Source organism: Meriones unguiculatus, chromosome 14, assembly GCF_030254825.1.
Source record: "Meriones unguiculatus strain TT.TT164.6M chromosome 14, Bangor_MerUng_6.1, whole genome shotgun sequence".
Lineage (NCBI taxonomy): Eukaryota > Metazoa > Chordata > Mammalia > Rodentia > Muridae > Meriones > Meriones unguiculatus.
The window spans coordinates 24,171,741-24,748,456 of record NC_083361.1 but is presented as its reverse complement, the minus strand read 5'-3'; the positions used below and the strand labels follow the sequence as shown (position 1 = coordinate 24,748,456).

Here is a 576,716-nt window from a genome sequence, read left to right as displayed (position 1 = left end):
AGTCCACTGATAGGGGAGGTCCTCCTCTCCTTCTTTCTGATTTTTTTGTTGTTGTTGTTGTTCTCAATACAGTTTATTCAGGAACCTTGAACAATCTTCTGACCCTGGGGAAAGCCAGCCCACAGCTTAAAATAGCCTCTGGGTAGCCAACCCCAGCGTGCCTCATGGGCAATGCAGTTAGGTCCACATACACGGAAGCAAGCCAGATCCTCAGCCTTAGCCAAATGTGGAGTTGTTCGTGACAGAGAGCACTCACCATCGGGAAGGTGGAAGGTGGAAACCAGCTTTAAGGCACAGCATTACGCAGCTCTCTACAGTTCCCCCTTTTTGTTTTAGACGCATCAGGCAAGAGTAGAGGTCTGATCTCTGATATTAGAAATAAATTGGGACTTTGTACTGATGTTCATTTAGGTGTCATCCACCCAAAGAACATCAGACCCGTCTGATACCTTTTTCTCAGAGGCGGGACCTGGGGCATCAACCCGCATGTAATCAGACATGCTCTTCTCTGGGTCGAAAGCGGCTGACCCTGAGTGCAGTGCTTAGCCTCGCATCCTGAGGGTAACATTTCAGCTTTTTATGGTAGCCAACCATGCTTGGGGAGACTGTCCTGCTTCAATGGCTGTAAAGGCCTGAATGGTCATGGCTGCATTACGCTGTTGTGAGACTCTAATCTTGCATATATACCACAGGCAAACCAAGGAGACCAACACCAGATTTTCAACTAAAATTTTTGGCATTAATCTCTTTCTTTTTATGAATCTTGTTCCTACTATTTAAGCACTAGTGATGGTGCTGAGGTATGTTCCATCAGTGAATGTCATGGTCATAAACTAGGCAGAGCTAAAGTAGGCCAGGGTTTCCCCATCTGGAGGGATTTGCCTCTAAGCTAATCAGAGGTGATTCCTCATCACCTGGGAGATGGTGTAAATCAGTATACCCAAGGCTTAGTTCTTTTGCATGAAGAGCTGAGATTGTTGTCAGGTTAAAGAACTCCAAGGTAACGCCTAGGAAAAATGTCTTGCGATGGGATGGCTAATATTGTTAACTTGACGTGGTCTACAGTCACCTAAGTGACAAGCCTCCCAGATCACCTCTAAGGATCATCTGATTAGGTTAGCCTGTAGTCAGGCCTGTGAGTAATTATCTTGTTCTGATGGTGGTAAAAAGGCTCACCCTAAAAGTGGGAAGCACCATTTTCTAAGCTTGGATCCTGAGTAGCAAAAAAAGGAAAAAATTAAGTTTTCAGAGTACCACTGAAGTATCCTCACAGTAAACCCTGCCAGTTAGAATACCAACTTACCAGACAAGATGTGGCACAAAGGTTATGGGGTCACCAATTGCTTTTGGGTTGAATTCAGGCCTGGTACTGTAAAACTGAGCAAAAGCCCATATCTTGGGAGGCCACAGGCCCCTAGGAAGAGGCCTACTACTGTTGTTTTGCTAAATGACATATTTTCAAACTATCTTCTAAAGACCCATGTTTATACCCATAGATTAGTCTGCCCTCAAACTCAGCCAGAGAAGCTTCTCTCTGCAGTGGTCAACAGTTAATGGAAAGACAATAACTGGGCAAAGTGATGAGAATAAGTTAATACCGAATGCTCAACCCTAAATTGTACATCTATATAAAATCCCTGTCCCCAAAGACTCAGAACCTCACAGAAGAGGGGCAGAGAACAATATAACGGCTGGAGGGAGGGATGGAGCGACACGAAATTTCATGTTTCTTCTAGACTTGAAATGGTCATTGCACATATGAACTCACAGAAGCTCTGGCTACCTGGGGAGACCCGCACAAGATCAACTCAGTATGATCAGTTAACATTCCAACCAACAGCACTAATAACTAATAACAATAGCACTAATAAGTGAGTCATTAACAGCAAAAGAAGAGGACAATGAGGGAAGGAAGGGCCATGCTGAGAGTGCCTGGGAGGAAGGAAAGGAGAAGTTGGGAGGTTCAGGAGGGAGCTGGGAGTTCCTATAATCAAGAATCATTGTTTACATTCCTATAAAAGTGTAATAGATGACATACAATATTATCTTTTTGAGTTGTAAAAGCCAACTGAACACCAGCATTGATCACTGCATTCTTCATCTGCTCTGCTTCCTGAATGCAGCTACAATGTGACCAGCACCCTCAAGTTACTGCCACGGGGACCTGACCAGGAGAGTGGACTGACCTCACTAACTGTGACTCACAGTAAGCCCTCATTCCCTTGAGTTTTTGTCGGGGCATTTTATCACACCAATGAGAAAAACAACTAAGACGTGGCTGTCACATAGAGGTCCTTTTACTATCAACTTCACTGCCTACTTTGGTAAAAAGTGTTCAAATAGGTAGGAACTCAAGGAGCCAATCTGTCACCTCCCACACACATGGCTAACTGCCATGCAGGAAGCCACTTGTGTCCTGTGAGTGGTAGTTCTGCCTAGAGTCTATCAGATACGCAGTAATAGGATCTTCCAGTGCTCTTAAAATTCTGCTTTCTTGTCTGTCATGTTTTCACAATGGCTTTGTGTCAATGTCACAATGATACGAGATTTTAAAATGTAATTGTTTACAATAACACAGTTTCTCATATTTGCGCAGGCTTCGGGGATGTATAAAAGGCTTTTGTGGACACTGTCATCTGGTTTTCATAGCAACTCTGTCCATTTAGGATTTCTAACTCCACGTTACAGATCAGCAACTTGACATCTGAAGCGTTTCAGTGACCTGCTCAGAGGCTGCTCAAAGGCTGCTCTACAACCTGGATCTTGTGATGGCTGGTTTGACACTCCTTCATTCAGCTCAAGCCTATTTTGGTTTTAAGAATGACCAACAGTCTCAAAGGCTATGACTGAGTAGATAGTTAGATGACCTGGCTTAACAAAGTTCAGATCCATTTCTCCACAAACTCCATGAGTCTGTTTATCAGATCAGCTCAGGTGAAGAGCAGAGTTCTAAGGGGCAGGTAACTTTACATAGGGGAGAACAGGAAGGGACCACTCAAAGGGCCAAGCGGTTTCACTGGACTGTGACTCAACACAAAGAAACCTGGAAGATGAAGGTGAAACTGGAGACAGTCTGTCAACATCGCATCCATGTCTCAAATCCAGCTCTCTATATAATGTGTAGATCTGTACTCTTCTCCCTGAGGTATTAGGAAGCACCTTTCTGCTCCCCAGTATTCCCCATAGGACTTGGCTTGCTTCCCCTAGAGTCTATATGGTTTACCTGCATGTATTAACAAAGTAGCTGCTCACAGATTATGCCAAGAAAAAGATATGTATAGCGTGGCCATGGCTATGCATATGGCTAGAAGACTCGATTAACACCATAGAGCTCCTTGTTGCTAAGGATTCCCTCTCCTGTGGTCCCTAAGGAGCTCAGGACCCCCCAATGATCGCAGCAATTGACCATCAGATCCATGTGAGGCAACCAGAATCACAAGATACAGGAAAAGAAACCCCATCCCAATGCAGTGTGTGTGTGTGTTGGCATATTTGTAGATTTCTTGGCCTTATTTTGTGCATGTGTGCATTTTCCATTAGGCGTATTTATTTATCTAAATATTTGTTTGTATGCATTCATGTCCCATTTCTTTACACTAAGTACTTGGAGTGACCATAGTGCATAAAAGCAAACATCAAAACAAAAGTAAATGAAATAAAAAAGTAGAGAAGTGAAAGCACAAATGGAGCATCAATATGGAAAAATAAACCCAGGGGCATCAATATGAATACACCATTCTCTGAGGTCAGCGGGAGAGGTTTGGAAGGCAGCCATCCTACCACATGTGGTGGGGAATAACACAATTACATCTCTGATTTTCACTATTGAAAGGGGGATTTCTATTGCTTCTGAACCTGAAACAGCACTAAGAACTCTGCTTCGGCCTGATGTTTTCAGACCTCGGAGCGTCTAAACAAAACAGCTAAAGGTTCATTCCTGTCTGAGCACTTGTTCTCCAGTCCTACCTAGTAAGTCCTTAATAAACCAACACGTAGTAATAGCAATGAAAACAGACTCCCAGACCGCACAGTCCTCCTCTTTTCCCTCCCAGTTTGGCATTTTTAGGGAGGGATGGAGAGGTATACCCCCTTTCCGCACAGGCCCAGGCAAACATTATTAAAAGGGTGTGAAACCCAAGAAATCACTCTGTCGCTGTGGACTATGCGCATGAGGGCTCAGGAACTAGAAACAGTGCCAGAATAGTTAAGTCTCCAAATAACCAACTTGCCAGAAGTTTAAAAAAAAAAAAAAAACAACATCGGCAATAGAATTAATATCCATTCCCTCGTTTTGAATAGGTAGGGAATTTCAATAGAAAGTACTGAAGTGAACTGAAACATGTAATCAGCTGGAGGGTGGCAACTCTGCTCTGTGAAAGACTCGCAAACAGTAAATATTTTAGGCCTCACAGGTCATATGCTTCATAGTGATTAAACTCAGTAGGCAGAGTTACGGCAGGGAGGAAGGCATGGAAACCGGCAAATGAATAGATTGGCTGCCTTCTAGTAACCTTTGCTAACATCTAGTTTGTTTCCTAGGCCATAGTTTGTTGACTCCCTCCAAAAATGAAAACCAAAATGCTAAGCTCTTCCTTTGAACAATGACCCTAATCAGAGCACTCCCAAGAGTGGCTGTGAACTCTGCGGATACTTGGAGTTTCCAGAAATGCCAAAGAGAATGCACCAGCTGCACCTACCTGTACTTCCTCCCAAAAGATTCTTGCTCTGCGAGTTTTCACTCTGCAAATAAACATAAGATTGGTAAGCATGCACTCCAGGGAAAACACTGAAGACACTCTTTGGTACACAGGAAGTGATTCATTCTTTAAATGCTCTACTTATTTATTTGCTGCAACATCTCATGTATCCCCAGCTGGCCTTGAACTGCTGTGGAGCTGAGAATGACCGTGAATTTCGGGCACTTCTGTCTTCACCTCTGACATTCTGGGAGTATAGGTGTGTGTGTCACCACATCCATCTACCTCATAGTTTGGGAGGCTAGAATCAGTATCTACGTCACAAAGATTGCAGGTTTTCATCTTTTTGTCATACCCTTGTACGATGGAAAGATGGTTGCCATCCCCTTTATGAGGCCACTAACCCATTAATGAGGGCTTCCAGTAATTTTTGGAAATCAAAGCAATCCACTGGGCCACACTATTCCTTCCCAGACACTTGTCAAAGGAGTATCCACCAATTTCCTACTAACTTAGCCTGAGTCACTTTCAGATAGGAATGTCTTAGCACTGGCCCATAGCTGTAGATCTGCAGAATTCAGTCTAAGGTTGGCCAATGTGGGCCAATTAGTTTTTAGCCTTTTCCTATCATCAAGGAGACCGCATCTCTGGATTACTACCGTTCAGAGACCTTGTGGGGATTTCACAGCCAGGTGAGTGAATCTATGCAAAGTAGCTGAAAAAAGAATTAGCGTACACAGCAGGCTCTGTCTGAGATTACTGATGTGGTTCACATTCTGGTTGCAGACATTGGCGAAATCACATTTCATAGTGTCCAATCTATAGATAACTTGAAGCTGATAGCCACAGTGATTATTAGTTGAGCATTAATCAGGAACTCAAAGGATTCAAACAATATAAGAAATGGAAATGAACTAGTCCCATATCAACATTGTCCACAAATGCTTCTTTGTGATACAGTGAGGTCCCAAATACATCAGTATGTCAAATCATTTTAGGGCTATCACACAGTATAGCACACCGAATCAGGCTGCTGTGGTCACCTCCCGTCTTCTCACTCAAGAGGGAAACAACTCCATAGGCACTCTTGAAAAGACACATTAAAAAACAATCCGCAGCTCATCACTGTAGGAAAAGTCCCCGAGAGCTTGCTGACCCACTGTTTGAGTCTGCTCAAGTGTGCAGTTAGCATGACTTTCTGTAGCAGTAAAGTGAAGTAGATGGAAGTAAGTTTTGTTACACTAGCAATGCTATGACTCTGTATGTCCCATCATGAAATCCCCCAACTCTCTCACATCAGGGCCACCTGAGAAAGTGACATGTCAACCATGGCGCTGACGGAAACACGGAAGTGGGAAAGGATTCTTCATCATTTAAAAGTCTTACCAGCCAGACTACAGTACCTTGCACAACTCATACACTGAAGCAATTGTTTCTTTTTAAAACTTTTTGCATAACCAGAAATAGTTAGGAGAAAATTAACATTTTTCCTATTATAATATATAGCATCAGAAAATGAAATGTTTCATTCACAGAATTTTTTTAACAGAATCATTGCTTTGTAATGAGGTGTTCACTTTTTTGTTTTAAATATCCATCAGTTTTACTAAACTTGATACCTGTTTACAAAGTACGTTTTCATTGCTTCATCACAGAAAGCGCCAATTGTGTAAAGATACACTACAGACAATAAGATTTGAAAAGCAAATGGATAAAACAACAGCACCTCCACTCTCAAGATACTTGCTTGGATTGTCCTTGTTTCCTCTGGCTGGTCTGGTATTCACGGTGTAGGCCAGGTTAGTCTCAAACTCGTGACAATCTTCCGACCTGTAGTTTAGACAACCACACACATTATCAAAATTTTGATAAACCATTTTTCCTAGACTGTGCAATGTCAGATCCCCGTGTCTTTTGCTCAACAATATGTAGATTTGGATGGCTTTAAAGGCAAAGTGAGTTTCTGTGGAATTTCGTGGGATGCAGGTATACCAACTTCCTACCATTTTGTTCATGTTCTTCTCTTTCTGTGGTACTGGTTTTGTATCACTACTAAACATGATTCTTCATCAAGCACACGCATGTTCGAATTTCCCAATTGTGTCCAGAAGATAAATTTTTATGAATGGGGGCATATGATATCTACAGTGAGGGGGGGGGCACAGGACACACTTCAACTTCACATCTTGCCTTTCCTGCCTGAGCTCACTCCATGTCAACCTCAACCTGAATTCTCCCATTTCCTCCCATCCCTGCCAGCTCTGGATAGGACCTCTTTTTCCTCCTGTTACCAGTCTCATGCAGCACAATGAAGCCAAGCCCTGACTTGTATGTTTTCACTTCTTCAGCAGCTGAGTTGCTCCTTCTTCCTGTGTTCACGGGCACTCCTATCTGCTTTTCTTTAAAGGAAGAATTTTTACTCAATTTGCAATGCAGTTGTTTGGCATTTCTCTTATTTGAGAATATTCCACAGTTGGTTCCTAGAATTTTAACTTTCTATAATTTTCCTTGCACAGAAATGTTCAGTAGGGTCAAACCCTATCTTTATTGTTTATGTGTTTTGTGGTTTACCATAATAAAATAATAATGTTTATGACCATTTTTAGTATCCGTGACCTTAATTTTTATATTTCAATATATGAGCTGTCTGAAATTCATTTTTATACAAATATAAAATATGAATTCATTTTCCCAAATGACCAATCAACTCCTAACACTATTACTCAGCCTGTATTTCTTGGCACTTATATAAAATACTATTCATAAAATACATTCCCATATTTATTGGAATTTGCTTCTGAACTGATCAATTTTAGTCAATTGAACTATCTTTCTAGCCCTAAAGGAATACTACACCATTTTAATTAAAACAGCTTTATAGGGGCTGGGGAGCTGGCTCAGCTTTTAGCAGTACCGTTTGCCTTCCCAGAGGCCTGTGCTCAGCTCTCACCAGCCATGTCAGGCAGCTCATAACCACCTGTAACTACAGCCCCAGGGGATCTAACACCTTCTTTTGGCCTCCACAGATGCCCTTCTATGCCCCAACACACACATGCAAAAGTAAAAAAGAAAATTTAAAAAATAGATATGATTTTTTTTTAATTCTGCATGCAGTGGTATTCTTTTTAGCAATTCATGTATATTTAATCTCTTCGGGTTTAATTTTAGGTAATGATTAGTTTCTATTACAAAGGACAATGAGTAGACTCTTTAGGCTTTAATTAAATTTGATGTTAAGAGATGTTTTACACTGGTGAGAGGACTCACGCCAGAACAAGAAAATATTTCCCCTTGAGGCTGCGATTGTAGAAACAGAGCAGTTGCCAACTTGTATGAGGCCCTAGGTTAGATCCCCAGTACTGAAAACGAGCAAAAAGGAGGGAGACGAGCAGTAGGAGGAAGGAGAGAAGGGAGGTGGGGGAGGGCTAGGGAGGAGAAGGAAGGAAGAGGAGGAGAGGAGGAGGGCGAGAGGCTGCCCAGGGATTATTTCCCTGTTCCTGTTATTTTATGATAACATGCTGTCTATCAGCTTCTTCGAACACAACTCACACATTTCTTGTCGATTTTGCTACTTAAGGCGTTTTTCCCCCTGCAAGAAATGAGCATTTTATTTCATGTATTTGTTCTTTGTAGTTGAAATATAGGAAAGCTATTATGCTTTATTTCCATTAATCATTATATGAGCCTTTTAACTTAGTACTTGGTATTTTCTAATAGCAGCTGATTATGATGCAATCATACCAGCAAGTAATAATTGCTGTCTCTTTCTAATATTCATTCACAGCATTCTAAACTAATAGTAGTATGGGATGTAGTGGGAGTATCTGTTTCTGAGATGGCTACAGTGTTCACCATAAGCAAGACCAATGTCCAGTCTTACCACCGACCTGGAGGTTGAGTTTAACGCAGGTTCCTCGGAGCCCCGGACGTGGGCAGCTCTATATGCTCCTTTCTCAGAATTACCGAGGAAAGGGCATGTCCTTCTCCACTCCTCCACTGATGGCTTACAGTCCCTCTTTCATCTTCAAAGCTAGTGACCTTGCATGTCTTTGGGCTTGACCTCTGCCTAGCCTTTTCCATTTTTAAGGACTCCTGTGGTTGTCTTGGGGCCAAGGCAACTTTGTTGTAGGATTGTCTGTTTAGTAGTATTAACTCTAAGTCCTTCTCCTTGGCCAGGAAAACTAGCCTGCTCCCCATTTCTGGGCAAGAGAACCTAGATGACTTTGGGGGTTAGTATTCTGCCTACCACAGTAGATGTCTTTGTTTCAGTCCTGCATTTAATCAGAATGCTTCCCAGTGACTTGCAATCAAGCATATTTCAATGTGTGCACACCCAAGAAATGGAAATCACCTCTCTGTCTGTACTCAGGATGTTGCTGTCATCGTTTTATAATCAAGAAGAGTTTTAGTTTTGGTAAGTTTTCTATAATCAGGACCATATGGGTCTTTTTCTTTTCACCTGTTAGGATCCTGACTTATGCCAATTTATGTCATAGTATTTGAGACAGGGTCTTACTATGTAGCCTTGTCTGTCCTGGAACTCACTCTGTAATCCAGGCTGGCCTCTGTTTGTTGTAGTCTGAACACACTGATCATAGCTCAGAAGAGGAAATCTATGGAAAGCAGGGATTTCGCTTGCTGCATTTACAGCTACACAGGCTGGAGCCTCACGACTCCTCAGTGACAGTTCAGAGCATCAATCTGATCGCTGAATTGCTTGTGTTTCATTCTTTTGAATTTTTAATCAAAATTTACGAATAGGATCAAATCATGCTTTTGAAAACCAAACTTACTGACAATCATCAATTCCATCCTTCCTCCCAAAAGAGAATGGACATTCTAGTTGTGTTATCATCGTTTTGTTTTTACTTCAACTTTCCCTTATTTTTCTTTAAAAACTATACCATTTACAAACATCTTAACTCTTGTCACCTTGTTCTCGAGGTAAAATTATATGTTTATCATATTAAATGCTCAATTCCACCCTTTCATCTCAGTTTTACCCATTCTTGAAGGCTTCACTTTCATGGTATTCAAATACCCCCTGGATGCCAGAGATTTTTTTTTAAAGCATGTAGATAAAATATTTGATATTTCAGGACATCTTGTTCACTTTGCACACTGCTAGCAGCTTCACTGCTCACAGAATTGCTGTCTCTTGCTCGAGATTTTTCCTGAATCCTGGAAGTCAATTTAATTATTTTTTCCTCTTACCAATGCAACTCTTTTGAAATTTAGAGGGAGTTTCCCACTTCCTTTGAGATTAATAAGTTCTTTGGATAACAGCTAATGGAGCTTGGAGTCTTTGCGTGCAAGCACACACATGTGCACCTGCACTACAACATGTGAACACACATGAACAGTGTACACACACACAACCCATATATACAAAAAAAATCGTTCCATATTTCTTGTGTTATGTTCCGTTATTCGTGCACACTTTTAGCATTTCCGGTTCTTATTGTGGTCTCCTATTTCTTCCCATCTGCTTTGAATGGGGCTGTTGTATCTGAAGCTGCTCCGTCCCAGTTTTGCTGTGGAGTTTCTGTAGCCCGGACTCTTTTCTTTGAAAAATTAATTGGGACATTGGATCTCCCCCCATCCAGACATGTAAGTGTCCAAAGGGTGTGGACAAGTTGCTGGTGGTTCATGTAACCACAACCAGAGAATTCTGCCTCTTTTTTTCTTTCTCTATAATCATTGAAAAAGAAGACATCCCCCTGTTGGTGACTCAGTTTGCCTGTCATGAAGGATCAAGGCTGAGTTTTAATCTTGTGCCTGCTTGCTCCAATCTTGACTTTAAAAAGTGCTGGCCTCCTTGATATCCTTGTCTCCCACAGGCCTTTGACTTGGTTTATCCATGCATCAATTTCCACACTCAACGGAAGCTGTGTGCTGATATTGCTGGATCAGTCTAACTTGACTTCTAAGAAACTGCTTCTCCATGCCTCCCCTGCCATCTGTCCTACCAGAGGTCAAAGGAAACATTGGCAGCAATTCCTGACAACTTTATGGTGCATTTCGTCAGCATGGGGAAAGGTTCTTCACAGGAGGCGGTTTCCCGGAACAAGCTGCACCTCAATCCCAATGCCTCCAAACCCAGGAGTCAGCAAGTTCAGCGTTCCCTGCCCTTTCTTCTGGTTGATGCTTGCTACGAGTTAGATGCCCACACTAGGCACCTTTGTTCAATAGCATCTAAATCTGAATCCCTGTGAATCTGAAAACCAGGGCACATCCCATTTCAGCTACTTCTCCACACTTCGCTACAGTTTTTTCAATACTTTTCATTCTTATTTGTTTGAGAGAGAAAATATGCACAAGTTCTCTCTTGAGGGTGGCTTTTTTCAATTTCTTTTTTTTTTGTGTGTGTGTGTTTGTTTGTTTTCTAATTCACGGATCCTTTATTTACTTCTTTATTTATTTTCTTTCTTCTTTGGAGGGGAGGGCAGTACAGTGCCTTACTTTGAAGCCCAAGCTGTCTTTGAATTCATTTAGCCCAACCTGGCCGCAAACTCACAGCAGTCCTCCTGCCTTGTCTTCTTGAGTATAGGGACTACAGGAGTGAACTAGTTGTTCCTTATTTTTACATCCACCTGTCAGTTTCACAGTATGATTCAATAATAAAACAACAGTACACCAGAAACCGCCTACTGTCATTCACTTTCTGTGTATTATCTGCTGTGTCCCTCATTCACTTGGCTTTGTGTCTCTGCTATCATCCCACACAGCACACATAATGCAGTCTTTCATCACTTTCCCTTGTTCTAGGAGTTCATAAGCTGGTAAATACCAACCTGGATCTATAAGACTTATCATTGTCCTTGGTTTTGGGGAGCTACCTAGGGAGTACTTGGAGTGACAGGAAAAGAATGAGTTCTAATTTGTCACTAAATCACCCAGATCTGAGAACACACAACTGTGAACATCTCCAGGCATCCTGCTGGAATCCCAGCCCTGAGACCTTAAGAGTCTGACAAACAATCACAAAGGAAAACAATGGTTCGGATTTCAGCCACTGGCTTGGAAAGCTAACACATCTATCTGGCAAGCCTCCCGACAGACATCTTAGCGGAGGGAGAATACTGAACTTCACTGCTAAAAATATGTATTCTTTGAGAGCTGTGGTGAAACTAGATGCAGCGGGAACCATCCTGCCATCCACTGGCATGAATTCACTGGTAGCTAATCATAGCCAAGCCAACCTTTTATCTTTATGTAGTTTGAGCAAACAGACAAGTACGTAGCCCAGGAATTTTCACAGATCTCAATCATATTTAAGCAATTCCATTCCTAGAGATGAGAACTGGGCTGTCCTCCCCCACAAACAGCCCATCTTATTTAATTTATCCAAAATCTGAAGCCGAACTGTAAGCCCATCATTCAAAGACGGAGGACCGGTAGAGTTCTGGGTAGACAACAACATTCTTGTGGTCTGGGTGGTCACGAGAAAGCAGAGAAAGGCAGAGACAAAGGTGGCATGAAGGGGGCCAAGTAATACTTGGCCAGACCCTGAGAGAGGCCACATTTTAACGCTTCCTAAGTTGCTAGCTTGTTTTGTGATTTTCAGTCTCAGTAACACTAACATTAGCTTGAATCTCCTATCCTCCTTACTGTCTAGACAATAATAATAATGATAACAATCATTATTATTGTTATCATTATTATTATTATTATTATTATTGATATTCCCAGCAGACACATATAAGACATGCATATCAAGGGCCTTGAGAGTATTTATTTAGGTGTCCTTGCTTTGGGGTACTGTCTCTTTTCTATGTAGATCCAGATATTAAATTCTTGGGTTAAGGGAACGGCTCAGTGGGTAAAAGCACTTGCAGCCAACTCTGAAGGCCTAAAATTGATCCCTGGAATCCACACTGTACAAGGAGAAAACTGACTGCTGGAAGTTGTCTCCTGGCTTTTTCACAGTCATCATGGGCACCATCCCACACCTCTGTCTTTCTCTCTCACATACACACACATATACTCACACACACACAGGCTCATGGATGCTCATGTACTTCTTTACACATAAAACTAAATGTAATATGCTTTGCTGTGGTTTGAATAAGCACGGCCCCCATAGACTTATGTGTTTGAATGCTTAGCCCATAAGGAGTGACACTATTAGGATGTGTGGTCTTGTTGGGGTGGGTGTGGCCTTGTTAGAGGAAGTGTGTCACTGTGGGGGGTGGGCTTTGAGGTCTCCTATGCTCAAGCTATGCCCAGTATGGCACACAGTCCCCTTCTGCTGCCTGTGGATCAAGATGTAGAACTCTCAGCACCTTTTCCAGCACCTAATGCTGTTATGTGTTCACCTTGATGATAACGGACTAATCCTCTGAAACTGTGAGCCAGCCCCAATTAAATGTTTTCCTTTATAAGAGTTGCCATGGCCATGGTGTCTCATCATAGCAATGAAATCCTAACTCAGACATGCTTATTCTCTTTGTAAAACTTCACTGAGATTCTCACAAAACACTTGTGTTTTAGGAGCAGGGTTGTCCAAATCCCGGAAGGAAAATGAAGAGTTGGTGAGAATATGGCACTGTCTGCCATAACATCTTTCAGTGCCTTCTGCTGATATTCTCCCCTCCTCTTTCCCATCCCTACCACTTGCCTTCTCACATAGTTTAACCACTCATAATGCTCTTGTCTACCAAGTATGCACATAAGCTCAGAATGCTGCTCAATTAAGCAAGTTCTACTACAAGATTTTTCTCTAAAAATTTGAGTCTACCAACTGCTTCATGAAAAAGGGTAATTAAAGCCATTAGATTTTGTTAGCAGAGGCCAAATGACTATAGTCCCAGCCCTTGGGAGGCTGAGGCACAATGTCACCAGGGGCAGTTTGTGCTCAGCCTGAGCTACAGAGTAAGGCTCTGTCTCAAAACAAACAAACCAAGCCCTCTCAAAATGGTTTCCTAGATTGTGTCAGGAGATGAGCTTACAATTGAGTCGGGTTCTGGTGTTGAGCACTCTTTCCACTGTGTCAGTCATAATCTTTTATCTCCTTAGTTGTGGCTCCCAGTGTAGCCACACCCCAACCCACAGCACCTGGCACAGAGAAAGCCTCTGGCTTGGCAAGTGGCACGATGCTCCCTCGCTGCTGAGTGGAACGATATTCTCCATAGGACAATGGGAAGGTTGTTCCACTTTGGTGGCCCAGAAAAGTTCCCCAAGGCAATACGATTTCACTCACCTGGGTTTAACTGAGGCCAACTGGAAACAACAGTGTCTTTGGATCCAATTAAAGATGTTGCCTATAAACTGTACGTTTTCATGGCGTTCACTAGATGGAAACACTATTTTATAGCCAAGTTTCTGAACACATTTTTTTTCTTTTCTCCCCCCCCCCCCCCCGCTTTTTAACAAAGATTTTTATCCTGGAAAATGTGAAACAAGACTTTGGGGGTGTGAACATGTTGAAATGACTCCTCCAGACACAATGCAATCCACCCAAGTTAATTATTTATCAGAACTCACCTGCCCTCTGGAAACATCTTTGTTTTGGCAGAGTATTTTCCATTCTCCAGGAAATAAGCCAATGAATTTTTTTCTACCACCTTTCTTTACCATGGTACCTGACTTTCAGAGTGAGCTTTTGCAAGCATCTGTCAGGCAAGTAGGTGGGCTGGCAATAGAGCTGCAAGCAGGATGAGGAAATGGTTCAGCTCTTGCCTTACAAGGGTGAGGAACAGAGGTCAGATTCCCAGAACTCAAAAAAGCCAAGCACGTGTGGTGGTCAGTCTGTAATCTCAGTGCTTCGGAGGTGGAGACAGGGATCCCTGGGTCAAGCTGGTTAGCTAGACCAGCCTGAAACAGCCCACTCCAGGTCCCACAGAAGAACATGCAGCGATAACTAAAGTGAGAGCCACTGAGAATGTCAACGTGTGTGCACCCGAACAATGTGGCCAGATATGTGAACAGATATGTACGGACACCCACAAGAATACCACAAACACATACACTAAAGTTGAGAAAGACAGACAGAAAGGCAAGAGTACTAAGACTTCTGGTCCCCTAGGGATGATCCTAAAACAGAATAAACAAAGGCTATTTAAATACCTGTTGTATGTCAGGCCATGTAAGAGACACAACATTACACTGTTTTCTTTAGTCCAGTGGGACAGTTTGGAGTATTTACTGAAAAATGTAATATAAGCAAGACCTTAAGTGTTTCCACGGCATCCCCATCTGTCTAATCCCATGAGGTAAAATCCTCATACCTGACAAGCAGAAGTATGAACTGTGTAAACAAGATAGCTTTTCAACCAATAACTAGCCATAGTGACTTAGGAAAGCCTATGGGGACAGAATTGACCAAGGACATTCCATAGATCAAGTGAGTTTAATTCTGATGCCTTTGCTCTTGCCCTCCCAGCTTCTTTAAATCCCAGGGGACCTTTTTTCAGTCCAGATCTGAAGTAGCCTGTGGGAATCAGATATGACAACAGCAGCAGAAAATGACAGCAAGAAAAGCAAGAAGTCAGTTAGCAAAGAAAAGGGGAAGTCAGTTATACTCTGTACTGTCTGGCCCTTGAAGACTCAATTTGGTTGGTTTGAGTGCCTTGCCTCCAATCTCTGCCTCTTTTCAATGTTTTGGCTCAGGAAGGCCTTCTCCCATCTGGAGTGGCTTTACAAATTTAGGTGCTGGGTCTTATGGAATCACATCTTTCATTTCTCCAAACTCATTTTCAAACAGTCCACCCAGCATGAATCCAATTGCCCATCAACCCTTAAGGACTGTCGGTGAGAAGAGATCCGCAGAGCATCCCCTTCTGAGCAGGAGCTCTGCCATCTGCATCTGCTGTGTAGTCCTCAGCTTTGCTGGCAATGCTTCCTCTTGACACGTGGTGCCATTGCAGAACTCTGGCCTACTTCCCTGGTGCTGGCACGGAGGCGCATTCAGAACAATGTCTCATTTGTCTTTATCACTGGCTCAGGCCAATATGATCCTCTGAGGGAGGGTGACCCCTGGGTGACTGCATGCCCTCAGGCCACTCTTGACCCAGTTCCCCAAAGAGCCCTGTAGGTGGTGGCAATTGGAGCCCCATCTGCACTCACACATAGCCCTTCTCATCTTCATCCCTCCTAGCCCCAGGGATGCTGTCCCTACAAATGAACTGTCACACCCAGGTGGGTAAGGTTAACCTAGTCTTAATCTCAGAGCAAGATCCCTTTTTTATATATTCCCTACACCCAAGGAAGAATTTGAATGTGATTGTTTTAAATGCATATCACACATGATTCTTAGGTCTATGTTGGAAGCCAGACTAGAGAGATAATGCAGAAATACAAAACTAGAAATACAAGCAGCCCGGCTTATCCTAGAGTTTGTATAGAGAGGTTAAGAGGTTTCCTCTCTACACATCTGTATTCAGTACCTCCTCTAACCAGCATACTTAAAGTCTTTCCAGTCAAACAAAAGGATGTGCTTCAGTGTCACCAACCCATCTGAGACACTGAATTTCTAGGCAAAGGTTGACCTGGAAGCTCTTTCTGAGATACCATTGGCTAATGGAGCAGACATTTGGGGCAGAGTGTGGGAACGATTCCTAATATGAGTTAGTCTGGGGTAAAATGCCATGCTGCAAACTAAGGAGGAGGGACATACTCATTTGTCAAAGATAATTTGAAATTATAACTATGTTTTCCTTATTTTACATGGTGATGGCTCCTAGAATAGGGTAATTAGTTCTCACCAACTATTCCATGCCCTCTCTTTGCTCCACAGCCTCTCTTGCAAGCAACTATGAGTGAAAGTGACATGCTGTGCCACTTTGAAGTCAAAACATTTCGAATCCTATCTATCTCACTCCACCTCTCCCATTTCTGCAGGCTCAATGAAGATGTTGCATTCCAAACTGGAGTTAAAAGATTTGGGGGTGTTTCTCCGCATGGGCACCCAAGAGACTTCATGAAGTCAAGTCCCCATGATGACTGGTGGCGATGTTGTAAAATAAACGAAAAATAGACAATTAAAGTCATTGAGCTGCTGCTGGTCTGGGATCAATTCATTACTGCAGCAACCGATGGCTAATATAGCTACAGTAGTAGAAAAACATTCTGAAATCAATCGATTTAGCAGATCAATAGGTTGAAAAAACAGTAAAGGGTCAAGAGGCTAATGGCAGTCTTCAAAACTGTCAGTACGTGGTAGGTCTTACGACTGGTCTGTGGGCACCAATTTGTTACTCCTTAGCAAGAAGAGATAGGACAGGAACTACTATGTGTTGAACATATTTATGTTAGCCACTTTATATAACCCCAGCACTTAGCCTACTTGATATTCTCCGAGTTGGCTCCTATTACTAGTTCATGTGTGCAAAAATAAATTTTGTTCGTCCCACATTACTAGCTAAATGGTAGAGCTACGGTTTTCAGGCAGGAGACTTGCCATTCACAGCTCTAACTCTTGGAAAGGGGCTTCTAATGACTGAGGCAGGGCTCAGGCAGCTCACGCTCTTACTGTTGCTACCTAGAGTCTTCAGAAGTCTTGCAATCCACTTCCATGTTTTTCAAGCCCTTCTCTCCCATTCATTCCTTCTTTATTCTCATCTCATCTCTGTTTCTGTTATCATTTCACCAGTTCTACTTGTTATAAAGTCCAGGTGCAAGCTTGGCTTTTCCTGCATCAGGAGTTTCCAATCCTACACACCCTGTACCAGAGGCTGAACCTAGGACCTCTCGCATACAAAACGAGTGGTAAACCACTTAGCTCTATCCCAAGCCATAAGGTAACATCTTATTTTGAGGCAGGATCCCACTAAGTTTCCCAGGCTAGCCTTGAACCTTAGTCTTTAGTGCACACTGCCCTTGAACTTGGGACCCTGTGGCTTCAGAGTCCTGAGCAACTAAGATTTACAGGCCTGGTTCATAGCAGAAATTCTTAAGCCATAAACAAGATTACTAAGCAAAACTCAAGACAATCTAATGCCCTTTTAACTCATCCAATCTAAAAAACCAAGGCAGGGGTGTGGTCACAGCTTAGTAGGGGCGGCCCTCCTCTTGGGGCAGCTTTCCTTACAGACCGACTCCACTCAAGGTTTCAGAATGGTGCCGAGCCTCAGTCTGAAACACGTGTTTCCTGTCCACATCCAGAAGGGACAGAAGAAACCTCACAAACACTGATCTAAAGAGCTTCACTGCAATCTTTTGGGGTCTTTTGGGGATAATGACTTTTGGCTTGAGCCTACGTTACCATAAACCAAACTGTGATAGCCAGGAAGAAACTCAGATTGAATTCCACACATTAGGGCTCATCTCCAGAGCTGCTATAGGTTCAGTTCTGCCCGACTTGCAAGCCTAACCAGAGCACAGAGTCAAAAAGAGCTGATGAACCGGGGGTCCAATTACAAGGCCAATAACTCTATGTGGTTCGTTCATTACTCACAATCTCTTTTGTTTGGGGGTGGGGGTTCAAATGAAAGTGAATTTCCACATTCCAGCACTCATTTTTTTTTCTGACCTATTTTGTTTATGTTACAAGAATGAATCATGTACGTTTACATCAGAAAGTGAAAGCAATAAAACAAGACCCAAACCTAACAAAGCAGATTAGTTCAGAATCAGCTCCTAACTACTCACCTGAAGCAGCTTTCAGTATCCCTGCTGCTAGCCATTTCTGTTCTGAGCTTTTCCGTTGAGGCTCTGCTCATGCTCTGCACAGGTTTGGCTCAGCACCTGTGGGGTATCATTTATATTAGTTGCTGGGAATGTTCAAAAGTTGTCACACCACCTCATACCAGAGCCAGGTTAGTTAAACACTCTGCCAGAGGTACCTTGGACTTTCCCAGTGACTCACTGAGATAAATACTTTGTAGCTCTCATTCAATTCTAGACTGTTTTTAATAAAACATTTCTGAATACATATTCTTATACTATTTTTTTCAAAAATTATATGTCAGGCTGGGGAGATGGTTCACTCAGTCAAATGGTTGTTTTATAAGCCTGAGGATCTGAGTTTGATTCCATGAACACCTACATAGAATTTACAAGCCAGGCTCAGGAGAGGTACAGACAGGAGGACCCTTGGGGCTCGGTGAGTGACCAGCCTAATGAGAGAGTTCCAGGACAGCAAGAGATCCTGTCTTGAAACACAAGGTAGATGGCGTCCGAGCAACAACACCCAAGGCCGACCTCTGGCTGTGCTAGGCATGCACACAGATGTACGTGGACCTCACCCACATGTGCAAGCGCGCACACACACACAGAAAGAAGAACAAGTCATTTTTCATTATGCAATTTTTGGCTGTGACTCTTAGAATTCCAGAAAATAATTTCTCATTTTCACACAGTTTCTCTCGGTTTCTTTTCCCCTTGTTCCTTATCCTAATTTTAACATGACTTCCATGAAGACCAAAATTAGATGCAGCCCTACACTGGATCTTTTCTTTAAATGCATAGTCTCACTACGTACCCACGGCTGGTCTCCAACTCCAGACCCTCCTAACTCAGCTTCTTGAGGGCCAGGACTTCAGGAGTGTGCCACAATGCTCAGCTCTAGTCATGTCTGATATGGTGCCAGCTTCTACACAACCCCTGCTCCTGAATCATCTTCATTATATGTCTGTTAAGGATAGTGGCCTCAAGGTGTTCCTAATGACTGTCAATGAGACTGCCGGTGTCAGACTTGCTTGTCCATTGACAAAAAGTTCCCCATGAGGCTTCAAAAACGGTGCTTCCTATGGTTATACCCTCAGACTTGGGATCTGGTTGTAGCCAATGGAAACAGAGATAGTCTGAACCAAGGACTTCACAGCCCAAGGGGAGGTGTGTGTGTGGGGGAAACGACACCAGAAGGGCAATAGGTCCACAGCACCATCTTGATTTAAAATGCAAGTGGCTTTCTGATCTAGTTCTCATCCTTCCTTACACTGACTCTCTCTGACCTTATGATGGTCCCTGTTGCTTGCCACGTAAGCCGAGTGATGCTTCTCCGAAAGGCTTTGATTGACATCTCTGCCCTGGTCTCTGGAGAGAGTTCGGCTATAGCCGTGTAAGTAGACAGGAAATATTTAGGGCACCGAGGTGTCCTATAATATTTATGAAAGTTGCGGGACTGAAAACACACGTGCACACATACTCCCAGCTCTCACACCCATCCCTGGCCTGGCACTTTATGTGTGCTCCAAACGCACTCGCAGTTTCTGCTGATCTAGCCAAGTCATTGGGATGCACTCTCTTATGCAAAGGCATAGCTCTGCCCTGTCCCCCACCCACCCCCAGCTTTCCTGAGAATTGTTCTGTGAAAATACTATCACTGTGCCCACGGCTGGCCCCGGGCTAAAATGGGAAGTGGGGGAGGCTTGCATTTGGCTCTCCCCAACCTCTCTCAGGCTCTCCCTCCTGCAGCTGCCAGCTGCACCCCTGACCTAGCTTTTCCCATCCCACTGTGCCTCCATTAGAAACCACCCTGTCTGGCTGCCACTCCTCAGGGCCTTGCTCTTGGCCTTGAAAGATGCCAGTGGGTTTTCCTTAATAGGACTTTTCTAAGAGTCAGAGACTTAACCCCTAAATGCTGTCAAGTTGGAACAATGTCTTGGGCCAGAAAGAACCCTTTCCATTTAAGGAGACTAAGAGACACACCCAGGCAGTCCTAAGCTACCATGCCAGCCATCGATTAGAGCACCAAGCCCTGAGCTGGTGCTGCTTGCTCCTTTGTGGCCTTTTGTGCTTCTGGCTCCAAGAGTCCCTGCCTCCTATTTCCCATACAAAGCTCCATTTCTCCCTTTGGCCTCAGTCCACAATGATACATTCCTTAGCATGGCTACCCCTCCCATTTCCTCGCACCTCTCCAACCCTGACCACACACCCTGAAGCCAGCCATACCTCCACTATACCCCTTGATAGTCCCTGCCCCCATCTCGAACCCTGACCTCCCATGGTATCTGGACAAAAGTGGTCCAAAGGCATGATTTCCATCTCTTAAGAGAGCACAGGTAAGCACTTGATCACCACTCACAGCTCACATCCTAAAGATACAGCATTTCTCTGCTCTGGCACACCAATAGTAGGGGTCACTACTGCGTGTCCCTGCATGGTCACCGGTGAGCACTTAAAGACGTGAACCCACCCAGCACAGCACACGTGTTCTGAATCTTGTCTAGGAACAGAAGTTACATTTCTGGCAGCAATGTTCTGGGAGTTCTTGGAGTTCTGGGAGTTCTGGGTCAGGCCCAGCAAATGAACTGTGGCAAGGGCTGCTTGGCCAGATGGGGGCAGCAGAGAGCTATCTACGGGTCAGGCTGGGACCCACAGGACCACCTGGGGGTCCAAAGTGGACAGTCAGGACCCAAGGCCTGACACCAAGCAGGGCAAGCTAGACAAGAACTGGAGCTAGGAAGATGCTCTTCTGAAGGGTCGCCCCCTGCCATTCCTCCCTTACCCTCCACAGATGCCCACCACCATTCGCTAAGGCTGATCTTTCTAAGCAGTCTGTTCCCTCCCCAATGGACACATTTGAACAGCTTGACTGTGAACAGGGAAAAGTTGAACATCCTTAGGCAGGAGTCCAAGGATTTCAAGGACCAACCATGGACCAAGCATGGGCCTCCTTCTTGTCCAATAGCTGAACCAGACCATCACAAGCATGCCTCCACTCTTCCACTGTCGACTAATGCTGTCTGGCCTTATTCTCCCATGCGTGTTAGAATCCTGTCTGCTTTCCGTGTTTGACTAAAGCTCTCTCCTTGTTGGGAAGCCTTCTTGGGTTTGGCCAGTACCTAACTAGAAACCTCTCTTTGGATGTCTCTCAGCCATCCATCAGATTTTCCAGTGGTTTCAGTAGCTGTCAGCATCCCATGTCGGCATCCCATCCGGAGTGATAAATGACTGCATCTTTTCCCCTGTGATGCGGGAAGTTCTGTCACAATCTGTCTCCTCCAAGACAGGAGTCATAGCGGCTTTCCCACCTCCTGCTGAATACTGCAGGGAGAGAATTAAGGCCAAGTACCAGGGAGCCTGCCTGAAAGTGGCAAGCACATGGGGACAGTTTTGTCACTGCCCTATGTCAGTGTCATCATTATAGAGGGGCTTTGCTCTCCAGTGACCAAGAATGTAAAGCCTTATGTGCCCAACTTGTCCTCAAGACAAGTTGAATTGTGAAACATGACCACCAATCATAACAATGATGGAGGCCAGCAAGATGGCTCAACAAGTAAAGATGCTTGCCTCCAAGCCTGAGGACCGGAGTTCAAGCCCTCAAACCCACATGGTTAGAAAGGGAGAAATGACTCCCACATGGGGTCCCCTCACCTCATAAGCACCACAGCATACATGTGTGCACGTGCACACACAGAGTAAGTGAGGTGAAGTGAATTTAAAATAACAATAACCACTTGTCTGGGGAGAGGCCTAGTGATTTCTAGCCACAGGGACTGGAGAAGCTGGACACCCTGCCAACACCTCCCTACGCCCCTGCTGAGGCAGCGTGAGAGTACATAAAAGAACACACTGTGACAGTGACGGGAGAAGAAAACTTCTTGTTGTTATTTAGAAAGATAGTGATGTTTTCAATGAAAGTTTCAACCCGGAAATTAAAATTTAAACAACGTAAGTGCCTGAGAAGCAGGCGGCAGCGAGTAGTCCCCTAATGGCAAGATGCATAGCCTTTATTTTTTAATGTGGCGAAGGAAAGGATTTGTCATTAAAGTTTAAAAATAATCAGAATCTCAGAATCAAAATCCCTTTTGTTCCAGCAGGCTGGCAGCGCTGAGGGGTTGATTGTGTGCGCCGAGTGGGTGTCCAGGAAACAGTAGTCATTTGTGTGTGCGACGGGAGTCTCGTCCAAATCTAAATTTAAGCAAGTGTTGGCCTCCTTGCATTGCATAATTTTTGGATAAATTATCCCAAACCAAGTGTCAGAGTCACTTGTGCATGCTCTCTCTCTGTCCCCTCGCCCTTTTCTCTCCCCTGCACTTAATAATTATAACACTTGAGCCAACAATCTGCTGGCCAGCTGCAGTGGCCTAACTGTCTGGTTCACTCATTATTTCTAGAACCTGATACAATCACGGACTTGGAGCAAATCAGAGTAATATTTGTTGTCCTGCTATTCTGTAGCCACCCTCCTACCGCCTCACCAGGGTGAGACACAGACAGGCAGCTTGTGCAAATTCCATCCTCTCAGACCCTACGAGCCATAGTCCCCACTGATGTGTCTGCCCTGTTCTGTTCCGCAGTCTGGGAAGGGAAGACAGCCTGAGAAGAGCCTGGTGTGTAAGAGTCGCATGGCTCAGCTCTGCTTCCAAACCAGCTGTGTGGCCTTGTCTCACTGGACTGACTTCTCTGAGTTTCATCTTAAGTATGTGGGAACACTGGCCAAGACAGAGCAGCTGACGTCAAACTTCTGGTCTTCACATCATTTTTTTAAAGTTGTCTTTACATTTATTTATTTGTGGTGTGCATGTATGCATGGATGCTGGGTGTGTCATAGCATGCGTGTGGAATTTAGAAGACAACTTACAGGAGGTTTTTTTTTTTTTCCTCCCACCGTGTGGGCCCTGGGGATCAAACTCAGGCTTGGTAGGAAGTGCCTCTGTCCACTGAGCCATCTCCCTGACCCCTGACCTCCAACCACGTGTCTACTACCTTCTCTGCAACATTGAACAAATTATTTAACCTCTGGTTCTCAATATCCTCATCTGGAAAAGAAGTGTATTAACATCAACTGTAGCATGCAGTATGTGGTGTGTGTGTGTGTGTGTGTGTGTGTGTGCACTTTGGGGAAGGTCAATGAATTAGAATATGTGGAAAAATGGAAATACACACTCCTCAGGTTTAAACTCCACAAGGGTGTGGGGTCCTTCCTGCCTGTTCTGTGCCCTTCCCTATCTATAGGGTGTCGGGGAATGGAGAATGATGGTAATTGTCCTCCGATGAATGAGGGGGTCAGTTTACATTTATTTTCTCACCCTAGCTTATTTTTATAAACGACTCAAAGTAAAGCCAACACAATGAAACCAGAACATCAAAGGCCCAAATCAGGAAAGAGCAAGCCAAGGAGGGATGGGCTTGCCTTAAGAGCCACGCAGGCACACAGCTAAACAGCCTCCGAGGAGCTGTAGCCCTCACAGCCAGCGCCTCATGTGACAGTCGGAGCCAGAGTCCCCTGTCTTAAGCCACAGTTTCTCCATCTGTAAAATGTGAAGATTTCACCCAAACTGCTAAACCGTGTTATGGGAATAGAGCCAGTGGCTTTGGGAACACGAAGACAAGAACAATTTGATTTTTATCATCAAGGTGTTCCTATCTCTCCTAGCATGCTGCAGAGAACATGTGTGAAACTCTGAGGCAAGCTAGAGAACACTGCTGCAGGAGGATACCTCCAGAGCCATGCAACGGTGAAGGAAAAGGATATTTTTGTCTAAGAAAAAGTGATGTAGCCTTCTGCAAGAATTGTAGGTTGGAATGGTTTGATTATGAAAATGGTTAGCCAATGTCCACAAGGATATAATTTATTTTTTAATTTACTTTTAATTTGTATATTCACTTTACAGGGTGTGGGGGCACATGCCTTTAATCTCAGCACTTTGGAGGCACAGGCAGGCAGATTTCTGTAATTTCGAGGCCAGTCTGATCTACAAAGCAAGTCCGGGACAGCCAGGGCTCTGTTATACAGAGAAACTCTGTCTTGAAACCCCCTCCCCCACAAAAAAAAGAGAGGATAGAATTCCTAACTGATGGGAGGGATATGGAAAAGTACAGGAGACTAGAGCATGTAGCTTAGAAACAAATCTGAGACGCCTGGCAGAGATAAGAAGCAGAGGACGCGTGTGCTCACACCTCCTGACATTGGTCCTCGGCCAGCCTCACTAGGCCATCACAGCATTCTGCTGCTGAGTCAGGACATAGCCTCAGCATTCTGCTTAACCCGTGTTCCAGTCGGCCACTCTCAAGCCCTCAGACAGGACAGAGGTTAGAACTCAAGTTCTCCTATGCAAGACTCCAGTGGTATACACGTAAGCATGTTTGCGTCTAACATATACACACATATTTATACACACATACCAGTAGTATACATGTAAGCATATCGGTACCTAACGTATACACACATATTTATACACACATTCCAACAGTATACATAAAAACATGTGTCTAGCGTATTTATACACATATTTATACACACATAAAATGGTTTACATGTGAGCATATCTATGTCTAATGTATACACACGTACATATGCCAATGATATAAGTTAGCATATCTTTCTATAATACATAAAATACACAAACACCAATACATACATGCACATCTGCCTATATTGCTCTCAGATCTGTGCATGTTTGTGTTTGGTTACATACATGTACACGTATGTAAAGGTTTGACCCAGAGCTAAAATCTACAGCAGAAAATAAGCCTAGAAGGCCAAACAATAGAAAGCTTTGATTCTACAACCAAGAACAGGAACAATGGACGTGCTGGCGCACCCGCCAGGCTCAGCTGCTCTCCTCACACTGAGGGGATAGCTGTGGGGTTTGTGGACAGCAGACCTCACAGTCACACGCATACACTGGACTGCAGGAGTCGAAGCCATCCCTGCTGAGGATTTCCGCCCTTCAACTGGGCCGTAATCCACCTCCGAGGCCACACAGTGCCTGGCTTGTGCTTAAACAAGGCACACACTGTACCAGTGTTCTCACATCACGCTGCGGGAAGGCAAACAGAGCCGGGGACCTATGCCAAGGTTTTCAAAGGCTGCCCTGAAACGTAAATGTGGCCTCTGTACATTCTTCGGGCGACACTGGGGATCATCTCTGTGGTACCAGGGGCAGCACAATTACCCTATTACTACCCGATGGCAGCTCCTGATGAATGCATCTCTGTGATGGTTCCATTTAACCTGGCGACAGGAAAAGGAAAATCTATGGAAGTAGGCATGAGGCAGAGTTCCATGAGCTCATGTCTAGTGGGGAAAGCTAAAGGCATGTGAAGGCTGGGGGTGAGTGGATCACATTGTTTCTGGCTTCAGGAGCCATGCTATCCCTGCTTCCTCCAAGGACCTCCACGCTCAGCCTCAGTGTACGGGGACATCTACCAGCTGGAACTCAGTGGATCAGAGGCCGCAAAGTGGCCAGGATGTGAGCTCAGGTCTGTGTGCCCTGGGCTGCATTCATATAGGTATGAATATATATGAATGTATATATGTGTGTGTACATGCATATACCTATATATACGTCTATGTATGTGTGCATTTGTTCATCTCCCATCCCCCTTCCTAAAGCCTACAGCTTTCCTTAAATACTTCTAACATCGTGGAGGATAATAACATTTAAATAAAAGATGCACACAGTTTTTGAAAGGCCAGATAAAGAGAATTAGAAGTCAGGTAAAGCCCAGGGTAGAACAAGCCACTTAGGTTTTCTGTGCCTCGATCTCCACATCATCAAATAAAAGAGTATTGATCTCTCTGTAAGATGCCTGGGAGGGTAGTGAAACACCCTTTCCTACCCACTACCACAAGTAGGGAAATTTGGGAGGAGTGGGTAGCAGGACACTCAGGTCTGCTTTACTCTGCCTTCTGAACCAGCTGTTCCCCCTAGAAACCTCTCCAAGCTTGAAACAGCTCCAGGAAGTGGGAACACCGGCCAGGAGGAGCAAACGGAGAGAGGGGAGACACTATGGTGGCCAGCACCTGTGGAATAATCCTCCTGGTTACAATGGGTTTTGCATCTCTTTCTTCCATGTCTAGTTCATTTCTGCAGGTTTTCTTGTCCCTCCCAAGGCCGTGGCAAGTCAGGGATGCTGGGGAGAAATCAGCCTTGGTGACTAAATGGAGAATCCAGAGCCTTGGGAGAAGTGTGGTGGTAGTATCCAGCAGAAGCAAGACTGAGGCCTGTGCTTAAGATGAAGAGAGGAATCCTGGAAGGAGAAGCCAGGTTTGGCCCTGGGAAGGTGATTCCTCTAGGTCAGTGTCATGGGAAAGAGTTTTTGATGGAAGGGCCTTGGCAGCTTAAAGCAAAAATACTGAAAGTTATAAGAGTTTGCAAGAAAAGTGACAAGGACAGGCTTTTTTGTAGCTTCACCATCAAGCATTCTACTTTGGGTAGTGTGTCAGTCACTTCTGGAATTGCTGGGACAAGAAAGCAACATAAGCAAATGATTGTTTTGACTCATGGTTTGAGAAGGGATGCAGCCTCTTATGATGAGCAAGGCATTGCCGAAGGGGTGTGGAGCAACTGGTCACTCTATCTGCCGTCAGGAAACAAGAGAGTGGACGGGAAGAAAGAGTGGGCTAGAAACTGCCTCAAGGCCCTCTCTTGGCGACCCACTCCTCCAGTGGGGCTCTGTCTATCTCCTAAGGTCCCACGTCTGCCACCATCTACGATGTTTTCTGCCTAAAACACGGCAGGGAGCAACATTCACATTCCCAGGCTCTCATTCTACCTGGCTTGGATTAGATGAATGCCCTCCTACCCACTCCAGGGGAGACACGTGGTCTCCAGCCCAGCCGATGAGGGTGCTTCACCCCTCTGTCAGGGCGACTGAAGTAAGGATAGCTTGGAGATGACCCCCGGTGAGCCTCATAAAGGAGCCTTCTCTGGAAGGATACAGAAGAGAAACTCTCTACTGGCCTTGCCGGGCTGATGAGGTCAAGGGCTGTTCATGTGACTGGAACTGAATGTCCCTGAGAAGGAAGGGCACCACAAACAAAAGTCACTCTGGGAGAGAAAACGAGAAATTCTCAACCTCCTGTGGATGGATACCCTGCTCCAGCCACACCTGCAGGTGACCCCTCCTGGTGTTTGTCGGTTTCACTACTCAGTACAAAGAGCAATGACTGAGTTTGTAAATATTGTACGTCTCTTCTGTACTTGACCGAGGGAAGAACTAATCTCCTTTGCTTCATACTTAAACCAGACTGACTTGAGCACCTGTCGCTCACATTTCTAAGAGTTAGTCCCAGAGATCCAGATAATGAGTTAGCTGCTGCTGCTGAGGCCATGGCTGTGGTTATGAGGGATAGTGACCAGGGGAGCCTTACCTGCCAGAATGAGGTGACAATGAAACCAAAGGGAGGAGTTGAAGAGGAGCAGACTTATTCAATGTAAATGCAGAGCTGCTGTAGTTGGAGAAACAGTTCCCTGCCAATGGGAGAGAGCCTGGGCTGATGGAACCAGCAAAGCAGTCCCCTACTGGAAGGCCGTGAGAACCCTGGGACCAATCAGCAGTGAGCTGGGATGGGTGGCTCCAGCTCTTTCCTGGCTAGAACTGTGTGTTTGAGGCTCCTGCTGGGCCAAGGAGTGACTTTCCAGGCCCTGATGAATTCTCATCATTTCCCAGGGACCTTTCAGCTTGGGTTTGGCTCCTATGCCAAGGCTCTGACAGCTTTATTAGCACCTATAATTCAACGTGAGCATCGATGTGTTGGGAAACACTTTGGGGCTATCTGTTAAAGTCAGTTTAATTCCCTCTCAAATGCCTCTTTGTTTGCCAAAGTGCATGGCAGAAGACTTCCAGGTAGGCGGGGAGATGAGAGCCAGACAGGGATCAGCAGGACGTGTCTGCTGAGCACACAAGTCACTTTGCTGAGGGCTGATGTCATCTCCAGTTAGCAGGCTCATGGCAGAAAGGTCTGCAGAGGCTCTGATGACATCACTGGAGACTAGCCTGTCATTGGGGGAGATAAAGAATGGAGCTCGGCCTGGCCTCGAGTTCCTGCTGCCCCAGGAAGTCTCAATTCATTCCTTGACCTCACTCTGAAGGGAGTCTGGAAAAGAGACACCTTGTACCCCAGCAAACTTTCCTGCTGGCTGCTTTATGGAAGCAAAACAGAGAGGCATATAAACTTTCCTCAAGGAGCCCAGTGACTACTGTCACTATCCGGGGACAGCTGTGACACAGCAGCACACCCTGCAGCTCATCTACCCAGCATTTATTCTCCCTTCTTCCTTCTTCCTCTTCCTAGAATCTGCCACAGCCACTAAGGCATGTTGCTCTTCAAAAACTCAGATCTCCCTTTGGCAGCTCCTTACTGCTCTAAGCCATTCATTCATGCATGGATGCATGCATGCATTCATTCATTCATTTAACAAGTTCTATCACGGGCATATTTCAGTGAACATTGTTTTAGACACTAAGGATACTTATTTTAAAAAGAAAACTCAAGTCTTTGCCTCCATGAGTCTTAATTCTAGTTGAGATGACAGGAAACTAGCACAAAATATATTACATAATAAATATCTGGTGTCAGGCCAAAGTAATCTAAATATGTGATGAAAACAAAGCTGAGAAGCAGGCTGTCTGTTTTAGAGGCAGCAGTAATTGGGGAGATGACATTTGAGTCTTGGGAAGAGTGTTCATTTCCCAATGAAGGATTTGGATTGTTTGAACGAGCAAGTGAATGAATGACTCCGTAAGCTCTGGTGCTCACTCAAATCTTTCAGGTACATTAAAATCAGAATTGCCAGCCCTGGCCTCTGGGCCTGGTTCTTTTTCCTGCTCCTTGTAATTCTGAGTAAGAACATGTGCTTTCAGGGTCTCAGTTTCCCTACTGCACACTCAGGATACTGGGTTCAACAGTCGCTGAGGGCCCAGTTTCCTCTGCCATTCTATGAAGTTGTAAAACCACAGGCTTTAGGACCTGAGGTGCTGAGGATGTCTTCCTGCCTCTTTGGTGTGCAGCTTCCAGCAATTCAGTGTTCCTGTCCAGCTGTGTCCTTGTCTCTGAAAGGATGGTGACTTATGGTCTGTCCAGAGTAAGCTTCTGAGAAGTCACAACGTGGTCCCCTGATTTTCTTTACTGCTGGAAACAGTGAAAACAAGGACAACACCTGGGTATAAGCACACACACACACACACACACACACACACACACACACACACGCACGCACACACTTAGACACACATGCATAGCCACATGGATACAATTACATGCATATATCTACACACACATGAAAGAGAAACTAGGTATTTCCATTAAAAACAACTGTACTCTGAGGCTCATCTAGATGTGAAGCCTGGTCGGTCGGGGTCTTCCTGAGGTTGACATGATTTGGGGGAAGGTATCGGCATCCCTCAGCACTTCTCCAATACCTTGGAGCCTATAAAAACATCTCAAGAGCAGACATTCTGGGTCACTCCTGTGTGTCCACCCAGGTCTTGGAGATGAATCACAGCCTGTGGGCCTATGAAGCTATTCCAGGCTAGACACACAATGACTGTTCAACTGTCTTCCAGCTCAGAATTCTGTGTCTAGAGGACTAAAATAACAGATGAGCAAGAACAGCAGAGTACAAAGCTCCTATAGACCTCACAGTTCAGGGTAATCAAAGTCAGCAATGTCCCAGTCCAGTTCATTCTCTAAAAATGTCTAACAAAAATAGCTAGCTTCTGAAATAAAACAAAACAAACAACACATAATGGAGAAGCCTCTTGGACCGTAGCTAAGCCCACTCAGCCTAACTGAAAAGTCTGATTTCTAGTTAGATCTGCCCCGCGCTGTTAGCGCTATTGACTCAGTATCACATATTAACATTGATTAAATGGGTAGAAATGGATAGAAAACTGTAACTTAAATGATGCTTTATGCTTTGAGACTTGATCATTTGTAACGTACAGGAAGACATTACAAAGGGTCTTTGGGAGTCAGAAAGCTAAAACATTGACTTCCTGGCCAGGGCATTACTGGACACTCTATCACTTCCTTTGATGTCCAGAGCCTAAGGCCTTCTGAGCTGTGTAAGAGTAGCCCCAAAAACACAGACTCCAAGGGAAAGGGGAAGGGGCACTCCACTGAAAGTGACTAATTTCATTTCCAGTTAACAGGTTTGGGCAGATATGCTACAGATGTTCAGATGACCTCATTAGGGACCAGGATCAACATGACAGATACGAATAGCCCTGCTCAGGATCCCTACAGGATGTATAGCTTTGGGATCCCTTACTTCCTGAGGTTTTCAAAGGGAGAGTATTTCAGCTGATTTTATGGGGCATCTAGAGAATTCTAGGGAAGGCTGAGTTTATCTTGTTTGATATAGATAAGTTACCATAAAAAGCCCAAGCCTTCCCATCCCTCCATCTCCCTTTTTGGGGTATCTTCATTGTTTGCTCTGTCATATGAGGTCTCTCTCTAGACAGATGAGAGAGTAGGCGGGTATGTCAGAGTGTGCAGTCACCAACTCAAAGGACAGGGAAAGCCTGCACCTCTGTCACTGTCTAAATAACCCTCATAGCCAGGCTAGGGTAGGTGTTCCAGATGTGATGGCCAGAGCAGTGAGATACATACAGTGTGAGGCTGGACATGCAGAGGCGTCTGATTCTGCTTCCTGGCACATCCTTTCCCAGTCCTTCATATAGGGGACACTCAGTGGATATGTGTGGATCAGAACCTATTTGCTTAGCACAAACCAGGAAAGAAAGAACTAGGTCTAGAGAACACCAGACAACAAATGATCAAAGTCTCGTCCCCCCCAGAAAGAACATTAGTGCTAAGAAAACCCCAGGGGCACTATAGCCAATAAACTCCTGTTAGAGCCAGAAAAAATACACACACACACACACATATAGCATAGCACCTTACAACATGGTTTCAGTTAGGTACAGTTCAATGAGTAGGAGGTCTCCCAGGTACCGCTCAAGGGTCATTGTGGCAATAGGAACAGAGGTGGCACTTGCCCTCAGAAAACCAGTATAGTATGAGTGAGATAGCACATAATGACAACTGATCAACTTACCCAGGGCACTTGCTGCGTGTCAGACAGCAGACTCGGACTGCCTGACACATATCAGCTCAGTTCATCCTTGTAGTCACTGTTTGCCATAGGTACAGGTATGAGCTTTGGGTAACTTATCCAGAGTAAGCAAACAACAGCGCCTGGGTTGAAAGCCCTGACACATGGGTGCCGGCTCCGTACTCTCCACCCTCATAACCGTTCCCATAGTTCCAGCGGCAGTGAGTGGAAGCTCTAATGGAGGTAGAGTGGTAGAGGAAGGCTCTCGGCATTTAACCTAGTTGGATGATAGCACTGGGTCTGTGAGTCTTAAGGGAGTATGTCCTTCCCAGCTGTGTCTTGGTGAAGACTTGGGACAGTTGGAGACGCACAGGTCTCCAGAGGCTCACATGCCAATTTCCTATTAATAGTGTCCTGTTGCCTTTGCACAGATGGCTTTTAGACACTCATCTCACCTGGCCAGAAGTTAGAAAGCAGTAGTTTTGCTGAGGGAATGTTTGTCAAATTCAGGAACTTAAGCAGGATGGTCTTGACCTGGAGACCTATGAAGGAACCATGGAAGGTTACTTGCTTTCTTTTATGTTTGCAATCAAAGCATTTTAGCACACCCACAGACATACATGCACGTTGGGGGGAGGCCTTAAAAGACTGTCAAGGGATTGAGAAAGTGAATGGCCCTTCCGCACACTGTCTAGCAGTGAGAACGCTGTTCTTGCTGTCCCCCCGCTTCTGGGACTGAGGGAGAACACGAGCTTCTGTTCTATTCTGTTCTGCTCTGTCCGGTTTGTTTTGTTTCTTTGCTGAAGCAAAAAGCCACATCTTTCTTTCCAGAGAATGCGTTAGAATAGGGGGCGGGGAGGAGGGGAAGGTTGCCAGACTTGGAGAAAGGAAAGCTAGTTTGGACTCAAGACACTCTCCTCACACTGAAGCCGGGAAGTGCCCAAGCTGAGCTTGCCTGCATGCTGCTGAACAGGGCAGGGCCCTCTCCACCCAGCAGACCTGAGGGACAAGGTGTGAGTGGGCCAGGTGGCAGAGCGACAGGGAACTTTAACACAGGTGTGTTCGTGGCTACTCAGTGTGGTCAGCTGTTAGTCCATGACCCTCACATCTAATGGGTCATTTACTTTGCCTGGTGTAACTAGCAACAGCCAGCTTGAATCAGACATAGAAAACAAAGCACTGGGTTCTATACTCAGGAGGGGAGGGAAGACCAAAGGGAGGCTTAAGTGGGGTGGCCCCAGCCCCATTACACTTCACAGAACACCCCAGCAGCAGGATCCTCAAGTCGCCAACTTACATTTAGCTTCGAGAACCCTTTGGATCAGACCTTCTTTATGTGCTCTGCTATCCCCAAACCTGTTGTTCTCAAGTGAAATGAAGTTTGCAACAGCTTCCTTCTATACCCTCAATCTTACTACCAAAGCTCTCTTCCACAGGGAATAAAGAGGGTTGGAGGAGACCACCTGGGGGTTGAGGGGGGGATACAGGTAAGTCAATTCCTTTTGAAGAGGGCAGTAGAGCAAAGCTGCTCACCCACTGATAAAGGGGGAAGGAACTTAGGAGACATTCAGGTTGTTGTTTTTCTTTTTTTTTTCCTGAATCATTTCTCATTTTTTATTTAGGCTTCACACTTTTCCTGGGGCCTCTGGGCACCCTTCCAGCCCTGTATCCATGATTGACTCTGAGTTCCCAAAGTAAGTGATCTGTCAATCCTGGGCCTCAGGAAGGGGCAGAGGAGGCCCCGGCTGGGCTGTACTTGGCTCGGCCCCCTGACATTGTACACGCTAATGCGATGTGAAGTAGCAAGTCTAAATAGCCTGTCCAACTTTTTTTGATGTCCCTGAACTCACAGATGGGATTCATTTCCATGCTGTTCACAAAACGTAAACGATACAAGGACATTAAAGAGCATTAAATGACTTGATGACATTTTGGTCACATTAATGAAAAGTGGCATTTTTTAAACTACCAAAAAAAAAAAAGTTTGGTGGGTGGGTAGAAAAGGGGGAAATGAAGAAGAGACACAGCAGGGTGTGGGGTGGAAGAAAAAATAGAAGAAGGATTTGAGTGTACCCAAAATGGAGAAGAAATGTTGGCAGCCTGGCCTCCTGTCACCCCTGCAGGAGCATCAGTTAGTAAGATAAAAGAGCTTTGCTGAGGGGTCGGGTCTGCAGAACACACACACACATATGCACATTTTTACACTCACAGACATACACACACACACACACACACACACACACACACACATACAGTAAGCCAGGCTCACAAAAGCTGTGTTCCCTTCCAGACTGCTTAATTTGGCCAAAACCAAGCTCGTGTACACAAAGAGGGCCAGAGAAATGTGACTCGCTCACGATCACCTCCTCCAGGAAGCTGTCTGTGAATGCTTCCCTTTGCCTAGATTGTCTCATCTCTAGACTTCCAAACAACTCTCTTTGAAGTCCACACCTCTTTGCTATTTAGCTACGAATGAAGTTATCAGAATCCTCTCTGGGTTATGGGTGTTTTGGGAAATCAAATCAGGGTTAGGAGCATAGGTCTGCTGAATAGGAGCATAGGAGCATGGGGGAATTGTTAACTGTGTGCTCTGCGGCGTAGCTCGTTGTCCTCTCTGGCTGTCGACAATGCCACCTGTAAAATGGGGGAAGGAGACAACTCAGCTCTTGGCATTGTAATGGGGCCAGATGAGGTAGCAACAGAAATCACTCAGCCTAATGCCTGGTTCTCAGCATCTGTTATAGATTAGCCTCAGCCTTGTGCCCAGCACCCCAAGAACTTGGCACACAGAGGGTACTCAATAAGAGCTACTTAAGAGGAGTATCTCAACATACTCACTTAAGAGGAAAAAAAATCATCTCCAAAGGGAACTAAGGAATGGGACTTGGAGCCACAGAGAGTAAAAGTGGAGGAGGGGGGGCAGAAATGTAACTTATCAAGTCCCATGCACCTCACTTGAAAATAAAAATGTTTAAGTGTTAGTGTTGGAACCTGCCTCTCAGAATGCTGGGGTGGTGTCCCGCTCACTCCTCCGACCCACCAACCATGGCTGGCAAGTAGGGGTGAGAGGCCACTCCTTGCCCTCTCCAGCCTTGGCAGGGCTTTCTCCTTCCAGCTCTGGTAGTTACATTAATTGCTAATGACAATGGCAACCTTCACTCTGTGTGGTTTCCTGCCCAGATTCTGGATCCTTTACAAGGCTCCCTTTTCTTTTCTTTCTTTTTTTCCCTCCAGATAGGAAATGCAATCTGAGACGTGTAAAGAAAAAAAAAGAAGAAGGAAAAAAAAATACAACAGTGTGCTTATTGTCATAGCCTCCACTCCTCCGGGCTCCCGGGAGTCAGGGCTGTGTGTGCTCTGGGGTGCCTGCCCCGCCACAGGGAAGAATAAACCCAGACTCAAATCATAGAAAATTCGTCAACTGTGCTTCTCGGAGCTGTGTCTTTCAAGGTCTGCTTCCCTGCCATACGATCTCTATAAACCACATTGTGCTAGCCGGGGCACAGGACCAGAGGCGCCGGGGGCTCGCAGATAATGAATGCCAAATGCATGTGACAATAGTCTGACCAGAGAACAGGATGGAAATTTCTGTGTTGTGTTTTTACGTATGCATATAAACCTGCACACCTGTGTGTGTGTGTGTGTGTGTGTGTGTGTGTGCGCGCGCGCACACGCGCGCATGGGCCCTGCATGTTCACATTCCTATACATGCATGTGCATCCATACACATAGGTCAAGCACATATTATCTCTTCATGGACAAATGCCCTCTGCCAGGCTCAGGTAACTAACCTCTCAATTATTCCATGAAATTATGAAAACAAAGAAGCCCTGTGGATCAAGAGAATGAAGTGAAAGAGGAGGAAAAAAAATCAGACCCCACTTCAGCTGGAGACAGTTAACATGGAAAAATTACAGTTTGGATTTGAAATTTTAAGATGGCTTGTGCCTAAGGTCTTCCATGAGACTAAGCAGATACAAGGGGCCCACAGCTGAAAAAAAATAAAAATAAAAAGCAAGGCTGCATTTCTGGGTACCTAACATAAACGGGGAGAGATTGCTCAAGATGGAATGACTCACCAGTGATCTTCCCAATAATGGATTGGCTCTTGCTAAGTCTGTCCAAGCCCTTCGATGGCTAACCAGTCACCAGTGTGGCCAGGGAGTGGGAAGGGACAAAAAGAAACTCAGGGCAGAAAACTAGCAGGCAACCAGAAGAAGGCAAAAAGGTAATTAATGTTATAGCCTTTTAGATTCTAAAAATTACTGCGCTTAGAACTGCAAGTCAACCAAGCAGGCTGTCGGCGACCGATAAATGCTCCTACATTCACAGGCATCAGCAGTCTTCCCGTTACAAAAAAAAAAAAAAAAAAAGAAGAAGAAGTAATAATACATACATATTAATGGATTACATTTTGTCCTTTGGGGAACATAATTTTTAAAAGGGCCAAGGCAGCAGTAATAGTTCCCTTAAAAAAATCTAAATGCCGTAATTGTTTTCTCTGAGTTATGGTGCTAGGATTTAATTAATGATGGATGTTCGGTGTGGGGTTTGGACATTTCTGATGAATTCAGCCAAACAGAAAAGTACTCTTGTCCTCATGTCCGTGATATAGAAGCAGTGTGTCTGAGCTGGGGTTTTACTTTCACCAGCCTGGCCAGGTTAGGAAGAAGGATCTTTATCCAGAGTTCAAAGACAAACACAAACTATGGCCATCGTGGTCCTGCAACTCAGCACGCACTTTGAGTGTTCTTTGGTTATGGGAAAGAAAAACTTTAACAGGCAAATGGCAGAAATGTTCATATCTTTGGGCAAGAAGTTGCCCAAATCTTGGGTCTGGGCCCTGGGCTTAATGGACTCCTGGGCATTATGTTTAAAGGTGTGGCCAGGGTAGGGATTTCTGTTTTCATTCACCTCACAAACTCACAAATGGGGAGTGAGCGAGGTCTACTGGGCCCACATTCTAATCCGGGCATCACTCACGGGGCCCTGGCAGGAGAGCCCTTGCCTAGGGGTGAACACAATTGCTTTGTTCTGCTCTAAACCGCTCCTTTACAAAAGCAGCTGGAGAGACGCCCAGACCATCCACAGGGGCAGAATCACTGTGGCCCACACAGCAGGGCCCCTGGGGGCCCAGCTCGCTCTCCTGTCCACCTTCAGGACTTCTTTCATTTGAGACCTGGAAACTGTCCTGGGTTCCCCGGATTCCCTATTAACATGCAAATATTCCTGGGAAAGGTCACACCTTGAGGCCCCATCAGCTAACCTCTGGCTCACTAGTTTCTTCTTAGCAAGGATTAGCAGAAATAGAACACCAAAAAGGCTCCAGGCACAGGCTGCCAGAGGTTCGGGTTGGTGGGGAAGGGAGCTAAAAGACCTTTTTCTCTTTCTAAGATTTTTTCTGGACAGTTAATTTAAAAAAATAAATAAATAAGATAAAATTGGTGAAAACAAATGAATGTTTTCATTCCAACACAGTTTGGTGTTTTTAAATGGTTAAATAAAATGAAGTCCAGTTCTTATACCTTTAAAGCTGTCCCCTTGAATCAGTTCACAAAGCAGGGGTAATTCTGAACTCTAAGTCTTCTGAGAAGAGCACAAGAATGAAGTCTTCACCTCTTCCCTGGTAATCCTCAAAGTAGCACCTGCTTCACAATTTTCTTGGAAAATAGAGAGGCTATTCTGTCAAATGGCAGACTCAGGTGGGCAGTAAAATAGGCAGAGCCTGATGGTCAGTTAAATATGACAGAGCTAGATGCATAGGTAGGTAGGTAGATAGACAGATAGGCAGAGAGATAGCAAAAATGGCAAACCTAGATCATCAGTCAAAATGGCAGGCCTACATAGGTAATAAGCCAAAACAGCATTTGGTGGTCAGTGGAAGTGTTTGCTCTGCTTAATGTTCCCTGTATTTCTCTTTACCTTCTCCCTCCTCTATTTTATTACTTTATTCTCATCTTCTCTTGACACCATAGCAATTGCTCATTCCCTCATTCTCTCACCCTACCCTTTGCTAGAGATCTGTTTGAAGGCTGTGGTCCAGCTGCCAGGGAGCTCCCTCATCGTAAGATGCCATTCTAGGAACAGTCATGCCTGAGAATAGAGGATCCAGAATCAGGAGGAGAGACCTTGGTTCGAAACCTGTTTGTGGTTCTGCTACGTCTGGATACTGGAAGCAAGTAACTTCTATTCTCTACTCATCTCTTTCCTCATTTGTCTCACAAGGATGGATGACATCAACATAAGGGCTTCTAGAAGCATCTCTGCTGTCCTTGCCAGAGCATACTACTATGTTTCTGAAACTGAACCCCAAAACAATGTTCAGGTAGTTAATATGTGCATATAAACACATATGCATATATGTTTTTGTATGCATACATATAGAGAGAGAGGTGTGAGGGTGACCCTGCACGTGGTGATGGCAGGCAGGGAAGAGAACCTCGAAGAGGTAAGAATGAGAACTCAGTTCACACTGACTTCATCAACCTGGATCAAAACCTGAGGGTGTCTGATCTCAGGCAGCTTATTCCCAGTAAATTTAAACACATTATAATTTGGAAATTTTTCTTGGTGTAATCTAATCCTTGGTGCACAAGGAAGCATAATTACAGCAAATCTTGACTCAGGGTACTTGTCATTTCTTCTAAGAAGATGGGTTCTAGAAATAGGCTACTATTCCTGTACTAGCTTAAGGGCCCAAGGAAGGGTCTGACCTGCTCTCAGTCATACAGATAGCAGAGAGTCCACTTGGTCCAGTATCCACCTGTGGTCCTGGTTGTGGGAGTTTGAGGGAGCCTCTGGCCACACAGACAATGTAAAGGTCATTCAGATTATTATGTATCTCTGTTCCTGGCTATGGGTGCTTGAGGGAGACCCTAGCTATACAGGTAATATAAGGGTCATTTAGATTATTTGTCACCTCTGATCCTGTTTGTAGGAGCTTGATATGGCCTGGCCCAACAGAGAAAGCAGACCATCATGCTAATAATCACCTCCAATTCCCAGCTTTTTGGATGCAAGAACACCCTTCCCATTGGAAAGGCAATCCTGTACGCTTAACACTGCTTATTTCTTCTGAGTTCTGTGGACACAAGGACCTTTGCAGTATGTTTCCAACAGTGGGGGACCATACATGAGCAGATCCAGTGAATGCATGTCTTCAAACTTACTCTCTTCGGGAAATGGTTCCTTATTTCAACATTGTATCCTTTGACATAACCATAATTCATTCATGCTTTCATTCAGATGAACAATGATGTACTATACCTTGACTAAGTCCCAACCCTGAGCTGGGTATTTAGGACATGGAGTCGGACAAGCTTGGGCCAGGTTTTCAGGCGTTCAGCCTACCATATAGAAACAAAGCGAACAATGACAGGTGTGTGTGAGTGACTGTAAGAAAAGAGTCAGTAATTAACTGTGGGGGTGGGGCAATGAGGACGTCTCAGAGGGTCAACCTGAAATTCATCAGAGCGGTCTTTGCATACTGACCGACAAGGAGTTTATCTTTTAATTGTCTTCAAATAACTGTGCAGGGAAATTCCTCCTCATGTGGCAGAGAATCCTAATGCTCAGCGAGTTGTATGTCTGCAACAGTGCAATTCTATATTCAAAAAAGATACTTCAATAACATACCAACTAACTGGCCACTCCTATCAGAAAAGGGAAAACAACAGTTTATAGACACATCTGCTTTTAAATTCTGTAACACTTACGCACACAAAATAATGTGCCAATATATTTATTACGCAGAAATGTATAGTTATTTCAGAAAAACATGAAGAATGATATATTCAGGCAAAGGAATGTAGGAATACATTTATTGTATAAGTGAATGGCTTTCCAAGCATCTTCATATGTGGAAGATGACAATTTTATCTACATGCGGACATGAGCATGTGTGTAACTTCCTCTCTTTCTTCAGTGATAGATGAAACTTGCAGCTCTAATACCAGCAAATGCACATCTAGCCCATCTTCTTGATCCCTGCTGGAGGCTCTTTGAATGGATAGACACCGCCGCTGACTCTATCTCATCTCTGTTCAGAAATTTCAGTTTTCAGATTATAGTGATTTGATATGGTGTTGGTCATCTTATGTTCAGGGTGCATTTCCAGAAGAGGAATTGCTGAGTCACATTTAGGACTATTTGATGGATTTTACCACATTGCGTCTTATGTACAAATTGACACATCTCTTAACAGTTTATAGAGGTATCCCAACATTTTGATGCTTGATGTTCCTTTTTTTAAATTAATTTTAGTGATTTAAAAGAATTCCTTAAATATTAAGACTTGAGGTTCTTTGCTTTTCATATATTCCATGGTCATTTACCTTATAAACACATTTAACTTCTATATGTGAAATCTATCATTTTTATGACTTCTACAATTGATGTAATATTTAGGCAAACCCCAATTATCTTTAGATATGTTGTGGCACAATTTCAATTCGTCCACAATTTAGTGCAGTATATGCTATGTGGGAAGATACGGCTCCCAACCCTCCGCATAGAAAATACCACTTCTCTTCTGGTAAAATATACTGAAGAGCTTCTGCTATTTTTCATTGAACTAGTTCTATCTTTTTTCCCCACACAATCATCACTGCTTCGTGTACCCTTTTCTGTTTCTTGATTCCAGAGGTAAGATATAGGTGAAAGATGACCTTAAATGTGGCAGCCTTTCGCCTGAGACAAAGTGTGCTGGCTGTTCATTCCTGCATAGTGTGGGACTCTTCTGGTTTTCTGAGTCAGCCTGCAATGTTCCATCTATGACTAGAGAAATTACACTCTTTTTTGGCAAGGACCTTGGCTGGAGGTTTAGTTTATTCTGTCCACTAGAAAGCCAAGAACATATTTCTAGCTGTGTGACCTTGGGATACCTACATCTCTGATGCTCAGGGTACACCTCTGCCTTAGAACCTTCACATAATACTACTAACGTACAAATGGCCATATAAACAAAATACGTAATCAATGTTAATTAGCATTATCACATTCCAATGTCATCCCAAGAGTTTTGTGATTTATATCAGATGAAGAAAATTGTTTGGAAGATGTTAAATCCAGAAGCATCAGTTGAAAAACTTTATAAGCATTTCTGCAAAAAGTTTCTAGGAATGAGAAGTTAGCATGAAGTCATTACCTCTCCTGAGATTCAGAATTCTAGGTCTTTAATGGAGACTATGTGAGGCCATATCAGGACTACGTGATAGCATGTGAGGACTCTGAGCAAGCCGCTTCACTGGAAGCTGCTGTCGATTCTGCTTGGCATGCTGGCCTTGGATTTTGCCTGCCAGGTGATCTTAGGGCTCAGATATGTGTTCAATATTACTGTTCTGTTGCTGTGATAAGTATCCCATGAAGTAAAGCAACTTAAGGATAAAAAGGCTTGTTTTGGCTATGATCCCAGAGACATCAGCCATCACGGCAAGGAAGACATGGCAAGAGCAAGAAGAGAACTGATTATGCTTTTGTCCACACACAGGAGGAAAAGGGAAGTGGTGCGTGGTTATGAGCCCTCAAATCCTGCTTCTCGTGATGTACTTACTCTAGCAAGGCTCTACCTTTGAAAGGTCCTATCAGCTGCCCAAATAATGCCAACTGGGTAACAAGTGTTCAGATGCAGAAGACTATGAGAGGCATTTGTTTTTCAAATCACCACACTATTGTTGCTGCCTAACCCTGCCCTCCTATCAGCTGACATTCTGTAATCACGTTGCCCTGGATTGATACCCCAGCTCTTCCCCAGATGAAGAAATAGAATTCCAGGATATCCTTCCCAAATTCCCACAACGACTGGGAGCATAAAACACACGGAAGCACATCATGGAGTGCAAAGTATGCTATAAGTGCTCCGTGAATGTTACTGTATCAAGAAGGAATGTCTGGTTCTTAGTAGCAAAAAAATAAAATAAAATAAAATAAAATAAAAACTTAGTTCAAACTGGCTTAGGTGTTGAAGGAAACTATTGGTTGAAATAATTGGAAATCCAAGGAAAAGTTAAACATTAGGGATGGTCTTATTGAGCTGTGGAGCCATGTCATCCATGTTAGTTTCTGCCTCATCTCTCTTCTCCTTCCTCATCACAGTCAACCTCACTCTGAAGATGTCGTCCTCTCACCATCCCAACAGGGCTGCAGCATCTGGAGGGGGAAGGAGAGGTGGTAATGGTGTGGTAGACATGGCTCCAGATATGGAACAAGAGTTCTCCCAAGAACCCCAGCTTGCATCTCTTCCAGGTGCAGTGTTTGAAGTAGCAAGGAGGGCCAGAGAGGGAGATGGAATTGCACGTGCTAACTGGTTGATCCACAGGCCTTGTGGGTAAAACTAAAACCACCCTCATTAATTTCTTTTCTGCTGTTGCTCCAGAGGATAACAGGCCATCGTGGGGGGGAAGGCATAGAAGCAAGTGATAGAGCAGGCATGGTTGCCAGAGCAGGAAGCTGAGAGATCACATCTTCAGCAGTAAACACAAGGCAAAGAGCTGAACTGAAAGTAGAGAGAGGCTACAAACCCTCAGAGCCTACCCCCAGTGATGTACTTCTTCCAGCAAGGCTGTGCTATCAACCCAAACAGCATAACCAACTTGGGGACCAAGTGCTGAAATATCTGAGCCTATAGGGGACATTTATCATTCAAACAGCCACATGGGTCCAGAACTGGAAAGAGATAGAAGGGCAGAAACTAGACCAAAACTGGGTCATTACTGACCAAAGGGGACATGGATGAGGGGGCCAGCTACAGTGCCTACTCCTGTTTTCCTGGTTCCCCAGCAAAACACAAGCTGCAGCTTGAGGCCTCCAAGTATGGATGAGATTCTGGGTCAGCAAAGAGAGGCGTGTTCACCCCATCACATAGTGACTAAAAGTGTTTTCCTAAACAGCAACAGGGATGGCAATAGTGACAAGGTACAGAGTGAAACATGCATTAAAAATAGTCTTTTTAAAAGAACAGAAATGCCATTGTTCTATCCAAACCACTCAAGAAGTAGTTATTCAGATTTGGATCCGTGCTGATGGCCAGTGAGCCCTACATGGGCACAGCTGTTGCTCTCTTTGTTTTTACTTAGTCCCTCTATATTCCTTATGTTCCTGAGATGCTCCTCCCCAGGCAACCTCTGGAATGCTTCTGTTTTCTGGATTTCTTTCCTCATCACCCCAGAAGGAGAGGGACAGAGGGTACCACAAAGCAGCTGAAGTCTAAGATGAGCCCTCGTGACTTCTCAGCCCACAGTATCCACTGAGGAAGACTTGTCCCCCAAAAGGTCGAATGATCAAGCTCCAGCAAGCCTTTCATGCCTCTAGGTTGCTAAGCAACAAATACTTCAAGCTTGGAAATCTTTATCCATACCGGATATATTATCCTGGCAAATTGGACTTTCAGATCTGGCAGCAATGGAAAGAGTAACTTCTTTAAAAATAGAGACAATTTAGATGATTTCAAAGACATCTGTTCTCTTTTTCCAGCATGCCCCACTCCTCTCTTTCACTAAGCACATGGAATCCAAACACTTCACATGGAGGAAACCCAAGGTCTCAGAGGAAAGACCCTTCTTCGTCACAAAAAACCAGCTACAGAGAGAGAAGGTTGCCAGGTTGAAAAGCCTGGTAACCTAGACTGGCCTGGGAGGTGGCACCAGGAAAATCTTCTCCCATCCATTTGGACTTTCCAACCTAGTTTATGTCTGTTCCTTCTCTCTCCGATTCTCTTAGTTACTATCTTTCTTCCCCTGGTGTACACTTGTGCCATCTCTCTCCTTCCTCCCATCTCTCTCTCCTCTTCCTCCCTTCTGCTAAGACTGTCCTCTTTCTCTCTAACCTGCCTTCCCTCACATCAAGACAACACATGAACAAGGAGCAGCTTGAGGGATAATGACTACATTTCTTGATCCCCCAGCCCATCACCTCCTGGGACTCTGGAGGTGGTCATTCCTCCTTCCCTCAGTATTCACAGTGAGGGTGATCTCAGGGCTCAGTATTTTCTCCCTCCCTTACATCCTTAAAAAAAAAAACAAAAAAAAAAACAAAAAAAAAAAACATTCAAGACAAAACCAAACACCACATACCTCCTCCACCTGCTTGCTAATAGCTAAAATTCCTCCAGCAGAAAATGTTACATTCCATAAGTAAAGGCCAAGGTTAAAGCATAAATAATCAACAGTTCACATCTGGGCAGCTAGTTATGGTTTTCCAAACACATCCAGCTGTTTCCTACCCTTGTGTGACCCCCACAGTCATCTGGAGGTGGACAAATTAGTAGTGAAGCTCAGAGATATTAGGCTATACACCCTTCGGTCTGACTACAGTCTTTTCTCTACCCAACCTCATCTCTCTTCTCAGGAGGGAACCCTACAGTCTGGTGTGATAGGATACCTTCTCCAATTCCCCCAGTCCTCTCCTTCCCTGCTGGCTGATTCCTGCCCCTACAGACTTGGAGCACTGACGACACCTTCCAGCGAGGTATCCTGCCACCAGATGGCAGGTGACACTGGCTTCCACCGCAAGCCCCAAGCTTTTACCATAACTAAACATGAGCCAAGTTTTTTTTCTATATTTTATCTTTTTATAATCGAAATTACAGTTCACTGAAAAAAAAATAGCTCAGCACAGCAGCATTCCTATCTATCTAGATGATGATGGGGACACATACATATTTAGAAGAATAAATACACAGGTTGACTGTATGCCTATGAAAATGTTCACTGACTCTTACAACTCTGCCTCCCGCTCCCCACGAAATCACAGCAAGGTACCCCAGGGTTACTGTGTGTCTGCCCTAACAGAGTTCCTGAACACTAGCTCCACTGGAGAAGAAAACAATGGTTCTGCAAGCCCTTCTTCCATCTCAAACACCTGAAGGACTTGTAACAAACATAACCCGAGTCTTGGCTTCTGAATTTCTGACTCAGTAGGCCCAAATGGAGCCAGAGATCTTGCATTTCTAACCAAGTGTTGGTGGCATTGCTCTGGAGACATCTTTAAAACTACTAGGCTAAAGCAATACCCTCTGTGTCTCATAAGTTCCATAACCTCTCATCATACCATGGAGGAGTGAGGTTGGTTTTATGGGCTTCCTAGCTTGAGTCCAGATTTCTTTAATGAATGATTAACTAACAGTCCTAAGGACTATAGCTGGTACCCAACTGACTTTGGGTCACTTTCAAAAACAGGCTCTCATGTAGCCTGGCCTAGTCTAGAGTTCTCTTTACTCTCTACACAACTGGGCATGACCTTGCCATCCCATCTTAACCTTCCAAGTACTAGGATCACAACCATGTAGCACCATGCCCATTTTATGGGGTGCTGGAGATAAATCAGAACTTTCTGCATACTAGACAGGCACTCTCCCAATTGGGCCACATGCCCAGCCATTAATACATATTTCTGCTGCTCAAGATCCCTTCTAATCAGTCTCCCTGCTCAGTGCCTAGAAGTACTATGCACATAGCTAATTATAACAAGAAGAGCTAGCCTGGGGCAAAGATTGCTTTCATTGACTCATCAAACCATCATAATCATTCACAGCAATAATTTTATTATTATTTCCCTTTTGCAGGGATGTAAATAGAGGTTCAAGATTATAAAACCAGGACATCACAATGTCTGGACCAAAGGCCAGACATTATGTCTGTCTCCAGAGCATAAGTTCTTTGGATCTGTAGATTCTGAGTTTTACATGGACAGTTAATGTGGCTTCTTTCTTCTCAAATTTGTTTCTCTGAGCTCTAGTCCTAAAGAGTTGTATTTGCCCCCACTGGTCTGGGCCTATACCCCGCCAGCTTCCAAGTGCCCATATGTCTTCTGCCTTACTCCACTATACTGAATGGAAGGAGACATGCATAGAAGAACAGCTCCTTGGGATCCTCTCAACTTCAAGTTGAGATGCATTCTGAATAGGAACATTACTTTCACAGCAAGTAAGAGAATCAGACAACTTACACTGAGCTTCAGGAAAGGAGATGTTGGTGAGATAAGGCTGCACGAAACATCTTTCCTTTGTGCAGAGAAGAACCATGCAAACATGTATTTTAGAAAAGAAAGCAATAGAAAGTAGGAAAACAAAAAAGGAGGAAAAAAAAACCTTGGAGAAAACATGGTAAAGATCAAATAGGAATTCATCACTGCTCTTTCTATGTATCTTAATAAGAACATAAATCCAGGAACACAAGGCCAGAAAGACAAGATAATGAGTTTAAAAACAAAAACGGAGATGGAGGATTTAAGGGAGCAAACCAAGGACCCAAGCCACCTCATTACTGAGCCAGCACCAAAGTTAGAGAGAGAAGAAACAGGGAGAGTCCTCAAAATGTAAATTATTTATGTGGATGTAAGTTTGAGACAGAGTAAGTGCAGATAAAAAAAACAAAGGCTGGTGCAGAGAAACAAGTTGATTTTAAAGCACTTGATAATAAACAATAAGAATCCAAATCCAAAAGTATTTTTTTTAATTATCTAAATTTTAAAAATTGAATATGGAAACTGAAAGACAGGCCTTAGTCTGGGAAAACTCAAAACCACTCAAGATACTGGCTGGTTAAATGATGATACTTCAGCCATTCAGACAGCCAGGGAGAGTAGTCATCAAAGGTTCATTTCAGCGCTCTCCAGGCAGCACTCAGAGTCAAAACACAATATTCACAATGTGCTTAGAGAAAGAAAGTGAACAGGGAGGGTGCAGAATAGCATATGATAATGCTATGTAAAAACATTTCTCAAACGTAATAAACCCAGTGATACAATACCCACAAGCCCTTCTTGAACAAAGCTCTGTGACAGTGGTGGTCAGTCAACTGAGAAAGAGGACAAGAATTTAGGAATAAAACCCCACAAGGAGGCACTAATGGAGGCGATGCTTCCACCTGATTCTTACACTAACACTAAGCATAGCTCAGCGAAGCTCCTCTGTCCAACGCACTTCGCAGAACTCCACCCACAGCAGCGTCCTTAATCTCCCCTGCTCCACTCAGGAGATGACACGTGGCTGGCTGTCTTCCTTGGTGCTGTTTTTTGATTCCCCATAGCTTTGCTGCTTAACCTTCATTGTCAAGGTGACTAGATTCAGAGACACCCATGAGACAGAGCTCTGGCCATGTCTGTAAGTGGGTTTTCAAAGGGAATTAACAAAGGAGAGAAGACCCACCATGAGACCACCATCCCATGGGCCGGAGTCACGGCTGAATGAGATGAGAGCAAGCTAACACCAGCCCTCATCTCCCTCTTCTTCCAGGCCGCACGCGCCACCCTATGCGAGCCCGGCCACCCTGTAACCCCGCAGCTGCACTTTCCTGCCGTGGTGGACATGATTCCCCCTGAACACCTTTCTTCCTTAAGTTGCTTTTTGTCAGGAACTTGGTCACAGATTTTTTTTTTTTTTTAAGCAACTAATATACCACTCCTGCCTGCTAGAGAGTAACCGGGAGAGGGGATGGAAGAGCTGCATCAACAGAAGCGACTTAGCCGCAGAGCCATTAGTCTAAGTGATGTAAAGCTAGTAAGGCAACCCCCAAAAGCTCCAGTCGTCTAGGAAGAGAAGCAGGGAGAGGTCAGAGAGTGCTCAGGTCCACATCCCTTACAGCCCAAACATGGCTGTCACACACCTGAATGTGGGCGTGGCCCATCCCCCCCCCCACACACACACACCAAGTTCCAACAAATCTGGTTTCCACTCTTCTTATCCACCCTAGGCTTGTGACCCTGCTGAAGTCAGTTGATGTCTCCGATCATCATTTTAGCCATCAGGAACATGGGTGCTACTATTGGACAGTTTCTAGATTCTTCAGATGACATTTGATAGTATGAGAAGAAGTTTTCCATTGAAGAGTCTGGTGCTGGAGGGATGTCTTCTGTGAGAAGGAAATACAGGCCTTTTCTCTTTTATTTTAAAAGAATCGTCTTCTTTTAAAATAAATGATGGCAGCTTCTTCTAATAACCTTAGAAGTGTTTTCACAAAATACTAACCCACTGTAAAAACGTATTTCCTCAATAACTTCTGTAGTCTTATTTGAGTGTATTTTCTTCTGTTAAGTTCCAATGAAATTGAAAGTGGTGCTTTCATGTTTTAAAATAGAATTTAGAATTATGAGCTCGTTGTATTGAAGTGTTTTTAGGGGTCTATATTTTTCTGTCTATGTATATGCAAAAATCACAGTGTCGTGTGTGCTTGTTCTTGGTAGAGGCTGTTTCCTCTTTCACTACATACATCTTTCAACTTTTTCTATTTTATTAATTACCTTTAAAGAGGATATTTTCCAAAAAGTATAATGAAATGGTTTGTCTTTGTCTTAAGAAAGAATGGGAGAGAGAAGGAGGGAGAAAGGAAAGTGAAGAGGATGGGAGGAATGACAAATGTCAAAATACTCACATAGGTAGAGACATGTGAAGCTCAAGGTGCAAATTACTGAACTTGAGCCTTCATCTTTATCTCTCTCTCTCTTCTCCCTCCTTCACTCCTTCCTCCAAAACTCTGTGTTGGACTTGCTACACAGAAGGGAACCCATATCGACTGTGGCACCCACCAGTCACTTTCCTAGAGGCTGCTGCTTAAGCTCACGGGTTAGAACCGTCTCCCTGGTTTAGTGGACAAACCCAAGTCTCAGATAGGCTGAGGTCTGTCCAGTTACTAGGACATAATAGTGGTAACTGCATGAATAGCTTCCGTGAGCTGGGCCCTGAGTGAGGTAGTCTATAAAGAACTAACTCCTTCTCCTGCTCAGAACATCTGAACATCAGCAATTCTTACTTCCTTTTAAAGCGCATCCCAGACAGATGAGTTTGTATCACCAAATGCTGCACAGTCTAGAAGAGGAGTGTCAGGGCTGGAGATAAAGTCGGCCACACAGCCAGTTCTCTGCTATTTCTTCAACTCTGCTCTCCCTAGGTTAGAAGTGGAATGGCCTCTGCTGGCTACCATGGGATACTGTGACAGCAGGACCCAAGGGCTCCATGTGTTCAGAGGAAAGGAAGGGACAAGGAGAGTCAAAGGATGTCAAGAAAAGTCAGGGAGGGTCAGGAAAAGTCAGGGAGGGTCAGGGACAGTCAGGGAGGGTCAAGGAGGGTCAGGGATGGTCAGGGAGAGTCAGGCAGGGTCAAGGAGGGTCAGGGAGGGTCAAGGAGGGTCAGGGACAGTCAAGGACAGTCAGGGAGGGTCAGGGAGGGTCAGGCTCCCTGGAAGCTGCTTCTCACCACTGTCTTACTTGTCTCCTCTCAGATGTCCGCATTGAGCTGGACAAACAGAAGGAAAGCTCTAATGATATTTCAAGGTGGCACCAAGGCCAGCTTCCAGCGAGTATTTGGTAGGTGTCCATGACACAATGAACACCCAGAAGTAAGTTTAAGAATGAGCATCTCAGTATAGGAGCTGGTCTGTGCCCTCATGCCATTATATTTGGGGTGTAATCCCAGGGAAGCGGCTTGATGTCTCTTAGGCTCATTTTCCCCATTGGTAAACTGAAACTGCAGTTTCTGAAGGTGCAGGTCCAGTGTTTCTACGGTTTTATGGAGAAAGAGGTTCTCTTGTCTTTGTGCCTGAGTGCTTGAGGACAGCATTCTCTTTGAAAAGGGAAATTGTGACAGAGAGCCACACCAGCAAGAGGCCAGAAGGCTGTTGGCATTAGCTCCAGATAGGCAAGTAGAGGACCTTAAAGGAAACTAGTTTCATTCCCAGGCCATGGGAGTGGAGCATCCTTAAAGCACACCCACTCTCACCCCTGCTGCGGGTCATGGCAGGCAGGCTCCAGGCCTTGACGGATCACAGGCCTATGAGATTACTCGCTAACTGTGGCCTGGACATGAGCCCGAAAGAGGTGTCTGAGGAATGAGATGCTTTTTTATGATGTTACAAAAGAGGGAAAATCACCTCAGCCTTTAGCACCTCAGCTTGCATTTGGTAAGGGAGAGTCCAGCTTCTTGTAGCCAAGGGCTCTGAACTCAGAGTTTCCACCTGGGCTGCTGTTTTATGATGGGGCCAGGAGGCTCTCTCTCTCTCTCTCTCTCTCTCTCTCTCTCTCTCTCTCTCTCCTTCTCTTCCACTCTCCACTCTTTAAGGAGGGGTTGAGAATTGCCAGAGTTACAGACACGACTGGCACTCGTATTTTGGAAGAGATGGAGTCCCATGTGTGGAATGACAACTTAAACACTCAATGGGAAACTCTATCACAAAGCATATCTGGCTAGGCATTTCTTTCTAATTCCTCATTCTCTTTGAAAAGTCAGCTGTGCTCAGAGCCACTATTCCTCACACTGACCACTTCTGCTCATGGTCGGAATATCTAGTGAGGATTTTCACCCCCAAGATAAAGCAGTGACCTCAACCATCATTACCTGGCTGCTGATTGTGTGCTTGCTGAAGGTAGGTTGAGCACCTGAATGCCCCCTTGATGGATGAAAAGCTTATGACACCAGTTAGCTTCTTAATTCTTACAGCCGGGGACATTTGGCAGCATCAAAACTTCAGTCAGGGGCTTGAAGACACAGCTCATTGGTGGAATGATCCTCCAGCCTGCAGAAAGCCCAGAGCTAGATCTTTATCAGCCTTCAACCTGGGTGTAGTGGCTTCTGCATATAAGGCTAGCACTAGAGAAGTAGAGACTAGGAGGATCAGAAATTCAAGGTCATGCTTGGCCACATATCATGTTCAAGGCTAGCTTGAGCAACATGGTTCCTCAAGAAAATAAAAATAAATAAATAAAATCATGACATTAATATCATCACCTCTGTTTCATAGATGGATGCCCTGAGTCTCAGAGGAGTTAAGATAACCTTCTCAAAATCATAGAGTTATTGTATTTTAGAATCACAGGCAGGTTTGCACCTGAGCTCATATGCGCCTCTTGTACTTTATAGAAAGACTGTGCCCTTGCTCCTTTCAGGAGCATCCTTCATCTTAACACAAGGGGGAAGAAGCAATCTCTTGCCATGCTAGGTGTTAGAAAGAGATAGGCCTCTCTTCCCTCAGTGACAGAGTATGACCTGAAAGTTGCAAGCTTACAGAAACCCTTTCCTCCCCAAGTTGCTTTTGGTCATGGTGTTTCTCATCCCAGCAATGGAAACCTAAGTAAGACAATCACCCATTTGCCAGGCAGAGCAGGGTACCTTTCTGTCATCTTGACCTCTGCTTTTGAAAATCAGGAGCTGGGGATTGTCTTTAGATAACTCAGAAGAACATCAAAGACATGTCAAGACCAGAAGAACAAACAGATTTCCTATCTATTTAGATAGCATTTGCTGAGAGATGTGGAGAGGTAGAGGAGGGGGAGAGAAACTGATAATCTGCCTGCAGGGGTACAAAGGGGCTCTTTCCCTTCAAGGTTATCATTCCTCTCATTTATAGACAGGTTTGGGGGAATTTAAACAACAGTTCTGGAATCCATAACTGTTAAACAACCAAGAGACAACATCACTCAGAATCTTTGCCCTGTGAGTAGAGCTTATCAGTGTCAGGTCTGAGCCCCCAGTGTGAGCACTGTGCCCACAAAGGAGTGATTTTGGGGGCTGGAATGGTGAGGTCCAAAGCCAGCCCCCATGATCCTTCTGCATCCTCGTGTAGTGCGCCCTCCTCAGGCCCTTCCATCCAGAGAAGCCCCTGATCGGCAATTATTTATCTTACTCAGGCAAACCCATCTTCACAGAAACATGTCAAATGGCCTTGCTGCTGCAATTCTCAACCTGCCATGTTGCGCCAAGAGGCCAAGGCAGGGGTGGGCTGAAGAGGGGCAAGGCTGGCTTTGATTTTAAAAGGAAGAATTGAGACTAAGAAAAAGCGAAAGCAGGGTACTCTAGCTGACAGCCAACAGGGTGTAATTCTGACCCTTCCACATTAGTTATGTCACATTTCCCACCTGCACCTGTCTCCTACCTCCAGACCCAACATCCCCTACTCCATAATCCTACGTGCACGGCTCCAAGCCAGCCAGTTGTTTGTTTGTTTTGTTTTGTTTGTCACTTTCCTCCTTACCTGCTTTTCCCCCTTTGGATGATTAACACTTGTTTGTCTTTTGAGGCAAGTAGGCTTAGGCTCCCTCTTCGAGGAAGTCTTCCAAGCTTCTCCCTTTCTTCTGGGCTTCCTCAGACTTGATGCACCTGCATGAATCCACGACAGTGCTCCTATGTTCCGCCACAGTTCCGTCTCAGCTGGCTCACGTCAAAGAACCTTTGGGGGCTGGAGAGATGGCCCAGAGGTTAAAAGCAAGTCCTGCAGAGTACCTGAAATTGCTTGCCAGCACCCACGCGAAGCAGCTTACAACCACCTATAGCTTCAGCTCCAGGAGGTCTGATGTTCTCTTCTGGCCTCCACAGGCACCCACATTGACCTGAATGTACCCCTACATATCTGTGCATGCATACATACAACAAGCAAAATCAGTTTCTTAGAAAGCATCTTTAATGTGTTGTTACTGGCTTGAAATCTATCCTAAGACATGCCAAAGCCTTTCCCAAAAGAATCCTAGAATTCTTCAGAGCCTCCAATATTGCAATAAGGTCTCTTTAAGTTTCCTCCAACTCCATTCTTCCTATTTCCATCAGGACCAACATCAGAAAGGGAGAAGAAAGAGGCCTGGCATGAACAGTAATTCCATAACTTCCTTAACATTCTAGATGGGATCTCTTTCCTCTCAGCCCATGCTTGGGTCCAACATCCCCAGTCACCTGTTAAGCAGGTAAAGAAAGCCTTCTCAACCTATTCCACCTGCAACCCCTTTCCACCTAAGGAAAAATTTAACATGGCCCTGGGTGTAGAGGTATATATATATGTGTGTGTGTGTGTGTGTGTATGTGTGTGTGTCTGTCTGTGTGTGTCTGTGTGAAACTCAAGTCAGCATGTCAAATTGCAGCCAAATACAAGCCAAATGTTTACTGGTAACAAGTCATGAATGTGTTTTTAAATGCTTTTGTGGCACAGGTATTGTAATGGTTAATGTTGAGCATCAACCTGGAAGCCTCCAGAACCACTAGACAGACAAGCCTCTGGGGTCTGTCAGGAATTTTCTAGATTGGGTTGAGATGAAAAGACTCACATTAATACAGGTGACACCATTCCATAGGCTGGGACCCCAGGCTGAATGGGGGGGCAGTACCCCATTCACCTCCCTCTGCTTCCCAGGTGGGTGAGAGGCTGCTTTCCTACTCCTGATGCTCTATGTTCTCCCCACTGTGATGGACTGTAGCCTCAAACAATTAACCAAAGCAAACCCCTCTTTCCTTAGGTTGTCAGGTTTTTTGTTTTTTGGTTTTTGGGTTTTTTTGACAATGACAATGACAAATACAACTGACAGAGGCATAATTTTCCCACTTAGTAAGGATGAAAGGAAATGGATAGTAATTAGATGGGTGTGCTTGTTTATTTGCACACGGAGAACCACTGCGGTGAATATTTGATACTGCAGGACATGAAGCATCTTCAACACTTTCCAAAGTTGATCAGTATTCTGATTTTATAATAGTCAGTGCTGTGAACACTGCTTTACATAAAAACAGGGTACAAAGTGACGGAAGGGTGTGGAGGGACAACTCAGAAATCGACGGACAGTTCTAATCTCAAGCCAAATTTCACTTAGGGCTTTTGTTTTGTTTTGCTTTTGTTCTGTTTGCTTCTGTTTTGTAAATGAAACTCAAGTCAGCATGTCAAATAGCAGTTTTTAAAAATCAAACATTCTAATCCAATCCAATGACCAATTTTTTTTTATTTTATGCTGCAGAATGATAGTAGGAAGATATCAAGTCTTTATTTTCTGTAATTAAATCATTATATTTACATAAGAGCTGAAAACTTTCTATTAAAGCTGCTGCCATTTATAATATGCTTTTCACGCTCACAAACACTGTCTCAGTGATCCTTCTGCAACATTCTTTCTTCCATACTTTTCTATACTAAATTCTTAGGCCAATTGCTGTGTAAAAAAAAAAAAAAACAAAAACAAAAAAACAAACAAAAAAAAACAAACAAAAAAAAACATATTGGTGTATTTTTTTATCTATTGTAATTGGTTCCTATATCTCTACCTCCCTTCCAACCCTGTTCCCTTGCATTATCCTAATACCTGATAGGGGGAAAAGGTTAGCGGGGAAAGGAAGTCTAGGTCTCTTTGGCTACTTTCTGCTGTTTAGGGTCATGGGTTCTTTGGGGCCAGCCCAATCTTCTGTTCAGAATATCTCCAGCTTCTCCTCATCGAACTGCAACAACAACCAGAAGCAACAGGTGGCAGGAGGAAGCATCAGCACCTTCTTTCTCAGAGCCTCATGTCTCTCTCCTGTCTCTCGCACTTATTTCCCCTCAGAGTCCTCAGAACCAAACTATCTTCAGCTGTCAAAGATCACGCTCTTCCCAGAGCCTGCACAAGGCAAACAGTCTGCTGCTGTGGGCAATGTGAAGCAGCCCCACATCCCACACCTGGGATTTAAAAAAAAAAACAAAACATGTTTACATAACTGAGTTTTTAAAGACACCAAAACGCCCACTACACTCAAGCATCTTTATGCTCAGTGTCTATATTCTGCTTTGCCTCCCCAGGTCAAGATTCCTGAGAGAAGAATTTAAAAAAGGGGTAAAGTTTGTTTGGGCTCAAGGTGTCAGTGGGCAAATGCATGGTCACTCGTTTTCACAAGCGTGGGCTGTGACAGCAAGAACTAGTGATGAAGGAGAGCTGCTCCTTACATGGCCAACCAGGAAGTACTCAAGCAGTCAGGGATCAGACTATAAAAGGCCCCCAGTGACCTACTTCCTTCCCTTCATCCCCCAGGTTTTCAGAGCTCCCCCAGATAGTGTTTCGGTCCACACCCGAGCATTCAAATCATACGCCCATGAAGAACAAGGCACATCAATGTGTCCATCCATCGTGTTGTAAGACAGTGCCTGCGACCTAATGTGCTCATCAAAACTAGAAGTCAACAGCCCTCAACTGTTCTCAGCAGCATGGCTGCAGTATGGTTTCTCCTTTGAGCTTCATCTCTATTTTCTCCACCACTACAGAAGCCGAAAATTGCCTCACGAGTTTAGGATGTCACTGCTTGCTGTATGTCACTGAATGCTGGCCTCATTCACCCCATGGTAGGTGAACTGCAATGATAGCCTCCTGTTACCTGACTCCTTGGGAGTCATGCCCTTATGTGTAATCATTTCCCCTTGTGGGTGCGCTGGACCTAGTGGCTTGCTTCTAAGGAACAGAATAAATGAGGGATGATAGTTTGCACTTCAAAGGCTAGTTTACACTGTCTCATCTTCAACTGGATAGGGTAAAGTGCCACTGTGTGCTATTGTTTTCACATCGCTGAGGGTTAGAAGCAGGGCCTTGCACATGCTATACAAGTATTCTATCACTGTGTATGTGTATCTGCTATCTTCTTATCTATCCTCCGGAGGAGCTAATAAGGCCAACAACCAAATGTGGCCTCTAGGCAGCAGCCAGCAAAGAACTGAGGGTCTCAGCCTAAAGCCCTGATAGCAGTGGAATCCTGTGATTCACAAGTGACTGAGCTTGGAAAGTGGCCTTCTCCAGTGCCATTTGAGACCATCACTGCCCTAGCCAGCACCTTTACTGCAGCCTCCCAGGAGACCTGAAGCAGGAAGATACAGCTAAGTCAGGCCACAGTTCCACTCTGTGGACAATGAGACAAATGCTTTATTGTACATCGATAGATAACAAGGGCCTACTTTTCGCCTCCCCCACCTCTTCATTTGTAGGTCTTCTGCATCACACGATTGAATATCTACCCCTTGTGTGACAGAGGATACAGATATTGTCTACCAAACTTTGGTTATCTCTACCTTTGATCATCGACTTAAAACTTAATCTCCTCAACTACATAAATTTTTCCATGCCTTTTGAAATTTGAGCCTTGCTTGAAAACATTTCTATCTTTTTACTACAATGTCCCTTCACTTGGCGTATGGCCTCTGTGAACTCTGTGAGGATCGGGGTAGGGCATCCTCCAAGGCTGGTTTGCCTCTGGACTTAGAGCCCTCAGCATAGAGAATGGTGCTTCATGGGGAGCTGGCATTCAGAGACATGTGACAGCGCTCTGCAGACAGACTTTACAAGTCTACATTCCTCCCTCTATGTATTTGCCCTGGTGTCTAATCTCAGCTCCCTGAGTTTCAGGCTGAGTGGATATGTGTATCTCTGTTTCCTCTTTGCCAAGTTAGAGAACAGATCTCCTCCAAACCCTTCTATGTCCTCCATCCCTAGTCCGAGTCAAACACATGAATGCTGTCTTTCCGTGTAACTGCGCAGTGGGGCTCCTCATATCACTACCATGACAAAGATCTCACACTCTAAAAAAGAAAACAGAAAAAACGTAACCAGAGGATTTCACTTCAAGTGCCAGTGAGGATTTACTGTCAAGAGATGTAAGAATTTACAGCAAGGATTAAATTGACCAGAAGACACACTTGAGGAGAATGAAAACCTAACAGAGCCCTGACTCTCTCCCATGGCTCTAAGACGAAATCAGAGGCTAACAGAAACATCGGCCAGCACAGAGAGAATTCAAAGAGGGAGGACCCAGGTCAGCCAGGTCAGGCCAGGAGCTTTTGACATGAGGCATAGGACAAAGAATTGAAGCTTGGAACAATAAAAGAACCAAACACGTGGCTGTCAGTTAATACAGAGAGGGGTGGCTGAGGATCCTAGGCTGCACTGCCTCCATCAACATGAAACCATGTCTCAGAGAAGTGAGATGAGCCATCCACAGAATCATTTCCGGTTGACATCGTCAGGGTTCTTTCCATGGAAAAAGAGAGACACAGGATCCAGGAAGGAGTCCTCACTCCAAGGACAAGAATGCCTGTCTCACTCTTTATGTCTAGAAGGCCTCAGCGTGAAAAATCCCTTTCCTGGAGAAGTGAGCTAGCAGCTGGCATCCCATCCCCACAGAGTGCTGGGGGAAGGCAACATTCTGAGATCTTGCAGCTGGGAATTTAACTTGGTCTGTTTGGACTTGACAGGGACTGTCATTGGTCAGGAACATGGAGGCCTGGTAGGTCCAAGTCAGGCATTGCCTTTGGGGGATGAATGATCACCCATCAGACTAAGGACTGGACTGTAGGATGGATTCCCTGGCTGGAGGTGGGAGGAAAGCTCAAAAGGAGCCCTGGCAGCAGCCTCTAGAACTGCTTCAGCTAGAGCGAGGGCCCTGTCCTCAAGACAGCTAACTAACTACCTGCTGGCTATGGCACAGAAACAGGTAATAAAGAGGGCTGAGAAGATGGCTGGCGCAGTAAAGGGCATACTGTGTGAGCACAAGGACTTGAGTTTGAGCCCTAGGGCCTCAGAGTATGGTGGTAATCCTGTGATCCCAGTGCTGCTGTGAGACAGGCAGATTCCCGGGGTTCACTGGCCGGTCAATCTAGCTGAATTTGTGAGCCCCAGGCTCTTGAGAGATTATGCCTTAAAAAATGAAGCGGAGAGCAATTGAAGTGGACACTGGAGCTTGGCCTCTGGTCACCATGTACACATACATGTACATGCGCATACACATACAAACAAGGTGTACAGCAACTGCATAAGATGCCTCTGGCTTCCCCAGAGGTGCGTGTACACTGACACATTTGTCCACTCAGGAGCACACACATACACACCTGCACAGATAAACCAATTTGCAATAAGAGGGTACTTATGGCAACCCTTAGAGTCCTACAAGGCACATGCAGAATGATGATAACTCAGCCCCGCCCACCCACAGTCACTCCTATACAGCTGCAGATGGTACTCCTGAAGCCAGGCCAGTCAAAACTATTCCAGCCCCAGGACATGTTCCATGCCACTTCTGGCCTTAGGCGCCTCTCTGTCCATGTGCATGCCACTCCTCCCATTTCTTCCCTCTACTTGATCAAGTTCTTCCAGAAATTACTATGCTACCACAAAGGATAACTTGTTTGGACTTGAGAATATTCTCCTTTCAGATATTTGTCAGAAAAAAAAAGAAGTAAAAGAGAAAAAAAAAACATTTCAATAATCTATAAACCAAAGAAATTACACTGAAAAACAAAATAAAACAGAGAGAAAAATAAAAAAACACCCCATAGACATGCTCAGAAAAAGTAAGACATCAGTGGTAGATGTTGCTGAGGAAATAGAGCAAGTGGAATGCCTAGGCATTGCTGACAGTGGTAGAAGTTGGTACAACTACTTTGGAATAACAGAAGAATTGACCAAATATAACCAGATCTATTCCCTGTGACCCAGAAATTACACACTTGAGTTTATACCTAAGGAAACTAAGTTCTCATGCCTTCCAAAAGACAGGGGCCTTTACTCGTCATAGCCCAAAATTTCCCCTTAATAATAAGCATGGGGGGGGGATTTAAACTTCTACAATGGGATGGAACAGGATATGTAAACAACAGGATACTGTGCATCGGTGAGGAAGAATGGACTGTTACAAGGGAGAATTTTACAGCTTTAATAATAAGCAAGGGAATCGGGTACAGAACACACACTATTCCTTTCTAGTCATAAACATTTGGGGACTACAAATCCACAGTGGTGGGGTACCAGAAGCCGTCACTGTTGTCTTTGCAAACAGGCACAGGGGGTGCTGGGCTGAATGGTACATGCATGAATGTCTATACATGCAGTTATTTATTCATCAGGGAGCTTTATACTAAAGAAACACACTGTTAACCCTTAAAGAACCAAAGAGAAAAACTCACAGTTACCACATGCCAAAGATTCTCTTATGGTTTAAGGAGTATCACCAGTGAGGAAATACAGATTCCTAGACTATTGGCTGACCTTCTAAAGCCCATAGGAAGAGTCTGGAAGTCTGTTTCAGATCCAGGAAGATTCCAAAGCATGCTAAAACTTAAAGCAAGTTTGTCACAAGAGGAAGGTATAATTAGGTCCAAGAATTTGAAGCCATACCAAACTTTGTTCCATATTCCTTTTAATCAAACCTTATCAAGTCGTTGTATAAAAATATGATTTACTCACAGGGGCATGATGGGAAACACTTTTATATTTTTTCCATTCATGGGAAGAAGATCTAGCTCAGGGTATCTGTGCTTCAAACAAGGCAGGAGGACATAGAGTTTAGTATCACAGGTCTTTGCAGGGAAGAAAGACAATGGAGACCCACTTCCTTATTTCCCTACACCGGTCGGATACTGGGAGAGTTGCTGGAGGGGAAGATAGAGAAAGTAATGAGAGCGCTGGGGCTTTGGATCTCAGCTTAGGAATGTTCACTTTGATGTGGGGGCTGCATGTCATCTGAGTCCCATTCTCCCTTCCCTCCTCACGGGCATGCTCAGGAAGGTGAGCACCATGACTTTCATTCACCATTGCATACCCTACCCTTGTTGAGACTAAATCAAGACGTATTCAGTCCATTGGTTATTTCAGACTGTTTCCAAACACTAGCCCCGGCAGAAGGGTGGAGAGTAAATATGAAGAGATTAAAGTCGGAAGCAACGAGACAGATGGGTCAGAAGAGCCACACAAGAACAGCAAAAACAGCAGGCAAGCTCCTGTCTGAAAGGACAGAAAGGAAGGACATTAATCCACTCACTGAGCTTTTGTATATTCAGTCAAGTGACATCTGGCCAGGGCACATGCCTTGGGAAGTCTTTTTACCTATATGGTAGTAACCATAGCATGAATTTCATAGAGCTTTGAGGGTCAAATGAGACACTAGCACAAAGCCCAGTACATACTCAGTGCTCAAGACCCATAGTCTTCAGGGTGAGTGAGGTGACTCAGTAGGTAAGGCTACCTGCCACCAACCCTGAGAGCCTGAGTTTGACCCCCAGAATCAAACTCATGGTAGAAGAATAGAACAGAGTCCTGCAAGTTGTTTACTGACCTCCGCAGGCACACCAGGGCACTTGAATGTTTACACACATACAAATACACACACATACATACACACACACTTACACACCATGTGCATACATAAAATAAGCAAATGCAACTTAAATATATATATATATATATATTAGTATTCAGTAGTATGTTGCCATTGTTATTTCAAATGCATAACCATGGAAGGAGCCCTACATTGGTAACTTCACGGCTTCACTGTGGCTCTGACTAAGTCTGGACCAATCATTTTCTCTGGCCTTATCGATAAAACCAAAGGAATGACTGACTAACTGGGTGGGCCTTTTAGCCCTCATAGTCCCTGCATACTAAAGCTTTGATCCACTGGCCTAGATAGACAAAAGCCACATCTCAGGAGACAGGGAGACAGAGACCCACACGGCACAGAGATTACACATCTGTCATATCTTTGGTTTGATCCCTGTGTTGTTGAATATCCCAGAAGCAAATTGGAGGACAAAGAATGTTAAGCATAACATCTCTTCGAGGGCTCTTTATTAGTGGAGTCATTAGTGCAGGAAGGAGGGGGCCTATCTCCACATTTCTGAATATCTGTTTTCTTCTTGTAAGACAGGGAACAGAATCCAAGCTTTCAAACTGTTTGTAAAGTAATCAGCATTAATTTGTTCTGTTCGGGTTTTAATTATACACTGCAGGCCATTCTGACAGGACACCACCACCACCCGAGTCTGTCAGAGGAAATAATTTCCCACCAGGATGACCACGTACCTCATGAATTATACATGAAACCCTGTTTCTCTGTGACTGTTGCTAAAAGATGCTGTCAGCCTCCTGAAATCTCCAAAGATCCGCAATTGTTTTTCGATAAGTCTAATTAGCAGGAAGTAGGTGGGGAGGTGTTAAGAATGACTTCCCAGGGACGTGAGATGCTGAGAGTCCCTGAGTGGCCCCCTTCTCAGCTTGGGAACCCAGAGGGCTGCGTGCAGGCCTTGACTCTGCCCCGGGTGTGGAAGTCAGGTCAGGGTACTTGCTCCCATGGGTAACGAGATTTACACTTGTTTCGAGGAGACTGAGCCCCAGCAAGCTAGCGTGAGACTCTAGACATAATTCTGTTATTCAAATGGGAGAAGAGTTTGATAGCTATGCTAATGACTTTTATCTGTGAAAACATAACTAATAGCTTGGTTTACATTTGCGTACATTTATGAGCATAATTTTAGCACATAATTTTATTGCACAATAAAACATAATGCAGCATTAGTCTGCTTTGCCCAAAAAAAAAAAAAAAAAAGAAAGAAAGAAAGAAAAAGAAAAGAGATACCTTCAGTGATCTACATGTAACCCTTCACATGGCATTTATATGACAGTATCATTTTCAAACACTGGCCCATTTGAATTAATGAATGAGTTTACTGGTTAACCATTAGCCTACATAAGGCCATTTTCTGAAGGTATGATGCTGGGGGCAATGCTTATGATTTGCGACATAATTCACCATATCCTTTATTGCTAAGGATTGTTTTTCAACCCTGTTATTCTTATGGTTACATCGGATTGAATGGAGGTGGGTCCTTCCTGTGTCCCATGTACAAGCTTTCTCATAGCCTGTCCAAGTGGCTCCCATTTAAGGGAGACAGACACCAACCAGACCAAACAGTCTCCCTTTAGGTTTGAGGAACACAAGAACTTGGAGGCAGCATGAGGCATCCCTTTGCAAAATAGATCAGATGATGCAGACTTCAAATATGAGATGTCAGGGGACAGTGAAGGATGAGAAACTTGGACTGGAGGTGAGGGTTTCAAACAGCCAACTACAACAAGGACAGAGCGATGCCTCGGAGGTCACAAAAGAAGGAATTTGAATGACCTTGGCTAAAGGTAGAAGGAAGAGAGGCTGGTAAAGTTCAGGGCCAAGCACAACTGTTATTCCTAGATTCCCTAGGGAGTACCTGCTCAAACGGTTCTCAGCCTGTGGGTCACAACCTCTTTGAGAGTAGACTGACTCTTTCACAGGGGTAGCCCGAGACCATCAGAAAACACAGATATTTACATTATAATTTATAACAGTAGCAAAATTACAGTTATGAAGTGGCAACAAATTAATTTCATGGTTTGCAGTCATTACAATATGAAGAACTATATTAGAGGATCAAAGCAGTAGATAGGTTGGGAACCACTGGGCTAGACTCTTGTTTATGTGTCCATGTACATGTGTGTATGTGTGCATATGGTTACGTGTGTGTAGGGTATGAATATGTATGTGGAGGTCAGAGGTCAACTGCGGCTATTATTACTCAAGACACTGTTTGTCTTGGTTTTGGAGACAGATTTTTCTCACTGGCCTGAAACTCAGGAAATTTGGCTGGATTCCTGCACCTTGGGGATCTACCTGCCTCTGTTTCCCTGCAGAGAATTACAAGTGTGTATTACTATCCACTGCAGAGAAGTGTGTGCTGAGACGGGGCTACATGAGAATCTGCATCAAAAACAAACAAAGCAACAAACAAATGGATTTGGAAGACTGGGAAAGCACACAGCACTAAACAGGGAGAGGAACAGTGTGAAGTTAAGCAGGACTTTTGAAAGCAAGCCAACCAGGACAGGGAAGTGCAGGGCCTGTGGGAAGTGGCCCAGGTCTCTGTGCTAAGTTCCTGTGACTGTCAAACAAGTGCTTTTGAACCAAGTGGCTTACAACAACGGGCTTTAGCTTCTTTCCATACTGTATAAACCAGGATGCCAGAGTTAAAGAGGTCTGGGAACTTCTTCTGGGATCTATCACAGGTATAGAGATGATTGGAAGAGAAGCTGGCCTCAGACAGGCCTGCCAGCAACTCCAGGTCCCCAGTGAAGCTCATGATCTGCCCCTAAGATGAAGGAAAAGACAAAGCACCTTGTGTGTCTGCTGCCTCTTGGGAAAAAGAGATAAAAGTTCCCCAGTGTGCTGCAAACAAAGTTTGAATTCCTAGAGCTCATCTCTGTGCTCTGTATGAATCTTGTTTTGTAGATATCGATTTCCTTGCTTAGCAATCAACCCTAATGTGCCTATTAGTATTTCAGACTTTTCAGGAAATAAGTGACCTACATTGATAAAGAATACATGCCAAGAAGCCAGTTGTCTAGCCAACCCATGAGGCATCTTAAAGGTAAACACCCACTACCTGACAGCTCTGTCTATCCCACAGTCAAGTGCCCTATAGTGTGACATCCCAACTGGAAGGCTAAAGCTGAGTATGTGGCCATGCTTACACCTTGCAAAGAACCATCAGCAGTAAGCTTCATCAGTAGGAGCACAGTAGAGCCCCTGAAGGCAGGCCAAGCCGTGGTGATGCTGAGACGTGCAGCCCTTCCTACCTACTCCACTGACTTTTGCTTGTCCCATTTTGCAGAGGGGAAAAATGGAGGGCCTGAGAAGAGAAGGACATGCCCTGTCTCACAAAGTTTAGGTGGCCAAGTTGATGGTTAAATACAAGTCCTTCCAAACTTTGATATTCTTTTGGAAACAGGGTCTTCTTATGTGGCCCAGGCTAGCCTCCAGTTCTTTCATTGTCCCAACTCTGCCTCTGCCAGAGTGTTGGGATTATAAATGTGGCACTACTATGTCCGGTTAGTAGCCTAGTGATGATGTTACCTAACTTTGCCAGATGGCACAGCCCTTGGGCTGGTTTGTCCTGAAGATGTGTTTGAAGCACTAAGACAGCTCTTACCACAAATGTCACATGTGACTAAGCCAGGAGAGGCAACAGCATTAAGGGGCTTATTTCAAAGGATGAGAAAGTTACATTTTCCTTAAGTGCAGGAAATAGATCAGATGGTGTGTACTGGATATATGAAGAGAACTTGGCTTGGAAATCCAGGGGAATCCCTTTCTTTCTGGGCCAGGCTGGGCAGGATTTAGAAGCAGTCATGGTTTGAAGATACCTTAATGGTATTCTGAAAGCCTTTTTTTTTTTCCTTCTGCCATCTTTTCCTCCACTTTCACAGGGAGGCCAAAGACTCACTCCCGCTTATTGTTTGAGGAACAGTCCTGTTGTCCTAACAAAGCAGGCTTCTCTTTTTCCTCCTTTTCTGGCCTCCTTCTTTGCCTTTTTATTTTTTATTTTTTTTTTAATAATGTCTTGCCTTTAGCCCTTTGTCCAGCCAGCTCACCCTTCTCTGTGTGTCTGGAGAATGCAGCCTATGCCTTTATAGGCCATAATGACACCTACTTTGGCTCCTGCTGTGTCCTGAGGAGATAATGGCCTAGAAAGCTTTCTCTGTGGGGCTGGAACCCCTGCCCAGTCATGTTTGCAGGCCCCAGAAGAGGCAAGGCTTTGTGTGAGTGGGGACAACTCCATTTAGAAAAAGATGCAGGGATCTGGCTGGGCCTTTGTGTCTAAAAGACACAGGACCTTGGGACATTTTCCTGTCCTTGAAGCCAAATATCCAGCAAATTCCAGAGTGTTTTTCTTAGAACCCCTGAGGAAAACAGGTCAGCCTCCATAAACAGACGTGTCCAGGGAATAGGCAAATAAAGATTATAGGTGACTGGGAAATTCCAGCCTCCAGCTAGTTGACCAAAGGGTGGTCTTGGTTTTGGTTTTGCCTTCCCCTGCGTGACTCATAGTTGCAGGTTTTTCTGAAACACTGACCAAAGTTCCCTGTTTTCTCTTTGGGGTGAACTGAGAAACCCAACAATGCCCTCCTTAGTTGTTTCAGGCAGCATTCAGGCCCAGGGCTATTTCACTCTGAATTTTGTCTTCCCCAATTACAAATGGCCTAGCTCATGGTAGAAAGTACAAAGTAGGCAAAGTAGGCAAAGAAATGGGAAAATGTAACTAACTGGGTTAGACTCATAAGGGATCATAACTGCAGAGAAACAATTCTGGAAACCACAGCACAGTTGCAGTTTCCTCTTAAAGGGAGAGTTCTTAGTAAATGATTATTATGAAGTCATTTACTGCCTTATTTATTTTTTGAGTCAAGGTGTCTCTACATAGCCCAGGCTAGCCTAAAACTCTTGTCAATCCTCCTGCCTCAGCCTCCCAATCACTAGGATAAAGTGATTGGCTTTCCACACACCCCACCCCATTCTTAATGTTATTTGTAAAACTAATAATCATAAGCAGAGTGAACAACAGATACAAATAGACGTGATACAGGTATTGTACAAAGCCCTGGGTTCAAGTCTCAGCACTCAATGAAATAGTTTAGAGAAATACAATTTAAGCGGAAAAGGTCTTAGAATGAAAGCTTCCTCCGATGTCTGGTAATGTCAGAAGGTTCACTGGACACCAACACGTGTGGTGAATTAAAACAAACATAATAGAACATAATCCTGTTCTTCCAAAGCTTTCATTGAGCCTTTGTATGGGTGCAAAGCTGGGCTCAGTGCTCTGAAATTGATGGTGCCCAAAGACTTCCAAAGATACTGTACTATTAGTGTTTTGACAACTGGGCACAAACCAAAGTCGTCTGGGAAGAGAGAATCATAGTTGAGCAAGTGCCTCGTCAGATTGGTCTGAAGGGTGTCTTCTTTATTAATGATTGATGTTGACATGGGAGGACCCCGCCTACTGTGAGCGGCATCAACCCTAGCTAGGCAAGTGGTAGTTTGGGGTGTATAAGAGAGCCCGCTGAGCAAGGTCTGAGGAGCAAGCCAGTACGCAGCGTTGTCCATGGTCTCTGCTTTAGTTCCTGCCTCTGAGTGCTGTCCTTGAGCTCCTGCTCTGACTTCCCTCAGAGACCTGGAAGTATCCCTTTCTTCTCCACGTTGATTTTGAGCATGGCGTTTATTATAGCAACAAAATGCAACCCAGGGCAGTTTTTAGAACACGGTCAGAATGTTCTTCTGTCCTCAGCAGGGCACTCGGGGTACTAGAAGCAGTAAAGGGAGAGGGGAGGAAGCAGCTACAGCCTCCTTGAGGTGGATGCCACACGGCCCTGGTTTCCAGAAAGTTCCAGCATGCTGTAGCTCCATCTCCTCGGGGACCCAGATGAGGTGTAGAAGCTACTGCCTGGTAACAGCTTTAGCCATAAACGTAACACTGTGAAAAATCCATTTGCTGGATAACAATGAGAAGTTAATGCCGGAGCCATTACCCTTCATTAGCGCAAACTTTGGCAGCGACTTTTCCAGGCTCCAGACAAGCCTCCCGAGAGCGCCAGTGCAACCCAGAAGCACTCCATCACTTATATGAACCAAACCAAGTGCAAACAGATTGTCGAGATGTCTGCTCACATCACCTCTTTTTTCTTGCAAGGGATCCCCTCTGTAATTACATTTTGACTGTCAGTTCATAAATTTTTCTTATTACAAACTGGCCATTATTGATTGCTTTTTAAAAGTACTAAAACCAAGCCCAAAGCTGTAGATCTCTCTGTAAATTCAAAACATGCTGTGTCTAGTCCCAGTCACTGGCCAGGGAGGCCAGGGAGGAAAGTCTCTGAGCTCCTTTGTGGCCTCTGATCAGAGGCAGGCCTCCTACCACACGTGTTTTGCTTTCCAGGCTTGGCCTCCAGGCCTTTGTGTTTTAAGCCACAATGAAAATAATAAATAAAGGATAGACGGGCTTGGCAATCACTGGTGCTTTGTTAGCCAAGATCTCATTGTTTTTCCACTGGGCCTGACTTCTCAAAGGGTTCTATTTGGGCTTTGACATTTATGAGCAGATACCACCAGCTAAAGGAGAGAAAGACAGTAAGATGGGAGCACAATAAACACTTGCATTTGAAGCTCCCAGGTTGGCTGGGACTATTTCTAAAATGTTCCACCGTGCGGCGGTTCTGTACTTAAGCCTATCTGTTGTTTGTTTGTTTCTTTGTTTGTTTGTTTGTTTAATGTCTCAGGTGAAGTTTGTGTTTTGGAAAAGGAACAATCATTGTTCGAGGCTGGAGGGAAATTTCTGGAACCTTCACTAGTCACAAGGAAGAGAATATACAAAGACACTTAAGATTCCTCAGGCGTCTTTGGTGAGAAGGCTGAGGAAGAGGCCCCCAGGGTAGGAACTCTCGGATGCCTCCAGCCCAGCCCCTTAATGCAGTCTCAGGAAACCCTAGGGCACGCTGCCAGCCCGAGCCCTGTAACCCACAACTGTACATCCTGGGCTGGGCAGAAAGGGGAGAGAAGAAGCTGCGTGTGGATGATGGCTGCTGATTGGCACTGGACGAAGCCCAGAAACAGAGGGCCCCTGAGTGCTTTTTACGAGCCCCTGTCTTGGGGGAGTTGGCTCAGGCAGGCAGCACTACCAAGCTGGCCTGGAAACAAAGCCTCTTTCAGGTCTGAATTTGCCCTTAATATCAAGATATCGGCTGGGGTCTCCTGTGGTGAGGAAGCTAAGCCAGGCCAGGATGGCAATCACACCTAAGTCAACTGAGGGCACAGGATGGGAGACAGAGCGTCTGTAAAGTAGAAATCATTTATGGTCCTTCCAAATATCTGACAATGCACCAGGTACACACACTTGGGGCTGGAAGCCATATCTTTTGTTGGGTCACAGGCCTTATATTTTCCTTCCTAGTTAGGGATCCGTGGTCTGTGGCTGCATGAGACCCACCCTGTAGCCCTTGCAGGCCCAACGCTAGTGCTTTGCAAGAAGAGGGGTTGACAGGAAAAGTTTGTAGTCATATTTGGTCTTGGGAGCTTTGATACACCCACCACCACCACCACCATCACCATCATGTCTTGTTTGGTTTATAAGATAGCCCTGCCCATGGCACCAAACCCAAAGAACAGGCAAAATGCCACAGCCCAGGGCTTTGGCAGTGATCCTAAGCACTGTTGGTTGCTGGGTTGGAGGTGAGAACCCCCTGACCTGTTTTCTGTGGGTTACTAGATAAGAAAGGGCTGGAAGAGAATATACAAAGGAAGAGAATATACAAAGACACTTAAGATTCCTCAGGCGCTACTGAAAGGAGCCAGAAATCCAGGCTCTAATCCAGGGATAAGTCTCCTGCCTGAAACCACCTCTACTCTGCTTGTTGAGGCTAGAGACTGTGCTGGACCTTGTGCAATGACTCCACACTGGCCCTAGGATCAGGAGGGAACAAGCTTGGCCTGTAGGAAGGCCAACAGGACAACATGAAGAGCTGGGACTGAGGAAGAACGGACTGTAAATAGATTGCCTAGAGCCTGGCAGATGGGAGAACTTCTCATCTTTCACCCATTAACCCCTTGTTCTCGGTCTTCACCTGATAGGTGATGAAACCGAACCATAAGGAGGTCAAGCAACTGACCTCAGACTATCCAGGCAGAGTCAGAGATCAACCCTAGAGCATTTGAGTAGGGCCCTTTGCTACACCAGGAGAGATGATAGAGACTTCATGGTGGAGACTTTCAAGGTAGAGACTTCTTGAAAGCCAGGACATAGGAGCTGAGGGATGGATACAGGGATCAGCAGTTGAGAGCACTTGCTGCTCTTGCAAAGGACCTAGCTTTGGTTCCCAGCACCCACATAGTAGCTTGTAACCATAAGTAACTACAGTGCCAGGGGACCTGGTCCCCTATTCTGGCCTCTGTGGGTACCAGACAGGTACAGGTACTTACATGCAGGCAAAACACCCATACATAAAAAGTTAAGAAAAGTAGGGGCCAGCTGGGCCTGGTAGTGCATAACTTTAATCTCAGCACTTGGGGGGCAGAGGCAGGCAGATCTTCGTGAGTTCGAGACCAGCCTGGTCCACAATGCAAGTCCAGGACAGCCAGGACTATTGCCCGAAGAAACTCTGTCTTGAAAAACCAAACAAAACATCAACAAAAAGGAAAGTAGAGGCCAAGGATCCCTTGGGCTGACACCAGTTCTCCACTGAGCCAAGCTTGCCATATGGAGAAGGAGACAGCTTTCTTCTCTCCACTCCTGCCCTGGCACCATCAGCTACATGTTAGTAAGAATCTCCAGGATGAGAATAGGATCACTGAGAGGGTGGCTCCAGGTAAGTGTCAGCCTCTAGGGCAGTCTTTCCTAACGCAGTGGCCCTTTAATACAGTTCCTCATGTTGTGGTGACCCCCAACCATAAAACTATTTCATTGCTACTTCATCACTGTAATTTTGATATGTTTTGAGTGGTAATGTAAATTCCTAATATGCAGGATATCTGATGTGTGGCCCCTGTGAAAGGGTCATTCAACCCCCAAAAGGAGCTGTGGCCCACAGGTGGAGGACTCTAGAGGGTGTTAGAAATGCAGGTTCACAGGTCCCCCTCTGGTCTCCAAGCTTTAACCACTTCCATGTGCTCTTGGGAACCCTCAAGCATGGAAGACTCCCAGGTAGAAGAGAGTCCTAAATGCCTCTTGGGGGGTGGCTGAGGGGCCATCAAAGGCTCTACAGGAAAGTCACTAATTACAGTGCTCAGCATCATTAGGCTTTCATTAACAGGACCAACTAAGCTTGTGACTTTCCTCCACACTGCACAATGAGCCGGATGACAGGCAGGAGCCACTGTCCTGCTTTCTAGTTCTCTCAGGGCAGACTCTCTTTTCCAGAGGCGGCCAGACTCTGTTTCCACACCTGCCACTGTTTAGGATAGAGGCAGACAGAAATCACCTCCATACCTCATGCTCGGACTTCAGTGTTGTACCGATAGCCCTGACAATACATCTACTGTGGGATCGTGGTATCAGAATCCCACACCAGGCAGATAGTACAGAATAACCACAGGATAAGAAGAGGCGGAGCATAATCTCCGGTCCTGGGTGAATGGGCAGCCCTTGGGCATTACCTTCATCACACACATAGCCCCACAGGTTGCCAACATTCTGGTCAATACAGTGGCAGAGCCATGGGATGTTATCAGACCTTACTGAGCACAGCCCTGCCTCCTGTCCCAGAGCAGGTACCCACACAAGCATCTCTCATAGTATCCTCTGCCAGATCCAGGACAAGAAGAAGAGGTGGCCTTCATGGACAGGGACCCAGCTACTGACTGATTATTGCCTTGAGTGCTTCCAGCCTTTTCACATCTTCAGGAACTGCAGAAAGTTCTGAGGGCCTGAAGTCTAGCTCCATCTTCATTCAACTATGGGGTCCACCTGGATTTCACTGAGAAGGCAGGTAGGCCTAGCTCCTCCTTCATTCAGCAGGCCTGTCTATATTGATACAACCCAAAGCAGCCCTATAGGCTACCTTCCCCCACCGCCATCATGCACTAAGCTAATACTCCTATAAGCCTGTGAAGGTTTTCACTATTTTTTCCTTTTCACTTCTACTGTTTTCCAAGGGGACCAGGAATAGGCCTGCCAACTATCAGACAGCACATCAGAGCAGCCTCTGGAATTTTCTCTGCCAATCCCGACTGTCCCCACTGTTCTCCTTACGCCCTGAGCCTGCACACTCCATGCTTCTCATTAGCAGCAGAGTCAATAATTGCACTTCTCTGACGAGTAAGAGTCAGACCCATCCCCAGGCACCCTAGATGCCCCAGCCCTGTGTACTTTTCCAGAATTTATATTTCAGAAAATATAATAATGATGGCTCGCTCCAAATGGTAGATTCCTCCTGAACTGTGGCTTCGGCTTTTGCTCCTGAGCTCAGTTCTGAGGCCTGGAGCCCAGAGGCCTTCATGTGTAGGCAGAGGGCCCCAGCAGGCCTTGGGGCACCCCCTCCCCACCCCTCCCAGTAAGTGATGGGAATGGTCTCCTTAATTAGGCTCTCTCTTTAAGTTCTGTAGCCTGCTAATGAGTGCCAGCACCAAGGCACTTGGGAGCCCTGAAGAAATTATTTGAAAGCAAAACCAAGTGGCCTCCATAAAATCTCTCACTAGTTTAGTCAAAGGAGCTCCCCTCCCCCGCCTCACACAGGACCACCTGACACAGCTCAGCTGGGGTGTGGTGAGAAATTAGACACACTGGCTTTCCTAGGGAAACAGGCCTCCCTTTGTATTCCCAGGTCCTCTGTCCTAGGCAAATTGTTTTCCTATCGGCTGACCTCAGCTTGACCCTGCATGTCATTCACCAAGTCAGCAACCAGGCTCTCTCTGCTTTTGTTCCGCCAAAGGCCCAGAGAGGGTGAATGAATTGTCCGAGGTTGCACAGTAAAGATACACAGGGCGATACTACCTCCTCGGGCTGCAGATTCAAGGTCATTCCATTGAATAGCTAATAATTCTGAGCCTTCCTGTGTGTCAGGCGTTGACTCCTGTGTTTCTTTGACAAATAATTATTCAATTACTGGCCCCACTGAGCCAAAATCTCCCGTGCCCTGGATCTTGCATTTCATCCAGGATACTGTCAGGATGCAAACCTATAGGATAGTGTCCCCTACTGCTCACAGCATCATGAAGAAAAAAATCCAAAAGGTAAGCAAATAGGGAGGGGCTGGCTATGCATGCAGGAGGGAAGGAAGTCAGGGTGGCCCACCTAGGGAGAAGGCAGCTGAGCAGAGCTTAAATGTATCAGTTTCCTGCCTAGTTTTCTAGGGGTAAAGCATTCTAGACAGAGGGAACAGCAGGGACACAGGCCCTGAGGCAGGACATATAATCTGAATCTAGACTACATGAGAACAATGGGGCACCAGGGAGCAGATGATTTAGGGTGAGAGAGAGAGAGTTAGGGTTTGAGAGGGAGAAAGAAGAGTCTGTGTTTTCTGTGTGTGAGAGAGAGACAGACAGACAGACAGACAGAATCTGTGTGTGGGTGCCTGTGAGTATATGTGTGTGGGCGAGAGAGAACAGAGAGTCTCACTATGTGTGTGTGAGAGACAGAGAGAGTCTCTGTGTGTGAGAGAGAAAGAGACAGAGTGTGTGAGAAAGAGACAGAGTCTCAGTGTATATGTGAATGTGTGTACGCGCATGTGAGCGTGTGCTTTCGTGTTCCCTCCAAGGGCTTCCAATTTCCTTCCTTGTGTTCCTTCTGGTGTGCAGACTTGAGTGTTAAAGCGTTTGCCTGGCCATTCTGGCAAACAGATTTCAGAGGCCAAAGGTGGACACTGGAACTTGAGGAAGGAGCAGGTGAGCAGGTGAAACCATCAGCTGCTGTTCAGGTGGGTCCTGTTACAATGGAGTCACTGGAGCAGGAGAGAGTAGGGAACTGGCTTGATCCAGCTACTGCAGACAGGCTGCACATAAATGGCGTTGGACCCAAACCCGGAGCCCCAAACCCTGAAGACCAAAAGACACCAAAGAGAAGGCCACAGAATATGAAGGTCTCCTCTTTCACTGGCTCTTGCCCAACCCTTACCCCAGCCTCAGTTGACTTGCAAGCCAGCATTTGAGGACTTCTGTCCCAGACACCAGCAGCCAGGGCTTTGATGGTCAGGATCCCAACTAATCCCCTCCCTACACACACACACACACACACACACAGCCTAGGGCTTGGTATATGATCCAGCATTAGCAGATGACAAGGATCCCATTCTCTCAGCAGAGAGAGTGAGCACATTCCAAAGCCGATTTGGGTTTAACTCACAGAAACCTCAGCATTTAATCGACCAAACCAGAAAGTAATCCTCCTCTTGGCTGGCCTGGGAGAATGGGTTTGCCTGCAGTCTGAGGATCCATGACTTGCATTCACCCATGTGCCGACTGACACATTGCAGGATCTAAAGCTCAGCAGGTCTCTGAGACACTCACCTCACTGAGTAGAGATCTCAGTGTTCCCCGTGCACCTCTGCTGTGCCAAGCCGCTGCCCCCTCCTCTTCAGACACTGTCCTTGGACCTTGTGGCCCGTGGAATACACCTCTAACCCTGGCGAGCAATGCCAGTGCCCCTCATCTGCCTCATTCTGCCATCCACATCTAGATCCACCAGATCTATGTGTCCTTGTATGGGGTTTCCCTGTGGGGCTAAATGACATGTTGGGGTGGACCTAGTTCTGCCAGGAACTTACTGATGCTAAATTACCCTTCTGTCTTTCTCTAGGACCCCTGGACACTGGAGGGAAAGTCATCCTGACAATGACCAAATGTTAAGGTACCCACTGTGTGCTAGCTATGCCTTAGCTATCCCAGCTAGGTAACACAATGCGTAATCCTGAATGAAATCTTATCCAGCAGGGTTCCTCTTCACACTGCTGATGAGAAGGGGAGAGCTTTCAGGAGACAGTACACTGTGAGGACAAGGGCCAGTGAAGTGACCTGGCATAGTGAACTGGTTTTGGGAGACTCTGGATTTCTAAGTGTAGATGAGGGAAAATAAGATGGTTTGTTTTTCTTTCCCCTGATGTGTTTAGATGCTTATTTTCTTCCTGGACTTCTCAGGAAAAACAACAACAACAACAAAAATTCACCTTTACAGCATGCTCCGGGGATGAGACAGTAAAGTGTACAGCTCTGGTTTTAGCAAGGGAACATGTTTTAATGTCCAGTGCTATATTCATAACTGCTCACAGATCCCCAGTACCTAGGAAACCAAGATGACATGGAGACACAAAGCCCAGTGGCTCCAGCTGAATTCCTGGTAGCTCTCTCATCTTCATCCTCCCCCTAATACCCATGTCTTCTTGCCAAAGCACCCTTATTGACCTCTATTGCAAGGGTAGAGGTCTTTCTCTAAACTGCCAGCCTGGTGCCTGGTTTCTGCCCTATGACGCCGTCATGGTATACCCTGTGTCTGAGAGCTCTGTGGCATAGTAAGCGAATCCAGTGTGTAGACAAGCAGGTGCTCAGGCCCTTCACAGCGCATGGACACTGTAGAAAGATGCAGTGGCTTAACCCCATGAGCTCCCAGAGACAAGGTTCTGGACCTGGCTCAACACAGTTTCAGATTCATTTCCCAATAACGCTTGGTGTCACCCTTCCCACACTGTCCCCCATGGTCCCTAGTACCTAGGGAAATTTGTCACATGAATTCATAAAGACCTGAGACTCCTACCAAATTCTCAGCTTTCCCCTTCCCTTTGACTCTGTTGCTTTCTCCCCAAAACACTCCTTGACTCATCCATGCTGCAAAGGCTAGAACCACCAACGGGAGGTAGCATCTCTCCTGCTTTGGGGGCATCTTACCTAGTCAATCAAGAGCAAGGTGCCGGCTAACTAAACAACTGCTGTTGCCTTGCTTCCTCAGCCTTTCTCAAGTGCCCATCGGTCCCCAACCTGCAAACAGATGTGTGCAAATCTTCAATTCAGTCTTCAGGAAGGACATGGGCCCTGCTGTTACATGAACTAAAAGCTGAGGACTCAGAAATAAGCAAGAATCACAACACTCGTCAGAGAATCAACTTGAGTTGTGGCTAACGAAAGAGGAAAAGAGTCAACGTGGACCAGCTTTTTCCTTGGTCCCCCTCACAGAAAAAGCTGTCCTCACCTGCTGGGGAGGGCCTCATGCCTGAGCAGCTAAGCCACTCTGTGAGATCCTGACCCCAGAGCCCACCTGCAGGCCCAGGGCTACTAGGTATAAAGAGGTTACTAGCATTGCCCTGCTTTGATCCAGCCCTGTGGATTTGTTACTTTTCATATTACTGTCATCAAGTACCTGACAAGAAAAAATTTGAGGGGAGGAGGCCCATGGTTTAAGAGGGAATAGCGTCTTCTCGGCAGAAAAAAAAAATGGCATAGGAGCTTGAGGCTGTTTGTTTCGGTTAGGAAGCAGAGAAAGATGAATTCTGGTTCTCAGCTCAATTTCTGACCTGTATTCAGTCTGGGACTGAATCCCATTCTTGGCAGTGAGGTGGTGCCATCCATATTCAGAGTAACTCCTTCCTTGAATACCCTCATACCAAAGGCGTGTCTCTGAGGTGATTCTGAATCTAGTCCATTGACACATGGAAATAAATGATCAGCGATTCCTAGTCTCTTCTCTTCATCTCTCAGGCAGCCTACAGCCATGCTGTTGACAGTGTTGTCCTTATCTCAGTGAGGCTGTGGTATGCTCAGGCCTGGTCTATGATAAGCAAAGAACTTGTACCAGAGTAGAAACTGACTGTGTCACCATTTGGCTCTGTTAACATTTTTTTTTTCCTAGCAATACTTTCTGGTTGAAAGGACCTCATGACACTTATCCTGTGAAAGGGAGATGGTAGCCTGTAGAAGGCCCATGTCAGATCTCTCTATGCTCTGGCCCACCCCGTACTTCAAAAATGGTGACTGACCAATGGTAAAGCTTGGATTAGAGCCTCAGTGAAGGGAATGAGATCCCCCTGTGCTCTGAGTCTGACTTTCCAGGCTTCTTTTTGGGAATCACTAGGCTTGTGTCAGGTTATAAAAGTGCCACATCTCTACTAGCTTACCTTGGGAGGAGGGGGGTTAGCCAGGCAGAATTCAAGCTTAAATCAATCTCTCTCTACCCCTTCTTGCTCTAGTGTCCCTTTCTAGTTGCTCTTGTCTTTTAACAATGCTTGCTAGTGTGTCTGTGGCTACCTTGAAGAGGGAACAGGTTTTGTCTGGCTGGTTGTGTCAAGTTTGGAATCCATATCTGCACATGGACCTGGAAATCAAATATTTCTGCAAAATATCTTCCTAAATACAAGTGTAGCACTTGGATTGTCCAGGACCTGATGGATTGATCAGCAGTGTCTCTCTTGTAGTGACAAGTACCCCTCCCCGCCACACACACACACACACACACACACACACACACACACACACACAGTTGCAGAAAGTCTTATCACTCCTAGGATGATAGTTTAGAGGCAGTGGTCTCAAGATACCGTTTTGTCAGTGCTCAGTATGTGTAAGCCAAATGCAGCCAAGACTCAATGTCCCTGTCTGCAAAAGAAGAGTCAAAGTGGCCATCCTAGGGAGATAGTTTTCCTGTCTAGAAGACGTTTGCACAGAGAGGGTAACCTAAGGCCAGGCTAATTCCAAGGTGTTGAAGCAGCTGCTGATGTCTGCAAGAAGGCTAACCACGAGAGTGAATGACTCCTAAAGTCCCTCTCTAAGGACGTGACAATTATGCACACCACGTTCTGTGCTCCAACGAGGTCAAGAGTCAGATTGGAAAATGAAATCCACCAGCCTTAACTAGAATCCCCCTCAGTGTATCTCCCTGGTCTCCAAGGGTCTGAGGGCCCAGGGTTCATGGGCACCCAGTCTCACTCGGTGGACTAAACAGGACTTGCAGAGAACAGCATGTATATAGCTTTCCATTCCTAAAGCTTTCGCAGTCCGAGGCAGCCTGTCCTGTACCACGCACAGGGGTCTAAGGAGGAGGTACAAATCAGAAGGTCTGCCTGCTGAGTCTAGCCACCACGTTCAGGATCGCCTGCACCTTTTTGTCTAACTTCCCAACTGAGGCAGAATAAGGGAGTAGAAGGCACTGTTTATCAAGCTCTCTCGGACCCTCACAAACAAGGGAGGTGGCCTATTGCCTGACTGATGTACAATATCACATGAGGAAGTACAGAGCGCAAGCCTGGGAGGCTAGGGCAGGTCCAGGGATGCCATTTTCATTTTCTTCTACCCATAGCAATCCCACTAAGCCCTGCAAATCAGGAAGGCACCACAGCTGGCATGGAAGCCACCTGGTTTCTGGGTCCCTGAGCCTATTGGATCCCAGAGCCAAATGCCCAAGCCTCAAACACTGTCAGCTCCCAAGTGGGTGACAGCCTGGGTGGTAATCAGAGATTCTAGCATAAGCTTTGATGCAGCAGCCGGCGAGGCAAGCCGGCAGTGTTTGAAGTGCCTGCCTGTGTAATAAGGATTCGTAATTCGCTCGAACCAAAGCAACATTTGCAGTAAAGATCATTTTTGGAATGAAAAATAAATTGTGACTGGAGGGTCTGGGTTTGTTTCAAAAAGGGAGATCACCCACAAGCATCGCGTCTCCGAGAAGCCACCCGCCCGCGTGCGCTCAGATGGAGAGCATGCCACTTGGAATTTCAAAGTGCTGCTAATTAAGAGCAGTTTATTAAAATGTCAATCTTTTCAACCAAAACAACTCTCTTCCCCTGCTTGCTGAGTGGCTTTCCCTGCCACTTTTCCCACCTCAAATAATCCAGTGGGCAGCTTCACCTGGGACCCCTGAAGTAACTGTTGCCCGGAACAGCTGGAGGAGAGTTTCTAAGTAGCTCACAAAACCTGCCTTTCAAGAGTAAGGAAGGCTAGTCAGGCTTGCTGGCACAGGCCCACAATTCTAGCACTCAGAAGGCTGAGACAGGAGGATTGAAGTGTGTTTGAAGCCACTCTGAGTTACAAGCCACCGTCAAAGACTCGGTGAGGCTGTATCTCAAAATAACAAGCGTGATCCTGGGCATGGTGGTTCATGCATGTAGTCCCAGCACTCGGGAGGTGGAAACAGGAGGATCAGGAGTTCCAGGTCATCCTCAGCTACATAGCAAGTTTGAAGCCAGCCTGGGATTCAAGGAATGCTGTCTCAGGGGGCAAGGGCAAAGACTGGGTGAGTGGATACCAAGTTATGTGACTGTGAGCAAATAATAGTCAAGCTCTTTATGTCCTGGTTTATCCCTCTGTAAACGGAGTGATAACGGTCCAGTCTACTGGAGGTGCTGGGGAGAATCGAGAGCATTGGTGCATGAATAGCTGCGGGACTGAAAACTACCAACGAGTAAAAGTTGAAGGGCATTAACACTATCACATCCTGAAGGTGTCACGTGAAGGCACTCTTAAGTCTCACTTTTCTACAGATGTGCCTCTTGCAAGGTAGAAATGAGCTTTCTCCATTTTTCAGCTTCAACAACCGACCTGATACACAGCAGGTGCACAGCCAATGCTTGTTGATAAATGTCGCTTAGTCTGTGCAACCCATTCTTGTAGTCAGTAAACACAGCAAGGTTAGCAGGAGTCCATGAGCTGTGCTCCAGGTATGGGGCCAAGCAGTGAGAACACAGCGGTAAACAGATGGCACAGTCCCAAGCACTCCTCACAGATGGCCCCTCCTGTGGGGGCAGAGGCATTGAAAGGATAAGAGCGGATGTGAGGTGCAGTCCATGAAGTGTGGTCACAGAAGTCCAGGGGCTGTGGGAGGGAAGCAATGAGGGGGCTGGCCTAGCAGGAGCCTTTGAGCCCCAACCGAAAGGGGCAGTGGATTCCCTGAGAGGAAAATGTGGACAGATCAAAGGCCCAATGTGCATTAATAATAGGACCAGTTCCCCTGTGGACTGTGGACCCAGAACAACAGACAGCATTCTAAGCGACTGGGTCGCAGCACTGAGCAGAGCAGACCAGTTTCCTCAGATGGAAGTGTATGTTCAGGTGGAGTTATCTTTCTCGAGCGAAATAGAGACACTAATATAAGCAAGACCTCCAGGGCTGTCATTTTAACCTGGAACCTCGGTCATATGAACAAATGCAGCTTCTGAGTATACACTGGGAGCTGAGGGATGTACTCCCTATGGGGTACCAGGTGGGTGCAACGGTCCTGTGGCAGGAATGACTTGATTCTCAGAACCACAAGGCTGTGCAGCCAGATTAAGTTCAGTGCTAGGACACTATGGCACTCACCCCATCACTACCACCACTATGAAGTGGCTACAGGATTAAAGAGCCCAGCCCAAAGGCTGGGTCACTAAGACTTTCACCTCCACAGGCCTCCTGGGGTTTAGAAAAACAAACGGCAAATGCTATCTTGCAAACCCCAGAACCTCCACCCAACATGGCCTGACTTGATAGGTCCCTAGTGTTGTTATTTTTGTGTGTTGGTCTGCCTTCATGACTGGGTGGGAAGGTGTGCAGACCACTCACAACTCTGAGGGCCACAAATCTGAGTCACAGCTATGAGGACTGGGAAGGTGCCCCAGCTCTGAGGTAGGACAGAGTCTCAAGAGTCCTGAGGCACAGAAGCCCAAGAACCTCACAGCTCTGGAGTGGGACAGTGCCTACCCTGAGGCATGGGAGCCCAGGAACCACACAGCTCAGAGAGGAGGCCTCCTCAACAGAGACACTGTAGCTCTCAGGGGAGGGTTGCCCCAACCCCTGAGGAGCCTAGGAGCCTGACCTTCACTCCTTCATTTCTTCTTCTCTTCTTCTGACAAGTGAGTCACAGAAGGCAGTAAGTCACTTTAAAAAGATTTATTGAAGGGATGAATGAGGGAAAGAAGGGACAAATCTAGAAATGGCTGCCTCTGCTCCCAAGAGAAGGCAGCAGGGAAATGGGACAAACACAGCCTTCATATAGGAATTCTTAGGGAACAGAGCTTTCTGAGGCAGGGATTTCCAGAGTGTGGATTGGTGAGATTTCAAGTCCTGAGCTGTGGGAAGCTCAGGGATTGGTGGGTTTTTAATCCAGTCTTTTCACCTCAAATTTGCATAATCTGGGGTGAGTCCCACAGAGGTCTGGAGGGGGTGGGGAGAGCTGGGCTACTGGAGCTTCCTCAGGAAGAGGTGTGGCCGACTTTTCTGCCTTGATGGGTTATACTGTATACAAAGTGTCCAAAATTTACAAAGAGTTTGCTGTGAAGGCAGTAGACTGAAGCAGGACAGCTCTCCTGGCCACCGCAGTGGGCATTTTGAGGCAGGACAGGTGTCTGATTCCTAGGCTGAGTCAGGAATAGTCACCCTGGACAGCTCCTGCTGTGGCGTTGCAGAGAAGTTGCCGTCATTTTGTCTCCTGCCTCCACAGCCCCAGGGCAGGAAGGGAAACAGCAGGCAACCCATTCCCTACTACCTATTTAATTGTCCTCTAAACACAGCTCTTGGAGGGTGCATTGGGCTGCCGCAAGGAGGGGGGGTTGGGCGGCAGTGGGTCACCACAGCTTGTGGGGCATTAGAACTGCTAGGGTTGGCCTGCTACTTCAGCTTGGTGGCCCACGCTATACCGTGGGGTGGGTTGGGACATTGGAGGCTTGGGATTGCCTCAGCCTGGGGCATTCCCTGCAGTGGGCTTGGGATAGCAGGTTGCCTGGGCCCCAGTCTTACACCTAGAAACCTCAGGATTTCTTGCTAGTCTCTCTCTCCCTTAAGCCAACATGCCCCACATAGGTGAGCTCCAGAGGTTCCCCTCCACAGTACCAATCAAACAGCTGGTCAGGTCTGTCCTGCCCCAGTAGCTCTGGGTCTTGAAATCCCCTCCAGTGTCTATTTCCTGGGGTAGGGTGGGGGACTGAGACAATCTTACCTCATCATGGAATCATCCAATGACTACCTAGTGCTCAATAATCACATTATGAATGAACAAATGAATGACAAGTGTACAAACAGACACATGAATGAAGAAATGAATACCTTTAAGAATATGTGAGTTATTCTGGGCATACATCCATCCACTCGACAGATATTTGTTGTATGTAGTTTTTTTTCCCATTTAGATCTCCAGAGCCATGCCAATCCATTACCAGGGAGGTGATCTCAGTAAACAGGTGCCCAAGAGACCAGCATGTGAGAAAAAGAGATCTCCGTCCTGAGCTGCCTGCCTTTCTCTACCTGATGAATCTTGATTGCAGCCCAAAACACTTGATCATGCCTATACCCTCAGTGGAGCCCTCTCTATAGCCACCCTGGAAGGTCCCCCCAGTGGCACCCCCATGCACAGAGTGCATAAAGCAGTCTCCTCCCGAAAGACACTTCTCTCCCATACTTTCCCTACTCCTGAAATTGGAGCCAAGCATCCCCTGCTTCCCGCCTTAGCCTGCTGGACCTGGCCACTCTCGTAGGCATGAAAATCCCCTGCCCATGGGGATCTTACCTTTTAATAGAAAGGGACCAGTAAGAAGTGTACTCGACAAATTTCTAGACAACATCACGAGTAGGCAGTAGTGCAGACTTCCTTGACTGAGACTGTTTTGATTGATGGTGCCTAAAGCCAGACACAGGGAAGCGAGCCAGCAATCCCCACACGTGGAAAGAGGAGGCTGGCGAGTCAAAGTTCAAGGTTATCTTCCACTACACATCAAGTTCAAGGCTAGCTAGGTTATATGAGAGCCTGTCTCAAATTACATTAAAAAAAAAATCCAGGTATGGTGACACATGCCTTTGTTGACAGCACTTTGGAGGTGAGGCAGGTGGATCTCTGAGTTTGAAGTCAGCCTGGTCTACACAGACCACACAGAGTTACACAGGGAGCCCATGTCTCAAAGTAAGTAACTCTGTGCCTAAGCATGACACATTCAGCAGAAACTATGCTTTGATTTTTGAAATCTGACCACCTCCCAGGCTAGTCCAAAGCTGAATCGGCAGTGAGCCACAGCTCCCAGCCAGCCCCATGCTCAGGACCCAGGACAACTGGCAGAGGGGGGCATACTAAGCTGTGATGCTCAGGAGTCCAGTGCCATCTCTGAACACTGGGATTCCAGTGGTTCCCCTTTGCAATGAATTTCTGTGGACCTGGCTGCTTGCTAAAGGAAGGACAAGGCAATCGGGGCAGTGAAGAGAAAGCCTCACTGAGAATGTGACAGTGAGTGACTGGAAGTAAGCAGGGCGCATCATGTGATGGGAACACGGGCGAAGGCTCTGAAGTCCTTGACCAAGGACTGAAGAGAAGGCCCAAGCTATGCAGCGTCAGGCTCTGCCTTGGATGTCACATTCCTTAACCTCCCAACCCCACTGCTCATCCATGTCTATGGCATCCCTGTCTTCAAAGTGACCCTGCTGGGATCTGTCCACTACCCAGACTGCAGCTCACAGCCAGAACTAGTCTCCGGAGTTTCCCTGTGACGCCTGCCGGCAGTCCTAAGCAAAGAAAAGCTCATCATCGAGGAGGCACTGCACTCACAGTTTGACCTGCCCTCCTCCCCAGGCCCAGAGGCTACACCAGACAGCTCTGAAGGGTAAGGGGTGGGGGTATGAGAGAGGTAAGGGCCAGCAGAGGGCGACCCTGCCCGTGCCCAAGGCCTAGGACATCGGTCCCTGGGGACTCTCTCCCTTTGGTGATTGTTTCCCAGGCTCCCCAGAGCCAGAGAAGGATGGAATGTTCTTATCACTTCCCAGAAGGAAGGCTTTCTTCTTCACAAAAATGTTAAGCTTCATAATCCGATGGGGAACCTGGACAGGCTGCAGCTGGAGGCCTGGGTCTTGCTTCTGGGAACTGCAAGGGGAGGGAGAAACATGGGGGTGGGTTCTGGTTGTAGAGTGGGTCCTGGTGGTGGGGGTGGAATATGGAATAGGTGCTGAGTGCTCCCAAGGAAGAGGGACTGAAGATGACGTGCTCTGTTCATGGGGAGCTCTACATGAAGAAATGGCCCTGTCCCTCACTCAGCGATGGGAAGCCCCAGCTGTTCTCCCAGCCCTGGAGAGGCTGAAACAGGAAGACCTGTTCAGGCTGCCCAGCGAGAGCCCGTCAGTAAATAAGTTAACACTAATTTATAAGTCCTTACCCACAGACCTGATATCAAGTCACTACCATCTTTGTGGGGACAAGGCCTAGCAGGAGAGGATGAGGCTTGTGGCTCAGTGAGTCCTGATTTTCATGAGGCTCCCTGAGTTCCCAAGACTGTTACAGCAAGGCAGATCATGTCACCAAGGTGACACGGCATTGTTCAGTCAGCTGACCTTTTTATAAATGTTTGCTCAGTGTCTCTGGGTAAAAGCCAGCGACAGAGCCACCAGGGCCTTGCGAAGCCCCCTGGAACTCTCACAGCCATGGGGACCACAGTTCTGGAAGGCCAACAGGCTAGGTACTTCCTGGAGAAAATCCCCACATCATCACCAATCCATTAACATGAGGGAAGAAAAGTGTCAGAGGGACCCAGGGCCAGACCCAGCAGGGCCAGCCTGCCTTCTGTCTCTTCTGTACCCTATCCTGCAGGGGTGACCTCAGCTAACTGTGAAAGATGCCTAATCCTACAGGTGTGTGCCTGATTGGTCAGGCTGGGTTAGCACACATCTCCTGACAGAGCATGCTACCCACTGGTGGCTCATTCCCCAGTGGAGCATTCGGCTAGATGGCCCCTCCCACTTTAAGATCAAGTCTAAGCGGACATGAGTGTAAACCTGCTTCTTAAAGTCATCACTATAGGGTGGACGTCTTTCTCCAAATGAATTAATTGTATCTTTATGTGTATACATGTAGATTAAAAAGTAGCACTGTGTTTACGTGGGGGTCTGTATAAGATATATATATGATGCCTGAATTTTTATCGAGGATACATTACTTTTATAGTAAAAACAAGTACATTTATTTTCCGAAATTATATTTAATTTTTTTTTAAAGCCCTTGTTTTGGAGCACTGAGATAAATATAGGAAAGACCTCAGTATGTAAGGGGTTGGGAGAAGATGAAGGTAGAACTAATCTCCCTCCCTCCCTGTGACCTATCCTCTCCCAGAACACTAGCATTCCTGAGATAAGTTTGACCCAGGAAAGGAAAGGACCCAAGCCTGGTTCTAGAGCACCCCCAAGCCAACAGGGCCAAGTCCAGTCACCAGTTTCAGAGCTGTGCAGGGTGAAACCGTCGTCTTTGGGAAAGATGAATATCCCCCTGGATCCAGTGTGTTGCTGCCCTGTAGACGCAGGTCATAACCAGCCGTATTTGGAAGGTTCTGAAGGTACCACCTCTCCATTGCTCAGGGGACAGGCTCCATACCCCTTTGAGACTCAGCAGTAACAGGCTGTATCTATTCAAAGCTGGCCAGTGTCTACAATTTTAAAGTGAGGAAAACCAGAAAAACAAAACAAAACAAACAAACAAACAAAAAAACAATCCCAAGAGGACTACAGTGAAAGATGGCATCTCTCTTTCCCGAGAGAGTGGCTTCCGAGAGGCAGGAGGTCGGCACATCCGCTGGTCTCCTTGGAGGACATTGTGAGAAGGCAAAGGGAAAGCTGAGGCAGGAGGGACCTGTGGGCTTCCCAGCTTATCTGTCCTCACTCTCAGGAGATCGAAACCAAACTAAGCTGCATTTGTGAGCTCCCCGTTAGAGGTGGTTCTGCATACCTTTCTGCTGGTCACCTGTCACCTGTGAGCATCCCTCTGCATTGGAGGAGCTTTCCTACAAGTCTAAGCTCGAGGCTGTAAGCTGTAGGCAAAATAATTTTTTTTTTAATCGAGGCCAAATCTTAACCTTCCACATTCTCTTGTGATAAAAACTCTGGCCCAGCCTATGTCCTCACCCAAGGGCTCCTTCCACTTATGCACAACCAACTTTAAAGAAATAAAATACGCAGTGAATAGGCCTCTCCCATGCCTGCTCCAGGCCCATCCCAGGGAGGATAGCTAAAACCACAACACTTGATTCCAGAAGAACTGGAGCTGACTACAATGTTAAGGGCCCCGTGGTGACAGCTGAGGCACTCTCCTGGGACTCGCCAGTTTTAGGAGGTGGTTTTGTATTCTGCTTCTGTCCTCAGGGCTTCCAGCCAGGAGCCATGGTTCACCAGAGTTTCTGAACAACAGAACAGAGGTTCTGAACATATTTTTACAAAGCTTTTTTGCCCACATTAGCCAGAATTAGTTGCAGTCTGTGAGAGAAAGCCAGGCCTGTATCAGAGGCTGTGAGAACCAGAAAAAAAAAAAAAAAAAAAAAAAAAAAACATGGAAGGAATGAAGGTACCAAGAAGGAACAATAGCTGCTCCAACTTATGGAGCTGTTCATCCCCTACCTGCCAGCCACTGCCTGTTCCTATCCCAGTACAATAAAAACGAACTCAGAGTTGTTTCCATGGCTGCCACAGATCCTAGGTGTATAGGCCTAGGGAAGAGTCAGCTTCCCCTTTTGCAGGGCTGTTTGTCTGAACCACTGTCAATGCCATCAGTGTATCCTTGTTACATACCCCAAGTGGTACCCCCACCCTGTACCCCATGAGAATAACACCTTCACTAGCAACAGAGGAAAGTATTTGGGGGTGAGCCTCTGGTAAGCATGGATTGGCAGACTGGCAGGCTTTGCCTCATCCAGCGTTCCTGTCCTCACAGCTTCCCCCAGAAGCACCCACCCTCAGGACTGTACAAGATGTCATAGCCCACAGCGTCTCTACTTCGCTTGGTCTAGACACCCACTCCCCTCGTGGCCCTTTTCCTTAATGACTTCCTCCTCAGCATCTGCCTGTTAGCCTCCCTGTCAAAGCTAGGCCTGGAAGAGTTTATGGAGCCACTGTGAGGATCTGCTACTCGGAGACAGCACAGCCCTATCTCTGGAGGCCCAAAACGCCAGTGGTAGCTCCTCACACTTGCTTTGCTGGGAACCGCAGCCAGAGCCACAGAACCATCGGGTCTGTGTCCTCTGGAACCAGTAGCCAGGCATCTGGCTTGGGCTGGCTGAGCTCTGAGCTGCACCTCGGCCAGCAGCTCAGCCTGCCCACCAACACTGTCCACCAGACATGGCAGTGGGGCCTCTAAGCGCAGCCCACCAACACCCACCCACCACCCCCTTTCCTCAGCCAAGGCAAGGCTTGGCAGAGGTGTAGGGTGGGTGAGCAGCACAGGGTACCCTCGCTCGCTGAGCTGCCCGGGACCTTCCTACGAGGCAAAGAGAAACCCAAGCTGGGGCCAGAAACAGAACATTTTGAATGACTTGAAGGAAAAAATTACTCGGACCAATTTTAAGACATGTGAGAGCTCAAAGGGAAAACCCACAGCCACCTCTTTGGGGGCTGGTGCGTGTTCTTGCCAAACCCAGAGAGCTTAGATGGAAGCAGCTTGAAGGCGGAGGACTGGCCTGACGCCTGGGAGCAGCTCTCTAAGCTACGGGCTGCTCTAGGACACCGGGCACTCCCTCTCCTCTACAGTCCACCACTCCCACCGTGTCAGGCCTTGGCTCAGTGGTACACCTGCCAGCCAGAGCCATCTGTCCTGAAAGCCCAGTTCACACGCTTCCCCCTGCCTCTCTAGGACACCTGGTCACGTACACATCACTGTCTGAGACCCACCAAGGCCTGGGCTCTGTGCAAGGGTGTGTGCGTGTGTGTGTGTGTGTGTGTGTGTGTGTGTGTGTGGCGTGCCAAGCACAGCAAGAGGGATCAGAGCCTGTCCAGTCTCGGCCAAGTAGATGCTCTGTATATACCATACAACACAAAACAAATACCATTAAAACATGCATATTCCACATATATACTATTCCCAACATACCATACAAACATACACCACAATAAACACAGCACACATACCACACACCACACCCCCATGTACCATACCACATATGCAACAGACCAAGCATACACCAGCCATACACCCCATACATGAACATATATCAAACACACATGTTAACTTATCACATACCATACATACAACATGAACATATCACATACACATATACCATGCATACCGTACACATCACACATGCTATATACACTACACATCAAATACACACATACATACTAGGCATCATCATGATAAACATACACCATACATACAAATACATGCTACACATATACATACTTACCACATCACACATACTATGCATAATGTACACATACCATGCGCACACACTGCTCACCACATACCACATACACTCATGTGCCACACACACCACACATACCACACATCATATATCTACACCATGTGCTCACATAACACATGACATGTGACATAAACACCTCTACTACTTTTGTCATACATGTTCATACAAACACATAAACCACACTTGTTGCACCCACACAACACATACAAACTACATTCTATGTGTACCACACACACCACACAAACCACAGGCCACATGAAATACATGATAAACTCTGACGTACAACATAGACACATACGGAGGGAGCACACACGCTACACAGACCCTGTACATTAAATAATGCACACGCTTGGCGCTGAGTTCCGTGGTGGGCACATCTTGGGGAGGTGAGGCATCAGATCTGACTTGAGTCCTCTTTTTCCTGACCGAGCCCACTGGGGCTCGCTCGTGGGCAGCCACGGGAAGTCACGGTGCCATTTGTGGCTGTGGGCCAGCAACAATGCAGAGACGGCATCTGGGAGACTTTCAGTCAGGCAACTTTAAAACAGGATATTGTCTACTTTCTGTGGCATTCGGTCATATTGAACAACAGAACTATGTTGTTTGGTTTTGATTTTATCCCTTTAGAAAGTTGTGGGTACTTATGACAGATGGAATTTTAGCAGCCAGACTCCACGCACCACGAAAGACAGGCCACCACCTTCCTTTACTCCTGCACACTCCCCTTCCCAGAGATTATCACCTAGACACACCTGATCCTTCCTCAGCTTGCTGCTTGCACAAACACACACACACACACACACACACATAAACGCATCAGGGCAGCCTTCTTCTGTAAGAGCTGCATGCATTTTTGCTCTTTAAATATGTTACCCGACCAGCCAATAAATCTTTGCTAGGACTCAGTCAGTCCCCTGTCACAGCTTCCACAGTCCGGGGACAGTGCTGAGGAAGCCACTGAGTTGCCCTGAAGGCTACTGTATGAGAATGAGAATTTGCTTACAGCGAACGAGTGAAGAAAGTCTTCTCTCAGCGGAAGACACTTCCGCTGAGGCCTCAGACACGTGTCAGAGGAAAAGCACTCAGCACAGAGGGGCCAGGTCTATGGTAGACCGAGGTAATGAACTTGGGTCTTCTCTGAAGAGTAAGAGGTTTATGGAAGGACAGAGGTGTTACCTGCACACTGATACCCATCTCCGAGATGTCCACATTCTGGTCCCCAGAACCTTTAAAGGTGTTACGTTTTGTGAGAGCAAATTAAGGCTGCTAAGCAACTAACCTGAAGACCAGAGACCTCCCTGAGCATATGGAAAGAACCCAATGTAGGCCTAAAGATCCTTACAAAAGGCGAATGAAGGACTTGGGGGGATGGCTCAGTGGCTAAAGTGCTTGCTGCACAAGCATGAGGATCAGAGTTCAAATCTCTAGCATAAAATCCAAGCATGGTGGTACTCATCTGTAATCCCTGTGGCTTGCTAGCCAGACAATCTAGTCCAACCTGCCACGGCCAGATTCAATGAAAAGACCCTGTCTCAAAGAGAGAGCTGGAGAGCAATTGAAGAAGACACTGTTCTTGGCCGTATATGCACACCAAACACATTTGTTCAGGAGCATGCACGCGCGCGCGCGCACACACACACACACACACACACACACCTATACCATATACACATACACAACAGACAGGTAAGGAATGAGTGGGGAAAGGATGGCAGGAAGGGGTAGTCAGAGTGATGTAGTTCAGGACTAGGCCTGCCATCACTGGCTTTGAGAAGGAATGCAGAAGCTTCTAGAACCTGAAAGAGGCAAGGGACTAGCTTAATGATAGAGTATCCGGGAAACAGTGAAGCCCTGCTGACACCCAAGTTTCGCCCTTGGACTATTGTCAGACTTCAGAACTACAGAATTATGAGACTCAAAGTTGATGCTGGCACAAGCCGCTACATTTTTATAGAAGTAAACAGGAAGCTAACTCAGAGACTTGAGAAATTCTGAGGCATAGACCAATGAGGTGAAAAGATCATAAGAAAAAAGGAAGCAAGAGAGGCCGTGGGAGATGAGGATCAGTAGGCTGCCGGTCTCCAGGGACAGGAGAGATTCCCCGAATGGCACCGGGATAGGAAGATAGACAGGTGCATACTCTGCAAGCCCCACAGGACACGGACCTTCTGCTTCTCATTGCCATGTCCCCAGCATCTGCCAGAATGCCAGGAACACAGCACATGTTCAGCAACTGCTTCTTGAACGAATCTGGTAGTTAAATAAGAGACTCAGAGAAGCACCCGTTTCAGAACAAAGACATGAACTCAAAACTTGGTACCACCTCTTCCAGATCTGTGAGGATTGCCTCACCCCATCAGATGTGCCCTCGGACGGAACACCCTGCTGGGCAGCAGAGATGAGGTGCTGCAGAGGAGCCCCCGAGCTGCACCAGCTCCTTGGGAGGGAAGGCTGAACTCATAGTGTGGCCAGCCATCCTCCCAGCTAGAGCTAGCTCGGTGCTGACATTACCCACTAATAGGAGGTCCTTAGCACCTGGGGTGGAGCCGGACGCTCCACTTAATTCAGGGGAAAGCTACTCTCTGGGAAACAGGTGCCAATTTGTAGCAATCACAATGAGAAACATCCTCTCTCTGCCTGATGTAAGCCAACAAGGTAATAGGGCATTGTGCAGAGGGAAGAGATCAAAAGGATTTTCCCCTAAGCCCACAGTGGGCACTTAATACATCTTTTGCTCTCTCTCTCGCTCCCTCCCTCCATTATGGCCTGTGGACATACTATTTATGGCACCTGCATTAGCACAGCCACAAAACCACTTCAGAAAGAAAGTGAATTAGAAATGAATTTGAGATATACACAGAGGCTCTTACCACCACCACTCTATCCCGGCCAATAGCACCCTCCTGCCCTGTGAAGCTATAACTCCCAGCACCAGAGGCATCTATCCAGAGACGGTGAACACAATGGCTACAGCCCAGGAGGCTGGGATGGGGGGAATGAACCATGGTAGTGTCAGCTGATCAGAGCAGGAAGCACCAGTATGGGAAGAGAGGTAGAAACATGTACTTCCAAAAACGTGTTCCGGACAACAAGGTCCATTTGGACAAAGTCCTGTGTGTGAACCATCACAGTTCTGTAGAGTCTCCGGTCAGGACCAGAGGCCCAGCCTTCCCTGGGGCCTTTCTACTTCTAACTGTGGCAGCCTCAGAAAGGAGTCTTACCAGCCTACAGAAAGGCTAGGACACTGGCTGGTTGAAGGCCAGCCCAGCTTCCTACTCCCTCCGCTTTTCTTCTTGGCTCTCTCCCATAATGCACCACTCTCCCTGACACACAGATACATTCCAGATGTAAGACTGCATGAGGATAGGAAGGCAAGGATGGGAGTTTACCATTTCCTGAACGGAACCTCAGGTCTGTGTCCTTTCTCTCTCTCTCTCTCTCTCTCTCTCTCTCTCTCTCTCTCTCTCTGTGTGTGTGTGTGTGTGTGTGTGTTTCCTTCTTTCTTTTTTTGTGGGGGGCAGGGTTCAAGACATGGTTTTTCTGCATAGCCCTGGCTGTCCTGGACTCACTGTGTAGACCAGGCTGCTGGCCTCAAACTCACAGAGATCCTCCTGCCTCTACCTCCCCAAGTGCTGGGATTACTCGCGTGTGCCACTGCACCCAGATGCCTGAGTCCTTCTTTACACAAGAAAAATCTGTGAATGAGGAGACTTACCTAGAGTCCCTAGAACTGGGACGAGGGCCTGACTTTGCTGGCCCATAGCCAATGCTTTTGTCCTCATTTGAGGAATTTAAACTCTGATGACTAAAACTGGAAAGAAACTAGGACTTCAGGGAAATCCCAGGCTCTGGTCTTAATTAAATTGGAGATATGAGGGAAATAAGAGTCTATTCCAGCTCTATTTAAGTTGTTCTATTTGGGAGCTGTACCCTAAAAGTTTCAAAGTCAACACCATGCAATGAGGGGAGAAATCAGGGCACCTGGTACACAGGGCTGCAGCCCTCACTGTCTCACTGGTGTGACAGACTCCAAAAGGCCTTGGGTGACTGCCTTCCAAGACCCACCCTGTGCGGTTCCTTCCCTTGAGAGCCGGCTGGCCCCAGAAACTGACCTCCACATATGAAGTATGACAGAAGGTTCCAGAGATTCTGCTTCTGTCTTGAGCAATCGCTCATGAGTTCACACTGGTCCTGGCCCTGTGAGATCTGCCACAGTCACATGGTGAACTCGCCCTCCTGACAAGCACCCAGGGGCCCCAGCCCCATAGCTAGAGAGACCCCATAGGGCCTGTTTGACAGTGAGTGCTGGGGCAGAGCAACTTATCCTGTTACAGAACATAGCATATGCAGGACACTTTCTGAAAAAAAAAAAAAAAAATATTTCATGGAAAGGTCCGAGCTGAGGAAGCAGGGATTACCACAGGAATGACACATTACAGTCACAGAAGACCCAGATGTCACTCCCACCAGTATTCTGCTCTATGGCCTTGGGCAAGCTCCTGACATACTCCTTCCCTGTTCCCCCCAGTGTTCTGCTGGCAGGGGTGGGTGTGTCCCTGCTATGTCTTTCGTGTACCTCAAGACTGGGAAGGGAAAGCTAGCTGCAGGAGGTGACAGCTAAGGTCATGAGAAAGGAGATAAACTCTCTTCTGCTCTTCTCTCCAGATGTGACCCCCACGACACAAAGGCTTGGCCTCAGACTTCAGCGGCTCTGTGATCTCAGGCGCCTGGGAGATCTCCTCAGCCCGTAGAGGAAGACTCAAAAAAACACAGGGATTTCTTGATGCTGCCTGCTGCCCCATGCCCAACACGTGCCTGCTCAGTGTGGGTCCTACTTTCTGTCCCAGGGAATTCAAACTAACCTGTAGTCCTCTGTTCCTACCTAGCACTTACTGAAGACTCCTAGCTCAGCCCCTGGCCCCAAGTAGACCTCTCAGGGCCTTGGTGCTAAGGGGAGATGTTAGAGGCAAACACCATACTCTTTCCCCATGAGCAGCATAGACCTCTAAAGAGGGACAAGCTTCTATCCCAGGACTTCCCTTCGGTGCCCAGGAGGGGGATGGGTGACCTTCCCTCCACACCAGGCTGGCATGGTCCCCAAGGTCTCACTTCCCTCCCTAGAGTAGTAGAAAGGCCTGGGAAAATCTAGGCAGCCTCACAGCTTCTGGGACAAAAACAATCCCAAATAAGGGTCCATTTCTGAAACATTCCTGTAGTCTGAAGGGAATGCCAGGCCACGCCAGGCTCCCATTGCTGCCAGCCCCTCAGCAGGGTCAGGCTGGGCTTGCAGAATCCACTCTGGGAAGAGCTAGCCTATATTGGTGCTCTCTGCAGCCCAGGTAACAGGACCATTGGGAACCAACTCTACCCTCCCATGCAGCATCGGGGGGCCAGGACTTGCCTTTGTGCTCTTACAGCCGTAGTGGGGAAAGTTAGAAGATTCTCCAATTGCTCCTAAAGGCTTCTGTAGCTTTCTAGGCTCTGGCCAACCCTCTCTCCCTCTAGAACAGCAGTTCTCACCTGTTGGTCATGACCCTTTGGGGGGGGTCACATATCACATATTCTGCTTATCAGATATTTATCTAACAGTAGCAACATTACAGTCATGAAGTAGCAACAAAATAATTTTATGGTTGGGGGTCCCCACAACATGAGGAACTTTACTAAAGGGTCACAGCGTTAGGAAGGTTGAGAACCACTGCTTTAGAAGCTGTTCAAGCCTCTAAACTCAGGACTTCTTAGCTATTTTATATTGCTATCCGAGCTGGTTAGTACTTGAGGTAGGGTCAGGGGAGGGGGCTGTTGTGGCCACTGTAGAATGTCTGTGAGCATCCCTGGTTTCTACCCACTAGATATCAGTAGCATGCCCCCACCCTGACAATTGTACCAGCAGAAAATATCTCCGGGCCTTCCAGATAGCCGCCCCCGTGGAGAACTACCGTTGTAAATGGATAGAGGGACTTTCTGCTGGCTTCTGCCCAAACGCCCTGGCTGCAAAGTTTAGCAAGCAGCAGGCAGGAGGGAGCAGAGGGGAAGGAAACCATCTGGTCCCATGCCTGCATTTCTCCACCATGCTTCTCTCCTTCTCAGTAGACACACCGGGCCCAGAGCTGGAGACTGATCCAATGACCCTTACTTGTAAAGGTGGCACAAACATTTGCATTGATTATGAAGTGCCAGAGATCAGGTGGCTCTCCCAAGATCACACAGCTAAGCAGAATCCGGGCTGGGACTGTCCTCAAGCCTGTAGACCTACCCTCCAAACCATGCACATTGCCAGGAGGACATACAACCATTCCATGCTGGACAACCCTCACCATCTTCAGTGTCCAAGAACACAGGCCATTTCCCTCACAGTCACACTTCCCAGGGCACCACTGTCCACTCACCCTGTCTTTCCGACCTCTGCCACATTTCTTGGGCTTCCCTGATTGACTGTGTCTTCTAGTTGCTCAGTTGTCCTGGTGTCTGGTAATCGATTTGCATATCATATCGATCTCAAGGGCTGTGTAATGTTTGATTTGTGGCACTTTGCATAATTTTTTGATTAAGTTACTTATTTAACCTATTGACCTTTTTTCTTAATTAGAATACCTGGGTATGGCAAATGTTGAGTAGTAATTAAGTTGTATATTTCCATGAGTGAAATTCACATCCTCCCCACCTCCCTACTCCTTCGGGTTCTGCCTTTCTCTGGAGGGCGTTGTATTGAGCCAATTGGCCCTCCACCTACCCAAGAGGTATAAGCAGGGCACGCAGGGGCTAGGCCCTCTCTATCCTCTGCTGTCCAGAAGTTTGGAAATGAACCAAGGCAGGAAACACTGTTGGCTCAAGTATGTATTTACAGCTGAGTGGACATACTGAGACTAGTATGAGTCAGAGGTCTGGACATTGTATCAGTTAGCTCTGTGGATAACAAATAACCTAAATGTGGTTGTCTAAAACATCTGTTCATTGTAATAATAGTCATTCCTTGTTTTGGGCAGTCTAGATAGTTCTGACACTCTAGCATGCTGTAGGCTGAGTTCAGTCTCTGTGGTCAGTTGGTACTGACCATCCTCTAGGGATGGGCTGATCTAGTCTGGTTTCAACCAGGACCACCAAAGTTATCTCTTCTGTATCTCATAATCCTCAGCATGCTTATTTTCTACAAGATAAGATATCTATGTTCTCATGAGGCAAGGCTAGGGAAAAGAATAAGTGACCAATGACCAAAGAGTATCACCTGGTGCATGAAGATCTATGAAGGTTCTGTGGCCATCACATTTACTCCCATCCTAATGGCCAAAGCAAGTTGGCTCAAGTCGAGGGTGTGTTTCATGACAGAAAGAGTTAAAAGAGTTGGTTCCCAGAAGACCTTCTTCTACATCACAGGAAGAGATGCACAACTTAATGACGGAAGTCTTCATGCATGTGTGAAACCAAGGTGGACTTCCTCTACCTGAGGCATCTACCCCTGAGGGCTCATTTCAAAGTTGAAAACTGTATGCCATGAACTTGGGGCTCAGGGGCGTGAGAACCCTAGTGTGCAGTCTCCCCGATGCCTCTTGCTAGATACCTACTTCTTGGAGGACTTGAATAAACACCTTTTATAATATGCCTATCTTCTAGCCACTCTGAGAAGATGAGAAAGGCTGTCACTACTCATCTAGTCTCTCCCACCAGGAGGCCCTATGTTTTCCTTCAGTCAAATGAGGGAAAGATAGTTTTCATCTCTCAGAACTATGCAGCTTGGGTGCAGACTCCCTCTACTCCCAGTTCATTACCCCTTTCTAAAATGGAAAAAGTGAGCACCAGTGAGGGCTCCAGACCCATTGGCCACAGACACCCTCATCCTCTCCCTTTTGTGTCAGATTGCCAGGTTAGGTCAAAGTCTACTTCTGCCCCACCACAGAGGGCTTGAATGAACATGTTTGTCCCTCTTGACTTTCCACAATAAGAGGTCAGTGTTCAACTCTATCTGCTCTGGGAGAGCTCAGCAAAAGGAATCATCTATGAAGCAAAAAGCCTTTATCAAACATTGAATCTGCTTGTACATTGGTCTTAAGAGTCCCAAATCCCTAAAACTATGGGCAGATTTTGTTGTTGTTGTTCATATAATGCTCAGTCTAGTGAGTTTTGTTGCAGTAGGCAGAATGGACTAAGACAGATGGTTACCAATAATGTTGTTATAGTTGTATATAAGCCTATATGTTTTCATTCTCTGAGTAAATCTGTAAAAGCAGATTGTCGAGGTTGTGTGATAGACATGTTTAAGAAACTGTTGATCTGAGCTGGGTTTAATGAAGTTTTTTATTTTTGTTTATAAGAATGTGTGTGTGTGTGTGTGTGTACATGATTACAGTATCTACTGAGGCCAAAAGAGGACAACATGTAAATTGGAGCTTGAGTTACAGGCACGGATTTGGGAACCAAACTGCAGTCCTATAAAAGAGCAGAAAGTGCTCTTAGCCACTGAGGCATCTATCCAATCACAAGCTGAGCTGATCTTTTTAAGTGGAAGCACAAACATAATATGAGAATTCTAGTTGTCCCATATTCTTGCCAATGTGTTGTATAATCACCCTTTTTAAATTTTAGCCACTCTAGCAGTAGTTTAGAAGTGACTCATTAGTTACTCTAGCTTTCTCTCGTAACTACTGAGTTTATATATATGCTTATCTGCCATCCATTTTCCTTCTTTTAAACAGGAAATTTGATTATTTAATTAGAAAATATTTTCCAGCCTCTCTTGCAGCTATGTGGACATAGTTGTTTTTTTTTTTTTAATTAAGTGTTCACTTTCTATTTTCATTTAATTATTTTAAAGATTGCTTGCCCTCAACTTGTTTGCTGCATCTGTCAGCTTTCTCTGCTGTGTAAGATGACTCTCAAATTCAGATGCAAATAAGTCTAGGTCGTCATTTCTTGTTCATAATTCTGTAGGTTTCTGACCAGCTGATCTGTTCCAGGCCAGAGTAGAATCCAGGTTAGTTCCACATTCTTCATTCTGGCCCCAAGCTCTGCATGTGACAGCTACCTCATACAAGTCACACTCATGTTATTTCTTACAGCTTTGATGGGGTAGTGAGGCAGGAAGGTTGAGTCACCAAATGCAGCTAGATCTGCTGAGCAATGTATTTACCAGTGCATTCTTCCCTTCCTTCCAGGTGGCTATGAGTGTGTCTGGACTCCACATTTGACCCTGAAGCTGATAATGAAACAAGTAGAAGGCTCTAAATCCCTGATAATACATGCAGAACATGACTGTTTGCTGCTGTAGCCTACCCTCACCTGAGGCTCACTGCATGAAAACAAAGTACTTTCCTTCTTATTCGTGACATCTTTGACCCACTACATGTATTATATGTTTCATGCATGTGCACACGTACATATCCATGCCTGATGCCGAGGCCAGAGAATAGATGGCATGTGTCTTACTCTACCAATCTTTACCATATTCCTTTGAGATGAGGTCTTTCATTGAACCTGGAGCTAGATTTGCGGCCAGCAAGTCCAGCTGTTCTCCGGTCCTTGTCCCTGACATTGTTGGTGTTGTAGGTAGCCATGGCCATGTAGGCCTTTTACCTGGGTCCTGGGATTTCAGACTCAGGCAGTTCACCCCACCGAGCCATCTCTCTAGCTCCCTTGAATGTATCTTATTCAGCCCAGACTTCAATCCGTGTTCTGGATTTTTCTTTCCAACCACAGGGTAAATTCCTGTTTTGCTTTGCTTTCGTCTCTTCTCAGGTAGGTGAAGGGGAAACCTCACATAGCCTACAAGCATTCTTTCATGTCTGTCAATCCAGACAAGAAGACACAGAGATCAAAACATAGATGTCACCATCTCACAATTCTGCCCATGGCATGGGCTTCCGTCCTGATATTCCAAGCGCCCCGGGAACCAGTCTTGTCCAGGTGAGACTGTCTGCTTCTGAGCACCTCCCTCTCTCAAACAGAAGCTCCTCATACTAGGGCCAATTTAGCACAGCCAGGTGTCAGCCCTGGTAGGGCCTCATGCAGCCTTGTGGCTCCACTTCACAGACAGACACTAAATGACAGGCTGGACATCCCCTGAAGCTCTGTGATTATTAGCACACTAGGAGGTAAGTGTAGGCAACTGGGGAGAATTTACCCTGAAGCAACAGTCTTCCCCAGCTGAGGCCAAACACACCCCAGGAGGCAGCAAGTGCAGAGAGGGGTACCTTCTGACCTCCATTTCCACTCCCACCCACTTGTCTCACAGCTCTTGCCCATTCTCAGTGCTTCTTTAGCAGCTTTGGCTGACAGGCTCTTCTCAGGGTAGTTTCCTGGGAGCCTGCATTGCTCTGACTTCACCTGGTACCTCTTTGGCCTGGACACACTGCACCAATCACGTTAGCTCCATCGCCTACTGTCTATTCTTGTCCGCCTGTCATATCCAAGCCGTCTTCTTGACTTGGCAAGCTGCCACCATGTCTTCATGTCCTGATCAAATGTGTTTTTTTTTTTCTTGAGGTCTTCCAAACGCTGCCTCCCGGCTTCACTGAAAGAGCTATCCCTCAGTCTCTCTGTTCAATGGCAGCTAAATATCTGTTTCTCCCATTTACCAGGCCCCGAGGACAAGGTCAGGGTCATCCAAACCTATGGCATTTGGTGGTAACATGAGCCATGGACATCAGCATCACACACACACACACACACACACACACACACACACACACACACTGCGTAGGACCATGGACCCAGACAAGGACCCTGGTGGCAGCGTAGACTGTAAACATCAACATGTCCTCAGGCCTGAAGATTGGGGCTCAGTAAAGTTACCTAAGACCTAAAGCCAAATTGCAAGCTCAGGTCCTAAGACCAGGTTTAATATCGCCCCTGTTAGGGTGTCAGAGCTTGTTCAGAAAGAAGGGAACTCCTAAACCCAAAGAGATTCTGGGTAGGGTAAGGCTTGGGAAGGTTTGATTCTTCTGGGGGGCTTGCCTTAGCTTCTCTGAATTAGAAGGTATCAAGAGACCTTCATCTTTTGACCTCCCTCCAGGCCTATGGACCACAAGAACTGGCCCATCGCTCTGCCTGCCCCTAGGCTCATAGCTCTCTATCCTTCTCCTGCAGCTTCACACCCAGAAAAACTACCTGGCTTCCTGGCTGCCATGAGCTAGCCTTATTGCTACTGAGTACCCACACATCCCGGCCTCTTTTCCGGTCAGAGCTTCACAGAGAACTGTAAAATACCCACTGATTTGGAACCAAAGCAAGTAGACTCAGTATTATATTTCCTACTGTCTGCTTTTCCCAGACACCCCCTCTCCCATCTGTGTTGCCGCCCATACTGCCTATAGCTCCCAGTGTCCTCGCTGCACCCAGTGCTGTAAGAATGTACCCAGCCTGGCTGCTCTCCCACAGTGCCATTGGCTTCCCTTCTTATAGAAGCCTAACTCTTCCTTCTAGGCTCGGCTTAAGCATCTTTTCTTGGACCTCTTAGAATCCTCTTCCACTCATCCCAAAATTGAAATAACCATCTGCCTCAAGTCATCAGAAGCCCACTAAGCAATGAGTGTTCTTTTCTACTGTCCTGCTTGGCTTTCTCCACAAGAATGACAGGACTTGAAACTCTGGTGGCAAACCCTCTGTCTTCTTCCAGCACCCTGCCTCCATCTTTATTCTTCCAGCACTCAGCCTGAGGTAGGTACTTAATGACTGCGTGGTGGCTGAATAATCCTCCCCCTGTCCAGCGCATCATGCGGTACTTTGCAGTCACTTGTGAGGATGGGAGGGCAAGTTTTGGGGAACAGCCTGTTGCTCGACATAGGTTCAGGTTCCTTCGCCTGTGTAGAAACAGTTCTGTGTCCCTGTAACAAGACAGTGAAGAGCCTCCTCCAACTCACTGGAGAGCCATAATGGTATCATTGTGGCTTCTAGAATTTTCTACCATTTTATGCTTAGTTGTACTGCTTCTGCTTGTGTTCAGGTAGAGAAGAGATGAGAAGAGAGCCGATGCTGGAAGCCGATCACATGGCTAGGAAAACAGATTGCGGCAACCATCTCTGGACTCTTGGCCAACCGCAAATCACACAGAGATGTCTTGGAATCTGGGATCCCACATCCATCAAACCAACCCACGGGTCTGAGGCCATTTGTGAAGGAGAACATGTTTCTGCAAACAGCACAGAAGAGTGGTTCTTCTAGGAATAATTGGAGACTGATTTGATTCAGCTTTCATGTGGAGCCTTTGACAGCTGGAGAGAGCATTGCTGTGGAGGGTAGAGTTCTGTTGAGTTTTCTCAGGGACATGATTACAGAAGTACTAGAAGACTTATCAATATTCTAAGTATTTCTCCATTACAATCTTTTTTTTCATAAATATGGATGAAAGTAATTTTGGGTGAAGCAGAGTATGAGATGTCATCATGTTACTCTGGTCTCTCTTCTTTCATCTTCTTCTTCCTTTCCCTAATTCCTCTCACTCTCCCTCTTTCTTACCTCTCCTCACATTGTAGTAAATAGAACTGAGCAATTCTTCCTTGGTCCTTCTGCCTACAATCTGAAAAAAACAATGAGTTGATTACTCTTTAGCCCAGGAATTCTCCTTTTGGTAATTTAAAAGCTAACGAGCATTTTTTTACAAAGATGTTGACCACAGTGCTTTATATATTAAATGTTACATACTTAGAAATAATGTAGACACTAAAATTTAAAAATAAGGGAGGGTTAAATAATTATAGTGCTGCAGCTCCATGAGATATGACATAGTCAACACAATGAGGGCGGGGGCAATGTCAGGCACTGTGTAGGAAGCCCATTCGGAAGAGCACATTGCCTCAGAGCCTTCTGTCTCATCCATTCGAGGCGTGCTAACCCCCTGTGACATGCCATTTCCTTCTTTCATGACACCATCTGTCCTCTCCTTCAGTACTGACCCCACCAAGAATGTTCCTCTGCACACTCAGGTGAGACCATGGGAGAAGACCCCCGGATGCTGCACTGTCCTGCCCTGTCCAATGCCCAGGACTCCCAGTGTCCTGACTGCTGCATCTGCTCAGAGCCCATCAAAGAGACCTAGCCAGAGCATGGACCTGGTTCTCTTCTTCTCTGCCTGGTGAATCAGCCAAATAACCTCTGAAAGTTCCACCTACTGGACTCCACGCTGATGACAGCCAGCAGAATTCTAATAACTAGATCCACTCTTAAAACAGACCATCTCCTCCACAGATGAAGTTAACTCAGAAAGAGCCCACAACAGACCAGACTCACCTGGGATGGAGAATGGAAAGACTGACAAACGTTTAACTCTCCAGAGCTGGGCATATTGAAATTTTAATATGTACTACAAAAATAATCCTATGCTAAACAAGAGATGAGAAAAAGATAGAGCTAAAAAAATGTTCAAGAAACAAGAAACCATCAAAAACTGGCCACGCAGATGTGAAAATAAATAACATGATCTTTAGAAATGAAACATAAGTATTTAGACATTGAGCTTTGGGTGACTATGTTGAAACAGCAGATCAGACACAACTGAGTAGAGAATTTGAGATTCAGAAGACTGAGATGAGGGAATGTTTGAATGTAGGTTAGACAGGGAGATGGAAAATACACAAGAGGAGGAGCAGTATGAAGGAGAAAAGAGCAGTGAGCAGTAGATGGAAAAACAGCCTGTGGACCTGGGTACAGTGGTACACACTCGGAAGGCTGAGGTAGCCTGGGGTATACAACAAGACCAAATCAAGGGGAAAAGAGGAGGGAGGAGCGGAGAGAAAGGGAGAAAAGAGAAAAAAACAATATTAAAAGAAATAAGCAGGGTGCATGCCTTTAATTCCAGCACTCAGGGAAGCAGAGGCAGGTGGATTGCTGTGAGTTTGAGGCCAGCCTGGTCTACGAAGCAAGTCCAGGACAGCCAGGGCTACACAAACAAAACATATCTGAGGGCCTGAAGGCCAGCAAAATTGCTCAGAAGATTGATGCACCTGTTACCAAGCCTGCCTGAGTTTGATTCCTGGGACCCCTATGGTGGAAGGAGAGACCAAGTTTCAAAAGCTGTGCTGTGATCACATGAATAGCTTGGCATGCACACATGCACACACATACAGTAAGTTCTTTTCTAATGTAATAAAAACTGTTAAAAAGCAGTAATGTTAAAAAGAAGTAGCTAAAGAACAAAAGCTGTTCACTAGAAAGCCACTAGCAGCTGGGTGCACAGCACTGCAGGGGCCGGCACTGGAAGCCAAAGGTGGTAGCATAAAGCTGCCAGCCTGCTAAGGGAAGTGCTAGCTCCAGAAAGCCAACCTCGAAGGTGGGCCATGCTGGGGACGTGCTCTGTGGTAGAATGCTTGCCTAGGGTGCACAAGCCCTGGGTTCAACGAAAAACAAACAATGGTGACAACAACAACAAACCAGTTGAGAAAATAAAGACACTTAAGATAAACAAAAGCTGAGTTTATAGCCTGGTTGACCTTCTATAAAGCAATTTCTAGATAATCAACTTCATAAAGAAAAAAAAATGTTGATCTTAAAAGAATCATAGTCAAAAATAGAGAAGTTGGAAAATGTGTAGATTAAACAAAACTCAGGCCTCTACTACTACCCAAAACAGCAACATGGACAATGCAATGCATTAAAACAAATAAGATTGGCCCCCAAAATTCAGTGACAGTGTCACATATGAGAAGAGTGACTGTGATTGAAGCATTTGAGTAGTCTCACGTTCCTTCTTGGGTTGTTGAGGAGAAACAATGGATATGAGTTACTCACGTCAAGTATAAAAGAAAAAGATCAAACATAGTGACTAAAAAAAATAGAAACTGAATTTTTAACTTAAAATTCTAGAAGTGAAAAAAAAAAAGTTAAACCAGTGACCAAAACACATAAGAAAGAAACAGTACAGAAGAGGAAAAGCAAAGAGCAAGTGTAAGGAGATGTGCAAGAAACATATTATGTGTGTCAGCAATCTGAACAAGCTGAAAAGGGACTAAAGTAAATTGATATGCAGAGCTTATTAGACTTTTAACTTGTAAAATTTATGTGTGTATGTGTGTAAGAACACATGATTATATGCGGGGTGCGTACAGTGCCCCTTGAGGCCATAAGAGGGCATCAGAGCCCCTAAAGCTGGAGTTACAGGCAGTTGTGAACAAAGTGATGAGTGCTGGGAGCCCAACTCAGGTCCTCTACAAGGGCAGCAATTGCCCTTAACAGCTGAGTCATCTCTCCAGGCCCAGACTTCATCATTTTCAGAACTGTTTAAAAGAGAAAGGTCTAAAACATAAAGACAAAAAAGTTTGAAAGTAAAATAATAGGAAAAAATATAGCCAGCTAAGTTTACCTAAGTAAATCCAGGTTGGCTGCATTGTTTGAAACATACATTTTAAAATCCATGGCTGTCAACATGTTGCAATAACTGCCCCATTCTCCAGGAAGTTGTAGACCCTATTAGCTTATATTAAATTAATTAAATAGCTTTAAAGATTGTTAGAGACAGAGACAGAATAAAAAAAAAAAAAAACTCAAATCCATAGTCGGAAAACTCAATACAGCTCTCTAATTTTTGCAAGAAAAACAAATTTAACAACAGAACTGACCTGACCTGCTGAGTTAATACTCCATAATAATTAATTGATTAGTAATTAATACATAAACAATTGATTAATACTCCATACTGTCATTGCTTGACATTTCCTCCAGCATACACAGGAAATTTATAAAGTTGGGTGCTGTTGATGGTATATACTTGTTATTGATTTATCTTTTAGTTAAACAGTGGTTATTCCTAAACCAGCTGTATACCCAAATCACCACACAGAGACTAGGATTTATTTAATTAACCCGGAGCACAGTGTTGGGCAATAGTTACTCCATCTTTAACTTCCAAGACTGCATAGTTTCCTTCCATTAAGATTTCCCATATTATACCTGCTTTTTGTCAAATCTTAGGTCCAGTTCATCTCTCCTGGTAGTTTAGTCCTTTCCTCCTGATCTCTCCTTTCTGGTTCCTCCCACTCACTTTTTTCTCCTCCCCACCCCCAACCCTGGACCAGGATGTAATACCCTATTCCCTCCATTGCTCAGCATTGGCTGGTTGTTTTATTGACAATACAGAGAACAAATGGTGGCATGTTTATACAAACTTGATGCTTAGAATAAACACTACAATGCAATGTCCTTTCTGAAACCAGATAGTGGGGTAGAGAAATCAGCATTTGAATGAACAAGGGTAAATTGTGTATATTCCACAAGAACATTGTACCTACAGTTGGGTCACATTTTTAAAGGTAAGAAAAAAAATACCCATCAGTCAATCAATCAATATGCCTAAAAAGAATGGATCACATGTTGGCCTACCTAATAGTTTACAAACAATTTCCACCAAGTTCCTAACTAGTTGGTAACTAAAAGATCACTTTTAAACCTCTCCCCTCACTAATACCAAGCCTCTGGGACAGCCTTGGACATTTCATAGAACACCTGACAAACAGGAGCTGATTCTCAGGAAATTTCTGGTGAAGCAGGTAAGGTTATCACTATTGTACAGATGAAAATGCCTAAACTGACCTCATGGGTTACTGTGCCCACATCTGCACCCACACACACAGCAGCCACTGATGGGGCCCTAAAGATGTTCATTGAAAAACTACAGGACACATCTCCGTCAAAAACCTTCCCTTTCCAGAAAGCATCTTAGAGCCCTGGGGCAGCCTGGTTCTGAGCAGCCCCAGGAGGCAAAGCTTCCATGCCAGAGGGCAAAGGGCAGCAGGCTAGGTTTAGCAAGCCGGATTCCTCCAGCTGTCCCTGGAAGGGGCCCCCTGCCAGCTTCTTTGATGTTTCCAGTTGAGGATTGAGATGGGATTAGTGTTCCCCCCACACCCCACATATTTACAGATGGACAGGAAGCTCTGCAAGGGAAAGAAGGATGGATTAACATTCACACACTAGTGTTCTGGCTTTGCCTCTGTCCTATAACACGTGACCTGCAGACTCTCATCTATAATGCACAAGCTGGGGCTTCTGGGAGCAGGAGTGGCTAGCTAGAGAGGGGTGTTGGCAAGAAGGGACGTCATGCTTCTGACAGCATTGTTTTTCTTTTCCACAGTCCAGCTATTCCTACTCAGCCTGTCATGAGTTGGTTCTTTGGGGGATGCAGAGAAGACCCACAAATCCCATAAGTGCCTATGTGGTACTAGTGCTGCCACCGAAAGCAAAGTGGCAGTGGTCCAACTGAGGTAGGGCTGTCTCGCTCTCACAGCAAAGACAGCCAGGGCTGAATACCTGCCTCTAGGATGGCAGGACATACAGTTCTTGCGGCTGCCACTGTGCGGTACCTCTTACCATATGGTCTAAGTGCTGCTCAGCCTGTTTCTGTTTCAGGAAGCAGGTGGGAGGAACGAGAGCTCCTTCCCCTATCCCCTCCCCCTTCCAGGAGATCCCACTGAATGGAATCCCGTCATATGGCCATGCCTCGCTGCAGCTGGGTTATACAGCTGTTGACTACACTACAGCCAGTTAATATTTTACTAATAAAAAGGAGGCAAAAGCACTAAGGGGTGATTTTCAGCCTTTTCCGTGCCACCATTCTTCCATCCACATGAAGGTAGAACAAAGAATTTCTAGGGTTGAAAATGGACTTTTTAACAGTTTGGGGTTTGGCAAACATTTTCCATTAGCTGCGATTTATTGAGTTCTTATTCTGCAGCCAGTCGTTAAGTCAGAAACTTCAGCAGCTACACCACTTCCTACAGAGCAGTTCCAGGATACAGCGAGGAATGTCCCTGGGGTGGTCAGCCTGGGTTGTCAGCCTGTTTGGATCTGGAATCGGCTAGGATGCTCTGGCCAGTGTGGGGAAGCTTTTCCAAGAAACAGTAACTTAGGAGGAGACCCTCTCCCAGAATGGGCAGGTGGCCCAGATATGAAAGGGGTCCACTAAAAGAGGGTGCTGCTTGCTTTGCTCCTCGCTGCTAAACCCATCTGTCCTGCTGCTATTGCTGTCACCAGAACCCAGTTTCTTCGGCCTTCCAAAACTGGACTACACTTCAGAAGTCCTCTAGGAACCAACCCCCCCTTCCAGGGCATCCTTCGTGGGCTGGTGCTGCTTGGTTCTCAGCCTCCCCTGTGTATGGCCAGCCATTGTGCTACCCAGGCCAAATGAAGTAAGGCAATCCAATCCAGCCCCCTTTGTTAATATGTAGTTATTCCCTTGGCTCTGTTTCCCCAGAGAGCCCTAATATAGCCCCCTAAACCTCCCTACTCTCAACCTCTGCCACAGCTGCTAAAGCACAATATTGAAATGTCCCAGAAGAGGCTTCCTAACAGCCAGAGTGATGTACACATACTGGTCCTCCTGTCCCCCAGCCCACAGAATGCCTGGAACTGACTGGGTCGTTACACTTCATATCCCCAGGGCAGATAGGCGCATCCAGAGAGCCTATGCTTCTGAAACTGTGAGCTTGTCATATGCAGAATGCAGGGGTTGGGAGCAGAGCCCAAAACTCAAGAGCTGAAGCTCAGGGAACACCTTGCCTTCAGCTAAAAGGCTGTGCCCTCACCGTCAGTGGCAGGCTCCAGTGTGAGGCTAGCAGGATTGGCAAGGTGGGTGCCCAGGCAGATGTAGCTAGAAGCTCAGGTGTCCCTCGTGGTGGAGTTGTGAAGCCCTGATGCAGACCCAGGGCCCAATAGCAAGGGCTAAGTGAACCTTGTGTGCGGGCAGGAAACGTGGTGACAATGTCCCTTCGAGTGCAGCCCCGGAGCATAGAAGAAAATCTGAATACCAGTATTAGTTTAGCAGTTGATAGAGGCCCGTTTTTGCCAGGAGTCATGATAGGGAGTTCATGTATATTTAATGGAGATAAATGTGTTTATTGTTCATGAAAACTCTGTGGAGAACGAGGAAGGTGAAAGTTAAAGGGGTCAAATGATTAGCTGCAAATCACCCAGCGGGGAAGAGGCAGGTCTCCATGCCAAAGCTAGCAAGCTGAAGCATCACAGCCGGTGAGGGTGGGAATCCCAGCCTGTTACTCCTAATATCAGCCTCGTCCCAACAATTACTCGTCCTCTCCGCAGAGCCCTGAGGTGTCCAGGTGACAAGCCAATTACCCAGAGCCTCTGCTAGCACCTGACCAGGAGCAGCTTCCAAAGCCTTGTCAACTCCACAGGTCGCTCCAAGGCCTGGGATACTGTCTTCTCCTCTGAATATCTCTTGCCATCTCTGCAGCTCCCTTCGTGTACTAGCTCTTTGTCAGTGTGACAAAAAATGTCTGATGAAGGTAACTGGAGGAAGGAAGGGCTCGTTTTTTGTCTTAGGGGATTGTTAACCACGGAGGAAACTGCTCCCACTGCAACCCCAAACAGGAAATAGCAGCCAGGAAGGAAGTAGGAAAAGGCTATAAAATACCAACCCCTTTCTAGGTTCAGACAAACGGAGTGAGGGAGGGGTATTAACATTCAGATCAGATCTCAGGGCCATCTTCATGGCTCCTTTACCCTCTTAGCACACTTCATGCTCTGATGTAGCCATTGTTTGTGCATGAAAATGTAGGTTTAGTAAGGGCAGAATTTTTTTTTTTTATTGTTTCTGGTTAGTTTCTGCACCCCTCGTGTCCAAGTAATAACAACAAGGTGTGGGTACTAGTAACTTATTGCTTTCTTTAAAAAGGTGCATTTTGTTAGGGGGAGAGTGGAAAGGTGGCTCCGTGCTTAGGGCTGCTTTTTCAGAGGACCAAAGTTTGCTTCCCAGCAGCCACTCTGTAACTTCAGTCTTGGGTGATCCATTGCCCTCTTCCCGCCTCCTTGGGAGCTGCATACATATGGTGCACTGACAAAGTGCAGGTGAAAACACCGATGCACATAGGGTAAATAAAGAATATATATATATTTTTTTATTTACATGTATAGGTGTATGTTTGTGGGGGGGCGGGAGCTGCCTGCAGAGCACAGAAGAGGGTATTGGGTCCCCTGGAACTGGAGTCACAGGTGTTCCTGTGCTGCCTTCTGTAAAAGCAGCCAGTGAGCCTGACGAAGCTGTGACCACCAGCGGAGCTGTTAACTGCTGGGAGGTCTCTGTAGGCCGGGGCACTAGTTACTTAAGGAATGGCTCTTTCTACCAGTCAGACAGAGGCAGCAGTTTGGTCTCCACCTATCTTGGGAGGAGAAGAAGCCTTACTGAAGGAAGTTGGTCGCTGGGGTAGATGATGAGTAGAGGGGTAGAGGTCGGGTGTGGTGGGTAAGGGGATAGGAGGAGAGGGGGAGGGAGTACGGGAGTAGGAGGTGGGCCTTGAGGTTTTATGTTTCATTTCCTCCCTGTTCCCCCCAGGGTGAGCAGACACTGCAGTGAGCCCAGCCTCCTCACGCTCATGCCTTCCCCGTCCAGAGATGATCTCCCCAAACCGTCAGACACAATGCGCCCACTGTCTGATAGAATGAGCAAGGGCTAACGATTTCGTGCAAACAAACAAACGAATGAGCTAACAGCTTATACACATGCCTTCGTGCACCCCACCTCTGGTGGTACATGTCTGCAGTCCCAGCCCTCAGGAAAGCTGAGGCAGGAGGATCTGAAATGGGAGCTGAATCTGAACTACAGGGTTGGACCCTGCTTCAATCTAAAAACAAAGTAATGGCAAAAAAAAAAAAAAAAAAAAAAAAAAAAAAAAAAAAAATTCCCTAGACTGCTGTGGGCTGGCTTTTGCCCTCCTTTAGGAACGGAGACATGGCATGGCCCCAGGGCCATCAGTCTCCTTGCCTGGACGCACTCCCTTCCAGCTGCCCACACAAGGCGATGCACATTCCCTTCCAGCACCCTCTAAACTACCCCTCAGGGTCCCCACCCCCCACCGCCTTCTCAGAGGCCACAAGCCTCTTCAGAAGGCAGCTTCTTCGGGTTCCCCAAAGCAGGACGCTCTGTCACTTGGCATCCCGAACAGGCTTCTATTTGCCTCCACCACGCAGTGGGTTCTGGAACGTTCTGAGGAATGGGCTTTCCTGGCCCGCGAAGTCAAACCCCAAGAATCAGATAAACAGCAGCAGCTCGGCCTCCGCCCCTCTTGGGGCTGATTCATGAGGCCCAGGCGTGCCCTTTAGCTGCCAGCACAGGGCCCTGTGTGCTCAGAAAAATCCTGCCTGGGGTCTGGGGTGGCGGCGGCGGGCTTCTGAGAAGAGCCCCGCCTCCCTAAGCAGGCGTCCGCCTCTGCCCGGGAGCCCATCCGTTATTCCGCACAGCACAAACACCTTCCACTTTGTACTAACATTTTGGCAGTTCCCTACAAACAAGCACTTACCGCTGCTCCATAACTCTGCCTTGTTGCTGGGCCCCGGCACCCGGCTGCCAGTGCCGGCCAAGTGGGCTGTAAAAACAACAAAAAAGGTCGAAAAGCAAATGAACCATTTGTGCCTCTCCCCCCACCTCGCAGCCTCTGCTGCTCTCCCCTCCCCTGTGATAGATACACGAGTATGAGTTCAGACTTTGCACCATACTTTTTTTTTTTTTTGGGGGGGGGGGGAGACTGGCGCTGCTAAGGATGCCAGCTACGCGGGTTTCAACAGGATGGACTGAAAGGCCCCAGGGTTCCACTTTGTGTCCTGGGCCAGTGGCTTCTGTATGGTGGTGGGTCTACAGTCTTCTGTGTTCACCCGTGGCTCACTCACAGTTTGGGCTTCACACACCATCTGGGTGCCCATGCCCAGGCTGTTCCCGAAGGGAGAATGGGAGAACGGGAGAACGGAGAGTCTTCAACACTTGCTGGCCACCCAAAAGTCTGCTTCCTCAGGCCTGGCCCAGAAAGACCTTGGGTCTAAGAGAACAAAGACTCTGAGCTTTGCCTGGCAGGGCTAGAGCATCACCACCCCAAGAAACAAGGGGCTGTTGATGGACACTGCAAGGGCACGACCCGCCCAGAATTAGCAAGGTGACTGCAGGACTGGGGAACAAACTGGCTGCCCCGTGCCCCTCTATGGGCTCCCAACTCTTGGCTCATCCACTGAGCTGTTATCCTTTGTAAATTCCCTGGGTCCTCCAAGAGCTCAAAGTACGTCTAAGATATCCGGGAGGCCCTGCTAGATACTCTGTGCTGCCCAGGGTCCTTGACCAGCCATTTCTCCATTAAATCTTGGAAACAGGATTAAATTCTGGAAGGGAGCATTTCTTCCACCCAAAGGCAAAAACGTTTGGGCTCAAAGTAGCCTGCCCCGGGGTCACACAGCTAATGGATGAGGATTCTGGGACTGAAAGGAGAGTCAGGAGGGCAACGTCAGGTATATGGTGAATTCAGGGCCAGCCTGAGCTGTGTGAGAACCCAACCAAGCCGGATGGAGTGCTGTCCGTTTTTAATCCAAGCACTCAGAAGCTAAAGGCGGGTGGATCTCTGAGTCTGAAGCCAGCCTGGAGTACGTAGTGAGTCCATGCCTTCCGGGACTACGTATGAGAATGTCTCAAACCAAACGACAAACAACACCACCCCAAATTAAATCAAGGAAAAGAAAGGCTTTACTTCCTGTTTTTGTTTGTTTGTTTTCGAGACAGCGTTTCTCTGTGTAGCCTTGGCTGTCCTGGACTCTCTTTGAAGGCCAGGTTGGAAAGGCCCCACTTCTGAGTCACACCTTTACCTCCATACCATCTTGCACATTTTTGGTCAACTATGGGCGTGTGCTGCAAACCACGAGGAACCGTGTCCCCTCCTCTCTGGCCTAGGGCATTGGCACAGGGAAGGGCCTGGGTCTCACCCTTCCTCTGGAGGTCTTTTGTCTCTTACACCTCACTGTGGTAGGCTCTGGTCTGCCCATCCTTCCACTCAGTCACCCTTCTCCTCTGCCTCCTCCACAGCTGAGGCGATGGCCTCCAGCTGCCTGCTGCCTCTAGTAGACACCCACACACCACACCAACAGGAAATCCCTGTGGATTGTGTAACCGCCTACAACCAAAAGTGCACACTCCGCTGAAGTCAAGTCCTTAAGTGCCGGATCCTACCCTCAGGGGACAAAGCGAGTGGGGGACCACAGAGGGCTAGGGAAGAAGCAAAGTCAAGGGAGAGCAAGGAGAAGCCGACGTAGGTCTGACGCAGCTTGACGGAGGAAGCAGCCCTGGAGTGGGCAGGATGAGTTGGGGGACAAAGGGCGGCAACAAGCCCTGTCTCGGTGTAAATGGAGGGGAGGGAACAGGCTAAGCAGAGCTTGGCTCAATCCTGAGCCCAACTCAGCTGTCTGGGGATGTGTGTCAGAAGGTAAAGACTGAGGAGCAGAGCTCAGGTCCTCCGCAACCAGGGAGATGTCAGACGGGTGCGGCCTGCCTGTGATCTTGACCCGGGGCAGGCAGAGACGGGGAATACTCAAAGCAAGCCAGACAGCTAGACTGGACAAATACAGGAGCTCTGGGTTCCAGTGAAAGCTCTTGCCTCCGTGTCTAAGATGGGAAAACAACAGCCTCACCTAACATCACTGTCTGACCTCCACATACAGGCCCACAGGCACCCACAGGTCTCTCCACATGTCTACAGTCATACGTACACACACAACATGCATAAGCATTACACAAAAAGAGCAGGGGGAGAGGGGAGAAGATCCACTGTCCCCACTTCAGCTTCCCTGTCGATGAGCCAGGGCTTTGGCCCAGGGTGATTGGAAGCCATGGAAAGTGAGCCATCTGATCTGAGGCCAGACCTGTTTGAAGATGTCAAACCTCTGAAGACCTTACTACCTTGGGGATAAGCCTCGTTGTCACTCTCATGTGGAAGAGGGAGCCAGTGAGAAGTCTTGCCTCCCAGTCTCAGTTTTGAGTCACACCAGATAAGCTTAGAATCCCAGGGAGACCAGCCTGCCCAGTCATCTTCCCCAGGGGAAACCCCAGCTTCAGACTGGCCACAAGGCTCTGCCTTGCCACTCAGGCCTGGGAATTGACAGGCCCAGCCCACCCAAATTATCCTCACTGAGCATCTGCCTTTGCTTAAAGGCACAGTGAGCACCAGCGGTAAACAGCGCATCTGCATGGCGCATGGTGTCGTTTAAAAATAGCTCCGGCTTGGGAACCGCATTTTCCTGCCCTGGAGTTCTTGGAATAGGAGAAGAAGCATCTTTTGGCGGATTTAGCTCTCTAGCATATCTCTCCAGTAAGCCATTCCTTGGTCTCAGGGCCCTGGACAAGAGCAGGCTACCATGCTGGCGCAGTTCCCCAAGTAGCCACGAGGTGGCGCCAGGGCTGCCTACTGGGGTGCCTATGGGCCCCGGGGCCCCGCACTGCAGTCCTGGCTCGCCCACCCCTGGGCCCAGGAGCTGGCTGTGGGCAGCGGCTTGGCAGTCTACAGCTGGGGGCGGACGGCGGGTGGTGTGGGGTTTCAGCGTCCCTGGAGGGCCCTCACTGCTGTGTGCTGAGCAAACGTTCGGGCCTGATGTCTGCAACATGCGGAACCAATTTGCAGGGGAACTCAGCAGCCAAACCAGCCACCTTTGGGCGGGAGGCAGGATCCCTGTCGCCCCTGGGGGCTCAGGGTCTCCTGTTTGGAAAACCAGAGGCTTCCTTGTGCAGAGGCATAAGGCCAGCCCCGCTGAAACTATGGAGGCTGAGAGTGAGTCCACCTTTAACTCAGGACTCAACCGTCACATTTCATAAACCACCTAGTAGCCAGGCCATCCATCCTCCCGGGCTCCTGTCTTTAGGGAGTACTAAGACATCACTAGAATAAAAGCAGAAAAGCGACGTGGGTTCCGGGCACCCACACAAAGTAACCTGACTCTTTCGGCTACTCCCGGGCACTTAAGCACAGAATCCTTTCACACAGTGCGAGCACAAAAGCAGAATGAGCAAAAGGGTTTGTTCCGGCTCACAGTTCCAGGGTCCATTATGGCAGAGTAGTCACAGCAGCAGACCTTTGAGGGATCTTGTCACTTTCTGTCCACAGTCAAGAACCAGAAAGCAGTGATCGCATCTCACTTTTCTTTCTGTTTTATGCAACTTAGGAGACTCAAGCAGGGAAGGGCTCTGCCCACAGCTGGTGAGTCTTTGCATCTCAATCAACATAAGATAATTTCCCACGGACCTGCCTAGAGGCCCATCTTCCAGATTCTAGTTTCTGTCTAGAAGAGAAAACTAACCAGGTGAATGTTGGGGCAGCTCTGTCAACTGAACTGTTGCAGAACAGCACCCTGCTCTTGTCAAGCCTCTGAAGTTGAACTTGTAGCTCAATGGTAGAGCACAAAGCCTTGGATTCCATCCTCGGTACCCCACCCCCCCAATAAACCACCTTAAGTCCGTATTTCCTCCCAAGCCAGTCAAGTGGCAGTCCCATAGGTGCCTGCCTCAGCTGCCCGCTGCGGCCCCCTCCCTTGCCTGCTAGCTCCCTCATTGCTTCCTTGGGCTGACTGGGAGTGAGTGAGTGGTCAGGCCTGCTCAGGTCTGCAGAAAGAACTCATCCGGCCCCTAAGCAGCAGGTGTGGCCAACACTGAGGGCTAGACAGGATGTTCATTGGCCCTTTTCTTTATTTAGGAAGACAATGGAGGACCCAAAGGAGTAACAAAGGACATAATTCGTGGCCCGAGAGAGTTTATGTTGAGCAAAGCTGACAGATAGGAATCAATGAATCACAAGAACAAGTGTAAAAATAACAACAGGGCCGGGTGCTGCCGAGGAGGGATCTGTGATGCCAGGCAAGCTTCAGCAGGTATCCAGAAGGCTTCTCCAGAGACAGTGCTGGCTGCAGCAGTCTGCAGGTCAGGCAAGGAGAAAGCTGCTGCTGGGAAAGGGCTTGTGTGAAGACGTAACGGCATGTGCAAAGCCGCGGTCTGCTGAGGAGATGAGGCTCTCTCCGAGCCACCTGGCATGGGGGAGCTGAGCTTAGAGCGAGCTGCAGGGGCTCTGCTGTGGGCTGGAACCTTGCTCTTTAGATAACCGCTGAAAGGGTTGATGCCTGAGGGCTTTAACCTGCGTGTCGAGGTTGGTACTGAGGGAAGACCAACCTGGAGAGGGATAGCACATAATCCATACTCTGAGCAGCGCAGTGGGCCTGACGCTAAAGGAAAGAAAGGGAGACTCCAGGAGTCAAGAGAACCCAAACTGAGGCTTCCTCATCCTTGGCCATGAGACTGTTCCTGCCACACCAAACAGTCTAGAAAAGAATCAATGAATCCCTTGGGCTGACAATATGTGGTTATAGTATTTTTGCATTTGACATACCCATAAGGAGGAGAAGCTGGCCCTACAGTAAGGGATGCAAGCTTGGGTGGGATATCCTGACCCTTTTGCCTAACCTCACAGGACAATAGCCAGGCCACACCAAGATCTGACCATGGAGACAAGACCAGCCAAGCATGTGCTCTAATACGTGTGCTGTGTCAGCCAGCCAGCCCACCACCTCCCCTGCAGCAAGACTCCTTGCCTCAGTGGGCAGGGCTTGCAGTTCACAGATGACAGGAAACATGACGTTTTATGCAGTTCTTCACTTAAATGTACAAGTCTAATCGTGGTGCTGTGTCAGGTGGGCTGCTCTCCGTAGACACAGGCAGATGGAAACCAGCAGAGCTGTGGACATCCTGGGAATGGACACTGCAGCCTCTAAGGAGGCTGGAGGATGAGAGTCAGCAAGGCTGACCGGCGGCAGCCAGGACTTCACTTTGACAAACCAGGATTAGTGACGAATTGCGAGGCATGCGACCTTGAACAAGCCAAGTCCTCCCACTTCTTTTTCTCAGCTGTAATACATGGATAATAATTTGTCCTGTCAAGCAAATCATGGAGGTGGTGACACTCCATAATGTGTAAAGGGTAGGGACTGGAGGGCCTTATTATTTTCCCACAGGGACTCTGAACTCAGGACTAGGATGATAATGCAGAAGCCTGCCTTTGAGCTCAGGAAGCAAGAGACACTTGCCACTTCTTCCCTCCCCACCAGCCCCTTGTGCCCTGTGACAGATATGACCCATGACTGATGAGTTTCTGCATGCCCTCACCACCTGCCATCAGGGTGCACACGCCCTGGAAGCCCTCCCTCATCAATGTCTCTGCATAGCTCTGTCCTGTCATGTGTCTGTCCTCTAAATGCTCTTCCTTTATTATGTTTTGTAGGAGGAAAGGGTAGGCTAACTTTGAACTAGCTGTGTAGTGGAAGATGATCTTGAACTTCTGACTTCCTGCTTCTACCAGTTCTTTGCAGTACTTGGACTGGAACCCAGGCTTGGTGCATGTGAGGCAGGCTCTCTACAAATTCAGCTGCCCCTACCGTCCCCCCCTTATAATCTTAGCCTCGTGGTTAACTATTAGGAATTATCCCAGCTAGTTTTGCATAGATTCTATAGTAGCTGTGATGGCTCCCCAAGCCCTGACAAGCGGCTTTTGTGGGGTTTGTTTAGGCTCACAGTTTCAGAAGGCACAGTCACTGTGGAAAAACGTGAAGCCTTGTGGCTGGAGCTTACAGTGCAGTTTTGTTCCCATTTTAGCAAATGGGAAGAACAAAGCTGGATCAAAAGGAGGCAAGCCTACAGTTCTCAAAGCCCTCTGCTGGTGGCCTGCATATGTCAGGTATACTTCCTGTCCCAAAGATTCCATAATCGCCAAAAAGTGTGCTACCAGCTAGGTAGGGATCAAGTTCTCAAACACATGAGTCTAATGGGGACATTTCTGATGCAAACATTATAACAACAATGTATTTCACCAGTTAAGAGTGTTCTCTGCAACCAGTCATGGCAATTTTTGATGGTGATTTCTGCTGGTAAGGGAATGGTAGAGAGGATGATGAGAGTTCACGAATTGGAGATCTCTCTCTCTCTCTCTCTCTCTCTCTCTTTCTCTCTCTCTCTCTCACACACACAGAAGGGGGATTTGCTTCTATTCCTAATTCACTGAAAGTTCACTGAGATAAGTGAGATTTGATGGCGCCGGTGTTTTTCTGCATCATTTAGGTAATAACATTGGTTTTCTCATGTATTCTTTTACATGTGAATTACATTATTGCTTTTAAAAATATTAAATAAAAAGGCTGGAAAGGTGGCTCTGTAATTAGGAGCATTAGCTGGCCTTGCCAAGACTTGGATTTGATTCCCAGCACCCACATGGTTGCTCACAACCATTTGCAGCTCCAGTTCCAGGGATCCAATACCCTCTTCCGACTTCCACAGGCTGCTGTATACATATGGTACCCATGAACTCATATAAGCACACACAATACACTTGAAAATAAATAACATTACTAAAGAAATAAATAAAATAATATGTTAAGCCAACATTAAACTCCTAGAATAAACCTCTCTTGGTCATGCTTAATTTTCTTTTCCTACACTGGGGAATTTCACTTGCTACTGTCAAAGATTCTTGCATCTGTGCACCAAAGATGTTGTTGATCAAGTTTTCCTTCTTCCCTCTTTCTGTCCATCCCTCCTATCTATACACCCATTCCTCCTATCCATCCATCCATTCATCCTTCCATACATACATCTATCCATCCATCCATCCCCCTCATCCATGCATTCCTTTCATCCATTCATCCCTCCTATCCATTCATCCCTCTTCTTCCTTCTTTCCTTTCTTCCTTCCTTTTTTGTGATGTCTCTGTCTGGTTTTAATATCAGGGTAATACTAAAATCTTAAAAGGAACTAGAGAAGATTGTCATTATTTATTTCTTTAAATATTTAAGTTACCAATGACATTGCCAAACCTGGAATTTTCTTTGTGGGAAGAATTTTAAACACAAAACATCAACTTACTTAAAAAAAAAAAAACTAGGAAAATATTCCTATTTTGTACTGTTTCTGAGTCTTTTTGCTAATTTTAAAATTGCCTATGTGTCTAAGACTTCAAATTTATTGGTCAAAACACAAAGAAAAATTTGTAGGGTTTTCTATTATCCGTTGCCTTTTCATTCCTGTTGTCCATGGGGTTCGTATCCCTTCTTTTCCTCTAGTTCAGTCTCCTGAAGGTTTATCAATTGTATTGAACTTTTAAAAGAAGCAGCTGATGGGTTCTTTGATTTTCTCCCATTGCTTTTTGTTCTCCACCTCATTGATTTCTACTTTTTATTGTTTCCTCCTCCTACTTACTTTCAGTTAAAAGGAAATATTCAAGCACTTGGGTCCACCATCCACATTTGCAAATGGCAACTCTGCTCCCTCCCTGCCCCCCCCCCCATCTATCATTTGTTAACTTCCCCAGGGCTGTTTTGAAAACAGAGTCAGGCTGCCTTGTCATCTATCCAACAGCAAACCATAAAGGCCGACTGAGCATTTTTTTTTTTTTTAGGAGAACATGGCTATGCTGCAACCCTGCCCTCTCACAGTAGGCAGGAGGCTGGAATCGCTCAGACCCTCCCTGATGTCTAACGGATCAGGCCCCTCTCCTGTGCAACCCAGACACACCTGCTCACAGCAGCTTTCCATGCAGGGGGAGCTCACACTTGCTATGCATCACACTTGCACACTTCGGATGCAGCCGGGCATTTTCAGGTTCTCTCTGTGGTCTCGGCCTTCCCATCACTGCCATCACCACCCAAAGCCACTATTTCAATAAACAGTCTGTTAGAACTGATGTTTGTTCTCCTTGCTCACTCAGGACTCCCACCACTACCGCTTCTCGCCATGAACGAGCCCATTGTCAGCTCCAGGCACAGGCCTGCTGGACACGTGGGCCCCCAGGTCTGCTAACACCGAGTCTGTGCCACCCTCAGCCTCCTTCTTGTACACAGCTGTCCTGATCTTGCCTCCCAGGCTCACCTTCTTGTTGTGCTCACTCCTTAGCCTCTTCTGGAGACCCCCGGCTACAGAAGATGGCCATCCCAAAGGAGCAGGCCATCCAGATGTGGGCCTCTGCTTGTCTTGACGGCTGGAGGCCTTGATGGAAGCCGTTCTTCCAAAAGTTTCCTCCTTGTTCTGTCCATCCACATGTTCTATGACATCCCAGCAAGAGACTCAGACTAAACAGCTTCTTGTCCAAAAGCTTGAAGGAGCCCTGTGTCACATTTATAACTCCTTAAGGAGCCTCACACAGGCACTTTCTGAACTAAGTGCCTCTGTAGGTTCCCAGGCTCCCACACAGCCAACAAAAAACTAAAGTAAATTTTAAGGAAAGGGACACTATCCAGAAAAAAAAATGTCTTAGGACAGACCCAACTGAATTCTCATGGGAAAGAGAGGTTCTTGTGAGATTTAATGCGAACACCTGCTGGAGAAACCCACACTGAGTTCATTCGGCCCCGCTGGGTATCTCTGGACCCGACTGTTGGGATCCAGATTTCCAGGAGCTCCTGGCCTGCGCACTTCTCTCTCAGGTTTAATTCAGGCTGTTTCATACGCGCGGTGCAGATCCCGGAGTACAAACAGCCATCAGACCCCACCAGCTGGGCCAGGGCGTCTTCGAAGCTACCCAAGCACACTCTTCTATTTACCGCTTCTTCCTAAATGGCCCCTGCAGTTCGAGTCTTCCCCCAGGTCTGAAGTGTCCCTGCTGGCCTTGTGGTAATCTATTCCTAGACTCTCGACACCTGGAAGCTGGAGGTAGGAGGATCTGGAATTCCAAGTCATTCTATGCCACATGGTGAGTCTGAGGCCAGCTTGGGCTACGGGAGACCCAGCTCCTCCAACAAATACAATTTAAAAAGCAAAATTAAATAAAGCGAACAATTCGATTCTCAGTATCCCTGTTGCACTAGTGCCTGTGGCTGGAGGTTCCTCTGGGGAGTGCAGGTGTTTTGTTCTTACACAAAATCATGTTAGAGTCTAGCAGCTCGGCCCAGATCATCACTGAACTCACTACGTGGACATGAAGCCAGCGGTCTCCAGGATGGTGTGGAACTAGTGGCTTTTGTCCTGCTCAGTGCTGAGTGAGCACTGGCCTTCTGCGTCTGCTCGGAGAAGAAGCAAGTCTGTCTTAGGAATTGATGAGCATCTGCCAGGTGCCAGAGGAGTTTCACGGCCGGGAAAGCTCAAGTCCAAGGTGGAGGCAGATCATGGAAGCCTGGGGCAATGCCCTTGCACCTAGCACTCACTGGCAGATGAGCGAGGGGGCTTGAGAGAGCAGCCTATGTTGTAGCTTCTGAGTGAAGACTGGGGGATTCCCTGCTGTCCAAACCAGGAAAGGAGTTCCAAAAACGAGGACAGAATGTTGTGCTCTAGAGAAGAAGACATGGCCCAAAGGGCTGGCTCCTGGAACTAAGTTGATATCTGTGTCGGACGGGTTAACCCAATACTCCCCAACTCTCCCACAACATACCAAATGGGCTAGCTGCTCAGGAAACAGGCAGACAGTGAACGCTGGTTCTAAACCTCAACGTGCAAGAACTGGAAGTCTGTCGTTCTAATCTTCAGCTGAGTCTCTCTTTGCAGTTGTCATCATGCCCAGATTTGGGGAACACAGATTAAAGGGACTGTGGGTAACTCTCTCTCAAGCAATGGATCAGAAGGCTGATCTACTCTGCATTTTGCTTTATGAATCTTTCAATTCTTATGCTTTTAAGCTGCTTAGGGTTCAGGTTTTCTGTTGTAAAAAACTCATTTTCAGGAAGGAACTTGGGACTTGGAGGATTTGAGCAAATGGATCTCATTCTTGTGAAAGTGACAGTTATCTGGAAGGCATAACTAGAACAAGGATTTCCCAATCCCTCCTCAGAGACAGAGTCACAGCCCTGAAGTTGAATTTGCAATGATCCCTGGCTGCTGCTATGTGGTAGGTCTCAAACCCAGGACAAAAGACTGAGGTGCCTACTTGCCCTGTCAAAGCATCCCTCCTTCCCTGCCTGTTACAGTGTGCCTGGTATATCCCACCCCCTACCCTAAACTTCTCCAGCCCAGAAGCTGGGCTGCCCTTTTCCCAGCTGCCCTTTCCTACCGAATCCAGCCATTTTTCTTACCCTGTCTTTTTCTTCTACCCTTTATTCTTCTGGCTCTCCTCTCCCTCTTCTTGTCACATGGCCTGGCACAGGGTCATGTTCACTCTGGACTCTCCCAGATGTCTCGGGCTCTGGCTATGCTCTCCCTTTTATCTACAATAAACCTTCTCTTTCACCTTACTTACAAGCAGTCATGTCCTTCCTTTTTTATTTTTTCATTCATCCGGTACACCTGGGAAGGCTGGGGGCGGGGGGAGAGGGGGAGGATTGTCTGGCTGAGCTTCTTACTCTGTTGACCCAGGGTCACTCTGTCAGTGAGTAGAAAAGTGGATCCTGAAATCTGTCCTCTTTGGTTCCGAGCTCAGAACATTCTCACCCCTCTGCATTGGTAGACAATATGACAAAGCATTTTAGCAGGAGAAAACAGTTATAGTTTTTGTTAAACTGACACAAACCTAGACATACCTGGGAAGAGGGAATTCCTTAGTGAGGAATTGCCTCCATCAGATTGGCTTATGGGCATAGCCGTAGGGCTCTTTTCTTGATTGCTGACTTATGCAGAAGGGCCTAGCTTACGGTTGGCAGTGCTATCCCGGGCTTGGAGTGTATAAGAGAAACAGCTGAACAAGCCAGAGGAAGTAAGCCAATAAGCAGCACTCCCCCATGGCCTCTGCTTCAGTTCCTGCCTCCAGGTTCCTGTCTTGAGTTCTTGTCCTGCCTCCTTTCAGTGATAGACTGTGACCTGGGAGATTGAATAAACCTTTCCTCCTCACCTTGGTCTCGGTTACTGTTTAATCATAGCAACAGAAAACCAAACTAGAACAGATCCTAAATGTCAGTAAATCTGTTTTACAGACAACTAGAAAAATGGCATTGGGGCTAGGGGTAGAGGGCTAGAGTGAGTCATTTGTAGCTGCCCTTGTTTAATGACTGTCTTTGCACGGCCAGTCTTGGTCCCTGCCTGGCTATCTTTTACCTACAAAAAGCCTCTCTTTGCACACACAGTGCTTCATTATGTGGTCCACTTAATTACATGTATAAGGTGGAATAAAATTTCATATGTCCGTGTGGAGTTGCATTAAGCAATATTTTCATGTTGCTTCCAGCCATGGTGTGAAAATCATAACCTCACTGCCACGTAATTTCTTGGAAATTCACACCTAATACTGTACGGGTAATGCTAAAACCAAAGAAACTTTCTCTACCTCCCTTCTTTTGCACCACCCCCCTTCTCCCCAAACCAACTGCTGCTGTAAGAAACACCAAATACGCGGAAAACTCAGGAAGACTGAAAGTTCATAACATAAAACTGAGCTGGGCCTCCAAAGCCATGGCAAGGTGTCTGGAGACCTGAGTGTCCTGTTTGGGACAAGTGGAGGCCATGGGGGTGATCTGCCAAGGTGATGTGCCTTCTCACCCCTGGAGAATTTAAAAATCAGGTTTTGTTTTACTCTGAGTGTTGAGAAAGAGAACAGGAGGATGCTAGAGGAGAAAGACCAGGACCAAAGGCCACAAGGAAGTGAGGTGGTCTGGAGGCCAGGAATTACCCATGTGTGAGTAGCATCTTGGTGGATTTCAATCCACTTACGTGGTGGAATGTAAGCTCCTGAGAGCTTGGTCTGCGTTTATTTAAGTCCAGTAAACATTTACTGTGCTAAAGAGGGGGCTGACCCCGTGCTAAGTGCAGAGGACCTGGGGATGAAGTGAGCACTTCCGTGTGTGTGTGGATGATGGCTGGAGATTTAGGTCAGACATGGGTGGGCAGAAGTAGCACCAACCCCCCCCCCCCAGCTGCCATTTGGGAAAGGCCATTTTAGGCAGAGGTGGTGTGTTATGGCTTTTCTGTTGCTGTGACTAGGGAAACTTACAGAAGGAGGATTCTGCCAAGGCTTACCATTCCAAAGGGATAAGAGTCCCTATTGTGGGATGGCCATGCCCCTGGAGCTGAATATCATTAACCACAGCAGGAAGCAGAGACAGTGAACTTGAATAGAACAAAGCTTTTAATCTCAGAGCCTGCCCCCGGTGACACACTTCCTCCAGCATGGCCAATGTGGCACCGAGTCTTCAAAAGTCTGAGAGTATGGGGGACATTTCTCATTCAAAACACCACAGATGGGGACACAAAAGTCCAGGAAGTGACGGATACCACATGTTCAGGAAAGAGCTCCTATGGCCTGGAGACCCCACAGGACTATCAGGAAAGCAGGGGAGTTGGAGAGGCCTAGGAGACAGGATGACAGTGTTAACATCAACTCATTGATAAGACAGTAACTTAAACAACTATTTCCAAAACAGATTAAATTAGTCATCCTCAAATGCATTACTAGCCTTTGGAGATTTCAGGTAGTTGCCTTTGCCTGGTAGGAAAGGACTTCAGCATCCTATGAAATTCTCAAACTCAGCCATGACTGAGAACTAACAGGCTTCTCCAAAGGCAGAGCCAGTTTAGCTCAAGTGAGCCATGGCCCTTTCTAATGGTCCTTAGAATTCCACCCCTGCCCTGCCTATGTATTTTGGAATGTGGCCTGATTTGTCTGAGACCTGACCCATTCCAAAATCTCCTCACCCATTCAGTTCTCATTCTCTGAAGGTCAAGATGAAGAGGGATCCCAAGTACCCATGGGGAAACATCTGAGCCAGAGCCACAGTGCCAGAGATGTGCTGTACTTGCAGCTCAGAGACAGAGATATGCCAGTTATCTTTTGGTTCCTGTGGCTAAAATAACGGACAGAAGCAGCGTTAGAAGAAAAGATGCCCTTGTCTCACTCTCTTAGAGGTACCAGCGCATCACACAGGAAGGCATGGCAGAGCGGAACAGTTCCCATCATGCAGCCACCAGCAAGAAGGGGAAGAGCTGGCATTCTCTTGGCTCCCTGAACCACCCAGCACACAGGGGAGTGCACCCATATCCCTGGTGGGTCCTTTTCCCTTTAGTTACTCACCTCAAAAAGTCATCACAGGATCCACTGATATGGGTCACTGGTCTCCTCGGTGATTCTAAATATAATCAGGTTGAAGGTGAAGATAAACCATCATGAGGAGGTGGAGGTGGCAAACTTGTCCTGTAAAGAGCTAAACAACTGTCACCACCTTGTATTGTACAAACTCCATTACATCCGCTCAGCTCTTCCATTGTGGCATCATGGAGGCATTTAAAAGGGGGTGCAGCTGTGTCCCAACAAGACTTCCCTTGCCTTTGAGGACTTGCTTACAGTGGCTATGCTTTGGCCGGTCAAGTGAGAAGTGTTCTCCATGGTCTGATGCATTTGAGCACTTGATCCCCAGTAGGTGGTGCTGTTTGGGGAGGTTTAGGAGGTGTGGCTTGCTGGAGGAAGTGTGTCACTGGGGGTGGGCTTTGAAAGCTTAAGGCCGGCCCCACCCCCGAGGAGTTATCTCTCTCTGCTTTGTGACTGCAGTTTGAAATGTGATATTTGTTTGTTTGTTTGTTTGTTTTTGGGCATCAGTACCTGTCACCATGCCTTCCACTTGCTGCCATGATGGGCTGGGGTCTCCACCTAGAACTCTTGAGTACAAACAAACCCCTTCTTCTCTAGGCTGCCTCACTCTGGTGTCTCTGCATAGCAATATGGAGCTTCCCTCCACCTGGGACCTGTTTTCTGAAAGACCACCTGCTGAGGCAAAGCGGATGGGCCCATCCTGGAATTCACAGCTGAGTAGTCTGTAAAAAAGAAGAATGAAAGGAGGAGGAAGCTCCTTGGGGAGGCCAGCCCAAGCTCTAAAGGACATCATTTTTATGTAAGAAAGATCAAGGTCTGTTCTGTGAACTTTAGTCTCAGGCCTAGTAACAGAGGTTCCAGAACCATCCTTGCCTTACTGCAGGGAATGAGAGGATGTGGTCTAAGGCAGCCCTTTGCCGATGCCCTAGTGAGATGGGTTAGACCGTGCTCTCAAAGCTTTGTTCGCGGCCGTGAGATGACGGGTGCAGCGGAGACAGCTCTGCGTGGTGACTGCCGCAGACCAGGTTGAAGATGAGCTGCCGTTCGCTGAAGATTAAGCAGGTGAAGTCAGCATCAAGCTGCCAGCAATGCAGGGGGTTCATGCTACACAGGACCATGGGGATGTTGGCATGGGAATCCTGGAAATTCCACAAAAGCCCTGCCTGTGCAAGGCTCAGGGACACCCGGCACCCTCCTCTGGGCACCTGGGTTGTTTTTCTTTTTCTTTCTTTTTGAACACTTCTAGATCTACTCGGTCTGTGTGAAGAGAGGAGGGTTCTGTTTCTGACCTGGGCCACAGTGACTGGCTCTACCACAGTTACGTGACGCAAGCCAGCCTGAGGAGACTGGGTTTCAATAAACCTGGAACATATAGTGGAGAACGAAAAGGGCTTCTTGCCGTTTGGAGCAAAGCTGAGCTTATAGAAGCCCGGAACTATGGAGCGTGGCCCCCGGGGAAGAGACTCCTGAGAGCGTTCTCACCTCAGCACCAGCCAAGAGGTGGAGACAGTCTCCAGTCAGCTTTGTTGAACAACTGTATCCAGCCAGGCCTGAAGCCACGTGGTGTATGTGTGGTAGATGTGTGTGTGTTCTGTGTGCGTGTGTATCTGCATACCTGTGTGTAACTATATGTATATTTGCATATATATGTATATGTGTGTTATGTATGTATGTGTACATGTCTGTGTATGTACATGTGTATGCACATGTGTGTTTGTGTTTATGTGTGTGCTTCAGTTATATGACACTGATTCCTTTTTGCGCTCATAACCATTTAAGCTGGCTTCCAGTCACTTGTAGCCAATGACTGATAACCTAAATAAAGTGATGCTTGATTCACTAATATTTTATGGTCTTTACTCTCTTTTATTTCCGATGGTCTCATGTGTCTTTAACTCTCTGAATCAAGCACTTCACAGATGGCCAATCAGAAAACTGACGGCAATTTACGTGTCTGATTGGTCAGATCTCAATATTACGGGAACCAGTCAATCAGTCAGTCAATCATCAATCAGTCTGCAGCCCTGCCAGCATTAAGGAGCTGAATGGACACAGGGTTCCATTTGAACTCCCCCTGGCAGCCTATTAAAATTCGCAAAGTTAATTTCAGCTCCAAGTTTTTGATGGGTTGGTTTACCTCTTCTGCTTGTCCTTTCCCGGGATTTTCTTGTTTAAATTAACTGGACCTTCGCCACCCCTTGCAGCAGCCTTGCGAATACAGAGAGCCCCAGATATCACACTCAGCTTGGCAGGCATTTGAAATTCAACAGCCCGCAAGCCGATCCAGTTTCTGGGCTGTATTTATAGCTCAGATTTATCCCCCTCGGTGCGTCTTATCTGACACAGTTTAAGGTCCAAAGCCACTTATGTTTTCCACAGCATTGTCCAGGGCAGGCGTGCTTGGCTTTTACACCCCAGCACATCCAAAACCTGTCTCCCTGGCACCTGTGGAGGTCCTGGTTACCTCTGCAAGTGGAGACTCCAAAGTGCCGGGGCCTGGGCATAAGGAACTGTGATTGCTGTGGAATTACTTACTTCTCCAGTGGCCCAAGTCCAGGCATTCAGCAGGTGTTATTCTTTTCAACATTCACAAACAAGTGTATTTCCCAAGTGAATTGACTTCTTTAAGATGGGCAATAATTGCACATGGTTTTATGAGGGTATTTATCCAAATATAGAATATGATTACGTTTTGCAATTAAGTGCATTCTAATTTCCCTGTGAGCCCTGACAGCAGGATAGTGTATCATGGCTGAACAGCTGGCTTATCCCTGGCTCAGGATTCTGACTGTTCTTGAGTGATCATTCAATTCTTTAGATTTTTTTTCCCTCTGTCTTAATTTTTACACCTGTCTCTGTAACCCATTAATACTAATATCAGTGCTTCCAAAGGATGTCTGCATTATATGGCAACTATAGGAATCCAAGCTCACCATTTCCTAAGATACTTACAAAGGGAGCACTGAGGGCTCACAAGAATTACCCTGTACTGTTACTCTCAATAGAAATACAGATACGGTTCAAAGAATACAGCAATAACCACCCTCACTTGAGTGTGTATGATAATGTCCACCAGCCCATCAGCCTTGACCCGAGAGCAGAAACTGAAGATTTTGTTGACGTTGACATTGTTTGTTTATTTGTTTGTTTGTTTCCCCCTCAACTTCACCTTTTAAGTGTAGTTGACGATACAGGTTCTTTAAGGACTGTTAGAACATGGCACCAATATTTCCTGAGCCAGAAAACTGTTAAATTATTTTTCCTGTGACTCTGTGGCTTGTCTGCTGATTATTGCTGTCTTAAGGCCGCTTTTGTTGCAGTGCTGACAGAAACATCAATACTGGCTCTGTGTTGCCACTGGTGTTTTGCTGATGAGTGACATTACTTTCTTTGATGGTCTTGTATAGAAATGAATATTAGTCAAATTCTATTGCAAATACCCCAGGGAATTCACCCTAATATGCATACGGGGAATAGACTGGTTTGAACATTTCTATAACTTTCTGAACTGAGAGGGAGCCCAAAGCCCCTTTCATCAAGGCTGGAACTTCAGTGCCTGCTACTCACAGTTTCCTTGAGAGTGTTCGGTGCTCGGGTGAGCTGCTTGCTTCCAGCTGGCCTCCTCTGGGGTCTGTGGGTACTGGCTTTGGCAGGATTGTACCACAGCTCCGTCTAAGAAGTTGATTTTTAGGCACTGGTGTCAACACTGGCCCTGTGCATGTAGAGATAAGCAGTAGTTGTGGCAGAGGTGGGGTGGGGAGGGTGGTGGCTATCAGGATCAGAGTCAACAAGAAACTTGTGCAGCAGACAATGCCTGAGGGGTCACAGCGGCATCCAGATCCTTTCACAACTCTCCCAACAGAGATGGGGTTGGGTTTTGGTACTCAAATTGGATGAGAATCCTGATTTGCAGTTTGAGTTATAAGAGAAGACACACATTGGCCTGTCCCCCTTTGTCTCACATGCTGTTCCCATACAACCACCGCCATGTTGTAAGGTAAATGGGGCCAAGCTCTGTCCTGGGTGCAGGAGCAGTTAGATAGGATCATGGTGCTGGGGGTGGGGGAGGGAGGAGGCAGCAGGAGGGAGGATGGGTGTGACACTTGACCTTGTCAACTTGACTGCATTTGGAACCATCTAGAAGACACGCTTCTGGGTGTGTCTGTGAGTTGAGTTTTCAGAGATGTTTACCAAGAGGGAGACCCACCCTCATGTGGCCATCCCCATCCAATGGGCTGGGGCTCCTAAACTGAATAAAAGGGAGAGAGCAAACAAAATGGCGGCATTCTCCTTTGCTTCCTGACTGCGGGTGCAGTGTGACTAGCTGTGAGGCTCCTACAATCATGCTTTCTCTGCCATGGTGGACTACACCCCCAAACTGTGAACCAAGATATGATGCTTCTGTCAAGAATTAGAGCAGCTAAGAAAAATAATATAATATCTATACAGGCAGGAATAAGTTAAAAACAAAAACAAAACAAAAAATCAAACACCAGATTAAGAAGCTCTGAAAGAGTCAGAGGTAGCCTGTCCAAGGAAAGAGTCATACTCTGACTGGCCAGAAACCCTGGAAATTGACTTAGTCTCATCCTCAGAAAAACATGTGAAAACAATAGTGACAACATGGGAACTGAGGCACACATGTCCTTTCAAAGTGGGAGACTTTGTGGGAGACTGGGAAGACCTCAGAAACTGGTGACAGAAGCAAGGGGGGAATTTCACAAACAGAAGGGTAAGATTTCCTCAGAAGGGAAATTGCATGGCCCAAGATGGAAGACAAGCAGATGGTGATAGAAGCAGCAAGGAATTGTGGGTGAGATGAGCCTGGGAGTATGCAGAGGTTTGGCTCTCAAGGGAGGAAGTGAGTCTGACCTGGTCATCCATGCAAAGCCAAAGACTACAGGAAAAGTATGGGAGGGCAGGCCTGGGCTTTACAAAGACCAGGGGCAGTGGCTAGCCGGGAAGGACGTGTGTGTGTGTGTGTGTGTGTGTGTGTGTGTGTGTGTGTGTGTGTAAGACAGAGACAGAGCCTCAGAGATGCCTTGTCCTTTATTTGGTTCAGTAAGTCCCAACAGTCTCTCTGCTTCAGACCTTCACTGGGCAGAGGGGGCAGGTAGCCTTTTGGTCAGGCTCTTTGAGCTAACCTGCTGCTCTGCATCTTATACCTGCCATGTCACTCCATGCTCTCCCCACTCCCAGCTTTCCCATCCTGAGAGGTAGAGGCTAAGGTCCCATTCGACAGTAGTAAAGCCTGACTCAGCTGGCAGAGTCAGGCTTCTGTGACTCCCAAGCCCATTCTTTAATGCTTACCTATGGTTTTCAAAACCCGTGAGCAAATGGGAGTGGTGGCTTATAAATTCGATCCCAGCTCTTGGGAGTACAAGGCTAGCCTTGGCTACATAGTAAGTTCCAGGTCACTCTGGGCCATGGGAGAGCCTAGATGAAACAAAAGAAACAAACAAACAAACAAAAAAAACATGAGAGCAGAAAACAAAACAGCAAAAGCCTGTGGGGGCTGGAGGTAGGCCCTGTGAGGCAAGGTCAGGGATTTAATCACCTTGTGTCATCTTGCTTGGGATAAAGTTCCAGATTCCTGGCTTCTCTCCAAAAGGGCTTATGTATAGGGAATGGCAAGAAAAGAAACCACCGTCTCTGTCTCTTTGTCTCTGTCTCTCCCTCTCTCTGTTACTTTGGTCTGGCCTAGCTCTGATTTGACAAGTCTTGGAGGGGACCCCAGCCACCCCACTCTGGCCCCCAGACTCTGAGCCCCATAGAATTGATCAACCAACACTTTAAACACTTTAGAAGCCACTATTGTTGGGAGCAGAAGCTCCCTGGGGTGCGGGGGTGGGGGTGGGCACTCAACGTTGGGAGGAGCTAAGAGCTTCCTGCAGGAGGCGGAGGCCAGGCGGTAGCTCAGCACTCCTGGAAAGTGCTCAGAGAGGCTGGGCTGCAGCTCAGTCCTTTACATTCACCCCAGCTCAGTCACTCTCAAGGGGAAGTCAGGAGAAGTGGTCGGTCCTCTCATCCTCTCTTGAAGAATCCACATCTGTTCTTCCTCCTATCAAAACCGGCCAGCATTCCTTCCTGCAGTGGTGTGTGGACCATGAGAAGCAGACATATCTTGCTGGGTGAATGGATGGGCAGCTCTTGTCCCAGCCTCCCTCTACCCTGCTGTGGGTTCAGGAAGACTCACTCAGGAAGCTTGGGACCTCCAGGCTCTGGCAGTAGGTGACTTTAAGGTTAGGTCTTGCTGTGCTCCATGGAGGAAGAGTTTTGGGGACACAGACTAAGCCAAACAAAGAGGTCATAAAACAAAATTTATCTTTAATTGGTAAGTGTCAACAGCAGTACAAAAGATGGAGTGATGACAACTAGTTTAGGGTAGAGGACAGTCTTGAGGTAAATGAGCATAAATAGGCAGTTCCTATAGACACTCCCCCGCGGGCCTGAGCCCCATCATGGCATATACATTGTCACCCAAGGACGGCGTGTCTAACACATGTCAGGAAAGCACCTTGTGCAAAGAGGGGGAAAGTAGCTAAGGTGCCAATGTATTCCAGGATAGACAAAGACGGCACGCCTTTCTGTCTCCTCCTTTCCCTTAATCGTGAGGCAGGGCAGGAAAGCCCGGAGAAGTCCCGCTGCAGGGTGCTCCATGCTGAGTTTGTCTCATGCCAATACTGTCCAACAAGATCCAAGAGGTCTGTGTATGTGACAAAGCTAAGGGCAGTGATCCACTCCTTTCAATTCGAAGAGATTCTGTTGTTTTTTTTTCCCCATTTCTTTAAGTCCTTAGCAAACTTCTTTTTATCACTATCCAGAGGAGAGTGCACAAAAGCTGTGATGGTAACCCTTCAGGTCATTTAAAAACTTTACACTGGACTGTACAAGAATTTTTTTTTTGATAAACTATTTACATTTTCAGACTTTCAAACATATTCAAAGCAGCAATAGACACTAGTTTTTTAATGCTTGTTTGTTTTGCTAATTGCCCAAAATAGTTACCAGCCATGGGCCAAGTAGGTACCTGTGGTATTCATAGAGTTTCAACAAAAAAAAAAAAAAAAAAAAAATCTGCACTTAAAATTTGCTGGAGGGTGTGCTTAATGTCCCTAGAGTCTAGAGGGTCACACCCACAGTGTTGCTATGGGAACCAATGCACAGTACCTTGACAACAGAGTTGTAGTTGTCTGGACAGCCCTACACAAGCTTTACACTTCAAAACAGCAGCCAGCATGTCAGTCCAGCATGTCAGTGAGTTGTGCTGATTAAATTAACATAGAATACAATCTCACAATATACATCACAAACAAATTACAATGTAGGCAAAGAAAAGAGTTACAGTAAGATAAGTTATGTAGTAACAGCTTAGAGGCTTGTATAGGGTAATTCAAAATTGTACATGGCAAATACAAGAATGAGCAAAAACAAGCGCTAAACATCCTAATGTGCTACAAGCTGAAGAAGGATACAGTGAAGGCTGAGTTTTAAAGAGAGAGAGAGCAAATGCATATGTGACAAAGAAAGACAATGGCGGATGCACACCAGCAGACCTGCAATGACAACAAAATATTTGCACATTCCCCAGACTCCAAAAGTGCCCGCACTGAAGCCCTGCTCTATTCCTGCAGTTCTGTGGAAACAAGACCAGCAAGGAACATCACCTACTTGCCTTCTGCCAGCTCCTTTGTCAATAGATGGGAATCTGCAGGAAGCCTCAACTTCTCCCCCCTCTCTGACTCCCTCCACCTCTGCCCTCGAGTGCCAGTTTATAAGTATTTGGAAAGGACAGGATGGGGACCAAAAAAACAAAAACAAAAAAAACCAAAAACCAAAAAACAAAACAAAAAAACCTGTGCTTGTATATTGTGATTTTTCAATCTGGTTTTGATGTGCAGGGCCACAATCAAGAGTATGTGGTGTCAGAAACAATGTGGTCGGCAGGGGAGATAGCTGCACATAAAAAAAAAAAAAAGCAGTGCAAGTGAGCCAACTCGAGGTCACCACCTCACCACCGTCATTATACTTTGAGAACGAGCAGAAGTATCAGCTCAGGCCTCGGAGGAAATGTGGACATCAGGCAAGGCTATGGCCAATGTGGTTGCGCCTTTTTTAGTAAAGAGGAAGACCCGGCCTTCCTAGCAAACGATTCTGCTAGACACAGCTCACAGTTGTTGGCACTTGGTACAGGTCTTCTCCTATGGCTCAAAACTATTAAGTAATTTGTGTTTTCTTTTCCTAAAGAGTTGGTAGAGTCAATTTATTGAAATTGAGTGACTAGAGAGCAACAGCCTCATCTGTAGCATCAGTGTGACCAGGCCATATTTCTGCTTAGGGAGGTGGTCATCCTTAATTGCTGAGCTCCTGGCTCAGGAGGCTGTTTACTAGAGATGTAACCTGGCTCTACAGAAGCCTCTTTTCATCTCTAGAGGGATCACTAGAGATCACTAGATTTTTTTTAGCACTCCCAGCTCACATAGGGCTAATGTCCAGAGGAGGCCTGCATTTGACAAGCGGAATGGCATTCTGAATCTACACCTGAATTTAGAACCTGGCCTGGAGGTTGGTTTCAGGCACTGTAGAAGGAATTCAGGCTGAGGACAGGCTAGAAGCTATCAAATACCACATGATGCAAACCTGAAAGGTTGAGAGAGTGTTTGCGAAAACAACATGGCCTGGAATTTGCCAGTGAGGAAGAGAAACTGCCAACCAGGCTTCTCATGCCCATGGATGGATAAGTCTTCTCTCTGTGTCCCTTTATTCCTTCTCCTCCTCCTTTCCCTCCTGTTCCATAGAGCCTGTTCATTAATAAGAGGATTGTCTAGCAATACTGCTGTTCCCAGTTGACAAAGAAAAGCCTGATCCTGTGAGTTCTTTGATAATGGAGAAAACCCCAGGCTTTGATTTAGTGCTAGTATAAAAGAGGGAAGGAAACACAGGTTCCTCTTGCCTTGGTACTGTGGGGTTTATACTAATCTGGAAGATCTTTACCTCTGAAAGACAACTCCTGCTTCTTGCCATGGTGGGGCCTCAGAACTATCTGGGCAGATGGGTCTGGATTTGCAAAGCAAACTGACTTTCTCCTAGCTCTGCTGGAATCTCAGTGTGTGCAGCTCCTCAGCTTTTTAGAAGGAAAGAGGGGGAAGTCTGAGTCAGTGGGTTCCAGACTACACGAGAACCAAGTAGGGGTCCTGCTGTCTTGGCTGGGGGTGAACACTGCCTCACTGGAGCTGATGACTCTCTGTCCATACTAAATGTGACTGGCCAGCTTTCAGTGTGGAGCAAGACATGAATAGAGAACAGAAAGAAGATACATAACTTATTTTTCACTAGGAATTCATGAACCAAAAATAAATTCTATTTCTATGTTATATTTACACAATTAGAAAACTCTAAAAATGAGATGGTGAAGTCATAAAGACTTTGTTTAAGCCCCACTGATGTAAGTGATCTCCGTGATTGTCATTCTCCATTCCCATGGATATTTAGAGCCAAATGTGGCTAATAAATAGAATAAACTGTGTATGCACAAAATTTAGATTCGAATACAGCATCACTGTGTGAGCCGATGAAGGCGGCACTCACACCCAGTCATTCCCGGACAGCTTTTGTATTTGAGAGCATGTCTAGAAGTCACTGGACCCCAGCGCTGAGGCAGAGCCACAGCTGACACAGAGCGTTCCTACACACATGTATTTTGCATAAATAAATGAAATAACAAGACATAAAAATGACTCAGATCCGGCAACTGTGAGGCAAGCCCACACGAGTCGAAACAGATGACTTTTGTTCATGTAGTTTCCATACCAGTTTCACATTAGTCAGTGATAAAAATACCATTTATATCCAGTGCTTGTAACACTTACGAAACGACATCTGTGAGTGTGTGTGGTTTTTTTTTTTTTCTTTTTCTTTTTCTTACTACAAGCAAAATCAAGTTTCAATCCTAAAGAACAGTCCTTTGTTCTCTACCAGCCCAGAATATTATTTTGGCATGGTCATAAAAATAAACAAAATTAACTACTATGCTAAATGCTTGCCTTTGTGCAAAATTAATTACATACAATACAACGCTAGCCATACAACACTCTACCTATGCCGCACAATTAAAAAAAATGGAACAAACAAAGTAAAACAAAACAAACATACCAATGAGAGCAGAAGCCAAAAGAGAAGAGGGGAAACTGAGGAGGAGACAGAGAATCCCAAGAAATCAGTAAGACTTAATAAATACTCATTTTGTTTTTGAAAAGTAACCCCCTCCTCATATAAAAATCAATGTACAAGAACAAAGTTCCAATCCCCAAGCAATATTAAGAACAAAACATTCCTATCAGTACCTTAAACAGCTTATGGAGAGCACTCACAGCTAAGGGCGCAGCTGCTCATCTCGTGGCTATACCTATTTATTGCTATTAGGTATGGCCCGGAGCACTCTTTAAATAAATACAAAATTTTACTACTTTCTCCCAAGTGACAAAATGGCTCAAAAATTGGATGGAGCTGTTCTTTGTCCTGATGCTCAGATTCTGGGCTGTCCTGTTCACTGACACCTTCCACTGAAGGTCTCTGAGTATGGCTCCTGGTAAGCAACCTGGGTTCAGGAAGGTGGAACTCAAACAGAACTAACTGCCTGTAATTAGCAGAATGTCTTCAGAGCCAACCTTGAGTGGTGAGAGCATATCACCTCATTCACAAGGAGCCACTGAGAAAATGGGGTCTTCCAGAGGAGCTGGTGGGCTGCCCCAGACACCATCTGTCCTATGTGCTAGCAGCACTCCCATAGCTCACCTTCCCTCTGGTTTCCTCTCACCCTTGTCTTTCCTTTGAGGCTTCTAACATCCTATAGATCTTGCAAAGATCTCCATGGGTGTGCCAGCTGGAACCAGGTATTTCAATAAAGGTGACAGCACGCCAGCTCCACCGTTGACCCCTGTGTGGCCCATGGACCTTGGGCTTCAGAGCTGCTTTGAGAAGCCCCTGGACTGGCAGTAACTACTGCTGACCCTGACTGCTGAATGGAACTCGGGTTCTACTGCACTGAAAACTGAATGAGGGAGAAACTCTAGTCAAAGACCTGAGGTCACAGTGACTCACAGGGGCATACATATTTAAATGGAGGGCCCTTGATACAGATGCACAACCCTGCAGCCAGATACAGTCATCTCTAAAACAACAATATATGCATTTACTAGCATCACTTCAGAAATGTTTCCAGGGGCTCTGGGGACACGAGATTGCTATGTACATCTTTTGTATCCAGCAGGAAAAAGAGGTGAAAGGGCGAAGAGGGCAAAAAAATATTAAATTAATGCCACCAATAATTTTTAAAATAAATAGTAAGTGGACCCTTGACATTCTGGAATGAATAAATTATTTAAGAGAACAATGTGTTAAGATTGAATGTCAGGGTGAAAGGCAAGGGGAGAATGGATGTAGTGAGAGGTGGTCCCAGGCAGTGGAGACCACCATGTTGGTGTCTGGTGTGGTGATTGCTCTGGTGCAAATGTCATCCCACGCCACACACTGATGGCACGTCAAGAGGCAAACACAATTGGGTTCACGCACTGTGGCAGCCTTGCTCATTCCTTACAATATCTTGTCTCCAGATTCCTGAGTACTTCACCATTTTCTGGAAAAAAAAAATTGTGGTTTGCTATTTTATTTTAAGATGCCAAAGATTGTCTAAGACTTTGCAGTGTCTCCTGTAAGACTTTCAAAATAGTTAAGATTCAAAAGTTATGAAAAAAAGTTTGGCACATTCAAAGTTGAATTCTACACATGGAAAAACAAATGGAATTCTGAGGCCTTTTGAACATGTTCTATAGGCAGCCGCACATGCCGTGGACTTGTCTGCTTTCACAATAGGAAATCCTCAGTTGTTTTCTAAAGTAATTCAGAATAAAAACACATTCACAACCTGTAGCCGGCACAGCATACCTGAGTGAGAATGTTTAACCCCATCTAAAACAGTAACTTAAACCCTTTGTCAACATCCAAAAGAAAAATAGTAAGACAGAAATGTAAGACTAGTAAGACGGCGGTGGGCGGAGATAGGTGTCCAAGTCCCGGTGTCTCGTATTTAATACGTCTTCACCTAAATAAACAACAACAGGAACGGTAACGACAAAAACTCAAGTTTATGAAAAATCAGGAAAACGTAATCTGTCTCACACGTTACGAAGCAATTAAGACCATTCTGCTGATGTATTGTGGAGCCACAAATGCATGCGGGCTCTTTAAGAACTTTGTTGTTGTTGTTGGGGAAAGGGGGTGAAATGTCAGAGTGTTTTAATTCAGCAAACAAAAGCTCCTCAGTTGGCACTGACAGGCTCTGGGGCCTCATTTTCGCTGCTATAGTCTGATTTGGGATCATCTTCGTAGTCGTCATAGGCTTCCATTTCATCCTCTCCATTAATCATGTCGTTCCCAGCCAGGCTTGCGCCGTCCATCTTCATACCATACGTGCTCTGGATGACAGGAAGGCTGGGCTCTGGGCTGGCAGAGGTGCTAGAGCAGTCAGATGTCATCTGAGGTGATGGTGTGGTCGTTGCCATAGTAATAGCACCAGGATACACAACACCTGTTCCTGTGGTGATGGGAATCTGAGGCTGTTGCCTGTATAGAATCAGAGACAAAACGAAAGAGATGGAAATCTCTATCAGTTCTCACATGAGACCTGGGACTTCCTAACCCACATTTTCCAAGCCAGGCCCTATGGAACATGTGAAGTCACCAGAAGTGACAAAAAAATAAAATAAAATAAAAAATTCCTTGGAAGGATCACTGGACCGTCCCTGACGCTGTGGCTGGTGGTTAACTGATACAACGCAGCCATTTGCTGACAGCTTCACAACATAAAGGCAGAACTTTCAACTCGGCAAATACTACAGAGCTCAGATCATACTTGGCATCGCGTTGGGCACAAAAGGCTGTAGTTAAGACCACAACAGTCCATATGAGAGCATTTTTAAAAAGAAACCAGGGAGCAGTTTTTGTTTGTTTGTTTGTTTTTTAACACTTGAGAGGCTTGGGCATATTGTAGTGACACTCTTAAGTGGGTTGCTGTCATCTTCAACTTGGTTGGAGAAGTAGGAATGACAGAGAAAAATGAAAAAGGACCTGGCAAGTCCCAAATAGGCAAATTTGGCCAAAGACTCACTCTGTCCTCTGACTCTATTTTAATGTGTCCTTGTTTCTGTAGCTGGACTTGCCAGGCTAGGGTCCTTCTAGAATAGTTATCTTGGATATCACTACTCCCGAGGCTGAGGACGGAGCTGGGGCTGAAGGACTCGGTAATGAAACACAGTGAGCTTTGCACGCTAATAGTAAGAGGCAGCAGGCATGCTGCTCCTGCTCCTGCTCCAGCTCCTGCTCCTGCTCCAGCCCCGCAGATGCCAAGCCGAGTCCCGGCGGATCACTTCTTCGTACTGTCCCCAGATCTGTGAAGGTCAAGCTCTCCAGTGCAGGAAGAGCAGCCATATACCTCTCCTTTCACTCAGCACACAAGAATTAAAGCTCTACCCAGCCGAGAAGTTCCTGAGGTGTCGTTTTCAACTATGTAAATTTATCCGGTGGTGTTCAATGGTTATGGGCAGATTCTAGTCAACGCACACCCCAAGCAGCACTGTAAGAGCGCTTTCTGAGTTTTTGGTATTTGTATGTTTGTATAAGATAGGGTCAGGGGTGATCTGGAAGGTTCACCTACCTTGTTGTAATCAAGGCTTCTAGTCAATGCTCACTTGAGCAGCTCTTATCTACATTAACAAGACTTTCCATCTCCCTCACTGTCATGGAAAGACATGCATATGTAGGAAGCAGCCTTGTTACCAGCTGGTCAGGATCACTCCAAGAGGGGTGTCATTTCCTTACGGAGTTCTCCAGCCTCGTTTGTAGAAGGAGAAATGGAGAAAGGCTAAGATGCCGGACATGTGTGCTCACACTGTCTTTAAGGACCTTCAGTCACCATTTACCCATTCTTTAATTGGATAAAGCTTTAATTCTTGTGTCCTGAGTGAAAGGAGAAACAGTAGAAGCTCTTCCTGCACAGGAGAGCTCAACCTTCACAAGATCTGCTGGTTTGTTTGAACAAACCAACACATACTTTTTATGTGTTGGTTTTATAGTGTGTACTAACATAACACACAGGTTTGTGTATTATAACATATATATATATATATATAAAACTTTGTTCAACAAACATGATCACCTCTTGAGTTCTTATCACTCCTGAGATAACATAAGCTGGCAACTCAAGAAAACCTAGCCAAGCTGGTATTGACATGGGACCTGACAATAATCTAGTTCCTATGATTCCTGTGTTAAATCTGATCTCCTGAAGAAAGCAGTGATAGGAGAAGCCACATCTGTCTGTAGATGCACCACAGGAAAACCTGCCCCCTCTCAAATTCTAAAAAGACATGCTTCTTGCTTCTTAAATTTGGGGTAAATTAGCACAACTTTAATTCCATATTAACCTGCCTAGGGCAAGAGATACTGTTTTACATTTATGACTGATTTTGAATAATTATAGTAGAAGTATTTTTTTTGCCTTAATTACAAGTGTAAAGAGAACACTCTCCTTTAATATTGACCCATTTTACAGGTTTCCTAAGGTGACAGTTATTCTATACTTTGCAGACCAATACAAACTATCAAAAAGTACATTTCCTTTAAATACAGAAAACACATGCTTTTCACAATAACAGATTGTTGCTTTTTGAAATATTCAAAGCAAATATGTTATTTATTTTTATGTCTTAAATAAACTTAAACTGAGCCAAGCCTAGCCCTTGGCTCTGTACAGCCCTCTCCTAACTTAACTTTCCCTCATTCCTGGGATGCTTCTGTGGTTCATTGCTTCTCTCCAGGCTCCTGCTCACCTACACCTTCCTAAAACTTTATAGTGGGTCTGGAGGTGGGGTTATCCCCTCCCTGCTCTGTCCAGGCACCCAGCTGGATCTGGGCAGAGAAACCGCACTACCCTGCTTCTGCTCTCCGCATGGAAAACGTGAGCTTTGCACTAGACTCCAATGCCATCTAGACAGCATATGGCACATTCCCCCAGTCCACTCCTTTTTCTCCTGGGTGGTCCTTTCATGCTGTCAGTGCTCATCAAATACCTAACTTCCACTCTAAGCTGATGAGATGGTTTCTCATTTCACAGGAGAACTAGGCACAAGTAGGAGAGACTTTCTACGAGTTCCCATCGTCACACTGACTCACTTACGTCTCTGAGCCTAACCCTCTCCCTGCACAAGGTTAATAAGTTCAGAATCAGACAGAGGCCTCTTGCTTGTCCACTGGACCTGTTTTCTATGGCCTACCAAGGAGTCCCTCCATACATTGTCTCTTCCATCATCACTTCTACTCTTCTGTCCTCTCTATCTGCTGTTCTCCTTCTCTGATGTTTGAAAATAAAACTCAGAAAGTTGTCTCTCTTCATTTCTTCCTCTCAGTTCTTCCTTAGACCCATTTCACCTATTCCCAATGCCGTGCTGAAACAACTCAGGAGGAGATCACCAATAGTCTTCAAACTACTATATCAGCTTGATCTTCAGTCAATTTTATGGCTTTAAACAGTATCTGTGTGCTGACCATTCCCAGGTTTGTATCTCTATCAAGTACTTCCCTTCTAAACTAACTAACTAACTAACTAACTAACTAAGCAACTAACTAACAAACTAACTAGCCCTCTCTCTCTCTCTCTTTCTCTCTCTCACTTATTTGTGTGTGGCTCTTATTTGGATGCTAAAAACTATCTCATGTCTTACATGTGCAAAACCAAACTCCTGGCCCTCCTCTGGATTTTCAGCCTTCGTGTGGCTAGTCTGATCTTGGCTAATGAATATTTCCAACCTTTGCGGTTGCTCAAGTCGACTGTAGTAAGAGTTCTCTCAATTACCACAGTTAATCCACTAACAAATCATGTCAGTTCTCCATTGGGAACATATCTAGCATCTATGTACTTCTTGGCTCCTCTACTCCTACACACCTGGTCCAACTACCACCAATTCAAGTATGATTTATCCTAGGAACCTAGCCTCTTTGTAACAGGCAGTTCCTCCTCAGACAAGTCCCAACACAGTAGTTAGAGCAATCCTTTCAAAACCTAGGCCAAAGCTCAGCATCTTTTGTTTTACTTTGTTTTAGCTCTTCAAAGACTTTCCTTTTTGCCTAGAGTCAAACTCAGCTTCACAATGGCCTATGAGGTCTTTCATAGTCTGGCTCTCTGTCATCTCTCTGACATACATAATTCTTCCCAGCTATTCCCTCTGCTCTGCCTTGCCACTCTGGCCTCTGACTTTTTAATAAGCTGGGCATAGTTATACCCGGACAACTCGAAGCTTGCTGTCCTCTCTGCCTAGGCTCTGCACAGCTTGCTTCCTTACCCATTCTGCTCTTTGTTCTCACTCTCTCAGGGAAAATGTTCGGGGGCTACCCTGGCCGCTGGAACAACCTCTGAAACACTCTGCCACTTTTCCTTCCTTATTTTACTTTTCTCTGAAGGAACTTGTAGCTATTTTACTTATTCATTGACTGATTATCTAACTTCTTCCACCACTAGAACATAAGCTTCATAGGATAAGATTCTTCACTAACATGGCTCCTGAGTTCAGACAATGCCTGGCCACAGAGTACACTCAGTAAATCCCTGTTGAATATATTGAGTTAGTTTCTGAGGGAACGAACTAGCAAAGGGAGGGAAAGCCAATGAAGAAAATAGAAGTGACACTTCAGACAAGAAAATACCAAAAGTCTTTTAAAAGACTAAAAGTCTGGGAGGGACCATGACAAAGAAAAAAATAAAGCTGTGACAATCTTTAGAGGCTGAATGATTGTCCTCATAAACAGGAGACCAAACCAGAGGACCAGGACCAACCTGCAAATAAATAGGCAGATTTCAGAGCAGTGAAGGGGAAAGAACCTTCTGGCATTGGAGAGGTTTCCCCAAGGAAGCAGCTGTCATGGGAGGCAGCATGCCAGCCTCCCAGGATCCCGAATGTAGGTGCTCAGGAGGGGTGGCTGGTGACATGAAGCACAGAAGACCTAAGACCTTTCTGAGGTTATATCAGATTCTGTAGGGATGAAGCCCAAAGCTATATGGCACTCTGGTTTTTGTGTCTTATAATTTAGTCTTACAGACTTACAACAAACCAACAAAAAATTCCATGAATACAACTAGTCTGAGCTGAAGAATCTTGGCTTTTACAGTTGTTCCACCCAGCCTACCTTACACTTTCTTCACGGCCTCCTTCGTGTTATTGCACATTTGACATTTTTCTCCCTCACACATCCTCTTCTCCTTTATTCTTAGTCAGGAATCTACTTTCTACTAGCCAGATCTTCTCAAACCTCAGCTTCCTCCCTCCAAGGTATCTGTGGCTGGTCTGTTCTTAATGCATAGCAAACTCCCTTCTTGGGCTTCAGTTATTCATGTCTATATGTTCAGATAAGCACTTCATCATGTCGTATGTGTAAAACACCACCTATATTGTGGCTTGTGTTACTAACTATTCTTACCAGCTAACCCAGTTGTACGTGTATGGCTTGTCTATCCACTAAATGCTCCAAAAACTCTTGTCTATAGGAGCAATGCCTCGTGCTCTGGTGATTTAGTATAGAGCTGGGACTCTTGCTGATATCTAATAGACCCTTAACAATTGACTGGTTAGTCAATAAACAAACTGAAAAAAAGAAATCAGCCAGCAGCATTAAGTGTTGTCTATCAGAAATTACTCTCCTAGAAAGCACTTTTCTTCCTTTATAGATCAATTTCAAAGTCAAAATTCAAACACTGCAGATTTCACAGACAGGAGTAGCTGGCAGGCCTTGGTCTCTACAAATAATGAACATGTACATCAAAACAGAAGCTGAAGGTATGTTGGATATGTTGGCACACAGCTGACAGGAGGACAGAGTATTACCTGGGCTGGAGAGAGCTCAGCACGGAGGCATGGTTCTTAAAACACAAGAGTAGTTCTGGAATAGTCCAACTTTGCCAGACATAAAAGAACTACATGTTTATAGCAAGGCCCTATGGCGTGCTCACCCTCAGACCTTGTCAAGGATTGTAAGTGGAGGCAATGGGGCTTAGCTCATGAGAATGTCAGGTGGGTTGCATGGCTCTGTGGCTGATGCTGTAGGAAGGGGTGGAGAAATGGGCAATCTTTATACATTATCTGCTGGGATTTTTAAGCTGATTCCTTAATGGGCAGTCTGGAAAACAGCATGGCTAGTGTCTTATAGGCTTCACTTGACTCCTTTAAATTTAAGATCAAAATGGTAGGAATTTAGATCACTTAGGGCACGATTATCTGGGAAAATAATTCTTCTAAGATAGTACAAAATAAGTACCTGACACATAGATTTTCCTTTTTAGAGTAACATGTGTGCATGTCAGACACTCTTCTTAGCATTTTCCATATGCTAAGCCATTCCATCTTCAGAGGGACTCATGTTATTGATGCTATAGACATCCTTATGTTACATATGAAAAACTGACAGGCAGAGATACTAAGGAGTATCCTAAGGGCAAGTGGGGGCTTCTGAGGAACAAAGACCTGCATACACCGGTACAGGGAGAAAGGGCATCTGCCATTGGAGATGAAATAGGCTGGCTCCAGGGTCATTGTCCTCACTGCTGACCTACACGCTTTATAATTTGTGAGATGCACACGACATTAAGGCAGACATGTGCTCTATATCCACATCAGCCTGACTTAAATCTTAACGCTGCCCCTGACCAACTGTGGACTTGAACAAGTGATTTCAATTCTGTCAGTGCTGTGCCTGTCAAACCTTGAACAGTGATGGTGTCTAATACATTTGACATGTTTGCAATAACCTATGTTCCTCACTCAGGTCGGCCTATTGCATACTATGAGTATTCAATACCTTTTCACTACAGTTGCTTGAAAAGTCATCCTACTCAGATACTCTGCAGTGTCTGTGTAATTCCCTACTAGTTCAGGGGTAAATCACTACATGTGTTGCCACATAAAAAGTAGTTTTAGTATTGATTCACGAGAAAAATATATCATTGTAGCTACGCGGGCCTCAATAAATATCAATTCTATATTTACAGAATTATCACAAAATCCTGATATTCAAATCTACCATTTGAAGGAATTAAATCCCAGGTGAGGGGGAACTCTTGTTACATATTACTGACAGATTTTTTTTTTATTAGCTAAGTTTAAGAAATCTGACTCATCATTTACAATTGCACAGTCATTTAAATGCACAAAAATGTTGAGTAATGTATATGGTGTTACTGGCTTGAAAGGAATGCATGTCTTTTCAAAGTCAGCTATAAAAATTGATCTTGCCCCATCAAGACATCAATAGTAATCACTGAGTTTTTGTTTGTTTTGCTTTCTGCTCCTCTGGTTGTAACTTTACAGCGAATGAAGATCAATTTCCAAAGATGAACCTTGGGGACTTACTGACCTATGAGCTTTAACTCTTTGAAAGAAAATACAAATGTGTAAGTAGGGATAATACCTAGCTTGTGTAGCAGATGTCCCGGAACTGGGCAGAGGGACACACTAAGCACTGCAGATTAAGAACGGGCCTTTCTGGTCACTGCCTGCCATTTGGCAGCACTGTCCATTCCATGCACTAAAACAACCATTTCTTAACAGGGCTTCCTGCACTGTCAGAGCAGCACAACCCCCGGAGCCCACAGCTTCCTGCATCAGCACATCCCATAATCAGGTACTGCACTGATTTCAGGGTCCATGAGCCCTTAGCCAACCATACAGCTATGCTCATATCTGGTCCAAAAGAGCTTGTCAGGTGCCTTTTGAGCAGACATGGTTTCTTCCCTGTTTTGGAGTTGAGCTTTATAGTCTCTTCATCTTTGGGAACCACTGGAATTCTCTGAACCTGATCTTATTTCGAGGATTATGGATATGTGAGTTGGGTATACAGAACACCTAGTGTAGTCTAGACACCCAATAAATGGTAGATGTCACTAAAACATCTGCATTTAGGGAGTTACTAATCTATTGTGTCTCACTACGTAAACTATGAGTCTGAACCAGTATGTGTTGGGGTATTTGGATACAGGTCCATTTTAATGTACTCTGCAGCAAAGATGACTAAGTTAAATAACATTGTACAACTCGTCCATTCAAGTAAGTATCAGGAAACAAAACAGTGCTTCTGATAACCTTTCAGAGTGTGGTCAAAGAGACCCACTAAGTATTGCTCAAAACACAGGGACACAAGAAGGCCAGAAATCACAAAAGCTTTCAAATTTACATTTTTCAAAAGATAAATACAATCTCAGGGATGCAGTACCAGGTTAAAACAAGATGTTTATCATGCAGTCTTAAATCAGCACTGTGTTTAAATGACTAGCCTCCTGAAAGGGCACTATGAACCTGTATTTTTCATAAATCCTCTCATTACCATGTGAATGGTCCAATTATATTGCATTGTACTTTTTGTGTTAAAAGCATTATTTTAAAAGATACAAACACTCATAGCACAGAGGTATTTGATAAGCCTATTTTGTCCTATCTTCATTTATTAACATGTTGGAATCTTCAATTAATAAGGTGGGACAATTTTCTTTATCCCTAAAAGGGTGTGTGTGCCAGAGTCTAGAGAAGCTCGCGGGGCAGCTGGGTGACATATATTGTTGCTGGGGAAGTGGGAACCTAGCAAGTCATAATGGTGATGCAGGGATTTTCAAGAACTGTCTTCTGAAAGTCCTACAGTCCTGAATTGTCTCAGCAACTATAAAGAATGCCCGCTGTCATTCCTCCCATTTCACATGTGAGGAAATGGAAGCTGGGCAAAGGTAAGGTCCCTGCCCACCTAGATGACAGAGCCAGCATTTCATCAAACCCAGAGCCCCAGGTCTCCTAAGACCCTGATACACCACATATATAGGGCTCTTTCACTGACTTCTAGTTTGTGCTCTGTTCACTATTAGAGTCAATTTTACCCTCTAGACACATGAACCCTCTAAGACATCATGTTCCATCCAGGTTTCCCTGGGAGTACCCTTAAACACAAAGAGTGCCTCACTTCCCCTGTAAGGCCTCTTTTTTTTTTCAACTCAAAGAGAAGCTTTCTTACTTAGCCAAAGCATAGCTTCCCTTTCTTCTTCATATGTCCAGCTAATGTGGCTTCCTTTCTGCTTCCTCCACTCCTCTCTCTCTCCCAGGAGTCTCCCTTTGGCTGCAGCTGCTTCAGCCTCTGCCTGCAGAGTGGTCCTGGGGTTTCCACCCCCACAGGCTGCTTGGGTCTATGTGCTGGAATCTCTAGGCATCTCTTACCCCACTTATCCTGACTACTGTGGTTAGGAGGGGCCTCTTTTGAATGCAGACAGCCCGTCAGCCAAGTTGAAATTTATACCAGAAATCTATTACCTAATTTTTAAACAAAATGACATGAAATCAGTCTTGAAGATATCAAAAACATGCCCAGTTTCTGATTTAAGCAAGAAAATCCACATTGTTACTGCTTCCACCACAGAATAATTTACTGCAACAGGAGTTCTGGATATGATGCCAAAAATGAGGTCTTCTAACCAATGTCAAGGCCAATTATCTTGTGGTAGATCCCACAACAAAAGAAGATCATTGTGAGTACAGTCAGAAGCGCCACCAGAGAAGCCGGGAAGCTGTGGGGATTTCTAAGTCAGTTTTTACTTTTTCTCCCTGTGTGTCTGTCTAAATAAACTACCAGAAACTCTGTGTGTGGGCATTGGCTATCTCTGAGAGCATGAAAGATGTGTGTCATCAGTAGGTTCAGGTTAGGGTAGAGTAGGGGCAGGAGCCTAGGTGCAGGCCTGGGACACAGCAGAGACCCATAGCCACAGCCGGACCCTTCACTAATCTCTTTCCCAACACACATGCCAGGAGCACCCTGTGGTCCTTTCCTGGGAAGGGAAGGTTAGGACTGCCCTCCGGAGTACATACCCCACAGTGAAAAACTGTCTCATCTCCTGCCGCCGGGAGCGCATCAGTTGCTTGTACTCCCCGATCCGGAGCTTTTTGCCGTCCACAATGCACGTGCGCTTCGGCCGGGGTTTGTACTTGTAGTTGGGGTACTTCTCTAGGTGGATTTTGCTTAGCCGGGCCTGCTCTTCATAATAAGGTTGCTTCTCCTGGTTGGACATGGATTTCCAGCGAGATCCTAAACATGAAAAGAGCCTTAAGCATGGAAGCGGTTACAGGATGGCGACGTCTTCTAGACCTTAATGGCTGGTCATATCTCCCATTACTTCATAGCTTTCACTCAGGAGCTCCAGTTACCAAACACCACTGAACCTCTCAACTTTTCCTTTAAAACACAGAGCCAAAAAAAAAAAAAGTGTACAATGTATTTGTTGTGTTTTTTTCTCAATACTTTATTGGCTGGTGATACTATGTTATTTACAAAATATTATTGTCATTATTGTATGTGTGCATGGGTGTACAGGTGGGTCAGGGGACACCTTTGTGAAATTAGCTCTCTCCTTCCACTTTTTACATTTTTATTTTTTATACTCCTTCCACTTTTATATGGATTCTGAGGATTGAGCTTAGGTCGCCAGACTTGTGAGACAAGTAAGTACCTTTACCGTCTGAGACAGCTCGCCAGGCCCACTGTGCGGCTTTGCTGCTGTAATCAAGAGCTTCCCTGCCTACCTGTCTCTCAGCCTCTGCCTCTCTTTCCTAACCTCCCTTCCCCTCCCTCCCCCAGAGGGTTAAACAGCACACATTTTCAAGGCATGCTTGAAAGGCAGCGTTCTCAGGGAGCTTTTCTTGCTCTCAGAAATTGGAATTTCTCCCACACTCCAAGCATCTTTAGCAAATGCTAGCATTCTTACACATATACTGTGCACCGACCCCGTGCACCGTCACCTCAAGGATGACACAGCTCTCCTTAAGAGGTTGTAGCTGTGGAGGAGGTGTAGCTGGAGTCATAAGCCCCATTCTCAAGTTTCTATAAATGATCATTCAAAGATGAACCAGTAAAAGCAGTTTTTTTTTAAAGTATGGTTTATACAGGAAGAAGGAAAAGTATCTCCTTCTCTAATATTGTTTACAAAGAATTATCTAAACACTTAACAGAGAAGGGATGTGTTTTTTCACATGTATTGAATTGCATTTTTTTGGGTCTGGTGGATAAAGTGGTCACAGCTGTGCAGACTGGATGTTAGCAGTTCTTCAGTGGCGATTTTTCGCACGTAAACAAATGGCAAGGTTGTACAAATAGTGTCGGTAGCCAGCAATACCCTGGTTTACTCTCTCAGCATGCCTGTCCTTTCCTCGTGGTTGCATGAAGTTGTGCAGATCCATCGGCTCTGCCAATCAGCTTGTTACGCCAGCTGCCAGCAGCGCAGGGCCCCAGGTTAGGATTCCTGGCACCCTGGAAATGTGAAATGCTCATGCATAATGGTTTACATTTAATGAATATACTTTTTATGTTCCTCATAATATTTTCACAGGATACATATCAATAATAGAGATTTTTCAAGGCTGCCAAGATGCAAACAGAGGGTGTCTGTGCCCATCTGAAAGCTTACAAATGCTGCTACCGAGAGGGCAAGAAACAAAGTCATCAGCAGCTGTGAGGCTTGAGTAACACTGACTTCTTTTCTATGTTTTTGAATTTAGGAAAAAAATATATGTAGATATTTTCTGACCATTAGGAACATTTTAGCTTAAGGGGTATTTAAATTAAGAAAAGAATATCACCCTTCTGCCTATCTCTGAAACCTTAAAATAGAAATTTCTCTAAATGGGAGTGAAATTTAACATTTACTTTAAAATTCAAAAGTAAAAAATAAAAAGTAAAAAGGCTGTATTTCCATGTTCCACCTCTATTTGGTCCAAAGTATGTTTTAAATTTTCTTATAAGCTCCTGCCTCAAAACGTCTCAGAATCAAGTTAAATCATTTATTTTGTGACAAAACACATGTATTTGTGTGTGCCCAGATCACTGGTATTTACTCAGGTTAAATATTTATTGCTCTTGAACAAAACATTTAAAGAATTAAAGCCACAGTTTAAGCCTGGTGCTTTCCAGCATCTTGCGCAGCTCCTTGGGGTTCTGTTCGACAGTGGCAGCTTAAACAGAACAGGGCCGTCTGCGTTTCTTCTCTCAAAAGAGGAAACATGTTGACTGTAATGCCATATGTTGAGTAAAATATGTCCAACATGTTGAGCACAACAGTTCCAAACTGTGTAATCTGTGCTAGGCAGGCTTACCCTGATGGACTAGAATTTAAGCCTGGGAACGTGGAGGACAACGCTGGCAAAGTCGGGCTCTGCCCCGAGGCTGCAGTTCAGCTCATGGCTATGAAATTTGAACTGGGCCTACAGTATAAGATTAAGTGTAGCTTTGTTTTACAAGTCTTCAAGTTATCATTAGAGGCATGGCTCCACACCCATGAATTTCACGCCATTTGGGGGGCACCCGTAGTATTTGGTGAATTCTGCCTGTGGGCCATGTGAACCTGGGCTTTAAGGTTTGTGTTTGCAGGGCTGCCTTGAAAAAATAGAGATTTAAAACGCTAGGGTTAGAGCCCTACATAGCCTGTCCCCGTGAGTTCTGCGGCCTCACTCAATAGTTGCTAAATTTACAACGTAAGCACATTATTCTAAGAACCTTGGCATTAAACGAAGTTTTAGCCAGGCTAACCCTGGTGATAATTCTGTCCAGGAAGAAAGTTTACAGGCCTTGTTTTAGTAGATAAAACTTCACCAGAACTGTCGTGTGGTAGCACTCCGAGAGAAAATGGCCAAGGCTGCTGTGGGCCATCGGTTTAGTTTCACTTGGCCCCTTAGGAGTCACTTCTGCTCTGGCTTCACACCCTTACACCCACCCCGCCCTCATCATAGGGTAAAAGAGCATCGCCAGCTGGGCTGCAGCACTTGCCTAAGATTTTGCTAATGTTGGAGTTATGCATGTCAGGGAAGGCCTGAAGAATTTTCCTCCTTTCATCCTTCGCCCAAACCATGAACGCATTCATTGGTCGCTTGATGTGAGGCTCGCTGCTGGCACGGCCGCGGGCATCCCTGTAGACGCGTGCTTCAGCCACAGTGGCGCCTCCTGTTGGCCAACAATAATACTGCTGTAGTTTAGCTGCAGAGCCATTCATCGCTTTGCTTCCTGTAATGTGAGGGCAGGAAGAACAAGATGCGGAAAGCATTATTATTAGGGCATTTCACACTTTTCTGCCTGGCTCCACTGCTGTCCCCAGGTCCGTCTTCTGTTCTAAGGGACTTTTCTGAAACAGACAGTTTTAGACGATGTTTTTGCAGAACTTGCTGACACTGTCAGAGAGAGTGAGCTGAACTGATTCCATGTTTTGCGTGTTGTTCCGTCCCTACATCACACACTACAGTCAGTTGTAGGTGGTAAGAAAGTAAGACTTGGGCTATGGTATGGTGGACTCTCCTGATGTAATGCCTTCCTTCTAAAGCAAAATCTTATCAATCATTTTGAAAAATCTGTCCCTTCATGGTGTTTCATCCTGGAGGCCTTGTACTCCTCCCTGCTGGCCCTACTATCCTTCAAGTCCTGTTCAACTGCTGCTGTTTCAGGAATGAATTAATTCAATGAAATGTATTCACCCAGCAATCACTTATGAGGAGAGCTTATGGACTAGGGACAGAGAGGTGAAAAAGCCTCCAAGAAGCTCACAGTCCAGGGAGACAGACCATTACGACATGGTGGACAATGTGGACAATTCTGTAGAACTGGAATTAGCAGAGCATCAAGAGAATACACTGCAGGATGGTCCGTCAGCCTATACGTCCTGGGAGACATCGCATCTCAGGTGATTCTGGAAGAACTAACTAGAATCAGTAGGGAAGTGAGGGAGGGGATGAAAGGCAACTAGCCAGGGCATTCAGGCTACAAGAGCAACCATGAGGTGGAGGATGCTCTGGCTCCTCTGGCCTCCAGGCTCATGCCCAGAAGTAATCACTGTTTATGTGACTGTCTCCTTCTGCACTTTCCACTCCATCCCTGGAATGTGAAATCCCTAAAGTCAGAGACTCTTACTCTCATACTTGTATATTGTAATTCCCAGAGAACACAGTAAGTATCCATTACGTCAAATGTAACTGGTCTTCCATTCATATCCAAAAACAGTAGACTAAAAAACACTTGTTCCAGGGTCCTCCTGTGTTTCTGTCGATTGAAAGGGTGGCCTTATCACTTAGGAATCTACTCTACATCTACACTTCTCATCTTTGGCAGGCTCTGAAGACCTAGCTTACTAGGACAGGATGGACAGCTCCTTGAGAGCAGAGGACTGTGGTTTGCTTGAAGCTGTATTCCTTGGATCTAGTGATGTGTCTGCACACAGAATTCTGATTAATAAAGTGTGTTAAATGGATGAGCCGATGAGGCTCTCGCTTTGTCATGAGTGTGACACACTGACACGAGCTTTGTTTTGTCCTGACTACTGAATATGTCCATGTAGAGTGAGAACTTCTATGGCAAAACGTGAAGTGGGTACAGTTGATGGCCTCAGCCAGTGTTCCTACCACACAAGCTAGAAATCCTGTTCCTCAAAGTTCATTATGCATTAAAACCAACACTCCATTTTCTAGAACAATCCGTTCAGCGCAGGCAGTGGAGCTCTGCAAAAGCAACCCAACACATCAATCTTTGGCCCTTCTGTCCTATTTCCAGATACCTTGCTTAAGGAGCAATTTGTTTGTGTCAAAGTTGGTAATAAATTAGGACATTAAGAGGTGCTATTATTTGGAAAATATGGTCATCATTTACTACAGACAAAAGACAGGGTAAGAGGATGAAATTTGGCTAATATTGTGAATTTTTCCCTCAACATGAAAGAGGGCAGTGAGACCACTTTCTGAACATTATGAAAAAAAATAACACACATTTTATAAACAGTACTTCCTCAAGCCCACTAGACAGAATGATGCCTTACTCAGAAAGGCTCAGATCCCAAGATGCATAACTAATATGCTACCTTTTGCCACCATACCCACAGTACATTAATTTCATTTAAAATGCACTGACCATACAGGATAAATTGATTTCACTTTATGTGGATTTGACAGCCATGTTTATTGTGCAGTGAAATGCAGTGTAGCTTCCAGCTGACAATATCCATCAACACGGGGCAATATGCTGACTGCTGGGCCAGATGAAGGCATGCATTACTCTGGAAGTGAAACACTCATTCAGATATGACAGTGTCTTCTCCTGAGGATCACTGGGGTAATTTATGATGCCCTTGGTGCCATTACTTTACAGCTGACATGGATGCAGCAATTTATATACTGGCATGTGTACACATAAAAGAAGACAGGCTTGTGGAGAATGTCAGATGTGAAAACATTGCAGTATTATTCTAAGTTAACTATTATGCCACAGGTGATTAACATCCAGGACCTTCTTTTGCTGCTATAGCTTCCTCTCTACTAGCCACAGCTGGTCTCTCATTTCTCCCTTTGCAATGTCATTTCATGGGGCCACAGGACACTTTCCCCACCCACAGACTGACAGAAGTCATAGTGAGATTTTAGAATTTAGTCCAGAGAGACATTCTATATATTTCACACAACACTACTTATACTGATTCTTCCAGATGTGTGCCCAGTTCTCTCTCCCTTCTGTCTCTTTTCTCTCTCTTCACTTGCCCCTCCCCTGGGCTATTACACAGCCTTAGCTTATTCTCCTCTATAGGAGTTCTACGGTATTCTGAATCTTGCAAGAGACATAGGTTAGCTTCTCCCCCCACCAAAGTCTTCCCTTGTCCTCCCCAGCAGTAGGCGCCACCTACATCAGCCCCAGAGAGCTTTAGGGCTCCAAGGATGAATCCAGACTCAAACACTGAAGCACAGTGCATACTGCAAAGTGGAAAGTAGAGACGAGCAGTACTTGAGGATAGAGGTCAGTGTCTCCTTCTCTCTCCCTTTCCCCCTCTCTTTTTCTTGTCACCTCTTTTCTCTTCCAGAAGGAATAATCTGACAATGGAAGGGACAGACTGGGAATAATGTTAGAATAGTTCTTAGGGATAACCAAGATTTTGGAAAAAACAGAATTATCCAAGGAGACCAAAGCTTAGGACCATGAGTTGGATCTGATATCTGACCAATGTTAACTGCAGCTGTGACTTTAATATGGGACATAGCAAATCTGCTGGGCCCAGGTGCTGTTGCAAACCACAGCTGGACACATGTGTTTGCCTGACTTTCCAACTCTTCCTTCTCCTTGGCTTCCTCTTCCTCGTTTTCGTATCCTTTCTCTCCTGTCTTCCCTATGTGAAGTACTCTGAGGCAACTATACGAATGATGTGTGGGTTGTCATTCTTTCTTAATTAGACCATCAAACAATGACAAGTACCAGCAAGCTTACACTGCACGTGAAAACTGGCCCCTCACTCTGGACTCACTACTGCTACTATCCTAGAGAGGAGACGTCCTTTCCCAGACCTTACAGTGCCCAGATTCATGTTTAGCTTGGTAGAGAAAACACAGTACTAGGCTGTGTACCACATGTGCTCCACTGGGGTGTGCAGAGGGCATCTTGGATTTTCATGTTTTGCACTGGCTGCACCTCACACAGCTTCTATGAAGTGATCTTGAGTTCACTATGCAGAAACATATGGTCCAAAAAAGACTTCTTGGGCTGAATCTTTTGGTAGGAGACATCTCTCAGTATCTTATTCTTTTTTTATATTGTAAGATGGCAACTCATCTATCATTTGACTTTAGTTTTAGTCTTGAACAAAGCAGAGAAAGAATTCTTATGTCAGAATCCAGCACAAAATTCTGGTAGTGAATCGTTCAGTTGCATGAGGGACTGGTTTGTGATGTCAAGGAGGTCCCATAGAGAGTGGCTGGAAGGTGTATAGACTCACAGCAATGCATCTGGGGACCACAGCTTTCCTGCTGACCTCAGAATCTTTACCCACCAGCATCAGCGAGCCCCAAGAACAGCTACTGAAGGCCTAGAAGACAGCAGGACCTACCAGGATGCTGAAGACCCCTATCTACTGAGACCTCCTACTCTCTACCGGGTCCCTGCACCAGGGAGCTTAGGTTAGTTAATTTATTCTTCTCCTCCAGAGAAGACTGTGTAAACACAAAGTTTCAGGTAAACAAAGGAATCTGTAGGGAGAGGATAGAAGCTGCCAAGACAAAGATTTCCTTAGGAAACTGTGAAGTGAGTGATTTAGAGAAGACAGAAAACTGAGTTTTTTCAGGTGGGTTGTTAAGAGGCCCATTTCACCATCACAGCCTATGGCAATGGTCCTGAACTAATCCTATAGAAGGGCCCTTCCTGGGTAGGTCCCAGGGGCTGCCTGGATGAGTGAGTGTTCAGTGTGGGTTTGTGCATATACAAGGTTTTTGGAAGGAAGAAATTTTGGGAAATTCTATACTGTGCTTGGTAATCACCCCTATGCATTAATTTAGCAAACACTCAGACAAATTTTCACTGTATTGAAAGCACTGAGATAGGTCTCCAAAAAGGTAAATAAAACATGTACTAGAATTTTTATGGGGGTTGTTTGGGTAGGGGAATGACACATAGTTAAAATCATACATCAGTACTAACAAAGGTGATTTTAGAACATTGCAAATGGTAAGAGAGGATATCAGCATCCTTGGGGTGCACAGAAGTGCATCATAGGGAGGCTTCAGAGACAAAGTGCTGCTTGAACCTTTAAAGAAGGGTAAGATTCAGTGTGCACAGTGTGAAAGTGGCCTAGGGAGTCAGCGTGAATAAAGACACAGGCTCACAACAGGAATACAGGGAGATTTGGGCATTGACTTGGGCTCATGGAGAAGGGAGAGAAGTATTAACAGGTCAAATTAGAAAAATAAGCAGAGCTGGATTGCTAAGCACCTTAAATGCCAACCTCAGAAGCCTTTAAGGTATTTAAACTGAGGAGAACAAATGTATTCTAGAGGAGATCAAAGCCAAAGCTAAATGAGTGAATACCACCAAACAGTCTCAGTGATTAACTGTGAACCCACATAAGGATACTCACTTTCTGAAAGGCCTTTAAAACTTATGTTTTGTCAGAATGAATGAAAGGACTATTGTAAAAACAAATCTACCGTGGCATCTAATAGCAGCTGACAGTTTTTATCAGACCAAACCTGAAAGAGATAAACACTTGAAACTCTGGGCAGCAGTCTGAAGATACCAGAGAACCATCAAAGTCCAGCAGAAACTGCAGAGCACTTTGTCCGAGGAGGAAAGAAATTTCATGTAGTGAAAGCCTATTTTTTCAGTTTCTCCCCGTGAAGATACTTCCAAGTGTGCATGTACGGCATGGCCAGAATTCGGACAGAAAGTCTGTCAATGTTGCTTACATTGTCAGAAGGCAGGCTATGGCTTCCAGCCCTGAACCCTGAATTAATCCCACAGGCAAAAGGCTGAGACCCCTCAGGTTTTACAGCATAGGAATAGTGAAGAGGTTAAATATGGTACAGCAAGAGCACATCAGCTCAGGAGACTGGGAGAGTAAATGGAGCTAAGTTGCTGAAGAGAAAAACAATCACGGGTGCTGACACACCTCCAGAAACAAACTAGACACAGAGCCGACAAGCCAGCTGCCTTGCAGAGGGAGGCTCCTAACACAAGGGAGGCCGAGAGGAAGAAAGCACAGAGGATGCTTTTAAGATTCAGACTAATTAACAGAGGGGAAAAAAAATCATTATTTACATTGAAAAAGGGAATTTCACTGTTGGTCCTATTCAAATTAAAAAGACAACAAAGAGATACTATCAATGACTACATTTTTATCAATCTGACAACTTAGATGAAATGAACAAATTCCTTGAAAGACTGATAGCTGTGTAAGAAATTTCAATTTATAAGCCAGAAACCTCCCCCACAAATCTAGTCCTATTTTTTCCCTAGTGAAATGGATTCACCAGGAAATTTCCAACACATAAGAGAACGATGACAGTCATCATCACAGACACAAGACAGAGGAAGAAGGAACACTTGCCAATCAACAAGGCAATTGCCTTTAAGTTGAGTTTTAAACCCCAGGAATGTAAGATTAGTTTACAACTTAAAACTTATACAATATACCTCCCTTATTGTATTAATAGAACAAAGAGGAAAACATGACCAACACAGATTCAGAAAGTAGCCCTGACAAATATGCTTTCAGGATGATGGAAGAAGGCAAAAGTGCAGAGAGCTTTCTCATTCTGTTCAATGCGTTTAAGAAACCTACAGCTAAGGCTACCCTGAACAGCCACTGCTCCCTGCCATTAGTCAACATGCAGCAGAAGCACACAGGTTAGAGAAGAGCGCGTACCACTAACGGTTTGTAGGTAGTCCCACTGTTTGTAAAGAAAATTCTAAGGCATTTGCAAAGCCAGTTTACTTATCACCAGAATAAGTGAATTGTTCAGTATTGTGATAACAAATAACACAGAAATCCAGCACAATCTATGCATTGGCAGTAAACAATCAAAATCACTAAAAAAAAAAAAAAAAAAAAAAAAAAGAGCCAGGTGTGGCGACACATGCCTTTAATCCCAGAATTTAGGAGATAAAGGAAGTTAAAGCTTCCTCAGTTTGAGGATAACCTGGTCTACACAGTGAATTACAGGCTACACAATGAAACTCTGTCTCAAAAAATACACACACACACACACACACACACACACACATATATATATATACATACATATAAAATATCAGGTGTTAAAACACTAAATTCAACCAAAAAAAGTGTTCAAAATATCTACACTGAAAGCAATTCATTTAGACTATCAGTGCATTTTGGACTATCGAAAAGCCTAAATAAATCAAGAACAAACCATGTTTGTGAAGCAAGAAAGTCAACATCTTAAATTATCAGTACTTCCTGAATTTCTTCATCCCTTAAAGAGTTTCTTGTAGATATTGACAGGAGGTTTCAAAAATCACATAAAAAGCAAAGCAGGGAAAACTGGAAAACTTAACAGAACTTAGTAGAAACCACAGCAGGCTACGATGAGAACTAAGTCTTTCAACAACTAGCACTAAGCCAGGGAATAAATAAATTTAAAAAGTAAGCTTTGACCTCTCATCCCACACTCAACAATTAATTTGAGATGAGTTATGACTTAAAATCAAAAGTAAAATTATAACACTCCACACAAAATACAGAGCAATATATTTTAGAGTGACTTTGGAGTTTAGAGAGGCTCGAGATGGGGCACAGCTCTCAGCTCATAAGAAAAATAACAAACTGAACCGCATCAAAATAAAAGCTCCATTCACAAGGAGTCATCGTGGAATATGGGATTCCTATCGGTGAATGTCTGTCACTCATAGGATGTTGTAGAAAGAGAATCATCAGGAATGCCAGGCCTGGATAGGCTACATAATGGGTTCCATGTCAGCTGGGCAACAGAGACCCTGTCTCAGAAGACAAAAATAAATAAATAAATAAGCAAATAAATACCCAAATGTAAAGAATGACTCAATGCATGTACCTGATTTCCAAGCTAGAATATATAGATAACAGCCACCTAAACACAGAGTTAGAGGACTCATCTCTCTCTGCTTTCTAATGGCAGACACAGTGGCCAGCCATCTCACACTCCTCCTGCCATGCTCTCCCACAAACTGCACCCTCTGAGAGCCAAAATCATCTTTTCATGCCTTAAAAAAACAAATGGATAAAAGTAAACATCTAATTTTTTAAAAGGCAAAAGACAAACAGTTTATAAAACAAGATATAGCCAAGGAAGGCAGGAAAAGCTATTCTGTATAATTAATTATCAGGAAAATGCAAATTAAAACCACAATGAGATCTCATCTCACATTTGTTACAATGGATTAGAAATGAAATGTTGGCAAGCATAGGGCCAACTAGCAGAAATGTGAAACAGTAAATAATTTCCTGGCAGTTTATCCTATAATACAGCAGTTTCACTCCCAAGTGCTTCTCCAAAATAAATTAAAATTTCTGTCTAAATATATATATATATATATATATATATATATATATATATATACAAACATCATTAAAGTTGTAGTAATAATAGACTTGAAGTAATTGGGAAATGCATACAATAGGATACTCCCCAATTAAAACTCTTTTAAAATCTGCTTAATTAAAAATAAAAGCAATAAAATTTTTAAATGAAAATCTAACCAACCTATAAGATGACTTAGAATTTTTCCTGTGCTGCAAATCTGTCTAAACAATTGTCGAGCTATATCTTAGGTAATTGGACTGGAGAATTCGATACTACGATGGAGCAGCTGAGAGTGGCCATTGTCACAGTAAATTCTACCAGAGTGGACACAGGACTAGCCACAGGACTATCATCATGGATTGCTGCAGCCATGAATCATCTGAAGGAATGGGCGGGCATGGGAGCGTTAGCAGGCCTTCTGGTGTTGGTATCCTTGGTTTGCCTGTGGTATATATGCAAGATTAGAGTCTCACAACAGTGTGATGCAGCCATGACCATTCAGGCCTTTACAGCCATTGAAGCAGGACAGTCTCCCCAAGCATGGTTGGCTACCATAAAAAGCTAAAATGTTACCCTCAGGATGCGAGGCTAAGCACTGCACTCAGGGTCAGCCGCTTTGGACCCAGAGAAGAGCATGTCTGATTGCATGCGGGTTGATGCCCCAGGTCCCGCCTCTGAGAAAAAGGTATCAGACAGGTCTGATGTTCTTTGGGTGGATGACACCTAAATGAACATCAGTACAAAGTCCCAATTTATTTCTAATATCAGAGATCAGACCTCTACTCTTGCCTGATGCGTCTAAAACAAAAAGGGGGAACTGTAGAGAGCTGCGTAATGCTGTGCCTTAAAGATGGAGCTGGTTTCCGCCTTCCACCTTCTGGATGGTGAGTGCTCTCTGTCACGAACAATTCCACATTTGGCTAAGGCTGAGGATCTGGCTTGCTTCCATGTATGTGGCCCTATCTGCATTGCCCACGTGGCACGCTGGGGTTGGCTACCCAGAGGCTATTTAAGCTGTGGGCTGGCTTTCCCCAGGGTCAGATGATTGTTCAAGGTTCCTGAATAAACTGCATTAAAAAATAATAATAAAAATAAAAATAAAAGCAATAAAATTTTTAAATGAAAATCCAACCAACCTATAAGATGACTTTTTCTGCACATTTTTCTCAGGAGTCCTGAGAAACATGTGGTAATTTCAGGTCATGACTAATTCAAAGACATTCTTGTTCAATAATAATAATAATAATAATAATAATAATAATAAAAACATCATTAGGAAGGGACAAAGAGCTATCATTGGTTGCTTATGGATAAATGGAGGTAGCACCTGCCTTAGGAAAGCACACAATCTCAACATTTCAGACTGCTTTGTCATTGCTAAAATGATGATTTCTCACTATGGGACATTAGAGTTACCTGATCCATGTGACAGTCTCTACTGTGGTTAGTAGGGATAACGAAGACAAGCACACTAAAAGTAAAAGCACAGACGAGAAAGTAATTCTAGGAGGGACATGAGGAAGGGATTCTGGGAGGGGCACAGAATATCAGGAAGAGTTAAAACTCGCATTCAGCTTGTTGACTGTGCTCATCCCACCAAATCCAAATGGCTGCGGTAGAGAGCCAGCTTGCTATTGTTGACAGCTAGCTAGCTCCAATCAGGAGAGCCCTTTGCTAGCTTCTGTTCCTGCTTACTGTCAGAATGTTAACTTACTTTCATTGCAAGAATGCTGATTGCAATTAAAATTTGATTTCTTCTTGTTTAAAACAAAAGAAAGTAAAAAAGGGGAAAGGAGTTGGCTCTCCTAGTGGTTAGCTTAGGAGGAAACACATTCTGTGGCTGAGAAAGCCTTCATCGTGAGGGAAGCAACATGCTCATCATGTCTGAGAAGCAGCCTGCCAGGCCTGCAGGGCATAGCTTGTCCGTGCATCTTTTATAGACAGACCATCAGCTAGGTGTGTGTGTGTGTGTGTGTGTGTGTGTGTGTGTGTGTGTGTGTGTTTACTTTTACAGTGTGCTAGGCAAGTGCTTCACCACTGAGCCACAGGCCAGGCCTTAACTGGGAAGACTAGTAACACTGCCTGCTGTGGGGGAACTGACTGGAGGAAGGCACATATAGTAGGTAGATGATTGCTCTTCTGAGCTAGAGACTGGTGAAAAACTAAGAACCGACAGTGCAGAAGAGGAGGATGTAGGGTCTGTGGTCCTTTGCCTAAGGCTTTAATTCTTCACTTACTTGCCAATGTAGGAAAGACCACAAATACATTTTCATGTCCCTGTTTTCATCCCAGGATTCTACAATTCCACTGTAACAAACACTCTGCATTCACTTCAACTATAGAACTTATCTATACTATGAAGCAAAAGCCTCACTGAATACTCTGGAAGCAATTAATAAGTCACCATTCCAAAATGATCCTTTAGGAAGCAACTTAGCTTTCTAATAGACTAAGCCAGAGGTCACGCTCCAGGCTATCTAATTGTGCACAAAGCTACATTTACAAAGTGCTTTCACTAACTACATAATCCCAGTCCTCCTCACAACACTCTGAAATGGATATGAAGGTAGATAGCCATTGGACCAACACTTGAAGATTCTGTGACCATTCTCTGTGCTCACCAACCTCTGCCATATTATCAAGAAGTAAGGGCCACACCAGAACTCAGATCTGCCAACTTTCAACCTAGAACACTTCCTCTAGGTTTAAGTGCCCAAATCACTATGGAGAAATTTGGATAAAACTCAACTTTAGAGCCACCATTCTCCAGCTGGAATGTAAATTTCTCCCTGTAGGATGCTCTTCCTTGCACAGCTAAGTATGTCTACGAAGCCTGTTGCAGGGTATGAAGTTCATTCCCTTAACCATGGACTAAAATACTGGCCCATCCCTATGATGAGAGCACACTCTCAGAAAGCACGGAGGACTGAAATTACAGCAGGGATTAAAAGGTTAAGGCATCCCCTGATTTCAGGGTTATGAGAGTGTTGCTGAAGATAGCGCTTCTCTGTTTTTCTATTACAAACTCCCTTCATTTTAAAAGATTAACAAGAAGAACCAAAAGGGAATTCCCTAAGGTCAACTCTGAGGAAACATAGACTCTAATTCAATAACTCGGCTACTGCTCTGAAAAAGGCTTTATTATTGCGACATCCATATGGAGCCAATTGGACATTAATGGCTAATCAATCCCTCTGCTTTCTATTCTACTTAAAGTGTCACAAACCATGTTTAGATTAGCCCATTTCCTGCTAAGGATTGCTCAAGATGTCTTTTGTTCTTTCAGGCCCAGCCTGATGGAGGCAGCTTAAACAAACACACGAGCAGAGTGGCGCAGGGGTTATAAAGCGCCATATGTGAGTGAACAAAGGGGGCCATACTAAAGCCTTCTGTGGTATTTGTTAATGTTTTTCATCTGAGCTTAAAAAGGCTTAATGACTCTGTGGTGAGCTGGTGCATGTGGCCCGTGGCTTTGCAAAATGAAGGGAATTCTCACCAGTGGCCAGCAGTCTCCTGCTCTGGGTTTTGGCTTAATTTTTTTTTAATTCTCATATAATATTTACTTTATATAGATAGCTGAACATAGTCCTTTAGCTTGTTTCAGCTACAGATTCTCATGGCAGCTGGAATGGCTCCTGAGCGTCTCTATTTTAATGACCTGAAAGTAGCACAGAGCACGGAACATCCCACTTATCTGTTGCCATGTATAGCTCAAGGAGAGCCCATGTGTCAGTGAGGCCAGGTGAAAAGCAACATTTAAGATGAACTAGAGACCGCACGGGATGAACTAAGACAACAAGAGGTTTTGGCTTCCGAGGACTTCAGGGGAACCAACTCTGGGAAAAGCAGGGGTCCATGGAGGAAACAGAGGCTTCTGGATGCTGGTAGACTAAATAGTTCACGCAGCTCAGCAGCTCCTGGCTTCACCAACCCCTTGTTCCCAACACAAACTCTATATAAAATGAAGCACAAACCAAGGCAAAGAAAAGCTTATAAACAAGACATTACTTGATCCATCTTTTCAACTCTCTCTTTGCTGATTGCCTCAGCCTTCCAGGTCTCTGCCAGATTACTTCAAAATCTAGCCTTCTGATTCCTATTCTTACTTTCCAGGGTTGAATACTTTAAGCTTCACAGAAATATAATTAACGGCATGGTGGAAGATTCACATATTCCTTCAATGGCATGCTCATCTTGCAATCACTCTCTGAAGACATGTTTTAAGGATGGTTCATCATCCCATGGAAGTCTGGCATGCTTGCCAGGTTGGACTAAGCATTCTGGGATCTAATAGGAGGTATCTATGCCTTATGCCTACTTTTAACCTGATGTTTACCCTAATTTATTCAGTTATACATGTCCACCTTCTCCAAATTCTGTGAATGCATGATGTCCTAGCCATAGGCTGGCCCAGGGACCAGAACAATCAGCCACAAAGTAAATGCTGAAACACACACTGAGACAGCAGAGAATAGGAGCTATCTTGTACAGTGTGTTTCCCTGGCATCCGGGCTTTCTGCAGTTGGACTGTAACTAAGTCCCCTTTGATTTCTTATGTGCTGTTGCATGTCTTGTAAGAAGAGCTGCAATGGGAAAACACGCGCCTACAGTTGTTTGAGACGTGCACATCGCCATTTCTCCTTTTGCTACTTCTTTTGACTTGCCACACTGAGCAGTTCTCATCTGTTGCCCTGCCAGTTCCAGGACAAGAAAGGAGAACAAGAAGGTCTGAGCTTTTAGAGAGTATTCATTCTGAAGGCTCTTGCCAGTGCCATACGGTGGGTGTAAATATGTAAACTGATGCATGTATGAACTCATAAAACCACACTGTGACCTTCTTTGAATAGCATAAGATTAGGGCAAAACATCCTCATAAACTCAGAGAACTCGTACTTAAAAGTTATAATAAGACCATTTAATACACACTTTATTGTTCCACACGAGGAAAATGAGAGGTCAAATGGCTCCTGAGTCTCACCGTTAGTAAATAACAAAAATCACACTGGCAGCTCCAATGTTGCTGGCCCCAACATGCTTGCCATCGACATAAATGTCTGAATTGTCTCAGCCACCTCTGTGTCTAACTCCACAAACACCTAGCAGTGAACTTAAGAGCCTTCTCTCTTCTGTGCTTCATTCTGTTTTATTTGTTCTAGGAGTCTTTAGACGTCAGAATGTCCACATTGTTTTCAAAGCTGGGGTAGGTAAAGGGTATGAGAAAGAGGGGGCTCAACAGCTCAGAGAAGTGACTCCAATTGCAGGATCCAGAGTGTCTTCATCCTGGAACTTTGATGGAGCAATTAAATGGGTCTGATATCTGTATGGTTCAAAGTGTTAAAAAGTAGAGATTTTTTAAAAGTTTTTTTTTTCTTGATTTTTAATGAAAATCATAGGAAAAGCTGTTCCAACAGAAGTCATTGGTTTAGTCAGTTCTTTTGGAGAAAACTTGGAAACAGTATGGCTAAAATGTTATATATGTATTTCAGTAAGTCTGAGTTTGAATTATACATTTAATCTGTCTTAGATAAATGAGTTCTTTCTCTTGAATATAATTTCATCTCCCCATATAAAAGAGTTAATAGTTTCTACATTGCAGCATTTTAGTTGAGGAAGGAATGGGAATGCACGTAAATTTCCACCACAGAAAGTGGAGCCCTTAAAACCTGCAGCAGCAGCATCGGAGGGGCAGAGGTGTTCATTCTAGTTCTGCAAGGGCAGAGCAGGTGGTCTAAGTGACACCTATCTGTCTTCTTTATAGACTCTCTTCATATCCGATGGATGCTTCCTAGATTTTGTGTTCTGTTCTTTGGATGGTTAAAAACAAAGTCACAAATTAGCTGGAAGCAAGAATGAAGCTAAAGTTAAGCATGTTTTCAAAGTGTCTGTGAGATGAAAGCTAAAATACAGTTAATATTCATAAATTTGAACCAAGGTCATTTCCCTCCTGTCTCCCCCTCACATCAGGTTTCCATACATGAATACTGAGCCAGAAAAAAACAAAAATAAAAACAAAACAAAAACCAGATTTTTTTTAAAAAAGATAGCCTCTCAAGTGACCCAAGTTGGCCTTAAACTCACTAAGCAGCTAATCCTCCCACTTTCGCCTCTTAAGAGCTAGAGTCACAGGGGTGTACCATCACCAGCACTCACAGTATATGAAGAAGTTTGAAGCCTTGGTCCCTGGGTCTTCCTGTGTCATAGGTGTGTATGCAAACAACTGAGCTCTGCCCCCTGGTCCTGGAAGAGACTGCTATCATATGAACCTAGACATCAGTTTTTTCATGAAGAACCCAATGGAGTGACAAGGGATTGAGGTTATTGACTATAAAACACAAACAGAGAAGAATTGCCTTTCTATCTTCCACTCTATGTGGCTGCAACCATTCAGCACAAAACTGCTGTTACCCTGCTTTACCTTGTCCTCAGGCAGGACCCACCTTCCTGAAGAACAAGGAGTGGATTTCTCTGCCATGAAAGTAAGCCTATATTAAATTTACTTGAGACACTAACTGTATCTCAGAGTTACTTTTTATGAAAGAATCCTAAACATACCTGTTGACAACACAGGCACACACTGACATTTTACTGTGCAATCTCTCTGGCACCACAGCCTAACTTGAGGCAGCATGTGTAGGATGTTTCAAGTGTCCACTGGACAAAAACAACTGGAAAATTCACTCTCCTAAGTGAGGGCCCAACAGCAGTTCTTTTCGGCAGATCCCCATAAAAACCCAGCCAACACCTGCTCAGCTTTCTTATGACTTAGCATGGAAAGACACTCAGCTGAACATGCCCAGTGCAAAGAAGGTAAAGACGAAAGGGGAATAATGGAGCTAGCTGAGTTCTAAGGCCCTTCTGTTGCCCCTTACTGTCAGTTTCTTGGATCTGTGTCAGTCTTTAACAATTAAAGGTTAATGACTGAGTCTATTTGATGACAGTGTCCAAATTCCTCAGCCTGACACTCAAGGCCCTCTGCAGCAGGGAGTCCAGCTACTTCCAGAAAGGTATTCAAGTCAGTGAATATGAATGGAGTATAAGCAGGAGTGTATATGTACACTGTGTGTGTGTGTGTGTGTATATATATATGGGTGTGTATATATATGTGTGTGTGTGTGTATATATATATATGTGTGTATGTATATACACACACATAGTGTACACATATATATACACACACACACATAGTGTACATATATATATATACATATATTTAATCCTTTCTTACATGTGGGGTAGTAGAGAAGGCTCTGAGTTAGTAAAATCCTGAATGAATGTGTTTTATTTGACATGGCATCATCATGTCAAGGATCATAGCCTCAGACGCTTGAGAAAATGGTAAAGCACTCTTTCTGGGGTGAGGCTCAGAGGGTTCGCAAGGCCTTTCTCTGGTCTGTGTGTGGATATTGATAGCGTGGACAGAAAATGACCATGGTAGCTTTCTCCCACAGTGTGCTTCCTGCCTGAAGATTGCTCTCTTACAGAGACTGCTCCTACCAAGATTAGCTAAACCAGTCTCTTTGATCAAGCTACAAGCTGTAAGCCCTACCTCTTTGTTTACCTACCTGCAATAATTCTACTTGCTTCCTTTTCTGTGTGTGTTAACCCTGGCTCCTTGTTCATCTGTATGCAGTATCCCTAATCTCTGCTCAAGGTATGTGATAAGCACATAGAGCTTATGCAGTGCTAAGGCTTTTCCATCATAGAGCCCAGTTCTGATCCAGCTTCGTTAACTCATATTCATATTTTCACCCCCACAGCCACCCCAGGTCAAGTGCCTGGAGCTGTGCAAGGACCACTATGAGTTAAACTGGGGGTTGTGAGGTTCTATATAGGCACAGATTCTGATTGGAAAGAGCTGGTTTCAATCCAGTCTACTGAGAAACAACTCCACAGAGTGAAAGACATGTGTCAGGTAGTGGGTACAAGCAACCAGAAAACACAGAATGGGAGGATATAAGGTGTCTAGAAGAGGATAGTAAAAATAGGATGAAGAAAAAATGAGGAAGTCACTAACAGGAAAGCAAGGAGGCATTTATAGTTGCTTGCCCTTTAAAAAAAAAAAAAGTGTTCCAAACACTTTTTAAATGAAAGGAGCCAATTAGGCTAAAAGGTTGGTTTTGCATTCAATCCAGATCTTAAGCAGAGAAAATTTCAAGAGCATTCAGAATTGACTTCATGCTTTTTGAATCCCACCAATCTAAGCTTGGGCTGAATGTTACAGCCTGCTTATGGAAAGCCAAGTAGCTCTTGCTGCCAGGAGAGAAAGACTCTGGGACAGGGACCTAAATGAAGATCACACTTCAAGAGCTACCCAGTCCGTGCATGTGTCAGATAGACCTCTGTGACTATGATCACTCTAGTAGATTGGTTTACATGAAGCTGACAGGCCCATGGCTGGGGAGGCAGTCTGATTTTCAAGGTAAGAGGTATTAATCTGTGACATTTCGTTGCTGTAGAGCTGGGGACCACTCTGTGAGGTAGTGATAGCACAGACAGGGATATCTCACTCTGGATAAGGGCATTCTGACTAAAGAGCATTTGTGTGTGTGCGGGGGGTGGGGTGGGAGGTGATGATATACACTGTGGCTGGTCCATCTTTATAGTACAGTCTACAGAGAAACCAGCCGGTGGGTGGGGCTCAGCTCCTCTCAGATGGACAGGCCTTTGACTGGACTTTCAGCCTCTGCAACTATAGGAAACAAGCTGAGTTCACCTTGTAAAGTATTTGTGATGTAGTTACACAAACCCCTTGACATTTCGCTCTCTTGCCCCATCAGGCCCGTCTATCACTTGAAGAGTTCAATGGAAATTGTTTTCTCCCAACATTAAAAGTTATTTGGGAGCTTTTAAGACACAGCAAATATATTTCTGAAAGAGAAGTTTATTTGCTTGTTTAAGAGCCCTGCACTTTATATATAGAGCTGATATAAGCTGCTGCACAGGAGCCTCTAAAACGGTTTATATCCACAGTAAAATACATTTTTGTGATACTCATACAACAGTTAGCCCAGAGCCAAGGGCTCTGTGAACTCTGCAGGTCTCTCAGCCTTCACAGCTGTTACTCATCTCCACCACATCTCAGGCCTCCCTCACTTCGTAGCCTGGCCTCAGACACCAGCCTACAGGTTTCTCAAGGTTCTTCTGCCTAGGGTCTCCGAGAAAGATCTCTGAGATGCTGGGGCATGTGGCTTCAGGAAGCCAAAACAGGGCCAGATGCATAGGCCTGACACAGTCCTGGCTAATACTCTTTCTGACTCATTTTAGTCTTTTCTGCTTATAGGAATAACTCTTCACTCTTTATTCCTGGTGCATGTTCTACTAGATGGATACTCTTCTGAGAAGACAACCCAGCTCTGGCATATTTCTACTAAAAATTTCATTGATCTAAATGTTTATACTGGGTGGTAGATCACTTGCCTGGCATGGGCAAGGCTCAGTGTTCAGTCTTCACTACAGAAAAAACAGACCAACAAATGACAAGATCATACAGTGCCTGACTGATACTTGCTACAATCCAGCTGCATTAAGGCTGAGTCCAGTTACAAGGCAGTAAAATTAGAGAGTTAAAGAAACCAACAGCCCTGTCACTAGAAACCACCTCTATGAGATCACTAATTCTTCAACTCTGGGTCAGCACCCACACAGTGCCAGCCAGACAAACATAGAAGTCGGGGCGAAGGCAACAACAGTAAGAGGTTCCTGAACACACACGGTGAGCAACAAGTTATTCTAAATCAAGCACGTGACAGATCCGAAGAGTCTCTGGAAGCACAGCACTGTGACAGCCTAGGCTCTGAGCACAGGCTGTCTGGCCTACACTGTAAGGGACTTTGCAGCACTGACCGCCAAGAGTGCTGCTTCATGCTTCCGCTCAGCTCTGAGGTTACTGAACACCATGAATCAGGGTGCAGTCATTGTACTTACAGTCTTATGTTCTTAACAGAAACATATGGTTTTATTATAGAAAACAAAGGTTTTTATTATCTTCCTACCATCATCTGTCAACATGTTAGCATCAAATGGTGTGGCTATGGGCTGCGTTGCATTAGAAAAATTGGTTTTAAAAATTGCCATTTGAGATGCTGACTTGAGTTTCATAAATATCACTAAATTGAATTTTATCTTGAGATTGGGGCAATTTCTAAACATTTCTGAAATGGACCTAAACATGCTTCTGTCATTTTGTACAATGTATTTAGGTAAAGGGGATTTCTCAGCATTGATAATTATAAAATCAAAGTACCAACCAATTCTGAAAAATGCTGAAGATGCCAACCTCCTGCACCATCACATATACAGCTGAGATCTAATGCCTCATGTAAACATAAACAAGCATGGCTATTTCACTAGCTACACATTTGCTTTTGTCTTTAATAAATGATAAAGTTATATTCATACCAAAGAATTATTTTAAAGCACATTTCTTTATGATTTATTATGAATAAATGCTTAATTCATAAAGCTTTTTTAGATACCTATATGGGTATATAAAACACCCAAAGCCTTGTAAACTTTCTCAGGTGAACTTGAGGAGTGAGGAAAATTTAGAGCCCTTCTCTGTATCAACCTCCCGACTCAAGGGTTAGAAAAAATAGGAAGAGAAAATGAGTTCCCAGAAGGAAACAGCAGGAATACAAGACTGAGTTCTGGAGCGGACATGTGATGGGTGAAGGGAGGATAGTATCCAGCAAGATCCTAAGTTTTATTTCCTTAAAGTCTAGAAGTCCTACTAGACATTTTGGGTAGAAGTTAAAAGGAAACAGACTTATATTAGCCTATAAATTATTAGCAGAGAACTGAGAAAATTATAGTAAGTCTTTCAAAAGCAAGTCAGTTTCCTATCACTGTGAACATCTGAACAAACCAAGGCCTCCATTTCTCTGGGGACCAGACGAAGGGACTGCTCAGCTGAACCTGCAGGTGTTAGACCCCCTCTCCTTTGTTCTAGATCTGAGGATTTGTGGTTGAAAGGTAAAGTACTGTGCTCTATTGGGCTTGACTCAATGACCCTCACACTCCAAGGCACAAGCCATAGCATTTGAATCCCACTTCAGATTAGGCTACAGTTTCTTCTGGCACCCCTGATGGGCCCTGTATCATGGGAGCAAGCTTTCTTTCCCTGTAGAAGTAAGGATCCAAAGGCAAGGGTAAGGAGAAAGTGTCAGAGGCTTCAGAGGATAGACCCTAGGGGAAGTGGGACTGCCTCAAAAGAAGAATAGTTAACTGGTACATTTTGAAGGAAATTCTGCAGCCTTCTACTTCCATAAGCAGAGAGCTTAAGCTGATGACAGAGAAAACCAACCTAAAATATAAGACTCTGGGGCAACCAGAGGTTCCAAAGGGAGGAGGAGGGGGATGAAGAGAAGGTGATGGGAAGGAGAAGGAAAAGTTGTTTTAAGAAAGGCAGCTTTTGCTGTGATGCAAGTTCACCAAGTGAGAAGGTATAGAAGCTCCTGGCAGCCAGACAACTATCCAGGGAGTCCCTGGAATGGAAATATCCATTCCCATCAAATCCATGTGTGTCTCTAACTCAGGGAGGACAACACACTGGTACAATGCCAATGCAGGTCACAACAATGAGCCAAAGGTAATCACCTTCAAGCTTGTCCCTCAAGTACAGGTTCAGATCCCACTGTTCCTCACAGGCAAATGAGGGGAAGATACCTCCAAGGCTAGGGAATAGTAACTGAAGGTGAAAATTTGAGAAAATCAATGTTTCTTATACAAAACATACTGTAAAGCAGCGCAAAACCACAGGTTTAAAAGATAAAGTGAGAGGAAATGAGAGGAGAAAAAGAGAGGGGGGAAGAAGGGAGGAGAGAAACATAGAAAGAAGAGGAGGGGAGGGAGGGAGAGAGTGTAGGAGGTAGGGAGGAGGAAGAGGGGTCATGCGCAGGGAGAGAGAAGCTTGTTTGTGAAGGGTAACAAGTACTGCAGAAGTGCTGTTTCCTTAATAAACAGTAAAGCACAAAGAACATGAAAGCTCACTCCAGCAAGTGGCAGAAATAGATCCTCCAAGGCATTGTTCTCTTTTTCTCTGAAAAGGAAAACTTAAATGGAACTGACTGAGCGTCATGTGGATATATCCTTTTTCTCACTAGAAACAGAGTCTGTTTTCTGAAGACCCTTACAACAACCATGGGATTGGAAGGAAACTCGGAGATAATCAAATCCAACATGCCTCCTTTAAAATATAAAGACACTCGTGCTGGAGGCAGCAGTCACTTGTTTCCAGTCACCGAGTAAAGGAGCTTTATTCCAAACCTCCCAGTAACCAAGCCAGGGATCTTTCTGTTACACAGGGCAACTCTGAAATTAGCAGGACTCGGGTAAGAAGTGAACTCTTACCTAAAGAGCCGAGAAAGGGGAAACACCACACAGAAAGTCAACAGCTGCTTGTGAGTTTGTCATTTTTAATACATGGTCACAAACCCAACTAATCAAATCTTCCCTTTCTTACATGTCCTAGAGTGACGTTAAAATGTTGCGTGGACTCAATACAAGTTAAGTTTTCATCAGCTTCTAAACATAACAGGACCTTAAGCATGCTTCCTAAGTCCCCAGCACCAGTGAAGTTGTAGCTTTATAAATATCGTGGTGAACAAGAAATGCTGTCTTGTCACATTCAAGCCAAATAACAGCTGGACTTTAAAAATAAAATTTTGAAGACATTTGCCTTTTATATTTCTAATTTCTGTTTTCCTTGCTTATGGTTTTGTCATTTGATTTTGATGAGTGGTTAATACACGTGCACAGCTGCCTCTCTTGGCGACCTCTTCTTTGCTTCCTTCATGCCCGGGGCTGTGAAGCAGGCCTTCAAGCTGCTTACTAAGAAATACCATCCTTTTCATGGCTGGCAGGCACTGCCCTGGGAAGCATGGCTGGGGAAGGACCGGTCTTCTGGTTAACTTACAAAATTTTATACTTAAGAAGCCCCATAGGAGGGATGAGACCTGCTAGGAGAGCAGAGCCCTTTGAGGTGGCTGTTCCAACGGCTAGAGGGCATTGATCACGCATGGGTGAAAAAAAGGTGATCTCTTAAACTTGAGGCATAGCTCCCCTTTCAGCACATGCTCTTAAGAGAGCTTATCTTGTGGGTGTTTGGTAGAGGACCACAAAGTATGTCTCTTGGAGTTTTGTTCTCAGCGATGATAAAGTGCCACTGCCATATGCTTAGACTTCTCTTTGAATCTTGTATTCCCTCACTAGACCATAAGCTCCAGATGCTGAAGGGCACTACTATTTTAACTTCCCATGGTTTACCCAACATCTAGTTCAGTGGACTGGCACTCCACAGACACTCAAGAAATGTTGGCCCATTGTTTTGTTGGACCATGGGCTTGATGGCTGAGTCCATACTCTTGAGTGTTGTTAATCTGACACTCCAGCCCCTTTCCAATCTTCAAGCAGTATAGAAAGAATATTTTGTGTACCTGATAACTATCCTGACTTTAATATGAACTGTAACTCCAGCAGGATTTGCAATCAGCTCCGGCTTGAACAGATGCCAGGAACTAGCCTGGAGTCAGCAGAAGGCTGCTCCCCATCCCACAAGTCTTCACAAAGGCACTGCACTGCTGTCCATATTAGTGCAGGTAACTCGATTCCATTCATGAACTCACAGTCCCCCAGAGGCACATGAGGTCTCAATGGCAACTCTGGGCAAGCTTCTGAAGGGAGGTTTTCACACGCTCCGTAAGCTCCTGGGCCACTACAGCCTGTCTACTGTTACACTCATCAGCATGCTGCTCCGTGTGGTGGGGTAACATGAGAACTGATGTATGGCATGACCAGCTATATTTAGGGGAGAGGAAATGGGCCATACTGAGGAAGGTCACAAGAAGTCTGTCCAGAAAAATGAAGGCATTACAATTATCTGGGCTGTACAAAGGTATGATGGTATAGAAGCTAGAACCCAAATTTTCTATCCAATTTTAGGTCTATCACTACTGGCATTGTAGCCTACAGAAAGTTACTTAAATTTTTTTCAGCCTCAATCTTTTAACCTGTAAAATGGAGAAAAAAATAATATCAGCTAGGTGTTGTGGAATATAGATAGCATTTGGGAGACCGAGGTAGGAAAGTCATGTGTTTAAGGTCAGCCTGGGCTACATAATAAGACCCTATAACAACAACAAGAACAACAATAGTAATGACTTCTTCACAGAGTATCTAAAGATTATATGAGAAAAGGCTATGAAAATATCAGCTCCTCTGGCATATGAGCACTAGATAAATGTTTGCTAAAAAAATAAGTAACTAGGAAAATGTACTTGAATCTAGACAATGTGGGTATTGAGTGGGATTTTCACAATCGTCTGTAGATTTTTCTTTGCTGTTATGATTTTTATCTTTTTACAATGGTTGATAGCTCCATTCACACAATCTCATCAACTTGATTAGCAGCATTTCTGAGAGGCAACTTACTATATATAGCTAATATATAGTTAAGAAATCAGATGGAAGTGCCGGCAGAGCAAGGGTCAGATGACAGAGCACTGCAACTCCTGGCCCATAGCCAAATGAACAGACGAAATCCCCCGAAGTGGTGGACATTGCTTAGTTCACTCTATATAGCCAAATCAGGCACTCCACAACTCAGCTTCCCAGGGAGACTGAGATGCACCGACCGGAGACCACCGGGCCAGCTACCATGTCTGTGCTACAGTCAAACTATTAACCATGTCAATCATTTGGATTCCATGGCCAGCTAGACAGAAGAATCTCCACCCCTGCCAGTGGAAGCCTGATGGTCTATGTGCCTGTGACAATGGCAGTGTACCCTTGATACACAATTTTTATGGAGGAGAGCAGGGATGGTCCTATGTTTAGGTCATTTATCTCTCACTTCTTGCTCATTGTCCTGTTCTTCTTCCCCTCCCTCCCTCTTGTCCCTTTCTTTCTCGCTGTTGCTTTCTCTCTCTCTCTACCACACAAGCACACAAACACATGTACAGACCATTCAGAATTTATGTTTGCTCTTTGCACCCAGGACTACCCTCAAAAATTGGTATCTCCACCTGATTCAGAAACCACGCCTTCTGGAAACTCTGAGGCCTTGTTCCTATTTGATACCATCCATCTCTCAGTGTTCATACCCAGGATTTAAAAACTGCCTGGGGAGGCCCAGTTCAGATGTTGCTAAGAACTACCTTTGTGTGTTTTTAAGGGATTAGGGTCCTGGAAGAAACCCTTTCAGTAAAAGGGGAACAAATAAGACTCTTCCCGCAAGCTAAAAAAAGGACTTTCACTAGGACCTGAGATGGGTAAAGGATCCTGTGACTCTTAAGAGAACAAATTAATCTTCCCTGACTGGTGGGATGGGTTCTGCCAAAGAAACAGCTAATGGGAAAGCCAGTCTCCACTCTGTGATGACACAGTAAATAACCAGGCCACACTGCTAGCAAAGTGCTGACCTAACCTATAAATTGTACCCGGCCTCTGGGGAACAATTTCTGCTGACGGGATGCTTGGTGCATTTAAGACAAACAAACAGAAAGGAAGCAATGAGGACGGCATCGACAGAGCTTCAGGTAGACGTCCTGAGAGTGAGACCGCCCTTTCCAGCAGACACTCGGCAGACTTCAGGGTGGTTAGTGCGCAGACCCAGAGCTGGGTTTTTCTTCACAAAGAAGACTTTTTTTTTCATTATTATGTTTCTTTCTTTTCTCAACAAGAATCTAGTAAAGTAAGTGATACTCAGAGATCTGTTCATGGGAATGTACAAAGATTTTTTTTTTTTTTTACTAAAACTTTAAAATAACATCTTGAGGTACTTGAATTGCTTATGTTCAGTAATAGAGAATCCAGCATCATCTCAAAGCCCTCAACTCTAATATACACTGAAAACCAACATTTCATTTTTGGCTAGAAAGTCAAGATAGTGACTGCCAAGAATGGTCATAAGGATCTATCTCATGCCTAACTCAGACTTACCTTCAGGAATGCACAGAACAGCAGAGACACAACTAGAGAAAGCCACTCACCCTCTGCATCTTCTGGCCGAGTGAGATCGATGACACCTGGGCCCAGCTTTCCATCATCATTTGACTTTCCTGTTAACTGAGGCCCCAGGTTCTCAAAACGTGTTCTTTCCTAGGAGAAAGAATATTCAGAGGCTTACTCTGATTCCACAGCAGCCACTTGCTTCCTTCCAGTGTCTCTTGGTTAACAGGCACAGTGTGAACTTATGAACGTCACATCTGGCCCCTCAGGCTATGGAGACGGCAGCAGGCTGAGTGTGCCACTGACAAGACGAGCAAACTGGAAGTCTAGAAGGCTGAGCCTGGAAGGAAGGAAGGCCATAACAGAAAACCTGCCAGAGTCACTATGCTTGTCTCACCCTCTTTGTTGGATTTGGTTCTGTAATCTACGAGAAACGCAATGGAAAGTGGGGCCAGATGTGCAAAAACTTAAGGACATTCTTACTAAAGCCTGCTGCAAAGCTGAATGGGAGAACAGTCTTCCCATTTAGAGATCATGATTCTGGGCAGCAATCCTGACAAAGTACAAATTAGAACTTTATGTACCAGGCTTTCAATGTGCCACAGTTGGTCGAGTGGACATTGCTAGAAACAAGTCTTCCAACTATGAGTTCCTGGGAAAGGAAGAGTGTGTGACTCACACCCAGTAAAACAAACAAACAAACAAACAAACAAACACCCCGGAGGGTTCAATACCCTTGCTGCTTTGGGAAAGAACCCCCAAGGCGGTTGGTTGTTCAGCAGTTCCTGTAAGAGCAGTAGTCTGAGGCAACACAATGGAAGGAGCTGCGCACCTCTCAGATCAGTGGCAGGGACTCACTGGTCATCGTGAATGTCGTCGAGTGTTCTGGGAACACTCAGCCCGGAACCTCACTCTCACCTCCCATCTCCATGCTTAAGTCTCTAGACTCACACTTGGCTTTGTGTTATCCTTATGAATGAATGAAGCCTTGTTGTTCATTACTATGAAACCATATTAAATGTCATGTCAGTTTGAATGTACAGACATGAAATAGCAGCTTGCAGCTCCGGGGATGGTTTCTGCATGTTATACTAATGCATTATGCAGCAGTGTAGTGCTGATTGCTGCTCAGCCTATTGTTCAATGACCTAGTTCTGCGCCGAGTATGTTCTGTATCTGATGGAAACACGCCGAGCGTTCTGTTCTGCAAGATGTTTAGAAACTTGGAAATATTCGGAAGGAGCAAACATACAATTACTTGATAGAGGATGTGCCTCATTTGTACAGCCTCACTGCATTTGTGCTTCCTAATACGATTATTTTTGAATATCATTATATTTCTATAATTAATTCCCATCAGTCAAATTGTTGCAGTAAATTCTCCAGTTTCCCTTCATCAGGGATCACACTGAAATCTTTGTTGGGAGAAAACACAGCATCAGCCTTGCCTTAACCTAGCACTGTTTCTAGGAAAGCTTTGCAACAAAACATGGTCATCTAGCCATCATCTCTCCAACTGCGTTACACCAACTAGTTTCAACAGTGACGTGTGGGGAAACCTCTGAAATGTGACATGTATAAAAGACAGACTGAAAATCAAAACCGAAGTGAATGTGGTTTCCTAATACCTTCTCATGTGAAAACACGGCTGCACGGGAACAAATTCACCCAGATGCAGCCCACTACACAAAGCCACCACAGCTATGAGCTGCTGCGTGGGAGCTTCACACGTGGTCAGGGAAGGACAGCTGCTTTCCATCAGCCCCGTTCTCTTTTTGAGGAGCACTTTGGGCTGTGGTGATGTAAAGAGAGTCAAAGTGAAGAGCACTGGAAAGCCACGTTCGACCTTTGTTTCTGGCATTGTTTCTCTAGCGTATTTGCATGTGAATACCTCTGTTACAGGCCAAGATCTTCGCACAAGAACAACCTTTCACTGCATTTTCATGGCAGGTGGGGGCAGGACAATTTTCTCTAAAAACCAACACTATGCCACCTATCAGTATGCATATTCCACGGATCTTTCTAGTCATTCATTCTCTTTGATTTTCCTGGAAAATATTCTATTAAAAAAAAAAAGTTCCTGAAAGAATATCAGTATTTTGACAGAGAAGAAGAGGGAAGATTACATGCCATGCTTTGTAAAACCCCGAGACAACAAAGCTTACATGATGATAATATCTTTTCTTTCCTAAAAGGGAAGCGCACTCACAATGCAGTAGTATCAGCTTGTTTCTAATCATAACAAAAACATCCAGGATGATCCGTAACACATTCACGGTGTCTTTGAAGTCAGACAATTTTTCTGACTTCGTTGAAGAAACATTCTTCTGCAAAGACGCTTTCTCTTCAAAATATCAATATTTTGACAGAGCAGAAGACAAGGAAGAGCATCCCATGAAATACCAGTTAAATAGGCAGAAAATAAATCAATGATAAAAAGTATTGGGGGCAGTGGGTTGCATTTTCAATTTGATAATATTAAGCACTGTGTTTGAGATTAAAGCAGGGCCCTGAAAAGCCAAGCCCTTTCATATAAATTTCCACCCAGTCTCCCAGAAGATTTCCTTCTTTTCTTCAAAGAATAGCTCAGAATATTTATTTGCCAGCAGAGCCCGAAGACAGGAGGGCCGACATCCACCAGTTAGGTCTGTGCTGCTGAGCAGTGCAGAGATTTCCAGTGTGATGAACACGAGCCTCGAAAACACAGGATGTGGATGTGGGCACAGATCGAGTATGGAGATACTTCAGAGTAAGAAGCTAAGTCCCTGGCTGCTAAACACCAGAGGGTTTGCCCCTATATGGCACAAACATGGACAGTGAAGGGTATGTCCCTACCCCTTGAACTAGCCCTCCCAATGTACACATTTTCCAAGTAGGATCATTTGAGATATGAGCAAAATTCCTCAGGGTGAACTTCACCCCATGCCCCACTCTTGAAATCTCCCTGGTTTTCATGTTGATAATAGAATGTGCATTCTCTGTGCTGACGCATGAGCAGACTCTCACTATGTACTGTCAATCCCAAACATGCAGGCAACATGAAAGTTACTGGGAAAAAAAAATTAAAAGTCAGTTCTGCTGTGTTGTAGGGACTGCTGGATCCTTAAGTGCTTTGAAATTATGATGTATGAGGTAGATGTTGCATATTAAATAAAGATATTTAAATGATAAAGCCTCTGTTAGTGAGAGCTGATGAATGTTAAATGTTATAAGCCACAAGATGGTAGCATCCATCATCCCTGCGTGTTCTCGGAGTCAATGATGGGGTGGCCTCACTGCTGACAGACAGACTCTGATTATTATCCCTTATTTCCAGAGTCACTGAACAAACCACTCAGATCCCCTGGCATTATTTTTAACTTTGCATTAAATTAGCAACTTTTCCCTCCCTTCTGAGGCAAGATTGATCAGTTACATCTTGGCACCAGTGGAGAGAGAATGAATTTGGGGGTAAATAAAAGACCAGAGGTTTGTTCTCAGTTAGGCAAGGAAATCAGCTGCTTCTTCCTGGCAACAAATGTGAAACTGTGATCTGGGGAAGGAACAGTGATGAAGCAGTAAGCACACAATAATGGATTTTCTTTGCACTTAGATAAAAGCTGAATTTTTGATGTGCACAGTATATTTTAATAAAATTTTATATACTATGTTTTATACACTTATTGGCTATTCCATAATAATGTGTGTGCTCACAGTAAAATTGCTCTTAAATTTATGTGTGTTATTTATATGTTCCCACGTAACAATGCTTTTTGTTGTAAAAAATATTCTGTTTATTAATGTAACTTTACAACCACTGCATCCAAGATCCGTGGTAAATTAATGACATTTTTATTATTTTATAGTGTCATTAAATTTTTACTGATCACTCCATCAAACAGAGGCAGTAAAGGCCATAATGTAAACTGGGACACTTAGATCAGGCAGCAGGAAGACATTCCATGGAGTCTGAAGAAAACTGCTGGCAATAAATGATATTTATACCATCTTTAAGCATGTGAGACTACTTGGATAAGTTTGGCAAAACCGTTTCAGTAGTAGAGTGGATGGTGTACTTAAATAACAGTTTGCTTGCCAAAGAGACAAGCCGCTTTCAAACCATATGCAAGATGACGGGTTGTAGCTGTCCCCAGAAAACCAACACATGAAAAGGAATTCTGTGCCTCACCTTCCCTCTGGGTCACTGAGGGTGGCCAGCTTGTATTGCGCCTCAAGTCCTGTTAAGACGATCCCCTTCCTACAGCCAGAAGGGGAAATGGCATATGCTCGGAGGAGTCTTTGTTTGTTACTTTACAAATGGATAGATTCTATTCTAGACCTGTCTAGATAATGATGCTATATACTTTTACCCTGGTGGTCTAAAAGAGAGGCACTTCACCTACCTTTATTCAAAAGCCCATTTGTACAGATTGTCTGAGTGTGGTGTCAGTCATAGCCAGAAAGCAAACAACTGTGGGGCTAGTGGGTGTTATTACCTATATTGTAGTTCTAAAGGGTGAAAAATAATTACCTTGGGTTGTTTTTACATGTAAAATACATTATAATTAGGATGTGCTCGACACTGACTTTCTTAAATAAACTTAAATGTGTGTTATTAACTAATTGCCAAATATTCTATTTATATATATATGAGATAGTAAATAGAAAATTCTGTGCCCATATAATTGTGGAATTAGTAGCACCAATCTCTCACATGGGGAATCTGACATGATGCTTTTTTATGTAAATAAGAATTTTGTTGTTACATAGCCAGATGAGCATTTAAATATTTAAAATGTTTTAAAACCTTTCAGATTTGCAATAAAGGTGAACACCACGGCTCATCAATCATGGTTTCGTGCCCTCCCAAAACACAGGCATTGCAGTATTCTGAGATGCTGTAGGCCAGATGCTGTAGCCTCCAGTGAAGGCTGCAGGCCAGAAGGCTTATACCAGGCTACAGATGACAGGAGCTCTTTAGCTACCTCGAAGTTCCAGCTATGTCTAATTTTTGAGCACTTCCTGAATAAAGGTTTTCTGTCTTCATTCCAGTTCCAAGCTTCAATCTTTTCTGAGCATTTTGATTTTAGTTATATACTAGACTGGCTCTTCAATACTGGAGAACACTGTCCTAAACTAAATATAACAGCTGCCCTTTACACAGCATCCCTCTTGTCCTGCATTTGTATGAGAGCCAATTGGCTAATAGTTCTTGTCTCACTTCCTTCTTTACCCTTGTCTGTCCAACCACATGGGCTAGCTGATTTTCCTTCCACAAAGCACTGTGGGACCTCCTGTCATCTTTAGCCTAGTGCAAGCCTCCTGGCCCGCAGCCTTCACTGGCTGCTGCAGCGTCCTAGCTGGTGCTAGCCCTGGTCACTGTCTTCTCTGATCTATCTGTTCTCACTACCTCCTCAACTCGTGCAATTCCAAGTGTCTAGGTCAGAACCTTCTATCACTTCTGTGTTTCCAGTGCATTTTAGTCAAACCCTGGCTTGCAAGGTACTTCATTCACTGCTTCCCACATGCCCTTTCAAATCCAAAGTTGCACAATTCTTCCAGCAGGCGTCTTTTGCTAGGGGTGAACCGCGACTCATCTTTTGACAGCACCATCACCCTGCCTTCCCCACAGCCTCTGGGACATGCTTTCTTCTCTGTCTTCTTGCCAAGGCCTATTCATATTGAAAATCCACATTTTCTCTGAATTCTATATCTTGTCTTATTGACCCACTTTCCAATATGTCCAAATAACTACATAATTAGCCCCTGGTTTTCATCATACTATGTTCAACAATCAGGGTTTGGTTCATGTGCATTGCTGAATCTCCACCAAAGGGTTTTACAAGTCCAGGATTATATCTTAGGCCTTGCTATAGATCTTACAGAGCAGTTAACATCTGTGTCCACAAGAACCTGTGGTCTCATAAGGCCACACACCAGGGAGTGTCTAGAAGGAGCAAGAACCACCACAAATGCGTCAAGTTGTGACCGAGATGCTTGGATTCAATACATTCTCCACTGTATTGGTGATAGCTCCTTGATCAAAAGAATCTAAACAAACAGAGCCTGATACGAAACTTAAATATTCTTAAAGAAGGAAGATAAACAACCTTTAAAGAAAAAAAAAGCTCAGAAAAATGTACTTGCTTATATAGCTTAATATGCACCTAACTTGAAATTTCTGCAGGCAAATACAGCATCTTTGCAAAAATCTTTGTCAAATACTGGCAACAGAAGACATTCCCTACCAAAAATGCTTGGCTTATAAAATAGTACACAATTTCAAAATAAAGTTTTATTTTATTTTGTTTTATAAGTAGACAAATAGAACATAAAATGATTCTCTGGCCCACTGTGGCCTTCTCTGGACATAGTTTCCTATGATTCAATTCTCACACAACATTCTTGACACCACAAACACACACACACAAACACACACAATCATATTATTGACTTGCTATACATATCTTTTATTTTATAGCCTAGAGTTTACATTTAAAAATTTAATAATCAAAAATATGTTTGGGGCTGGAGAAGATGTCTCAGCGAGAAAGAACACTTACTGCTCTTGCAGACTACTTGACTTTGGTCCTCAGTACCCAACTCAGGCAGCTCAAAACCATTGCCTGTAACTCTACTTCCAGGGGATCTGACATCTTCTGGCCTCTGTGGACACCCGGACTCATGTGGTACACATAAACACACACAGGCACACATGCACATACATAATACATGCAAACAATATAAATAAGAGATAAATAAAGTGTAGTTTTGACACATAAGAAGGTGATGTTCTAGAAGAAGCCTTTCAAGTACTGGGAATCACTTTTACAAAGCCACTTTGATGCTTCCAGAGTCAGCACTGATGATAATGGGGCCTCTGACTGGGAGAAGTGAAGCTCCTCATTGAAATCTATTGTCCAGTAATATTTTGTTAGCTAACATTCTTAATTTATCTAGCTACTAAAGCATCCTTAACAGCAACATTTTACTAGTACTCATGAATGAGTTAAGCCCTGAGTTTTCTGGTTCTGTTTTTCCCAGAGCACAAAGATACCTCTTAGAGGAAAATAAGCAAGAGGGCTACATGCTGAACAGCTTGATAGAACAGAAGTCTCTCCAGTGAGAATTTCCACCAATCTGGTCAGCACATAGCCCTCTGTCCTCTCATTTCTACCGAGGAATTAAGCTGAAATTAACATGACTTTGCTTATATGTTTTTTCTACTACCTTTCTTCAGAAATGGACATTTTTTAGCCAAGGAAAATTTCTAACAGTAGACTGCTAAGTAGAATAAGAGGAATGTTTGGGCAAAGTTGAGAGTGTAAGGAAAATTGTTCGTGTAAAGCCCTGACATATAATTAGAGTAAGGTGGATTTCCCATTTCCCAGCAGGAGCCCAGCCCTGACTGGAAGGTCATTCTATTGTTCAACTGACTTATGAACTTATATTTTTATTTATCTGTCTCTTAATTATTAAATATATCTACACATAAGTAATTAAAATATATTTTCATTGCTTTTATAAAAATTCTGAAAATTATTTTGCTTAAAAGTAAAACTAAAATAGAAGAAGAAAGAGAGTTTATTTTAGTTATAGTCTATAGTGCCAATAGGTATTTCATTCTTCCACTATTTTATTATTATTTCTAGTAAGATGTATCTACATTGTTATATGCTTCCTATTCTTTCCTCTCGTTTAGCCTAACAGTGGTGCATGTATTCTTATTTGTGGACTTGAATGAAAAAATACTGAAGAAACTACTTTGTTACTCATCTCTTCTTTAAATCCCATGGACAGAATAGGGTCACCAGGGTATCAGTGGGAATACTAACATGCTGAGCAATCTATTACATGTTAATTTTTAAGCCGGATGTAAAAGCTTTATAAATGATATTTTTCTGAATATTAAAAGCAAAAGGAAATCAAACAAAAAAAAAGAGAGAGAGTTTATTTTAGCAGGACTTAGCTAATGGAATGGCTAATCGAATGTAAAGCCAATAAGGCAGACATTACATCTTTAGAGCAAGCTGAGGAGCCATACAAACAGACCCATAAGCAAGCCGGTCATAATATGTATTCTCTATGGCCTTAGTGACAGATTCCACTTGGGGCCGGTAAAAAGGCAACAAAGGACTTTGTCAAGAAGAAATGCTTTAGTTGAGCTAATTATAATGTCACCCCAGAAAAGAATGGCATTTTAGGAAGAAGTATAATACATGGGAGTCCAAAGGGCTTTGGAATGCTACATCCAGAAAACTCAAAGAAGCTGTAAAGCATCCAAACAGAAAATCTCAACCGAGTAGTACCTGGAGCTGCTCAGGGAGAGAGTCACTCACAGAGGGGCAGATGGAGCTATGGGGATGCTTGCTCCTCACCCTGCAGGTACCAGGGAACCTCAGAGTGCTTGAAAATGGACATAAGATCTGGCTACCACATGATGACCATGGCTGAGGCCTACATTTAGTTCTGAGATGCTAAAAGGCAAAAGGATACATCTCTGGTTGTGTCGACTACTGATGTAGGAGAACAGATAGTTTTAGGTCAGGATGTTGTTAATGTTTAGCTTGAAATATTTAGCAATAGTCTTTAAATGTTACAATATTTTATTAATTTCTTTTCCTGTCTTCTCTTCTTTTTCTTGCTGCAAAACTTTCACACATATAACCTCATTTAATCATTTAATTGACAGGTTATGTTATTAATCTACCCCCTCCATGTCTGTCCCTCACTTTCTGGAAAGCACTCACACATAACTTTTTATTTAATCAATGCAATCCCATGGCGCCGGTATTTCCTTACCCATTCTATGGATTGGGAAGTGACACACAGTAATCAAATGTTAGAGTTATGATCTTAAATTTACCTCAGCACAGATACCTACCTAAGTTGTAATTTAATGGTTAAAATATAAAGAATCTCCTCACCATTGTTTTCTAAGGATGGCCATGGGTGTAACTGAGTCCAATGAGGGTTTTTACAGTTGGTGCTACGATATTATGACAAGATAATAATTTGGACACAAATGTGTATATACTGAAGAAAGACCATGTGAGGGCAAGAAGGGCAGATATAGGAGCCAAGGACAGAGGCCGCAGGAAAAAAACAAAACAAAACAAAAATCCCCAGCCCCATTAGCATCTTGACATAGGAGTTTCAGCTTCTAAGACTGAGAAAATAAATTAGATGAGGAAGGGAGGGTGGGAATGGGAGGGAATGAGGGAGAGGGAGCAGGATACAGCTGGGACACAGAATTAATAAAATATAACTAATAATAAAAATTAAAAAATAAAATACTTCTAACAATTTCTGAAAAAAAAAAAAAGGAAAATAAATTTCAGTTGTTTGAGCCACTCAACCTGTGGTACTTTGTGATATATAACAAACGGTTACAATGGCAGCTTTTCCTTCTTACCTCAATGCGTCACATAATGGAAAAGTAAAGTTTAGGGGCCGTTACCCTCAGCAACAATTCTGCCAAAGCATTTGCAGTCAGACCTGACCAGCAGTTCTGTGTGCACGATGCTGTGATTTCCCCACCTGCCCGTCATCTCCCACTCGGTTATCATCTACCCTCCTTTTCATCCTCTAGCTATCTACCGCATACCTGTTACCTATTAGCCATCTACATACCTATCTACCCACCTATCTATAATCCATCACTCAATTATCATCTGTCTGTCTATGACCAATTCTTCAAAGGAGAACATTTCCGCTTAGAGAGAAGGAAGGCTTCTAACGACTCATCAAAAGTTGTCAAAAACCAGAAGATTCAAACTTGAAAAGAAGAGTCATAATCAACAAGAATGACAGGAGCTGTTCAGATTTCTTCCTGACAGGAACTGTTCAGATTTCTTCCTGGGGTGCTGGGTTGGTGCTTTTTAACCCCTGGGCCTTGCTCCTTGAGGAGGAAAAGTGTATCATGACCCTCTCTCCCTCCATAGCACTGGGCCCTGCAAGCAGAGAAGCACCACATAGCACGTGCCTGCTGAAATGAACTACTGTCAGCAGAGCTTCCTGGGGATATGTTTTATGGGGCTTTCAAAGACATTCTCGAATGATGTATGACAAGCTTCCCCCAGGATGTGAAGGGAACACTAAGCCAGAAAAGTTCTGTCTCGATAGTCCTGGTAACACCCGTGCATCTCCTGTGACATGCTTAGACTCATGTCACCGACTGTCACGTGACAAGCGACATGACATGGCAGCATTAGTCCTGAAGACAGGAGACCATTTCAGCCTTGGGAGCTGCTGAATTCAATTATGTTTCTCTGGGTGATAGTGCTTACTGAGGTCCTGTAGCCAAACGCTTTCTGTTTCATTCATATGGTTTTAATATGGTTTTAACCAATTGCGAGGTTATTTATAAGTTTGCAACTCCCAAGTAGACTTATAAAGCACCCAGATTTAAGCAGATCCAGTTGTGTGGCAGTCAGAGGCCTGCTTATATGTGGTTTTAACTTTTTTATTCCTGCACAGAGGCATGCGGCAGATTTGTTCCTGAATATTCTCCGATTATTCAGTAACAAGTTCACAAAAGGTTTCATTGTAAAATTACAGAAGCTCCTTTGAAAACTAACACATGATTTAAAAACAGGAAATTCTATCTCACTTAAACCACCAATAAGACACTATTAGTCTAACATTCCCCATATGAGCAAAGGACATAAAAGCAAAATTAATGGCCAGCTAGCAAATATCTTTGTCCAAAGACAGTATCTTGGGAATTGTACGAATTTGATTTCCGATATCAATGTAATTTGCAGTGTGTATTTTCAACATTGCTCATTGAAACACAGGTACAATTTATTCAAGCTAAAGACATCAAAACTATACAAACCAAAAATGAATATTTTCTTCAAAATTACTCAATGTACTTTAGTTTTAGCAGGCCAGCTAATAATTTTTGAAGATGTTTCCCCCCCACAGAAATATAAATATATACAAAAATGAAAAAGTATAAGGCATTACAACATTGTATCTGTTTTAATTTATGAGCTACATAAATATATCATATCCCCTAAGAGGTTTTCCTGTAATTTAAGGAAAATGTGTGTGTTGCAAAAATAGCATATGTTTTTTAAGAGAAAAATAGGGACACGGGGAAGCTGTCACTCCAGAAGGAAACATAAAGGCCTCTTTACTCAGAGAGCTCTGAGGCCAGAAGGGTCAGGAAGCTTGAAGCTCTGCAGCCTCTACCAACATATCCGTGGCCTCCAGGCTCTAAGCATCTGCTCCTTCCACTCGGCCACTCTTTGCCAGCCATGCTGGTCTCTGTTTACTGCATCCTGCAAAACCAAGGAGCTAGCTTATCTCTGTGGATTCTTACTGCTCTGAAACTTTCTGACCCAATAATATTTGCCTCTTTACCTCTCCTAGTTCTCTAGCCTACACTGAAATCACTTCACTGTGTCACAAAAAGTTCTTAGCAGTTATTCCTATTCTCAAGGAATGCACTCAAATTTAATTCCTTTGTCAAACAAGCATACCAAGCTGTGGTCATATTTGGTCCCAGGGTGTCTGTTTGCTGCTTCAGAAACTCTTTGCCTTTCACAGGCGCTGGAAGGGAGGGGGTGACAGGGGAAGGTGAAGGAAAGAAGGCAGTGAAAATCAGAGGAAAGTCATTTTCATCTAATTGGCTTCAAAGCTGCCTCTGTCTCCAGGCTGTGTCCACTGTGGGGGACTCAAGCACTGGATACTGCACACCCCTCCCACCTGAAAGAATTAAACAGAATGGCTGCTACTCTCTTTCAAAGGAAGAGACTCCTTCAAGTCAACATTTGTATATTTTACTATAGCCTTCTCCTAGGGGAAAGGAAGCATCATAGAGTCAAAGACACCACAGATGAATTAGAAATAAAAATAACATAACTGTGAATTACATCTGATTAGAAAAGAAGCTTTCATTGGGTAAAATTAAAACTTAGGAACTGTTCTCACTTAGTAGTAATGTTTACAAGTAATTCTGAAAATTGGTAATTTTTAATAGGCATTTAAAAGAAGTAGAAAATATTTAGGAACCTTGTTGAAAATAGTACTCCAAGATGGCATGTCACAAAGGACAAAAGAAAGTGTCCAACTGTGGCGATATGTGTTAATTGTATGGCTTTCCAAAGCTGTGGGGGAACTGGTGTCAATTACAGTATAATTACCATTACTTCCAACAGAGTTAACATGTAGTTACTACAAAGTAGCTCACAATTAACTGGTGTCACACTGCAGACTAAATAAGATACAAATTAAAAATTCCCAAATGGGGTCACAATACTCTTCTAAAAAAATAAAAATAAACCTAAAGTATAAAATTAAATTAAACAAGTTGTCCCTGATAACATCACAAACAGCCTTTTCACAATTATTTCAAAGGGGGCACATTCAAGTGACTTAGTGAGGACACTCTATTTCTAGATAGTGTACTAAAGAAACTACATGAAGACAGAAATGCATACATTAACAAAGCCTTGAGATTTCTCAAGCTAAATCTATTGCAATGAAATTACAATTTTCTCACTTCTTTCAATTCTTGAACATTGAACATTTTTTATTTAACCAACACTGGACAAGCGGTTGCCTTCATGGGACCACAGAGACACAGGCAGGAGTAAGGCTGAGTCCGGGGCCAGGGCTGGGTGCTTACACAGACTAACAGGTTATTTGCTGTGTATGGTGGTAAATCCTGTCAATTTTTTATCAGGAGGTGAAGGGAAGGCAGGAAAAGTGCTACAGCTCAGCTCATAGGAGTGAAGTTCCTTCTTAGTCACTAACAACAACACAGGAGACAGAGGTGTTTTGTATGGGGGAACAAATACAAACAAGCTAAACATACAGCTAGGTTTAGCTGGAACTGTGAAGCTGGTGAGAGGACAAAGGGAAAGTAGCTTTCTTTAAAACACAGCTACAGTGTCTCTGCTCTTCTGTTTTCAAACATCTGGGCTTCCACTGAATTCCTGTGTAAGCGTTCTTCAGAAATACTGCACAGGACTGTAGAAAGCTGATGGCTTTGTAACAGACTTCCAGGATAGAACTGTTGCTACACTCCTAAATAATCAGAGTGGAAACTGCTATGGGATTGTCATCTTCTCGTTAGCATGCTAAGAATAAACTCTGTAAATAACATGTTAATTAGTGTAGCAGACAATATTTTATTAGCAACTTGTGTTTTGCATATTTTTGAACTTTTTCTTTTAATTTCCCATGCCTGACTTTTCTTTCTTCCTTTTTTTTTTTTTTTTTTTCCTGTGGTATGCAATGCCTTCTTGAGATTAAATGCAGCTAGGCACATTTGTAAAAGGCTGTGCATCTCCTTTGAAAATTACATAAGCATATGTACAGAGCCACAAAGCTTTGGGGCAGTTTGTTCTCCCTGAAGTCAACTTTTTGTTCCTTTTGCTGAATATGAAGCCTAGGAACAGACATTTATTCTTGCCCCTGCTTTTATAATTTACTCTGCTAGATTTCTGATCACTTGTTAGGCACCAAGGGAAACCAAGCTGGTTCAGGGGGTGACATGGGACAATGATGGGTGTGTGATGATGCCAGGCCACTTCCTCTTGTTCCCACAGTGCTGCTGCATTCCTCTGATTACTGCAGTTTCAAAAAAATGTGCTGATCTGTGTGTGTGTCAGGCAGCTCCGCCAAACCTCAAAAGCTAATATCCCGGCTACAGTATATTGTGCATGTGATGTAAATGAGCAGGAGGCTCTACATATCTGCAGTTTGTCACCGGAGAGCCCAAAGACATAGAGAGTGTGCTAGTAATTACTGTCCCCATCCTGTGTGAATCAATGATGAAGCAGAAGAACATAAAGACTACCTGATCTTGTCAACTGATTCTGATTGACATAAATCTGAAGTAGTTTCAATTCAAGGTATAGCCTTGGTGGAATGTTTTATTTATTGTCACTGTATCTGGGGTAGGGTGGGGTTGTCATCTCCATATTCAGAAGTGAGAGACTAAAATGCTGTTGTATTGTAGCGTAGACCAATGAAGTTTGGGACTGCACCAGCTTTGTTTCTTAGTAAAGTCAGAAGTCAGTCTTCAGATTTATGTTTCAACAATTTAAAGGCCAAGATGATGGCAGCATTGTAACTGAATTAACTCAGTTCATAAATTTGAGGTTTGGCTGATCACTCAGGATCAGACACAAGATAGTAATGTGCTTTAAAATGTGGAATTTTAACTCCTGTGAAAAACAAATGTTTCTATATAGTGGGACAGTCATTTCTACAAAGTTAGAAAAGGTGCTTCATCCATGTGAACTGTTTTCTAAGTGAAACAAGAACACTTCCAAGGGCCTGAGAACCAGATCCTCAATAAACAAGCACACTTTATGTGTCCTGTCTACTCTGCCTAGTCCAGGAGAGACCTGGAAAAGCAGCAGAGGAAAAGAAATTGTTTGCTCGGTCACAAGATCAGCTAAGGAGAGTTACTTAATGGATCTACACAGTCTCAAAGAAACCAAACAAACCAAAACAACAAAAGCTCAACAGTTATTCACAGAACAACTTCCCATGAGAATATTATAATTAGAAGAGGTTTTAAATGTTTGTAGAATCTTTAACTGAAATTTCAGAACAATTAATGACTTAATAAGACCATGAAAATAACAATTACACAAACTATTGAAGTTTTAAGAGTACATCTCCTTCTATTTTGTGTTTGATTTTGTCTTTTGGACAAGCCTCACTATCTAACCCTGCTGGCCTGAAACTTGCAGTGATCCTCCTGCCTCTGCCTCCCAGGTGCTAGGGTTAAAGGTGTGACGCATGCTTATTAAAATTTAATTCTCACGAAAATTTCATGTCGTATGTAATCCAAAGAAAAACAAAAGCCAGGGGCTGGAGAGATGGCTCGGAGGTTAAGAGCACTAGCTGCTCCTCCATAGGTCCTGACTTCAGTTCCCAGCAACCATATGGTGGCTCACAACCATCTAAAATGAAATCTGGTGCCCTCTTCTGGTGTGCAGGTGTACATGCAAACACACATTGTATACATAGTAAATAAATAAATCTTAAAAAAATAAACAAAAACAAAAACCTAAAAAAGATTATATCGGTTTTTAACCAATTAAATAAGTTTATATTTAAATTTGTATTGATTAGAGTAAGAGTAAGTTCTTAACAAATTAGGTAATAGACTAATGAGGTAATTTGCTAATAATTAGTTAAATAATTAATTAACATAAACTTGGCCAATCAGGTTAAGACCTATCATTCAAAGGAGGTTCTGACTTGTGGACTTGCTCTCCTGTGAGAGTCAGGATATGAGAACAGATTGTTGGAATGCTCAGACCCAAAGAAACAGGCCTGAAAATAAATACATCTATTTAGGAGCTGTCTGATTTAAAATATTAGTCTTCCCCTGAAGACTAGTCAAGATGTCTGTGGACTCACTCTTGTCCTCACCACAGTTTTAGAATTCTTTGAGTTCTGTTCTAAACATTCATGATTAGTTTTACTCTCTAGACAAACTGATTTAACTACAAGGAACTTTTATATGAATGAAGACCAGTTTCTTCTAGTCCTTAAACATACCTTTTGATATGCTTTTTAACTTCATTAAGCCACCTTTTAATTTATTATAACTGGAGAAGATAACCTCAGAAAACTGTCTCTGGGAGCACATGAAATGCATACTCTCAATCCCTTGGCCTTGCTGTGGGGATGGATCAGGAGGCTCCTCAGCGTTCAGCCAACCTTCAGATCTTACTGCTCCAAGAAAATTAAAACACACACACACGCGCGCGTACACACACACACACACACACACACACACACACACAGACACACGTTGTCTAAACACCAGAGATCTGGGGTACAACAGACCTGATTTACTTGAAATGGACTGCATTTCCTCTCCACAACCTCTCCTTGCCACCACCACCCACAAGGATGATAAACAAAAAATTGCTTTATTTATGGAAAACCAGAGAAGACACAGTACTTATTTATGTACCAGTCCACGGCTGCCAAGCTCATTCCATTCCAAGGAGGCTGTAGGCAAGAAGCCCAGAGTATGGCCAAGCCTCTAAGTAAAGCCACCGCCTCACTTCCCAGACTCCCTTCATAGGCACCGATGCCCCTACTCAGCCATGGTGACATCAAACACGCTATTAGCCCTGTGTCTACAATCTCATTGGAAGCCATAATCTGCTGATGTTTCAGAACTCTCTGAGGGAGGCTCAGTAACTGGAGACTTGTCTGAGTCCCCTAGAAAACAGGCCTCATGCTGTAGCATTCAACCTCAACTCCTTTTGTGATTTTGCTTTGCTTAATTTCCAAGACTTCGCTTAGTTGGAGGCATAGATCAGGACATCAGGAAGATAGCCATCTGTGTCGACTTCCGAAGCTCTACAACTCAGCACTCACTTCATAAATTTAAATTTCTGAAGCTGCTTGAGGCTAAGACTTCGTGCCCTTAGCATTTAAGTAAAGGAAACCAACCTTAGATTCTGTGAAGTCTGCACCCCGCCGGCCCCGTGCTGTGCTACCTCCTCATGCAGTAATCCCCTTGTGGTTTGGGGGGACCCTTCACAGGATGCACGTGCTGAAGCTCCCACAGCTGTGTTGCTACAAAGGACGTAGACTGTACAAGGAGACACACTACATACAGTAGCCCCTCTTCAGAACAAGTTAGCAGCAGCAGTTGCCTCTTGGCACCGTAAGAGCTTGGAGAAATATCACCAGTAGGCAGACACTGTACTGTAACCACAGCAAGCCTGAGGTTGTGGTGGGAGTGGAGGGAGAAGGGAGGGATGTGGAGATGGGGAGATGAGACAGGACGAGGAGGAGAAGGACAGCAGAGGGCATCGGGAACAGATCAGATAATGGGGATACATCCTCATACGCATGGGGAGGAGGAGACAGAGCAGCACATCCTCAACACCAGACCCACCATGCCGGAAGGAAATCAGCAGCTAGGCAGAGCACGGAGAGATTCTGACCACAGCAAGAGGTAGTCTTCTGTAAGATCAGTGTTCCCTGTCTGAGCAAGGCCAGGCACACCATGAACATGCCTAGGTTACTGAAAGGAAAATACAGCTTCATGTAGGCAGAGGAACTCACACACTCACAGTCTGGCGTCTGCTCATAAGCATACAGCTCGGGAACAAAAAATTTAGATTCAGTGCCAGAGAAGGGGACAGAGACGATTAGGACAAGAGTTTTTCCTTTGAATTACCAGCAACAGTAAGCCAAGTGAGGGTAGAAATGCAGAGACTACAGGGTTAAGTGGTGTCTTTGAGTCCTCAGTGCTTCCCTTGAGAGAGCTTTGACAGGGTTTTCCTGACAGGAGGCTAAGATTCCTGCACCTGAGAACTTATCAGTCATGAACACCCACAAATTATACTCATTACTTCAGCTTTTCATTTTTGTTTACAGACCCACATGCCTACCTTTGTCTTGCTGGGAGGGAATGACTTATTAGTTACTATGTAACAAGTTCATTGTCTGAAAGTTTATTCGTCTGAGAAATGTTCCATTTACTTAGGCCACTATTACCCTCCCTTCTCTCTTCTTTCTCCTCCATCTCTCTCTCCTCTCTCTGTGGGTGTGTGTGTATGTGTATGTATGTGTGTCTCCTTCATCCCTCCCTCCTCTTCTCCATCGTGGCCAATCACTCACTCTCTCCCCCAGAGATTCAAAACCCCTATCACAGAAACCTCGTATCTTGCTACATCCTACTTTGGCGCCCTGCCCTCACTACTGCCTAGGTGAGAAGCCAAATGCTGCATGCCTGGCATATCTATACTTGGGGCCTCATCAGGATGTTTCTCTGCAGTCTTTCCATGGCACACTGCAAGCACTTCCTGTTTTCCAGACACTCTCCCCACCTGGTCAGCCCAGACTCCTTTATCATCTAGCACCCGGTCCGCTTGCTTCTGGGTTTCTGCATCTGGCACATGGATCTGATCTACCTCGTCTCCTAAAAAGGACAGAGCAGGAATAGCCAACCATGTGTCCATCAGACTAGAAGCACTTCTGGCCCAACTATCTTCAATGTCCTAGTGCTGGAAACCATGAGGAAGTCAGGTTTACACCCATCTGCATTACTTCACACAGACCATGTTATTCATCATTGCCCACAACCTTGTATATTTATCATTTCTTCCTTTCCAGTGAGTAAACAAAGGCACTCAAAAGTAACAGGCCGCAGGTGTCACAGCTGTAAGGCCATGTGGTTGAAGTGAATGGAGCATTCATTAGACTGAAGCTGAGACTCTGACCTCACTGTGACTTATTTAAAAGGGTTTTGTTCCTTCTGCCACTGATGATGTTTGCCCAGACCCAAGGATATTACTTTACGTCAGCTACATCAGTGTTTAGAATATAAAAGGCTAAAATTTTAATGGAAATATAAAAGATAAAAGAATATAAAAATGTAAAAACAAAGTTCTCTGTTCCTAGAAATGTGTCTTCGTTTTTAAATTTAACACCAAATTAATATTAAAATATAAACCAAAACAAACAAACAACAAAAAAAGACTAAATCTTCTTCCAACCTCCTCTCCAGGGGTGTTACTAATTTAGATAACTCATACTTGTAGTAAAAGGACCCAAAATGCCCTTCCCCCTTTTTTTGTTGTACAGATCAAACCTAGGGTCCTATTCATGCCAGGCAAGTCTGTATCACTGAGTTTCATGGAAGTGTTTGATAGGCCAGTATAACTTTTCAAACCACAAGTTCATGAAATTATTTCTCTAAATTTGCTTCAATTCCAGAGGTGGAAAAACTGAAACTGATTTTAATGTTGATAGCTTCTTATCAACACATAGAATAGGATCCCAAACTTAACTTTTTTTTCCCCCTATGTTGATTTCCCCATAATAGAACAAATTCAAATGATCTTTAGTAGGAGTTACTGGGACTGGCAGCCAATAAGATATGAGAACTAGGGCCAGTGGGCAAGGCATGTCACAAGACATTCTTTGTGTTTCTTCAAAGCCAGTGCAGTGCTGTTGACTTCATTTATAAAAAGACATAAAGGGCAAATCAGTGTTGTACCAAAAATAAAAGCAAGCATTTCTCTCCATAGCAGGAAGACAGTACTTTGGGAAATTCTAATCTTAGTTGCAAATGTCAAGATTACAAACTGGATCATAGCTAAAAGTGAACCTCTGCCAGAGTGCTCCTGAAAGCACATTTGGGACAACCAGATTCAAGACAATGCTGAAAAGGGATCCAGGAACGAAAGAAGGTCATTTCCACTGTAGAATTTCAAATATGCTCTACAGAGGCAGAAGTGAGAATGAAAACAATCAAACAGCAATAGTTACCACCATAAGAGAGTTGAACAGAATCAGAGATGAACACAGATAGACTACGTGTTCCATTGTAAAGCAGCCTCACGTGTATATCCAGTTCAACACATAAATACACATACACATATACGGTGGGGGAGACAGAGAGAGAGACAGAGAGAGAGAGAGAGGGAGAGGGAGAGAACACTGTTGTTGAGGGTTCACTAGGACACATGTCAGAGACTGACACTGTGAGAAAAACTGACGTTTGTCCGCTACAATGGAAAAGATGTGGGCTAAGAAACATGAGTGTGAGAGCTTCACTTTCAGTGCTCCCTGTATGCATGTCAGCTGATGATTTGAGCTCTTGGAACCTCATCTTCACCTGCAAAGGGAAGTGATAGAAAGTTTATCTGTAAGGAGGGTTGTGAGGGCCACCTATAACTGATAAACAGAAAAAAAACTGCTCTGCAGACAGAACCCTGATATCCTCATATCCTCAAAACTGCAACTGTCAGAGGAGCCTCCTAAGGTAAAAAATAAAGAGCGAGAGAGAGAGTTACTGTCACTCACCTGTCTATGGATATAAAGGCTTATGCAAACTTTACTGAGGACTAAAATGTCATGTAGAATGGATGTACAAAAGTTCTGTAATTTGTATCAACTTAAATCATTTTATATGCTACCAAGTGTTTACTAAACATGCCTGAAAGACAAATGTCTCCTTTGACCTTAACTCTAATAAGGAATTGGACAGCATATATATTACACATGTGTGTACCATGTATTATATGTGCATGGCTCCCTACTGCAAGGATTATAACATGTAACAGAGAAGGACTAGACTGGGGCTACTACCATCATCACCTTAGGACATGGATACTGTCCTGGGATCTGGAATATCCATTGGCCCAAATGCTAGGGAGTTGGAGTTTTGTATCCTTCCTTCTCTTATACCTTGTATTTTGGAGCAGAAAATTGCTCCAGTCCTTTCTGCCTCAGTTTCCTCATCTATATAATGGGAGACTGTACTAACTGGTCTGTAAAAGCTTCCATTGTCAAGTCAACCCTCCTTACAGCAAGATGGGTTAAAGAAGTGCTGGGTATTTTGGTTAAGAGAATACTAGTTCTCACTTCTATAAAAATCAAAAGTTCCTAATATATATCTCTGGAGAGAATAGGTGTTGTCAGTGGGGAAGAAGAAACACAGAGTAACTCCAACTCTGTAAGGCTGGAAAAGGACACTCGAGGTTAGGACACTCGAGGTTAGGACACTCAGGTGCAGTTTCTAAGGACAGGTGCAAGGTCCCCATTTCTCAGGGCAAAGATCCCTGGAGAAGCCAACATCATGAAATGAGATTGGGGTGGGGAGGGTCCTCAAGAAGGGCTTCACGGCTTAGAAGCAGAGAGCCTTCCTCCTAGAGCTGAGAGTAGATACCAGGGCCCAGGGGTCTCCAGACAGGATCACTGCATTTTCAAGTGGCAGGTGGTGTTTCTCTGACAAGATTAAACTTCAGAATTCAGATTAGTGGTAAAAACAGGAAGATGGCTTAGAGACTATTGAGCATTTGTAAGGCTGTGTTTTAAACAGAATCTCACTTTTAATATGCACAGTGTTGTCAGCCTTTAAAAACCACACAAAAATCATTTCTCTTGAGAGCAATTGTACTTATATAGTACATGTACTGGGGATCTGACGACACATTCCCACTTTGCCTGTTTACCAGGGAGCTCACAACTGGTTCTATAACCTCCATTATCGATTAAGCAAATGTGAACATCAAAAATTTGTGTGTGCTTATTTTCCCTCAGTGATCCATGACTTCATCTCCCCTTTACCTATGTACCTTAGTTTCTCACCAGTTGTTTCTTTTCTCCACTATCCCCTCTCCCTGTAGTTCTTATTTACTTGTTTCACACTATGTATCACTGCAAATTACTCAGAATCACTTTTTTCTGCATTAACGCAAGCTATAAATACAAGTCACCCAGTTCTGTAAACAGGTTTTGTTCCTTAACTCCAAGGGAATTAAACCTCAAAACTTTGATTTCTAAATACTTAAGATGTTAAGTAGAAGATGTTTTAAGGTGAGTTCAATTCAAGCATTAATGCAGATAGGCGTACAGTACAATCTAGAATTGCACAAAACACCTGCTCTTAAACCTCATAGGCTGTTTTAGAGGATCCAATAAGTCAAAAATCTTTCCACAATATTACAAAGACATTATTTGTCCATTTCATTTCCTTTCTCTACGTGCAAACAATGGCACTCAAAATATTACATGACTAGTATAAAATTTTAACGACAAAGCATAAAGGATAGCCTGGCTGTTTCCAAAATGAGTTAGGCACTAAAGGACTCTGTAAAAATTAAAAAACAGTTCAGTGTCCAAGTGGATTCCATAGTAATGGGGACAGGGACTGTCTCTGACAGAAACTGATTGGCCTGCTCTTTGATCACCTCCCCCTGAGTGTGGAGCAACCTTACCAGGCCATGGAGGAAGACAATGCAGCCACTCCTGATGAGACCTGAAAGACTAGGATCAGACGGAAGGGGAGGAGGACCTCCCTTATCAGTGGACAGGGGAAAGGGAATAGGTAGGAAGAGGGAGGAAGGATGGAATTGGAAGGGGAGGAGGGAGGGAGCAACAGGGGGGGATATAAAGTGAATAAACTGTAATTAATAAAATAAAGAAAGGAAAAAATTAAAAAAACAAAGATTTCCATATTATAATTTGGCTGTAAAAAGCATAGTGTTCAAAATGTTGCAAACACTGATATCTAAATTTTTAGGTTTGTTATTTTTATTTATTACTATTTTAAATAAGTATTCTAATATTTCAGTATTAATATCTGATAGGGTAGATGTTAATTATTATCATCCATATAGTATAGCTCATACAAATTCAAAATCTTTGAGGTCTTTAATAATTTTTAAAATTGTAGAAGGACCTTGAGAGACTAAGAGTTGAAAATATCCTAGTGGTAGAAAGATTAGACCTGGAAGGATGAAGGCTTAGAAAGTGCCTGCCCTAAAGAGGGACTTAATTAATAAGTATGTTCTATATATTGTCCAGATAATAGCTCTTCCAGAAGATGAGCACAAAACCATTACCTGACTATGTTAAGGCTTAACACATTCACTGGGAGAAATGGCAACTTGGATTTTTCATTTTGACCTAAATACCTGTAAACCAAATTAAAAGCTTCATCTCTGCTCCAAGCCCTCACCTCTGTTCTTAAAAAGCATCTTGAGTCCTGTAAGACTTATCCATTCATCACCATTCTTCCCAGTGAAGAGTGCAGAAGAAATAAGAACCAGAACCAAGTAAGTTTTTGTTGGTGTTTTTTATTTTTTTTTTTATTTTTTTTTAATGAATTAAGCCTTAAACCAGTAGCTAGGCAACCAATGAAGTAGCCCTGACAACAGGGAAGAAAGAAGGTAATGGTTTCATTCAGCCAGAGCCTACATAGAGCACGCAGAGCTGCCCAGTGCTACTGGTTCAAATGCAAAATGCAGCATTAATAAATCCTCATTGCTCTCTTCTAATTTTACAGAGCTTTTGATTTATGTACATCCTTTTAGGAAAACACCAATGCAAGTATAACTATAGCTGTTCATCTCAAAAAGCATGCAGGAATGCACATGTTCGTGTGGCCTTACATAGCTCACAATAGTGGCATGCTCATTAAATTGGATGTCCAGAACTGCAATATACACCTTGGTTTAGATTGTAAGTAAAACTGCCCTCTTCATCTTCTGGAGGAGTGGGAAACAAAGGACGGGGAGAAGCCATGCTGGGGTAGAGTGGTCTTCACTGGTCCTTGCTTCCTGAGAAACAGGAACAGCAAAGCCCAGCTCCTTGAGCACATCAAGAGAGACCCTGTATATAACAGGCAGTATTTTGGAGCATAAAGCACTTTTAAAGTATTGTTTGTCAGGTTGGGAAAAGCATCATTCAATGTCTTTTGAACTGACTGTTGTTTTGTAATCAAAGATGATCACAGAATCTGCCCCTTCCTATGAAATCTCCACTGTGCTGCACATTCCTCCATAGTATACTTTCTTGGGAGCGCATTGACAGAGGAAACACTGCAACTGAGCATGCCAGTCAACTGCACAGACAATTAATTGGTTCCGTGTATACGTGGTTTAAAAACAGTCAGATCCTACTGGTCTGTATAAGGTGTTCAGTCATTCCACAGTTTGCCAAATAACTTGCTCTCAGCCCCAAGAAGCTGTGGCAAATGACCATGAGTTGTCCTATGACCTCCACACATGACATGTGTGCCCACACCATCATACATATACATCCAGTAAAAATAATAAATACAACTTTAAAACCTTTAAAAGTTCCTTTGAAAACAAAAAAGCCAAAAGCTCAGGTGACTTTATGAACCTGCCTGTTAGGGTTTTCTGAGCTTTCACTCTGTGCTCTCAAGGCACGAGAGTGCCACCCTTTATCACTGGAGCACATCAGTAACAAAAGTAGCACAGAGTTGATGGGCCACAGTTTTAAAGTGAGAGAGAAGCTGACACTAATTGCACATTTTCCATGTGGGTGCATATTTCTTACACGTTTCATCTCAGACAACCCTTCAAGGAAAAGAGCCTCACCTTCATTTCATAGCGCTGACCACTGAAACTCAGAAAGGAAAAGTGACTTGCTTAGGAATTCTCAAAAGAGGAATATTGAATGGCAGAGAAATACTTAAATAAATGTTCAGCATCCTTAGTCATCAGGGAAATTCAAATCAAGATGACCCTGAGATTTCACCTTACACCTATCAGAATGGCTAAGATAAAAAACTAAAGTGACAGCACATGCCGGAGAGGATGTAGAGAAAGGGGAAGAACCCTCCTCCACTGCTGGTAGGAATGTAAACTTGTACAACCACTTTGGAAATCAATCTAGTGCTTTCTCAGACAATTAGGAATAGCGCTACCTCAAGATCCAGCCATACCAGTCCTAGGCATGTATCCAAAATATGTTCAAGTATAAAACAAGGACATTTGCTCAACCATGTTCATAGCAGCTTTATTCATAATATCCAGAATCTGGAAACAACCCAGATGTCCCTTAATAAAGGAATGGATACAAAAATTGTGGTACATTTACACAATGGAATTCTACTCAGCAATTAAAAACAAGGAAATCATGAAATTTGCAGTCAAATGGTGGGATCTAGAAAATACCATCCTGAGTGAGGTATCCCAGAAGCAGAAAGACACACATGGTATATACTCACTTATAAGTGGATATTAGACATATAATATAGGATAATCATACTAAAATCTGTATACCTAAAGGAAGCTAATTAAGAAGGAGGACCCTGGGTAAGATGCTCAATCCTCATTCAAAAAGGCAAAAGGGATGAGCATCGGAAGAGGGGGAAAACAGGGAATAGGACAGGACCCTACCACAGAGAGCCTCTGAAAGCAGGGTATCAAAGCAGAGGCTGAGACTCATAGCCAAACTTTGGGCAAAGTGCAGGGAATCTTATGAAAGGAGGAGGAGATAGGAAGACCTTGAGGGGCCTGGAACTCCACAAGGAAAGCAAAAGAACCAAAAAATCTGGGCCCAGGGTTCTTTTCTGAGACTGATACTCCAACCAAGAACCATGCATGGAGATCGCCTAGAACTCCTGCACACATGTAGCCCATGGCAGTTCAGTGTCCAATTAGGTTCCCTAGTAAAGGGAACAGGGACTGTCTCTGACATGAGCTCCATGGCTGGCTCTTTGATCACCTCCCCCTAAGGGAGAGGGCAGCCTTGCCGGGCCACAGAGGAGGACATTGCAGCCAGTCCTGATGAGACCTGATAGGCTAGGGTCAGATGGAAGGGGAGGAGGACCTTCCCTATCAGTGCACTGGGAGAGGGGCATGGGAGGAGAAGAGGGAAGGTGGATGGGATTGGGAGGGGATGAGGGAAGGGCTACAGCTGGGATACAAAGTGAATAAATTGTAGTTAAAAAAAGAAAAAAATGTTTATTTAAAAGAACAAGAGTGTCAGAAAACATGAGAACTGAGGCCCATGAAGAATCAATACAGAGATCCAGCTCTCTGTCATCTATTGTGTAGCCACTAAAGTCTGCTCTGCACCTCCCCTGGCCACTTCTGTGTATATTTGTGTATGTATATTTGTGTAACTCAACCTTCTGTTCATGGACCCAGAGGCAGAAACAAAGCAGAAAGCAGCATCTATACGGAAAGCAGGCAGCTTTGCTTCTCTGCGTCATAGTGTGCCCTTACTTAATCAAAGGTCGGAGACTGTCAGTGCAAAGGTTTCTTTGTATGTCCAAGGCTTAAAACCATCAAAGAAAATTGCTAACTGAATCAGATATAGTTCTCTATGTGGAAATAGTAACTCCAGATGAGAAACACCCAATATTAAAATTGGTTTTGCTGTAAGTTGCCGACTGCCAGTAAGTGCCCTCCTTTCTCTGGGTCTGTTTCTCCTCTCTAACCAGTAGTCAGTGCACCTGGTAGATGTAATGTTCCTCGTGCTAGGAGTTTGTTGGTGTTGGTGGCTGGATGGTTTGGTTTGATCTGATTTGGTAAACCCAGGACCATGCACAAGCTAAGCAATCTTTCTACTACAAAACTTTATCAGCCTTCAGTCACAGCCCATATACTTCAGATGCAGATAAAGTGTGGTTCTTGTGCCACTGTGTCTCATTCTGACATGTTCTGAGAGCCAGACTCTTCCTCAAGCTGTTCCCAGCAGGAGTGGTGGCTCAGCCTGCCCACTTCTGAGTGCTGTGACCTGGCATGATGCTGATACAAGACTGTCTCCATCCAATCACTGAGTCCACATTCACATGTCAAACATTCAGACCATTCAGGAAGAAGGCCACCCTGCCTCACCTCTCACTTAGCCAGATGCCCTGCACTTAGTTAGCTCCAAGACATTTATAAGCAGAGAGATTGAAATTCTGCGGTGGATTTTCATGACAAAAATACTTGAATTGTCAGAACAATAAAGTGTGGTGGAGAATTCACCATAATATGATCTAATCGCACTGCTGCTCCAGCACAGATGGGGCCGGCTGCTGTTCTTGGTGGGAAAAGCTAACTTAGAGCTGGGGCTCAGCCTTCTGCTGGCAGGACACTCACAGTGTGTGTGCAGATGCTCATAGAGATGATGGTGCAGAAGTGCTCCTGAGGTGCCGTTACAGTCTATTGTCCCCACAATCTATGTATTTAGCAGACCCTGAACACCCTGCAACAGCCACTCAGAGCAACTCCACTGGTGCCGTTCTGGCCGATCAAATCAGTGATGTTTCATACTAAAGTGGCAAAATAGAGATTTTCTGAATAAAGTGAAACAGATCATGGGTAAATATGTATTCATACGGACACACGTGTGAGCCTGTGTGTGTTATAAAAACAAAACAACAACAACAGCAAAAATAGCTTTCTTGTTCCTGGGCCACACTGCTTATACATACAGTGTCTGTTTAATCACACCAAGTGTGATGAAACATACCAGGCAATGGTAGACACATGAGATTCCCTGTCTCCTGCAGCACTGGACAGTTCTATGTATCCTATCTGGCCTGGCTTCAGCTAAAGATAGTCACGTCAGGTCAAGTCCTCTTCAGGGTAGCTTTCATCTAAGGACTGACTGTCATGAATATACAAAGTTCATTCCCCTCTATAAACTTGATGCAATTCTCAGTAACTATGTGATCCTGAAGCTTGTGAAGGAGTTGCTGTTGGAGGCACAGTGCCACCATTTCCTCACTCTGTCCTGCTTTGTCTCTGCCCTTCCTATAGATGGCAGTTCTATAGAGTACCTTTCTCCCCAAACACACCCTTGTCACAAATATCCAGCTAATGGCCTGCTTCCCATGGAACCTAGGTGTGTTAAGTTCTTTTGTAAAGAATGTTCAAGTAAGAGAGAAGTATATTTAATAAATGATAAGGTTGGTGACAGCAATGCTGTGAAACTAACCTAAAACTGTGATATGGGACCCCAAAAAACAAATTTCCAAGCCTAACTTAAAAGTCTTTGTACTTAAAGAGAACTAGGCCAGTAATTCGAAGGTGAGCAATTTTGAAGCCAAATAGTAAACTGAAAGTGTCCCAATCCACCTCCAAGTCATATTGAATATTACACGCTTACCCTTTTTGACTTAGAAGAAAAAGTGAAAAGAAATAGTGGTGCCCCTATGGAAGGAAAGTCACAAAATCTGGATGGAGTTCTGAATCATAAGAGAAGCTGCCATCAGTGATCTCTGGAGTGGGGTTCTTGAAGCATTCTAACTGCAAACCTTCTAAGTTGCTGGGCTTCTGGCCTAGCAAGCCCAGAAATTCCATCTAGATGCCAAACAAGGCCATGCCACACAAACCACCCTCAGGAGGCCTGAGATGCTAGAAGAGCTAATCAACATATATAGCATCCCTAAAGAGCATGGACTTCCAGTGTCCCAAATTCAACCCCAGTAAAGTAATCTAGTAACGAAATGAGTCCCTTCAATTAGGAAACCACAGCTTCCTGGTTCTGTGGAAACCACTTCGCCGCTTACCTTCAGGGATTCAGATCTCTTCAGCATGTTGTACTTTAGGTTGTAATTTATCAGTGTGTTCGAAGTCAACCTCTCATACTTTCCAAGCAAAAATAAAGTTTTATTTTTCACTTTTAGATTTTAGGTTTATATTTCTTCCTCTTAAGTGAATTAAGAAGAGTCAATGGGAAATAAAAATTAATCTTTGGAATTTGAGGTGGATAGTGTCCACATTTGACCTTCAGCTCCAACTGATCATAGTAGGTAACTACATATGGTACAAGGTATTAATTGTTTACTGAGTATTCCATGGGTATGTGTGTTGCCTGGGTTTATACATGGTGTGCCAGATCCTGTAGGATGCTAATCAAAGTCACAGTAAGTGAGAACTGAGGGGAAAACCGTGTCTTTACTAGGCTTTGGGAGGTCAACTCTCTCTAGAGCTAACGTTCCTAGTCCTTGCGAGGCTTGGAGTATCCCGTCATGTTACCAGCCGCAGCAGCGCCATCCCACCCTGCACCCCAGATGTCTCCTAGTGTGGTCCAAGAGTACAGCGGTAAGGTCAAGAGGTTGGAAATGAGCTATACGTCTGTACCCCTTGTAATGGGTCACATTCTTTCCCTAACAGAAAAGCCTCGGCCTTTATGCAGCTGTGAGTGTGGCCTTATTTTGAAATAGAGCTTCTAGAGATGTCATCAAGTTAGAGTAAGGTCACAATAGAGTAGATGGGCTAGAAACACAGACAGATGGCAAGCAGGAAAGACAGGAGTAAATCATGGTAAAGCAGACATAGCCTAGGCTTCCTGCAACAATTAGAAGCCAGGAAGAGGAGGAACAGCTACTCCATGAGAGCTGCAGAGAGCACAGCTTGTAACACCTTGCCTGGGAACTGGCCTCCAGAGCCACACAGCTGATGTCGCTGCTACTCTACACAAGCCAGTGTGTAGTCACTTGGGAAAGGGTCACACCTGTGCTTCCAGATGGTCACACCACACACAGGAACACACTGCCAACTTCTCCAGGAGCAAACAGAAAAACGCTGTAGGGTTCTGGGAAACCAGGAGTATTTAACTTATGTGCAAACTCTGTCACTGTGTCCTCACTACAGTTAGCAAGGATTGAAGCAAAGGTGAGTCTCAGCAGCCCGCAGTTTTAGTTTACTGAACAAACACATAAAATTGGTTTTTTATCATTTGCTTAAGAACTATTACTATTGTCTATCACATATTTTATCTGTCCCTCTACAGTTGCCCACCTTTAAAAGTTTCTCACAATTTAGTGCTGGGCAAATACTTGAGTTGTTCCTATCAGGCACAATGCTCCCATTCACCCTATTTCCACTCTTCTTCAGGAGGCCAGATGGTCTTTTTGTATGCCAATCAGATCTCCTTCACACCCTGGAGAGATCCAGTGTAGGAGGAAATGAAGAGGCTTGCCAGAGCCCACCAGGTCTAACATGCTTTCACCTCATGACTTTGGCTGCTCCTTCCCTATGACACTCTGGCCACACTGGCCTGTACACCCATAACTCCATTTGTCTGGAATGCCTTCCATCCTGTTTCTGTGACTATACCATGGCTCCATCTATCCTGAGTCCTATCTCCAGACAGTCTCTACTGCCACTTCTCAAATAACCACCCTAAGCTAGTTTCTTCCCCTTAACTTGCTTTTATTTCCTCTTGGTTCCTAGACATGTACTGACATTGCCTTTTAGACTTGCTCATCCCTTCATGGTCTCTCTCCCCTTTTAGTGTGTGCTCTGTTTAGTTCAGGCTTTTGTTCTAGACTCACATCTGCATGAGTTTGTCTCAGAATAGGTACTGGATAAATGATTTGCTAAATCAAAATGATAAAAATCTGAATTTTGTTTGAAATGTCCTTGTTTTTTTGTTGTTTGTTTGTTTGTTTGTTTACTTCTGATGGGAAGCATAGCATTAGATTTAATGGTGAGCAACAAGTCACTTAATGATTACTATGAGCTACGTGTGTACCCTTTTAAACATTCTTCTACTCTATTCTTATTCTAATTATGTAATTTACAGTCTTAATTAGACTGCTCCTATCTACTCCCGAATGGGACAGAGACACCAACAGGCAGGGAGGTTGGGTACCTGGGAGGCAACCTAAGTGCCAGCCAGCAGCAACATGAACACGTGACACAGGAAAGACAAGGAAACTACAAGGTGGCCCTCAGGCTGCAAGCCCAGATCCTTGGTGGCAGGTTAAGACCTGGAAGCTCGTGATAGAGGGATGAGAGTGAGCTGGTGGGCCTGCCACGCAGTGGAGAGGGGTACAGGCTTACCTTCTCATTCCTGCAGTTGCTCAGCCCCATGCTGTTCATAGAGGACAGTTTCCCATCAACTCCGTGTGGCTGCTGTTGCTGCTCCCGTTGGATCTGCTCTCGCATCTTCCGAGCCTCCTGAATGGCTTTCATCACTGTGTCCTGGTCCCCAAATAGGGCAGGAGAGTTGAGACTGGACAGGATATCTGCATACACAGGGTGCATCATTAGAGGAGTGTGGGGATGTTGCCTCTCAAGTGCTGGCTGCGATCCACTCCGTGAGGGAACACTATCCTCTGAACAAGGAAGGGGCACACTTGTTGTTAAGATAACAACACTAGTTGGAGCACAGAAAGTGAAGTCAACCAAGCTGTACTGTCTCAGGGTGCAGTTAGTCCATGGAGGACACCCCAGCACTCTGGGCTGTGTGGTTGTCTTCTACCTCTCAAAGGTAGAAGCACCAACTGGTCCTAGGTTCTAATCTTGTATTTGTTCTGCTTTTGCCTGCAGTATCAAGGTTCCTACATTCCGGTCCTAGAGGTACTGGCAGGTGGTAGCTGCTTTGCATGTGTCTACAACTGATGTACAATCTTTCCTCATCTGTGGGGGAGGGACAAGATGGGGGACAGGCAGCAAGGCAGCTGGGATTTTTGTCCACATCCTCTGTTTATTTGGTGTATTGTATGTAGGAGAGCAGTTTGAGGCTCAACAGAATGAGCCCTGAGAGGGTGCATGTGCACTACGGTGGGGTGTGTGTGTGTGTGTGTGTGTGTGTGTGTGTCCACTGCAGGAGTGAGGGGGCGGGAGAACCACACGGCGCTCTCCATTCTCCAAGGGCTGGCTGGTTAATGAAGCATTCTTCTTATCATGCTGCCTCGGTTATTTACCAAGAGGATGACAACCCTGCCCCATCCCCAGTTTGGACACCCACTGCTCCCAGCCCTCCATCCCCACTCCCACTCCTGACGGTGAGGCAGTATGCGTGGCAATGGCTTTCACATGAACGCAAATCCTCAAATCAAGTAAGAATAAGCGTTTTCTTCCATTATATTCCATGTAACCCAGGGGGAAAAAATGAAGTGGAAACTAATTTTCCTCTACACCTTGCATTTCACTCAGCTTAAATGAATACTTTGGATCAGTTTTTCCAGTTTTAGACAAAGGAGGGCAATTATTTAATCACAGATAGGTTTCAGCTGCTGTTGTGTATTTGACATGGTCTACTTGTATGAGGCCCTTTGTATTTCATCACACATGTGTGTGAGAGGCATGTATGCATATATGCACACACCTCACACAGACAGTGGTATGAGGAAATCAGACTACAACCACGCTCACACCACATGCCTTATATGTACAATGTGTGTGTGTGTGTGTGTGTGTGTATATATATATATATATATATATATATATATGTTGCAAAAATTTACAAAAACTTTCTATGAAAACATTTTTGAAAGTCAGTTACTCTCTTATAGAATATTGAAAAACATTTTCTTTTGTTTTTAAGTTTTCCTGCTTAAAAGACACTTTTGTGCAATATTATTCGCACAAGACTGCTATCCAATACCAGATGCTTTAGCTCCTGCCCACCTGGCTTCTGACCTAACAAGCATGCTCTGCTGCCAGCACAAGCAGGGCCTGTGACATATCAGCTCTGTCTCATCTCTTTGGATGCACAGCCCAGGGAGCAAGTGCTTTCCAAACAAGATGTGAAAGTGGACTGCACAAGACCCACTTCAAGAAGTATGCTGGCTCCCTTTTCTTTCATCTCCCAACTCCCAAAATGCCAGCCAGGAGAAATGGTTAACATTAACTCTCTGGGTGTGCATCACTTCTTGCTTCTCCCTGAGCTCTCCTGTCAGGGAGTAAGAAGCTCCTGTGAGAGGAACCTGACTGGAAATCTGAACAGGCTGCTGTCCGCATCCTAATGCTCCAAGTGTCAGTGAGGACACAACATCTCACTGTCAGAAGACCCACTCACACTCAGCCCAGTTGAACACACTTCTAACTGTGAACTTCTTGAGAGTAGTAAGTTCTGGGTGACTGACCTGGGTATAAGTCCTGGTTATGCTAATTCACAACACAGGTCTGGGGCTCAGTTATTCTACCTGTAAGAACTACACTGTCTAACTTGTAAAGCCAAGTGAAATTAAATAAGCAAGACTAGATATGAATTTGTAATAGTTCTCCCCATTGCTAATTACAATAGCAACATGCTCTAGGAGTCAACAAGGCAAGGAAGGGGACATGGTAACTCCTCTGAATATCCCTGCCTTCACTTGGAGATCAAGATACGTGAGGAGTCCAGTAACAGTACCCTCAGTGCTTCTGCTTTGTTCCTGCTCACAGGTGCTCTCCTGCCTTTGCTTCCTTCTACCTAGCCACCTAGCAGAGTCTTTCAAAACGGAGAGCTTTGGTGTCCCCAACACTGCAAGACCCTGTCAGGTGGCCTGTTCTTGTCTGCCTTACAGTAGCCATGGGCTACAAAATGCTATTGCCCATTCAGAGGATATGAAACAGGAAATAACTCGAGAGTCACAACACTTTTCAAACAGGGGTGTGAAAATCCCTAGAGAGCTTTGAAAATACACATCAGAAGGAAAGAAAGAAAAGACACATTGTGATGTGGCTTCCATGATTGGTGACATTTTCCGAAAGCTCTAGTTGCCCCATAAACTAGTTGGGTTCTGCTTCAGTGGAAAGCACATCACTACCACCCTTCCCAAGGAACACACAGGACCTGAGGGCCAGCTGGCCAGCTAGGTTTCTTCCTAGTTCACAGGTCTCTTCCATTTACCTAAGGAGGATCCTCTCCCCAGGCTTCCTCCGATGGGGCTGGGGATGCTGCTTTTGTTTGGCAGGTTGATGGGGCTGGTTTTGCTGGCTGGGAAGAGGCTCTGGGTGGGAGATGTCGGGGACTTCAGGGGCTCTGCTGTCTTAGGCCTGGATGAGAGATTCAGCGGCTGGGCTGTTGTTTCGTCCTACAAGAGTTTAACATAAATAATTATTTAAAGAAAGACAAATGGAGCACATTATCACTTAGCAAGCCACAGTTATTTTACACCTCCGAGACAATGCCACATTCTCCTACAATAATAACAAAAGAAGCTAATTATCTACCTCCTTGAAGATTCATCGGAAGGAACCTCATTAATTTCCCTGTGTTATGCTTCTATTTACATTAACTGTGTAGTTGGATCATTCTTTTTGCCAAATTAAAATCTGAATTAGCTCACATTACAGCTTAATTTCCTAATGTGTTTTCAGGGATCTAAATTAACCTTGGGCATTTACAAAGAATTATTTAAAATTTCAGTAGCTCTGTAGTGCTTTTGTGTTAGTGTCTCTGAAAAGTTCCTGTGACTATAAATAGTCCCTGCAGCTAATTTTTTAATATATATTTTAAATCAAACAATTCCAAGTACTTAGAATGGAAACATGGAAAGCCATCTTCTGCTCTCCAGGGCCTCTGCCCTCAGAGTCCCATGCCACACCACAGGCTTCTATGTGGCTTTCTGGGTGTGGGTGCACTTGTGGTTTATATTCTGGTCTCTATTCATGTTTAAAATTAATTTTTGTGAAGAGCAAGCATACATTATAATTATGTTTTACATGCTATGTTATATGCAATTTATTTTTCATGCTTAAAGTGATGTCTTGTTACAATCTTTGCTCCATATGTTTATGGAATGTCTATTTTAAGGCCCATATCCCTCCACACTGAGCCCAGCATTTTCGTCTTTGGCTTGGAACCCTAGGTTAGCCAGTGACTTGAAAGTTAAGCAATGTGTTTTCATTTTTGTCTCACTTATTCTACTGTCAAAGAACTACAGATAATGTTTCTATCACTTTAGGAATATAGCGATGAGCATGTGATTCAAAGGTTCAAAGTGAAGATCTGCATTATTGCATTCGAAAGTAAAATCACTGGCAAATGTCAGATCTGGGAGGACACAGAGAACTTGCTTTCAATGATATTATTGAAAATACACAACGGAACCTAGTAACAGAACATTCTCTTCCATAGTAAACATGTGACCTCATTGAGGCATATTTCTCCAACTATAAAAAGATGGCCATATATTAAGGGATGTCAACCAAGATACATGCCAGAGAACAATACTGGAGGAGGAGGGGAGAGAGAGGACAGGAGCATGAGCAGAAGTGACCATGCAGCAGGCACTGCACTGGGTGCCTGCAGTGCATTAGGCCACTCGGCCATGGGTGCCGCTAGGAGGGTGGACTGTACTACTCAAGACTAACAAATGAAGATATGAGAATCAAAATAGTACAAAGCCCCTTCTCAAGGCCATCTAGGGAGCAAAGAATTCGAATCCAAAATACCTCCCTATCTACCAGGAAAAAAAAATCATTTGTATATTAATCTAGTGCTCTTCTATGTTTGGGCTGTCGTTGGTTGGCTGGATGGTTGGTTTGGCATTTACAGGAAACAAGTAGTCTGTCATATCTATGTTGCAATGCCTTTTAATCTATATTTAGTATAGGGCATGTTCTGAGGAAACAAGATTATATCCACTATGACTGTCAAAATTATCTGATGTGCTAAATTAAAGTGCTTCCCTTTGCCCTTAATTCAAAAGATATTTAAAGTAGTTACTTTCTTCACTCATACTGGAATCATAGCAATTTATATGCTGAGTATTTGGTTCATGTTCTCCATGTTTCTTTGATTTAGGGTTTGCTAAACTCCTAAAATGTCTGAGTTTAGAGTTTTTGTCCAGTTAGAGATATGTTCCTCCATTATTTCTCCAATCATAACTCCAATTCTTTCCTCCAGTTGTGTGTGTTACACAGATCATTCGATGTTGTCCCAGTATTAACAATCTTTCCTCTGTGTTTCACTTTGTGTATTTATGTTCTATGTCTTCAATTTTACTTCATTTACTTCATTTTTTTCTTCAGGTGTCTAAATTGCCACTAATCCCATCCAGTTACTGTTCATCTAAAGAACTGTACTTATTACTTGTAGGAAACTCATTAGGATTTTTGTGCCTTGTCTTACTGTATTCACATTTTCTTAAAAATATGGAATTTGTATCATCCTTTTGAGTTTTAGATTTCCCCTAATTTATTATTTATAACTCACAATTAATGTCAAGATGTTCTCCATTTCGATTCATGATAGAGGAGAGCATCAGGTTTACTTTCCCATGGTAAGAACTCCCCCTCAGGATACAGGACATGACTATTAGACAGTGCTCTTCAGGCATCTATGCTGGGAGCCTGGCACAGAAATTCCTGAAATAAATGAATTCTAGACTGCTCCCACTTGACTATTTAGAAGGAATTTTTGGAGAATGGCATAGGGAGCATGGCAGCCTCCATGAGTAGAGTTCAGAATTTATGAATGCTAATGTTGACAGAACTTTTGAGGGGTACCAAAGAGGACAGATATGCAGAGAGAAAGAATGCTAAGGAGCTGCCAAAGATTGGCCTGCATGCTTAGTTAGCTGTGCACTGATCAACAAGCAAATGCATGTGAGAAGGCAGCTTGAGGCTAGGTAGAGTGAAGAAAGGAGTAGGCAAAATGACTCTGTGTTCAGAAAGGACTGAGAATGGGTTACTCTCACATTAACACAGTGCAAATGTCCCCTAATATACATACAGGGCATTAAATAAGGTCCTCAGGAAGCTGCTGCCTCATTATGGAGCTAACCTACCTTGCCATTCCTGGTTGTTTTGAACCTGACTAACAGATATAAAAAGTACACCCTGAGAAGATCCAATGGTTCTCTCTCAGAATGGATTTTAGATATTAAAAGAGATACAAACACTTTAACAGCCGACAATGTTAAATTCAAAATGTGTAGTGTGTATTCAATAACTATGAGCTTACACAGAGACATGACAATGTGAATAAAGAAGAGAAAAATACAACAGATTTAAAAAAAAAACAAAACATCAGGATGGCAGAGATGGTAGCATTAGCAGATAGGAGACAGAAAATTGACAGTCTATAGAATGCTACGAGGCAGGCAAATGACCATGTCATTTGAATATATAATCCAAGAAAACACTTAGGTTATTTCTATGTAATAATAGTGAAATTTTATGACATCTTGGTAGGGCTAATTGTGTGTCTCCTCCACAAAGTCTAAGATAGCACAAGGCATTTGTCAGGAGACAGGCTGTAGGGACTCAGTGTGCCTTGCCAGATTGAAAAGATTTTCGCTCTGTATGGAGATAATAAGTGATACTCACGGCCCAGCTCAATGATCTGGATCTTTCTCAATATGGAGGTATGCAATCAGACACTTCCATTCCAACACTGACACTACCTTCATTTCCTTCATGACCACCATGCGCGGCCTCACTACCACCACCATTTACGGAATGCTTATTACATGCTAGAGAACATATGGTCTCATGTAAGGCCCATAATACTATCAACCCCCAGATTACAGTGACAGACTTTTAACAAATGAAGAAAAAGAAAAAAAACCTCTGTTTATCTCTGTTATCTTCAGCAAACCTGGCCCTTTGTCATATTTCACTACCCAATGAGCAATCATGCTCTAGAGAGAGAAAACGACTATAGTGAGAACCATGATGGATCTGGATGATCAAATCTCCACAGTTAGCAGACTGAGTTTACTCTCAGACGTTCTCAGTAATAGGAACATTCAATTTAAATGCTCACATTATGTTTTGGCTAATATATTTGTGCTCACATACATAATATATGATCTAAGAAGTATAAGAAATGGGTCCTTTGTTGCTAACATAAAATAGTCAAGTCAAACCATACAGAACTCTTATTCCTAAGAATTTGCATGTGGTCAAGTGAGTAATAAAATCTGTTGGCCCACAAAGCTGGAATGGTAAAAGCAGATAGAAACTTGACTTTAGCCAGGGAACATTTACTCATCCAGTAAAGGCTTGGTTTGGTGCAGTTCCAGCTGGCCAACTTAAATTACAAAATGACTTTTTCATGTTAAAATGTTTAATACCCAAATAGCCAAGCTGCTGGCGTTTCACATGCCCTTTCTCTAGTGACTATGAGGAAACTTAGTCCTGGGGCTGAGCTATTGTACTATGAGTTTTATCCACAATTAAGCCTTCAGAATATAAAATAGTGTGTCTCCACACACTTAAAATTTCTGTGTTAATTCTTATAGCTTAAATTTTCTAACAACTACGTGTGATTTCACTAGAGAATCTAAAAGAATGGGTGGCATTAATTTAATATTTGGGGGTAGAGCACAGACAACTCATGTTTTTGGTCTTCAATATTCAGAGTTCACTGTTTTTGTAGACTTTCTGAAATCTCCACGTTGCTATCTGAAAATTTACCAGAGTGTAACAGCTTTGGCGACTACAGAGCCCCCAGCAGTGATGCTGACTGCTCTCAACTGTTTCCTGTGCAGATTCAACAACTGCCCAGCTTCACACATGATCTGCTTCTGACACATTACAGCCAGGCAACTGCACTTAGCACACCTCTCCAAGGTCTTAGTCGATTACACACAACAATTGTTTCTCCAAACTGTGTAAATTTATTGACTCAATATAGGAAGCAGAAACAGTCTCCAAAGCCAACTTATTGGGGCCAGATGCAGCACATATCTGAAGTGCCTGATCATTTTCCTTGTCACCAAGATGCCCTCAGGTAACCAGTTTGAGGACACTGAAAAATCAGTCAAGACATGACATCGAAAGTGACATCAGCCAATGACCACCCTATTCCTCAGCTCCTCTTTATAGCCAGTTCTGAAAAACAGACCTCCACCAAACTACGCCAAGTCCAGCTTAGATCTCCTTTGATGCTCTTTTCACACCAAAGATTGTAGGCTCTACTCTGATACTGTGAGTGGGCCCTCCACCTGTGTAAGGAGCGTGGAGAGAAGTGTTGCAAGTCTGTGACAAAGACTGACAATAAAAGCGCAGCCGTTCCTGCCAGTGAACATTAAAAATGAAATCCAGATTCTGAAGGGAGAGATTTTTTGAGGAGTGAGTTTTTGGAGTTAGGTAAGGATCTCACAGTATAGCACTATTGTTATCAAAAGGGAAACACCTGTTTCTCAATGCTCAATCATGACATTCCACATAAAGAGGCGCGTTTGGGTTCTTTTATGTTGCTGTGTTCCAGCTGCTTATTCCCAGCATAGCCCGGTTCACTACCTTTCTTACAAAGCTGTTTTCCAAACCGTTCCCACAATCTTGCAGTGCAAGTACCTTAACTTGAGTTACAGGGCTGGTCCCTCTCTTTTCATTTTTTATCCCAGTAGGTGAGACCGCCCCTGCTGTGTTTGGTGGCTGTGGAGTTGATGGCATCTTTGCTCCAGGTGACACCTGCATGCTGGCCAGCTGAGCGGCATAGAGCTGCTGCAAAACAGAGAGGCAAACGTTGGTCTCGTTAAATGTGGCTGAAATGGGTTCAAAAAAAAAAAAAAAAAAAACTTACCGTATTGTCAGATAACATGTCTCACAGTTCTGCGATTTCTCTCTCACTTTTTTTTTTTTTTAAGAGGAAAATGAGAAAAGGCAAGAAACTCGGAAAGGAAGAAGGCTAGAGTGAGAAACGTGGTGCTGTTGCTGTCACTGTCACAGCAGCGACACTGGGACAAGACTGGTCTCTCTTCAAGTCAGTCCCTTCAATCGCACTAAAGGGAGCTTGGCTAAGCGATCTCCGAGGTTTCTTCTAGAGCCTGAAATCACTATACAAAGGTCTGTAATGTCTGAAGTGGCCACTCATGGACTAACAAACTTAAAGTTCCCCGAGGAACCTCAGTCATACCAGACTTCTCTGGGGACTCCAGTCCTCTCCGAAGATCAGTGCTGCCCTAAACCCCCTGAGTCTGATGGCAGTCACTTCCCTCTCAGGGTCTTATCTCTAGGTACCATGTAACGGTCTTTGACAGGGTATAGCTGGGTAGCCACAGAAACAAAAAGTCAAGCTTCTTTTCCTGGCCCTAGGGCTGAATGAGGTAAGCGAGAGTCCCCTTTATGCCCAGAATAGTTCTGCTCGTGTCTTCCTGAGTTCTCCTTTGTTTTGGGACTCCAGGTTTATCTCCCTATATCTCCACTGCTGTCTCCCGGCCTCTTCTAAGTATTTGCTATGGTTGTCTTTAGTGGTAGACATATGATTTTACTCATCCTCTGCTCCCTCATACAAGTGTTCCTCCTGCTGAGACAAGCTATAACCAGACGACCTGACACCATACATCCTAAAGTGATCAACATTAAGTTCGTTGATTTAACCAAACGCAGACCCAAGATTGTAAGATAAGCCAATCTCACTTTCATATAATTTTAACTTTTATCAAAGTAACATTATACATGATTTCATGAATTAAATATTTCTTTAAGCCTTTTAAACAAAAAGAAAATTACAACAGCATGGCCACCTTGGATAAGGTAAAGCCCTTTACCACCATACATGATAGCCTCGGCCTCCTGTCACTGCCCTTCCTACCTCACTCCTACTCTGTGGAGACCATCTCTTTTAACTTAGTTGATATTCTTTCTGGTACTCATCACCCTGCTGGCATTCGTTTATATACTGTTCTGTCTTTAACCACTGACCTCACACAGGTGAATGAAAGCTTAGCTTTATTACATCACCAGCCACATGTGCTTTCATGCATCTCTCCAATTGCTTAATGTTAACATCACACATTTTAAGTTAGTCATACCATTCCATTCCACTGTGACATTATTCATAGCTGGGCTATGCAAAGAGCTGTATCTCATTCTTTCCCATCTCTCCTCTCCTCCTCCTCTCTCTCCTTCCTTGTCTCTCTCTTTCATACTAAGATTGAATCTAGTTCTTCAGGCTTGCTAGGTAAATACCACAGAGCTGTATCCCCAGACTTCTTTCAAACTTTTATTTTGAAACAGGGTATCCACTAAGTTGTACAGGCTAGACTTGAATTCACACTGAAAGCAAGACACACCTTACTCATGATCTGCCTGTCTCAGCCTCCCAAGTAGTTGGAATTCCATGGATTAGATACAGCAACAACTTTCCCCTTTAACTTTTTATTTTGTTAGATTTAATATTTGTATGTTTTATCATTATATCTTTCATTTTTCTACTTTGGACTTCTGAAACTATCACTGGGTAATTCACAGACTCCCCAAAAGACCAACACAATACAGTTGTATATATGGTTAATCTCTGTATTCATTTATCCCCTTAGAGACACCCTTTTAGATTTCTCTACACTCTTGCTCCAGTTTGAACTAGAAATAGAATTCCCCTTCGTATCTCCTATATTGGATTTTTCTTTCTGTCTGACATGGCTTCCTGTCTCTTGTAAATTGTCTTATTTTAGGAAGTACATACCCTCCAAGAAATACTTGAGAAAGTACTTGTGAAGTTAGTTTTTTAGGATCTAATGATTCAGGAAACTGTTGTTACTATTATTATATTCCCTTGATACAGAATTCTAATTTAAAAGTGATCCCCAGAATTTCAAAAACAATGACTTACTGTCCTTTCACTCTTTTTGCTAAGGAAGTCTGATGTCATTTTGATTTCAGATTCTTTATATGAAATCAGTTTTCACTTGAGACAGCATTGACTTCTTCCCTTTATAAGTGTAGAGATTTCATTCTGAGGTCTATCTGCTTGTTGACTCTAGAAAATGCTCTGGGGTTTTCCCATCAACTCACACTAAAAAATGTTGGACATCCTCATGAAACCTCTAGTTTTAGTTTTTCCATTTCCCACTCTTCAACATTTATTCTACTTTATGATAGATTATTTTTATCAACTTCTAAGACTTCTATGAATGCTCCTAAATTTTCACTGTCACAATTTATACCCTGGTTGCTATAAAAGCATTTTGATCACTATTCTCTTGGTTAATATTAATGATGGTTTTGAATGTGCTTCCTTTTTCTGTTCTTTTCACTGATATCTCTCTTTTCTTTTAATCTTTTGAGATTTTTCTCATTGGAGGCTCTTCTAAAGTCTCTGGCAATGATTGACTGACATATAAGTGACATCACCAGAAGCTGAGTGAGAAGTCTAAGTGTGTGTGTCTGAGGGGGGGGGGAATTATTGAATGATAAGCTTCAGTATAAAATAATGATACAGAAAGTACATTTTTCCTTGGGGAATCCAAAATGTCAACACTTTCTTTTATACTGGGATATCCCCAAATTCTGTCTTGTCTGGAAGATTCACTTGAATGCCAATATTATGTATGATGTTACAAGATCACAGCTTCTCAAGAGATCAAACTTTCAGTCTCTTGATAGGTTGTGTGCTCTTAGTGATGGTGGGAAGAAACAGCAGCCATTATCATGCCATGTGACTGAGAGCCACATTGATTTCAAGCAGCCAGTTTATCAACCATTCTCCTTTCTATGTCTGCCTTCCATGACAAAGCACCTTTTTCTTTTCTGATGACAGTTACAACTCTACTATCCATTTCTCACGTATCCCAAACTTTTACTGGCCTTTCTTTCTACCTGTACTCAAAGGTTGCTACTTCTAATCCTTAGCTGTCTCTGTATTAGGAATTATGTGAAACTGGTAATAAATGAATGTGTTAATTTGCTGTGGTTAACCTACAGTCAGATACTCCAATCTTAGCACTGTTGATTCTTGAAAATGTCATTAAAATATTTTCTTTTCTTCTTATAATAAACATTAAGCCATTACCTTGCTCGTCAGATTTCTATCATAATAGAAAGCTTCCTAGTTCATCAACTACAGAGAAAATAACTTAAACTTGGCCATATTAGTAGAGAAAAAACAGGTGGTTTGTATATAATTCCCAACATTACTATCATTCAGATGGACAAATAAAAAAAATTACAGTAATCAAAAACAGACCTTTCAGCACATGTAATTAAATGAAAGCTTAATAAAGAATAATTTGCAAGAGCCAGATGTGCTTATGTCATGATTGTTGCTTTCTTTGGAACAATTTTTCTAATATAACAAGCCTCTAAAGAAATTAAAGTTTCTTAATTCTGTATGCAATGACTCAGTGGCAAGAAAAATTCACAAGTAAGAGTCAAACTGCTGTAATTTAGGCAAAGGCAAGGCTGTGGTCTCATTTCTTTTTTACTTTGATGGCTCTTTCCCTTTTGAAATTCAGCATGGATGAATATGCAGCTCATTTGGTAGAGTGCTTGCCTAGCAAGCACAAAGCCCTGGGTCCCTTTCCAACACTGCATGAACCAGGTATGGTAGCACAATGTCTATAATCTTAGGATTTTGGAAATGGAGGCAGAAGGATCAGGAGTTCAAGGTCACATATACATATACATATCAAATTTGAAGCCAGTCTGGACTGCATGAGACTGTGGCACAAAATAAAATAAATAAATAAAACAAAACAAGTTGGTAGGACCCACAAAACAGCTGCTATGGAACTTCTGTGTGGACTAAGCCTCTGATACTAGATAGTGAACGACATGTCTAGAGGTAGCTACAAATAGAAAATGCATTGGCTAGTCTTGGGAGTTATAGCCAATAATTGAATATTAAAGAGCCATGAGGTCTCAGAGACACAAGTCTTTAAGAATAATCTATTCCTCATCAAAGGGAAGTTCATATTATTTTACTCAATCTTCAATCTTTTAGAGAGCTGCAACTAATGAAGAATGCGAAAAATAAAAAGTCTTCAGAAATAAGTCTACATTTTAAATATCTGACTCAATTCAATGATACTTCAGATTTACTGGACAACATAGCTATTTTTTTTTTTTTTTTAGAAACAAGGCAGCATCAATTTCTTTCTCTAAAGTTATGATAATCATTTCATACTCATATTCAATAAGGTCTACAGAAAAGTGACAAGACCCCATAAATTCGTCTTGCTCAGAACTAGTCCTTCTGAGTTGTGATTCCTGATGCATTGCAGAGCCACCGAGTGACATGGACAGTAGGATGCAATATAAAACTCAGCTCAATGAGCCTTCAGATAAAAGTCAGAAAATGGAATACAACAAAAAGAAAGAAAATTAACATATCGCATTCTACCTAACAAAGCCTAGTCATTAAGCTGTAATTATCTTCAAACTGGAGAGTTTATATTTGATTTAAATAATAAGATTGCCATTCATCAAGTAGGCATACATTTACAAAACAATTTCATGGTTCACTTTCTAAGCTACTGTCGACCTAATGTGTTCTGTGTTCAAAGCTCTGTAGCAGGAATGGAGGGTCCAAAGTCTTGGATCAACATTCATCCCTGGAGGTGTGAAATGCAAACCAACCCTCGACTGGCCGATTTCTTGTGGGGTCCATCACTTTCGTGCCTTGGGTTTGGTCAGGCATGTGTTGGTGACTATCTTGATAGGATGTAAATTTCCTGAAGACATGAGTGAGCTAATTTTTGTTGCATGCCTGGCATTGATGACAGCAGCTTGGAAACAGCAAGTACCCAAGGAGGACTTCTGAAGTGACATAATACATAGATCACTGTACAGAAGAAGCTCTGCAAGTGAGGCAGAGTCACGCTCAGCTATATCTGCTGTATGCCATTAGAAATTTTATTATGTTGATTTCTAAAAAATAAAATAAAATCAAAAGAACATAGACTCAATCTTTGCTATAATACATTGTTTCACATGGGTAGTGGGGGTGAGGAAGGGAATGAAGGAAAACAAAGTCACACAGGTATGACGATGTCCTGTTGAAACCCATTACTTTATATACTAACCTGAAATTAACTAAAACATAAATTTAAAAAATTATTTTGTTTCACAAAAATGGCTCTTTTAAAGTGATTTGATAACACATTTACCAGGTGTTGAATAACCACTAGATTCACTGATGTGTGCTAAAGTTTCTCACACAAACAGCAGTGTGAATACACCTAAGGAATAGTGCCAGGCTTTTCTTTCCAGATTATTTACAAAGGGCTCTAACATTTTTCTGCTACTGCATCTTTTTTTGGAAGAATATAAAAATACTAGTTATTCTAATGACATAGCTTTAGTTAGAAATCTCTTTGCAGACTAGAGGATTAGGGAGGAAAAAGGTCAAACTCTGATTATCTAGCTCAGAAGGTTTATAAAAGCTTCATTCCATGCAGGGTTCTCAGACCAGAGCTCACAGTCTGGTGAAAATCATGGACAGTGATTCCCAACCACAGCTGAAATCTGAGAAATCAGTAATATAGAAAAGTAGACAACAGTTTAGTACGAGTTCCATAAATATTTCAATTTGGGGAAGACTTTTGTAAATGCAGATTGTTTTTCCATTTCAGTTTTGTAAAATGCTTAGTGATTTTTTGGTATATTGAACTGCTTTTAAAATATACAACACTCTGCAGTGCACTAAGAGATTATTTTTTAACTTTATTGCTAAAGGTGCTCCACTGGTACTAGCAGAGGTTTAAACGGTGTAATTAGTGTGGAACTTGGGAAAGCAGAGCAGTGACACACAGAGAACTGAAGGGGCCTGGCATGTGTTTAAGCTACCCTGGCATCTTCATTTTATTGGTAAACTCGGGCTCAAAGGAGGTGAAGTTGTTTCCCAAGAACATGTTGTTTAATACTGGAACTGGAGGAACCTTTTAGCTCTCACTTCATTACCAGAATGTCACTGGAAGTAGAAACTGGTTATGTGCTCAGACTTTGCACCTTCCAAACACATTTCCAGCATTGATTAATTGTTCATTGACCAAGCTTTACCCTATACTTATTAAGTCTTGTACTAAACACTAGGCGTGCATCAACAAGACCCCCCCCCAAAAAAAAACAACACCTGATTTAATGAGAATCTGACACTGCATAGCAGCCTCCTCAGTGCTTATAAAGTTATGGTTAGAAACCACTGAGAAATAGAAGCAGAGAATTTCAAGAAACTCACAAAGACAGGCTTTTGAGGAAGTTCAGGACAGATACGTTGGTATCACTGAGGGCAGGGAGAATGGCAGAAGAGGGACTGTGCTGTGGGTGCTGTGGGTCTGTCTTAGTCCTGTTTCAGTATATAACTACAACAAAACATAAGTGGTGATGAAGAGACCAAAGCAATTTATTTCTCATAGCTCTGAAGGCAGGGATGTCCAAGATCAAAGCAGAAGATTTCACATCTGTTTGGGGCCTACTTGACTGTCTTCATACTCTAACCTTCCATGATAGAACAAGCAAGTGTTCTCGTCGGGGCCCCTCTTATGAGGGCTCCATACTCATGGGCCAGTCTCCTGAAAGTTTATTTTCTGACATCATCATGCGGGGATTAAGTCTTTCAGCATATGACTTTTGGTGGGAACATAAATATCTAACCCAATGTCAGGCCACATTCATAATCCTAGAATTTATTCCTAAAGACCCTAAAGACAGGTACTTAGAAAGAAAAGTTAACTAAAGCCAGGAAGCACTCCATCTTTTCTGTGCTATTATAACCATTCAACAACCTTTAAAACAAACCCATTAAGAAAATCCTCTGAAGATTGCACACACCTACAAATTACATACGTCTAATGATGCTCCTAGGAGTTCTGGGTCATGAATAAGATCTTTCTTACTTTTGTGTCCTAGAGACACTTTCATAACCAATTCTGCATAGACTCAGCACAAGGCAGTGGGTTCTACCAATCTAACTCAGTTTTAAGGCAATATACTTTAGAGTCTTGTGGGACACACATTGGCTAATACTCTGTGCAGAGCCATGACATACCACCCTTGTGTTTGGGAAGAGAACCATGCCTTATACCCAAACAACCAAAGTGATGCCAAATTACGATGGGCATCATGATGAATCTATAGTCATCATATTATAAAATACACATTTTTACTTATATTCTATCATGTAAGATCTCCAGTGGAGAGTGCCAAAGAGAAGAGATACACAGCCTTTTTCATTCACAGTCATATCATATTCACATAACTATTCCTCCCATCACCTAGTGATTCCTCCCATTTACTCAATGGAATTCAGCAACTACATACTGAATACTAAATGAAAGAACTGTGCGAAATATTTTAGATTTATCACTTTATCCAATTTTATTGTAATTAGTAAGAAAAGAATAGTTATCTGTGTTTGCAACACCTCACTCATTTATTCTTTTAAAATCAGATTGGTTTAAAAACTAAACAGTGACTTGCAGTGAAACTCATATCTGGTTCCTAACCAACAGCTAAGGATCATTGTCCAAGGAGAAGAGATTCTGATATGGCCGCGGTTCTGAGTTCTCAAACAGCAAAGAACACCTTCAGATGACTGAAACTACTCCTTTGAAAATGGCATTTAAGAATCATATATTTTTTTTTTTGAGGAGGAGGAAAGGGTTTATTTGGCTTACACTTCCATACCACAGTGCATCATCAAAGGAAGTCAGGACAAGAACTCAGGCAGGGCAGGAACCTGGGGGCAGAAGCGGAGGCCATGGAAGAGTACTACTCTGACTTGTTCACTCTCTGCCTTTTAGTTAGTTTGGCTAAAGGTTTGTCTTGATAGACACTGGAAGGAGCAGAAGAGAGGAGAAAGTTTGGGAGCCTACCTTAGATGTCCTCTGAAAGAATCTACACAGCAGAAGATTGAAGCAGATTCTGAGACTCACAGCCAAACTTTGGAAAGAACATGGGTAGTCTTATGGAAGAAATGGGGGGATAGAAGGAAAGAGAGGAGACAGGAGCTCCACAAAGAGACCAACAAAGCCAAAAATCTGGGCCCAGGGAGGCTTGTAGAGAATGATGCATCAACCAAGGATCATGCATGGGAAGGACATAGACTCCCTGCTCAAATGTAGCCCAATAAGCAACTCAGTCTCTATATGGGTTCCTGAGCAGAGGTTTTCTCTGACATGAACGTGGTTTCCTGTTCTTTGATCACTTTCCCCTGGCAGGGCTACCTTGCCAGCCCACAGAGGAAGAGGGTCCAGGCAGTCCTGATGAGACTTGATAAGCTAGAGTCAGATAGTAGGGGAGGAGGACTCCCCCTTTCAGTGGGCTAGAAGGGAGGATTAGGAGGAAGAGGATGGGACCAGGAGGAGATGATGGAGGGGGCTACAATTGTGATATAAAATGAATAAATTGTAAAAACTAAAATATGAAAAAAAAGAATCATAATTTTATAATCTACTTCATAAATACTGGAAGAAAAGTTAACAGTAGTACCACTATCCATCATATATTTAATCTGGACAATTCCCTCTCCAACCAACCTGCGCCTCAGTAAGAACCCTAGAACATCTAGTTCAAGAGACTGTCAGAGTGTAGAGCAGAACCATGCAGAAGATGGGTAGAAACAGGGGACTAAATAAGCAGGGGAAAAGGCCCCTAATATGCTCTAGCAAATGAAAAATCAACACAAAGATCACACCATAACTTTCCACATTCTGAATTCTCTTTCGAGTAGAATCTCCTTGCATGCCATTTTATCTAACAAGGACATAGAGAGGCCTGCCCATGTCTGTCTCAAAAGAAAAGGGAAATTCTCTTCAAGCGTAAGTTTTCTATTGGTAGCTAATGATGAAAGGAAAGGCAGCATACTGTTCAACAAAACCAGGTATCACCGTACTGCCAACAGATTCTTACTTTCATATTTATCCCCAAAACATCTGAGAGCCTTAGGCCTAGTCTGTGCCCAGGTTAACAGACCATACCCTGGGTGTGTCACCTACTGCTCAAGAGGACAACAGAAGCAGGAAGTAACAAGCTGGGTAAGAAAGGGAATCATCCTGAAGGAAGTGACATTGTTTACCTAGCTGATGCCCCAAGCCTAGCTCAGCTCTCCAGGGATCCCTTGGGTTCCTCTGCCTACCCAGGAAGCCATGCTATAAAGCTGGACAAGTTTAGCTGTGAAGAGGTGGAAACAGAGGCAGGTAATTAAGAGGCCTAATTTAGTGCTTGTTTAGTAGAGAGGAAAATATGTCAGAACTAGCCATTCCAGACTGAGGAGAGAGGTGAGGAGAGAGTTTAAAAATAATTACTTGAAAGGTTTACAAATACTTTTACTTCTCATAAACCTTCAATGTCAACAGAACGATCCAGGAAATACAGCTGTGGTTTTCTGGTAGGGCAGAACTGAAGTCCCTGTTTTCAACACAGAAGGCACTTGTGTAGCTAGTCCATTAATATTTGAGGCCAAAAAAGCCTGTCTGTGGGGACAGAAGGTGAGAGAAGGAATAAAGGAGGCAGGCAGCTTTCATTCTATGTATGAGTTCATTACCAAGACCGTCTTGCCTTCCTGCATATTTCTATCCTGCACTCTTTTCCTTTTTTTTCCCAATTTTTTATTAAACTATAATTATGTCACTTCTTCCTTTACTCCCTCCAACCCTTCCATGATCTCCCCCTAGATCCCTTTCAAATTCACAGACTCTTTCTTTGTTATTGGTATTGCGTGCATGTATGTGTGTGTGAATGTATGTATGTATACAATCTGCTGAGTCTTAGTGTTTCTTTGTATGTATATTTTGGGAGGGGGGGCTGATCACTTGGTACTGAATAACCATTTAAGGGGCTCATCCCTGGGCTGGGGAGGTAGCTAATTTTTCTTTTCTCAGAAGCCATTAACTGCCTGTAGATCTTCATGTAGGGGCAGAGGCCAGTGAGATTTCCTCCATCCATGTTGGCATGTCACAATTCTATCTTTGAAACTCAAAACAAAATGCCTTTCTCTGGGAACCATTTCCTCCCCTCTCCCCACTACACTCCACCCTCTAGCTGCATGTATTTTATGAACTCTGCTTTAATTTTCTCCATGTCTTTCTCTTTCAAAAAATTTGAGCCTGTTAAGAAGCAAAAGACTGGGTCTTTTTCAATCTACCTTCCTAGCATATAAGACAATGCCTGGCATTTCATAGCATCCTGCTCACACTAGGCACTAAACCCCTTTCATTTCCATTCTGTGTCATCTTCGGACTTGCTGTCATTTCTGTCAACAGCTCCCCCCCCCGAAAAAAAGAATCTCAAAGAAAGAGGTAATCCTTGTTTCTGTCTTCCTGAAGCTCTGAACATGCAGGTTCACTGACTTCCACAGAAACACTGGGCAGTATGATATCAGCAGGATCACTGTGAATATCGTCATCTAGTCTCTCCTCAGTACACACAGAGGAAATCTCAAGTCTAGAGGATGAAGTTGATCTGCGGAAAAATAGTTGCTCATAAATAGTAGGAAGAGCAAAACCTAGAGCTTTGGCTTGTGGCCCTCTCCAGACACCTTTGTATGTCTTCTGCTTCCATATCCACTGTTCCTAAAGGGAATGGGCTGAAGATAGAATCTGTACATTGTATCAAAGGTAAATTTATCCTAAAAATACTTGAGAGCTAATCTGTGGGTACCCAGGAATGATTTATTTTGGAGAGTGTTTTTTAATATTTGTTTTTAAATGTACATATTTAAAAGTGCCACCACAGTAATTAGGTTAAGGTAATTATAATCATGTTAAGGTATTTTCTGATTTTTAAAAGTAAAGCTTATGCAATTATAAATAAAAGGGCAAAAATGTGTCTCAGGTGAGAGTAGGCCTGAGAGCTTGCTTGGTCTCTCTGTAATGACAAAATAGAACAAGTAAGCTACTGTAAGCCACTCTAAGCCATTGAGAAGCAGGATCTATTGTATTTGGTTCACTACTTCCTGCAGCCAGCTCAAGAGGGAAAACAAAGGAAAAAGAATGCAAAGAAGCAAAGAAGCCTATCCCCATTGGAGATCCTCTTGCCCAGTTCTTGAGCACTCAGTAACTTGGTCCTCCACATGACTCACAGCAAACAGGGCAGGCAATTTGTTGGGTATAGAGAAGAGAAGAGACCATGAGAAGGAAAAGAAGATACATGAGAGGCTCAAGCCACTTTTTTAAAAGCCAGGCTCCATCAGATAGCAGGACTTCCAATCCTCAGCCACAAAAATAATCTTTTGAGATTCATTCTCCAATTGCATCAATTACATTGGGCTACATTTTAAAAGAGCCATTTCTCCAATAACTGTGCTGTACAGTACAATTTGGCAAGAATAAGCAAAACCTCTCTCTCTCTCTCTCAGGATGTGTTTTCTGAGTATCCTTTCTTTCATCGTGCTAAAGAAGATACATAAACATATAATGCCTTATTTACAGAAAGAAAAAAAAAGCAAGTCACTGAAACAATCGGTAATTCAGTTCATGAAGCAAGATATTCAAAGAGGTGATGAGGATGAGTTTCTACTGGCATTATGGGAGCAAGCAGCTCCATGCCCACTTCCAAGAGCCACATAGGCACTGTTGAGAGGTCTAACCTCTCTGAAGGTATTACTCTCCTGTGGCTTTCAAGTCACAAAGCCAGAGTTTATGAACAAAACCCAGACAAATACTTCTCAACTCTATAAAGATGATAGGAAACTCACCAGTGAGCTCAGGATTTGTGTTTGAAAATTGAGCATTAATTGATCTGTATTTTTTAGTGCATATGTTGTTTTGTATATACAGTAGTTTACCAATACTTGAAAGTTCAGCTTCTTTGCATATATTTAGTAAATTTATTCATCCCATCATCCATTCATTCAAAATAATTGTTGAGTAGCTACTATGAGTACTAGTGGGTTTTAGAAAAATACAAGTGAGGAGTACTTTGGTTGGGGAGGGATAGAGGGTAGACAGACAAATAACCATTGATTTGCATAATTCTGTTGGTGGTGCTTACTATGAAATAAGATGACTGGCTGTGTCAGCATGCTTGGTGTTTATAGTGTTGAGTGAGGGATGCTGGGGTACAGTACTCAGGCAGAGTACTTGGATGGCAGTCCTTGAACATCAAGGAATCCAGTGTGGTAGTATCAAGTTGCACCAGGCACCAAGGAAAGGGTAATGTATCAGACAAAGGGTCACAGACTGTAGGCCTTATATATCATGAAACAGACTTTGGATTCCACACTGAGTTTCTGGGTTTCTGGGAAATACCATGTTAAAACGACATGGCTAACCTCAAAATTCTCAGCAGCACCAACATGGGAATCTGGAGACAGGCCAGGAGCCTTGCCTTCGCCTACAAGGACTGCCAAGGAACCAGCTGTTGTTGCTTGAAAAATATTCTACAACTGCCCAGCTTCTGTGCTCTTCAAATTCCATTTATAATGAAGCTTCCAAGCCAACACAGAATGAAGACAAATATGGGCAACTACGTAATTAAATAAAACATTTAAATTGTTAAAAATATATATGGAAAACAAAAATGCATCATATTACAGTATTTACTAAATGCTACTTTTCTGCTTTAGTCATTGAACAGAAAATATGTTGCTAATTGGAAAGGAGTGTTTAGTGTGTAAAACATTGTCCTATTTTCATGATGAACTTGGTTTTGATTTCTCAGCAGACTTTGGAAGACTGAGCAGAATGCTACTAAATACAATTCACACCTATAATAAAATCCACAGAATTATTAAAAATCCATTTTATATTAATATTAAAGTAAAATTTGCATATTTAGAACTATTGGAGGAGAAAGAGATGTATTCTGAACTCACTTGTAAGGAACTGGGTAAATGATAAAGAATAATGTAAAATATTCTCGTAATTTCCTCAGATTTTCTTCTATGCTTTCTTTAAATTCAAGTGAATGTTTTGCCCTATTTCAGAACCAATTCCCCTGTCACTGTTTAAACAGCAAATTATTACTATTGCCAACTGTAGAACTTTGTCATATTTTGTAGTATGTAAATATGCCATCTGCACCTTGCAGTGATACCCATGGTTTACTCTCTAATTAGCAGAAAGGGAATACCTTGTATGTAGTGGCCATAGTGAAAACCATTCAAATGGTGGATAACAGCACATACCATGCTTTATTGTCAGTAGATACTTATACATAGCTCAAATTTTTACCTTGAACATTTCTTACAGCAGATTAATAAGGCAATAACTACATAAAGGGCTGAATATGAAATTTAGAAAATAAGATTTTATAAGTTTCTCTGAGAATCAGAATCACTTCATTACCAACAGTGTGCCTCTTTTAGCCATCACCTCTTCTCACTAATTGTGTGATCTTCAGGAAGCCATTTTCTCTGTCATAGATGGGAAATGGAGACACAGGCAGAACCTTCTCCACAAGTTACTGTGGCAGTAAACTGAACTCAATATGGGTACTTCTTGTTCTTTCAGCACACCATCCTTACAAGAAGGCCATTCAAAGGGCTGCGGAGCCCTGTGGGTACAGCACTAGCTTAGCATGCAGGAAGCCATAGGTGGGGTGGGAGCAAGGAAGGGAGATAGGGAGAGAGGGCACTCTTGGTTGGGGATGTAGCTCAGTGGTAGAGCTACCTACCATGTGCAAAGCCTTGGATTCAATCCCTAACATCGTACATACATAAATACATATCAGAAATTATATATGAAATAAAATGGAATAAAATAAAATAAAATGAAATAAAAATAAAAATAAAAATGAAATAAAAACAACAGACCAGGACAATAAAGACTAGTCTAACAAAAGCACTGGGAATGGTTTTAACTAAGAGAACTAGGCTGAACTTTGCTCTAATGAAGCCCTAGAAATAGGTCCTTTGCTACCTGAAATCACCATGAACAGAATGGGCTGTGTTTAGTAATTTCTCCTCCCAGCCCATTTCTTTGGGCTAGTACTGGGAGGCTGCATGCTACAGAAATAAGATACTCATGCTAAGGGTCAATGTGGCAAGATCTATAAAAGTTCTCCTCCCCTCTGGTGACAGGGAAAGTAAGTACCTTGCTATGCTCTGGGGAACAGGAACTTTGTTCGGTCTTTGTTGTTATTGTCTATTCTTGGAAAGAGAAAAAACTTTAAACAGTCAAAGCCCAGGCATTTTAGAGGGCATTCAGGCTCTCACTATCTCTTCTAAGTCTACTGTAACATGTCCAGAAAACTCTTTATTCCTGATGTCAAATCACAGCTTTGGTTTCTTAAGAAAGCATCTTTCCAATGAACCATGGAATATTTATGCCTCTGTGCAGCTCTTTGAAGGAATAATCTTATGTTTTGAGCCTGTCTTGGGTCAGAGGTTCAAATCAGCATTTCTTTCTGTCATTCCTTATATGCTGTGTGATAATTTACAGCACAGTAAGATGAATCATAAAACAAAGTGACTATTTGACTTCAGCAACTAATTCCAGTTAATCAAAGATTTCCAGCCTCGTCGCAGCATGAGATTCTATGTAGAAAATATGAGAAGAACAAAGCATTTTGTCAAGTAACACACCTCGTGATATAAACACATATGTCTCTTAAAGGAAATTTTATCGTTTCCACATTATCGGCACACAAAAGGCACATTCTTGTCGCAGACCTGGTGTGACTGTGGAGTCATCGTCTTTGGAAACAAGAGCCTGATTAGGTTCCCACACAGATATGAATAGACTTTTTTTTGTGTGTGTGTGTGTGTGTGTGTGTGTGTGAAATAGCTGCTTTTATTCCTTTTCAAACAGACTGGTAATTGTCACCCTAAAAACACTGAATTGTGTTCAGGCAACATTTGTTTCTGCTCTTTCTTCCTGTCTTTTTAGAATCGACCAATAACATTACTGTCCCTTCTGGTTGGTTTTCTTCTGGTGAGTCTGAGTTAAGCCACAGCTGTGTGGATATGAAAAAGGTACACAGCAGGCCACGGCTGCTGGGTCTCTTGTCTGCTAATAAAGTACGCAGTCTGCAGGACAGATGTTAGGGGATCTGTTAAGTAAGTCAGTGACAGAGATCCTGACCTCTGCCAGGGAACATTTTATTATTCCAGAAAGGGGCATAATTACAACATGCTAACAATGAGATGAACGGGAGCCTTTCTTTACTGGTTTAAGTTTGAGTTACATGTTTTGGGTGGAATAAGAATATCCAGGCCTGTTCACTGAGAAGCACAAACTGCAGATTACAGGATTTCCCCAAATCCCCAGGAAATGGCTGGACCTTGGCTTTGTGTCAATCTTCCACAGTGTTGTTTATTCAGTATGTATCATTACACTATTTGTGCAGTGTCACTTGCCACAGGGCACCATTGTACTGAAGGGAGTATCAATCTTACCAAACACAGTTCCCTAACTATTAAATCCGATATAACGGAAAATGTAAACTAGAGATCAAATGAATGAAGGAGTATCACACACTAAGGTTGCTCACTAGACCTTTATATTGCTTCACTATTTCTGGTGAAAGTAGAATCTCTGCAGGCATTGCAGATCCCTCACATTGCTTAAGAGGCATGCTGCTCTCTGACCCCATGCTGACCTCTCCAGACTCACCTCTAATTGCTCCTACACACTCCACCTGAACCCCGTACTTCTAAAGGTTCCATACTGTCTGTTGCTGTTGCCCCCATGTTCTCATGCTGCTCTGTTTGTCTGGGGATCTTCTCTAGGTCTCTGCCATTGTGCCTCCCTCCCCACACTCTCTTTCCAGGAGTCAGCATTGCCAATATTTCACCCAGGAAGTTTGCCAAAACTCCCCCAGGCAGAGCTAAGTACCTCCTCTTCCCAGTGTTTTCACAATGGGAATACATCTATTTTAACAATTATTACATTGCTTGCTAGATCATGGGTCCTCAGAGGACAAGGGTTGAGCTTTATTGACCTTACTATATCCAAAACAGAAAAGGGAGCTTATTACATAATAGACATTTAATACACATTTGGGAAATTAATGTATAAGTGAACTAAATTGTCTTTTATCACACCCAGCATCACTATAACAGAGTCTTACCTTGGTGTTTTAATGGATAATCATAATTAGGTTTGTGCAAACAAATACAACTTCCCCCCACCCCAACACACATACATCTGGTTTTATATCACCCAAAATAGGTAACAATATAAGATATACTGTCTTCTTGGCTATTTGTTTCAATTCAGCCAAAACTTGTTTAATAAGCAATAGGGTTTGCTCTCTGGCATTGGTGCATGCATTACTCTGTACCTTCACCCAGACCACTGATAAGCCTTGTAGCTTTAAGCAAGCTAATCTATCTCTTTGGGCCACAGTTTCTTTAACTATAAGATCAAAAGATTCCGATAACGCTTGGCAGTTTGCAACGCACTTTTCACAGGAATTTTCTTATCCCCAGGGGCATCATTCCTAAAGCCACTTAACTGAAGCATTTGGATATTGGGAAGGTTCATTTGTCCAAGTTCAAGTAACAGGCTGAAGGTAGGTCTTGGCAGTTGAGACTGCTCAAGGCTTTTCTATCTTTACAGATATGGAAATCTACAGCTTTCACAATCTCACTGTTGACTTGTGAACATTTTTTCTTTATGTATCTTGGGTTTTTATTGTTGTTCTTTATCAGTAGAAAATCAAAATAAAAAAATAAAGTTCTCTAATTGCCAAATGGTTGTGATTCCTCCAAGTGAGTTGTGTGGGACTTGATGGTTTTTTTAAGTCATTGAGTGGGATCATCAGATACAGATATGAGGTCAAAATATTTCTCGGTGGGTGCTTAGATATGAATGGTTTTGTAAATAAGTAAACATAAACAACAAATGAACATCCCTGTGTTATCTGTTCATTTCACTTTGAAATGCTTCATTACTTGATTTCCTCACTGGCTTATAGGAATGCAGAAAATTGTTTAGTTTGCTTGTTTAACTGAAGGACATCAGACATGACTTTAAAATGTTTGTTAAATGAGCAAATGGATTAAAGTTATGAGTACAAGGGTCTAGAAACAAAGGCTACTGAGCAACTAACCACATAGCAGACCTTGTGTTCATATGGTTTCCTTTAACCTCACAATTGCCCTAGGGGAGACTAGATTCCCACTTCACAGGTGAGGAGACCGGGATTCTGAGGAAATTAGTCCATGGACACCTGTTTTGTTTTGCTTTGTTTTGTTTTGTTTAACTACAGGGATCTTGTAGAACTAGGAGGTGCTGCTTGCATGAAAATTCCAGGCCACTCACTAAGTTATAGATTGGAAAGACAGAGAAAAGAGCAAGCCAGGACAAACAAGATAGCCCAGGGGATAAAAGCCATGGCTGTGCAAGCCTTACAACCTGGGTTGAGTTGACCCTCAAGAGCCATGGCAAGAGGGTGAAAGAACTAACTTCCAAAACCTCCCTCTGAGTACCCCCTGCCCCCATGGGACATGGCATGGGTATGCCGCTTCTGTCTTGTGAACTTTTTTCTACTAGAAACGAGTCATTTTTTTTTTTTTTTAAAGAGAGTGCAAGCCAGCTGCTACATAGAGGGTGACAAGCAGTGTCACTCACTGGCCATGACTTGATATGTAATGAGTCAAAAGTCTCATACTGTGGTCAGGAAGCTCCTGTGGAACTAGTAGATTGTGGCTTCATGGAGAGGAATTCTAGAAGGCTGTTTTGTTCTGCAACTCCTAAATGTCTCTCTTTCTGAAGGCCTCTGGTGAATGGATGGGAAACTGAGGCACCTATATCAAAGGAGTCATACACAGGCCTCCTCTATCTGAATAAAGCTTCTCTCCTTCCCTGGAGTGTAAAGCCCATTTTGTACGTAAGGAAGGTGACTGGCATCTCCACCTGAGGGGTGTCTTCTTGTTCTGTGGTGTAGATCTGAGCTGCTGAGAGGGGGAGTAGTGATAATGCCCTAGGCAGCATTTCTCCTTTATTTAAAAAAATTTGGGGGGGGGGTTGTTTGTTTGTTTTTTGGTTTTCTCTTTAAGCAGACCAAGTGATAATCCACGGGGGAAGCCATACTAGAGCACTTTTCCCACTGAGTTTTGAAATGGGACCCCTGAGAAGGAGCTAGATACAATTCAATGACGGAAGCAATACCTTTGCCCATTTGAGCATTTAGTGACCCATTGCAATATAGCTTAGTTAGAGGGAATTTTAGAAGATTCTCTTTAAAAAGAAATTCTCTCCCAGCTGATTAGCTGTAGACTCAGAAAATGGAGCTCCCTCACTTTCCCCAGCTTTTCACGAGTGTTAATTAAATACAAACCGCTCAGAACACGGGATCGCTCACTGGGAACAACACACTGGTCCTCTCCAGCACATTCCTGCGAGCACAGATGTGGTGATCTGCTATAAGAAGGCTCTCAAGCCCAGAGGTCTCACGGATGAAAAATGATAAGAGGCAAAGCAACATAATGTGACAACTGTTCATAGAAAAACACATTTAAACTACCATTTCCATATCCACTGTGCTCACATAACACATATCAAAAAGGAAATTGGTTTAACAGGTAGTTTCATTGTTGGAGAAGCAATGCAGACCCGTTTTTACACGGACGATGTAAAACGGTAAAAGCCTCCACGGAAGCCAGCTGGCTTCTCACCTACGAAGTCTACTCTCCCCTCAAGTTAAAGAAACTTCCCAGCACTACAAGTGTCAGCATATTTTCTCCCTGTGTCAGACGCCGTGTCGTCTACAGCGTCAACTGGACAAGTTGCCTAAACTCTAAAAATGGAGCTTGCTGAACTGGCGCTTCTGTCCCGGCCACTTTAAATTAGAAAACACTTCAGCTGCTCCTCTAATGGTTCTGGAAGTTTCATACACTGTCTGGATCTATTTGTAAATTAAATCGTTTAAAATAAAGCTCTTTAATACTCCATAATCAGTCGTGTCTCTCGGAACATGGCTTTACTGTGAATGCTCCTTCCTGACTCTCCTATTGTCCCGAGGTTCCCGGGAAAGAGGCAGCCAAGCGATAATTCAACATTATCACTGCTCCAGTGCACTAATCGCTTAAAGAGCAGCGGAGGCTCAGTGCTCTCTGGCCCTGGCTCCTGAGGCCTCCCGGCCCCAGGCAGGCATGGCGACCCAGCCACAGCCAGATGTCAGGAGGCACCCTCAGCTCCTCATGCCGCAGACGCTCGCTCCAGCATGGTCAAACATCTGCCTCCTCTGCAGGCAAGCAACCTGCTGAACACAATCCGAGGGCTGTGCGAGGGAGGGCCTGCCAAGGACACAGCCCCAGCTCCTCTAGGAGACCCATCAAAACTCTGGAAGGTAAGACGGTCCCAGAAACTCTCCAGAGGCTAGCGAGGCACACAGCAGAAACATTCAAAGCATTTCCTCGGAGGAAACCTAGAGGGGTAAGATGGGTTTCCTCACAGTACTTCTCAGTCTTGTAAAATCTTTTTTGGCTTGAAGTTTCTTCTAGACAGCTGGAAATTTGAAAAGTATATAAACTCCTTGGGGTGAAGAGAAGACCACACTGACTTTGAAAAGTTTTCCCTTTATGATTTAATTAAATCGCCTTTCATTCACTTACATGTTGCCATAAGAGAGGAAAACGTTGTATAAGGAGTTCCTAAATGGCTGTGTATCCTGCCAGTGTTGTGCTTCCGACTGTGTCGCCACCAGTCAGTGGAGTATAAAGCAAAGGAGCCTCACTGAGAAATAAATTCTAAAATACACTCAGCCACCCACTAGAGTCCTGCTTGTCACTAGGTAAGAAACCTGGTCCAAGTCCCCTAATTCACTTGGGCTTTCATTCCTTCTTCAAACATATTGGGATAACACTGACAACATTTCTGACAACGACTAAATATAAATCACTTTTTAAACTGGAAAATGGCTGCTGTCTAAGCGTATTATGTATACTGTGTTCATGTACACAATATTCTGTCACTGTACAATTAGCATGCGAAGTGACCGGTTCCATTTTGTCGTCTTTATGCACACACATGATCACAACTGGTTATAATTTAATGATGTTCATATCTAGCTTTTCTTCTGCTTTGTATTGGAGAGAAATTCAGGTTTCCTTTGTATTGTTTATTGAATACATCAGATATAGATTCTCTGCCAAGAATGGTCTCATTCATACTATTGGCTCTAAGAAAAAGACCCCCCCCCCTTTTAAAAGTCAATGACCAGCTCCCATATCCTCACCCAGTTTCATATTCACATCGCTCTCATTTGTATGCTGTTGAAGTGAAAATTAACACTCACTTATTGAAAGCTAAGCACATACTGTGTTAATTCCATCAGAGCCGTGGCTGCTATCAGCAGAACTGGCTGTCTAGCCTAAAACTTTCAGTTTTGAGGATCAGAGAAAAACAAACTGAGATTTGTAGCCATCTGCCCATTTCTGGGTGGACAGACAGGTAGACCAGGATATTTCTGCTACAGTGAGTGATTGGTACATCCTATTCTTTCCTCTACTTTTTCTTTTTCCCAGCAGAACTCAAGCTCAGTGAGGGCAGGGACTTTGTAAATAAGTAAACAAAGGCACCCACTGATGCCTTCTGCTGCCTAGATGCTTTTCACAGGTGAAGCGCCGCTGATGCATTCAGGCAGGCACTCTTCAGTTGCCAATGGCTGTCTAACACATTGCAGCGTCTTCGGGGTTGCCTGCTCGGTGATCCCTTCCTACCTGATGCCAAACTAACCTCATTGCTTCTTTCAATCAAAGCAAAGGGTCTCCAGACACTGGCAATAAACCCTTCAGGAGAAAACTGCCCTCAGTTCAAGACTGCTACCCAAAAAGTATGCGGCACACAATAGGCACTATGTAAATAGTGGTAAATGACTGAATCAATGAAATTTTATGTTTGGATTTGCTTACAAGTTTTTAAAAAAAGACATTAACTATGGAGCAGTTTGAATCTGACTGCAAAATTAAGAAGGCACAGAGCCCACGTATGCACCTGGTGTCTCCATCATCATCCTCACCAGAGGAGGGAGTGAGGATGAACCTATTTGGGCTCATATAGGATGAGCCTATATCAACTTGTGTATTCAGTTACTGGAGGATCACTTAGTATCCAAAGTTTCCTATAGTTCCACAAAGCCTGAATTTATACTGAAATCCTATGTCCTGCCTAGTTCTGCCCCGCATTACCCCAATCTTTGGTAGCCACTGCTTTCACAGATACATTTCATTTTTCAAACTTACTAAGCACAAACCACTCAAAATATATCTTAAAGGGCTATATTTTGGTTTGTGCTTAAAATATATAAATATATATATAATAAAATAAAATATATCTCTTTAAGATATATTTTTTTTTCAATGCAGTTTATTCAGGAACCTTGAACAATCATCTGACCCTGGGGATAAGATATATTTTGATACAACATTAATGATATAATCTGTTGGTGGTTGAGTTATCTTTCCATTTATTTCTTTATTTAGTAGGGTTCATGTAGCCCTGGCTGGGCTAAAATTCACTATGTGAACAAGGCTGGCCTTGAACTCTTATTCATGCAAAGTGTTGGAATAATAGGCAGATGCTTCTGTGATCAGCTTAATAAGTGTTAAGTTTAATAATCATATCCAAATACACATTTAAATTTAAATTTTATAGGTTCCTTAAGAAATTTAAACAGTATTTTCATCATATTCATTCTTTTCCCCAGATCTATGGTATTGTCACTAATGTAAAGGAACCAGAACAATAAAAGGCTTCCCATACAGCCTACAGGATGGACTCACACACAGCTTACCAGATTAAGAATTCCAGTTTAAAAGTTTGCCTTAAAAGTTTTCCATCATCAGGAAGATGGAGACCTTAGAAAATGTATTCAGTTCTACTCAGCTTTCATTCTTTTTCATAAACAAGAGTGCAAATTCTGCATTGCTTATTGATATAATGAAATTGTGTCTGTTTATAAAACTAAAGGAGTGTTCATTCCTCTCAAATTTTTGATGTAAAATATCTATATTGTCACCAATTATAAAGACTAGAACATACAGTGGTTATTTTTATACATGTATCATCCAGTACAGAGTAGATGTCTACAATGAACTGAGAAATGACTCCCTTGCTAGTAACATTTAAATTATATCTATATCTCTATGTATAATATATAAAATTATAATTTATTATCACAAGCTTTATAATCTAGAATAGCCAAAATAAGTTGAGATTATTTCAAAGAATTTCATAGAGGATGAAATATTACAAAACTTCTCTGAGCTGACAATTAGATGGACTTTTACAAACCTGCATACCAGCAGCATATGAACTCTCCCATGAACAAAACAGAAAGGTAGACTTGTGAGGACTGACCAAGACATGCCAGCTCTTTTGGTAAGAGGTTTTGCAGTGCACTTGGGTAATGTCTGTTAAGAAAACCTCTGCCCCCTTCCAGCTTCTCAGTCTCTTTATTTAAATATTGCTAAGAATGTTTTAGTCTTGATCAATCTTATCTGTTACCTGACAAGTAAAATTAGCTTGTGATATCTTTTCCCAATATAAATTTTCCAATGTTGAGTGTACTTACTCATCATATCACTGGAAACTGGAGGAAACCCTTTTATGGCACAGAATGTGTTGCTTTCAAACACATTTTCAGTCAGATCATGTGTCTAATTCCAGTATAGACATATGCAGGCAATACCAATTCAAAAATACCAGAAAGCTTATTTGGTGAAATAATGATAGCAATGTTCTTATGGAAGGAGCTGTCACTTTCTCCATAAACATAAGGCCAACTGTCCCTCAGTATCAGTGAAGGATTTGTTTTCACCCCTTCTTCATAGGTAAATCTCTGGGTGCTCAAGACCCTTACATAAAACACAAAACCTTTGCATATCTTTCTGTGTCCTTCAGCTTGTCTCTAGGTCTTGTATAATGCCTAATGCAATGTAAATACTATGCAAACACTTCCTGTACTACATTACTTACGGAGTCATGACAAAAATAACCTGTACACATTCATTAGAGATGCACAGTTTTCAAGATATGTTCCTCCCCATGATGGCTGGATTCATGAATTGTAGAACCCACCATTAAATAAGGACTGACCATTTCTGCATAGTGGGAATTTCTTGATCGTGAAGTGACAAAACTCATTCATTCTCATTCATTTCATTAAATGCAATGACAAAGGATGTTGGGGATTTTAAGTTAAATAAGAAAAGAAAAGAAAGCCCAAATCTGAGCTTGGTGCCTGACCGCCCTCACTGTTAGATGACTCCGAGGCACTTGGTGATATTGGAAAGATTTTATTTAGTTGCCAGCATTTGGGGGAAATATGGCAGCTGCTTTATGATCCCACAAACTACCCATGGCAACCTTGATAATATATATTATGCTTTTCTCAGTGTGGAAAAAAAGGCCGGGCAAACAGCAAGTAAGCCATGGTGGGAATTAGAGCTCAGGGTCTAACCCCATTAGCTCAAGGCACATCAGATCCAGCTGCTGTGGTCCTCTCACATTTTAGAACCTCTTGAAACTCAAGAAAAGAAGATGAGGAGATGAGTGAAGGCTGATGAATAAAAGACAAGCATTTCTCCTCAAAGCACAACCCCTAGATTATAGTCTCAAGACAAGTTTCGAATGAAAAACTTCCCTTTTCTGTACTGGGAGGGCAGTGCTCTGTGTCTCTGACCAACTCTGTATTATCTTGAAAACCCACCCAGCAAAGCTAACTTGCCCTTCCACCCGCATCCCCAGCATGAGGCATGTTTACAGTGCCACAAAGAACACTGGGTTCCAGCAGCTACAGAGCCCCTAAACACAACAGCCAACAGATGAAGCTGGAGCTAAATTAGCAATGCGGCCTCCCCCATACAAACGGGCACAGCTTCTCTTTCCACATGAAGCACTGAGTTTGACAATATTGTTCAAATAAAAGATCTGTTTCTTTTCATTTTAGCAAAACCTTCAATGTGCTCCTCCATCTTTGTAAACTTGGCAAGACTTTTTTTCTTTAAGCCAAACAGAATAACCAACAAGTATAATATAAAACCTAATTCTATTGATATTTTTTAAATTTCCACACCCAAATCCCTTCATTTAGGCTACTACTCATGCTACCACTGTAAGAACTGCTCTGTTAAAATGTTCAGACTAAAGATTAGTGGGCTTTGAATGCTCGAAAATCCTTCTCAGGGGCTAATGAAGACAGAAACTCTGCCCGTGACAATATTAAGTTTGTTTTCTCTGGTGATTCCAAGAAGTGAGCAATCTGTCAGCAATGCATTGAGGGAAATTACTTGTCTTGGAGGAATAACTGCTGACAGTCACTTTATCTCAGGGCTGACCCAAACATCTCCCCACTGACAAACAAATTACTGTCTAACTTTGAAAAGGTAGCTAGCTGGTTTTAATTTTGATTTCTCTTTCAGAATCTTTCATATAAATATCCATTTCCACCATTCATTGTATTTTTAAAGGGGTAGCAGAAGTGTTCAGGAGTGTATGTGGAGAGGAAGGTTTAAATTCACAAGCAAGGGGAAAAAAAGAAAAGAAAATGATAAGAAAAAGAACCGTGAGGCTTCCCTCAAGACTGCGCATGGACGAAGCTGCGGAGCCGACTCGACATTAAGACTGGCAGCGTTGTCAGTAACTGGGTGAGTGAACACATTACCCGCACAGTACTGTAGGAATTAATTTTCTTCAATAAAATGATTTTTAAGGATCATATATTTCACAATCTAAACATATGTCACTGTTTCATAAACAAAATAAATGGATTAAAATAATACATTACCAATATGCTGACATGTGGAGATATTTTAATTAGAAATTCTTAAGCTGTGTGGTATTTAACTGCTGGATTTGCTGAAGAGAAGCATGCATCATTTAATAAGAAGGCACAAGGCAGGTGTATCACTTTGCATATGGTACCAGATTGTGTTTAATATAAGCTACGACTATGAGGCAACACTGCTCCCAATTAAAAAGAAAACAAAGCAAAATTACTTCAGGATCTATCATTGACAGTAATCCTATAAAATGAGTCAATACACTGAAAATACTTTCAAATAAAAACGAAAGATTCAGAACTCGGGTTCCGAGACAGTGTTTCTTTAGACAGAATCTAAAACTGTATCTATTTAAAGGCCATATTTACATGACTGCCTCATTATTCTGGTCCCCTTTCCTGAACGTTCTTTTTGACTTACTTAAGGACCAGTGCTAACATAGCTACAGAAAGCAAATGGCAAGTGGTCCAGAAATGTATACGGTGAGAGCCCCGGAGTAAGTAGCAATATAATATATTGTTTACTGTGGAAAGTGCCCTCTGTTCTGGAAAGGTCAAAAGCATTGTAACCTTAGAGTTAGTTTCCGATTGTTCCCAGGGTTAAATACATTATCAAAATTAATGGTTCAAGCCCCTCAGCCCTCAGATATATGAGTATTTGTCCCTCCATCTGCTGAACTGCTTAACTAAAAATAGCACCTTTGGCCTCCTCTCTCCTGATATTGTGCCCCTGAGGCAGAGACAACCAGGCCTTAGATCAGAACAGCTTTCAGTGTCTTCCTTAATTTAAAGACAAAACTGGGATATGCTAATGTCAAAAGGGTCATTCAATTTTTAATACCTTTTCTCTAATTGATGGAAAATTTCAGACTTCAGGGTATGACTAATGTTGCTATGTGTTTGCAGACATATGACATTGGAAATGACATCTTCTGAAGAAAAGTAAACAGGTAGAGAAAGCAAGTGCTGAGCAGTGTGTTGGTTAATGGTCAGTATGTCACAGAGTACCCCTTCTAGACAAAGCTCTTTGTAAAGGAAGCCAGGCACTGTCACAGTTTATCATGACCCCAATTATTGACAGAACCATGACATTTTACCTTACCAAAGAGAGGAAGGAAGCCCCAGCTTAAAGAGGTGGCGATTTAGCAGTAGTAAAGCAAGTTATTATTAAGTTTTTTCTCTCTAAAGATTCTAATATTGTTCTAAATATTAATGTCCAGCAGTTTAGATATAGGTGTCTACTGTGTCATTTAAAGATGTCCCAATAAATACGCCATGCTCAGGCCACAAAACCTTGGAAACCTGCCTTTCGTACCAGTGTAACCAGTGTAGCAGAGAAATAAACAATTAAGGGTTTGTTAACATGCAGAAAAAAATTTTTACTAGAAAGGAAAAACTACATGCCTTCCATTGGATGCAGATCTAGCCTAAAATGCATATACCTCTGCATGTAGACAATTGCAAATGTGGACATGGTGTAACATTTGGAAATCAGGAGAGGAGAATATAGGTAACAAGGAAAAACAGGCTGCAGGTAAAGGGACGTGTGAGTTGTGAAAAAGGATACTTTAATTCCTTTTATCTTCTTTTATTTTTTGTGGTGGACATGTGCATAAAAATATAGTTGAGAGGGACTGGAGAGATGTCTCAGAGGTTAAGAACAGTTGCTGTTCTTCCAAAGGTCCTGAGTTCAATTTCCAGCAACCACATGATGGCTCATAACCATCTATAAGAAGAGCTGGTGTTCAGGCAGAATGTTGTATAAATAATAAATAAAAATTATATAAGTTGAGAGTGAACGTGTAAAACTCTAATCAAAGTTCAAATGACCAATATAACCATACAGAAGTTCACCAACATGCAGGGAGTTTGGGAATGGCTTCCTTAAACCAGCTGTGTGACATTTTAACTCATGAGTTCATTACAATAAAGATGTTTCAGTATAATAAAAATTCTAACTAAATAAATAAAAATTTAAAATACAGGCAAAAGAACACAGTATAAATTAAAAACCCAGGATACTCACAGACTAGACACACTTAAACTACAAAGCTATAAAAGCAATTGCATAGGATGGGTTTACTATATGGCCTAATTAAAGTGGCATATACGTGGCATCTGCCTAGCCTCTACGCCAGTACCTCTGTGACTCTGGGACTTATGGCACCCCTATATATTACACTATGGGCTTCAGAAGCCATATCTGATGCAGCAGGCTTGTGAGGGAGGATATCAGGGTGTGAAACCTGAGGTAAAATAAGAGATATAGTGGAATCTAACTAAAAGAAAGAAGAAGGAACAGACATGATAATCCCTACAGAGAACCAAAGGCAAAGAGCATGAGCCAAGATCACCTGCTGTTCCAGTCAGGCACTTCATAGCAACTTGGGCTGGGTGTCCTGAATGGGTCAGTTTGCTCCCATCTACCATCACACAGAAAGGCTGCCTGCCGTCTCCACACACCTCTCTTCAGCCCCTTCTGATTGAGCTGATTTTCACAGTGCCTGTGAACATGGTGACATTTCTATATCCAAAAAAAAAAAAAGGCCTTTGAAAGAAATCTCTCCTGGCTATAGAGAAGGCAACAGGCATTGTGCCAGTCTGTGTCTGGTCATGTCATAGTGGAAACCCCTAGTCTCCTGCCTCAATCAAAGAGCAAGAAGGCAGGGAAGTGACAGAGTGCTGCAGCTCTTCCTTAGGCTGTTTCAAGGTGTCCCTTTATCTTGTCCTCCTCCTCCTCAGGTGTGATCACCCCACCATTCACCATCATTTCCAAATAGGTGGATTGAAAAAGGACAGGGGAGACAGTGTCAAAAAGTCACAGATAACTGATTTGTCTACACTGATAGGACCAAAGGACTGAGTATAGATATAATTAGAAATTTTTAGAGGAGTGAAATGGGTAAAGGTTCCCCTCTGGATTGTATTTTAAAGTTTGGTATTTGGTCTCACTCAGAAAATTAATATATTTTTCTTTTAAATCAGTAGCTACCTGGCAACCCTCCAATATCTGACAGTCCCAGAGAGGGACACTAATGATTGACACAGGAGAGGGGTGCAGTCTGACACCACAGAGAGGAGGACCAGGGTCCTGTTGCAGAGAGGGACTTCATCTTCTAAAAGGCCTGACACACACAGAAGGAGCAGGAATTTCCCACAACACTGAAAAGAGTTTTTCCTGGATGGTTAAACACTTAAAGGAGGCCTGATAAACCTGTGGGCCAGCCAGACTCAGGCACACAATTACAGCCTGTGAAAACTAAATCAGGAAACCCAGCTCAGGAAGAGTTAGCAACTGTGGGTGAGTAGTCATCTGAACGCCCAGAGTATTTCACAACTGTGGTGAGCTATCAAGACCTCTCTGCCCCTCAGCTACAAGAACTCTGCAAATCAGAATTATAGATGATCAAGGTAAGGGGGAGTACAAGGTCAGATGGAAATGGTCTTTAAAGTTTAAGTAATTGTTAAACATAATACAACATTATACGTGAGAATGGATAAGAGTGTGGAAAGACAGCTTTGAAGATACACACAACAAGGCAGAATATAACCTAGCTTAAGAGCTTTGGGTTAGGAGAAAGGAGATTGGCTTTAGCATTCAGGCTGCTTGCCACTTTTCAAAAGACCTAAATATGCTGGAACCATCCAGTCCCCCACCCAAAGAAGCACCAACGGAAGCATTCATACCTCAATCTGTTTGTGGTTGTAAGAGTGGCCACCACCATGTTCAAAGGTGTCCAAATTCCTGCCAAAACGGTCACTTATGCCCTTTAGCCTTGGGTTAATTTGTGGGTGGGAGACATGACCCTTCTGTTTAATGGCATATTCAGAAAAAAAAAAAAAGACAAAACATACTGTCAGAACTCATGAAACAACATGGAATTCAATGCAGGGTATAGACCACATTAAAGAATGGAACACAGTCCTAGACCCAGGCCTCTCTGTTTTATGGAAACTGTTCAGAAAATCAGCCAGTGACTAGTTACTCCTGCCTTTACATCCAGAAAGTTCCACAGTACAGCTACAAAGCAGTGTGAGGAGAACCTGAGAAGGGTTTCCATGGGAAGGCCTCTTTTAAATCTCCCTCTGCTACTGGGAGTCCAGTATTGGGAGTGTGCAAGGCAAATGTCTGTGGAAAACATGTAGTTGGCCATCCTGCTTGCAAGCTGTGCCTGTCCCAGGTGCTTCTTGTGGGGACAGCTTCATCCTGCCCAGGTGAGGCTTATGACAAAAAGTTCTCCAGTGTAGCAAAATTTCTTTTCTTATTGGATTAACTGAAAATACTTAAAGTGGTGGTGGGGGTGTTTATTTGTCATTGTTGTTTGGGTACAACAGTGGCACGCTTTTTCTGTTCAAGTCTCACAGCAATAGCTACACAAAAATACTATCTGTCCATAAGCTTTTCCCTAGAATCAAAAGGAGCACTCAAATAAAAAGTATCCTTAAAGAACTTTGACCTGTATGGAAATTTAACTTATCAAGTATTTCTAACTATTTTAATGCTAAACTTTTACTGTTTTTGTTTTTACCACTGAATTTTATATTTAAAGCCAACTCTTGGCTTTAGCGAGGGTACTGGTGTTAGAAGTGTGCAAAGGCCACCCAATCCTATTCTAAATACTTCATTTTACTATGAGGAACATAAGGTGCAAATAATTTTCAGTCAGGTTCCAAACATGACTAGCTTGATAAACAAGAGACGCTGATCCAGAACTGATCTGGGCACCATGCCTAGACCTTTAACCCTGGCAAGAACAAGGTCATACTATAGACTCTGGAGCAATGTGTTTATATTTTGCTAAATAATCAAAGTAACTAGGAATAATGTCCCCTTATTCCATGAACTGCAAAAAGGAAAAGGCCCAGCATTGTCTCTAATCTAAAGCTGATGGTAGAAAAGCCAATCTGTATATTTGTGTATAATGGAAATATTGATAAGGAAAGAGCTAACACATCCAATAACAACTATCCTTAAACAATGTAAAACTGTTAACTTGCCAAAAGAGAGCACACAGTACCAAATCGAGTTTCACAGTGACATTGGGTTTCCTTTAAAAATGGCTGGAACTGGCACTTTTCTCTTCCATTTTCAGTATGCTAAGTACATAAGGTGTTAATTCTCTGGGCGATGCTTAAATATTATTTAACATTTATGCCATTATTTAGAATACAGCTGGACTGCAGGTTTCCACTAAAGCACTGGCCCCTCTCCCACACTTTTTCCCTCCTGGCACTTACCTGGAGCTGTAAAGGGCTGAGTCCAGAAGCAGCAGCAGCTGCCATTGTTGACGGAATGAACTGTACGGGGTAGTTATCACCTGTCGGAAAGAACAATGCGCACAGGTTCAGACAATGCACAGGGAATCGCAGCAGACAAGTATAAACATGGTCCTTGGATCGCCCAAGCTTTACAACACTGCCCTAAGCCCAAACATCTGCAGAAACAAAAGGCTTAGTTGGGCACGGGCTTGCGCTGCTGCCTTGGAACTTTTTGTTAACAGATAGCTGGTAGGCAAACTGGCAAAACATGAATGTGATGTTGAAAAAAGGCAAATGTGCAAGTCAAGCGTGTTCGCGCCACTACAAATCTTGTAATACATCATTTTTTTAAGAGGAAAAAAAATCTTAAAGCCAGGCTGACATTAGGCACACTGTGAAGAGAGGCTTTTCTCTTAGAGAAACAGAAAGTTTGGGCTTGGTATGTAAAATGGAGTGTCACAGTTCAAAAAAAAAAAAAAAAAAAGAAAAGGAAAAAAAAAAGACTATTTGCTAATGACTGGCCATAATGCTAAATTTTATTTCATAAGCAAAAATATGTTTTTAAATTCCCCCTGTAATGTGCCTAATCTCATCTGTCGGTGCTCTGAAATCCGGGCACGTCAGTGGCAGTACAAATCTGTGTCTTTCAGCTTAACCTTTAGTACTAGAGTAGTGAAGCCTAGTGCAGGCACCGATTGAATCACTTCTGGTGATGAATTAAGTAACTACACATTTTTCACGAACTTCTGCACTGAAAAGCTGGGAGCAAGTGCTCTTCATGCCTTGTAGTATGGTGCATCAAGCCCAAGTCAACACCTGCCTAGAAGATCGAAATCTCTCCTGCGACCTGAGAACACAAGCCATGGCCAGAGACCCAAAGAGCCAAGAGGAAGGGATGAGGGACATATTGGAATGATGGTAAGTGAACTAAAAATTAATATTTGTGGATGAATCACACAGTATCAGTGATTTAATGTAGTAGCACTCTGGCTCCAACTACTTATTTAAAGTCAGTGTTATGTACTATCTCTAGGCTATATATTAATAGGATGTTCCCCCACACATTTTTGACATTTATAATAATCATGCTGTTTTGCATGAACTTTTCCACACTGAATGCTGAATGCAATAATGAAGAGACATTGCAGGAAGAATCCCAGGCACTAGGGTTGTCAAATAGAAAGCAAGAGAAACTCTTGTTTTCTGTCCGCATGGTGCTAATACCTGCAGCTTGCCTGGTGCCCTGGCTCCTTGGAACTCATCCTGCTTGCCATGGAAAGTGCTGCTCAGCTGGCCCAATGTAAATGTTAAGTTGCTTTCACTTTTAACAAATTGTTAGCTTCTGATCTGCGCGGTCTCTCTGCATCATATCCATAATACCTCATCAGACCATTGAGCACAGTGTGCGCCTGTACACAGTCCAGTAACAATTGGCTTCTGATTGCAAACGGAGTGCTGCTACAATGTACTCGCTAACGCCATATTGTGCCGGTCTCCTATGGAGTAATGTTCAAAATATCTGATCTTGTTTTTCCCCTTCCATGAGGTTGATTTTTGTCGGCCCTACTCTATGAGCTTTTTAAAAAAGATAACTAGGCAAAATTATTTTTAAAGTAAATGACTATCACTTTATGCTTAAATAAGTCTACTGATCTTCTTGATATTTAAACTAAATTATCTGAAGAAAAATATCTTGATCTAAGCCAAATGGTAATTTTTTTGGTAGATATCTTATCAGCTTTAAAAAAAATCTACAAATGATACTGAATTAATGATGTTTCAAAAATAGAGGAGGAAAAAACATTCCACCCATCAACACAGACCTCCTCCCCAAACATTTTAAAGCTGTTCTTTCTTTAAATGTCATGCATTATTCATGCAACTCTACACCACAACCCCCTCCCTAGAAGTTTAATACCAGTGGCTTTATTTGTACTAAAACATTTTTCATGTCAAACATATTTTAAAAAATCAAACTCTGAAAGAATTCCCCAGGGCACTCCTTCTCCATAGCTGTCATGCCACTGTGCCGTGAAATAGTCGGCTTTTTACATGGTTTCTGGCTTGCCAGTTAATTTATGACTGTCTCTACCACACCCTGTAGTACTCTCCAGCTCACCTGCTGGCTACAAACAGCTTTCTTTCCACTGTTGACAAGCATATTTTGAAAATATTTTTAACCTTTCTGCGGGTTTGAATCTGCATATCTGAATAGATCTTCAGAAAGCTATTTCTTCAGAACCCATCATTGTATCAGTACTAAAAGTCAAAATGAGTACATTAGAGCAATGGAGTATATCACCAAGGATGGTTAGAAGAGGGAGGGGGGCAGAAAGGCAGGAGACAGGGAAGAGAGTTAGCCCTAGAAGAAAAAAACCGTAAGAGGGAGAGGAATTTTAGAGCAACATGAGTTTAGTTTGTGATAACAAAGCTACATGCTTCCTCCTACCCACTCTAGTTTTCTTTGTAACAGTTGATCAAGAAAAGTCTGCAGTGGCTGACTTGGCAGGAAATCAGCAAACATGTTGCAGCAATTTTTTTCAGATTTGTCTCTGGGTGTGAAATGTTTGCATGAGGGCCATTCTTTTTCCATTTGTACAAAGAAAGAAGCAGCCTGTTGAAACAGGTTTGCTTTAGGCGTGACTGTAATCTGGCCCTTGTTACCTCGTCTAAGCAGATGTTCCCCAAACACCAACCTGAGAAGCAAGGGTCATCCTCTAAGCCCATCTTCAGACCATCCAGCTACCATTACAGAGCAAACACAAGACAGAATTGAGACCCACATAAATGTGGCTGACACTGGCTTCATTCAACAGAAGAGGCAACAAGCCTCTGGCATCTCCTTTTTACCAAGAGTACCAAATGAGACAGAGATGCGGGAAGAGAGTAAATTCTTAACTTTCCAGAGACACTGATATAAAGCCAATTTACCACCAAAGAAGAACATATTCCAAGAACCTAAAACATACTAGATACCTCCCAGAATATTCCTAGTGGATAAATGCATCCTAGTGGGTGCATTTCATATAGAAATCCTACTTTCTAGAAAGAGTTGTTTAAAAAGCAGAAAAACACAGTCAAAATCTCATGAATAAAATTCTGTCCATCTATTTTAATTATTTGGAGAGGTATGGAATTGGGAGAATCACACATCTTAAGATTTTTTAATTATAGGTATAAATACACTCTATATGTCATTTTGAGACTTAGGAGAATTAGAAGGGAGAAAGAAAATCAGAACTAGGAGTGAGGACTCAGAGTCTTCAGTAACTACATCAAGATGAGAATAAAGACTATCTCATTTTCCACCCTCTAACATTCTCAATGTTATACATTCCTAACTTCACAAATTATTATGGTGGCATCATAAAAAGTTGACAAACCTATGTGCCAAACTTCCATGAGCTGTCACTGTTGTTGTCACTATACAAAAGTTTCTAATACAGACTTGAACGTGTCACTTTTGCACATCATCTCTTGGTTCTCTGAGAAGATAAGGTAGGTCCAAGACTTATCCCTGTGTGATGCTGCATTGTAGCAAATGTTTTCAGGTAATATGTGGTATGTTTAAAACCCAAACACACCTGTTTAGGGCACCAAAAAATTAGAAAGCATTATGATATAGACTGCTGAGACCAGCATGTTATCATTTCTCCTGCTAAATTTCTCTTGCACTCATCAAATACTATTACAGTCGAAAAGATTTTGACCTCAGTTTTATTTGTTTATTTAACTATCACATACATTGTCCTACATGTCTCTTATAAGGCTAAGAATTGCGGGCCATATTTAGCTCTTCACTTACTTTGTGGCTTCATCTTAGACCCTTGGCCAATCATCTGAAAACCATGACATTTTCATTACGGCAGTTAAGTAAGTGAATATGAGTGAACATGTATAACCCACCTCCATAAGAAATCAACTCAAATGACAACTCAAAGCTCATGTCTAACTATGGCTCATGTGTGACAGAATCTCCACACATAAGAAGACATAGGAAATAATCCCTGATGTTCATGACACAAGTTACTTTACACAGTTGAACATATCTTCTAGCTGGACCTTGGCATTCACACTGAGAAAAAAAAAAAAGAGGCATTGATGGGAGCACTGAAGAAATGCTTTCATTCTAGATGTGTGGGTTCAATTAAACAATGTTCCAATGTTGGTGACACATCTCTACTTCTGGAAGACAGTGATGACTGGCTTTGTAAGATGTTTGTATGGGCTCACATGCAAAATTACTTTTTAAACAAACAAAAAACTTAGAGTTACGTAATATCATACCCATTTAGACTATGCTCCAAGAATATGAAATATCTGGTCAAAGAACTTGAGCCTGAATGCTGATGCCAGCATTTTTGAGATTGAAGCCTTAGAAGACTTAACTAACACTTAAAATTTCAGTCTATTCTTTTTATTTAATAAAACAGAATACCACTTATCCCCTTATATCTTAGAACTATTATAAAAATTAATGTGATTACTCACACACAAGGGGTTATCTTGTCAATCAAATGGAATGCAATAAAAGAAACATTAGCTAACAACCGCAAGCATTGTATGCCAGCCAATCAAACAACTCAGAAAAAAAAAAAAAAACCAGAAAATACAAAAACTACCTAACTACTCAAGCACAAATAGAGAAATCTCAGCACACCTATAACAAATAGAGAGATTGAATTAGTAATCAAAGTTCCCAACAAAGAAATACCTGGACTAGAAGAATTCTCTAACATTCGGTCAGATGCCAAAGAAGGAGTTATACCGATCATTCACAAACTAGCATGTCATAGGAAAAGAGAACTTTAAATCAATATCTGTTACAAATGTAAATATAGTATCCTTAAGAAAACAAGCAAATTCAATCTAAGAGAATACTGAAAGCAGTATTTGCCATAATAAGTAGGATTTATCACAAATGTTACAAGATGGTTCCATCTGAGCAAATGAAAAGCATTAAAATTATAAAACAAAGGTGTAAGGGTGAGTCCTGCATGATCATCTCAAAATTATACAGAAAACATATTTAGCCATTCCATGGTAACTCTCAGAAGTGAGCAAAAGTAAAACTCAACATGACCAAGAGTTAAAGGTTGCAGCTAACCCTGTACTCAATGGCAAAAGCACTAAAAGCTTTGCCTCTAACATCAGGACAAGACAGCAATACCCATTTCACTGATGTCATTCAGCATTGCCTTGGAAGCTCCATCTAGTACTACTACACAAGAAAAATATGGAGAATATCCAAACTGGTAAGAAAAGTAAAAAGATAAAATCTATTTTAGAAAACACACAGAGAAATTAACACACAAAAGCTCAATTTAGTTATTTGTGCCAGGAATAAAAATAAATAAACCAAAAAAGAAAGAAATTCAATTTATAATCTTGCCTAAAAGAATTTAACACCTGGGTGTAAATCTAACCTAAGAGGTAAAAAGAGTTACACCCTGAAAACTATAAAACACTGTTGAAATAAATAATGAAGGCAAAAAATTACCTAAGCGTCCACCAACTTAAAAAATGGGGGAAAATGTGAGATGGAGACAATTGAACATTTTTAACCATAAAAGGATAAAGTGTGTCATCTGTGACAACATGTATAAAACTGGCTATCATTGTGTTGAGTGAGATGAATCAAGGCACAGAAGAACCAGGCATATGTAGATATCTAAAGTCAGTGGATCTCATAGAAATTGAAGGTAGAATAGCAGTTGTCAGAGGTTCAGAAAACTTGAAGGCAGGAAGGCTTATGGGCAGTCTGATCAGTTAGGAGAAATGAAACCAGCCATCCCACTGTACTACAGGATGACGACAGATCATGAATGTGAAGTATTATCTATCTCAGAACAGAAAGAAAGGTTTTAAGCCTCTTAGCATTTAAAAAAATTACAAATGTTTGAGAAGACCGGAAGGCTTCTCTTGACTGAACACTGTATGATCTATTCATGAACAAAAACATATACTGGGGGTGGGGGGCACCATACATATGCACAATCCTCATTTGTCAGTGGGTATTTTTTAATTCAATATAAAGAAAAGACAGAAATACACAGAAAGAAGTATCTGTATTAATAAGAAGACAACACTAAGATCTTAACACTATTCAAAGAAATCTACACATTCAAGGGAATCCCTATCAACAATCCCTTTTTACAAAATGTGAAAAGTAGTTCTTAGGCTCATATTACAAGGGTCCCTCAAAACAGCAATGATCTTTCAAAAGATGAGTAAAAGCGGACTAACACCTTGCCATTTACTACAAAGCCACAGTGGTAACACAGCATTGCACTGACATGGAGACAGGCTGGCCAACACAGTAGAATGGCCAGTTCAGAAACAAACCCACACAAATACATTTAATTTATTTTTGAGAAGTTGCCACAACCATCAAAAGAGGTCGATCTTTTCAACAGATGGTGTGAGAAAAACTGGATGCCCACCTGCACAAGATGTGGGCATCTAATTCGCACATTTTATGTATGGCTTTCTCTTACATGGTAGCCATATAGTAAGCTCTGGGTATTAGCATGGAGTAAGGAGGACATGTGAGGCCTGTGTGCAAGCACGCATCCTGCTCTTAGGACCTCTGAGGAAAAGTAAGGGGTGATGGTCAGACGTGATGGTTTTACGCTCCCAACTACATGTGACAGTTGTCAGCTGCGTCATCCCTAGAATGCAAAGGAGGCTGGACATGATTTTATTTTTCAGGTAAGCCAGCTCTGTTCTGATGTACACACTGTCAACTGTGAAGGGGAGTTCTTTGATTTCAAACACCCATGTGCAAATGTATTTACAGTCTCCCTGATTATTGCATCTCATCTCACAAGGTAAGCAAGCAGAGCAACTAATGTATAGGCTTCATGTTTGGGGCCCCTGTGGATCCCTATCTAGAAGGATGTCTCTAATTATAGAACCAATATAAGAATAAAACTGAGGGCCCAGAAGTTAGTAAAGCTACTTCTAGAGAAGCCAGTCTGAGGGATGCCCCCTGAAGCCATGCTCGGCGTCCCACCAGTATGCCTCCTCAGCTACTTGAAGGTAGGAGATCTCATGTGGACTGCACCATAGTTGGTGCATTATAATTTCCACAGATGTAGGTCATATCACCCAGAGGGGAACAAAGACTCAGAACCCTGAATATATTTGTGACACATAGGATCCAAAATGGCCCATTTAAACAAGCAGTATCACCCACAATGGTCCTCGCTTCCGGAAATCAGGACAGTTGTTCAACCAGCTAAATCGGTTTACTCAGCTCACAAACACCAAGAAGGTATGGCTGTTCTTGAAAGAGTGGAAGAAGCAAAAAGAGAAGATTTTATGTTCTATTTTGTAAGGCCCAAGGAGACACTTGTTCCACTTCTCACTTAGGGGACACAGTTATGAATGCATGAGACTGTCTCAGACTGTGTATCTTTCCAAATCTAACAGTTGCTCACGTACATTTCAAGAGAAGTGACCATGATTCAGTTTGGGTCAAAATGTTTGCTTGTCTGGACTACAGTCCAATAGCGTTTCCCCAACTCCTATTATTACCACAGGCTACACTGTTTAGTTTCATAAATCTGTGAGTTCTCTACTTGTAGCTTAAGTGCGTATATTTCTAGTCTATTTCAAAGATAATTTTATCTATAAAAAGATTAGGTTATCCAAAGTACTAAAGGACTTAAAATTTAGATTAAATTACTTGGTGTAAGCTTGGGGTTAATAGAAAATACCTTGAGAGAGCAGCTTGCTTGTGATTGAGAATCTTCCTTCAAATCTAGCCCCATTGAGCTGTTCTCAACATGTTTAGCCAGCCTAACCAAACACAGCTTTGTACACAAGGACACAACTTCAAGTTCACTGAAAGTCACTAAATTCTGCACAAAATTATTACCTCCAAACCTTCCCATGACATGGTACAACCTCATCAACGCCTTTGGGGAAGAAACAACTTTAATTCACTGAACACATATCACCATCTACCCCCATGAGAAACGATGCCTCGCTGTAATAAAATTAGGCAACTTAACAATAAGATGACTATTGTAGCAGAAAACAAGGCCCATGTGTGATTCTGAGCTAGGAGAATATTAATGTAAAGAATATAAACCGACAGACAATATGTGTGTGCAGTTTACTGAAAGGGTGCCTAAGACTGGGTCAGGAGTGCCGGCTCACACTCAAGATGAAACAATTAGCTTAGTTTACGACAATGTCCAAAATGACGCTGCTGTAAAGGAATAACTCAGAGCAAGAGCACTGATGAACATGTTCTCTTACATGAATGCAAAGGCCAGCATTATATGGCTCATGTGAATACAGACCCAGGACACCTAGTGTAAAATGTGGAAACCAGAAATATCTCAGATTTTAGAATATTTGCATAGACTTACTGATGAAGTGAAAATTGATATAAAGTGTTTTAAAAGCCTTAACTTTTCAACATCACTGTGACACACCCGGTTTCTGATTTCAGAACACTTTCTTTTTCAAATCCAAGATATATTCACCCTTGAGTCATTTGTATCTGAAGGCTTTTTAATCAGCCCTTAGATAGACCAGTCCCTTAGAACAGCATCCCCCGGATTATCTGAGCCTCCCCCAGATTCCTTTTCTCACAGGGAAGGTAGTTCCCCACCAAACACAGAGAGACGTGCCTGCCTACCACACAGAGGCATGCCTGGTCTGAAGCAGTTACAGCTCTAGGTTTGCTCCTGGGCTGTTTCATCAGCTTCCGTAGAATCTCAGCAAGGTGCTTTATATCTGAGGCTTAAGACTGTAAAATGCCTTTGTTCATGTTCTAAGCCACATATGCAAAGCAACTGCTGCCCTCAGATTGGCTGTACCCTGACTAGGTGGTTCATATAATCAGGCTAATATGTTAAAAAAGAACTTGACACAGAAATTATTAATGAGCAGAACAAGGCCACTACCTCAGAGCTGGGGTCACTAAAAAAAAGGCACAAATGAAATTGAGGTTGGCTTCTGTGTACTTGGCTATTTTCTTATATTGGGTTCCTTTGGCAACCTATCTTTAAACATTTAAAGCCATGTTTACAAGGAGGCTCTGAAAGAGCTTCAAACCATTATGCCCCTAATTGAATTCCCCAGGAGTCCAGTAAACTCAGAGGAAAAAAGAAAAATCATAACATTTGCTAAATCATCTCAAAGCATATTTCACTACAAGGTTATGTGACCTGTTTTTTTTTTTTTTCCTTAGGTTCAAGGATGAATGAAGACTATTACTGAATGCTTCATTATTTACACCAAAAAAAAAAAAAAAAGAAAAAGAAAAAGAGCTTTACCCATTAGTGGTGAGCTAATTAAATCAGCAGTTTAAAATTTTTTTTTCCAAAAGAAATATTAAAACAAAAACAAAAACAAAACAAAACAAAACAAACAAACAAACAAAAAACCCAGCAGCATTTTCTACTGAATGTGAGTGAAAGCTCGAGGGGGAAGAAAAGATCTGTGGACAACCAAAGACATGGCTATCTGGTAATCAGTAAAGGAGTGAGAGAGGAACAAGAACCTCACAGGACTTCAGATGCGAGTTCAAAACAAACACAAATGAGAGAAGAGAAAGTAAAAGTTCTAGAGACCGGGTACTTAGCACAATGCCTCCCTGGTTCTGGTTTTACTTTAAAATGTGCTTTTACTGTGTTTTTATCCATAGCTCCCTTGTCTGCTCTTGTGTTTGTTGTGACTACTAAGCAAAAACATGTGGGCCCCAGCATGTCCAAAGCATGTGCCGCGGCTCTCCACTTACCTGGCTTGTATGTTATTCCAGGGGGGAAGAGGAATCCCTGCTGGGCGGCAGCGGCTGCTGCCAGGGTCCGCTGGTCATGTGGAAAAATTGGGATCATGAGCGGAGGCATGTGCCCCTGAACCTGCTAAACAGAAGAGAGCCTGTGATCAGACAGGGAGCGGATGTTGCCAAGAAGCATTTCTTTTCCATTCTGGAGGTGCTCTGGTGCCCACATAGCCATCCACCTCTAACCTCTTTCCAGATCTAAAGCTGAGAAAATTCAGGCCAACTTCACCTAAGTCCTCTCCTTAGCTGTCATTAGCACATCAGTGCCATCTATTCACCATAGACTGACCACATTCCTGCTTCCTCCACTAGGTGGTTGACGGCCCTCTTCCCTTTTGACTTGCTTTTCTCACCTTCTTTCTTGAAAGAGAGAACAGGAAAACTAAATGATCTTTTCTCTCACTTTGTGGGTGAGAGGTTTTGCCCTTTCCCCTGCACTGCATCTAAGCTTCATTGTGAAAACAGTATTTAGTATCCTTGCCCAGAAAATAATGTCTAATTGTTATATATTCCAGAAGCTGTGTCTCCCTCGTTGAGGAGCTTCTTCCAAAGCCTCACTGCATTATATTAAACACAAGTGCTTCAGATTTAAGGCTACTATATCTTGGCGCCCAATTAAACTAATATCCTTTGCCATACACACCTCGATGTAACATATAAATTGCTTGTCAGCTTTATGCACTGCCATGTAGCTCAGTAATTATGGAGTTGTATCCACTGAGCAACTCATAATAAATCCTACTATATCAGATTTCATTTGACCTCAATAAACGTATCAAAGACCACAAAAATGCAAAAGAGAAAAATATTCACTCTACATCAGTATTTGTACTTCATATAAAGGAAATCAGAGCTATGACAGAATCATGCTCCTGAAAATCACATTTTAATTCCCCAGCTCCCTTCTTCACTCTAGAGTGCTGCCCTGGTTCCAGCATAGCAGGGCAGAAAGGCTTTGTCCTAGCTTTTATGGCATGGTTCCACAGGTTAACCTATGGGACTTTCTTCATTTAAAGATCAGAACAGAGATGTGTCAAAAGGCACAGTCTTTTGGTTCATACAGATTCATGGCTTTTTAGTAGCACAGAATGACTATGTTATACACTACTTAAGATACAAATGTTTTCCAGCAATTCTACAAGCCCCAAATGCTTCCTCTGTCTAAATTCCTAAATCTCTTCTTTAGGCAAAATTCCATATATGAGCTGATTCCCCTGTCTAAATGGTACCTGCTTGCCTTCTCCTCTCCTCACCCTCCATAGTCAGGAACATCGTGCAAATGCTATGTGGCTCTGAGAGGTTTCATTTGCCCACAGTCTTTCTCTGGGGAATGCCCTAAGACATGGGTTAATAAAGGGCAAGCAAAAAATAAACACTTTACAGTATTTTTCTGAATTCATTTCTCAGGAAAATCAACTTATAATAAAAAGGTCTTTGTGCAATTACTACCTTGCCAGTGGGGCGTGAAAGAAACTAGCTTTGAGCAGCTATTTCTTCTATTTTAGCTGAGGTAAGCCCAAGCTTTGTACATGGGAGAACAAACTTTGTCTGCTTAGATTGGAGCTGAGCCTCTAGCGCCCACGTCTCACTTTTAACCTGGGAGAAAAGCACTAGGTTTGCTGTTCAGCCCCAGTTTGCTGTGACCCTGTACCCATGTGAGGTGACCAAGACGAAAGAGGCAAGTTCCACGCCAGAAGACAAAAACCAATGTCCTTCGAATTAACCGCTGCACATCAAAGGACATGTAGTCCTATCATGTGCCTAGAGTACCATGGAGATGCCTTACACCGAAGTCGAGGCAACATATAATGGTGGGGAGTCTGCATGGTTTTTTCTTGCTTTCTTTCACCTAACAATGAAATAAGTTACTACTATGTGTGAGGGATTTGAGAAGCTGCTGAGGAAATCACTGCTATTCAGCTTAAGAGAGAGAGAGAGAAGATAACATGTTGTGTGTCATGTATGAAAATGACAGTGATACTAAGCAATTACAGGAAAAGAATGAGTCTCAAGAGGAAAGGCTTTAGGGAAGCATTGTACAAAGATGAATTTTTTGATCAGTTTATCCTGCAATGGCTCTGAGATGGGGCAGCACCTGCCCTTTCCCTAGAGGAGCTATATACTTCTACATAAATCATGTGTGTGTGTGTAAACATATGAAAAACATTTGGAGCCATTCCAACTTTGTGATTCTATGAATTGCTAAAAGCTAGCATTAAGAAGACAGTGTTAATAGAGTGTCACAAGTGGGATGTCTGTATCATGCCACCTCCCCAAGGCTCAGGGACTATCACAGAAGAGTGAGCAGAAAGATTCTAAGAGGTAGAAGGAAGGGAAGATGGGAGAAAAGCACTGTCTTCAGGATGTGATAGGATTGCTGTGTTATGGACTCACAACAGCTATGCCTGTACAAGATAAATCCAGTCAATGTTCCAGTGTGGAAGGAGAAGGAGTTCATGAGCCTCTACCTCTAACTGAGCAGCAATGGGCAGTTGATGGCTTCTGGGATACTTTTCTTTAAGGATGTAGCCTCTGTAGGTTGCCCACACTCTAGTTGATGGTCCTACAGGAGAACATGGGCAGTAAAAACTGTACTAGATGAGTTATTTTAAAAGGACAGGGTTGGTGGGGAGGCCGGAGATGACTCAGCAGTTAAGAGCACTTGCTGCTTTGGGGGAGGACAAGGTTTAGTTCCCCAGAACCCACTTGGAGGCTTGCAACCATCTGTTACCACCGTCCCAGGAAACCAATGCCCTCTGCTAGCCTCAGTGGGCACCACGCATGCATGTGCTACACACATATATGTTCAGACAAAATGTTCATATAAATAAAATAAAAATAAATCGTCTTTTCAAAAAAGAAAGCAGGGTATAGAGAGGTAAAGATAGAGCTGGGAGGAATTAAGAGAAAAGCAAGGGTGAACATGGATCAAAATTTATTTTATTGAAAGAATTAACAAAAATACATTTAAAAGAAAATAGTGTGAACAAGGCATGGTGGCACACGCCTTTAATCTCACCCCTCAGAGAGGCAGAGGTAGGTGGATCACTGTGAGTTCAAGGCCAACCTGCTCTACAAGGCCAGTCCAGGACAGCCAAGGCTACACAGAGAACCCTGCCTCAAAACAAACAAACAAACAAATAAACAAAAACAAAAAAGAGGATATTGTGGCTGTAGAATTTCCTTCATGTATTCAGCATCTATTCAACGAGAACTTACGCCATCTCTGTTAATGAAGAAGCTGAAGCCTAAGTCTATACCCTGCATTTCCCAAGCTGTGTGGTCTTCAAAGTCTTAACTCTCCTGACCTTATCTGTAAAGGCTGCAAACACTGCCTAGGTGCACACACAGTCACTGTGAGCTTAAGACAGACAATCAGTGCCAAGCCAAGCACATTTTCTAACATGATAGTGGTGTTATGTTGTAGTCAACGTTAGTTCTTCTTCTTCTTCTTCTTCTTCTTCTTCTTCTTCTTCTTCTTTTTCTTCTTCTTCTTCTTCTTCTTCTTCTTCTTCTTCTTCTTCTTCTTCTTCTTCTTCTTCTTCTTCTTCCTCTTCCTCTTCCTCTTCCTCTTCTTCTTCTTCTTCTTCTTCTCCTTCTTCTTCTTCTTCTTTTTGTATGCTTGCTAACAGAAAATTATCAAATTATGGGTAAACAGAAAACAGTAGCTCTTATCCATAACTCTACTTCAAGGAAAACATGAATGAACTGGATCATTCAGCTGAGAGGGCAATGTCTTGTCATACACTTAGCAGGTAACGTGCCTTGCCAGTATAATCCAGTCCTGAGTTTCTAGAAGCCATGAAAAAGAAGTCCTTGGTATCTCAAGGACTGTGTGGAGATGGGACATGGGGATAGCTGGTGTTCCTTGTGAATCAGCATCTCAGAACAGAAACACCTAATTTTCCATTAGTCATGTTCAGGTGAGCAGATAACACAGGAACAGTTGACAGGGCCCAGGCCTTGTCTCTGGAGTATGGTTGTCCATCTAAAAGTAATTCTTTTGCAGCTAGTGCACTGTTATCTAAGAAAAATGGCTGTGACTGTTTTCATGTTTTAGTATGTATATGGTGTGTTATGATGTGTGTAGTGTGATTACATGTGTTCATATGTATGAATGCTTGCATGTCTGTGGAGGTCGGAGGACATCCTCGGGTGCTGGTTTTCAACTTTCACCTTGTTTAAAACTGTCTTTGCTGTTGATCTCTGTAAATGTCAGGTTAGCTGGCCTGCTAGCTCCAGGGATTCTCCTGTCTCTGCCTCCTAGCTCTTCCTAGGAGGACTGGGATGACAGATGTGTGCTGCCACACCTGTCTTTATGTAAGTTCTGTGAATGCTAACTCAGATCCTCACATTTGCACAACACATGCTTTACCCACTGAGCCATCTCTCTAGTCCCTGGGGTTGTTTTTCATGCTAAATAACATAACTATAGATGTTTTATATTAATATTAATATATACAGTAAGAATTTGGGGTCATTCCTTTCTATCACACTCTACAAGTTACGGTTAAAACAAAACAAAACAAACAAACAAATGAAACTCCACATTGGTAACTATCCAGAAGCTGTTTCAGTAAAGAGGAGGGGACAGAGCCCTGGTGAGAGTACTAGTGCTAACAGAAGCAGGACTGGAGCTCAGGCTGGTAGTTGTCAAAATGTAGGTCTGATCAACAGCATCAGTAGCATTTTCACAGAGCAAATTCTCCAGGTCCATCGCATATCCTCTGAGTCAGACATTCTGAAGTGAGGTCCAGCTATCAAAATTGTAAAACCAACAGCTCATGGAGAGTGCTTGTTTGGTGTACATCCAAACAAGTGAAGTGTTCCTTAAAGGAAACAACTCTGCCTCACCCTCATGGACTTGAAATCTTTGTACTGGAGGTGAAGCTGGAGCATGGGCATTTCTGAGCAGCTCCCAAGAAATGCTGGCATTGCTGGCCCAAGGACCGTTCCTTGAGAATCCCCATTTTTGTCCAATCCTCAAATTGTAAACACAAGGAAGCAGACTACTGGAGATCATATATGATTCATACACTGCCTCTGCAGCTGGACCTAGAGTCTAGAACTGCCAACCACTCCACCCAGTTGTTTGCTAGTAAAATGAGAGATTGGTTTTAGCCATGAGACCTGGAGGCCTCCAGCTGAGAGTAATTATGTATGTCAGGACCATACACTTGGAAACAGTTCTAGAGTTTGGATAATGGGAGCACTGTCAACTTTTAGATTAAGTTTCCTCCTTTCTCTCATTGTTACCCAGAACTTATGTCTCTTGATATTTATTGTCACTAATTCCAATCACAGATTACAATCATTAGCTATGATTATTTAACTCCACAGAGCAAAATTGCCCTTAACATCTTATTTCAAGTGATAGGGAGAAAACACAGGTCTTTATGCATGTAGGCAAGAACTCTACCACTAAGCTAGATTCTCAGCACTTTGCCTGTCATTTATTCTGAATAAAGCAATGATGTGGTGAGGCAAAGTGCCATTTATTAAAGCCAAGATAGGCAACCGATGATGGTTAGAACGGAGGCTGAGTACAGACATGACATTTTCTCTTTGAGCTTTAATTAAAGAAGTGGTGATGGTGGCCAGTATCTTCCATTGTTTCCTTTATGCTTTCTATTGAAAAGATGTGTTTGCCCTGCCTTATTTAATCTTCACAAGCCAATGAGGTGTTCACTTTTATCCTTACTCACTTAATGAGAAAGCCAAAGCTGGACTATGCTAAATAATTTCATCAAGTAAAAAGTTGTATTTCCAGGATCCAAGGTCAGATCAAAATTTGTACTTCTCAGGGATAAAGCTTCTTCTATGAAATACCATGCTATATTAAGCATGAAGTCATGTTTTATAAAGCAGACCTAAATGGCATTAGGAATGCAGTTATTTATAATAAGAAAGAACTGGCAGTTTTCTAGACAAAGTTGTAGATTTCCATTCGGTTGTAGTAAACAATATAGTAAGATCATAGGCAGCCAGTTTACTTCAAAGGGAAGATGCTAGAATTTACACTGTAATAGCACAAGGAGACCGAGATTAGTGTCCCCACAACTTATTCATATCTGCACAGTGTGTTGAAAACTTTTAAAAATGAGCAAGGTTAATAAAGGCCATTGATATTTCTATCATATTCTACAATCTGCTCACCAGCAGGCTCTCCCTGTGCTCACTAATAATCTGTTAGTTGAACATGGGAATGAAATGGAACGCAAAGGTTGATTAAGTAGTTAAGATTGGGAAAGAGGGCTTCCTGACCACATAAGAACCGTATAGCAGACAAAATTTTTCCTGCTTTTCCAGGCTGTGAACTAAAGTAAGTGCTCTGAGTGCCAGTGGCTAGGGCAAGCGAAGCATTATTAAGACACATAAAAATTCTGTGTGTTCTGAAAAACATGATCCTGACTTCTGTCCCTCTTATCATATCCCACTCACCCATTTGGTGATGTGCTGGGAAGAGGAGTCACTTGAGAGAAGGCAACTTCCCAAAGTACTTTACTAAAATATAAAAGTAATCAAATTCCCCACACACCATCACAGAGTAACCAGTCTCCACATGTCTTGTCATGTGGGCATATCAGGAATTTAGATAGCATCTTTCTTTCTTGAAATTGTAACTTTCCTTGCATATATTGAGATATTCTTTAATTATGCTATAGGTAAAGAGAAGAAATGAGTTTGTTAATAAAAAGAATAAAGCTTGATGTGGCCAAAATAAATCTCAGCATGAAAACGTCATTATTTTTACTGCTATGGAAGAAAGCGCTAATTGGCAGGGTATGGAGTGAGTTAACAAGAAAGAAGGCTCTCATCTCAGGTCAAGCTTAGTGCATGCTGGAAGGAACAAACGACCCCCAAGCACAACTGTGTCCCTGTCCTATACTTCTGCAACCCCTGACCGACACATTTCCCTTCTAGAGAGGGTAGGGAACACATTCTCCGTCAGACAGGCTGTGTGCCTAAAAATTTTAATTGGTAGGGTGTTCCTCCCATCATTCAGAAAGGAAGACAGTAGCAGACGCCTGTGAGACACTCGGGCCCGCTCCCTTCCAAATCCGTGAAATAGCGTTGCTGTGTCAAGACTCATGCCTTTGTTTTCCCTGTGCTAAGCTGTTGACGATGGCATTTCTTGCCATCTGCCCCTGAGCTTCATTAAAGATGCATGAATGGGCTAACTCTCGCCTGATAGCTTGTGAGGGACAGGTGCTATTGTTTGTCCCTGAAGACTTGCACTAAAGATCTGACTCAGAATACTTGAGAAAGAGCATCTGTAGCAGTCAGTCAGAGCAACTTGGCAGAGACCTGGCTGCGAGCTAATATGCAAACAGAGTGACACTCAGGGGGCCTCATTTTCTCTTTCATGGAGATGGTTTCACTTTTTTTTTTAGTGATATGCAATAAGTATTTGTATTGAAAAATCATGTGCATATTAATGTCTGTGCCTGAGTTAAAGACTGGGCAAGTGAGTTTTTTTTTTAATAATTTATTTCTAGAAAATAATTCCTGGTGTGGTTTAATTGGAGAAAGTGTCTTGAAATGTTGGAAAGCAAATCTCTAATATGTATACAACATGACAGAAAATAAGAGGAAGATTGGGGCGGGGGGAGATGAGAGCGAAAGACAGAAACAGACATCGACACAGAGGAACAGAGGAAGCACTAGAACTCAGACAGACACAGTGGAGAGAGGTCAGTTTCTCTACTTGCCACACTTTTCTTTGCAAAGAACAGCTGAATCACTTGCATAATGTATTATTACCACTGTAAAACTGCAGCATCTAGAACAAGGAATAAAAGGCCCAAGAAACTTCCCTAAAGAACTGTAAAGTGAAGACAGGCATGCCCTCTCTGCCAAAAAGTACAGGTCAAACCGTAGTACTTGAGCAGCTAATGTCGGAGGATTATGAAGGAGAGGGTCTCATGCGGTAGTGAATATACTCCTTCAGTAGAAACCCTTTCAGTGCGGACACTCTAAGTATGTGTAACTCCAGAAAACTCCGCTCTGTTCTTTCATAGAAAGTCCACACTATTCTCTTGGTTGATCACAGTCTCAAGTGGCCACCGAGCTCTTCAGTTCACAAGTCATGGCTCTCTAGGCACATGAGAAGAGCCTGAGTGGGCAGTGCCAGTTATATTTTAATCTTACCTGTGACTCCCAACATAGGGATAAGAACATAAGAAACATTGTCTAACAACTACCAGTGGCTCAGAGCAAGACCAGAAATTTCCACATTGTGGTAGCATCGTGCTTACAGCTGCAGAGGTTTATGAAAAGGTCAAAGCACATCTTGAGAAACCTTGTTTGAATTTGCTTGCCATACCTAGCAAATCTCTAGCTGGCTGTAGTTGAGGATTAATCAAGGGGAGATACTGGCAGGAGCAGGTCTGGAACATACATCTCCTAGAGAATTTGCACGCAGAGTCCCACCAAAGCTGATGCATACACATAGGATAGACAATGCAGTCCATCCACAAAAGGATGTTGGCTTTCTGTTTGTTGTTGGGGGAGGTATCTCATCACCCCTTTCCTTCTGGCACTCTCTCTCTCTCCTTTCCCTCTCTCTTTTCATCTATTTTTTCTTCCCTTTCTCCTCCTCTTCACATCTTTCTTGGGTGCCAGTAGGATAATAGACAAAACAATCTGTGGTCATTGCTCATTATTCACTTTTAAATAATTTAGTGTCCTCCAGAATTTTCCAAAGTCTTACTAATTGGCCAAGAAGATCCCCCAAAGGTAGAATTAACTAAGTATACTATAGTTTAAAAGCATTCTTCACAAAACTCAACCTTTTATTTCAGTAATCTACTGCAATGATTAAATTAACAAAGAGCTAACTTTATATTGCACGGATATCCTTTGTCCTAGTTTGATTTCTGTTGTGATAAGTACCATGAAAAAAAGGAACCTGGGGAGAAATTGGCTTATTTGGCTTACTCATCCCAATCACAGCCCATCACTGAGGGTGTGTCAAGACAAGAACTCAAGCAGAGACAGGAACCTGGAGGCAAGAACTGCAGCAGAGATTATGTAGGAGTGCAGCACACTGGATTGATTCTTTAGCTTATTCAGACTGTTTTCTTATACCATCCAGGACCACCTGCCCAAGGTTGGCGTTACCCACACTGAGCCGGGTCCTCCTCCAGCAATCATTAATCAATAAAATGCTCTCACAGACTTACCTACAGGTCTGTGTGACGGAAGCAGCTCCTCACTGGCTTTCCCTCACTCAGGATGACTCTAGCTGGTGTCAAGGTGACGAACTAAGCAGCACTATACTCTATGCAGCACACATCAACAAGAAGCTAATCTAAGAGCAGCTACAGCACTTACTTCTCTTTACCACTGAGACCATGAAAAATCTACAGAAGAAAGGAGAGATACACAGCTTGTCCCTGGCCTCTCGTTGTCCCCACACCATTACCAAGAGTGAGTGAAACAGGCAAAATCAAATCAATTTGCTCATTTTCCTAAAGACAAACCCTCTTCCCAGCCCAGCTCTCTTTGCTTTCTTCCCTGGTTATTCAGGAGCGAAGGGGTCTCAGAGAAAGAGCACAGTCAATGGGCACAAGCCCAGCAACACTTCTTCAGCTACACCCCAAAGAGAAGGCTGGTCCTGAAGGTCTGGGTGGAGACGTTCGTCCTTAGTGCCTCTTCATTCTCACTGCACACTGACATACGCTGGCTCCAGTAGCATTTTAAGTGGACTGACATCTTGTTAATCTACCAGCTCTCACTAATAAAGACTGTTACTTTAATTCTAATTTATTGGTATATGTTCTGTGTAAGTATGGAACTTTTCAAAGAAAAGAACATGGATTTGACATTAACAGACTTACTTTCTACCATCTCTTACTTACTTGTCCCTTATTCCTTATTCCATGAAATGAAGATCTTGACACACAGTCTCCTCTGATACTCTTGGGAGGCACATTACCTCCTGAGGAAGGAGGCAGTGTCTATCTTATTGCAACTCTTCAAAAGGCATGTGTTGTGTGCCTATCATTGTATGACTGGTAGCAGGACACTAGAAATATAAAGGTGTCTATGGCATTATTTCATCATAAAGTATTATTTAGTTAGTCTTCGTATACCCTACTATAAGTCTTTCTGTCTGTCAGATTGTTTTGAAATAACCTCAACCAAGGAAGGAAGGATTTGCTTAAGGAGAAAATCAAATTATAGCCAAAAATCCCATTAGGTATTGCTCCATGGTCTTTTCATGGTGTACACACCAGAAAAATTCAAGAATATTTATTAGGACATAAGTCAGATCATTTTCTAAAAAAGATGATAAATGTTAATTAAATGTGCTTAAGTTTCCTTACTATGTTTTAAGAAACTCTCACCAGGAGGGAAATAGAATATCCTAGCCATAAAGAAATTAATAAAACATGTTATGCAAAAGTGAAATTTATGATTCATTTGGAATTAGATATCTACCACCTTTTCAATCCATACAAATGCATAATCTTGTCAATTAAATATTATTGTTAAGGTCTAGTAGTATGTTAAAATCACTTTAAAGTGCGACTAAGGAAAATTCATGTGTGTTTATTACTCCTTAAGGGTCTATTAGTGGGCATTTTATTCAGATCCGTGCTGTAAAATCTGCATAAACTCAGCATATTGTTATCCCCATGTGTGCATTTGTTTGGTTAAAGCAGAACAGCAAATCTCAATTTTTGCAACTTCTGGAAAAGTCAAGAGAACTAAAATAGTCTTAATTTTAATCAGATACAAACAGTTATCACTACAGAAGTGAAGAGTTGACTATTATGCAAATAGTCACAGTTAGTGGTCACCAGGCCATCACAGAGGACCGAGCTAGTCAATTACTCTGGATATTTCCAAAGACTAGTGAAGATGAATGTCTTATGCTAGCCTGTCTTCTGCCGGAGAAGTATGAAGCACTTCTGAGACTGATGACTGTAGTTCTTAAGTGGAAACCTCATTAAATACACAATGATCAAAGTGTTTTGCCAAGATTAAAATTATTTCTTTTTCATATTTTGTATGAATGCCATCTAAGTACATCCCATTTGTAAAGAATGTGGCGTTCCGGTCGCTGTAGCAGCCACATCCAGTTATAAACCTTTCATAAACTTTTGACCTGTAATGAAGACAAACTGGCTTTGACTCCTGAGCTATTTTATATAAGCTTATTCTGTTAGCAATGACCACAGTTCAATTATTAAATTCTTCATCTAGAAATGCAGGTTTATATTTGAAACTGCAGATCTTGTTAAAGTTCTGTTCAAGCAACTTAAAGGCAGGAGCTTTGTGCTCGCCAGGGCTCAGTAAAGGGGCTTTGTACAGAGTAGGCGCTCGAGAATTTGTGACAGATGCATGCAAACTTGTCTTTGACTTAAACACTGAGGCGAGGCAGTGCTGAAGACCTTTACTTGCTGGATCAGGTCAAAGTACACTCATCAGCAAGCCCTGCATGAAGGTAACAAGAATAGAAACCTCCAGACGAAACTCATCATGGTAAGCTTGAGTTTAGCTAACTTCCAGCTTTACTATCTACTAAGAAAATGTTTAAATTTATTTCATTCATTTATCAAGTTTTTTTCTAATATTATCAGTTGAAATTCCTCTTTACTATACTTTGTTGATGATCTAAGTAAGAGCCTTCATCAATTGCATCATTGCCGCCTAAAAGCATGTGACACACATATAAACATACGGTATACATATGTATCCCACATGTTCACACATTCAGACACATGCTCATCCACGCACCATACATACTCAAAAAACCATATGCAACATACTTTCATATAACACACACACACACACACACACACACAATATAAATATGCTCACATGTATTCCACGCTCACAATGCATACAATATACTCTCATATAACACACACATAACATAAAAATGCTCACACACCCAGGCACATGCTCGCAGACATATCACATACAAAACACATAATGTATATACCATATATACCTACACACCATAAACACACAGATGCACACACAAAAAGCATATACATACGCATTTTCATACAACATATATAAACTCACATACACAATCCGACATCTGCTACCCAAACTTGATAAACAAGCTAGTCACTGGGCCAGCAGGAAATTAGTGTGGGAGGCAGGAAGAACAGTGGATGTTCAATAGCTTCTTTAAAGGCAAGAGAGACGATATAGTGGGAAATATGCACTGAGGTGAGCTGAGAGGAGAGTGGCTCTGGCTGTGGCTCTAGGCTTGTGGGTGGAAAGGTGCTAAGGCAGCCATGGTGGGGGCAGGGAGATCAGAACACAGCAGACAATGGAAAGGAGCTACTAGAAATTCATAGTAACATCAGATTCTCTAGGGTAGTGAAGAGCTCAGGAAGGAAACTGCTTGTTATTATTGGTGGTGGTGGTGGTGGCAGTGGTTTTTTTGTTTGTTTGTTTTGTTTTTGTTTTCTGAGAGTGAGGCAAAGTCATTGGGAGGGGATTGAAGAGAGACCAGTGGTTTGAGACCTGGTTTAAACTTAACACAGGACAAAATAAAAAGGGAGAGCAATTTAAAAACTGCCTCAGTAGTCCCCAAGCAGGGGCAATGCAGGCCTATGTGCCTCTTCCATAACCTCTCTGGTCAAGCAGAAGGAAGGAAACATGTGGCAGACATCACAATAGGCTGCCGGGACAGTGTCCCCGAATGCGCCAGGAAAAGAGGGGGTACGATATTGGCGGACCCGCGGTCTGCTAAATGCTGCCGTGGAGATGAAAGCACACTCCTCTGAGCCCAGGCTCTCTTCATGCTGCCAGCTGAGGGGAGCACATCTTCCAAACTGGATGGAACATGCTGTGCCACTGAAGCTTTCTCTGCCATGTCCCTTGACAAAAGTTTAGGCAATGGAGAGAGTTACTGAGAGAAACGAAGTACAAATTCATAATTCAATCTCTTTGTGGAAAATAAATATTCAGAAGACTTAGAGGCACCTACAGCCTTTTTTAATGGGAAAAAAATATCAATAATAAAGATCACTAAGCCAGAATTTAATAAATGTAAACTGGCTCCAATATGGGTTGAATAAAACTTTTCTTTCATTTTCTTTTTTTTTAATTAAGGCTAATGTTACATTTGCCAAATAAATATGGACTCTAAAGTATAAAATCAGATGTGACAGTCATTTACCTCTCATGATACGCTGCTGTTACAATAACCAGCCAATAGTGTTCTTCAGTGCAGATTAGTACTAACTCAGTGCACTCAATAGTTTAACAATATAATCACAACTAAAGAAACATAAGCCAATAGTGAAGAGAAATGGAAAGATGCTAGTGAACCACTAGGATAAAGAGAAAAACAGAATCCACAGAAAATGAAACCAGTGACTCTTTAGCATGATAGCATGGGCCAAAACCTCTTACTAATAACTTGTCAGAATGAGGTAATACCACAGAAAAGCACTTGGGAGACAGAAGCATAAGGATTGCCACAGGACAAGGCTTGTGAATAATAAGATTCTGTCTAAAGGAAGAAAAGAACAAAACAAGCTAAATGTGGCACATGCTTATAATTCCAGTACCTCTGAGCCAGAAACAGGATAACCTGCAAGTCTGAGGCCAACCTGGCTTACACAGCAAGTTCTAAGCCAGCCAGGGCTACATAAAAGGACTTCATCACTAGAAAAGAAAACAGAAAGAGCAAGACAGAGACAAAGACAAACAGAGAGACAGAGAAACAGAGAGATGGATTTTAAGATTTCTTTATTCTGTATTTTGCTGCATCTAGTCTTAAGCTGAATATTGGATTCCCTTTGATGGCAATTTTTGATGGAAAATTACCTACGGAATGCACATCACAGATTTAAAAGTACGCCCATAAAAAGTCATCCCTAAACTTCTGGACCATTGAAAGAACATTGTTGGATGGATTTGTCCTAATCCCGACATGTTAAGGGACTAAAAGACTAACTAAAGCAGGCAGGAGCACTAAGGAAAAGAGCAAAGGAAGCAAAGGCGCTGTCTCCGAAGCACGTGACATCTATGTATGCAGTGTGACTCCACTGCTGCCATTCTGTTCCTTGTACTTCAGTGAAAGACTCCAAAGCTGAGTCCTACTACCTCAGGAACACTGATTAAAAGTCAAAATTGCAAACATGTTTCTTGAAAAATGAAACTGCTGTGAAAACTTTAAAAATTTAATACATAACGAAGTGTGTGTGAACATGTGCATTTATAGGACCACTCTTTCTTGTGCTTTTCTCTGACTCTTCTGTTTGTCCGTTGGTGAGAGGGGAGGTGGAGGGGATCTACGTGAAGTTGGGAGAGAGAAACTGTAATCGGAAAATACTGCATAAAAATATTTTAATAAAAAATAGAAAAACATTCTATACATACATTTTCATTATTCTTTTGTGTAAGGTATGCATGTGTTCATGTATGTGTACACATGTATGAAAGTGTATGTACATAATGTGTACGCATGCATGTACAAGTCAGAAGTCAACTTCAGCTGTCTTCCTATAACACTCTTCACATTATTTTTAAGACAAGTTCTCTCACCAAGCTTGTAGCTCACTAATCTGGCAAGACTGGCTGGCTGGCAAGCACCCACAAATCCACCTATCTCTGATCACAATTCCCCAACCCCTGAGCTAGGGTGACAGGCATGTACCACACCTGACTTTTTAGATGGATTCTGGGGATGTGAACTTGGGTTCTTATGCTTTGAGGCCCATGTGCTCTTTGCATGATTTAACTTAAATTTCAGGTGAATATGGAAAAATTGGGTATTTAGATTGCTAACCAAGCCGGTATAAATACAGTGGCTGATCTAGCAGAGCTCCAACCATTAGCTGCTCCTGGTGTAGGAGATGGTGCTTCTTATTCCACACACCATCTAGAAAGAATTCACTTCCAAATCAAGGCTATCAGATTATACAAGTCACTTTAAGCTACATAAATATGGGGACAGAAGTAGATGAAGAACGAGAACTTTGCTCTATTACTGTACCCCTTCAACAAAAGGGCAGGAAAGAGAAAGCAAAGACATTTATTCAGGTGGTTATTTATCTCTTATTTTCACTGTTCTCTGCCCACTGCTTGTCTTGTAACCAAAGGAAATTATGCTTTTTGTTGAAACTTGGAATCCAGGAGAAGTGAATGCAAACATGCCCACGTGGCTATTACAGAACTGATTTAACACAATGACCCCGTACATCCGTGTCTCCAGCTGCAGCACTCGCGATAAAGAAGTCATGGCAAAGCCTCAATCTTCAGATTTAAGTTTTTGACATTGGATAATTTTTGTTACAACTTAAACTCCTGAATATTTAGTTGTCAATTTGTGAGCAGACACTGTTCATAGTCTTATTATCAAGTCCACAATGACCTAGAATCATGATCAAAGCCAAGGGCAATTTTTTTCAGATGCACATTAAAATGTCCCCAAGTCAATGACACAAAGCCCAGCTTTGATTCTCTTTAGCTCTTTTTTATTTAAGTTTAAAAAATAAGCCCTTGTTGGGTCTGTCAATGCTACACTATGGCTGCAGTCTCCATGGTAGAATGAGGGTTGAATGTACATGGAAATTATTGGCCAATAACAATAGGTCTTTGTCCAGCTGTGACTACTTCCCTCCTCTACAACTAGTCCTTATCTGGCTCAGGAAATGCCTGTTTTAACTGACAGGTAGGAGATTAAATCTACAGCTGCTGCAACACAATCTAAGCTCTGTTAGATAGGCTTTCATTGAAAAGCACTACAAACACGTAATTTGTTTATGTTGTACCAGCAATCTCTGACAAAGCAGACTGTCTAGCTGAGACAAATGTGGTTAAACCCATTTATTGTATTATTTCTGCTACACAGAACAAGCTCTTAAAACGCAGGAACTAGACAAGCACAAGGCTCTCGCTGTCTAAAGAAATCAAGAATTGATGACTCCTTGCTACACTGGCCTTTTACACGGAAGGCACAGTCTCCCCTGAAAAGCGTTGATTCCGGTTTCTCTTTTAAGTGGGCGGCTCGATTATGTTTCTGCTTTCAGTTTCTAAGTTTCTTTTGTTCCTTACCAGAATAAACACGTGTGAAATCCTGGATTCAAACATCTTTAAACTTAAGACCACGATGAATATTTACAGCAAGTGCTGTGGCACCTCCTCCAAATATATCCATAATCATAAACACTGATGACAAACATTTTTTGCAAATTCTGATCATGTTATTTGATTTCTTTATTTCATTTAATGAAAAAGATAACTTCATAATTCATAAAGGCTATGAATAACATTTCTTTCAAGTTGAATAGTCACGCAAAGAGATATCTAACTGTAAAATGTTAAATGAGGATTTTAACAACAGTATGGAAAAGGCTGCTGCTCATCATCTCATTATGACTTTACTGCTCTGAATTAAAAATGGCTAATAACTAGAATGATAATAAATCTTAAGGAGAAATGGTAATAATTTTGCTTTCATAACTAAAGTCTCTTCTGTACATGTACACTTTTATATCTAAATTAAAGTAAACTTACTGAGCTCTATCTAGTACTCTGAATATCTTTATGCACAAACTGTAACATTAGTAATAGCTACAGTTTATGCTTTACATACACATACGTGTGTCCAAAGAGTGCTAATCAGTGTGAACAGACAGCAGATATGTGACTTAATTTTTAAGATAGGAAACAGAAGCTATAATTCAAACTTGCCGGAAGAATTAGGAAGACTGGTGTATAGACAAAAGAATTATAGAACTGCACCGGAAGCAGTCCACGGCCTCACACTCTAATATGTCATTACTCTTTAAAATCTTACTCTATTTTGCCTTAATCATCACCTTAAAACAGGAGAGTGAGAGAAGAATCTTCCAAGTTAAAATGCTTGGAACCCTGAGTTAGTCTTAAAATATAGCAAGTATGCAATAAAGTAGCTGAATCCATGGGGTCTCCCTCAAACAGTACGGATAATGAGGGAAATCCATAACAGACATAAACAAACCCAGAAAATGTCTAGACCCCGCATCATTACGTATGATATATGCCCAAGATAGATGGGCAGACATTTGAATGTTCAAGTTCAAACTTGGCTTCTATTAGACTGATTCAGTCACAGCATGGGTTTTTTTTAATAAACAAACCTCAGTGTTAGAAAATATTGGGGACTCAAATATGTATTATGCCACAGCTAGTTAAAGGTGTGGTGTTCTAATGCCTTGTATTCCTTGAAGCTTTCTTACAACTGACTCTAAATAATGATAAAGGAAAACCGTAGCATATAAAACACACAGAAGTCTTAAGATTCTTGTGTTGCATGTTCAGAACAGCATGGCAAAGGAGAATTTGTATCTCCCATTAAAATTAGAAATGGCTTTAACTATGTGGGCATTGATTTTTATTTTCCACTATTAAAGCTGTGGAATACATCCACATTAAATATGTAATGATAATTATTTATCTTACTTCAGTAAGTGCCTTGCCAGGCTGAAATGCATAGTATACATGTATACAACATAAAAAGTCACTAGAATCATATAGCCTTAAAAAGCTAGAAATGTTTTTAGAAAAACATTTTCCAATGCACTTGTCTTAAACAAATACAGTAAGGCTCACAGAGACCTGATTTGCCATGGTCTCAAAACCTGAGGACGAAGCCAAAACTGAAGACCAGGGCTGTTTTTGTTGCTACTCAAACCATCATAAAGTCAGATTTTTAGTGATGAAAAATAATTATAAACTATAATTCAATGATTCTCACATGAACAAGGTAGCTCTCATGTTCTTTTTCAGAACTGTGTTTGCCCCCACCTGCTTTCTCAGTGCCAACAACCACAGGCAACAAAGAACCAGAAACCTGCAAAGGATGCTGGGGCTCATTGGCAGCATTACCAGGTAAAGAACATACATGTTACTGAATCTGCTGAAATCCAATTTATGGATTTTCATTTTTATTTCCAGTTTCTTAAAAAGATGCCCTCTTTTCCTTCTCCCAACTTCACTCTGACAATTCTTTAACACAAGTCCACACCACGGGAAGAAAATGGAAGGCAAATCTCACTTTGTCTGAAGGGACATTTGACAACATGGCTACCAGGTTAACAATTGTAATTACTTTTCTCCCTTTCACCCATCCCACCAATTTTTATTTCTGTGATATATATTCAAATTAGTCATGCATTATTTTTTTTAAAAGTACTAATTCTGAGAGCAGAATGATAATTTTACCTTCAAATTCCTCACAGAATTTGAATGTATACAGAGTTTCCCAAAAACAGTTTAGCAAAATACAAATTGTGTATTTGTATGTGTGTGTTGTGTGTATTCTTGAAATTAATTTTTAAGAGCCTACACATGAAAAAGTTAAGTAGAATATAATATATATTAAAAAATTATCATACCTAAATAGGGCCTATTTGGAGAATGCAAGGTCGGTTTAGAATTTGAAAACCAATCAACGTAATTCACTGTAATAAAACTAAAAAAAAAAAAAAATGAGTATGTTAATAATAGAGAAGATTTTTAAATTAAAATCCATTTATGAATTTGAAAAGAAAACTTTCAACAAACTTAATTGGAAGGGAAGTTCACTACTACCACGAAGGTTATTTGATGAACTGAGAGTTGAAAATAAATAAAATTCATACAGTGTAGAAAGTCTCTGAAAACATGATCATGGCCATAGAAAACTGGAAGGAATCAAAATACTGTAAAAATCACAGAACTAACAAGCAAAGAATTAACAGTCAACATATAGGGTTAATAATGAAAAAAAAAAAACATGTTTCTTTCTCTATATTGGCAATGAACAACTGAAAAAAAAACCATTCTGAAAATTCCATGTATGCTAGCACAAAAAAGGACTAAGAAAACTTTAACTAAAATATAAGATTTCTATGCTAAAAGAACATACAACACTGAAAGCACAATGCACAACCTGAAAACAAGGCAAGCAACCCTGTGCTGTGCTATTTAACACTAGCCAAGAGTAAGGGGTTCTAACATTCTTACCACCTCCAAAAAAATACTTATCCAAGTAATGAAGATGCTGTGGTCATTTCATTATATAGAGAACATAAAAGTAGAATATTATAAAGGAAAGACCTAACACACCATAGGAAGAAAGAAATATAATATATTCACAAAATGGAAGAGTTATATTGTTAAGATAGCGATTCTCTTCAAATTGACCCATCAAATACAATATAAATAAAAATTCAGTGGTGGGTAAGCGTACATCTCAATAGTATAGTGTTTGCCTAACATGCCCCTTGGTCCTGGGATCAATCTCAGCCCTACAAAAAATAGACAGACAGACAGACAGATAGATGACAGACAGACCTATAGAAAGAATAGGCATATAGACAGATGATAGAGACAGATAATTGGCATATCGATGGAAGATATGTGATAGATAGATAAAATGCCATTAAATAATGATGCCAAGGTTACTCAAAGAGGAAAGGATAATTTGTTAAAAAGAAATCTTGTTAGAAATAGATGCCAGCATGAAAAAGTAAAACTATCTACTTATCTTACCTTATACAAAATCTAATTCAAATGTGATCTAATCATAAAAGTTAAAATTAGAAAACTGCTAGACAAAAATATAGGGAAAAGGCTTTTTGACATTGTATTAGACAAATAATTAAAATCTGTGTACAAATGAAACTAAAAAGAAAAAATTGCAATCAACCAAATTATGAATTTTGGTCTCAAAAATACATAACTGAAAACACAAGTCACAAGCTGGGAAATATATTTGCAAAATAAATTGCGGGTGTGTGTAAACATATGTATATGCACGTGGATTTGTGTTTGTAGGTGTATGGATATGCTGTGTGTAGATGCTATGCTTATGTATGTTTAGGCATGTGTATGTATGAGTGTATTAGTATGTTCTACATTGGGGTGGCAGCTGTATGTGACCTGAAAATCACAGGTCTAACCCATGTGTTAGAAAGCAGCAGAGCAGATCCCAAGGACTCACACTGTATCTACCCCAGCTCCCTTTACAGGTTTCCTGTAAGAATGATTAGAGGGAGGTTTCCCAAAACAAAGACCAGTGCTTTCACTGAACTGTCTACAAAAGGTTAGCAGTGGAGATTCTAAATTATCAGACACAAAAGTAATAGGGGCAGACTGAAGACGTAATGACAGATGCTAATCTGAGGCTTATGATATTATAATGATATTATGGTGTTATTACTCTGCTTTAAGCCACTGTGGTAATTACATGGGTGATGAGAATAACGATAATGTAATAATAATAATGAAGGCCACACCAAGCCAGCATCTGCAACATGTCAAACACTTTTCTATGGGCTTCATATGAACTAACACATGGAATTCTCAAAACACGTAGATGAGATATGTACTTCTGTTACCCTTACTTAATAGAGGAGCACTGAAAAGTAGCCCTCCCCTCAAGGTCAGAGAGTTCAGGCTTTGAATTCAGGCTCTGGGATCCTATTCTCAATGTGTCTAAAGGAGGTACATATGCTTCAAGGCTGGAGCCCAGGGCCACAGTTGTAGGGGTAAAGAAGGGAGGAAAGGAGAAAGTAGGGGAAAGCAGAGGGTGCTAAGAGCTTGGAGACTCCACAGAAAGGATGTATATGGTGCCTAACACAGCATGTAAGCATACGGTGCCTCATATAAGAAACAATGTTCTTCAACACACAGCCACCATGCTGGCTTTGCTGTGGTTATATACATGAGTGTGCAGTGACTAGCCTTCTGCTCCCACCTTCCACTGCTTATAGAAAACTCACAAATATTGAAAAGCATGTATCTTGGAAGACAAAAATAATTCCGTTGCCACATTAATCTAAACTAAAGTTTCTATAATGTTAAAGGATGAACATGGTTTTGCTTATCTGGGAGACATGTGGCTCTGAGAAAGGTCAGGAAGCAATGGCTGGAAAGACACCAACGTTCCCATCTGCAAAAGCCATCCTGCACTACTGGATTTTCCTGCCATCTTAGATTTGAACCAGTAGATCTTAGTTTCCTTAGAAATAAATGAGAAAATGATATTTCTGCTTACCTTGAGAAATCAAGGTAAGATGCCAAACAGATGGGGATATTAAATGAAAATGAAATATAAAGCACTGCATACTGTTTAGTATTCCACATTATGTTGTCCTCACCCATCTATAGATGGCGTTTTACACAGTGCTTCACCACTGTTCCACACACAGCAACATCTAGAAAGAACAAAGCTCAGAGGTGGGACATTAGTTCCTGAAGTCCACAGGCTCGCCAGGAGGTGCAGGCAACCTTCACACTTTATCTCCACCAAGCCACAGAGAAGCGCAATGCTCTCAATCAACCTCAGAGGGGTAAAGGACACAAAGTCATCAGATTGACAAAGCTACTATTTAAAACCAGGACATTCTGATGCTCATCCTCTGACAGTAACAAGTCCTGAAGCATCCCCTGCTATCTGTGTCATGTCTCCATCTCCTCTGAACTTGATGCTACCCAGATCCTTTGACCTTACAACCATGGCAACTTAGAGAACTTCAAGCCAGCTATTTTGTAGACTGTCCCTAAGTTGTTTTGGTTTTCCCTGAGATGTTCTTTATGGTCAAATTTGGATTGTATGTTTTGGCAGGCATCTAACAGAAGAGAGTGCCCTGCTCCCCTCACTATACCCCATCAGTCACTGCAGGACACTAGTTCATCACTGTTAGTGTCACCTGAACAGTGTGGTATTGGCCAGGCTTCTCCACACTGATTAATTCTCCCTTTGGCTTCCCCGAATGTTGTATGGATTGGATGCTTTCAGACTAGGTAGACACCCTTCTCTATCAACTTCCTCCAGCAGCTTGAGCATCCATTCACATTTCTCTTCTGAATTCCCCATATCTAGCTAGGTTGGTTGCCAAGTGGCTTCTGTAAGCTCTTGACTGTTTTGTAGTTGCCACTCTACTACAGAAAGAACATTATCTCTACCTTTTTTTTTTCATTTTTAAAACACACTCACATATAGACATATAAAACACTGTTTTGTCATGCTCCTATAATTCTTTAGGCAGTCCTCACTTTTTGGAATATTAATGATTTTCCCTTTCCCAAAAAGACTCAGGAGAAGGCATTTGATGACATGGTTGCAGGATGCAGGCAACCACTAAAGACACTTTATTCCAGCAGTTCTCATCCTATGGGTCATGACCCATTTGGATTGAATGACCTTTTCAGAGTGGTCATCTAAGACCATTGAAAAACATAGATATTTATATTATAATTCATAATGATAGCAAAATTACAGTTATGAATAGAAATAAAAATAATTTTATGTAGTTGTACATTTACAACTACAATATGATGAATTATATTTAAAGGTTACAGCATTAGAAAGGTTGAGAACCACTGCTATATTTCTAGAGCATTTTATTTAGAACTGAGAAATATTCTTACATGTGTATTATGTATGCACACATGTACTGACAACTTTATTCATATACAAATAGGTAAGTCTCCTCATTATTATAATTTTGATAAACAAGATCTTAAAATTATATTAGTATTTTGAATTCTAATCTAGCATCTGAATTTATTCTTATCTTGCTCAAATTCATACTTGGAACTCTTTTCATAAAGTGGTAAAAGTCTTAGAAACCATTACATAAACCAATATGTTTGCATATATATGCTTACACAGACATAAAACATATATGTGCATAAAATCTGCACATACATTTTGTGCATCTCTTCTATGTTACTAACATATGTCCTCATCCTTGAGTCACTCCTGAAGTCCAGCAGCCTTTATTTAGTGGGCCCTGAGTCTTAACACCACCATCAGAGGCAGGGCCTTACAGGGCTGCTTGTGGCCTAGTTACCTTTCTCAGTGGGTCCTGCCTAACATTTAAAATGAATAAGAAAAGGAAGAAAAATAAGAAGAAAAAAGTGGGGACTTTTTCCCCCCTCGCTTCCCATGTAGGTCCTAATTCCTATTCATTACAAACTGCTATGCCATCCTCACCCCTTCATTTTACTGGGTGAAGCATGGCATAGCAGAGTAAACATAGGTTGGGAACCAGAGAGAAATAAGCTCACCCCTGGTGATCACAGTGACATAGTTACCTTAGTTTGCTCCTCTGACAGGTGGCAAACGTTACAAATCACACTGTTGCATATTTATTAAAATTAAAGAAAATGCACATAAAGAAATTGGAATGGTGTCTGATAGATAGAACCACAAATGAAAACTACAATTCATTAGTCAAGCTTAGATGGTAGGTACTAACATAAAGGCCGTGTGGTTAGTGAACCTGTCCTGGGTTTGAGACATAGCAGCATGAGAGGTCAGCAGAGGACTGACTTCTGTACTGGCTTTTGACACACAAGGGCTTGGCTCATGGGCCTCCGGTGTTGCATTATGCCAAGGAAAAGCAAGGAGTGTGTTAGGTAAAATATAGTAATGGAGCAAAGAAAACACAATTTAAGAAAGAGCTAAATAGAGTCTCCATAAATATAATCTTTAAGCTGTCGCTACATGCTCCAAGTATAAGACATGAGACAGTGAGGAACACTCCATGCCCCAGCAGCATTTGGTTTGCATTTCTCCATTAGGCCTCTTGTAGAAGTGACCTCATGAGGGTTAATATTTCCCTACTAAGGTTGGAAATTAACCAGATGATCCTTACTTAGACACTAGATCCTAGGGAGGAACTAAGTTAGTCCCAGCCCCGACAGCTTCATATTTTCCAATAAAACTATCAGCAAAGCCACAGACTGAACACTTTATGTCACCTGGGTGTCTTTAAAGAGCCAACAAGAAGTTCTGTCATGGTGTATTTCCTCGAAAGGAAAAGGCCAGCAGTGTTTGATATGGTTAAGTACAGCAAGGCAAATCTTGCTTCCTGAGTAATTTCCTTCCCACGTTTTGTGCCATCCCGTCTCCCTCAAAAGCACAGTGGGAGGAAGAGGAAAAGCTCCCTCCTTCACTGCACTCACAGCTGTATGTCCTGTCTTCCAGGTAAAATGCATGTGATTAACAGTGCTTCACAGTCCTGAGGGCACAGCCAGCGTACCGCACCATACGGGTCTTGGTCAGATTTCAACTGTTCAGCTCCCCTCCTCTCTCCCCAGCCTCTGTTATTCACTGTGAGAGCTAATACTTACTAATGACTGTACACCAGAAGCACAGCACGATGGAGCTGTGAACTGCTGTAAGCCTTCTACACACCTTTCAAAGGGGACACACCATTGCTTCAGAACTACTTAGTTCAGTGTCTTTTCATAAAAGTACACTGCTCCTTAGCAACTCATAAGTAGCAACTGACCACTGAGACAGACTTGAGTACCGTTGCCTGATCTGGTTTGCTAGCCAATTAGCAAATACAGGAAAAGCAATGCCTAACATTTACATTCTACAAAAATCCAAAGTATGTTCTGCCAATCAGTTACTGAGCTAGACCACCCATGGCTATTTTTTTTTTTTTTTATTCTTCCATGTTGGAATAATACGGGAGGAAATTTTGTGTGTGCTGTCCTTTTCCTGCATTTTCCAGCTAGATTAAGCTGTTGTCTACGCAATTGCCTCCCAGCTGCCGTGACTTATGAAAACAACAGACCCTGCTCTGTTGTCTGGAGAAAGCGGGATTGTTATGAGTAACTTTATTGCAGGCACATGAGTGTGTTAAGACTTTAAAACACGCTCAAATGTCATGTGCACACCCAATGACGGGCAAGAATAATGATGAAAAAACAAGAGATCTATGTCTATGAAACCGTGTTGGACAAAATGGGCCATTCATTGTGTTCCCCTGGGAATGCCTGGACTCTGCAGTCAGAAAACAAAAAAGGCACTTTTTTCCTGCCGTAGGCTGAATGCTTAGCTTTGCCATCTGAGCCGTAAGAAAACACGGGCCCCTCTGCTGCTGGTGCACCCACACACGCTAAAAAATATTAATGCCTCTCTCTCCTGATGTTTTTTTCCTTTCCAGGCAATCCCCTCTGTGTAGGCTGTAGCCAATATAATGTCAACACAAAGACAAAATAGTTTATCTAAGAGCAGTCCTGAACAATTTCCCTCTTGTCCTCAGCTAATTGCCCTTCCCCCAACATTCAAAAGGAAAAGCAAATAAAAAGATAACCTTTACTCCAGTGGCTAGCTTGGTACTGGCACAGATTTCATGCACAGCAACATCTCTTGTGTTCCCTTGTATGTGGCTACTGTGAGCATTCTACCACAGAAGCAAGTGAGCTTGTTTACCTCTGCATTTCTGCTCCTCCCCTCAGGAATGTTCCTGGGGCAGTTTTCTTAATTTTGCTAGCTTCTCGAGTCCCTTCCGAAACTCTCCACATCAACTACTAGGCATCCTTCCTGCCAGTGTGCGCACACGTTATAGGATGGAATGACAAATGAACCTCCAGATTATTTTAGCCCCAACCTATCTTAATGTGCTTATTTCGCTGGAAGTTCAAAGCTTTTGTGCTTTATTGCAATTTTCAAGCACAGTCATTTTATATAGACAGACAAGGTAAGTTATTCAGTGATTTTCCTAGATGGATACACTTGCACGTTGATGATCCGCTGTAGATGCTACAGTAATTTCCTTGGCAGCTGAATCAGCAGAAAGAATAAACAAATTTCTAAAAGAGGAAGCTTTTGCTCAGGATCTTCAATCTTGAACCCTTCTAGTATACTCCAGGAAAGCAATGGAGGATTCTTGCTCCACAGCAATGTGGAGAACAAGACATTAGAGAGCTGGTGGAAGGCCATCAATCCCCATTTTGTCTTTCTTTCTAGAGCACAGCTCCGTGTTCTTGTTTTCCCATCCAGCAACCACTGACTTCAGAGCCTGTTCTCTCAATAGGCTGGGGCAAACTGCAAACCATGAAACCCTTCTTTAGCTGTTTCTAATAGTTGTGCATAGCACACATATGCCAATCCTTTGACTAGAGGAAGCATTTGAAAACTCTTCCAAGTTTCAACATGTATTTTGTTTTTGCCTAGTGAGCAAATGGCTTTGACATGCAACAGTTGAAGAAGTGAGACCTACATTTTGTCTGACAATGAAATGTGGTTATCACTTATTCAGCTAACTGGTGTTAATGTAGCAGGCAGACCAAAGGCAGGTGATTGTGGGCGTGTGTATGCACACTAGAAGACACATGGTACATTTAGCCAGCCTACTGGGTGTTTTGACTGTGCTCCCAACGTGGTTGAGTTTGAATCTTTGACTGAATCAAGGAAGTCAGAAAGCATTTTAGACACCATCTAGTTGCTAAATGACTCACTTTTTTTTTTTTTTTTTTTTTTACCTTAAGTCTATTGGGGTTAGATACACTGACAGAAAATTCACTCAAGGCAGGGTCAAACCAGAGTAATAGAGAAGTTGGTAGCATCAAATAATACTGATGAGAGAAATGTACATCTTTGCATTGGAAAGAACTGTGCACCCAAGAGCCACCCTCCAGGAGGAGGGAAATGCCCCCTGCAGGGGAAGGAAGTATACCAGGCCAAAGTGCCGGCCAAGTTCAGTTCCAATGCTTCCCAGAAAAGCACTGGGGCTACAGATGCCTGTAGCACACTGCAGAGAGGCCAAGCCACCAGAGCACTGAGAGAAGACCTCACTGACGCCCAGACGTGGCATGAACAGCACTTCTGGAGCCACTCAGGAAGTTTGCTAGCCTACAGTGTCCAAACTTAGGTCCAGACCAGTGCATCAACCTGACACTGTAGTCACAGTGACAAGGAACCTACAATTAGTTCTGTCTCCCTGGCTCAGAGATAACTACTTACAACCTCACGGAGCCATCAGGGCAGCTCTGAATTTGTTTTAACAATTCAACAACATCACCATTCCTCATCCATCCACTTAGCTTAATTTTCCTAGCATCACTTGCGATGCTGAGGTTGTCTCTATTAAGCCATTTTTCTTGCATCATTAACTTTTAACCAGGCATCGATAGCTTTATTGTTTAAATTGCGTATGACTTTATTTAACGTCAGCATTTCTTCTAGCTCCTGACAAGAAGTCACATTTTATAACTAATTAAATTGATCCCTGGGAAGCAAAAGCCACTAAACGGAATTATTCGAACCCAAGTGTCAATATATTAAATCAAAGGGCTAATGAGTTGGGTCACTGCATCTTTTATTGGGAGGCTACGGCAGAATAGGACTCATATTATCCTCTATTTTCTGCCTTAACAATCAATTTTATTTAAACCAAAGGCAGCTAATTAATACTTTTGGATCTTATAGTAAATAGTGCCTCTTTTCATAACATGCAAATGGGAGTGGGAACCTGGCTCTGATGGTACAAGCAAGGTGTTCTTTGCATCTTTTACAGAAACAAGCAAGGTGATATGTATGGTGTTCTGCAGGCAGCTGATTTTGAGAAGTTCTAGGTTTCAATGACTAGCATTCTGGGTATAAATCACAACAAAAAGTTGCCTTTTGGAGTTGACAATAGGGCCTAATGAGTGTGATTAAGGAATAGCTAAGTTTGTCACATCAGCTTTTCTTCAAACTCCTGCAGCCACTGAGTAACTCTGCCGATAACTTCATCACTTCTGTATGGACATTACATTTTTTTTCTCTTTTCTTTTTTGGCAGTTTTTGTGGTTTTATTTTAAACACAACCAAATCACGCACACAAGGCATCTACTCATTCTCTTCACTGCGTAGCCTGGAATTGGCATTGGTGACTTTGATGGCCAGCTGTGCTGCTTTTTCTACAATGGCTTTTTGGTTCTTGGAGAAAAAATTGTGAACAATCTCAGCACAGTAAGAGTTGTTGCACATCAGCAGCCTTCCAGGGCCTTGACATTGTGGACCAGAAACTTCCGGAAGCCGCTAGGCAGCATGTGCTTGTTTTTTTTTTTTTGTTGCTCCCGTAACCATTCGATCCATTGTCATGTTACATACTCTGTTCAGTCATTCTGACCTATCTTTGCATCTTCTGACAATATCCCTGTCACCTTTGCTTCCTGGCAATGATATTATCGGTAGCAACATCCCCTTGTGTTCCTTTGCATGTGGCAACTGTGAACATTCCATCACATAGGCAAGCTACCTTGTTTACTTTCTGCATTTCTGCTCCTCTCCTTGGGAAGCTTCTGGGATTGTTTTGTCAGATTTGTGTTAGTACCCCATCTCTCTACATCAGCTACCCAGCATCCTTCCTGGCAGCCTGCCTACATACATTTCAGGGTGGATCGACAAATGAACCTCCAGATCAGTTTAAGCCCTAACACATCTACATGTGCTTATTTCACTAGAATTTCCCTGGGTATTCGAAGATAAAATTCCCACTTAAAATTTTACATTTTTACATTTTGAGGGGGAAATATCATCAAAGTTATCATGTTTTATATTTTTGAGAAGGAAAGAAAATATAACATGAAGTCAGATACAGAATCTCTTGCCATCTTCTAAACTACAAATAAAACAATCTTTAAGTTACAACTATCATACAAGCACTCAACAAATATAGAAGTCAAAAAAAAGTGAGTCCTGCACAATCAGGCCTCATGACAGTTAATCTTAAGACACTGAGGACCACCACTACCTCTAGGTAACAAGCTGCTGAGGCCAAAGTAAAACACCGAAGCATAATGAAAACATACACAGCCAACTGCAGTTGCTAGATACAGTTTAGGCAACACCTTCAATGTAGGTGAAAGAATTTCATTGTGTGTATCTGGCAAAGAGCCAGCATCACTGCAGTGTAAAGTGGCCTTGAGATCCTCTGGGTTGAAGGAATATTATTTATCACATAGTAAGTTGTCAAAAAGAGTCAACTCCATCTCTAATATTCAACTCTATTGATTTACCACCAGGATCACATGCAGCATGAAAGAATGCCACCAATGTTTTTGACAAAAACATGTTCTTTCACCCACACATAGTTTGCTTTTGCAAATATTAAATTACGGTTGCCTTCTTTGTAGACACAATGGTTCTTTTTTGAAGCAACCTTAAATAGGTCACTTTTTTCCATTTATACCCGTGTATGCTTTAGAGGTCCAGCATGTGCTGCTGCTGCTGCTTGCAATGGTCACAAGTCACAGCATATTTGACCTCCCCTCCCCCCCCCAAACAGCACTGTTCCTTATCTGGAAACGTGATGGCTGACTTCACACACAAATGGGATCCCAACATAAATAAGAAGACTCTGACCCTGGTTGGTCAGTAAGTTACAAAAAATAAAACAAAATACTAATTACTGCTTTCTGTGGAACAGATGTATTTAAAGTCAAAAACCACTTTTGTCATTAGTACAGATGACTTACAGAAGTGAACATACTAAGATACTCTTGATAAACACTTGATTTTGGTCAGGAAGTATATTTCCCTCAGCTTCCTTAGCTTCATGATAGTTTACACATAAGTGCACACATACAATCATCTACCTAACAGGATATCAAGGCTGTCAGACTTACTACTTTAAGAGAGAAAAATGAATATCCTTAAAAAAGAGAAGATTTTGTGAACTGATAGGGTCACCTAATTTGTTTGGTGACCTATGATCCTACAAAGCAGTTCTGCAGAAAGACCCTAACCGGGATAGAACCAACAGCCTCTTATTGGACCAGTTATTCAAATAAATTAAATTGCTCATCCAGTTATTCCACCCCTCCCCCCCAAATAGAGTAATAGTAAGCATTCATTCCACTAGGCACTGAGCAACTGAATATACCCAGGACAGACATGCACTGAAAATCCATCTAAACCCCATGTGTCTAACTGTGTCTCAAGGGCTTTGTGCTGTAATCACTGGTCTCTGGTCTCCTTGCACACAACACACTTGAATCTTCCATTTGCTACTAAACTAAAGAGAATAGGAATGATCCCAACTTGAGGCTTCTAGCTTATATACTACTGCCAAGATGTGGAGGGTAATTTAATTAATCATAATGCTAGAAATGCAAAATCCCAAGTGGAAATACAATTAAAACTTATTTTCTCCTCAGAGTGTCATGCTCACTGATCCTAACAAGCCTCATTATAAGAACAGATCACAGCATAGAAAGCATGGATTTGGCCATTCTGGCCAGTAATACAAATGGAGTAGGTGAAGTATAACTGCAATTTATCCTTCCTAGCTCAACACATTCTCACCTTTACCACAGTGGTGACCACCACCTAAACAGCTTTGTGACCTGTTTTGTGTGTGTATGTGTGTTTGTGTGTGTGTGTGTATGCACACGAGTGTGAATGTGTGTGCTCATGTGCGTGTGTATGCATGGTGGTGTGGTGTGGTGTGTGTTGACATTGGACAAATCTGAGCCCAAACAAAACTATGCAGTGAGCTAAAAATCACCCAGAGGCAGAACTATAAAACTTAATAGAGTCGAAAAACTATGCTATGTTCAGGATCCTAGGTGTATTTTACAAACACATGAAAACATGAAGCTAAATGCATCACTGAACAGAATAGGGAATGGAGCATAGCTGACGGTCCTGTGGCTAGATTAATTTGTACATATACACAGCACACATGCACTTGTGCACACACATTCACAATTTTGAAAGGTCTCTCATTTTGTGCAGTTGCAGTTTGAGCCACAAGCCTCTGTTCAGTGCCCTCTCTACTCATATAGAAGCAGTCTTTCCTCTACAGGGTGTGGAGACTGACAGTCTGCTGATGATCCTTAACACACTCCAGTGCTTCTTCATTGTATTCGGTGACAACTTCACACTCCTAAACCTGACCTTTTCTACTTGCCCAGCTCTGGAGTAAATCCAGTATAACAACCTTCTGAAACATTCAACCACAGCTTAATATTAGTCCATGAGAAGTATGCAGGGTGACTTTTTAAAAAAGATAAAGCAAGAGAATTCAATAAAGCAATAGAATTCTAGTGATATTCACATCTAAATTTTCCATCTCCATTTATCTGTCTTACCGACAGTCACAAAATAGTATACAGGCTTTTGTCTACCTTGAAAATAAATTACACCTTGAGTTTATAACCAGGCATTCCTGGGGCAACCAGTTCTCCAGGGAGTGTTCAAACATTTGTATGGGACAGTTTGGGCTGCACATATTTGACTTCTTACTCATACATTCCTACTTTACAAGTTGTGAACCTGGTAAATTTCCCACTTAGACTATATTGCTCCCTCCTTTTTTTTTTTTTTTTTTTTTTCTGTAGATGTTCTTGAATTACACTCTTTGGTTGACCACAAAAAGTAACCAAAGCTAATTATCACAAGAAATAAAAACATAAAACAATTTTTTTCACATACAAATTGTTTATTTTTCCCTAATTTAATTTTAATTTTCACTTTGACAAAGGAATCTACAGGTCAATCAATCCTGTTAAGCAACTGAGCAGGAAGCTTAGGAAGAATACATTTGCTATGGAACCTCTAGCCCTGGAGAGACAGAAGGAGAAGTGAGAAGCAGTGGATGCAGCGATTAAGACCATGGATTCCAGGCTTGACTCTCAGCTCTGCCGCACATTAAAGGTGTAACATTGGATGGGTTGCTTGGTCTCTCTATATTTCATTTTTCCCGTCTATGACTGGGGATAATATTTCCTACCTTGTAGGATTATCTTAAAGAAATCAATGAATTCATGTATCGAGAGCCTCAGGGTATTATCCAAACTATATGAAACACTGTATCTGCTATTACTAGTTAGGATTCTAATGAGGCCTCTTAATGGCCCAATTGGGTTCCTTACTTCTTACACTCTGTTTTCTCAATGGTCAACAAAAAATTACTCTGTTAATCAAATGACATAAAATGTATGAATATTTATTATGGTGCAAGTACAAAGAAACCAGTAAACAAACATCAGCCATTATATTGATATATACACACATCCTGTATACTGAGAATTGTGGTTTCTTTAAAAACACAGAAATAGTATGAGAATATGTTTTTTTTCGACCCCAGGTGTGGGATATGGGGCTGTTTCAAAATGTCCACAGCAGCTAACTATGATTTGTTTCATGCTCTGACAAGGGTATGATTTTGCCAGCTGTGGATAGTTTACATTTGGAATTTGAAGAACCCTTTAGAGGGTTTATAAATGTCAGAGTCGCAAGAAAGGCAACAGATGATACTGCTACTCCTCCTGCTGCTGCTACTGCTCCTGCTGCAGTTGCTGTTTGCTGGATTTCTGGTTGCTGTTCGGAGATATTCTGACTGTGAAGATCAAATATGCTCCAAGGAACTCAATGCCCCTAATCAGCAGGAAGTAGTTTAACAGCATTGATAACCCCTTCCCCTTCTTCCTCTCCTACCTAGTGCTGAGGGGATATGGGTGATGTAGGGAGGCAGAAAGAAAGAACCCAATAAAGTAGGCAAAAGTGCATTACAAGCCTGTCTTGTTTCTCCATCTTCCCCTCCCACAGTAATTTCCTGATGCTTCCTCTTTACTACGACAAAGTTTCTGAGTGTGTCTCCATGTCTCTAGTAAGAGCTATTCAAACCTCAGACAGGAAGGGCAGCTTTCACATACTTCACAACAACATGCTCTCTCTTCCTTGCCTCAGTGTTCACACTCATTCCCTTCTCTATTAGTAACCCATTCCTACACCCTCTGTAAGACCAAACTTATAGAAAGTTCTTCGCAATTCTTCCAATCCAGTGTCCTCTCTGTTTCTCAGAGGAACAGAAAGAAAATAGGCCCAAAGGCTCAGATTCCAGAGCTGTCATTATCACTATCAAACTATGTGGCCTAAGGGTATCACTCTGTTTCTAGTCAATGTTCCCTCAAAAATAAAACAAGTGACTTTAAACGGATGATTTCTTTTTTCTTTTCTTAACTAGTATGTATTAACAGTAAAAACCAATGTGTTTTATTATGGCACTTTTACACATGCATATAACACACATTGATCACAGTCAACTTATTGTCATCTCTTCACCATCTCCATCCAGGTCTCCTTACCTTTCCCCAAAATCTCTGTTCTAGCTTTCTTTTCTGTTGCTGTGCCAACAACATAGTGGAAAAATAGTTTTATTTCAGAGGGACATCCAAGCAGGAACTAAACAGGAACCTGAAGCAGGAACCATAAGGGATCACTGTTATGGGCTCCCCCTCTGACTCACTCACAAGCCCAGGCTTACATAGCTTACTCAGATAACTCAAGAGCAACCTAGAGCCCACGCTGCCCAGAGGGGGCTGTACCTTCCTGAATCAATTAACAGTCAAGATAATCCCCCACAGACATACCACAGGCAAAACCAATCTGCACAGTTTCTTCAGAGGCTTTCGTCTCAGATGACTCTGGACTTTATCATGTTGACAAAGCTGACCACTACATTCCCCTTTTTACTTTCACATTGTTCTTGTGGTTCTTTTGTTTGCTTAGTTTTTGTTTTTGTTTTTTAATCTAGTTTCTGCATATGAGAAAGCATTCTATTTGTCTTCTTATTGTTTTGATTGTTTATTTGTTCTGTCTTGTTTTGACAGGGCCTTACTCTGTAGCTTAAGCTGGCCCTATATTCACATCAATCCTCCTGCCTCAGTCTCCCAAGTGCTAGCCTTACAGGAATGAGTCACCATTTATATTGGTTTTCTTAGTCCGTCTTAACACCACTATGATGTTCCCCATTTATACTTATTTTCCTGAAAATGATTTAATTTAATTTTACTTTTGTTTGTGACTCAATAAAACTCTATCACGTACATGTTTCATGTTTTTATTGCATTCATCTGTCTGTAACTTAGCCACTATGGCTAATACCAACAATTTGGAGGCATGAGTGTCTTCCAGGGTCTTCCAGGCATATTGCTAAAGGAGTGTATCACTGGATCTCACCATAGTTCTATTTAATTAGTTTCTGAGGAATGGAATTCCATAGTGACTTGACTAGTTTACATTCCCACCAGCAAATGTATAAGGGTTTATTTTTCCCTGGGTCCTCACTAGTATTTTTTTTTTATTTCTTTTCTTGATGACAACCAATCCTAGTGGGGTGATAGAGAATAACAGAGCGGTTTTAATTTACATCATGATTGAGGATGTTGAGGACCTTCATGATTACTGACTTCTTTAAAACTCATTTTTGGGGACCATTAAATTCATTTTCCCATTTATTGGGCTAATTGTTCTTTTGACATTTCATTTCTAGAGTACTTTATATTGTTCATATTTAACTCTGGTCAGATATATGGGTAGCAATGATCTTCTGCCATCCTGCATGCTTATCTCTTCACTTTGGTAATTGTTTCCTCTGTGGAACATAGGGTTTTTAATTTGAGGTAATCCCCTTTCTGTTGTTTCTTGCTATTATTTCCTTAGCTGTTCAGAAGATTGTTGCCTGTGCCTGCATCTTGAAATGTTTTTGGGTTTGGAATAATTTTTGTGCAGGGTAAAAATTAAGAATGCTCTTTCAGTCATTTACATAGGAATATCAAACTTTTCAGTACCAGTTGTTGAAGAGGTTATAATTTCCTCAATGTAGGTTTTGGCCATCATTCCAAAGTCCAGATATCTGTAGTTGTGTAGGATTTTTTTGTGAGCCTTCTGTTCCTCTCTGCTGATCCGCATGTTGTGTGTTGGCATGGTGCTGTTTCTGTTGTTTGGTTTTGCTGATCCTCATGTCTGTTGTATGTTGGCAGTGTGCTGTTTCTGATATTTGGTTGTGCAGTGTAATCTGAAATCAAATGTGATACATTCAGGGTTGTTTTGGCTACTCTGGGTCTTTTGTGTTTCCATGTAATTTTTAGGACTTTTTTTTTTCTTATAAAGAATGTCACAGAACTTTTGATAGGTATTGAATCTATGAATAAAATGCAGCAATAATCCTTTTCTCAATATGAATTCTGATAATCCATGAACATAGGCTGTCTTCCCATCTTCTGCTGCATTTCATTTCTTTCTTCAGTGATTTAAAATTTTGATTGAAGAAGTCTATGCTAGCTAATTTTATGCCAACTTGACTAGCCTCTGTGATCCAGGGTTTGTTTTCTATTATACTGTCAATTCTTAAAATGGCTCTAAGTAGACATTAGGTACCTGATAAACTTTTGTGGAGTCACATAAATATCCATCTGCTTTGATGTCAGCTCTGGAGACCCACACAAAAATGTGAGAATTGTCTTTAATCTCTTCTTTCTACTCAAAGCCATTTGCCCACTCTAGAATCATGCCCTCAAAATCCTTCAAGTCCATTTCCATATCTATGACCTAGATTCTGTATTTCTTCCCTTTTGGATTGCTTCAATTGGACATTAAATGTACTCTGACTCTCCTTTGAAACTGTTCTCCATGATGTCATCAAAGTAATCCTTCTGCAAATAACATCTTTTTCTTTTCCTTAAATTCTTAGAGAACTGGTTATAGTTTGTCATATGAAATCCTAAAGAGACTCCCTTCAGCTTCGTCTTGCCACACTTATACTTGTGTACTCCATAACAGCCTTACTGAGAAACTAATTTCGTTGCAGCTTATCCATTGTGTTAGTTAGCATTCTCTAAAGGAATAGAACTGATAGACTGAATATATATAAGATTTATTATATTAGCTTACAAGATGCATTCCAGAAAGTCCAAAAAAGTGGCTGTCTTATACTAGAGAAGTCAAAATAGCAGTAGCTGCTCAGTCTATGAGGCTGGATGTCCCACAGTCCCAATCTGGCAATGGGGCCTGGAGAGCTACTAATAGATCTACACTGGAAACCCAAAGAAGCTGGTTCTAATACTGGTGAAGAAATGTTTCAGCCTCAGGACAGTGGAACTTAGCAGCAGAAGTGAGAGCAATGGGGTGAAAGCAAAGCTCCCTTCTTCTGCATTTTCTTATCTAGGCTGCTACCAAAGGTGCTGCCCATATTTAAGCTGATGTTTTCCTGCTTCAACAACCTGATCAAGAGAGTCGCCCCAAGGAGTACACAGCATCTTGGGGTGTAGAGGACTGTGAATGTAACCATGCTGGCAAATGAGATGAGCCATTCTACCAGCAAGCACTCTCTGCACCCCTGTGACCCTTTGTCTGGGTTCCTCATATTCTGGTTTACATTCCTACTCTCACTTTAAACCAGATTTGGTTCAAATTTCCCTTAGCTCATCACTCAGACTTGTCAGCTGGGAGTAAGTATCACTCTCTGCTTTGTGGTGACAGTGGGCGAATACATACAGCATGGTGCTTCGCTATCACAGTGTTGAACATCAGGAACGTGTCTTTCTTCTTTTGTCTCGGTGCAGTACTCAAAGAGTAGTCAAAGTCAGCTTTAAGTAAAATTTGTTCTTTTTTTTTCCTTAAAAATCATTTAGGCAAGCAATCAAGCAACTAGTAACAGTTAGGGGAACATGTTCCAACATGAAACTAAAAATTACTAATGACTACCTCATTAATATATATAATGATTAAATATAATATAATGTATCGCTATTCTCATTGATGAAAATAGTCTACTTATATCTACCCAAACTACTGTTCTGCTACCCTTCTTCTGCTCCTATTGTAAGAAAATGAGAAAATAGAAAGGGATATGGAGAAAATTTGAAGGATAAAAAAGAAAAAGAAGAAATTAAATATTCTGGATATTCTGGAATAGCTTTCTCTAAATATTCAAACTTCGTTAAGTCAGAGTTACTGGTGTGCTGTAACCCAGGGTATCCCATGGTCTTTGAGAAAGGAAATATACTTTACATCATTTGGCTACAAACCATTTCATATTTTGAATTTTACAAATGGGAAGAATATTAAACAAAAGTATCATATACAGAAAAAAAAAGAGAATACCCACAGTCCCCAGAGGATTTGATGACAAAGTCATATCTATTAGTGACATCAGAGAAATAAAAACACACCATTTGGAAAATACCCTCTTCAAACATGCTATCAGTGCTGCTGATGCCGGCCACAGTTCTGACGTGAGTTCCTTCTCTGAAACCATTGCAGGTCAGTGCTGACTGGTGCCTGAACTAGACGCTACTCCAGTTCAGAGAATGAAAGTCATCTCTCCAATGAGAAAGCGTAACTTCAGTAAATATTAACTGCACTGGGTGATTAGCATTGCTCATATTTCTTGTCATATCCATCTATTTTATTTCTCAGCATTTTCCATCAGTTTTCCAAAAAGGCTTGTTGCTCATTAAAGAAAATACATGTTTCCTGTTTTGAATTTTTTGATTTGGCCTCAGAGGATCAAAAGGTAATTCAACAGAAAAAAATATTAGGTGATGTGAACTTGTGAACCAATAGGGGAAAAAAATGAGCACAAAAGACTGTTATGCAGTGTTCTGAGTAATATAAGATCTGAACTATAAACCCATGGATTTTAGCAACCAAGTAACTATACACACAACTGTGGAATCTTTTAAATTTTTGACGAAGTGGAATTTTAGGTTAAATTTAAAATGTAATAAAGTTTGTAACATATACAGTTACTATTAAATAGTCTCCTTTCTATTGACTTTTATTGGCACACAGAACAATCAGACTTTTGATAAGTCTGTTTCTACCTATAAAACTCCAGTTAATGCAACAGAACACTGGGCTAGGTGAAACTTCATTACTAAATGCGCACAAGTGGCAGGGGTTGGGGAACAGGTACTGAGATGTGAGTTAAACCGGGTTATGCGTGGGGTTTGGTTTGGAGTTTCTCCTGGAGTGGGAACAAGGACTGTACAAAAAAGAGTATCATATTAGGAGTTCGGGGCTCAATTGCATTGGCCAGACCTGATAAAACTGCCTTGTTATAATACTAGTGGATATGTTCAGGGCAGCAGCAGGGTACATGCTTTCTGAAAGCAGAAAGGTAAGACAAAATTTGGAGTATGAGACGCTTACTTAATAAAGAGCCACATTTGAAAGCTGGAAAGAAGGACCTAAGATAAGGCAGAGGAAAAAGGGAACTAACTACTTTTGGAGCATAACAAAATGACAGAAAGCTCTGAACTTAGCATCTCTCTGGTATCTGCACAAAAAAATATGCCTGACCTTCAGATTTTTATACTTCTCTTCCCTTGAAAGGTCCCAGGAAAGGGCAGGCAGGGCCTGGGCTACACTGTTAAATATAGCTGAGGCAGGGTCTGCATAACTAGTGGACCTAAGAGTCTGCCAGCTGTCTTCCTGTGCTGGGCATTGAGGTTTCCTTAGGAGGTGCCCCGAATACCACTTACCTAGCCTCTACCACAATTGCTTTCCTTAAACACCAGTTTACGCCATTATACAAAGTGTGGTAAATTGCTTAACAAAGATATAAGATGATGTGGCTAGTTTTTAAAAATCAGTGTCATAAAAATAATCTTTCTCTTAAGATAGGTTGGTTCAAAGACTATTTCAAGATACTGAAGACATACTGTTCAGAAAATCATGGACTGAGGATAAAAATTAATTGTAGAATGTTTCATTTTCTTAGGCTAGATTTTATTCGAATTTCTAAATTGTCCTTTTCCTGGAGTCTACAAAAGTAGCATAGTGAGCCCAGGGGGCTAATTATTATTTCTGGCTGTGAATAACTTTAACATATTTTTAAATTAGTGAATGTTTGGAGCTGGGCTCTCTTAATATTTTTTTTATTAAATACAAATTCTTACCAAAGCTTCAAGGACTATTCAAACTCCTGATGCTAGACTAATGATTCTGGCTCTTCAAGTAGTGCCAAATGCCTTTTTAGTTTAACAATTAGCTAGTTTGTTGTTCTCTTTAATATTTCCCCCCACCACATGCTGGTAAACCAAATACCAAAGAAGAAAATGCTCTGAGCCATTTGTCAGTTTCTATCATGCACACAAATTTCAGTCAACCAGTATGATTTCACTGGACCAAAATTTGGTAAAGATGCAACTGGTTCATTTGAAGCACTGGGTTATACCTGTACCTTTATAATGCATGTTAACATTATCATATGTTCTTATACACAAGAATGATTTTGAATAGTAGCTATCCATCTAAATTAAAATATTATATTGATTTTATTTGTAGTATTGGCCATGACAGTTCCATGGCTGCAAACTGATGCCTCTTTCTAGAATGAAAAACAGAAGGAGCTAAATGATGAAACACATGAACATGTATATTCCACATAGATTCCTTAAAAGGGAATAATGAGAGAAATCCTGGAAAAGGTAAATCAGAACAAAGAGAAAATAGAATGTTGGGTCATGCAGCACCACAAAATTTCTACCACATATAAGCTGCTGGGTGGCTAGCAAACATGGCTCACACTGGTCATAAAGTCAGATCACTACCTACAGCACTCATGGTTTGCAGGCTTCTCATTCCCTATCCCTGGCTCTCCAAGAGCCACAGTACCTGACATCCACTTAAAAACATGACCTGCAGCCTTCTCCATGTTCTCACTGGCCTAAATAAGTATCTTTCTCTGGGATTCACTGCTTGAATACGCCAGCCTCTGGCATGGACTATGCTGAGGCCTACTCTATCACCTATGATGTTACCCACCATCTTGTCCTTTATCCTCCTCTTAGCACTAAGACAATAAATTAATAGATTCTTCTGATTTCTTTCCTGTACCTCATCTGATGCAAAAATTCTATCTAATTATATGTGCTGGAGCTTTCAGGTTCTCTACTTTATACCCTTAACTCTCATAATTCACCCTTGTTGATAAATACAGCTTTAAACTCATTATGATGGAAACCAGCTACATTAAGCCAAAAACTATGAGAATTTTCAAATTTTACAAAGACATTCCTACTTACAGCTTCAACTAGCTAGATTAGGAATCTTTCAAAACAGGAAGAGTTGGGTTTAGAGTTTTACTAAGATGGACATATAGTCTGGATGTATTATCTCTTTATGGAGCCTCTGAGGCCTACATTGTCATTCTCTTTTGATAGTCTGGGGAATATAATGTATGCTTTTGGACATTTCTTTCATAATTGAAACGCTACCTGCATAAGCTTTGGCCTGAGTCCACAGTGATTTGTTTGACCAGGCTAAGTGTTTCAAAATCATTTTGAACAGAAATGGAATTAAAAATGGTATAAAAAATAAGATAGAATAGACAGAATAATAAAATAGAGTGGGAGACAATGGAAGAGAATGCAACAGAATAAAGTAGAGGAAAATGAGAGAAAGTGAGATTTTCATAAAATGAGTAAGGGGAAGAAGTGTTTGAAGATAAGAAAAGAAGATGGAAGAGGAAAAAGAGTGTGTGAAGAATCATAGATGACATGGAATGAGAGAAGAGAGACTAGAAGTGGAAGACTAGTGTGGGAAGCAGAGAGAGATGAGAAGAAGACCCAAAAGAGGAAATAAAAAGAACCAAACACAAACAACCCAAGAAGAAAAGGCACAGAGAAGTCCATGTTGTGAAGGGAGTGTTACTTAACAGGACCTCAACTTCTGTCACACACACATACACACACACCACACACACCACACACACAAACCCCATTATGTGGCCAGAAGCACTGAAAGTGAGTGATCCAGGCTACTCTCCATTCAGGCTCCTTCCAGCCAAAAAAATTTAACACCTTATATATTTTTATTATATCTTCCATAAAAGCAATAATTTAATGAGTAGGGCCAATGACTAGAAAGAAACATGATGAAGATATTACTAATGACAGAACATGTGATATTAATCTTCCAAAACTTTAAGTACCATTTATTATTGTTCACTGAAAAACTAAACCACAAGTCAGCCAGTATCTCAGATAAAGCAAAATCCAACAGAGAAAGACACTTCCTACATATACTTTCCAGATATAGGCTCATGACGAAAACACTCCTTTTCTCTTAAAGATGGAGAGAATTGTGTCTAGAGAGATCTTCTTATAGTTGATTACAAAATAGTAAAATGGCATTTAAAAAATCTATTTGTGAGGAATAATTTTTGGTGTATTTTCTTGGGAATTCCTATTGTTCCACTTGGTGTGATAACCTCTAAGCCACAAATAGCTACCTCAATTTCAGGGAGGCCCTTGATGTTAGATTTTAATGAACATCATAGTCAATCAAAACACATCACTTCAATTATTTTTAATGCACTAACTGCAGACTATTTTATCCATTCTACTAACTTTGTTAAGTTGATGCTAACAGCCAGTTCAACAAATACATGTCTATGATGGACAGACTTCACCCTGATGAGGTCAGTGCCTAAAGAATTCAACAAACCCCTGTGTGTCCATTCTTCTCATTCATGGAGCCATGAGCTAAATACTTTAGTGTAATTTGTTTCATATGTGTGCTTTTAAAATATTTACTTCAATAGCTAATAAACACACAAAAGAAGAAAACTGACTAATTCTGAGTGTCTTCCACTAAAATGATTGAAGATTACACCTGTCCAACAATATTCACTAAGTGTTCACTATGTGTAATGCACAGACCAAGCACATTCGGACTGTAAGAATACATTTGCCTTGTCTGAAAGTGGACTTATCTTGTAGGAGAATAAGACATGCACAAGAGGATAGAGTCCAGTGTCCACAATAAGTGGTATGAAAAGTCTTACGGGTTTGTGGAAAATAAAAGATAGAGAGAGAACTATGCTAAAAGGTACCAATCACAGGTGATCAGTGAAGGCTTCACTGAACCAGGTCTTAATGGAACTCCAAGGCTTTAGGAAGTAAATACGAATGTGAGAAAATGGTGTCTTTGTTCCTTTGTCTTGTTTCTGTGATCAAACATGACTAAAGCAACTTATAGGAGAGTTTATTTGGGGCTTATAGTTTTAGAGAGTGACTCAATGACCACCATGCCAGGGAGCATGACAGCAGGTAGGCAGGGACTGCACTGGAGCAGTGGCTGAGAACTTCCATCCTGAGACACAAACATCAGGTAGAAACAGATAATGCAATGGTGTAGACTTTTCAAAACCTCAATCACACACTTTCTCAAACAATGTTCTATCTCCTAATCCTTCCCAAACAGTTCTGCCAACTGGAGAGCAAGTATTCAAATATATAAGCCTATGGGGATCATTCTCATTCAAACCACTGCAATCGATATCCCAAGTAGAAAATTAATGTGATAGCAGGCTTGCACGCGGGAAACTACAAACATGTTCAGAAAATTGCTCACAGACTTACTTATTAGCCATATAAGAAAACATAAAGGAAGCTGTAAGATAGTGTACTATGTAGGGAGCCATTAACTCCAGGCTCAGACCTCTGAATTCTGACATACCTTACACTTAGTCCCAATGTGTCCTTTGAATTTGAGTTGTAGATCTTCCTGCCCGCTCAGCACAACTACCTGTTGCTCTAACACTACTTCAGCTTCTCAGCTCCACACTGAGCTCCAGATGCTCTGCTCTCCCTCCTGTTGCCCATCCTTGTTGCCTGTTATTGCCAGGGCCCAGTGGGCTACACAAGTCAATGGCAGCTCCATTTGGCCACTTGCTTAGGCCCAAATCACTCCTTAGATGAAATCACCCCTGACTTGCCCTCCCTACCAAATTCTCTCTGTATTTCTTTGTTTTTCACTTTCTCACCATATATCTAATCATTTTTCACTGTTTCCATGGCTCTGGTCAAAGTATCCAGCAGGTTTCACCAATTAACTTTCTCAATGTGTCCCTGTGTTCACTCTTGAACCTTCAGAGCCTTTACAACACCCCAAATCTAGATCAAGCCAGAATAACCTTGTGAACTCCCCAGAGTTCACATCCTTCTTTTCAGTAGCTGTTCATCTCAGTAAAACATCGGAGCTACTCCTGTCTGCCAGCCACACTTGCTCCCTGGTACTTCCTGCCTACAGCTCACTTACTTGCCTTATGAGTTCTGCATGTGCTCTTATCTCATCCTAAAAATGTCTTCCTCCAGATCTACAAGACTCGCCTTAGGGTCACTGTGTAAACACCTGCTTTGATCAGTGCTTGCTCATCCTGTTTTTAATTCCGGTTCCTTCTCCCCAGCCCTCCTCTAGCTCCTGTCTACCATGCAGCTGTTCTAGTGTGCTGTGTTATTCATCTCGTGCACTATCTGCCTGTACCAACTGCAATGGAAACTTAACAGGGCAGAGGTCACTGAAGAGCATCACATCCCCAAAGAGTAGAATGATGTCAGAAGTACCAGCATAGGCTAAAAAACGCTAAGTCAGCCAAAGCTAGAAGACCCCATTGGAGATGCCCAAGCAGAAGAGAAGCAAAGAGAAATGACTTGATGAAGTCTGCTTTGGAGTGGATATACAGAGTGAAGTAGAGACACAGACCATAAGGTGAGGGGGCAGTTTAAAACCATTTCAGCAATTTGTTGATGAGGTACAGCCAGAGTCCTGTTAATAACAGCAGGACTGAAAAAAAATATCAGGGACATTTGAGGTGAACTTGGCTAGAGTTGGCAAATCTATGATGTGCCTGAGAAAGCAAATAATGCACATGACATGAGAATGGAATAGTGTTGTTGTACATAAAAATGGAAAACTTAAGAATGGAGGGAAATTATAAATGTTTATTGACTGTTAATTTTGGATGCTCTAGTGAATAAACACAGGGAGTAAACTTAACCTAATTGATACATGTTAATAACAAAGAGTGCTTGAATTGTTCTGGCTCATTTCTGAACACCCTGATTTTTTTCACCATCTTATGCATTCCAGATCTAGAGCAATGGTGACTTAGTCAGCTTACTTGGATTACAGTGTTTTACTTCTAAACTGTTCTTCATGACATTGGGTAGAAAGCAAGGTATCTAAGGAAAAGCACTCGGGAAGAAATAGATTCTATTTTTATTTTCTTCCCTGAGTCAACATTTTCACATTTGTGGTACAGCTATCAGTCCATTTCCTCAGTCACCAGTGCCCTAGCTGGAATAGTCATGGGGGTTAAGTTGTGTTTTTCTTGTCAAACCCACTAATAATGCATCCACAAAGACCAGGTTAATAGTCCAATACCTTCAAATCAGCTGTCAGTCTGTTACCCATCTCTATAATTGCAATCACTAGTTTCCCTTTTCTTATTATGTCACATAGAATGTACCATGTGCAGCAGAATTCTGCTCCATAAAATGAGCAGGAGGTGTCTGAGTTTGTGCCAAGATATAGTTTATGAAGATTTCCTGATTTTTTTAATGTTAAATATCTTAAATTGGGGAAAACTTTTAAGCACACCTATTGTAAATATTCTGCAAACCATTTCATATCATAAAACCATACTTTATTCTTGAGACAAGTCCAGAGTTTGAAGAGATCTCCATTTACAGATAGCTCTTTACACTAACCCAAAGAACTGGTATTTCCTGCTTTAAGAACATGAAACCAATGATGGTCATTTCTCCTAAGTAGCCCTACTTTTATAGCTCCCCATGTTCCCCCTGCAGACACACTTAAATGGGCACTCATAGTGTCTGTTGGAAGATACTGATCCTGAAAAACAAAACAAAACAAAACAAAAACACTCCTTAGCCTTAAAGATCAGTTAAAAAAAACTAGAGGAAGGGCTAAAGATGTACTTTCTCTTTATTCTTTCCTTTCTACTGAGGGGCTTGTAGAGTTCTTGCATTAGGCACTTGTCCCCATTGTACAACTGACAGATATATAAGCAGAGGAACACAATATAACTCTAATGAAATAAAAATGGCCTTGCGTAGAGTCCTAATGAAGACAAGAACAGTACAAGGGGAAATGTTTATGAGACTTCCCACCTTTAACAATATGGGAAAGATTCAAATTGAGACAAACGAAAGATTCAAATTCTAAAACTCCTACAGTAACCGTTGCCATAAAGACCCCTCCACACTTGAGCCCAGTGCTGTCAAAAGAAAAGGTTCACAGTGTTTCCAGGGGTACTGCTTAGTAAATAGCTTAAATTCCTTCCACTTGAGACAGAAATCCCAAGTATATTGGTCTCTCCCCTCCCCCTCTATCGAATTAATATTCCATGAAATACACCATGACTGCTGAGGGGCACACCTCTCTTCAAACAGCAGAGATCAGCAAATGGCTATTTTACAGAGAATAAAAATATACCCTTGTAATTTTAATGTATGTTTATGTAAAAAAAAAAAAAAAAAAAAACTCGTGGCAGGCTCATGTTAATAAACCTAGAGTAGTGAAAACTATAAAATAGTGGCTAAGCAGAGAGAGTAATTAGCCTTTAGCATCCTCTTCCTTCGAGAATGCTTCCTCCTGTGTTAGTTCTTTTGAACAGCTCCAGCCCTGGCTGCCTTTGTTGGGCTTGGAAATTGTTCACATATGAGAGAAATTAAGCCCTCATTTAACAGAGGCACATGCCTGTCAAGACCAGAGGAACAAAGACTTGTCCCTGGGGTCTGCTCAGCTCCCAGAGGCTGCCACTCATTGTGTTAGCAATGCAACCCTTTACAGAATGTGCATAAAACCCAATAAATCATTTCATCTGCTCTGCTTAGTGCATATGAGCCTGGCCAGTTCTCAGTGTTTTTCTTGTACAACTTCACAGCTAGTTGAAAAAAAAGAAAAAAGAAAAAGAAAAGGCTTCCTATTGTTTGTTTTCAAAATGTAATGACATTTTTTTTTTGTAATGAGAATGTCCCAAACACTATCCACATAAGAGCCGGTGTCTCCTCCGATTTCCTCCCACAGATCTTTCCCACGTGGATGGTTAATCTTAGCTCACTCATTCTGTAAAATGCCAATGCCGCTCACAGCTGGGTTTAAGCCCAGCTCCAGGAGCCATTCCTGGCAACACTAAAATGGAAAGGCCTAGAACACCACAAACTTGCCATCCTATTCAAATTCAATACCTCACCCCTCTGGACACAAGGGCAATGCATTTTCTCAAGGCAGAGCACACAGGACTGCTTACTGCCAGCTCTTACCACCAGGAAAGCACAACAGCCTTCTTAGAAGCCCAAGCAAACACCCTTCCTGTGTTCTTATTTCCCAAGATATATACTGCCCCTCTGAGGAAAGCTAGTAATGTGCCAATGTTCCAGAGTGTTGCCTCTCACCCATCCCACTTACTCCTTTCCCTGATGATAAACATGGAGGCTGTGGAGTGCTTTAGGAGTCTTCAGCTTACCTAAAGCAATGAAGGGATGGGCTGGAGGGAAATAAATATGTGTCAATAATTATTAAAATGACTACTACATTTAAAAGTAAATTGTTCATCTTACCTGACTATTTTGCATGGAGGGAGCAAATGTGCCAAGGGTTTGTTACAGTGGTGTTAATCATTCCAGAAAAAAAAAAAAATGCTGGCAGTTCCAGGACTGACAGCTCCAATACCTAAGATGTCCTGACCCCAGGAGTGATAAGCACCTGGTAGACAAGGACTGTACTCTAAGTAGCCTCGAGGTTGAGTAGGGGTGGGAGGTAGAGCAGGCCTGGCCTGATAAGTAAAACCAGATCTAGCCAATGGATATATGGCAAAGCCCTGTAATTAATGAGGATCATAAACAACCCATGGGAGCAACATGGAAGCAGTTCCCCAAGAATCTGCTTCATTCCTGTCTACTTAGATAGTAGTCAGTTGTACAATGGGCACAAATGCCTTATGCAAGAACAGATAAATTCTACAAAAGCCTCAGAAGAAAGGAAAGAATGAAGTGGAAGTACATTAGACTCTTTCTCATTCTTGTTTATGTATCCTCTCTCGATGGTTTATCAGTTTTCAAATAACAAATTGTTTTCACATTTAAACTACAATCACATCCTGCAGGCCTTGGTAGAGGCGGATATCAGAATATGGTATTACAACAAGAATTAAATAACCCTTGGAAAAAATGAAACAAAGTTTATTTATAAAAAATGACATTAAGGTGAACTGCCTAATAAAAACTTGGATTTGCTTAAATAGAACATTATATGGTTCTGTTTTAGATTCATCCCTAAAGCCCTGAAATATATTAGAATTTTAGTGAGTAATTACCCTATTTACTTCAAACAAAATGGGAGGGAATCCGTAAACCATATTAAGCACAACCACACATCAGAAATGAAATTCTCTCATATTTTCATCATACAACCCAATAAATAAATTGTAGTTGGAAAAATTCATTGGTACCAGAAGATGAAACATAACTAGCTACAAATGATGAAATGACCATAAAAATTCACATCCAAGTTATCTACACAGAAAGCATGTCTGAAAATCTCCCCTTCACTGATTGACTGACCCACACTCCACACTCCACCCCAGGTTCGACAAAGTTCCAATCACTTAACATCTTTCTCCGAATGAAAACACAACTAAGGGTAAAAACAAGAAAAACTGAGAACGGCTGTTTTACATTCTGTATGCCGTTGACGTAACACTTTAGTGGGATGTGTTGTAATTTCCTGCAATTAATACCTTGGAAAGCTATGAATTTTTCACAAAAAAATTGTAATATTTTACTTGTAGCACTAAAATTAAGTTTGAGTCACCCTTTCCATTGTAGATCCCTAGTGCCAGGAATTTGTCATTAGCTGCAAGTTGTGTTTGTTGTCCCCTGAAAGCAGGCATTTATAGTCCTCTTCCTAAGAAAAAATTTCTAAAAATCTCCAGAGCCAGAATCTAGGCAGCAAGCATTATAGTCCATTGCAATGTCCTATGAAGGGATCCCACAATTCTCAGCTCCTTCATGGTTTACAACAGAGACAGGACAGTGCTAGTCAACTTGGCATTTGCCTTCAAATTTTATTGGCAAGAATGCCCACACCCTCTCCTTTTTCTCTAAGGTCCCATGTCTATCCTTTACCCCAGGATCAAAGCTCCTCAGGATTTCAAGTGTATGATTTAGACCCCTCGATGTAAACAAGAAAACAGAGTTATCTGAAAGACATGAGTGGCAGCAGAGCAAAGACCAGGCACAAATGTGCTTGGTCTGCCTTCTGTCACTGAGCAAATCTTTTGATTCTACTTTGTCTGAAATTTGGGTATTCAGACCCACCACTGAGATGGGAATAAGGTCTTCACAGAGCAGTTCAGTCATCCTCATGAATCCCCTTTTCTAGGCTTGAAAGTTATGGCTCCCTGAGCCACAGAGAACATTAAAGTGTGTGGAATTAATCCAAATTCCCAGGCAAAGTCAGGAGAAGTAGTCAGAAACAGGTGTAGGTACCAGCAAAAGCAGCTTCAAACCCTGGAAAAACACTGACCTGCATGTTTGAAAGTCATTTGGCAACTTAGTTGTTTTCAACTGGAAGTTCTGTGGAAGCAATTAGCAATCACAGATGGTTGTCCAATCCCAAGATTTAAGAATTAAATATGATATGCGAGTAACCAGGGCATACCTAACTTTACTAGCATTGGGGTTTAAAAAAAAGCGAATATCATTACCACAATTACTTGGCTCTATCTGGCTAATACTGGGTACCTGTGCCCATTGATGCCCCTCGCGCTATGACTCTCTTCAGACAGAAAAGGGATCTTGGAACTACAGCCACCATTGTTACTACCATCTCATTGACGGCTGTTGGAGCTACCACCAGGGCATTCTCCATGAGTCATACTGGGCAGACTGCTCAGACCCTGAATAATCATTGAGCCAATGTAGCTCATGCCTTAGTTGTACATAAAGGAATTAATGCTCAACTAAAAGGAAGCTTGATGGTGGTCAATCAGAGGATTGACCTCTTGCAGGAGCAAATTGATACCCTATGGCAAATTGCTCAACCTGGCTGTCAATGAAAGTATGCTGGACTTTGTGTCACTAGCATACAACATGAGAATTTTTCCTGCGCTGCAAATCTGTCTAAACAATTGTCGAGCTATATTTTAGGTAATTGGACTGGAGAATTCGATACTACGATGGAGCAGCTGAGAGTGGCCATTGTCACAGTAAATTCTACCGGAGTGGACGCAGGACTAGCCACAGGATTATCAACATGGATTGCTGCAGCCATGAATCATCTGAAGGAATGGGCGGGCATGGGAGTGTTAGCAGGCCTTCTGGTGTTGGTCTCCTTGGTTTGCCTGTGGTATATATGCAAGATTAGAGTCTCACAACAGTGTGATGCAGCCATGATCATTCAGGCCTTTACAGCCATTGAAGCAAGGCATTCTCCCCAAGCATGGTTGGATACCATAAAAAGCTAAAATGATACGCTCAGGATGCGAGGCTAAGCACTGCACTCAGGGTCAGCCGCTTTGGACCCAGAGAAGAGCATGTCTGATTGCATGCGGGTTGATGCCCCAGGTCCCGCCTCTGAGAAAAAGGTATTGGACGGGTCCGATGCTCTTTGGGTGGATGACACCTAAATGAACATCTGTACAAAGTCCCAATTTATTTCTAATATCAGAGATCAGACCTCTACTCTTGCCTGATGCGTCTAAAACAAAAAGGGGAAACTGTAGAGAGCTGCAGAATACTATGCCTTAAAGATGGAGCTGGTTTCCGCCCTCCACCTTCCCGATGGTGAGTGCTCTCTGTCAGGAACAACTCCACATTTGGCTAAGGCCGAGGATCTGGCTTGCTTCCATGTATGTGGACCTATCTGCATTGCCCCCGTGGCACGCCTGGGTTGGCTACCCAGAGGCTATTTAAGCTGTGGGCTGGCTTTCCCCGGGGTCCGAGGATTGTTCAATGTTCCTGAATAAACTGCATTGAAAAAAAAAAAAAAAAAAAGGCAGGTCCTCCATGGAGTTTGAGATGTGGTGGGCCGGGAAGCTTTGTAATTAAGATAAAGACAGAATAATCAGGAAAAGAGGGAAGAACTGGCTTGGAGCACTCAAGTCTGAACCAAGAGTTAGCATCATAAATGAATCAATTTGTGACTGGAGGATTGACATCTATAATAAGGTTGTCACAGATCTGTGAGTGAGATGGTAATGGATGACTAGAACGATCTTTTAAACTATCTGTGTCCCAACTAGGTGTAGCCTTCCTGGCTTGGATGTCAGGATGAAAGCGTTTCTCAGAATTAGCACCTGACCCAAAGTGATATTAAATGAGGTAATAGTTGGGGCTGAAAGTTTCTAAAGACACTAAGTATGATGGGTTTCCACCAGATTTTGAAGAAGTACCTGAGGCAATGAAAGGAGAGTAGGAAGAGTGTAATTACTATTTCTAGCTCCATCTATTGGCAAATATCATTTTCCTAAGTTGAATAATATTTTATTGCATAATTGTACATTATTTTTCATATCCATTTGTTACTTGATGGATTGTATCAATTCTGTTTTCAATTCTGGCTAATGTGAGTAGTCCACTAATAAACATAGATAAGCTAGTAAAAAAAAAAAAAAAAAAAAAAAAAAAAAGAATTAAATATGATAAAGGCAGACACAAGATGAAAAGATTGACAACCAGACTTTTCTGAAAGAGAAATAATGGCATTAACCGGGCAAGTACTGTATTCTCTTTTAGTCTCTTTTGAGGCTTATTTTTATGTAAACTTATAAGATCTTACTGATTTTGCATTATGGTATCCTGGGTTTCCTTTTGTATATTATGTTACAAACACTATCCCAAATCACCAAAAACTACTACTTCAGTGTCAATTTTAATAGTCAATGACAGCCCATCAAATAAAGAGAAAATAAATTTAATAGTACAGATCTTTCACTTTAAATTTAAATTTTTAAATATTTTATATAAAAAGCACTTAGAAAATAATTTAATCATAAACTTAAAATAATGATAGCTTAATTTAGGTCTACTATTCATACACATTTGCCTTAATGGTTGTATAGGACTGGGTGTACAGAGGACATCACAAATTAGGGTCCCTAGTCAGGGGTCGATCTCACTGGGAAGGAACAATGTCATCAATACAGAGGTCAAGTCCTTCTCACAAAGTTCAGATTACCTACTCTATAGACTACCACAATCTAAACTCTGTTCCACAAGAGATCATTCAGGGCTTAGCAGTTCCAATGATAACCCCCATCCTAAAATGGGGTCCATGTGAGGACCACTCAGAACACAGTGAATCTAACAATCCAGTCAGAATTAAGTCAGAAAATGCTGCAAAAACAGCTGTGGTGTGGATGCTAAGCTGGGTAGGGATGCTGGTTTCTGCTCCTGCACTGCAGATAGTCAGCGAGGAGCTGGGATTTTTCAAATGGTAAAGTACATGTTGCTTCTATCACTGTGATGCTCATCTGGGCAACCTACTCCTCCAAGAACTCAGTAATCCATACTACTGTTGCCATATACGATTGCCATAGACAATGGCAATATTCCCAGGTCAGCAGATGGTGCCTTCACCATACCTTGTCTTCACATGACACATTCACCTGGGTACACACACAACACACAAAGAATTCAATGGAGCAGTATACACCCCCCCCCCTTTTTTTCAAGCAACTATTAATCAGCACAAAATAATGTGACATTTTCTGTTCCTGGGCACTGGTGCTCTGATACCTCCCCCTACACTCATGTTTATTCTTTCAAGCCCCAAACTCCAGCTTATAAACTGTTCGAAGCTTATGGTTTTCAGTAAAGCACAAGTCAGGAAAAGGATGGGCTGACACACAGAGAATGAGAAAGAAGTCCTTCCTTGAACAAATAAATACCTATCTGAGGTCCCTCTTCTCTTGGAAGTTTCTAGTTTCCAATTGTCTCCTCAGGCTCCACTCAAGTATATTAATCTCATAGTGCCCTATATCAATTGATCCTTCAATATTTACAAACAACTGCTGTCAAATACAGTTTCAGAAACACCAATACAATATATAAGAAACATTTTATTCACTTAGGACACTGTTTCCTGAGGTGACTACTGTTTAAAAAAAAAAAACTGACAGCAGTTTTTAAACTTTTTTCCTAAAATGAATGTACATTCATTGATATATATACATTCATATATTTATATAAAGAAGATATATCAATAAATATACATTCATATATATATTAAGAATAGATATACATATGTATATACATACACACATGTGGAAGGACTTCTCATTCTCTGTGTCAGCCTTTCCTTTTCCTGGCTGTAACACATACAGACACACACGCAGCTCCCCATCAGCCTATTCCAGTAGCAGTCAAGCCAGCTCAGTAAGGGGCCCTCCACCACACTAATCTCAGCTACTGCAGGCAGACATTCTAAGAGAAAATCCTTTCACTGAAATACATGGGTGACAAAAGTCAAGACTGCCACCTGACTGAAGATGGACTCTACCCTCATTTTGATCTGGGAACTACTACAATTTCCTCCTTGAAGGATATAATTTTACATTTTCTTAATGGACTGGGTGGTGGATGAACCCAGCATCTGGCAAGAGACATTACACGTTTTGCATAATTCATTTTTTTTTAATTTTGAATAGGTAAAAATATTGGACTCTGACCCTGATCACTTTTAGTGGGAATTACTATATGTGAATTAAAAATGGTTATGCCAGGACATCCCTCAGCATTCAAGAGAGTGTTTCCCTTGTGCTCTGTCAAGTGCCACACAGTATATCAATTTTTATTCCCCTCTCAAGCCTGGTATGCATACTGTTTGACTTCTTAAATTCTAAGTGTAGACATAACTCACAGAAGCCAGGCAAGCACTTGACTTATGGGAGATGGCACATGTAAGATTTATATCAACAACTTTATGTTAGACAAGGTCTTCTGTGTTTGTGCAGCAACATTGCACAACTTCATCTGTGTTTAAAAAGCTATAAAATAAATTGGAAAGGTTTGTTTACTATCCTTCTAATTTCTCAAGCACTATTGATCTAATAACAAGGCCTGTTTTAGCATGAGAGCAAAGAATTGAACCCTGGTTTTCTAGGATAAAATTCCCTGATCCCTTTTGCAACATGTTCAGGCAGCACTGTCTAATTCTCAGTTGACCATTTCTACATGCCTGGTAAACCTTTGGCAGCCAGAAGAAATAGTTCCTCTTTCTTTGCATGTAGTTATTATAAAGATAATAACTGATTGCAGCATTATACAATGATTATTTTATATCCACGTCACCAACCTGTGGGTTCTAAACATACATTGTGTGTCTACATAGACTCATATATGTGCACTAACAAAATATGCCCACAGCTGCTTCTCCTCCAGAAGCTCTGAAATTATCCCTGCACCCCATCACCAAGAAGCACTAATAATAGTGTGGTAACAGACACTAGGCATGGGGCTTTCTTGGGGCCTTTTACAATTATCTCTAATCTCAAAACTACTGTGAGGTACCATAATCATCCATTTTTAGGGATTAGGAAACGCAGGCTGAGGGATCTAAAGTAACTTGTCTGGAAGCTAGTAAGTGGTGGAAAAGTCTACAAAGCTAATTATTGACTGGACTGGAATCTACATCCTGATTCATTCATCTCCAACACCTGTGCCACTTGCCTGTGCTCTACTATAGCATGCCTGAATCCAGAGTGCTTGATTTATATACAGGAATCTAGCTTCAAATGGCCCTAGATTCATACATTCCTCATAGATGTTAGAGTGCATCAACTCGACAATTTTGAAACATTTTAAGGAAACAGGTTATGAGTTGGGGTGCAGTAGAATTGTAAAAGTGCGTGTGTAGCATGAGCAAGGCTCTAGATGCAGCACCAAATAAACAAGGCATGGTGACTTACAACTACAACCCCACAGCTCAGGAGATGAAAGAGGGCCAGAACTACACTGTCCTCCGCAGCTATGCTGGAGCTCCATCCAGTGTAGCCTACACGAGACCTCCCCCACACACACTTCAAAATTAAACAAACAAACATCTTGGATGAGTGTGTGAATGTAATATTTGCAGTATACAAGCGCATGCAGTATGCAAGTACATGTGTCTGTGAATATGCATGTGAAGGCTAGAGGAGGACGGAGTCTCCTGCTCTATTACTCTGTGGCTTACTCCCTTGAGAAAGAAACTCTCACGGAACCTGGAACTTAGCTGTGGACCAGCAAGTCCCAGAAAACTTTCCTCCTCCACCACTAGCAAAGCAAGGTTTCAGGCATGAGTGTGGCCACACTAATCTTTGAATGTAGGAGTTGAGATTTGAACTCAGATCTTTATGCTTGGTCAGCAATCACTGTTACCTGCTAAGTCATCTATTCAGCCCAATCAGAGTATGTCAGGGTGGGAGATAGTTCATGTTTCTGGTTTAAAAAAAAAAATCTGTGTAGAATAATACGGAAAGTTGGGTAATCTCTGAAAATTCACTTTCTAAGTCCTTTGTCTCTTTTTATAAGACCACATTTTATTTTCAAATGTACCAGCTCCTAAAAACACACATCTAATATTTCCTGTGTTCCCCTACACTCCTACAAAAATTAAAAGTCAAACTATTAGAAATGCTAGTCACAGTTATTTGCTTCAGATACAGTCTGTTAAAGTTTTTTAGGAAGTTAGTGTCTGTGACCAAAGACAAAAGTATATTTTAACTAGTCATTCAGTTTTTAGGCTATATCCTAACTCTCTGAACTATTGGAAGGATGGATGGATGGATGGATGGATGGATGGATGGATGGATGGATGGACAGATGGATGGTAGATGGGTGAGTGGATAGATGAATAGATGAGTGAAAAGGTGAGTGGGTGGGTGGGAAGGTGGATGGATGGTTAGATAGACAGATGGACAGAGCCAATCTAAACAACCTAGATTTCACATTTAAGTGTGTAAATGTGAAGGCCAACATTTCTCAGTTCTTAAAACCCACTACAATTATACACAAGGAACATTTTAGCTTTGCCCATGATGGGAGTGTACCCTAACTAATTAAGTAATTACATCCAGATATTTCACGTGGGTGTCAGATGTCAGTCCTTTTAAAAGTCTTCCATGTACGGACAAGGTGCAAACAAGGCTGAGAACTGCTAACATGCAACATTGTCAATCAACAATCCCTTCTGACATACAGATTGTTTTCTAAAAAGCTCTTAACATGAAGAAAGTTTACTGATCCTCAGTATAGACATAAACTACTTTAAAGATCACAGAAAGTAATACAGAGTACAAACTTACATGTAGTTCATAGTGTTTACTAAATAAAATTACTAAAAAGAAAGCAGAACATCTATGATGACTGCTGCTCCCTAAAAAGAAAGGACATTTTTAATTTCTAAAAAGGCAAAAAAATAAGAGTGCAGTTGCTTTTAAGCTTGGCTCTGTGGTCAACTCTGTGGCAGTCACCTCCCCTCCCTCTTCCCCCTGCCCTACCAGTGAACGAGGACCTTCCCACAACTTAGGCTTTCCAGTGGTGGAGGACATGTACCACCTCTTCCTGTAGTGCTTTTTCAAGAATTTCCCCAAATTCTATCAACAACATCCTTCAGGTTGATCCAAATGCAGGTGCACAACTATTTTCTAATGTTGTTTTTCTGTCACAAATACATTTGTTTCATCTAAAAAAAAAAAAAAAAACCCTTTGTCACTGCCTCAAAACACAAAATTAATGTGACTTATCAGTTGAAAATAACTAGAAGTTTGCAAAACAGTGGGTTTGAAAAGAGGTACTGCGGGGGTAGAGAGGGCTGCTCCCGGAAGACATAGGTTATTAAATGAAGACATGGTGCCAGGCATGAGATAACTTCCTAGGAGCTATTCGTCAGGGAAGGCCCTAAGGCACCCACAACAACGCAGCTTTGGCTCTTGGTTGCCCACCATAACTAGATGGTAAGATCCTACTGCTGCAGACACCACACATCCTAGTTGCAGAATGTAGGGAAATCTGTATTGAAATGAGCAGAAAACCGCGTCCCTGCTGGCTAGGTTCCGTGGTGCCAGAGGGTGCTATGCAGGCTCTCGGAAAAGCCACCAAGGATATGACCCAGCACCGGACCCTGCGTGCTACAGTACTGACCACTGGGCAAGGTGTAGTGACTCCTAAAATAGTGGCATTACTGTCACGGAAACTTCTTTTTACAGTGGGCAGTCTTTCATGACTGGTTAAAGTATTGAATATCAAGGACCGAGTTTTCAGACTAAATCAGTATTTTTTAAAAGAAAAGTAAGTATCCTGTAAGAAAGTAAATAAGCAAACAACCTGGGGCCACGTGTTGTGGCTCATGTTCTTAACGGCAGTGATCAGAGGCAGAAGAGTCACTGCAAGTACAAGGCCACTGTGGGCAATTGTGAAACCTTGTCTCCAAAAGAATGCAATGATGAAAGTTAAAAAGCAAAACACCTATATTATTCCATTGTTGTCATACTAGATATCCCTCTCTCTTACACACTTGAAAGAGAGGCAGGGAAGGGAGAAATGAGATCGACTAAATATATATAAGCTGAATCCTCAATGTAAAGAGGACCAAGAAACCAAGAAAAGAGAGTTACTTTCTCCTTATAAGACTGAGTTAGTGTTATGTGACATCACCTGCTGACACCAGCAGGATCACTTGCCCAACTGGGCAGCTTCATGCCCAGACTAGGAAGAGAGGATAGTTTTTACCATGTTAATTTCAAGCGAGAAGCAGAGCCTCTGGATTCCATGAATTTTCAGAATCTCCGATTTAGGAAGCTGGGGATAGGACCTGAGATATGAACTGGTCTGATAAGCTAGGGGAGTGCAGAGTGTCAGGGTGGAAGAGGGGAGGATCAGACACAGGAAAACCACTGACTTAACAATTTCCAGTTCCCCCTTCCCTAACATCTTTGCGCATGTTTGGAAAGCAGGGAGCTGGAGGATGAACTCTGCAGAGCATCTTACGGGATCTTGTCTATGCTCTTCTTGTTTCTAGACCCATTCCAAACTAAGCAATCCAGAGTGATTAATGTGCAGTTTTAAACCACAGTAAGAGTTTGTCATTTTAGCTTTTATGGGCCTTGCAATTCATAAATTACAGCAGCTTTACCTATTCTTTATAACCTAGAAACTTCATTATTAAAATGTTTGAAGCAGGCTATACAGTATCTATCATTACTTAAAAAGTTAATTATATTACAGAAAAGAAATAATTAGATTTGCATTTTTATCTTGGTTTTAAACTTCCAAAGAAGATCACCACAGCTTGCCTGTGGGCAACTGAAAAAAAAAAAAAAACAAAACATATAGCATTGAAATAGAGAGGAGAGAGGGTCTGTTTTTCTTGGCTAATTCATGATTGAAGATAGAATTACAAGATATTTTAAGGGCTTGCTGAAGCTGGGGGCTAATCCTAGACTTCTAAGCTTTGTTTATTTCATTGCATGGCAAGAGACTACCAGACACATGTACAATGCCAATAGAAGTATCAAATTGCTTTCGATGGATTTATTTGCTTCTTTCTGAGGCTTTTGGAAGGAGATCCATTACCTGATCGATAACACACAGAACCAGACTGTTTGTTAGAGCCAAAACAGAAGCAGTGTAATTGCCTTTTGTTTCTCAACCCTAAATGCAGTTAGAGAAATGATGCAACCTAAGCCTGTCTGGCAAGGAACCTAGGACTTGACTGTGCTCTACTCTAGCCATCTTGAAAAGACAATAAATGGAAGGTCCAGCTCTTAAAATTAGAGGTCAATTAGATACTTAACGATGAAGCATATCTTCAAATATATATCTATTATTTTATGCTAGCAAAAAATTAATTAACCAGGTCAAGCAGGCCATGAAGGCTAATGTATAAAGTAATTATTTCTGATCTTTAGACAACTACTTCACATAAAAGGGTAGTCCTTTATTCTGCTCAGCAGATACCTGAAATGTCTGTAGTTAATCATACTGAAGGAAGCTACAGGCAAAGCTTAGCTGAAAGACAGAGGACGTCTCAAGCCATCCTGTTTGATTGCTTAAGATGATCATTTTCTTCCTTGGAATATTTGTGTATCTCTGTATCATACAGGGGAAAGGAGAAAATAAATTTATTGGTGCTCTACCACACAAGTAATCCAGACAAACATGAAATATGCCAATAGCATATAAGAATATATCATAATCAAATTAGAAAACACTACATATAAAATATTCATTTGCTCTTAAGAGCAAATCTTTCACAAAACAAAACTGAAGAACAAATTTGGGAGAAAGTTAATAAACAGCATGTTCTATAGCAGTTAAAAGTGGGGGCTTTCAGCAAGACAGGGGGCTCTGGAAAGAAATAGCATGGCATTTGTTTTGGCTTTCTACAGATTGAGTTCTAAACCCAACATGTATCTGAAGTGATAGAGAGGGGTGAAGAATATTGGGTATTAATCATAAAATTGATAATGGTTCTAAGTCTCTTAGTTTTCCTCAAGAAGATTCATATGCATGAACTGACAACTTCAGCCTTTGTCCAGAAAGCCAAGTGCATGAGGACATCTCCAGCAGCCAGTTCATTCACAGGAGTCTGTTCTATAGCCAGTCTTGAAGACAGGCTCCTTGGGTGACTCCATTCCTTACTCTGAAAAGACTCTACTAGTTAGATAACTCTATTCATCTCTGGAAAAGTAAGTTTTTTCACAAGGGTATTTTAATGAGCTGAATTCTTTTACAAAGACTAAGTTGCAGCCATAAGGTGCCATCATTAAATGTATTCCCAATGACAAGTTATAGGTGCCAGTATGGGATATGGCTTCTGTGATTGAAACCTACAATATGTTCAAATGAGAATAGATGAAGAATTATATAAAAGAACAAGGTATCTAGATTTACAAAATATTTTTATCTAATATAGCCTTACCTTGACTAGTTTATAAAAATACTAAAACTATCAGATACATTTCAAAAAGTGGGTTTTGTATGTCAGTTCACTTAACTCATGAATGAAATGCTTCAGAACACTGGCTTAGATGCTACAGTGTAGCTGGTAGAGAAAGTAATTTAAAATGACTGAGGCCATTATCTTTCTTTGGAATTACAGTATTAAGAAGCAACTTTGCTGACTAGGAAGACCCACATTCCATGACTGCTTAATTTTAAATTCCATGGTCTTGCTATCTTGGGAATATAAATCATCTCTGACTTTTCCTGGGTTCCAAAGAAGAGATCCACTTAATATGTAACAACTTTGAGGAATCACGATTTTCTCCCAAAACACAAACAGGGATTTGAGTTCAACAGGCAAACAGCATCTATTAATATTAAACTGTGTTAATAATCATTTAAATTATTAGCCTAGCTTTTTAAATGGTAAGCATTAGCTCATCAAAACCATAAAAAAATTTCACAAAATCATTTATCATGTTTTTCCAACTTTACTTACACAGCCTTAGGAGAATCTCTTAAAAAGTGTAGTTAGGATCTACCAAGCAAAATTATGTTTAAAAATATGCTCAAAGAAGAAAAAATATAAAGAAAAACTTATCTGAACTGCACATATAGGTTATGAATGACTGCAAATAAAATTTTCATGGAACCTTTAGAAATACTATTTCAATCATGTCTTTTCCTAATTCTAATGAAAGATTATAGTTTTCATTTGGGGCAAATCACTGAAGTTTTCATTTGTTGCTCTTATAATAGATCCAGGTGTGTTTATATACAGTTGTTAAGAGAGTTTAGAGTCCTGATATAAACTATGGGCAGATGACAAAAGAGGAGAACTCCCCCTTTCAGTGGATTAGAGGAAGGGAATGGGGGGGAAAGAGCAGAAGGTTGGGACTGGGAGTAGTTGAAGGAGGGGGCTTCAATCGGGATATATAATGAAAAAAAAACTGTGAAAAAAAATTAAAAATGAGTCTAGACACTTTCCCTTTCTTCTAAAGCTTGCCAATTGAAAACAAATCAACACACTGACCTAGAGTAATGTCTTGAATATAGCTGACAGCCAAGGCAATTCTTGCTGAACATGTGTGCTATCAGGTTCTAGGACTCAAGATGTGAGAATGTTAAACGTGTTAAACTTTTTCAAATTGCCTTTGTAGTCACTGGGAGCTTTAAGAAGAGCAGTTAAACTGACCTTTAACCCCAGAGGTAGGGAGGCAGAACAGGTAGATCTTTCTGAGTTTAAGGCCAGCCTGGATTACACACTGAGACATTGTCTCAGAAAATAAAAAGTTAAGAACTAGATTTACTTTTTAATTATTCTGTTTTTCTGTTCTGTTTCAGATGGAAGAAATGTTTTCTTTTGTGTGATTAAAAAAAATTGTTGAACCTGCCTTTAATCTCACATTTTTCTCTAAAAGTACATTGAAATTAACACAACTATAGTCTTTATTTTAAAGTAGACTATGTTTATGGGTGGGGAGAAACTATCTATAAAAATACAGTTAACTCCTGTACTCTCCCAAAGAACTGATTGGAAGGCTGAACATCAAAACTTGCTTTGTAAGTGTCAGAGATAAGTAAGTTTCATGTAAGGAGTGTTTTCAGCATTTGAAAAATTCTTAGAATGGTCTCCCACTGATAAGATAAGTGCTGACAAGATAGGTCTTGTAGCAGGATCCCAGGACAGAAGGAACAGTAAACACGGGCCTAACAGTTCTCTTATTTTAAAAAGCATGAAATCTTTGTCAGGAAGAAACTTAAATCCCTAAAATGAGCCTAAAACTGACATTGTGTACCTCTGCTGTTTCATAACTTGAATTTCTTAGTTTAAGTGATGAATAGCTAGATTCTTTAAAAAAATTTTTTTAATGTGACCAATAATTAGACAATTAAAATTCTATTAGAAAATTTTTAAAGTTTATCTTTCTTTCTGTGTGTCTCTGTGTGTCTCTGTCTCTGTCTCTGTCTCTGTCTCTCTCTCCCTGCATGGGCAAGTGGGTACATGTGGGGGAAGCTGCATAAAATGTATATACATGCCTATGGAGGGCAGAAGTCAATCTTACGTGCTATTCCTCATGTGCTGTCCGTCTTATTTTATCAAGATGGGGTCTTTCATTGGCCTGGAGCTTACCACTGAGGCTCATCTGGTTAGCTGGAAAGCCCCAGGCATGCATCTGTCTCTGCTTCTCGGGTTCTGGGATTATAAGCAGGTTTCTGGGAACGGAGCTCAAATCTTCATGCTGTGTGGCAAGCATTTTATCAACTAAGCTATCTCCCCAGGCCCATCCCTATCTTCTTAAACTGAATATTCAGATTAATATTTTAAGATTGTGCTCCACAGTTAATTAAAACACATCAACTTCATGTTATAATGATAAAATCATATGTAATCAATAGCTACAACATTTCACAAAAACACTATGAACTGCTGTGCATCTGAGGTTTTCAGTAGCACAGGAAGATGTCAATCAAGACAGTCCGTTGATAGAAATAACACTGGATGAAGAACAGAATATATTAGAAATACATACTCTCATAGGATTGTCCAAAGAGGAAACTAACTGATCATGTTATTCAACACCCTCGAGTTCTTGGAGAAGTAACTAAAGAAACATGCAAGAAACCACAGACTAAAAATCTTAACCCCGGGAGTAGGAAACATACTGTAAATTTTAATAAGGGCAGACAACGGGACACCTGGGCAGCTATATAATTAAGAACCTCAGCATGAGACATGAAAGAGACATCAGTATGAGAAATTATTCCCAGATTTAATTGTGAAATCTGACCATCAAAAATGCAAAAGACATTCATCTTGATTTTGAAATGTAGGATTGAATACAGAACACAAAATCAGAAAAAAAAAAAAAAAAAAACTAGACAACATATTCCAGCTAAATACTCCCAGAGAAGTTGCTGAAACAAAAAGCTAAATTGAGGAGAGGTACCTCTTCAGACACTGTTGGAATTATCAATGTAGTCTCAGTGGCCAGGACAGTAAGAATGATTAACAAGACGAAGCAAAGATCTAAGTTAAAATCACTGGTATTGTTCAATACGGGAGAGCATTAGAGGAAGCTATGATTTTATGCAATTGGTGTTTTGGGAGGTGCAAGAATCTCAGCAAAAGCACTGATAAACCTCAGAAGATACTGGCTTGGCTATGGTGGTCCAGATTTCAACAGGTTAGAAAATATCCACAATGAACAAGAAAAAGAAATCTGTGATTGGCTAAGCATACCTCTGGAACCAGTGTTCTGAAGGTTAATCTACAACCAGTGCTTTCTTCCAGTACGTTCTAGAATTCATAAACTTGTGGTTTTATTCAGAAATAGAAGCCATTCTCCCTACCTATTTGAAACAGCTGTTAGTTGAGTTAATTATCAAGTGTCTAAAGGAACAACATAAATCCAGCTGTCACCTTCCCTTCACAGACGCTGTAATGAACTGCACATTTTTATACTGCTGCTTGAAAAATAAATAAATAAAAACAATGACTTCTGTAAAGTAGGTTATAATTATTCACAACCATTTTTCTTGTTGTCTAGATCGTAAGCTCCTTGAAGACAGGCCAGAGCTCTGCTCTCCTTTGTATCCAACACAGTGTGGTTAGTACTTGCAGAGAAATAAATTAATTATTAACAGGCTTTTCCCAGATTCTTCTCAGAATTGACCCAACTGGTCCTCACAAGTAAATAAAAGCAATCTTTCTCTGGCGCTATTACATAGTAAAACATAAAGCAGAAAGTGGCTCTTAGCAATAAAAACAACATCTGTATGCTGCCTTGGAAACAAAGAGGTTGGAGCTTGGTGCATTAGGACAAATGGAAGAAGGCAGGGCTGAGGAATGCGGGTAGGTGTACTCTGCTCACACATCACACCATAGAAGGTTGCCGTGACCACCACCTGGCTGTCTCCTTGGACAACAACTGTGTACAGCATCGTCCTTGAATAACAGCCATGTTGGCACTGTTGATAAGACAAGCATTTACAACACCTTAAATTCAATTTTGAAGGAAGAGCGCATCTACGGATACTCAGATGAGGGTAATAAAACACACTGACCTGGATCTGTTGCTGCAGGAGATTAATCTTGTGCTGCTGCTGTAGAAGTTGCTGCTGTTGTCTTGCGATCTATCAGAAATAAAGTTCCATTAGGTTAAAATGAAACGCTTGCACCTTTGCCATTACCTCTGTGTCCCTCCTGCTACTGCCTGAGTGCTTTACTGCACTTCAGTGCGAAACACTCTCCCTTTGGAAGGAGGCAGTGGGACCAGAGAGGACCTGAGAAGAATCTGAGCCAGTGGGTTGTCTCTGCTTTATCCAGAGGTGCAAATGACAGCCGTGTGCTCTAGCTGGGAGTGAGCTCCTCATTCTGCAGTGACTGGCTGGAAACCACAGACTTTGGAATCTAGACCCTCACAGAAAAAAAACAGGAAAACCCTGGCCATATTTGTCTAAAGAGGATAGTCTAGCTATAAAATAATAATAATAATAATAATAATAATAATAATAATAAAAATCTGAAAGCGAAAGGCTTCCTAATGTGCCACAGGTCTATTTCTGTCATTTAGCCATGGCAGACTTATAAACATTATCAAAAGGACATAAAACATGGTAAACAGTGAAAAAATCTTTTAGCTTTTTGGATGATGCTCTGTGCTCTACAAAGCATTTTTAAGGCAGACTATGATGTAATTTAAATTTACCCTTTAGGGTGATGAACTTGTTTTTAGTACAGGAGGTGCATACAAGTGTTATATTCCCTTTCTTTGCACAGCAATCAAACTCAACTTTCAGGAGGTTATCTAGTCTATAAAAAGAAACACTAACCGTAAACTATAAACCCTACTGAAGACCAAGTCTGGCCTTAGGAGGACAAAAAACTTTAAGATGGTGAGTTTGTTGCCTAATTAAATAGGAGTCAGCATTCAGCTACTCTCCTTGCCTGCTCATTGCCCACCTCACAGCCTTAGGTTATAAAGAGGTTTCTTTCAGAGTGTGCATTGCAAAACAGGAGGGCATGGGGAGGTGAAGAGCTCCCAGAAGGACCTGGTTTCATAGTGCTTCGTGGTCAAGAGTTCTTCCTTGTATTTATTTCCATAAGCCAGGATTCTAGAATGATCTGTGCTGAGAGTGATTAGAGTTCAGATAACTCTACTCTCTACCTGTATTCATTTTAAGTCTTCCTATTACCCTCCCTTACCTAGACTATGGGAAATGCCCAATCATGCCATCCAGCATACAATGACAACACAATGGGAGACTTCTGATGCTGCTCCATGTTTTCTGTTGACAACTGGTAACTGGGATTATTCTTTCTCAGAGTCTACAGTCCACACAGAATCAGGATTTAATCAGGTTAGGATGGCCTGCTCTGGCTTGTTGCCACTCAAATCAGAAACAGAGCACTCACTTTGCAGCTCTAAGTATGGATGCTGGGGCCTCTGAATATTTATCTTCTCTTAGCAAACTGGTGAAACACCACTAGGCATCTAATATTGATGGTTCCTCGTGAATGATAAAGTGCTGCCTAGAAATGCATCGAAACACCACAGCGCAATTACCATCATCCACTCTACACACATGGGCTTGACACAGTGAAGTATGGTGCAGAAGCACCATGTGGCTCAGACTCTGAATTTTATTTGCCAATCGGTTGAGCTACATGCTCGCTTCATTGAGCATGACAACCTAGTTTTAAGTGTCATTTAATTTTCATTTTGAAATATAATTACAAAGTGTTCACTGTAAGATATCACTCGTCTGCAAATGTGTCAAGATTAATTTGTGCTAGCTTATTCACAAGTGTCAATAGTTAATTACTGTGTCATCTCTGGATGGCTAAATGACATTCTAACTTCTGATTTTTTACAGTGTTCCTTTATGTTATTTTCCATTAGGGGCTGAGTCCATATTCCTACATGTGGGCAAATACTCAAGCATATAAAATACCAGACGTCACAACTCATTAAAATCAACAGAGCATATACTGCTCTATATATCCCTGTAAAATACATTTAACTGAAAAGATAATTCCAGTAATAATGTCAAATTTCTAAAAACTGCACATTAATTTGGGTCTGTCTGATCTAGGGCACGAGAAACTATGCTATAGATTCATTGTTATATTAATGCACTCTAGGAGACAAGAAAATCATTTGTAAAAAGTGGTTCATTTTTGAAAAAGCATACATTTAAACTGATTTTTTTTTATTCTCGTTTCTGATTCAGTCAAGACCAGCTCTTTGAAGAGTCATGTGCTAATTTGCTTTCAGTGCACTATAGAGAGAGAATAAAACCACCCAAACCAACACAACTTTCATATGGATGAGGAATGGAATATTAATCATTACCTTGGAAAGCAAGCATAAGCCAGGCATGGCTACTGAGGGAAGAGGGGTGAGCACTTTAAAAGCTAGAGGAAAGAAAAATCACTAAGCTGAAAAGTCCCTAAGTTTTTCTAGAAGAATCCCTTCTTTTCTAGAAAGTAAGGCCTGGAGAGAAACCACAGTTACCACTAGGATGAGCTGGGTGCCTCTGTAGAGGGCTATACCCAAGTAATTCACACCTTCCAAAAGTCAAGCTGCCATCAGGTCCAGCCCTGCTGGCTAGGGTGCATTTCTTCGCCCTCTTAAAGACTGAATTACTAGAAGTCTCCCTCCTTCCTCCCTTCTCTTTCTGTCTTTTTCTTTCTTTCTTCTTTTTCGAATTTTCATGATCTTATTTTCTGAAGAAAGCCTACAACAAATAGACCAATCAGTGTGATTGCTTGCAGAGCTTGGCACTTACCCCCCACATCTCCAGTTCTCTGGCTCCTTTTGCAATGCTCACCTGTTCTTGTTGTTGGCGAGCAAGGTCCATTTGCTGCCGCTGTTTCTCGATCTGTGAGGCTGCCAGCTTTTTCTGTTCATCATGTGCTGCCAGGAGCTGCTCCCGCAAGCTGATCAGCTGGGTAATCATGGTGGAGAGTTGCCGTTCTTTCTCTGCTAGACTCTCAGGTGTACCTAAAATGGAAATGAGAAAAAAAAAATCTCACCAGCTTGAGGACTGTCTGCAGGAATCAGAGAAAGAAGTGCAGAGTTTAGAAGAACAGCTTAGAGAAGGGTCTGGGATGGTGACTATTAGCCACTGTGATTGCATGTGTGCTGTGATGTGCTTAGGGCTCACCATGTCCAGAACTGTATTGTCACCTAGAATCTCCTACCTCCTCTAAACAAAAACCAAAGCAGAACAACCTACCCATCTACTCCTTTTCATGACACACCTATCTTTTGAGCAAACCAAGAAAACTGAGGTACTGAATGGTGGCTGTAGGAGGGAGAAATATTTACTTCAGTGGTTAGCTACAGGCAAGGAGTCCCAGTTGCTGTAAGTTACCCCTTCCCAAGTATCCTTATAAGTAACCCTCATTAAATTCATTGAGTTCCCACAGACTAAAGAATCAAAACAAACAAAGACAGGAAAGCACATGGGGGTGGAGGTTGTTGAGAAGAGGAAGGAGATCAACAAGAGTGGGAGGGGAACAGCAGAGTGTAAGGAGAGATGAGTATCATGAAAACACACTATATACTGAAAGTGTTGTAACAAACATACTATTATGCATAGCTGATATATGATAAGAAACTTTTAATGAAAGAAGCCACGGTTCTATAGTTCTGACCAAAGATCAGAAGCTTTAAATATTTTAATATTCTGTAACTATCCTCTCCACAAGTGACACTATCATCAGCAAGGGTATGGTAGGTGCTTACTAAACACTCTCTCAGGAATTGCCTAGTCATTGTTCTCACAGGCTTTCTATTGTCAAAGGTATGTCTGAAGTTCAGAGGTAAGAGGTCAGTCTCTTGGCCATGGAACATGTTCTCCCAAGAGAATAAAAACTGCCATACAATAAAAAAGTACTGAGGGCTGCTGTTGTTGTTTTGGTTTGGTTTGTTCCTAGGGATCAAGCTAAGGATTCCACGTTTGTCCTCAAAGGCAACAATGTTGCTTGAGGGCTCCCTCACCCCCTTTGCCATTTGTCACTCTTCAAAGTGAGAAACAGGCTCAGAGGCTGCAAAGGTTATGCATAAGGATGTGCCGTTTAATGAACGCAAAGATGCTGAGCACTTACGGTATGCGCTAATGGCACTGCACAGTCTTTTATGGGCAAATTGCACAGTCTCTTAAGTAAAGCGAACAGAATTCTTTTGTGAATCTAAATTAGAGCATTTTACTGCAGCATAAGATAAGGAGTCTGGTCACTGTACTGGAGCTTCACTGGTTTCATTATAAAGAAGAAACCTATGCTTTGAAAGCTTTTCAGGAAGATGCCAGCAGCTGTCAAAAGGGATGAAGAGTACAGATTTTTGTGAACGCGGAAGGGAGACTTTAAGCCCTATGAAGCCCTCCCTGCTCCCCATGCCTGCTAAGAAAGCACGGGGACAACCCAACAAGCTAAAACTACCTTAATTGTGTATGTCCCTACTTTCTAAGCGGTCTCAAGGAAAAAAAAAAAAAGAAGAAGGTGTCTTCAGAGGATGCTGGCTAACCCTTGCTGGCATAAGATTTCTTCAGAGAAAGATGCTGGCAGAAAAGCAACCCAGGTAGGAATACCTTTGGATTTTAATACCAACTCAGATTAAAAACAAACAAACAAAAACTGTGTCCTTGAAAAAAATGACTGATCGGAAAAAGCATCTATAATCAAAATTAAAAGACAAGAGTTAGGTACAAGAAAGTAGATATCCTGATTATGGAAGTACACAGCAAATTAAGAATAGCTCTTGGAAATCATTAAAGAAGAAAAATCGATTTTATTTCACCAGTAGAATTTTAGGTTAGGTTGAAAAAGAACTTCTTTACCCAGAAATATTAAATAATAAAAATATAAATGTAGGTTGCCAAAGGAGATCAAAAAGTATTTTTAAAACCACAAAAAGCTCCAAGTATAGTTTCATTAAGATATGCAGGAATGAGAAGATACAAGAAAACTAAGGAACTCATTTATTTATTTGTTTGTTTATTTATTTACTTATTTATTTATTTTTAAATTCAGTAAATATTTTTTGGATGGGAGCAATGTGCCAGGTACTATATCAAATAATCACTATATGAATGTAAAGTACTATTGACAAATTGCAAGCAAATCAAGCATTTTTAGGGGGGGTTGACTCAAGTTTGGACCCAAGTTCAAGGAAGAACACCTAGAAAAGCAACAATCTAACGAGAAGAACATGAGTTGAGTAGGTAAAGAGAGTAAATACCTTTTGATCAAAGAACTTTCCAGAAAATATGAAACATTACCATCGCAAGGGAACTACAGCTAAGGGAAAGGTTGTGAGTAGTGGGTGGTCAAGAGCTTTCAAGAAGGAAAAAAACCAATACAGGTTTTGTTCTGCGTTTGCATGCTGGGGGGATATGGGCTTTGGTGTCTTTCAGAGATTAAATAAAGGTGATTAAATATGAACAAGGAAAATAAAAGAAAGAAGGGTACCAGACGAGGCTAAAGGAGGAGGAAAATGTCACCCCATTCGGCCCATGTAGACCATATTTGGTGAGTTTTCCTTCCTTTCTAAGAATAACACAGCATTGTAGGATTGTTTACACAAGGGCAGCACTGTGGCTGTTATGTGGAGAGCAGGCTGGAAAGTTCTGAAATCCAGTGGAGAGTGTGCACATTCTATTGCCTATGTTTGTGTCCTATTCTTGATTCACTGTAATTTTCTTTTACACTTGGCTATATGAGGTGAGTTAAAGGCTTTCTGAAATCCGGGACAGCGGCCCTGCCAGTGTTGTTAGTTAATAAAGCACCCTCAGAGTGCTTTGGGTAAGGACCAAAGGCACATAAGTTGGATTGATCTTTATGTTTTTCAGTGAAGACAAATTTTTCCCTTCTCCATTTTTAAAGCCTTTTCAACAATTCTTCATTTATTTCTCTTTCTCTTCTGCTTGGTAAACAGAAAAGCTGAGGGCAGTATGTAAATGACAGCTTCCTTTTCAAGGTGGAGCCAACAGTGCTGTCTATAAATATTTAGGTGACTTCATTATGTAGACCTGAGTTTAGAGAATAACACCAGTTAGATGACTCACTTTACAGAGTATGAAGACAGTGAAACTCTTTGATTGTAAGCATTAAGTATGATCTAAAAACTCTCCCACTGGACTTAGCAATGTGTTTAAGGAGAGTAAAACAATGCAGTGTTTATATGTTAAGGATTTGGGTACTCATATAATACTGTCAATATTTTTTCTTTAAAACTTTAGTAAAATTTATCAAGAGATCAGTTGATAGATAATTTATAGATGCTTGATGTAAATGATAGAAAAGATAGATTATAGATAGATGATAGATAATTGATAGGTAATTGATAGATATAAATGTGGCAGATGGTAATTAATGATACATAGCTAAATAGACATAGATAGTAGGTGATATATGTAGCTTGATGATAAATGATAGCTGGAGAGATATAAACAATGGGTAATAGGTGATAGCTAGATGACAGATAATAGAGAGATAGGTGTTTGTATAGCTATGAGTCACAATAATGGCACTGGGTGAAATGCAGCAGCACAGCAAATCTAAAATTCATTTAAAATGAGAAATCCTATGTATAGCCATCAGAACTCTTGAGTTCTGGTCAGAGAGTAATACATTCAAATAACATAACAGCTTATGTTCTCTGAATGCATAGGTTAGGGGGGTAATCTTTCTGTTCCATGCACATTGTATAAGTTTGGCACAATTAATTTAAAGATCAGTATTTGTACATATACTAATAGATTTTTCTGTTTTAATTGATGAAATGTTTACCTACACTGCTGTAATAAAAAATAGTATCAAGTATGAATGATAGTGATCAAAACAAACTGAAAACACAAGTTATTTCATTTCCAAACACATTTAGTTGACTTGAGATTTCACCATTACAGAGAAGTCACAATGCCCAAAGTGGCTGAAAGAAGAGGCAGCCAAAGGTCCACACAGGACTCTGAAATATAGTCTGGCTATGTTAAGGAAGGCAAAAGATGATAAGATGCCTCTTCAATTAACCTAAGAATGTGTGGGGAAAATCTTACCCTAAATTATATTTTGAGATTTGACAACATCAACTTAGATTAAATAAATAAATAAATAAATAAATAAATAAATAAATACTAAAATAGGAAAGATCAGAGCCTGAGGATGCACCCCATCTCAGTGGGCCAGCAGAGGTCATTAGTTTGCCTAACATCATCTGTTTCATATCTTTAGACTATCTTAAAATGACTCTCTCAGACCCATTGCCAGAAAATAGCATCTTCTGCCTCCCACACAAAACCAAAGGTGGTTTCATAAACTACAAAAAGGGAGCCAGCAAAAGAGCTTCTGTACACAGCTTTTCTCCAAGTCAGTGCGCCTGCTTTTATTGTATGTCACACAGGGTGCGCCTGACACTCCACCATAAACTGTATCTATTCTCCAACTGCAGAGATGAAGCTGTGAGCTGCTGGGAGTTTTTTTCTTCCCTTCTTTTTCCTTTCTTTCCTTTTTCTTCCATGGGGTCATCTTTATCCCCAAACCACATCTGTCTTGAGTTTCTCTCGGATTAGTAAGGTGGATCAGGGCTCCCCAGGGCCTGCTCCAGCTGAAGTATTTTAATTTGACTAAACACCTGATTTATTTTATCTCTCCGATGAGAAAGGCAGTTTGTCTTAATAGAGCCTGTCAGCCCACAGCCCCATTCACAGCAATTTACAGGCAGCCGGGGACGCGGGGAGAGGAGAGCTGCGATTCTGCGTTTTACCCTCCTCTGGAAAGCACCTAAAAGCGGCTATTCACTGCTACTGCATGTGGCGTTTTAGGACTGAATTAGCTTTTTATTCAAGTAACTACACTTGCTGTGAATAGCTTATCTGCAAAACTGCTACATTCACTACTGATTTTATTAACCTTTGGCTCTGTCACAAAATGGTCTTCAGTTAGGAAAGACCTTTAAAATTGACACGTTTTTTTTCTGAGGGGCCTTTATTCCAGTGACTTCAGATTTACTGAATTTGATCCATTGAATTCTTTACCAGTTGTAGTTAAAATTTTGAGTCTCAATAGGAAGTCAATAGTGTGTAAATAAGGAAACACTTTTCAAAATGTAAATATGGTGGCAATTTCCCTCATCAAAAGTTTTCAAATACCATCTTTTATTATAACTGTTTCAGAATCAGCCCTCTAGCCTTTTTTGGTCAGAATCTGAAGAACCTGGAAAAATTAACTAAAATAGATAATTTCTTTTTTAACTTTGACAAACCTCCCTTTAGGCTCAACACCAAAGAAAAAAAACACAAAAATATATAAGAATTTACATGGATCAGATAATTTCTTTCTTCATTTAAAATAGAAATCAAAAGTCATATTTAAGATTAAAGTCTTTTCCCCCCACATCAGTTCATAAAAGTTAGCACCATAATCTGCCAGTTAATTTTGCCCATATGAAACTCAATATAATTACAATTAGTGCCACTAGAAAAAGGCTGGGAAAGCTAAAGGGTTCCAGGGCAGGGCCAGGCAGGGCAAGGCTGGGCACTTTGCATGTGGAACTGCCTCACTTCTTTTTAAATAGACCCATGCCTGTAAGTTCTAGAGCACAGGAGTCTTTCTTAGCTTACCCCTCAATACTTGCTCCCTCAAAGCAGAGCACTACTGTTCTGAGAACTAAGTGTTTATAAGTAGAAAGTGAAGAAATGTACAAAGCAGCAGGGCAGAAGACAAGGAGATATTTAAAGACAAGGGGGAGGGAAGAAGAAACAGTGGGGGAAAGGTAAAGGGGTGGGAGGAGAGAGAGGGAAGAGAACAGCTAAATTAAATTTTGTGCATTTCCCTTGTATGTTTTTTATTTCTAATGAAATGAGGGGCTGTGTTGTTAAAGTAATATTTATCAAGCCAAATAAAGCCAACAGCAAGCACAACCTACAGTATCTGAAGCATGTCAAAGGGCTTCAACCAGCCTAGCCTAACCAGCCTGCTTCATTGGATCCACGGGTGAGTTACTTTAACAGACTAGATAGAACATCACAATGAAATTACAAGAATCCACAGCTAAAAATGACTGTGCATGGTGTGATGGAGAGGGTGGGCAGAGATGCTCGCATGGGGTTCCAATGAGAACAGACTTTTCCACATCAGTCCTAGAAAGATTAAAGCACTTAACAGTAATTTCAAAGTGACGTCAATCCAGGATCTCAGCCAACAATCCAGAAAGATTTTAAATTAAGTTGAAAAGAAGAGCTTTTATGAATCAATTCCCCGGTCAGGTCTAATTGTCTTTAAATGGACATTGTTTGAGAAGAAAGCTAAAACTACAATGCCGATCATGAAAGAAAGCCACACTTGACCTTTCCTGCCCTCAGATAGCCTGGTCAAGCTGCTGCTTTTCCCACTGCAGCCCTGCGCACATCAGATGGACTGTGATAATGCTACTTCACAAGCCCAGGACATCATTTAGCCCTGGCCTTTTTTGATGGAATCTTCTTTTAAATGTCACAAAATAGGGCATCAAAAAGTCAACAAATAAATAAATAAATAAATAAACAGGGTGAGCTGAGGAGACCTGCAACACACCAGAAGGTTCCTTGATAAAAGTTACTTTGTGGTGACTGCCTGAGAAAGGACCCCTGTCCCAGGGCACCAGCAGATAATTGAGTCCTGAATCCAACAGCAATTTAAAAAGCTTTCTACTCTAAGGGCCCCAGTGCATCATAAAGATAAAAGATTTCAGAATGGAAAAAAAAAAAAAAAAAAACACCACAAAGCCCTCTATTATTTTAACAGGCTTTGGTTACAACAGCTGAACCAATAGGACCAAATCCTGAAAGACTTTTTTCAAAACAGCAGAACACTGGAATTGCTTTGTTTTCTCCTCAGTCGGCTATTGTCATGGCTCCCATATGCTCCCATCCACTCCTCAGTAAATAAAAAGTTTAATAAATGCAGCAATTGTGCTCTTCGAAATGACTTCAGGAGTATCACACAGGAAACTGGCCTCATGGCCTGAGACAGAGGCATTTTCCCACTAAAGATATGAGAATTTCCCCTTCAAAATGTAAAGAAATCTATCTGAAAATGTCTTTCAAATTTACTAAACAAGAGACAAGACAACCCAGGTCTTCCCTAAATAAAGACCAGTCTCCTGTCTATACCAGGCACACTCACCTCTCCTTCGCTTCCCTTCTTCCTGGCTGTAAAAGAAAGTGTGTTTCCTGGATCAACTGAGGTCTATTCATGTTGCAGATCCTAACAGAGCAAGAACAATCCATGGAACTCTGCCATCTGGGCTCCCAACCTCACAGCTGGGCACCAGCCCACTGTGCTTTATTATCCAATCATTTTTGGGTCCGGAAATGAAGGCATCCTGACACATCTCTTCTTCAGTGGGAGACAGGCTGCTAGGTGTGTGTTACAGGCAGTAATGGCTATGTCTCCACAACCCACACATAAAAATAACTTTGCCTTTCAGAAACATGGGAGCCTCTGCTCCTTTATGGGGAAGAACAATGAATCATTTTGTTTCAATCACCAACTTCTACAGACTTGGCTTCTTTGGACCATCATATTTCGGGATGGGAAAGGAAGAGTAAGACAGGCAGACTTTATTAAGGCAGTATTATTGAAACGTCACTTATGTGTTATATTATGAAGTCTACACTGTAAACATGGCATTGTTATGTTCATGTCACAGATGAACAGCTAAATCACTGAGAGCCTATGTAACCTCACCAACTTACAAAGCAGTTGACTGGATCTGAATCCAAGTCTTTTCATTTCCAATCCACGTATGTCCAGAGTCAAGGCTACCAACCCTCAGCTCAAGCTGAAAATATAATCAGAGAATATGGAGAAGTAAGAAGCAATGTTGTGAGGGACCCACAGGGCATTTTTAATGCCAGGTAAATGTTAAACATAGACAACTGATGTTTTTATATTTTTTATCTTTTTAAAGATTTTTAAAAATTATGTATATATGTGTTTATGTGTGCATGAGTACAAATGGCCCCTGGAGGCTCTGGGGCTAGAGTTACAAGTAGTTGTGAGCTACCTAACAGGGGTGCTAGAACGAAATGTGAATCCTGTGCAAGAGCAGTATGTATTCTGAACTGCTGAGCCAGCTCTTTGGTCCCAGTAACTGATGTTTTTAGGGAAAAATAATATATAGCTTCTCTTTAAGGTTGTATTTGCAAAATAAGTTTAAAAGTTGGACTAGGAAAACAAATAGGCAGAGTTCAGAAGCAAACTGAACTTTGCCAGGGAATAGAAGTAAAAACAATCTCGACGTTGATAATTCTAGAGTTCCTCAAGAGATGAGCAGCCTGGCTGGCAGGGAAGACCCTCTATGTGCTTATTTTTGAAGCCTACCCTCCTCTTCACAAACAACATATGGCCTCCTGCTTCCAAGCCTAGACATAGTGATGATGCAGACCATGGCATTCTCTGACACTCTCTAACATTCTAGATAGAATATTTACAACACCCATGCAAGTCTGAAAAATTCTCAAATATTTGCATGTGTCAAGTGTCAAGTGTGTTACTGCCCTGGATACAGTGTATATGTAGACTGAGACAAGGGCTGGCCAACAGGAGGTTACCTGGGGAAACATCACAAAGTCTTTTAAAAGTCCTAAGTGCCACATACCGAATGTATACACACACGGACACTGTGCCCATCCAGGTGTATTTGTGATTTTCCTGATGTAAGTCAGGATAACTCCTGAACTAGCCCTGCATCACTCAGTAAATCCAACTTAGATTCTACAGGGACTGTCCTGTGATCAGAGCTTTATATATGTTAGCTCATTTATTCTTCTGAACAGTTCTTGGTAGAGGGCTTTTATTCTTATACTAGGTTATGTTTTGTTTACCTGAGTCATATATATATATATATATATATATATATATATACACATATATCAATGGTGTAGTTATTGCATATTGCATGAACATTAAAGAGAAAATCTGGGTTCTTATGTAACCATATGTGGTTGGTAGTTTCCAGAATTACATGGCTGAGCACCCAACCAGGTAACAGGCCATTTGTGCACGCCCACCCACCGAAAACTCAAATGATGAGTTTGTAAAGGCTCATACAGTAGCAAAACTTTGTGGTTTTTTCCATTGTTATTTCATAGTTCAATACAGATGGACAAATATGTTCTTTTTATTCTCAGCTTTGGCTGATCCTGTCTTCTAACTTAAAACAAATACTGCCAAATTTATCTCATCCTTGTTTTATGGACATACACTATGTTAAGAATGCTCCTTTGAAGGTTTTCTAGTAGTTTTCTGTTCATAGTTCAAAATATTCAGAATAAAGGAAGTAATGAATGTTAGACACAGAGAGAAAGAAAACTAAACCTGGATCTAGAAGTGACCAGGGGTTTCCTATCAAGGATGGTGTCAAACACACTGGACTACAATATAATGAAAATATCCAGAATATTCTTTAGCCTTTTCTTATAAAAATTAAAAGTCAATGTGTGTTTATTCAAAAATTATTCAATAATTTCTTTATATTATCATAATAAGAAATTCACTCAGAAGTATTTAGAAAGAAAGCTCAATTTGAAGTCTAAATGGTTCATTTTATGTGATTGTAGATTCCAAAGAGAGCTTGGAAAGAATTTCATAGACTCATTTTTAACTTTAAAACATTTCTGGTTTTACAATTGTCCTATCAATAAAAACTATAAGATTTTAACTAATGTTTTAACATAAAGGCAATTTTTGTGTGTGCAATACAGAAACAAGATAGAGGAACTGTTTGAAACTCACAGAGAATAGAACAACACAACTAATGTGGTGGGAGAGATATACAAGTAAGCAGTGATGTTCATCATATTTTGAAGAGACAAAAGTCTGGAAGGTAGTAAGATTATTTAAAGAAGTTGAATTTTGACCGTAAACTTTTCTAAAGATGGCATTTGAGAATACATAAACCTCAAGTGTAGCCATGGACAGTCACAGATAGACCTTCTTGATTCCCAGCCCAAGGTTAAAAAACAAAACAAAACGCCTACTCTGTTGATGCTTATAGAATACCGACGCTCTAAGAATGTATCATAGTGCCACACAATTTAGTGGGGAAGGCTGTCATCAAGGGAGGACAGGTAATCAGCTGCCATGCACACTTCCCACCTGGATGCCAGCTCCTCAGTGGCAACGACAATGTCACCAGCATCTCTGGGGGGGGGGGGGATAAAGATGTGACGCTGACTAGTACTTCTAGGCTTAGTAAAGCTGAAATGCCTTAATAACCAGCTCTAAATCAGGAATTCACAAAAACAGTTGGAGGTGAGCAGCCACAGCAGTTAGCAACCCAAATGGATTGCTCTGAATCCCAGGAATCCTTGTGCCAAATGAGACTTTCTTCCAGTTTGGGAGCACTGTAACCAAATGAGCCTACTGGACCTGGCCATCTCCACCACTGTATATATAGCAACAAAACGAATTTAGAGAAAAAAAAAAGAGGTAATTTAAGGATGTTAAAAATATTAAAGAAGTTCGGATTTAGATTAATAAACGTTTTTGAGTACTTATGATGATACCAATCCCTACTGCTAGGGTTAATCATATTTTTGTCTGTAGTTCAATAAACTTGGGAAAGTGAGAATTAGAACGGTTAAGACTCGTCCGTGATCATATGGACTGTATTTTGTTGAGTCACGATTCTAAGTCAGTTGATCTATTCACCAAGTCTCTCTCCAGCAAATCAATGTGTTTTTTTTTAAACAGAAAAGCACAGATAACATCATATATCAATGACTTTATGCATAGTCCTCAAGAAGTAATTCTGTGTTATTAAATGTTTAAATATTTTATTGGTAAAGACAGTATGAATAGGTAAAGTATACTTAGGAAAATTATATTAAGATCTATAAACATAAATGGAGGGGACTGAATATACACTAATTAATTTGAAACTACTCAGAAAAATGTTACATCTAGAAATTAAATTTCAAACTGTTTGAAATGTTTTGTCAAATAATTCTATGAATATAAAACTCTAAGTTATGTTAGAAGAAAGAATTAACTGGAGGACTATATGAATTACATAGTCTAAGCATTTAAAAGAAATATTTTAAAGGATTTATATTATTGGATAAATGATTTATAAAATCACTTCTTTTGATAAAATTGGCTTATGTACCAATAACCTCCAGCTAGAGTACAGGTTCTGATTCTTGATTGCTCAAGTCAGTGTTGGGAGCTATCAATGAGGTTAAAGTTGAATGAAGAGTTAAAATCACCAAAAACTTTTTAAGGATGTTTTAAAAGAAAATGCAGTTTATATGAGTAAATTAATCATTTTTTAATTTTTAAAAAATGGAAGAATGACCCTTATTGTGATCTAGAGCTAACTAGATTTGACACTTATCCATATCAGCATTTCCAAACATTTTAAAATCAATATATTTATTACTTTATTAAGCAACTATAGAAAGCCAATCAGCTAAACAAAATCTCCTTGGCTAATGGAAGTATACAGAACACAGGAAGAAAACTAGCACATTGAATAAGCTTTCATGTGCTATTAACAAACGCATTTGAGAATCCAACTCTACTAATAGAGAAGCATTTTAATTATGGAGTATTGGCAGCTTTGCTTCCAGTTTAAACAATCTCAAATGCTCTTTGACTTTCTGAAGACCATGCAATTTTCCCTCACACTGACACAGGCACAGAATATCTGTGAAGTTCTGCTGAAAATGTTGGCAAGTTCTTTCTATCTCAATAATATGCTGGGATTCTAAAAGGACTTGGTTGTCATGCAGAGTTGATGTTTATTTTTTATGTTCCATGGCAAAGACAATTTACCTAATCTCATTTTTGGCAACAGTAATATATAAAACCATCTTGGGTCCTTGTTTTTCTCATAACTTTCTTAATTTTATCTTCTCAACACCTACAACAGGTCCAGCACATAGGTGAGTGGACCTTCAAAAACCGTTGAAAGAAATTCTGTCATGTGAAGTCATTTGGACAACATACCACCTATGCTAGGCTATTCCTTTCATGAAAGGAGATGCCATTAGCATTATAGCGATAACATGGGTGTGTAAACCTGGACATGTGGGCACTCCTGCCTTAACTTATTCTCAGTGCCATTTCTAAGTAATATCACAGACACAAAAGATCCACAGTTGATAAACAAATCTCCGAAGAGTCCTATGATATGAGCCTATGCAGTTTGCATACCTGACATAGATGATGAAATTTTATATATAAGTACGTTCAATTATTTATTTCAAAAAAGTAGAAATTCATAATAAATATGTACTATGTAAATATATAGGTGAATACATAGGTACTGATATGATTTATATTTAAACTAAACCTACCAATGAACCAGATTGTATACTTTTGGTTCCATGACTGCTGAATTGTCATGTATTTTAGAGAAAATTTCTTAATTTAACATTAACAAAAATATTCTATAAATTCTTATAAAAAGTGATTCCTAATTAAGGGAATTTTCAGACTATATAGATATCTCCCTTCTAGAAGAAAAAGATTTATATCTTTACTCAATAATTAACTAAGGAACAGAAAATTGCTCACGCAAAATATAGTATCAAAAATGCCTATATTTTTAGCATTATATTAATATAAACTTTAAGTTTTTTGTTAAGTACATGAAGAAAGTATAAATACATACATATGTGTGGCATTTATATTTGCTCCTAAAGATTCTAAACGCATAGCCATACACCGTGAGGAAATAATAAAGCTCATCATAAAGAAAGATCGAGACTAGTCAAATGTAAAGCAGAAACTTTCATAAGCCAGTGAAAAATGGCACCAAATATAAGTGTGGATAGGACTTACAGGTCAAAGAAGTTAGATTTAGTGGCTTTAATGCCTCAGCTCTCCTTATTCAAATAACAGCATTAAAATAGTCATATACCAATATTATTCTAAAGAGTCTATAACTAAATCTCTAGATTAAGAGCAATATTACTTATGCAATGTCTTACCAACTCAAAAACTAACTCCTACATTATGAGTAGAAAAAAAGAAATGAAAGGAAATGACCTATCCTTTATGACTGAGTCTCATCTGAGCCCTAATTAAATTTTCAAGTTCATACTTCATCAGTTCTAACCTGTCAAGACACTTCTAATATCTCAAACGTAAGACCTCTGAGAGATATGAATAAGGAGTAGTCAGTACAAAAACTGAAGTCTATAAACCAGGCAAAATTGTCTAAAGACTTTGTGCAAACAAGCAAACAGGATACTAAGGAATCTACACTTTGAAAACGAAACAGTGGCTCAGCAGGCCTGCAGCTTTGTAGATACGGCTTTACATGATCCTGGAGTTACTCCTTACATAGTTTGCTTCATGATATGGAGCTCAGAGTAAGAAAGGATGTGTAAGAGGCAAACTTTTTAATGAAAAATTCTGAATTACTAAAACATGTGTTAATTATGAGCTTTGAAGACCAGAAAAACAAAGAAGCAAGTGGCAGGATCACTTGCTATGTCACTAAATATAGGCTCAGAGCCATTGAGGTTTCTTTTCCTTTCCGTCCAGAACAAATTCAATGAAACTGTAACTATTAACATTTGGAGAAAACTTGGTTTTCTGACATCTTTTTCTAAGCAAAGGATTAGTCAGGTAAGTGTAGAAAATGGCTGAAACTGAAAATGAGCAGTCGTGTTTTCTGTGTGGCAGGAGGTAAACAGGACAGACACTGGCCCAAGAAACTCACACTGTAGGACTTTGGGGCCAAATGTACTCTAGACAATAAAGTGAACTTTGGATTCAAACAAAAGCATTTCTAAGTTTTAATTATCTTTGCAGAAAACAAAAATACAGGTAAGCAAAATATCAGACATGGATATGGTCATGTGTTAACACGTAAGCCTATTCCTGAGCTAAATGTAAGCATCTGTGTAGCTGCTGATCTGAGTTCTCAGTGCAAATAAGAGCACAGGTGACCAAGCTGACCGCCACTTGCCCCATCTCTGCCATTACCACATATCAGATGAACAACCACTGTAGCTTAGATCACCTGGGAAAAAATCAAACTGAGTTTTTCTTTATGCTTCAACAAATAAAAAGCGAGATCATCAGTAAGGTAAAGTGATGTATTCATTTATCTCACCATTAAGATTCAAAATCATAATAGATTTCTATCAGGGCACTACCTCTTCCAAGATTAAAAAAATGGACAGTAAGTCCATTTTGGGTATGAGGTGACTCATTTTACCCTATTTTCCTGCTGAACTAATAAAATATAAAACAATCTATTGGCAAGTGAACTTGCCTAAACAAGTATCAAATGAGCTTATGTAAAAATTTTGTTTGCATGAACTCAGTGACTGGCTCTTTGACCACCTCCCCCTGGGAGGGGTGGGGCAGCCTTACCAGGCCACAAAGGAAGACAATGCAGACAGTCCTGATAGGCTAGAGTCAGATGGAAGGGGAGGGGGACCTCTCCTATCACTGAATTGGGGAAGAGGCTTGGGAGGAGATGAGGGAAGGAGGGATGGAGGGAGGAATTAGGAGGGGATGAGGGTGGGGGCTTCAGCTGGAATACAAAATGAATAAATTGTAATAAAAATTATATTAAAAAAAGAAAAAAATTGTTTGCAATACAATGAGACAGGAAGGATGACAGTGTCTTGGCTAATTTGTTCATGAAAATCAACATGACACAATATAATCCAAACACTGAAAAGGCTGGAAAGTGCTTTGAAAGCTCTAGTGTTACTAACAAAAATCACTATTTTGTATCATAGATACTACAAAAATGGTAACATGTTTTATAATAATAGATAAATTTAGTTATTCTACAATGCACATATCACAAACATCAAGTAATACACAATATTGCATACAATTTTGCCATTAAAAACTATAACAGTTGATATTGACATCTTCACCAACTTACAAATGATGGCCACACAGGGAGGACATATGTCACACTCACAGAGCACATAGCCAGACCTTGACCTATTTGCTTTTCTAAGTCAAAACATGCACACTCACACTAGTAGTATATGCTGACATGGCAGAGACAGGAGAGTTGCAGGTTCTAATTCAAAACACACTGTTCTTTCTTTTCCCTCAGACATCATGCTAGTATGTGGATTTGCTTGTGTAGGGCACATGTCTATGTAGGCATGTGCCTGTACACAGGTATACAAGTAGAGTCAGCCTGAGGCTGACTTCAGGAACCTTCTCCAATCTCTCTGTACCTTACTCACTGAGGCAAGGTGTTTCAGATGAATCCATAGTTCATGGAGCTGCAGACCTAGCCTGGCTAGCCAGTTTGCTCAGGAGGTCACCAGTCTTTGCCATCCAAATGTTGGAGTTACGGAAGGGGGCACCACACGTACTCAGCATTTACGTGGCCTCGGGAGATAGGAACTGCAGTACTCACTCTTGTGCAGGAGCACTTTAGCTACTGAGCCATTTCTCTAGTCCCCAAACATGCTCTTTTTTCTTCGTCTTAAAATTTTTGGAGGTCTCATTAGCACCAAACCACCATCAGATTTATTTTCCCCCCCAAAGTCCCAGACAGGGCCCATGCACTGCAGTGGCCTGGAAAGCCGCAGAACGAAGAGTGAGTGTAGCTGCGGGCATACTGGACGTGGTCTCCGTGTGCCTGTCTCCAGTGTAGCTCTCAGAAAGTCAGTAAGTTATTCACACAATGAAAAGCACTTCCCCCAACACTCCTGACTGCCTCCCATACTGGTTCTATCACCAGATGGAGATGGTTTCTAAAATCTATCTTATCTTTTCAAAAGTAATTGTGAAGTCTTTTTTGAAAAGCATACTTACCCAGTCATAGACTCATAAAATCACTGTTGAAGAGAATCAAGGGATCATTAAACTCCACATTTTATAAGTAAGGAAGCTAAAAGCAAGGAAGGGAGGGAAGCATTGCTGATATCATGTAGTTAATTAGCTAGGGCAGAGTTAGGAATGGAACCAGAGGTCATGTGTATATTGCTGAGAATTGAACCCAGGACCTGTTGCATGCCAGTAAACCTTGTTCCCAGCTCTAGGAATCAGACACCTTGAGTCTCAGAACAGAATTCTTTCCACTATAAGATGCTTCTTATTGTTGTTATTTTTAAAATTAAGTTAGATAATTCACTTTATTCACTTTAATTCCCATTAGTTTATTTGTTAATCATTTTCTACCTTAAAAGTAAAGTGCTTTATTTATTAGCAGATTTAAATTTCCCAAGTATATCATATGATTTATCAATGAAATGCCAATCAAGCAGTAATGGAAAAAAAAAAAAAAAAAAAAACATGTGCAATTATACCAAGGCTTTTCTTCTAGATGCTAGAGTCTAGAGCCAGTCTGAGAGTCTTCTCATTGTGCTGCTTTTGGGAGAGTAATCATTGTTTGAGAGAAATAAACACAACAGAGTCAGATACCTAAAATATACATATTAAACTGTTTTTATAATACTACTGATTTTTTTTCTTTTCACTGTATTGATATTTGCCCTTATGGTGCAAAAGTAATGGCAGGTTAAACTGCTATGGTATTAACGTGAATTAAGGCAACAGTACTGACTCTGCTAGTGCCTGTAGATGCATATGGGAACATTCATTAGCAGGCTGGCTTCACTAAAACTTCTTGATAAAGCAGTAAAAGAGATTGATTTTTTAAAGTTCATTTTGGAGTAGATTTTATAAAATAATGTGCATAACGAAATGAAATAAAAAGCACTGTTGCTACATGGCAAAATATAGTTGTTGTCTTGAGAAAAAGCACATGTGTGATGCTCTAAGATGCCAACTAGATGCTTTCTCTAGAGAAAACAACATTCTCTTGAGAAAATGATTGATAGACAAAAGATGTTTACTCAGATTTAGATCTTTAACATGAATTTTGAAAAAATAAATTAAGAGAGCTTTTGAAAAAAGATTTTAAAAACTGGCTCCACATTTCCTAGGCCTTCTGGTTTAAGCCACTTGTTTGTGTGTCTCTAGAATCTTGGTTTTCCAATGCATAAGATTTAGAGTTTCCACCAAGAGAAATTGCTATGAAATGATGCAATTCTTCAATATAGAGTGAGCAGGCATTATAAAGAACCATCTAGGAGTAGGAGGAGCTACAGGTGGTCAACAGCTGCTGAGAGAGGGAGATTTCATCTCCGCCAGAGACAAGATCCTGCACAGGTTGTCTGCTCCCAAGTGGTCAGCCCGGAGCACTTGCCCATATGAACAACACTAAACCACTCAGTAGGTTGTGAGTGTGTGTAAAAACAGATGCAACAGTAACAATTAAGAAGAGGTCATGACCTTCGGAGTAGAGACCTGGGAGGAGTTAGAAGGACAGGAAGGTAGAGCAGTGATCTAGATGCAGTGCTCAGGTATTGTCCAAAAAATAATACATATATAGATATACATACATACATACATATATTATCATGAGTACATGGAGAACCTGCAAGCCATTCACACTATGGGTAGAAAGGCAAAACTGCAGCTATCAACTGAGAGCTGGATGAACAAATATGGTCTATATCTGTATCATGACATGTCATCTTTGATGACAAAGAATGAAGGGTAGTCACAGAAGATGAAGTCAAAGAGGCAAAAAGGGTTCACATGGGTCATATCTTTGACAATCCCTCTGGGCAGGATTTAGATAGAACAGTAGACAGCACTGGATCTGGGGCTGGCTGCACTGTAAAATCACCTGAAGAACAAGATGGGTCTTGAAAGGTAAGGTCATGGAAAGGTCAAAATCCACCCCAAACTCAAACAAGCAAGCTGAGAGAGGAGTCCATACCAGCCCTAGGCCTCTCCTTACGTCGCTTGCCTCCCATTGTCCCAGCTCAGAATTCAGTCGCTACTGAAGTCTGAATTACTAGAACTTGTGTTGCAAAGCCAAACTCATAAGCATTAGGGAGGTGATGTTGGAGCTTCTGGGACAGAGTTCCATTTCCTGGAAGAAGATGGTGGCATGCTAAATCTGGGAAACAAAGTCACGAGAACATGTTTATCTATGTTCAATGTCAAGTTTTCAGATGGAAAAGAATGACAGAAAGCTGGCTCTATACAGCTGGAACTCAGAAACAAGGTTTGTGCTAGAGAGAGAAATGTGAATTCTAGCTGTCTGGGGTCTGAGACACTGAAGAAGATATAATGGCATTCTATAAATGCAAATGATTCTCTTTCTTTAATATAAAATCCTTTTATTCTCTTGAAGGAAAAATAAATCATAATTTAACCAATTCCTCTTTAACATCCTCAGAAGCATGAACTAAAATCAGTTGTTAGCTGGATGCTAATGTAGATGGCGGACCTTTTACAGATAGGACCTACATTTTGACCATCTTTACATGAGAGCTGCTTCTTAAGTGTTTGTCATGGAACTGGAGAGGTGGCGTCGTTGATAGGAGCACTTGTACATGTGTGAAGACATGAATTGGGATTCTAGAACCCATGTAAAAGCCCAGAGCATGTACCCCAACCTACACATATGTACTATGTTCTCTCTCTCCTCTCTCCTTACTCTCTCTCTCTCTCTCTCTTCCTCTCTCTCAAAAGAACATGGCCAGGTGAGTGAGTGGAACTAGTGAAAAAAGAAAAAAGAAAAAAAAAGAAAATGGCATGGGGAATTACAGGCTGTCCCTAAAGTGCTGTCTGCAATGTGGCACTAATGAGAATGGCTTGCTTCTAAAAAAAAAAAAAAGAATTCCTCCCCCTACAGTAGACTCCAGTGTCCTCACTCTTCCTTCCTGTGGCTGGAAGTCAAGGGGAGGACAATAGCTGTACTTCTAGCAGACAGACAGTGTGAGGAGGCTAGGAAACTCTCAAAGCTGCTGTGGAGCAGACAGGGGAGGGGAGTGAGAGAGATGTGTGCCTCTTTGTCACTGGGTGGTAGGTAACAAGTTACATTTATCTGGTTGTTTTCTCTGCTCCTGCTTCTACGTAAAACAACAAAAAACATTTAATGGCCTCATGTATAGTAGATGTTTATCGATTCAACACATTTCATACTGTTGCCATATGAGTTTATATGGAAAGTCTACAGGGTTGTTTTATGTTTTCATTTTATATAAATTATAGAGCAGATACGTAATTTTGCAGTTTTCATCTAATGTTTTCAAACTTGTGCGTGTTGGTTTCTGTAGCTCTTTCCCTGTGTCTGTGGTCTGATTGCTACTAAAAGCTATACTAGAAGAATGCTCTCCTTTGTGCACAGTTTTCTTCTGCATAGAAGTGCCCCAACACTGAAGTACCTTCTCAGTTTTGCTAGGTGCTGAGCAACTGTGTTGACAGCAGCTGATCTTCCTGTAAGCGCTTACTTCCTACACTGATTGCTAGCCTGACTGACATGGAACAGCGTCTGTCTGTTCCTGTTGCTTAATTTGCTTTTCTTCAGACAACTCTTTCCATGAAGTGTCTATTTCGTGTTGAACCAGTTTGGACCTAGCAAGAGATGTTGGTCACAGTTTTCTGTTTCCACGACCTTAGTGTTCAAGCCTGTCAAGAATTTTCGCCAGAGACAAAAAACAAAAAACAAAACAAACAAACAAAAAAACACCTACTCTGAGCAAAGGAATTTTAAGGATTTTCTCCTAGAAGTCAGAAAATGCAGCGGTGGCTCTCGGATAGGCTCCTTGTTAAAAATCTCCTCAGGGTTGTTCTGGGCTTTGGTAGCCTGAGCTATATTACTGGAGCCCAAATCTAGTCTAAGAGAGTCCACACCAGCATGGATGAGGCATAGGAAGAAGTATCACGTTAAATGTCTCTTATGCAATGTTAGGAGGGCAAGCTGGCAGAACTTAGGAGGTCAGAGTAAAGGGGAGATACCTACAAATGCAAATGCTCTCTGCCTCTGCATTTTATTTACTTTGAAAGGAAAAGCTAATATTCTCTGCACTTTGCTTCCTCATTAGCGTTTTCCTTAGCATGTCTAATTTCTCTCTTCCTCGATTTTACTGTGGACACTTCCACATCTCATACATACTTAAACACACAAAATAGGAATTAGATACAACAAACAATATGCACATTAAACCACACTGGTAGCTGGAAGCTGTCTAAATGAGATTTTTTTTTTTTTTTTTTGAGATGCAGGAATGGAATTTCCCATCAGCTATTAGTGGAGATAACTAAGAAAAGCCAATGTGTATCACAAGTATATATACACATATGAGGAACAGACTTTTACTTCACTGTCACAGCCTTATATCTAGTTACAATTCATTCCAATGGAAATGAAATAGATCTTTGTAGTGAAAAAATTTGTATTGTAACAATATGCAAATAGATAAATAAAATTATGAACACCAATTTCAAAACTAGCCACAAAATAGAACTCTCCTAACAAAATTCTGTTTCCAGAAACCTCATTAAATATTATTTCTTGTCATCTTTAAAAGTATATTGATACAGAGGTGTCTTGCTAAGGATACTGACACTTACATTTATACTTATATTTTGATAGTATTAGAAGGTCCTAGTATACAACAATAGTCCAATAGAACTTTCTAGATAACGGACATGCTTTACATCTTTGTTGGTTAAATGTAATAGCTACTAAACAGATACAGTAACTAAGCACTTAAAGTTTGGCTGAGGAACTACATTTGAATTCTGATGACTATTCATGAGCTTGAATTTATTAAACAGCCATACACTGCTAGTAACTTTTGTGTTGGGTAGCAGATTTGAAGTTACCTAGAATCTCAAGGGCAGGCTCTTTGACCTCCCCACCCCCCCACCCCACCCCGCCCAGGGGAGGAGCAGTCCTGTTAGGCCACAGAGGAGGACTTTGCAGCCAGCCCTGAAGATACCTGATAAAGCAGGGTCAAATGAAAGGGGAGGAGGTCCTCCCCTATCAGTGGTCTTAGAAAGGGGCAGGGAGGAGACCAGGGAGGGAGTGTGGGGTTGGGGAGGGAATGAGGGATCGGGATACAGCTGGGACACAGAGTTAACAAAATGTAACTAATAAGAAAAATAAAATTAAAAAAATAAATAAATAAAATAAAATAAAATAAAGTTACCTAGTAAACTTTTCCTTATGTACAAGTCTAAACATTGGTTTTTATCGATACAAAATAGGTAGCCAGAACTTGGAAATCTCACTACAAGATCAGGGGTACACTACTCAAATTCTATAAGCAGTAAGTAAATGCTTCCTTTTAGTGTTGAAGGGAAAAAATTCTGTACATACGCTGCCCTGCAGTCCTGTGTCCCAGATAACTTAGTGTTGTGTTCTGTACTCTCCTAACTTGAGTCCTTGGGCATCTCTGCTTGGTCCTGCAGGATGACTCAGCTTCAATAACCATGAGCCCAGACCCCTAAGCTCTGTTTCTCTATTAGGAGATGCAGTCTGTACTTCCAGATCCATGGCTAGGTGTCAAATCCATGGCTTTAAATTCATGACTTGCTCTGCTTTCTCATCTCAAAGGTGGAACTCTTTCAATGGAAACTGCTGCAGACAATTTTGTGACATGATCCTCAAAATAATACTGTTATATTTAATACAATCATCCTTTGTATCCCTAGAATCCAAAACAAGTGGTCATTCCGAGCGTACCAGCAATCCTGTTGTTTCTGTGAGTTAAAGAGGTTAAAACTGACTTCTAATATATCTTCAGAAAGAGCAGAAAATTACATTATGAATATGAAGACTCAAAGAACCAAATAATTAACAGCACCTGGTGTGATAGAAGGAATTTGAGCAGAGCCACAAAGGGTTGTTGTTGTAGAGAGATGGCAATCTTCTCTAACTATTTCTCATAGTTTTAACTTAATAATTAACCACAGTACAATCTGTTATTAAAATTCTATTCACGGTTCATGAGGTTTTGCAGTAAACACTGAAGTCTACATGCCATTGTGTTAGAAATCTAAAAAGTCCAGAAGCCTCACCAGCAACCTGAGTATCTGCAGTTTGCGTTCCACTGTTGTTCTTGTGACTTATCCATACATCCTTCATTGCAGAACTGCAGATCAGATATCCCAGAAGGCCACAGCATGCTATAGAATGATACCATGCAAATAGACAGTACTTCTTATGCATTTATTTTGATGTCATGTCAAACGACAGTCTATAGAGAATGCCCCTTCAAGTCACAAAGATCTCTTCCCCTGTTTCCTGACATCCAAACCGAATTTACACAGAGACCTGGAACAAGCAACAAGATTTTGAGTTGAATACATGTCCACATCCACCTGGGAGGGTAGCCTAAAACCTGATAGCCACAGCAGAGAGACACACAGCTCATAGTGAGAGCTAAACAACAGCCACCATGCTTCCAGGCTAAGGCCCACTGGCACAAACCGTGCTTGGAAAAATAAAAGGGCTCCTTTCAGTAAGCAGCAGAAAAGAAATCCAGGGCTCTCAGTGGATCCAAAAGCCAGTGTTTAAGCAAAACCACAGAATGGCTGTGCCTATTTTGTTTTCTTTAGCTTTCTTAATAAACTTCTATTTATGCTCTCTTGATGTTACCAACTTAAACTTTGGCTCTCCGTAGGTTTCCCCATGTTCAGCCTTACAGACATGTGTAAAGTACTCTCTGTGAGCCTCACTGTCTCATACCTTCAGCACAGAGCTGAGGACTGGAACAGTAGAGATAGCCTCACCAGCTGTGTCCAGATAAAACAAGATGCTTCAGAAACAGGCACAGAAGCTCAAAGCCCCTGTGAATTACAGTCAAAGTAGTAAAAACCTACTTGTTCACAAGATAGCCAAAGGTGGATCTCAATGCACTTCCAAGCTAGAGCATAAGTCACGATCTCTTTTTAAGACTGTTGATGAGCCAGTACTGGAATATCCTAGGTTAATGACAATCTGCAACTTTCTTTTATAATCTCTCTCCTATTGGTAACCACACTGCTTCTAACAAACCTTAAAATTAGTCTACTCCCAATAGAAAACTGAGATTTCTCTTCAATCATCTCAACTTCTGACTCGATTTGAAAAAATGTGGTCAAAGCCAGAAGCCATGCACACGTGTGGATTTGATTCCATCTGCACTCCTGCCCTAATTCTTGTGGCTTGGACCTCCTCCAGATGCTCTGCCTTACTCTGTGGTTTGTATTTGAGATCCCTTCTCCTGATTCATTGCATTCTCTTGATTGACAAACAGATTTAGATATGAAAACAAACAGTTACCTGCCTGTAATTGGTTTCTAACAGCTGCGCTGTTGTAGTGCTTTCAAAACCGCAGTGAAGTTGCCACCCAAATAGGTTTCCTGTTCAGTTCAGGAGGGGCAGATTGGGGTTGGGGTTTTTTCTTGTATTCTAACACATAGCTATCTTGACTGTTCAAGATAATCCATAACTTAGAAGTATCTGTGATCTATTTATTTTATAAAGTGAAATATATGTTTAATTTTATATCCCACAAATTGAATTTAGGTGAGCATACACTGGATTTTAATTTTACATACTGACCAAATGCTGAATAGTCTTCAAGGGGAAAGTGTGACCTGCTGTGATAGGCACCACTTTACTGACAGGTTGAAGTACCAGATCAAAATTAGTTACATAATAATAGTTTGCCTTAAAACAGCAACTGAATTACATGAAACACATCAGACTAGTTACAAGTACTACTTACATACTACCAACAATTGTAACTCCCTCTGAACGTTAAAATAAGACACTAGTGCTTACCATTTAAAAATTCCTGTGGAAATCAAATGTATTTTAAGTATCAGCTTTGATTATTTAATCAGACAACTTGCATTTTGCCCTGGCTAATTTTGAAGGCTGATAATATTTTACTCATAAAAATATTGTGCACCTGTTGTGATGGGAGTCTGGTTATACAAATGTGAACAGGAATGAAACTGCTTTAACTGCAAACACAAACCTCTTGTTATTATTACATGAAGAAACCTATTTTTAAAGGCTTGGAATGGATCTCATTTACATCTGATCTCTTCTATAGAGAGATATTTAAGAATATCATAAAAGCACACACAACAAATAGCTGAGAAAAAAAATCTGGATGAGTCCACTGGACCAAATACCTATGGAATCCCACCTCCTCATCAAAAACCTGTCTTCCTCTGCTTCACTCCCTCTCCTGGCCAGGCCATCTAAATGATGTTGAACCATTTCTGTGAAATGTGTACTTTCCTGTTCAGTTTATGATCAAAGGAGAAAATAAAACATGGGTCAACACACACTCTACCCTTCTCACACTTTTCTTATTTTCAGACCCTTTCAGCATTAGAGAACTTTTTCAGTACCCAAATTCTCTGAGCTTTAAAAAAATGTCTGGGCAATCACGAAGAGAGTCAGACTTGGACCTTTTCACTGCGGTTTCTGTCATTTTGAACAGACTTCCTAAGAGCTACCAACTTGTGTCTATTTAGTCCATTTCTGGGTGTAATCAATGCCAAAGTGCTGAAAAAAGGCTCAAGGAAAAATAACTTATCTGGAGTTAAACTAGCTAAAATGTGCATTCAGTTACAGTGTCTCCCACTGACTCCCAGGCAGGTGGTGTGCTGATGGTCCACCCTCTTGAAGGATGTATCCAAAGAGGGGTTTTATTTTATGTTACCAAACTTGGGAATTGTATCCTTTACAGTAGGGTCTATGTTAATTTATTCCTGTTTAATGCAATAGCAGTATACCACCAGAGTTCAGAAAGTCAGGGAATTTTTTAAAGTGACCTAAATTCTTCAGTTTTCTTTTTCAAGACATTTGAATGGAAGGGGAATCACAAATAAACAAATAATTGCATCAAATTTCCCCAGTGCATTAAATATGCACTCAGTGGTAATTACCAACAGTGGTAACAAATTTAAAATGTAGAGAATAATGTACAATTTATGTTCATTGCATAATCCTTATTCATAAAAACAGCATTTGGGCGAAAATGGTTTGCCTGTTTGTTTGTTTTGGGGGGGAGGTTGTTTTTGTTTTTAAGTTCAGACAAATGACCTAAATATTAGGAGTGGGGGAGGTCCAGAACCATGTGCCAGTTTTTTACAGCCCCTGAGAATGTGTTCAAGACCTGACTCTATAAGCTAAGGAAAAACCTAGGGTGCACACTGGCACCTGCTGTGCTCAACCCACAGAGCATTGGTTGGGCCCAAGAGAACAGGAGACTAATAACTTCCCATGAATTTTTCTCCCAGAATTAGTTATGGATAAATATTTCCACAAATGTATATTTGAAATCCCTATAACTTATTCAAATGAAAAAGGCAGAGAGAAAATACAGGAAATGAACGCTAGTATATTTTAATGATTTTCTCCAGTTTGCATTTGCTAAAATTCCCGTGTAAGTGCTAAAATAAATGTATACATAGTAACTTTCCTCTACCACAGTTACTTTCAAAACAAGTTAAGCACAGTCAGGAGACCTGACTCAAAATAATCTCAGCACTCAGGAGGCTGAGGCAGGAGGATTGTCATGAGTTTTAGGACTAGCCTGAGCTACAGAGTAAAATTTTGTCCAAAACAAACAACAAAAACCCCAAAACAAAAACAAACATACAAACAAAAAAACCTTACATCAACTATATGTCAGAAATATTTTAAATGTGAACATCCCATTTTAACACAAAAGAACCAAAGTTACATGGGAAATCACTTTAATTTTTGAGTAAGACAATTTGACCTTGCTTAAACACAATAGTTTAATAATCCTACAAAAAGCTTGGGAGGCCTGTGATAACTAACCTGTCTATTGTAACAAGATGGAAATGAAGCTGGGCTAATATTACCAGGCCTAACTTATCTGAAAATGTTTTACTTTGGGGTTGAGCAAACATTAACAACACACTCCGCACTGTAAACTTCACCAATATGTATGATGATGTCAATTTCTTAGTCTATGACATCTTCAATATGAGAGGCCTCATTTTCTATAAAATCTTTTGTGATATAAGAGATAGCTATGAGATACTCTTCTTCCTGTCCCGACTGGAAACCAACCAGAAACTTTCTTTCTCTATAACTTACTATATGAACAAAAAAATACATATTCTTGCCTCTGTTTCTGTCACTATTAAATGTTCCGGACATTTCAGCCCATTTGAAGTGAACCAATCATTTCAGTACCATGAGGAAAGCTAAGCTGCAGGTCTCTACCTGGCGGATGCTACCGTCACAGAATCATCAAAACACAGAGTAAATCAGACTTGGAAAGCATTCTATACTCATCAGTTTTCTCACTTTTATGGAGATGGAAAAAGGTGACTTAATCTGCCACACAATGTTGTCATGTCATCACACCAGCCTCTGAGAGTGGCAGATCCCTCTTTACACAATGTCCCCTGTTATCCTGCTCCCTACGGGTATGTATTAAAGCATGGGTGGGTGTATGCATGCTGATGGCTATGTTATTTCTGGGTTTGAATACTCATATTGAAAATTTTTTTAAATATTTCTGTTCGAAGAATACTACCTCGTCTAGTAGAGAACTCCACCCTGCCCCGCCCCACTCCCCATCAGCCTACATCTGACACACATCATTAAAACTCCAGTGTGTTTTTACTAATTCCACCAGGAGGACTACAGATGTCCTGCTAGCCACCATTTCCTGGTAAGCAATCGAAAGGGCTTCCAGGAAATTGCTAATGACCTTCATTTGACTTAAAATCTAAGCTGCAATTAGGAAAGTTTTTTTTTTCTTCTCAATACTGGTTGTGATGTTTGTTTTCATCATAGCAATCAGGAAGGAAAAGGTAAGCTGTGTTATTTCCATGTTATATCAAAATGTATCCCTTTTAATTTTGCTATATCACCAATGGACTAATGCATATTAATGTAATCATAATTGCATAAGAATACTTTAGTTCTTTTTACTTCTACCCAATTTTGCCTCCTTTCTGACTCTGGTACATAGCTCTCACTAAAATTAGCCTTTTTAAAATGGAATCACTGGGAATACTTTATAATTGGAGAGTATTTTTACATTTAAGAATCTTTCATAATTAAAACTTTTGAAACCAGATATGATTTTAAAGTTTTGTGTTTTAATTATAATAATTAACTACAAGAAAGAAGTTTCCGATTCTTATTCAGTGAATTTGAAATATGATTATGTGGTCAACGCAGTAACAACAAAGAACAATTTTAGCCAGTGTTATATTTATAAGCAGAACCTGTTATTAAACTTTAGTATTTTCTTTTATGTAAACATTGATTTTGCTAATTAGATTCAGCTGATCTTACCCCAACATATCGATTTCTTTTAATCCCGACAGTTAACAATGAATCTAATGTATCATAATACTTTAGACCTTAATCATATAGTAGGAATTTTTGCCGGTAGCTTTTGTTAGAATTTTAATTAAGAAGACCTTGTGTCTCCAACCTCCAGTGGAGGGTGGGGGGAGGCTTTAATTGCTTGCATGTATGTCACACAGACTTCAAAAGAAGGAAAAGATGTTTATAGCAGAGAGTACAAAGGAAAGCTCTGAGATGTCTACACTCATGCAAAGCGGTGTAATTAGAAACCGTGGTGCTGCTGGATCCAAACGTGTGGATGTGCTCAGAGGGCTGCTTTGTGCATTTGTTGCTGGCTAAAGGAATCCAGGAGTTCTCCCGTAATTACTTGCTATTGATTACAAGACGACCAAAAGACTATGTGAAATTGGCTAAACATGTTATTTGGAGCAGAATATTAAGTTTCTACCTTAGTAATTTACCATGTGGTTTAGAGCAGTAGCTTTCTGGACTTATCTGGAGAAAAACAAGTCGGATTGTATAACAGACAAAAAGCCTCCAGCTCTAATTTCTTGAGCGTCTGTGATTCCTGATGTGACTCTGAAGTGACTATGCTACAAAATTTGTACAAAGGGCACTGGCTGTCAGCCAACTGCATCATGTCATAAGACCACGAGGGAAGAAGACAGCATCCCTGAACTCATAAGCTAGCATACAGAGCAGCTCAGGGCATTAAAAAAAAAAAATTGCAACTTTCAAATACATGAAATCTAAACAAGCAGTGGCACATTATTATTTAAACAGTATTTTTTTAATCACCAAATAAATGAACTTTGCTGATTTTATTGGTGAAATGGCAAAAGAGTCATCTCTAAGCATTTTTCTGTTTTAGTATCTTTTAATTCTTTTTATGTGGATATGTAAGAGTCTGCATATATGTATGGGTACTGAGTACATGCCTGGTGTCTGCAGAGACCTGAAGAGGACAGCAGGAACCCTGGGAGGGACTGGCAGTTATAAGTAACCATCTAGATGCTGGGAATTGAACCTGGGTCCCCTGCAAGAGCATAAAGTGCTCTTAATCCACTAGTCATCTCTCCAAGTCTGCTTCTGGTTTTTGAAGTCTTTCCAGAGGAAGAAGAGATTATCATAAATTTATGAGTAGAAATTCAGTAAACACTCATTTATAAACAAATATTCAAAATATAGAATCATAGTTCCTTCCCAGTCAATTGAGTCCTATGATTACTTATAGTAGAAAACAGTGGACATCATCACTCCTAGAACAGGGGATTCCGTGTGTGTGTGTGTGTGTGTGTGTGTGTGTGTGTGTGTGTGTGTAGAGGGGGTCAGGGGTGGGGTAGGACCATGGTAGGAAGTAAGCTCCTGAGTGCTGCAGTGTAGCTTAGGTCCTTATGAGAATAAACAGAGTAGGGGGCACTGGACATGTAAAGTCAGTGGCTGATACAGAATACCGATTCTGTGGGAATTGGAAGATCCAGTCTGACCTTGGAGAGAACAATCCTGCCTAAGCTACTTCTAGAACATCCTGTCCTATTTGACCTTTAAGACCTATCACGCCCTGAAATTAACCATGAATCTCTGCAAGCCTATCCTTTCCTCTAAGGATTCCTGCTGGCAATCAAAACTGAGATGAAACTAGGTCCTCAGAAGTACTTCACAGAAGTGTTAGGGTGAATTTCCTTTTTGGTTCCTGCTATATTTATATCATATCTACATCTACATCTATATCTACATCTATATACTTATGTGTGTGAGTGCGTGTATATGCTGTCTCTTCGGTTTTGGAGACACAGCCTCACTATGTAGTCCAGGCCCACCTTGAACTCACAATATAATCCATGCTGGCCTCAAACCTACAGTCCTCCTGCCCCATCCTCCTGAGTTCTAGGATTGCAGGCCTAACCACCACCCCCAGTTTAAATTTATGTTTTCACTTCAGTATTTGCTACATGCAGAGCTGTAACAGCTCATTCTATATGACATATAGTCCCTGCCTTTACATCTTCTGGAAATAGTGACAAAAGAACAATGAGGCACCTCTGCTCTTCAGCATACATGATAAGAACCAAAGCTGGCTACGGCCCAACCAGTTGCTCAGACACAGCAGCAAATACTATGCATGACTATGACTGTACTTCAGTAATAGCTCTGAAAAACACTGCACCCATTCGCAGAAATACCCCTGAAAATGCATTCTTGGTCATTTTTCCATCAGAAAAAAAAAAAAAAAAACAACTTCATTTTTCTAAGCTGTAGGAGGTTATAACCTCAAATGCACCTACCTTATACCTAAATGTATATAGCAAAACATTTAATCATAAATGATACTAGAAAGGAAACACTAGATTCCTTGTTTCCTTCACTGCACATCATCTTTTTATGTCTCTTATCATCTGGGTGCTTGACAAACACAAGCACAGTTAGTGCTAACTTAGACAACCAACATCACTGTTTCCCTGGCACAGTTTCTGCTTTCACGCCAAACAGGAGACCCCAGCCACCACATATAGGGAAGATGTGTGAAGTAGGGCACTAGTTCAGAACCTCTCCTGGGAACTGAAGAAGGCAAACCTCCATGTGGCAAGAGGGTACAGGTTCTTGTACTGCAGGCTCAGTATCAGCCTCATATTAGCCAGGTGTGTGTACATGCCTGTAATCCCAGCCCCAGGGAGGCAGAGGCAAGCTGATCTCTGTGAGTTCCAGGCCAGCCTACTCTACAAAGCTAGTCCAGAACATCCAGGACTACAAGAGAAACCCTGTCTCAAAACACACACACACACACACACACACACTCAGCACGGCCCAACTCAAACCCACCACAGTTCTGCCTTGCACTCTGTCTTCTTGTCACATGTCTCTACTCCTCTCTCAGTCATTGAAGCACAGATGGCAGTAAGTATTATATATTGAGGCCATGTTACTTGTCAAAATCAAAAGCTAGTGTGTTCTGTGGGAGAGACCAGGAGCTAAGTCCAGCTTCCCCCTTTGGTGTTAAGTGTAAGGCTTCTGTGCCTCCCTACTGTTAGGATTAAAGGAGAGAGCCACCATACCTACAAGTTTTTCTTTGTTTTGTTTTCTCAATCCTGGCTTTCCTGGAATTCACTGTATAGACCAGGCTGGCTTCCAACATACGGAGAGCTACCTATCTCTGCTTTCAAAGTGCTGGGATTGAGGTATACACTACCAAACCTGACTTCAATTTTTGTTTTTAGACAGGATGACTAGCCTGAAATTCACCATGTGGTCCAGGCTGGCTTCAAACTCATGGAAATCCTCCCGCCTCAGTCTCCTGAGTCTGGGGGTTAAAAGTGTTGCAAGCCAGTACTCACAGTTTTAGGGGTTTTAATTTTTCTGCTTTGTGAACAATAAAGAACTCACAAGATTTTTACCATGTTCCCTATGACATGCTATATTCCAGGAACCCTCTGCTAACACACACAATTCAACTGTATCAACATAAGGTGCCATGCCTTCTTCAGATGTTGTTCTGTTATCCCAGCTCCTTCAAACAGCACAGACATTTGCTCTTCTACCCAACAACTTCATGTGCCAGAACATGAACAGCATGTTCATGACAGCATGTGCCAGAACGACCCCTTCTGCCTGTCTTTAATTCTTCATAAGAAATGTTCTGGGCTCTTCACCATGAGATTGCTGCTATTAATCTCATGCAGGTTGCCAGGTTCTACCCCTAAGTAATATGCCAGTAGAAAAGGGGTGACCCGCAGAACTATGTCAATACATGAAGCTGTGCGATTTTCCCCTAGCGTATTTAAAGGGTTAGTTGTTCATACCACACTGAGAAGATGTGATGTTCGAAGTGATGTTCCTATCAAATGGCTACGACAAACCACTCAGAATGTATATGTAATAGAAACATATTGTTTTCTGCCTTAAATATAAACAATAAAGACAGTGGCTGGTGAGGTGGCTCAGTGGTTTTAAGAACACTTGCTGCTCTTACAAAGGACTCAAGTTTGGTACCCAACATCCACATTTAACTGCTCCCAACCACCTGCAACTCCAGCTCAAGGGGATCTGACCCCTCTAGCTGCCTTGGGTGCCTGCATTCCTGTGTATACTCCACACACAGGCACATACATATATATCATTAAAAATAATAAAATAGGGGCTGAAGAGATGGCTCAGTGGTTAAGAGCACTGGCTACTCTTCCAAAGGGCACAGGTTCAATTCTCAGCGCCCACATGGAAGTTCACAACTGTCTATAATTCCAGATTTGACACCCTCACACACATACATGAAAGCAGAACACCAATGAACATTAAATAAATAAATACTTTAAAATAAAAAAAAACTTTAAACGAGCAAGAAAAATGCTAGATAAGACACAGACTCATTGATAACTCTGACTTGGTATCCCTCAAACTTCAGCTGTAGTTTGGCTGCTAGCCACAGGTTTTAGCAGCCTGTGGTGCTTCATCTGCATAGTTAGTATATGAAGCAATTTTTATAGTGAAATCTTTAAAAGAAATTACTGTTTCTTAATTGTATAGGAATATTAGGGTGTCCGGATTGAAAACTCAATTTTCAATCTTCTCTTATCCATTCTATGGCTCCATTTCTATAGTGGAGTGGAGCTTATTGTTTTCAATCTTCTCTTAAACATTCTATGGCTCCTATAGTGGAGCCATAGAATGGATGATGGTAGCTATTCCTTCCTTTCAATAACTTTGTTACGCGGCATGACTTTAAGATGAGATATAAACTTATGGAAAATGTATCAACATAAAATAGTTAGCAAATATGTAATTATTGAATATCCATAAAATGGCAAAAATTCTAAAGGCACACAGTCAGGAGCACATAAAGCCATTTCTAGGAACATACTCATAACCAAGTGCCTTTAATATTGTTTAAAATTTTTCTTTTTTTTCAATTAAGCATTTAATGTGGGAAGTTAAAATACATTAAAACAAAGAAAAAGTAGAAAGGAAATAAAGAATAAGAAACAGTAAAAACAAAAGCAAGATGATTTGAATGGTATGTTGAAAAGGGCAGCATCAATACATAAATTCTAAAATTGAGTCTTTAGGGGAAAAGGGTAAATAGTGGAAAAACTACTGTCAAGGGAAGTGAAAGACAAAAGGAAAAAGCCAAATTTGCAAAACTAAAATTTACATAAATAACAGAAAACATACAGAAGACTTGAAATGATGGATACTATAGATTAAATCAATGATAACACATTTGAAAATCTCAAAAACTATATGATTATAGAAAAAAAATATTTTAGTTAAAAAACTTAAAAAGTAGATATTGTTTCTAGGTTCTGGTGTTTTCTGAATATATTGTTCAAATTTTCAATATACATATAATCTACTTGCTATTACATTATCTAGAAAGGAAATAAAGGCCAGTCCTACTTTAAACTCTGGAAGATGGATATATAGGGACATGTATAGAACAATTACAACAAATAAGTCACAATCAATTCAGTCTATGAGAAATGCACCTGCAGGACATTCAGAGAAGAAGATTCCACAATTAACCTGTGTCTATTTCATAATAAATTCAAATGCCCAAACCAGCAAGGTGTGCCATAAAGGACAACACAATCCCTCATAGAGACTTCTAAGAGTCTAGAGTAAAAACCATATTTTTAATGATAAATTATACTTTAATTAAAGAACAATAACTGGTGTAGAAATGGTGGTGCGTGCCTGTAATATCAGCACAGGAGAAACAAGGATTCAGTGTAATCCTTGGTAATTACAAGTTCAAAGCCAGCCTGGGCTATATGAGAAAATACTTTAAAAAATAGCTTGTGTCAATACAAAGTGTGGAATACTATAATTAACACTATAAACTAAAAATTCTGACAAAATATCTGCTACTGCTTATCTATTGCTTAATATTGTCCTTAGCAGTTTAGGTAATGTGATTTGAAACAATGGGACAAAGAGGCAAGCTTAATAAGGATGGAATTTATACAGCAAACCAGTAAAATGAATTTCCAAGACAGTATAATCTCTAAATATAGTAAAAGAAACACAATAAGATTAAAGGATGAGATGCAAAAGGAAATGTTTAGAATTAAAACCAAAAGTCTCCTGAGGGACACACAGGAATTGATTAGGAGGATGGAGAGATAGCTCGGTGGTTAAGAGCATGATAGATGATCTGAGTTCTGTCCCTAACACTGTCACAGTGTTTCACAACTGGCTGTAACTCCAGTTCCAGGGATCTGGTGTCCTCTGTGGACACTGAATACACATGCATGCAAACAACACCCATACACATGCACATACACATACTTACACATTTATATTAATAAATATTCAAACAAAGTATTGAATAAATTGTCTCCATAAAAATATACAATTTTATAAAGTTGTCTGTTCATTCAACAATTCTATATAAATGTGATTTTAAAACATTTTAGAGTGTTCATTGACACACTGATATAAAACATTCTGAGATAAACTTTTAAAAAGTATGAAAATACCTTGGATAAATATGAAATACAGTGTATTAATAATTACTAAAGTACTGGTAAAAGTTTATATAAATTATACCAAATATATAATTAAGTATAGGGAAAGATACTATCCCAAGTTAAAAGGGTTCAGAGCATTCAGTCATAGTACATAATGTTATTTTTTAACTGTTTAAAAAAACTGTAACTCTAGTTGACATTATGCATCAAAATATATTGCAGAGGAAAGAAATGGTTAAATGTTTCAATAAAGAACCAACTAATTGGAAGAAAATATGGCAGAATAATACCTAATCTCAAGGGTGGGAGAAGCCTACCCAAACCAACTGCAACAGAATCAAGCCCTTAAAGGAGAAGAAAAAAGGAATGTGATGCTACTCAAATGTACCCAAGAGTTCTCAATCTCTGACAGCCCAGCAAACTCTGGACAAGTCATTTAGAGGGAAATGAGCAACTTGGTGTTGAGTAAATAGATTGGCTGACTCATGAAACCTCACTTTTATGGCATGTGTTTGCCAATAATGAATTTTAAAGATTATCTATCAAAAGGAAAACCTACACTTAGCAGAAGAAGCAGCTCACAAAGGGGATGATACTAACTTTATACAAAACTTGGGGTATAGATGAGAGATTTAGGCAAAATTATAGAGCACCTTTGTTTTATTGTATGTTGTACTCTATTTCTTACAAATAAATATGTATGAATTTTGGAATCAGGGGAAAGTAGGACCTACTGAGAGACAATGCTTAAGATAGGAGCTACTGATAACCCACAACAGCACATAATCCTCAGAGATCCAGTGTCAATTACCTTAACCCTCAGAGAGAGGACACTGAGTGCAGGAATACAGCTGGCCAAGTCACATACAACAAAAAGTGTGTTCTCTCCACATCAGTTAAATCAACTTTTTGAATTACCACTTAACTAAGGTTTTTTTAACGTCTAAAGTAATGTATGATTGGTAATATTTTCTGCATGTAATGTATGTGGTGATGAAATACTAAAATGTATGAAAAGAAAAATGTAGAATAAGTTAAATGGAAAATGTTAGAATGTTATCATTTATGTCTATAAAATTCAGAATATCTCACCACTGGAAGCTCAAATAACATACAGGGCCTCCAGAGAAAGGGAGCAGAAAGGCTTGATTCTGCCTGTTTCACTTTTGAGAATTACACATTTTGAGCACCTAAAACTTGTGCTTTTTTTATTTTTTAAACTCAATCAGAATTAAATATAAATAAAAGTGAAAGATATAGGAGGAGACACACCATGAAGTGTATAAAAAAACAGAGTTTATTAGCATGTAGATAATAAAATGTTAGCTTTCATGCTGCTAGGAGAAAGCAAGACCCTCATCACTCATGTTGGCAACGCTTGCCTTTGCATAAGCCATTTTTGTCCTCACTGTTATAAAAACCAAAGGCTTTGGGAAGAGAAGAAAACAAAAAATGATGTGTGAAGTCACACAGCCCGTGTTATTGCAGCTGGATGGAGAATATGTCACTAATGACTTTTCTTTCTACCCATCAGTTATGTTGAGATTCCTTTTCTTCCAAAATAGCAAATGGCCTTTATAAGTACAAAGCAAAAGCAGTAAAATTCAAAATAATATCCCATTTCCACTTGATTTTAACACCATGTTAGTTAATGGAATGAGCTATTAGTTATTCTTTGGGAAAGGACAACTATTCTCCTCATTTGAGTTGAATGGAACAGAGGTCTACCAACTTTCTGCAATAAATTAAAAATAACATTTCATGAGATATCTACTACTAAATGGTTGTCTTAACTGAGCCAAACAACCCAAAATTGTTTGATAAATCTGGGGGGACTAATGTGATTAAGATCTTGAAGTGTTCCTGCAAACAGAATGTGGAAATCTGTGAGAGATGACTGACAGCATTCATAGCTGGTCCTTCCTCTCATGACACCAAAGTAAAAGAGTATAACACTTCTTCTCCAGAAATGCCTCCACACAAGGGTGGATTAGGCCAGAAGCACAGACATTTTACTCACAGGTTAACACAATACTAAAACACATTGTACTCCTTCATTTCTTAATGTTTTAGAAAGATGACATGTGACATACAGGCAGGGCATGAAGCTACAGGGCTTCCTAGTACTTTGTTTAGTTCCTGTCTAGTTTAGTTCCCAGAGCCACAAAAAGAAGTAAATTAGAAAACAATGATATTCTAGGAGTCCAAGAGCCAGAAACGCTAAATCCCAGAACTCTCTTGGCTATGAATCAGTTTTGAATCCTCTGGGCCTGTTAACAGTGCCAAGCACTGTAACCTGCACTTCCCACACTCTGCCAAGTGCTACATCTGTGAAGCCTTTTCTGTGTCAACTCTCTCTGTGTGAAGGAGCATATGAAGTAGAAGCTCTTATCACCTCCATGGAGACAAAGGAATATAAGTGTAGAGAAATTCAGTGCTTTGTCCAAAACTGCTCAGGCGTAAAGTGATAAAGGGAGGATGGGAACCAAAGTAAATAGGGCTCAGAAATCACCCAAAATGTGTGATGCAGGGCCTATTCAATCTACTTCTGTTGGGATTTTATAGATAGCCTCTTTCCAGCAAGAGATCACACAAATAACTTTAATCTATAAGTTGTGCTTTATTATGATTCTAACAGAACAAACATTATCTTCATTTTTTGTTTATTTATTATTTATTAGAATTCATTCACTTTATATCCCTGCTATGGTGCTCTCCCTTATCTCCTCCCAATCCTACCCTCCCTATTTTTCCCCTATGCCCCTCCCCCAGTCCACTGATAGGGGAGGTCTTCCTCCTCTTCCATCTGACCCTAGCCTATCAGGTCTCAATCAGGACTGGCTACATTGTCTTCCTTTGTGGCCTGGCAAAGCTGCGCGCGCGCGCGCACACACACACACACACACACACACACACACACACACACACCCGGGGGAGGTAATCAGAGATCTGGCCACTGAGTTCATGCCAGATATATAAGATAAACATACTAAAATCTATACTCCTAAAGAAACTAAATAAGAAGGAGGACCATAGGGAAGATGTTCAATCCTCATTCAAAAGGGCAAACAGAATAGACAACCGAAGCAGGAGAAGAAGGGAACAGGACAGGAGCCTACCACAGACGGCCCATGAAAGACTATACTGATCAAAGCAGAGGCTAAAACTCAGCCAAACTTTGTGCAAAATACAGGGAATCTTATAGAAACCTGGAGGAGACAGGAGCTCCAAACAGAGTCCAACAGAGGCAAAAACAAACAAACAAACAAACAAAAAAAAACCAAAAAAACAAAAAACAAACAAACAAAAAAAAACTGGGTCCTGGGCCCTGCAAAGACTGATATCAACCAAGGACCATGCATGGAGAAGATCTAACCCCCTGCTCAGATATAGCCCATAGACTCAGTCTCCAAGTGGGTTCCCTAGTAAGGGGAGCAAACTAGATCTTTAAACTGCTCTTTATTGTTTGACAAAAATCTCCCTCCATCACTTTTATCAAGTAAATTCACAAGATAAGTTTGTACACTGACATCGGGACAGCAAATGTCCACAGTGCACACTTCACACAGAAGTCATTCAGGAATGTATCACACCTATTCTTCCATGAAACCTAATTTAGGGTCCTGGCATGAAGACCAGCAGCTGACTGGGGTGTGTGAAGTAACAGGGACACATTTTATACTTTTTATATTTTACCTTTGATTTCTCCGAGAAGTTCACTTGTATTTAGTCTTTCCATTTTTTCCTTCCAATCTTTTGAAAGTAGTTTTTCCATGCAGGAGGAATCTATTAAAATACAAAAGTAAGTATTAAAGATGTGTGTTACAGACCCAGAGGGCTAGCTACTTGAGCAACTGGCTCCTTGGGAAACGAACAAAAGCTGTTTCTGTTGCTGTTGTTTAAATTCTACCATTCTCTATAATAAAACACCATGACTGAGATAAACCACTGCCCTAGGATGATAGTTTTCTGTAATCCATGCTTAGCAGCCGATTCCAGCAATATTTAATCAATGTTTATCATTTATCAGACTGATAAGGCAGAACAAAGGCTCCTTTCTAAGGCTTTAAATTTAAATGGTATTTCTTTTAGCCCAGGTGATTTTTTTAAGGTTAAGCAAAATTTATATGCTGTGCAAGGAACAATGATAAATCATTAAGGGAGAAGAGGCCAATTGACCTGTAACTATTTAGCTCATTAAAGAGAAATTCAACTTTTGTAAAACTTAAACATTAGATAAGTAAAATTAAATCAAAACTAATTAAATTGCTCTTTCAATTAAATCAAAATTAAATTAAATCAAAATGTTTTTTATGTCCTCATAGTGAAAACTGCTAAAACTTTTATATAAAAAGCAATATATATGTTTATTAAAGAAAACACATATTTAAATAGTATCCATCCTAGTGCATTTTAAAATAATGTTCTAGATTACAGGGAGCAATTACATCTGTTTTTATAAAGATCCATAATGTTACAGAAACACAAACATGAGAATGCCTTAACAATAATCTATTTTTTCCTATGTGCATTGCTTTCTTCTCTGGATTCTGATGGACTTGCAAGCAGGCCTCCTGCTTATAATTGTCTGCATGTACCTTTTCAATACTCAACTCAACAAACAGGCCATGTTTCCAGGGAATGCAGATTTTAAAACTCCCATTAAACTTTAGCATTCCAAGTGTCAAAATTCTGATAACTTTCTTTTTAAATTATATTTAAAATGGTTTCTACAGTTCCAAATAATTTTTCTCCCCCATATCACCAACTATCTTTTGAGCATTTTCTCTTTCATTTTGTTTTCCGTCTAGCTTCTAAATCCGCCTTAAATTTTTCAGATTGACAGTTAGGTCAAAATGTCTCTAAAGGGCTTTAGAGGCTAGATAAGCTTTGGAAAAGGCAGTGATCCTTGCTCAAGAGATGAGAAGACCTTCTCATGATTAGAAGGCATTGCTGAAAACAATTAACATTTGTTTGTGACAAGATCAATCAATCAGGGAATGGATGGAATCCAGATCCTATGTCATGAAAGAGCCGATACTGTCACAGGACCCTGTGTCCTTTCTACATAGAAAGGCTATTAAGCGAAAGCCCTCTGCCTCTTCTGGAACTTCACTCCACTAAACATTCATAAATATGGTATGTGGTTTGTTCAATAGCTATATTTTTCCAATATTAATACTGAGTTTATAGAGCTAAGTAGCAAATCTTCACAGGCGTGCCTGGCAGACATCATTGCTTCTCCAATCAGTTTGGGATTTCTAAACCAGATAGTTACAATATTAGATAACAGATGAAAAAGAACAACAAACAATCTTGAATTTTATACCCTATCAGGATTTGTTCTGTTTTCACCCATTCTTCTATGTTCTGTCATTGCATTAAACTGATGCTCACTGGCATAGATGCAGGACTTCAAAATGTCTGTTTACGTTAGAGTTGAGATGGTAGACCCATCAGACAAAATCATAGCACTTCAAGGATGGCCATAAAGTCAGGTCAAGTCTACACAGACACACTAGACGTAGGGCATTGCCTATAATTCCTATAAATAGACTTGAAATACCCCAGAGATCTGAGGAAAGAATGCTGATGCTTCATGGGAAACAAAAGACAACTCTATGGACAAGAATGTATACTCCAACATAAACCCAGCCAGTTTCACTGGGGAGCTACACATTCAGAGGCTCCAAAGCATTTTCTATTCTTGCTAAATGAGACCCAGCTACCCCAGCTCCTGCTTAAGTAGAAAACCTGAAGGAAGCGATAAAACAGGCTTTGTGGATCTACATTTATAGACAGGAAGATATTTAATAACTATCACTGATAATATTTATCTGAAGGCACTAACAGTCATATGCATGGTTCTCATCCTAATTCTGGAAATCTTTGCATTAACACCGTCTCTTGACTACTCATCTGATGGTCAGTCCCTCCAGGACCACTCTGGTGCTACAGAGTAAAGCAAGATAGTGAGAAAGGCCAGGCACTAGTCGATATCCAGCCACTGTCCTGGGGAAGTTTCTGATCAGAGATGAGGAAACATGTAAAGATCCAAAGTTACAAATGAAAAGTTGTACTGCCAAAGGTCCCAGTCATGGGTAGGGATGCAGGTTAAACGTGAGGCTCCCTCCCCAGACTACATCAGCCTTCCAGCGTATCAACAGGACGCTAGCTTTGCAGCAGCAGCTGTGAGAGCAGACCTTACCATGTTTTGATGTAGCTCAACTGCAGAGTTCAAGAGGAAAAACTGCCCAAATGAGACCTTATGCTGCACACAGAAAGAGCAGGACACAGGGCCCTCAGTTCAGCAGCCACAGTGATTCTAAATGGGGCAAGGGAAGGGGGGAACCAAATGTCCCCTAAATCGCTTAGGGTTCTGTCTCAGAACAAATGTTTTATTTCATTATTCTGAAAACAACTTTCCACTAAGAAGTCAGCGACAGTAAATTTCATTATCTAAGTTTGGCTGTTCAAACTTTTGTGACTGAGCTGTCTGCAGCTACAGAACCAAATGATTTCAAGATTGAGAGAAAAGATCATAATAATATGGATGATACACAGTAACCCTGAAATGTAGACACATTAAAAACAGGCATAACTTACAGTGCTCCCAAATTTGTGTGGCATGTTATCAGAGGCTAGAGTTCATCCTTCCTACCCAATACCTACTCAGTGCTACACACGGCCCCAAGTGTTTTGGGCTATTATTTTATGAAAGATAGGGATTTGATTTTAGTTATTCTCTATTTGAATCAAAGATATACAGATCCTATAGTTCTAGACTACCATTAAGTTAAATAGTTTTTTGGTTATTAAGTTATATACTATTAAGTTATATACTGTTTTTTTTGGGGGGGTGAAGTTCAGGAAGTTTTCACTTGCTTCTTTTTTCAAATTTAAGATTTTATCTTTCAGGAAACTCATTCTAAACTTTCTCTGACAAGAAAAAAAAAGATACAATTCAGAACTGATTTTATTTAAAATACACCATATAACAGATTGTAAAACATAGTTGTGCCTCTTAGAAACTGAGGCTTTGAGATGAGTAAAGGACATGCTTTACCATGGGGTGCTAATGCACTGGCTAATGATGAATTTCATGGAATAAGGGAAGTTCAAGGTGAGATTATATCCTAATCTATAGCCTGATATTTTAAGAATGGTTTTCAGTTATTTTCTCTCACTTTCTCTCAAGGGTACTAATTATGATAAAGGCTTATCTTTATCATAAATAAATCATAATTAAAGCCAAAGAAGACAGAAAATGGGAAATATTTCAGTATACTTTAAAACAGTTTATTTGTGAGTAAACATTTGTTATTCCTTTCACTTCCATGCAATACTGAAAGACAGAGGAATAAAATATCATGAACATGACACAGAAAATATCTTTTAAATATTCTAGTGAAAAATCAAATGCTTCAGTTACTGTTCACACATTAGGAGAAATGTGTGTGTTAGTGATGCTTATGACAATAGTAAAGACATCCCTTTATTTTTCCATCAGAATCATCAGTTTCAGATGCAATCACTTTTATCCACATTTACAAACACATACAATTTATCTGAAGTGCCCATGACTTCTGTTTCTAGCCAAACTTGACAATGTACATTTAGTCACCCCTCAGCAGTCCCAAGTGTTTCCATTAGGGACATACAGATGCAGTTATCAGCTACTGTACATTTTTTCACACAGTGGCAAGAGTCCCACAATACAGTGCGATAAAATTGGAGCTTGGAGAGCTTGAAGAGCACTCTTAAATTTTAATTAAAACCCTCCAAGCTCACTAAAAATAATTAGACACTAAAATGTGCCAGTTTTATTTTGAAGTCACTATAACATACAAAGCAATGCTCCATGATGACTGTCCCTACACACACACACACACACACACAATGAAACAACTGACTTTCCAAATAAGAACAAGTGGTATAAATAGAGTCTGTTTTCAAGCAAGCTCTTCATGCAGGGAGCTGACAGAAAAGCCCACAGAGTGTGTTTTTCAGTCTGAACCAAACAAATCTAGAAATAAATTCCCCAACACAGTGTGCAGATCACCAACCAACTCCACAGAAAATCCAGTGTGGAAAGAACAGTGCACACTATATCACTGAGCTTTTCTGATCTGAGAGCCAAACCTTTAACCTCTTAAATGTTTCTGCTATCTTAAAATATCTCATACAGTGCTATACTCTGTCCTATTTTTAGGGAAGGAGCAGAGAAAGCATGCCTTTCCCATACAGCAGGGCAGCGGTATAAACGTCAGCATAGAGGCTTTGCCAGGACGGACTGGATCTCCAGCACTTGATCAGTAAGGAATGCACCAACTGTTTAGGATAATCTCGTGCCAGCCCCCTTGTGCTCCACACTCCCCTGTGGGAGTGGCCAATCTTGTCCTGCTCCCAATTCTTCATTTTCCTCCTCCACATACTCTCCATCCAAAAAGATGAGAAGTAAGACATTTATGCCTAGCAATGAGAAAGCAGGCTCACTTCCCCAAACAGACCAAAACTTTAAAACAATTAACCCTCCCCTCTTCTTTCAGATAAATTGCTAAGTATAAAATGCAATCTGTTCCCTTTGTTTACTCAATAAGAACAATTTGTAAATGACTCAAGGATAAAATTCAGAAAATGTTGTGCTAAATTAGAACCATTATAAACATGCTAATGACTCAATACTCAAGTAAAACAGGCATGATCGGTGTGAAGGGAGAGATTTCATTCCTGTAACACTCTGTTGTCCTGCCTTAAAATGATTCGGTCATTAAATCAGATAAAATCCTTCCAGGAAAAATGTTAATTCCACAGCCACTCTACTGAACAACATGCTGTGAGTAAGGGGGTGTGTCTGTAAAAGAGGGCGTGTAGGGGAGCAACAGAGGTGTTGGGAATGTTAGGACTGCTAGATGCACGGCTCTGGGATGTTCAGAGGGAAACAGGCTCCATCTCCAAAACCTGCCAGACTCACATGCAGGCATTTTCATGTGAGGGGCAATCTTTCCTCTAGTTACTATTTTTATCTGCCAGACTTTTTCTTAGGCATTCCTGACAACTGGCACTAAGCATACATTCACAAAAGTTACACTGTTCTATATGAGCAGGCAAAAGACATCTCTCTCATCTGCTCCCCAAGGCTCCTAGCACCTAAAACATGAGCACAGGGATCATTTGCAACCCAATTCCTCTCACCTGTTCATCAAGGCATAACCACTGCAGGTGCCAATACAGAAAAGGAAGGACACACTCCACAGGTGATTCCATGGCTCACAGCCTGGTGCTGGAGCTAGAACACCCTCATTTCGGGAAGGAGAAGAAAAGGGGTGAAGATGAGGAGGCTGCTGGCAATACTAACTTCAAACTGATGGTGTATCTCTACTGAGCTTCAGTGCTTGCTTTCCTGAAGACTATTTAAGTCACTATTTAAACATCAGGGTTTTTTTTTGTTTTGTTTTGTTTTTTATTTTTTATTTTATTAATTACACTTTATTCATTTTGTATCTCCCCATAAGCCCCTCCCTCCTCCCCTCCCGATCCCACCCTCCCTCCCCTTTCTGCATGCATGCCACTCCCCAAGTCCACTGATAGGGGAGGTTCTCCTCTCCTTTCTGATCTTAGTCAATCAGTTCACATCAAAAGTGGCTGCATTGTCCTCTTCTGTGGCCTGGTAAGGCTGCTCCCCCCCCCCCCCAGGGGGAGGTGATCAAAGAGCAGGCCTATCAGATTATGTCAGAGGCAGTCCCTCTTCTCATTACTATGTAACCCACTTGGACACTGAACTGCCCTGGGCTACATCTGTGCAGGGTAAACATCAGTTTTATGGTCTGTGCAACACAACAGCCAGCAGTGACTTGATTTTTATGCTTACTAACAGTTGCTTCATATATAGACAGACTAACTCTTCAGACAGAGGTGCCAGCAATGCAGGGTACCTCAGGGAAAATCAATAGTGCCCAGCAGCCCAGTCTCCTCCACAGGTTGCTTGGCTGGTCTTTCCAATCATCCATTTTGCTTTCTCCACAATGCTTCATTTAGTTTAAACTAAAAGCTTTCTTTCCACTAAGCAATCAGTACAAAATTATTTTTAAAATGCCTTGAACTCAACAGGTCATTTCTTCCAAGACAGGCTTCATTTTCCTGAGAGCGGCATGTGCAGACTAAGGCTTTGGTTCTCCAATGTTACCTCTCGCGCACATGAGACCCTCAGATGCTCCACAGTATTAATGTAAGAGAAATTTCTGTTAGAGACTGTAGGTAAACACACTGCTAAAATATATTCTACCAGTGATATTTTCACCATAGTTACTGCTGATCCTGCTGTCTATGTTCATCAAGTACTTGTTTTACTATGTCAGATTCATATGTGACTGACTGTAAAAAGCAATATTAGATTATGGATCCAATTTAATTATTTTTGTGTATCTAGTCCTACATTCCATCTGTTTGCTTGTTCTAAATAGGATCTCCTGTATTCCATCCTGGCCTAGCTAGAACCCCCTAAGCAGCCCAAAATTACCCTCCATGTTGTACATAAAATGCTAGGGCTCTAACTCAGGGCCTTGTCCCTCTCAGACAAGTATTCTACCAACTGAGTTACATCCCCAGAATCCTACATTCCTTCTTTAGAGAAATGTTTTTTAACTTTATGATTCTGGGCACACATGTACCCCTGTGTATGAGGGTGCTTTATGTAGAAGCCAAGGGTAGACATCAGATGTACTCCTCAGATGATCTCCACACATTTTTAAAGACAATGTCTCTCGCTGAACTTAGAGTGGTTGGCCAGTGAGTCCCAGGGATCCTCCTGTTTCTTCCTCCCTGGCTTTATGTCCTGCTGTGTGTGTGTGTGTGTGTGTGTATGTGTGTCTGTGTGTGTGTATATGTGTGTGTTTATGTCTGTGTATGTGTCTATGTGTATGTCTGTCTGTCTGTGTGTCTGTGTATGTGTGTCTATGTGACTGTCTGTGTGTGTGTGTGTGTCTGTGTGCGTGTTTTCACTTGGGTTTTGGAAATCGAACTAACGCCCTCACCTAGCTTCCCTATCTCCCCATCACCCTGAATATCACTGCTATTTTGGAGTTGAAAAGTGCAGACCTCTGTTCTCTGCTTTCTACTGCTCCTCCTGACTCCACAAAGAATTTGACTCATCAGAATGCTCTGTTAGACAGTTGAAAGCCTACCTCATGCTCAGATCAGAAGCAAAAAGTGTCTGAACCTGGGAATGCCATGGACAACACAGACAGACCTTGACTGATCTAAGATAAATTACAAAGAATAGAAGTGAGGAGCAGAGAAAACAGACAGAGAACAACACCTTACATTATATTAGCTCACTTAAACTCTCTAATGTGGAAGTCATACACTATCCCTAGCCTTCTTGGTGAGATAAGTCAATATTTTGTATTCACTTAAGTGTCTAAATGCTGGAGCTTTGAAAATATCTAAACAAGACTGGTGGTAGTGGCACACATCTTTAATTCCAGCAGTTGGGAGGCAGAGACAGGTGGTTCTCTGTGAGCTCAAGGCCAGCCTGGTCTACAGAGTGAATTCCAGGACAGCAAAGGCTACACAGAGAAACCCTGTCTCAGAAAACAAAAACAAACAAAAATCTAAACAATATGAAAACTGTAACGAAAGAATATGGTATATATGTACATGTGCTATGTGTGAAGAGTATGACATACATGTAAATGTGCTATGTTCAAAGTTTGACTCACATAAAAACCAGTACCATCTTGCAACAAGCATTAAAAATCAGAAATGAGTTTCTGACCTCATAAAGGTGTACAAAGACCTTAAGCAGCAATGCTGACCAGAGCTAGTCCTCTACAGAACTTAGGATTGCTGAGCATTATGCCACTCACTGAAAACACAACAGAATCGAAGTGAAAGCAGAGGTTCAGTGTAATACAGAGGTAATACATGCATGCGTGCATGCATACATCTCTGAGCTTAACAGACTTCCAGTTTTTAAGTTTCATACAACTTCCCAGTGAACTGTTATCCAGTTAAAGTATAACATGAGCTTCAGCTGGTGACACCTCCCCTTTGGTCTTTTTTTAAAATTATGTATTGGCAACCCATGAAAGAACAACATAATAGAAGGCTATAGTATATAGTGGGTTTTTAGGTCCCTTCACTATTGGCCCTAGTGATGCCTCCTATCTGGAACTCTTAGTTTGCCCTGTTTAGATGAGTCCTCAAAAACTGTCTCACTCCATTCTGCATGCCCAGTGTTTTCTAAACCATTATCTCATGATGTCATCCTCAACAAAATGTCTCACTCTTCTTGGTTCATACACACACACATCCTCACCACCACCATCACCAGCTACTATTCTAGATTGCCTGTGTTGATTCACTGCTTCAAATATCAAAACTCATTCTCTAGATAGGAAAATACTTGCCAAGATTCTATTGTCTTATTAATCTTCCAGTTAATTTAACTCTGAGCTTTAAAATTCCTGTATCTATTACTACAACTCTTTATCAATTTTCACCATTGTAAAGACTAATAATATGGTCAAGTGCACTCCATTTTACATAACATTAAGTAGCCCGAGGAAAAGAAATGCCTCTGACACTGTTTGGTTTTCCCCCATATTTGAGTAACTCCAAACTCTGAAAATTCCTTGATGTAGTAAAAAAAAAAAATCAATTTTATTGCACACTAATTAATGAGAAATATTTTTGCTGACATTTGAATTCTTTGTCCTTTTCTTGATAGTTTTCATATTTTTATTTATATTAAGTCATATCATATAGTATATCTATATACTTAAAAGCAATCTATAAATATGTCTTCTGTCAAGACATTTAAAGGTTTTAAAGTTGTGCTGACCTGTATGCCTTCTCCTTGAGGCAGGACTAGATTTAACAGTGCCAGAGAGCTCTGTGCAAAGGAGGGAAGCCACAGACAATGCTGCTTAGCTACAGTGCCTACAGCAATGACCACATGACATCCCTAAGGATGCAGTAGTGGTGCACATACCTTTGCAGTAACCAACAGCTCTCTGATTGAATTTGAGATCCACTCAACAAGAGGGATATCATGCCTGATACTGGAAACCTAGCAAGCTACCCAGGGCTAGTGAAGTCGTGGATCTTGGAGAAAAACCCACAACACCATGTTACTAAACCAGCATACTCCCTAACTACTTTATAAATATCGGTCCTTATAACCAAAGATAAGTGTAGTCCTCACCTCTCATCAAGGAAACTTTTCTTTGCAACAGAAGGAGATCATTAGAGAAAACCACAACCCATCAAAATGCAGAGCTCCAGAGCCCAGTCCTAATGAATATATCAACAAAATAACTTCTACCTAAGCATCAGAGAATGTTGCAGAAGAGAAAACAGGAAGATTTTTAGAGCCAGAGGATCAGGGAATTTACTCTGTCTCCAAGTAATGTAAAGCTATGCTTGTAAAGTCTTACCTACATGAATGCCTAAACATGAGCTGAACAAGGATAACAACAGACATGCTAACGTGGACAGGGGGAAGACCATGATGCCTCAATCCAATAAAAGAACTACAGGCACCTAAGGAATGCTGATGGTAGAAGAAATAGTCTTCCCTAAAGAATAGCACACCAATTGGTTATCCAATACCAAATGGTCAGCCCTGAAAATATACATACATACATATATATATATATATATATATATATATATATATATATAACATTATAGAAACTGAGCAGGGTAAATATATACAGTGTGTGCAATATATAGTGATATATATGTACACAATACATGTATAGAAATATACAATTAAAGGCAAAGAAGCCATGATTTTTTTTTTAAAAAAAGAGCAAATTTATGTTAATTGGGAAGGTATAGGAAAAGGAAATAACACCATCAGCACAGGCCCTAAGAGCAACAATCAATAAATGGGACCTCATGAAACTGAAGAGCTTCTGTAAAGCAAAAGACAGTATCTTTAGAACAAACGACAGCCTACAGACTGGGAAAGGATCTTCACCAACCCAACATCTGACAGAGGGCTGATATCTGGAATATGTAAAGAACTAAAGAAGTTAAAAGGCAATAATCCAAGTAACCCAATTAAAAAATGGGGTATGGAGCTAAACAGAGAATTCTCAATAGAGGAATATAGAATGGCAGAGAAACACATAAGGAGATGTTCAACATCCCCAGCCATCAGAGAGATGCAAATCAAAACAACCCCGAGATTTCACCTTAAACCCATCAGAATGGATAAGATCAAAAACACAAGAGATAACGCATGCTGGAGAGGCTGTGGAGAAAGGGGAACCCTCCTCCATTGCTGATGGGAATGTAAACTTGTACAACCACTATGGAAATCAATCTGGTGCTTTCTCAGACAATTAGGTATAGCGCTACCTCAAGATCCAGCTATACCACTCCTAGGCATATATCCAAAATATGCTCAAGTACACAACAAGGACATTTTCTCAGCCATGTTTGGAGCAGCTTTATTTGTAAAAGCCAGAAGCTGGAAACAACCCAGATGTCCACCAACAGAGGAATGGACACAGAAATTGTGGTACTTCTACACAATGGAATACTACTCAGCAATTAAAAACAAGGAAATAATGAATTTTGCAGGCAAATGGTGGATCTAGAAAAAATCATCCTGAGTGAGGTATCCCAAAAGCAGAAAGACACACATGGTATATCCTCACTTATATAGACCTATAAGATAGGATAAACGTACTAAAATATGTACCCCTAAAGAAGATAAACAAGAAAGAGGTCCAGGGGTAAGATGATCAATCCTCATCTACAAAGACAAAGGGAATGGACATTGGAAATAGGAGAAAACAAGTAACAGGACAGTAGCCTACCACAGAAGGCACCTGAAAGACTACCTAGCAGTGTATCAAAGCAGATGCTGAGACCCATAACCAAGCCTTCGGCAGAGTGTAGGGAATCATATAAAGGAAGGAGGAATTAGTATATCCTAGAGGGGACAGGGAGACAAGGTCCAAATATATCAGGGCACAGGGGTCTTCTATGAGACTGTTTGTCCAACCAAGGACCATGCATGGATATAACCTACAACCCCTGCTCAGACATAGCCCATGGTAGTTCAATATCCAAGTGGGTTCCCTAGTAAGGGGGACAGGAATTGTTTCTGATATGAACTCATGAGCTTCCCCTCCCCCCTGAGGGAGAAGCAGCCTTGCTAGGCCACAGATAAAGACATTGCAACCATCCTGAAGATGCCTGATAAGCTAGGGCCAGACGGAAGGACCCCCTCTCAGTGGACTCGGAAGGGGACAGGGAGGAAATGAGGGAGGGAGGGGATGATTGGGAGAGAAAGAGGGAGAGGGTTACAGCTGGGATCCAAGTGAATGTATAAAATTATTTAAAATAAAAAATATATAAAAGGAAATAGAAAAGGAAAAATTATGTAATTACAATCTCAAAAATAAAAATAAAAAAAATTGATACTTCCAGTTTTACATTTAGGGTGAAGTTCATGTTCATTTATTTTGTGTGTTCTATGAGAGAAAAGGACAAAGCAAACTTTGTTTCATGCATGTGTCCAGTTGTTTCAACATTATTTGTTTGAAGATGTGTCTTTTTCTTCTTAGTGATCTGGGCATGGCTTTGGGAGGGTAGACAGACTCATCCTGGATTTCTACCTGCTCTGCTGATAGTTCCTTGACCTTACATGCTTTTGCTTTTCCAGCACTAAGGCACCCTGAGCTCACATAGAATGAGAGCATGCTCTTGGCTGTACTTGGTCCTTAGCAGCTTCAAATTCATCTTAGGATGATCTTATTTACAAAACAAAAGATTTGGTGGGATTTTTATGAAACTTATAGGTCAATTTTAAATTGTACTTTATTGCCAAATATGTGCACACAAAGTTTTGCATTTATGTCTTAGCTGGTCTGATACATTCTTGGTAAATTAATTTCTCATTGTCATCTAGTTAGATATATTTTGTTGCTCTTTATGATAGTTCTTTAATCCGTGACTGATTTAGAACAGGTGGTTTAATTACTGTTTGGGAGATTTTTAATTTTCCTTTTGTTATCAGTTTGTTATCTTTTCCCATGTAAACAAAGAACCTACTCTTTATAAGTTTAAACTTATCTTTACAGAGACTTGCTTATAGCACAACCTAAACTTTATGCAAAACATTCCAAACTCACTTAAAAAGAATAATTATGCAAAAGTTTGCATGTGCCATGTGCTGTCACCATCAATCACATCCTGAGATTTGAAGTTTTGTTCAGATCCTCTCAATTCACCAGATTTTCCAACAATAACTGAACTGTGGGGCGCCTTTTCTTTCAAAGCTCTCAGTTCTTCCCTGTAGTTTGAGCCTATGTGATTGGTGCAGGGAGTCTTAGGTAAGGAACAAGTACCAACTGACACTTGTTTCTGCTCCATGGGACTGGAGGCTTACTTTCTTAAGCAAATTTAGAATTTTCAGTAATTATTTCTTCAAAACTTCCTCAGCTGTCTCCTCCAGGCACTCCTGCTGCCTGCAGGGCTCACCGTCAGCTCTCTAGGCCCTATTTTGTGGCCCCACCCATTTTGTGCCTTTCCCCCACTCTTTCTCTGGTTTAGATAGTTTCTACCGTAGAGTCTTTAGTTTTGCTTCTTTCTTAACCTACATTTGATAGTTTGCAGTCGTATTCCCTCCGCACTGCTTTTCTCAGCTCCTGGGTATATAAATGTTTTCTGGTTTGCCTGTCTCCCTTCACTGTGCTGGTGTTTCTTTAGTTTCCTGTTTTCTACTTTCTCAAGACACTTGATTAGGATTCTGACTGTCTGCATTGAAGAAGTTCCTCCAAACCAGTTATTCCTATGTGACCAAAAGCAAGAGCAAAAATATGCCTTCAAACAACAACTACTACTAGACTACATGGCATTGTATATACAAAGAAAAAAATAACTGATAATGACATACTAATATAGCAATTCATGGTTAATCTGGGGATCTTTATACTAATAAATTGAAATTTTTAGATAAAATACATAATTTGCTAGAAAGTATATGTATCAAGATAGAAAATTGATCACTGATGTGACACCAGGCCCAAATTTGCCAGAATGGTAAATTTTTCCAAACAGTCAAGGAAGAAAATTAATAGTATCATATAATCACTTAAAAACATGTAAAACCAAATACTAATCATCTCATGAGGCCAACAAATTCTGATCAAAATCTTTATAAGAAAGTAATGTACAGGTGAATCTCCTTTGTAACCCAGAAAATAAAAGTAGGGATTTGCATAATGCCTCACAGGTGAAGAGACTTTGTTATCTGCTAAAGTGCCACCATAGTCTTCATTTCACTATATTGTTTTCATCTCTACTGTTTCCGTCGACTCTTTGGACTTTCCATCATTTTATTATGTTGTTTGTCTACTTCTGCATGCTGCTGTGTCCTCCACTAAACTTTTAACACTTCTAAACATCCTGGTCTTATAATTCTGAACAACTCTTTCTTTAAGCTGTGCTTGTACATGGTGTTTTCTACCAGCAACAGGAAAGTAATTGCCATGTCATCCCACTTCCATAGTAAAAACCCTCCATGAAGGAGCGTTGACACATTCTAAACAATTGATAATGAGCCCACTATGCCACCACTGCACTGAAGCTCAAGCTGAGGGACAAGTTCAAAGCATACCACCATGTAAGCAAAAAAAAAAAAAAAAAGAAAAATCACTCAGAATTCTGAGCCCTATGAAGTTAGCTTTAAAAAACAAAGTGGAAAAGAAAGATGTTCTCAAACAAAAACTGCTTCACAAGAAAAGTGAAAGCCACTCTTCAGAGAGAAGCAAATGGTGCTTGCTGATCAGAGGCTCAAATGGAGGAAAGAGAGCAGCGCAGGACCTTGGAAAACAAAGTGATGCCTATGATGGTCTCAGGCTCAACTGACCCGCTTAATTCAAAACAATAGCAACAGTGAGTTCGACCAGATACATATAAATGTTTACATATTCTACATACCTTCCATTTCTAACAGTGGTTGTATCTGAGTTAAAGGTGTGATGATGTGGTATGATAGTAACAGGAGGAAGGTTGAGCAGAAAGACTTAGAGATAAAGGTTGCTATTATAAGGTTTTGTCCTATATGTGAGTTCGGACAGTTACTTGAAGGTTGACTTGTATTTGTTATAAAGATAGATTGCAGTGACTAGAAATGTTTTTTTAAGTGTATAGTCTAAGACAGAAGAGATGAGGAAATGGAATCACGTAAATTGCTAGATTCAAACTAAACCATAAGAGGACTGGGCAGAGAGATACATGAAAAGAGATGGTAATGACACATTTGTAGGGATGGTATGACAACCCATTACTGTTTGCAAACTACAAAAGTAATTCTAATAGACTCATAAAAGGTAGAAAAAGTATAGAAGGCAAAACTAGGAATGAGAACAAAGACAAAGCATAGACATTAGGACCACATAGGTACATCTCAATCCAACTCTATGAAAACCATGCACAATCAAGGGTCTAAATACACCAAGTTAAAGGGGTGGAGTGGCCAATCACAGACCACCCAATTATATTCTATCTAAAGGAAAGTATTGTTGATAGAAAGATACATGCATTAAGTAATGAAGTAGAGGAAGGTTTGCCATGCTAACACTGTGCAGAAGAAATGCAAGTAGTAAGCTCAGCTGATGACACTTCAGAGCAGAGAATGTTATCAGGGTTAGGGAGGGTCACAGTCCCCAGCAACTCTCTAAGACATGATAATCATTGATGTGCATGCACCAGCAACAGAACGTCCCAACACACTGGGCAAGATTTGATTCAAGAAACGGGTGACTCCACTCCCACAGCTGGAGACTTCAGCATCCTTTTGTCATAAAACGGACAGAGCAGCAGGCATAAAATCAGCAAGGACATGAGTGACTCTAACACCATCAATCAACTGGATATAATTGACACCTACAGAATACCTCACACTCAGCAGAATAGTCTTCAAACTCACAGTGAACAGTCAAAAAATTAAAAAACAACAAACAAACAAACAAATGAAAAAACCTGAGCATGTGGTGAGCAGTAAAGTACAGCAGGCAAGTTTAGAAGAAGAGAATTTCTCTTAAACCAAAGTAGAATTAGAGTATTAATCAATAATGCAAAAATATCAAATGCAAAGATATTGAACAATATGCTTCTGAATATTCCTGGACCAACAAAGAAATCTCAAAGGAAGTGTTAAAATGTTTTGTGCTAAATGAAAATATAAATACATATTATCAAAATTCTTCAGCGGTAGGAAAAGCTTAAAGAAAATGTATAGCATTTATCTAAAATTAGCAAGCCTAGCCACTGCATTATGACACTAAAAGGAGGGCAAATTAATCTCCAAGTAGAAGAAAAGAAACAATAATAATTAATGTAAATGACACTGAAACAGCTCAGGAGGGGTGACTCTAACTGACAGTTGTTATCCCAACATTTCTGAAGCTGAGGCAGGAGGAATGCCATAAAATCAAGAACTTTGAGACCAGTTTTGTATACAGAATGTAATTCTGTCTCAAAAATAAGAGAGGGGGAAAGGAGGGGAGGAAATAGGAAGGAAGGGGAGTGAAGAAAAGAATTCTAAGGTATTCTAAGATTTGTCCAAGGTATGCAAGGGTGGCTCAGATTCGAAAATAATCATTTAAAATCACACCAGCAAGCCAAAGAAGGGAAAACAACATGATCAGATCAATAAAGAAAGTCACTTGAAAAAGAGTTCAGTACCCATTCCTGATGAAACAAATAAGAAACAGCTTCAAAAACAGCACCTAAGAAAAGAAATACAGCTAAGCTAATACACTTGGAGTTGTGGGACTCAAGCCTGCCCCTGGGAGACTAGCAACAAGCCACAGATGCCCCTTCTCCTTGCTGATCTTCAGTACAGATTGCAGGTCCCCGTCAATGAACAGGACAGCAAAATAAAGGTAAAGTAAGTACAGAGGATGAGTAATGGAATACATTGGCAATCTATGTAGAAAATACCAAAATACTGACCAAAGCATAAAATCAGCATAAGTTTCATAATGAGACTACAGCAAAGCTGAAGACTACAAGATTAATTCACAGAAAGTCAGGTATTTTCCTATGAGCAACAAGTGGAATCTGGTATTTCAAACACACTGCAGCTTAAATTAGTATCCCCATAAAATCCCCATAATATTTAGGTATGAATTCAAAAAAGAATGCCCAAAATTTATAGAAAAAACCTGTAAGACTCTGATAAAAGATATCAAAAAGTAATTAAATAAATTTGAACTAGTCCATGTTTAGAGACAGAAGAACTCTAATATCTAATATCACCAACATGTGAGGCCTCCCAACCTGGTTTATAGATTGAGTGCAGTCCCAATTAAAATCCCAACCATACTGCCTCAAAAGCATCAACAAAGTAAGTTTAAAGTTTACATGGAGTCACAAAAGAGCCTGTAACCAACTTATAATTGAAGGAGAGCTCAGTCAGAGGATTGATGATAAGTCAACTTTCAGTCTTATTAAATTACAGACCCACATTATCTGAAAGGCACTCTTCTCTCCATCCATTCCAGTATTGCCAGTTATTCTGTCCCTTCTACTACACAAATCTCCTACATAAAAATTCTTTCAGTGCCCCAAGACCAGTTACCACCTGCTAAGTATCCCCTTACTCAGACCTTGATGTGGACTCTTTCAGCATGGTCTCTTATCCAACTAGATTGCTGATTCAGTGACAATTTAACATTCACGTCTGAGTCAATGGGATGGCTCAATGGCTCAGGGCACTTATCACCAAGCCTGAAGACTAGGCCTCATATAATGGAAACAGAGAACTGCCTTCTGTAAGTTATCCTCTGACCTCCAGGTAGACACTGTGGCAAGTGCATGCCACACACACAATAAATGTTAATTTTACTAAACTCAAAATCATTTCGTCAGGAGTGCCCCTGATAGACTCCACTAGAGTAGAAGGCCGCCTCCTCATGCCTTTCAACACACTGTTGTGCTTACTTCATCACTGATCTCTGTCAGGTGGTAAACTCTGTCAGATCAACAAGCCCATCTACCTGCTGTCTAGCAGACCCTCACTGTTCAGCAGAGCAAATGGGAGATAACTAAAACCTCATGCCTAGAGCTGGTGAAAATGAATGAAGATAGTGAGATTTGGAGCCCAGATACTCCGTGGGCCCCACAGACCACCAAAGGAGTGTTCCATATAGTTTATTTCTGCTTGCTTTTGACGTCAGCAAGGCTCCTGCTATGTACCTCAGACTGTCTCTGAGCTTGTGACTCACCTCCCTCTACCTCCCCAGGGCTGTGGTCATAGTCATGTACACCCATAGTAGACTTTCTGAAATTACTTGCCTTTTGATCTGTCATAGACTTCAGTTGTTTTGTTAATATGTCAATATGAATAAACGATGCCATGGAGCTCAAATACTCAGCCACTGTATGAGAGACCCAAGGAAGAACCACGGTGGGGAGGTAAAATCTGGAGAGCAAAAAAGGGATGTTGCGTCTCCTCAGGAGCTTCCCACAAAATACTCTCTACACTCAAGGTTCTCTTTTCTTTTTTTTTTTTTTTTTTTAGTTTTTTTTTTCCTTAAATAACCAAATACTCGCCATTTATATGAGAAAATGACTTGTACATGAATGAAACTTACAAATTCACAGCAGGGTGAGCCTGTCCATTAGTTCTTCAAAGAATCCCTTCTCTTGGAGTTAAGACAATAAATTAAGTAATCATCAAGATTGTAAAAAAGCTTCTACCTAAACATGATTTTTTTCAAATTTTAACCTGGCTTAGTTTTCAACATTTACATTTTGAGTGAAAGGAGACTCAAAGCTAAAATTCTGTTTTTGAAAAGTAAGAATGTTAAAGAACAAAAAGCCAGACTGAAATCTAAATAAATTCCCCTTTCTTTTTAGTTTGAGAGGGACAGGAAGAATGACAACAAATTCTCAACTGACTATTGTCTTGTGAGGATTCCAAACACTGACCAGTTCTCTTGATTACACAGAGCACAAAGGCTCTTTCAACACTTCCCTGCACAGCTTGAAGATGGACTACATGTGCCTCTTCATCCTCTCTTCAAACTTGGCAACAGTCAGTGGAGTCAAAGGGAATCCAGCTAAGAGCTGAGTGAGATGCTGGTAATATTGTGTGCCTGCGAGTCTGGACCCTGGGTGTGCATCAGGTATAAGCACTGAGCGATTTCTAACCACAGAAACCACTCAGCCAGCACCCGGACAAGTGAACTGCTAAATCATGCAATTGTCGGGATTCAAAGGCTGTGCACATTCATTGGTCTAATTGTGTACAGTATGTGTAAGAAAACACAGCAAAATATACAGACTTAAGCTGCATAGTCACCACCAAGATGGGAGAGAACATTCTTCTGTTGGCACACTTTAAAAGCACAGGCGATGTTTCAGAGTGCAAACTCTGTAAAACCAAGCACAGCCACAAACTAGTGAAATACGTACAAAAGAGGGTCTTACACAATAGCAAGCATGGCCACAGGCCCTGCCGTATATTTCCCAGTTTGTGGTATCTATAGACAGACAGTCATTGTGGCGGAACTTTTAGCCGGGCAAAACCATACATCTTGCATATGAAGCCCTGTTACATATAAGCACTTAAAGAAAAATATGCAGGCATTGCCTTAGCTGCAATGAATGATCCTTGTCAATCAGCTTAGAAAGGGAAATTGCAATAGCATCCCTGGGTCAGATCAATGGAACATTAAGATCAAAGCACAGAGAGGAGTTCTAAGGTAGGTATCCTAAATGACAAAATAATTAGTTGTGGACAAAGATGTTTCTGTGGGCCGTATGATGTTTCCATACCTAGAAAACTGTGAACTCCGGTCACACTGGCCCTGTTCTCACACTCACACAAGTCTGACAAGTGATCTGCTGACAGGTAACTTCACTCCCTTGAAGTCACCTAACACTCTGTGAAAAGTTCTCAAATTCCAAAGCTTACACATTTGCAGGTGAACTCAGAGTTTTAAGATCAAGGTTTTATTTCAAGCAGCTTCTATGGAGGATAGCAACAGTAATAAAAATATTAATAATAATAGTCAAGGTGATGACAAATTTGAAAGAGCCTTAGACAAGAGTTAAAAAGACAAAAAGTAATATAGCCTTGATTTCATCTTAATTTATAGTTTCCCAGAGAGCCCTGGGGTTCTTCTAGGTAGAACTTCCATAGAACAACACTGAGTGCCAATCACTCTTACTACCTTCCTGACCAACCTGAAATTTCAGGAGTAATTGTCCTACTTATTACACTTCCACTGTGCTGTGTAAAGGGAACACATTCTTGTCCTTTATTACAAACTCTCATGAGGAATGATTGGGAGACTGTGCAAGATACTTGATGCACCTTCAAGTAAACCGGTCCTCAGAGAAAGAAGAAGAAATGGTCCATGAGTGCTTGGTCACTCACAGATTGGTGTAATTAAATTCTCAATTACCAGCTCTTAGCACCTGGCTTTTCCAATAATTTCTGAATATCAGAAGAAAAATACAGGTCTGAGAAACTGCCATTGGTCTTAGAATCTTGTTAATGGTCATCAGGGGAAACATATTTTCAATACAGAAACTATGGCCAAAGTTTCTTGCTTTTTTTTATGCTTGAACATCCCCACACACACACACACACAAAAGGTGTTCGGAGAACCTCTGTCCATATTTTACCTCCACTCAAATGTTAAGCAGACCACAGTTGTATTATAGTTTTCTGTCTCTCATAATATGTTCTTGCAGCGTGTGGTGGTACATGCCTTTTATCTAAGCACACTGGAGGCAAAGGCAGGCAGATCTCTGTGAATTCAAGGCCAGCCTGGTCTACAAAGCAAGTCCAGAATAGCTGGGGTTCTGTTATACAGAGAAACTCTGTCTCAAAAAAACAAAATCAAAAAACCAAAATCAAACCAAAACAAAACAAAAAAACAAAAAACCCCAGTGTGTTCTTAAGTGGTTCTTTTCTTTAGACTTGGGCTATATTGTTCAAAGGCTCAGTAGCCCAAACTTACTGAGGTCAATTCAACTGACCCACACTCCAACCCTACTTTCACTGCAGCTATGTCATTTGCAATACAGAGACATCCCTCATTGTTCTTTCCATTCATTTGGCTCACACCTACTTGCTTATGTGTTCAGAATGACTAATATGGTTCCAACTGGCACAGTGACACAAAAATGTGCTGAGCTACAGACAGGGAAGATATTTCATACCTTGCCGCTCCCAATGGCCTCAGCTTCCTGCCCCTGCTGCTCTCATCTCCTCCACCGTACCCACCTCTCCTATTCTATTTATGCCTATTGTCTCCAGGTATCCACTCACAACACTTTGTACTTTACATCCTCTGTTTCTCTCTATGTGATTGGATAGATAGCCTTGTTTGTACACAAAATAGAATATTTCTTAAATCTACACATATATACCAGAATCAACTTTATATTTTACTAGTAACAACTCCAACTCAGTTTGGTCTCTTCAACCTTTTACACAGACACATGGTATTTCTTTCTGTGGTTGTCGAATAGTTTATTCAAGCATTCTGATGTGTGACTATCTGGGCTGCTCCCCTTGACAATATATCACAGTGACTTACTTTATGTATGTGTATCTTTGAGTCATTCAGGAGTATCTCTAGGGTGAATTACAAGAAGGGTACTGATAGATCACAAGAAAGTCCATATGAAACACTGAAATTGCTGTTGTTGGAAAGCTGATCAGATATTAGCTGAATTGAGTATCTTTGGGGATGATGTTCTCATTCATAATCAGCAGCTTGGAAAAGCAGGAACTGGAACTACAGGATTCAGGTTACTAGTTAGGTCCAGATTTGAGGGTGTCTCTGGCCCTAGTTGAGACAAGACATTCTAAATTATCAAAGGGTTCTAAAATTGCAATCCATCTGTAGGCTTTCTGGCAGAGAACAAAGATACACCACTGCTCTTCTCCTTAAGAGTTGACCCAAAGGAGCCTGTCAATCAACCGGGGTAGGGAAGTATCCCTTAGAGAAAGATGCCATCTCTAGACTTTAGAAATGGTACAAAGCCTGCCTTAACTGTAAGTCTGTGTGAGGCCCTTGGCCATTGTACGCTGTCAACCTTAAGAGTGCTTCACTTTACTGTAACAGACTCTTCTTGTCTTCTATACTGTGCTTTATGTCACATCTGAATTCTTTCTCTGAGATCACAAGGACTGGAGGAGTTCCCTAGTAAGGGGAACAGGAACTGTCTCTGACATGAACTCAATGGCTGGCTCTTTGACCTCCCCAACCCCCGAGGGAGGAGCAGCCTTCCTAGGCCACAGAGGTGGACATTACAGCCAGTCCTGATGAGACCTAATAAGCTAGGGTCATCAGATGGAAAGGGAGGAGACCTCCCTTATCTGTGGACTTGAAAAGGGGCAGGGAGGAGATGAAGAAGGGAGGGTGGGATTGGGAGAGAATGAGGGAGCGAACTATAGCTGGGATACAAAGTTAATAAACTGTAATATTAAAAAAAAAAAAAAAAACAGGACTGGGAGAGCCAACAGAAGGCCAGAGCCAGATGCTAGAAATAGTGTAAATTTATCTTCCAAAAAAACTGTGCCAATTTTCATTCTTTTCAAAAAGCACCCTTTTCTTCATAGGTTTACCAGAAAAAAAAAATGTGGTTCACAGTTTTAATTTTAAATGACCTTATACATTAGGCTAGCATTTCAATTTGTTTGGGTGTATCACCACTTCACTTCTGGATATGGTAGACACTGAGATTATTCTGCTTTCTAAATAATGTTTAAAAAAAACCTTTTATGAATAAGATTTCACAGATAAGATATCTCATCAGATATAGTAATAGTATTCCCTAAGAGATGGGGGACAAATGAGTGAGCCCTAACGTTGGCCTAGCTTACTACTTGGCACAATCAGGAAGAGACCAGGCAAAAGCTACCTGTGTTCCTGAGAAGAAATAGGACTGAAGATTTCTGGAGACTGTGGTGGTTAGAATTTTCAGGGAGAAGTGGAACCATACACAGAGAAAAAGCTAGCTACTAGCTGTCTTCAGAGGAGCCTGTAGTATTTATTCCCACTGAATACAAATGGGAACATGCACGAAGGAACACTAGGGAAGACAAAGGAAAACTACCTGCAAGGATGAGAAGAAACAATCATAATTAATAACCTGAAACAGCCCCCATCTCAGTATCCAAACTCATAAACATCTCATCATGTACTTGAAGCGTTTTGCCTCCATGGTAGGGTAAAATCTACTCTAAGACCAGATAAATGCTACCTTGTGCTATTGAAAAAAAAAATTAAAAATAAGACCTGAAAGGATCAAATTGCTTCCAAGTGACTTCATAGCACATAGAAAAGAAGCCCAAGAACGCTGATAATAATTACCTATAAAGTAAAACTATGTCTAGCTAATTGTGATACAAAACACACACCTATGTAGCAAGAACCCTACTGAAATCCAAGACTGGTGAATAGGGCAGCCCTATCCCCCTATTACCTGAGGACGCCCTAATCACACTGCTTAAGCCTTAGAATAAAAAGCCTGACATGCCAGCAGTACCCCGGAAACACAGTCATGTGAGAGTCAGTTCTCCACTAAAATAAGGGATGTCCAAAGACTATTTTGAAACATTTTCACATAGTAAAATAGATAGAATGCTCTCCCTAAAACCTTACACTCAGGAAAATATCTTTCAGAAGCAAAAATGAAATAAGATGTTCTGACCATACAAAACTGATAAAACTAGTCAGATCTCTACTCCAGGAAATGTTCAAGGGAATTCTTCAAGTAAAAGAAAATTATATTGGGTGATTTGGATCTATCCAGTGGATTTTAAGGTATCGGTAATAGGAGGAACAGGGGTATATGTGAATGTTTTCTTACTATTTAATTGTTATTTAAAATAATGTGTGTGTGCGGTGATTAGTTAGTCTTCTTTGTGGGTCTAACTGGATGAAGACTCACCTGGGAAACACGCTGTTGGGCAAAGGGCACATCTGTGGACTGTTTTTAGAAAGGTTCACTTGAGAAAGAGCGGTACCTGCAGCACGTGGGTAGGACCATCTCATGGGCTTGGAGCCTGACTAAATAAGGTTAGAGGGAGAAGTCTGATGAGCAGCAACACCCACTGCTCCACACCTCCTGACCTTTGGCTGTAAGGATGCTCCTGAAGCCACGCCCTCTCATCTTGATGGGCTGTGCCCTCAAACTGGAGCCAAAACAAACCATTCTTCTTTGCTAGGCATTTGTCCACAACAAGGACAAAACTGACAGTGCATCCCATGGTATAGGACTTCTACAGTTAGTGAAATTAAGATGTAAAGTATCAGGGAAACTCTAAAAAAGGAAGTGGCATGTTGTGTGGCTCCGGCATTAGTGTGTGGATAGTCTACAACTGGGAGTAACCTATGACTAAGTTAAAAACCTGCATGCTCATCATTACACAAAGACATAATTAATAATGCAATAATAAGCAAATGGAATCATTTCAAAGTCAGTTAAAAGAAAACAGGAAAAAAAGGGGATAAAATAATAGAGTATTGCATTTAGAAAACAAATGGCAGCCAGCCATGGTAGCATATGCCTGTAATCCCAGCACTCCAAGAGGCAGAGGCAGGCAGATCTCTGAGTTTGAGGCCAGCCTGGTGTACAAAGTGAGTCCAGGTCAGCCAAGGCTACACAGAGAAATCCTGTTTCAAAAAACCAAAACAAAACAAAAAATATGGCAAAAAGGTGACTACATATGACTGCAAACCCACATATACCACCAAATTTAAAGGAGAAAAGTACATGGCTCAGCAAGTAAAAGTGCTTGTTGCACAAAGCGAAAAGACCTGAGTTCTGTTCCCAGCACACATGTTAAAAATCCAGATGTGGTGGCGGCACATCTGTAGTCCAACACTCCTATGGGAGATGGGAAACAAAATCACCCAGAATCTTGAGGAGAGTAACCTGGAAAAGTGAGAGTCAGGATGACAGAAGCAAAAAGAGACTCTGCCTCAACAAGGTGATGAGAGAGAACTGACTCCTAAAAGTTGTCCTCTGACCTCCCATAAGCCTTTGAAAGCATAAATATGCAGAGATATGGGGAGAGGGAGGGATGTGGAAAGAGGGAGGAAAAAAGGGCAGGAGAGAGGCGAGCAGACAGACAGACAGACAGAGGAGGGAGAGAGGTAGAGAATACTAAATAATAATTCTGTTTTAAAAAGAAAGAAAGGAACTGCCAGATTGGATTTTTTAAAATGCAAAACCCATTTATGCTGGCTATAAGATATCCACATAAAATGTAAAAAAGAAATAAATTGGGTTAAGAGTAAGATTATAGAAATATCTACACATCTTTATTGAGACTAACTCATCAGATAAAGTCAAGTTTAGAGCAAAGGGTACTAGTAGATAAGAAGGGGCATTTTCCTGACAAAGTGTATGAAACATATAGAGTAAAACAAACAACATGTCAATGATAAAATGGAGAACTGATTGTTTTAAGTGTTTGCATACCTAATAATATGGCCTCAGAAAATGGACCATCAACTGACCAATGTATAAGAGAAAAGGAAAACCCACAATTAAAACTCAGAAACTTCCAGCCTCACTTCTCAAAAATTGGTAGTAGGAGCTCTTTATAGTCTTTCTTATTACATTTATATACATATGTATATGTAAGAAGGGGGGAATATGTGTGTCATGGCCTATGGAGGTAAGAGGTGGGAGTCAACCTGTAGGCCCTAGTTCTCATCATGTGGGTCTTGGAAGTAAGCACCTTTATCCTCTGGGCTATCTCATGATCCCTCTGCATAGTCTTAAGAGGTTTCTTTATATTTCTTTTTAAAGAATCCATCCTGTCGTTTTTGCTCTGTCATACTGTCGTATCTTTTACTACCATGTATGCCACGTATAATGCATTATAGTCTCCCAACACAAAGGGGATGGATTTATGATTATCAAGACATGCAAGACTATATCACACACTCCAGTGGATGGCTCAACCCCAGAAATATAGCGGAAGCACAAATTGGAGTCAACAAGTTATTTTAAAAAGAAAAGAAAGAAAAGTGACACAAAGTTAGAAGGCAGAAAAGTGAGGCACACAAGGAGAGGTTAGAGAAGAGAGTCAGTGGTAATTATGATCAAAACACAGTGTATGATATTCTCAAAGAATTAATAAAAATATTTAAGAAAAACCAGGTCACACATTTGCTTCTCCAGTTACTAATTAAATAAACAATGGTTTGTTTTGTTTTTATCTCACCAAGAGCATGCAAACAGGCTAAGTAAAATAACTAAACATAACATGTCAAAAACTTTTGTTCCAGAAAGAAAGAGGGATGATGTAGATGTTCATGGCAAACGTGGAAAGCAATCAGGTGAGCTTTGATGGCCTTTTCATCTTCAGCTCAAACAAAATATACAAGCAAACTAGTAGGGGACAGAAGAGAGAAGGCCAACAAGTGCTTTTGGCTTGTAGACATGACCATTCCAGGTCTATACTGTAATTGTGGCAACAGACCCCAAGAATACCCACCTCAAGGAGTGGTGGACCCTGGTCTGTTCACACTGGGGCAGATGGGACTAGGCTATTCGGCACAAAATATCAGAAAAGACAACTCAGCTAAAACAAGAGTCAGGCTATCTCGACCTAGATCTCCCCACTTCTGTTCTACTCTGTTCTCTCTCAAGGGGAATAATTTTCTGACTTCCAAAAAAGAAAAGCAAAGAAATAAGGAAGAAATGTACACAAAACTCTAGGAAGAAAGAAAACCTGAGCAAGAATATAATGCTAAAGAAATGTGTCATTCATAATGTAAGAAGAGAGAAGGTAAGTTAGATGTAATTGTGGGAATAAGAACCTGTAAGCCTTTGTCGGGGGAGGGGGGATGCTGTCCCTAAGCTCTCTGCAGGGAGAATTTATTGCTCTTAATTCAGGCAATCAAAGAAAGAGAAGCAAACTCATAAGAAATGAGATGTGCTCAGAGGAGCAGTGTGCATACCACATTTATATACCCATGGGATACAGATGAATGACCATCTCAGGCAGGGTGTGAAGGTTGTCAGCACCGACAAAGCAAAGGAAAGTCAACACAAACACAGCACGGAAAGTAGCAGGAAAACTGGCTAGTTCTGTAAAAACCTCCTAATTGTTTACTATGCTCCCTCTTGGCTTTAAAGCTGAAGGGGAACCCCTGACCAAATAATATTTCTGGTGGTTGAAGTAAACATTTATTTAGAAATCAGCAACTCTTTTTAACTCCAGTTCATTTGCTTTTCTATTAGAGTAAAAGAAGAATATTTCTGTTCACAATCACATCCACAACACAACCCGTATTTACAAGTCTTCCCTTTTTACCCCACTGTCTAACCTTCTGTGCTCTTCTTTTACTTTTATAAAAATCATATCTCCCGAGTTCAGTTCCCAGCAACCACATGGTGGCTCACAATCATCTATAATGATATCTTGTGCCTTCTTCTGGCATGCAGGTGTACATGCAAACAGACATTGTATTCATAATAAATAAATAAATAATTTTAAAAAAAAAGAGGAGCTGGAGAGATGGATCAGTGGTTAAGAGTGCTGACTGCTCTTCCAAAGGACCCAGGTTCAATTCCCAGCACCCACATGGCAGCTCACAACTATTTGTAACAGATCTGACAGCTTTACCCTAATGCATATAAAATTAAAATTAAATAAATTTAATAAGTAAGTAAATAAATAAATAAATAGATAGATAAAAATCATATCTACCTGGTATTGATGACAGTTTATTTTCAAACCCCTCTATGTTGAATTTTTATTCCAAAAGATATATATTTCTCATTAAATTATACTTATTTTCTATTAAAATAAACTACACAAATATGTTAAAAGACTATGCTTAATTCTGAGTGGTATGGAAACAACCATTCCCCTTTGTATTTTCTTTAATTTGTTAAAAATAAATTAAAATTTTAAGATTTAAAGGGCTATACTCATCATGTTGCCCCCACCTCAAGCTAATCCCTAGAAAGCTAATACAGAGCCCACAGCTTCACCTCTGTCCTGAGTGTTTTTACACAGTTAACTGTCGAGGACAGCGAGCCTCTGCTGAGTCACTCATCACCTACAGAGCATGCGTGAGACTTCCGGCTCTTAGAAACAAATGAGCACCTGGTCTGGCACGGGAGCACAATGGTGGGCAGGTCGCCCGGCATGGGCACTGGAAAGCTAAGGCTTAATTTTTAAATCTCACATTTATTTTACGGGAAATAGGAAATAAATGCTAAAATGGATATAAAGTAGCAAAATCTTGAAATGTTTAGAACCTAAGTAAAGGTACATGATGTTTATTATAGTATTCTCTATTTTTGAATGATCAAGATCATTTTATAACACATTTCTTAAATCCCCTTTGTATGTTGCACAAATATGGATTCTTTGTAATACAGGAGCTCATCTTAGAACAAAACCACCTCTTTCTTTGAGGAGTTAATGAGCCAGTTGGTCATCAACATCTTGTTATGAGTTATTTCAGTTAAATATTTAATCAAATCTCTTTCTCTTCCTATCACCTCAGACCACTCATACAAAGTTTCAGTTTAACAAAGGGAAAGAAAGCGGGAGTGGTTATAGAGAAGAGGTGCTAAAAGAACACGTAGCCAGAGAGAGGATAGAGCTGGAGAACGGTATTAATACAAAGAAGACAGACTTTCTGCCTTCCGTAAAAATCAGCCTTTAAATCTTTAAATCTCACTTCATGTACTGTCTAAACTTTGCTCAGAATAGACAGTCAAAATCACATTAGAGCCTGTCCTTCAAATGGTGAGAAATAAAACGGATTCATGCTGTACTCCACAATTCCTGGACTGTGGAAAACTTCTTTCTGCTCATAGTGTTAATAATTCTTTACAGCTGTTAAATGCTTATACAGACTATGCATTGTACTACAGAAAAAGTCCAGAAACGTCCTGGATAACACACAACTAATGTGTGGAAGAAACAACATTTGAATCTGGTCTGAGTCAGGTCCCCACTAAGGCCTACCAAGTGTCTTTCTGCCATTTTCTGTACCAATATTCCTCCTGAGAATATGCTAAAATATGACTGTTCCTATTTTTTTAAAGTGTATGTAACCCCTGGTTCAGCAAAGCTCAAGAGTTTGATGGAAAGCAAATGAAATTAAAGGACTGAACCTCAGTTTTTTGTTTTGTTTTGTTTTGTTTTGTTTTTTTCTGTAACAGACTTTTAGCCCATTCACAACCCTTTTCCTTCTCAACCGCCTCCCATTAGAACGCTGGACAAACAAGCCATTTGCTTTTGTCTCCTTCACAGCTGTGGTAACCACCCATATAACCTAATTCTAGACAAGACATGGGCAGACTTCTGCAATGGGGCTATTGAAAAGTCTCCCTTGTTCCTTTACTCTTCTCCTAGAAGGAAAGGAAAACATGTGGGATAACTCATTCACAAACTACTTTCTGTTTCCACTCCTACATGTGGGCTTCTGTGGCTAATGGAAGATATGCAGGATTTGTAGGTATGCAGACTGTGTCCCTGAATTATTAGCTTCCTGTACTAACACCAGCATCTCTCCTCTCTAGACCATTTGTTATATGAAAAAATTCAACATCCATTTGTTTTTAATAATGTTTTTATTTGTTCTTTGGAGAAGTCTCACATTTATGCAGCATATTTTGATTTTATTCATCCACCACCTCCTCCCTCCAGCTCCCCCCAGGCCTTCCCCTGGTCTCCTTTTATTGGTGCTGTTACTAATACCCCTGAGTGACAGTGTGTTGGCTATTTTGTACAGTTTGCTCCCTCTTCTTTTTTAGTTATTCATACTTATAGCCTAACACATTTGCAATACACAGGTACTATCATTTAATGATGCCATGTGAAGTGTGGCTAAGTCACAGCTTCCTCAGGTGCTGCACAAATTAAATGAAGGAACATTCAAGAAACACTAAGCTTCTTATACAGCATACTCAATATGGTAAAAAAAAAAAAGTTTCATCTAGGAGATAAATATTTATCATGTATGCTATCACACACACTCCAGGAGGAAACAAAATAATATATTATTGTCAACAAACAATCCATGCTCAAGGGCTGGGCACCTAAGGGTCTAAGAGGACTATGTATTAGAACTGAATTATGTCCCCAAAACTGTATATGTTGAAGCCCTGACACCTAGATTCATTGACTACAGAGGAATATACTTGGGGAGTGGTTAGGTGAGGGTGAGATCCTGAAAATGGGGCTCTCAAGATGGAATGAGTGCCTAGAAAAGAAGAGATACTTGTCCCCTCACCCCTATGCCTCTTCCCCTTTGCCATGTGAAAACCCAGGAGAACCTGAGCCAGGAAGAGCCCTCTAGGAGCCTTAGTCTTAGACTTCTTAAACTCTGGAATGACAAGGAAAAAGTCTTATTGTTCAAGCCGTCCAGCCTGTGGTATTTTGTGATAGTCATCAGCCCAAACTGACAGAGAACTAGGTGACTGGCTTGTCTCAGAAATGAGCAAACAAGCTTATACCTACAACTTTCACCGGACAGAGATAGATGGATCACTGTGAGTTTAAGGCCAGCCTGGTCTACAAAGTGAATTCCAGGAAAGCCAGAGCTACATAGTGAGATCCTGTCTGGAGAAAACAAAACAAAAACAAAAAGAAGACAAAGCATAAATAAGCAGACAGGTTATAAAATGGGGGAAATCACATTGTTTAATGAAGTCGGCCTTCTCCCACAAGTACTTAACGAAAGATAAATCTTATTTGTAGACTATCTTCCATTTATCCTCGACCTGTAATTGCTCCAAAGGATCCAACATTGCCTGGATCAGGGGTGGGGAAAAAGAATGCTAGTCCAAATGTTTTTCTGTCCTCCCAGGTGAGAGGAGGAGCAGAAAACCCACTCAGCAGTCAGTTTTCCTCACAGTCTACTCCATAGCACACAGGGAGTCACATTAGGTTTACAAAGACTCAATGTGGTTTGGAATTTGAGCTCTACCAATTTTTAACTTTCTGGTCTTGATTAGGGCACACACAGAGAACATGCAGACTGAAAGCATGTTAGACACTTGTGTCTGGCATTATGAACTTGTTTAATAAGTATCATACAACAACAACAACAAAAGTGAAAGAATCAGTAAAAGAATTAACTTTGGGCAGTCTAGAAAACCCCTCCTAAATCTGATTAAACATTTAGGCACCTCATCTTAGGCATTAACAACGAAAGGTTTCTTTGTGCCTTATACTGCTTAGGCTAGATTATTTCCAAAATGTCAAAGGATTAAGGAAATGTTTTAAGCAAAGAAAATGTGCAGTTTACTCCAAGTACTTTTCATTTAAATAAAATATCCCAAATGGGATCTAATTATTACCTACCAGAAAGCTTTCAAGTTAAAAACAAATATGTTTCGAATATCTCAACAAGATCTAATTGCCTAATGAGCATGTCCTATAAACACTAATAATTATGACCTGCAGTACAACTCAGAATAACACAATCTACTTTCCCCCACAACTGCACACTCCATCTGATAAAAACTGTAAGCAGAAGATATGACTCAGAACTCTGAGTGCAAATGCCAAGCTTTCCAGCAGGCTTTAACTTGCACCTGCGCAGGGATGGGTGAATGTTCTTCTTCCAGGTAAAGACTAAATCAAACAAGGAGATCTAAGGATCTGAGGCCTCAGAGTTTCAGTGTCAAGTTTGGAGAATGAAGAGAAGAGGAAAACAAAGGAGATTGAAGAGGGGGAAGATAGGGAGACATGGGGGAAGGGAAGGGAAGGAGGGGAAAGAGAAACATTAAGGAAGAAGGGAGGAGAGAGAGAGACTAGAAAATAAAAATAATATTCACCCATTTGAGCTTGGATAAAGATAAAAGTTACAAGCCACTTTATCAATAAAGATCCACGAGCTAAATGATAACACTTTCAGAGATGAACAACTGAGGATAGATTACAGGTTCAGAATTAACAGGAAAGGAAGTGCAGAGGCCTCCAAAGAAGGAAACCTAGACAGAAAACTCCTGGTGATCTAAGATTTCACATTCCAGCTCTAAGACCTAGGATCAGGTTTGAATGGTATACAATTAGTCAGAACCAGAAGGGAAAGGAAGGCAGCTGTGGCTAAACCCAAGCCTACAGAACTTTTCACCCATTGGTTCTATGGATGATGTAATGTAAGATTCCAGAACTAGATTGCTGCAGTTGCTACACCTCCTCCTTTCACTGTGGGAAAATTAATTTCAGTTACAACTGAAGGTCACTGCTGAAATACTAGAGATGGCACACCCTACACCATATAAAGAGACTTAAAGAAAAAGAAGTCCAAAGGGCAAAAGCTAGCTATTGTAAAGCTGAAATAATTTAAATTCTTAAGAAATTTGTTTGGGATTGCTTCAGATCTATACAATCCTAATTAGCATCTCTGAAGTAATATAATGCAACCTACTTTAAGAAATTTGGTGTAAACGAATGATCCCTCTTCCTCTTTTTACATGATGCTTGGAAATCAGTGTTTAAGCCTTATTTGTAATCTGACTTTGAAGAGCTTAACTATTGTGCTGTGTTTTCTCACTTGGTAAGTACTGAATTTACTAAAATTTCATCAATTACAGTGTTGTCTTCTGAATAAATAAATACCAATAGATATTACTTCTTAGTCTCAAGAATATGATGCTTTGAAGCTTCTCAGAGAATCAAATTGAAACTTACCTTTTTCGAAATAAGTAACAACTTTTACAATTTAAGTATTTTCAAAAAATGCATCTCAACTTAATTTTATATTTTTATTTCACTTAGTTTTTGAAAATCTGTCAGGGCTGGAGAGATGGCTCATTGGTTAAGAGCACTGTCTGCTCTTCCAAAGGACATGGGTTCAATTCCCAGCACCTACATGGCAGCTCACAACTGTCTGTACCACCAATTCCAAGGGATCTGACACCTTCACATATAAAATAAAATTAAATAAATTACTAAAAAAATTAAAAAAAGAAAATCTGTCAACCTTTTCTTAATCCATGTGGGAAATAACAGCTGAGTTAATCCATACATATTTTAAACATTTAGTCTCATCACTGAGTAGTAAATTTCCATTTTATTATTAACTCTAGAAAAATCTACACTGGAAGCTATACTCAGATCCGACTTACGATAAATCAAATCAGAAAAGAGTAGAGATGGTCAGAGTGATCCAAGAAGTTGGCTCACCCACATCATTTGAACACAGCATCTTCAATGGGTTCCATAGTAATGGGAACAGGGACTGCCTCTGACATGAACTGATTGGCCTGCGCTTTGATCACCTCACTCTGATGGGGGAGCAGCCTTACCAGGCCACAGAGGAAGACAATGCAGCCACTCCTGAAGAGATCTGATAGACGAGGATCAGAAGGAAGGAGAGGAAGACCTCCCCTATCAGTGGACTTGGGGAGGGACAAGCACGGAGAAGTGGGAGGTAAAGTAGGATTGGGAGGGGAGGAGTGAAGGGTTTGTGGGGGGGATACAAAGTGAATAAAGTATAATTAGTAAAAACTTTTTTAAAAAAGAAGTTATTTGGTCCAGAGAGACAACTTCTTTTTGAATGCTTAACTCAAAAGTCTTATAGGTCTTTCTATCTTCCCTTCTTTCATAATATCCCCTGCACTCTGCCCAAAGTTTGGCGAGTCTCAGCATAGCTGCTTTAATATCCTGCTAGGTAGTCTTTCAGAGGCCCTCCTGTAGGCTCCTGTCCTGTTCCCTGTTTTTTCCCTCTTCCAGTGTCTGTCCCATTTGCTTTTCTGAATGAGGTTTGAACATCTTACCCTTCTTGCTGAGCTTCTTTAGGTATACAGATTTTAGTATGATTATTCTGTATTATATGTCTAATATCTACTTATAAGTGAATATATACCATGTATGTCTTTCTGCTTCTGGGATACCTCAATCAGGATGCTCTTTTCTAGTTCACACCATTTGCCTGCAAATTTCATGATTTCTTTGTTTTTAATTGCTGAGTACTATTCCATTGTGTAAATGTACCACAATTTCTGTATCCATTCCTCAATTGAGGGACATCTGGGTTGTTTCTAGATTCTGCCTATTATGAATAAAGCTGCTACAAACATGGTTGGGCAAATGACTTTGTTGTATACTTGAACGTCTTTTGGATATATGCCTAGGAGTGGTATAGCTTGATCTTGAGGTCGCACTATTCCTAATTGTCTGAGAAAGTGCCAGCTTGATTTCCAAAGTGGTTGTACAAGGAGAGCAACAGAACCAAAAAATCTGGGCCCAGGAGTCTTTCCTAAGATTGATATTCCAACCAAGGACCATGCATGGAGATAACCTAGAACCTCTGCACAGATGTAGCCCATGGCAGCTCAGTCTCCAAGTGGGTTCCCTAAAGGGGAACAGGAGCTGTCTCTGACATGAACTCAGCGGCTGTCTCTTTGATCACCTCCCCCTGAGGGGGGGGGGAGGAACAGCCTTACCAGGCCACAGAGGAAGACAGTGCAGACAGTCCTGATGAGACCTAATAGGCTAGGGTCAGATGGAAGGGAAGGAGGACTTCCCATATTAGTGGACTAGGAGAGAGGCATGGGAGGAGAAGAGGGAGGAAGGGAAGAATTGGGATGGGACAAGAGAGGGGGTTACAGCTGGAATACAAAGTGAATAAATTGTAATTTAAAAATAGAATAAATAAAATGCATTAAACAGTTAAAAAAAAAGTCTAATGGGCACACCACAGAACATATATATATTTTAAAAGTTTATGTGAGAGGTAAAGATTTCCTGGACACGTCAGTTTTGTCAAAAATGCAGATAAAGTATTTCTGATGCCAAAAAAGGTATCAAATTCATTTCCACCCACAAAAAAAAAAAAATTGGATTTCATCCTTGTTTTATCAAAAACAGAGACTTCTGTGGAAGGAGGAATGCTCAAATTGGTTAACCCACCAGAACGCTAAAACAAAATAAAAAGTTACCATACTTTATTTGAGCTGATTTTTATAGGAACCGTATGTATGACTTTCACTCTCTAGAAAGTGGTTTTCTCTTGAACACACATCAGAACCATTCATCATAACATAATTGCAAGCTGTCAGTCAGGGCCGCACCCTTAGCTTGTGGCAAACCGCCAACACATCTGTCAGAAGCACTCATAAGCTTCCGTGTGTCACTTTAATCCTTTACAAAGGGAACAAGCCCAGTCACCGATTTTACATTCTCCAAACGAAACAATGACTCGCTGAAAACCACAAATGAAATTGTCCTGTTTCTCTCTAGACTGTGAGCTACTTTCTTACCAAATGACTGACTGCACCAGTCCTTCAAAGGAACCATGGATCTAGTCTACAGTAGAATTATTTATATATTAGATATGCTTGTCTAAAAACAAAGAGATGTGCACATTTTGTCTGGCTATATGTTGAAGATTCAAATATCTGTTCACAATTGCCTAGAAGGCCAGCAGTGTTAGTATTCTATTTTAATGAATTCCTTTTCCTTAACCGTTATTATCTAGTTCAAAGGCAATGCACAGAGAGAAACCAAATCTGTTTCAGAAAGAACAAAATTCATTCTGAAATTCCAGTAGTTAGTTCAATTATAATTGATCTAAATCGTCCTTACACCAGCTCCTGAAGAGCAGCACAGAGGAAAAAATGGGAAATGTTTTACAGCCACCATCAAACAAGAATTAAGTGATGACTCTTTTATTCATTCTGAAAATTTCAGTATCAGACTTATAAACGTTGTAATGAGACCACAGAACAAACCTGTTGATAAGAAGTTGGATCTGAGGTGTTAGATCTTCATAAGGCCTAACTTTTCCCTTTGGTTTTGGTTATGTACATATGTAAGCAAGAGGGGAGGAAGGAGGAAGAGGGTGGAGAGAAGATGGAGGGAGGTGGAGAATTGCTGCATTCACTGCCATCTTTCCTGGGTGTCTCTCTCTCTTTCCTTTCTCCTTTCTCTCTCTTTTTCTTTTTCCATGTAATTGCTACAACAAAAGGGGGTTTTGTGTTTATTATTTGAGTGAGATACATGAGCTATTGTATCAAATAAATGAGGATCTTCTACCTGTGAAACAGAGAAATCCTCACATACACCCATGTGTTTTTTTATATATTATCAACACAAATATACATAGTTTGCCTAGTAGGTTTCTCCAGTAATAATAAATCTTACCAGAATTATATGGACAAATCTCTAAAATCAGTAAAACTATTGGTTCTCAGCCATCAATAGCATACATCTTTTCGCTGCATTTTTTGATAGCCATGCCAAAAACAGACTCCATGTTAATATCTATAATGGAGTAAAACAGTGTGATGATGCTCACCTACAATCTCAAGTTCAAGGCTGTACTGGGCTACATAGGAAATTCCAGTCCAGCCTGGTCTACAGAAAGAGATTCTCAAAACAATAACAACAACAAATCAATAATAATACAGGAGTCTGATTTCAGTATTTTATACTATTATTAACCTTCATTCACTGGTACTTAGATGTATCAATTACATGATAATAATATCCTAATATTAAAAAGGTTCAGAGATTAAGTAGTTTTCCCAGTACACAGAGTGACCAAAAACACCTGGTCCAGATTCTAAGAAACCCATGTGTGTCTCGACCAAGTCATATGCATATAAAAAAATACTAATATGCAAGCAAGTTATAATATGAAAAATGCAAGCATGTCATATGTACTGTTACTACATATATAAGCTCCATACATTATAACACATGGTACACTTTAAAATACACAACGCATTAACTCCTACACACAGCTAGTCTATAACATATATAAATTTTCATTCATACTAGTCTTTATACAGTAACTCATAAAATACACATGTACCTTTATACTGAAAATAAAACTATTGATTTGGGGAGTATAGGATATATAATAATGTGCAATAATAACAAGGAAAAATATTATTTAAGTTGACTCATTTTTCAACCAATACTTTAGCTGAAATATGCCAATACATTTGGCACGAAGCACAAAGCTTCTCATCTGGATCTCTTCCATGGGGCTGGGAAACAGTCTACACCTCCCTGAATTCTCTTAGAAGACAAAAGAGACCGTGCTACAAGTCTTCACTGGAATAAAACACATCTACTTGTAGGGTTTCCTTGTTTTTCAATAAACTGTTAGAATTCTAGAATCACAGTGAAGTTTGTTTTAAAACATTTACAAGTTTAACTGTTGGGAAATCTTCTGCGGGGTGGCCGCTGAGCAGGGCTTGAGAAGAGGTTGTCACACATAGGGCTCTGTCGGACCGACTGGCTTCCACTGCTTCTTGATACTCTTATTTTAAACTGGCTCCCTCCTAACAGGTCAGTTTCACAAGACAAATCACCTACTCATATATTAACACAAGATGTTTCTTTTGTCAAATTAAACACCAATACATTTATTTACTTAGAGATTGCTCTTGATCAATTGCTTCCCATAATGAAAATTCAAGGAGAAATCTAACACAGCAGTGCAAAATGCCCAAAAATTATTTGTGGTTGAAATATTATATAACACAGATTATTTTAAGATAATTATAACATTTGTTTTAGTATAAAATCTAATTATGAAAATAATGTGTATAATTATTCTGATTTCCTCATATAAAGTCTAAAATTAAATTTAGGACATATTTTTAGCTAAGACTACCCCCCACTCATTCTCCTATTTAAGAAAATAGCTGTGGGAAAAGAATATTTCTATCATAAGAATCTTTGAATTTGAATAGTTTCATAAGTCTATTTTTAATTTTAAAGATATATGAATTATTGTTAAAACATTATTTTTTATTTTTCATAAAAATATAAATTTTGAGAATCTTTGTAGAAATTACAAGGTAAATAGGAAACGCAAATACATATACCTAAAAACGTATATACATAAGAAACTGTATTTAATAAGTTAATTAATAATATTTAATAATTAATTTCTACTTTGTCAAATATAAAAATTATAGGTATTTTAATATCACTTTATTAAAATTAGTACTTCTACTTCTTAATATTTGATAATCATGCCTCTATGTATATGTGTGTGTGAGAGAGATTTTCACGCCATAATTTATCATTCTAAATTATGACAGAATTAGTAAGGTGTGCTGTTTTAAATCTATAATTCCAGTACTCAGGAGGCTGAGGCAGAAAGAAAAAAAAAAAAAGACAAACAGGAGACACACACAGCAGACTACATGGCCATTTAAAGTTGAAGTCAAGATATCAGGTAGTAGGTAATTCAAACAGAAGCCATGCAAGAAATAGGCAATGCATGTTTGGTTGATATCCCTTTTCTGAAAGAAAATGGAGGAGGAGTGGATCTGGCAGAGAAAGGAGCAGGGAACTGGGAGGAGAAGAAGAAGAAACTGGGATTAGGATGTAAAATCTAAGAGAAGGATAGATAGATAGATAGATAGATAGATAGATAGATAGATAGATAGATAGATAGATAGAGTGGGTAGACAGATAAAACAAAAACAAATAGGCAATATTATTATATTTAAGCAAATATAAATAAAAATATGCCAACTTTTAAAAGTAAGTTTGATTTAAAATATTAAAACAGAAATATAACACCAATGTCATTGCATGAAATTCTTAAGGTGTTCTGCAACAAAGATTGATGAGTTTGTACTATGAAATAGAAATGTCCAACATATAATACCTTAAAAATTATCACAGTGTACTTCTAGAGAGTTCAGCAGCAATTATTATCTTTAGCAATAACTTAACAAAGAAGACCAAAACATACATATATCCCAGCACTGGACCTTTCTGAAAACACTAAAAAATAATTGGCTTTGATTTCATTTCCACTGAAGCTAATAAACCTTGCTTAAAATATTTGAAAATTTTGTTTATACTGTGATTGCACACCATACAACAGGATATGCAGTCTCTCAAATAATTGAAAAGGAACCTATAAAGGAACAAATAAATAGAAATTAACCAGAAGGAGCCTATTGTGTTTACCTAGTGTTCTTGCTTTGTAAAAAGCAAATGCAACTCGGTGTCAATGTTCAGAATCTCTATTTTTTTACGGAGGCCCATAGATCCATGACATCCTCTTACACGGCTATGGCTATAAGTCACTAAAGTGGCCCTTATGCAGTGAAAGAAGATTTTGCTGTGAAGTCTAACCAAGTTCAAATAACAATCACATACAGCTTATAATCCTGGTATGTAAATGCTGAGATCATATTTAATAAGATAAAATGTTCTTGTTTTACACTAATATTTAACAAGAAGGTGTGTTATTTTCCACCCTAAAATGTTAAATTCAAATACCTTCAAATAGATACATCTCCATCAAGTGTACCAATCTGTCTCTGGTATCAATTGTAGTCAAAACTGGGGTGTTCCTGTTAATCCAGTAAGCTATTTAACAGGTACTATATCTCTAGCGTGTAGGTCACCAGTTTTTATAAACTTTGGGCGATCTGCTACTATACATAACTTAGTTTTATTGCTTTAGGAATTGTTGTATAATTTTAAAATATCATTTTTATTTCTCAAGAGGTCAAAATATCTACTAAAAGAATATTCTCACAAAATACAAATAAGACAAGCCTTAACTGTATCCAAGTATAGAAATATTTTCAAATTTACTCACTTCAAAGAAGATGGCTTTGTAGATTGAATGGTTTGTAGCTGGGTTGAAACCAAGGCCTTCCAAACACACATATGAACTCAGAGACTGTGGCAGCATGTGCAGGGGCTGCAGGGGTCTGGGCTGGATGAAATCCCAGTGTTAAGAGAAGTGGGGAAAAGCCCCCATCCTAACCCAAAAGTTATCTCCAATTGCCAAGTTCTTTAAAAGTTAGTTTCCTCCAACATTCTCACTGGGAATAAAAACTACTCTTAGGGAGAGGCCCCAAGCACAGCAGTAGAATATCAATACAGGACAGACGCAGTGGCAGTTTTGAAGATTATTTGTCTCATATGCTTTGTGTGGGCATTATTTTCATATTTTTTCTTTAATTATTTTCTCTTTCCCCTCTGTCAGGTCTTTTGGGTATATATTTTGATTTCTGGTGTTTTGTTTTCATGTAATTTCTTTGTACGCAAACATACGTCTCTGTGCCTATGTATGTTTCTTATTCTTTTTCTTTGGATCTTTTTCTTCTGAACATTTGTTTGTTTCATTCTATTCCAGTTTTTAGTAATTTATCATTCTTTTTTAGATGTCTGTTTGTATTCTAATGAAAGACAGAAAGAAGGATGAGGATTTGGGGGGTCGGGGAGGATCTGAGAGGAGTTGGGGTGGGAAAGCCATAATTAGAATACATTGTATGAAAAAAAAAGGCCTCTGGTACAGAACTTATCATTTTGTATTATTGCAGCTTTTTATATTCATTCTCAGGTACTAGACTAGGTTATGGGATGAAAAGGGTACATGATAAAAATAAGGTACTGTCTGGTAGGGCTTCAATTTTGTAGGAAACAGTAGGCGCATAACCAGCTAATTTCAAAAGCCTGTGGAAGTGCAATGGTAGGGGTGGTATTGTTGCTATAGAAACCCAGCTGACATAATCTGACCTACCTTCTTCCCTGAAAAACCCACAACTACTTTCTTCCTTTCCCTCCTCTTCTGGAAACGTTCTGTTTTGCCCAAACTTTTGTCATGTATGCCTATTGATATGATCATTTGAATTTTTAAATATTCTGAATTATTTTTAAAGAATAACAAATTATGTTGTAAACTCTAAACTCTTACTATTTACCTCTTATTATTTATGATCATTAATAATCTATAAAAGTATATAGTATATACTACAACTGCAAATTAGATTATAAGCTATAATTTTTAAAAGATATTTACTACCCTTCAAAAACATGAAATCTCTGCATTTTGACATATGTACATTCAAGCAACATCTAATGTAATTACTTCTTAAGCTGTCTTTTCCCTTACACTATTTATCTTTTTTCTTATAAAGTTGGTACAGCATGCACAAGAGTTGATAGGACCACTATTTCATAATATTTATTTATCAGAATATCTTTTATCACTTATTTATTTATCATATTATCTTTTGTCATATTATTTATCACCATTTATCATATTAGTCTTTCAAAGGTTAGCCTTAGAACAAATACATTATAAATTATAATTTTTTATAGGAAGCAGGTAATTGCTAGGTTTATTTGGTGAAGAGGCACAGTTAAGTAATGTTGACTGTCTGATATGCCTGATAGTCCTCTTTTAGTAAATGCCAAACCAAAGGAAATTAAATTTCACCTAATAGATTACAACAAACATAATGCTGTGGCCAGGTGGTAGTGGTGTGTACCTTTAATCCCAGCACAAGAAAGCAGAGGCAGGCACATTTCTATGAGTCCTGGGTCAGCCAAGGCTACTAGGAGAAACCCTATGTTGAAGAAGCAGAAGAAGCAGAAGAAGAAGGAGAAGAAGTTGAGAAGGAGAAGAAGGAGAAGAAGAAGAAGAAGAAGAAGAAGAAGAAGAAGAAGAAGAAGGAGAAGGAGAAGGAGAAGGAGAAGGAGAAGGAGAAGGAGAAGGAGAAGGAGAAGAAGGAGAAGAAGGAGAAGAAGAAGAAAGAGAAGGAGAAGAAGAAGAAGGAGAAGAAGAAGGAGGAGAAGGAGAAGAAGGAGAAGAAGAAGGAGAAGAAGGAGAAGGAAAAGGAGGAGGAGAAGAAGGAGAAGGAGAAGGAGAAGAAGAAGAAGAAGAAGAAGAAGAAGAAGAAGAAGAAGAAGAAGAAGAAGAAGAAGAAGAAGAAGAAGAAGAAGAAGAAGAAGAAGAATCATTTGAAAGTGAAGGGATGGGGTATGGTAATTAGGACCTGGGTTAGGTCCCTGAATCCATATAATAAAGCTGAGTGTAGTGAAGATTTGCAATCCCAACACTGGGCGCAGAATCCACAGGTCCCTGGAGCTCCCTGCACCCGCTCTAGCCACTTGGCGAGCACCAGACCAGTGAGTCACCCTGGTTCAAAATACAACAAGAAAAGGACATGGTATATACTCACTCATATAGACATACAACATAGGACAAACCCACTAAAACCTGTGCATCTAAAGAAACTAAGCAAGAGAGAGGACCCTAACTAAAATGTCCAATCCCCATCCGGAAAGGCAAAGAGGATGGACATCAGAAGAAGAAGAAAACAGGAAACAACCTAGGAACCTACCACAGAGGGCCTCTGAAAGCCTCTGCCCTTCAGACTATCAAAGCAGATGCTGAGCCTGATGGGCAACTGTTGGGCAGAGTGAATGGAATTTTAGGTAAGAACTGGGAAATAGTAAGAGCTGGAGAGGACAGGGTCTCCACAAGGAGAGCAACAGAACAAGAAAATTTGAACTCAGGGAACTTCCCAGAGACTCATACTCCAACCAAGGACTATTCATGGAGATAACCCAGAACCCCTGCACAGATGTAGCCCAGGGCAGTTCAGAGTCCAATTAGGTTACATAGTAATGTGAAGAGGGACTGCCTCTGACATAATCTGATTGACCTGCTCTTTGATCACCTCCCTTTGGGGGGGGGGGGGAGCAGCCTTACCAGGCCATAGTAGAGGACAATGCAGCCACTTTTGATGAGAACTGATAGACTAAGATCAGAAAGGAGAGGAGAACCTCCCCTATCAGTGGACTTGGGGAATGGCATACATGCAGAGGGAGGAGGGAGGGTGGGATTGGGAGGGGAGGAAGGAGGGGCTTATGGGGGGATGCAGAATGAATAAAGTGTAATTGATGAAAAATAAAAAAAGGAAAAAAAAAAGAAAAGGATATTACCTGAAGAATGACAGCCAATTTGCCCTTTCTGCACACATATGTGCACACATGTGACACATACTCTTACAAACAAGCACCTGCATGCACATGTATGAGTGAGCACATGTTAAATATGGGCACACACATACAGTCACAAATTATAAGGAGAAAGTTTTTAATGTTAGAGTAATTTTTAATGATGGCCACTGTGATGTGGCATACAGCAGGAGCTCAGCAAATGTTTCTGAACAAATGAATAATTCTCTTCATGTTCTGTGTGTCTATCACTAAAAAACTCAAAAAATATCCCAAGATATTGCCTGAGCCTAAATCAATAAAAACTTAATTCTATATTACCTAAACTGAACTGCTAGTAGGAAAAATTACCAAAAGCTTTTATAAATATTTCAATAGATGTGCAAAAAAATAAGTTGTCTAATGAATCCATAGAAATAATGTCATAGATTTTTAATAATAAGTAAAATGACTGCCAGTTGTTGCTGTACTTAGTATGTCTAGACATAATTTCTCCTGAAAAAGAGTTCTCTAGACCTAGGGCTGAGAGTGACTCTCAGAAGAAGGTTCTAGATAGAGGTAGCTCTGTGTGACTGCGGATCATCTCAGCTGGACCTAACATCAAGCACAGACATAGCAGTTTAAGCAAGCCTGAATAGACGTCAGAGTCTTCCCAATGGGCATACCTCACACCAAGAAATTGTGAGTATACAGAAAGCTGTCAGAGTGCTCCAATAACGCCTTTGATCAAACTGCAAGTCGAAGTGCCTCAGTTAAAGTACTGTCACCTGACATATGACTGTCACTGTTCAAGAAGGCATTTATTTGGGGAGTCACACAAACTGTTATGCAGAATTCTATTTTTAAAGACAGTATAGCAAGCATGTTCTAGTAAATTACAAAATGCTTTTATTACACCCTTCTTAGTTTGTGTACTCTGTGTCTATATTCAATCTTTCAATTATTGCAGCTCATTATCATGTTTGACACACAAAAAAATAATGTATGCTGACTAATAGTGGCAGAAATTTGAGTGCATGTACTATTATTTTCTAGATGCTTGGCATATTTTGTAATTTACATTTTAAATTAAACTTTAATCAAATAAAAATGGTGAGTTAGGGGAAATATTGATAATGTTTAAGCTAGATAAAGGATCTGTAAGTGATCATACTATTCTCTGCTTTTTTATTACTTTGAAATTTTTTAACAAAAGTAGGGGTTTATTTTGTTTTAAAACTGATTATGATTATTCTGTAAGTTTCAAGAAAGAAGTATAAAGCTGACAGTTCTTTAAGCATAATGAAAATGCATGTGGTCTTTTTTGTCATTGTAGTTCATGGTGTTGTATGGGTGGGTCGCTGAATGTGCATATGAAACCACTGATAAAACCACTCTTTCAAGGAAAGAAGGACAACAATGGAAGTCTAGGGGCACTATTCTGTCTGTGCCACTCTTTCAGTTCCCCCCCTCTCTCTCTGTTTCACAGACACACGCACACACACACACACACACACACACACACTCCTCATAAAATTGACTGTCCCTGAAGGAACCACCTCCTTCCCTGAAAAAAGACCAACAGCTGCACAGAGCAGCCCCTAAGCAGGTGAGCCTCTTGCTCCTTACCTAGGGGCTCTGCCACATCCAGCCTCTCCATGTGACACAATGCTTAACATGAGCAACACAACACAGGAGACTACCAGGGTCCTAAAGCAGCAAGTGACCTGAATTTTTACTCCAGCTCCTTCATTTCCTGGGTAATCGACAATTACTCATTAATTCCTCTCCTTCTAGCACAGCATAAGAATAATGTCCTATCCATCTCCCCATTCCAAACTTCTATGGGATTCAAATGATGCATGGGAAAGGTCTTTGAGAAATCTGAAGACCTGCATACAATCGAAGTATTATCAACCTAACAAACTATGATACAGAAATTTCCTGGTGTGCCCACTCATGCAAAGTAAGGCTTATATCTGAGTGTGTGGGGATCTCAAGTAGCAATGCTGGGTGTGTAAGTTTCTCACAGACTTTAAAATAGTGACTAAGAAAGAAGACATATTTTGTGAATCGAATTAAGAATGTCTTTAAGTTGTGTACACTGAATCTGCAGAGCCTGCCTCCTGGTACTTAGTCATCCACCTTTCCCAGCTTCAGGCTGCCTTCACCCTTCATGGGCACACTGGGTATTCATTAACCGGATTGTACCTGAACAACAACACAACAAAAAAGCTTGGTTAAGGGAGTGAGGTAGAAGTACAGTAGAATTTTCCCACTGTTCGATATCCTAGAAAAGTCCCCTGGATACAGAAGGAAGCCTCCAAATCATAAACAAGTTCTTCAAAGTTTTGCTTGAGTCCAGATCATACCAAGGTACTTGAATTTTTAATACTTCAATAGCCACCTAAATAGTTTGCTCAGTTTCTATTCATGTGGCCTCGTGCATCTATTTTATTGTTTGATTTTGTTAATCTGTTCAGTCTCATTTTTATCATTTCCAACTTGACAACATGATGGCTCATAAGCTTTTTGTTCATTTACTTGAACATTAGGTATACTAAGTATAAGGAAAAGTGGCTATCAGTGTAGAGAAAGCATAAACACTTGAAAGTTAAAGTTTACTTCAAGTAACTCTCTCATTTAAAAGTATCCCGAAGAACACTTATGGGTGCTCGGGATATGAAAGCCTATAAAGGTTTGTCAATGGTACAACAAGCAGGGAGTTTCATAACCACTTACTCTGTCAAAAGGTGCACCCTAGCTTCCACAAGATCCCGGTGTGATGGCTTCACAGAGAGCTTAGCAGATGACAAAGGGAAGGCAGTATGTGGAAGGCTTTGTTTTCCAGAACAAATCCAAAGATCTATGATTCTATTGTATCTCATGTTTCTCATTTCTATTAAGTAATTCCTATTTGACATTAATACATTTAGTGTATAATTTTACAAATTAAAACTAAAACTAATTTTGACCAATACTTTTTAATATTCCAATCTATAAGATGATGAGTATAAAAGTCAGGTATGGTATTATAAAGAATTCTGAGTGCTGAATATCTTCATATGGATGGACTTAACTGAGAGAAAAAACTTTAAATAATGGTATCAAAATAAATCACAAAAAAATACAAAAATATGACCAAATTTTTCTATCAACTGTATAATTAAAAACAATGATTTGTCTTGCTAAAATCAGTCAAATAAAGATAGGTCAAGATTGTTCTCAACTTTTTAAAACAAGGTCACCTAATGGTTATTAGAATATAAAATAACAATTACACAGAACTAGGGTCCTGAGAATAAAAACTGAGGCTTGGAGCCTGTGACTAGATGTGCATTCTCAATTAACTAAAGAATTTGTCTTGTGGGGGAATCTAACTCTGGAATTCTTCAGATTGGCATAGGGAGTGCTTATATTTTCTATTCTTGAGATTGGTGTGAGGGCGTGCTTCAATTTTTTCTTCTTGAGTCTGGGGGCATCTACCTTCTATTTGTTGGTTTTAGTATAAAGATCTTTTATTTTCTGTTTTTAACATAGCTACATTGGAATTTTCATCATGCAAATAGCTAAGTTTTCAACAAGCAGTAAATAATGTGTTTGAAAAGAACTGGAGTATCTCACTTTTATCTTTTTAATCAAGAGTCATATTGTGATGCCTAAAGACATTTTCCCTCTTCAATTTAAAGAAATGAACATGTCAGATTAAATAAATCACTAGACAGCTGTTAACAAAAATCCTAGGTGTGCCTCTTAACTTCCTAAAGCCCAGATGCAGCCACCAAATCAAAGAATGAAAGAGCCCATAAATGGCAAAAGCCCCTCAAAAACTTCTGGATACACTGGAGCTTTATTCAGAACCTGCCAATTCTATGTCTGGCAATCTAGTTTTGGATTTAAGTTCTTGTAAGAAATAAAGACAGGAGCTGATTGTCCCAGGAGGAAATACAGTCATCAGAAGCCCGAAGTCCAGTGAAAAACACTATGATGCCATGTCCCCGAAAGCACCGGCTTCAAGGAAAGAATAGAATGACAGAAATGGACTTCACACATTGCCACAATGGTACCTTCTGGGAGCTGAAGTCTAATTAAGGTGATTAAAGTCTTTTAAGAACTTTAATTTTAATAAAGCATAAAACCTGAAATTTCCTCCACCTGCAATGATTTGCTGGGTTTCAACTGCAATTGCCACATTCACTGTACTTGTTTCAGCTACTACCTGCAGAATGGAGTCAACCCCAGTGCACTGCATCTTACAGTGGCAGAAAGATCCTCCCTCTAGGCCATGAAACTCCTTCCTGACAAACACAAGCAAAGCACAAGATCTCTCAGAATCGAAGTGAAAATAAACAGCCCAGAGTCTAAAAGAAAACAAAATCACTTTCAAGTTTCCTCATGGATGAACTATCTGCATCTGAAACTTGGGAAATCATCAATTTTATGACACTTTTAATAGTAATATTTGGGATTATTAGCATGATAAACTTCTCACCTATTCATCTTTTACTTTAAAAATCTGCTCATCTTCTGACTAACACCTTGGCATTCAAACAAATGTGATGCTGAGACAGAAAAAAAAATAAACCTGTATAAATGACAGAGTGTTCAACCATGAACACATTGTCTTTTATGAATATTATAATCACAGAATCAATAAGCCTACAAAGAAAAAACAGGACACAAAACGTGTTTTGTCATTTCTGACGAAGTTATAAAAACAACAGACATTCAATATGCCAAGTGTTCTTCAATCCCTCATAATCATAGCCTTATTGAAGTGAGGACAAAAAGGGTCTAATTGCATAGGAGCAATCTCAATGTAATAGGTTATACACCCAGGCACTGCTGCACAATACAACAAAAACAGCGTTCCCTGTGTATAGCAGAATGTCATCTCTCATTTTCAGGCAATTACCTTCTTTCTTGTCAACAGTTTTAATAACCTCCATCATCTCTAAAAGACTTTTGCTTCAGTTAAATAATTTTCAGCTTTTTAATATGCAAATGTGCTTGTTCATATGCATGGGTGAAGTGGCACTGCTACTTGAAATGTGTCAGTACATTGTGGAGCACCTGCACCTCGGGGAAGCTTGATTTAATTGACACCTAATACTATTCATTATTCCACTTAGTGAGCAACTCCTATTAGTCACCTGTAGGTTTGCCTATAAGCACTGCTTTGGCCACCAATAAAAATATGATATTTCTATAAATAGAATGTCCATATTTAGCAAATGGGGTTCACTACTGTTGAAGCTTTGGGGGGACATAGGGAGATGGTATGGAATCAATAGGTTCCCCCCCACAGTGGGCAGTTTATAAACTCATTTTTTCTGTAGATATCTATACACTTGAAGGCTTGCACTGCTTTGGTAGACATAAGATGCTACAGTTTCTTTTACATGGTTCAATAAGTAGCATCTTGCTCCATGGGATGAACAACTGGATAGAAGGATGGATGGGTGGATGAATATATGAATAGACAAGTAAAATACTGAATACACAAAACTACCTTCTGAAACATTTTACTGGTTTGTTTGTTTTAATCTAAAGCGTGTTCTTAATTCTAATGACCTCAGTTTAAGGTGCTCTTTAGATTGAGTTATTTATCACAGTATACAATCTCAATGTGCCACAAAGTTAGAAGACAAAGGCAGAATCTTGTAGATAAGTAGCCATTTTTTTGGTAGATCTTTTGAAGTACGTTCATGGTTAAGAGAGTGCTACTGTGAGGCATGAGGAGTATTTTAAACAACTTACAAATATCAGCTCAGAGAATTATAACACATATGGGATTTTGTGTATTTGTTGGTATTAGTGTAATAAACATGTACTGTAAATGATTACAACTTAAGTCTATTAATCTTCTTGCCTTTATGAAAATGGAAGGATTAGTGTTGAAAAGAATGCGCAGACTTAATAATATTGGGGATGCTGCTTCGCCACATGGTCTGTGACCTTATTGTCCAGGCTACTTTTCTTTCTGGCATTAATGCATTTGTTAGTCCCAGAGGCTTAAACTACAGATGTTTAACATCCTGCTTATGGACAGATCATCTGGAATACAAAGTGAGAAATCTATACTACTTATTAGTATATATTATGAGTGTAACAGAGATTTAATAGCCCATTCAAATAAGATTAGTTGGGCCATAGCTCAGGGAAAGGGGGGGGTTACATCTCAACTGAGACACACCCGCAAACCTGTGATAGGGGAGACAAAGAAAGAATGAAAGTCATATTTTCATCTGGAATATGTTTCAGAACATCAAAGAAATTGTCACTAATTAATGTTGTTTATATAGTAGCATAAGAAACATTAATTATATCCTTCAATGTAAACTTAAAACCTTTTTATGGAAAGGGATTTATAAATAAGGTGGTAACCTGCACTGTGGAAGCTTATCTACAGCATGCTGAGTGATCATAAATCATGTTAATGTCTAAAAGCAAAAAAAAAAAAAATGAGGTCATAGTGGGATAATAGTGAATTCTTCTTCTCCCAGGTCTAGTCATTTCTAAGGAATACAGGAGAAAAGGGAAAAAAGAAAACAGTGGTCAACCAGACCTTTGTTGGTATCCCCCAAAATGTAATCTCCAAACTGAAGAATGGCAGCTGGCAGAACAGCTGGTGAATAGGATTAATGTCAGAAGAAAGAAATAAAACTCAACATATGTCCAAGCCTGCGGTGCTGGGACCAAGCATGATTATACCCCGACGGATAGGCTGAGTACAGCTGGAAAGAGCCACTGTGCCATGCTTCTCTATCCCGCAAGGTCATTGCCGAGAAGCACGGGGACCGTCTGAGCGTAACTCAACTTTGCCTGAAGAACTCTGTGACTGGGAAGGAGAGGTGCCTGGAGTTTTAACTGTACCGGTGTGCCGGGAGCTTTAACCCTTGGTGCTTGCTTTGCTGTAAAGCAAACCAAATGGCAGATTACCACTGAATCTAACAGATTGCACTAAAGTAAATATAATTTTTAAATCATTTAAACCCCTTAATCTCATCTCAATCATATCAAATATTTAGAGCAAACATATTTCCATCTTTCATTTAGAGTTTAAATAGGTACCAAGGGGGGAAATCTAATTAAACAGATGACAGTAGGTAGGGGTTTTGTAAATTGTCAATGCTTTCAAAATGAACATTTTTTTTTTTTTTTACTGTTATGGCATCACAATTGGCAAAAGAATAATGGGAAGAGGCTGTTTTTCATTGCAGGATCATCATGTTTTCATACCGTGTAACACTGGCAAGTTTTGTCTCCTTGTACTACCTCCCTACCAGAATGGGCTGATTTTAGCCTTCTGTAATAGTAGATGAAAGACAACATTGGATGTAAACATACTAGTTGCAGCACAAGACAGCAACCATGTGAATATGACGGATGGATGAGAAAGGGCTTTGTTATTTATGGAAACTGAGACAGAATATGGACTATCCAATTGTCTCTCTCCTCTTCAAAGAGCAGTAAGCACTGCTGTGGGTCCTGTGTCTCTTACTATCCCTGTGATAATTGTTTCCATCAGAAACTCAGCTAACCTGAACTCAACAAACACAGTATTGGAGGCCACAGTTCACCTTCTCATGTAAAAGCAGGTAGCCATGCCCACTGTCTTCCTTATGTAAGGGCAGCATGCTTGGGGTTGAGAGCAAAATTGTGCTAGGAAGAAGAATGGAAATGCAGTTCTTGGGAACCAAAAGGAATGCTCACCTGGACCTCAAAAGAAACCTGTACAGAATCCACCCAACAAATATAAACCTAACTCAACAGTCACATTCCTAAGAAGTCACGTTTCATTTCTCATATTCAGAGTTGGTCATAAGGGTTCCCAAGATGAGAAATGGCCAGGCCTATACATCAGCATTGCTCCCAAGCTGTGGAAACCTGAGTAGGCCCACTCTCTGAATTCAAAGGCAAATTAAGCCATCTCCAGCTCCCTTGCTTCAAATTTTACCTCATTACACATAAACTAGTGACTACATGAATCACAGCAGTCTTAATTTACAAAAAAAGTAGAAAGAAAAGGTCTAAAGATTAGCAAACACAACCTCTGGAGTTTTTAAGAACAGCCATAGTTTAAATTTTAAAGGGCCAGTATAATTCTTAAAGGGATTTCAAACAAGAAAGGCTATGTTTGTAAACTCAATCCCAGATGGAAATACTCAATGGGCTTTTCAAGGAATAATTTTGACAATATATCAGGATATAACAATGATCCATGATGTTGCTAGTTTTGCTCAGGAATTATTATTTGTAAATACCTGATCATTTTGTGAACATGTTGTCTTTACTGACATCTGGGAGCAGCAGCCTTCAATGTCTGCAGACATTCAGTCATCCTCATTTTATATGTGTATCTTACTAATTCACATTTTAAGAGCCTCCTTAGTATTTGGTATTTTTATATGTTGATGTGGTACTGTCTATGACTCCATGAAAGCTCAAATGGCTTTACATTAAATGTTTAAAAGTAGGATATAGTCATTTCTGCAAAACACAAATGCTAGAAAAGTCTGGGTCAAGTCCAAAAAAAAGATCTAAACAGAGTTGCCAATTTCTATGTTCTTATAATGGCTGTTTCCACTTTACGAAATCCCAAGATTGCAGGCGTAGAGTTGTAGTGGCATTCAACATTTCCTAGAATATTTAAATGTTGAAAAAAATATTTCTATTTGTCATTGGAGAATATGGCAAGAAATCTACATAGCTTATTAATGTCTTCTGAATTGTTTAAGAGGATTTTAAGATATGAGTTAAAAGAATTTCATAATCTTAATTTCAATTTCTCCTTTTCATTTAATAGTAGACATTCATTAGGACCCACACACTGTAATAAATTATAATAATTTCAAACAAGAATTAAATTACTAGGTACCTAGTGAAAGAGCCATTTTTTCTTAGGTACCCTGTAATCTAACTGTCAGATTTAAAATCTATTCCCAATCAACTCTTCACAACACTCACATTTATTCATCTATGTTAAATTAATAAAAGGTGTGAATAATACTGACAAAATTGATCATTATTGTTCATGTAGATTTAGAAAATTATAAGGTAATCTAAAATGTAAAAGGAATTGAGAGAAACTATTAAGGTTCTTATAAATAAATTCATCCTATGCTATTTTTTCAAATCAAGACTGAAACTTCGATGAGACTTATTTAAATTGACTATATATGCTATTTGATAAATTGTACATTTTTAGAGCATAAACCATTTTCATTATTTTTGACAAATATCAGTACAAAAAAATCTACTATAGCCTTAGAGTATAACAAATACTTTAGGAGCATATGTCAAGAGGATTCCAGAAAGCCACAACATAATAGGGGGGGGGACAGTGGAGCTTGCTGAGGAAAAGATACAATCACAGGGAATATCAGAGAGCCTTTCTGAAATAGATATCACCTCTTCCTTTTTCTCTGTGTAGCAATGTAGGTAAGTTCTTACTTAGCTACCAAAGATAAGCACAAACCTATTCATTAACACGTCCAATAGGACTCCCCGTGTGGACTCTGTTTGCACTCCATTGTGCCTCCCACCCTCTAACCTCACTGCCCCTCTGCTTTCTAAAGGGCATCCCTGAAGATAGTGGGAAGCATGGCGACATCTGTTCCCATTCACACCGATTTTAATTTACCAAAAGAGCTCCGCTATTTTCAGAGCAGACTCCAGAGCACAATGACAGATTTAGGGCCTTGGCTGAGGTTGCATTTCCAGTGTGTCAGCATTTCCTCCTCAGTGAGAGTAAATTCCAGGGGGTCACAACAGAGGAATCGCTGAAATTCTAGCTTCAGTGGAGACACTTTCCCACCCTTACTTATTTCATCAGAACTGGATTGGCCACCATGCTGCCCTATCTGGTGGGCATCTGTAGTGTTGTGCAGTCACTGGACTAGAGTTATCTCTTCTTAAGCAAAAGTGGGGATCTTTTGGACTCCCCCTGTGAGGTTCTCCACACAACTATATCTTTCAGAGATGACTGAAATTTAATAGTGATATGACAATTTTATAATTACACATATTTGTAAAGGACTCATTTTTAAAACATATCCACATACCATGTTTCATAATCTAATCACAGGAACAGTTTTAAGTTACAAATATTCTTTCTAACCTAGGAGTTCAACAGTTACATGATCTTTTTAATGGGGTGTTTTTTGCAGACAATTTAAAAACAAGTAAGGAAAGTCACTCATCCCCATACCACGGCAGTTTTCCTGGATAATTCAGAGTTTTCAAGGCACAATGTGAACAGCAACTTGGGAGAAACAATGCCCAAGTTGTGTTGTGATTACTCAAATGTGAGCAGCTGAGCAGGGAAGACGGGCAATGGAATGCTGTGCAGCAATCAGCACTGTTGACTAATCAGAATTTGAGACACTGGAAGGTAATAAGGGTATTATAAAGAATGGCTTATTGAAGGAGCAGCTGTTTATGTGCAGCTCACTAGACTGCCATGGTATGTTTTGGTGAAAATGTTTAACTCCTTTTAAAATGATCATTAGAGAAGAGACGACAGCAAGTACCGAGTGGCAAGTTTGGAGGCATCAAAACACCGAGATTTAGCAGCTTTGGAACGGTTATCTGGGTGCTTGGAAATGGTCAAAAAATGCCAATTCCAAGGAGCTTTTAAAATTAAAAGTACTTACTATTCATTCATGTTTATAAAAGCTTAGCAGTTAGGCCATCATCATCACTAGGTTGATAAGGGCACAGAGTGAGGCAGCAATCTAATGGGAAAATCCTCAGGGCAGAACAAAAAGAGGCAGCTGAAAACAGCCATGGGGCAAACACAAACCAGAGACTCGTTGGAATTCAGAAATGGGTCCATCGCCTCAATGAACAGAGAGGATGTCCATGTCAGTCACAATTTCAAATGTTAGATACTGCTTTTGCTTTAAATATAACTACTTACAGCCTCTCCCCTTTTGACTTCAGAGGAGCAAATGATTTTTAAAACATGAGGGAAGAATGTAAAACAATATGTCATTCACTGATGTTATTTCCAGAAAGCGACAATCACACCGGTTGAACTGTTGGTCATACCGAGTGTTTAGCTTTATATCCAGGCTGATTCCGTTTGTCTTATTTACTTTCTCCCCAGAAGCAACTGTCTGCTCTTTTTTTCTGTCCCAACCACTTCCCAAACAATAAAACAAAACAAAAAAAAAAATCCATAAAGTACACCAGAAGGTAACAAACATTTCACTGGCTTATCATAATATAGCATTATGAATATTTCACCCTGACAAGTGTTCAGTAAAATTTTAAAGCAGTCAGCAAGCGGTCAAAACTCTGCTATCTTTTGTAATAGTTCACATGTCAAACTGGCAAAGTGCCCACAGTGGAAGGCTGGGGGAAAAAAATCTATTTAATGTCTGCCCCACACGGCGACATGAGATTTGATTGGCAGAAAGCAGAGAGTGGCTTTTGATCGTGTGTCCTAACATGCAGTTCCAGCTCCTGTCCTCTCGGCTGATGGGCCCCGCATTACCCATTCGAACAGAAGTGACAGCACCGTACCACTCCCACAGAAGTGACAGCACCGTACCACTCCCCGGCTGCGCTCACACACAGTGGGAGCTGGGCAGGGGACAGCGCCACTGATTAAATATATCACTTTCTCCAGACAAGCAGGTTGTCTGAATCAAAGCTGGACAGAATAGACTCAACATTATTAAAAGGGGATATAAAACTCGAATTGAGTGATGTTCAGCCAGTTTGCACAGCCTCGGGGATTCCTGAGCTGACAAGGAGAATAAGGAAGAGCAGAACTCATAAAACAGGACCAGAAATTAGCTGTGACACCTTGCCTATTTTCCCATCACTTCAGGACCAGTGAGTTTCAAAATCCTGGAGTCCCCTTTTCCCTTTTTAAAACTTTCATTTAAAAAAAAAAAAAGTATCAATAGAGGAAGAAAAAGACATGAAAGCATGATGACTGCAGTTTGTCAATTACTGCCTTAAACAGAATAAAAATGCCAGATGCAGCCTTTTGCATCTCATTTTAAAATACACTAATACAGGTTCTTCCAACCTTATTTTAGATTTTATTGCATTTATTCACTTAAAATAATGGTATAACTTTCAAATCTAGGAATATTATTCATCATAAAAATCTTGCAGCTTAAGTTCTCTGACTACCAGAAGGCTATGGGAGAGCTAGTTATTATCTTTAGCTCTTCTATATTCTCTGCTATAGAATGCATAGTATTTAAACATTTTTGCCTAAATATGTTTACATACATAAACATCTAAAGTGAAGACATGCTCAATACAAATTTGTATTGTCTCCATTTTATTTTGTTAATTACTGAATGTAGCTTCTTATAACCTTCAAGACATTAACAGCTACCTATGGAATGTGAAGATAAAATCTAAAGCCATTTTCTATTTGGAAAAGTAAAAATAAATGTACAAAGAAATAAAAAAAACATATAACCAACTATCTGGCAATAGAAACTAAAAAATAGAATAAATATAGACAACTGTCTGAGAGGAATTATTTGAAATTATAATATACAGCCAAGTAAATGGTCAGTCCAGGTGTGATTTTAAAGCACTAGAAGAGATTAATTCTTCATATCTCTGCTATAAGGGCTGGCTTTTATTTATTTGTGGTCGTTAGTGGCACAGCCAGCTCTTTCTTAGAACACCCATGCTCTTGTTATTCACTTTGGCAGCACTGCAGAGTTAGCCGCAACCTGCTTGTTAGATATTTAAGATATCATTAAAGGATTTGCTATTCCTATCGAGGTGAGGGCAAGGTGCTCAGCGGCGCCCTCAAACAAGATACTTCAGTAATTGGGCATGGACGGAAGAACAGAGGCAACTGCTAGACAATGGAAAAATTAACAGGAAAAAAATCAGGGGTTGAATTTATAGAGTCACATATTGTTTATTGTATAAGTCAGTTAAATTACTAAAATTTCAAAGTTAATTTAATGCTTGCTGGTATATATTGGTGAAGTCATGCACTATTTCTCAAAATAATACAATGTTTGATTTATGTTCCATTTACCATAGAATGTGCTATTTATAGTTGATAAATTACTCTATATTAATCAAATGTACATTCTACAAAATGAGAAATAAGTTACATATCGTACGGCATCTGTGCTTTGTGTAGTGAAAGGCCTTTGAGGATAATGAAAACAATAATGACAAATTTTATCCAAATTCTCAAAGGCACACCAAGCAATCATGTTGAAATCTGGGGGTTTGATGTTAGAAAATTACCATGAAGAGGATAATTTGACTTGCTGTGTGAACCCAGATTTTTCCTTAAGGGGGGGGAGGGGACAGGAGAGTCCTCATAGGCAAATGCTCCTGAAAACCTGAAATGCAGTAACATTGCATTTTCTTCTCTCCAGATCTAGCTTATATTAGTGCCTTCCACCACTGCCATGTGCATTTTACTAAAGCCTGATGGGAAAGGAGAGAAACTCGCTATGATGAGCTGTCAACTGGACCAGGTCCGAGAAAACAAGACTGGCCTAGGTACTGCCAATAAAAACACACTAGACCAACTCAACCTGAAGCTCTCCAAAGCTCCCCTTTCTATAATCCAATTGTGAAAGCAAGAAAGAAAATCCATTGTTCAGAATAAAATTTTGTGTTACTCCTGCTTTGCCAGTTGAGCCTTTTATATTCTATGCCAGGAAATCCAAAGAAAAACAGAATAAACCCACAAAATGTTTTACAACAGCATTTTAAAAATAGAGAAGGAATACTTTCTTTTAAAAAAAAACAAAATAATTAATTATTTTAGCCACTATATTATTGCTTACAGTAATACACGGCAATAACATTTACATTGATTGAATTCTGTTTCCTTAATGTGAAATTTGTTTGGGGTTAATTAGCACGGCTGAGGAATAAGCTTAATAATTTTATCTTGTTTACACTGGAGGCAGTTTTCCGAGAGCACTGCTCAGGGAGGAAGTGACATCTAATTCCAGACAAAACATGGCGGTGAGGGCGGCTGCTCACTGTGGGGTGGCAAGCCAGGCCTTCCTCCTTGAGCAAGACTCCCACTACTTGGGGAGTCTAACGGCAACCACAGAAAGTTGTCAAATTATTTCTCAGACATGGTAAGTTTTTAAAACAAACACTGAGCTGAGCAGGGAAGAAAGAAAAGGATGTATACAAATGGAGAAAGTCTACGATATTAGACATTTTTACTATCCCTTCCTAAAGAAAAAGCAGCTCTAATTAGTTGTCTTCCTAAAATGCGTACCTAGCATTTTTATTATGTATTATAAAATTTTGCTCAGAGCTGACATTTTTATTCTGACAAGCACTGTCTGGAGAGCTCTCAATAAATAATACATTGACAATTTTCAGTAAATAAGCAGTGGACACAAATCGTTATCCTTCCTTACAGCTGCCCCCTCTAATAGTGCTTTTACAAGTGAGGTGACTATTCAGTCTAATGCAATCCTCTCAGTGCTAGAAAGACATTTTCATTCATTACCACGGTCACAAGCACTTAAAGCACTTTTAAGCCCTGTTGCAAAACAGCAGGAATGGCAGAGTGAGTGGAGCTGACGAAAACTCAAGTTCATCACCAGAGAAACCTGAAGCTGTTCACCTAAACACTGCAAAATTCACTTCTGCCCAAGCCACCTCCACACTTGTAGAGCTACGTGTCTAATGAGAGTACAGGATGTCCTTTGGTAATTAAATGTCTATCTTGTTAATGCTAAGTTCTGTTGTAGTGGTGGGCTTTATTTTCTGCATTAAGTATAACTTCGTCAACCAAGGGTTATGGTTCTGAAGCACCATGAAGGGTCTTGTGACCTCTGGCTATATCTTTGAGGAAGGCAGAGGAACTTAAATAAAACTGAAATCCAGATGAATACATTTGAGACCACACAACTTTTTTTCTTTGCTTTGACAGTGTTTTCCCTGACAAGCTTCTAACACCAGCACACTAGCCAGTCATTAGGCCATTAAAGCAGACTCAGATTTATTTCACTTATCTTAGGCTATGACATCAGTTTTACTGTTAAGCTATGTGAAAATGCAAACTCACAAAATAAGTAATCAAATGGGAAGTTGATATCTATACATCTTGACTGAGCTCTCCCACAGCTAGTGGGGGAACCTACTTCAATCTATGATGAAACCTGATAGGCTAGGGTCAGATGGAAGGAGAGGAGGACCTCCCCTATCAGTGGAAGAGGGCAGGGAGGAGATGTGGGAGGGTGGGATTGGGAGGAAAAGAAGGAGGGGGCTATGGCTGGGATACAAATGAATGACCTGTGATTAAAGCAAAATAAAATAAAATAAATTTTTAAAAATCTACGATCAATTATTTGACAAATTGCTAGAAAATTGATCAAGGAACTGTATTACCCTGTTTGAAGGTAATTCTATAGTATATCACTGTCATAGGCCATGTCATGATGCTTTGGTCAAATCTAGAACACATACCACTTAGGTACCAGATAATAATGGAGTTAAAAATTCATACCACTACAGTGACCATGTTGTCATCATGTAGCTACTTCCTTAGGTGTTTGCAGTGACCCTAGCATAAACAAACCCACTGTCCCACCAGTTCCCAAGGGTCTGTCATTGACACTTGCAATTGTGGGGAGCATATAACACTTGGTAGTGATAGCAAACCACTATGTCATTAATGTACTACCTTTTTCTTGAGTGTTTTTTTACTTATAAAAAGTTTAATATAAGGCAGGGCGTCAGCTGTGCAGGCTGCATCCTTTTCTACACAAGACTCAGTTCACCTGTGTCTACTGCATCATTTAATGGCACCAAAGGGCAGGTGCAGTGACTGCCCTGGACCGTCCAGGACTGTGGCCCACCAAAATAAGTTTACCAATAAAAAGAAAGTTCACTCTATGGCAGTGAGAGGCAGGTGTGTCTAAAGAGTCTAAAGGGTATTCTTTTAATTTCTTGGGTAGTCCCTCACACATCTGCATGCTAGGTGCATTTTCCATCTACAGAGAGAATACTCAAACTCAGTACTTCTAAGCCCAAGCTTTTCCCTAAAACTTCTCATACACAGGGGACAGACCATTTTAATATTATCAAATCTCCTTCCCAATTGTCTCATACACCACAGCCAATTAGCAACTTCAAATGTATCTCCAAAGGCTGGTTTCTATATATCCCCTGCTTCTGTTTTAGCTATTATCAGTATATGCCTAAGCTTTTTCTATAGCCTACAACAGACTGTCCTTCATTGCCCATTGGCTTTTTGCAACTGATGGTCAGAATGTCAACAAAGTTACTTTCCTTTAAAAAAAAAATACAATTCTGTCACTAATTGTCCTATTTAAAGTTCTCATCTGATTTCCAGGACCAAATTATCAAATTCAATCTTTTTAGCCTATTTTTTTCTTTCATTCAGATTTCCTGAATTGGCCCCAACAAACTTCTTGAGAAATTCCTTCAAACCACTGACGTTTTATGTACATTCCTTCTCTACCTCAGATTTCAATTTATCCCTTGTTCAAGATACTGAGCTTATAGATGTACAAAATACAGCTCAAATCGTGTGAGTTTCTAGCCAGAGACAAAACAACTGTTCCCTCTTCTGCCCTGCTAGTGCACTAACAACATCCTTCTATTACAGTGTAGGCAGTCTCTACTCATTCCAAGTTTCTCCCATCAAACCTTGAGCTACGAAAGGATAATGTGTATCCATTTATTTGCCTTTTTTCCTCCTTTTCCTACCTTTACCTCTCCCACCTTGATCCATACCATTTGAAAGAGCTTGATAAATGCCTCGTGGAATTCATGAGCATTGCCATATGTAGCTGTGAATAGTCCTAAGTTTCTTTTAAAAATTATGAGGTTTTAATAATCTATTTCATAACTTTATTGTGCAGTTCTCAAGAAGGAACCCTGTGAATGACTATATGTTACAATGTTGACAGGTTGGATGTGCCTGTAAGTTTGTCTATAAAAAATCAAACATGATTACGTACATACTGCTTGCTAGGTCTTAGCAGATTTTAACAGGAACTGCATTCAATCTGTAGGTCATTTGTATGAGAACTGACATCTTCAGCACGGCAAATTTTCAAGTATATGAATAACATGTTCTGCTTTTAAATTTAGAGTCTTGCTTTTTATGAGCACTTTGCAATTTCACATCTGGGACATACGTAATAAGTGTATACCATTTTTTTTTACTTTATTAAAGGAAAGTGTAATATATTGTTTTTATTTTTGCTTTTAAGTGTCACTACAGTCCAAATGTTTCTGTCCTCCAAAAATCACATGTTAAAATCAAATCCCAATTATGGTGGTATTAAGAGATAAGGATTTGTTGACTGGGTCATGAATTAAGTTAGTGTCCTTATGAATAAGGCCTAAGAGTGCTTGCTTGACCCTAATGACATGTGAAAACATAGATAGTAATAAGTTACCAACTAAGAAGAAGGGAGCATTCCAGATGCCAATTCACCTAGCACCTGGGACTTGGGACTTCTGGATTTGGGGCATGTAGGCAATGGGTCCTTATTTTTGTAAGTTTCCCAGTTTGTAACACTTTACTATCACAGTCTGTATGAACCAAGACATGTCCCTGCTGTAGAGAAGTGTGAGGGATTTCTGTGGATCTTGTCCTATGACTGGTGACTCATCAGTTCTACACAAGTTCTGTTCTGGCTGTTACTATAGTTGCTGTTGTTTTGCCTTATTCTTTTGTTCCTGACTCCTAGGGGCTTCCTATGTAGCCAGTTCTGTCATTTACTATATGAATCAATGGAGGCATACACGCCTTTTCAAAAGAAGAGGTAACTATCTGTTAGGCTAAATGCATAAAAATGAATTCTGACTTAAATCTCACACCTTATACAAAAGTTACCTCTAAATTATATGTGAACTTAAACATAAAGTGTATAATAACTCTATACATTCTTTAGGGGGGAAAGTAGAAGACAATGTTTAAAATTCAGGACTTGGCAAGTTATTCTAAAATTTTCTATCAAAGGTATAACCTATACCTCATTAAAACTGGAAAGAAGATACTTCCAAACCAAATCTTTAATGTAGGCCTCCTATCTAGAAAAACAAAGAACTGCCAAATACAAGAGCAAAAGAAAATTGAAGTTTGTACAAAAGGACCAAAGGTCTGGAAAGACATTTCACCAATAAGGACACTCATACAGCAAATAGCACATACAATGGCTATCACTAGCCATAAAAGAAACATATATTAGCTCACCGTAAGATGTCACAACATACTCATTAGAGTGGCTAAAAGGAAACTTGGGAAGCCAACTATTGACAAAGATGCAGAGAAACCAAGTGACTCTACTGTGATTAGTGGGAAAGCAAAATTGCGGAGACTCTAAAGCACAGTACAGCCGCATTTTATCCAACTAAAACTGAAACCACCATCTAACCCAGCAATTATTCTGGATATTGATGATAGAAAAATGGAAACTTCTTTTCTGCCAAAAAGTGATAAGTTTTGTAAGTGTTCATAGAATTTGTTTGTGATATCACCAAAGTGAAACATGTACAGAAATCCTTAAACCAGGGAACATATTCATATTACAGAATAAAGAATGTTAGAACTACTCATATTCACAGAAACATTGATGAAGTATTAGAAAAAAATCTAGGCTGGAAAAAATCACAGAAGCTATTTTCTATCAGGCAAACAAGAGCACAACTTATCCCAGAGGCTGACCACAGCAGGCATAATTAAATAGACAGTGAATTCAGTATCCACTAGTCTAAGATCAACATTGATGGATAAGAGATGCTGTCATAATGTGACAACATGGAAAGACTTCTAATTTGCATATGTCTGCGGTGAACTAAGAGCCCATTGGCTGTAACTGCACAGGGTCGAACCAGCCAGGGACTAAAACGGCTATGGTTTCAGAACAGAGAGTACTTCTCCAAGCCAATGGATGATGGAAAATGGCATCATACCAAAAATCGCATTCCCATTGGCAGGATGACTTTTAAATAGGTCTTGTAGACCTAAAAAGATGGGGAAACAATGTGACTAAAAGAGAAAATTTTGTTTTGTTTTGTTTTGCTTTGTTTTGTTTTGTTTTTCCACTGACCTGCAGTACCATTAAAGTCATACTTAGAAGCCTAATGTGAAGGTGAGGTAAATGCAAAGGTAGTGGAAGCAGAAGTAAAAACTAGAAGCTATATTTAATATTCAAGATAATTTAATAACTTTCACTTGGTTTTTTTCAATCAATAAACATTTATTAAAAGTTGCAAGTACTGGGAAACAGCCCTGGACAAGCCTGGTTGACTTTCCACCTAAATGAAGTGAAAGACAACACAGAAGACAAAAGCGGAAGTCACAGGCACTGAGTCTATAAAAAGCAAGTGTACATGTATGTCCAAAAGAGATTGTGGGGCTAGGAACAAAGCTTGGCTGGCAGACTTTTGCATATCACCCATAAAGCCCACATCCAGAGACTCCCCCAAACATACATACAACATAAAGCCAGCTATGATGCTCACGTCTTTAATCCTAGTACTTGGGAAGAGTCAGAAGTTCAAGGTAAGTTTCAGGCTGGCCTGGACTAAATGAGACCCAATACGCTATACACACACACACACACACACACACACACACAAAGGAGAGAACAAAAAAGGAAGTGTGATTTACATGTGGACACCAGGATTACAGGCACGGAAGACTTCTCCAAGGAAGCGTCAATTTTGTTTTGATATTTTATGCTATATTTCCTTATTTGTGTTTGGATGTGAGTGGCACACATGCCATGATGTATATGGATGTTAAAGGACACACCAAAGGAGTCAGTTCTCTCCCTCTACCAAATTGGTCCTGGGGATTGAACTCAGATCATCAGGTTTGACAATGGGCTCCTTTACCCACTGAGCCATTCAGGCCTGCCTGGAACTGAAATATGAGTACATAGAAAGCAGAAATAGAGAGTTAAAGGATCATCCTTTGAAAAGGCCAAAGAGAGTAAGGGTGATGACTCAAGAGTAAAAGTCCCTGCTGTATCAGCTTGACGAAGTAAGACCCACATAAGAAAGCCAGATGTGGATATGGTGGCATGCATCTGTAATCCCAATACTAGAGAGACAGAAGGCAGAGAGAGCAGAACCAGCTGGAAGTTGCCTGGCCACCTAGCCTGGAGTATGCTGGCAGAAACAGCAGGGAAGACGAGTGCCTTGGAAATAAGGCAGAAGGAGAGACAGGACTCTTAAAGAAGTTGTCTTCTGACCTCCACACATGCACCATGGCATACACATACTAATTAACTAATTAGTTAAAAATGAATGACCAAAGAAGTTTAAAGGCATTCCATTAAGCTGGAGACGGCATTCTGGAGTGTGATGGAATTTCAGTGCACACAGTTGCTAGGCCACTTTTAAGATTTCCCTTTGACTCTTTTTTGCATTCATTAAAAAAACACACATCGATGTGATTGATATTGCTGTTGCTACTGCTTTGGCATTTCTCAGCATAATTCAGTGCTTTGTCATAGTGTCATCGCTATTCGGTATACCTTCATCATTTGTATTCACTTGTTTTTAACATACTATCTGTTTGCACAATAAGTGTGCAAACCCATAAGCCTCTAACTTTGGCATTCCCAGTGGAAGAGGACGGCCTGTATCCTCTGGCTTGTCTGGACTTGTGCTGCAATGTGGGCCCCTCAGACATAAACTCTCAGGACATCAGCTGAGAAAGTGCATACATCTTGGTGCCACAGATAATTCAGTGCTAAGCTAGGGCCTTGAAGCCATGGCTTTGTAAGTACTTCATTGGACAATGTCTTCTTCAGACATCAAAACTGCATAGCTGCTTTTATCTCTTACTTCATAAATATTCCAGGATAAAAAAGAAGAGATAATAACAAACACTTTCAAGAAAAAAAAAAAAAAAGGAGATTGGTTGAAATCAGTGATTTATTTTGAAAACAGAGGCACCCTGATTAGTGGACTCTAAAGTTTAGATATGAATTTTTTTTAAATTGAAATGGCATAGAATGTTAGACTTTATCCTTTAATATATATCTAAACCAACACCATTTTATAAATTAAAAACTAGAACTTAAATCAATTAGTTAATTACTTGATGCCATTAAGTAAGTTACTAAGGACATGAAAGAATGCATATCAAGTCCAGGCCAACATCTGAATGAATTTGTCTGTTTTATTTTTAATGGAGGTGTAGTGTTTGCATGTCTAGTAAGTATATATTCACATGTATGAACATATATGTGGACTTTTGGAAACCAGAGGTTGCTTTGGGTCTCTTTCTTGATCAGGCTCCATCATAAATATTGAAGCAGAGTCTCACTTGAGCCCAAAGTTTATAGATCTGGCTAGTCTAGCTAGCCAGCTGCTCCAAAGATCTTATCTCCACCTCCAGAGTGTGAGGAGTATAGACTGGCCTCTGAGCCATCTGGTGCTAGGGATCTGAACCACTGGGCCATCTTCCCAGCTGCCTTCTTGAAAGGATTCTTAAGCATTTTTAAACTGCTCAGGATGGGACCCAGACTCCTCATACATGCAATGCAAGCACACAAACACTGGGTGATATGTCTGCTTTTCTTTTTCCTTTTTTTATTTTGAGACAGGGTTTTACAGGATGATTTTGAACTATGTAGACTAGAATGCCCTTGTACTTGTGATCCTCCTCCCTCAGCTTCCTGAGTAACTGAAATTATAGTTCTATGACATTCTAAGAGAGAGGTGAAGATTTCCCTCTAACAGGTCAATTGACTTAAAAAAAATGCCTATTTCAATATAAATGATAGGATAGCACAATAATCAAACGGCTTGTAATTTTAAATCTAAAGTATTTTAGAAAAAAAAAAAGAAGGTTGTGAACCCAAGATAATTAGAGGTCAGGAATTACTCTAACCCTAAAACCACATCATAGGATGGGAACATCAATAAAGAAGATCAAAAGGGGAACAGTATGTTTCCTAACAAATCCAGTAATCACAGTCCAGCAGGAGAACAAGACACCTGTGCTTGGCCATTGTTGAAAGGGCTGAAGACATTCTATTATGACACAACAAAAGGAAAATTGCAGCAAAGGGCCCACTGGAGACTCTTGTTGAGTTTTTGAAAAGGGTAGTGATTAAGGAAAAAAAAAAAAAACTATAGTGAACATTTGAGGAAGATAAACCAAAGAGGTCTAGACAGTTAAAACATTCAGAGCACACACACTTGAACACACACATACAGAGGGAGAGAGAGAGAGAGAGAGAAAATCCTGCTTTGAAAGCAAGTGTAAAACAAGTACAAATATTTGTCACTATTAATATCAATACTACCAGAACTTCTCCTGAAGGGGGGGAACCCCCACCAGCATGTATCTCGGACAATCGCAAGAACCTCCCTGACACTGTGCTACCGAAAACAGTGACTGTTACATGCCACACCACAGAGTAGTGTGTGGAATATTACACAAAAGTGAAAATGCACTATCGTGTAGTTTAGTCGTGAGTCTACAAAGTAGGTCTCAGAAAACTAGGTTGACATCATTTTTATAAAGTTCTAAAGCAAGCAAAACTAAACGTATTATTTAGAAACGAATTCAAAACTATTTCAGAAGAGAATGGAAGGGCAAACAGAGTCCTAGCATATCGAAAGCAAGAGCTGCACAGGTGAAGAGGACACAGGCAGTCACAGAGACGGCCATATGAGACAGAGACAGAGCCCCATGAGCGTCTGTTCTCTTCCCCTTCCTGGGCTAAGGATCAGCTACCATGTCTCAATAACCCACCTCTTTCTCTGCTCATTTTCTCTTTCTAAAGACCCAACTTTCCCCTACTTATTTCTTGAAACTCCCAGAATAAATTCTGAAGAAAATGTAATGGATTTTCAAGTGAAAGTGCAAAATTCACAAATGCAAAAGGCAGAGGAGAAAGAGCCTGGCTGCAGAGAGCCCTTAGGAAGCTTCCTTTCTCTAAACAACAAAAACTCTTCTCTGTCCAGTGAAACTGCTCCCCATCCAGTGAAAGACAAACATGCAACAATTGCCTGGGTCCGCTAATATTAGTGAAAGAACCAGGGGAAAATGACTTCTAAATCTGAGGAGCTAGAAATGGGCCAAGAAATGTACCGCATCTTTTCAGAGAAGAGGCCAGACAAAGAGTCGATGAGGAGAGTACTCAGTGGGACAGTGTGTTACCTGGGCTGTACTGGGGGCCATAGAACAGCTGCAGACAGACCTTAGCCATGATTTTTCTAAAAGTCCAGGGGCCACAGAACTCTCTAACCCATTCTGTGATTCCTAGAGTTAGATGAGAGGATGACCAGTTTCCAAAAACTGGAAAGCAAACACACTAATACCTAACTCACAAATACACTAAGCATAATTCCCACACAAAATAATCTGAAGCAGCAGCAAGAACACAAACACCATTAAGAGAAAATGTATTTTAGAAAAGGAAACCTGAACTTAAAAGAAGCTATGATAGCATTGTTCTGACTGCCTGACTGCTTCCTCAGCAAACTGTGAGCAACATGTGGAACCGTAGTGTTCACTTCCAATTGCTTGAGCTGATACTCTGTGGGGCTGTGATGAATAATCAGTGCATCTCTGTTTGCATGTGCATGTGGGAAATACATATACGTGTACACGTTTCGAGGCAACAACGTGCGTGGAGGCTGTCCACATGGGTGTCTTCCTCAATCGCTCTCCAGTTAATTTTGAGATTGCATCTGGAGCCCACCAATTTGGTAAGCCCTAAGATCCCCCTGTGCCTCCCTCCCCAGTATTGGAGAGACCTTTAAGGGGGTTCTGGCTATCAAACTCATGCCCTCATGTGTGAGACGCAAGTACTTCACTGAGGAAGCCATATCCCTGAGGTCTTTTTAAAGTGTTTTCATGAACAATTCTCACAAATAAAAGCCAGAAAAGGTTTAAAGATGCTAAGACCAACAATCAATCAAAATAGTGGTAAAACCATAATATTTATATGTTCTGCCATTAAATTGGTGCTACAGTGTGGTATGAATGTCAAGGTGTTCTTATTATTACTGCACAGGATCTCATAGATTTTATTGCAACAGGAACACATTGTTCCCGACAGGAGTCTGAAACCTCGGTGGCTGACAACACTGCATTCCCCATTTCACAGCAGGGAAGACTGGCTTCCAGCTTCCAGCGGGGAAACTTTAGTATCAGCTTTTCCAGAAGGCCTGAAAGGCCAGCAAAACTGAATTGCTCTTCCAGAACACAAGAACACCATTGCCGCCAAATGCTAAATCCTTTAACACTCTGGGACATTTCCTACGGTCTGCGGCATGCAATGAGATTTTTATAATATTTCTCTTTGAAAAGTTTCTTCAGGTAACAACCACTGTAATAGTAGTTACAATAACAATAGCAATAATAGCTGTGTTGAGAAAAGTGATATCTAGTCCCCACAATCCAGCTTCATAGATGAAGGAACTGAAACACAAAAAGGTTAAGTCACACACAAAAGGTCTCATGGCCAGGAGATAACTGGCTCCATTTACTGAATCATGTCCCATGCGCCCACAGTGTTCCACAGGCCTTAGTGCACTGACTAATGCTTGATTTTCATAGCAGCCCTATAATTTTGGTGGTTTAAAAGAGAATGGTCCCATAGGCTCATATATTTGAATAACTGGCCCCCAGCTGGTAGAACTGTTGGGGGAGGATTAGGAGGTGTGGCCTTCTTGGGTGAGGTGTGTCACTGGGGCCGGGCCCTCTCTGCCTCGTGGCTGTAGGTCAAGATGTGAGCTCTCAGTTGCTCTCTCAGTCTACCGTCATGGACTCTCACCACCTGAAATTTCAAGCTAAATTAAATGTTTGTTTTCATTGCCTTGGTTATGGTGTTTTATCACTGCAATAAAAAAGTAACTAAGACCATTATGATGCATATTTTTCATTAAAAAAAAAAAAAAGCTCAGAGAAATTCAGTTATGTAGGCTGTGTTGTTTGTGTGTAGATGCTGCATGAACATCAAACTCCAATATCTAGCTTTAGCTCCAGCCCACGTGGCAGTTTGTAGTGCTTTCAGAAGTACTGGAACTTAGATTCAAATTCAAAGCTACTTGTATACAACATTTCAAAACTGAGTTTTCTCATCATTTTAATTATACTAGACAATGCTTTTAGTACACCCAAAGACACAATATGTACCCTATACTTCAGTGGGAACACAGACCAGATGACTGTTTAGAGATGTGCCTCCCATACACAGAAACCCACACAGGGTGCTCCCAATAGCTGCAGCATCATTTGAGAAGCTTGCCTTTCCAGGAACCCAAGCCCACTGCCCTTTGTGTATGTGCACAGCAAGATGTATCTGTGTGCTTGCATCACCCTGATGGCCTCAGGCACACCATACCATTCCACGGGGCAAATTCATACTCTAGTCTCTGACTCAGGCATGTTTATAGAATCCTGCCTAGGCTATGTGCTTATCACGCTCTAAAAAAAAAAAAAAAAAAAAAAAAAGAAAGAAAGAAAGAAAGAAAGAAAGAAAGAAAAACTTATCCATTCTGATATTTCTACCTAATTCCAAGCACCACCATTACTTCCTTGCAATGATGGTAATTATTACCCAAAGGAGAGTCTTGAAAAGTCAGAGAGTCAGAAAGCCTTGTCAGACACACGAGAGTTTTCCTGTTGTGTCCCTCACATGACTCCCAGTACTGACGGCAACCTACCCCAGTGGCCTGGGATCATATACTTAGGAGTATGATACACAAGCCATGACAGTGGCTGGAGCACTATTATTAAAGAGAGATTAAAACAGCTGTACATTATGCTGAAGCACTCGCTCTTCCCTCCACAAACAGACGGTCCTGGATTACAAGCAGCACTTGACCGTTTAAATCATGACAGCCACCACATTTAACCAGCTGGGCCATATTCTCCTAGCGCTGCCTGTTGACCTCCTCAGTCGCAGCTGCTCAAATGAAATTCTCATTAGACAACCTATTTTCAGAAGCCAAAGGGCTCTCTGATTAAATATATGTATTTAGATATAGAAGTCCTTTTTAAAGCATTCATTTTCTGACAACTGTCGCTTATGTTCGGACCCAGCTATGCTGGCAACAAGATGGGTGACACAAGGATAACCAGAATTCATCATTTAATCGCAGCTGAAGAATTTTTATCTTGGAACATTCTAATCTGACTCTATTAATCAAAGCCTTTCTGCATGTTTTACCCACCAGTATCAACAGGATTTTAAAGAGAAGATTCTGAGACGTAGTCATTTAATCCACTCCTGTGTCTATCTACATTATTTTCTTACCTGCCACAAAGCAATTTGTCTACTTATGACACTAAATCAAAGTTAAATTCACAAAAGGCAGAATCCCTGTTCATCTTCCCATCAGCCTCACTGTTGGGGACAGGGGTCTTCTGACAAAAGGCCATTGTTCATCAGATTCTTTTCAATCTAGTCAGAGCAATGCTTAGGGAGAACAGTAACATAGTGGATCAAAGCATCTGCCTGGAAAGTCACTGTTTTATCATGTAAGCAATGGTTTAAAATGTACAGTGATAACCTTCATATAGATGAGCTTCTGTATCAAGAGGGATGAGAGAGATGGAATTTTTTTATTTGATAAAGAGTCAAACATTTTCTGGGAATGACTTAAGAAAGGTCTTCATTTATCCTGTTATCCATACAGGCTTGTCAATCTGCTAATCCTGAAACATGACCCTCAAACCATGAAGTGGAAGTGAGGGACGGGCAGATGATATATGTGAAAACCTCTTACATGCTCCATGAGTTAGCACGTCCCACCTGAGGAGCCAGACCCAAGGCTTTAAGAGCCAGAGCCACAATGAAATGCTTGACTTCCTGAGACCTATACTCTAATCATTTTAGAAGCATAAATTTCTCCACATCCTCTCCAGCACATGTCACTTGAGTTTTTGATCTTAGCCATTCTGATGGGTATAAGGTGAAATCTCAGGGTCATTTTGATTTGCATTTCCCTGATGACTAAGGACATTGAGCATTTCTTTAAGTGTTTCTCTGCCATTCGATATTCCTCTATAAATAATTCTCTGTTTAGCTCTGTACCCCATTTTTTAATTGGATTACTTGATTTGTTGCTTTTTACTTCTTGAGTTCTTTATATATTCTGGATGTTAGCCCTCTGTCAGATACAGGGTTGGTGAAGATCCTTTCCCAGTCTGTAGGTAGTTGTTTTGTTCTGATGACAGTGTCCTTTGATTTACAGAAGCTTTTCAGTTTCATGAGGTCCCATTTATTGATTGTCGATCTTAGAGCCTGTGCTGTTGGTGTTCTATTCATTGACACAGTAGTTGTCTACTGTGTTAATGAGTTCAAGGCTCACATGCTGGAGAGGATGTGGAGAAAGGGGAACCCTACTCCATTGTTGGTAGGAATGTAAACTTGTACAACCACTTTGAAAATCAATCTGGCACTTTCTCAGACAATTAGGAATAGTGCTTCCTCAAGATCCAACTATACCACTCCTGAGCATATATCCAAAATATGCTCAAGTACACAACAAGGACATTTGCTCAACTATGTTTGTAGCAGTTTTATTTATAATAGCAAGAACCTGGAAACAACCCAGATGCCCCTCAGCTGAGGAATGGATATAGAAATTGTGGTACATTTACACAATGGAATACTACTCAGCAATTAAAAACAAGGAAATCATGAAATTTGCAGGCAAATGGCAGGAACTAGAAAAGATCATCCTGAGTGAGGAAACCCAGAAGCAGAAAGACACATGGTATATACTTATAAGTGGATATTGGACATGTAATATAGGATAATCATGCTAAAATGTATACACCTAAAGAAGCTAAGCAAGAAGGAGGACCCTGGGTAACATGAGCAATACTCACTCAGAAAGGCAAATGGGACAGATATCAGAAGAGGGAGAAAACAGGGAACAGGACAAGGAGCCTACCACAGAGGGCCACTGAAAGACACTACCCAGCAGGGTATCAAAGCAGATGCTGAGGCTCATAGCTAATCTTTGGGCAGAGTGCAGGTAATCTTACGAAAGAAGAGCAAGGTAGAAAGACCTGGAGGGGACAAGAGCTCCACAAGGAGAGCAACAGACCCAAGAACTCTGGGCCCAGGGGTCTTTTCTGAGACTGATACTCCAACCAAGGACCATGCATGGATATAACCTAGAACCCCTGCACAGATGTAGCCCATGGCAGCTCAGTCTTCACATGGGTTTCCTAGTAAGGGGAACAAGGACTGTCTCTGATATGAACTCAGTGGCTGGCTCTTTGATCACCTCCCCTTGATGGGGGAGCAGCCTTACCAGACCACAGAGGAAGACAATGTAGCCAGTCCTTATGAGATCTGATAGGCTAGGGTCAGATGGAAGGAAAGGAAGACCTCCCCTATCATTGGACTTGGAGAGGGGCATGGGAGGAGAGGAGGGAAGAAGGGTGGGGTTAGGAGGGAATGAAGGAGGAGGCTACAGCTGGGACATAAAATGAATAAAATGTAATTAATATAAAAATAAAATTAAAAAATAAATATTAAAGAACCAGAAATTATCCTAAATTTTAATGAGATTTCTATATTTCTTTGTTCTCCCATTACATTCTCTTCTATCATTGCCAGAAGACAATTGGAATTAGTATTCGGGACTGAGGAGGTGGCTAAGTGGGTAAAGCACTGGCTGTAAGTGTTAAGGCCTGAGTTCAGGATCCTAGCAGCGTGTAATGCTAGCAATGTAATGTACAGTAGTGCACACCTGTAATCCCAGCATGCCTATGGGAGAGGAGATGGGGCAGTCCTTGGAAGGTTATAGGGAAGTTAGCCTGGTGCACACACTGACAAACAAGAAAGGATACAAAGTGAGGGCTGATGCTTAGAGTTGTCCTTTGACCTTCACACAGTCACTAAGTCAGGCGCATTGAATCCCACTTAAAAATGGGATTCAAACTAAAGAAAATTGTAAAACTCAATAAATCTAGAAACCATGCCTTGCTCCAATTTGCTCACTTCTTTTCACCGATTGTATCACCCCCTTCTTATTTGCCCAGAGTTTAAAAAAAAGAAAAGAAAGAAAGAAACAAACAAACAACAAAACACGGCACTAGAGTTGACCATCCTCTTAGTTTCCACACTCACACATCATCTTCACAGTGCCTCTCCTGATCCCGTCTCCATATGCAGCCCTTTTTTCTCGTTTCTCGTGGAGCAGGCACCTATCTCTAGCCTAGAACAATGTCCGTAACGCCTGTCCCTGCTCCCATCCACCCTATACTGAATTGCCAGATTCACTTTCACAGAAGAAAGTTCCAATTCCTTATCTTACTGGAATAGAGCAGTTAGCAGCTCCTCCATCACTTTCAGTATTGCATTCAAATTTTGTAGCCAAAACAGCAAGACTTGTCATGATCCGAACACAGCCTAGTTTTACATCTTAATATCCCATATGCAAATTCACCTCAAGTTAGAACCTGAAGGCTGGCTGTTTTAAGTGCAATGCCTATTCCTCAGCTTGAAATGTTTCTCCTGTGCATTCCACCAAAGAAATGCTTTTATTCTCTAAGACTAGTTAGGACTCATTCTGCCATAGAACCCTCCGGTGGCTCCCTAGGCAGGAGCAATCACCTTACCTTGTAAACTACCAGGACATTTGATCTGTACAGCTTTCACGGAGCCTGTCTCTATGGGACTTCAAACTAGATTTTATTCAATGTATGTCGTACGCCTTGTGCTAGGAATGCGGGTTATTTGAAGTTAGAGACTGCTGCCTTACGCATTGTGAGCAGTGTGCCATCTAGCATCGGTGTTCTTAACCCTGGATCCGCAGAAACCTTCCCTCAGCCAAGCTCACACTGATATTTTTGCCTTTCCTCAAGTGATGGCTGAAAGTAACAGTCTATTGTGGCTATAGTATTATCACACTAAAACCAGGCAATTCCCTATCTCATTGAACTTGTTAAAGTATCTGCAGATGTCAGGTATAGCACTGCTACACTAAAAGGGCATGGCTGGGGGCGTACCCTGAACTTTATTTTACTGTATTAATAGAAGATCACATTCTGCCTTACCACATTTCAAAAGTTATTTGGGAGTTTTATTCACTTCTCTGTAAGTCTGTGTATTTTGTTTTCTGAGTTTACCATAAGTCTAAGAAAGGAGATAAAGGCTCCACTAGACTGCTGAAGGGAGTCATAGAGAAAATAAAACCCTGAAAGAGCAGAAAAGTCAGCACAGAGTTCACACACTAATGATCAGATGCGTTACCCATAACTGCTCATTGGCCCCTCTAGAACATACATGTTCATGTTTTAAATACTGACCAGAATGTACCAATCATCTTATTCCATAATCTAAAGATGAATGGAAGAAACATATTAGAAATTCCTGACAACTGAGAGAGAAATAAATGGCTTGAAACCCAATATTGAAAAGGCAATCAGTACATACGAGCACACACACATACATCCATAGGTGACAAAAAGGACATAGTCACACATGGATGTGTAGAAAGACGCACATGATGTATGTATCAGGCAAACACAAGAACTCCAAAGGTCTGTAAATGAGCAGAAATGTAAAGTTGAACATCTTATCACCCCAGCGGTCTCCAGAGGCATCATCACATTAAAGCACCATGGAATAACTGACATTTAAATGTGATAATCATCAGGAACACCTCAAATGCACATAGTTTGCAGTTTATACGAGACTTTTATATTCATTGTTTGGGTTATTTTTCAAAATGTTTCAGTTGCCATGTCAAAAACCAGGACCACAGCAACTTTTGAATTCTGTGGCTTAGAGAAAGTGAACTTGGGTAGATAAGTGTGAGACCCCTTTGCTACTGCACAGTAGCCCTGAGTCATCAAAGGCATCTGCATGCATGTCAACGATCTGATTAACATGACAAAGAAATGAGCAAAACCTTTTAGAAAGAGTTCCACAAAAATCAATTAACGACAAACTTTAAGTCTTTACAAGAATAAAATTAAGTTAGATGAGGTCTACCTGCTCATCAAATCCCAGTTTCCTACAGTGTCACAGAGTTCTACATTTCATTTATGAGTGATAAATCCAGGGCTAGGTTAGGCCCAAAGCACACAGATAAAGAACACGGGCACACACCTATTGTGATAACCACATGGAGCATTTTGTTTAAATACATTGTCCGCTGGAGAGTCCTATGGAGAGAAGGTGAGCGCAGGAGGCTGTGGCAGGCACCACATCTGGCCCTTAGAGAGCATCGGCAGCTCTCCTCCCTACTCCAACATTCAGGGGTGAGCATAAAATTTTAAATGTGTAACAGTCATAAAATGGAAGAGAAATATTTTAGAAAACAGTTTACTTCATTTTAAAATGGGACATATGATCATAAAAATTATCTGCCAAAAGGAAACAAGAAAAAAAAAAAACACTAAAATTGTAGTTAGAAATATTCACTTGCTATCTTCATCCAGGGTGGCGGCTAAGGTCAGTTCTAATCCTTGGGGTATTGTTGTAAGAAATAAACAAAATGCACTGGTTTTGAGAAAACTGGGGCTATCTGCTTAGCACTCCTAATGGACTTCAGTCAGCTGTCACCATAGTAACCTCTGAGTGACTACTATTCCTAGCTGGCAGCACGTAGGCACTCTGGCCCTTGGGATCCCAGTCATTCTGCTATGGCCGGAAGAAAAGCGCAGAAGGGAAGTCCACATACCCTCTTGTTCCGTCCGAGTCATCTCCTCCAGCTTCTTCTGCTTCAGCGTGTCCACCACATCAGCAAGGCTCCCTTTGCGGCGTTCCGGGGTTCCAAAAGTAACACTGTTCATTATCTCGCGATCCCGACTCCCTTCGTCAGGCTTATGTGGTGAGGTAGACGTATTGCGGAAGGAATATAGGGAGCATAACTTATTATTTTCTGACTCCTAGAAAAATAAAATGAGATTGCAAAAAAAGTCATTAATATGTAAGTTTCCTTTAAAGCCACTACAAAATAATAAAAAGAAAGAAACAAAAGAAAACCAAAAAACCTAACTGCTGAAGGATAGTCACCAAATCAAATAAGTTATGTTAGCAAAATAAAGTAACTCATGCAGTGAGACAAACTAAACAGCATGTCTGATAAGCAATCCTGAACTTTAAAGTAGCCGTTAATTACCAAAGGAACTAAACTCAAATCCCAGATTCAAGCTGCTTCATTTTTGAGGTAATAAAACAAAACTGGACACTTTGGCTTCTCATTCACTCATGCTCTGAGTTTATGAGCATCCAGTTTCATTGAACCAGGTTTAGAATTGGTGAGGTTTTTCTACCCAACTGGGTCTTTTTATCAGCAATACCCTTCTCAGAGACCAAAATATGTATAAACAGACACATATGTGCGCATGCCAAAAAAAGTTTTTTTCCCTTTAGAAACACTGGAAGTTAGTTTCAATGTCCAACATTCACTACTCACTAAAACTTACATAAAATGTCTAAACCTATGCTGTAGAGCAGAGATCTGAATATTTCACATGCCAGTGTTTGTAGGAGTTCCTTGTTTCAGGCTGCACACGTGTCTATAGTCACCGAAGCCCCTGTTCATTCCTCAGCCCTGCCCCTGACGCTCACCACGCCACAGCACGCCTCTCACAAGACATTTCAAAACTGTGTTTAACAAAAATAAAATGCTCATTGCGGAAATGTTTGCACAGGAATTACTTCACAGTATACAAAAGTTTGCTAACTACTAGGAAGCCCATCTATCAGCTGCAGAGAGGAGCAAATATTACGTTAAAATACAAACGCCATATGAAAGCTTTTTGAAATGGAAATGGTTTTCTATCTCTAGATCAGAACTGAAGATTCAGGGATAGAGAAATGGTTCAGCTGTTAAAAGTGCATGCTGCCTTTGGAGAGGACCAGAGTTCAGTTCCCAGTACCCACATGGTTCATTTCACAGTTCTACAATTCCAGCTCCAGGGCACTTGATGTCTCTGGCCTCTGTGGGCACCTGTATTCACATGTTTACAGTCGCAAACCCACACATACACATAATTTAAAATAAAATAATGATAATAATAAATTCAGAAGCAAGGGTTAGAGGCAAATGTTACATGACTGTCACCCTCTGTATGCCGTATCTGAACAAAACTGTTCTTTTCCTGATTAGAGACAGGAAAACTGTGAAATGTCTGGTCTTCAAAAACTTCAGAATCCTAATGGCTCCCAATCTCTTTCCTTCCAAAGGCAGCCCAGCCAGCTTGAGTGAAGGAGGACTAAGGCTGAGTCAGAGGCAGAACACTTCCCTGGCCTACAAAAGATACCAGGTTTGGCCTCCAAGAACATATAGCAGAAATAAATTAGTACAGGAAGAAATGGGAGGCTAGTGAGACAGAGTTGGTACTGGGATGGGGGGATGGGGAGGCATGAGAGTTAAAACAGTGGAATTGCATATGCATTAAATGAAACACTGGCTATGCTAAATAGTACTATTGTCACTGTTCATAATGTAAAAGAAACACTATTTTTTCAAGGTTGTTGAGACCATAGGATGATGTAGCACTTCATCTACTTCTGTCTCTGGGCATGGCGCCAAGCCCCCAGATCTGAGGTGAGGTCCTGAAGGAAGGGACAGATACAGGACTGGGACTAGAGGGATTATAAAGCAAAGTCATTGATATGACCCTGGGATTAAGTTAAATACTATGAGTACCTGACAATCTACTGAATGGTCTGTGTTAAATGGATAAGCTGCATGGTATGAATTTTAATAAAACTATGCTACTTAAAAGAGGAAGACATGAGTCTTCAGCTCCCTACCTTCATATTATCGCAAACACAATGCTCAAGGGGGGGTGTGCAATAGCTGCAAGCTGAAATAATCAAGGACAAAGTAAATGGGTGAGACGTGGTTTAGAGTTCCTTATTGTGCACCTAGAGCACCTCAGTCACCCATGGAAGACACCACATCCCAGCTAACACTTACAAGCATTCTGTGGAGAGAGGCAGAGACTCCCCTCTGTGAGCTGCCTGCTATGCCTGGGACTCCTTATACTCCTTATACTTAGGATGCTGGGTTCATTCTTCACTTTGTGCAAACAAGACCCCAAGAAACATAGTTGCTGGTGCCACTGTGACTGTGGTATTGGTGAATAAATAATATTCACTAGATCCTTCATCCTTCACTTTTCTTCAGATGCGAAGTATGCTCATATAGCCTAAAAATAAAAATTAAAGCCCCGGCACAAGCTAAGAAGAGCTGAATGACAAAAACAGTGGCACAGAGACATGCTCACCTAAAGTGACTCCACTGACCAGAATGGAGGTCTTCTCATTGCTGTCAGATAGAGGCTGAAGGGTCCTGAAGAGGCACTACAGACTAGTATTCCATGCATGGAATGCCATTTGTTCCTCAGGCTCAAGTTCAGCAGTCCTGTGAGCTACTTATCATATCACTTGTCTGTTAGACTGTGTTCTTTATTTAATGGTCATGGGAATATGATTACTGCCATCCTATACAAAAGACAATAACTATGGGCCCTTTTACTTCAGTGATGACCTATACTGTCCTTTGTCCCATAATCTGTACAAAGTGCCTCTACACTACCAAGTATAGAACATGAGGCCGCGAAGCCATGATTTTTCTCAGGAAATCCACAAGAACTACTTGTAATAATGTTACCAAAGCACCAACACAGGCACGAGTAAAATCATGAGAGGCTAAAGTTGTAACAAATCCATTTAAACTGGCCTTTGGAAACATGGAAAGAGGGTGTGCTTATCACACCTAAACTTTATAAAGTATAATAAACACTGGGATTTTCGTGAACAGAGATCTCCCCTGATTCATTTGAGTAAAACTGACAAGTAATCAATGTCGCTTTTACATATTTGTCTCATGGATGGAAGAACCCCCAAATGAGAGAGGGAGGGAGAGAGAAAGAGAGATAGAGAGAGATCATACCGGGGCTCCTCCCAGGAAGACTCAGAAACGATCATAGAAGAGAGTGTGGAAGGGCTGTAAGAGCCAGAACCTGGGAGAACCGCTGCAAGGGTCTGTCCTGGATATGACAGGGCCACCACTCATGAACTTCAGCAGCTGTGGCCTCCACACAACATCTGAGACAGAGGTCCTGACCTTCCTGTAGGAAATATTGCCCCCTAAGAAGATAATAGAATAAACGCATGTGAGGACTGGAGAGCTGGTTCAGTCGACAGAGTGTTTGCCATGCAAACATAAAGACCTGAACTCAGGTCCTCAGCTCTGACATAAAAGCTGGGCATGGTATTGTAAACTTACAGTCCAGCTTCTAGGGAAGCAGAGGCAAGCCAATCCCTGGAACCGACTGGCCAACAATGTTACACAAATGAGTGAGCTATAGACCTGTCTGGAAATAGAGATGGAGAGGGATGGAGAAAATACCCAGGATTAATCCTGGCCTATGCAAGGATGCACGCGCGCGCACACACACACACACACACACACACACACACACACACATACACCACAAAAACAATTTCTTAAAGTTTTACATTGTACTTGGCCTTAATATTGCAATGCGGATATATAAAAAAAAAAGACAAAATAAATGTAGGGAGTTGAGTTTTGTTTTGTTTTGTTTTTTAATAAATAACAAGACAGGAGATGACTCCCCTTCTTTTGATCTTTCTTTGGAAAACAATTACTAAATCACATGAATGATCACAGGAACATCACCAAAAGCCAGGAATGAGGAACTCAGCAAGTAAGCCACTGTCATATTCAATAGAAATAGATGTGTACCCTTTCAGCCCTCACCTCAATGTCCTACCAAAAGTAATAGTAACAGAAAATGATAATATCTTTTAAAAGAATTCCTGTGCCAATACAAGACTAAGATGTACAAATTTAGATTGTGTAAAGAGTACATCAGTGTGAATCAATTAAACACATGAAACGATGCAGATCACTGAGAAATCCAGAGTAATGAAAAAAAAAAAAAATCAGAAGCTCCAGAAAAGAGAAGGCCATTTTCACTAATCAAGAATTTCAATGAAAATGTTTCCTAGTGGCTGAGGGTACAGACAAGTAAATATTTTTAAACACAAGATATTATTTTAATTGCTCAGATTTTCCAGAATTGTTAGCCCAAATTGACTGCTGAGTGGTAGTTCTCAAAGGAATTTGAATTACTCCAATCTATGCTTCTGAATGTCTCACCACCTTCCATAGAATGACCTGTGTCTTCCTTGACTGGAAATCTAAGCTTTCTGTCAACCTACACTTCACCCTTGAAACCCTCCCTGGCCCACATGGGCACATCACCAATCAGCTGCTGCCGGGATCACACCTTGAAGAATGTACCAAACACACAACTCAGCCCTTAAAAACACACTGTAATAGCTAATTCTTTATTATTTGGAATGTCATTTATAATTGAATTTTAATTCTTGGAGTTACATAATAGAAACTGCAGACTGATGAACTTCCAACAACACTCTCCAAGTATTTCCAAAGAACTAAAAATTAAGACTGAGGGAAGATTTCTTTAACAACTACATGAGTGTATAAACAAAATACTTAGAAGAGATAGACTTAAAAATAAGTGGTCAGTGATACAGCTACAAAATAGAATTCTACAAAGCCATCAAACCTCTTCTGGCTTGGATGAACATAGTATTTATGATGGAGAATAACTGAGCAATCTCGATTCGTGATTGTAGGGACAGCTTGAGAGCATTGTGGCTTTATACACATGATGCAGTACTTTAAAACCACTGAAAATCATAGTTCTGCAGGACGTTTAATCACATGCAAATATTCACAATGCACTATGAATGAGAAAATAGGTTGGTATAAAAATCTTCAATATACCTATTTTAAGAAAAATATGCACATTTAGAGCTCAAAATATCCAACAAACAAAATACTGATGGTGCCAATTGTTGGAATATTATTTTCTTTTTAAGATTCTTTATTGAAAATATTTTACATAAATAGTATTTTTAATCAGAAAACAAATATATTTTTCAAAGTTGAATAGGGATATTAAAAATATTGTGGCAAAAAAAACTATTCACAAGCAAAATACTAAATAATACAAAAAGAATATACCACAACATTAAGAGGACAAAAGTGATTAATTCTACATGTGCACAAAGGTTAGTGTCTACCCCTCCTCTCTTACATTAGGAAAATATATTTTTAAATATTTATGATGATTTTGAAATAACGGTAAGATTATTAGAGGTCTTAATTTATATTTTTAATTATTTGGTCTTCTAATTTTCCAGCAATGAACACATTACTTCTGTAATATAGAAAAACAAAAGTTACTCTGGAGTTGAACATCTTCATTTATGAGCCTAAAGCCTGGCCTGCTGGAAGATCTTCAGAGTCCCCTTGTTATGGTTTCTCCAAACCAAACCAGAGAGTAGGAGCCACTTCCATCTGCAATTGAAGAATTTCAAATAATACTGCATACTAAATATAAGGATTTATAAGATAATGTTTATGAACTTTATAAAATTTATATCCTTGCTTCTATCATACACACATATGCATATATGTATATATGTACTCTCCAAAACCCCTAAATTAGAATCTATGACCTAAACATGGCATTACGAGGTAGGGTCTTGAGGAGATTAATTTCTGATGGGGTAAAGTCCTTGTAAAGACGAAATTTGTGATCCAGAAAGCCTGGTGGCAACTTAGTGAGGCCCTTTTTATCATCCTTCCCTTTCAACAGTAAGGGCGTTACTAATTGGCCCTCTCTCCCTGGAAGGTACAGTAACATACACCCTCTAACCATCTTGAGGCTGAAGAAGGTCTCATGAGACTGGAACTGCCAGTGCCTTGATCTTAGGCTTTCTGCCTGCCTTAGTTAGTTTTCTATTATAGTAACACATTCCTGAGATAAATCAACTTAAAAAGGAGAGAGTTTCATTTTGCCTTATAGCTTTAGTGGTTTTGGTCTATGATCTAAGAATACCAATCCTACTTTGGGCCTGTGGTACATATCATGATCAAGACAAAGAGAAAATGGGAAGGGGGGAGAGAGGGACAGACCAACATCAGTATCCCACAATCCTCTTCAAGTGCACAACTCCAATAGGTAAAATCTCCCACTAGATTCCACTTCCTAACCCCTCACAATATCAGCTCATGCTAGAAGAGTCAAGCCTTAAAACATGGACACTGGGGACATCCATCCAAACCATGGTGCCTGCCTTCAGAACTGTGCAGCATCAATAGATTTCTATTGTTTATGAGTTATTTCATCAGGAACATTTTTTTTTATAGCAGCTGAATGGCCTGACTCTGTTACATCATTTCCTTCTTGCCCTCCAAAAGTATGCAACATCAATTTATGTTCTCTTCCAAATTAAAGTTGTTGAAATATCTTAAGAGACTAATTTAATAGTTGGTATCTAAGTGTACTCTGTCTACCTTTCCCCTCTCATTTCTCATTTGATACAATTCCCGTATCCCTTATCACTCTAATCTCTATATGTCCTCAAACATACTCCACTAGCACTAAATACTGAATTCATAAACTTCATTTTGAGTGTGAAGCAAGCCAGCCCTCAGTAGGGTATCTCTACCATGCCAAGTGGGTGGGGCTGGCAGGCAAATACCTAAATGCAGGTTTTCTGACTCCAAACACCAAATGCTTTTTCTGCCCCCACACCTATAAAGCATTCACCTCAACAATATAATGCTATAATTCTAAACAAGTCCACCTTGTGAACCTTTCTGTTTCCATACATCTACCTCCAGGGATATTTCTCCCAATAAAAGGTTGCAGTTGTGTTTTTTATATTAATCTAACCCAAGAAGTAGCAAATAGAAGTTTGTAGTACTTGCATGTTGTTACATAACAAATCCTCCCAAACGTAAGAACCTATAACAACATTCAGAACTGCTTGGTTCTGTCTCAAGGTCTCTTGGGAAGTAGCGTTACGACTGTGTAATGGCCGGTTCACATTAGAGACTTGCTTAGAGATGCAGTACCTGACCAGAAATGCTTCAAGGACTCTGGGTTGGTGGTTTCATAGACACATTCTCTCCTCTCTTTTTGTGTACCTTATCCATACTGTGTTTGCTCCCTGACCTGGCTGGTCGGGGAGAGAGTCGGATGAAGGCTGTTGCCTACACCGTGTCAGTCAGTCACAGCTTTCCATTCAGTATTTGAGTCATAGGCCTTGCCCACAGTCCAGAGGATGGAAGTTACACCCTACCTTTTTATAGGACTGAGCTATAATTATATCCTCAAAAGGTTGCTGTGAGAAGTGAATCACTTACAGAGCATTTCATATGGCACCACTATTAACTACTCAGGAACTCTTTATTACTTAATCCAAATGTCCTTTGTCCATGTGCTTTGTGTCACTTGTGTCTTCTGAATTTTGTCATGATTGCCACTGTCACCATTTTTAAGATTTTATTCATACTAATTCATCGGAGTGGAGCAATGAGCTTAAACTATATTATTCCCCCCCCCCTTTTTTCCCCAAGCTGAATCCACTAAGTACTGGCTCCTCACAAAGCCCTAGAAACCTTAGCAATTAGATTTTCTCTAGGAAAGTTATCAGTGGGCGTTTATCCTACACACAAGTGAACTATCTCCTCCCGGGTAGAAGGCCCTGAGTCAGCTGGGCTGCTGCCACGCCTGGGCGAGGAATGTGGATGGGCAGCAGTACACAGAGGAGTGCTGCAAGTGTCAGACGTGGTGCCCAGAGCTGGGATCTGGAGAGCACAGGTCAGGCGTGGGATTTTGCCCATGGAGTGGAGTGGAGACCCATCAACAGGTGGAGGTCACTGCTGCTGAGAGAAAGGCTTGGAAAATGGCCTGTGTCACTGCATCAATATCCTCTGTGACTAGATGTCCAACCTATCAGGACAAAGTACTGGCCTCTCTTACCCTTCCTTGAGCACATAAGAAAAAGTAAATGAAATTTATCCATTTTTGTGCATTGTATACTGTCAGTTTGATGTGCTTTTCTATTTATTTTTCTTTTGAAATGTGGCTGCATGTATCCTAGACTGTCCTGCTGCTTACAATGTAGTCAAAGATGACCTTGCACTTCTGCTTCCCCTGCCTCCACCTCCTGAGTGCTGAGAATGCTGATATGTAACAGCATGCCTGTTTCATGTGGTTCTGGACCCAGGCTTGAATGCTAGACAAGCACTCCTCCAACCCAACTACATCCCCAGGCCCTGATGTCCTTGTTAAGTACATCTTTTCTAGTCACAGCTTTGTCCTCACTCTAGCCCACCCTCCCTAAGGATAATGTTTATTTAAATGAAAAAGGTGTGGTTATTCATTATCAATGGTACAATTTAGAATTATAACTTACAGTGAAAAAGGAAAAACAAGTGTCTCAGTGTTTTCAAATTCATGGTGTGTTATTCTTTGAGATCCAGGAAAAATAAATCAGAATTCCTAGGTAGTCTCAGAGTTTTTAAACTGCTGTTATTAAATACAGTTCTAAAATCTTCACGTTCTTTAATCTGAATAGCTAAACTTGTTTAAAGAGTAAAAGACACTTGGTTTCACACCGTGGAGAACAAAAGCCTACAGAAATAGTCAATTAAAACAGTTAAGATTTCACATTATGGTAACTCCCCTCACAGGATCACAGGCAGACAGTGTCCATTCCTGCACTGCCCATTATTTTGCAGTGAAAATGTGTTATAGCTAGGTAGATAATTAAAAGGATTTACAGGAACCACACTGTATATATATGAAGTCATTAGTGATCATTTTTATCTTTTAAAAATTATTCTTCTGCATCCCCCCATAATCCCCTCCCTCCTCCCCTCCCGATCCCACCCTCCCTCTCCAATTAAAAAAAAAGGAAAAAAAAGAAAAGATAATTTAAGAACCTTAAATGACTTTCAAAAGTGGAGGAAAACATGGAGTTAGTCAATTTACATGGAGCACGCCTCACCCCTGGGGGCAATGGTCTCCTGAACCTACTCAGACCTCGGACACCACCACTGCTAGTTCTAAAACTGATGCAGGATGTTCCAACGAGGGGGTTAAGGCTTCTCATAATATTTCCTATAAGCCCACACCTGTTTGTTTATATCCCCCATTTTTATTCATTGTTAGCCAGATAGAGCCAAGTAATTGTGGTAATGATACTTGCTTTTTTGCCCAATGCCGGAATGCTAGTGAATTTAGGTATGCCCTGGTTACTCGCATGCCTTGCTGGGTGCCTGTGCCCATTGATGCCCCTCACGCAATGACTCTCTTTAGACAGAAAAGGGATCTTGGAATTACAGCCGCCATTGTTACTGCCATCTCATTGGCGGCTGTTGGAGCTACCACCAGGGCATTAGCCTTAAGTCACACTATGCAGACTGCTCAGACCCTAAATAATCTTTTAGCCAATGTAGCTCATGCTTTAGATGTACAAAAAGGAATTAATGCTCAACTAAAAGGAGACTTGATGGTGTTCAATCAGAGGATTGACCTCGTGCAGGAGCAAATTGATACCCTATGGCAAATTGCTCAACTTGGCTGTCAATGGAAGTATGCTGGACTTTGTGTCACTAGCATACAATATGAGAATTTTTCCCATGCTGCCTCTAAACAATTGTCTAGCTATATTTTAGGTAATTGGACTGGAGAATTCGATAGTATGATGGAGCAGCTGAGAGTGGCCATTGTTACGGCAAATTCTACCAGAGTGGACGCAGGACTAGCCACAGGATTATCATCATGGATTGCTGCAGCCATGAATCATCTGAAGGAATGGGCAGGCATGGGAGCGTTAGCAGGCCTTCTGGTGTTGGTCTCCTTGGTTTGCCTGTGGTGTATATGCAAGATTAGAGTCTCACAACAGCGTAATGCAGCCATGATCATTCAGGCCTTTACAGCCATTGAAGCAGGACAGTCTCCCCAAGCATGGTTGGATACCATAAAAAGCTAAAATGTTACACTCAGGATGCGAGGCTAAGCACTGCACTTAGGGTCAGCCGCTTTGGACCCAGAGAAGAGCATGTCTGATTGCATGCGGGTTGATGCCCCAGGTCCCGCCTCTGAGAAAAAGGTATCGCACAGGTCTGATGCTCTTTGGGTGGATGACACCTAAATGAACATCGGTACAAAGTCCCAATTTATTTCTAATATCAGAGATCAGACCTCTACTCTTGCCTGATGCACCTAAAACAAAAAGGGGGAACTGTAGAGAGCTGCGGAATGCCGCGCCTTAAAGATGGAGCTGGTTTCTGCCTTCCACCTTCCGGATGGTGAGTGCTCTCTGTCACAAACAACTCCATATTTGGCTAAGGCTGAGGATCTGGCTTGCTTCCATGTATGTGGACCTATCTGCATTGCCCACGAGGCACGCTGGGGTTGGCTACCCAGAGGCTATTTTAAGCTGTGGGCTGGCTTTCCCCAGGGTCAGAAGATTGTTCAAGAATCCTGAATAAACTGCACTGAGAAGAAAAAAAAAAAAGATCAGAAAGAAGGAGAGGAGGACCTCCCCTATCAGTGGACTTGGGGAGAGGCATGCATGCAGAAAGGGGGGGAGGGTAGGACCAGGAGGGGAGGAGGGAGGGACTTATGGGGGGATACAAAAGAAATAAAGTGTAATTAATAAAAGTTAAAAAAAATTATTCTTCCTTGTTCTCCTTTCTAAATGTTATACTCTATTTGCACATACATTTATTTATGTACATACATGTGTTATAGGTTAAGATTCACGTATGAGGGAGAACATGGAGTTTTTTTCTTTATGAGATTGAGTGGTCTCACTCAATATTACATATTCTATGAATTTTCCTGAAATTTTTGTGATTTTGTTTTTCTTTAGAGTTGAATAACATTCTGTTTTATATATGTACCATATTTCATTATCAGTTCAACTTCTGATGGACAACTTGATTGGTTCCAATCCCCTGCTATAGTGAATAGAGGTGCAATAAACATGGGGTGCACATAGCTCTATCACAGGCACATTTCTCGAGGCAGATGTCCAGGAGTAAAATATTGTGGTCATGTGATAGCTCTATTTTTAATTTTTTGAGGAGCTTCCAAAACTGATTCCCATAATGGCTGATTCCTATAACGGACCAGTTTGCACTCCCAGAAGCAATGAGTTGTCTTTCTCGGCATCATCTGAAATGTTTGCTGTCAGATTTCTTGGTAGGTGTTAGGGCTGGGGTGAGTGCCACCCCATTCAAGATAAGGTGTACTGAGATTCTAAATTGTAAATATGTTTTTGAATTCTGATTCCACTCAATATATAGTGACTATACTCAGCACATACCCCAAGTCATTTGAGAAAGCCCAAACCAATAATCAACCCAATTTATTCAACTACAGTGTATTTCTGGAAATTCCAGAAAGAATTATGGCGATTCAGTATCTACAAAGATGTTAAAAACAATGAAATATCAACTAATAATTGACATACTAAAAAGAAACTAAAAGTTGTGTTTGCTTTGCAAGCATGTCAGGGTCAATCTCCTCTGCTAAGGGGGAGCGTCCCCACCGCAGCCTCGAGCTCTTGTGGACCCTGCTTCTGTCTAGTTTAGTTCCAATGGGATGTGCAAGTTGTGCTGCATAAGTTGAAAGTATCTTCATATCCCATGTGCATCAGTGGCCTGTGTACATGCTGTATGTGCACCATGCTTAGGTGTTGCCTTTCCACGCACAGCTTTATCCTCACTATAATATGCCCTTCCTAAAGATACAGTTTACGTAAGAAAAACTTGTTTGTTCATAAATGATACAGTGTAGACTTACAACATCCTGTGGGGAAAAATACAAGTTTATCGGTGATTTCAGACTATCACTTTAAAATGTTTTCTGGTGAACCAAAACCCACCTACTGGTTGCCCTATAGTAGAGGCCTTCCACTACCAGTTTACTGTCGTAGTGTTGGGGAAGAGTTGCCTGCTTTAGGCTCTAATTCCTTCTTGCCACAAAGGAAATCTAATTTCTTTAACGTGTTGAAGATTAAATGTCTTAACACAAGAATCATAACCCAAAGCTTTTCTAAACTGCCTCATTATCATGACATGTAACAAATCAAAGTTAGTATATTGACTACCTGCAAATATACAAACAAAAGAAAGGAAGGAAGGAACCTTGAAGTCCAAACTGTGGAGACAAGTTCATAGGAACACCTTGTGTTGTCACAGTACAATCACCCTTTCATACTAATGTCCTTAAAATCATAGTTCTCCAGTCGCAGCTAGCACATGGATCCCTGTGCAGAATATGGAATAATAAACTCCTTAACTAAGGTGCCGGCAGCGGGGCCAGGTTTTTCTAGTCTATCTCTCAGCTTTTCCACCTTTCATTCCCTCAAGCTCAGACAACTTAAACTCTTTTAGCTTTAATTTCCTTCTCTCTAAAGTAGAAGCAATAGTAGCAACCAATAAAGAATCGACCGCATTGAATTGTTATTAAATGCTTGACTAAACATAAGCCTCGAACCTGTGCCAATTTTCTAAGCGCTGACTGAGTGACAGAGGCACCAGTGGTGGTGGCAGTGGTGAGAAGCTCTGACAACCAACTGTGTGGCTTCTCTGCAGATACCTCCCTCTTCATAAAGGGTTCACCATCTCCAACAGCATTCTATTCCATCCATGGGGAGTTGACAAGAATCTCTCTTTATAGGAAATGAACTCTATTTCAATTTGTAAAGCTATACCATGGAAAATTTCAGATTGAAGTGCTCTGAACACAAACACTTGGCTACCATAGCACCTGTCTACCTTTTTGTTTTCCAAAACTGGGGAAATGTTTGAGCTTCCCTCATTTCTTATTCATAAAGATACAGTTTATAAGCAGATAGGAGGTGGTACACACCTTTACTTCCAGCACTCCGAAGGCAGAAGAAGGTGGATCTCCATTAAGTTTGAGGCCAGCCTGGCTTACATAGTGAGTTACAAGCCAGCTAGGGCTACCTAGAAAGACCCTCTCTCAAAACAAGAATAAATTCAAAGTAAAAAGTAGACAGTTCGACCATTCTGTTCAGTCTCCCTGAAGTATATGCCAGCTCGCTTTCTCTCTCTCCTAAAAAGAAGTGATTATTGACTGCACAAGAATTAAGTCATCCTATCAACACTGCCTTAGAGGTGTCATGTTTTTAAGTTCTAGTGCCATGCCAGGAAGCCTCATCGATAGTAATACTTGGTCATTTTTGAGTAGTAGACTGTAAGCATTTTCAGGCAGGGATGTCTAATGGTGAACTCCTCAGAGGCCAATCCAGAAGGTTCTAATATCAAGGTTCAGCTCTTGGCTTACTCATGTGCCTACCATCTCAGGAAGTCACTCACCTGGTACATTACTGGGTGCTAACAATGCTGCTAGGCTGAACCAGCTCAAACCATTTCAACTCTGAAGCCAGGAAGTTACAAGTGGTAGGAGACCTGGCAATTGCAGTTCAAATCCTTCATTTTAAGATGAAGAAATTCAAGTCAAGAGTTAAGCTTTCCCAAGATTACATGACTAATCAGTGGCAGAGATAAGAGCACAGGCTTTTTGTAAGGTAGCAACCTTCTTCTGACATGTTCCCTCCCAGTCACCCCAAGGAAAACAGCTCCATGGAACAGAGAAAAAAAAATCCTTTTTCTTTTTTTCTCCCTTTCTTGACAATCTGAGGCACTGGGTGTGGGGAGAATTATGCAGAAGTTGGAAATGTTGCACAAGTTCATACAGATCATGGGTATACTATGTTGAGAGGCCCAAGATTCCATAGTTTTTCTCAAAGCTAGGTGTTTTCTCTAATGTCAACTCTGATCTGCTCTGTACAGATGTTTTTCTCTCATCCTTAACTGAGAGACACTGGAGTGCTTAGTAAAAATAACCATGTGTTATCACTGTGGTTGTTATAACCAGCAAGACAACTGGTGTGCCTAAAATTAGACAAAACACGAAGGTTCTTCAGACCTTACCTATCTGAACATTCAAAGGTAGCAGATCCCATATTAGGGCTTGACAGATCCATTTGTACCTTAATAGAGATGCTTTTCTACAAACTGTGAAATCCTATCAAGGCCAAGCTAGTCAAGGGAAGAAAGACAGTAAGACAGTACAGATCACTTTATACACTGTACAGACTGAGCTAGCCCTCAAGGCTTCTCTCAGCCCAAAAATATCTCCTCATTGGATTCTGTCTAGTACAGGTTCCAATTTTGAGGATTTTGCTGAAAAAGTCTTCAAATGACTTTCTTTTTTTTAAGTTAAATTTTTATTTTTATATTAATTACAGTTTATTCACTTTGTATCCCAGCTGTATCCCCTTCCCTCAATCCCTCCCAATCCCACCCTCCCTGCATCATCTCCTCCGTGCCCCTTTCTAAGTCCACTGATAGGGGAGGTCCTCCTCCCCTTCCATCTGACCCTAGCTTCTCAGGTCTCACCAGGACTGGCTGCAATGTCTTCCTCGGTGGCCTAGCAAGGCTGTTCCTCCCTTGGGGGGATGGAGGTCAAAGAGCCAGCCACTGAGTTCATGTCAGAAACAGTCCCTGTTCCCCTTACTAGGGAACTCACTTGGATATTGAGCTACCATGGGCTACATGTGAGCAGGGGTTCTAGGTTATACCCAGGAATGGTCCTCAGTTGGAGTATCAGTCTCAGAGAAGACCCCTGTGCCCAGATACTGAGACCCATAACCAAACTTTGGGAAGAGTGCAGGGAATCATATGAAAAAAGGGGAAGATAGTAAGACTTGGAGAGGACAGGAGCTCCACAAGGAGAGCAACAGACTTTCTAATACATCAAATACCTATGATGAACTTAATAGGAAACTCATGTTAATCTAAGAAAACATATGTAATATCACTAGCATTTTTATTTCAGTTTTTATAACTAGACAAAATATGAACAGACTAAAAATTATTTCCAGAGGATAGAGTGTTGCAAAACCTCCATCTATCCATCCATCCTTCCATCCCTCCATCCATCCATCCATCCATCCATCTATCCATCCATCCATGTATTACCTACTTGTCTCTGATTGCAGAAAAGGGGAAAATGAGGCACTTGGTGTCTCAGCATTGACACAAAGCAGTAGGCAGTCTAACTTGTCCATCAGGTCCCCTAGTAACTTTCCCCACCTCAGGCAACAAACTTTCATCTGAACTTACTCGACAGTCACATAGCCAGCCCGTACTTTCTGAGAGGAAACTTCCAAAAAACAAAAACTAAGATGCATTCCTTAAACCTATTTTGTCTTTTTAAAGAGAACAACAGCCAAAACCATTATATTCAAATTATAAGCAAAACATAACAGTTTTGTGCAAATAAAAAGAGGTGTCACCAAAAACTAAAATGCACAAAATAAAGCAGTGGAAGGCCAAATATTAACAATAAATTCAAGTGCAAAAGTTCTCTCAATCTCTTTATGGAGACAAGAAGGAATTACCTGAAGAATTCTGTACAAAAATAAATATGCATAAGTCAAAATACCTGTAGACAGAAAACATGCCTGTGGGGTCTTCATTTGGCAGAAAAGTAATGATTGTCCTCAGTTTGCTTAATCCTAGCTACTTCTCAGTAATTACATAGACACACAGACAGACACACACACACACACATTCGAAAATAAAAATAATTATCATCAAAATGTTCTAATTCTTCCTTTTCCACTTCGTTGATATTTCAAGTCAATGAGTCTCTTCTGTAAACCACAATCTATCTGTGAATGGAAGGGCGCAATTCCTATCAGAAACTTGATGAATTTGAAAACATTGTATTCAAGCTACTCTCTCAACACAGTGGTGGTGGAAACAACTTGGAGTTAAATTATCATGAAAACAAAAGTTTACAAAATAATTCCCAATTATTTTGCTAAACAAGGTTTTTCATTTTCTCGGGTGCAAATTAAATATAAAGAAGATAAATGAAATGCACAAATATTCATTTCTAATTTCAAACTGATTGTAAAATTTTATTAGTGAAGGTTTATAATTTATACTTGGGATCAAAGAATATAGTTTACACAAAGATATATTATTGAATTCAATTTGTAACACCTAGAAAAATAATGCCTAGGGGTCATGGGAATATAGTAGCACAAAAATAAAAATAATTAAAAGTTTAATATTATAAAAAAAAGTGTTATCTCATAGAAGGCTATGTTAACAAAAGGGAAAATAGCTTAGAATTGTTCTTTTAAAAGGTTACACTTCTCTTGGGAAACAAGGAAACTTTTAATTGAGAAGGACAATCAAACGGTGGGAGAATCTGCATATTAAGGTGATTAAGGCACATTTACTGAAGGCTTGTTTAATGAAGATTGGGTGTTTGTGGAGAGAGCAGGGTGAGGTCTCCTCTGCTCCATGCAGAAGGTTTGAGTCCTCATCAGAGCCTTTCAGTCTCGCCTCTGAACGGTGCAGGTGGGATTCACTTGCTTTCCTGAAAAACAGCTCTCCTAGAATTAGAGAAGAGAGACTCTGAGGGATGCAAACAGCCCTGGCTTGTGGTTACAAAGCAGGGTATGGGGTATGACCACTACTGTCCTCTGCATCTCATCCCATCAGTCTAAAGGGCCTGGAAAGTTGAAATCATCCCCCAAAAAAGTTCCAAGTAATCCTGAAAATCACTTTATACCCTCCTCTCTATAGCACATTGCTGACAATGTCACAAGTGTGCAGGTTTCGTTATTCCAGTTATTGTTTTCATTCTGGTGATTTACCCAAAGCCAGGCAAGAAGGGATACAGAATTCTGAAGGAATGTATGCATGGTCCCAAACCACCTGCAGACCAGAGCAAACCTGTGAAGTTCGATGTGAAGCAGAAAATCATTGGTGTCCTGAAGTAATCTCACACTGCTTAAAGACAACACATTCTAATAGGATTATTTCAAAAGTAAAAAGTCCTCTACATTCAGATGTTAATCTATCAAAAAAAAAAAAAAAAAACCTGAGAATCATTCTGTTCAAGTGGTTTGTTCTGTGCCAGATTACACCACAGTTTGTGCTGCGATCAAATCTCGCCTTAAATAATCATCATAGCACAACTTACGTTCTCTAGAAATGCTACAGGCTCCCAGACACACTATGCCCTGAGCCAGCAACATAGGGAAGGGCAGCAGTGCACCCGCAGCACTCAGAAAACGAACCCTGTTCATGGGGGCGGGGGTCATGTAAAACTGAAAAAATTAGGAGAAGGTGACTGAATCCCCCAAAAGACAATACCCATGAATGGGTAGAGATGTGCAAATGACAAGTGACATCAGTGAGAATGTTCAGATGAGATTCAAGCTCTAGTCAGTTTCTCCAAGCCCAACCACTGGAGCTTATACAGACTGAAAGAGCAAAGTGAGCTGAGCATGACATAGCCCAGTACCTTGAAGATATACTATACACACAGTTTGATTATAGTGACAGAAAAGATGTCAGGGTCTGATTTTCCTTGAACTGTCAAGATACAGAAGAAATACAAATCTTTGCGTGGATACAGCAGAGTATGGGAGTCTTAGATTTTGGCAGGTGTTCAATATGCAGCCCACATAATCACATGTTAATGACTGGATTGTGCTAATCAGTGTGCATACCTGATCCCTTCATGCCCAAGGGGAAGTCAACCATTGCAGAGCAGCTAGTGTTTCTGCTTCTGATAAAGATTTTGATGCTATGCCAGGTAAGAAGAAAAACTTTTTCCAGAAAGGTCTTTACAAAAACCTATGACGTCACTAATAGGACAAAGTAGGACAAGGCCACTCAGACTTCCATAGGCAACAAAGCTTTCCGACGTTCCAATAACCCTTTTCTTTTTATATAAAGAGCCTAGGTTTGAAAAACTCTTTTAGGGTACCCTGGAAGAAAAATAACAGACATAAAACAGATGGCACGATCCAGGCTTGAAAGTTACAGTAGAGAATCAGTGTGTGAAACACAGACAAGCCTTCTACTTCACTGCTACAGTAAGGTTTAGCAAATTCCACCCGATGAAAGTGTGGTTTCACTCTGTAGCATGACCTGCAACTAAGTTTGTGATTACATTTCCCAGATCATTTTTTTTTAAAGAGACAGTACCGATTGCTAATTTATAGAAAAAGAGAAGTCTTCCTAGATAATACTGTTTGGTGTCTTCTGGGCCACAGTTAGACAACTTCCCTTAATCAATGTCTATGTTTGATTTCAAAGTTGAATGAATTTCAAAAATTGGAAAATGAGAATAGTAATGTAGAGGTTTCAATGAGAATGGCTCCCTTAGGCTCATAGGTTTGAATGTTTTGCCCCAGTTTAACACCTCCTATAACAAAGCCACACCTCCAACAAGGCCTCAACTACTTCAAAAGGGCCATGCCTCCTAATCCTTCCAAACCTGGAGACTATGCATTCAAATATATGAGCCTATGGGGGCCATTCATATTCAAACCACCAGAATGGACACTGAGATTTCCAAAGCATATACTGTCCTCAGTTCTCTCTCCCCTCTCTCTCCCCCTCCTATTTTTCTCTCTCTCTCTCCTCTCTCTCTCTCTCTATCTATCTATCTATCTCTCTGTCTCTCTCTCTGCCTAGTAAACTCTCAGCCTCTCAGCTACTGCTCCAGCACCATGTCTGCAGGCCTGCTGCCATGCTTCCTGCCATTGATGGTCCATGGACCCACCCTTTGAAACTCCCACGAAACTCTTTCTTCTATAAGCTGCCGTGGTCATAGTGATTTGTCACAGCAGAAGAAAAGTAACTAAGATAAAAAGTAACTAACCTTCTCAAGAAACCTAAATCTTACCCGTTTCTGACTTTTTTTTTTTTTTCTTTTCGGCCCAAGGGTCTCAAATGCTGATCAGATATCACACAGTAGATAGATCAACCTGGCCTTGGGAATGACTGATTATATAATAGTCAGACCAGGTGAACCACACTTTCTGAATTATAGTCCCAATAAAAGTGTTGAAATTAAATTCATCTGGGTGGTGCCTAGTACCTCAAATTACTAAATCTCTTTCTCTCACACATACACACAAAAAAACCTTGGAAACAATTCAGCATTCTTAAATCTTTCAAAAAGAAGCAAGATGAGAAATCTTCTAAAAGTCTGTCATAACATGAAGTGTGGCTGAAGATTAAATCCCCAGTGAGAATTCCTGGACTATGCTATCACACAATGACAACAGGCCTGTTCCCAGAAATGGTACAAAGTCCACACCAGAAATTTTATGACTCCAAGCAAACTACAGAAAACACTCCAGCGCTGACTAGCAACTTCCCTTGGCTGAAGCAAGAGAGGCAGAGAGGAACAACAGCTTGCAAGCCAGGAAGCATTGTTCTCGGTTATTAAGTTGTATAAGATGGCTATTATTACTTCTTTCAATTATAACAAAGAACAATCTATGCATCCTTTACTGATGTGGATCTTACTTTAAAACTTTTCTAAAGAGTAAAACTCTAAATCTAGCTCTGTTCTGTATTTTTGAGTTCTTCATAGATTGATCGGGTGTCACAGAAGATGTGCATCGATCCTATGGCTGCAGGTGATCAGTACAGAGGAACTGTACGCCTAAACCGCAGTCTCCATATGAGCAAAGGAAGCTATTCCATCTGCACATCTAAAATAAAGGAGTTCAGACATTTGGGGTTGAGGTGCAAAGTGGTTCTTTCTACTTAATTAGATGAGTAGTTCAAACTCAGACATACATAATAACATTTTTGCCTAAAATGAATATCAATATGATTATGACTTTAAGTGCACAAGGGTCATATGTACATGATTCCTACTTTAAATCTTACCTCCACATTGTGCTTTTTTTTTTTTTTTTTTTTTTTCATGAAAGACCATTGTGTACTGGAGATGTGGCTCAATAGTCAAAGCACCTCTTAGCAAGCAGAATTTGAATTCCCAGGACTCACATCAAAGCCAGACAGGTAAGGTGGCCACTTTGTCACCACAGAAGTCCTGAGTCAGAGACTAGGGAAACTGGCAAGCCCTGAGTTCAGCAAGGGATCCTGTCTCAGTAAATAAATTGGAAAGTAATTGAGGAGACAAACAATGTCAGCTCTGGCCCCCGTAAACACACATACACATGTGCATGCCCAAACATATAGCTGCACCTATTAATCCCACACACATGCATGAACACATGCACTCTACACATAAATACAGAAAGAGAGTGATAGACCACTGGTGTCTCACCCACATTTTCATGGTCTACCACAGAGGTCATCATGGTTCGATCAGGAATATGTCTACTAGTCCCTTGCTCCTGGTTCTTGGTCTCACTTATTTTGTTCAGTTTTGACTCAGCTCCTAACTTCATGTTCTCAAAGGGTAACCCCCCAAAATGGTCACCCTCCCAGCCTCACTGAAGTTGCACCTGCACGGTAGGCAATGTGGTCTATTAGAAAGCTAAATAAAGCATTATTACTCTCTTGCTTAAAGTTTCCCAATGGCTTCCTCTTGTGTTTGAAACAAAGTTCAAACACTTCATTAGAGTCCTTGAGACTCTACAATATCTATCTGTCTGCCTCCTTGATTTCACTCCACATCATTCTCCCCTTTCTAGCCACTCTGCAGTGTTCTGATGTTCAAATACACTAATCAAAAGATGTTTGTACTAACTGCTAAAGACAATACCCACTTTGGCTACAGGACATTAAGAAATCACAAATTGACGAGAAAACTCTCTCTCTAATGGCTACCTTTATAGTGCCAGTAGGTACTGTTCAGGCTACTGGGGCAGAAAAGACATTTCCCAGCACTGGACCCTGCATGATACAACATCAACCTGCTAGGAAAGATGTTTCCACTGGTGCAGTAGTGGCTTGACAGTTCTGATAGTAACTAACTTCTCTCTGATTGGACCTGAGACTTGTTCCATAAGAGGAATTTCACGCCTAGTACTGTAATCTGGTCAAAAGTCCATGACTTAAAAGACGATGGGCCCTAGTGGTGAATCCTCTGAGATTGTTTCACTAAGTGGTTGGTTGTCAAACCGCCCTCCTAATATTTACGTTTATACCCATACAATTGTGCTTCTCCCAGCCTTGGCCAGAAGAGCTTCTTTTTACAGTTAATACAGAGACCCAGAACTGGTCAAAAGGCTGAGTTTTGGTACATCTATATTAACCTCTCCATATCCAAGGTTCAGGGAACATCATGGAAGAGTGGAAATAAAGAATGTAAGAGCCAGATGATGGGGAGGAGAGTTGTGGAGTGCTGCCTTTTGGACATTACAGAGCTGGTGTACACAACAACTCACATCAGTGCTGGTTACTACATGAGACCTGAACACAATAAATCCAGTGGACATTTCAGCATGGATGAGGAGCGGCTGCTCAGACTCCATCTCTACAAAAGGACCTACTGACAGTTGGTAACTGATGATTTAATCTTCTTTGGGAACGTGCCTCCTGGTAAGTGGCCTGTCCCCCAACGGATGGCCCCATATCCTTTAGCACTAATTGGACTCAAGGAACTATTAATATAATTTATTAACAATAAATTTTCAAAGAGGACATAAACTCAGGAAGGAACTGGGTTGGTGGTTGTCAGGGGGAATTAGAGAGAGGTGGTGGGCAGGAAGTGGACAGATAAGAATATATTCTATATATGTATAAAATTTATAAAAAATAAAAACAAATTTTGAATCCAAAAATGTAAAATAATAATAATAATAAATTTTAAAGACTTTTATACTTGTTACACACTTGCAAGGTGTTCACCCCAAGTTTCTATACATTTGACTTGTTCTGTATTTCAGCTGGAAGTTCTCCTCTTCAGAAAGGTTTTCCAAGCTGGGTACGGTGACTCATGCCTATAATCCCAGCACTCAGGGAAGCAGAGGCAAGCATATCTCTGGGAGTTTGAGACTGGCTTGGTCTACAAAGTGAATCCAGGACAGCCAGGGCTATACAAAGAAACCCTGTCTTAAAAAACAAACAAAGAAAACAGAAATGTCTTTCTTCTGTTCAGTCATTCTCCTGTACCGAATTTTCCTCGTTTGAACTGTCTTACTCTGAGACTTCATGCTGTGTAAATTCCACTAGAACAAAAATCTGATATTATCACAGGTAGTCTTTGTACCTGGAACTGAGTTGTCATTTCAACCTTCCATAGCCAATGATAATAGTGTTATACCTTTTTAAATTATATTTCAAAGCAGAGAAAGAGAGAGATTGTACTAGAAGGAAAACATAGGATGGAACTCATCCATTTAATATAAGTAGTTACATATAATCATCACAATACACCCTGCCACCAAAAATATGTAATCTGCAGAGAAGCTTACTAATAATAAATAGGTCACATGCCCTTTCTACATTTTAAACTTCTGTGGAAAATAACTACACATAAGAACAAATACAGGTCATTGCAAACTATCACAGATGTAGTCCTTTACACTGATATCAGAAAGAATGATGCCATGTACATTTTATTATGTAGGTGTGTTCTTGACTGATGGCACAATGTCAGTGACAGAAAAAAAAATGTCACTGGATGGTATCAATGTTCCTAGGCCAAAAAGGTATTGGTACCCTGAAACCAAGACAAAAACAAAAGGCTGTACACAGAAGCAGAGAGCAGTATTTGTGTGTGTGTACAAACTATTCAACTATCGAAATATGTCACCGATTGATATAAGACACTAAATTTAAAATCAGATATTCTATAACTGTTGTTCAAAATGTGTCAGTTTTTTTTTATATTGCATTGGTCTGTGAATTCCCTTCCATAAAATTTTGATCCTCCTTCTGTGCTTAGATTACTACACATTGTTTTTCTTGTTGGAAACTGTGAGGCATATTATTTTGTTGAGCTTCCATTTCAAAAAAAAATCAGAATTTTAACATGTAACTGTTTTTCTAGTCAGGTCATGGAGATTATCAGAATTTCTTTGCCTTTTCTACCTTTGCTTGGAGAAAGCCACTTCTCAGTCTTTATACTTTCTAATGAAACCTTTCTGAACTCAGTAGACAAAATGCTGCCGAGGAGATGAGGACCATTGTGGAAACTAAATTACAGAAACTGAAAAGGTCCTGACAAATGTGGATTGTAGCACTTTGTAGACTCATTCTTAGCTTTCATTTCTCCACACTATTTTATGAGATTCATAAGTGGGAAAACTACAAACAAAACGTGCAAGCAGCATCCATTGAAGAAAACTGAAAATTTCAGGCAATGCTCTTTGGATTTCATAGTTAATGAAACAATTAAAATTTTATATCAGTCACAGTCTTCCTACTCCAACACACACACACTCATACACACATTCCCATGCACACACACACAAACTCACACAGGCATACTAATACATGTACACACAGACACATTTGCAGGTCTGGCAGGAATCTAAAATTCGTTCAGCTGAATGACTGGTGACCTGATCTGTGGCCTAGCTCAGCTGAGGTCTGTTCCAGTCGCCATGTTGTTGAGTCTATCTGGTGAGACAGGAACACAAAGAGAGTTCCTACATGCAGCTGCTCTCTCCCGTTTGTTACATCCTTTTATTGTACCATATAAGTGCACAGCTGGGAGATGCTATAGAGTGGGAGTTAAACAAATATTTTGGCTTTCCAGCATTCAGAGAACACAAAAGCTCCAGCAGAAAGCAGAGTAAAAGTTTGGAAACATTTCTATGAGAATGGTCTCCTTCACACTAGTCTATAACATGTTTGCAACCTTAAGCTATTTTATACTACCATAAATCATATGTAAGACAAATTATTACATATATGTTAGTATTTATTTTTGACAAATTATGCATAAGAAAAATTGCAGACTAACTCAGCAAAGCAACTTAGCACTTCCAAAACTGAATTGTTTCTTAGAAAGTAAGGCAAGTGCCCTCAGAAGGAATAGAGCTTGAAGTGTATTATTGTCCCTGCCCCTACCACTACAGTTTCCATTCCAGTTACTTTTATTTGGTCAGGTCTGCACAAGGCATTAAAGCAAAACTATCTTGAACCAATCCCTTTCTGTGCCCCTCTTTGTCTACACTAATCCAAGCCACTGTAATCTTTCATCTAGATTTCTGAAGTAGAAGTCCCAGTGGCTTCCGTCTTTTCACTCTTGCTGCCCGCCCATCCATTCACTGTGCCACAGTTGGAATTATCTGTGAGAAACGTTCTTCAACCCTTCAAAGGCTGTTCCCACTGCACTCAGATCAAATCTCATTCCACAATGCCATCTCCAAGGCTTGTATGATATGGCCCCTATCTGTTTTCCAACCACATCTGATGTATCTTCATTCATTATCCTCTGACCACAAAGAGCACCTTTCATTTCCTTAAATTAAGTTATGGTTTTATCACTCAGACACTCCACACACATTGCTCTCTCTACAGATTTACTCTTTGCCCACTCTGACTACTTTCTGCCATCGTTAGCTTGGAGAGGGCATCCTAACCATCTATTCAGTTAGAGTTGCCTCATTGTGCTTTCAGACGACATTCAGATCTTCTGCATAGCACATGTCATAACTTTAACTATATATGTATTTGTATGTCTACACCCTGCCCAAGAATACAAAGAAGGCACTATCATAGCTGCTTCACCATAATACAGCTGTAGTTAGTAGAATACCTAACATTTAGAAGGTGCTCAATAAATATTCATACAAATAAAGACTAAGCAGAGTCTCATTATCCTACTGATGAGCAAAGAGCAGAGACTGGATATCTATCTCAGCCATGCCACCTTGGAGACATGGAATTAATAAGTTTAATCAGAAAATTTATTTCGTCCTTGCCTCACTATATATTTGCCTTCTCCCTTCCTTCTCCTGGAAGACAAATCTCCAGCCCAGAAAACTGTACATTGTTGATTCCCCATGTATAAAAGAACAAAATGATACCATTTTCAAGAAAACCTGGATATATCATGTTAAGTGAAATAAGTCAAATGTACAAAAATGAGATCCCAGTGTGTGGAATTTAAGTTTAGCATGGGGGTAAAGTAGAACACTGACCTAAAAGGACTATTAGGAACTTACAGTAGGAGAAGGAGAGGAAGAAGGTGCTTAAAAATGGTAGTAGGGCAAGAAACTATAATAAAAATCAAAATGTCATAATGAAATTTGTTAATCTGTATAATCAAGATGTGCTAACAAATAAATCAGTCAATGAATCATGCAGTAAAACTAAAATTATTCAAGACATGCTTCTTTCATCTCTTGAATTCTCTTCCCCATCTATACTGCTCCAAAGCACAGCCTGTGCCTACAAAAATCATTTGAAAAGAAAAAAAAGCTTTCTCCCTTCACAGGGGAGAAATTTTGTTGTGCATTTTGTTGACAAAGGTATTTTAAATGATATCTTGTTTTCTGTTACAGGATTAAAACTCTCATTGTCAGCTTAAGATATTTTTTCATTAACTTAATTTTTCGTTATGTAAAATATAAGAAATATATGCCAGGGTTAAGACATTTTAAGGTTCTGGTTTCTTCTAGATAAAAAAAAATGAGGATTTTTGTTTTGGACTAGATAATGTCACTCCTGATGTTTCTGTTTTGATGTTCAGAAGATAGAATTTTCCATGAGAAAGCTGCCTGCTCTCCTGCATCATTTGATATGTCATTTCTGCTTTTAGAGAAAACCCATGCAGTCTGATTGGATGGTCCCCAGGAGCCTTTGAAATTACTATATAGGTACATGGGGAAAGTCTTTATTATAAATCAAACTTGTCGTTAAAAATGGTAGATACAGACATTTCCTTTTCAAAGATGTAGTCACACTATGATCAGATTTGCTCAACTTAATTTCTCAATATTGATATGCTTCATTCGAGTGCCTATTTTGTGACATTACTAAGTTCATCACATTAAGTTGGAATGGAAAGAATCAGGTCACCAACTTCCTCTTGTTTAAACAGTAAACCAATATTCTTCTGTCAGGGGCACCTAATGATGGACATAGCCCAGATCAGAAGCTGCTATAAAGTTTCCCAGTTACTGGAATAATAGCAACTGAACGCCTCATGCTTGTTTTGTGGCCTGTCCAGGAATACGCTGAGGCCATGTATTTTAGCTTTCCTTAAAACATCCACTAATAATGAAGATGTAGACACAGTTGGCCACAGTCACCAGACTTTCAGTGCTCACCATTCTTTGCTGAGATGACAGAACGCTGTCCCAGTCAGCATCTTGTTGAATGGTACTGACAAGCGTCGGGAGCTCCTCAGAGTGAGGTTTGTTGTGCATTATGGGGTGCAGAGGCAGATGGGAAGCCGCATGTTGATCACTGCCCTCTTCCTTTTCCCTTGAGGTCAAATCCTGGGTCATTGTTTCCTCTCCATCAGCTGTACAGGCAAATGGAGAGGTGGCTTGCTTGGAAGACATTCTTCTGCAGAAGAAGGGAAACACCATGGATTAAACAGAACTCTCAACAACAAAATTAGAAGCTATTGTATTTGACTAATTTGAGCAAAACAATTAAAAATAAAATAAAAATCCTTGAAATTGAGGAATATTGAGAGATATAGACAGTCTAAACTACAAAGGACTGCTGACTTATCTGCTCTTTGTGTACCCCCTCTTCGCTTTCTCCTCACTAACCCCGTTTCCCACTAACTGCTGCATGTTTTCTCTCCCACAGTCTCCACATATGATTCTTATAAGTTTTCTTGATGTACAATATACATATTTGTATGACCTTCCTCCCAGCTTTCCCAACTAAATTGTGTGTTTCTGGGGAATATTTAGGTTGGTAGTTAGCAATGAAAAGAACTAGTGAATGAACTGACTGATGAGCCAGTTTGAAGAATGACTTCAGAGCAAAAATATCTAACTTTCTCCCATAGCTCTGAAGGTTTAATAAACCTATTAAAAAATACTAACTGATTAAATAATTTGTTCTTGATATGCCAAACAAATGGTCATGACTTCAATGTCTTAAACATTGATTATGGATGCCAGACCTCACACCAATGGCCTATCTGAAGCTTTTCTGGAGACCTCCAAGATACATTAAGTATTGCTTCTTGGCTTGCAAGTGACATGTTGACTGAATAGCTTCTAGTGTTCGATAAATCTCATGGCAACTTTGTGGAATTTGAATTGAATTTCTGAAGTAATTACACCTCTATTTCTTGTCAGAAAGTACATACATGATTTTACTTTGAAAGCACTTACTATGAAAAATAAAATGCTTACTGTGGGTACTAAAAATTAAAAAAAAAGTATCATTTGTTGAAGTCTCCACAAAGAAACAGTCAAAAGACTGTGTAGTGAGGTCTTCATCTTGCACTTCATATGAATGATTTCAGAAATAGTGATGTTATACAAAATTTCAAACCTTTGAGAACATCACTTAGAAAGATGAACTTTTTAGGAATTTGGCTGGTAACCAAATCATTAAAAGTTGACAAACTGATGGAAGAAACCAGTTTTTCCCTAAAACTTCATGTTGATTTTTATTTATTATATTTCCTTTGAAACTGCTGTGTAATGAAGAGAATACAATTGCCACCTTAATTACTCTTTAACATTAATTGATTTCATACCATTTTTAAATGCACAAATCAGTTAACATAGGGAACCACATGAGCATTTTTCAAATTAGCAAATCATTAACTTGCCTGTGCTGTTTCTACAGACAAATAAATACTGATTAAAGGGTCTAGAAATCTGAGATTAACAGTTAAATTTACAAATCTGTCACATGCTTTCATGAATATTGCAGTGAAGGAAATATCAAGTGCAAGGAAAAATAATTAAGTTAATTCCAATTTAAACAGTAGTTTTTATGTAGCAGCCCATGTTTCACATAGGATTTAACAGCTAATGCTAAATTTCTCACAATTAATGAGGGGGCTCAGAGTTAGTATCCTACAGTGAAAAACATTAATAGAAGATCAGCTAAACTAATTATGCACAGTTCTAAATAAAAGTATTACAGGCTTTTGAAGTGCTTTGAAACATATTAAAATGCTGATACCTACTTATAATAATCATTGTACAAATACTAAAACTTTCATCTATTTAGATGACTAGAAAATAAAACAGGCAAACTGTGCAAATGAATAGCTCTGTTTCTCCTAAAAATAGAGAAACCAAATATTCTAACAAGCACTGTTTCAAAGACTCAGACACATTCTTGAGGGACTTCTCTTGGTGCTTAAAAAAAAATGGGCAAACACATGCACACATGGAAAATCATAACCAAAGCGTGAGTCTCAGTATTGAAAGTCACTACAAAACCTACTGCATTAGCCCCAGAAGTGCTACAGCAAAACCAGGCAATTGTAATTGTCCTGCAAGTTACCAAGGAGTGGTCACAGACAGCAAGAGTGTTCGCATTGTTCAGATAATGGGCAGTTAGCTCTAATGTAATCACACACATTAAAAATGAGTGAATGAGTTGACTGCCACCTTTTAGAAACAGTTAAATACAAGTAAAAAAATGTCATAATCCAAAACTCAGAGTGACTTTGGTTCTCCCAACATACAACCTCTCATTACAAAGTGATCTGGTGCCTTCCAATAGCAGTATCTGTGATTATTGCTTTAGTATAAATTAATCATGACACAAAATCCAAAATGCAAACAGTCTCTTAAGAATCATTTTGACAACAGACTATACCAGCTAACAATAGTGTACAATCCTCATTAAACAACCCTGCAGCTGTAAAAATAGACTCAATCTGTCCAAAGCTATGAGTTGAGTTTAAAGGCTGGTTAGTGAGTGTTTTTCTTAAGGAAGGCTGGGTCCTCAGTCTTAATCAGCCAATAAATTATTTCCTGCAATTACATTAAATAGAAAATTATCTTCAAATGGGGAGTGTTAATTGAAAATCAAAATTCAGAGGGAAGTTTAGAAATTACACACTGAATACAATTAGTGGGGAAAGGCTTCACCTCTCCTTCATCAGCAGTCTTCTGGTGAGCCCTCCAGTGACCTGTCAGATGCCTATTTACAGTGGCACACAAGCTGTCTTTTATTTTAAACCCACAAATACAAATGTGTATCAAGGTTGCAAATACCAGATCAGCTGCCACTGTATTAAAGCCGACTGTTCATCCTCCACTCACACCACAACTGGGGCAGAAGGAGTAGGGGAGGTAGAAGAACCAGGGAAGGCACACCTGGCTCCCCAGCCATCCCTCGGTAAGGAGGTCAGCATGCTGTGTTCCAAGAACACTCTTCAGATCATACTTTACTTCTTTCTCTGAGGTTGTTTTATTAGCATTCTTAATGATGTTGTCCACAGAGGAAAAGAAGACTCCTGTTCTCTCAGCAAGACATTTCTTGTTGATAAAATTGTTGGGTTGTTTCAGTTTGTTCTCAACAGTGGCTCTGTTGTTGTGTTACACTATTCCAGGACAGTGGTTCTCAACCTTCCTAATGCAGCAAACCTTTAATACAGTTCTTTATGTTATGGTAACCCCAACCATAAAATTACTTCACTGCTACTTCTAACTGTAATTTTGCTACTGTTATGGATCATAGTGTAAATGTGGGATGTTTGATAATGCAACCCCAAAAGGATGTGACCCACAAGTTGAGAACCACTGTTCTGGGTGATGGTTTTATTGGTTTTTTTTTTTAATTAGGAAAACACACACAACTTATTTTTAATGCATGGTTTTTTAATTGCTATATTTGTGTATGTGTGTGTGTATTTGTACATGTAGACAACAACTTGCAAGAGTGGGTTCTCTGCTTTCACTGTATAGGTCCTAGAGATTGTACTCAGGCTATCAGGCTTAGCTACAAGTGCCTTTATCTGCTGAGCCATCTTGCTGTTACATAGTTATTAAATAAGTCATAGACTTACTACTGAATCTGGTTTACTAATTTTTACAATAAATTGTTATACAATCTTTCAATTTAACTGATTACAATCTCATTCATTTTTTTCCATAGTATTATCCTTTTTTGTTTGTTTTTTCTGTAGGGGTGTGGGGCTTGGTCAGAAGACAACTTTCAGAAGTGGGTTCTCTCCCTGTACCATGGGTTCTGGGAATTTTATTCATGTTAAGTTTGTGCATCCAGCACTCGTAGGTAGCCTCACCTTGGTACTCTTCCTAATTCTAGCGTTCCTCTTTAACACATTTTCCTAGAGCAACTAAAGCGTACTCTAGAAAGCCAGGCACTTGACTTTAGTGATACCCCTACTCCTACCACTCTACCAAGTCACCTGCTTTAGGAATCCGTGAATCAAATGCACCTTGTTAATTAAGATTGTTCAGCTTTGTGTGGAATTCTCGCACTTATTCTGAATGTGCCGATAGATAATACCGTCCATTACAAAAATGCTGCCACCCACTCCAACCTCTGTACATTAGACAGCGCCTTACCTAGCTATGTCCCACATAACTAATGAGCAGTAAAAAATTTAAATCTTTGTGAAAACGGTCAATTTCTACGTGACTTTACTTTGTTTTATTTTTGCTCTATTATAACTTAAAAATCATTCAAATGAATTGTTTTTTAATTTGTATTAAAAAAATCTTCCTAGTTAAAGCCCCTGAAAACAGGGGTTTATAATGGAAGTGCTGACACAACCCTACTAAAGCAGCGCAAATGTTGCCGCTATAATACACAAAATCAAGTTCTATTATTCTCAACTCTCCTCGCTCATGGGATTTTTCTTTGCTGTGCTCCCAGCCAAACTGCTGAAGCATGAAAAATTTAAATGCAATCAAATGTGCCCAATTCTACTTTACTAGAACAAGTGTCTACAGTGGTACAATCTTAAAAGGAAATGCAACAGATTTGTTTGGTGTTTTTTTTAACTGTTTATTTATAATACAGTGCATTGGAGATCAAATAAAAGAGGAAATTACACTCACATGGTACCAGTGTATTGACTACACAGAGCACATTATAATCAGAGAGGAAAACTACATTGTCAACTTATCACACTGGTTAAACAAGATGGTTTTCTGGGGCATAGCTATTATCAAGGAAAACCTCCAAAAAGAATTGTATGTCTTTGGAACATGTAAAACTCAGCTCCCATTATATATTCCCTGCACTTGAACTGCCTCTGCCTAACAAATCAAGTGAATCTCCTGGACACTGGACCATTGGGAAAACCTTCTAACTTAAGATTTGGGGTTTTGAGACTGATGGAGATAATGCTTCCACATTTAATAATGTTCTGCAGGATGCCAGCAGGAATTTCTCTATCCCTACAAGGTGACAAACACTCCACCTTAAGCCCTAGTGTAAGATTAACTTAGATGGTAAATGTACTTTCTGTTCTTGAACAAGGTGAGGTGGTCCAGGCTTTGTAAAAGAATGAGGATGTTGTGCGTCCACGTGCTAAGTCCTCTGCTTCAGGAAAGTATGCTATGCAGGACCTTTCCAATATGATGGTGCAGAACTATTTTCTAACATTTCATTATTTTTTGGTTATTATCAAATAACATTCACTTTTAGGTATAAATACACTTATTCAAAAGAATTTTGTACATAAACATACATGTATGTGACAACAATGGGTAAAAAGAGGCTATGACCATGATCATTCAGGCCTTTACAGCCATTGAAGCAGGACATTCTCCCCAAGCATGGTTGGATACCATAAAAAGCTAAAATGATACGCTCAGGATGCGAGGCTAAACACTGCACTCAGGGTCAGCCGCTTTGGACCCAGAGAAGAGCATGTCTGATTGCATGCGGGTTGATGCCCCAGGTCCCGCCTCTGAGAAAAAGGCATCGGACGGGTCTGATGCTCTTTGGGTGGATGACACCTAAATGAACATCTGTACAAAGTCCCAATTTATTTCTAATATCAGAGATCAGACCTCTACTCTTGCCTGATGCGTCTAAAACAAAAAGGGGGAACTGTAGAGAGCTGCGGAATGCTATGCCTTAAAGATGGAGCTGGTTTCTGCCTTCCACCTTCCCGATGGTGAGTGCTCTCTGTCACGAACAACTCCACATTTGGCTAAGGCCGAGGATCTGGCTTGCTTCCATGTATGTGGACCTATCTGCATTGCCCACGTGGCACGCCTGGGTTGGCTACCCAGAGGCTATTTAAGCTGTGGGCTGGCTTTCCCCGGGGTCCGAGGATTGTTCAATGTTCCTGAATAAACTGCATTGAAAAAAATAAATAAATAAATTGTGTATACATAAAAAAAAAAAGAGGCTATGAATTTGAAAGAGCAAGGAGGGGTATATGAGAAGGTTTAGAGAGAGGAAAGGGGGAGGAAATGATGTAATTATACTATAATCTCAAAAATAAAAGGAGTAATAAAAACTAAAAATGAAAAAAAAAGACATGCTGTTTCTCATATAAAGCAGCATTTTAATAGTTCGTTTGCTTTTAAGAAAAATTTTAATGTTCAGTCCAAAGCTCATCTCTGGGCAATTCATGTAGATTCATCTCGGTTAGATAATTCATTCTTACTTGAACACTACACTTGATCTGATTCTACAGTGCCTCTCATTGTAAGGAGCATGAGTAACAGATACGCTCAGCTGCCAAAATGCACAATGCCCAGGAACCCTCACAAAGGATTCCAGTCCACCCAGTCCAGGGCAAAGAATGACTTCCAAATCTTTTTTCCTGTGCCTGTAATTCCCACGTTCAGGGATTTGAGAGGGTTGCAAGGAAGAGCCTAACTCTAGACTTTACAGTGAAGAAAGTCCTGGGGAGCTGGAGAGATGGCCGATTCGGTGACAAACACTTGTTGCTCTTGCTGAGGATTTGCATTCAATTCCCACCACTTTTATGGTAGCTAACAACCCTCTGTAACTTTAGTTTCAGGGAATCAAGTGTCCCTGTCTGACATGTGAGGTCACCAGGAACCTGTGTGGTACACAGCTGCACATGCAGGCAGAACATCCATACACATAAAATAAATAGATCTTTTAGAAAATATATTAAAAATAATACGAAAAGAAGACACTCCTTGTAGACCTTCCCTGGCAGAGGCCACAGTTGCTACTGGGTGTCTGTGTTTTTGAAGCCACAATCCTGGGTCCTCTCCACTCTGCCCCCAAAAGCCTGTGGGCTTTTACCAGTTTCTCCTCCATGTCCATGTTTAATATGCAACTGAGAGAATGGAAGAGGAATGCTATCAGGACTACTAGAAAACTTACAAGCCTATCTTCTTTCTAGCATTTCAGGCCCTCTTTCAGAGTTGGTTTGTTTGGTTTTTTTTTTTTTTTTTTTGGATTAACATATTTTTTATTAATTACACTTTATTCACTTTTTATCCCCCCATAAGCCCCTCCCTCCTCCCCTCCTAATCCCACCCTCCTACCCCCTTCTTCACACACGCCCCTCCCCAAGTCCACTGATAGGGGAGGACCTCCTTCCTTCTGATCTTAGTCTATCAGATCTCATCAGGAGTGGCTGCATTGTCATCTTCTGTGGCCTGGTAAGACTGATCTCCCCTCAGGAGGAGGTGATCAAAGAGCAGGCCAATCAGATTATGTCAGAGGCAGTCCCTCTTCCCAGTACTATGTAACCCACTTGGACACTAAACTGCCATGGGCTACCTCTGTGCAGGGGTTCTAGGTTATCTCCTTGCATGGTACTTGGTTGGAGCATGAGTCTTTGGGAAGACTCCTGTGTTCAAATTTCTGGTTCTGTTGCTTTCCTTGTGGAGTTCCTGTCCTCTCCAAATCTTACTATTTCCCACTTCTTACATAAGATTCCATGCACACTGCCCAACAGTTGGCCATAAGTCTCAGCAAGCTAGAAACCCCCCACGGAGGGCCTCTGAAAGGCTCTTTCAGAGTTTTATAGAGCCTCTAAGAGGTGATACCTGTTAGAAAATTTACTGTTCTGAGCAAACTGTCAAGTTAACAGAGATGAGGCCAATGAAATACATTTGACGTGTGACTAAGAAGGGGCTTAAATTAATGGGTCCTGACTTTCCTAAGGCCTCTAATTTTCCATACCAATGTACCAAAATTGTCACCAAAGGCCCTGTGAGGTTCTTACAGAACAGGAACTACCTGGAACAGATTCCTCTCAAGTCATCAAAGTTTGTGTCTCTGGAGTCTATATTTAGCTGACAATGTTGCTGTCACTTTATATAGCTTAAGACTGTTCTTTGGACTAGAGCTCATATGTCTTGGAATGCTTTGACTCATGAATTGTTTCTCCTGATAATGTTACATCACGTAACCACCTCTGTGTAATTGGTCGGTATCTGTTGGAAGGCACAGGCAACCCGCCCAACGGCTGGCCTCTGACTGACTGCCTATGGAAAACCTAAAATTATCACATCTGTCCCTGTGGATCCAGTTTCTTCCTAAGATCAAAACAACTTGCTATCATGGAACCACCACACTTTTTGCTTGATAGAAATGATACTGAATTTTCTCACAGAAGATGTTGGGAATTTTGCTTCAGAAAGCCACTACCAGAGAATATAAATAAAATCAGTGGCTTGACAGATCAAACCCGAACAATGGCTACTATAAATACACACCCTAACTCAGAGGGTTTTAATCAAGCTCAGCCACTGTGCAGCTCAACTCAAAGACCTCCTCATGGCTTTCGTGACAGAAGGCTGTCTAAAATAAGAGCGTAATGAATTTATACCCATATGTTCACTTAGAATATCCTCTGCACATGGGATGAAAACCGTAATTTTTCAATGAGCATCCCCACCAGCTGACACTGATCCACTGATAGAGGTGTCCGGTTCTGGGACATCTCGTCTGCTTCTCAATAAAAATCATAGACCAGAGCTACATCTTCTCAGACAGAAAGTACAGGCAGCTATCCCTGGACATTTTTTTATTCTTCCTTATTGTCACTCTTAGATTAATATTTTCAGAAGAGAGAGAGAGAGATGAAAACTTGATACTATTGAAGTTGTTTCCAACATGAAATCTCAAGCATGGCTATGCTGGATGAAATTATGTGAAAAGGCTGATTTTCTAGGTTCCCTTCAGTTATATAAAGCTATGAGGCAATTCTCTCTGGTAAGGAAATATCAGATGCATTTCAGATTCCTCTCAAAGAAGGATGGATAAGTGGTGATGGAGGGGAGAAAGAAGGGGGGGTGTGAAAGAAAGGAGAGTGGTGGTGGGAGGAGCAGAGGAAAGGGAGAGGAAAAATAAGCATGGCTTTGCAGTTCATTTTCAGTTTGTCTATTTAATGAAAACCTCATTGCACAGCCCTGAAAACTGTCTCCAGCCGGAAAAGCATTTCTGATTTAGCAAAGGTTACACAAGCATCAAAGCAGTTAAATATAGGTGCCAAACGCATTGCCAGGAGCTCTCAGTACTGTGAGTTAGTGTTACCTGACAGCTTAGTGAATATAAAATTACTTGTTTCTCCAATTGAAGACAATCAAATTGTCACCTTCCATTGTAATAATGCACAACTAGTGATCAGCAAAGTGCAAACATAATTACCACAAAGAAAACAAAAAATCAAATCTAAATCTCTCTACAGAGTAAACACACCTATCTGGCTTCCTCCAAAAGGAGTGTATTTTAATCCTGAGTGTGCGACGCAAGCTCTCTGTTATTAACTGTAAGGTTTATTAGTCTTACATCAAATAAAAGTGGAAAACAAGAAAGACCAATTTATGGAGAAGGAACCCAAATACAGATGGGAGCCCCACTGCCTTGCCAGGGTAGTGCAAAGCCCTATAGGCAGTGACAGCGCGGTGGCAAATCCCGTTACACTCAGCAGTGATTCCATAGCAAAACAAGCTCACCGCTAGAGACTTCCTTCTAGCCTAGAAGTCTAGGCTAACTTTCCCTTAAAAGGGAAAGAAAATGTATGTTTTATTTTTGTCTTCTGAATTTTGAAGTTGGAAATTTATCTTCCAAAAATTAATTACTCTTATCCAATTTTTGAAAAAAAAATAGCTGTGAATAGGATACATTTCTACAATTGTTTTGAGACCTTCAAGCATCTGGAATTCTTGCCTGAATCTGGTGACCAAACTGACTCACTCTTCCAGGGAATTTGTTAACTTGTAAAACCAAACTGGTTTGGTTTCAAAGCTCTGAAAACTTGACTATTTTCCCCAACACTGAAGATGCCATGGTCGGGATAAAACTATTATCACTACTATCCCAACACATCAAAAGGAAACCTGCCACGTAAAAGCTCTCTTGGGAAAGTAAAGCTCTTTTATATATAACTCAAAATATAAAATGCAAAGATTCACATAATTCTCTCCAAAATGTTTTCTTAAAGGCTCATACTTTATAGGATGTTTCTAAAAAGTATTACTTATAATCATTCACCCCACAGGGTGCTACTTGATCAGGGAAACAGACAGCCCTGCACCAGGGGAACAAACTGGGCATCATCCACAGCTCAGATTCCCTGAGCTTGGATCTGAGGACACAAATCTGAAGCTGGCACTCTAGTGTCTCACTCCCTGTCAGGACACTTCCTTGAAACCAGTCTAAATTACACATTTAGTTGTTTTTACACTCGGATTTCTCCATTCTGTGTCATCAGGGAAGAAAAAGGAAGACACAGGTGCTCACACAGGCTGATCCATGTGCAGTTGGGACCTAGGAGAGGAGAACTAGAAAGAAGTTGGATCTCTGGGGCAAGCTTGACTGTGATCTGTAATAAATTTCCCATCAGCCTGTGAAATGTTTGGATGAGAAAAATAAGACTGTTTTAGGAAAGCATCATTTTCCTCAATCTTACAATTTTCAAGTAATATAGCTTTTTTTTTTCTCCTAAGAGAACCTACATGTGACCTTACATAGTGAAAAATCTCCTACCTGGGGATATATAATCAGGAGTTCTGAACTTTGCTGAAGGCTAATTTAAGCTATTCCTGAAATTATACTCCCACGTGATATTTCTTACAAAACAGAGATGATAGAGAATGTCAAGAAGAAAAGGCATGCCTTGTCAAAGAAATACTTCCAGGGCTTTAGTAGATACTGTCATAGGCTTCTGTTAAGTGAAAGAAAAGAGGCATCGTTCAAAGATTTGTACCCTGTTTGACACACAGACAGGCTTACACCTGTCCATCCATTGCTGGATCCTAGTGCCTGGCACCATGCACCACCCCTTACGGATGTTCAGTAGTTCTAGGAAGAAAGACAGAAGAAGACTCAGAGAGTGGGCAATGAGCAGATAGATGATCCTTTTTCATTTAGGTGACCAGATTTTTTCATTTAGCTATCCCCTAGAGACACACAGTGAAATCCAAACTCCTGACCCAGGCATTCTAGACCCTAGACCCAAACACACCCAGGCTTTCTAAGCCTGCCTTCTCTGGCCTACCCCCTCACTTTCTGCTCTTCATGCATTGCACAGCACTTCCATGCCGAGGCTGCCACTCCCATCTTTCTTCTGGCCTATATTCTTGGTCAAGCATCTCCCTGCCTTATTTCTAAACCCATGATTATTTTTGTCTCATTACAACAGTGATCTTTCTTCCTTCCCTGAAAGGCCCCAAACAACCACAAGCTATTAATATTAAGATACACTTTGCAATGCTATAGCAACAAAACTTAAAACTAGATTCATCAGAATTTTCCCCAGCCGGTTTCCTTCTTTCCTCAAATCCAGAAGAGCACAATTCTCAGAAGCACTGTGGCCCCTCATTGCTGGCCTGCCTCAGATGTGTCAAACCTTCCTGGTGATGTCTCTCAGGCCCTCCTTGTTCACCATACTTATAATCTCAGGATAGGTGATTATTTTTCTGTACATCAGGCTCAAACTCCAGCAGCCTACATTAAACCAGCTTATCTCTTTCTGTTGCTTCCTCTTTCAAATGAATTGCTGCCATTCTGTCTGCCTCCACTGTCTTAATCAAAACACATCAGTAGCTATCCCCTGGAGACACACAGTGAAATCCAAACTCCTGACCCAGGCATTCTAGACCCTAGACCCAAACCTACCCAAGCTTTCTGAGCCTGCCTTCTCTGGCCTATCCCCTCACTTTCTGCTCTTCATGCATTGGTACTCTCAAGTTTGGCTCATTTCTGCTGCCTTTGTTTTATCTGGCACCATCATTATCCACACTTGAGACCACCTGGGACCATCCCAGGGATTGCGGTCCTAACTCTCAGGAATTCATTCTTGCAACCTTTATTCAATATTTGATGCATATGCCCTATTCAACCTTTGTTTAAAAATGAGAGTGATAGCACATAAATAGTTGCATACATTATCCAAACAAGACTATAGAGTTTCCAAGAAAGAACAAAATTCCATGTGTCTCTACATCCCGTGGTGCCAACCCAGTACAGTATTCAGTATAAAGAAAAAATCAGTAAATATTACCCAGTTGTTTAAATGCTACTAAATGAATGAGGAGAATCAGCTAGGGTGTTAACTAACTGGAAAAATAGTAGCCATGATAGAAGATTTTAAATGAAATTTTAAACCTCAATTCTCAATTAAATTTCTCCTCTTTTCTACATGCTCTGGCCCATTAAATTCATTTTAAATTTTAAACATAACTGCAATTAAAAAGCCAAACCAATCATTAAATGATGTTTCCAGCAACATTAGAAAGACGATCAAATGGGGTAGTAAATGGATAAATGATGGCTAGACGTATGGACACTAAAGAAATCACAGTTTCCCCTGGAACTTAGCAGGCCCCTGCCCTGTGCTACTTCATACATGTGAGCTCATGCTCTTAGCTAGGTGGTGTCATATCCTATTTAGTGTTAAAGAAACCAAAAAAACAAAACTTCTTATTAAAATAACAAACCATAAGGCCAAGTGAGATGGCACATGCCTGTAATCCTAGCACTCAGGAGGCAGAGACAGGAGGACAGCTTCAGGTTCAAGGCTTTCTCAGTCTACATAAGTAACTCTGAGGCCAGCCAGGACCACATAGTATAATCCCTATCTCATAAGACAAAGAAAAAATAAAACAACACTCACCCAAAGGCCCTATCAAGCAAACAGAGGACAGAATGTGACAACTGATAGTCTACATCCTAGGCAGATTCCACTAGGGTTAAAAATTTTTAAAACATAAATTATTAGCAATTTCCAATTATTGTATGAATGCTTCTTTATTAATCCCAGATAGATTTTATTATGAATTCTCTCTCTCTCTCTCTCTCTCTCTCTCTCTCTCTCTGTGTGTGTGTGTGTGTGCATGTGTGTATTCTGATTGTTAGCACTTCAAAAACTAAGAAAAGATAATTTCTAATCCTAGAGTTGGACATATTTTATTACTATTATATAGTAACTGAGAGTAGGGAGAGAGATAAAGACAGGCAGAGATAGATGAAGAAAGGAGAAGGAAGAGCCAGGGAAAGAGAAAGAGAGAAAAAGAAGGAGTGGCGTGATGGTTTGGATGAGGATGGCCCACAGGCTCGTCTATCTGAATGTTTGGAAGCAGCTGATGGGACTGTCGAGAAGGATGGGAAGTGCCGCCGCGTCACTGGGGTGGGCTTAAGCCAGTCAACTCTCTCTGCCTCCTGACTCTTTCCTCAACATGTAATATCTTAGCTACTGCTCCGGCACCAGTGCCTGCTGCCTGTTGCCATCCGCCCTACTCTAACCCTCTGGAACTCTGATCCCCCAAATTAAAAGCTTACTTTAAAAGTTGCTTTAGTCATAGTGTTTTGTCATGCAATAGAAAAGTAAATATGACAAGTAGAAAGAAAAGGAGGGGGAAAGGGAAAAGGAAGAGGCGAAGAAAAAAAGAGAAGGTTGTTGAACAGACCATCCTGACTCTCATTCCAGCTACTTTATATCATAATCAGTTGAGCAAGTAACTAGAGCATCTACTGCAGGAGGCTGGGGGTACGCTGCAGTTTCTAAGAACTGCTTCTTAATCTAAATCATGCTTTTCTAGCTTGTGTTTTCTGAACAGCACTGATAATCCACAAATGAGTACGTCCTCAAACAATCAATGGTAAAATACAACGGTACAACTGCTCATTCACTTCCGGGCCTAGAGGAGGATGAGATCCAATTTCTACTCATCAGCTCTGACCACAGAAGCCACCTTGGACCCAGGTCAAATCTGGAACCAATTCAGAAGGTGTGATTCCTACTGCTACACGAGCTACAAAAGCAGGTGTCAGGACAGCCCTGCGGGAAAAGGAGACAGGTGTGCCAGCAATATTCATTTAGACATAACTGTCTCAGCTGATTCCAGGGAAGGCACAGGAACTCAAACAGCCTCCTAAAACCTGACTGTGTATGAATATATATACCCTGACTTCTAGGGAAAGAGGAAGAAAAGCTTCAGACACAGGGACATGAATTTTTTTTTTAAACTGTCACTGTCTGTGGAAGCTAAAGAAAGGTTTTCACCAGCAACAGTGATTTCTACATTTTTAATATGCACAAGATAGTCTGCTTTTACAGATAACTAAAGTGCTACTATCTTGTTTTCCCCTGCATACCTCGGCAACTCTCTACTTTCCTTATAGCTATTTGCTGTAAATTTCTCAGTTGCATTTGCTAGTAACATATTATCATAAACAGCTCCAGGAGAACATGAGAATCCAATTGTCTCCATGAATCACTGCACAGAATTGTTTTGCTTATCATTATGAAAGTCAAATGTGGCTGCCCACAGCCTTGCATATTAAGAGACTCTTTACTGAGCATCTAACTGCATCTACAGAGCTAAGGACCTCTGGCTTTCCCCAGATCTAGTGTTTACTATAAGAAAGAACCAGATCTTATTCATAGTCATAGGCTCTGACCATGGAAGCAAGCTTTGCAACTTCCCAAAACTGACTGAGATGACTTTTAGAATTGTCATATTCATTTGTATCTATGGTGCCTAAAACTGGAAAAAATCCTTACTTGTCTTAACAGAACCTGCTGCCAGATATGAAACTGTGGTATGGTGGGAAGGTTTTTAATAGAGATTTAAATCTCAGACCTCTTATTTCACAGACTTGTAGATTTTAGAAGTCCCTTTACTCTCTGAGCTTCCATATCCACATTTGCGCAAGTAGGGTCAGCTCACGTACCTTTAAGAATTGATGTGAAGATTAAACTAATGACTGTGAAAGTATCTAGCATTTAGTAGAAATGGAAAGAATGCTATATTACTTCAAATAAAACTTAGAGGGAAAATGTTTTGGTCCAAACAAAACCAATAAAAATCTTTAAAGAAAGAAATTCTGAATTTTTAGAAATTATTTAAAGTTCCACTCAATGACAGTTTACTAGACTCAGTCTGTGACCCAATGATAAGTGGACCAGTACATTTTTATACATACAGATGCACACATACCAGCTCTACAGAGAGCTACACATAAAACACTCTTTACACTGAAAAGGTCAGATCCTACTGACCACACTACTGAGAGCTGTTTTCCAAGGACAGAGCAGCATCCAGGACTAGGGCTGTCCGTTAGCGCCTCCTACTTCATCTCTTTACTTGATTTTCAAATAATAGCAACAACAAAAAGCACTCCGAGAATTTAAATACAGTAACCTATTCATTTTGAATTGATTTTTTTAAACAAAAGCAACTTTATTGTGAACAGTACTATATTAACTTGATAGTGCATAGAAAGTCTAAGCTACCATTGTTCCCTGAAATGCATGAGTGCCTCTCAGAGCACACACCAATGCCTGTGCAGCAATGATACCTGTCCCCACATGAGAAGCTGCAAAATGATTGTTTTATGACCGTTCCTCTGTTCCTAAATCAGGTCCACACATAGCAGCTTCGTGGGCTGACTGAAGACATGACATTTATCCTCTTACCACCATTTACTTTAAAGAATCAACCTGGCCTCTTTAGAGTTTTAGTGACTTCATCATTACATAGATATTCTTCACTGAGACTCAGTCAAAACACCACTCACTGCAGTTTGGAATGTCTATTCGCATTATTTGAAGCTGAATCTACCAATGGGGTGAACTTGCCTGAGGAACAAGCTCATAAACACTGTTTCTAGAGCAGCTGGATGAAAAAAGAAACAAATATTTTGAACTTTGCCAAGCACTACAGGGAACAAACTGAGGGTGTGTGTTAGTGAGGAAAAGAAATGTAAAAGAAACAAATGACAGAATAAAGGGGGTTGAAGTGAAAGGAATTAATGAAGCACTATTGTAATACATTTCTCAGAAGTCAATTTAATTGGCTCTAGTTTCATATAAAAATACCTTTATTTAATATAGTCATGATATTCAACACTGAAAACCTCATAGGATAGCAGTCTTTCTTAGTTAGAAATGCTTATGAGCCCTGATCATTTTACATTGTTTAGTTAAAACACACCAGCAATTACCCGGTGGCTTGCTTGTCAATTGTGACTCTGCAGTGTTTATTACAATGAAATATTTTCATGAGAAAAGGTATCTTTTACCACAGTACATAAGGTCCCTTGTCAGATGCGTTATGCCTTAGAAAACAGCAAGAAGTGGGAGACGGATTGATCTTGCTGAAAGAGTTCATGCATGAAGTCTGTGATTCTTTCTTCATAAAAATATACTAGGACCTTATACTACACAGGGAAAAAGTGAATGTTTAAAAAATCTAATAAATATTACCAAAAAAAGGGGGTGTGTATTAAGCCCCCAGGAAAATCAATCTTTTTTTTTAATCCATTACAATTCCCTAGGAAGATTACAAATGCCATACAAAAATGCCTTTCAAGTTATTAGTTCGCTACCGTGACATCAGTGGCGGCTTCTCACACACCGTCATCCCACCCAATCAGGTAGGCTTTGAAGTTTAGAAAATTAGAAGGTAAAGTAACACAGTTAAGACCTGTGACATCTAAAAGGCACAAATCACTCACACGAAGTGGCTGTTCTTCCACTCTTCAATTCGGCTTTCTCTTGCCCCATCAGCCAGAACTTCAGAACTTGAGGGCATAGCCCCTTTGACACCTTCCCAAATCACAAAAACCACTAACTGCCAACCAAAAGAAAAAAAAAAACAAAACAAAACAAAACAAAAAAAATTTATCAAAAAAGAAAAAAAAAGCTAATTAATCTCTCTTGAGTCCCAGGCTACCAACTGTAGCCATGGCTTTAAACATCTAATCTGCTTATAGAAAACAGTGTCAATTTTGTTCAACAATTAAAAGAGTTAAAAGCATAAAAGTCGATGGAAGCCGTGAGGACTACTGGCCTGTGGGGAGATACAGTACCCACATGCCTTCTGCCACTGCTGCTACAGTTAAGCAAACTTTACAAGCTAGTCAAGCCATCCTGCAATAGAGCCTATTTGCTGAGCAACAGTGGAGCTTTGTGGTCGGCCTCACAGTTGACAGTAAGTTATGAGCCCTTTGTGAGCACAGGGGAAGGAAAACAGAGATCGGAATTTGGCAGGAAAATATAATACAGAATTCTCCTGTCTATGGAACCTGAATTTTTGTGAAAACAATCAAGCATTGTTGAAAGAAAGAAAAGCAACTTTGACAGATGAAATATAGAGGGGCCCCTTTTAGGAAAACAGTAAACAAAGCGCCATTCAGGCCAGGTCCATTCTGTCATTTATAAAGATAGCTCCTTCTGTGTGTGAGAGTTTACAGCAAAGAGTTCAGATTCAACAAATCAAGTGTAAAATCGCCCACAGTCCCCACTAGAAAAGGCTGCTAGGAAAAGACAGGAATGCCAAAGAGAAAAATATCACAGTTTTTTCTGTGTGGTAGAGACGACACAATGAGTAGATGGGGTGAAAGGGGCTCTAAGAGAAGTCTGAGAGACAAGCCAAAAATCTAACAATTGTTAATTATTAAAGGGCTAATTTTGTCAGGGACAGGAAAAGAGAAGGACACTGGAGATCACTCAATAGAAATATGAAAGGAAGAAGCCATTCTTCATCATTGTTGGAGAACTATGTCTCTCTTTCTCTAGGCTGGACCTCATGAGGTCATCATTGGCACGAAAGCTTCAAAACCTTGGGCTTGGTTCTACTCTAGTTTGGCCATCTGGAATGCCAGCACACAGTGCAGTACTTTCTCCAAAGTATCTTAATTCCTCTTTCCAAAAATAGGCACCCTGGCCAGCTTTAGTCACCCAAACTGGAAAATGTACAGCAGAGAATGAAATGAAAAGCATTTTTGTTTCCTTGCCCTCCTCAACCAGAACTGAGATTTTTAGGGTGGGGGTTTCAGGAAAAGGAGCTCAAAACACTGAAGTTCTGACTACAAAGCCTGTTTCTGCTCAGCACACGGTCGCCAATTGTCTGGCAAGTATTACCAATTTGAGTTTGGGACATCTAAAAGACTCTTAGACACACATGTCTTTGCAGCCAACACAGTCATTGTTAAGGTTTTAAGGAATGTTTTTAAAGAGCAGAAGCCAATAAAGTCACAGAATCAAATGACACAGAACTTGCACATCATTTGGAAAACATGTATAAAACTACTTGACTTTTGCTACACCCACCCAGCTGAAGTGACAGCCTCTGCTGTGTGCTAATCTGGAATCAAACCAAGCCACACCTAAGCAAATAATGCTTAGGAGATGCAAAATAATACAGATTCCTTTATTTAGACTACCCAAACAGTTTATTTCACCAACGAAATCCCATAATAACTAACTACATTTTAAACATTCCTTTTAAAACAAAGCCCACAAAATGCTCAAGTGTGCCCATAGGTCAAGAATAATAAAAGCAAGCATGCATATGGATTCAATGCTGCAGATTTATTCAGCACTGGTTAATGGTTTCTATAGAGATTGATGTCAATCTCTCTGGCCTTTCTTGTGTCAACAGTAAGTTACAACAAGAAAGATCGTGGCTTTTGCCTTTGATTAGAAGAGGTGTCTTTCTCTGGTTGGCTGAAGGTCAGCACACTGCAGTATGCGCTCACTTATTACAGCCCCCAAGCAGAGTGTATACAGAAAAATCTGATTTACTCCCCAAAATGGTCAGAGCCAGAGCGAACAAAAGATGTCTCTGACCACATTAGCCTGTTTTCTTCTAAAAGAAATGTTGTCCTGATAAACCACTGAACACAGCACAGAGCTAATAAGCCCTGGGTGGGGTACCAGCCTCTCTGCCATTTTCTTTCCATCCATCACTTTCAAATTCTACGATATCAGGTGAATTGATGTACTGTTTTATTGTAAGAAGCATATGCTAAAGGAAAATTCCATTTTATTGTGAATGTGCTGATGGCTCTGCTGATGGGAAACTCTTATGACACTCAGTGCTGTGGAACAAAGGGTGGTCCAGGTTAACCTGTCTCCACGCTGGAGGAGAACCAGAGAGGAGGCACTACTGATACAACATCAGCTTCTGCCAAAATTGCTAGACTAGATGAGCTGGGAAATGATCCAGTAGAGGATAGAAAACTAGCAGGACTTTTAGATTAAGCTTCTTGAATGTTAGAAACTTTGCCATTGTGTTCTGAAGGAAAGGGACCATTGTTTGACCTGATGGAGAAAGGAAAAATAAGACGTTCCCCACAGTTCTCAATTCTTCATCTACAAAGCAAGATCTACGAGGCAGTCTCATTATAGTAGTCCTCAAACTTTGGCTAGCAAGACCGAAAAGTCGTTAGCTCTGAGCCTACTACTTCTTCTATTTAGCTTACAAATATTTACTGCCTGCTCCATAACAAGTACTGTCATGACTGCCAAACTCATGGAGGTATATAACAGTGATGTCTGGTACACATGTGCCTTAGCTTGTGACGGGGCTTAACCTGAGGAATCCAGGACTTGAAAACTTAGAAGTCAAAACTGCATCTCATATTCCTCACCTATAATGTAGCAGAGCTAAGCAACTGACTACCCTGTGCAGTGCTGGATGCTAAGCCTCATGACTGAGTGGCTGAGTAAGAGCTGTGGCATGCTGCCATACCAGCAGTTCACCACACCTCAGGCTGCAAGCCTGGGATACAACGAACTGAATGCAGTACTTGAAATACAGCTTCTAAGAAGAGCATAACATTTCTGTACCATAATAAAGACATCAAATGGTAAATTGAACAAAGATAAGTTGGGGATCATTTTGCTTTATACTTTATACAAGAAATAGAAATAGAGCATAAATCATTGTAGATGATATACATAGGCAGGTGCTCTAGAGATACATTTTAGAAATCCAAAAGAGCAAATAAAGCATTCTGAAGAGATCAGAGGTGGCACAAAAGTCCCAATCAGTGGGTTCCTGAAGGACAAGCAGAAGTTTGTCTGGTGAAAAGAGGAGATTCCATAATGTGTAAAGACAGCCTGGGAAGAAAAACTTCAAAGCAGCGGAGATTCATGATATCTTGGGAAAGTAGCAGGGAAAGTCTGGGAAGACAGGCAGCCAGCAAAGGAGAAAGTATTTCAATGCTGTTGAAGCAGTTAGGATTTATCCTCTGGGAGATAAGATGTTGATGAAGAAATTTAACAAGGGAGCAGTGTGGCCGAAATTCCTTTTAAGAAGAAAATCCTTCAGTGGCCTTAATAAGGATGACTCTGTCAAAGGGGTGCATACGTGTTTATGCTCCTGCTGCAATACTTCTGTGCCTTTAGCTGCCCTTTCTTTATCTGCTCCTCACTGTTCTGCTGGACACATGGTGCTGACCATTTACCTCCACATTCTTGCAAGCCTCTGTGCTCAGTTTCTGTAGCCACTGCTGATAAATGCTGTTGACAGAGACAGATGAAGAGCAGAGGAAAGGGAGACTTATGGACAACTGCCAAGGAGGTATCTGCGGGAAGGCAGAGCTGCAGAAGAAACAACACAATGGCTGGGGTTTGCAAGTGTGCTATGTGCTAAGCTCACTAGCTATCTCACAGGGCCTCATTAAGTCAAAACACCTCGCAAGGGACCTACTAATCAATGCCCATTTTGGGGTCCAACAAGGTGGTACACATCTTTCCTCTCAGCACTGGGAAGACTGAGCAGAAGGATCCAGAGACCCAGGCCAGCCTGAGCTAGACAATCCCAAAACAACAATAAAGACAAAATTGTCCCAATTTTCAAATAATCCCTAGTAAGCTATAAGGCCGCTCAGTAGCCTGACTGTGGTTAGGGTCCTCCACTCCTACTCCCATGCCTTCAGCCGTTAAGAGTTTATACCAAATGATACTATTCCCAAATATTAACTGTACCAAAAGCTACATGAGTTGCTTTGCATGGGCAAGTATACTGGACCCATCTTACAGATGAGGAAACTGAAGCTTTGGGAATTTAAGTAACTTCACTACAGTCACACAGGAAGTAACATGCAGTACCTATCCTTGCTCTGGTTGGCAACACTGTCCACTACATTAAGCATGTGAATTCACAACTCTGTCATGTTTCCACCTACCTCCTCTTCCAGATCCACCTTCCAAACTCAGCTAATAACTTGACTCCTCCAGAAGCTTTTTAGGAAAGCATCGATCTTACATAACTTTCCAAATGCAGCTACTTACATAGTGTTCATTTAACCTGGTCAAGATAGACTTAGATTTATTTCCTCTTCTGTGTATGTGCTGTGTTCCCCCAAGAGAGCTAACGGGATATATCTTTGGCAGGATCCTTGGGCATTCTATACCATCTAAACATATCATATTTCATACTCAGCTTCCAGGAAGGCATAAGAATTGTATGCTGATGCTCTGTGGCCCCCAATGTGACTGACAGGCTCCTAGCTACATAAACAAGGTATGGAATGACTTCAGTACTTTAATAGTAGGAAGATTTTTCAGAATGATAGCAGAAATAATAGCTAAGTCTGTATATGAATATATGTGTATATACAAATTCATCTGTCATATAACACAATGATATAGGTTCTTCAAGCCTATTTTATAAAGGAAACTAAAAGGGGAAAAGAGCTAAGTGATCTGCTCAAGTTCCATACTAACAAACCCACATGTCTCACTTCTGAGTCAGCATGTCCTTAACTACTTTTCAGTATCATATCTTTGTGTATCATATCTCAGTGTTGCTGGAACATATTGTTCCAACATTGAGCAATCCTTATATCTTAGAAAAGAATGGTAAAAACATCCTTTGCTTCTGCTGCAAACAGTGTAGAGATGTGAAGGGGAGGGTGGAAAATCTAAACAGCAGGTATCAAAAGAAACTGCTGGGAAAATAAGAAAGAAAATCGAAATGTATTCCTCCATAAAAAAAATATGAGTGTTGCAAGTATGCCATTTTTGCACAAGTTTCTGTGAATTATAAAGCACCCACCCACGTCACCCTCTCAGGAATACACCAAATCATATACCTCAGAAGGAGCAGCCATTGTTCGCTAAGAACTGAAACTCTATACCAGATTCTGTAATCCTAAACCAGCACCAGGCACCCTCCTCAGAACTGACACACAGCAGCTGTGAGGGGGTCAGTGCAGCGGGCGGGGAAGACACCAAGGAAAGCCTGGAGCAGTGCTGAGCACCAACTGGCAAAAGTCAGAGAAAACCACCGGATATCGTCTCACTTCAGCCAAAACCCCTAAGAATTCAGATGCTAGAAACAAAAATGGCTCCTTTTTGCTTTTAGATAAATTTATAGTTTTCAATTCTCAAAGCCTATATATTATTTCCTTTCCTTCAACCAGTGTTCCTGTGGTTAGTCCTATAGCTACAAAATCATCTTCTATAGACAAAGTTCGGAGAAGATGATATTGCACAGCTATCCAGCTGCAGAGTGGGAAGCTGAGAGTAAAATCTAACTCCCCTTTAAAAAAAGCAGAGACAACAATAAAATGCCCTCCCTCCCTTTACCATGTGGTTCCTCTTGAAAAAAAGAGAAATGTGAGTCCCTGTGTTACTTATGAAGGGAAAAGTAAAAGTGACTAGACCCTGAGGACAGGAGTCCTCTGTCTCTGCTCTTTCAAGCAAGGTCCACACCTCCCCCTTTGAAAGAACAATAGCAAGTAATGAATGCAATACCACTGTCCAGGCTTTGCATCCCCACTGCTCCCTACACTCACTGCTCCTTACACTCACTGTTCCCCTCCCTGGACTTTGTAGAAAAGCAGGGCAACATAGCATCACAACAGCAGTGTCACAGACAAGTCCTACCACTCTGCCAGGAAAAATCTGGAATAGTGAAAATACAGCAATTTCCCCATGTAGAAATGACATGCTAAATTTCCAGAAAAAAGGCAAAATATAGCAAGCATATACAGAAACACTGTGGAGGACCTAATGTCTACTTAAGGAAAAGGGAGAACTAGAGCCTGACAGTAGAATCAGGGAAAGCTCTCCAGAGCTGAGGCATCTATACCACAAAACATCTCTGAAAAGCAGAGACCAATATGCACATTGACTCTTTCTCAGAACATGGAGCTTTTCATATTGCTCTTCTGTAAGGAGCAACACATCTCATATCTCATTCAGAAGCTGCCAGAGTGATTATGGCCACACAGAAACAGCCCAGAACACCTATCTGGTCATAGAGATGTCCATCAGCCCGGGCACCTTGCCAGTTAAACATGTAAGCACAAGGTTCCAGGTAAGAAAAGTGCCACTAACCCAAGTATCCTCTCTCACTAGCCTTCCCTTGTTAATGAATCAGTAAATATGAATACAGAGAAACATGGCACAGTTCTAGAGTCTAGGGTTAAAGCAGTGAAAAGGTTAAATTGTTTCCTTAATATTTTTCTAAATCTGAGGGAAGCCACCTCCCAGATGTCCTCCAACTCTATGATCCCACAGTCCCAGAGCTAACGGTCAGAGAGTTTATAAACACCACAGGTCCATAGTGGAGAAGCACTCCTCACAGTAAGGAAGGAGTGCCTTCCAGCCTCAGGATCTGCCATATGGTATAGGGACCTAAAAAGTGTTTAGGTAAGTAGAGACAAGTTCTTTGGGGTGCAGAAAGAATCCCATTGCTAAATAAATTACCTATAGCTAAACAGAGGTAAGTGAAAGAGCTGAGATCTGAAGCCTAGACTAGCACTATTTTATAAGCTCATAATTGGGGGTTGGGATTTTTTCCTTAGAAAAGATTAAGGCGTTATTTTTAAGAACTTAAGTTGCTAACAATTTTTGGTAGCAAGTCTCTCTATCATTGCTTATTCTTATCAGAAACATGGTTCAACATTTAATTTTTCAATAACTGGCATCAAGAGATGAGATTTGAAAGAGTTGAAAGATAAAAGTACACATAAAAATCACCTAACCCCCCCCCCAGGAGGCAGAAGTAGAAGGACAAGGCCTGCCTCATCTACATGTGCCAACTTGGAGCCAGTCTCCATGAGTTTCAAAATAATAAATGACTAAAGACCAAGATAAAGAATCAATGAGACCAAGAGCTGGTTCTTTGAGAAAAGCAACAAGAAAGACAAACCCTTAGCCAAACTAACTAAAAGGCAGAGAGAAACAATCCAAATCAGCAAAATCAGAAAAGAAAAGGGGGACATAACAACAGACACTGAGGAAATCCAAACAATCATTAGGGCTTACTACGAAAGCCTGTATACCACAAAATTTGAAAATCTAAATGAAATGGACAATTTTCTTGATAGATTCCACTTACCAATATTAAATCAAAATCAGGTATAGATTGAATAGTCCTATATCCCCCAAGGAAATAGAAGCAGTCATCAAAAATCTCCCTTCCAAAAAAAGCCCAGGGCCAGATGGTTTCGGCACAGAATTCTACCAGATCTTCAAAGAAGAGCTAACTCCAATTCTCTTCAAACTATTCCACAAAATAGAAGGAATATTACCAAACTCATTCTATGAAGCCACAGTCACCTTGATACCTAAACCACACAAAGACCCAACAAAAAAAAAGAACTTCAGACCTATCTCTCTTATGAACATTTATGCAAAAATGCTCAATAAAATACTTGTAAACCAAATCCAAGAACACATAAAAGATATCATCCACTATGACCAAGTAGGCTTCATCCCAGGCATGCAAGGGTGGTTCAATATACGGAAATCCATCAATGTAATCCACCATATAAACAAGCTGAAGGAGAAACACCACATGATCATCTCCTTAGATGCCGAAGAAGCATTTGACAAAATCCAACACCCATTCATGTTTAAAGTCTTGGAAAGATCAGGGACAGAAAACATATACACTTATATAGTAAAGACAATCTACAGCAAGCCTATAGCCAACATCAAACTAAGCGGAGAGAAACTTAAATCAATCCCACTGAAATCAGGGACAAGGCAAGGCTGCCCACCCTCTCCGTATCTCTTCAACATAGTACTTGAAGTCCTAGCTAGAGAAATAAGACAACTAAAGAAGATCAAGGGGATACAAATCAGAAAGGAAGAAGTCAAAGTATCACTATTTGCAGATGACATGATAGTATACATGAGTGATCCCAAAAATTCAACCAGAGAACTCCTTCAGCTGATAAACATCTTCAGCAAAGTGGCTGGAAACAAAATCTACTCAAAAAAATCAGTAGCCCTCATGTATAAGAAAGACAAAAGGGCTAAGAAAGAAATTAGGGAAACTACACCCTTCACAATAGCCATAAAGTGCCTTGGTGTGACTCTAACCAAGCAAGTGAAAGACCTCTTTGAAAAAAACTTCAAGTCTCTAAAGAAAGAAATTAAAGAAGATATCAGAAGATGGAAAGATCTCCCATGTTCATGGATTGGTAGGATTAACATAGTGAAAATGGCCATGCCGCCAAAAGCAATCTAGAAATTCAATGCAATACCCATTAAAATACCAATACAATTCTTTACAAACCTTGAAAGAACAATTCTCAACTTCATATAGAAAAACAAAAAACCCAGAATTCCCTAAGTGATCCTGTACAACAACAGATTGTCTGGAGGTATCTCTATCCCTGATGTACTACAAGCTGTACTACAGAGCAATAGTAATAAAAACTGCATGGTACTGGCATAGAAACAGAACGGTGGATCAATGGGATTGAATAGAAATGAACCCACACACCTTACAGATACTTGATTTGTGACAAAGAAGCAAAATCCATACAATGGAAAAAAGAGTATTCAACAAATGGTGCTGGTCTAACTGGATGTCTACATGTAGAAAAATGTAAATAGATCCATATTTATCACCCGACACAAAACTAAAGTCCAAATGGATCAAAGACCTCAACATAAAACCAGACACACTAAATCTATTAGAAGAAGAAGTAGGGAAGAGCCTTGAACTCATTGGCACAGAAGACAACTGCCTGAACAGAACACCAACAGCACTGACCCTAAGATTAACAACCGAATACATGGGACCTCATGAAACAAAGTACACTCTCATCAGAACAAAACGACAGCCTACACAAATGGAAAAGGATCTTCACCAACCCTCTATCTGACAGACGGCTAATATCCAGAATAAATAAAGAACTCAAGAAGTTAAAAAGCAACAAATCAAGTAATCCAATTAAAAAATGGGGTACAGAGCTAAACAGAGAATTCTCCGTAGAGGAATATCGAATGTCAGGGAAACACTTAAAGAAATGCTCAACGTCCTTAGTCATCAGGGAAATGCAAATCAAAATGACCCTGAGTTTTCACCTTACACCCATCAGAATGGCCAAGATCAAAAACTCAAGTGACAATACATGCTGGAGAGGATGTGGAGAAAGAGGAACCCTCCTCCATTGCTGGTAGGAGCATAAACTTGTACCACCACTTTGAAAATCAATCTGGTGCTTTCTCAGACAATTAGGAATAGTGCTTCCTCAAGATCCAACTATACCACTCCTGAGCATATATCCAAAATATGCTCAAGTACACAACAAGGACATTTGCTCAACCATGCTTGTAGCAGCTTTATTTGCAATAGCCAGAACCTGGAAACAACCCAGATGCCCCTCAGCTGAGGAATGGATATAGAAATTGTGGTACATTTACACAATGGAATACTACTCAGCAATTAAAAACAAGGAAATCATGAAATTTGCAGGCAAATGGCAGGAACTATAAAAGATCTTCCTGAGTGAGGTATTCCAGAAGCAGAAAGACACAGATGGTATATGCTCACTCATAAGTGGACATTAGACATATAATATAGGATAAACATCCTAAAATCTGTACACCTAAAGAAGCTAAGCAAGAAGGAGGACCTTGGGTGAGATGAGCAATCCTTACTCAGAAAGGCAAATGGGATGGACATCAGAAGAGGGAGAAAACAGGGAACAGGACAGGAGCCTACCATAGAGGTCCTCTGAAAGACTCTACCCAGCAGGGTATCAAAGCAGATGCTGAGACTCATAGACAAACTTTGGGCAAGAATGCAGGGAATCTTATGAAAGAAGGGGGGAGATAGAAAGACCTTGAGGGGACAGGAGCTACACAAGTAGAGCAATAGAACCAAAAAAATCTGGGCCCAGGGGTCTTTTCTGAGACTGACACTCTAACCAAGGACCACGCATGGAGATAACTAGATCTCGTGCACAGAAGTAGCCCACGGTAGCATAGTCTCCAAGTGGGTTCCCTGGTAATGGGAACAGGGACTGTCTCTGAGATGAACTCAGTGGCTGACTCTTTAATCACCTCCCCCTGATTGGGGAGCAGCCTTACCAGGCCACAGAAGAAGACAATGCAGCCAGGCCTGATGAGGCTTGATAGGCCAGAGTCAGATGGAAGGGGAGAAGGACCACCTCCCTTATCAGTGGACTTGGAGAGGGACATGGGAGGAGATGAAGGAGGGAGAGTGGAATAGGGAGGGAATGAGAGAGGGGGCTACAGCTGGGATACAAAGTGAATAAACTATAATTAATATTAAAAATTTAAATTAAAAAAAGACCAAGACAAGTCATCAAGTTCTACCATTTCATTTGTCAAGTAAGGGTTGCTCAGAGAAGGCAAGTAATTTGTAGGAAGTCTACAGCTACTTTATGGTGTCCCAGCCCTAACACTCAAGAGTTACCATACCTAACCAGAACAGAACTAGGCTTCCCTGTTACTAGATAGCAGGACACATTCAGAGATGATTTCATTGTTTTCCTTACTCCACTGCTTGAAGGGATATAATGCTACTAGCATATAGTATTCTTAATTATTACCTATAAGAAAAGTTTCCTTTTCAAACCTAACTCTTCTTCCTCCCCCAAACTTCTCTGTTCAATTAATCTAGAGAATTTCTGAGAGCTCTGAAACCAAGGCCCTGGCCCAATAGACCCCAGCAGGAATCCTCTATGCTTAATCCATAACAATAACTGTATCTGAATATTCTTTCCCTGGATACAGCCTCAGGATTTGCAGGATAAGCCCTACCCCTCCCCACAAGGGAATTTTCCAGAAAATGACTGAGTAGCCCAAAGACTTGGATTTTCAAGGAAAGAAAGACACTCCTTCTTAGACTGGATTATGTAATATTCTGACATGTGAATAGTCACCGTAATCTGGGTTAAAGTCAGCCTCACTCACCAAGGACACACAACAGAGGTTGAACAAAATTGCCAAATGGAGGACAAGATGTTTCTAGCTTTGTCTCTGAGAAGTACCTGGGAAGCCAACACCTTCTCTGTGTCAGTAAATAGGAATAACAGTTTTATGACAATCAGATAGAGCCCACAGCTTAACAGACATAACATCAAAGCAAAAGGTGGACAGCATATATTCACATGGAAAGCGGTGAAATGAACATGAGTATTATTACTCAAACTTTTATTATCATCATGTTTACGGTTCAGGAAGCCATCTTGTAGAGAAATTAGGAAAGACTTAAGAAGTAAGGCACAAAAGGATATCAACACACAGACATTAGGTCATCCTAGTAAGAAACCAGTTCCTTTCAACCTTAAAGGGTTATTTAAATTCTTTAAGCCTCAGCTTTCTCATCTGTAGAATGGGGATGGTTTTACTTTAGAACTTCTAGGAAAAACAAGTAACAAATTCAGACAGACACCTTTTATTATCTAAAGTGTTACTGACATTATCATAAATAATTTTTTTCTTCTAGAGAACTTCAAATCTTTGGCCTTACTGTAGGATCCCCACTATATAAACACTTGAAACATCCGTAATACAAAACAGCAACAGCACAAACAGCATCCCAGGGCTTGAAGAGATAGCTCAGTGGGTAAAGTGCTGGCTGTGCAAGCTTAAAGACCAGGGTTTGAATTCTCAGAACACACAGAAATCCAGACATGGTAATGCATGCATCTGTAATTCCAGACCTCCTCTGGTGAAATGGGAGATGGAGACAACTGAATTCCCCAGGAACTGGTAAGCCAGCTAGTCTCGTGTATGCAGCAGCTGGATATACTAGATCTCAAACAATGTAGACTGCTATAGGGCTTACATTCAAGGTTGTCACTTACCAGCACACATGTGCTCCACCTATAGATGCAAACACATGCACAGGAAATAACATTTCTGATCAATACAGAACAAGAAAAATTACAACACTAATTCATCAACGTGATAGCAATTGGACAGGGTTTATGAATCAGTTCTGAAGATGGGTGTTTTCTGTCACTTATCCAGTGCTGTACACATTTCAGATCCCAGGATTTTCAGCCTTCTTTATGGCCATGAACTATGAGGATGTTGTCTTCTGAGAAAATGTCAGATGTAAGGATGCCTCAGTCCTGAGGTAAGAAATGTTCATCCCAGCATATATTATCTGTTTGCTGTCATCTTGACACCTATTGATGATGTTCATAACTTTTTATGCCTCTGTGTCATTCTTTCTTTTCAATAAAAACATGAGCAAAAAGCCCTCAGACTAATGGATTCAGACATTTTCAGACACAGCCTTCCTTCCCTTTCATGAGACAAGGAGCAGGGACATTTCTGGTTATAGACATATGTGGCACAGACATGAGATCACACTCTGGGCTTATTAGGAGAACATAACAATCTACTCATTGTTTACACTTTAACCCACAGGGCAGCTGGGAATCACATCGAGCCATATGCAGTGCTGAACAAGTGGTCATGACTTCATTAAAGCCAAGCCTTAACACACATGGCTTGGGCGGTGTGCTGAGGGCAGGACTCTTGCCCTGGGCTTCTCTGAATCTAGCCAAAGGGCCCAGGCGGTTGTTGCAAATGTCCTCTGGGAATAGACTGTTCTCTTTGCCATGATTTCATCTGCCATCCTTCCCCCTTCCCAGTTCTCCCACACAGTGTTTAATCAGCTGCTAGGATGGCTAGAGAGGTCTTTCCATTCTTACCTCCCGACATCCTGCAAAGGGAGCCAATTATAAAATGATCTACATACAATTGCATCAACCTACACATATAGAAGTGCTTTTTGTATCATAAAGAATGAATTCAAGTAGAGAAAGAAATGGAAGGGATTTCTTACTTAATCTTTCCAAGTCTATGACAGGTACAGGGAACATTATATCCAATTTACAGACAAGAAACTGATATTGAGAAGGAACACTGCAAGCAAATTGCAAGACGAAGATTTATATCTGGGTCTAAATTTGCTGTTTTTATTATTCAGTGGCTCAGAGAACAAATTACTTCATAAGTAAGGCCGATCACAGCTCCTTTCTACATGGGGCTCTGTACAAATCTACCAGAAAAATGCACTCCTTGAGATGAATTGCTGTTTAACAGGGCAGTGGTTCTTTTGTACAGGAGTGTCACCATCTACAAGTTCTCCATCTGGGTTTTGTTGTTATTGCTTAGTTTTTGGTGTTTGTCAGTTTGTGACACTTAGCTGAAGCACAGCTAAGTGCTCTACCTTTGAACTATATCCATAGCCCTGCTTCTTTCATTTCTTTTCCATGCCTAACCCACTACCAAGATAAAATGTAACAAAAGTACAAAAAATTTTCAGGGCACATTTGAGAGAATAGATCATCAAAACACCTTAAATCCTTCATCAATCTTTCTTAGAGCCTTAGGCAGGAATTAAAACTTTCAAGCAGGGCACAGTGGTACATGTCTGTAATCCCAGCATTTAGAAGGCTGAGACAGGAGGATTTCAGAAACTCAAGGCTACTTCCATTACATAGTGAGTCAAATAAAATAAAAATTCTTTTAAGGCTGTCTGCCATCCTATATATATACATATACATATACGAATGTCTTTCAGTACAATCCGTTTGTGTATTGCAGTGCAATCCAATATTATGTATGCTAAGCTTTAAAATATCTAAAAATTCCTCATGTCGAGTTCCATGTTTCTGCTTATTCTGGTTCCTACTACTTCCTTCCACTCACGTGACTCCAGGCTTTCTGGCCTTCACCCCTGTTCTGGAAAATGCTGGGTTCATTTCTGCCCCTCCTGGGGAGGAAGTCTTTGCACTGCAGCTTCCTCTACCTGAAATTCTGTTCCTCAAATGCCTAAACACTTCCTCTCTCTGTCTTCTTTTCTTGTTTTTATTCTGTCCCATAGAATTTCTTTTCCAAGTTAGAGGGTATTACTTTTCTTTCTGAGGCTGCCTCTCTGTTACTGCCTATTTCTCTGTGCTAGAATGTAAGCTCCTGAGGGCTGGGTTTTCTCTTTGGCTCACAGGTGTCTCCAAGGCCATGACAGACATCTAGATGTGTTCAGAAAACATCTGTTCAGAGACACTAACCTCCAAAGAATGAGTGGATGTATGTGCATAGGAAAATGCTGTGCAACACACGTTACAAATTCATCTCCATGTGGTCTTTCTTCATTCTGAAGAGTGATGCTTTATTATGAACTCCATTATGGACTATCACTGAACTTCCTTTCCTGCCAAAATCTCACACTTTCAATCTAGCATGATCAAGGCTCTCCAGCATAGCATTCTAAACAGCCAGCCTGCCCTGACTCATTCTTATCCTGCTAGCTTAGTGGTCCCAGGCAAGTTACTTGACCTCTTTGTCTCATGTTCTTTGTCATAAAATCAACATAATAAACATGTCTCATGGGAATTATATAAAAGATTAAACTACGCAACATACTTACACATCTTCAGCACAATGTCTTGTCCATAGATAGACATGGATTTTAGCTACCATTGTTAGGTGACATATGAAATGTCAAATTTAGCATTTTACACTACTTTAATTGGTTTATATTGCTTCCTTGATCGGTCGATATTACAAACTTACCTAAGATAAGAATCTCTTTAATTCAATAATATTTGATTGGATGGATGATTGATCTATGTTATTTGTATAGTGTGTGTGTTTGTGTGTGTGTGTGTGTGTGTGTGTAAATGTATGTGCCAGTGCTTCTGTTTAGGAGCATAAAGATGTCAGAGGACAACCTCTGCTGTGATTCCTCAGGCATTAGTTTTTTAACATTCTATTTATTTAGTGTGTGTGTTCAAAGGCATGTACCATGGCACAAGTTTAGTGGAGAGGGACAACACCAGTGTGGATTCTCCCCTTCAACTATGTGGATCCCAGGGATCAAACTCAAGTTACCAGGCTTGGTATCATTGAACCATCTCATTGCCCTGAACTTTGCTTTTTAATATAGGCTTTCTGACTGGCCTAGAATTTGCCAAGTAGGCTAGGCTGGCCAACCATCCCAGAGATTCAACCTGGGATTGCAAGAAGGCGCCACCATGCTTGGCTTTGTTTTTTGTTTGTTTGTTTGATTGTTTAGCATGAGTTCTGAAGATTAATTAGGTTCTCATGCTTGCTTGGCAAGCATTTTGACAACAAATATATCCCCTAGCCTCTAACTTATATTACTAAATCTAGTAAAGATACAGATTGCAAATGCCAGATTATTGAAAATTATCATAATAAATAAGACTTTTTAAGAAAGTAAGTTTGTTAGTTCGGTCCTCTTATTTAATTATACTATGTGGGGTATTAAATTATACCAAAGTAGATTAAAGACTTTTTAAATTTGTATCATAGTGTGTGTGTGTTCTAGAAGAGAAGAAATAACAATAAATGAATAGCTTAGGAAGAAAGAAGAGAAGAGAAAAATGGAGTCAGATGATAGGCTTTTCAACTGAGGACCAAATCAATCAGAATCAACAGCACTATAAGGAAGAAGGGCACATTAAAAAAGACCTAGGCTGACAGTAAGAGTGAACTTGGTTAGAAAGGTCACTTCTCCAAAGATGACTGAAAGATAAGCCCAGGACAAGACCAGCTTAGGGAGACAGTGGTTGACTCCAAGAAAGCAACAGTGAGTCCTGGTCACAAGAAGCTGGGCACTGCACTCTCAAGGGAGAGCAAGTGCAGAGGAAGGTGACCAAAAAGTTATGTATTCCTTGGCTGTCTTTAAAATGGGAATTTAAAAGGGGGGAGGGGGCTCAGCTTAGATTAGTCACAAATAAAATGTCACATGCCAAACACCTGCATAGATTCTAACTTTAACTTTACCATGAACCTGTACCCATCGTTTTGAAGACATTTCATTTGTATACTTCACTTGATGCTGTAAAAACTCACATTAATAATGGGAATGATGTTTGAAATGTGGTCATCCTGGTATATATGGCGCAAACACCTTCTCAAGGTTCCCCACAAAGGCAGCTCATGGTGGGGATGGGAATGGGGAAGCAGGGTGAGCGCTCAGAGTGCTATTCACAGCAATGTGACAGCACACGCTCCATCTACAAAAGCAGCAATCCAAAAAGTCCTGCCACAAAACATTAGTAATGACACCAGGCAGCTGAGCTTCAGGCCAACACAGGCTCTGTATTCAGGAACAGCCACCAAGGACAAGCCAGGGTGCTCACTTCCAAATACCAAGCAATAGAATTTAGACATGTCTCCTTCCCATGCATTGTTCTTATCACTTGTATCTAACTTCCTTTTCTGTGTTATTCTCTCACTACCAAATCAATTAAGAATCCCACTTAGGTAACTCTTGCCATCAGTAAACTTCTCTTCCTGGTACAGAATAGTGAAACTTACAAATAACTATTTGTCTTTGCACCTTTAATTGGTGAATTTCTACCATTTCCAGAGACACAATACCATCCAGTAACTAACCAATTTTTACCTCAAGCGTTTGAGGTTGTGCACTTTGAATGTGCTTAATCCTGAAATTTTCAGACCCAAAGGTATATAAAAATACAGTAAATAAATGCATACATACAAACAGAGACATGGCTCAGCAGCTAAAAGTACTTGCTCCCAATTTTGACAACTGGGTTCTATCCCTGGGAACTCACATAGCAGAAAGATAAACTAATAACTCCTGCAAGTTGTTCTCTGATTTATATATATGTGCATGCACACATGAGCACACACACACACACACACACACACTTTTCAAAATATGCAACATCTTAGGTATTATAATTGTGCTTGAAAGAAGGAAGAGGAAATAGGAACAAGGAAGGGAAAAGAAGGGAAGGAGAGGTAGAAGGAATGTGGAAGAGAGGAGGAGGCAAATAAAAGGAAAAAATAAAGAAGGGGTAAAAAGGAAAAGAAAAGAAGAAAAGGTAGAGGGAAGGGAGAGGGTGAATGGAAGGAACAAGTGGGGAAAGGAAAGGAAGGGAATAGAAGGAGCTAGAAAGGGAATGGAAGGAAGGGGAGGAGGGAGAGGAAGGTACTTATCCTGACTAATGTAAATACCATGTCTCTGATCCATGTTTAAGTCAACTCCCCAGCACCTATTCCCAAACCCTCTCACAGTGTTCCACTGTGTCACACTAGCTTAAACCACAGGAAGCCAGCTCCTTTTCTCTGAGCTCTTCATTGCCCTTTCATCCTTCGGTGTCTTAAGACTGTTATGCACACATCTGAGCTCTAACATTTATGAAATGTTGAAATCCCACAAAATTATACCAAGAACATAGGAAAACTATTCAGACATGCCATCATGAGGGACTCAACCTGACTTCTCAATTCATTAGCATCTTTCCTTCTGACAGCAGTAATTCTGACTTACACTGTCACCTATTCCCAGATCTGCAGCTTTCCTTTCTAAAACTTTTTCAGTCTTAGTGGTTTCTCAGAAAAAAAATGTGACTCTGCATGTCAAAATAATTTTGAAAATTAACTTTACAGCAATGTAATATATGGTACTTCAAATAACAGGTGGAATACATTTTAAAGCAGAAAAATTATAATTCAGTATTAATTTCATTATATTTTTTTCATACCCAGCACTTTGATTCATTTCTCAGCCTCTGCTTAAATGTGTCACAATGTGATTCAAATATTTTACATAGAGATCTGGAGAAAAAAACAGCTCAGCCATTCAGATCACTTAACTGCTCCTGCAGAGAGCCTGGGTTCAGGTCCCAGCACTCACACAGTGGCTTACAGTTGCCTGAAACATCAGTCTGAGTAGATCTGACACCCTCTCCTGGAATCCACAGGCAACACCTGCAACACGATGCATATACATACATGCAGCCAAACATTCATACCCATTGAATAAAAATCATCAATCTTGTTAAATTCAATTTAAAAGACAAATAGGGAGATATGTGTATAACACAAAAAAGACTTAGTATAACAAAAGAATTACTCAAATTCAACATCGAAATCCAAGAAACAGCAAAATAAAATTGTGTTTGGGTCAACTCTTTTTCTTTTAAATGTGTAGCCCAGGTTCGCCTCCACCTCCTTCAACAAATCCTAACAGCAGTTGCCACCACAACCGAGGGTAGAAGGGTGGTCAACTCTTAAAGGGATGACCATGTGTATTGCTGTTTCTCCTGTTTTACCTTCCTCTTTCTTTCTCCACACTTCTCTCCACTCTTTATCTTTGTAATAACTGCTGTTTGCACTGTGTATCTTTGGCTTTAGAAAAAGAGACAAACACAGTCAAATATATAGGATGGGTGTGGGTGTAGCATGGGAGAACACATCTATAGTCCCAGAACCTGAGAAGATGAGGCAGGAAAATCACAAGTTCAAGACGGCCTATGCAACATTAACTAAGAAATAAAAAAGATAATAGTATAAAAGTCAAGTATTGCAACATGTGACTAACATGAGATTTTAAGAGTAAAGATTCAAAACATATACTGGAACTTCAAACAAGCACTGCTGTCATTAGCTTTCATTGAGGGAAATTCTACCAATTTATTTGGAAAAGAAACCCCAAATTTATATAAAAAACAAACTTACTAGTAACAAACACTTCTCACAACCTCTTCAAACTGCTGGCTCACACCTGAGTGAATGCTCTGGCTCTCCACCCATGCAGAACTTAATGGCACTCTGTCTTTATAAAAACTTATCCCATGAAAGTAGAAAGAACTCTATGAGAGGGGAGAAAAGGGGGAGGAGATTTCAAAACCTATGTGCAATGAAAGCACAAGGCAGAAACCACATAAGTAAGTAACATTTGTTATCAGAAGACCACAAGAATATGAAACAATTTATGATAGGAAAAAAGTTGCCCCTAGAATACCTGATCCTAATGCAATAATTGTTGGTGTTCTTAATTACTGTCCTTATCTGCTGTAGTGCATGTGTGACTCCACCCAAGTACATGATACCACAGCTCCATTGGCTGTTTCACAGCTGTGGCTAGGGAATAAGGATTTCACTCTCCATGCATCAAGTTTGACATGCTGTCTGTCTCTTCCATCCTTCGGAAATATTAGCACACTCTAAAAGGAACAATGTTTCTTTTTCACAACACATCAATTCCAAACTCATCAGAAAGAGGTACTGCAGTTTATGGGAGACAGATAAGCTGACCAGAACCCCTCTGTCTGAGACCAATGCTGTGAGTCTCCACACCCACCTAGGAAGTCAGCTCGCTAGTATGTATCGAAATATAGACTAGTTTAGAACCCATGCCCTCAAGAGACCCTTTGCCACCTCTGTGGGAGTGAACTAGATCTGAGGTGTCTAAGAATTCATTTTCATTTAAATTGAAAAAAAATTACTATCCCAGCTTTCTTTACAAATTTTATACAATTCTATTAACATTGCAAATCTAAGCAGATTTTTTGAGGGAACCAGAGGAAGGGATTTGATGAAATGACCAGAGTTCATGCCGATAAAGGAATGTAGCCCAGTGGTTTCCAGCACATGTTGAGACCTAAACTGACTCTCCAGTAGTGAAAAAGTTACGAGTAATGTAACTCAATTCAAACAATATGAAATCTCATTAATTAAAGTTTGTCAAAAGAACAGGCAGATTAGACAAAATAAATTATGAAGTAGATCCAAATGTCTCTAAGAATTTTATAATATTTGTAACATTAAAAGATAGGTTTTGCTAGCCATGGTAGTACATGCTTTTAATCCCAGCACTAAGGAGGATCTCTGTGAGTGCAAAGCCAACCTGGCCTACATAGGGAGTTTCAAGCCAGCCAAGAATACATGAAGAGACCCTGTTTTTTGTTGTTGTTGTTTGTTTGTTTGTTTAAAGAATTATAAGTGTAATATGGTCGGAACAATTAGTTCTAGCGTGACATGATATGTGTACTATAGTCCAGATACTCAGAATTCTGAGAGGGCAGCATCATCTGAGCCCAGGGAATCCAGGCCATCTAGGAGTACAGTGAAAACCTTGCTCCAGAAGAAAACACAAAAGCAGAAATGTCTGTGCCATCAATGACAAAGGGTTAAGATTTTAAATATATATATGTATATATATATATATATATGGCTCTTTTTAAAAAAGCAATAGCTAATATCCATTTGAATAACATATATTACTTTGTGTTCAATATCCAAAAACTATTTTATATACATATATGTATTCATTCATTTGATCCCTGCAACAATCTGATGACATACAGATATGAGTTTTTTAAAAAATGTATTTCTTAAAAGAAGTCCAAAAAATGAAGAAATATTCCATTTAACCACTAATCGACTGAATGTAAATTATTCTAAACAAGTTGTCATTTCCTACATGTCCCACTGACAATGTGTTGGTAGAAGTGTGGTGAAGTGATCTCACACACAAGGGTTAGGAATGAACTGACTGAGCCTTTCTGGAGGGCATTTTGGCAATATGTGTCAAACATCTTTAAGGAGGCTCAGCCAGCAATGCTGATCTGTGAATTTAAACATTAGGAGTAACTGCAGGTGTGTGCAAAGATTGAGCTCTAGTGGGGCTTAACAAGATGTTGCTAATAACAACAGAAAACTGGAAGTAGCCTTAACTATCACTATCAAGCAGTATCCACAATAGGACAAAATGAAATCACGAAAATCAATCAAGTAATAAAAAATCAAGTAAATGATTGATAGAAGATCAATAAACAGAGGAAAGACAGGTGGGTTTGATAGGTTGACAGACAGAAAATTTTATAAATCAAAACAAACATATGCCTAAAGTTGGTTATAATGGAACAAAAGCAGCAGGTTCTTTCCTTGAATGACCTTCTCTGAATGTCTCATATGCAGTATCTGTTACTTTTATACAGATTATGAACTCCCTTTAAAAAGAAAACATTTGTGAGGGAGAGCATTTAGTAATGTGTGGGGAGATGCTAATGTTCAAAAAGTAGCTCACACCTAGGGGAGATATGTACTGTTGCCATGATCCTATTTCTTGGATATGATAGTGGGCTTGTGGATACATTTTTATTCACAATAAATAAATAAACAAATAAACAAATAAATAAATAAATTAGAAAGTAATGTAACTACAAAGAAACATGAATGGCTGATTATGAAATAACATCAATGCACTCATGTGGCCTAAAGATAAAGCTATACGAATTTTGTAATGTACATTTTGCAAGGGGAGCTAGGTGGTGATGTCACATACAACTTTAATTCCAGCACTCAGGAGGCAGAAGCAGGTAAGACCTCTGAGGCCCGGGGCAGCCAGGAGCTACACAAAGAAACCCTGTCTCAAAAAACTAAAAATGAAATTAAAAGAAAGAAAAGTTGCCGTGACCACAGTAATATTAAAAAATATATATATATTTAAAAAATTGCAAGAGAAAGAACTAAAGCATAGTAACCATTAACATCTTTGAGTAGTTAACATAAAATTTCAAAATTGTTTCCATTTTTACTATATTTTCTAATTCTTTCAACAGTAACTGCACATAACGATGTTTTTTTTTTATTTTTTCAAACTGAAGAAACAAAAAATAGCAATATCCAATAGTATTTCACTTTCTTCTACAAATATGAACACCTAAGTATAAAATCTTCTAAAACATAGTCTATTAAACATTGCACTATTTCTCAGCATCACCCTAGAAGTTTTCTCATTTTTATTTCCTTTTTATATTTGCTGATTTTTCTCTACTAATCATGGAACACTTTAAAGTGGAAAACAAATCAATGAGAAAGAGTATATTTTATCCTTTTCTTCAAATCTAGTCTACTAACTTTTAAAAGCCCATAATTATGCTTACTAATAAAAATTAAATATTATACTGACTTATTACCAAACTGATACCACAGAACAATGTTCTTCTAAGCTAAGCAAAAGCAAAGCTCATAAATGCATGGGTGTATGCTATTGGGGAACAAGAGCCATGGTAACAAAGTGTGCATGCAAGTGTCAGAGTGAAGCACAGTACCTTGCATGGTAAAGAAAATTTCAAAACACTGCACTTAAAGTGCAGCACACGCCGTCTTACACAGACCACAACAAGCTGTGAGAGGCATAAGTCATTCAAGCCAACCACCCTCACCCATGTCAACTGCCTGCAGCAGGGCAGAGAGACAAGTAAAGCTACTGCGCGGTGGTGCAATAGACGACAGGTTGTGCTGGCAAAAGGTCACTGTACATGGAGACAAAAAGCAAACCTAAGCCAGGGTCAGTTGTTTGGCAGGGAGGCCTTGCTTTTTAAGTCCTGGCCTGACCCCTAAGCATGCTTCCCTGAACACCAGAGAGGTCCTCTGGGTGTTAGGCCCTTGCCTTAAAGGAGAAGGTAACACATTAGATGGTTCTGCTTTTAAATTATTGCACATATTTGTATATAGCAGGCGACTTTAGACCCTGGAGCATCTTGAGAGTGCCGTTAATTTAATTGACCACACATGAGATGTTCATCATGGCAAAAAGCATGAAAAACTTTTTGAAAGAAGTGAAGAAAGGGAACAGAGCTCCCACCCTTGGTTGTCAGGATTTCTCCTACAGAGAGAGAGAAGGTTCAGCAATGGCAACTCTCTTCTATTTCAGAAAACCAGACACTCAGTTTCTATCCTCTGGCTGTCAGCCCCTAGCCGAACTAATCACCCTGGAACACTACTCCACGTGGAGAAACTGATATGACATCAACAAATTCTTTATCAGCATCAACACTTTGTAACATGACAAAATTAAAAGTGTTGTAATCTATAAATGACCCAGTATTTTCTGTTAAAACTTCACTTCATATTATGTCCAAAAGTGTTTTCTTCACCTCTGCCTCATTTTTTTCAATCATATCTTTTTTCTGCTATTTCTAAAAAGTTTTCTTGCTCTTATAATTTCCACATTATATTCATAAAAACTCTTTGTGGAAATGTGTATCATACAGTCAGCTTCATTTTTCTAACTAAGAGAAAAAAATATTCAAAACCTTTCATTTTTCTATTTAAATTTCCAGTCTTCTGCATCAAATATCACGGACTTTCTTTCCTCTTAAAATTTCACTTTCTCTCCACCCTTCCCCCGTCCAAACATACACTCACACAGGTCCACACAAATGCAAACAGGCAGACTCATAGACATACACAGTATGCCAAATCCTAAAAATAAATGTTTAAACACCACCCAAATGTGACAGTGAGAATGGAGACTGGTTCCTGGCAGGGAAGGGGGCATTGGTTCAGGTAATAAAGAGTGCTATACATGTTCATCAGAGCCTAGTAACTTTTCCTTTCCATCAATGTTATTAGCCATAAACGATAAATCACTATGATAATAAACCAACTCTCACACAATTAATTGCTATACCAGAGAAGTAACAGACCCAAGAAGCAAAATTCTTTTTCTATCAAAACATTTGATTTTTACTCTGCTAACTGCAGGTGTCCTGGACACCTCAGGCTGCTCCTGTCCGAGCTATCATTGAAACATGCAGACAGTATCTCTGTCAGTCATGTCACCATTAACAACAGCATCTCAGACACCTGTACATACAACATAGTCTAAATGTTGACTCCAATACCTCTTTCAGGGGTGAACTTCTTTCCTTCTTCCTCTGGTGGCCACAGTGTCCTCATTGGAAGCCTCAATTGCAATTGAAAGCATCATTATTTCTATTTGAAATTACTGTCTACCTCCACACCCTTCCACGAAGGAAACATAGCTTTTATCTTCATTCTGCACATGCACGCCACAGAGGAGGGAGTAGTTCAGTGCTCTTTGCCACTTTCTTCCAATAGTAAAGTAGGAAATGAACAAGGGATGCTGGCTCAACACTCAAGTCAGCTGCTGAACAGGGCTGCACTGCCCCAATTTACCCAGTGGAAACTCACATTTTGGAACAGCACAGGAGATGCTCACACCATGTAGGATATAGTATCCCAAGGTGAGGCGATGCTGTTTGTGACCCTCCACCTGGAGCCTGGATCCACTCTAAACAAAAGCTTGTAACTTTAGTGTTCTGTGTTTAAGTCCAGAAATAGACCCAAAAAAGCAATTAGAGAGTTCACTGTGAGGTAACTGAGAGTAGACTTTCAGAAAAGAAAAAACAGAAATAATGAGTAATGGCATTAGTTATTTATGAGATTAAAAAATGAAATAGGTTGATCAGTGAAGGCTTCTGCTTTTCAAAGACTATTAATAGTTTTCACAAGGATTGAGTTTTCAAAAATGGTTTAAGATTCAAATTAGAATCCTAATAGCTAATATTTGTAACTCACTTTTTTAAAAATTTTTATGGTAATTCTTTTACATATATTAACTTCTTTGGTTCTAAAAACAAATCATGTAAGAGTAGGTCCTATGAGCAGGTGTATTACCACTATCACTATTACTCATTTATTAGAGAAACCAGATATGTGAATGAACTTGCCTGGGCATACACCCACAGTGAGTCAGGATTTGAACCTTCCTGGAGCATGCTTTTCAGAGCATGCTCTGAGCCCTGTCTCATCTAACATCTGCTAGACTGAGTAGTGTCGTCGTTAGGATTGGTGCCTTCTGTTAGAGATTATCTGCTTCTTCACAAATTGTGAATTATTTGCTCTGATCTAAGAAACATAATAAAGGGTGCATGAGGGACTCTGCAAGTCCTACGAAACATCCCACTACATAAGAAGAAGGTCTACCCCCTTCCTGGCTTTGAAGGTCCTTTCAGGATCTGTTTGTCCTGAACACCAAACTTTTTAGACCCTTCCATGCTTACACCCTTTCACACCGTGCAAGCAGTAACACTGTAGTGATGGTGAGAATCAGAACAGACGCAGAACCCACCCCCCAAAAAAATACTTTAAGGGCACGTTAGAGCTTATTTCTCTTCATACAGGAGAGTCCTCTCGGTTCAGAATCTACTTACTCTACTTAAATGCCACTGTATTCTTTCTAATTGCTTGAGAACCACACCTGGGTTCAAATTCTGCTTCTCTGAGTCTCTGAATTGTTATCTTTACAGTGCACAAATGGTACAGCTTGGGGAATATTGCAGGGAAAAGTACAATGGACATATATAAGGCCCGACATATGCGGAGTGCTTAGTTCTGCTACCTTGCTACTTGAAGAAAAAAGGAGTAAATGTTTAAGAAATGAAAAAATAGGGCTGCAGAGGTATGACTCAGGAGTTAAGGGCACCTGTTGTTTTCCCAGATCATAGCTCAATTCCCAGCATCCATGTCAGGTGGCTCACACCTTGTCTGTAACTGGCTCCAGGGGCTGAGAGATCTGATGCTTCTGGCCTCTGCAGGCACCTGCATTCACATACATATATCCATGTGCAAACCTTTACACATAATTAATAATAGTAAAAATAAAACTTTTAAGTATTGAAAAATAAATGGTAAAATTCCGGTATAAGCAGCTATGTCAGTGTTTGGCAATGGAAGACGCTCATTTAGTGCTATTTTCCCTGTTTATCTAATTTGGCATTTCACAGCCTAAATGTAAGGAGCAACTTAGAGTATAGGAGAACTGATCTTACTAAAAGAAAAAATAATAACTAAAGAAAAATAACAACTTTGAGTCTGGAAACCAAGGTAAATACAGGAAACTCAAATGCAGATATTGAAGTTCAGCAGGCACAGCAGCTGTGGCCACTCAGTACAGAGGCGAGAAGTCAGCAGACCCTCCTCAGCTCAGGGGACAGCTCAGGACTGGATGTTCATGGGCACCACTCTGAGCCACTGTGACAAGCTAGCTAGAAATGAAACTGGAAAGCCAGAAGATAAAACTATGATATGATATCAGCTGTACACACATCACACAAAACAGTAACAGGGCCGCTCCTCTTTAAATGTTATGTACTGCTATTGTGTATGCAAGTGTGCACTGCCATGCATGCCCCATAACACAGTGCACGCTGGAACCAGTTTCCAGGAGTTGGAACTCTGTTGGCAGTGTGAGCTCTAGGATTCAGACTCCACTGCTCAAGCTTGTGCAGCTCTTACCTGCTGAGCCATCCAACCAGCAAGGAGATATGTTTAATATTGGAGTTGTAGATCATTGCAATTACCTTCGTTAACTTCCTGTGTTTACTAACTTTTTTTATTTACTGCTTTGGAAATCAGCATGCATAGTTAAACTGCTTTAAAAAAAATAGAGCTGATTCTCAAAGAGGAAGCCTAGGAAATCAAGGAGCATACGCATACATGACAGAGAGATTACTCGCTGCCTGTTAGAGCCTTTTCACATAACCTGCACTGTCCCTACAAGAACAAAGGTTAATCAAAGTGTGAGTAAAATTAAAAAAGAAAAAAGGAAAATCTGTTATTCAACAACAAAGAAAAGTTATTCAACAAATTCACTTGAAAAGAATGCTAAAAAAAAAAAAGGCTGTCAAAATGAGCATGGAGCTTAGATTATAGCGCATATGTGAATGCCTCTGTCTTTGCATAAGAAAATTGTGACACACCTTGATTATGAGAGTTTAAAAAAAGTTTAAATAATCCCAGGGAAAGAAGAAAACATATGAATAAATGGAAAAAGTTCAAGATGCATCATCATAAATGAAATGTGCTTTACCTTCTATAAGAAATTATAGTGCTTTAACAGATTTTAGTGTTGCCATCAATCACTGACATTGCACAGATGACAGAGGAAGGAGAAAATAAAAAAATCTAACTTCACTATCAGAAAAGACGCCATGGCAAATTGTCTAACCAGCAGAGATCACACCGGAGACACACAGCAGACACCAGAAAACAGTTCTATGAAAAAAAAGTATGAACATTCCTGGAAGGACAAATCATTTTCCACTTCTTCATTAATCAGAGATCTTACTTTAAGAAGAATGAAAAACCAAATAATAAAAAGACATCAAGTCCTGGGACTCTGTGAAACCTCAGTTATTTTAAATATGAACATATTACCAGCATCTTGTTACAGTGCTGGTATAGATTAGAGACAGACTGGAGCAAGCACCATCATGAGCCTGATCTCTGGTAGAATCAAGACTAGAATTTAGAATATGTGTGTCCCATTCCAGTTAATATTCAATTCACTCTTTTATACTTTTCCTAAAATTTGACATCCTGGATATGGTGCTTTAGCTGACTCAGCTGACATGGACAAATGCTTTTTTCTCGGCCAGGGACTAACAGTGATGGACAGCACCTCTGAACACAGGTACATCCATACTTTACAGTGCACAGAGGATGAATCCAACCCATCTAGAAGGTGCTCCATCCTTGGCAGTGTTACTATTTTCAAGTCCTATTTCTGTCACTTAAAAACATTTCCATTAAAATAATGGTAAAGAAAAATTAATGAAAACAAATATCTTCTACTTACTATTATGTCTGGGAGGATATTTTAATCCATTTTAAATTGGATATACCCAAGTCTTAGAAATGCAAACTCCTGTGATCACAGGAGACCCTGAGAGTTTCGAGATCTTAAAGGAAAGAAGGGCATAATAAATAAGTTTCTCATTCTGATTCATTTTTTTTCTTGTTTGAATTAATTAATGCTGTGGAAATCCCAGGCAACTGCTATTTCATTTGTGACTGAATTGAGTCCAAAGGAGAAAAATATGTAAAACATTATTTAATTAAATTTTCACAGTTTTTTTTCCCTTCCCACTTCCTCTCCCACCAGCTAATACACATTGGAACTCAGAGGAGAGCTTCATGTTGGCAGCTGTGGAGTTGCCTTGGGCAGCTTTCCTGTGTTCAGAACTCAGTGGTGTCTGGAGTCACATTGTTCTTCAGCTCAAATCCTTGAGTGTGATTCCCATGCTCCTGGCCTCACTTCAAAGCCATCTTCATAGGAAGATTGCATGTATTGGTATGTAGACAGTTCTTAAGGGGAAATGCGCTTTTCTTAATTATTATTATTACTATTACTATTTATTTGGCCCTCATATATATGGATTTTCCTTTAACTTAGGAAGTGGCATAATAATGAGAATTGGAGAAATCTTTAAGTCCATTCATCTTTAATAACTTTTACTGTAATGTAAGAAATACAAAATGAAAATTTCCTTTCCTGATTCCAAGCTGATAACTCTTGTGTGTGGGGGGGGGATCAGGTGAAAGAGGTGAGGGGGAACAATTTTTTAACACCTGCAGTGTGCTCCCGAAACAATATCTAAGTATGTTAATCTCCTGCTTTAAGAGTTTTGTTGTCTCTCTATCATCTACTGTACATGGACCTCTTGGTATATCTATGTCCCATATGTGGTCTGATTGTGTGCGATCTTTTTGGTCTCACTTACTAGCACTGTGCTCATATTAAGCAGTGTCTTGTATCTTAGATCATCACTACTCAGTTGTTTTGAATGTTGGTGCATCTTAAAAAATATTGATAACCTGTATCTCATTTCTAAAAATTGATTTGCTTGGTTAATATGTAACCTAAGTATGGAACTACTTTTAAAAATTGCAGGTATCTGTAATTGTGACACATGGGTAGTGCTTGCCTACCATGTATGAGGCCCTGAGTTTAATCTTCAAGACACACACACACACACACACAAAGGAAAAGTTATGCATTTCTTCCCTATCAAGTTTGAGACTCAGACTAGATGATTGCTATATAGCAATTTTCACAATTGCTCTCCATCTTCTTTTTTCAGGGAAGATCTCTTATTGAACCTAGAGTTTATCAGTTCAGATTTGCTGACAAACAATAAGAATTAACCATCCATCCCAGGGAAGGATAATTAACACAAAAGGTCTTGCTAAAAGCCATGTGGAAACCTACTACTCTAGAAGCTCCCTAAAATATATACATATATAAAAAAGTTTAAATGGAGTTAATGTACAGTGGTAGAGACAATGCCCCACCAAGATCTACAGCATATGCTACCAAATAAAATTCCTAATTGCAGTAGTAGGTTACATCTTGTTGAATTGTTGGCCAAAGAAGTCCCATAGACCCCATCAACATTACAGGTTATCACCAATGTTACTGGTTACACTCCACAACATGATGGTAAGGCCCTATTTCTGAAGACAACACTTACAATGGCACCAAATATTGAGAAATTTAATTGGTGCTCAACTAGTTTCTCCCTTACTGACTAATGTTCATAGTACTGGAAGGTTCGAGATACACAGCTGGAGGAGAAAAGTAATCAGTCTCATCCAACTACAAACCCTGTGACTGACAACAACCGTCTGTCTACAATATATACTGGTGCAATAGTTGTACAAATTTTATGGGGGTAACCAACCACTTTTTGTAAGGCCCACTCTAAGAGATGATACCCATACCTAACACTATTCATGAGGCCAAGAACCTGAGACTAAATAGGTTCCTAGATGAAAACCTATTATTTTTTTCTAAATCAACATAGCAACAAAACAATTCCCAATGACAAATTCAACCTTCACCCAGGAAGCTTCCTACAGGCAATGGTAATTAGCATACTGACAACTAGAAAATATTCAGACAGTGTGAGATCTTAGAACATTCATCTCTTAATGGAAAGTCTTTATCAAATCCTTCCCCTTGAAGCCTTGGGATCTAAGTGGAAGAAGGGGTAGTAAGATTAAGGACCAGAGATGGTAAATGATTCCAAGGAAATAACATCCTCCAGACACAACAGATAATGTGAGTTCACAGTATACACAAGATCTGCACAAATTTGAGCCAAACAAAACCACCAGAATAAAGACGATGAAATGGACATTAAGTCCCAACACTAACCAAGAAGCTCTTTGCCATTGACACCTTCTGGGAAAAAGAAATTTAGTCTCATCCATGGAGAGACACTTAGTATATCAACCACAGTTCAGAGCAAGTCTCATGCTCATGAGCAGGTGACCAACACAGATGAACTGTGTGTGTGTGTGTGTGTGTGTGTGTGTGTGTGTGTGTGTGTGTGTGTGCGCGTGCGCGCGCACGTGTGTACTATGTGTATACTGTCCTTTGTGATGGTTTGGTAATTTTTCCCCCTTTGGGGTTTTTTTGTTTGTTTGTTTTTCTTGGGCATTTTTGTTGTCTTGTTCACTTGATTGGTACTTTTTGTTTTTGTTTGAGAGAGAAAACAAACATATGGAAAAGATCTGTGAGTACTTGAGAAAAAAATATGATCAAAATATATTACATGAAAATTTTCAATAAAGAAATAACCATTAGAGTTGGCATTGCAAGATGAATTAAAAAGTATGCCCACTACTTTTTGAAATATTTTTATAAGGCTGGTGAGGGTTTTTTTTCTTAAATATTTGATAGAAATTATCAAATGAAGCCATTTGGGCCTGAACTTTTCTTTGTACAAAGAATCTTTTAGCTTGAATTAATATTCAAATTTCTTTCACACCCAAATTTTAATTAACATTCAAATTTATTTTACATACAAAGTACTATTTAGATTTTCTGATTTATCTTTTATCACTTCTGGTAAGCTATATTTCATACAATTAATTTACTTCATGAGCTGTACAGTTTGGTCTAAAGAACATCATAAGCTCAGGAACTAGCTATGTAGCATGGTATAGCTGGTGATCCTACCCTTTACCTCCCAGTTGAACTTGTTACAACTATACACCATCATAAAAAAAAAGTTTAATTTTTTTCTTATTTCTGTCACCTATGATGTGCATATATGTGCTTTTTTGTATTTATATTGCTTGGAACTCAATGGTTTCTTGAATTTGTACAGTCCTAGCTTCAGACACTTTCTCTCTAGGTTCTATCAGCAACTACAGACTGGAGGCTCTCCTCACAGGTGAAATCTTAAAATGACAAACTTGCTCAGTTGCCTTTCTTATTCTTTTTTTTTTTCAAGATTTTGTTTTAAATGGCTTGCCAGACCCTTTAAATAAATTTTTGTGGGTTTTTTTCCCCAAGGTTTTTCACTATTTTTAATCAATTTTCACATATGAGTTTGGTATGTGTGTATATAAATGTTAAGTGTGTGTGCACATGTATGCCTATATATATGAAGGTTAGAAATTTTCCTCAGGTGTTTTTCTCTGTGATTCTATTTTTGAGACATGGTCTCTCATTGAACCTGGAGCTTACCAATTTTGCTAGACTGAGTGCCAGTCAGTCTCAAGGAATCTTGCTAACTCTGTCCTCCTCCCAGCACACCCCACTCCTCCCCTAACACTCAGCTCTGCTGGGGTTTCAGATGCACTCTTCACCTGGCATTTACATGGGTATCCAGCATCTGAACTCTGGTCTTCATGGTTTCACAGCAAGTTCTTTACTCACTGAGCCATCTCCCAGTTCGCCTAATCAATTTTCAGTAGGCTCAAATGGTCTTTTCTAACTACCAGGCACTCTCTATAGATAAGCACATCTTAGACCTTCTCAATGAAAAATAAAATGGTACCTTGTAGAGGAATTTCAATTCAGAACATGGCTGCTCTGGCAAGAGATTACATCCAAAGACCTCTTAGGTCTGTGTGATCCAGCTAAAAAATAGACATGCCTTTAACCCTAGAAGACAGAGGCAAGCAGATCTCTGAGTTGAAGGCCAGCCTGGTATAGAGAAGTTTCAAGTAGAGAAAAGCTTAGATCCAGCTGTGGTACTCCTAGCACTTAAGAGACAGAGGCATGCAGATCTCTGAGTTTTAGTCAGTTCTGTTCAGTTTGGTTGACCGAGTGAGTTGAGAGGCAATGCAGTGGAGTTGAGTTCAGTTTGTAGAATTCAGAGGCAGTTTTACAGGGACAGTTATACAGAGACAGGTTGCAGAGAGAGAAAAAGTTAAACACAGGCGAAGACAGAGTAAGCCAGAGAAGGAGATGTAGCAAAGATATACACAAAATATCATGCAGAAGAGTAAGAGGTGATCTCTGTAAATCAACACAGTACTCTGAGACATAATTTTAAATGAAAAAAGAATGTGTAAAAATTAAAACCAATACCTGTTAACAGGAGGAGTGTTATCTTCCCACAAATAAAACTGCATATTTCTAAATAATTGTATATGATTATATAGAAAGAAGTCTGGAGGAAAAAATAAATTGAAAATAGCAGTTATGAGAAAGTAGTTAATCTTGGAAGGGAAAACAGAATTTATACGGAGAAGAGACATTAAAGAAATTTTTCTTCCTTTTTCTCAATAATTATTCATTTGAGAAGTGTTTGATGATTCTTTGGGAAATGTCATATTCTAATCTATGTTAGAACTCACTGGGCTATGATTAGTTTCACTTTTAAATGTTTTCAATTTTTCATTTATTTAGTTATTTATTTAATCACTTTACAGCCTGATCCCAGCCCCCTCCCTTTTCGCCTCCCAGTCCTACCCTCATGGCCCCCTCCCTGCATTCCCCTCTCTACTTCTTCTCAAAGAAGTGGAGGCCCCCAAAAGGTACCAGGACTAAGCGCATCCTTTCCCTCTGAGCCCAGAAAAGGTAGCACTAGGGGAAAGGGATCCAGTAACAGGCAACAGAGTCAAAGACAGTGCCTACTCCCATTGTCAGGTGACCCACATGATGACCAAGCTGCACATCTGCTACATATGTGTAGGGGGTCTAGGTCCAGCCCATGCATGCTCTTTGGTTGGTGGTTCAGCCTATTTGAACCCCCATGGGCTCAGGTTAGTTAACCAGGTTAGTTTACTCTATAGGTCCTTTTATGGTGTCCCAGACCCCTCTGGCTCCCTCAATCCTTCCTCCCATTCTTCAACAATACTCCCTGACCTCAGCCTAATATTTATTTTGCTTGAGTCTCTGCATCTATTTTCATCAGCTGTTGGGGGGAGACTCTTAGAGGACATCTATGCTAGGCTCCTGTCTGCAAGAATAGCAGAGTATCATTAACAGTGACTGGGTTGACACTCTCCCATGGCACAGGTCTCAAGTTGGGACAGTCATTGGTTTGTCATTCCATCAATCTCTGCTCCATCTTTATCCCTACTCTTCCAGGCAGGGCAAATTTGGGATTGAGAGTTTTATGGCTGGGTTGGTGTCCCCCTCCCATCACTGGAAGTCCCACCTGGATATAGGAGGTGGCTCCTGGGAGCCTCCCCTGTCCCAGAGAGGGCCCACACGCACAGATTTCCATTCTCTCCCAGCCCTTCCCCCAACACCCTCCATAATCCCTCAGTGAGGGGAAATTGAAATAACAGAATAGCGTAAGGTGCTTAAAAATGTGATCCTTCATCTTCTTGTACAAATAGAGACTTTAAAGGTGATAAGTGACTCTGTTTTTTTAATCACCTCTTGCTAATTCAGATTAAAACACACTCTTGTTTGTTTTCATGAAGCCTGAGCTCCCAGCCTAGCATCTTTGTTACTGAGCTACACTTCATGGAGCTGTAGCTCCAGCCCTGAAATCCTTACCCTCCTGTTTACTCTTTTCATACCACACTTCCGTGAAATTCACACTTTTGTGGTTTGGAGACAGCTGCTGAAGTCTAAAGAGGGCATCAGATCACATTATAGATGGTTGTGAGCTACCATGTGGGTTGCTGGGAATTGAACCCAGGACCTCTGAAAGAGCAGACAGTGCTCTTAACCACTGAGCTGTCTCTCCAGCCCCACTGCTGAAGTCTAAAATCCTCACTTGGGCTAACGACAGATATTACCTACCTAACTACACGTAAACATATACACCACATTTTTATTCCTAGTTTGAACAACCCAGAAGGCAAACTTGGGCTTCATGAAGCTCACATACTAGAGGAATACATAAATGTGAGTCCCTTAAGTCAAGTCATTCTCCTTTGGAGCTAAGAGACTCACAGGAGAGAGCTTTTTCTAAGAATTGACACCGAAATCATTTGATAGAGCTGCGTACTTTAATCAATCACCTCCTAATGGCAAGGTCTTCACCTCAGCAAGGAAGCCCACTGTATTTCAGCAACTATAATTTACAAACACCCTTCTGCATGGCATGACCATGGCTCACTGGGCCTCACTCTCTGGTGCACTATGGTATAAACTACTACTCATCAAGCCACATCCTTGCTGTCTAGGTACTGTAATCTCATTTCCTCTCTCTGTGGACTAAAGACTGAGCCTGACTTCGTTTATGCTAGGCATGTCTGCTGGGCAAGGTCTTTTCCACTGAGCTACATCCACAGCCCTCTTCTCTACTTTTATTTTGCAGCAGTCTCACTAAGTTTACCTAAGCTAGCCTCAAACTCACTCAGTAGCCCAGGAAGTCCCAGAACATAGGCTCTTGCTACAGCCTCTGGAGTAGCTGGGGTTGCAGGTCTGAACCACCAGGCCCACACAGGCTCTAAATTTCTCTTAAATTCTTTCTTGAGAGTTAGTATGCCTGGTTCTTTTAACTTCAGGAAGCTTCTGCCACCTACCCAAAACAAGCATGAGCAGACATTTCTCCTCACTCTTTGTCCAACTGAAACACAGAAGTTTGGCCTTCTTAATTTATGACAGCTTTCTTGGGTAATCATTACCAATACCTTTTGGAATTATCTTTTAAAAAAAAAAAAAAAGCCCTAAACTTGCTACTAGTCACTTGTATGCCCACGGCATATATGTGACATAAACACTTTCACCCTTCACTTCCTCTTTAAAATAATCTAAATGGGTAGCTTCCTCTGAACAATTAAGTGCGCACCCAAGAGGCCTGCATCTTCTGCTATTGCATGCTTTCACTGTTTCATTCGTTTCCAATCACACTTGTGCCTTATTTTGGAGCTCTAAAATATCAGGCAAGGACAGAGACCATTAGAGTTCATTCAATAATCCTTAACATATAATAAGCTCAGTTGTGTATCTTTATTGATTGTAAACATCTAGACAATTGGTTCCATTTGTTGGAAATTGCTAGCCACTTTGCATTTTGAGAAAAGAAAAAGGCAATTTCAAAGTCAAGAAAACATAAACTTCATCTACCAAGGCCACTAAACACATCCATTAATTTAAGCCTTCAGGAGGAATCAGGGGTAAGGGAATTTTCATTTTGCCTAGAAAGCTGTATCTAGGAATTTCTTTAAAATAAGTTTAGTCTTAGCTTCTCCTTGAGTTCTTGCGAAACAATGACAGAAAAAGCCTTCACAGGCTTCCCCCAAGAACTGTATAAGATGGGCTGGTGAGATGGCTGTGTAGAGAAAGGTGCTTGCTGCTAAGCCTGACAACCTAAGCAAGAAAGGTCCCAGGGAACCCAGGATGGAAGGCAAGAACCAATGCCCAGAAGTCATCTTCTGACCTCCAAGTGCTTGTGGTGGCATAAACATACACACCGAATAAGTAAATAAATAATAGTAAGGGGAGGCTCTCAGAGGAGTTGGGAGGAGAGGAAACATATTCAGAATATATTGTATTAAAAATCTATTTTTAAATAAAAGAAAAAGAGGAAAAATAATAAGAAATAGTAAATAGTATACAATTTTAATTATATAAAATGGTATGTAAAAACTTTACTTAAAAACACAGACTAATTCTCCTTTTTCTTCTACCTCTACCACCAACAAAAATATTTGAGCATAAGCTCCTGGCCTTGGACCTTAATTATAAATGTCAGCAAAGGTTTACTTAGAATACAACGTAAGTCTATTCTGACATTTGATAAGTCCCACCTACCTGTTAGACTTTATTTTCTTTAGTCTTAAAAAGAAAATGACCTACTATTCTCCTGAAAAACAATCAAAGCTGTGTAACAGAATCATGACAATTGTCCCCACCATGGATTCTGCAATTCTAGTTACCTGCTTTAAAACTCCTACAAGTGGCCTCAAGGCTTTTTATTTCCTCATTGAGTCTTAAGTTCCCCCAGATTTTAGGAGTCCTATAGAGCACTTCTATAATAGGATCATAGTCACTGGGCTACCTTATAAATCTGTAATGTGGAAGCTGGGCTCCTATGTCTGTATAAAAGAGCTCTGAGCCTCTCCTATCAGTAGACCTGGAGAGGGGCCTAGGAGGAGATGAGGGAGAGAGGGTGGGGTTGAGAGAGAAGGAGGAAGAGGCTACAGCTGGGATACAAAGTGAATAAACTGTAACTAATATAAATAAAAATAAAAATTTAATTAAAAAAAGAGCTCTGAGAAATCTAAAGCCAGGCAGAACCAAAGATGTCCCTAACACCTCCTCAGTTCATTCTTTGCTGACATCAAAATGCAGAATCCTGTCTACACTGCATCTCCAAGCAGAACAAGACTACAGACTTCATTTTCAGAGACTTGTCTTCCTTGATATCACTCTCCCCTTTTTCTTCTTCCTTGTTCACTACTTTCCTCTCTCTGATAGTAGCAGATGCTCACTAAGTGCCATGATGTGCACAACTATGTATGCTACATGTAAGAAAAAAATCCAGTAACAAAATAGACTATTCCAAAGTAAAGAGACAATATTAAGCAAAAACAAAAACAAAACCACCTATAAATAGATCATTTAAAATGGCAATACCTGCTATGAGATAAATAAACAGGGGTGGTAGGCAAGATTTTTGTGGGCAAACAGCATTTGAATTGGAAAGATCAGAAAAGATTTCTCTGAAGAAATTACTTTGAAATGAGGACCCGGGCTAGTTCTTGGCTCAAATGCCAAGAACTTGCCTCACATACCCACAACTTGAGATCCATTTCTGGAACCTACAGAATGAATAGGATTCTAAAAAGTGTCCTCTGACCTCCAGATGTGCATTGTGGTACCCAATGGCCCACATCTACCACAAAAAAATGAATGAATAAATTAATAGGTTAAATTAAAGAAAACTATGACCTGAAATAAAAACCTGAAGGATGAGTCAGAATTGTGCTGTCTGGAAAAACATGCACTTCTGGGAGAAGACTGCCTTCTATGAAGACCTCACAGCAGGAAATAAGTTGGAAGATACAAAAAACTAACAGGAAACTTGTGCAGCAGCTGGATTAGAGAGGATGAGGACAAAAGCAAGAGCTGCTGCCTGAGTAAAGGTTCTGTGTGGGAGAGAAAGCCTTGACTCTTGGTTGTTGTTGCTTGGTCTGGCTTGTTTATTTTAATCAGAGTATTGTGGGAAGCCAAGAAGCCAAAGAGTGGTAAGTAAGAATCTTCCCACTACACAATGAATATGAAATTTAATCAAGTTTAGGAAGAAAAGAGAAGAAACAAAACATCAGTTCAAGAAAGTGGTTACCTCTGGCATAAAGAGAGAAGGGTGCAAGACTGATCAACGCTTAAGCTTTGTGGTGACATTTTACTTCTAACTGCATACATATTTAATATGTTGTGCAATATAATTGATCTCATTTATATGACTGAAATTCCACAGTAACATTTGTTAAAGAATTAATGGATGCAAAGAATTCAGTGGTTAGTTCCCTACCCCTTTTCTTCTCGGGTCTTATATCAATGTCTTTGAGTTTTAAGACAAGCATATCCAATTCATGTATTTTCACTCTTACACATTCTAGTTCTTGAACCTTGACTCTGTAGACTTTTAATATCAGATGCTAAGGAATCCTTAATTAGCCTAACTTTTGTTTCAGCATATACTTTAATCCTCAAGGTTCCCAAGAACCATCGAGCTAATGTAAGGATTAAATGAGCTAAGACATGTACTTAGTTCTAAGAACTACATAAATGTAACTAATAATCTTATTATTTTATTTACTATGCTCTGCTGTTCCTAATCCTAAATACAGGCCAGGACATGAAAAATAAACAGGAGCTAAGTATGTGAGGTCCCATGGTGCTCTGGTGCTCTGAACACACACTTCTTATCTACATTCAAATACATTCACAGATACATGCACATACATAGCATATGCTTCCAACTTGAACTTCATAGTATTTAAAGGGGACATCTGCACTTATTTAAGCATTAACTAATAAAATATTATTTTGAAGTGGTGTTATTATCATTAAAAACATTTTCAAAAGTGTTCATTTGTTGGATACAACTGCAATTTGAGAAAAGTGTCACTGACTTATAAGAATAATAGCATCATATTTATTACACAAGAGTTTTATAATACTCATTATGCTCCACATTATATTTTAAAGGCTTACTTTTGTAATATCGGGCAAGATTTCAACCTTATAGAATTGAATATTGACATCAAAATTTCTTCAACAGGAGCAGTCTTTGGTGGAAGAACATTATTAAAATCCTACCTTTTCACTTAATTTTCGTTGTACAAATAGCACAGATCTTATCATTTCTCTTCCCTTCCAATTCACAAATACAATAAAAGCTGTCTTTAGAAGAGGACTTTAAATTAAACATGGCAAGAAAATGAGTCCTGGGACCCTGAAAATATCAAAACCTATGACAGTTTTTGTTGCCTCGATAGCTGGAAAATATCTCAGGAATCTTTATGTGAATGTTATACTTTAAATTATATTTAATAGCAAAGAATCTAGCATGTGCTCTTGTGGGTAAAAAAAGCAGAGAGAGAGAGAGAGAGAGAGAGAGAGAGAGAGAGAGAGAGAGAGAAAGAGAGAAAAGAAAGTAAGGTTGTCACTAGGATTCTTCAGTTTATGTTACTTGAGGTTTGGACTTCGATTATATTAATAATCACTCCTCCATGTGTACTTCCTTGTTCTTAATCACCAATCTAATCATGTGTTTTTAAAATTAAATATATTTATCCGCTCATGCAAACACTTTCCGTGACCTTCTCCCGACAGAGTGTACAGGGATCTATCTCAACGACAAGAACATTTGGAACTTTTTAGAATGTTCTAGCAGCTTGTGAATTCATATTAGATGTAACATAGCATTCTACTAGCTCAAAAATAAATATAAAAGGTTAATTCCAAGTTTGTTTTACTTACCAAGCTCTGCCATTCCACCCCACCGCCTGAACAATATTATCCACTCTTCGGATACTCATTCTTGCTAAGTAAAAGGATATTTCTTCTCTAGCTGGATTAATAATCAACTTTCTAGATAGTTCATTTGTAATTCTCTTCTGGTTAACCCTTAGCACGACAGCAGTCTGCCTGCCCAGCTCAAGCTAATCAATTTATAAAGTAGGAGAGAAAATTAATCATGCAGATGACAAATGGAAAGTTAAAAGGGGGAGGGGGAGACCTTTATGCTGCGCCAAAAAGAACCTGCCTCACAGTTTTACACAAAAGGTATAACTGTTTGTTAGACATTACAAAAGCAGTTGGGTCATAAACACAGGAAGCAAGAGACATGAGGAGAAAAACCTAGCAGGTTTATAGCACCACAGGCCAGTGCATACCAGTCTGTGTTTACTGCTTTCTTGCATGCAGATAAACACAACTGGACTCTGAGCATAAGAGATCTGTTTCTTTTAGCAGAAAGGTCTGACTTTCAAATTCTAAATGACTTCTTCCTCTCCCAGCAGCAGTAGCCACTAGGTCCCCTATCCCACAATAAGTGCTTCCTGACAATTTGGGACAATTTTCTCCAAATGTGGTCTGCAAACACTTGAATCTGAATCATCTGGGATGCTTGTGAAAATGGAGACACCTGGCCCCTCCGTCTCCAATCAGTCCTAAGCATCCCAGGCAGTTCTCCTGTGATTTTAAAGGTTTAAAAGACCCCTCTAGAGAAACCATTTCTGACCTCCTCTCAGAGACTCCAACACAAATTCTGGGGATTAAGAATGAAATTATTTACTCTTGCTGCTGTTAGTTTGACCTTGACCTTTTCAAGATTTATTTTTATGGGTTTTTTTCTTATGTACATGTGCATACCTATGATGGCCAGAGGCATAGGATGCCCCCTTGAACCAGAGTTACAGGCAGTTGTAAGTTGCCTGCCATGGGTGCTGGGAACCAACTGTGATCATCTGAAAGAACAGCAGGAACACTTAACCACTGAGGCATCTCTCCAGCCCTGTGACCTTGACTTTCTGCCCTGGTTTTAGATCCTGACATTACACTTTGCTTTATGATGTGTAAATGGGCTGGTCCATCTATGACCGTGACCCTTCCTTCTCGGATTCTGGCGATCTTCCATATGCAGACCACCCAGAAACCAGAATCTATCCTTGAACTCTGTTTGGTGCTTAAGGTCAGACTGTGGTCTAAGCTCCAGAGAGGGTTTTTTTTTTTCCTGGTGTGCTTTATTGGAACACTTTAACCCCATTTTGTGTCTCATTTCTATGATGGTCTACACTTGCTGGTATCTATTGTCCAGTCTCCGAGTGACACACTGTGCTTACTGGGTTAACCTACCTACCTACAAGGCCATCCCCACCTTAGTGCGCCCTTCCCAGTGTTCTGTACCAGCTCTGAAGTACAGCCACATCCAGAGATGGAAAAAACAGCTAACTGCTTAGATGGTGAAAAGAGACTAATAACCAATGGTTTCATATGTTGTATGGAAGCCTGTGTGCACTAAGAATGAAGAAAAGTAGGTAACAATGAAGAACAGCTAATGTCCTTGGGAAGGTGAAGTAGCAGTCCCTGGGCAATAAAAGCCGAGAGCTGGGCCCAGAGCCCAGGCCTGTGGTTCTAGCTAACAAGCAGCAGGATTGAAGGTTCAAAGCCAGCCCAAAGGACAAAGCAAGATCATGTCTTAGAAATAAAAAAGCAAATAAGATTTTAAATTTGTTTCATTCTAAGTATTTGTTTTTATTTTTGCAGAGTCTACTAAGGTTGGTCAACAAAAAGATAATAATTTAATGGAGATAAAGGGTTATAAATTGGCTCAAATAGTGCTGACCCAGTAGAACTCAAGGTATATGAATTTCCCAGGCCTTTCTAACCAGTTTCTAAATTTTACATCTAAACTGTCTCTTTGCTTTTCTGTTTCTCTGTCACCTACAAAATTAATATAATAAACTATGTCTTATGCATTCTATGGTGCATTTTTATGATTAATGAATCATGATCATTGTTAAAGAAAAACATTGAAATTATAAATATCATATAAATGTGTATATAGCTATTGTAGCTAATAAATGGCCATGTTTTATGATTTACTAAAAGATTATAATTAACATACCCACAAAGGACATAAAGTGTTAGGTTTTTTGGCTCATATCACTATCATTGTGAAAGGGGTAAACATGTAATACAGTATGTATGTGATGTGTATACATATGTGTCTGGTGTATATACTTGTCAGTGTGAGTGAATGTATCTGGACATGTGGAAACATGCACAAGTGTGGACACATGTTTGTGGAGGCCAAAACTCCCTGTCAAATGTCTTTCCTTAATCTCTCTACACCTTTATTTTTTAAGACAGGGTCTTAACCTGAAGTTCACCTACTAGGATAGGTTGTCCAGCAAATGAGCTTCAGCAGTCTGCCTATCTCTGCCCACTCCCCTAGAATTGAGATTACAGATGTGCCAACACATGTGACTTTGGATGTGGGTCCTGCACATCTGAACTTGGGCTCCCATGCCCCCATGCCTGTGCAGCAGGCACGTTATCAAACTGAGCCATCTTCCTAGCTGTTGTCACAGTACGTTAAGGAAGTGCATAAATTCAATCCAGTGAAAACAGGAGCCTGTGGAATGTGCTTCCTGAAGAAATGCAGAGAAAAGACCCACTATCACTTAGAAGCAGGATATAGTAAAAATTATCCCAGATTTTTGTCAGAGAATATGAGATTGCAACCATACCAACAACTTAGAATCTTCAGAGAAGAAGCTGAGGATGAAAACAGGGGTGAACTGCAGTGACATTTGACACGTAGAAACCTCTCCCTAAAGCCAGAGTTCAGACGATTTCATGTGGAAAACCTCAGGGAAACCTGATTATCAACACAGTTAAAACTATGACTTTCCTCAACTAATAGAGGAAAATGGCAAAATGAGGTCTGGAGAGAAGATGGCTCAGCAGTTAAAAGTGCTTACTGCTCTTGCAGAGGACGGGGTTCAGCTCCCAGCACCCACGTGGAAGCTCACAGCTCCTATGACTCTAGCTGATGGGGAATTTCTGCATGCATGTGGTACACATAGACTCATGCAGGCTCCCAGATACACATACACATAAACTCAAAAATAAACCTAAAAACTGAGAAAAGTGAAGTCCTTGGCCATTGTACTAATTGGTTAATAAGTGTTACTAGTATGTGTAATAAATCCTTGACTTGAAATAAGCATTTCTATTTTTAACTTTCAATTCATTCAATATTACTATTGAGATGCTGAAATGGTATTCTAGGCATGAGGGACAGATGGCCACACTGCCCACAACTCCCTACTACCAAACTTGTACTCTGATGGGAAAGAAAGCCAAGAAGTTCAGGAGATACTGAAAACTGGTGAAGCCTGGAAACACATATAACATGAGAGAGGTCAGGGATGCAATGCAAACAGGATAGACAAGGTAGACCTACTAGGGAGGTCATGGCTAAACAAAGACATGAAAAAGTAATAGCATTTCATGGCCTACTGAGGGGTTTGTTTTTACTATGAAAAAAACCACTACTTTAGAAATAAATAGAAGATTTCCAAATTAACTTCTATGTTAGGAAAAATTAACAAAATGAATTATTTAGTGGTAAAACAGTATGGTGGATTGTGTGCAGGTACATGATATAGTCATTTTAAATGCTCTAAAAAAAAACTATTAACATGAGAAAAATCCAATACAATTCCAATATAAAAATGTGCCTATGGTATGATCCATGTGTGCAAATTTGTCTCTATTCTATTTGCCAAGCACTATCCTATGGGCATCAGAGACAGAGCATAAACAAACTAACTACATTCTTTCTTCTCACACACATAGATGAAAGGCTATAAAATATAGTATATCAAATGTCATGGAGGAGTAAATTTTCTTTAATATGAAATAATAAGGTAAGGACATGGCTCATTCCTTTTTATGTCTAAACATACTAAAATTTCTAAATGCTTTCTAAGTGATTCAAAACATATGCTATGTCCTAATGAGACCTAACAGACTAGGATCAGAAGGAAGAAAAAGAAACCCTCCCCTACCAGTGGACTTGGGGAGGGGAATATGTGGAGAAGGATGAGGAAGGGAGGGATTGGGAGGGGAGGAGGAAGGGAACTAGAGGGGGGATACAAAGTAAATAAAGTATAATTAAAAAAATAAAAAAATAATAAAAAACATACGCTGTGGCATTTATATTGATCTTATTAAGTATCATGGCTCTATATTTGCTTTTGAGTATCTGTTTGAATATAGAACAAATTTATAGTCTAACCATAGTTTCCCAAATGTATACTGCATTTTCAAATCATATAATAAATCTAATGTCTCAAAACATCTAATAAAGTTGAATAACCCCAGGTCCCTTTCTACAGATACAAAAATAAGAAACAAAGTAACAAATCTGTCACTGTAGAAAGAAAGTGTTAAAAACCATTAACTATAATAATATCCTTGAAAGCACATCAGAAAAGGCAAGATGGAGAAAGTCTGAGGACTCTGGTACCAGGTTTTCTATCCAAAGCTCATCTCTCCAGAGTTACCAAGATTTAATCCTAAATTGTACTACCATATTTGTTTCCTTGATGGTACAGGACGTTCTGTTTATGTAAAACAGAGTTTCAATAGTTATCAAAAAAAATTATCTGAATACCACTACCATTACCAGATACTACCTTTACCACACCTCCTCTCGGCCACCCAGGCATGTTTGGATAATGCTTTCTCATCTTTTTTTTTTTTCATTCAGGCTTTCCTACTTAGACAATATAACAAATGAAAGCCATTTAGCGCTAATGAGTTTGATTTCCTTAGGTAAGTCATTTTTCCATCTAATCCCATTTCTTCATTTTTCAAATATAGGAATGTGACTTATTGATGACAAAAGTCTTGCAACTCTGGAGTTTCAAGACTCAGCTATGTCAAGTCTAGGAGATCAATGAACTAAAGGAACACAGCTTCTCCAAAGAATGAAGGTTACCACAATGACTGTTTGCTGGGTGGCAGGAGACCTAGGATTAAAGAATTTGAAATCCGCTCCTCAATTGGACCAAGTTCAGCTTCAACTATAAAGCCTTAGTGAGAAAACAGAGAAGAAAAAAAATGAAGGTGTCTGATGTCTGAGATTATCAACGACCGCCATTTTTGTTTATAAAATGCAACAGTCCCTTTATTCCTTCTAGCTCCATACACACAGAGAGAAAGAGAGAGAGAGAATAAATGTTTTAATGTTGATATGAAGGAAAAAGAGAAGTCAGTCATTTAGGTGAGCTAAAAGTATTTTAAACCTGGGAAGGGTGATTTGGTTTTGAGGATTTTAAAGGAATGGCACTGTATTCAGTCTTTTTCTATCACCATTCCCATATACAAAGCCCCTAGTAGATCCTGAAATTGTGGCATTTTCTTATGTACATAAAAAAAAAATTGCGCTGCTACTGCAGCAACATCTAAACAGTTTCCTGTAAACTTTCTGTGATGGAAGTCATAGAATTTATGGTAAAACCCTGTGGAGTGCTGAGACAAATTTCTTTCATATTTATCATTCATTTTATTCTGTGTGCATTTTAAGGAAAACCTTTTAAGGGCACCAATAATGCAAGAGAGCGACAACAACTAAATTTATTGTTAAGTATCACATCACTGGTCCTCCAGGGAGCTTGAAGAGAAAGCTTAAATCAAGCTTCTCACATGCTGGAGAGGTTCCCAGAGATGTGCTGGCCACAGAGGTAAGCCATGTGGAGCACACTGGAATCTCAGAGTGGTGACAAAGAAATGCTACTCTCTCTAACAGGAGCAGACTGGAGTCACCCCTTTTCTTCTTTTTTTAAAGCATAGTACAAATTCTCTCCCCCACATCCCCCTCCCTCCTCTTTCACCTGACTAAACTGTAGGTATTTGTCCCATCACCTGACTTAGGGGCTGGCTTGAAATAGTAGAGAGAGAGAGAGAAAAAAAAAAAAAACACAATCTACCATTGTTTCACCAGACAACGACCTTTCATGTCCTTGAGGCTCACCATGACCTTTTCATCTTTCCTATCCCAATGGTCTCTCCTAACAACTAAAACTGCACTCTGTTGGGCTGAATTCCAGATTGTCATAAAAAGAACCCTGTCCTTTCAAAACAAAACCAATTTTTACACCAAGGTGGGGGAGAAACACAAGTCCATTGTTCCCTCCCAGATGGAAGTTGGAGTTACTAAGGCAACTGCTCTAATCCTCCTTTTTACCACCTTTTTCACATCGCTGGCCTATCAAGTATGCTACCTTTTAACTCATAAGCTCAAAAGCTGGTAGTCTAACTGGCTGCCCTAATTAGCTACGATTTTCACACTACAGACAACATGATGAGCTAATCGAAATTTGCAAAATAATGACGTACCTCCAGCAAATATTCCTCCTCCTGAGGCCCAGTCTTAGAATAACAATAATGAGACCATTATTAGAGAAGGGCATTAAAATGCTGCACTGCTGCTAAACAGAGAACTTAATTGTTCTGGTCTTGTCCATTGAATCAACAACCTATTGTTGTGGACTTGAAAAATAAAGGACTTGAGAATGGGTGCCATGATGATTGGTCTGTGGCCATACCAGCACTCTGTAGAATTGTTTTCTTTTCAAACTCTTGATGGACTAGTAGTTTTGTTTAAAAGTAACATAAAAGGCGATTGTCTGGATTTAAAAAAAAAAAAAAAAAGTCCTATTTATTGAAATCCTTAGAAGCAGTTGCATGGATTTGGATTTGTCCCTGACCCCTGAGATAAAAACACAGTGATCATAATACCACCATTTGTGGAGCCCTGTCACCACTGCCTACAGTAACACGAGATAAGAGACTGTCTTTTCTAGCTACAGTAGGAAGGAAGGAAGTACTTCTGAGCAGAAAGCAAGAACGATGAAAGGTCAAATGCTGGAGAAAGCTCATTAATCTCTGAAAGGGGGACTTTAAAAATAATGCTAATCTAAGAATTCTGTGTAATTGTATGTAAAAAGCAGGCAGCTTCTCCTCCCCACCACCCCTACCCCCAACCCTTGAGATTCTTGCCTTTGGTGAAAGACAATTAAAATGAAACGATTATTAAACAACCAAGGCAACATGTCTCTGGCAACCTGGAGAATGAGAAACCTAAAGGCTTTCAGGTCTCCATTCTTGTGGTCACCTCTTGTCTGCAGCAGAAAAATAAAACGCTGAAGTTAAAGGTTAACTACTGTAGGATTCTTAGCAGGAGAAAAGCCCTGTTTACACATCGGAGAAGTGTCTTCCATATGGAGCCATGGCTTGTGTTCTGTGAGGTCAGGCCAGAAGCACCGTGGAACTGTGGGGTGGGGGAAGTATTTTATTGTTAGCATTTGGGGTCTGTGTGTTTTTTAAACCAAGTGAAATCTGTATTATATAAAAAATGTATTAAATTGTAAATAAGACCTCGTGCTTCATTCAGTCTGTGCTTTGCTTCATTCATCTTCATCTTGTTAGGCTAAATTAATTAACAATCTCACTGCTGCACACTTTCTCTTTTCATTACATCAAATAATGTCGGGCATGTGGAGAATGCCCTCACCACGGGAATTCTGCAACTGAAGGGCCAGGAAGAGTTTGCAGGTATCAGTGTAGTAAGACTCTCTGGTTAGTATTTATTCAGTGTGCCTTTCACAGTTAACAATCAATTAAGCACCTAAATCCTTACTATATTATCATAAGAAAACCAGTTCCAAATAAAAGAATAACTAAACTAAAAGTTGCAAGATATTTTCAACACATATATGCATGCACACATGCATACACACAGCACACACACATAGTCACACATGCAAATTCCACAACCAAATCTCACTATACATTTCACTAAAATAAACCTCCCAAATTTGGCAGGTGTGTTTTCACAACCACAACATGAGGCTGCATGGAAGGCTGAAATGACACACCCCACACTGTTCCAGCCCTTGCTTTGGAATGTCTAGCATGTGATAAATTGCATGATTAGCACTGGTCAGTCCCATTATTTTAAATCTATGGGTGCACTGTGATCAGGACTTTTGTAAGTTTCCTTTTCATCCAGAAACCCTGTGGCATCTGGGGCTATGCAAATGGACAAAAAAAAAAAAAAAAAAGTAAAGCCTTTTTTAATCTTTTCCCTCATCAACCGGTGCTTCTTTCTCCAATCACAGCTTTGTGCGTGATATCTTTCTGCTAGCATTTCTTATTTAATTAAAACAGACACTGACAGAAGGACATGGATTAGTACTGTAATGATGCATTTACTCAGATTAATCGGAGGCTCCTTTTAGAGTAATGGCTTAAACAAAGAACAAAAGGAAATTGTTATGAAACAGCCTTTTATCCCAGGCAAAGGTCGCATTATGAGGTTTTTAATTTTGTCAGCTTCTGTTATGCTCTGCCTTGCTAGTGGAACATGAGAAGTGCTTTTACCAGCCCCCCCAATAAAGCCAGTTATTATAAAAACAGCCATTAAAGCTGCAAATTAAAATGTCTGATTTTAAAACAGGTTACTTAGCTTTCAGAATCCTCTAATTAGCATGTTGTGCATTGTTGTGAAGACAGAAGACTAAAAATGCTAATGACCTACCGCCAGGTGACTGCACTGCTGCACAAAATAATAAGGACCTTCCCAAGGAACTGGATAAGTTAACCAAAGGCAAAGTAATGAGGACCTTCCCTTGGAACTGGATAGGTTAACCAAGACAAAAATAATATGGCATTCCCAAGGAACTGGATGAATTTACCAGGACAGGACCTAACTAATGTCCCTCAACACAGCTCCCCAAACAGAAGCCATAGCTTCCGAAAGTATTCTGGGAGGCTCTGCCAATGTTCAGAGGACTATCAGCCAGAGATTTTTTTATATCATGACTAAAACAAAAGCAAACTACTTTCTCCCACAAAAGAAAAGGAAAGAAAATAACAGTGCTTTAGAAAACACTTACATATAAACAACAGCCTTCTGATTTCCAAGGTCAAAGTGCAAAGTAAAGGATCATGTGCCCAATAAAACTCGCTCTGTCTCTTGTCAACCAACCTTACTTCTCTTGGGTAAGCTGGACCTGCTGTTTGTCTGAAATTAAGTTTCAATAGCTCAGTCTATTGTCATAGCATTCATCTACACTGTCCTAGCTTTAAATGGCCTAGAGGTTTACTTTTCTGAGCTCACTTTTCCCCGACTCTACTCAAAACTAGTCCTGGTTAAAGTTGCTCCTCATGAAAAATGTTCAGTCATGTGTCATACAATGACAGGGACATGGAGTTCCAAAGCTACTAGTACCTCACAGATGAAAACAGTAATCGTACAGGATTATACATCACACAGAGGGTCAGTCTCTCACTAACCAGACTACCATAGTAACTTTTGTCATATTTTCCTACTGTGTGTACTCTACTTGATGGGTTACCTGAATCATTCTTTATAGATTGGATAATTCCATGTTCTAGAAGGCTACTCTACACTAGGTCCATGCACAGACTGGGGAAGAAGTACCTTTAAAATTCCACAAAAAGAATACCTATTTTACCCATACAAGTGCCACTGAATGCTCTGCTTGCTGAAGTTCCTGGGTCCAGCAGTACATAAGTTTTCCTTTTTTTCACATCCCAGCCAATGGGAAACAAATTGTCAGTGGGATAGCAAGAAACTAGAAACAGGATCATTAGTAATGTTTGCTGAATTTTATCCTTTGGAGGTAGAGTTATCTGAGATTATATGGACTATTTATGGCTAAAAGAACAATGAAAAGTTTTACCATTGCAAAACTTAGCGGCAGAAAACAATTTATTCACTCATGTGTTTGCAGGTCACCTGATTTTAGGTGAGTTTATAAGCTTACCTTGAATGGCTGGCTTTTTCACAATCATCTGGGATGGCAGGGTAGGGACAAATGGCATCACTAAACTATGCTCTCTACATCTCACCCTTCATTAGGAGAGCTCAAGGTGGCCAGTGTGTAAGCCTCTGCATGTGCCACACTTGCTCACACACCATTAGCCAAAGCAAGTGAAATGACTAATACTTCTCAAGAGGGAAACTACACTGTGAAATTTCAAGGCAAAGGCTTTGAATATGAGGAAGAATGGGGAATAACTGGGTCTTTAAAATGTCAACCTTGCAAGGAAGTCAAGGTCAAGACTTTGCAGAAGCTTCCAGCTCATTCCATTGTAAATAACATTGTCTAGACAGCTACTCAGAATTGATAGAATTTCCATTTTGATAGTGAGAAAAGCTCTTCACAAACAATGAACAAACATCACTCTCACATCTTGTCCCCACTGATTCCCAGTGGAAAAACCTCAAGTTTGAAGGCAATCTTAAAAGTGGCCTAGACAAATTCAATATGTAGTTTTATGTTTTGATGGACGTGAACTAGCTATATCTTAATAAAAGAAGATTTCAAAACTACAACCTTCTGTGAGCCAGAGTCTCCCATGCTACACATATTATCATCTAAGTTTGAGAAAAGGTCAATCTAATACAGAGGTTCTCAGGTTCTCAACCTGTTGGTTGCAACCCTTTGGGGGTCTAACAGCTCTTTCACAGAGGTGGCTTAAGAGGAAAACACGGTTATTTACATTACAGTTCATAACAATAGCAAAATTACAGTTACAAAGTAGCAACAAAAATAATTTTATGGTTATGTGTAACCACAACATAGGAACCAAACTAAATGGTCACAGCGTTAGGAAGGTTGAGAATCACTGATCTAATGGATGATGGACCCATATTTTCCTCAGCTTCGCATCTTAGGAAATATAGTTTCCTTTCACAAAAAGGCAGAAAAAACTAAATCTTGGTCCTTTACTATAATAGTGTTTCAAAAATACAAGATAAAGATTACATAGAATTTTTTTAGATTGTTTTTAAACTTCAGTCCATAGCACTTCCAAACCTCCAGCATCTTTAACTATGATAAAAGAAAGCAAAGGAAAATGACCTGAAGACATTCCACAAGAAGGTACACTTGAAGACAATTAAGAAGCTAATTTTGTACTCTGTAAATTCTGATTTTGATCTTAGAGGTGAAATAGTAAGAAAGGCATCCACAGTGACTGCGTCCATTTCCTCAAGTTAATCTGGCAGAGACACTACCTAACTCTACAGACGCACTTAAAGCCAATCACCTGTCAATCTAACTCACAAATACCTACCCAGTAAGAGAAGGAGTGATAACGGTGTAGGATTGTTAACCCTGTGGCAAGGGAAATCCGATCCTATAGCATTACTGAATACTTTTTCCTGTGAGCAACTAAAACAGCCAGCACAGTGAGTATCCAGCATCTTCAAACACTGATGCCTCTGAGCCAGCACCGATAAAGGCTGCCAAAGGCAGCACTGATACTGAAGGGAAAAAAAAATGCATAAAAGCCAATGAGATGGAAGAGTAGAGAACAGAATGCAGAGATGGGATAACTACTGCTAAAGGCATTTTGAAAAATGCATATGGAAACTTATAACAGTAGAAGGTTTCTAAACTATATTTCTAATATATATATATATTTCTAATATATATGTATATTAAATGGTATAAATGAAGTTACCATATAATGGGAGGCCAATACCCCAACTAGATACTACACACTACCAAATAAAAGTCCCAATTCCAGGAATGGGTTACCTCTTTCTGAGCTGTTTGCCCATGGGGTCCCAGAGTCATCCAAACATTATGGGCAGCCACACTTGACAATGTTCTCCTTGTGGTTATGCTTTTAGAGTCATGAGGACAGAAGAGTCCTTGCATGGAGGCCCTGGGAGGCCATTTTGTGAAAATGTAAAAGTGAAATCTGGATTGTATTATTGATTCTAAGATGTTAGAGGTGCTCCAGCTGTGAGATATCTACCAAAGAGAGCTGCAGACAGGGAGTGGAACCAGCCCCAGAGAGACAAGTGTGCTACAGTCAGGAAAACTGAAAGGGAGAACCATCTAAGCCCTCTGACATCAGACATGAAAAATATGAAGTTTGCCTTGCTGGGTTTGATCTTGTGTTGGTCCCTATTTCCACACTATGCTCAGTTGTGTTAATAGTTTCCTCAGAGATTAGAACATTCCATACTGCAGGGAAGCTCCTGAAGCAGGAAGCTTAAGGGCTTTTGTTCAGCACAAGCCTTTGCTCCAGCATCAAAGTTTCTTGATATTCTTTTTTCTTTTCAAGCTGTAAATTTTATATTTCTTTTTTTTTCTTTTTCTTTCTTTTTTATTTTTGTTTGTTAGTTTCTTTTTGTTTTTCGTGACAGGGTATTTCTATGTAGCCTTGGCTGTCCTGGACTTGCTTTGTAGACCATGGAGGCCTTGAACCCTCAGAGACCTGCCTGCCTTTTCCCCATGCCCCAAGTGCTGGGATTACTGGCATGCGCCACCATACCTGGCATATACTGTACTTCTTTTTTCCCTGCTTGCTCCTTTTTATTGTAGAACTGAATAAGAATGACTGCTAATAACCATACAGCACAGTAAAACAAAATAGCTTCAGGGTGTCCCTGATACTGACCAGATTCATTAGAACCCTCCCTTGTCAGAGTAAACATTAAGAGCAGAGAGACTTTCTGAGACTAGTAGAACAGAGCTACAAAGAAAACTGAGACCAGACCAGATACCTAGAAGAAGCAGAAACCAACTAAGTTGCCTGGAAGAGGTTTAAACCAACTATGAACATTCTCCAACCTGTTGAACTGCCTGCGAGTCCTCACTTTGAGTTGTCATCCATGCTGGGGTGGGCTTTGGAGAAACAGCTATCTTTTAGTCATTTCTGCTCCTGTAAGTAAACCCAATAAAACTTATTGGCTCACCAAGCTGAACTTTGGCGATATCTATACTTTGGTCTATCATGGGCTCCCTATCTGGGATGAGTAGACATGTGTGTTGTGTTTCCCCATAAAAACTTTTGTCATATAACATACCCCAATCCCTCCCCTTTGGAATGGCTATATATATTCTGTGCCATGGTATGCTGAAAGTATACAATTTGTCTTTTGATTTTCAGGAGGTTATAATTAAGAGATTGCCTCGACTCTTAGGAGAGGCACTGGACTTTGAAACAGTGTTAAAACTGTAAAAGACTTTAGGACTTTTGAAACTGAACTAAGTGTATTTTGCATGATATGACCACAAGCCTATGGGGGCCATTGAATGGAATGTGGTAGTCTGAACGAGAATGCTTGCAGAAACTCCTATGTTTAAATACTTCGTCCCCAGTTGGTAGAACTCTTTGGAGAAGATTGGGAAGTGTGGCCTTGTTGGATATCTGACACTGGGAAGAGCTTGAGGCTTCCAAAGCCTCCCACCCTCCTCTGTACACTGTCCGCTTCCTGTTGTGGATGGCATGTGAGCCCTCAGATGTTGCTGTGTGCTACCATGATGGTGATGGATCCCTATCCCTCTAGAACTGTACGCTCTGAGTAAATCTTTCTTTTATAAGTGTCCTTGGTTATGATGTCTTATCAAAACAATAGAAATGTAACTAACACAGGCAGATTTGGTTTTCTTTAGTGGTGTGACCTCTGGTCTACTGATTACACTTCAGGGTAAGCCTCAGTCCTAAGACTAGCTGGCCAACAAGCCAACTTGTTAGGGAATGGGGGAAGGGAGATGGGAGGGGCTGGGGTTCCACAACTTCTTTGGATAGAGAGGCAAGGGTAGAACTGGGAGAAGTGGTAGTGAGGAGGTGAATACGATCAAAATACAATGTATGAAATTCTTAAATAAATAATTAAAATACTATTTAAAATACATAAAGGTCAGCAAAGCCTACAAGTGCATCTAAAAAAATTATAAGGGAAGTGCTTTGAGAAAGCTGTCTTGAAATTTACCCAAGTGGAGAAAAAAGTAGCATAATAAAGTCCATTTAAGTGTCTCTTGCTCTTCTGCATCAATTTACAACTTATTTTAATAATGATTTTCTTCTAAATCAAAACCCTAAATTATGGTATGTATTTTGTCAACAAAAATAGCATCAGACAAGCATGCTACTTGCACCAGCTTTCCATGATCTGATCCTCCATCCTCTCACCTTCATCGAGTTTCTGTCATTAGGGCAACAATCCAAGACCACAGTACAGAGCAAAGAAACAAGTCCCTGCAAGAGTCAGAGCAGCATTGTGCCTTCACTGACACTGGGTTCTAAACAAACAAATAGACCGAGCTCACAGAGCTGGGCCAGTTCTTCTCAGGAAGGAATGTGACCTTAACTTGAAATTTCCATTAAAAGGCTCTTTGCTTTGACAGAGAGGCAAAGTGAAAGAGAAACAGAAATACGTGGTATCAGAAAAGGAGAGATGCATAGAGGAGAATATGAAAAACGGAAGTACAGTCACCTCTGAATATCCAGTACCTGCATGTAGCACAAGTTCAAAGACTGCACTGATTAAAGCTGTCACAATTTTAGAACAGATGAGGATTCAAAATAATGAGCTTGTTTGCTCATTTGTAAGAAACTATCTCAGTGGCCATAACACATATGAAGCCCAAACCTGAGAGTTTACACACTGGCATCAGTCTGCTTTTTCACAGAAGGAGAGGAACCAACCACAGCTACATCTCCAGAGGGAGAGACAAAATGGGGCTGAAACTGCCCCCCAGAAGATACTTGCAGGAAGAGTGGTAGCATACATGACCAGGAGCTGAGCTGGGAGAGGAGGGGTCTGAGAGAGAAACTACAGTTCCCACTGTGTACAGAGCTTGAGAAGAGCTCAGATGAACTCCCACTGGGTGCAGGAACCTTCTGTTTAGTTAACACCTTCGCTGATATTTTTCGAGCCTGCTGCTTTCCTACTCCCAATTGACTCACAAGAAATAACTAAAGACAGAAGCAAAACAGTAAGCTTGATATTGTAGTGGCCAGTGAAGCCACTCAGACTTCTCTATCCCAAATGTCCCCCCAACAACGACAACACCAGCAACACTATGTTCAGTTGATGTTTCCAAATCCTTTAAGGATAAAATAATCTCTCTACTAGTGTATATTTAAAGTGCAAAGGCCTCCAAGGAAAGCTAATGTCAGGAGTGCTTTGCAGGCTAACAGGTTTATGACACTCAAGTCAATTTACAAGGCTAGAGTGCTCTTCCCCTGCCCTTCCCCCCCCCCACACACACACAGAAAGAGACAGAGTTTCTCTGTGTAGCCTTGGCTGTCCTAGACTAGCTTTGTAGGCTGTACTGGCCTTGAACTCATAGAGATCTGCCTGCCTCTGCCTCCTATGGGCTGGGATTATATGTGTGTGTCACTGCACCCGGATGCAGTGTTCTTAATTCCAAAGCAAAATGCAGACATCTTAAAAAGAGAAAATTACAACTAATCCCAGTTATGAACACAAATGCAAAACATTTTTCAATTTTAACCAATTCTGAAACTGAAAGAAGGTAGGTTTTATGCTGCTGCTTTTACATGGTTCAGAAAATCTGCCAGTAATAGCATGTTTAGAAATCAAAGAACTCTAAAAATAAAGAAGCCTTCATAACAGTTCATAGTTATCGAGAGAATGTCAGCATGCATTCCCATAGAAGACAGCAACAATGTCTTCCCTCGGGAAAAGAAGAAAACCTTCAGTTGGAAGAAATACCCCAGACCTGTTGGGAAGAGGAAGGCCTGGCTGCAGTGTCAAAGGCCACATGTTCTTTTTCTAAAACACTCAAGAGTAAAGAAGCAGAGCACTGTGCATATAGACTAGGACGGCAACCCAGAAGTAGTTCTGGGTCAAAAGACAATGTTGCACTTAGACGGCAGTTACAGTTGCTAAGAATGGAAGGTGGCAGGTATGTTAACTAGCTTAATTCTAGCATTTCACATTACATATATACACCGTGTTCCCCCAAATTACCAACAGTTATAACTTGTCCAACCAGAGGATTTTAAAAAAATAAAATATAAACTCTAACTAGTTTTTAAATATATAATAAAACATCGGGCATCACCCAAGTCAGGTAAGACACACTGGGGGTCTCATGCACACCTGTGTGGACATGATGAGCAATCTGGGAGAAGACAGTGTACAACATTATGAAAAAATTAACTTAGAATCACAGAGATGCCCCATCACTACTGATGATCTGGGTGTAAAGACACAAACTGAGGCTCATATCATTATTCCCAGTACCTGAAAGCTGAGGGAGGAGGACTGCCAAGAAACTGAGACCAGCCTGGGCTATGAGCATAAGACAAAGTATCAAGAAACAAAACAGCAGCAAGAAAAACATGAGGAAGGTCTGGAAACTTGTGCCTGGTGCATGAGGTTTCTTCTTTTCTCCTCATTCTTGCAATGTGAATGCTTAAACAAGTAATAACAAAGCCGTATGGTCTTCTTGTGCGATTCTCTCCTCTCAGCAATTTGGAGATAAGGAAGACAGATAGTGAGCTATGAAAAATGAAGACAACATTAAAGTTTCAAAGAGAGGATGAGACTTCTGTCATAGCAGGCCCAAACTCACAATTTTGTCCATTTTTAGTGTGATTTGCTCTGGGTTAAAATATTGAGTCATTTGAGAAAAGGGACATTCTTCTTAATGGCTAGAAATAAAACTTAAAATCCAGTACCTCTACCCTAGCGCTCAGTGACAATGTCTTCCAAACGTGCTCTGGGAGAAAGTGGAGGGTGAAGAGGTTGGGCTTGACCCTAAATAGCTCTTATATGAGTATTACTCTTCAAAACTAGTAGTCAGCACTCCAAACTCTGAGCAAGATCATGTCCTATTGAAAACTCCACACCCCTGAGACTTCTGTTTGACATTGTCAGATCTAAAGGCTGTACCTCTCAGGCCCAGGGAGAAAATAGCCAACAGATAGCAGTGGCACTTAAGGCATACAGGGCAAAAAAGAACAAATTTTTATCAAGAATGCACTCATGAAAAATCAAGAAAGGTGCGATGCTATTTCTGATGATGTTTTTAACTTCTAAGCAATAAAGTCTTATAACAAAAAAGCCCAGTGTATGTTTAAGAGGAGCACATATTAGCCTGGTCTCTTTTCGTGTGTATTTCAGTTCACATTAAAATAGGTAAATGTAGGATTTCTAAAAGGCTGGGTAAATAATATATATATTAAAAACATCCCCGTTAAATATAATGCATAAAAAACAAATAGACTCTCCATGGCTACATTTGGAGAATAATTTTCCTCTCAAATGCAGATTATTTTTCCAGGCAGACATCAAAATCTGTACTAAAGCACTTATTCCTGTTTTGTTTTTTAAACTAGTAAGATCTCTAATTTGAAGCACATCCATTACAGTTGATCTTAAGTAGAATTATATACTAATTAATGGGATTAGCATATGAAAATGTCACACATGAGCAGATGAAGTACAGAGCTTCCATTCTTATAGAAGGCAGGTATCTAACAAAAATGTCAAACTGAAATAGAGAAGTCAATATTAAACACATAATCAAATTTCAACTTCTTTTATTTAAGGAAAGGGAGAGCTATACTTTTAACCAAAGAGGAAAAAAATCCATAAACTTTTCTATTTTCAAAATAACATAAACTGAAAGTCTGAAATTTATCTAGCTCTATCATCTTGTTTGCATTCTATTCTTTGACAATGTTAATAAAATCATCTGTCAGTGGCTGTTTAAACAGTAATGACTTTCATTACATCACCCACACTCCTTCACACTGCTGGAGAGTGAAGCACAGTAAACAAACCACAATATCAGGTGAGTCAGTGACAGTTGTTCCATGTGGCCCTGTGGTTACATTTATTGCAACACTTTTAATTGTTAGTGATCAGCACCAATTCAAAATGGCTTTATAAAAGTAATCTACATGTTCGCATAAATGAGAAATCCTGCCTTCTGACAATGGGACTTGGTCCCAAGATGACCTAAGTAAAAACCAGCCTCTCTCTCTCTGTCTCTCTGTTTCTCTATCTCTCTGTCTCTCTGGTCTATTACCCCTTGTGAAAAAATGACTACTAGTATCTCTGTTAGTAAACTCTGTGCTTTCTTCCTACTAACTGGAGAAAATACACCAAAATTGAGTCCTTCTGTCATGATTGAGACAATAAGTTTATTTCTGTGTTAATCTCTGTGTCCAGGTGCATGGACGATCTACTCCCCAGGACTTGGGCAGAATCAGGACTTTTCCACCTTAGCTACCTGCAGCATATAAAAGGCTTTTTCCTAGGAGAAAACTAGGGGAATGCTGGATAGGACCCTCAGGAAACAACATAATACATGAGCACGTTTTTCTAATAATTACTATAATGATGTAATGGGGTGGGGCAATTGCAAACTATCTTAATAGAAGCTGCAGAGCAAAGGCGTCTTTGAGTCGTTTCTAGAAGTCCTAAGGACAAAACTATGAACCAACAATTCTTGTTTTGATAACTTTCAGTTCTGTGGATTCAAAGATGAACAAAAGGAAGAAGAAAGAAAGAAAGACAGACAGAAAGAAAGAAAGAAAGAAAGAAAGAAAGAAAGAAAGAAAGAAAGAACCTCTTGTCTTCCAAAATGTGAATTTATATAACACAAAGCTCTACAGAGGCATATATGTGTGTGTGTGTGTGTGTGTGTGTGTGTGTGTGTGTGTGTGTATGTATGTATATATATTCATCTTGTCATTCTTGTTTTGGTTTTGTGGAAAGTTTTTGAGTTTGTTTGTTTGTTTGTTTGTTTGAGATAGAGTCTGGCCCCATAGCTTAATCTGGCATTTAAATCCTGATCACCTTGCCTCAGATGGACTTACAGCTATGCACCACTACACCAAACTGCCATCTTGAAATTTTCTATTAACAGGCTCCAAGATCTACAAAAACTGCTTAGAAACCTCCCTCTGGTGTCAAGCAAACCTTTTCTGTGAATAAAGAGTCCATGTAACTTAACCATTATGCTAACTTCTTTGTCACTTTTGTTCTTTAAGACAGGTTTCACTATGTGCTTTGGCTGATCTAGAACTCACTATGTACATCAGGCTTTTATCTTAATTTTATCTTAATTTTAATTGAAAGGCATAGACACTTTTAAATACATATGCCACAAAAGAACAGTACATCAAGTTAGCATTTAGGGCCAGTGAGATGGCTCAACAGATAACGGTGCCTGCCTCCAAGCCAGGCAATCTGAATTTAATCCCTAGGACTCACATGGTGGAAGAAGAAAACTGATTCCATAAGTTGCCCTCCGACATACACACAATAAAAATGTAATTTAAAACATTTTACTATGACTATTTATACCTTGAGTTGGAACAGTCATTCAATTCATATATAAGAAAGTTGTGTGTTATGGAATGGCACAATGTAAGAAAGTTTGAGGAGAGCAGAAAGTCATTGAAGGATGGAATTGCTAAGGGACCGGAGATGATTTTCTTTAACACCAAGATAAGATCACTCCCACATTTATGTTATGCATATGTTTAAGGCACTGTGTGCAAAGAGTGGTGTTAAGAGAGTATAAACAACATGACTGATGGTACAGCCCTAATCCTCTAGTAGGATGAACAGAATGTGATAATAATAGTGAGGTTGGTATGACAATTCCTTCTCTTCCCCCACTCCATCACAAGCCCCAGATTTTCTTCAGCATCTCATGATATATAAAGCACTTTACATTTTTAAAGATGTTTTACTCAATTCATCTGAAAACTATTTCTTTACTTATGGCCTAATTCATGGAATAACACAGAAAAGCAAGCAGTGTATATAAGCAAAGCTGGCTGTAAAAGGACCAGAGGGAATTTGGTGCATTATATGAAAGGATTATGAGTATTGGTATCTTAAAATAATGCTTAATTAATTTGCTCAATAATTACAAACTATGTGCCTATTGAATAGTAGAAATTATATAACCGTGTATATTATTTAAGATGGATTAGATGTAATATACCTGCCTGATAGAAAGAAATTTTATCAGAAACTGACAAAAAGGACTGTTTGCAAAAACCACCAAAAAGACCAATTCTGACAAGTACAACAGGAGAGACAGAAAACACAGCAGGAGTTCAGGTAAAGTGAGATCACAGACTACCAGGGACTGGCCTCCTCTGACAACACACCAGATTCTTACAAGTGAATTGTTTGTCAGAAATATCCAAAGAAAGTGCTGTTATGAAACACAATTGCAAAAATACAGGAGGCTTCTAATACTAGCTGGTTCTAAGTATCAAGAGAATTTTGGATGAAGATACTATATATGTAAAAGCTATTTTTAATGTCCTAAATTTTTAATGCATTGTATTATTCAAAACTGGAAATTTTTGCGAGCTATAAATAAAATATGCTAGCATACTGTGGTAATCAAAATATTTGCAATATATAAGGAATGGTACTTTTCATATACAATCTGTGGCCAGCATTACATGCCAAAGATGCTCAAGATGTATGTTTCTTTATAATTTACATTTTAGCGAATGAATAATAAAATATGAGAAAAGCCTCCCCATATAATGGGAAGTACTTTTAATATCTAAGAAGCCATATAAATTATCTGCTTAACTGGGCAAGTAAAATCTATACCGCCTCCCCATAAAAATAACTGGGTGTCCACAAAGATTTCTGTTTCCCTGTGGCCAGTAAATAAAACATCTACCATTTGCACAAATACACCATGGACTATGTAAGCAGAATAAATGACCAATCATGATGGACTCTAGAAAACCTCCAGATTTTCTGAAGTCTAAATGGTATTGCAGTGGGAAAAAATAGGAGAACATTAAAAGAAAGTGTCTCCCGAGTATACCAGTTGCTGCATTAAGGCAGTTGGGACACAAGGAACATGGCAGAGATTAGATTTTAGGCAGTCCTTTTGATTTTTTAAATATTCAACGGAAAGTTTAGCAGGTACCTTCACTGTGTATTTGTCCTAGCATGTGACTCTTTGAAGAAAGTGGCTTCACCTCCAGGAGCAATGGACAAGGTCACAGAATTTATCCTATGAACACTGGAAGTAGGTCAATGTAATGATGGCACTCTGGCTGACCCACTACAGTGGTAAGCCTGAAAAACCCACCTTTCTGTTTAGAGCCGCAAACTTCTGCTTACCTTCCTGTAGACAAGAATGGCGGCTTTCCTACTGGCCAACATCAAGTCTCTGGCATGATTTCTTTTTTCAAAGGAGCAGATACAGAATTTTCCAGGATGTGTATGGAACTGCTTGTGACATTCTAGAGGATCCCACTGATTCCCAAACAGACTTGGAAAACTGAATACCATCTGAAAACACTTGGGGACAACAGATAGCAATTTATGCTATCTAGAAAAGTCTAAAAATTTGCTCAAACTACAGATAGCTATACCTGGTTAAAAAAAAAATGCAGCAATGTATCTACATCAGAACCCCTGTATCTAAGGCTCAGGGAACAGCATGAAAGATAGAGTGGAAAGACTGAAATTAGAATATTAGAAATTCCCCTGTGAGACTGTGCCTATGACAGAGAAGCTACACCCATAAAATTTCAGCATGGCTGCCTAAACAAGACTGTAACAATGACAGCATCAGTTGACACCACACTGTAGATGGGGAAATCTCACAGGGCCTCACATCTAGATAAAGAGCTATAGGCAATTAATTACTGCCGAGAGAGGAAGAACAGGTCTTTCTCAGTGATGAACCCCTAATTGATTATTTGTTACCAAGTAGCCAACCCTAAAACATATACACAAAAGCAACAGTATATGGGCTCAGCAGGTTGTATTTATATATGTATCCGTGTGTGTGAAACAATAACAAAGAAAGGGAGATCTTGAATTTGAGAAGTATAGTGGAGAGAAGAGAGAAAAGTAGGGCAGTGATGTAAATACAATACATACATACATATGTAATTCTATAAATAATGTAATTTAAGATAGGGAAAAAAGGCTGCCCCAATTTGATGAGTGACAGTTAATTGTGGAATCTAGAGTTTAAGTGTGAACAGCACTAGATGCTTCTGTAACTTGCCACTGCTCTCCTGTCAACATTTTCCACTTTACTCACACGTTAGTTAGTCACTGACCAAATATTTATTGGACACTCACCATCTGCTAAGCACTCCACGCAAATAGAAAACCCTAGGTTAGGGGCTTGTTTCGGGTTTTTATTCTTTTGGGGTGCTATATAATCTACAACAGAATATCATAATGATGCAAAGACACTATCAAATAACCAATCACTTTAAATCTAAGTTGGCAGCAAGGTGGGCAGGATAGAAGACAAGAAGTCTAAGATAATATAGGAACAACACTGTCTGCCTTACTCTGAACTATGGAATAAAGTGTTGGAACCCTCTCATGTAAATCTGATGCCTCTACATAATGAACAAAATCACCTACCTAAAGGTAGGACTTGCTGTGAAATATGAAAAAGTCTCCCATTTGAAGAGAAAAAAAAATAAGCTGGTCAGTCAGTCTGTCTATCCATCTACCCATCTATCATCTACTTATCTAAATGGTATTGGGGATCAGACCCAGAGTCCCTTGCATGCTAGATATGTGCATGATCACTAAGCTACTTCCCCAGTTATAGCTGCTTCTAATGACAAAGCTAAGTAATAACACAGGACATAGAATATCATAGTGGCTCAAAGAAACTACCAAATAAGCAAACACTTAAAAAAAAAAGGCAGGGTATTAACACTCTAAGACTAACCACGATGATCTAATTAACAAGAAAAGTGATAGCAAAATGTGTACCTGGCATTCCATCCAAACTGAACCTGTATTGCCTGTATTGTCATACATACCCTGCCCTAGCCCATTGAAGGGCAGTATACTGTGTTTTCTATCTGAAAGCTTAGACACAGAGCTGGAATATGACTAACTCAGCAAAACCTCACCTCCACTGAGGTAGTGTGGGGTAAGGAGTTCAGTTCAGGCTCTTGCCTGACAAATAACATCTTAGTCTTCTGGCTTTAAAAGGGTCCTCATCTCCAAGAGGACAAATACAAAAACAGAGTGATAGAATCAGATAAGACCAGAATGCAGTTGAGGGAAAGAAGAGAAGGAACCGATTTTACTGCAAACTTGCAATAACTTTATTTGGAAGAAAAAATTACATATATATGTATATATATATACATATATATATAAAGTTAATTCTCATATCTGATTGTATTTTTCTTTAAAATGTTAAACATCCCAACTACTCTTACAAAAGAAATACTAATATAGTTGTAGAACACAATGTCTTAGACTTTTTACAGATATTAGTACACAGAAATTTCCAACAATTCAAATTTATTTTCCATATCTTTGGGCAAAGGGATCTTCATTTAATTCTCTGAACATGCAAATGCACATTTCAAATTACTCCTCATAGTTTACTCTGCAGCCAACCTATTCTCACTTTCCTCACAAAAGGGTAGGATATCCTGAAGTATCTTAAAGGCCCTTTAAACAATTCTTGATGCCACTAATTTTTCTTTTTTTTATTAATTACACTTTATTCACTTTGTATCCCCCCCATAAGCCCCTCCCAATCCCACCCTCCCTCCCCCTTCTTCACACATGCCCCTCCTCAAGTCCACTGATAGCGGAGGTCCTCCTCTCCTTCCTTCTGATCTTATTCTATCAGATCACATCAGGAGTGGCTGCATTGTCATCTTCTGTGGCCTGGTAAGACTGCTCTCCCCTCAGGGGGATGTGATCAAAGAGCAGGCCTATCAGATTGTGTCAAAGGCAGTCCCTCTTCCCATTACTATGTAACCCTCTTGGACACTAAACTGCCGTGGGCTACATCTGTGCAGGGGTTCTAGGTTATCTCCATGCATGGTACTTGGTTGGAGTATGAGTCTCTGGGAAGACCCCTGTGTTCAAATTTTCTGGTTCTGTTGCTCTCCTTGTGGGGTTCCTGCCCTCTCCAGATCTTACTATTTCCCACTTCTTACATAAGATTCCATGCACACTGCCCAACAGTTGCCCATAAGTCTCAGCATCTGCTTTGATAGTTTGCAGGGCAGAGCCTTTCAGAGGCCCCCTAGGTTGTTTTCTGTTTTCTTCTTCTTCTGATGTCCTTCCTCTTTGCCTTTCGGGATGGGAATTGAGCATTTTAGTCAGGGTCCTCTCTCTTGATTGGTTTCTTTAGATGTACAGGTTTTAGTAGGTTTATCCTATGTTATATGTCTATATGAGTGAGTATATACCATGTGTGTCTTTCTGCTTCTGGACAGCTCACTCAGGATGATCCTTTTCAGGTCCCGCCATTTACCGACAAATTTCATGATTTCCTTATTTTTCATTGCTGAGTAATATTTTAAGAATGGTATAACTAAAGGAAAAGCTTGTACATTTCCCAGACTCCTCTTCCAGGTGGTCCTTGTATTTCACTCTCTGTTTGTTGAGTGTGTATATTCTTCAATCCCTATATCACAGCCACAGGCATTTTGCAATGTTGTTCTCCTCTCATACCACCATATCCTGGTGAAGCTACTAGTATGGAATGCACCCAGATTGAATCTCATTCCACAGGGCACATAGGGTTCTTCACCTTATTACTCCTGAGGCAAGCACATTGTTTTGCCTTGTTTAAATTAAAAATGTAAAACACTTAAAGAATGCTCAACCTCATTAACCATTAGGGAAATGCAAATCAAAATGACCCTGAGATTTCACCTTACACCCATCAGAATGGCCAAGATCAAAAACTCAAGTGACAACACATGCTGGAGAGGTTGTGGAGAAAGGGGAACCCTCCTCCATTGCTGGTGAGAATGTAAACTGGTACAATCACTTTGGAAGTCAATCTGGCACTTACTCAGACGATTAGGAATAGTGCTTCCTCAAGACCCAGCTATACCACTCCTAGGTATATACCCAAAATTTGCTAAAGTACACAACAAGGACATTTGTTCAACCATGTTTATAGCAGCTTTATTTGTAATAGCCAGAACCTGGAAACAACCCAGATGTCCATCAGTGGAGGAATGGATACAGAAATTGTGGTATTTTTACACAATGGAATACTACTCAGCAATCAAAAATGAGGAAATCATGAAATTTGCAGGCAAATGGTGGGATCTAGAAAAGACCATTCTGAGTGAAGTATCCCAGAAGGAGAAAGACAAACATGGTATATACTCGCTTATATAGACCTACAAGATATGATAAACATAATGTAGTCTATACACCTAAAGGAGACAAACAAGAAAGCAGACATGAGGTAAGATGATCAATCCTCACTTAGAAAGACAAATGAGATGTGCATAGGACGTATGACAGGAGTCTACCACAGAAGGCATCTGAAAAACCCTACCAAGTAGCGTTTCAAAACAAATACTAAGACTCATAACCAAACCTTCCGCAGAAGGGGAGTTAGTATGACAGGGAAAGGATAGGAGCCCCACAAGGACCAAATATATCTGGGCACAGGGTTTTTTTTCTGAAACTGTTTCTCCAACCAAGGACTGTGTATGGATATAACCTAGAACCTTTACTCAGACGAAGCTCATGATAGCTCAATAACCAATTGGTTTCCCATAGTAAGGAGAGCAGGGACTATCTCTGGCAGGAACTCAATGGCAGGCTCTTTGACTCCCCACCCCCCAAGGGAGAAGCAGTTCTGCTAGGCCACAGAGGAGGACTTCACAGCCAGCCCTGAAGATACCTGATAAAAAAGGGCCAGACGAAAGGGGAGGAGGTCCTCCCCAATCTGTGGACTTCAATAGGGGAAGGGAGAAGCTGAGGGAGGGAGGGTGGGATTGGGAGGGAATAAGGGAGTAGGATACAGCTGAGATACAGAGTTAATAAAATGTAACTAATAATAATTAATTAATTAATTAATTAAAAATGTAAAGCAAAACATTTTAAACAAGTTATGATGGTCCTCATTGTGTCTGTTCTTCTGTTAAAGAGGAGGGTTTTGGAAAAGGAACATGAGATCCAAATGCATAATGAGAAACTGGAGAGTTTAATACTGGGAACTTGAGACTCAGGCAAAGGTAGCTCTACAGGGAGCTTGTCATCTGAAAACAAATGTCTCCAGTGTCTCCACTGCCAACCAGGGTAAAACAAGGAGCCTTAATAAAAGGGCATCAGAGCCAGGAGTGGTGGTGCATGCCTGTAATCCCACCACTCAGGAAGGCAGAGGCAGGCAGATCTCTGTGGTCAGCCTGGTCTACAAAGTGAATCCAAGATAGCCAAAGCGACACAGAGAAACCCTGTCTCAATGAGGAGGAAGAAGAAAAAGGAAAAGAAGAAGAGGAGAGAGAGAGAGAAAGAGAGAGAGAAGGGCATCAGGAGCAATTGAATTGGGAGGAAAAAAGAAATGAGAAACTTGTGGCTCAAGCCTGACTTCTAACTAACAGACATCTCCACATATTCTTAGCAGAGTTTAGTGGGCCAGAAATCCTTGCCTTTTATTTCCATTTATTTCTGTGAAATTAAAAAAAACAAAAAAAAAAAAACAAAAAAAAAACGGGTGGATAAAATTGAGGAGTCAAGAGAAGGATCAGAAAGAAAAGGAAGCTGGATGCTCAATTCAGGCAGTTAAGCACATACACCTTCAACTAAAATGGAAAGTTCAGCAGAAATGTTTCACAGGCTGACACCCACTTCTGTAATGAGATATATTGTCAGCCCTTACTAAGTGAAACATTTTTGTTGCCATGCAGCCAAACAATGTTCCCTTTCCCTTTCACTTGATGTCCTCCCACTCCAATGTCTCTAAACAGTAGAGGCCAGCCTGGCCCCTTACCCATGTAGTCTGCCCAGCATGCTTCCCACCCTACAAAAGGATTATTTCATTAATATTGCAAACTCATGGGCAATTCTAGAAACTCCATGTATTAAGGCAACACAAATCTCTGCTGTTTTAATATTTTTTACTTATCAACTAGTGCAGCTTCATACAAAATGAAACCATCCAGTGTGTTAACTCACCAAGTGTTCCAGAGTAGGGCTGCTAGGTCATTTACATATTACTATATGTGATATGCTGTGGCTCTCTCCTCTCTCAAATACAATGAACTCACAAGGATGATTATCCAATTTACAGCATGTGCTCACTACATCACACATTATGGTTTTGTAGCTTGTTTTCCCTAAAGTAACAAAGATTTGCACAGCATTCAAATGAGTGGTCTATACACACTATAGTTAAAATATTATTGCATTTACAAGCATTTCCATATAAACCAGTAAAAACAAATCATATTTCTTCTCAAGGCAATATTTTATTACAATTAAATTAAAATCTAAGCTCTGCTACTTCTCTGAAGACAAAATCAAGACAAAAAAATAGTTGAAGAATTAAAGCAAATTATAGCATAGAGTTTTAAAAAAGAAAAACAAAAACTTCTCAACCCAAAGGTTAACCAAATATCTTGTTTTATGTCTAAAACAAGAGTATCATTCTCCTGAAATTTTGAGAAACAACAACAACAAAAAAAAAAAATGCAGGCACTTGACATCCAGGCATCCTGATGAAAATCTGGGTCTTTCTGGTCCTTACACTGTTGTTTGGGCAAGATGGCATCTCAACCCTCCCCACCCCATAACTATTGCACCATGCAATATATAAATGATTTTCCAAGCTTCCCACCACAATGAGGGATTCCTGGGAAGTTGGTATTCACAAAATTCAAAGTCAGAAAACATTCCAATGAGCAATTCCTTTTGAATTTAAGAAACATTTCTCCAGAGTGGCAGAAAAAGACAGAATGGGTCTTTAAAACATTTGTGTGATTTCTCAAGGTGTATCCAACTCAAAAAAGTAGCCTTTAAACAGTACTGGGGATGCACTGCATCTTGAATAAGGCTCAGCTATCTGACAGCTGTCATGGGGTGACTATTCTTTTCTTACTCTGACCTCTCAAGCTCTGGCTCCAGCAAAAGTTAAGCCATGTTTGAAATAAAACAAACAAGAGAAGAAAATAGTAGAAGAAAATCTCCAGAGTAAATATAAATTGAGGAAAAGGTAAAAAGTAAAATGACTAAGACTGGCATGCTATAATTATTAAAAATTTTTAAGGGAGGTAGTTTGCTGCTTTCTCTTGTCTAGTTTTGGATGGCATTTGCTTTCCATGGGTAATTAAAGGAAACTTAGTAAACTCTTCCAACATGAGACAGCAGTGACAGACTATGTTTTTCAAAGGGGAGTATTTTAAAAAGTAAAAATGTGCATTCCTCTCCAGCCTCGTAAAATTTCAACATTGGCTTTGACATTTATTCAAGTGACAGTTTCTATGGTAGAGGGATGTGCTGGGCACAGTTTCCCACACACATTCATGTGCTTTTGAGAAAATGCTATCTGCTCTGTCTAGACAAAGATAGCTGAGGAGAAGCAGTAAATGAAAGTCAAGAGTGTGACTCTAGAAGATTTCTGACAAACTAGTTTCTTGAGAGAAGAGGTATTTTTTTAACTCATTTCTCTTCAGTGTCCAGATCATCTGTACCAAGATAAACAAGTCAAGCAAAAATTACTTTAAATTTGTACTGCATTTCAACCTCTCTGTGAATATTAGAATTTTTTTCCAAGTAAGACTTAATTAATCCTTTGGGCTACATATTGATTAAAATATAGTAATCCTTGGCCTATTCCATACCTACATAAGGGCTATTTATCAGAGGTATACATAAGAAGAAGAGACAACAGACCAAGGACAATTATGTCTTTCAAGCTCAGTAGCACTAAACAGACTCCTGGACCTCCAAACCCTAACCGATTCAGCCAAGACTTTTCACACAATCAGGTAAAGAGGCCCAGCTAGTCAACAGATGTCTAATTCAAATAACAAAGAGATTATTTTAGTGACAATGTGAGGAGAAGAAGAAGAAGAAGAAGAAGAAGAAAAAAACAACAGCAAAATGGATGCAAACTCAGGACCATGTCTTCCATTTTGCTTTGCAGAATTCAGCCTCAGTTCTGACAAGGGCATTATCTATATTCTTGAGCAAATATGAAAATAATCATGAACTTTTAGTTTTTAAGCAGAGCAAAATAAAATACTCAAAGAACACCAACCTATAAGTGTTAAACATGATAACACATCTTAACTCCCTCTAAAGCTCTAATACAAATACAATGACTATATATTGATATTCTTGTCTTAGAAGAAGAAAGAAAGAAAAATCATTTTGTAGTATTACTGGGCAGTTTATCCTTAATTTCATTTCTAATTTAATATTAATGCTTAGTAAGTATAATGTTATTGCATAAGATATAAAAAATGTACAGGAACTGGAGAGGTATCTCAGTGTTAAGACCACTGGCTAAATTTCCAGAGTACTGGAATTCCATTCCCAGCACCCAAGTAGCATCTTACAATTGTCTGTAACTCCAATCCCAGTAGAACCAATGGCATCTCCTGGCCTCCATGGGCACTGGGCATACAGGGAGTGTAGAGTCATATATGCAGGCAAAAACACACATAAAAATAAACAATATTTTAAAAGAAATTGTATACTGGTTGTTTATAGCCTGCACTTGTTCTATTTTATATTTTTAAAAAAACATATTTTCCATTCTTCAGTTGAGGGGCATCTGGGCTGTTTCCAGCTTCTGACTATTACAAATAAAGCTGCTACAAACGGTTGAGTAAATGTTCTTATTGTGTTCTTGAGCCTCTTTTGGATATATGCCTAGGAGTGGTATGGCCGGATCTTGAGGAAGCGCTATTCCTAGCTGTCTGAGAAAGCGCCAGATTGATTTCCAGAGTGGTTGTACAAGTTTACATTCCCACCAGCAGTGGAGAAGGGTTCCCCTTTCTCCACAACCTCTCCAGCATGTGTTGTCACTTGAGTTTTTCATCTTGGCCATTCTGATACCCCTCAACTGAAGAATGGATGCAGAAATGGTGGTACATCTACACAATGGAGTATTACTCTGCAATGAAAAATAAGAAAATCATGAAATTTGCAGGTAAATGGTGGGACCTGGAAAGGATCATCCTGAGTGAGCTGTCCCAGAAGCAGAAAGATACATACACAGTATATACTCACTCATATAGACATATAACATAGGATAAACCTACTAAAACCTGTACATCTAAAGAAACTAATCAAGAGAGAGGACCCTGACTAAAATGCTCAATCCCCATCCTGAAAGGCAAAGAGAAAGGACATCAGAAGAAGAAGAAAACAGGAAACAACCTAGGAACCTGCCACAGCGGGCCTCTGAAAGGCTCTACCCTACAGACTATCAAAGCAGATGCTGAGACTTACAGGCAACTGTTGGGCAGTGTGCATGGAATCTTATGTAAGAAGTGGGAAATAGTAAGATCTGGAAAGGACAGGAACCCCACAAGGAGAGCAACAGAACCAGAAAATTTGAACACAGGGGTCTTTCCAGAGACTTATACTCCAACCAAGTACCAGGTATGGAGATAACCTAGAACCCCTGCACAGATGTAGTCCATGGCAGCTTAGTGTCCAAGTGAGTTACATAGTAATGGGAAGAGGGACCGTCTCTGACATAATCTGATTGGCCTGTTCTTTGATCACATCCCCCTGAGGAGGAGCAGCCTTACCAGGCCACAGAAGATGACAATGCAGCCACTCCTGATGAGATTTGATAGACTAAGATCAGAAGGAAGGAGAGGAGGGCCTCCCCTATCAGTGGACTTGGGGAGGGGTGTGCGAGAGGAAGGGGAAGGGAGGATGGGACCGGGAGGTGAGGAGGGGGGACCTTATGGGGGGATACAAAGTAAATAAACTGCAATTAATAAAAATAAAGAAATTTTTTTTAAAAATGTACTTTCATGTGAACAACACTAATTTCCACATTTGCTACTGTTGATTTCACCCCTGTGGGTAATCTTGTTGTTGTTGTTTTGTTTTGTTTTGTTTTGTTTTTTAAGGCAGTGTCTTAACAGGTAACCCTGGCTGGCCTGGAACTCTCTATGCAGACCAGGCTGACCTTAAACTCACAAAGATCTGTCTGCCTCTGCCTCCCAAGTGCTGGAATTCAATGTGTACACTAGTGCACCCAGTCTTGAGATAATCTTTTTAAATGCCCATTACTTCACCTACGTATGATCAGAAAGAGCCATAATAATGATGCAGAGATGCCACAGAACAAAATAACTGTAGATGGAGTGTAGTTTTGACCTACAATCGGGAGAAATATGATTGCTCTTTGAACCCTTTCTTTTTCAGAGACCAAACATGAATGAAGGAGAAATGTTTTGGTTAACGTGGGTCCAATTTCAACTTTTAAAAAGAGGCTGTGAATGAAGACAGTGTACAGAAGCACTTGCTGCTGGGGTGGGAGCGTGGTGGGGATCAGTCAGAGCAGTTTAGACATCGCCCGGCTTACTTTCCAACCATCTGTACCAAATATGCTTCATTAAAATGGAACCATATGGAAAACAAGCTGGCAATTAGCACAGCTTCTGTGTGTGCCCCTAGCACAGTGGACTGCAGACTGTGAGAGGAGCCCGGGACTTCCTACCTCCATACTGCTGCTGTGGAGGACCTGGCAACAGTCCCTTGACTGGCCTCCTCCACAGCACCACAACATTTCAAGATATCACTGAGTAATTGAAAGAAGCACAAATTAAAGGTATTTTTTAAAGTTCTCCTTGTAGTTAGGTTAGCTACATAAGAACAGGCACATTATGGCAATCAGCCTCTCAGATGACACTAATACTGTACAAAGTCTCCCAAATCCACTTTAAAGTTATATAAATCACTCGGTAGCTTTACAATCACTAGCTCAGATCTCCTAGCCATAGAAATAAGCTGTGATGACTAGCTCTTGTTGGCATGATGAACTGTTAAGCCTTGAGAATTTAGTATAATGATATGTGTAAAAAGACTGCCATGAAATAATCTGTTCTTTGTCTCCATCAAAAAACACCAAATGATAGGTGTATCATGTCAGAAACTGCTTGTCTTAGTTAGGGTTTCTATTGCTATGAAGAGACACTATGACTAGGGCAACTCTTATTGGGGCTAGCTTATAGTTCAAAGGTTTAGTCCATTAATCATGACGGGGAAACATGGCAGAATGCAGGCACACATAGTGCTGGAGAAGGTGCTGAGCAGGCAGCAGGAAGTAAACCAGCTCAAAGCCCACCCTCTAGTAACACACTTCCTCCAACAAAACCACATCTACTTCAATAAGGCCACATCTCCTAATAGTACCATTCCCTATGGGCCTATGGGGTTCATTTTCATTCAAATCACCATACTATTGAAACAAAGAAGGAGTCATCCTGTTCTTAAAATGTACTGGAGATATTAAACACGAGAAGTGATAAGGGCCTGGATGAGAATAAATGATGATAGAAAACAAATTAGAGTGGGGTATGGTGTAGACTATGAGATAGATCGATAGGTAGAGTGCTTGCTATGCAAGCATGAGGACCTGAGTTCAATCCCAGAACCATGTCAAGAGACAGTTGTAATGGTACAAACTTATAATCTCAGTGCTGGGGAGGTAAGACAGGTGAATCCTGGGGCTCACTGCACCCTCACCCAACTTTTTAAATATGTATCTTGTCATTCACTTTCCTCCTCTTCACATCATTATTTCACTTAACTACTATACCAGGATGTTCCCACAAAGAAGGGAGGAGTAGGCTGCAAATCTAGCTGGCACCCTGTTCACTGAGCCACGGGCACTGGACTACAGCTACTGAGAAAGAAGGCACCTTGGAGGAAATATTTTGCCAACTCACCAAGCCCCACTGGAGGAGAAAGTGACTAACTCCAGAGGGGTTCTTTCCCTCTAATCCATGCACACACAGCACACTCTGTTTCCTACTCCTTCTGCTCTAGTCCAAACCGGCATTTCATCGAAACATTTTTGCAGCTTCCTGTTGCCTACGGCCCAAGTTTCATACTTGCTTTCCTGTAGCCTATTCTTTCTGTAAAAGAACAATTCATTTTAAAAATAGAAATCCCATCTTGTTTCTCTCTTGACTCCCTCAGTGACTTCCTATGTCACTTAGAATAAAAGCTGCAGTCTTAGTCATGCTCTGGAGCACTACTTGAGGCACTCTCTCTGATATGACTTCCAAGCTTTTACTATCACCTTTGACTCTTTTGACTTTCTCATTTGGCAGGCAGAACTGAAGCCTAGGATGGAGCTGAAGGAGGAGGTGTGAGATTCATTCATGTAGGGCACAACAACGAGAAAGAGCACAGAGAAAGTAGCAGAGAAAAAAACTAAGCCTGGGAAAGACTATATTTAAAAGAAATGAATTAATATAAAACAACAAAAGACAGCCCATTTACTTACTAAAACCTTTTGAATATCTACTACATGTTAAGGACTATGCTGAGCCACTTTTAGCCAATAACATCAATGGCCATTAGTGAAAAGGATGAGAACTGAAAACACTAAATAAATATGGAAGTTAAGAATATTCAGTAGTCTTAAAGTCAGCAGATTCACTAAAGTTGGATTTTTATGGGCAGAGAGTAAAGAAATGCAGATAAAGTGCAAAGATGGGGTTTTAAAGAGGTTTTAATCATAACAGGAAGAAAATATATAGTCTAAAGGTTAGCAGAGGTGAGGAAAATTGTCTTAAGAAATGTTAATGATTTGTGCATATAAGTTTTAGTGATCATATCCAGTATTGGAATATTTGTCCAGCTTATGATGCCTACAAATAGGCACTGTCAGAACAGATTCACTCCAAAAGTAAGTTTAGCAGAAACATTATGGTAGGTTAAAGGGCTGGCAAGATGGTTCAGGAGGTACAGGTGCTTTGGACCAAGACTGATCACCTGAGTTTGATTCCCAGAGACCACAGGTAGGAGATATTAATGACTCCTACAAGTTGTCTTCTAACCTCTACACTTATTTTGGGAGGTACAGCGAAGGAGAGAGGGAAAGAGGAAGAAAGGAAGAAGGTGAGACTTTTCCGCAGAGGACCAGAAATCCTGGCAGAAGTTACACTTAAGAAATCTCACAACATGGCTACCTAAACGAGATCTGAAAACTTCCAACACCACTTGACATGCCAATGTGGATAGGGGAAATCTCACCAGGGCCTGCCCCTAGATAAAATCTACAAGCAATTCATAACTGCTGAGAGAGGAAGAATTAGTCTTTTTCCCAAAGGACAAGCCCCCAATTGGTTAACTAATACCAAGTGGCCTATTCTGTAAACACATAAACAAACAACACTAAATGGGCTCAGCAGGTTACACTTATATATTATTCACATATACATAACAATAATAATTAAAAGAGGTCATGGATCTGGGAAAATGTGGGCAAATTGGGAGGGGTTGTAAAAAAGAGAAGGAGGGGGGAAATTGTGTAATTACATTTTAATTAAAAACAAAAGAAAAACCAGATACTCTAAGTCAGTTGGAAAAAAAAGTGGGGAACAGCCTAGAACTCATTGGCACAGGAGACAACTTCCTGAACAGAACACCAACAGCACAGGCTCTAAGAGCAACAATCAATAAATGGGACCTCATGAAACTGAAAAGCTTCTGGAAAGCAAAGGACACCGTCATCAAAACAAAACGACTGCCTACAGATTGGGAAAGAATCTTCACCAAGCCTATATCTGACAGAGAGCTAATATCCAGTATATATAAAGAACTAAGGAAGCAGAAAAGCAACAAACCAAGTAATCCAATTAAAAAATGGGGAATGGAGCTAAACAGAATTCTCGATAGAGGAACATCGAACGGCAGAGAAACACTTAAAGAAATGCTCAACCTCATTAGCCATTAGGGAAATGCAAATCAAAATGACCCTGAGATTTCACCTTACACCCATCAGAATGGCCAAGATCAAAAACTCAAGTGACAACACATGCTGGAGAGGTTGTGGAGAAAGGGGAACCCTCCTCCATTACTGGTGGGAATGTAAACTGGTACAACCACTTTGGAAGTCAATTTGGTGCTTTCTCAGACAATTAGGAGTAGTGCTTCCTCAAGACCCAGCTATACCACTCCTAGGTATATACCTAAAATTTGCTCAAGTACACAACAAGGACATTTGTTCAACCATGTTTGTAGCAGCTTTATTTGTAATAGCCAGAACCTGAAAACAACCCAGATGTCCATCAACGAAGAAATGAATACAGAAATTGTGGTATTTTTACACAATGGAATACTACTCAGCAATCAAAAATGAGGAAATCATGAAATTTGCAGGCAAATGGTGGGATCTAGAAAAGATCATTCTGAGTGAAGTATCCCAGAAGGAGAAAGACAAACATGGTATATACTCGCTTATATAGACCTACAAGATATGATAAACATAATGAAATCTACACACCTAAAGAAGATAATCAAGAAAGCAGACACGGGCGAAGATGATCAATCCTCATTTAGAAAGACAAATGGGATGTGCATTGAACGTATGACAGGAGTCTACCACAAAAGGCATCTGATGATATGATAGTATACATGAGCGACCCCAAAAATTCAACCAGAGAACTCCTTCAGCTGATAAACACCTTCAGCAAAGTGGCAGGATACAAAATCAACTCAAAAAAATCAGAAGCCCTCCTATATACCAAAGACAAAAAGGCTGAGAAAGAAATTAGGGAAACAACACCCTTCACAATAGCCACTAATAACATAAAGTACCTTGGTGTGACCCTAACCAAGCAAGTGAAAGACCTGTTTGAGAAAAACTTCAAGTCTCTGAAGAAAGAAATTGAAGAAGATATCAGAAGATGGAAAGATCTCCCGTGCTCATGGATTGGTAGGATTAACATTGTGAAAATGGCCATACTGCCAAAAGCAATCTACAGATTCAATGCAATTCCCATCAAAATACCATCTCAATTCTTTACAGACCTTGAAAAAAAGATTCTCAGCTTCATATGGAGAAACAAAAAACCCAGAATCTCCAAAACGATCCTGTACAACAACAGATCATCTGGAGGTATCTCCATTCCTGATCTCAAGCTGTACTACAGGGCAACAGTAATAAAAACTGCATGGTACTGGCATAGAAACAGAAAGGAGGATCAATGGAACCGCATAGAAGACCCAGAAATAAATCCACACACCTATGAATACTCGATATTCGACAAAGAAGCCAATTCCATTCAATGGAAAAAAGACAGCATCTTCAACAAATGGTGCTGGACCAACTGGATGTCTACATGCAGAAAAATGAAAATAGATCCATATTTATCACCCTGCACAAAACTAAAGTCAAAGTGGATCAAGGACCTCAACATAAAACCAGATACCCTAAATCAATTGGAAAAAAAAGTGGGGAACAGCCTAGAACTCATTGGCACAGGAGACAACTTCCTGAACAGAACACCAACAGCACAGGCTCTAAGAGCAACAATCAATAAATGGGACCTCATGAAACTGAAAAGTTTCTGTAAAGCAAAGGATACCGTCATCAAAACAAAACGACTGCCTACAGATTGGGAAAGAATCTTCACTAACCCTTTATCTGACAGAGGACTAATATCCAGTATATACAAAGAACTAAAGAAGCTGAAAAGCAGCAATCCAAGTAATCCAATTAAAAAATGGGGAACAGAGCTAAACAGAGAATTCTCGACAGAGGAATATCGAATGGCAGAAAAACACTTAAAGAAATGCTCATCCTCATTAGCCATCAGGGAAATGCAAATCAAAACGACCCTGAGATATCACCTTACACCCATCAGAATGGCCAAGATGAAAAACTCAAGTGATAACACATGCTGGAGAGGTTGTGGAGAAAGGGGAACCCTGCTCCACTGCTGGTGGGAATGTAAACTGGTACAACCACTCTGGAAAGCTATCTGGCGCTTTCTAAGACAAATAGGAATAGTGCTTCCTACAGACCCAGCTATACCACTGCTAGGTATATACCCAAAGTTTGTTCAAGTACACAAAAAGGACACTTGCTCAACCATGTTTATAGCAGCTCTATTTGTAATAGCCAGAACCTGGAAACAACCCAGATGTCCATCAACGGTGGAATGGGTACAGAAATTGTGGTATTTTTATACAATGGAATACTACTCAGCAATCAAAAAGGAGGAAATCATGAAATTTGCAGGCAAATGGTGGGATCTAGAAAAGATCATTCTGAGTGAAATATCCCAGAAAGAGAAAGACAAACATGGGATATACTCACTTATATAGACCTATAAGCTATGATAAACATAATGAAATCTATACACCTAAAAAAGATAATCAATTGAGCGGACATGGGGTAAGATGATCAATCCTCATTTAGAAAGACAGATGGGATGTGCATTGAACGTATGACAGGAGTCTACTGAGCGCATCTGAAAGACTCTAACTAGCAGTGTTTTCAAAGCAAAGACTCATGACCAAACCTTTGGCAGAGTACAGGGAATCATAAGAAAGAAGGGGAGTTAGTCTGATGGGGAAAGGATAGGAGCTCCACAAGGACCAAATATATCTGGGCACAGGGTCTTTTCTGAGACTGACATTCAACCAAGGACCATGTATGGACATAACCTAGAACCTCCACTCAGATGGAGCCTGTGGTAGCTCAGTAACCAATTGGTTTCCCAAAGTGAGGGGAACAGGGACTATTTCTAACAGGAACTCGATGACTGGCTCTTTGGTCTCCCCACCCCCGAAGGGAGGAGCAGTCCTGTTAGGCCACAGAGGAGGGCTTTGCAGCCAGTCCTGAAGATACCTGATAAAACAGGATCAGATGAATGGGGAGGAGGTCCCCCCCATCAGTGGACTTGGAAAGGGGCACGGTGGAGATGAGGGAGGGAGGGAGGGAGGGACTGGGAGGGAATGAGGGATCGGGACACGGCTGGGATACAGAGTTAATAAAATGTAACTGATAAAAAATAAAATAAAATAAAAAAGAAAAAAAAAGGCATCTGAAAGACTCTACCTAGCACTGTTTCAAAGCAGACACTGAGACTCATAAACCAAACCCTCGGCAGAGTGCAGGGAATCATATGAAAGAAGGGGAGTTAGTATGATATGGAAAGAATAGGAGCTCTACAAGGACCAAATATATCCGGGCACAGGGTCTTTTCTGAGACTGACACTCAACCAAGGACCGTCTATGGATATAACCTAGGACTTCTGCTCGGAAGTGGCCCGTGGTAGCTCAGTAACCAAGTAGTTTTCCAAAGTAAGGGGAACAAGGACTATTTCTAACAGGACCTCAAGGGCAGGCTCTTTGACCTCCCCACCCCCCCCAGGGGAGGAGCAGTCCTGTTAGGCCACAGAGGAGGACTTTGCAGCCAGACCTGAAGATACCTGATAAAACAGGGTCAAATGAAAGGGGAGGAGGTCCTCCCCTATCAGTGGACTTGGAAAGGGGCAAGGAGGAGACCAGGAAGGGAGTGTGGGATTGGGGAGGGAATGAGGGAGCGGGATACAGCTGGGACACAGAGCTAACAAAATGTAACTAATAAGAAAAATAAAATTAAAAAAGAAAAATCTGACGGTGAGAAAATAAAAAAAAAAAAAGAAAAAGAAATTGAGACTCTAAAAAGACAAATAACTTGACCGAAGCCAAAAAGAGGCAAAACAAGAATTTTGGAATCACACACACACACATCACTGGTTGTGATAGAATGTCCAAAAGCACAAGTGGAGATGTCTCCTCAGAAGAACAGAGGGCACAGTTTTTCTTCTACAACAAAAAGTAAAAGAAAGTGGTTGAGCTAGTTAAAGGGCTGTGTTGTGAGAGGTAAAGCAAAGGAGAGCAGGAGGCTTGTGTTTGGCAAGCAGTGCTTGAGAAATACTTATGTTGGGTAAATGTAAAGCCACACACCTCAACTGCAGGCTCAAACCCACATGTCAAAAGTTCTGTGCATCTCAAGATACCAGAGAACCCAATGGGGAAAATACTTGGAAGAGAGGGAAGAACTGAAGGAAACCCGTGAGAAAATCCCCACAGGACATGGGACAGCTGATGAAAGTGATGGGTGGTCTGTGCAGCAGAAAGATCCACAGACCAAGTGCTGAGAAGCCCTCTTGAGCTGAGTTCTAGCACCCTTCTCCTCTGCACTAGCTTCTAGTAGGCTGCTTTGAAAGTGCACATGCCTCAGAGCTCTGTCCACCCCCAGCAACGTCTTTGCTTCACTCCTTTAAGCTGCTCTGACCTCAAGCATTGGCCCCTTTCAAAATCTTCTCTAGAAAAAAAAAAAAACATTCTGACAGCTCAACTTTGTACCTGTGCATAAGAGCCTGAACCAGAATGGCTTCCATCATGAATTTTAGAGGAAATGCATCCTGATTCCACTTATCCCCTCATTCCCTCACTCATTCATTCAGCAAATACTGAGCATCTGTCAAGTGTTCTTATTCCTAAAGACATGGTTTCAGATGAGAAAGGTCTCTGTTCTCATTTAATTGACATTCTGATCAAGAGAGCAAGGGTTTGGCTCTTCTATTTCTTAGCCATGCAATTCTGAACAAGATGCTTTATTCCTGTAAGTTTCAATTCCTTTAATACTGAAATAAAAAATAAACAGGTCCTAACTACCTCAGACTACATAAGGGGAAAAAATGGAGCATGTCAAGTAATTATCCAGCTGCCAGCACTCTGAGCTGTGTCTCACCAGAAATCTGTCAGCTCTCAGAATTCGACTTGCACTTTCTCACCACAGGACGTTTGTATGTGCCTTTCTTTTGTATAAAGTAGTGTGTACCTCTGCTACTCCTGCCCTAACTCTTTTATCTTATTTATTGCCTAGTCTTTGGGATCATAGCTTAATCATTACTCTTCAGGGAAGATGTATCTAACCCACTCATCTCATGCAAGTTACATTTGTTCAATGAGAGGCAGACTACGGTCTTTTTAGTGGCGTATTCATTCAAGGATCTGAGACATCATTAACTGTTACCTGGATTACTCATAAGTCTCCTGCTATGGTTTGAATGTTCATATTCCCTCAAAGACCTCCCTTTTTACTAGGGTGATTGTATTCTAAGCCAGGCACCTCTGAGAGGTGATTCAGTCCTAAGTGCAGTGTTGTGATAAGAGGTCCAGAGAGAGATTTGTTACCTTCCACCATGTGAGGTTAGGGTAAGAAAACAGCTGTGTATGAGAAAGCAGGCTCTTGCTACACATGGACTGACTATGTCTGTCTTTGGTCTTTCCAGGTTACAGAACTATGAGAGATAAGTTCCTCTTGTTTATAACCCTCTGGGCTATGGCATTTTGCTATTTCCACAATGCAGTCCACACTCAACACGGCAAACAGTGCATATTTTTTGACACAGAAGTCTGCTTTCTGCTGAGAACCCATCTTTCTCTGGCTTCCCTTCATCCTTGGGTCACACCATTCTACACAATGGCTCAAATTATGTGCAATCTTGCCTTCACAATACACAGTTCATGCCTGTGCTGGGATACTATGTAGATCTTCTGTCCTCCTGACAGCCTCCCCTCATGGTTATAATCTGTCCCTTCACTCCTGGCTTCAATATAAACTTCTCCTTCTCAGTGAGGCGATACTGTTTTTTCTCTAATAAACTAGGAATGTCTGCACCTTGGCTTCTTGACCTCTTTCATCCATTTGGTGCTTCTTGTTAGCACTCATCTCTTCCACAGACTAAAATTCCTTTCCATGTTATTTGTAATTTCCTTCCACAACCACTAGAACATAAACAGTAAGAGCAAAGATTGTTTTCTTTGCTGATGCAGGACCCTGATTCAAACAGTACCTGGCACACCATAGATCCTATACCTACCATGATGATGTCTGTGGAATAAACCTGATAAATGCCCAAAGTAAACAATTCACACAGCTGAAAACAAAGATTCAGTTATTTCATAATAGTTAAGCAAACTTCCAATACCCTTCAAGAACTTCATTTCAAAATTGAATTGATACAGGTCGAGAGAGACAGACACAGAGCGAGAGAAGTTCACATTTATAAACTAGATAAAAAGGAAACCCAAGGAAGAGCAATATAGAACAAGAAGTTATAAATAAAAGAGTTCACTTTGGGTGTGGCTCTGGGCCGGCTCAGGGCCTCCCATGAGCTGAGCAAGCACATCGCCGCTAAGCTGTGTCTGGCCCTGCACTTGTGCCTTCTCCCCAGCTGTGAAGCATGTTGATGTTAACAGCTGTAGGTAGCTTAAATTTACTAAAGTTCCTCTTGTTTTAATTGCCTCATTGTGACTCAGATCTTACGTTTAAGTATTCATCATAGATAACTTTCTCAGTTTCTACATTCTTTTGGAATACAAAAGGAATTCTCAACTCTTCGACATTTTTATTATTATAAATGTAATGCGCCAATCCAGACATCATCAAACATTCCCCACAGTAAAAAAAAAAAAAAAAAAAAAAAAAAAAAAAAAAAAAAGTCAGAAAATAATTCAGGAAAAGAAAGACAAGGAAAGCTGGACATGGTGGTGTATGCCTGCAATCCCAACACTCAGAAGCTGAGGCAGGGGGATCTGAGTTTGATGCTAAGGTGGGCTACATTGTGAGACCTTAGGGAGGGAGGGAGGAAGGGAAGAAGAGGAAAAAAAGTAAAGACAAACACATCTAGAAGCTAGGAAATGGAGCTGTTTGGCAATTTTTTTTTCCACAAGTATCTTTAGCAAACCAGCCATCACTGAGACTGTATGATTTATTCAACTGGCATTAATTTCAGAGTTTCAGGACATCTTTTTTACTTCTGATCCTTCCACTCCTAACAACTCAAAATTTTATACTTACCTTAATTAAAGGAGCTGAACAGCTACATTAAATATCTGACCCCACCCTATGGCATCAGGACAATAAAAAAAGAATCAACACCACTTTCAAAACTCTGGGAGAGCTCAGAACTCCTACTCTTGGATAAAAGGCATATGCCAAAGTAATTATAGGCAAAGGCAGACTGGTGGGACTGTCAAGTCAAAGGATTTAGAAGCAGTTTGTGACTGATAGTGAAAGAATACAAATTAGCTATTGCTGTTGTTTTAGTGCTTGAGACCAAAGCTTGTGCTTCACTAGAGCTCACAGCATCACTGACCAACATCCATCCCACTCTTAAGAGTTGTTGTTTGCAACAAGTAGTTAAAGGTGAAAATTCACTGTCAGAATTACATCAAATATATTTGGCCATAAAACTGCTTAAACTTGAAATCCAGTGTTAACATTTACCTCATATTTTTTACAGTCTCAGATTTTAACCAGTCTTTTTTTAGGACAGTGAGGAGGTCTCCATCTTCTTGGTGAATCCAATCACCCAATAATAGTTCCAGTTCTTGAAATGCTCCCATGCCACAGAGTACTCAGGGCTCTGGTTGTAAATCATTGTGCAAGAAGGGTTAGGCTCACAAATACACCCCACAACTTGGGGGTTATTAAATGACCTCCCTTGGTACACTAGATTTAGAACATGACCTGCAAAAATGCAATCAGCATTCAGTCACCCATCAAGGGGTCCTCACTTGTCACATGTAGTTACATTTCTAGTCATTGATGCATTAGTCCTATAAATAACATCTGTCCAATTCGATTATTTTATTAGTTCCCATCACCAAAATAATATTTCATGCTATGTGCTATTCAATACAACCTTATACCACCAAAGAGAGAAGGTTTAATCATGGCAGTAAGTGCCTGCAGACTGTTCCCCATTTGGAAGGAGCAACCAAGAAACTGAGCAGAGTGAACAGGATCAGGGTGGCAAGCAATAGAGGAACATGAATAGGATAAGGTCTACTTGGTAAGTGACCAGTTGTCTCTTTCCTTTAGCAGTGATGACAATCAGAAGGTAACTAATACTTATCAGTTCCCAATCACAAACAGGACAATTCAGACTCCTGTTGTGCAAGGTCTTTCAGCATCTTAACCACTTGAATCCTTCTAGTCACAGACCCATCACATTCCTCCCCCCAAAAAATAATAATGACATTGATTTATGTTTTCCAATGGGTGGACATACTATCAGACAATTCATATGGTTCGTATTATGTAAACAAATCGTTATGAAATATTTTGAGCCAGAATATCATGTATCTGAAGCTGTCTATAAACTTGTTATATAGCAAAGGGTAATACTCCTGCTTCTGCCTATGAAGTTCTGGAAATATAGACATATGCCTGATAATTAGAGTATGAGGAATTAAATTCAGGGCCTCATGTGTGCTAGATAAGTGCTCTACCAACTAGCTACTTCCTCAGCCTTCTTACCAGCAGTACTTATTTTTTATTATAGTGTGTGTGTGTTTCTGTGTCAATGCACATGTTTACCACTAGTGCACGTACAGAGGTCAGAGGACAACTTATGGGCATCAGTTCTCTCCTTCAACCTCATGGTTCTAAGAATTAAACTCAGGTCATTAGGCTGAGCAGCTAAGTGAATTTACCCACCACTAAGTCATCCTGACAGTCCCATTGGCTGTATATTGAAGTGGGAAAAGACTCAGCATTTGACCATTTATCTCCAAAGTGATCTAAGAGGAAGACAAGATTCAAAGTCCAAGCCTGGGGATGTAACACAACAGTAGAGAACTTACCTAGCTGACATCCCTCAATACTGAAAACTATTTTTCTTAAAGAACAAATTGTAAAGTTTCTCTTCTCATTTGTAATGTTTTGTAGCCTTCCTTGTATGCCTCATTCCAGCCACAGTAATGAGCTTGTGCCTGTATGTTATGATCTTCAGTGTCTGAATACTGTCTCTGATGTTCCTACTCCTGGGAACAGGCTTATTTGATCATGTCCCCCACAGAAGATACAAATGATGTTGCTAAAGCTTTGATTATGTTTCTGGAATAATTCTAGGCAAGAGCATGGGAAGATTTGGTATCTAGACCTTGATTTCTATGACCAGTACCTGGTTCCAGTGGTAGCTGTTTCAATCAAAGTTTCATTTAAATGTGTTTTATTAATGTTTTTCACAGCACTTTATACAGACCCTACTGCATCGAACCGTAATCACTTATGTATCTAGATCATCCTCCCTTCTAAATCATCAACTCTGACACAAAAAGCCCTTTTGTATTTAGATGTGCTCTAGCCCAGCAGAATACCTTGTTCATAAGTACTCACTAAGCATTTTGTTAACCTATAGAAGACCACATCAAATATTCATCTGAGGTGGTGTATTTATGGTCCATCTGAGTTAAACATTGAAATACCTAAGAGAAAAATCATATGATTTAATTCATAAAACCAGTACAGAAAAAGTAAGAGCCATAAAGATGTAAGGATAGTTTACATTTTCCCTGGGTGTTTTTCAGCATTTGGGTTTGTATTAGATGTCACACTGGAATTAGACAGTACCTGTCTTACATATTGAACTAGCTGCTAAAAGTGCGTAACTATTCTGCCTCCTAGTTCATCATGTAGCATAAAGAACACCATTTACCACAGTCAAAGCTCAATATTTTTAACTGAGAGCTCATCTTACCTGCCAGTAGAATTCAAAATATTAATTCTTCAGTGTTCTATTGCTGTTTTATTAATAATCATAATTCAAAATAAGTATTAATTGAAATGACACAAAAAATGATTGTATGGATTGTAAACATTTTTATATCTGTGTTTATTGCTGCTAGATTGCAGAATTTAGACTGCAATCAAAAATTTTTAAAGGTAATGGTTTCAAGAACTGAAAAAACTGGGCTTGGAATTTTTATTTTTTGTTTCTTTACTTTATTGTATCTTGTAGGTGTTGTTTGTTTGTTTGTTTTCTTAGACAGGATCTGGCTATGCAGGTAGGCTGGCCTAAAATGTGAGAATTTCCTTCCTCACCCCCTGAGTGTTACCATGCCAAGCTCCTTAGAATATAATTTATACTTATTTTAATTGTTTGTTTTTATATATTTTGAAAATTCTAAATTATCTTTCAAACTGTTTCACATAATGATACACAAAAAAACTGACTTGCAGGCTTACCAAACGAACATTAATTCTAACCATATCTCCCTATAAGAATATGAACTATACATTTTAGGTCTGGGACCAGTGATGCCTCGAAGTCTTAAGAAGCTAAAAACAGACATTGAAAGTCTCAAGAGGAGACTCCAGCCTTTTGGTTTTGGAGTCTAGCCTCTGGTGGTAACAAACAATAAATGTCTATCTTTTAGCCACATAGCTTACAGAGCTTTATTATAACAAATACAGGAAACCACACAACTAGTAAAAGTCTTCGAGTAAAACTATTTTAAGAACAAGGGTATTATCTTCTCTCTTTCCATTTTCTTCTTTCAGCTTTCTCCCTTCCCTCCCTTTTTTTACTGATTGTTTCAAATCTGTTTATGAACAGGTTTGGGTTTTCTCTATCAGAAAAAGAGGGGACAGTGAGATGGTTCAGTTGATAAACTTGCTTGCTGCATAAGCCAGATGCCCTGAGTTCACCATGGAAAGAGAGAAACAGCTCCCAAAAAGTTGCCCTCTGGTCTCTGTACACCCACTGTACAATGCTGGGACACACACACAGAGAGACACACACATACATACTAATAATTAATAAAAATCTTTTAAAGGGTCAGTCACTACCACATCACTTGTTTTAGAGAAAATTCCATCTCTCTGTCATGACCCCTTCATCGTCATTTTTGTACAGCAGTCCTTGACCATACATGGACTTAGCAACAAGCTGCTGTTGACTAATTTCATTGGCAGAGCAGATGCTGTCTCTGCAATAGGTAATATTGTGTGGTAACTGCTCTCTCAGCTGGGCTCATGTTGATTGTTTATCAAATCAACAGTCACCACTGTAGTCATTTTCTGGAGAGTCTCCTCTTCTGGGTTCCATTAGGTTAAAAAGTTCCACTTTACTTTTCAGTTTCTTCTTTCTTCCACAGCCTCTTGTTCCCTTTCACCATCCCCCATAATTCCATTTTGGGGCTCTTTTTCCCATCCTCCTCCCTTCTCTCATCTATCTCCTCTCTCACTCTAAGCTTCTTTTGTCTTTCCTGCTTTCTCTCCTTCTCTCCCTGTCTCTTTTCTCCCTCTCTCTGTTCTCTTCTCCCTGCCGTGTGTGTGTGTGTGTGTGTGTGTGTGTGTGTGGAGAGAGAGAGAGAGAGAGAGAGAGAGAGAGAGAGAGGAGATACCTTCTGATTAGAAGGTTGTAAACTACCAATCCTTTGTAAATAACTCCAAGCCCTATAACCATCCCTACCAGCCACCCTTGCACACTGCAGTGTTGGCAAGCACTGTATTTTGAAGCTTACATGTATGCCCCTCCTCACAGCACCCATGTTTAAAGGCTTGGCATTATTCAGAGGTGCCAGACACTTTGAGAGGTAGACCATAGTGGGAAGTTTTAGATCTCTGCAGATGTGCCCTCAAAGGAGAGACCGAAACCCCAGTCCTCTTCTTGCTGTCTGTCTTTTACATCACAGCAAAGGACATTTTCCCACAGCCCACTTTCTCTATTGCTGGCCCCAGAGCAACAGAGACAACCAACCATGGGCTGAAACTTCTAAAAGTCTGAGCCAAAATCTAGCTTTCCACTGTATATTTTGACCAATCTAGCTTGGGTATTGGTTGGTTTTTAACTTGTCTCTTAATAGATATTACCACTAATAATATCTATTTCTAGGTTGTTGGAAGAATCAAGTGAAGAAACATATTCTGAGATGTAAGTAGCTCCTTCAGGTCTCTTCCATGGGAGGTTTCCAGTAAATTCAGAGTTGAGTGTCAACTGCTCGACGCCTCTTCCTACAGTGCAACTAGAATCTTAAGTATGAAATCACCCCATTGTGCTTGGTCCTCCAAAAAAGTGACAGAATACCAACAACTGTAAACAAAGCACAAAATCTGGTCAACTGCCATAGCAATTCTCTCCTAAACTATCAAGCCACAGAGTGACCTTGCCCTGGCATTGTGCAGAGGGGCATGTGCTAACGAGAAGAGGGGTGCTGTTATGCTTACTCCAGTCTCCAGCCAACAGAAGCCCACTCTTTCTATCAGTGGAACAGAAAAAAAAGCTTAAAGAACTTAAACCTGACAGTAGCCTCCAGAGATTGACAGAGAAAACCAAACCAGGTATCTAGCAACTGAATGGTCAGCAGAAAACGTATGGGCATTATTAATGCTATTTTTCAGGATAATTATGCTCCCATCTCCAATTCTCCTAAGTTAAAACTTAGAGAAAATGCTCTATGGAAATACAGATAGCCTTTATTACAACACCCCAGACACAATTCTGCTCCTTTTATTTAAGTTTAATTGTATTTCCAGCTTCTGTTTTAAGTAGTATCATGTGTGTTCATTTTTCTTGTTAATGATAACAATAAATGGCCAGCATGTGATAGCATTTATCAGCTGCTCACTAAAACAAAGGAACCGAGCAGCCAGTTTACAGTGAAGATCACAGATAAAGAAACCCCTCAACAGAATGTTGCACAAGACTTCCAATTGATCCAGCTGAAGGCTGTCTCACTCTTTCAGCAGCAACAAAAATGCCTCTTGCCCCTTATTTTACAAGGTATCCCTGCTTCCTTTGTGGTAGAGATGAGATCTTGAAATGGCCAGTTCACAAATCTCAGAATAAACTGTCCATGGCCCCATTACCCATGTAAACTCTGGATTTTCACAACTGAAGCTTGTACAGAGCAACAGTATCTTCCCACAGCAAGGCTGTCCTGATAATGCCTACACTGTGTGGTTTCAGATTAAAGCTGCTAAGCACAGACTATAATTAAGCTTAGCACTTGAGACCTTGCTGTACCTCTCTGTAAAGTGTAAACACAATTTGGCATACAACTGGTATCTCTGCAGTGACTGGGGAATCCTGCATTCACACAGCTGAGCTACCCGACTGCACACGGTAAGTTCCCGGCAGAGCCGCAGTGCTAAAGGGAATGGGAGACACTATGCTAACATGGCTACAGTATTGATGAATAAAAAAACATAACCCCAAGGCTAAGCTGCCAAATAAGTAGTGAATTAATTCCTGTAAAGTACTCCAATATTACAAAGGTGTGTTGAAAGGTGTCTGCTCATGTTTCAAATTAAACGCACTGCTGGTCAGCGTTAGCACTTCGGCTTTGAACACCAGCCATTTGCCTATAACACTTCAGGGGCTAGGAAAAACGGATTTGCCGTTCACACTGGAATAATTAGAACATGTCAGGAAGAATTAATTTCCTCATTTTTCAAAAGGATACACAGAAATTACCATGTTATTATATGACAGGGTCCCTTGGAGAATTATATTAAATTTAATTTCTAGCGCAGCCCACACAACAAATTAAAGTCATAAATAAGATGGAAGAAGCGGGACGCGGAGCATATGTTTATGGCAATGAGTGAAGCCAAGGGACCAGAAACAACTATCTTCATTTCATTTTATTTAAATCAGCCAGACACTGTGTATCTGAATGACAGCACTTGTTAATGGTGCTGAGATTATAGGCTCCCTGATTCTAGAAAACAGGAGCAGTCAGTCGGGGTCTAAAATAGTGCATTTCCGACAGTGGGAAAATTAGTAGAAATTTACTCCCCTTTTAAGTCCATTTCTTTTTTTTTTCCCTATAGCAAGTTCAACAAAGATAACCTTATTGTTCATAACACTCTTTATTTGTCTTCTCTCTGGGCAATTTTCTGGGGTCAAGAAAATGAAAGAAATCAAGAGTCACCAGGACATGGGATGCTATGGACAAGTCTGTCAGAATGTCAGAATGCTCCATCCTGAAAATGCATCTGCCCACTGAGCATGAGAGGCACATTTCTCCAGAGGAAAATTTGGTTTCCGTGGAAAATAAAAATATCTTTTTCAAACTGCTTATCAAATTGGAGAAAAACTGAGAAGGATATTGTTCAGCTAACTCTAAGTCACACGACTTTTCAGCTATTCGTTAAGCGTGTGTGGAACAAGAGCAGGTCTTGAACCTACTATTAATAAACCTGACACTTATGTTCAGGGACCTTCCAGCCACCCTGAATGCCTCCTCAGGAATTTCACCCTAGACTTAGTCAGTCCTGGGCCTTCAGATAGGATTCTTTCCTAAGGCCTCCTTATCCACTCTCAGATCAGCCCAAACCTAGCATAAAAATGTAATAAAACTTTAATAGATGTATTATAAAATATTGATGGTATTGATTCTCCCCTCCTGCTTGTACATATGTATTCTTTTATTTGTCATTTAAGTTATGGGTGAAGTAACCCAACTGGAAGAAAGTGTTTATGATGCTTTTAATTTATTCTTATACGCTATTTTTTAAAAGCCTCAAGGTGTCTTATCCAAACTGACTGCACTGGAAAACCAGCACACCCTCTCCAGAACTTAAGGCTAGCATCTTAGGCTCCCCAGGAACCCAAATGCTTTAAACAGCATCAGCAAAACAATTCATGTTGTTTTAGAGGGCTTTCAGAGGAGGCATACTGACATTGTCTTTAAATGTGAAAAACATTCAACAGTAAGCAGATTCCAAAAATTAAAAGGCAGATGTCTAGAAAACTCTCACAGATTACTGAAACGAGAGCCATGACAAAATGCCACAGGAGAGAACACCAAGGTTTGTGGAGTTTTTTCTCCTTTCCTCAGAGACTGGACCTCTGCATACTCACCTATGAATTCTGACTCCTAGGGTCTAGAAATACGTTGCTGTTTATCAGTCTTACTCACCTAAGACATTCTTAAGGTGAAAAGGGAGTTTGTGCACTTTAAGAAATGACTGTCATGAAACAGAACACTCCCTTGGGTGCAACAAACTTTAAATAATTTGTGAATCAATTAACTGGCAACTCTCTTCCTAACACAGATTTCACACTCCCAGGTCACTGCATTATCAGCCTGATACGAATCATAACATTTTGAAGAAAAGTTCATAATTGAAATCATTAATTAATTTAACAGGACTTTTAGTTATGCATTGCATTAAGCAGCTGTAAAGGAGCAGAGATTAATTACTTGTTTCTCTGACAATTTTCACCACTGCTGTGACTTGGTGGAAAACTTTCTGACTTGTAAAACACATCCTGCTGTCTGTTCTGGCAGTGACCTGCCCAACCATCTCAAGTCAGAGGGGCTGTGATGTCTTTAAAATGAGTCTGGGCACCTCTGAAATATTTCTCTGGAGGAAAACAAAATAATAACAAAGATTACAAAGCCTAGTCTTCCCCTTCAAAATGAAAAACTGTATCTAGAGGAAAGCCATAGACCTGTAAGCCACGTGTGGCTCACAGACAGGAAGACACCAAAGTCACAAGGAAGAAATCAAGACAATCACATTTGCATATTTTGTGTATTCATGTTTTCTTTAAGCTATAAAAACTATGACTCCTGAGTACTATGCCAAAATCCACTATCTGTACATCTTGGAATTTAGACTCTGACTGACCTACAAGTTGTCTATAAGGTGAATTGATGCCAAACAATAGAGAAGTCCAAAAAGCAACTTAAAAAAAAAAAAAAAAAAAACAGAAGGAAAACTGACCATCAGTTTTGTTGGTTTTTAAGGTTTATTTATTTCGTTTTGTGTGTATAGATATTTTTTACTGCATGTATACCTGTGTACCTCATGTGTTCAGTGCCTGGTGCCTATGGAGAGCAGAAGGTATTTGCTCCTTTGTAACTGCAGCTAAAAGTGGTTGTGAGCCTCCATGTGGATGCTGGATCCTCTGAAAGAGCAGCTCTTTTTTTAAAAAAATTATTTATTGTTTTATTAATTACAGTTTATTCACTTTGTATCCCAGGTGTAGACCCTTCCTTAACCCCTCCCCATCCCACTCTCCCTCCCTTTTCTCCTCCCATGCCCCTCCCCCAGTCGACTGATAGGGGAGGTCCTCCTCCCCTTCCCTCTGACCCTAGCCTTTCAGGTCTTTTTTTTTTTTTTTTTTTTTTTTTTCAATGCAGTTTATTCAGGAACATTGAACAATCCTCGGACCCCGGGGAAAGCCAGCCCACAGCTTAAATAGCCTCTGGGTAGCCAACCCAGGCGTGCCATGGGGCAATGCAGATAGGTCCACATACATGGAAGCAAGCCAGATCCTCGGCCTTAGCCAAATGTGGAGTTGTTCGTGACAGAGAGCACTCACCATCGGGAAGGTGGAAGGCGGAAACCAGCTCCATCTTTAAGGCATAGCATTCCGCAGCTCTCTACAGTTCCCCCTTTTTGTTTTAGACGCATCAGGCAAGAGTAGAGGTCTGATCTCTGATATTAGAAATAAATTGGGACTTTGTACAGATGTTCATTTAGGTGTCATCCACCCAAAGAGCATCAGACCGTCCGATGCCTTTCAGGTCTTATCAGAACTGGCTGCGCTGTCTTCCTCTGTGGCCTGGCAAGGCTGCTCCCCCATCAGGGGGAGGTGATCAAAGAGCCAGCTCCTGAGTTCATGTCAGAGACAGCCTCTGTTCCCCTTCCTAGAGAACCCACTTGGACAATGAGCTGCCACGGGCTACATCTGTGCAGGGGTTCTAGATTATCTCCATGAATGGTCCTTGGTTGGAGTATCAGTCTCAGAAAAGACCTCTGAGCCCAGATATGTTTGGTTCTGTTGCTCTCCTTGTAGAACTCCTGTCCCTTCCAGCTCTTTCTATGTCCCCCTTCTTTCATAAGATTCCCTGCACTCTGCCCAAAGTTTGGCTATGAGTCTCAACCTCTGCTTTGATACCCTGCAGGGTAGAGTCTTTCAGAGTCCCTCTGTGGTAGGCTCCTGTCCTGTTCCCTGTTTTCTCCCTCTTCTGATGTTCATCCCGTTTGTCTGAAAAGAGCAGCTCTTAACCATCGAGCCTTCTCTCCAGTCCTGACCAGCAGTTTTTCTAATATGATATTTCAAAGTTCTCGCATACTGTGTTCCTCTCTGTACCACTTGTTCATCTTAATGGGCTAGCAGCTCTTCTACTTTAGTAATGTCACTAAGAGGCATGCACCATAGAAATTCATAGACAGGCAATTTGCTAAAAACATGAATGTCCTGGGCTAGCAACAGTGGTACATGCCAGAAATCCTTGAATGCCAGAGGCTAAGGCAAGCAGATCAAAAATTCTTGGCCAGCCTGGGGTATACAACAAGAACCTCTATTTTAAAAATAAAAACTAGCAAAAGAAAATTACACTTTTATTAAAAACTTGGAATTAAACACTTCCCAAGTTCATATAAGGAAATGGCCACACTATTTAGCCTTGTTTTTTTACTCCATTCCTTTTACCTAGCTTGTGGAAATCATAGTGAGTTTCCAGTTGCTAAGCATACCAGGTCTCTTAGTGCCTAGATGCTTTTACAAATACTGCACCTCTACTTAGAATGGTCTACTGGCCTCCGTGTGGTCCCAGGCAAAGCCCTACCACTCCTATAAGATGCCACTTGAATGGAAACTGCTCAATACAGACTTGCCCCAGGTCTCCCTGGAAGGTTTCAAATTTCTCACCTCATTCATATCTTGACTCCAATACTAAAATTCCACTATAATTTTTTCTTTCTTTCCCTGTCTCTGTTAGTGTTTTAAGATATTTCAGATTGGTTTTAGTATGCTAACATTGAAATCTTAACATGTCTTTCTGCACAGTGCATTCTCAGTAACATCCTGGTGATGTAAATAGGAGAATAAGTAAATGAGCCCATATCACTTCTTCCCATGCTCATCTCTGTAACATGTATGCAGTTAGTACCGACTACAGATCAACCATGGGGCTAAGTGTCAAGCAAAAAGTCTAAACAAATTTTCAAGTACGCATGGTGGTGCATACTTGGAATTCTGGTGACTCAAAATGAGGCAGGAGGATTTCTTGAGTCCAGCAGTTAAAAATCTAACCTAGGCAAATAATCGTATAAAATAAAATAAACACCAAAAGTTTCTTCCACTTTGTAAGGCATATCTGTTTTATCTTCCTCATTTCTCACTTGGGTGCTACAAATTAAGATCCTTCCCATAAGAACCTGTGGCAAGTTCACTCTTTTTATAGTAATGCTTCCTGATTGCAAACATTCTTTGTGAATGTAACAGTCGGCATGGAGCTCATGTAAGGAGTAAATGATACACACTCCATGAGTGTGAGTTCCCTTCACTTTGGACCACCCTGAAACCCACACACCCAGAAGCCCTGCCCTCAGACAGGCCATCAAATCATTCTAACATGACAGTGCACACCTTGGCTTGCATTGTGCATTCACTGACAAAACTACTTGACACGAGGTCAAAGAGAGGCAAAGGCCTGTGGTCTCTGTTAGTAGTATCTGCATATGCAAACAGAATGATGATTACCAATATTTAAATAAAAAAACTATAAAAACTTATTAGGCTTGAGAGAGAAAAAATTAAAAATAAATTTAAAAAACTGATAAGGCCAACCACCTAAAAAAAAATAGAGGAGGCTCTGTTGCTTGTTTTTATTAGTTTTGAAGTATCTATAAGTAGAAATATAGGATATTGGAAATATGCTCATTTTCTCTGCCAATTTTTCTTATTGCTAAGAACTTGTTCTTATTGCTGATCATGGTTAAGTCGAGGGCCAAAATCATAAAACAACAAAGCAAGTTAATAGCTTCATAGTAATCACATTTAACATGTTGCTGCAAAAGTGTTCTAAATAGCTGCTACAGTCTTGAGCACTGTATGAGGTGGATCTCTTAATGATCTAAGACAGAAAAATCCTGACTCAGTAATGGAATTGATGTCTTAACATATATAGGTTTAGGTTCCATGTAAAGATGCATTAAAATATATGAACTAATTAATAGCAGGCAACATTAGGTCAAGAAACCAGGGGTTCGTGAAACCCCTTCATCTAGTGTGGCCTATCACTCCACCAAGTGCTTTACCTGATTGCTCCTTCATCCCAACGTTGTCCAACACATCTGACTGGGCTATTCTGAATTTACTCAAATTACTCCATGATTTGCAGTTTTGTCTAGTGTGGTACAGTCATATGTCTATGGGCATTTTCACATCCTTATTCATGAATCAAATCTGTCTTCCCATAGAACTACTGGGGAGCTTCATCATTATATCCTCCATTTGCTTATCTTGACTATTCTGACTACGATGCTACAATCACTGACAATACCTCTTAACTTCTGGCCCTCAGAGTGTTTATGCAACATTTTTTTCACCCAAGTTCATTATTATATATTGTCTGAATACCCTTGAATAGGCTGGGGTTCTAAACCAGCCTTCAACTTCAACAACACCTAGATCCTGCTCTCAGCTGGAGAGCTGGGGTAGGGATTCCTCTGTGGTTACATACTGAACAAATCCATCTCTTTATAAAAGTGTGTTTCAGTGGTTTCCTTCGAGTGACAAAATTAACTATGTGAGCCAATCCAGTTTTAGAGTAGATTTTTGTTTTCCCCTCTAATGGGCTACAATAACAACAGACAAATATCATTCATGAGATACAGGGAGTGGAACTGAGCATCTCAACAGCTGCAGAAACAAGACAGTATTTCTTTCTGAAACTGTGTTCAATATGACATAAAAAGAAAAGTATAAGAATGTTTTCCTAGATAACCCTTTAAATGGCAAAAGCAAAGGCTCTTCGTACCTCTTTTATAAGATGCAAGAGAACAAAGGTCATAATGGCAGTCATAGAGACTTCACCTAAGAAATTAGTATGATAGAAGGGATAATAAAATAGAGGAGAGAATGCCAGAGAGGGAAGAAGGGAAAGAAAGAAGAAACAAGACCGAAAGCAACAGGGGAAGGAGAGAGTGAAGAAGGAAATTAGAAGGTGAGCTGGGAATGTGGTGGGAATCGAGAGAGAGAGAACCAGAATCATAAAAGCTAGCTGCACCTAGTATTTTCTTTTTTAAAATATTTTCTCTTTTACAAAGAGGGACAGGAAAATGAAATAAGCAAATATCTTTCACAGATAGTCATTCTTGTATGACTTGGTTCTTCCTGTGGCTCCAACAGCCCCACACCTTGGTGAGAACTTCGATGGTCACATTTCCACAGTCAAAGCAGTCCCAAATAATTTCTCCAAAGTCTTATACACATAAACAACTTGCTCTTCAAAACCAGGCATAATGGTCATTTTTTCCTCTGTTTTCTCTTCAACAAACACAGTTATTATAGAAAACGAAAGGAAAATTCCATGCTTCAGTCAGGTTTGACTTCCTTTGGCTTGCTAAACTATCCTGGCCTGTAGAATAAGATGCTATTCCTTGTCTACTTTTTACCATAAAAAGAAAAATCTTACAGGATTCAATTATTTAATATCTAATACAGCAGTAACGTTTGTGCCCACTGCTGTAAAACATTTCTTTTCCTTTCTTCTCTTCCTTCCCTCCTTCACTTCCTTCTTTTTGCTTTTTAGAAAGAAAATTATTGCAAATTTCAATTTACATCTTAATGCAGCAATCATCATTACAAGTCTGTTTTTCTTTGCTTTGTGACACATACTGTTCACAATTAAGGAATTATTAGGACTGAGGGGAAGAGAATGAACATTAATTCAAACAAACCCAAATTGAAGACTGGCTCTATCAGTTTGTGCTTCTTTGGGGGAGGGGGGCATGACAATAATCTTTAATTCTATCTGCCAAGGTAGTTATATAAAATAAATGAAGTGTTCTTTTTCTCTCTCTTTCTCTCTCTCCTTCTCTCTCTCCCAATCCTTTTCCCTTACCCTCACCCTCTCTTTCCATATACATGTGTGTGGTAATGACACATTATATATACATTTATAATTTAATCCATCAGATGCAGTTGTACATGGTGTTATGAAAAAATTACATGCTACCAGTAAAAAGCAACTTTATCCTCCTCATGATTTTAGCAAAACAGGAAATGTAACTAAGACACGATGAAGGAGACTTAGTTCTTGGAAGACAACTGTAAACCAAAGAACATGAAATTTAGTACTTTATAAAAAAGAAAGTTCCTTACTTTGGTGTAACCTTTTTCAAACTACGGGTTGAATGTACGATAAAAATCAATTTTCAAGGTCAACTGGCATTTTAAACTCAAGAAGGATAAAGAAGAGAGAGAAGACTAAGGAAAATGCAGAGACAGGTACTGAAAATAACTACCAGGAGCTGAAGGAAAGAAAACTCAGCAGTTAAGAGTGCTTACTGCTCTTGCAGAGAAAGTGTGGTCAGTTCCTGTGCCCACATCAGACCACTCTCAACCACCTACAGGTACAGCTCCTGGAAATCTGATGCCCTCATCTGGCCTCCACAAGCACCAGTACACATCTGACATACACCAACTCAATGTAGACAAATGCACAAAAATAAATCTAAATAAATGAATGAATAAATAAATAAATATCATTAACCAAACTTTTTGTTTCAGTTACAATATTATTGAATCAGCAAATAAATTTATTTCTTATTCTCAGTCATAGTCAAATAGCTGGAAAGCCTCTTGTCTCTGAGAAACTAGAACACAGGAAGCTGTGAGCTTCTATGAAATAGAGAAGCAGTCACTTTTGTCTTGCTCATGTGGGTCTCCTTAATCCACAGAATTCAGGTTATCTACTGATTTCAAGACCGAGACCAAAGCATCTACCCATAAGAGTTCATCTAAGGACAACAGAAAAAAAAAACTAGGTGGATCTAAATAACTTCTCAAGTTCTAGAACCATAAAGCCCATCAGCGACTTAAAATGAAAAAAAATTAGTACAATTAGAAGAGTTAAAAGAAATGTCATTCTTTTTATATTCAACAAACCAAGGACTTACAAATAAGAAGCCAAGGAAATGTCTCTTCTACTGCAAATAGATGTGCAATAAATAGAGGGTAAAGTACCACCCAGTGGTGCTTTCTGCTCTGCTCTGCAGAAAGTTCTTGGCCCACTCCTTTTCTGAGGTGTACAGCATGTGTGCATGGGAAGGAAGGAAGGGTGAGCTAGTAGACAAGAGGATGGTGTATATCAGTGCACATGTTCCCTTTAGTCTGATTTTAGCCAAACAAGTACAGGAGTCATGTATCAAAAGTAGAGCCAATCAAGCTGAGTTAATAACCCAGACATTGCACAGCAATCTACACAGCTCCAGTCGCCTGGCAGTGCAGCTGGCAGTGACAGAGTAACTGGAGTGTTCTATATGGTGCTTATTAGTTTGCCTTTACCACTGATTCCTGGACAGTGAGTGCAGCCCACACACCCAACAGCTCTGTCTGTGAGTGCCCCAGCAATGTGCCCATACAATGAAGTTCAGATATTTCACTTGGCAGACATGAAGTCAACTGAGTTTTTAATTTATATGTTTCTACCTTTTTTCTAAATATTCCAGGTTAAAGTTAATACATGGTTTGTAGCACCAAGCACTTTGCCTGCCCTGCATTTTGAGCTGGTGTGCATCCTTAGGGAACTAAAACTTTCTATTTTATCTATAACTCATTAAGCTGTTTTCCTACACTGACAACTTAAATCCACTGAGTATTTTAAATATCATCCCCTTGAAATCTTATGAAAGAAGGGGAGAGAGAAAGACCTGGAAGGGACAGGAGCTCTACAAGGAGAGCAACAGAACAAAAAATCTGGGTACAGGGGTCTTTTCTGAGACTGATAATCTAACCAAAGACCATGCATGGAAATAACCTAGAACCCTTGCACAGATGTAGCCCATGGCAGCTCAGTATCCAAGTGAGTTCCCTAGTAAGGAGAACAGATACTGTCTCTGACATGAACTCAGTGGATGGCTCTTTGATCACCACCCCCTGAGGGAGGGGGCAGCCTTACCAGGGCACAGAGGAAGACAATGCAGCCAGTCCTGATGAGATCTGATAGGCTAGGGTCAGATGGAAGGGGAGAAGAACCTCCCCTATCAGTGGACTCAGGGAAGAACATGGGAGAACAAAAGGAAGACAGGGTGGGATTAAAAGCGAGGGGACAACAGCTGGTATACAAAGTGAATAAAGTATAATAAATAAATGAAAAAATAACCCCGTGGCCCCCTTTTCCTTCCTTCACACTTCCTCCACTTGGCAATAAAAATAAATATGATTTTGCATACCAAAAATGAAAGAAATAAGCATGATTCTAAACTGCCAAAATTCAGGTGGTTTAGGATTTCACGAAGGCCTTCCAGTACTGTTAAGGCTACATTGTAGCTAAACAGTAATGAACTACTGATCCCAGTTTGTCATCTATTAAGTAATATTTAAAACCCAGTCAACTTCAGCTACTTCCTATGTATATCTCCACTTATTCTCACATAAGACTTGATAAATAATGTTTTCCAAGACTGTTCAAAACTTCATTGTCACCAGTGCTGCTGCTTAAAAACAAAGAGCCCAAAGTCTGGAGGGACAGACTAAGTACAAGACATGCCCAACAAATACCTGGACTCTGTGGGATACATGAATGAACAGATATGCTGCCTCCCCGCTCTTTGAATCATGGGTGAACATAAGCACCACTCTCTCTCTTTCATTCTCACACCACAGAACCCTCCACAGATGCCCACTGTGTATAAACAGACATCTGTCTCCACTCCAGGATCCCCAGGCCACCCACTCCTGCCTACCTTAGCTAGAGTACTCAGTTACTCTCTTTCCACAGAAGAGTTATGAGGAAGACCTGGTCTCCTAATTCCATCCAATGAAGGTTTTACCTTCATTGCTTCTTACTAGTGGAGGGGAAGCAGCCTCAGTCAAATCTTCTAGCAGACATTATCAGAAGAACATTATGAAAGTTAGACTTAGAAGACAAATGTCTTACAAGATTGTATAACCATTTAATAGTGGCTGTCTATTAGAGGTCTAAATTATATGATGAGGTAAACGGGACCCAGGAGGTTTCCTAAGAAATCATCTATAGCATGGTTCCTATGAGATAACTACTCCAAAGAACAAATTCTCAGAATGTTGCCTACAGGTACTTTAGAAACTACCAGCAAAGATACTCTTGTGCAAACAAGGAAAATCTTCTTGAAATGTAGATTAATACTAAAAATAAAAACGGAAAATTAATAGCCATCAAGTGCATCATATGTTTTACCAAGAGACGTATAATAGAAAAATACATAGCAAGAACTCAGTGTGAACAGTATAAATGATTTTGTTATTGACTATATATGAAGTCTGAGGCTTTAAAATACAGAATAGGATTTGTGACAAGTGATTTGGAAGATTGTAACACAATAGCTGATAAGTGAAAACTATATGCCCATGATATGAACTAAGTGTGTGGAGGAAGTACAAACTGCTTCTAAAATTATTGCTGTTTTCTTCTGAGCAGAATTCAGATAGTACCTTTAAAAACATACAGATGTGAGCTTCCAGGCTAGTAGCACTGGAAAAGTCAGCACAGCTCAAGTCAATCCAGCCTTGTAAGGATTCCAGAGATAGAACTAATGTATGTTTAACCATCTGCACAACCCAGTGCTTTTCCTACATGAACAAGGTTTGCATGATCCATGAAAACATCATCTGGAAAGAGCTTTGTACATCCATCATCAGAACTTCTCAAACGTCTTATGTGCTATGGCACCTAAGTTATTATCAAACAAAAGCACCTTTCAGTGATTAAGAAGCTGGATTGTAACACTTAAAGAAATGCTCAACATCCTTGGTTGTCAGGGAAACGCAAATCAAAACGATCCTGAGATTTCACCTTACACCCATCAGAATGGCTAAAATCAAAAACTCAAGTGACAGCACATGCTGGAGAGAATGTGGAGAAGGGGGAACCCTCCTCCATTGCTGGTGGGAATATAAACTTGAACAACCACTTTGGAAATCAATCTGGTGCTTTCTCAGACAATTAGGAATAGTGCTTCCTCAAGATCCAGCCATACCACTCCTAGTTGTATATCCAAAAGATGCTCAAATATACAAGGACATTTGCTCAACCATGCTTGTAGCAGCTTTATTTGTAATAGCCAGAACTTGGAAACAACCCAGATGTCCCTCAACCGAGGAATGGATACAGAAACTGTGGTACATTTACACAATGGAATACTACTCAGCAATTAAAAACAAGAAAATCATGAAATTTGCAGGCAAATGGTGGGAACTAGAAAAGATCATCCTGAGTGAGGTATCCCAGAAGCAGAAAGACACACACTTATAAGTGGATACTAGAAAGACACACACTTATATACTCACTTATAAGTGGATACTAAAACTATAAGATAGGATAAACATACTAAAATCTGTACACCTAAAGAAGCTAAAGAAGAAGAAGGACCCAGGGTAAGATGATCAATCCTTACTTAGAAAGACAAATGGAATGGACATTGTAAGTAGGAGAAAACAAGAATCAGGACAGGAGCCTACCATAGAGGGCCTCTGAAAGACTCTACCTGGCAGTGTATCAAAGCAGAGGCTGAGACTCATGGCCAAACTTTGGGCGGAGTGCAGGGATATGAAAGGGGAGTTAGTAAGACCTGGAGAGGACAGGAGCTCCACAAGGACCAAGTATATCTGGCACAGGGGCTTGTCTGAGACTGATTCTCCAACCAAGGACCATGCATGAATATAACCTAGAACCCCTCCTTGGATGTAGCCCATGGCAGCTCAATATCCAAGTGGGTTCCCTAGTAAGGGGAACAGGGACTGTCTCTGGCATGAACTCTGCGGCTAGCTCTTCGACCTCCCCACGCCCCGTGGTAGGAGCAGCCTAACTAGGCCACAGAGGAGGACATTGCAGCCAGTTGTGGTGAGACTTGATAAGCTAGGGTCAGATGGAAGGAAAGGAGGACCTCCCCTATCAGTGGACTTAGAAAGGGGCAGGGAGGAGATGAGAGATGGAGGGTAGGACTGGGAGGGAATGAGGTAGGGGGATATGGCTGAAATTCAAAGTGAATAAACTGTAACTAATATAAAAAATAAAAATAATAAAAAAGGGAAGAAAAGAAAAATTGGATTGTAATAGAAAGCAAACAACAAAGCACTAGCAACGCTGAGGTCCAAAGCAAGGATGGATGGATATAAATTATAAAAGCGTTTAATACACAGACTTTTTATTAAAATAAAAACAGAATTCAGGTTTATTTTATTTAAAATAAAAATGGAGCGATGTGGCTCAGTTGGGGAGACATCTCAGTCAGTAAACTGTTTGCCATGCAAGCATAAGGACCTAAGTTGAAACCCACGTAGAGATAGCAGGTATGGTTGTCCATCTTTGCTACTCAGCACAGGGAAGAAAAAAACAGGTCTCTGACTCACAGAACAGCCGGTCTAGCCCAACTGGGGAGCCCCAGGCCAATGAGAGACTCTTATCTCAAAGGAGGTGGGCAGCATTCCTGAAGATGACACCTGAAATTGTCTTCTGGGCTACCCTTACACACACACCAAAAATATAAAACAGAACATAATTTGCCTTTTTATGAAACTAGTGTGGGAAATTTAACCTTCTCCTTAAGCGTCACAAAGGATTAACTGAATGTCAGATGCTTATCTCAGTTTTTAATAAGTAAAAGATTGACATGTACAGTCTGAAGCAAAGTGAAGCCTTTAACTGACTGCACTGAGGCGTCACCAGCTACCTGGTTAACCTGAAATTCCACAACAGCTGAAGCCTCTGGATGTCCACTCAGGACTTGCACAGACCTCCCCTAGAGTGTGTGATCTAGCACACACCATGCTGTAAATGCCCTAACTTATTCTAGGACGTCTTTGTCTATTACCACAAACCCCTTTCCTCACCAGCTACAGAAGTCATGCATGAAAATGATAACCTACTAGCATTTCTGCCAATGTCTGAAGACTGAGGGCCACTCATACTATTTCATCTACTGAAATGGTTCCTCATGTGAATGTTATTTGTTCTGTTCAGCTATAAAGTCCCCATTAGAGAGGCACATTAAATGATATGCTTTTATTTGTTACTGGACAAAGGTGGCTATATTACTGTGTTTTGGGAGACAGTGGAAAAAGTATGGATGTGGATGAAGGTGTAGACGGTGGTGAAAGTGTTGATTGGGATGAAGAAAAGGATGTGAAAATGCAAATGGAAGTGTGGATGCAGATGAAGATAAGGATGCCTATGACTGCATAACCCTGCATTCAAACATCTGAAAGTACAAAAGCTTCACAGAGCTAAGTTCATCATTTTCCCATTGAAGAGCATCCATGTAGGCAAAAGGCATCAGTTAGAACTTGGCATTTTATAAAATGAATTGTGTTTGTGGGACTGTATCTAACTGGACATCAGAACAGGCCTCTCACACTTGAGTAAGGGTGGTTGTGGGGATACTGTGTAGTTTCTTTATGCATAAAATGGAGATTTAAATTATAAAGCTCTTAGCTGAACATGTTGGCACCTACCTAATTCTGGCACTTGGGAAGTAGAGAGGAGAGAATCAGGAATGCAAAGATCTCCTGAGCTACATGGAGTGAAGCTCAGGCTGGGTTACATGATACCCTGTCAGGAAGGATGGAGAATAAACCTCCTGGCAAGCAAAGTCATCAAAACAGGGAGGAAGGGAGGAAAGGATTTTTTTTTTTTGAGACAAGTTCTCTCTACCTAGCCCTGACTGACCTAGACCTCACTTTGCAGATCAGGCTGGCTTAGAGCTCACAGAGACCTGCCTGCCTCTGCCTCCTGGATACTGGAATTAAAGGTATTGGCTAATGCCTGGCTTTTTTATTTTAAAACCATCAGTTTTTCCAGGGAAAGGACAATTAAAACAACAGCAACTCTTCCTGATAGATGATGTGTATACATCCTCTAAGAATGTACAGCAATGAAAAGAATCTTATAGTCAAAAAATCAAGTTAAAAAAAAATGTTTCTTTCCAAAGCTTATCAAGATTAAGTCCCAGTGTTTGCAGTTTCTATTAGTGCTCGAAGAAGCACTGTGTGCCACAGCTCACAAAACAGGGGTGAACAGTGTATCCCTACACTGTGCAGCTGCAGCCTGTCAGGTTTGAATGGCACAAATGAGATGTTACAGGATTTTATGTTTCCTTACAAAGGAAGCTAGGAAGAAAAATACTTTCCAAGTCATGAGGCATAGGGCAAGGGACAGACAAAAACAGCTAGCTTGGCATGAAGGGTCCTTGAGGAACAGGGAGATCAGGAAGGGTCCGTATAAAATGGACAAAATAGCTTTATTTTAGCTCACACCATATCCCCTGTGCAGGACTCCTCCCCTCTGGATCACTGCTGACAATCCACAGACAGCCTATGAGTGAGACAAGTTCTTGAGTAAGATGAACGGAGCTTCTCCAAGGCAGGTTAATAAATTTGTTTCTACTGAGATAATTATTCTTCCCATGTCTCACCAATCTTGCGGCATAAAGAGTACAGGTGATGACATCCTATAAAATGGAATTTTTATCCCCCTGCTCCTGACACTGAAATACATAACTCATTCCACTCATTGTGTGTTTGTTTTGTTTTGTTTTGTTTGGTGGGGTTTTTGTTGGTTTTTGTTGGTTTTTTTGCTCTGAAATAAGTGGGGTTTTGTTACTGTTGCTGTTTTGTCTTTTTTTTTTTTTCTTTTTGGTTATCATGAAATGTGCCATACTGCTAAGTGATTGGGGCAGGATGACTTAATGGATAGGAGCACTTGTTCTGTACGTATGAGGGTCTGAATTCAAATCCCAGCAACCCACATTAACAGGCAGACATGGCACTGAGAGATAGAGACAGATGCCCAATATCTCTTTTGGCTAGGAGAGGCAGCCTAACTTAAATGACAAGCTTCTGATCAAGGAAGAGACCCTGTCTCAAGAAAATAAGAGGATAGCAACAGAGAAAGACACCCTACGACCTGTCCTGACTTCTGCTTATGTATGGGCATATACACATACACCACACACACGAGAGAGACAGAGACAGAGACAGACAGAGAAAGAACAGCAAGAGACATGTAGGGAAACTGAGACTTAGTTAGTTTTTTGGCTTCCTATCGAGATTTTTATGTTATTATATGAGACAGCAAAATATAGCTGTTGGATTTAATGTTAGTGTCTGTAGCGTATGACCCTGTGTGTTACCTGCACCTTCAAACCAGCGCCCTCTCCCAAAAGTCACTGTCTTTCATCCCTCACCTTAAAAAACAAAAACAAACAAACAAAAAAACAAGGAATTACCAGCCTTTGTACCAACAAATAATTTTTACAACTATAATTCATTAGTGCCTTATTCCAAAGGCATATGAATACTTGCAAGATGGTTAATCCTCATTAAAAACTAAGATTACATGACATAATTACATGTAAATAAGAAAAGTGAATTAAACTCTTACCCTTTCCTATGCTGGGCACTACGTCTGAATCATATATACAATTAGAGTTATATTGCTAAGCTAAAAATATTGGTAAAGATCTAAAAATGACAAACAGTGCCTTTTAAATTAATGTCTTATTAGTTGAGTGAAGTACGCTGACAAAGAATAATTTATGCTCATTCAAGCCGCACTCGACATCTTCAGGTGTTTCCAAATGAGCTCACAGAAGAGTGATTAAATGCATCTGATAACAAGCCACACATTGCTGAAATTACTTACCGCCTCATTTTATGATTAATTAAACATGTAGATTAAAGTTGCAAAAGAATTTAGATTAATGAGCAAGTTAAGTCTTGCTGATATAAGTGAATTGGGAATTGGATGCTCTGTGGAACTTTATAAACATGCATTTTATAATGAATAAGACAAGGCTACATGCAGAAGCGTGGCCACCAGGGCCTTCTGACGATGCAGTCTTTTTTAACATGGTTTGACAGCTTTCAAATAACATTCTTCTGTAAGCTTTAAACTTTGTGCTTTGCTGTAAAACACAAGACTGCATAACTCGTGTACCAGGAGTATGATTATTTCCCAGCTCTCCAAGGTAATGACCCCCTGTAGCAGCAGCTGTTCAGAAAGAATTACAAGCTCAATTGTTATTTTAATCAGAGCTAGTTTAATCGTTAAATGCAGTTATGCAACTTGTAAAATTATATGACACCTCATCAGTAGCTTCTCTCCAATACTTCTTCTTCCCAAAAGAAAACCATCCCCCAAGTTCCAGCTTCTAGAGACTTAGCAAAGCAGGGTGCACCGCTGTTCAGAAAATATCCAAAGCCTTTTATTAGTGGGTCTCTCTGCTAGGAGAAGTAATATTTAAATTTGTGGCAACTCCTGTCAGCTCTGAGAGTATGTCAGGATTTCTGCTAGGCCTCGCTAAGTATCCAGTTTTTCTCCTGTAAGATCAGCTTTACCTAATCCCAGCGCTCAGACTATGTCAGAAGCCACGTTAAGAGTTTATGATTTTGCAGGAGAAAAGCAGGTTGTTCCAGAGATGTACTGCATTTTCCTGTTCAAAAGGCCCCAGAGAGGAAAGAAATTGAACCAAAGTCACTAAACTAGTCTTTGGTTTAAACTCTCACTTTTATCGCTAACAGTGCAGCACAATACAGTTTGTTAGCACCACGACACAAGAAGACACTCCGGACAGCGTTTACGGCAACCCACGCAGCTTCTGAACATACACTTCTCTCCCTTTCAACTCAGGTTCAGAAATAACACTTCTATATGCTGTTAAATCTTTTTTTAATATTAATTCACGGTGGTTTTCTTTTGTTTGTTTGTTTCCTTGTTTGTGTTTTTAGATCTAAAGATTTACCAAGAAAACTAAGACAATTTCTAAGTGGGAATGAGAAGGTGCTCCCCCACACAGGTGGCAAATTACCATCATTATCTCCACATATGTGTCATGTGGACATAATTGCCCATTGGATGATTTACGTTAATGAGCATATAATATCAAGCTATATCTCTGGATATGAGATTTATTAAAAGTTAAAATCAGCTTCCTAAACAGGGAAAACAATCATCCTATTTTACGTTTTCCTTTTAGTCTTCTTGCCAATGTCTTTCACCAAGTAATACAAACCATATTTTACTAGGGTGGCTACTTTAAATGTATTCACCACACTTTGGTGTCTGACCTGAATGTGTCATAATAGAGATTTCGTGGAACTAATTCAGATTTCAATGCTTCAAGGAGCACACAGCTTACTTTTTCTTTGTAAAAGTTTAAATCCTTCGTCTCTAACCTTTGGTTTCCTGAAAGTCAGGTGGCCCCAGCAGCCTGCAGCATGCCTTGAGCAGTGTTTCAGCGTAGTTCTCCTGAAGTAATACAGAGTTCTGTGTGTGCCGGGAAGACACAGAACCACAAGCCCCCACAACCCAGGGAGCCAGGTCTTCTGCAGCAGCCACTGCATATTGTTTTAGCCCACACAAACTATGACACGTGTGCTGTGGTCAATAATGTTTAATAGAGATTGTGTCATTTCTAAGGTATTTTAATATAAGAAGGTATATTTATCTTGCCCTAAAAATAATTTTTTAAATGGCCTTCAAGTCCTAAGCACTGAGCTATTGTGTGTCCATTATTATTAACATGTCTTAAGTTTCCCAACTTTCTTATACTTTACATACATAAAATACATGAATTTACTGGTGTAAGAATTTACGTGTTTACCTAAAATATCAAAATGGGCATTTCAACTGATCTTCTAGACTAAAAAGCAATTTAAAACATCCCAAATCAACAATAACATGATATAAAAGATTTTCAGCATTGTTCTCATTAAATCAAGATGGAAACTTACGTAAGGCTTGCTTTAACTTCACAGATCACAGTCCTATAGGCTACAGACCTTTCTTTCTAGTGTAGGTTCTGCATCTCATCTATGAGTTGAATATATTAAAATGTTCCCACAGACCAAAATGAGAGGACTGCTCTTATTTTCCCACTTGGCTGCAACACCTTTGTCCAGGGGCACTGTGAATGTTGGCTATCCACAGCACTGGAAAACATTCATACCAACCTTGGTTGTGCCTTATTTTTGGTTCTTGCTCTACAGAGAGATTTTGAGAGATTCACAAAAACGCTGTGTTGCAAGATGTTTACAAGCATACTGGTATCATGTCTGGAACTAAAAATAAGGAGGGTCTTACCAAGGAAGCTGCCATCAGGCCAGAGCAAGGAAATGTAAAGACCCAGGCTGAAATATGGAAGTTTAGAAAACAGGTGCCAGCTCAGCAGACGGCAGTTGACAAGCAAGCAGACAGATGTCTAAAGTAGGGTCTACATTTGGAAGACGAGCAGCAGCAAGCTTGATACCTCTAATTCATGTATCAATGCAAAGATGCAGGAGAGAGTGAAAAGGCAGAGCCCGGAGCTGCCAATCATTTATCCTATTGACTGTGTAGATTCTTCAGTTCTCTCAGACAAATGCAAATCAATTAAAATGAAGGAATGCTGAACCTTTCCTGTGGTGAAGAAACTAGGATCTCTCTATTTTCTAGAGTAGTTACACTAGAATCACATTCAGAGTTCCCAGATGTTCATTCTTATGAGCAACTGCACATTACACATTTATAAATTAACTAAAGATTAAAAGATAATTTATTTGTAATGTCAGAGTTTCTAAATATTATTTTTGGCCTAATATCATTTCAATGATAAAAATTAAAATCAAAACTGATTTCATCCACAAAATAAAGTTAAATAAACGAAAATGGGCTCAATGCTTGGGAAAATTTAAGATGTCAGATCTTCATATTTGCTCTCCTTCACTCAATAGATAGGACCTCTATTTTAAAAATACTGAATTATAGCATAATTTATGTATAAAATTTAATTAAAATTTTAGTAGCTCTAAATAGTAGTCAAATCTGGAATATAGGAGAAGTTCTGATGTATACATTACCTAGTTCTTAGTGATAGACGACAAAACAGTGCAATACTATCCTAATCTGCCATGAATATAGGCAAATAATAAATAGGAATGTCAGTTACAAACACATATATTATACTCTACCTGTTTACAAGCTTTTTCTCAGACTGACCTTTTTAATTTTTATTTTTTATATTAATTACAGTTTATTCACTTTGTATCCCAGTTGTAGCCCCCTCCCTCACTCCATCCCAATCCCACCCTCCCTCATCTCCTCCCATACCCCTCTCCAAGTCCACTGATAGGGGAGGTCCAGGAAGACCCTGAGTAAGATGATCAATCCTCACTCAGAAAGACAAACAGGATGGACAATGGAAGAAGGAGAAAACAGGAAACAGGACATGAGCCTACCACAGAGGGCCCCTGAAAGACTACCCAGCAGTGTATAAAAGCAGATGCTGAGACTCATAGTGAAACTTTGGGCAGAGTGCAGGGAATCTTATGAAAGAAGGGGGAGATAGTAAGACTTGGAGAGGACAGGAGCTCCACAAGGAGAGCAACAGAACCAAACATATCTGGGCACAGGGGTCTTTTCTGAAACTACAATGCCAACCAAAGACCATTCAGAGATATAACCTAGAACCCCCTGCTCAGATGTAGCCCATGGCAGCTCAGCCTGACCTTTAATTCACCATTTTTTTGAGGATGGCCTTAAACTCTTCATTTTCTTGCCTCCTGTTCCCAAGTAATGGGATGACAGGAGTGTGTCACCATACTCAATTTATGCAGCACTGAGGAGTGCACCAAGACGCTGTGCATACTAGGCAACTGCTCCACCAAGTAAGCAAGTTGATGAAGGACCACAAAGTCCTAGAAACATCTTCCTCACTTCATCAGAAGTTAAAGAATATGAGAAAAAATTTTAAAAAATAGTAGTTAATGGGCTCACTAGCTACCAGATACAAAATAATCCTCTATTACCATATCATCCTTCCCAAAAAACCACATCTATTCACAGATGAAGGAACTGACACTCAGGATAGCAATTTGTCCATAGTCCTGTAGGAAACAGCTCAGACTAATCACTGGAGACACCAGAATTGTCGATCAAAAGGACCTATTTTCTTCAATGGAAAGGAAGGAAATGAATGATGCCTAGTCATCTAGAATGCCAGAGTGAAAAGTGGTCAATGAACCTGGTGACTCTTTGCTATTCTAGTAGAAATCAGCCTCCACCTGAATCTCCTTCCCCAATATCCGAGTATTGTTCAGGCCTTAATCCTGTACTTAGCATCCTCCACCAACAGAATCTATCCTATGCTTATCATACATCTTTCCTCTATGCCCTAGCTCTGAGCTGTTTATCAGCCAGTAAAATTCATTCTTATCAAAAAGGTCACAGGCCAAAAGTTCTATTATGTTTAAACGTGTAATAAAAGTAAACCACAAGATCAGTCTCTAGAAAAATTTGACCATATGCTACCATGAATCATCATCTGTTGGCCATGAGGCTTGGGGGAGGGGAGTCCCCTGACATAGTCCCATCCACGGCAGAACAAGAATGAAGTCCTCATGTACCTAACTCCACGGTCCAACTGTTCTCTAATATAGCATTCTCAGTTATAGTCCATGATATACTTCTCCTTTTCTTTCTAGAATTCCTTTCTGCTTCTTAATTCACCCCTATCACTCTCTTCTCAGGTTCATCTACTCCAAAAAGTAAGTCCCTTAGTACATATTCTAAAAATCCCCTGTTGTAACAGTCCAAGTTACACTAATGAACATGATACATGTTGGCATAATGCTACCAAGGTTGCCATTTACATCGTGGCACTATGCGGAAGACAGCACAGAACTGTTCCATTCATATACTACAATATAATTCTCTCATCTTCTAGTTTATATTTCTCTGTACGTGTCCCTTTACAGGACCATTTATTACTATTACTAATATCTGCATCACTATCTTAGTTCTTAATTATTCAAATCATTGTTCAAATTATTCAAATATTTATTAATTATTCAAATTATTACTCAAGTCCATCAATCAGCTTTTTCTCTGATAGTGTTCTCTAGCTCCCCCAAATTGTATTTCCCCCCTCCATTTTTATTGTATTTATACTTCCAAACCCTTCTCTTTCCTTCCTAGTCAACTCCTGAAGATTCTGTAAGAAGTTCAGCACTCTTAACTACATGCCTATACAAGAACTAGCAAAGAATGCTTTATATGCTGGAGACTAGAAGTAGATATAAAGACAAATTTTACTTGCTTAAAAGCTGTCAACCTGCTGCAATAGACACAAAGAAATTCATACTTGTAGCACAGATTTTTGTCATAATAAAAAAAAAGATAAGAAAAGTGATATGTGTGTGAAAAAGAGAAAACGAGAATTATCTGGGGGAGATATAGCCAGAAAGACTTCAAAGAGGAGTAGTACAAAAGTAAAGTCTCACTGTTGAAAAATATTGAGTTTATAGTTGACTGCACTGAATGCTCTCTAATGTTGCACATCTTTACTAAAATGTAAGAGGTACATATGTTACTTTCCTTACATAGGTGATGACTTCTGCTTCTTTCCAAGATGGCCTAACAAGGACCAGATTTGCAATGCATTCTCAAACAACTAAAGATTTGGACCAAATGAAAACAACAGTGTCGGAGCAGATATCAAGCAGCAAAGAACAGTGGCTTCTGAGAAAGGAAATATAAGTACAATTACCTCTACAGCATCCCTGTGTCACTGCAAAGGGGCAATGACAACTCTGCTATTCAGAGGAAAAAACAAAACAAAACATAATGGTTTCAGCGAGCTAGTGATGGAGCTAGAAACAAAGGGAGACCATGATATTTGCAAGTTATAGGGCAGGATAACAGGGAATAAGAGAATAAGGTCTCTTAAAATATATCAAGTCCCAGAGTTCTCTAGGCTGTCCCTCAAAAGGTTTTAGCCAGTTCCTAATGGTGTTGGTCAAACCGGATATTTAGGGAATGCAAATAGATCCATACTTATGACCCTGCATAAAACTCAAGTCCATGTATACGGAAGACCTCAACATAAAACACTGACCCTGATAAAAGAAGTGGGAAATAGCCTTGAATTCACTGGCACAGAAGATGATTTCCTGAACAGAGTACTAATAGTGTAGGTACTAAGATCAACAATTAATAAATAAACTGAGAAGCTTCTAAAAAGCCAACTACATCATCAATTAGACAAAGCAGCAGCCTACAGAATGGGAAAAGACTTTCACCAACTCCACATCCAATAAAGGACTACTATGCAAAACCTATTAAGAACTCAAGAAACTAGATATCAAAAAAAACCAAATAACCTAATTTAAAATTGGGGTACAGACATAAAGAGAATTCTTAATAGATGAAACTTAACTGGCTGAGAAACACTTAAAGAAGTGTTCAACATCCCTATCCACTAGGGAAATACAAATCAAAACTACTTTGAGATTTCATCTTATTCCTATCAGAAAGGCTGAAATTAATAACACAAGTGACAGCTCATGCTGGAGAGGATGTGGAGCAAGGGGAGCACTCCTCCATTGCTGGTGGGAGTGCAAATATGTACAACCACTATGGAAATCAATATGACAGTTCCTCAGATATTTGGGAATCCATCCACCTCAAGATCCAGCTATACCACCCATGGGCATATATCCAAAGGTAGGTTTCATCCTACCACAAGAACACTTACTCAACAATGTTTTACAGATTTATTCATAATAACCAGAAACTGGGGGAGGTGTGGTTCCTACTGGAGTGGAAACTTCCATGAATGTATGAAATTGATTCAAATAAGGACTCCTAGTAGTAGGGGGGAGTGAATACAGAGCCATCTTTTGTTGAGAGGTGAGGCTTCCAGTGGCTGGACTGGATTTCATTCAATTAATTGCTGTCCAAGAAGATACCGTGGAAATATCCAAATAACCCAGGCTGTTGCTAAGACAAAAGACAAAGGGCTGCTCTCTGCAGACTGGCAGCAGGTGTTGCTGAGGACAACACCCACACAACTCATTGAACACAGACAGGTCAAGCTGGTGCCTTAATGGAGCCTTCACCTCTACATTCTGGTCTTTTTGGTGCCCAGTGGTATTCTGCAGGCTATTGAATGAGAGGCTTAGCCACCAATGCAGCCACAAAACCATTGACCTATGGCCTATGATCTGTCC

At 41.0% G+C, this 576,716-nt stretch overlaps 1 protein-coding gene across 5 annotated transcripts; it reads right to left on the bottom strand.

Moving 5' to 3' along the window:
- Positions 1-126,290: 126,290 nt before the first annotated feature.
- Sox6 (SRY-box transcription factor 6) lies at positions 126,291-505,368 on the bottom strand. 5 transcript variants are annotated; one of them, XM_060366990.1, is made up of 16 exons: positions 505,292-505,368; positions 449,666-449,906; positions 423,405-423,612; positions 349,751-349,840; positions 312,271-312,443; positions 309,502-309,570; positions 247,123-247,246; positions 237,345-237,424; positions 235,794-235,916; positions 207,072-207,221; positions 201,673-201,856; positions 198,894-199,078; positions 168,903-169,011; positions 144,872-145,105; positions 141,925-142,141; positions 126,291-132,604 (listed from the first exon to the last, which is right to left on the bottom strand). In XM_060366990.1, the coding sequence occupies exons 2-16, from the start codon at positions 449,900-449,902 to the stop codon at positions 132,301-132,303; spliced, it is 2,487 nt and encodes an 828-aa protein (XP_060222973.1). In that variant the 5' UTR covers positions 449,903-449,906; positions 505,292-505,368; the 3' UTR covers positions 126,291-132,300. The 5 variants fall into 5 exon arrangements, with proteins under 5 accessions (XP_060222973.1, XP_060222971.1, XP_060222972.1 ...); XM_060366988.1 differs by lacking the exon at positions 505,292-505,368 and adding an exon at positions 466,209-466,571; XM_060366989.1 differs by lacking the exon at positions 505,292-505,368 and adding an exon at positions 466,209-466,571 and having other exon boundaries at positions 247,123-247,243.
- Between the last annotated feature and the right edge of the window lie 71,348 nt (positions 505,369-576,716).

Coding starts and splice junctions, on each gene's coding strand:
- Sox6 (XM_060366988.1), bottom strand. CDS start 466,285: ATGCCCTCAAGTTCTGAAGTTCTGGCTGATGGGGCAAGAGAAAGCCGA. Junction 312,444..349,750: donor ACTTCTCGGAGAAATCAAAG/GTAAAATATAAA, acceptor TTTCCATTTTAG/GTACACCTGAGAGTCTAGCA. Junction 235,917..237,344: donor TCAGCCCTTTACAGCTCCAG/GTAAGTGCCAGG, acceptor GCCATTAAACAG/AAGGGTCATGTCTCCCACCC.